Source organism: Ochlerotatus camptorhynchus, unplaced genomic scaffold (assembly GCF_037179485.1).
Source record: "Ochlerotatus camptorhynchus isolate MF236.1 unplaced genomic scaffold, CSIRO-AGI_Acam_v1.1 ptg000324l, whole genome shotgun sequence".
In the NCBI taxonomy this organism is placed as follows: Eukaryota; Metazoa; Arthropoda; class Insecta; order Diptera; family Culicidae; genus Ochlerotatus; species Ochlerotatus camptorhynchus.
The window spans coordinates 2,171,098-2,662,500 of NW_027040812.1; the positions used below are offsets into that span (position 1 = coordinate 2,171,098).

At 38.9% G+C, this 491,403-nt stretch overlaps 4 protein-coding genes and 1 pseudogene across 4 annotated transcripts; 3 read left to right on the forward strand and 2 right to left on the reverse strand.

Moving 5' to 3' along the window:
- Positions 1 to 348: 348 nt before the first annotated feature.
- On the forward strand, positions 349 to 5,320 carry LOC135707986 (inactive rhomboid protein 1-like). The gene is made up of 6 exons (XM_065229896.1): positions 349 to 3,248; positions 3,307 to 3,534; positions 3,598 to 3,936; positions 4,006 to 4,260; positions 4,327 to 4,584; positions 4,642 to 5,320. The coding sequence occupies exons 1-6, from the start codon at positions 879 to 881 to the stop codon at positions 5,164 to 5,166; spliced, it is 3,975 nt and encodes a 1,324-aa protein (XP_065085968.1). The 5' UTR covers positions 349 to 878; the 3' UTR covers positions 5,167 to 5,320.
- A 10,906-nt stretch (positions 5,321 to 16,226) lies between these two features.
- LOC135708005 (tRNA pseudouridine(38/39) synthase) lies at positions 16,227 to 20,879 on the forward strand. Its single transcript, XM_065229941.1, has 6 exons — positions 16,227 to 16,413; positions 16,471 to 16,607; positions 16,672 to 16,763; positions 16,829 to 17,687; positions 19,844 to 19,995; positions 20,524 to 20,879. Exons 1-6 carry the CDS (start codon positions 16,339 to 16,341, stop codon positions 20,643 to 20,645), a joined length of 1,437 nt encoding a protein of 478 aa, XP_065086013.1. The 5' UTR covers positions 16,227 to 16,338; the 3' UTR covers positions 20,646 to 20,879.
- On the reverse strand, positions 20,810 to 284,772 carry a (arc). Its single transcript, XM_065229913.1, has 8 exons — positions 283,767 to 284,772; positions 178,278 to 178,946; positions 160,255 to 160,371; positions 34,405 to 35,773; positions 22,251 to 23,359; positions 22,018 to 22,188; positions 21,367 to 21,484; positions 20,810 to 21,306 (listed from the first exon to the last, which is right to left on the reverse strand). Exons 2-8 carry the CDS (start codon positions 178,891 to 178,893, stop codon positions 21,267 to 21,269), a joined length of 3,540 nt encoding a protein of 1,179 aa, XP_065085985.1. The 5' UTR covers positions 178,894 to 178,946; positions 283,767 to 284,772; the 3' UTR covers positions 20,810 to 21,266.
- Positions 284,773 to 319,626: 34,854 nt separating this feature from the next.
- On the forward strand, positions 319,627 to 321,027 carry LOC135708034 (arylalkylamine N-acetyltransferase-like 2). Its single transcript, XM_065229974.1, has 5 exons — positions 319,627 to 319,776; positions 319,836 to 320,025; positions 320,235 to 320,440; positions 320,611 to 320,741; positions 320,860 to 321,027. Exons 1-5 carry the CDS (start codon positions 319,627 to 319,629, stop codon positions 321,005 to 321,007), a joined length of 825 nt encoding a protein of 274 aa, XP_065086046.1. The 3' UTR covers positions 321,008 to 321,027.
- A 104,614-nt stretch (positions 321,028 to 425,641) lies between these two features.
- On the reverse strand, positions 425,642 to 426,851 carry LOC135707971 (uncharacterized; annotated as a pseudogene).
- Between the last annotated feature and the right edge of the window lie 64,552 nt (positions 426,852 to 491,403).

The following is a 491,403-nucleotide window of genomic DNA, read 5'->3' on the forward strand; positions in this document are numbered from 1 at the left end:
ATAGCATAAAATTCAAACTCTCACAACCACTTGTTTGCCTACATCATGGCGTAAATTGTCACGAACGCAGCCATTTTGCTCCTTCTTGGGGCGAAAAATCATTCTTTACGTGGCGAACAGAATCATGTGTCTTTTGTTTTCATGCGTATCTCGCACACCACGTGCCATGCGCACAACGGTCCCCATCTGTTATGTTGGGGAACTCACACATTTCCTCCCTTTATTTACAACCAAAACAAGGACCAAGCAAGTATACACGGCAGGCTTGTTGTGGTTCTCAGCAGCAGCTGGCAATGTCAAATTTCAACGCTACCAACCCGATGATGATAATGGAGTTCTTCGGTTGAGAGCATCCCACGGATCCTTGATGGCACCCAAAGTGTGAGTTGGTAGGGCAGTAGGTATAGGTATTACTGGTGAACTGCTTCTGCCTGCTGTTGCTGGTAAGCTTTGGCTCCGGAGTGAGTGCGAAAAATCGCGAGAGGAAGGACGTCGTGAAGAAAAAAGGATTCGTCAAGATTTATGTTCTTTTCCACATATCTCCTGAATTTAGGCTAATTGTGATATAAGTAGTTCATTTTCCGTTACCAATCGACAAATCCCCGGCAACTCGGTACAGGGAAATGACCGTAAAGTTAGTTTCGACACGGGTACCATAATGAAAGTAGTGAAAATTTTCCACAGCTCCCAATCCGTACTGGGGTGTGTTTATTTTAGTGAGCTCAGCCATTTTGGAAAATGATTTTGCTTCGAATTAGTAAAAAGTTACGAGCTGAAGAAATTAGTGAATTTTTAGTAAATGGTGTGATTAGATGTGTAGGATAAACGAAATTTTCGCTGATGTATAAGTAGTATAATTATTCCAAGTGAGGATTGAAATGAGCAGAAGTCGTCGTTCTTCGTTTGGGCATAGCCACTATCAGCAGCAGTTCACAGTTACCTCGACCATCAACTACGGCGACGGGTTATGTGATAATGGAGCCAGCGTGCCCCAGAATGGTGCTCCATCTCCTTCGAGATTCAGCGAATCATCCTATTCAAACCTGGGAACTCGTTTGACGGCTTTTGTATCCCCTCCCAGTGGCGAGTGTTATCGAAATGATGAAAATCTGCGACCCTGTTGTATGCCACCACCATCCTCTTCGGCAGCACTACCGTCGAGCGATCGATATTCCACCAGTTCGGCTCCCACATCTATTATCGCGTATCCTGATAACAGAAATGCACCCCATCATCGTTCAATGTCTCCTAGCTCTAGGAGTCGCTACCCTGTCCCAGAACGGTTTCGTGATCCTCCGGCACCCAAAACTGATCAATTTGGAAATTACTTAATTAATAATCCTCCTTTGATGACCAGTTCGGAAAGCTACAATTATTTGACCTCCACTGTACATACACCTGTTAAGCGTTACATTCCAACGCCACCGCCGTCGGAAAACTATCAGCAAGACATGGGTTTAGGTCCAACATTGATGGCCGGACTGATAGCATCGAAGGGAGGAATCAACATCATAAACCAATCAGCACCGAGGGCGCCCGTCGTCAGTACCCTTCCCTATCGCCTAAAGATAGAACCCAAGGTGCAGGCTGTTCAACATCTAGCTGAGGATGGGACCGATCATTACGCTACACCACCTCGCGCTAGGCCCGTCAAATGCCAACAGCCGCTTTGTACGTTTACGCAATCTGCTACACTTGGCCGACAACAGCATCAGCTATGTCCAGGTGCACCGGATTATTCCATGCTACGCACCCCGACTCCTGTAAGTATAATGAGTGAACCCATAAATACGAACCCTACCGATGAAGAAAACTGCTACCACTGTAGTAGTCTTCGTAGAGCCACTGGAGTCCACCAAACCACTCAAACGTCCGGTCCAATTAGTCCCCAACCACTGTCTATTTCATCGGTATCGATGTCCGAAATGGAACGCCAATCCCCGTTGAACCCACCGTCGCTTGTATCGCATACATCCTATTCCCATCAGCATCCTCTGGTAGCTCCGGGAGATGATGGCCGCAATGCATCATCCCTTATAATTTCCCAATCACACACGCTCAACAGCTCCTGCAACAACCCATCTATTATTATCCAGTACCAACAGCAGCACATTCAGCATCAGCAGATCCAACAGCAACCTCTCTATCAACAGCTACAGCAACTACAACAACATCATGTACAGCAACAGCAACAATCACTTCCGCTGCAGCAGATTCCTACGCCTAGACTTCAGCCAGATTCAACTCCGTCTACACTGCAACGCAACACTCAACCGCAGATGCGAGCTCGACTATCGCACAAGCAACGCATAAAGGAGTATCTACGGCGAAGTACTTCGCAATTCTTCGGAGTAGATCAGTTGAACGAAGATTACGAACAACAGAAGTGGGAAGATCGTCAGAAGCGATTGGCGATCCGACGGTTTGGCCCGTTGAAAGAGGATGTCGTGGTGGGAAGAGTGAATGAAGTGCATGCTGATGTGTTGAACGAACAAAGTGATCGGCCAGATATTCTGCCTGCACAAAGTCAAGATGAGCCGGAAACGGAACAGAATCGACGTCAGCGATTCAATCCTTACTACAGACACGATGGCAGTGATGGCTTTCAAGTCGAAAGAAAGCCATCGGTTTCGCAAATGATCGCAAATGGGTTTGTCTTTGTAGTGCAGAGCTTGAGAAATCGTATTCCAAGGAGACAGAAGCAGTGGTCTAGAAGCTTTGCCCCTGCACACGTCGCTTTGAACAATGACGATAACGACTTGTGCGATGGACTGACTCCGATACAGGATGACGAGCTATTTTTTGACATTCCAACATTAAGTAACCAGCAACAGATTGAGCATGATCTGGGAGCTGATGGCTCGCGGCAGATTTACATGATCGATCCAAACCGGGCTGTGGTTAGCAATGGATGGATAACAAAATCTGCGGAAATTCAGATTCAACAGCAACGCCCGGTTCGTGGAAGGAATGCTTTATATCAGTACTACGGTTCAAGGATTACGGCCCACATTTTGGATAGTGTATTGGATAACTCCAGACGACCATCAAGCCACAGCATTAAGCTTCTGAGGCCAGAATCTCTGGATGACCGTTACGATTATCGACCGTTCTTCACGTACTGGGTGAACGCTACCCAAATATTGGTACTGCTCCTGACACTTTTGTGCTATGGAATAGGACCGATAGGAACGGGGTACGAACCGAAAAGCAGTCAGGTTCTTGTGACTAGCTTGAGCTTACAAATGGTGAGTACTGAGTGCAAACTTTATTATAGTAATTACTTATTGAAATGTTCTATTCTAGGTGACTCACTACGAGCAACAGAATATCTGGATTGGACCGAGAAGGGACGATTTGGTTCACGTGGGGGCAAAGTATGCACCGTGCATGAGAAGAGATACGAAGATAATGGAATTGATATCGAAAACACGTAAGCAAGAACGAGAAACGGCGTGCTGTATACGAAACGATGACTCCGGATGTGTTCAAAGCTCGCAAGCTGACTGCTCCGTCCGTGGACTGTGGCCAACGGTGAGTTAGAGTGGGGTTGTTTGCTTCCAAGGCAACTATACTTGAGAATTCGATCTATTCCAGACCATTTCAACGTGGAAGAAGTGGTCTCCGGGAGATTCAGGACCCGGCGGTCGGATATCCGGAAGCGTTTGCGGCCTAGATCCTAAGTACTGTGAAGCTCCGGCTTCGGTTGCACCACACGAGTGGCCGGATGACATTACTAAGTGGCCAATCTGTAGGAAGAATAATCAAGCTTCTCCAAAGTTCCGCATGAAAGACCACACCGCCGAACACATGGTGTGTGAAGTGATCGGACATCCGTGCTGTATGGGCATTACAGGCGAGTGTAGAATCACCACTCGGGAGTATTGTGATTTCGTGCGGGGATATTTTCACGAAGAAGCCTCGCTGTGTTCACAGGTAAGGCTGTCTTCCAGAAGAGTAGATTTTGTGCGGATCCTCAATCACCTTTTTATTTTTCATCGATAGGTTTCTTGTCTGAACGATGTGTGTGGAATGTTTCCGTTCATCGCTACTGACTTGCCAGATCAGTTCTATAGGCTGTTCACGTCACTGTACCTTCACGCAGGTATTTTGCATATATTGCTTACCCTTGCCTTCCAGCACATTCTCCTAGCGGATTTGGAGCGACTGTTGGGATCTCTGCGGACGGCGATCCTGTACATCGGTTCTGGCATAGCCGGCAACCTAACGAGTGCAATTTTCGTACCGTACCGTCCAGAGGTAACGTCTCCTGATGTGACCATGTCTAGTTGACTCATCGGTGGCATATACTGATCTTCGTTCTAGGTTGGACCACTGCCATCGCTAGCGGGGACGATCTCATCGCTCCTGACGCTACTAATCCTGTGCCATTGGCGTAATTTGAAGCGACCCCATTTAGCTTTGCTCAAAGTACTCATCGTAGGAGTTCTAGTATTCGGTATGGGGATGATACAATGGCAGCAAAACTTCACCGGACTGGTGTCGGGACTGATCTTCGGAACGACGTTCACGCTTGCCCTCACACCGTACCTCAATGTGAGGAAGTATAGTAGGAAAAGAAAGGTATGAATATTACCCATATACACATTGGAATTTTCTAATATCAATTCTTAATCGCAGATCAACCTAATCTGGACTTGTTTCGTGCTTCATTTCGTGCTATACGGCTTTATGTTCCTTACGTTCTACCTGTTTCCTTCACCATTATCGCTCAATTTTGTGGACGGTAATCAAATCACCAGCATCAACGACAATGGCGGTATACCCGATAGCTTCAATCCGTATGATACTTTCAACTACTTCAACAATAAGAATAGTGATAGAACTGGTTTGGGTGGTTCCGCCGATAGCGGTTCCGGAGGCATTGGTAGTGGTCAGCCGCCTAGTGGTCATCGAGAGTACGATCGTGGAGGTGGGAGTGGAGGAGGAGGAGGAGGAGGAGGTCGCGGTGACGGTGGAGTTCGATACGGAAATGGTGGCGGTGCTATCAGCATGTCAGGCGGAACGATCAAGAATATTAATCCGAAATACAATAATATGCATAGCAGCAGCAACGCTAATCTTAACGCTAAAACCAATAGCCATAGTTCTAAACATGTAGCTATATGTGAAAAGGGACAGTGCAATCCGCGTCCGAACGCATGACGTCGATGTGTTTTATGGTTTATTCCATTGCAGTTTGTTTACGTTTTTTTCATTCTGGTCATTATTATTGTCACGTTACACGATAACGAATATATACTGATATACTATATATATACTAATGAATAAAGAAAGCAGGAAAACGGTCATGTACACGTCAGATTTGGTGGAAATTTGGATCGTGTTGGTTGAGTTTGAGATATCACTGCCAAAAAAGGTTTACCTATTTGATAGCATAATTTTAAAATCATTTTGTTACGCATCTAATACTTATAATAGCTATTAAAATAGGATAGGGGATAATCGTTTATCAACCGATATTCCTTATTGGTTTCCGTGACAATTTGTAATTTACGGAGGCTGAAGGTGATTGATGTATCCTGCCCGCCGTAATGAGATTTCCATCATTGATGTTGCTTTCGAGGATAAGCAATACTTATCCAACCTGTGGATGCCAGCCAGACGCTGCTTGAGTCTGGTTTTAGCACCTTAGCAAAGCATTTCTTACATCGCCGTTTTATAGTGGTTACTGCATCAGTGTTTGCTTCGCATCAACTCTCAGAGTGTATTTTGGTGCCGTAGTGGTAATAAAATAAGAAACTTGAAAACCGAAGTGATTATCCAACGGCGGAACTATACTTACGATGTGCTATTTTGTAGAGGAACAGCTACCCCCAGCTACAGCTAATATAAAGTTTGTATACCCTATATTAACCGTAGTAAATTAAATGTATTGGCTGGTGATTTTAATGTTAATTGGCGTGATAACCATAATTCGAATCATTTGAAGTGTTTAGCTGAGTTTTTTAATTTAAAGCAAACAGTAAATGAATATACGCGTATTTCCAGGCACAGTAGAACTTTAATTGATCACGTTTATTCCAATTTTGATTCCATTTGTTCAGTTACGGATAACCGATCATGAGACCTTAGTGATTAATGCCTTAGACCATGTTAACGATAGAGCATTTCTAGCTCAAATCGTTAAAAAAAATGTCAATTTTGTCTCGACCCCTTCTGATTTGAATGAAACATTGCTCACGTGTTCGCTGCTACTAATGGTTGAATTTTTCATTTAAATATGATTTTTTCCTCCAGAGTAACTTTTGAAAAGGGCGTATAAAAAAATGGATTATTTTTTTTTCAAAAAATCATAACTTGAAAATTATTGATCTGATCAAAATGGCATATGAGAAAAAGTTTTAGGTAGTTAAATTATCTTTGCGAAAAAAAATACACTGAAAGAAAAACTTAGTAAATTAGTATTTAAAAAACGTAAAACGATGATTATCTCAAAACACCCCCCCTTCGATCTTCATAATTTTTTTTTTCAAGAAAATTGATGGAATACCCTTAAATTTCGTGAAAAGTGTATGCTGGTAACTTCCTTAAAAAGAAATCTATAGTTTTTTAAATTTTTGTTGATTTTTACAAGTTGATGAAAATGCATATTTTTTTGAAAAATAATAATTTATTTGGACTCTACGCATAATTTACAATAACTTTGCATATAAAAACTTTTTTCCTAAGTCCAGCCGTTATCAAGTTAATGCGAATTAAAAAAATATAATTATAACAATTTTCAACATTTTAGGCCATTTTCAAATGTTCGTCGAGATGTCTAGCAACGAGATTTTATTTCATGATTGTATATTAAAAAACAAACAATTCATTCTCAGATATGGTAGCTGTCAGACTTACCCGTTTCTATCTAGAGGCAGCGGAAGAGAAGCACGTTGATGTGGTCAAATGAAAGATTGGTTGAGATAAAAAACAGTATATATTTATTATTTTATTTTACAACTCATATTATTTGAATACATTGAATAATTTGGGTGTATCGTTTGAATTAGAGAATATTTTTACTGCAATTTGGTTGTTTGAAACTGTAATATAGCAATGATATTTTCGAGTTCCAGGAATTGGTTTCACTTTCTTAAAAATTGGATCAAATTCCGTGTCAGCCTTTTTGTATTCTTCCGTAGAAATATAACAAAATGACATTTTTGTTTGAAGATCTTCTTTACGACTATTTGCCCAGTCGTACAGTTGTTTAGGGTTCGTTATAGGGTGCTCGTGTTGCTTAGCTAAACTTGCTCTGGTTGCCATTCTCTTAAGGGTACCGCCAATCGCATCACAAGGACCTTTGCCGTGTGAAGTTGCAAAAAAATGCCATTCAATTTCTACATCTACATCTACATCTGACATAAAAATACACTTTTGGACTGTTATTTGCAACTTTAAAAATTCTAATAATTTTGAGATAAACAACTGAACTGCTACTGTGTCATGCTTTGAATTTGATTTAGGTAGAGGTTTACAACACTTGAAATTGTTATCCATCGTAAAAAACTACTTGCTTTTTAACTTGAAACGCTAAGAGAGATGAACTGAATGGAACAGGTGAAGATCGTCCCAATATATATATATATATATGTAGCAGAATAATTACAATGTTGACATTATACCTATCTTCATTAGGTACAATTGATTATAGCAAACTTTTTTAGGTGTGAGTGTAAGAAGCCTCCACGGGGTGCTTTTTTATGTAGTTGTGATATCGCGGGATGAGCTCTTAAGGCACAATATGGTATACGTCAGAGAAGTACCTAGATAATTTACCTCAATTACAGGTTTAATAACATATTTGTTTACCTGTTTATGTTTTGAGCCTCTGTTATGACATACACAATTCTATACAGGTAAACAACTAATAGAGGACAGAAAAAAGGCACATGAGTGGGTTTGTTGATTATTTGGGTATATTTGAGAGTATTTACTTATAAACTTGTTTCTTTTCCGCTGCGTCTAAATAGAAACGGGTAAGTCTGACAGCTACCATATTTGAGAATGAATTGTCTGTTTTTTAATATATATTCATGGAAAAACATCTCGTTGCTGGACATCACGACTAACATTTGAAAATGACCCAAAATGTAGAAAATTATCATAATTTTTTTTTTTTAAATTGCATTAACTTGAGAACGGCTGGACTTAGGAAAAAAATTTCTTTATACAAAGTTTTTGAAAATTATGCGTAAAATCCAAATAAATTACTATTTTACTAAAAAATATGCAATTTCACCAACTTGTAAAAACCAACAAAAATTTCAAAAATTATAAATTTTTTTTTAAGAAAGTTACCAGCATACACTCTTTACCAAATATTAGGGCATTTTTTCAGTTTTCTTGAAAAAAAAAAATTATGAAGATCGAAGGGGGGGTGTTTTGAGATAATCATCGTTTTACGTTTTTTAAATACTAATTTACTAAGTTTTTCTTTCAGTGTATTTTTTCCGCAAAGATAATTTAACTACCTAAAACTTTTTCTCATATGCCATTTTGATCAGATCAATAATTTTCAAGTTATGATTTTTTGAAAAAAAAATAATCCATTTTTTTATACGCCCTTTTCAAAAGTTACTCTGGAGAAAAAAATCTAATTTAAATGAAAAATTCAACCATTAGTAGCAGCGAACACGTGAGAAATGTTTCATTCAAATCGGAAACACTCATGACCAACCGGTTTGCGTTTTGGGCTGGAAATGCTCGATAACGATAGTTTTGTGAAATTGAAATGCTGGAGGAAATATTCGAAGCAAGCTTTTTCGAATCGTGTTGTGAGGAGCGTGGATTTAGATGAATATACAGCTGTTCTTAATAACTCTTTGAAAACGTGTACTAATCAACTAGTTGAGCAAAAGTTTGTTTCTTTGAAGAACTCGAACAGCTGGTACAATTTGGATCTTTTGCGTCTTAAACGGAAAAGGGACAAATGGTACAAAAAGTTTTGTAGATCAAATAATGACAATCATTGGAATAGGAAACAATCGCGCGTAATAAGTATTCACAATCTATAAAGAAAACTCGTTGTGAATATGTTCAAAGGAAGATTGATCAGCATCAAAACAACAGCAAAGAGTTATGGAAAATTTTAAAATCTTTATTAAAACCTAGTAATTGCAAACTGCGGTCCATAACTTTTAAAGCACATTAGAACAGTCAGAGCAAGTAATTTCTGCTAAGTTTAATGATTAATTTGTAGACAGTGTTTCATTGATTAATCAATCCATTGAATTGGTCGATGAACCTGACGAAATAAAACAGCCAGTATTAACTATTGGGTGAAAAACTTCAAATCTACAACTACTATTAAGTAGTTGTAGATTTGAAGTTTTTCACCCAATTACATTAGATGAACTTAGAGTTATTTGTTTTTTTATTAAGAAAATCGGCTGGAGTAGATAATGTTAATGCTAGAGTTATTCAAGATTGCTTTCATGTCATTGGCCACATCTTGCTGGACCTTATTAATGAATCATTACAAACTGGACATGTGCCACAAATTTGGAAGGAATCCTTAGTGGTCCCTATTCAAAAAGTTGCTGGAACGATTAAAGCCGAAGAGTTTCGTCCCATCAACATGTTGCACACATTAGAGAAAATTTTAGAACTTGTTGTTAAAGGCCAGCTGTTGGAGTATTTAAATAGTAATAGTTTGTTGATACCAGAACAATCGGGATATCGGGAAGGTCATTCTTGTGAAACCGCGTTGAATTTGGTATTAGCGAAGTGGAAAAATAACTTGGAGTGTAAAGATACGATTGTTGCTGTTTTTTTGGATCTTAAACGCGCTTTTGAAACAATTTCTAGGCCCTTATTGTTAAGATCAATCAAGCGCTTTGGAATTACGAGTACTGCATATAAATGGTTTGAAAGCTATTTGTCTGACAGAACTCAACGGACTGTTTTTAATGATTCTGTTTCCAGTCCCGTGGGGAATAACCTTGGAGTGCCCCAGGGAAGTGTATTAGGGCCCCTGTTATTTATTATGTATATTAATGACTTGCGACGTGTTTTACTTTTTTAATAATTATTTCAGCACTGCAAAAAACTATTTCTGTTCGCCGCGAGGGTGATGATGGATTTTTAATATTTGATTTAAAAATAGATTAATAAAAAAAAAGAGATCGCAGTAAAAATAAATGCCGAGCCTGCTCGGTGGTGTCAATCTCGGCAAAAAAAAATCTAAGTGTGTAACCCTCCAGTGCACTATGTGGCAGCCATTTTATGTTCCTTTGTTTTGTTTTCAACCCGTTATCCACTGTAAAAATTCTGCTGTTAGTTGCATGTCGAAATTTCGTTTGAAAATTATGAATTTTAATGGTGATGTAAATATCCATGCATGCTAAAATTGAAGCATGTAAACTTCCTTTTTACGTAAACTAGCAACTTGCAAGAAATTTTGCTTACAAAGATGGATGGTTGCATACAATATTTAGAATATTCCATGAAATGACTCATACATTTACACGATCTGTAATGTGAATTTGTATCGTATGTGACGGTCCATTTATGTGCATCATAGTGACAGAAATTTACACTACTTTTTCGAACTGTGTATGTAGAATATATTGAACTCAAGAAGCAATGAACTTCAAAGTGCAAGCATAGTAATTATCAAGGTAGAAGCAACCCAACAAACAATTCAGAGTCACAAATAAGCATATATTTTGCATTCAAAGTGTTTTTTATGTTACTTCATACGCGAAGTTAACGATTTTCAGAGTTGGTTGGAAATGCTAACATGAAGCTTTTAGTGTGATGATTTATTAGCTAGAGAATGATCTTTAGAAGAGGGTAGGTGGATAGTTCCGTTAGAGTACGGCAGTATGAAAATTGAATAGAAGTTGAAAATGAGCGAAGGGCCATTGAAGCGACAGACACTGGAAATGCTCTCGCAACGTGGGGCTTTAGGTAGTGATGAAAACGTCGCTAGAACTATTCCACAGCCGCAGTCAGTTTATGAGCAACAAGAGGGACGCACATTTTTGCCTGTGGACTTGGAGACATACTTCAAGTCCCCGCGTACATCGTACGGGCTAGGCAAAAATGTGCGTCTATCTTGAAAACTGTCGCTTCAATGGCCCTTCGCTATTCGCTATGTCGCTTCAATGGCCCTTCGCTATAAGACCTATGATCTTGACTTTTTTACCTAGGGGATGAGTACTTAAGGGGGTTAGATTTTGATAAGTTCTTTAGTGGGAATGACACTGATGAAGACTGCACATTGTAGTCGAAATACGTATCTGTCATGGATACCAAAATTAATTAAGTGGAATTAAATGGAAGATAAACCCTTTTGCTGTTTTAAAAAAAACCGTTGATTTCATGAATAATTATGGAGAATTGATATATAATTCGATTTAAAAAGTTTAGTATAAGCATTTAAGTGAAAATAAGAGGTACGTTAAAAATTAATTACACATTTCCGTAGAAATCTGGTCGATCGATTTGGTCATTGCTGAAATCGTATGTCTATCCAGCGGGACACGAGTTTCCCGGGAAGCTTTGAGGTACGTTCAAAATCCTTGAAGGTACGCTATGGTACCATAGAGGTAACTCTAAGACCACTGGGTCCCGAAGAAAATCATTATTATTTTTGGCTCACTCAGTACCAGAACAACGGTCCCAAGCAGTCCCAAGCTATTTCACTCACCCCTGCATGTTCTGCATGAATCCACACACCCCTGATGTTATCTGTCAAACTTTCATAGCGAATCAAAACAAACATAGTGTAGTAATAGAATTTCAACTAGAATAGGGTACGTTAATCGTTTGCTTGGGACCAACAGGCTACTAAAGTGGTGAGCCAATTTAAAATCGTTAGTTTCGTATTGATTGTTGATGGTACGCTATTGGTACATTCCAAAACACGTATCAACTTTGAAATTCGTTAAGTTTATCCTGCTGGATAGATTGACGTCAAATTTGTTTAAAAAAAATCATTTTTTTACTGTTAAGATGCTTAACAACCCCCAACCTTTAGAGTTGTCCCACAGCTGTCTACAGCAGCAGTCGATTTTTTATTTCGTTGTGAACCACACGATAGCCTGTTTTCGAGACTCGCTATTATATAGTTGCTCTTTGTTCGTTGCTAGCAGTTCGTTGCCTTTTGTTGCTACGGTGCAAGATGTGTGAAGTAAAAAACACCATCAAGTTTAGCTTCAGCCATTGTGATGCCAAACCAAACATCGGAGAGATAGTAAATTTCGCCAAAGCACTCGACGCGGATCCGGCTGAAATGGAAGCTGTTTATCGCATTGGTGAGGAAAGGGGAGTCTTCATGAAGTTCAAATCAGAGGAAGCGATGCTCCATGCTCTGACATTCAATTCGGAGGATTTAATCTTTCATTATGCGAATGGAACGACGGCAAAGGTACGCATGTCGCATGCTGGTGAATTCATTCAATATGTGCGTGTGTATGACTTGCCACCAGAGGTACCCGACAACGAGCTGGACAAAGTGCTGGGGAAATATGGGAAAATTAAACGCATCATCCGGGAGAAATTTCCAACTGATCTGTGTTTTGAGGTATATACAGAGATACGCGGTGTATATATGGATGTGAAGAAGGAAATCCCCACGTCATTACATTTCTTCAATCGCAAAAGAAATATTTTTTATGATGGCAACAAAGATAAATGTTTTCTGTGCAAGGCGGACGGACCCCGGAAGCTTTCCTGTCCCAAGCGGAAGGCTCGGAAGGAACCGGAGAAGCAACTGAAGGAAAAAGGAAAGCAAAGTGAAAGAAAACAAAACAGCAGCAGTACGTATGCTGGTGTAGTGATGGAAGGTGCGTCGTTTGTCATTAGCGATCAGGAAACGGATACGGGGTTGGAGATGTTGAATGCAGATAACGAAATGGACGTGACTACCCCGACGACCGACGAGAGTAGCGGAGAGCATGCAACGGGAAACGATGTCCAGAAACAGCAGCAGCGATCACGATTCGGGTTCAATGAAAATGAGGAACAAATTCGGGAAAGAAAGAAGTTGCGTGCATGGGAGAAGATCGCTTTGTCGCCGCTTCGATCGCCACCCAGAAAAATCATATGATAAAATATATTTGTACATATTTTTTTTTTGTATTTTGAGTACCATAATTGGTATTCTATGTAACTCGGCTCCGCTAAGTTATTTTTATAACATTTGAGCCTGCCAAATAAAGGAAATGAAAAAAAAAAAAAAAAAAACCCCAACCTTTCCACATTTCGTTTGGATGATAACCCACATCGTTAAGCACTTTCTTTTGATATTTCTCGCGCTACACGAGAAAAGGGCCTATCCTCGTTGATCGATTCTCTTCATCGATTTTCTCTTTCGTGAATAACCCGACTGCAAATGAATTTCTCATTGAGTGTGTTGTTTCAGGCGCAAGCTAACATCATATTGTGTCGAACTGTGCTTCGAGCTTAGCGAGAAATTCGTTAGTGTTGCCATGGTGAACCGAAGAGAAAGTCGATGAAGAGAATCGATCAACGAGGATAGGCCCTTTTCTCGTGTTGCGCGAGATTTTCTCTCGATTTTCTCCTAATGAAAAGCAAACCTACACTCATAAAATTCAACACATTTTTATTGGCGAATTTCCATGTAAAATTCCACATGATTTTCATGTGTCCACACATAAACAGAATCCACTCAGAAGTACACATGGAATTTATGAGTCAACTGAATAGTATGTGTGGTTGCACATGAATTTTAGGTGTACCTATGAACTATGTGTCCGACACATTGCAAAAATTCATGTGTGAGACTCACAAAAATTAGCATTGAATTTTCCTTAGTGTATGGTCGCGCTTATACACGGTAACCAGCGTAAACACATAAATGAGTAAGAAAATACATTTTTTTTTTATATTTATATGCAGCTGTCAAAAAATGTGTAAATTTGGAGATCTTAAAATGTGTAAAAAATTCACATTTTAAGAATGTAGTACCAGTCAAAAAATGTGAATTTTTTTAATGGGTAAAAAAAACTTCTGCTTCGTTGATGGACACCATTTGCCTTTAAGCGAAAAACTTTCAGCAATTTTAACAGGAAAATGGAGGAACTACGGTCCAAATTGTAACAGAGCAACGGTGGACAAGCTAGAGGGTAAGTGATTTATATTATTTTCGTTGCTAAGCCCTAGAAAAATAATCATTATTAAAGTTTTCATTGTCCGGTGTCTGGCTGTGATTTTTTTTAAATAAAATATTATTGGATCCGATCAATCTTTATTTTATCATTGACAAAAATCGGAAAACTCCAATATCAATGTCCAAGTGTGTCCAATGTGGTCTGGAACACTTAACACGACTGGCATTGATCTTTTTTTTTGAATTCTGTAGTAATTTGATGTGTCGCATGATGGTTTTGATACGTTTTCCGTTAAATCCAGCGTGAAGGCCCATATTCACCGGATCTTATTCCGGCCATATCTCCGGAACCGGTTCACCGATTCCAAAACCATTCAATAGCGTTCAATGGGACCCCAAGACCTACCATTTGGCGCCAAGTTTGTCCAAATCGGTTGAGCGGTTGCTGAATAATAGCAAAAAGCAGATACAATATAACATCAATGGATGTAATTTTGTTCTCAAAATCGATGTACATCGTACAACGTTATATTACACAACCGATGGATTGACCTGGTTGCAGCAGTTTGGATGTAATATTCAACAACTTTTTTTTCTGTGTATAATCTCTTTTTGAGAAATTTTCCTGCCACACACAATATACACACAGAGTTTAGATTACCGAAGCCGGTAAAATTTTACTGGGTTTTTAAACAGCTGAGTTTTCAGCAATTAATTCAGTAGTTTTTGGTTTAACTGAAAACTCGGTAAATGGAAAAATCCCTGAAATGTCAAAATTTACCGTTTTAGTCAGTTAAAGAATTGCTGACTTTTTCAGTAATTTATTTGTTTACATTATTTTTGCTGAGTTTTTCAGTATTTTGATGAATACATATCAATGAGTAGTAAATAAATTATTTCGGATCTTTTAAGATTTTTATTAGGGGACTCAGGTTTATTTTGTTTAGAGGCATAATAGCAATGATGCTGTTTAAACTTATCTTGAGCTATAGTCCAGCTTAAGCGCTCAATACTTCCTCGTGGTTCAGCCGGCTGGTTGCTTTCTTGGAGTGTCAGATTGCGTGCCTAAGTCTGGAGCACTGCTACACACAATTGAAATTTGTTGCCACAAATTCAATGGAACATCTGGAAGTCGATGTAGGAGTGCAGAAACTGCCGGATTTCGTGAATGATTCTGCACTCCTGCGTTGACTTCCAGTCGTTTAACTTATTTCACAAACATGTTGCTGTTTTTACACACAAATTTCTGAAGTCAAGTGCGCGAGGTGGAACGAAGGAGAATGACGTAAAGGAGTCCAATTTACTAGTGTGACCAGTAATTTTGGAACTTCGTTTGATGAATGTTTCAGTAAAACATCGACAGTGAGCATGCATAAGGGCCTATACGCTATGATCGATTCTCTTCGTCGATTTTCTCTTTTGCTAATAACTCGCTAGATTTAACGTTTCTCGGTGCGTTTGCTGTTGCTTTTGATAGCCAATACAACCTGTTACTACTCTGCATTGAACAAATTCTAGAAAATTGTTTCGCCTAGCTGTAGCAATGCAAAGAGAAAATCGATGAAGAGAATCGATCATCGCGTATTCGCCCTTATGAATGCTCACTGTCGACATAATTGGTACTGAAAACTCGGTGGTCTATTTTACTGAGTTTTGATCATTTCCCGTAAAACTGTTATTTTGCGGTCAATTCAGTAATTACTGTTACCGCATTCAGTAGTTTCTTGCAAAAACTAATGAACGTCAGTAATGTTATTGAGAACAGCTGAATGTTCGGTAGTTTTTGTGATTTACAGTTCGAAAACTGTAAAAAAAATTACCGAACAAGGAAACCGTGATTAAGTGTGTAGGATCTCTTTCTGCTCGGGTACTCTTAATCCAATGAGCTGGATTACCGAGGTGAAGCAATCGGTTAAGTTGTGTGAGGAAAACCCCTGTACGTACAAGCAATTAGTGACGTCACTACTTGCGTTTACGTTGATTTTTGGGTTTACTAATATGTACAACCATATTTCACGATCTGCTTGACCTCTCTGTATACTCATTGCTCTTGATCAGCCCTTCCTGCACGCAGCCATTTAAATGAAATGTCATATTCACGTGCAAATGTTTTTGTTGACGTTGTGCGATTGCCAGCTGATGGTGATAAAATCGGGTCGTTCCAACAGTTTCAACTTGCAATAAATTAATGTTGCAATTGTATACCTATTCCTTTCATATCTGATCGATCGAAGCGGCTACCTTCTTTGAACATGGATTTTGACGTGCAAGTGATCAAAAAGTCCAAAAGACACACGCGCGAGGAATTAAATGGCTTTTCACAAGAGGTAAGTTTGAGTTTTGGAAGACAGCTATCGGTTTTGGTTCATTTTATTTACTTACAGCAACTCGTAGATAGAATAGTCCAGCTTGAATCCCAAAACTTTCAACTGAAAAACATAGTGCAGAAGGTGACTGGAGTCAAGTCAGAAGATAGAACTAAGGAGCGCAACAACAAAAAGCGAAAATTCGATTTTTCCAAGTTTGTTCTCTAGGACAGTTTTACATGAGTAAATATCAATTACCTTTTCTTTAATGGTTTTTAGATGCCACAAGCGACACATTCTTCTGCGTTTCTACTATCTGGGATGGGACTACCAGGGCTATGCTTCGCAAGAGGACTCGGCTCGGACTATCGGTGTGTGCTTCATTTATTCCCAAAAGTACATTTTCTAAACTATATTTTGTTTTTTTTTTTTTAAGAACATCAACTTTTTAATGCTCTAACGCGCGTTTGCCTGATTGAGAACCGAGAGTCATCCAACTATCATCGGTGCGGCCGTACGGACAAAGGTGTTAGTGCGTTCCATCAGGTGGTCAGCTTAGACATTCGTTCGAAATTTTCTTCCGAAAGCCAGCTGGATCCTGGCTCGATTGCCAACGAAATCAACTACTGCCAGCTATTGAATCGTGTCCTACCGCAGAACATTCGGTGTGTCTCGTGGATGCCAATGGTGAATCCGAACTATAGTGCTAGATTCGATTGCCGATCGAGGACGTATCGATACTTCTTTCCCCGTGGTGATTTGGATGTAGAAGCCATGAAGGAAGCCAGTGGGTACTTGGTAGGAGCTCACGATTTCCGCAATCTGTGCAAGATGGACGTAGGAAATGGGGTGGTTGCGTTTATGAGGAGAATATCGTACGTGTCGATTGTGGATTCGCAAAAGGATGCGAATGAGTCTCCTTACGATATGTTATACCTTGAGCTTCGAGGTAAAGCATTTTTGTGGCACCAGGTTCGATGCATAATGGCAATTTTGATTTTGGTGGGCCAAGGCAGGGAAGCTCCAACGGTTGTTAGAGAGCTGTTGGATGTGGTCAAAAACCCTTGCAAGCCGCAGTACAGTTTAGCCAGTGACTTGCCGTTGAATTTGTACGAATGCGAGTACCGTAACAAGGGTGTGTTTGATCCAGCTATATTCGATAAAAATGGACCAGTCCTGGAGGATAATGAAGACATGGATGGTGATTCGGATTTGCGAGAGTGGGTTTATGAAGAGGAGAGCCTAACTCGAACAATTTCCGAGCTTCAAGCACTGTGGACATCCAACAGCATCAAGTAAGTACCTATTTTGTTTCCTCTGTTCGCGAACTAACACCACTAATTTGATATATATGACCATGCATCAGAACCCTAGTCTCAACTATTACAAACTAGGGAGCAACGAATAGAAGATTAGGAATCACAATGATGAAGACTTACTAACTAATTTTTTCCTTGTTGCAAGATCATCCTCGGTGCACAAAGCCGAGTCTTGTCACTATCAACAAGACATAAAAAGTAACATAGACTAAGATGTGTTCCTTTGATTACTGAAAAATCCTGTTCCCCTTATTTTAAGTAGTCAACACTAGGAATCGGTGGTAGATCTTACATCCCGTAACGTATCACGAAAAGGTGATCTACCCACGTTACGGGGCAAGTAAGTACCTATGGTTATGGGTCATCCATAAATTATGTAAGGTTTTTTTTTGGTGAAAAAGCATAAATGACGTAGCATTTTAGGGTGACCAGGCATGTTTACAAATTTGCTACAAGGGGGAAGAGGGCCCAAAGATGGTGCTTCATCAAACGTAATCACATGTTTAACGTTTGTTTACGTTTCATGATGCACCAACTTTATCTTCCTCCCCTTGTAGCGTATTTTTCTACATGGCTGATCACTAGACTGATGCAAAATTTGAAATTTTCGCTCCACAGTGCTTAAACGGTTCCAAATTAGGTCCTACTTAGCCTCCCAAAATCTGAACTACTTTAGTAAGAAACTGCCTTGGCACAACCCATTTCAAGTTTATATGGGAATTACTATGGGAAAACTTATGTTTTTGTTCATATTTATCTGCCAATTCACCACATCACTATGCTTTTAAAAATTATAACAGTGATTGTAGCAGCTACAACTTTGTTGAAAACTATTTTTCAATCAAATGTAAGGAACAAAAGTTATTAATGATTCAAGTCACTGATGTCTTATGATTATGCTCATTCAACTGTTCAGCAGGCAACATTGGTGTTTATGGCGCGTAGAATAGAGGACAAAAATCATGGCTACTATGTCACACTGCAGAATACAGTGTTGCCCACAATACAGTTGCTTAATCTTGCCATAAGATTATCAATCTCTAAAACAATTAATAACAATTTAATTTGACATTTGGCTGAAAAACGATTTTCCGCAAAGTTGTAGCTTAGGAAATTTCCCGTAAGAATAGTTATAGAAATTTTCTAAAAAGTAATATGGAAAATAGGTATAAGACAATGAACAAAAAGTTTGGTTTTCCCATAGTAATTTCCATATAAACTTTAAATAGTTTGTGCCAAGTCAGTTTCTTACCAAATGAGTTTAAATTTTGGGAGGCTAATCAGGACCTGATTTGAAACCGTTTGAGCACTGTGGAGCGAAATTTTCAAATTTTGCATCAGTCTACTGGTTATCCTGTAATGTTACGTCTTTTATGCATCGTCCCTTAATGTGGAGTTTTGGCATCTAAACGGTTGTGATCAAATTATTTACTTCTAATTGGGTTTTTTAATTTTGAAAAAAATTATCGGTTACCATACATCATCAGAAAGAACTTCGTTTTCTGAGCATAACGATATTTTTTCGATCCCATTTACTGTCGTTATACGCATAACTGTCCCATGTTCTATGCAATTCTTATGCACAGTGGGACTCTTAAGCATATAACGGCAGTTTACTTCTATCTCGATTTTTAAATCATGATATATAGAAAAATAAACAATGCAACTGTTGACACAAAAATAAGAAATTGACAGCTCACTCCCATACAAAGCATCGTCGAGTTCATAAACTACGTAGGCAGTTTTTTGTGATTCTTGACGGGGGGCATGCGTAGACAATAGACTACTAATGAATCAAATTACCTTCCAATATTTGTAGCAAGCTGCTGCGAAATTTTGAATTTTTGAGGTGTTCTTCCACCACGCATGGTGACGCCATATTGACTTTTTTTTGCGTACCTGAAAATCACGTAAATCTCGTTTCACGGAAAAATCGAATCCCAAACACACAAACACAAACACACTAAATATGTTAACGTGAATATACGGTCTATTTCACAAAAATTTTCAGTGGACGTGACGTGTAATGCATGAGATTTTCTAAATACAGATCAGTTACGTGATATTTCACGTAAATCGGACCTGAGGATTTTTTAGAGTGTATGATTGTTGATTTATCGTTCCGATTCTAGATCCACAATGTGCCGAGAAATGCTTAGAAGCTTGCAAGAAATATTTGACCAACGTTTCCCAGAAGCAGACAAACCAAAATGCCAACAGGCGATTCTTCTACAGGGTGTTCAATCGCGGGACTACAAACCGCTGATGGGTCGAAAGAAGTGCGGTAAGTATTTTTCCTATTATCATTAACCAAGTTTTACTTGGCATGAAATCCAAAATATGTACTTAGTACCGACATAATGTATTTTAAATCAATATCAAGAGAAATGTACGAGAAGTTCACTAAACAGCTTAGTCTACGTCAACCGTACGGTCGTGTCTTGTACACAACCCCACATATTTTTTTAAATCGAAAATAAAAACATGCAATTAAATCAATCAATTTCAGTTGCAGTTGAACAAAACCAACCTTGGGGAAATGGATGTAATGTCGGCCTAAATGTCCCTAATTTGGGCCCATACATAAATTCAGCAATCGACTGAATTTTCAATAGCGACCAAAAATATCCATTAGTACCGTCTCAATGACGCGTTCATCTAGATAAAATTGATAAATAGCTGATTTTTAGCGATGGGCCCAATCTTAGATCCATAGGCCAACATTAGAGCCATTTCCCCTATTTATTCCTTGATAGTGAAGTCACGATCGATCTCATTTTCCCACCATTTAAATGTGTCATTTTTTGCACAGAGAGTCTGGAAAGCCGCATCGTTCATTACTCCAAAAAGCGACGAATCCAGGTTAGCGTTAAAGACAAGGCAGACAGTAGCGAAGCGAAGATAGAGCCAGCGGATGGGGAGGACAACTGCTGAGGTTACTATGGTGCTGAAGTGAGGAGTACCCAACAGTGGCGGAGAGAAATTGAGAACTGAATGCATAATAAACCCCACGAGGCGGGTGATCAATATTCCGAACAGGTGTGCTAAGAGTACATCAATGAGAAGTGAAGTGCGTGTAAATGAAACCGCTGCGGTGAAAACTAGTGAGTGAAATCTGATCTTTATTACCGTCATTAATTTATCTTAATAAAGTTTTGTACAAACATGCTGGAAGAAAATCTTAGATTTTTCGTGAATTTCGCTTAATTATATTGCTAATCGTTACATCCGAAATAGTCCTACGTCTTACAGTTCCCAAGTAGCCTTGAATCCTACAAACTAGTTTCGCTTATGATTAGCACGGATATTACACGAAGTATATGATTCTCTCTGCTTTGATGCAACGTTAAGTTCAGGAATGTGACTAGAATAAGGTGCCGGGACACTTCTGACAAGCTGAAGTGTCCATTTTGGAGTAGCACGGAAGCGTCCAAAAATGTTGTTGTGTTGCTGGGAGTCGGATTTCCTTTTAGAGTAGTTCTGCTGGAAGACACAGTTGGTCACGTTTGGAGAGACTTGTGGAATGTGTTGGGTGTGGGACGTTGGCTTATTGTCTCAATTTGGCAAATTGTCCACAGATTTGGCGCGCTGGTATCTGTAAAGTGAATCAATAATGAAGGAATCTAATGGTCAGCAATGCATTGGAAATACTTACTTCCGTCTAGCAAGCTTCAGCATTACCGGACCTTCTTTGATATTTTTGAAAAGTCCTATCGTTTCAGCGTGACTCATTCCGTGTACGGTCATATCGTTTATTGAGACTATTTCGTCACCTGCAAGGAGTATTCCGTGAAATTAATTTTCAGAATGTTGTCTATTTGTTTAAACATTTTTAATTTATTCAAAAATAATGGAATGTATTTTTATGCATAGAATTAATTCAATTCAATTTATCGTGTACAGATTCAATGAAAATCACAACTCGAAATTATTACCACCGCGTTTCTACCAACACAGCATGCGCTTACACCATGTCCCGCTATGGTGCGTTCCTTACGTGCAACGTTCATTATAATGTTGTAACGTTGATTGGACATGCGGTTTGTTTTGTTTGTTGTACTAGTCAGCTTGACTTTAAACAAAACACGCAATATCACCCAACGACAAATCATGATCGTCTTCGTAGATCTGCAATAGGAGCGAGACACGCAGGCAACACAGCGGCGAGTAAAATCAAGTTATGCAACCGCACCATCATCGAGTAGGAGTGGTCCGTGTTTCCAGTAGGTCAACCTTCATTAAGGTTTTCAAATTTTACACGAGATTCACGCAAACAATAATTATAATTTGAAGAATAACGCTTTACCAGCCATAAGATTGCCATCCAGAGCTGCCTGTCCGCTTGGGAAGACCGTCTTCACGTAGATTCCCATGCTTCCTTTGGGTGAGTCGCGTCCTCCAACGATGCTAAATCCAAGCGATTTCATCCCGACGCCTTTGTAGAAAGTAACGATCACATAGGAGCATTTATGGATTCCTATATGAAAGAAAAAGTGATAAATTATTCCATTCCTCGGTTGCATAACTGAAAAACCACACCTTCTATGTATGACGAGCCTTCTTCGTTGATTAATATCCGAACGCCCGATTCATATTTTGCGTTATCCATCGAGTTATCCAGGTCCTTGCTGTTGATGTTCTGTTCCGCTTTCGAGCGCTGCAAAGGATTAGCATCCATGGAGTCATCTTCAGAAGCGGTGCTCCCTTCGCCGGAAGTAGAACTAGAACCACTATTTGTATCGTTACAAGATTTCAGTCTGATTCTTTGTACTGTCTTTGGAATGTCTTCCGGCTTTTTAATTTTAATTGAACGGTAATCAAGGTTAGCTTGACGATTGCTGTTACTGATGCTACCGAAGGGAACGTTTCTTCGAATGGTGTCCGAAATGATTTCAACCATGGTGACCGGTCGGGATATAGTCGTCGTTTCACCATCACCGTTGCTGGCTAAGTGTGCGATCGACGAGTGATGGCTCAGATTACCTTGTGATACCGGGCGATAGAGTGTGTGAAGTCCTGCTTCACTCGAGTGACCACCATTTATCGCAGTGGGTGGAACGATAATGATATCTTCGTCACTATCTTTGATCACTCGTTTCGAGCCAAGGATTTGCGAGTAACCATTCTTTCCGAGAGCCTCACTTCGCTGCTTGCTCAACATTTGCCACTTTTCGTCGTCACAGATGGTGTTAGAGATTGATATCCGATTGGCATAGACCGGAACGTAGTCCGCTGGTGAGTAGATCTGTGTCATTGGAAAAGTCGCTTTGGGTTGTTGCTGGTGTTGTATGATCCGTCCGTTCGAGATTGGCGTTGAACAGTTGATCGTCGTCGTGCATTCCGCCATTCCGATGGCTGGTTGCTGTCTTGGATTATTATTAAAATTGCCATTGGTCGTTAGTAGTCCACCGGCACCGCCGTTGACTTCCAGCTCACTGACCTGATTGGTGGTCACACTGGCGTCGATTTTGATCTTTCGGTGCAGGTCGGTGTTGAACGTAGTTAGCTCGTCATGTGCAATGACAAGGTCTACAATGTTGTTGACGAAAGTCGATAGTATGCGTTGTACCGTGCTGGGAGATTGCAGGCCACGTAAATGGTGCCCGTTTACGTTGACAATCTCGTCGCCAATCCGCAGGCGGCCGTCTCTGCAAGTGATATAAACAAAATATACAATATTAAGGAATGTATGTATGTTGTTAAAAATGGATGAAATAAGAACGCTTAACCTTCCCTGACGGGAGACAAGAAGAATGAATGATATGAGTCACTAACGAAATTCCCAGTTCAGTCAAGAATCTTCTTAGTTTCAAAATGTTCTCCTATGCTAGGACAATCCACATAACGCCGCGGGTAGATCACCTCTTAGTGGTGCGTTACGGTGTAAGATCTACCATCAAGCCCTAGGGAAACAGGTATTTTTCAGTAATCAAAGACCACATCTTAGTCCTATTTCATTTCATGTGATAACAAAAACGGTTATGTCCACCGAGGATGATCTTGAAACAAGTAAAAATGGGTCAGTTTTCTATGTGATTTCTAATGATTTCGATGTTCTCTAGTATGAAGCGATTTAGATTAGGGTATTTTTCTTATTATTGGCTGTCCCCACATCCTGCCTCCAAATTCTCTTTCAATCTGTATTCTACATAAACATTTATAAAGGTCCTTTATGTATGGATCGACTTTCTCTTTCGTTAAAGCGAACCCCACACGCGAAGGGGAATTATTGACAATAATATTGATGATGTGATTACATAAATATTGTTAATACCGATGTATTGACGTCAATATAGAATGTATTGACAATACTGTTATTGTCAATAAAAGAAATCGTGTAGGGTCCACTTAATAACTCAACAGCAAAAGCTTTCCTTGTTGTATTTGGTATTCTGAACCTTCTGGACGCTACACGGTTAGAAAAAAGTACCCAAAATTAAGTTCTTTTCACTCATCTAGGCACTATAGTGCAGGAACCCAAAAGTAGGTAAAGCGGGTCAAAGTAATTTTCATTTACTTGTATGCAGTTTGTATGGAATTTTCCACTGGCTTTTTAACCAAAAGTAAGTTAGTTGTACCCAACAGTAGGTAAATATGATTATACTCAACGTTGGGTTCCCACACTTCACTACCCCTGTTAGGTGGTTTTGCTACTCCGTTTTTGACAACATTAGAAGGAGAAAAGGAGACAAACTAGTCAATAGTAGGTAAAAGTGAACTTTCCGTTGGGTACTTTTTTCTTACCGTGTAGATAAGAGAGTTGGTCAAAGCAGATAGAACTTTTTGAAATGTTCATCGATTATTGAGGTCCCCAAGAACTGTGCCAAACAGACTCAACACATTGAACCAAGGTGACTACATATAGGTGTGTCAAATACATGATTCAGCCATGTTGGATTTTTGTATGGGACAGCGACCGAGTTTGTTTACAATTTGCTCTAAAATCGCACTTTTCCCCCCCGCGACCTCCTCGCCTATATAGTGACAAAGCTGTATCACCATTTGTATACCCACCATGCATTGAACCTTTCTCATTGTAAACCCTACCGCCATCTGTCGTACACTGATAAATTAAACTATTCCCATTTTGCTTGAAATTTAATCAATTTGACATTTAACTCAGTTTAATCATATCGAATGATTAAAAATTAATACTCTCTTTCTAAAAAATAAGCATCTGATATTTATCCTAGTTTGATCATGGTTGAAGATTATCTCTTTTTGAATAAATTTTAATCATTTTTGATTCTATTTTAATACTTTTTGATTGAATTTTAATCTTTTTTTGACTATATATCAGTATTGAAAACGAATAATATTTAATACTGAAAAGATTATTTCGAATTTAATCATGCATGACTACTGCCGAAGTAATCATGGCTCGGACTCAATAAGGTGAAGCGGGAATCTGCATACTTTTCAAGCTTTTTTGATTTAATTTATCTTTGAGTGTAAACACTGTGGTGGACAGTATGCTAAACAAATGGAGGTAGTGGTACTACCAACTACGATACTTTTAAATTGGCCGTTAAATGGTTGTTCGATGAACAACTTGCGAGTGATATGTCTGTTTGTCTGTGATCATACTCTATGCCCAGGGAAGTCGAAACATTTTACTACCCGAAAAACTCCTAGGCCAGACCGGGAATCGAACCCAGCAACTTCTAATATGGTTTTGCTTTAGCTGTGCTTTTACCGACTGAGCTGTACGACTTGAATTTAAAATAAAAAATAGTTTTCAGAATTTTTAACCGCTGGCTCATCAACCATTTATTAGTTAAGAATGAGTGTGGCGAATGAGAACGATCCAAATTTGAGTTTAGTTCACTAATAATCGCCAAAAGTGCAGGAACTCAGCGATGAGTAAATTTGTCTCATGGTTTCCTGTGGAAAACCTAAAAAATCTGCCGGAAAATGAGGAAATTGACGAAAATTTTATTCAGTTTCGGAGTAGTACCAATAGACTGAGTGAATCCAATCTTTACTTTTCTCAAATTCGGGAATTTTTCCCTTGAAAATCCTGGAAAAACCTGGGAAAACATGAGACAAATTTTACTCATCGCAGAGTTCCTGCACTTTTGGCGATTATGAGTGAACTAAGCTCAAATTTGGGTCGTTCTCATTCGCCGTTTCTGGAAGTCGATTCAATGTCAGTTTCTACACTCTTGCGTTGGCTTCCAGATGTTTAATTTATTTTCACAAAAATTCTCTATTATCACACAGATTTCCAAACAAGTTCGAGGTTAGCAACAATCAATTCGAAACTAACGATTTCAAATTGGCTCACTGCTTGACTAGCCTATTGGTCCCAAGCAAACGATTAACGTACCCCATTCTAGTTGAAATTCTAGTACTACACTATGTTTATTTTGATTCGCTATGAAAGTTTGACAGATAAAATGAGGGGTTCATGGATTTTCTTATGTTTCGAGGGGTGCATCGATTAGCTTGGGACCGAAGATAACACTAGAGCTGAGCCAAAAAGTTGAGCACGTATCTTCGGGACCTTCTGGTCTTACCTCTATGAGGTAAGTGCGCGATGTGAAACGGATGAGGATTGCGCAAGCAAGTTGACTTACGGGTGAGATCAGCAAGTATGGAATTTCGTTCGATGACTGTTCAGTAAAACACAATGGATACTGTAAACTCGGTACTCTATTTTGCTGAGTTTTAGACATTAACCGTAAAGCTATCATTTTACGGAAAATTCAGTACTTGCTATTACCAACAATCAATACGAAACTAACGATTTTAAATTGGCTCACTACTTGACTAGCCTATTGGTCCCAAGCAAACGATTAACGTATCCCATTCTAGTCGAAATTCTAGTACTACGCAATGTTTGTTTTGATTCGCTATGAAAGTTTGACAGATGAAATGAGGGGCTATTCGTTTTTCCTATGGTGCGAGGGGTGAATCGATTAGCTTGGGACCGAAGAGAGTACCAGAGCTGAGCCAAAAAGTTGAGCACGTTATTTCGGGACCTTCTAGTCTTAGAGTTACCTCTATGCTATTACCATAGAGGTAACTCTAAGACCAGAGGGTCCCGAAGAAACGTACTCAACTTATTCGGTCAGCTCTGTTACTCTCTTCGGTCCCAAACTAATCGATGCACCCCTCGAAACATAGGAAAATCCACTAACCCCTCATTTTATCGGTTAAACTTTCATAGCGAATCAAAACAAACATTGTGTAGTACTAGAATTTTGACTAGAATGGGGTACGCTAATTGATTTGCTTGGGACCAATAGGCTAGTCAAGTAGTGAGCCAATTTAAAATCGTTAGTTTCCACCGGTTGCTATTACCGTATTCAGTAGTTTGTCACAAAAGCTACTGAACATTAGTAGTTTTATTGAGAAAGTAGCTGAATATTCGGTATATTTTGTGATTTACAGTTCGAAAACTGTAAAAAAAATACCGAACAGGGAAGCCGTGATTAAGTGTGTATATTTCAAAATTTTCATGGAAGACCGCTTCATATCTTATACATTTTTATGGATCTGCTTTATAATGATGCTGACTAATTGAATTTAAATATTTAGATTATTATTACATGTGTACAAATAAACCTTTGCTTGTCGAGATTCGAACCGGCAGTCACTGATTTGCAGACGTCAACTATACCTACTGGACCATTTCAGTTTATGTGTGACAAAAGGTATGATCATTGACTTGAAGGCTTGAAGCACGCCAAATTTAAGTTGAATAATAGCAACTGGAAGAGTATTATACAGCAATGCAGAATTGTAAAAAATAAATGGTTACAGTAACCCATTCCTCTAAATTTCAAGTGCAGTAAACACAATGTGGACACAAGTCAGCTATTTATTTCGATTGTCGTTTGGTTGCTATTGTTGCTATTGTGCCACAATTGCATTATATGCTTGGAATGCGGTCTAAAAATTCAGTACAGTGGTGAACAGTCAAAACACAGGAATACAAGTTGTAATGCTTCCGACGTCGTTGCAGTCCACTTCTACCTGGAGCTATTCCTAAAAGCTCCTCTCCTTGTGTCTACTGATGGCGCTACTTGAGATTGAAAAGGTAAACAGTGGATTTAAAAAATCTAAAATGCCGGAAATGCAACGCGTGCATTGACGACATTTAAAAATATTGGGCAATAGATGCCTATTCTATAAACATATTCGTAGCGCATTGCTGATTTGTGGGGTAGTGTTAAGCTCAAATAAGTCTTCTTCAGTCTTAATTTCAGCTAGAATTATGGGTATACAATTCACTTGGTGCACTACTAATCAACTTTATATTTAGACTAGTGTTGTCTAAACATGTCTATGCCAATTTAAAAAATCAATAACGTACACACTTAGAAAAAATCATGTAAATTTAGGTGCTTTGAGACTGACATATACGAGCGTCAATTTTGACATAAAATTGAGTCATAACAGACGCGAAATTCAACTCAATCAAACGTATTTTCAGTCGAGTAACGAACTTTTCAGTCTCGGGGCACTTAATTTTACATGACTTATTTGTTTACGTCTGATCCTTTATGTCAAATATGGATTCCGTCACATGTAAAATTAGTTATTTCTAAGTGTGTAGCTCTGTTTACAGCAAATACGATTTTTATTTCGCATTCATGTTCTCTATAGTATTCTCTTACAGTTAAACGTAGAAAATCCGAGATCCGATCAGTTGTAAGCCAAGGATCGGATTTTTGATCTCACGCTTCAGCAAAGATGTCTTTCCTACAATTTTGGCTACTTTTTCCCAGTCTTTCGCAAACTTTGAAACGGAATCCGCTGCCTTTACATGTTTCCGCAAATATGCTTTGGTCAGGGCCCAAAAAGTTTCGATTGACCTGGCCTGGCTGGCGGATTCATCTCCTTCGGTACGAATTGGACCTTGTTGGCTTTATACCAGGCTACCGTGTCCTTGGAGTAATGAACCGACGCCAAATCCGGCCAAAACAGTACTAACAACCGGTGGAAACTAACGATTTTAAATTGACTCACTACTTGACTAGCCTATTGGTCCCAAGCAAATCGATTAATATACCCCATTCTTGTCAAAATTCTAGTACTACACTATGTTTTTTTTGATTCACTATGAAAGTTTGACAGATAAAATGAGGGGTTCGTGGATTTTCCTATGTTTCGAGGGGTGAATCGATTAGCTTGGGACCGAAGAGAGTAGCAGAGCCGAGCCAAAAAGTTGAGCACGTTTCTTCGGGACCTACTAGTCTTAGAGTTACCTCTATGGTACTAAGGCGTCGTGTTTGCGGATCATGGGTAACAGACGCTTGTTTAAACAATCACGCACGTAAACATCGGTTGTCATTGTATCCGTTGTCACAAACGGTTTGGAAAGCATACCACACTCACAAATGGCTTGCCAAACCATAGCCTTTTTACCGAATTTTTCGGTAAAAATCGACTTATCCTCGTCATAAACACTTCTGCCATCACGAACGGTGTAGTACCAACAATCAATACGAAACTAACGATTTTAAATTGGCTCACTACTTTAGTAGCCTATTGGTCCCAAGCAAACGATTAACGTACCCTATTCTAGTTGAAATTCTATTACTACACTATGTTTGTTTTGATTCGCTATGAAAGTTTGACAGATAACATCAGGGGTGTGTGGATTCATGCAGAACATGCAGGGGTGAGTGAAATAGCTTGGGACTGCTTGGGACCGTTGTTCTGGTACTGAGTGAGCCAAAAATAATAATGATTTTCTTCGGGACCCAGTGGTCTTAGAGTTACCTCTATGGTAGTACCATAGAGACAACTCTAAGACTAGAAGGTCCCGAAATAATGTGCTCAACTTTTTGGCTCAGCTCTGGTACTCTCTTCGGTCCCAAGCAATCGATTCACCCCTCGAAACATAGGAAAAACCAATAACCCCTAATTTTATCGGTCAAACTTTCATAGCGAATCAAAACAAATATTGCGTAGTACTAGAATTTCGACTAGAATGGGATACGCTAATCGTTTGCTTGGGACCAATAGGCTAGTCAAGTAGTGAGCCAATTTAAAATCGTTAGTTTCGTATTGATTGTTGGTAGTACCATAGAGGTAACTCTAAGACCACTGGGTCCCGAAGAAAATCATTATTATTTTTGGCTCACTCAGTACCAGAACAACGGTCCCAAGCAGTCCCAAGCTATTTCACTCACCCCTGCATGTTCTGCATGAATCCACACACCCCTGATGTTATCTGTCAAACTTTCATAGCTAATCAAAACAAACATAGTGTAGTAATAGAATTTCAACTAGAATAGGGTACGTTAATCGTTTGCTTGGGACCAATAGGCTACTAAAGTGGTGAGCCAATTTAAAATCGTTAGTTTCGTATTGATTGTTGGTACTAGACTTATGCAAAATTTGAAATTTTTGCTCCACAGTATTCAAACGGTTTTACATCGGGTCCTGATTAGCCTCCAAAACTTTAAACTCATGTTACAAGAAACTGACTTGGCACAAACCATTTGAAGTTTATATGGAAATTACTATAGGAAAACAAATCTTTTTGTTCATTGTCTTTTAGCTTTTTTACATATTGTACTGTTAACAAATCCTATTGCTATTCTTATGGGAATTTTTATCAGCTATAACTTTGCACAAAATCGTTTTCCAGCCAAACGTCAAATTAAATAGTTATTAATTGTTTAAGAGATTGATAATTTTATGGCAAGATTAAGTAACTGTATTGTGGGCAACACTGTATTCTGCAGTGTGACATAGCAGCCATGATTTGGTCCTATATTCTACGCGCCATAAACACCAATGTTGTCTGCTGAACAGATGATTGAGCATAATCATAAGACATCAGTGACTTGAATTATTAATAACTTTTCTTCCTTACATTTGATCGAAAACTGGTCTTCAACAAAGTTGTAGCTGAGAAAATTTTCAACAAGCTCAGCTACCATTTTCTAAAGTAGAGTGAGCTAGTGAATTTTGAGATAGATATGAATCGAAATTATGGTTTTTCCATAGTAGTTCCCATATAAACTTGAAATGGTTTTTGCCAAGTCAGTTTCTCACTAAATGAGTTCAAATTTTTGGAGGCTAATCAGGGCCCAATTTGGAACCTTTTGAGCACTGTGGAGCGAAAATTACAAATTTTGCATCAGTCTAGTACCCCACTCTAGTCAAAATTCTAGTACTACAGAAGGTTTGTTTTGATTCGCTATGAAAGTTTGACAGATAAAATGAGGGGTTAGTGGATTTTCCAATGTTTCGAGAGGTGAATCGATAAGCTTGGGATCGAAGATAGTACCAGAGCTGAGCCAAAAAGTTGAGCACGTTTCTTCGGGACCTGCTAGTGTTAGAGTTACCTCTATGGTATTAGCATAGAGGCGAAGACAACAAATCAAAAAGACTGGCAACTTTGCCAGAATCCAAACGACAGGTACAATGGCGCTGCGCTTGAGTGAAGGTGGAAGCAACGCATAGAAAAATAAGCAAATACACAAACCCTTCTTCTGAGGATGTAATCTTTGCTATCAAATTCGTTCGAAGCATTTACCTTTGAGCGGCAGATGACGCGATTGTACATGTCTCATAGCGTTCGTATGAGAAAATGGCAGAGTTGCCAGTCTTCTTGATTTGTTGTCTTCGATAGAGGTAACTCTAAGACCAGAAGGTCCCGAAGAAACGTGCTCAACTTTTTGGCTCAGCTCTGGTACTCTCTTCGGTCCCATGCTAATCGATGCACCCCTTGATACATAGGAAAATCCACAAACCCCTCATTTTATCTGTCAAACTTTCATAGCGAATCAAAACAAGCATAGTGTAGTACTAGAATTTCGACTAGAATGGGGTACGCTTATACATGAACTTGGGACCAATAGGCTAGTCAAGTAGTGAGCCAATTTTAAATCGTTAGTTTCCAACCGATGGTATTAGTGAGTGAAAGAATTATGTAAAAAAAAATGGAAAAAGGTTGCCAACTGGACTCGAAACCACGAACGTTGCGATTATCAGACCTGTGTTTTCTCCACTGCTCTCTCCATGCTTCTGAATATGGATAGCCTAAAAGCAAACAAGAAGCGCTCATTTCCTCTCATACTCGGTTTCGTATGCTTTTTCTGCTGGAGAGATTCGAGGCAAGTGTGTACATCGTTTTACAATGTTATACATAAAAAGCTTACTGGTATAGTCGAAAGCGTAGATAGAACACGAAATAAAAAAGACAAAAAACCCTTACATAGCCTGTAAGGTCAACTTCTAACATTCACTGCGATGTTCATGAACAGAGAATGATAGGAAGTGGATTTAACATTCATTGTAATAAATTTTTGGTTTGCGTGTAGTTAATTGACTCTAATTACGAAATTACGACTGTAATTAATGGACTTAAAAAGTAGCATGGTGTAATTAAGGTAGGTAAAACTGTAATTAATGGAATTAATTAAATTACAGCACTTGACTGCATTGGAATTAAAGGTTATTGCGTGCCCCCTCGGGGATGTTTCCAATTGGGCAAACTTCTGGTGAATTTGGTGGGTTCATATCTTTTGGCACAAAATTGACTCCGTTGTCTCGGTACCTCTTGAACACGTTTCGAGCGTAGTGGCAGGATGCTAGATCAGGCCAAAACAGAGTTGATCCTTTGTGCTTCCTTATGAATGGCAAGAGACGCTTCTTAAGACACTCTTCCGTGTAAATCGCACCGTTGATTGTTCCGGAAGTGATGAAGGGAGCGCTTATTTCACCACATCCGCAATCGCAATGCCAGATCAAGAATATCTATGCAAATTTCGATAATTTCTTCTTTCGATCATCCTCCGGAACATCGAACTTACACTTGGCTACGAAATATTCTTGCCCAGGAAGTTGACGGAAGTCAGCCTTGACGTAAGTTTCGTCATCCATCACAATCCAACACGATTTGGTGAGCAACTTCGTGTAAAGTTTCCGAGCGCGGGTTTTCGCAGTGATGTTTTGCTTTTCATTCCGGTTTGGGGCTTTTTGCATCTTGTAAACATGTACCCCACCACGCTTCATGGTTTTCTGCACAAAACCGGCTGACACCTTGGACATTTTAGCGACACCTCGAATTGACATGTTTGGACGGTTCTTGAACTGGTGCACCATTTTCCTGGCCATTTTACTGTCCATTGGACCACTTTTATGACCACTCCCTTTCTTCCTTCGAGTGCTCAGATGCTCCTTGAAGGTTCTTATCACAAAAAGGCACAGTTGTATTTGCAATTCCAAGCTTTTTAGCGATCCGTGGGTGGGACGTCTCTGGATTTTGATTGCAAGTGCCAAATTTTATTCATGGACAATTTCTTGTTTCGACGACATGACTGGAATTTCTGTATGAATAACTATGAAACTTGACAGATGCAAACACTATGAATAAGATTTACTCAAATTTTCAGGTTTTGTTACTCTTACGGTTCAAAAGTTAGAGAAGATTTTCGGTGTGCCATTTTTATCGAATACATCCTTTAAAATGGATAGTGCTCCTAGTAAACATGTTTAGTATGATAAAAAATTGATAAAAGTATTGAAATTTGAATTGAGTTTTTCCACTAATAGATAAGCAATAAGCATGTTATGGAAAGAAAAAATTGGAAATCAAAAATAATTTCAAGTAGCAAGGATAAGAGTAGTAGATGTTCAAGGAACAGTAGAGTGATTTTCATTTCATTTTTTTAAGACTTCAAGAGGCGGGCACATCGGCTGACATGCATGGGAAGATTAATTCTCCACAGAAACGAGGCTACGTGCAGTGCTAAGGCAAATGGAAAAAGGGAAATTTAGTCTCATATCATTCAACAAGAATAGGTTAGCACAAGAACCAGAGTTTAGTAGATTTTATCCTCTAACGGGACGGATCTCACATAATCATTCAGTAACTTATTCTGAATCGTGTTGATCCGCAATCCAAAATATCATAATATTTACACATTTTTATTTTCCCAACCTCACCCATCCAGGGAATGTAAGTTTAGTGCAAAACATGTATAGAATCTATAAGGAAACACGACATATTCAGCTTTTGTAATGTGGTCGTTAGCAGATTTTCAGATAATTTGACAATGAGCATGCATAAGGGCGTAAACGCGATGATCGATTATCTTCATCGATTTTCTCTTTGCATTGCTACAGCTAAGCAAAACAATTTTCTAGAATTTGTTCAATGCAGAGTTGTAACAGGTTGTATTGGCTATCAAAAGCAACAGCAAACGCACATGGGTAGCTGACACAGCAAAACATAAATTTTAATATCACATTCAAGAGGATGCTCTTCAATCATGTCGAAAATCTCATGTAGCAGTGCTATGTCAGTTCATGCACTGTATTAATGATAATTATTTTAAGAGACTGTGAGAAAGACATCCCGAGCAGGAGAAAATAAATAATGAATACCTAATTCTGATCTGATACTAAAATTTGGTATTGACCAGCATGACTTAAGAGATAAAATACCAAAGAATAATACCAAAAAATTACATGGAAAATCTTTGTAAATACCAAAAATTGATATTTGGATACCAAAAGAATACCTGGGTGGTATTGTTTTGCTATAGCATTATCATAATTTGGTATTGGAATGGTATTGTGGGAACATTTTTTTTGGTATTATTTTTTGGTATTCTACCTCTTATGTCAGGCTCATCCATACCAATTTAAGGTATCGAGATATTCGTTCCTGCTCGGGATGCTTCCATGCTTTACCTACGCCGCTTGTTTTGCGTGCACTAACCTGTAAGCAATTCCTTCCGGATCGATCTCCGTCACCAGATACCTAGTTTCGCAGTCTCCCTCGTCCATGTTCACCGTCTGTGGCGTCAGTTCAATACCGATCACCTCGTCAGCGCTGTACTTCTCCAGCTTGATCTGCCGAAAGCGTCTTCTAATCGTACTGCAGTCCAAATTCTGTATCGATGCAATCGAGCTAGACGACGACATCCGTCTCCGGCTGCCGAACATGTACGATTGATCCTTGCTCCGGATGGCGTCGGCGTATGGATCCACTACACCGGTGGCGCCATGCTGAACCGTCAAACTAGTTGCAGTCGAGTTGGATCCATTTTCGTCGATCTTATCCTCAGCGTGCCGTCCGTCGCTGTCGTAGCCGGACTCGTTGCTGCTAAGACAACTGCTCAATCTTTGGTAGTTGCTGACAAGGCTGTGGTCGTCCGTAAAAGTCTTGATGGAATTGTTACGAGACATTGAACTTAGGTCGATAGCCGTGATGGACTTGGAGTCGTTTCCAGATAAGAATACGTCTCCGGTGTCTGAGATGTTCAACTGTGAATCTGTAATCGAAATGTTATCGAAATCTGATCGGAGACTGATTACCGACCCTCGATTTCCCGATCGAAGCAGATTCTCCTTTATTCGATTGTAGTTTATAACTGAGCCTCCGTTTTCCTCGGGAAGTACGGATAGTTTGGATCGGAGGAATGAATACGGAAAATGATTTTTCTTCGATAGCTGTTCCTGAGTTGCAGCCACTCGTGCTATGTCATCACAGCTGGAAGACTTTGTTGCTGGGGATTGCTTCGTCTTCGGTTGCTCCATTGAGGAAATGTTCAAATTTGTACTGCTGACAGCGTTCTTGTGATTTCCGTTGGCCAAATTCACGCCTTCGGTTGGATCATCACACTTGATGTAGGATGAAGTGTTCAACTGACTAGTCGAACTACTGCGATACAGCGTGGAGTGTCCATCGGTTTTGCCCATACCCATGAAGCCCAGTTGAGGTGGTGTATTATGCTGGGGACTTGATTGCTGCGGTTGATGAAGCTGCTGCTGATTGGTTTGATGCTGTTGCTGCTTCTGAAATTGATTTGATCGTTGATTCAGCATCCCAGTCGAGCCCATACGATAGAAGAAGCTCTTGAACGTTCCCGATGATCGCTCACTGTTGAGCTTCACCAGGTTTGAGTCGTTTGTTGTTTGGTACGCCTTTAATGGGATAGTTTTACTCTTTTTGATCGTATCTGAGTTGAAGACAGGTACGCAGCCGTGAGTGTTGGGTGATGGGGGTGTCGTTGGCAGTTTCTGAGCATCACTACCACGGCGCAGCAGATCGAATTTTTTGCCCATCTTCCGACCCCATGTGAAAACTGGAAATAGAAGAGTGAAATAAAATGTGTGTGAGATCATCTGTATTTGTACTAAAAATAGTATCCGTATGTTACTGAAACTCATAATGAGACCCATTTCAGTCCTACTTCATCTTCTAGATAAGAAGCTAAATAGGAGCACTTCCTGATGCTGCACTTGACCTTTCGAACTATTCACCATTTATCTTTTTGTTCAGGTAAATCACCTGGTATAACCATTTGAGCATTGTTCAATTACAGACCATTAAAAGTAATTGTTATGACTATTCCCTGCACTGAATGCAAGCCATCCATCAACTTGCTATGTTTACCCCTTGCATTATATTCTGCATTGTCCTCATTTGAAGCTGCAAGTGCACAAGATAATATGCAACAGTAGCTGTATATCTCCTTTATCACGGCTTTCAACGTTTATAATCTAGAACCCATCTACCCATTGACTGGACTGAAGAGGATTTCTTTCCACACGTAATACAGCATACGTATATGGAGAGGCTGCATCTTCTTCATAGTCATAAACCATAATTATCATTAACACGAATCGATGAAAGTAGAGATAGGGAAAATAGCTCCAATGTTGGTCTATGGATCTACAATTTGGGTCCATCGATAAAAATCCCCTACTATTATATTTTTCATCAATGCATCATTTGGACTATACAAATGGATATTTTTGGTTGCTAGTGAAAAAAATGGCAAAACATTCCTTCGAAATTTGTATGGGCCCAATGTTAGGGACACTTAGGCCGACATTAGATACATTAACCCTATTCTCTCAATATAGGATGTGTATAGCACAATTTGCAATAAACGATTACAGTTTATTATTTGTATAAGGTGGAACGCATCCATAAGAAGCCACGGTGCATTGTTACTTCTTTGCTGTACTGCCTGTGGTAGAATATACGTAGTAGGTACGACAGAAGTGATTCGTTACTCTCCATAGGAAGGAGGTTCCAGAGTGGCCACAAAAGGTTCAGTTTATCTTGCACACACTCTATGGGAACACAATTAGAAGTGCATTTCATACACGTAAGTCACATCCACCAGCACGGTGGGAAAATTTCATCGACAAAACTGGTAAATAACGGGTGTTCAATAAAAAATGAGAATGATTTCAGTGCCGTTCAGCGCTCTTGTGAGAGCATCGCGACTAAGTTGCGTCGTACGGCTAACCAGGGCCCCTTCTCCAAAATTCATTGAAGTTTTTTTGAAGAATAAAGATTATGTTTTTAATGAAAAATACTGAATTCGTTGAAACATTTTTTTTTTACTAGCTATATGACTGAACATTTTTTTATTGAACACCCGTTAGTTACAAGTAAGGCTAAGTTAATCAAGCATTGTAATATGTCGGGTTGAAGCAAATTGCCTCTGTTTTTGTTTGTCTCTAAAGGGTGTCCACGATGAAATTGCCACACTATGAAATTGCTCTAACTTTTTAACCGTTGGGTAGAATTTAATGAAAATTTGGGTGGATTTAGTTCATAGTGCATTATTTACATCCTGCAAGTTTTAAAGTCCTGTGATCAAAACTCGCGGAAATGGAGTCGAAAGAACAGCTCGTGCGTGATAAAATCTTGCGCATTCATCACGAGAACAAGGATCTCTCGCATCGTTCCATCGCTAAAACGTTGGGAATCGCGAATTCCACGGTGTCGCGAGTGATTAAGCGGTTCGAGGAACGGTTGATCACCGATCGGAAGCCCAGAAGTGAAGGAAAAAGTATTCCGTACAACACCAAAAATCACAACCGCGTAGTTGGGGCCTTCAACCGAAATCCGAACGCCTCCGTTAGGGATGTGGCTAAGAAGCTGCACCTAAGCCGAAGTTTTGTCCAGAAGGCCAAAACTAAGGCTGGGCTTCAAACGTTCAAGGTACAAAAGGCCCCTAATCGCGACGAGAAGCAGAACAAGTCCGCCAAAACCCGTGCCAGGAAGTTGTACCTCAACATGCTGACGAAAGTTGAATGCTGCATCATGGACGACGAAACATATGTGAAGGCCGACTTCAAACAGATCCCCGGCAACCTGTTTTTCACGGCCAAGGATAAGTTCAGCGTTCCGGAGCATGTCCGCACTCAGAAGATGTCCAAATTTGCGAAGAAATTCCTGGTTTGGCAAGCCATCTGCACGTGCGGGAAGCGGAGTGCACCTTTCGTGACCCAGGACACGATGAACGGACAGGTGTACATAAAAGAGTGCCTCCAGAAGCGGCTGCTTCCTCTCCTGAAGGCCCACAACGTCCCAACAATCTTCTGGCCGGATTTGGCCTCATGCCACTACTCCAAGGACGTGCTGAAGTGGTATGCGGACAATAAGGTCAATTTCGTGCCGAAAATGTTCAACCCTCCCAACACTCCGGAGCTCCGCCCCATCGAGAAGTACTGGGCGATTATGAAGCAGCACCTTCTTAAACGACCTAAGGTAGTGAAGACAGTCGAGGAACTGAAGAAAGTATGGGTTTACATGCAAAAAACGGTTGATTCACAGGTTGTGCAGAATCTTATGGCCGGGGTTAAGGCCAAGGTGCGGGCATTTGCGTATGGACTGTAAATAAAATACGAGTAAAATGGTAAAATGAAGTTTAATAGTTATTTCTCAATCCCTGAAAATTTGATGGCAATCGGATGAAAACTCGAATTTTGCGAATCAATTTTGTGTGTGGCAATTTCATCGTGGACACCCTTTAATTGTGCAATTTTTTTTTTGCTGCAAAATAAATTGGATATGGAAGTTAAACCTTAAATTTACCAAGAAGTCTAAATTTGTGTGCACTATTTCTTACGTCAATTTTACCAATGATGCTTGTTGCTTTCATGTAACGCTTTTTGCTTCACTTAGCAAAGTAATAGAGGTTATAAAAAGCGGACTACCCGAGGAAAGGTGGTGGTCAAATTGAAATTAAAATTTTCTGTTATGATGTGACATATTTTGAATGCTTAGGATGATCTCATTTTGGTTGACTGAACGGTTAACACAGCAACAAGACATTAACAGCAGAACTTGAAGTTAAGTTGCAAACATTAAAAAAATTAAAGGGTTGTGTCCTAGACACGACCGCAGTATGACGTAGAACCTATCTATCTATCTCTATCTATGATGCATGATATATGTATTTCGGTTAACATCCGACGTCCCTCCTTTTTTACATATTTTGCAGAAAACATACATCCGAAGTCCCTCCTTTTTTACATATTTATCCTGCACATAGAAACTGACAGAATATCCCGCCATTTTATTATGAATAGGGGCGGGGCAGAACGTTTCTTTTGTACAGAATATGGAAAAAATGATGGACTTTGGATGTTAATATAATTGCATATATAGAGGTACCAGATATGTTTTACAGTCAGTTGTCGGTAATTCATCGAGTGTATGTCTCCTGTTAAGCAATTTTTTTTTTCAATATGTTGGCTCTGCATGTAAAAAATTAATTGTTTGTACATAATTGTGGTTTGCTTAAATTTATTTCCCGGAAAATAATGATCGTCAAAGTCCATGTCTTTTTCAGGTTTTGTTAAGGAGGGAGGGGGAGAGGTTGTTAAGGGGAAGGGGATTTTACATGCACGTTTTGTCAAGTCTCATTACTCATTGTGGTGGACACGCCGTGATCCACCTTTAGCCGCTGACTTAGTCCTGCTTGCTGAAGGACCAAGTGCCACGCCGTCCGAAGCGGTAATGAGCAGAGGAAGGAGAGCAGCGCTGATTTATATCTTTTCAGGTTCAAGCAGAATGATGTGCAACCAAGTGGTATTCGTTTATGATGACTGGGTTTGGGAAAAAGGCTTATTTCATGAAAACAGTGATACAATTATCATTTGTACATTTTCAAAAGTTTAATTACAGAAAAATCGGAAAAATATTTATTTCGGCAGGTTCGTAATGTAATATCCTATCGATTGGCGTATTTGGATTTTAATTTCATCTATAAATGACAAAGTTACAAGCGTTCAAAACCTAACACTCCTTCACCACACATATGTTTTGACTTGCACCCCAGTATAGTCGACAAAGACGTAGTTCTACGTCAGAAAAAATACCTCATGATTGATCAAGGCACAATATGATATCAGATTTATGTTGCGGCTATTGAAATCAAATTTAGTTTTCATTACGATAGGAACTGCACAATTTATTATTGATTGATTTATTTATTTATTTGATAAGGCTCAAATGAATTAACTTTACAGAGCCGAGGATTCTTGGTCACTATACAATACACCTTAAAACTATAGTCAAAAGGTACAATAAACACTTTATCTTCCGCTATCCAAAATGCCTCCTCCATCAGAACTGGAACCGCTTCCAGTGGTTTCATTATATGGCAGTTACGCCAACAAGGGTCAGAGCGCTTCCATTACACCAATGGACGCAAAACGTGGTCAGTACTCACACACTCATCACTAAACGGTTGCTTTCCAAAGTCGACGACGCATCGACCGAAAGAACTGCTAATGAAGAACAATGAGGAGGACTACACAATGGTTGCTGCCGAGATAACAGACGATCGCGTGGCACACATCGAGAGTGGCCTGCTTTTGTCGACAGCCGAGTGAACACTGAATTTAATATTGATTTGCTTTCATTTTGTTAACCGACTTTGCTCGGGTAGCTAGCCTCAGGAAATAGTGAAAGGGCAAGTTTGTAATATCATTCCGGTGGTCCAAATGCGATATAAATGATGATAGGATTGTTACCCAAACCATGATGTCAACATCGTTATCGGAGATTTCAATGCTCAGGATAGCCGAGTGTAGACCCACCGACAAATCGACATAACATTTAATTCTGACTTATGTCCGAAAATCGTAAACGGCCGATTTAAATGTGCAGTGATCCAAACTGTCAAAAGCATAGAATTATTCGATCTAGATAAAAATACTTTGCCCATAATAGATCAGACACGAACCAATTCATAACTTCTGCATGCGGGTTAGACTGATGCAAAATTTGACTTTTTCGCTCCACAGTGCTTAAATGGTTTCAAATCGGGTCCTGATAAGCCTTCCAAGGTTACAACTCATTTGGTTAGAAACAGACTCCGCACAAGCCATTTGAAGTTTACATGTAAATTACTATAGGAAATCTCAACTTTTTGTTCATTGCCTTCTAGTCTTTTTCCATATTGAGCTGCGAAACAGTTCGATAGCTATTCTTATAGAAAATTTTCTCAGCTATATCTTTGCTGAAGATCGTTTCTATGTAAAACGAGACAGGAAAAAGTTATTAATTATTTAAGAGATGAGTAAACTTATGACATGATCAAGCAGCTGCTCTGCAGGCAACACTGTATGTTGCAGTCTGACCTAGTAGCTATGATTTTTGTGTCCTATTCAACGCCCCAGAAACACCAATGTTGCCTGCTGAGCAGTTGATTGAGCATGATCATAAGACATCAGCGCATTGAACTATTGATAACTTTCGATCCTTGCATTTGATCAAAAAGTAGTCTTCAGCAAAGTTGTAGCTGGGAAAATTCCCTACAAGCACAGTTGAAAGTTTTTGAAGCAGACCGATATGGTGAATTATTAGATTGACATGAACAAAAATCTTGGTTTTCCCATAGTAATTCCCATACAAACTTCAAATGGTTTGTGCCATCTCAGTTTCTCACCAAATGGGTTCAAATTTTGAGAGGTTAGTCAGGATCCGATTTGGAATCGTTTAAGTATTGTGGAGCGAAATTTTCAAATTTTGCATCACTCTAATGCGGGTTCATGGCTTAGCTAAATATTTCCCGCGAACACGGAGTCAGATGTCAGTAGAGTGCTTTTGTCAGAAATTTTATTGTTTTTGCTATGGTCATTCAAGTCGGTTTGTCGGTGGTAGACCGGCTGGAGACGATTCATAAAAGAGAAAATGTTCTTATGCTCATTTTTAGATAATTAAGTAGAAATACTCAACAAAAAATGTGGATGCATGATAAATCAGTAAAATTGCACCAGTAAATTTAAAAATATTCTTCATAAAACAAGAGAAATTACCCCTAAACATTTTTTTAATTGTTCTCTATAATGTACTGGAATGTTCCATTAAAAATATGAAATGTGACAATACAATATGTTAAATATTCCATAAACTGTAGCGATTTTTATGGAACATTTAATTTTTTGTTGTTTTGCACACACTAAGATTATTTCACCGATTTCTTTGAAATTTACCGAAATCTCAACATTTGAACGTTCGGTACACAGCTCGGCAATTTTTCACAGTATTTTTGAAATTTTTCACTGAATATCGGTGTGCTGTTGGGATATCGGTAAAATTTCACGCATGGAGTAATAAGAGTCATTATTATCAAAGAAAAATATAAGCTTCTAAAAAATGAATTGTTCCATAAAAAAGATTCCTCAAATAATGTGAAATGAACCACTACAAAATTTGAAATATGCCAAATATTGGCACAACTGCCTGTTTATTATGGTTCAATTATTGATTTGTTAGGGTGCATTTTATAGTTTCTATTGGTGAGAAGTATGAACTGCCTCCATAATAAACGAGCGGTTAGAGCATTTGACGTGACAAATAATGTACAAGTTAAAGGAAAATATGCTTTGCAGGAGGGGAGGAGAAGAATAAATTATTTAAAAAATTGTCCAAACATATGCTACGTAATTTATGCGTGTTACCTTATCGGAAAATTCAGCCACAGGCAAACAGACTTAACACATTGAATATTTTTCACTCTGAAATATGGGCAGTACGCTAAACAGATGGCGGTGGTGATACAACTAACTAAGAAACATTTAAATTGATCGTTAAATGCGTGTTCGACGAACAACTTGCGAGTGTTATATCTGTTTGTCTGTGGTTCAGCTTACACCAGCTTACATGAACGACAACGCACAGAGGGACGAAATCTTAAAAAAGAGGACATGGCCATTAACGATGAAACAATTGAGTGTAGTATTTTAATGTTTGGAGGCGAACCAGCCTAAGGCTGAAAGCCTCCTAAATAAAGCTAAATTAATAAATTAATTATTTTAATGTCTTCTAGAATGTTTCTTCATTTTTTGAGTGCTTTATTTGAATAATGATTTTTTTTTTCTTATTTCTGCAGCTTTTTTTGTGTCTTGTTAAAATTGATGAATATCTATGGAAACTCCAAGAAGTAATTATAGCGTCCACACAATATTTCAAATTGTTTCATTGTTTAGCAGGGTTATTTCTAATAACAAACTATGGTGCTTTGAATAACAGTGTATCCGTCAAAAGACAACACAAACACAGCTCGGCAAAATCTAGCAAAACTTTGCTGGTTCCAGCAAAATAAAAATAGTGTGTAAAGTTTGTTTACACTGCCTCCATTTCGTAAAATGTGCCGGCGCCGGTGGTGTAGTGGTAAGCGTGACTGCTTTCTAACACCCCGATGGGTCTGGGTTCAATCCCAGCCGAGGTCGGTGGGATTTTTCTGAGGCATAAAAATCTCTGGTCACGTCTTCCTTCGGAAGGGGAAGTAAAGCCGTTGGTCCCGGCCCATGTGTGTTGAATGGGTGTGATATCCTACGCAGGTGTGGAACGTTCGGTAAACAGTTCGATGATTTTTCACAGTATTTCTGAAATTTTTCACTGAATATATGTGTGCTGTTAAGATGTCGGTAAAATTTCACTCATGGAGTAATAATAGTCATTATTATTAAAGAAAAATATAAGCTTCTTAAAAATGAAATGTTCCATTGAAAATATTCCCCAAATAATATAAAATGAACCACTACAAAATTTTAAATGTGCCAAATATTGGAACATCTGCCTGTTTATTATGGTTCAATTATTTATTTGTTAGGGTACATTTTTTTTCTATTGGTGCAAAGTATGAACTGCCTCCATAATTGATGAGCGGTTAGAGCATTTGACGTGACCAATAATGTACAAGTTATGTGAAAATATGCTGGAGAAGGGGAGAAGAGTTAATAACTATAAAATTGTCCAAACATATCTACGTAATTTATGGATTTTTTTCCTTTGGGTTGTTTACCGTCGATCTTGTTTTCCGTGCTGAGCACCAATGCTACCGACGCCAGGGAGGCAGCTCCCACACCTGGACCATACCTATCGACCCATCAACTCATGAACCGAGGACCAACGGCTTTACTTCCCTCCCCAAGAAAGGCGTGACCAGAGATGTTATGCCTCAGAACATCCCGGCGGCGCCGACTGGGACTGAAGCCAGGCCTGCTCGGATGAGAGGCAATCACGCTTACCACTACACCATCGGCGCCGCTGAATAATTTATGGATGTTCCCTTATCGGAAAATTCAACCACAGACAAACATACTTAACACATTGAATATTTTTCACTGTGAAATATGGTCGCTAAAACTCTATCTCCATCTGTTGATTTAACTGTGATGGGCAGTACGCTCAACATATGGCGGTGGTATATTGATCGTTAAATGCGTGTTTGATGAACAACTTGTCTGTTTGTCTGTGGTTCAGGTTACGCCAGCTTATATGATCGACAACGCACAGAGGGACGAAATCTTAAAGAGTGGGACATCGCCATTAACGATGAAACAATTGAGTGAAGTATTGTTATAAGTATAGAGCATTTCTAGCTCAAATCGTTAAAAAAAATGTCAATTTTGTCTCGACCCCTTCTGATTTGAATGAAACATTGCTCACGTGTTCGCTGCTACTAATGGTTGCATTTTTCATTTAAATATGATTTTTTCCTCCAGAGTAACTTTTGAAAAGGGCGTATAAAAAAATTGATTATTTTTTATTCAAAAAATCATAACTTGAAAACTATTGATCTGATCAAAACGGCATATGAGAAAAAGTTTTAGGTAATCAAATTATTTTTGCGGAAAAAATACACTGAAAGAAAAAACTTCGTAAATTAGTATTTAAAAAACGTAAAACGATGATTATCTCAAAACACCCCCCCTTCGATCTTTATAATTTTTTTTTTCAAGAAAATTGATGGAATACCCTTGAATTTCAAGAAAAATGTATGCTGGTAACTTCCTTAAAAAGAAATCTATAATTTTTTAAATTTTTGTTGATTTTTACAAGTTGATGAAAATGCATATTTTTTTGAAAAATAACAATTTATTTGGATTTTACGCATAATTTTCGATAACTTTGCATTTAAAACTTTTTTCCTAAGTCCAGCCGTTCTCAAGTTAATGCAAATTAAAAAAATATAATTATAACAATTTTCAACATTTTAGGCCATTTTCAAATGTTCGTCGAGATGTCCAACAACGAGATTTTATTTCATGATTGTATATTAAAAACCAAACAATTCATTCTCAGATATGGTAACTGTCAGACTTACCCGTTTCTATCTAGAGGCAGCGGAAGAGAAGCACGTTGATGTGGTCAAATGAAAGATTTGTTGAGATAAGAAACAGTATATACCTATTTATTATTTTATTTTACAACTCATATTATTTGAATACATTGAATAATTTGGGTGTATCGTTTGAATTAGAGAATATTTTTACTGCAATTTGGTTGTTTGAAACTGGAATATAGCAATGATATTTTCGAGTTCCAGGAATTGGTTTCACTTTCTTAAAAATTGGATCAAATTCCGTGTCAGCCTTTTTGTATTCTTCCGTAGAAACATAACAAAATGACATTTTTGTGTGAAGATCTTCTTTACGACTATTTATAAAGATCGAAGGGGGGGTGTTTTGAGATAATCATCGTTTTACGTTTTTTAGATACTAATTTACTAAGTTTTTCTTTCAGTGTATTTTTTTCCGCAAAGATAATTCAACTACCTAAAACTTCTTTTCATATGCCATTTTGATCAGATCAATAGTTTTCAAGTTATGATTTTTTGAAAAAAAAATAATCCATTTTTTTATACGCCCTTTTCAAAAGTTACTCTGGAGGAAAAAATTATATTTAAATGAAAAATGCAACCATTAGTAGCAGCGAACACGTGAGAAATGTTTCATTCAAATCGGAAACACTCATGACCAACCGGTTTGCGTTTTGGGCTGGAAATGCTCTATAAGTATATAGAACGTTTCTTCATTTTTTGAGTACTTTATTTGAGTAGTGATTATTTTTTGCTTATTTCTCCATTTTTTTTATGTCTTGTTAAAATTGATGAACATCTATGGAAACTCCAAGAAATAATTATAGCGTCCACACAATATTTAAAATATTTTCATTGTTTAGCAGGGTTTTTTTTTCTAATAACAATTTCATTACTTTATTATAAAGTCTGGCCCAGTTAGCATTTGGCCGCTTCTTTTTAATTACTGTAGCGTCTCTAGTTGTCGTAACAAGAAACTGTTGACAGCAGAGGCACGAGGAGTGAGTGGGACGTGTGGGGCAAGTCCTACGCACAAAAATACCTTTGTCCCACAAACAATTTTATAGAGAACATTGTTAAAAACCGGAATCAATCCTCCAATGATAAAATCTTACCATTCTTACTAATACAAATTCTCATGTGATTTAAGGTAACGCATGGTGAATGTTCACCCTTAGCTATAAACTGGAGCCGGGGGTTCCCGGAACATAGCCGGATGTGTCCAGTATAGTCCTGTGCTTTGATTATTACTACTATTGAACTGGTATTTGAATTCTCATGTCATTTGATGTGTAACATGATGGGTTTTATTCATTTCAGGCCGCATAATGAAACTTAAGTGTAAATGAGCTTCGTAAAAGTTCCGCGTCAAAATTGTACTTTGCCAAGCGTAAGGAGCATGCTCCGGATAAGTTTAAATTTGTCTTTGCATATAAATTCACTCGCAAGTTGGTGATTTGGCAAGACATCTGCAGTTGTGGAAAGAAAACAAAGGTTTTCATCACTAGAGTGACCATGAATGGACTTTTTTCCATTCCTTTAGTCACACGACGGTCCCGTAAAGTTCTGGCCAGACTTAGACAGCTGTCATTACAGCAGGGATGTCATTGAATAGTATTAGCAGAGCCGGTGGTGCCGACTGGGATTGAACCCAGACCTGCTGGGGTGAGAGGTAATCACGCTTACCACTACACCCCCGCGCCGCTAGCTTCGGATCCAGTTCACGATTCCAAGAATATTCAAAAAGTTCTATGAAAACATAGTACTTTGCCACCTACATCGTTTAAAGTGGACGTGGCTCTGGTTGTCAGCGTTTTGATTTGCAAGGATTGTTTATTCAGTGGTGAAAATTTAATCGTACAAAGTTCAAACATGCTGTAAACTGGTGTAATTATTTGAGTTACAGAGAAAAGCTATTTCTCTGGTTTCAGTAATGAAGTTGGTGACTGTCCGGAGTTGGCATTTGAGCCCGTAACGTGGTCTCATTTCAAATTTCCTCTAGTTTTCAATTTGTGAACACTTTTTCCGTTATACTGTAGTCATCGTCTAATAATAATAATCTGTCACGTACATCAGACAACCTTTCCCACTGTGGCTCATTCTCGCTTGTGACAACTTCATTCGACAAATTCTCAGAGCACGGTAAGAAGTGTAATACGCTACAGCCAACCAATCGATTGTTACTTATTATAGCTCATTTACCATTTTGCGGCAGACGGCAATTGGTCACCACATTTCGCAATCGTGGTCGATTCAATCGACCAACTATAACCACCCGGTGCCGGCAGCTTAGCACAGGTGATGGTCAGTTCTCGGAAAGGCTCATCGCGACAAAGAAAGCCCAAGTTTACTGCTGTTGAGGTTTTTCGGTTTGCAGAACCAAGACAAAAAGCCCTCGTACGCAACTATCGATGTGTTCTCATCCCATCCACAGTCAGTGCATTCAATACACAGCGTGGTTAGCAGAACGTGAGTCGCACTTTGTCGTTTCGCTTCTTTGACCATATGTTTGCCGATATGAGAAGAGGTACGTGGTTTCCGCAATGAAGTCGGCTGTTGTCTGACCGGGTGCGATATTATCAGTGTCTGGTTTGCTTCTTCTCGACTTTGAAAATCAGCGGTTGAACGGCTTAAGGTACATGTTGCAGGAAGCAAAACCTAAATGATACAACGTATATACATATATCAAGTTACATCATGTCGTGTTCTAAGTTCATGTTACAGCGTAACCATATAAAGCTAGTAGTGCAGCACTCGCACCCGCTTCTTGCGTAATGAAAAAAAAAAAAAAAAAAACTTCGCGCGACCAGTCGCACTATCACCAAATTTGACGTTCGCAGCACGATACCAACAGAGCTTGCTTGTACGCTGAACTAGTTTCCTTGTTTGTTTCTATCGAAGTCCGAATCGACGCTCTTTAGGAGGTCTCAAAATGGGTTGATCGGTGATCATAGAGAAATCCCATATACCATTTGTTTTTTTTTTATACAGAATCAGTACTTTCTACGGGAAAATAATAAAAATATTTTCCTTTTGTTTGGCATATCCCTTATATAGCATCAAGCACCAACTGCAGTCTTTTCACCCAGATGCCAGAAATGCCACTATCGTTCTCCTTGACCTGATTTGGCATAGTAGACTCATATTTCAATTAGCACCCAATTCTGCCAACGGAACCGCGCCATATAATGGTAGATATTGCTCTCCTACGCACTTGGTGATCGTAAATTTTATACCGTGCTCGATTGCGCGGCACTGGTACAGTTCCTTAAAAAGCACGGCCAAAGTATAATTTATGTGTCCGTTGCACTTCCCCGCGCACTGCACAGCACAAGTTCGCTTTCGTTTTAAATATGCATTCTGCGGTTATATTGAATATGGTGGATAAGACGCAAAAAACCTGATGCTTTGATTGTGAAGCAAGTTTGTACAGACCTGAGGCTGTTCTGATACCGGCATGTGTATTGCAAAGTACGTCTGCAGCATTTACTCTTCTGGGCAAACTTAATGCCGAATTGCAACATTATTGCTTGAGTATTTCATTGTGATGAACATTAAAATTACCTGTTTTTTAAACAAAACACTACGAAATTTGACTAGCTTCAGTTCTGCTAGCATAAAGACTGTTCAAATTATAAAAACGGACATCAAAAATTGTCTGTAACATTTTAATTTATCATTGTATCCGTATTGTGTATTCAGGATTGGGCTCTGTGAATGGGTCGTTTCGCCGAAGGGGTCATTTTAACGAATGGGTCATTTCGCCGGATTTTACAACTCGATAGAACTGCTCATGTTTAATAGAAAGAAGCATTCCTATAAATCAAAAATATTGATTATTGAAAAATTTCTGAAATCAGTGCAACTCGAAATAACTACTAATGTTCAAAAGAAGGAAGCATTCCTATAAATCAGAAATATTTATCATTTGATTTTTTTTAATCAGTACAACTCAAACGAACTGTACATCAAACAAGGTAGCATTACATCTGAATTGCTTGCCTTACGGTATTAGGAAGTATCCGAATTTTCGAGATATTATTCTAAATTTCTCAAACTTGTAAACGTGGCACGAAAAATGACGCAGAAAATTATGCATAATCGTACAAACACTTTGTTTTACGAAATTCATATTTGTTTTATTTTGAGTTTATCATCTTTGCTGAAATTCAAAAAATATGTTGCTTGACTTAGGGTTAATTAAGGCTTCGGCACCCATTGACTGTTTTAGGTAACCATCTCCATCTGGTGGCGGGGAGAGATACCCATGCTTGGGATACACAGTTTTGGTAACGAACTGCTCATTTGCTAATAACTTTGCACACCGTTGACGGAACATAGTTCTTACTGAAGCAATAGATAAAATTGTTATAGATATGTAAAAAGAAGTAGATTTTAATGCTAGTAGTAAACTGTATTTGTTTTTGAGTTGTAAAAATGAGGTGAGAAATGCTCACTATACATCTCGGAATTAAAGTGTTAAATTGATTAGTGTTGATTCAAATGTTAAGCTTTACCTAATCCTCGCATATCTATAGTAAACTATGAGCCTAATCTATCAATTACTTTAAATAAAAAATAAATTTTAACATCTGAGTGAAAAGTTATCACCAAATGAGCAGTTGGTGTGAACAACTGTGCATGCCAAGCATGGAGATACCCCTCACTATCCCTCCCCAACAGGGAAGTTTGGTAAATGAGATGATTAAACCGATTCGTGCATTCCTCAAAATTGACCTTTGCTCGCTCCATAGACAACATTCACACAGCCGTACTCAAACGGAACTATCAACTCCATACTTTCATCCAGTATCCAGTGTTGATGAATTGCGGTTGTTTTGAAAATCTTTGTTGTCAACGTACGAGTGAAATGAACAAATGAGTACATTATCCATAGATGTATACGCGTTTGTTGATATTCATCAACGCTTGAGTTTCCAAACCAAATTATCAAAATCGGAAACGATTGCCAAAAGCAAAAAATCAAATTAATTTTGCCATAAATGATAATTGTGAATATTATCGATTGCAGAGCCTAAAACCTCGATATTATCATGAATTCTGCAAAAGGCAATAATCTTCCATCGATCTGAGAGAAAAAAGCAACATAACACGTTCCACAACGGTATAGGGTAACCAACTTGAATTGGACCCCTACATATTTTGGACCCTTTTCATATATTTTCCTCGCTTACTGTCTAGTTTCTTCAAATTCATCTGGGTTGATGTTGTAATTACATTCTTTCAATTACTTGCTATGTCTCAAGATCATTAGTTCACCTCAAATTGCTTACAATTGCTCAATTTATGCAGTTTTAGAAAATGTTATTGAAACAGTTTCATGTTTCGACGTTTGTCAAGAGAAATCGGCGTTAGTGTACTTGTTTTAAATTTGGTGTAAAATATACAATTCAATGATTTTTTTTTTATCAAATCAGTTTATCTGACTTTGGAAGGTGTATTTCACGTGTTTGTAAAGATTTCACCTTAAGATTTTACTTAAAAAGTGTTAAATAAAAAGTGTCCAAAAAAGATCGTAAAAAAATGTTGCCAACTTATTTTGGACACTTATCAAATGAGAATCATCAAGAGAGCGACAAAAAAAATTCCGGTTGGTTGATCGTGCTATTATCTTAGATTTCTGATTAAATTGGTAAGTAAATCAATCAAAATTATATGAATTCATTGTTTTTAAATATATTTCTTGTTTATCAGGCGATTCAAAATGGGAAAAACGGCAAAACACGTAGAGTGGTCCACTCTGAGTTTTCCTAGTTTTCCTAGTTCCTAGTTTTCCACAAAAGTTTTCCTATCTCCAAAACGCATTTAACTAAGGGACTGTTCATAAACTACGTAGACGCTTTAGAGGGGTGGGAGTGCTTGGCAGATGTCTACGGTCCATACAATTTTTTAAATTTTGTGTTTGAGACTGTCTTCTACGGAAGGGGGGGGGGGGTTGAAATCTCTCAACAACCGTCTACGTAGTTTATGAACAGCCCATACAAAAAATAATATGGACTGCAAGCATAGAGTCAGGCCTCCGTATTAAGATTTACTTCTGAATGATTTTTTTTTATGGTATGATCAGTTGTTTCCTTATGTTATATTATATTTCCTCCGTTACTCGCGCCAACTTTTGTAACGCGAGTACTCACGCGTTGTACTTTGTACAACAGTGTTAGTTTTCCATTTCCATTTTGTAGCCGAGCTACCAATCGATCTGAAATCAACGAGTATTCCTCAAAAAACTTGCTTTTAACTAAACAAGCTAAATATTTATTACAGTTAACCCCCAAAATATGCGGATAATAGCGAAAATGTAAATGGAAACCGCGTAAATGGTGTCCATACTACGAGGGTTCTGACTTAATTGGTTACAACATGGAATATCTCGAGATCCTGACCAGATAGAAAGTTACTGTCTTTGCCAAAGTAGTTCTAGAGATCATAACCTTTTTGCTGGTGGACAGTAGTTCAAAATTTACTCACTACATAGCGCTAGTATACATGTGAAGTTCTCGCATGTGATATATCTCGAAATCCTGACCAGATAGAAAGTTACTATCTTCGAAAAAGTTGTTCAGGAGTTCAAAGCCTATAGTTCAGAATTTTTTCACTATATGGTGCTAGTATATACGTGAAATTCTCATATAAAATATCTCGAAATCCTGATCATATAAAAAGTTACTGTCTGCGGCAAAGTTGTTCAGGAAGTCAAGGCCTTTTTGCTGGTGGACTTAAGTTCAGAGTTTTCTCACTTTGCAACGCTAGTATACATGAGGAATTCTCGCATATAAAATATCTCTAGATCCTGACCAGACAGAAAGTTTCTGTCTTCGGCAAAGTTGTTCAGGATGTTAGGATCTTTTCGTTGGTGTACAGTAATTCAGAATTTTCCCTTTACGTGGCACTAGTATGCGGGTCATTCAGAGATATTTTATATGCAAGGATTTCACGTGTCTTTCAACGTCACCTAGTGAGAAAATTATGTACTTTCCACCAACGATAGGGTTTGATCTCCTGGACAACTTTGCCGATTACAGTACATTTTTAGCAGGTCTTGAGATATATCATATGCGAGAATTGCACGTATATACTAGTACCATGAAGTGAAATATTCTGAACTACCGTCCACTAGCCAAAAGGCCTTGATCCCCTGAACAACTTTGTCCAAGACAGTAACATTCTATCTTGTCATGCTCTCTAGATATTTTATATGAGAGATTTTAACGTGTATACTAGAACTACATAGTGAGAAAATTCTGAACTATTCTACACCAAGCACCTCCTGAACAACTTTTTCAAAGACAGTAACTTTCTATTTGGTCAGGATCTCGAGATATATCATATGCGAGAAGTGTATATGTATACAAACGCCACGTGGTGAGAAAATTCTGAACTACTGTCTACCAGTCGAAAAGTCTTGACCCCCTGAACAAGTTTGCCCAATACAGTAACTTTCTAGCTGGTCAAGAACTCGAGCTATTGTATATGCGAGAATTACACGTATATACTAGCGCCTCGTAGTGTGAAATTTCTGAACTACTCCACCAACGAAAAGAGCTTGACCTCCTGAACAACTTTGCCGAAGACAGTAACTTTCTATCTGGTCAGGATCTCGAGATATTCCATGTTGTAACCAATTAAGTCAATCCCACGTAGTATGGACACCGTTTACGCGGTTTTCATTTACATTTTCTCTATTATCCGCATTTTGGGGGTTAATTGTAATCAAAGTTTAGCTTTTTTAGTTCAAAACAAGTTTTTTGAGGAATACAAGTTGGTTTCAGATCGATTGGCAGCAACAAAATGGCAATGGAAAACTCATATGTGTTGTACAAAGTACAACAGCGCGAGTAACGGGGGGTTAACTTTTATGCATACCGTAAAACGGGGTGTAATTAATCAGCGGGGCAAAATTGATCGCTGAAATTTCTCGTGATATTTTTTCATGTGTAACATGTTTTTCGTTACTAAGCGTACGAATGTATCTTTGTATACATTGTAAAAATATTATGCATAAGTACAATATTGGGTATACTCAGCGATCAAATTCACCCCGCTGATCAATTTCACCCCGTTTTACGGCACCTTCTTGAAAATTTTCCCACCCAGACGGACCTAACAAATGCGAGATAGGAAGAAGTGACCGTCGTAATTAATTTTAGGCTCATAGGTTGAAAGAACTTCAGCATGTCCAAAATATATTCGTTCCCATTCAGTGTGTCCAAAATATATTATGGACACTGTCCAAAATCAAGTGGAAGGGTCCAAAATATGTGAATATCATGATGTGAAAAGAATTATTTTTCGAGTATATATCAATAAATAAAACATCTAGTAACATTTTACATGCAAGATGAGTAGCTTTCGAACACAACCGCATGTAAATTGCATAATAATAATAAACAAATAATATTATTTTGACATAAACGTGATCTCACTTCCTCTAGGGGTCCAAAATCAGTTGGTTACCCTATTTGTGTAAAACGAAAATAATCATTTCACATTTGATACTCAAAATCATCCCCACCAAGATGATTTTGAATATTGATATAACAATGAAACAGGTAATAATGAATACGCATCTTTGAATGAACATAAACAATTGTTGACTTTGAAACTCAGCGGTTGCCTTGATCAAGAACATGTTATCATGGCAAAATTCATATACATGCAGGTAGTTGGTTTATCTTTCAAGCTTCCCTTCATTTTCAGCTTATTTGAGTGTAGAATGAGCACCGCTTTCATATCCTCATCTATTGTATAAAATGAACACTTAAAGTCTGAAATTTTTCGTTAAGCAGCTTCAACTAAGTTATTGTTTATTATCCTGCCTTCTTGTGATACTAGTGCAGAGTTCGGCTGATATTTAGCGAGTGTCACACCGAAATCTGGAAATATTATGAGTAGAGTTTTGGAAGCGTTGCGAGAAATCTTCCACTTTTGTAGAGAAAGTATCTAAACTTTTCTGCAGTCTGCTGCAAATAACACGAAGACTTCTTCCTTTAGCGGAAATGCCTGTGTCATCAGCGAACAAAGATTTATGGCAACCCTGAGGCAAATCAGGGAGGTCCGAAGTGAAAATGTTATACAATATAGGCCCAAGAATGCTACCCTGAGGAACTCCTGCTATAACAGGTAGTTGTTCAGATTTGGAATTTTGATAATTTACCTGCAAAGTTCTGTCAGTTAAATAATTTTGAATTTATTTCGTAATATAAAGTGGAAAATTAAACTTTTTCAATTTAGCAATCAAACCTTGATGCCAAACAATGTCGAATGCTTTTTCTATGTCTAGAAGAGCAACTCCAGTTGAGTGGCCTTCAGATTTGTTTGAACGAATTAAATTGGTAACTCTTAAGAGTTGATTAGTAGTTGGCGAAATCCAAACTGTCCATCTGCAAAAATGGAGTTCGTAATGATGTGAAGCATCATTCTATTTAAAATTATCTTTTCAAAAAGTTTACTTATTGCAGAAAACCAACTTATTGGACGGTAGCTAGAAGCTTCAGCTGGATTTTTATCCGGCTTCAAATTGGAACCACTTTTGCATTTTTCCATTTATCAGGAAAGTATGCCCAATGGAAACATCTGTTAAATAATTTTATTAAGAAAGACAAAGTACTCTCTGGGAGTTTTTGATGAAAATATAGAAAATTCCATCATCACCTGGGACTTTCATATTATTTATGAAAATGTTAGTTATAGATCTTAATTCCTGCAGATCAGTCGCCCAGGAATCATAAAACATATTTTCCCGAGAGAAAATATTCAGATAATTTCTAGCAACCTGATTCTCAATAGGACTAGTAAGACCCAAACTGAAATTATGGGAACTCTCGAATCGCTGAGCAAGTTTCTAAGTTTTTTTTTTTAATTTGTGATTAAAATGTTTGTGAGTTTTCAAAAAGGTTTGGAACTCAAGTCTTATTTAGAAACATAATTTCCTAAAGATTTGATCCACAGGGCAGTTAATCGCTCTTTAATTTGTTTTTGCAAATCCCGCCTCATAACTTGCATGGCAGGATCGCGTGTTCTTTGATAATGCCTCCTACGAACATTTTTCAAACGAATCAAGAGGTGAAGATCGTCGTCTATTATAATTGAATCGAATTTAACCTCGCATTTTGGTACTGAGGCAGCTCTTGCTTCTACTATAGAAGTAGTCAGAGATTCAAGAGCATAATAAACATCATCTTTGGTTTGCAAAGGAGAATTTTGATCGAAGCTATGTTCCATAAATGTTCGATATTGTTCCCAATCAGCTCTATGGTAATTGAAAGTAGAGCTGTTGGGATTAGAAATTATTTCTTGAGATATTTCAAAAGTTACTGCAAGGTGATCAGAACCGAAGTCAGGATGGGTAACCAATTGGCTACAAAGTTGACATGAATCAGTTAAGACCAAATCAATAGTTGAGGGATTTCTTGCTGAAGAAAAGCATGCTGGGCTGTTTGTATATTGAATAGTGTAATAACCTGCAAAACAATCATCAAACAGAATATTACCATTGACAATTCAAAATATTTTTTGATATAAAATCCATTGCTGAATTTCAAAGTCAATATTGTTCGCAATTTAACTCCAGTTTGAATAGCATCAATCATTTAAATGGATTTTGTTTTTGTTTTGTTAAGCCGTAAAGTACCAGGACGAACGATTTTTTTTCAACAAACTCGTTCTCAGCAATGGCTCATCCGATTTTCATAAACTTTGGTTTTTATTCAAGCAGAATAGTTGAACTAACTTTTGTCGTAAGTACAGCCCCCTTAGAACCCTCCTAGTTCTTGGGAGATGCAAATATGTCTGTGTTTTTGTGTACTTTTTTAACCTGTTTGACCAAATGTTTTAAATTTTCACGCGAATCGGTTGTCTGGTGCAGCAAATGATATCAGATAGATGAAATATGATTACTAAGACTGAATTCAGATATTTCCATAACGTATGGCTACGATATTATCGGTACCCGGAGTCCCGGAAATCGATTCTGTAGGACATAGTAATATCTCAGGCAAATGTATATTGTGGTATGTCAAATCATGTCAAATAGGTAGAATCAAGTGAATGAAGATGATTTGGGATGATTTTGGCCAGTTTGGCATCGGTTCCGGAACGCGGATCTGTGAATTCCGGCGAACAGTTTGTTGGAATATAATTTCATTGAGGTTATGATCTCATATTATGCCAAAATGACAAGCTATGATAACTGAAATCAGGTTGTAGTGTATCTGATGACACATGGACACATTGCACACTGGGCCAGAAATGCAATCTAGCGGAGCAAAATTAATAACTCCGAAACGAAGAATTTCCGCGACTTGGTGTCTGCGGCAAAGTTTCTCATCATAATAAGAACCATCTATTGACACAAACAAATAGTTCAAAACTCTTCCGCAAAGATGGCGCCACAATCTAACTTCTCTCTCTGATGATTTGGAGACTTGATGTCTTGGGCAAAGTTGTTTGCCTTGACAAAATAAACAACTTTTTTTGAAGATGTAAAATTTTCACAGCCTACTGATTCCGAGTTATATGGAGTTTAAAAAAATATGTCGAAAATATGTTTTTTTCTTTCAGTTTCAGTTTTTTTGCTTACAACTATATAATTTTATATTTTTCTCTTACGCAATGCATTAAATAAATAACTTTTGTGAAGAAAAATACTGGTTTAAGCTTCATATTTTAAAGATATTGTTGAAAAACCGCAAAAAAAAAAAACTTTTTGAACTTTAATATCTTCTAAAGCGCAAAAAATCGCAACTTGACATTTTCAGCCAAACTCAAGCAATACTCGATAAACAAAATATCAATATTAGAGAGAGGTATATTTTGGTGTTTTTGAGATTTCATCATTTTAGTGGAGCATGTATTTTTTTCTATAACTTTTTTTAATGCATTACAATGGCGTTTTGAAGACTTTACGACATAGGCAAAGTTGTTTATCTTGATAAAATAAACAACTCTTCTGAAGACGTCAAAACTCCACAGCCTACTGTTTTCGAGTTATTTGCATTTAAACAATATACTTAAAATTAAAACACTTATTTTCACATTTTTTCTGTAATTCCATATAACTCAAAAACAGTAGGCTGTGGAGTTTTGACTTCTTGAGAAGAGTTGTTTATTTTATCGAGATAAACAACTTTGCCTATGTCGTCAAGTCTTCAAAACGCCATTTTATTTATTTTTTCCTTTGGTTTGTTTTTTCCGTCGATCTTGTTTTCCGTGCTGAGCACCAATGCTACCGACGTGCCAGGAAGGCAGCTCCCACACCCTACCTATCGACCCATCAACTCATGAACCGGGGACCAACGGCTTTACTTCCCATCCGAAGGAAGGCGTGATCAGAGATGTTATGCCTCAGAACATCCCGGCGGCGCCGACTGGGATTGAACCCAGGCCTGCTGGGGTGAGAGGTAATCACGCTTACCACTACACCACCGGCGCCGCTAAAACGCCATTTTAATGCATTACAAAAAGTTATAGAAAAAAATACATGGTCCACTAAAATGATAAAATCTCAAAAACACCAAAATATACCTCTCTCAAATTTTGATATTTTGTTTAACGAGTATTGCTTAATTTTTGCTGAAAATGTCAGGTTGCGATTTTTTGCGCTTTGGGAGCTATTAAAGTTCAAAAATTGTTGTTTTTTTCGGTTTTTCAACAATATCTTTAAAATTTTAAGCTTAAATCAGTATTTTTCTTCACAAAAGTTCATTAAATTATATAGTTGTAAGCAAAAAACCGACATTGAAAGAAAAAAGCATGTTTTCGACATTTTTTTCTTTAACTTCATTTAACTCGGAACCAGTAGACTGTGGAAATTTTACGTCTTCAAAGGAGTTGTTTATTTTGTCAGGGCAAACAACTTTGCCCAAGACATCAAGTCTCCAAATCGTCAGAGAAAGAAGTTAGATTGTGGCGCCATCTTTGCGGAAGAGTTTTGAACTATTTGTTTATGTCAATAGATGGTTCTTATTATGATGAGAAACTTTACCGAAGACACCAAGTGGCGGAAATTCTTCGTTTCGGAGTTATTGATTTTGCTCCGCTAGATTGAATTTCTGACCCAGTGTGCATTGGCATCGGTTCCGGGAAATCCGTGGAATCCGGTTTCATACCCCAAAAGAAGCAAACACCGCGATAGAGTGGGTGAGAACCAGAGGAGCCCAGAACGAAGCCTGTCAACGGTAGTCGACTCTAGAGAAGGATGTAAACCGCAATTGCAGACGGGACAAGCGAGTGCGGGTGGATTCCCTGACCGACGAAGGAGAGAATGCCGCAACAACCGACGATATCCACCTCCTCTGCGATATATCACGACGTCTGCGTATGAAAGACGCTTCTGGACAGTTGCTTACTGATCCCAGTAATCAGCTGAAACGTTGGAATAGTAATATTCACTTGGGCTTGTTATGTTGCACTCCTTGGAATATTTCAGCCAGAACCATTAGTTCAAAATTACTTCTGGAGAACCTGGATCAGATCCCGTATGAAGGAATGTGTTATGAAAATCGGATGAGGCGCAATGCCGAGAACGACTTTGTTGAAAAAAGTTCGTTCGTCCTGGTACTTTACGGGTTAAACTACAGTAAAATAGGAATTCTTGGACTGCCATTCAATCAAAAGGCGTCAAGGCTATGTATTATTTTAGTGTCATATTGGATTCATTTCTACTTCATTCAATAATACGACCTATTATGGTGAAGCTAACTGTTAATGTAATGGAGAATATTAAATTTTATTGAATTGATTTCCTTAGGAGCATACTGATTTTTAACATGCAATGATCGAATTCTGGATGATTCCTGGCTCCCTTGGCACCTCCATCAGCTAAGTCATAGCATATACGCTATACATTTTCAAGTGCTCAACGTAAAACATATTTACCATGCAGCGTTTGACGTGTATCGTTTTTTTCGTGGGCACCATGATAGGAGCAGGACGTTTTGGGAAAAGAATAAAAATATTAAATTTATCTTTTCTAACAGTAAATTCCTACGATGGGCTGTACACAACAAACCGCTCGCAAATTGAGCTGAGTGAAGGCAAGCTACTGTCTAGGAAACCTTCATGTGAGAATGAAAGGAAGCCAGCTTGAGAGGTGCGGCGCTGCCAGAAATCTGCTAAACTGATGACCCGTAGCCGTAAGTTACCGTTCCAGTGCTTATACGTAGGAATGCTAGACTTGCGCTTCCGGAGCACCGTGATGTTTTTGCTGAAAACCAAGAGGGTTGTTAAATAGATCTTATGCCATGGGCTATTCAGCCAGTCATAGAAAAATTTACCCGTGGAGAAATTGTCTAACAGGTTTTAAGAACAAATTAGAATAAGGGTTTCTTCCCGTGAATAAATCTAGAAAATAAACATGTGTTTTCAACTACAGTCATTCGAAATTGATATGGCAAGAAAATGTTATTTCTTACCTTAATTGCATGTTGATTGAATTTAACAGAAGCATGTAAATATGAGAAATTAATGAGTTATTTGTCATGCAGTCTTTTTGCTACATGCAATTCAACGTAAATTTACACGTTTTGTTCTAACTGAGTACGTTAGAAGCGTTAGGTTCGGATAGTTGGGTATGGGTCTCCAAACACAACTATTGGAATCTAATGCTGCTTACGTACCGCAACTATAGGAGCGTTTACCCTATAACTTACGCGCATTTTTTTTAGCTGAATTATGGCAAGTGTTTTTTTTTTAAATTTAATACTATCCTATCAAACGCCGATTATTTATAGTTCACAACAAAAAATAAATTTTAATATTACATCCAAGAGGATGCACTTCAATCATGTCGAAAATTGCATGTAATTTTTATGGCTGCAAAAATAAACAAATGCAGTTAAAGCAGCGTAATGTCAGTTCATGCACTGTATTAATGATAATTTGGTCCTTTTTGGCAAATAATATTACACCATATTTTGGACACGATTGAAGTGCAGCCACTTAAATGTGATATTAACATTTATTATTTGCTGTGTTGAAAACAATTTTTTATGGAGGATTCCATCTTCGCTTCCACTTATGTCAGCAGTTATCCAGCGATCTAAAATTATCATGATCCTTATCTGCCGCTGGATTCCCGCTGGCCCGAGGGCGAAAAGCTATAATTGAATCAATAATCTTCGCAATTAAAACAAGTCTCGTTATGTTGCACCTGGTTCGTGCGATTCTCAGGAACTGTTTGCAATCACGATGCGACGAGGAGACACGGGGATAAAATCAGATGACAAATGTCTGTTTGCAACCATTTGTACAGTTAGCTACCATGTTATAACCAATGCTATGATGCGGGGAAGCGGGATGGACCCAGGTTTCGAATAAGCCGAGCCTTTGCTAGTCAAAACAAACCACAGCTCACGACGAGGACGACCGCCGCTGCTGCTGCTGCTGGTGTTGCTATACTACATACTGCAGCTGCTTCTCAGATCGCGATCTAGGGCTTTGCATTATTTGCAATTCGTAGAATGGCAATTAATTGAAACAGGTTACACACGTAGGCCTTCCCGTTGTTGTTTTCATATCAACCCGCGGGCTTCTGGAATCCCACTGGGCCACACTAGAACAGTGCTGCGGCAGCAAAAGCAGGGAAGAGATGGTCAACCTAACCAAACTAGGATGGCCTGTGCGTGTGCGTAACCATTTAGGAAAAGAAGCTCAAACGATGGAATAATTGCTCATCATTGATATATCGATCGGTAGCACAGATGCGACTACTTTCCCCAGGGGCTACCATTAGTGATGTGACTATGGGTTCGGATAACGAGGCCTCCCGATAATCTAGTCAGTAAAGGTGAAACGTCAGGTTCGATTCCCTGGGCTTAGAGTATCATTGTGTTTGAAATTCAATTTAAATGCGATTGTAGGGTTAGAAAGCACTCAATCGACAAAAAAAAGGGCTTAAAGTTGAGGGCTGGCGTGAAGTTCCTATTGGGACGTAATCGCTAAGAAAATGAAGAAACCGATTTTTGTTCACCGTCTTGCTGGCCTTCCTTGTATGGATGAGTCACGTAAGGGGTCTCGTGCAGTGCGAGCCCGTCTGTATCAATTTACTTCATCTGGACGGTCCTCTCCGCGTGCTGATGAGCCAAAACAGACGAGCCAGAAAAGGTAGGTACTTGGCTGGGAACGGTCAGAAGCGAGTTGGTTAGAAATTGTTTCTCCTAAAGATGACATAATATCTCGCCGATAGTGGCCAATAAATTATACATCTACTTATTCCGAATAAAGCAGCGTTCAGCAAGCAAACCAAAGCATGTGGGGTTTCAACTCGCGGGAAACCTGATCAACGACGAAAGCGGTGAACACCGCACATTCTCTTCTGTCCGCTAGCCAGAAGTTATGGTCGTAGTCGCCGTTGGCAGGGGTTCGCTGAAATGGAACAGAAGCAGAGCACGGTACGGTCTGGTGAAGGCTTTTGCGGTGATACATTTGATTATGAGTGACAATATATCCACATTCCTGGAGGAGCTCATTCTACGGCCTGTACCGTTAGCCATCAATTGGATGAGAGGTAGAATATAATTAGCTATGTGCGTAATAGCTTTTGAGTCCGCGTTCCCATCTACTGAAGAGACTGTTTGAGCATTCGTGATTTACGACGCAAATAATGTATAAATAATGTGTGAATGATGATTACTCTAAAACTATTATTTCCGGTTATATGGAATTACTATCTGTGAAATGAAACCGTGGAAAGCTAACTGGGGGTTATATGGACAACCTAGTAAAATCGAAATCGTTGGATTGTTTCCAAACAGTAAAGCGAGATAACCATTGGCGCAGCTAATGATGGCCCCCTCCAGAAGTATGTAGGCCCCCTCCAGAATTTTTGGTGTTTTTTTGACTCACCGGTATTTTGTCAAGCTTGTTAAGTTCGAGGCTACTATTTAACAGTGATTAATAAAATTGGACCACCACAGAGATTTTTTTATAATCCTTAATGTTGATTACTTTTTTTATGTTCTGGACTAGAAGAAACAATTTTGAGAAATTATATTATATCAAATCGATGGCAATAAGGCGTCTTCAGGCTCTACAAATTGGCCATGAGCCCAGGGATTTTTATTTCACTTGTGGGAACTTCGTAAAACTTCTCGTAAAAATTAAGTAAACTTGGTAGAAATTCTGGGAACTTCATATTCGTAGAAAAAAGGAACTTGGAAAAGTTCTGAAAACTGCGTAGAAGTAGAGAATTCCTTTTTAATTTGAAGAGCTTCGTAGAAGTTAAAGGAACATTTTTATTTTAGGGAAGCTCATTATTAATCGGGAACCTATTTCAGGTTTTTTTTTGCCTCATGGATTTGGAGTAGTTGTGGAAATTACATACAAATTCAAGAAATTTCGTTCATGTTCGCGGGTTCAACGAGAAACGTAGAAATGCAGCAAACTTTGTAGAAGTTTTTCTAATTTCGTAGCATTTTGTGGAGCTGCGTAAAACTTCATATAAGTGTAAGGAATTTTGGAAAAGTTCATTGAATTTTGTAAAAGATCTAAAAGTAGTTCAATAAACTTCTAAGAACTTCAGGGATCTTCGCTTCAGCTTAGGGAACTTCGTTGCAGTTTTTCAGAGATCTTACTCCAAAAAAGCTTGGGTTTTGGGAACTTTGCTAAATATCAAGGAACTATCTAGGTGTTCAAAAATATTTGTAGATGTCTTAGGTGCCTTTCCAGATGTTCAGAGATCTTTGTAGAATTAAGAGAGATGAAAAAAATATGGAATATGGAATAAATTCAGGGAACTTCGTAGAAGTTGAGGAAATTTTGGTTTAGGTTGTAGGTTGATCAGTCAGTTTTACAAAAGTTTTACAGCTAATGGAATCAGATGGAATCTTGAATAATGAATCTTGATTTTACGGTCATATTTGTACATTCTCTAAAGGAAAGACCCGTGCCTTGGTGATTTAGATTCAAAAATTTGCACTCCAGCAGCTAAATTCCAGACAGAAACTTCAATTTCTGCATATAGGGGAAATGGATGTAATGTCGGCCTAAATGCTTCTAAATACATTCAGCAATCGACTATATTTTCAATAGCGCTAAAAATATCCATTAGTACCATCCCAATGACACGTTCATCTAGATAAAATTTATAAAAAGCAGATTTTTAGCCATAGGCCCAATCTTAGATCCATAAGCCAACATTAGAGCCATTTCCTCTACCAAATGGGTTTAACTACAACTAACTAAATTTAAAATATTAAAAATATCCCAACTTCTGAAAAATAAGTTAAATTACTATCCAGTTATAAACAAGGACACAATCATTCAAGTTTCGAGTTCATTCCTTTCGACTAGAAATATAGGGGAAATGTCTCTAATGTTGGCCTATGGATCTAAGATTGGGCTCATCGCTAAACATCTGCTATTTATCAATTTTATCTAGATAAACGCGTTATTGTGACGTTACTAATGGATATTTTTGGTTGCTATTGAAAATTTAGTCGATTGCTGAATTTATGTATGAGCCCAAATTAGGGACACTTAGGCCGACATTACCTGCATTTCCCCTAGTTAAATCTTGTTAAATTTTATATGTAACTCCGAATGTTAGTTAGTCCGATGCATCGAATAAAAAATTGTTCTGGATAAATGCGTTATAAATTTTTTTTTCTCTTCAAATATCAGAATCATGACATTCAAAATCTGGTTTCTTAAAAACCTTATGAAATTAAATTATAACCTGATTATTCACAATTTTTGCAACATGTCATGATTTTTCGAAATTTTTAAATCTTAATTTTTTCTTACTTTTTTCTCGAGAAATGCTGTGAGTCTCAGAATCTAGGTAAGTTTCCTGTGATCTTGAATTCCGAATTTTGAAGACCAGAAGATTCAACACTTGTCTAAGCCTATGTTATTGAAAACTTTTTTAAATCGATTAAATTAATTTTGAACAAAATTTCATCGTAATTTTTTTTTATCAGGCACATTTATTTTGTGGAGTTTTTTTTTAAAACTTTTGATTAGGTCAAACATATTATAATTATTAAAATTCTTATTTGTTTTTATTACGAATGTACGTGAATTTTTATGAACTGACTGTCTAGGAAAGATCTTGCAATTTTATCTTAGTCTTATCATCAGGACAATTGATCTAAATTCGTTGACTTTTATTTAAATTTGTATTCGAAGAATTTATGCTTACAATCTGTATCAGAGAAACAAATAAAAACATATGGGTTTGGGATCCCAAAATTACTTTTACTTTAACATTCATAATGTTAATAATTGTGCATCTGCAGCATATACATGTACGTAATTTGTTAATTTGTAAGTTATTTCGACACTTTTGGACAATGCTTGACATTCCTCATTTTTTCAATGTTTCTTGTTGTCAAAAGCAATGCTATTGATGCGTAGAAATATTTCTGATCGATTGCTGATAAAATTATTGAAACTGATCCAGGGGCAGCTGAGTTATTAATGTTCAAAATCTTTCATAATTTCGTTACATGTTCCATTTTTGGTTTTCACAAAGTGTACCCCCATATAGAAATCACAGACGTAGACCTACGTAAAAAAAATTGCGCATCTTGAACATTTACCTACGTCCAAAATGTATTAAATTTATTCTGTGTGCGCTTAACAGCCAGATTTTTATAAAATTTTAAAATTCAAACTCCTAGAATTTAATTTGGTTTCTTTGCCTGAGATTTGACTGATGGTGAAATATTCAAAATCGAAAAAACAAAACGAAGTAACAAAATTCATAAAATTACCTAACTCTGAGAATTTCTTAAGTTTGAGATGCTTACATTTACAAGATCCGGACTGTGATTTCATTACAAAAACCATGAACAAACGATCATTGTTTGTTCAAAATCAGTAAACGTTTAAGGATCTCCCAATCGAGGTCCCAATCATTGTTATGGAATTAATAAAATCAAACTTATTGTTTCACCATAAAAATAATAGCAAGCCTCAATGTCATATTATTGGTCACAGAAAAAAATACCCAAAAATAAGTTGCCTTGACGCAATTTGACTGAGTTTGTATTTAACGGTAGTTTTGCAAGATTAAAAAATGCAGCAGGCCCCCTCCAAATAAATTTTCTAGCTACGCCAATGGAGATAACGAGAAATGCCTGCACGCTTGTCTGAAAATTTGCCATTTGGCAGATGAAAGGATCCAATTAAGAAAAATACATCATTTCAGGAAATTTGGAAGGCCCCACGATTAACCGTAAACAACACCGACACAATTCCAAATAAAAAATTGCAAAATTATTGATCATATCAAATTAATTGAGCTAATCGGTTATTCATGAAAATAATCGATCAGTTTATGATCTAGGGTAAAGTTAAAAATTTCCGCCGCACTAAGCACTACGCGTACTTTACCTCTTTTTTTTCGAATAGGTTTGAACAAAAAAGGAATGTTTCTATCAAATATGGCATCTAAATTGATTTACCTTTCCATACATACCGTTGGATTTGATGAGGATTCACAAATTGTTGGTATATTGTTAAAAATCTAACACTGCTTCTTGATTCCAAATCCGTCACACAAGTATCAATTCCGTCCTAACGCATTGAAACATCATTGGATTCACTTTGGCATACGGAAGAAGGCAGATAAAATGATTCGCTAGGAGCGCTTCTTTTGTTTTTGAGAACAATGTCTGTAAACATTAATATTTAATAAGAAATTTTGTTTTGTAGCTTATGAACTTAACTATAGTATGATTGATCCGTTCACGTCGAAAAAATCCGGACACGAACATTTTGTTTGGGTTTTTTTCCTCTGTTTGGGACCTAACACCACTGTGACCAGTAATTTGATCTGTTGCAGTAAATCCCGTGGCCTTAGTTTAGTGCATGTCGTATTACCATAGAGGTAACTCTAAGACCAGAAAGTCCCGAAGAAACCTGCTCAACTTTTTGGCTCAGCTCTGGTACTCTTTTCGGTCTCAAGCTAATCGATGCACCCCTCGAAACATAGGAAAATCCACGAGCCCCTCATTTTATCTGTCAAACTTTCATAGCGAATAAAAACAAGCATAGTGTAGGGCTAGAATTTCGACTGGAATGGGGTACGTTAATCGATTTGCTTGGGACCAATAGGCTAGTCAAGCGTGAGCCTAATTAAAATCGTTATTTTCCACCGGTTTGTATTATAGATACTATAGATTCCATAGATAAGCGGAGACAAAGTATAATGTAGCCAAACGAACTGTCAGTTAGTGTAGCCAAACGAGTATGACGTCATCATGGTGTTGTTTGAGGGAGAAGTATTGTAATATTATGAGTACAAAACGCTTTCCACACTCCACATTCCGATTTATTTCGCGGACAACGGAAGAAGGAAAGACAAAGCAAACCATTCCTCGACACATTGTTGCAAAGATTTGCTTCGCACTTCATTTTGAACTTTTACGTACGAAACAAAACAAAACTGCACAACGAAGAGCTCTATGATGGCATGAACTTTTTTCACGGATTCCAGTAAGATCATTTATTTTTCATGGTTGCCAAAACAACTTTTTGTGCCTCCGCTTATCTATGGAATCTTTAGTATCTATAGTTGGTATTACCAACAATCAATACGAAACTAACGATTTTAAATTGGCTCACCACTTTAGTAGCCTATTGGTCCCAAGCAAACGATTAACGTACCCTATTCTAGTTGAAATTCTATTACTACACTATGTTTGTTTTGATTCGCTATGAAAGTTTGACAGATAACATCAGGGGTGTGTGGATTCATGCAGAACATGCAGGGGTGAGTGAAATAGCTTGGGACTGCTTGGGACCGTTGTTCTGGTACTGAGTGAGCCAAAAATAATAATGATTTTCTTCGGGACCAAGTGGTCTTAGAGTTACCTCTATGGTATTACTCCATCACAATTGAGAAATGATGAAGTATTCGATTTTTTTGGCGTTGACTACGTCTTACGGGAAGGTACTGGGGGGTGAATCTAAAATCTTAAATTGCGACCGTCACGAAAAGGTGTAATTTTTTTAACGCTATTAGCTTTGTCATTTATAGATAAAATTAAAATCCGAATACACCAATCGATAGGAAATACCTTTCGTAAGTTGTTGCAATAAACTTTTTTCAATTTTTCATAACAAAAATGTTTTAAAAATGGACGAATAAAAAGTGATAATACTATCACTGTTTTCATGAAATAAACGTTCTCCCCAAACCCAGTCCTCAAAACCAAGTACAATTTGGTTGCACATCGTGCTGCTTGAATCAAAAAAGTTATAAAACAGCGCTGCTAATGTGCCCCAACTCAGGGACGTCCGAAGATGTTGACCGGTGTCTACAAACCATCGAGGAGGCGATCTCCCGGGCCAGGGAACAACACGTGCCAGTATCCTGACAGGTGAGTAACACTCTGAACCTTGACAGCCCTACCAAAGATCTCATTAGACTCCGTAACACCATTCGTAGGCAGTACCAGCGTACTGGCCTGCCTAACTTGAAGACCAATTGTAATCGATTTACAAAGTTCATTCAAGCCAGGTTGGTGGATCTCAGAAATAACGATTTTGCTAGTAAGATCCGCTCTCTCCCAGATTGTGCTAAGCCCTTCTGGAAACTTACAAAAATTCTTAAAAACAAGCCTAGGAACATTCCACCACTGACCCCACTGGATCGTCCCGGCGACCCAGTGGTTCATCTGATAACTCCTGAAGAGAAGGCTGCCGCGATAGATCAACACTTCGTCAGCTCCCATAATCTCGGACAAAACATCGTCAGCCCTCATGAATCTGAGGTTGCTGAAAATGCAACCAATGTTCTTCAGATTCCTAACATTTTTCCAGAGGAATCCGAGATTACGGCTGACGAACTGTTGGCCTATATCAAATCATCTAAAAACATGAAGGCCCCAGGTTTCCACAACATCCTGAATCTAGAACTCAAACACTTGAGTTCCAGATTCTACAACCATCTGGCACTGATTTTTAATCAGTGCCTCAGACTTGGCTACTTCCTCTCGTGTTGGAAGTCAGCTAAAGTCATACCCATCCGGAAACCTGAGAAGGATCCGTCCTCTCCTTCAAGTTATCGACCAACCAGCCTTCTCTCAGGGTTATCAAAACTGTTCGAAAGAGCAGTGTACCACCGGCTCCTTACATCTGCCGATGAAAACAACTTGTTACTCGAGGAACAGTTTGGTTTTCGGAAAGGTCGTTCGACCGTCTACCAGCTGACTCGAGTAACAAACATTCTCAGACGGAACAAGGCTGTTTCGAAAACATCTGCCATGGCGTTGTTGGACGTTAAAAAGCATTCGACAATGTCTGGCATGATGGCCTGGTGTTCAAATTGCAGCAATACGGTCTTCCAATCTTCCTAGTCTATCAGACAGGACGTTCCGAGTCTCTCTGAATGGCATCACATCGGATGCTTTCAACATCGGTGCCGGGGTTCCACAACGAAGCATCCTTGGCCCCATCCTATTCAACCTGTTCACCTCCGATATGCCGGCTCTCCTTGATGGTGGATCGTTGTCATCCATCGTCTACAAGGGTAGGGTCATCGGAGCTCTGACTGTCAAACTTCAGAGAGGCCTGGACGTCCTGTCTGAATATTTCAACAGCTGGAAGGACCGTATCAACGCGGCAAAGACCCAGGTCATTATCTTTCCACACTCTAAATCTCCCAGACTTGTTCCGTCGGAGAATAACAAGATCTGCCTGAACGGCACAGTGGTGGAATGGTCCAAAGAGGTCGTGTACCTCGGGCTTACACTAGACAGCAAGCTTCTTTTCTGGGAGCACGTTGACAAAACAAAAACCAAATGCAACATCTTGATAAGATCGTCAACCCTGTCCCTGAAAAATAAGCTTGCTGTCTACAAACAAATCATCCTTCCTGTAATCGAGTACGGTATGCCAATCTGGGAGAGTTGCGCAAAATGCCATCACCTTAAACTCCAAAGGATCCAAAACAAGATCCTTAGGATGGTCCTAAACAGTCCCCCACGGACTAGAAATTCTGAGATCCACCTCCTGGCTGGAATTCAAACATTAGAAGAACGGAGAGTATTCATCCTGGAAAGGTTCAGAGACACCTGTCTGAGATCAAATCATCAGATCATACGTGATCTAGCACGTTAGGTTAAGATATACTCGTAGTTAGGTAGGTTATCACTTTTTCCAATTCAAATAAAACAAATCCCCAAAGGGGTATTCGCAGAGAAACGCAAATATTAAATTAGAATATCAAATTAAACAAAGATGAAGAGCCAGATAGGCTAATCAATTAATATGATAAATCAATGTACTACCATAATCAACAGAAATAAACATAATTTTACTACTTACTACTACTACTGCCCCTACTCATTTTCGCTTCGGACGGTGGGTAAGCAGGTAGCAACAGCAGAAGCTGTAGGAAGGCGGTTCCTGTCAAGCGCGCAGAGTTCGAGTTTTGCACCTCGAACTTTGTGCGTCGTTCCCGTTGAGATCATTGGCTGCTGGTAGCGGCGTCGCCCCGATGGCGCAAGCGCTCCTTGCCTGAATGATAACTACAAATCTCGATTACTTTTCGGATGGACATATCAGCTTTTGTAAACAATGCATTTTGTCGTCGGTTTGGCATAACTAATAGCTCGCTCCACATACTAAAACCGCTAACAGGTTGGGAAAATTGTCCCCTATCTGGTGGTAGTACTAGCATGCGTGGACGAGCTACCAGCTACGCCAAATCGACAATCAAATGCGTTGCTTACAAAAGCTGATACGTTCCTTCGAAAAAGTAATCGAGAAATACTTCTTGGGCTGTGTATCAATTGCAGAGTTAAATTTAACTCGTGGTTAAATGTGACATTTCGTAAGTTATTTTCAATGTTCAAAAATGCCGGAAATTGATCAGTTTTAAAACAGAACTCAGCCACGGTTACCAAAATTTAACTTCTAGTCGGTCCGAAATAACCACGCTCGTATAGCAGGGTTATTCGATAACTCATCTGTTACTTTTAACCACGAGTTAAATTAAACTCACCCATTGCGACACAGCCTTGGAAGTAAAATTAGCGTGTTTTGCAGTACACCTAATACATGGCCGGTCCCAACTTCTGAAACCCCTCTCCTCCCTCAACTACTACATTATTTATGAAAGTTCCCTAATCATTGGGCAACACTGAAAGACAACAGCACACACCACACAAAATGGGTAGGAGATTTCGAAATTTCGGTATTGATAGTCAATATTTCGCGATTTTCCTACACAGATTACAGTTTTCTGTACCAAGCACTGATATTATCAGACGGTACATCTATTTATGCTTTTAGATTAGCTATGAAAGTCTCCCCTACTTGGAAAATTATGCTATAGAATTGTTTATACAACACCAGTTTTTTTTTTTTGCATAATTCTTCAAGTAGGAGGGACTTGCAATGCGTATCTCTTAGCATAAATAGAGGTACAGTCGAGATTTTTTCAGTGCTAGGTTCTGAAATTCGACAGTGAGCATTCAAAAGGGCCTACTTGCAATGTTCAATTCTCTTCATCGATTTTCTGTTTACATTGCTACAGCTAAGCGAAACAATTCAAGCTGAACATTGCATTAGGTCCTAAGTAACACTGACAAGATTCTCTTCGTCGACTTTCTCCTTGAATCCACTCGGCCCAGGTATTTTCAGCACACATATCGATAAGAGAAGTTTTTATCTAGCATCTAATACGATAAACACAACAAGAAACGATTCTGTGCTCAAGTTAATAAGGCTGTGTTATATTTGGTGAATTTTTACTTAAATTCGACAGATGGAAAATTTTCAAATAATCCTGCTACTACAGCAGACTTATTTCTGACAGACAAGGAATCAATTTGACAGACACTTTCTCGAAAATCGGCCGATGTACAACAGAGGGATTTTCGAACATCTTAAATTATTTTCGAACTTTCAAATCTAAGTGAAAATTTTCCAAATGGAACACAGCCTTAGTATTTTTTTTATTTGTTCAATCGGTAGATAAAAGATGTACCGAGAACTTATTGGAGGGATTCATGGCTAATTGATATCAGCTCGATCAACTATGAAATGTTGCATAACATTGATGCAAAATTGTGCACTCCGTTTTTGTGTGTGTATTTATTTTTAGCGTTTTGAAGTTGAATCGCTCATTACCATAGAAAAATTTCAAGAGTACAGATATCAGCTCTCACAAAACTTATAACAAAGAAACTGGAACTTCACGTTTGTTGCGGTGCAGTACACAAAGAGTTTCAATTTCATGAGTGATGTCACAATCGTCCAAGATTTGTGTCCTAGAAATCTTGAAGTGATAGGGAATATCAGCCATCATGACGGTCATTGTTGGATGCCTTAATGAATCACCTGAAGAAAGCCTTACGCATATCTGATTGTAATTTAGGAACCAAATGAAATAGAATATGCATTCGCATTTTTATGAGGTCCTGAATTTAACCAAGTTTTACTTAGTAGGAAATCCAAAATATGCACATAGGACCGAAATCATAGGTTACTTCTACTGTATTTTAAATCAATATATAGAAAAAATGCACCAGAATTTCACTACACAGCTTAACGTAGTCTACGTCAACCCTGCGGTCGTGTCTTGTACACAACCCCACCAATTTTTTATTTAATTTTGACATTGCTCAATGGTGCAAACATTATCACGCATACGGTAGTTGCATTCACACAGTTAATAATTGAGAGCTTTCGATGCCTGTACCATTTTTGTATTAGTATAATTGTGTGGCAAGTACAATCATACTCTGGCCCAGGAAAGTCGAGAAATTTTCCAACCCGAAAAATTCCTAAACCTGACCGGGAATCGAACCCAGCCACCTCCAGCATAGCCTTGCTTTGTAGCTGCGCTTTTACCGACTAAGCTAAGGCAGGTCCCAATCTTATTCTTAATCTTATACAAAATTTGATTAAATATCAGCTAAATGTAATTTCCAGATTGTTGGTAGTTCGACTCCAATACTTTTATTGAACATTTTAGCTGTCTGTTTATATTGATTATAAATAAACATTACACCGAGTGTGAAAGCAATGCACATAAAAACCTCCTGTTAAAAATGAGTTTCACACGCCTTGGACCTTGCTGCGCTCTTGAACAGTTTCAAATCGACTTGCAAGATGATACTTTACGAGCGAAGACACCGTCTATGTCACCAGCATCACCGAGAAACAGCGAACATGTGCTGGGCATTTTCTCTAAACGATTCTGAAATTCGATATTTTGCTGATCCGGCTCATTACTTCACGACTTTATGGTTACTACTTACTGCCTGAATGATTTCTCCATTAATTGCCAACTCACCTGTAAAGAACAAAAACAGTCAATTATGAAATGGTTCATCAAGCACAAAAAAATCACAACAGATAATTGGAAATCGAATAGCTCTGTTTACAATAAGAATCTACCGCACAGTGCCGTGAAAATCAATGCCATGAGATTTCAACACAGCATGTATCAATTGAAAAACAAAAAAATGCTCAATATTCATCGATTTCTCATCCGTTTGGTAACCGGAAGCTAGCAGCTTACGAAATTAATAAAAAAAATAATCAAATTAAGGGAAAAAAAACATAAACAAACCCTGAGCGGCCGCCGTTCAACGGAACGAGCAAAGCTCGCACATGCCTCGATTACGGTGCGTTGTCACCGGCCGGCACACATACGTGAGCATTAGGGTGTTTCATAAAAAAAAAGAATTTGCAATCTTATAGTTTGATTAATAACCACAAAATATGAGCCTGTGTTTAGGTGGTAAAGATTGATAAAGGTTTAGAGGTCACGCAAATGGTTTGAAGTTAGTGTGGAGATTTTTAAGAATTACGTTGCGAAATTTTTAAACAGGCTTGCTTCCACTCACTTGCTATAAAAACAAGATTTTCTGAATTTTGAAATCATTAGATGTTATAATGATATTTTGTACTTGTTAGAAACAAGAAGAAGTTGAAAGGCAAGTGTTTGACACATAAAGTTTGTCAAATTCGCTTTCAGATAGTCACAACTCTGAGTGAACGCTCACGAATCATAAAATTGCTGATTGTAACACTCTGGTAGCAAAATTGACAGGTTTTATGAGTTGAACACTTGCCTTCCAACCTCTTCTTGTATCTAACAAGTACAAAATATCATTATAACATCTAATGATTTCAAAATTCAGAAAATCATGTTTTTATAGCAAGTGAGTGGAAGCAAGCCTGTTTTTAAATTGCACTTCTATAAATATATCTTGGGTTAAATGTCAGAATTCTCAGGGCCCGAGGAAAACAACGTATGCGGCCCGTTAGAGACATCTTGGCGAGCCAAGATCTCGACTATTGAAATTTAATTTATGTGTTTTTTTTAAAACTGATAGATCTGAGGATTTAGTAGTTAGTGTCATCTTGTGTTCCCCCAAGTTGTTAGCTGCCCATCGGTGTACCCCCATGTTTGTCTTTTTCATCAGTTGGTCGCTTAAAGGGTAATACGGTCAAAATTTGGTCAAGGGAAAACGCGTGTAAATCGGTGAAATCGTTTATTTAAAAAATCAAATTAAATTTCTTTTTCAAGTTCAATTAGTATAAAATTCAGGAAAAATATTCAGTTAGGCTTCCGCTTTTCCAAATCCGAATTGCCGGGCCTTACGCTTGACCCCTGCCATCAGATTTTGTACAGCCACCTTGTCCACCTTCATCACCGCAGAAAGCCAGTTTGCCTTGAACTGCTGCTCGCCCTTAGCAGTTTTTTTGGTCTTCTTTAGGTTCCGCTTGACAATAGCCCAGTATTTCTCAATTGGGCGGAGCTCTGGCGTATTGGGAGGGTTCTTGTCCTTGGGAACCACCTGCACGTTGTTGGCGGCGTACCACTCCATGGCCTTTTTACCGTAATGGCAAGATGCCAAATCCGGCCAAAACAGTACGGAACAACCGTGTTTCTTCAGGAAAGGCAGCAGACGTTTATTCAAACACTCTTTCACGTAAATTTCTTGGTTGACAGTCCCGGAAGCTTTGAAAATGCTGCTTTTCAAGCCACAGGTACAGATGGCTTGCCAAACCAGATATTTCTTTGCGAACTTTGACAGTTTCATGTGCTTGAAAACATCTGCTACCTTTCCCCTTCCTTTTGCCGTATAAAACTCCTGTCCCGGAAGCTGCTTGTAGTCGGCTTTGACGTAGGTTTCGTCGTCCATTACCACGCAGTCAAACTTCGTCAGCATCGTCGTGTACAGTCTCCGGGATCACGCTTTGGCCGTCGTATTTTGTTTATCATCGCGATTTGGAGTCACTACCTTCTTGTAAGTCGATAGTCCGGCTCGTTTTTTGGCTCGATGCACGGTTGTAGACGATACACCCAGCTTATTTGCGGCATCTCGGAGAGAGAGGTTAGGGTTTCGCTTGAAACTACCGGCAACTCTCTTTGTCGTCTCAGCGGCTTCCGGTTTTCGATTTCCCCCCGATCCAGACTTCCTGGCTGTCGACAAACGTTCCCCAAACACTTTAATTACATTTGTAACGGTTGATTTGGCAACTTTTAGCGATTTTGCCAACTTTGCGTGCGAGTAGCTCGGATTTTCGCGATGCGCGAGCAAAATTTTGATACGCTGCTCTTCTTGCTTGGACGGCATTTTGAAAACTGAAGAGTGAATTCCAAAATCAAAATAGGAGCAACATTCTACACACACACACCTTCAAAATGAGGGGTGTTCAGGTTTTTTAAATGCAAAATTGAAAGAAATACGTCAAGTTGATATTGACCAAATTTTGACCGTATCACCCTTTAGTTCGAGATCAAGAGCACATTGCTCTCCAAACCTTGTGTTCTCAAATCCTACCCTGCCATCCATTTGTTACAATTTGTTACCCCTAACCTCGAGATAGCCGCGAGTAATCGGCCCCCGCTTTACTAACGTTAGTTTTAAGTAATTTTGTTATCTAAACAATGAATATCGGCTCCGCAAAGCTACAGCAAATGAGACTGGAAAAATAAACGAATTATAAAAAAAATGTCAGAATTCTGGAAATATTGAATAAGTGGGTGCCATTACTATGATAAACAAGCCTGTCTTTGTTGTGATCAAATGTTGTCTCTTTTTTTCACATTTTTATCTTTCTAGAATTGCTGCCAAACTGACCGTAACAACAACAGGCCTGTTAGTAATTGTCACAACAGCTGCATATTCAATTTCAAACCGCGTTTGGATTACTTTAACCAAAATTAGTAATCCCCAAACAAACTTCGAACCATTTGCGCGACCTCTAAACCTTCATCAATCTTTACCATTTTTTGCACAGACTTATATTTCGAGTTATGAATCAATCTGAACCCTAATAAAAAATAACCATAAACGAACGATAACCCAAATCATCGAATTATTCAACAAATGGTTTGGATGATACTCAGAACACGTCGTTAAGCAAATTAACCATACAATTTTTATTAGGGAAGGGTGGCCTATAAGATTTTTTTTTTTTTTTTCCTTTGGTTTGTTTTTTCCGTCGATCTTGTTTTCCGTGCTGAGCACCAATGCTACCGACGTGCCAGGAAGGCAGCTCCCACACCTGGACCCTACCTATCGACCCATCAACTCATGAACCGGGGACCAACGGCTTTACTTCCCATCCGAAGGAAGGCGTGATCAGAGATGTTATGCCTCAGAACATCCCGGCGGCGCACAGTGGCACGAATATAAATAAAGACGGTCAAAAATATTTTCTACCCTTTTTCGACGTTTTAGAGACTGGGTGTCTTGGGAGAAGTTGCTCAAAATTATAACTCGCATCGTTTGAAATACACACCTGAATAATATTTAAGCTAGTATTACACATCCAAATTCTAACTTTTTCCAGTTACGAGATAATGGTTCCATGTCTTGCACAAAGTTGCAGAGCAGTTGATTTCATGAACATTTGCTAAAGACACGAAATTTCTACATCATAACTCTGTAGAGCTTTAATAGATTTTCTTTTAAGACTACCTTAATATTAAACGGCGCCGGTGGTGTAGTGGTAAGCGTGATTACCTCTCACCCCAGCAGGCCTGGCTTCAATCCCAGTCGGCGCCGCCGGGATGTTCTGAGGCATAACATCTCTGATCACGCCTTCCTTCGGATGGGAAGTAAAGCCGTTGGTCCCCGGTTCATGAGTTGATGGGTCGATAGGTAGGGTCCAGGTGTGGGAGCTGCCTTCCTGGCACGTCGGTAGCATTGGTGCTCAGCACGGAAAACAAGATCGACGGAAAAAAAACAAACCAAAGGAAAAAAAAAAAAAAATACCTTAATATTGGTTTTTTAAGTTAATTAGTGCTTTTTTCAAATTTGATCAATTTATCATATTCTAAGAAATTGTTGGCATCATTAAAATATACAACTTTGCTGAATACACCAATGCTCTTCATTGACATCAATGTGATATACAGCCCATCAAGCGTTTTTGTGACGTCATATTCAACGGCTCGAAAAGAGGGTGGGCGGGCCCTGGCGGGGTCTAAAACTGGTTGTATTTTGAAGATTACCTTATAAAATAGTACTTCTGAAAATTTCAGCGTTGGGTACTGAGGGGTACCTAGCCAAATCTCGATTCGAAAATGTCAATATTATATACAGCCCATCGGACGGTTTTGTGACGCCATATTGAACGGCCCGAAAAGATGGTAGGCGGCCCCTGGCAGGGTTTAAAACCGATTGAATTTCGAAGATTACATTATAAAATAGTACTCCTGAAATATTCCGCGTTGGGTATTGAGCTATGAATCAATGATTTTAACCTGAGTACTGCGGACTCACTCAAGGTGCTTGTCACTTGGGAGCCAGTGTGAACTGCCAAGCGGGAGCCAAACATTCAGAAGCAGCAAATGCAGTTACTGTTCTTATCGACCGTCAAGCATTGTAATCTCATTAAAATGCTCTATACTTTTTCATAACACATTCTTAATTTTAAGCTCAAAGATAAAAACCAACAAGCTTAGTGATGAAAGTATAAAAACCAGCATAGTTTTTATGAGGCAGCTGAGTTTTCAATTACAGTAAAACATACTTTGGCGAAACATGTATGTAAACAAACTTTGATAGAGTCATGGGGGCTCGAGCACTCCTGGCTCAGAGCTTTTGGCGGGAATCAACTGAGAAAGAGCAAATCAATTTTAAACTTGAGAAAATTTTCAAGCAGTTTTCCATTGGCTTGCAAAATAAAATTGGTCGACTCCGCAGTACCCAGATTTTAACCTACACATGTTTGAACTTGCAAATTATTTAAATTATTAAGCTTAATCTGGAGATGTATTTAATGGGTTTGTTCTTAATGTGTTTGTTCTTCAGTGTACCTACATTGATATGTACATTCATTGCAATATTGATACTCATATGTTGATAGTTGCAAATTTTATAATGCAAGCTAATAATATTGGTATATTCTTTGCCCTTTATTATATACAATATGGACTAAAATATCGGTATAACTTTCAAGAAAACTAGAATAAATTATTAAATTCTGACTACGGTTCTAAAGGGTTCCAACTTTGGACCTACCCACACCACCCTCTTTTCAGAACATGGAACGTGACTTCACAACAGATGTTTGAAACTTCCTCGTGCACATCGCTGAACGCTGCTGCAGATGACTATTTTGCGCTTGACGTTTTGGCGATAGCAAAGAGCGATAGAGTTTATTTAATTATCTAGGTGTGATTTTTTTCACGAACAACTTTTTTTTTTTTTTTTGCTTTTTTATAGAGACTTTCAGCCTGTAGCTGGTTCGTCTCTTTACGAACAACTTGTATTGAAGTTGTGGTTCAAAATGAATTCATTCAATCTTTGTCGGATGGAATTGTTCAAAGTGTGGGCGGAGCAGATTCATGGAAATCGTCATGTCAAATATTATCGAAGATAGTCAGGTAAGGAGTAATTAAAACATATTTTTTTCAATATTGGCATACTCAAAATATCAAAGTTCAGAATATGCAGTTGATGAACAAACCCATTGATAACATTTCAAGATAATGCAATTTTTATATAGTTGTAAATTTTATCATGAGTAAGTAGCACACTCGTAGCACACATTGGTTTATAACTTGTACTAAATATATATAAACGAGATTTGACTAGGTACCCCTCGGTACCCAACGCTCAAATTTTTAGGAGTACTATTTTATAAGGTGATCTTCCAAATACAATCAGTTTTCGACTAGATCAGGGCCCGCCTACCCTATTTTCGAGCCATTGAATATGACGTCACAAAAACGCATGATGGGGTACATATAACATTGACTATTTCGACTCGAAATTTGACTAGATACCCCTGGAAACCCAGCACTGAACTTTTCAGGAGTACTATTTTATAATGTAATCTTCGAAATTCAATCGGTTTTGAACCCTGCCAGGAGCCGCCTACCATCTTTTCGGGCCGTTCAATATGGCGTCACAAAACCGTCCGATGTGCTGTATATAATATTGACATTTTCGAATCGAGATTTGGCTAGGTACCCCTCAGTACCCAACGCTGAAATTTTCAGAAGTACTATTTTATAAGGTAATCTTCAAAATACAACCAGTTTTAGACCCCGCCAGGGCCCGCCCACCCTCTTTCCGAGCCGTTGAATATGACGTCACAAAAACGCTTGATGGGCTGTATATCACATTGATGTCAATGAAGAGCATTGGTGTATTCAGCAAAGTTGTATATTTTAATGATGCCAACAATTTCTTAGAATATGATAAATTGATCAAATTTGAAAAAAGCACTAATTAACTTAAAAAACCAATATTAAGGTAGTCTTAAAAGAAAATCTATTATAGCTCTACAGAGTTAAGATGTAGAAATTTGGTGTCTTTAGCAAATGTTCATGAAATCAACTGCTCTGCAACTTTGTCCAAGACATGGAACCATTATCTCGTAACTGGATAAAGTTAGAATTTATATGTGTAATACTAGCTTAAAGATTATTCAGGTGTGTATTTCAAAAGATGCGAGTTATAATTTTGAGCAACTTCTCCCAAGGCACCCAGTCTCTAAAACGTCGAAAAAGGGTAGAAAATATTTTTGACCGTCTTTATTCATATTCGTGCCACTGTGGCCGACTGGGATTGAACCCAGGCCTGCTGGGGTGAGAGGTAATCACGCTTACCACTACACCACCGGCGCCGTTGGCCTATAAGATTGTAAATACTTTTTTTTTTCAAAACTGAACCACCCTATTGACTATTCAGCTGGACTGTGCGGGAAATTTCACGCTTTGAGGAGGCAAACCGCGCAAGAATAGAACATTGGAGGACCCCGACGAAAAAAAAATTCCTCCGGAAGGTGCACGACGGTGGTGAGTCGTCGGCGGCGGGCAGTCAGTCGGTTTGTGCAAAACTTGTGGCGAAACTGACCGGCCCGCTGCTGCTAGCAGGAAACGCATTATAGAACATATATGTTTGGATGTTTAATTTAATTGAAATTTTTGTGGTTCATTTATTTGTTCGCTTTTATGGTCGTTTGAATGGTTTCAAACGGTTGGTTCTAAGCGATGGAAAAAATGAAATCGGTTGAAGGTCCATTAAACTCGCAATGACACTGCAATGGGGTGTACTAATGAAGGCAGGAGTGTGAAGAAGAAGAAGACGATGACGTTAATTAAATCGCGTGAAATCGAGCATCAGTGATCGATGTCACGCCTAATTGAAGGTATTTCGATATAACTGTCAATTAGTTTGTTCGTTATGTGTGTCATAAAAAACGGGTTGGGGATTAACGGATCGATTCACATGGATTCGACGAAACTCGTTACTCGTTTATTGGCAACCTAAAGATACTCCGTAGAGTCGAACTAACTAACTAAGAACTAACGCCGCCGGGATTTTCTGAGGCATACATACAGAGCAGTAAGGCCGTTGGTCCCCGGTCGATGAGTTGATGGGTCGATATGTAGGGTTCAGGTGTGTGAACTGCCTCTCTGGCGTTGGTAGCATTGGTACTCAGTACAGAAAACAAGATCGACGGAAAAGACGGTTTAAAATGGCTGAGTTCTTGCACAAATTTGAATGACTGTCCATAGCGAATAATTATGCAAAGTTGCATGGGCAACAGGGAAGCTTACGTCGGAATTTAATCCTTTTTTGAGAAATCCTTTAAATTTGTCGAACCTCTTAACGGAATCCCTTTATGAAGAGCTTTGAGTGGTGTTGAGTACTTGGCACTGATGAAGTCTGCAAGTAGTAGACGAAATACGCGTGTCTGTCAAAAGATAAGCAATTATAACGGAATTTAAAGGATATAAACCAACCCACTCAAAGCCTTTTTTTGTGTTTTAGCCTAGATTTGCTCTCAGTACCGCGGTCTGCACATATTCTCCATGATTTAGGGACATCGCATTTTTGTTTATTGCGTTTTCGATATTTTGCAATAAGTCTTAGTACGAAAACGTCTCGTTTAATCCGAATGGTTTCTGACGTAGACTACGTCTTACGGGAAGGTACTGAGGGTAAATCGAAAATCTAAAATTGCGACCGTCACGAAAAGGTTTTGAACGCGTATAATTTTGTCAATTGTAGATGAAATTATATCCAAATAGATTAATCGGTAGGAAATAGCTCTCATAATTTGCTACTATTAACGCTTTTTAATTTTTCAATAAAAAAACTGTTTAAAATGTACAAATAAAAAGTGATAATTTTATCACTGTTTTCATGAAATAAACGTTATCCCCAAACCCAGTCGTCATAATCGAGTACAATTTGGTTGCACATCGTGCACATCTGAAAAGTTATAAAACAGCGCTGCTTTTGCGCCTCAACTCATTTTCGCTTCGGACGGCGGGTAAGCAGGTTGCAGTAGCAACAGCAGCAGTAGCAGTAGGAAGGCAGTGGTTCGTGTCAAGTGCGCAGGGTTCGACTTTTGTATCGATGACGCAAGCGCTCCGAAATGAATCGATCCCGATCGATAACGATCCCGCGTTCTACAAATCTCGATTACTATTTCGAAAGGACATATCAACTTTTATAAACAACGCATTTTATCGTCGGTTTGGCGTAACTAATACCTTGTCCACGCAGGGTTGCTTCCACTCACTTGCTATAAAACATTGTTTTTCGGAATTATGAAATCATTAGATAATATAATGATATGTTGTACTTGTAAGTAACATTTCGCTTTCAAAGCGCCACAATCAGAGATCTTATGATTCGTGAGCGTTCACTCAGAGTGAGCGCTCACGAATCGTATAATCGCTGATTGTGATGCACTGAAAGCAATAATGATAGATTTTATGTGTCAAACACATACTTCACGACATCTTCTTGTAACTTACAAGTACTAATTAACATTATAACATCTAATGATTTCATAATTCTGAAAAACATTATTTTATAGCAAGTGAGTGGAAGTAACTCTGCGTCAACGTATACTAACTAATGTATTAATGTTGTATCCTCGGCAGTATAATTATTTGCTTATTGTTATTATTTTTTGAACTAAATTTAACTTAGAATATTCAACAATCAGCTTTATGTTTAATATACATTAATCACATATATATAACTTTGTAACATTTATTAGAATAGCAGATTCCGATTGTCGAGCGATTTATTGTACTTGAGGATCTTCGTACAGGTCGATTAGTTTTGCACCAACCGGAAGAACATAATGTTCTAGAATTCGGTATTGTAACGTTCACTGCGATGCTTGCTGCCATTCCGGGATATGTGTTACCGTTGATGTTTATATTGCTTCCGCTGCTAGAATCACATAAAAAACCTCCCCATAGCCGGAACTGGTATACCCAAGCGGTTGAACATTGGCTCCTCCTGGCCATTCTCCAGTTGTCAGATTCTTCGCATTCGAACATTCCGTAATGATCGATGTCGAGTGGACTGATTGTCGAGTGGATGATTGCCGAATGGCACCAAAGGTAGAAATTAACGGAAGTCTGATGCAGTTTACTGCTTGTGCTCTTTCATGAACTGTCCTGGACAGGCTTGCTTCCACTCACTTGCTATAAAAACATGATTTTCTGAATTTTGAAATCATTAGATGTTATAATCATATTTTGTACTTGTTACATACAAGAAGAGGTGGAAAGGCAAGTGTTTGACACATGAAACCTGCCAAATTCGCTTTCAGATAGTGACAATCAGCTCACTCTGAATGAACGCTCACGAATCATAAAATCGCTTATTGTAACACACTGGTAGTGAAATTGACAGGTTGGCCTGGGTTCAATCCCAGTCGGTGCCGCCAGGATATTCTGAGGCATAAGCATCTCTGATCACGCCTTCGTTAGTCTCGGGATATTAAAAAGTTGTCACTGCATCTTAAGAAAAAGTTCCAAGTGCGAGCACTAATTTTCTTTCAAGCGTAAGATTTTGTAAATAATTTTGATTTTTTATTTTTGCTTTATTAGAGAGATTTTCAGACTTGGGCTGGTTCATCTCTTAAAAACGAGGGGTGGGGACTTTAGCCGGGAGTCACCCTGATTACAGAGCTAATAGGAAGGGGAGGTGAGGTTCCAGAAGAGAACCCCGAGGATACGGAGTTAGGAGATGGGTGAGAGCTCCAGAAGGGAGTCCCCATAATAACAGAGTTTTAATGTTTCAGAGTTGGGAATTTTCCTTTAATGCTACCGATGTTACTGTCCTTTTGAATAATCGTGGTCAAGTGGTCAAGTTCCGTGTCCTGTTCCTTTGTAGTCGCTGTGTTTAATTTTAGTGCCGTAATTTGTCCATTTCCGTGTCCTTGTACGTGCTTTGCTTGGTTCAATATCTTCGTTCATCAGTGTCCGAGTCAGTATTTGTTGCCGAGATATAGTTTTGAGTCCGGATCATTGTCCATTGTCGTTGCTTAGGTGTTCATAGATCAAATTTGGTTAATCAGACCTGCCTCCTGAATGAAGCAGAAAAGTGCAGCGATGTTGGATGGGTCATCCCTCAGGGTATCCCTGATGCTACCTGAGATCCCGTAAAGAAAACGGGGTCCGTGGTCCTGGGGGCATTCGCATAAGAAATGCTCCACTGTAAGTGGAACATTGCACTGTCGTCTGAATCCGCCTCCACCTCCGCCTCCCATGTTGTGGGAGACTTTGGTATGGCCGGTTCTCAACCGGGATAGAATGACTTGAAGTCGGTGTTTAGGTGGATCCTCCCATTTCCTGGTATCCCCTTTAACCTTCCGGATAAATAAGTCTCGAGATCGCATCCATTCGTTAGTCCAGCAGTTCCATATAGTGAATGTGATCCACCACTTTATGTCCTGAGCCGGGACCTTTCTGGTGTAAAAATTGGACTGTCTTCCGGATGCCGCCAGGTGGTCGGCTTCCTCAATACCTCTGACCCCACAGGGTCCGGGGACCCAGACAAAGTTTGTTTCCTTAGGAGCGAACTGCTGGATACCCTGAATCCAGGGGTGTTTAGCTGTTTCAGACTGAAGAGCTGCTAAAACACTGGCAGAGTCGGAGAATATGATGATCGGTTTGTTGGAGGGTAGGGTGACAGCTACGAGAATGGCGGCTGCTTCAGCAGTGAAAACGCTGCATGGGTCTGGTAGTCGGTAAAAGGTGCACAGCTCCGGATCGGAAATTCCAATACCAACTCTACCGTCACTTCGGGATCCGTCGGTGTATCGTACTTGATAATTGTTGTATTTGGTTCGATGTAATTCGGCTACTGTTCTCACTAGCGCAGGGGAGTTGGTTCCCATCAAGAAACTGTTCTTTATCGCCGGATCGATGGACAGACCGGGTGAGTTCCAACCTCTGGCTCCACACCAGTGGACCCTGGCTACAGGGGGAACTCCAGGTTGGCGGTATTATTCAGGAGATCGTTCGCCTCCATGAGAAGGGACACTCCGTCACTTGTCCCCCTAAGCAAAGTCTCAGATCAAATTGAAATCTAAATTTGATGTTGTGATTTCGCTGATAATGATTTCTCAGGTTACTGTCGTTTTGGTTGTTTTAACGGTTAAAATATCAAAATTTAGAGCAAAAAAATCTTCCTGTGACATCACATTGAAAACTGCTTCTGCTATCAGTGAAAGCAAACTGAAAACTCAATTTGATATCAATGTTTTCTGTTGATAACAAAACAAGTATTCAATTTGATGTTATGCTAAGGCAATTAAAACAAACCTGCAACAACATATTTTTGAAGAGCAAATGTACAGCAAAATGAAAACAAAATTTGATATCGGGCCTTATTACGGGTGTCACTACACGGTGATAAGGAAGTGATACTCAGAATAAGAGCCGTGATTGCCGTACAAATCAAATGGGAATCATTTCACCGTGACGACAAGTGACAAGTTTTCACCGTTAAGTGACATCCGTAATAAGCCCCATCAAATTTGTCAATTGCGTAAACTGAAATCAAATTATGATTTCAGTTTGATGTTGATATCAAAACTTGATTTTAATTCGCTGTAATTTTGATGCTGGATTTTGCTCGAGCCTGTAGTCTTTTCCGCAAAGCCAATCGCTTTTTTGCAAACAGATGCAACTATGTACTTTTCAAAATGTAGCCTTCCACTCTCCACGCAGGCTGCCAACCTGGGGGTGGATGGGAGGAGACCTGATGTGACCCTAATGGCCTCATAATACACTGGAGCCAGCTTAGAAATCAACCTATCAGCAGCCAGGCAAGTCAGTTCTAAACCATAGGTCAGTCTGGAATCAACTACCGCTTGAGCACATAGCACGGTTGTTCATTAAGTGTCTTTTGGCCAGTGTTCGGAGTAAATCAATCCTCTTTTGGCATCTCATTAAAGTGGTCGACAAAGTTTAAATGCCTATCGAGTCGTAGGCCGAGGATGCGAATAGATCTCTTGAAGGGCATGATTCTTCCATCAATGCTGATTGGAGAGCGGAGTACATGGTGGTTCATCGGACAGATGTGAGTATAAGCACATTTTTCCACCGAAAGGTGGAATCCAACGGATTTATTCCACCGTAAGACAGCGTTCGTGGCTGCTTTTAATTTTCTGCGGATAACCTTCACGGTGCTGCCAACTACTGCCAAGACGATGTCGTCAGCATACACAAAAATGTATATTTCCTTGGGAAGATTGTTGAAAACTCCGTTCATCCGTATTAAAAACAGCGTGGGACGCCAGTCTCCTCCGGGAAACATCTGGATCATACTTGAAAAGTACGATGTCGGAGAAAATTCTTTAGAAAATGGATAATGTGGCCAGACAGACCTTATTCCGCAAGTTGGACAGTTGGAAGTGCTGGTCGGCATCCCTCGCGTCCCAAAGTACCTGATTAAGTGTGGCGAAATAGGTCCCAGTGCCATGTCCGGGACGGAAGGCGTGCTGGCGATGGTCAATGTAGCCGTCACTCTCCAAGTAGAGCACGAGTCTACGATTGACCATCCGCTCCAGCACCTTGCTGACACAGCATGTCAAAGAGATTGGTCTGAAGTCCTTTGGCTCACGACTCGCAGCTCCTTGCTTAGGAATTGGGACAACTAGACTGTGCCTCCATTCTTCTGGAATAGTATTTCCTAGCCACTCGCTATTGAGAAGGCTGAGAAGGGTACGTTTGCTTTCCAGTGGCAGATTTTTTAACAGAGGGCATCCCACTTCATCCGGGCCAGCTGATTTGCCGTGAGCCTTGGACAAGGCTAAGTCAAGCTCTCTTGGTCCGAAAGGTTGGTTAATTTCCAGTGGTAGATCGTCCTCCGGGATGTGGAAATTATCCAGCAAATGCGTTGTCGCATTTTTTGTGCGAGGGAAGTGGTCATCAGATCATCAGAGCCGAAAGAGTTGCAAAGTAATCCCCCATAGCATTTGCAATTTTGTCGGGGTCTCTGGTTATTAAGCCGTCTATTCGAATAGTCATGCCACGGTACTTTCGCTTACCGCTCAACGCATTGACTTTACCCCATAGGCCTTCTGTCCGGCGTTAATACCGTCGAGGAAATTCTCCGAGCTCAAGCTTTTGGCGGTACGGATGGTCTGTCTACACTCGTTCTGTTTAGCTCTGTATGCAGTTTGTGCCGCTTTCTTCAAGGGGTGGTCCGCGGGCATTCGTTTAGCTGCCCTTAAAGTCTTCCTTCTGGCCTTAACAGCAGCTTTTGTCTCAGGAGACCATCATGGTAACCGGGTTGGTACTTGTCCGCGGGATTGATGTGGTTGCCACTTGGTAGACAGAGCTGATGAAATCCTGGGTATTGTCCGGTGTCGAGTTGATAATTTTGATTTCCAATCTCTATATGCTTCCCAATTTCTTTGTGTCCCCTAAATACAGTGTTTCGCCAACAATTTGTTTATCTCAAAGTGATCTATAAATTAAAAATGGTTTCATTCAAACATCCTGCGCAATCAACTGAAACAGATCAAATAATATTGATTGAGTATCAAAAACTGAAAGCAACAGAGGTGAACAACTTGTGTACATCCACACTGTAATTTGCACTCAGTTAACTCTCAACGTAACGTTGTTCGAACGTATCAGATACTCTGTTGACATGCCATTTCCGATTAAATCAAGCTTACAACAATTTGTCTGCGCAAATATCTACCTTATACTATGAACCAACCATCGATCGACGGCCTGCAACATTGTGGCACACTCTCGGTACCTCGGTACGACGCGGTGCACAAGTTTGCGCTCTTTGGTAACAAGCCTTACAGCAAATGGTTGGGCAAAACAAAAAGCGAAAACTAAAATCTGCTAAAGAGAGAACACGGTCTACTTGTACGATTAACGATAAACTGTGAACTTGCAGGTACAACACAGATATTGCAACATCGATTGTGACACATTTGGGTTTCATTGCGCATACCTACTCACAGTCAGTGACGTCTAGCTTACCTATGGCCATGCCGGTGCTTTTGGCATGGACAAACTATGCGTTTAACCTCCTGAACCGTGTTGTTTGATAAGCGAGATTTGACCTATTGACGGATGGATCAGTCGATGGTTGCGATGGTTGGGCGCGTAATTATCGGTCTTATGACTATTGACCTAACGCAATGATGCAAAACTGACGCGAGAGCGGTCACCAAGGCCCGGATTTCATTTGCATTTGGCAAATATTATTCCTGATTGATAGACGTTTGAGTTTAATTGTTTGCATTAATTACCGCGCAAACCGCACGTTCGATGGTTCCGCGTGGGCATTTGCACTGATATAAGTAAGCATTGATGCTTGGCTGTATATTTGCTTTGCCATTAATACCTGCCGGAGGAAGCGATGGTGGTGTGATTCTACTCCTCTGGTTGCACCATCAGCAGCAGGTAGGATCGTGGCTTGCGTTGAACATCTTTATCACTCAAGTCGTTAGCAACTTTGTTGCTTCGCTTCTTTCTGTGCACTCGCACTCGGAGAAAGGCTAATTGCAAACATCGTCTGCGGAACACTTGGAGCTGATAAAACCAGAAGAACATAACATGCTTACCTGCTTATCGACATTAAAATCGAATTAGCGGCCAATCTCTTAATGAAACTGTCGATGCACCAGTTCAGGTGGCCCACATTCACTGACTCGACTCTCGCCCTTTTGCAAACAGTTTGTAAACAGAGTGAATACATTCTGTTCGATTGGACGGGCAATTAATAAATGATGAAGGTTTCAATTGGACATAGTTTCGTTACTCATTAACGGATTAAAGCCTATAAAAATAAGTTTTACCGTTTTGGAGCAATAACATACCTTTGCGAAACTTGACAATTCTGCTGAAAATAGATTTAAGCTTGTGTTCAATTTTTAAAATGCCTTATAAGGTTTTTTGTTCATTGATGAACATTTCACTGCTTTACCTACACAAATGTAACATGCGTCTGATGTCTCTTATTACACCGAAAAACAGTCATATTTTTATTACACCAATATAATGAGCGACAGTCCGAAACGATACTTGTGCGTCTCTCTTTCATATTTTCCACTAATTGAATTAAGCACGATAAGTGGTTCAAAAGAATGCTCTTCTTAATTAATAATTAAACATGAAAGCTCACCGGTTCGAGTTTCCCTCGGTTTCGCTGTTTGCCACGGGGGACTATATCAACATGGCATTCCAACTGAAAGTTTGATTGGATACCTACGACATTAATATTGAACGGGAGGGAGTGGAACGTGGGCCTCGTGCTGAGCATGCAGTGGTAAAAATAAACACAAATTCCACACACATGGCAAAACATAGGCCCCTTGTCTGTTGTGCGCGCTGTTACACAAGAGAACATCTTCGACATGGTCAATCGAATTCGTTCCGGTACATTAGGCTTTCAATTGTGGCCGATCCGATACGGGAGCGCGAACTTAGGGGCGATTGAACGGTGTGGTCTCGTTCAGTGAAATTTACATTGTGATAGCATGCATGCACATGGGATGTTGTTTTTTCACTGTCACGAGAAATGCGGTCTTGATTTGCTTGGGATTACATATTTTTGTACGAGGTCGTTCCAATAGGTAGGCAGTTAATTGATTTCACGTCTCTATCAACTTTTCCATCAATCCTGCACAGTGCTGAGATTTTTTGACATCGGTACTGGAAGAATATACTCTCACAGAAACCTTTGGCAAAACTTAATTATTTTTTTCATCAATTACAACGATTGATCTGGTAACAAAAAATGTAATTTCATGCATTTGAGGACGTAGATGCTTTTGCACTTTAATGGCGCCTGACAAACTGTTTTCTTCTGAAGGGTCACCTTTCTTATTCGGTGAAATTATCTTGTACGACTCGAATTAGAGTTACCTTAGATGTGGGTCGTGACCTATACAGAGATCACAATGTTTTTCTGAAAAAGTGCAAAAGTGGAATGATGATTTGTTATTGCGTGACTATTAAGCTGGGTTTAGACTAAACAAGTCAAATAATCAACTAAGTTGAATGCAATTGGCTTGAAAAGTTGAGCCTGGTTCAATTTTTTTTTCAATTTAAGTGAGCTGATCAAGTCAGTTGAATGGCATGGTTTGGATGTTCAATTCGCGTTCAAGTCAGTTGAATGCAACAGACTTGATCAATCGACTTGCCCTGTCTAAACCCAGCTTTATGGAAAGACACAAGACAAATACCAGGTGTCGAACGGACACTCATTAATTTTAGTGTAGGTAGGGTTAAATACCCCATTTCCGGCCTATTAAGCACAACCCGCACTTAATCTTTCTTAATCTAGCGCAGTTTAGCATCAAACGGAATATTATTATTACTGATGGCCTCCAAATTTATTTACCTTTTCGTATGTACCGTAAAATTTGATAAAGAGAAACTAATCGTTGAGATATTGTCACAAGGCTAACACTGTTTCTTGACGCCAAACTCGGCATACGGATTCTAAACTCGGCCTAACGCATTAAAACGCCATTGAAATTCCAATGAAATCAATTCGGCCTATCGGATGAAGATAAAAATTGATTCGGTCTGAGAGCTTCTTTTGTTTTTGGGACTTCGTTCCGTAGCTTATTAACTAAAGTATCGTACCAAACGCAAAATTGACTTGTTAACTCTGAAATCATGGATTTATTTGAAGTTTTCTGCTCGATAGGCCAAAAATGGGCGATTAGGCCGAAGTAGTTCTCTACCCTACTCCATGATGACATAGTAAACATGTTTTAACATTAATTTTTCTTCAGAATCATAGATAAAAACGCGATGTCTTTAGATGTTGAATGTATTGTTTTAATATTTTTTAGAAATAACAAAATGTATTGTTTTCACCCCAGCAGGCCTGGGTTCAATCCCAGTCGGCGCCGCCGGGATGTTCTGAGGCATAAAATCTCTGATCACACCTTCCTTCGGAAGGGAAGTAAAGCCGTTGGTCCCCGGTTCATGAGTTGATGGGTCGATAGGTAGGGTCCAGGGTGCTCAGCACGGAAAACAAATCAAAGAAAAAAAAAATGAATTGTTTCGCTAAGTAATAAATAAAAACAATGGAAAAAATAAATTTTCACCGGTAAAATATTTTAAACCACACAGATTTTGAAACAAGAGGTCTCAATCTATGATCCTACGGAATACAATCTTAGGTACATTCACTTTTTATAAAAGCCGTCTTTAAACATAGCGTGTAGGGGCATCACAAACTTACCACAGAGTGGCCAAGGTCAATATTGTCATTAATGATATTAACACCATCTGTGAAGCTAGACAATTGAAACACACATTTAGAGGGTGTAGAGTAAACCGATACGAATACTTTCCGATATTGAATTTCTTGTTGTTTGTGAACCGATTAATGATTTTCGAACTGCAGTAGGCTTTTTGCATAGCCTAATTTTTTGAGAAAAATGCAATAATTCAGATTTTCAACTTACAATCTAAAATTATGAGATACAGACAATTTGCACAGCTGACATAACCTCATCTGGATTATTTCCGGTGTCTTACAAGTTTCGGATAAATAAACAAAAAGCAAAATAATTAATCCGTCGAATGCTGCCAGTTTTAAAAATATCTAGTTATCATTCACAGAGCTGTAGCATTTAAAAGTTGCTCAATCCCTGCACTTTAATGTGTTCAGCCACTGTACACCGTGATAAATACATTTGGCCACAAAGAACATCCTTACCATTTTTCACATCTAAAACACAACTTGCGTTAACTTGGTCACTCAAATGGTTCAATAGGAGAGATTTCGCGTTCAGAAGGATCAAACAATCCACTTTACCCTGACCATAACAAAACCTCAAAGACCATGCCGGAGGCGAGCCTCCCTTATAAATAAAACCTAACACAAAGACCGTCGTATTCTTTCCCGTTTGAGAATTCCTCACCAATAGGGTAGAGCGCTACTTCGTCGTAATCGCCCATTTCCGTTCTATCGATCAGAAAAGATCAATAATATCAATGATTTCACCGTGCACAAATCAATAATAGGTTTGATCCGATGCGTTAGTTCATTAGCAACAACATAAATCCTATTAGAGAGCATTGTATGAATTATTATGCTTATTGTTCTCAAAACAAAAGAAGCGCTCCTAGCGAATCCCCTTTTTCTACGTTTATCCGTAGGACGAAGGAAATCTAATGGCGTTTCAATGCGTTACGACGGAATTGAACCTCATAGGACGAATTTAGAATCAAGAAGCAGTATTAGATTTTCAACAATATCTCAACAATTTGTGACTTTTTATCAAATCCAACGGTACTTATGGAAAGGTGAATAAATTTAGAGGCAATCTTTGATAGAAATATTCCATTTTTTGTTCAAACCCGTTCAAAAAAGAGAGGTAAAGCGTGGATTGTGCTTAGTAGGACGGAAATTAGATCAAAAACCCTACCTACCGAATAACCAAGAATGAAGCCCCAAACCGCACCACTTGTGGTGTTTCACAGTTCATTCGCCACATTTCAATAGATTGTCTATATTACAGTACTGAACAGTGCCAAACGTGGGAAAGCTGATAAAGTTCCTTAGGCCGTTCGCAATGCTGTTGTATTTTATAAGGACTGTTTCAATTTGAAACTAGAACAGAAACGCACCTCTCGCAATGCTGAGTTGCAGTTTCATTATTCGACCACTATTTTGCACCAGATTTGCAACTGCTCGACTATTCTGTTTTATTTCTGAGCGAGTTTGAAACACGAATGGAACTCTGTTTCAAATTTCTTTGGATGTATTTAAAGATGTTTCCAAGAGCTTCACAAAAAAAAAAACTCTGTGAACTTCATAGAGAACAGTAAAGTTTATGGAACTTGATGATTACAAACATCTTTTAGAACTGTGCATTGCGCTGATCGTGTTGCAGTTTTATTTTTGACAGTTTCAAATTATAGAATTGTCGAGTCGTGTAAAACAATTTTGAAACTCAGCATTGCGAACGGCTTTAAGGGGAAGCTCACCGGCCCAAAAATAAAAAAAATATTTTCGGTACGTTTTTCTTTTTCTAAAAATATTGGGAAAAATTATCAAAAATCCAAGAAAATCAGTTTCTTCCTTAGATTTTTGTCAAAAATTACATGCAAAATTTTTTTTTCTTTCCCATCATGAAAAAAAATTGGACTCTCAGAAAAACCGAAAAGTTGATGTTTTGTGGTTTTTTGAGGCCAACTTTATGCCATAATGACTTATAAAAAATGTTTTTGCACGTGAATTTTCTTTGAAAAATTAAAAAATATGTGATTTTCTTAGAATTTTGATATCTTTTTCCAATATTTTTAGAAAAATCAAAACGTAATTTTTTTTTCGGAGCGGTGAGCTTCCCCTACAGTAAAAGTATGGACGTCTGTCAAAAGTTGTTCCAATCGAACCGTCAAAATGCACCGCTTTGCTGGATTGGAACAGCTTTTTTCAGTTTTGTGGTAACAGTCGTCCATACTTTTACTGTAGGGCTTTAGCTAGTACAACCAGGTAGGTGACAACCCTATCTTGTGTGCCTTGTCTTGACAAGAGCTAACATCGCTGCGGGCCCGCGAATTGTGGGCCCCACGGACAGCTCATAATTTGTAAACAAATAGAAGATTCCAATCAGAATTTCAAAAAAGGCGTGACGAATATACTAGATATTCTTAATATTTTTGCTTACATTTTGTGAAAAATAAACTTAGAACTCATAAAACATTATTTTCTGATTTTCTATCACAAAGTCAACCATTTATATGGCATAAAACGAAAAATAATTTCATTTGATAAAAATAAGATAATTCAGTCACGCCATTTTTGCAGTTCACACTTCAATTGTGACGTCGCAGATGTTGGTTTCAATAACATGGCGGCATATCAGCCAGTTGAGTTCAACCAACTGTAAAACCTGCAACAAGGGACGAATGACCGATGGTTTACAGTCGCTCACAAGAACAACAACAACCTACACTCAAAAATGTAACTAAACAAAGAATGATTAAAATGTAATCGTTGTATAGTTAGGTGATACTTAAACATTGTCACTATGATGCACATAAATGGAGCGGCATACAAATTCACATTACAGATCGTGTAAATTTATGAAATATTCTAAATATTGTATGCAACCATCCATCTTTGTAAGCAATATTTCTTGCAAATTGCTAGTTTACGTGAAAAGGAAATTTACATGCTTCATTTTTAGCATGCATGGATATTTCTTCTTCTTCGCATTTCAAGCTTATTGCCTATCGCATATTAGCTTATAGCGTGCTCTCAACTTAGTGTTCTAGATGCACTTCCACAGTTATTAATTGAGAGCTTTCGACGCCTGTACCATTTTTGCATTGGTATAATTGTGTGGCGAGTCCAATCATACTTCTACGCCCAGGGAAGTCGAGAAATTTTCCAACCCGAAAAATTCCTAGACCAGACCGTTAATTGAACCCAACTACCTCCAGCATGGTCTTGCTTTGTAGCTGCTCCTTTACCGACTGAGCTAAGGGAGGCCCCATGCATGAATATTTACATCACCATTAAAATTCATAATTTTTTGGTGTGTAGTTTATCGGACACCTGTAGAACAAATCGGTGGAAGTCGAATTCGAAGCTAAGGATGACGAAAGCTGCTTGGTAAAATGTATCTCCAGCCGAAACATTTTAATGGGACCGATTGTTCCCGTTTACATCAATAATTCTACTACGGAAAGAATACCCTGAATACATTCATACGAGTCGAAGACTGATCAATGGAATAGTTTAGATCTCAACCTACCCGCTGGAACCTGGAACCAGCACTCGCAGTGGCATTATGCCATTGATGAAACTGAATTCCACCGCCCGCCAGCAGTATCAGATTCGTGTCATCATGGTCGGTTTTATTCGCATGTTGAACAGCACGTCAAGTTTTGTAAGCTTAAATGTGAGGCGGTTTTAGGATTTGGTTGCATTCTTATCAATTCCAGGAAGCAGAAAATCCGATGGTGTCACTGATGTTTGGTGGAACTTGGGAGGACCGTAAACGGCTGAAACGGTACCGGAGATCAACCTGAACGGTCAACCTTGTCGAAGACAGTTCAATTGTCGAACCAATTTTGATCAAGGCATATAAAAGGAGTCCGTAGGACGTGCTTCATTACAGCATCAGAAATAAGTAAACACGACTATTTAACCCCGTCAACCGAAGCTCGAAGCATTTTTAAACATACCGGATGCACAGCAGTTTAAATTCAAAAGTCATCAAGGATGCCATCATCCGAATTTTACCCAATTTTACACTAAGTTCGTATTCTCTCTTTATAAACCGAGCTATGCGTCGGCCAGAAGAGTTGCAATTTAGCGTAGCTTTTATACTGTTAAGGATTGAATGTTTTTTGAGTGTACAACGATAACTTGGTCGGGAAGATTATTCTCTCACACTGTACTATTTAAATACACAGTGGAAGTGGCTCTATTAATGTACAATGGATCTAAAGATTGGGCCCATTGCGATGCATCGATCAAAATATCCTGCTCTTAATTTTTTTCGCAGAACAATGCGTCATCTGGGTAACGGGAGTGCTGTTTCGAACCCCTTCGGAATACGGTTGTGTTTTAAGTTTGCTCTCTGTTTTGTGCGTGCGTTCGCTTTCATATAGCGAATTCGTTTATTATTCAGTTCCAACCTGGATCGGGTATCAAGATTGGGTATGCTTGTTTTCTGACAAACGTCAGTTTGCTCGTTTGTTGATAAAACCTAGCTCAGGTTGAGGTTCACACTGACAAAAAGTTCGGTTTCTCACTTGGTTGGAACTGGTGTTAACCCCGATAATAAACGAATTCGCTAATAGTTTTCGGCTGCATTTGCCGGATTAGCGGTTATACGTGTGTGATTGGCGGTTTTCTCGCTTTCCGGGAAGTTTAAGAATCGAGAAAGAAAACGTGGTTCATCATGTTTGCAAACATCAGAAGAGATGTCGCTATCTGCGTTGTTTGATTTTTTTTTCTCCCGAACCACAATTCTTTGGCATAGCATGTGATAATTTTTAATTTCAGCTTATTCACGCGCTGTAAGGCGCGTGAAAGAGCTCGGCACGATCGCTGTTGATGTTAGATCGCTCGCAACTAATTTGTAAAAATTAAGTGTTTTCGACCGAAATTGATACCGAAAGTGTACCAAAAGTGTTTCGCAGTTGGGTGTGGTCGAATTTGTGAATTCCCGGTTGATTTTCAGTAGAAATTCCGTATCACAAAATTGCTCACCGAGTTTCTAGTTTTTTGCCGTTCGAAGACGACGGGTTTGCTTTCGCGAGAGTGACGTTTATTGGAACCGTTTCTTTGCACGGGTGTGTTTTTTGTAACCAGCGGTGTGTAAGTTTGCTTACGGCTTGTAGTTCTATCGAGAGTCTCGTCACCGTGTGTGAGTTTTAACACGATCTGGTTAGTAAATTAGCCGGGGAAAGTGCTGATAATGTGTCCGTCGCGAGTTTTGGTGGTGATTTGGTGGTTGACGTTGCACAGTGGGACGAAATCAAAAAAAGTGGGACATGGCTATTAGCGATGAAACTATTTAATGTAGCTTTTTGATGTCTTCTAAAATGTTTCTTCATTTTTTGAGTACTTTATTTGAGTAGTAAAAATTTTTGGTTAAGGAGGGTATACACTCAGATAAAAACAAATAACTTTTTTATGTCTTAGTAAAATTGATAAGAATCTATAGAAACATTGTAGATGAAGTATTTTTAAGATACTTTATCCAAGATAAAAACTTTCTATCTCTCAAGCGGACGAAGTTATACTGTTAAAATGGAGTACAAACGGTAGTACCCCCTTAAAAAGAGTTTTTTCACCATAACTCTTTTCTTTGAATTTCGTTTCTTATATTCTACAAAGTTGTAAGTGCATAGAAAATGCACATTTTTGCAGAAATAAGTAAATCGCTATCTATTTGTTGAAAGGATTTATGCCAGTTTTTACAATTTTTTACACTATCTTTAAGGAAATGTACCTTGCAGGTTAGCAGGTATTAGCAACTAATCACAACGTCATTCCATGCAGTAACTTATACTCTACAGTTTCATATACAATTAATGGAGGAATCCAAGGGAATGCATACAAAATTTTCAAAAAATGTACCTCAATGTTTTGCTACGTTTAGCTGTTTTCATGAAGATTTTTCCATGTATGTACATACATGAAGACAAAAAACGTATTGCTTACTGTTAATTATGACAAAAAGAACCATTATGGTGAACATTTGCAAAATTATAGGACATTACAGCAGGTGATAGTTTCGTCGCAAATAGCCATGTCCCACTTTTTTTGAAATCGTCCCACTGTTGTCGTGAATCAGCGAGTTTACGGCTTGCAAAAGTGCTCATCTGCTGGTCTCTCGCCAGTATCGGAGATTGTGAGCAATCTGAAGGATGTCTCGCTGGATACGCCCAAGACTGGACGGGCGGTAGCTGGTGGCCGTGTTTCTGGGGAAAGCACTAGACGCAAATCTCCTCCCAGGTGACCATGGCAAACCAAGAACATTTGTTTTCGTTGAAGGAAGTATCACAACAAAGGTAATTGCTAGTAGATATTTTTGCAAACAGTGACAGATAGCAGAAATGTAGCTCAAGTGGAGGTACCGGGTAATGGTGTTATATCCTAGACAAATGGTAAGTTAAAAATTCGCTGTTATCGTCGCCGTAAGCGCCGTCGTAATCACCGTTGTAGTCGCCGTAGGCAGTACCGTCAGTATATTTAAAATCAATCATCAGCCGTTTCACTATATCACTATCACGCGTATTTCTGTTGTTCATTACATATCAAGTGAAATTCGAGAACGTAATTTCATTTAAATAGCTTGTTTAACCAGGGCCTAAACAATCGCCACGTCGGTCATAGCTTGTTATGATTGCCTGAACAATGCGTAAAGAGCAAATCGAAACATTGATCGTCGCGTGATAGTGGAACTTAACGAAGGCCTACGTTCTCTTTCGTAGCTTTTAGTTTTCGGATTTGAAAGATCGTCGGTTGCTTACTGAGCAGAAAAACGCCGTCCCAGGTTCTTTCATATTAAAAATGTATGGTAAGATCGTTTGTTTATCGTGTATTTTGTAAAACTTTTCGTTGTCGTCGGTGCCGGCTTTGAATAGTTATAACAACTTGAGTAACGGTATAATGTGATATTAATGTGATATATTGCCTTAGAGCAACCGTTTTTGCTTACTGAGCAGAACATCATGAGTCTAATCTGAAGCCCATCCACATTCAAGATTCGTCAATCGTTTTATTTGTTAACATGACTACATGGTAATAACAGCAACTCGATGATTAAAAAGGAATTCGTCTGCCTAGTGACAAAGGTTTTTGCTTGCTGAACAGAAGACCGTGGGTTAAATCCCAAGCTCCTTCCCGTTATATGATCTTTAGGACATCAATTATCGTTTACCAAGACGAACACCGCTGCAAACTCAACCTTACCCAACATCCCTGTGATTCTTCGTGGAAGTGCAGAGGACTCCTCAAAACATTCCTACCCATTCCTTTCTTGACCTGCGTTCGGGCGCGTCTGACGCTGGTATTTCCTAATTTGAGATCACCAATTTTTACACATTGAGGATGATTGCTAGTCCCAAGCATCGTCTATTGGTTCTATGTGTAATTACAGCTGGTCTGGCAATAACAAAGTAGCAACCGTGGGCTGTCGATCATGCTAAAGCTCATTCTCAGAACAATGCGTCATCTGGACAACGCAAATGGACATTTTTGATGGTTGGCAAGTGAAACATTATCAATAAAATGCGTTCCTTAGAAATGTATCGACTCAATATTAGAGACACTCAGGCCGACACTGGGGAAATTAACCCTATTAATAAGGGTATCTACCACCTGAAAAAAAAAAAACTGGAAAACCTGGAATTGTTAAGAAAATTTGATTTTATTTAAAAAAAAAAAGCTGGGATTATCAGGGAACTTTCAAATTCCTTTATCAAGCAAATTAAACAAATAATTTTGCCTGAGAGACCAATTATTGATAATGTTGCTGTTATAGAGCGTAATTTTCATTATTGGAAAATTCGCAGAATGAATTAAATGCATCGTTAGTTTAGTTTTCAATAAGACATACTTCAAATCTCCGCGTACATCGTACGGTTTAGGCAAAGAAGTGTGCGTTTGACTTGTACTGTCGCATTAATGGCCCTTCGCTCATTTTCAACTTCTATTCAATTTTCATACTGCCGTACTTTAGCGGAACTATCTACCTACCCTCTTCTAAGACCATTCTCTAGCTAATAAATTATCACACTAAAGCTTCATGTTAGATACAATTTTCATCCAAGTCTTAGATAGCATTTCCGACCAACTTTTTCAAAAAGTGTTTCCTAGCCTACCCAAAAAGCTATTCCAGGGAAATTTACCAAAAGTTACGTTGCCTGATTCCCGGAAAGTTTATTTGGTTGCGGCGAAACAGCTATCGTTTTTAAAATACATGTATGCTAAGTATTAGTTTTATTGAACTTTTTTTTTCCTTTGGTTTGTTTTCCGTCGATCTTGTTTTCCGTGCTGTGCACCAATGCTACCGACGCCAGGGAGGCAGCTCCCACACCTGGACCCTACCTATCGACCCATCAACTCATGAACCGGGGACCAATGGCTTTACTTCCCTTCCGAAGGAAGGCGTGATCAGAGATGTTATGCCTCAGAACATCCCGGCGGCGCCGACTGGGATTGAACCCAGGCCTGCTGGGGTGAGAGGTAATCATGCTTACCACTACACCACCGGCGCCGCTGGATTTTATTGAACATTAATTCACAACCAACGGGAATCCATTTACAGCAAATGTTCTTTATTTTTCCGGGGGAAGTCGGAAGAAACTTCCGGGTGACATTGGTAGTAGCTTTCGGGATAAGTTGAAAGAAACATCCTTGAGAATCAAAAAGATACATTTGAAGTACATTGGAAGAAACTTACAGATAAATTAGTTTGAATCTAGAAGAAACTTTGATGAGAAGTTGAAATAACATTCCGGGAAAAGTTAAAAAATAAACGTTGAAGGATGGTCTGAAAAATCATTCGAAGGAAGATAGAATATAACTCCCGCGGCTGACAAAACTTCTCAGAGGAAGTCGGAAGAAATCATCGGGGATAGTTAAAAGAAACGTGGGAAAGTTGGGACTCATCCAAAAAACTTGATAAGGTTATACCGACCAACGATTCTATCCGTATTAGAGTATGGTAGCTTTTGTTTTCAATCGGTGGCAAACACACATATGTGTGGAATTAAATGGAAATTATTAATCCTCCTCTCTCTCTTTTGACAGGTATTCCACTAAGACGCCCATCAGGATTTTTATCAGGATTCAGGACACATATGTTGAAGCTGCATCAGATTCAGTACCGTTGTATCCGTATTGCATTTCCGGCTTCTAATCCATTTCGAACTAATGAACGCATTGTTGGTGATAAAGAGCTTTAAGAAGTTTCTCGACCGAAATCCTCCAACTCGATTCACGAATTTGTACAACGAGCACAAAAATTTGGAAGTTGGGCCGTCTTCGTTCAACTTCAATCGTACTTGCATCCAAGACTTCTACACATTTTGATCTGACCATGAAGCAAGAAATCCATGGAATATCAGATCCTCATCGTTCGATGGTTGTTCCCCCATTGTTTGTAATCAAGTACCACCACGTCAATCATGAGAAGAGATTTTTCACACATGGGTCAACCATAAATGTGTCCACTGGATTTGAAGTATTCGATTAATTTAATAGCACCTCCCATACACTTCAGAAACCCTACTCCGCATACGATGCGGAGCTAGCAGCTAAATCATGTATACGTTAGAGCAAATTGCCTTACTCCCCCTGACCACTACTTCATGTTCCCAGACAGCCTACCCGAGTAAAGCTGGAGATCAAATAGGGATCAAAATTAGCAGTCATGATGTAACTTATTTTGAATGCTCCAGTTGATTTAATTTTGGTTGACTTAACGATTAACGCAGCAAAAATGAATGCCAAATGTTACACTAAATATTGTATCAAACGGAAAACTAATCCTGCTTTCAATGAAATCAGTTTGATTACTGATTTTGCATTCATAATGTTTAACTGAATATGGGTCTGGCATAAATGGTTAGCATCACGCTGAAAGACTAGCTCAAATCTCACCCCGAGCAAGTTACGAATGACCTCAAATGTGTTGAACTAAACAAATAAAACAAAATTAATTCAACGACAAATGCACTTAAATTAAATGTTAAACAAGACATTAACAGCAGAACTTCAAGTTAAGTTGCTTTCATTTAAAATAAATTGACTGCATAATGAAAGCACAATATGATATCAGACTTATGTCGCGAAAATTGAAATCAAAATGAGTTAATATCACTTTGCTTTCATTTTGTTAACCGAATTTGCTCGGGTAAGCTCACTGGAGGCTATCAATGAGGCTGATGAAGCACTCGTCGTATTTCCTGTTTGGAATACGATCTACCCTGAGTGCTTTATCTAATTGCTCCTACACTATCACCTTACTTTGGATCCCTTCTCATTGCTCTATTCCGAGTAACGCTGGCTAAGGTGGGCGCAATGGAAGGCGATATATACGAGCAATAAATCGCCTTTAACGAATTCTTTTCAATTGCTCGTCAGAGTGTCCTCACCAACTGGCAACAAAAGTGGAATCAAGGTGATTTGGGAAGATGGCTACATTCTATTCTCCCACAGGTGTCGAAAAAACCATGGTAAAGGGTCATGTCTATGCTTATGTCCAATAAAATGATGAATTTCTATAAATTTTCGCTCCACAGTGCTTAAATGGTTCTAAATTGGGTACTGATAAGCCTCCAAACATTTGAACTCGTTACTATGTGAAATCCAATCAATTTTATTCATTGCTCTGAAAGAAAGTTCGATAAACATTTTTGTAGGAAATTTTGTCAGCTACAACTGTGCTGAATATAATTTTCAAGACAAACGACAATTGATATAGGGGAAATGGCTCTAATGTTGGCCTATGGATCTATGATTCGGCCTATCGCTAAAAATCAGCTATTTATCAATTTTATCATTGAGACGGTGCTAATGGATATTTTTGGTCGCTATTGAAAATTTAGTCGATTGCTTCTTAATATTTGGATATTGATAAAGCACGATTGAAAATTGTTTAATCTCATAATTTTAACATGAAAACATTCCAAGTACGTGGATGAAATGTCGATCAACTGTACTCAAATTGGGTCTATAAATGGATGCAACTTGGTCCTATCGAAGATGCACCTCGATCTACAAAGGATCGGCATGTGGAATCGCGTTTCTTTTTCACTCCTTATCATTCATACCGAACCACATTGTTGACGTCACTTTCACTTCTCGCGTAAGAACTGATGAAGATGAAAGAGATAGTGTTTTCCATTGATCCAGATAACATAAATCACGAGCCAAATAGATCATCTCACGACCACACATATAACGAACTGTCAAGTAAAGTGATAGCAAGCCGAACAATGCATTAGCTCCTAGGTAACATTGACAGATTTTCTTAAAGTCTGTTCCAGTTAGTATTTGGCCGCTTCTTTTTAATTACTGTAGCGCCTGTAGTTGTCGTAGCAAGAAACTATTGACAGTGTTTTGATCCGGATTGTTTATTGTTTATTTAGTAGTGAAAATTTCATCAGGATTCATATACTTGTTCAAAAGTTATCGAAGATGGAACGTGACAGACGTCAACAAATTCTGCACACTCACGTGCAAAATCCAACGTGGTAAGGTGGAATGATAGCAAAGGCTCTCAAATTTCCAAAACCGACTGTAAATACCGTGTTTAAACGTTACCGGGAAACACTAACGTTGGATCGTGCAAAACAAAACAAACGTAGAAGTGGAACATATGCCGAAAACTACGAGCGAAGGACATAAGGGCAGTCCAAAAGAATCCTGGGATCTCCGGTCGTAATTTGGCGAAAAGTTTCAGTGCGGCACATAGTACAGTTCGGCGAATCTGTATGCGAGAAGGTTTCCGGTTGTACCATGCCAGCAAACATCCCAACAGGACGCTGAAACAAAACTTGGTTGCCAAGGTCTTGGTCGTGCAAGGAAGCTGTACGAGCAAATTCTAAGCAAGTATAACGGATGTATTTTGATGGACGATGAAACTTACGTAAAAATGGACTTAGGACAAATCATGGGCCAAAAATTTCACCTTGCAGTATAAGCCGATGTCGATTTTATTGATAAAAAAAATCAATCCACCAAATTGTCCAGATTTTTGTCCCATTGAATTTTTTTTGGGAAATTATCAAGCGCAAATCAAGATAGAGCTGTAATTAGGGCGTAACAGGTTTTGTAAACAATGGCTTCTCTTGATGATTTCTAGAAAGTCAAGGCTCACCCAGGAAAATCAACACCACCATTGGGTAGGGAAAGTTTCCCCTATCTGATGGTTATGTTGGTTTGCGTGGGAGTGCCTTGAATTCCTAGAAATCATCGAGAGAAGTCATTGTTTACAAAAGCTGTTATGCCCTAATTCAAGCTCTATCTAGAATTTGAAAAAAATGTGGTAAAACAGTCAAAACCCCATCTGATTTGGAGAAGTGGTGAATAAGGATAGTAAATGAGGTTGACAGTACTACTGTGCAAGACATGATGAGAGATAGATTAATAGAGAATGCTATAAAACCGCGATAAAAACTTCAATGTTACTTGGGTATACACTTCCAGCTATTTTCAACACATAGTTTGATAAAAGAAGCTATTATCTAGCATCTAATACGGCAAACACGGCAAGAAACGGATTTGTAGCCTAGTTATTAACGAAAGAGAAAGTGGACGAGGAGAATCGATCAATGTTACTTAGGTCCTAATGCATTGTTCGGCTTGATAGTTTTTCGAAGGGCCTATACGGTAAATGAATATGACTCATATTTGAATCCCAATCACTCAAATTCGCAAAAACGTAAGTCACTCTTAGAATGAGTAAATGTTTGCTCAAATATGATTAAATGTTAACTCAAATATGAATAAATGTCACTCAAATAAGAGCGACATTTAATCATACACAATTCGAAAAAATCATGTAAATTTTGGTGCTCTGAGAGTGACATATACGAGCGTCAATTTTGACATAAAGTTGAATCATAACAGACGCAAAATATAGCTTAATCAAACGTACTTTTCGTCGAGAAACAAACTTTTCAGTCTCGGAGCACTTAATATTATATAAAATGTTTGCTTACGTCTTATCTTGTATGTCAAAGACGGATTCTGTCACGTGTAAAATGAGTTATTTCTAAGTGTGTATCTGATAAAAATTTACTCATTCTACGAGTGATCTACGCTTTTGCGAGTTTGAGTGAAGGGCACTCAAATATGAGTCAGTCTCATTCGCCATGAAGATTATTCTGACGGGAGGTTTGTCCGCACGCTTTTTCTAAACAACCGAAATTTGAGTAGGATCTACTCATATCCTGCACTACACTAAATTGAACAAACAAAATTGCAACTGACAAGATGACAAATGAACAACATCGTTCGGATTCAGGTCGATGTTTTCCATTTGCCATCTTGTTAGTCTAAACTTTGTTTACTCAATTTGGTGCACCCTACTTTTGACGAAAATTTCTCTCAAATTTGGGTTGTTTAGAAATAGCGTTTGTACCGTGTTGACCTCTCCTTTCACTCAAAGATTAACATTTTGCCTACGGGATTTTTCAGTGGATTGAAAGGATAAGAAACGATCCGCTATGTTTCAAAAAATTAGACAATTCCTTATGGGGTTTTCCTATGGGAGTGACCAGTTGCAGAGTCATCGTCTACGCGAATGGTTTCACCAATACCAAAACAAAGTTATCAAATGAAGTTCGTAGGCTTTAATTAGGCACAAGCATCAAAATTACGTCCCTAATGTTCGGTCCATAGTTATAAAGCGCTAAAAGCGTTAAATCTTGTTGTTCATTCAAAGTGTTTTTTATGTTACTTCATACGCGAAGTTTGCGATTTTCAGAGTTGGTTGGAAATGCTATCGAACATGAAGCTTTTTAGTGTGATAATTTATTAGCTAGAGAATGATATTAGAAGAGGGTAGGTGGATAGTTCCGTTAGAGTACGGCAGTATGAATATTAAATAGAACTTGAAAATGAGCGAAGGGCCATTAATGCGACAGTACAAAGTCAAACGCACACCTTTTGCCACGATGTACGTGGAGATTTTAAGTATGTCTTCAAACCTACAAGCAAAAAGTGTGCGTCCGCCTTTGCTCATAACTGTCTGGGGCTGTGGAATAGTTCTAGTGACGTTTCATCACTACCTAGAGCCCCACGTTTAAATATTTTATATTAGCAGCAAGAGTGAAAAGTGTGATATTGATTTATTATTCTAGCATGTGACAAAAAGGTAAGTCCTTTCAATTTATGAAATTATCAGGTTTTTTGATGACCATAGCTCTGCACATTTTCGTTAGTGCAATAATACGGCAAGATAATGGCGCCTAGAAATCAAAAATTAAGTAAATTTCACTAAACTTTTTCTTTGAAAAAGAACACTTAATGCTCAAAATGTGTCCCAAAAATGGGCGATTAATTTACGGATTACAATTTACAGCAGATGTGGTATTAGTTTTTCATTAATATTCTGTATTATTGCTGAATTATTGAGTTATTTGCTTGATAGGCCGAAGAAAGGAGCTAGGTTGACATTACATCCCGTAACCCGATATGAAGTTGATTTAAGATTTTCTTGAACGGATCTATTTGAGAATCTAGGAGTTAGTTTTGTAATTTCCTCAATTGAAGTGTCAGTCTTTTCTTCGTTTTCCGAACATATACCACTTTTTATTTTCGTTTCAGTTGTCACGTCAATCTTCCGTTCAGCTTTCGAGATCCAGAGCGATACAACGACGACGGAGATCAAAACGACAATTCATCCGCATTTACCTTGTTCCTAGTCCATGTTCAATATGTTTAAAATTTGTAGTCTTTAACTTCAAGTAAGCCGCGAGTATTCGAGCCCCATCCTACTAACTTTTATCAAGAGAAATCTTGTCAATGAACATTGAATTACCGCTCCGCAAAGCTAAAGCAAGCATTAACAAATAAATGGACTTTAACTAATTTGTTTGTAATATTTTCTGCGTGACGTTAAAGATTCACACAGTTGAAGATGCTAATTTCAAATCACAGACTAAAGTGGTCATTTTTGTACTATAGATAAGTAGATGAAAGTACAGAGTTGATAGTTCCGTTAGAGTACGGTAGTGTGAAAATTGTATATAGAGAGTAGAAAGCGAGCAAGGGCAACTTTTGGGAAGGCACGAATCGAGTTGATCATCTCTCTTTACCAAACTCCCCAGTTGCAGACGGATGGTGAGGGGTATCCCTCCCACCACTACTGGCAAAAAGAGATGATCACCGATTTGCTCATGTACCTTACGATGTGTTGAAACAGTTCTATCGATTGTACCGCACTCAAGTCGTTATCTGAAGGGTGGCATCTAGTCGTAGGTTTGGAAATTGCAGCTATTGTTCCCTCTACCACTGTATGTGCTCCTGTCATCGTCGACTTGACCTTTCTTAAAGTTTTCCCGTTTCTACTCTCTAAGTACAATTTTCACACTACCGTACTCTAACGGAACTATCAACTCTATACTTTCATCTCCTTATCTATCCTATAAAAATTACCACTTTAGTCTGTTAGTTGAAATTAGCATCTTCAACTATATAAATAAATTGATTTAAAAATAAATAAAAATCATTCGAATTTTAAACTTTTATGGTAAACTTCTCTATAACAACTATAAAAATGCACAAGCAACACTAAGATGTAGACAGGTGCAAAGTTCTAGCGCTATTTGTGTCTAGGGTTCTGAAGTAATAAACTACTTGTGAATTCCACGCTGTTGATTACTTGTAGATGCGGTGATCAATCTTTTAAGGTAAAAATTACAAAAAACTTCAGTTTTCTCACTTAGCATGTTTGCACGTTCAAAAACACTTTAATTACCTCCTTTTTGCTCTAGATACTGCAAGTGGTCCTATCCGCAACACGAACACTACACTTCATCCTATATTAGTCACAAACATCCTTCACATTGGTCTATCGTGGACGTGCTTCGCAATCTCAATTTATCCGAAAATAATTACTCCAACATGCGATTGCGAGCAAGCAATGACGACGCCGACTACGGCGACGCGACCGTGCGGTTTAATTGCTTTGGCCGTGTCCTTCCTTCCTCCCGTCCAGGGCAGTGCAATGTCTATCACTTTTGGGCTGCAACTATGCTAACGGCAGTACACGGCGACACTTTGCGTTAATGTTAACTGCATATCACCATCTGTCGAAGTCAGACTGTGCAGCTCATGTTTGTTGTTTGGTTTCAATGAATTCGTGACAAGCGGCGTCACATCGGCGTCGGTTTCAATCAATCATTGCAGAATGAAACATTTCATTCACTGAATGTTGCTCATAAGTTGAGTGTTGTTTTCATTTCAAGCATCAACTATACGATTAATTATAAATAATTTCCCAAATAAAACAAGTCTAGCTACTGTTACTTCATGGTTTATCCAAAATCATGACAAATTTACACACTGTTGTTCAAACTTAACCACCATGAATATTTGAGCTCCGCTTCCGTACAGTTTTCGACCACAATTCCAACCTGTCAATCACAAGCAATTCCGGAATTCACCATGCTTCGCCAGTCAACCAAACAGTTCATCCATATTCTCGATTTCGAAATCTCACACAAGTTCCGTCATTTGAATAATTATGAACAAAAAGTCCGCGCATTCGCGATTATCCACACCACGTGCACACGAGTCAACCGTACCGACTAAACTGCTCCTATACCTACTATCGATGCAAATAAAATCGTAACGATTCCTCGGACGGCTGTTAGTTAGACAGTGCAGCACTCACTCGTTCACCCACCCAAAGGTATGCATTAGATAGCCAGGTGTCGATTATGCGCTGACCAATCAATTCTGACTTCTCCTTTGTTATTGCCAGAGCTGTTGGATGGTTCAGTGAGCGCGCACATTCAAATCAGTTGACTTAGGCGGCAGTAGCAGTCAGTGGCTCGATGTTATGATTTAGGTAAGTAGCCAACATGCATTTGCAAATCATTTCCAGTGAGTTGGAGCTGGAGTTACTGGTTGGAGCCGAGCATAAGTTGAAAAAAAAAAAATAACATCCATTCACGTAGCATGGCGATCGAACCTGGCTTACGAAATTTTCGAATACATTAACCTTCTTTGCATATTTGCTTCGATATTTTCCAATAAAGCATTGCACGAAAACGTTTAATTTAATCAACAACGGTGGGTGGTCAACTTACTGTTTTTTTTTTTTCATTCTCAATAATTTAGATTTGGATCAGATTTTAGGTTTAGATTTGTTTAAGTCCCTGCACGCTCTGTATTTCAAACAGAATCAGTTAACCTTTTCGATAGCTATAGTACCCAACCTAAAAACCCTCCTAATCTCGATTAGAGCCGTATTTACGAAGATAAATCGATTTAAAGATGTTCATACCCGGCAGCCTGATAATAATGGATTGAGACTTTTTTGTTGACCTAACATTTTTTGACACCTAAAAATCCTCCAAATCCCGATTGGAGTCGTATTAACGGAGATAAATCGATTTAAAGATTTTCATAGCCGCCAGCCTGAAAATAATGGGTTGGGACATTATTTTTTTAATTTTTTTTTATAATTACTTTATTTGTACAGGCTCAATCGAATAAACTTTACAGAGCCGAGTTATCCTTTGCGTTATACATTATTACTGTCTTAAATTTAAAGTTAAAGGAACTGGACCGAGTACTCGCGGTTGTCTCGAGGTTAGTGGAGATTTACAATTTTTTGGATGGGAAAAGGGAAGAAGGAGGTTTGAAATGTGGTTTACGATACAACTATTTAATTAATACTAAAGCATGAAATTATTTCTATTCATATTGAAAACAAAATTTAAAAAAAAAAACCCCACACGTACAAAATACAAACTAAACACAAGGTTAATCAAACTTACAATCTAAGGTTAATATCCTTAAAGTAAAGGGACATTTTTTTGACCAACAAAAATTTCTGACACCTAAACACCCTCCAAATCTCGATTGGAGCCATATTTACGGAGATAAATCGATTTAAAGATTTTCATACCCGCAAGCCTGAAAATAATGGATTGGTACATTTTTTGACAAAAAAAAATCTGAATGCGTATTACCCTCAATTGGAGTCGTATTTACGAAGATAAATCGATTTAAAGATTTCCATACCCACCAGCCTGAAAATAATGGGTTGGGACATTTGTTCGGATGAAAAAATTTCTGACACCTCAAAATCCTCCAAATCTCGATTGGAGCCGTATTTACGGAGATAAACCGATTTAAAGATTTTCATACCTGACTGCTTGAAAATAATGGAATGTGATTTTTTTTGGGAAAAAAATTTCTGTCATCTTAAACCCTCCAAATCAGGATTAGAGCTGTATTTACGGAGATAAATCGATTTAAAGATTTTCATACCCGGCAGCCTGAAAATAATGGGTTGGGACATTTTTTGACCAAAAAAAAAATCTGACTGCGTAATACCCTCCAAATCTCGATTGGAGCCGTATTAACGGAGATGAATCGATTTAAAGATTTTCATACCAGCCATCCTGAAAATAACGGGTTGGGAAATTTTTTTTGAACAAAAAAAAATCTGGCAATTTAAAACCCTCCAAATCTCGATTGGAGCTGTATTTACGGAGATAAATTGATTTTAAGATTCCATACCCACCAGCCTGAAAATAATGGGTTGGGACCTTTATTTTGGGAAAAAATTCTGACATCTAAAAATCCTACATACTCGATTCGAGCCGTATTTACGGAGATAAATTGATTTAAAGATTTTCATACCCGCCAGCCTAAAATTAATGGGTTGGGACATTTTTTAAAAAAAAATTCTGATACCTAAAAACCCTCCAAATCTCGATAGGAGCCGTATTTACGGAGATTAATCGATTTGGGAAAAAAATTTCTGTCACCTTAAACCCTCCAGCTATCCGAAGCATGAAATACAACAAGGCTCCAGGGGTCGATCGCATATCAGCAGAGATGCTCAAAGCTGACCCCATGCTATCCGCACAAATGTTGCATCAACTATTCTGTAATATCTGGGACACCGCGACTTTTCCGGCCGAATGGATGCAGGGCATCTTAGTGAAGGTCCCAAAGAAGGGGGATCTGACTGTGTGCGACAATTGGCGAGGCAAAATATTACTGTGTATTGTTCTCAAAGTTCTGTGCAAAGTTATCCTGAATCGGATACAGGAGAAGATCGACGCGACTCTCCGACGGCAGCAGACAGGATTCCGTGCCGGAAGATCTTGTGTGGACCATATTGTCACGCTCCGCAGGTCAATGAATTCCAAGAGTTCCTTTATTGGGTATTCATTGACTACGAAAAAGCTTTCGACCGTCTCAATCACGAGAATCTGTGGGGCGCCCTGAGACGCAAGGGAGTCCCGGATAAAATCGTCAACCTCATCGAAGCGCAGAATGAGGCTTTCACGTGCAGAGTTCTGCAAAACGGAGCCTTGTCCGACCCTAACCGGGTAGTCGCTGGTGTGAGACAAGGATGTATACTATCACCGCTACTGCTTCTCATCGTAATCCACGAGATCATGGTAGGTGCAATTGACCGTGTACCGAACCGTGGACTGCCTATCACCATGGAGCATCTCAACGACTTCGATTTGGCTGATAATGTTGCTCTACTAGCACAACGGCGCTCTGATATGCAGAGTAAGCTCAATGACCTAGCCGAACGCTCCTCTGCGTCGGGTCTCACCATCAACGTCAACAAGATCAAATCGTTGGATATCAACACGGGCAACCCTTCCAACTTTACGGTAGCGGGGCAAGCAGTGGATAAGGTCGAAAGTTTCCAATATCTTGACAGCCAAATAGCGTCGGACGGCGGGACCAAGAGCGACATAGATGCACGAATCAAGAAGGCTAGGGCTGCCTTTGCGAGTTTACGAAACGTATGGAGATCCAACCAGATACAGCGCACCAAAATCCGTATTTTCAACTCGAACGTGAAATCTGTGTTGTTATACGCCAGCGAGACGTGGTGTGTATCAGCGGAGAACACTCAAAAGCTGCATGTCTTCATCAACCGATGCCTGCGGTATATAATTCGTGCCTAGTGGCCTCACAACTGGATCTCGAATGCCGAGCGTCATCGTCGATGTCATCAGAAGCCGATAGAAACAGAAATTCGATAGCGAAAGTGGAGGTGGGTCGGCCACACACTTCGACGGGGCGGAAACGAAATCTGAAAGCAAGCGCTGGATTGAAATCCAGCAGGACATCGCAGCAGAGGCAGACCCAGGGGCTCATGGCGGCGGAGGTGGTGGTGCACAGGACCCTCAAGTAAGTAAACCCTACAAATCAGGATTAGAGCTGTATTTACGGAGATGGATCGATTAAAAGATTTTCATACCCATCAGCCTGAAAAAAATATAGTGGGAAATTTTTGCTGCATATTTGTGTGACAGATGTGTGCTACTTCGGTCTCTGGGATTTTTATTTATCGAATAATCAGAATCAAAAAGAAATGATGGGACCATAGATAGCCTAGTCAGAAATGGTACGGTATTATCAAGCCGGAGTTGGTGAATTCGATTCCCGGTACGATCGAGGAAATCTTTCGGGTTGGAAGTTTTATCGATTTCTCTGGCATAGAGTATCATTGTGATTGCCACATAATATACTAAATCATGCATTGGTGTTGGCATACAAAGCTCTCAATTAATAACTGTGAAAGTACACCTAGAACACTAAGTTGAGAGCCGGCAAAACGATCACTAGAGATGCGTTAAAAGCCTAGATTATATTTAGATTATATTTGAAAATGATGTCCTCAAATCAGCTTAAATTTAGAATTCAGACTCTTTAAACTTTGTTTATTTTCGGTCGGTATTTGTACCACCACGTAAACGCCAAGTGGAGGTCACTCCACCTAGACCCTACATATCGAACCCATGTGTTGATGGGCTGGGACCAAAGACTTTACTTCCCTTCCGATGAAATATATGTCCAGAGATTTTTTGTCTCAGAACATCTCAACGGCTGGGATTGAAACCATACCCAATGGGGTGAGAAATCAGTCACACTTTCCACTCAACCACCGGCGCCATTACAATTTTCAATTTGGAAAAGGGCATCATTTCAAAAGACTGCCAATGGCGCATCTATCCCTCACTACGCCTCTGTTGTGCAGGGGTTCTGAATAGCAAATCTTATGTTTTGTTTTTTCTTCAACATCGTGTTGCCAGTTTCCCCGTAAATGTTTCTATGCGAAAAGAGAGGTTCTGTAGTGCACCCTAAAGAGAGGAGCTGATTTAAAACAAACTGTCTTGGCAACCTATCTTCTTCTTCTTCTTATTCGCATTTCAAGCTTATTGCTTATCGCATATTAGCTTATTGCGTGCTCTCAACTTAGTGTTCTAAATGCACTTCCACAGTTATTAATTGAGAGCTTTCGATGCCAATACCAATGCATGAATTTGTATATTGTGTGGCAAGCACAATGATACTCTATGCCCAGGGAAGTCGAGAAAATTTCCAACCCGAAAGATTCCCTCGACCGGACCGGGAATCGAACCCGCCGCCTTCGGCTTGGTAATACCGTGCCTTTACTGACTAGGCTATGAGGCCCCAGGTCTTGGCAACCTATGCCTTGATGATTTCTAGCAAAACTGCCAATGCAACCCGTATAGGCGCTGCTCGATTTTCTTTGGCTTTGACAGTTCATTTGGCTCAAACCAGCCAGTCCTCTTTTATACTAGACCATCTCTAGTGCACCCCACACGGCAGAAGTATTGTCAATATGTCCATCAATATATTAACCTCAATTTGTTCTACAATATTTTTAGTGGGTCATCAATAAAGGGCTGCTCCTCACTATTCTTGTTATATTCGATCGATTATTCCGAGACAAATGACAACTTTCCTGACAAAAGATGCTCAGGATCTGGATCCATCTACTACTTTAGTTAAACAGAAGGGGAAATGAGGGGACACATTGAAACACGAAATTAAACTTTTTTGATTCTGTGTCAATATTTTCATCATAAATATTTGCATCAATATTATTGACAGTAATTTTGAGTATTGATAATATTGATGCTCGTGTGGTTGGCGATTATCAGTTTCCTTCACGATGTTTTAAACTTTTAATTACAAAGTACAATACTATTCCAATTTCGATACATTCATAAAGTAAAGAAAGAGAAAAAAATAATGTAAATACACTCCAAATGGACACAATGCATAAATGTACCTCGTGACGGTCGTGTCTTAGCAGCTGACTAGCAGCAGGTACCTAGTTTTGCATTGAAAACATCTCCACCGCCACCGCCGCGGAACGTATCAGCGGCCAATGAAAAATAAGCATACATTTAGTAAACGTATTAAGTCTGCAGTAGGTACCATCACCACCGTCATCACATCGATGGGACTCGAATGGAGTTCAATGAATTCAGTCTGCCGCTGCTAGCAGACCGTTGGTGAGTGCAGCGCAGTTGATTTGCTAATTGATGCATTCGACGCAAATACCGTGCCTGCAGCAAGTAGCTATAGCCCGGTCAGTAAATGGTTAGGGTTGGTCATAATTTGAGCAAAAAATGGGTACGATGACCCAATTATATGGCGTCTGTTTTGATGAGCTGTGATTTTCCGAACAGTTGCCTCACATGCGGTTGCAATTGGAAGATATGTGGCATGATTTGATGCGAACACAAACTACCAGGAAGATTTTTTAAATCGCTAGTCTTTTGCAACAGTTAATGTTCGATTAGATGCCATCTAAGATTTAGCCTGAAATTGTGCAACACCACTCGTCCGAAGGAATGCTGAAACTGCCAATTAACATCTTTGACATACATCAATCAAAAATGCACAGCTTTCAAAAATGAATAAACACTAATTTATTAGTACCACTCAGCTGACAACCGTGCGATCAATCGACCTAAAATCATTTGCGTGCGTACGTATAGGCAGAAATGCACTCCACAAGCCGGCAATGGAACTCAGCATATTGACAGACTGTTAAAGTGGTGGGTATTAATTATTCGCATCGATTCGATCGATTTCGTAATTGGCACGCCATCAATGGTGTTTCCATCGGCACTCGACATGCTGATTTGCCTGAATGAATCGTCACGATACTGGCGCAGCACTATTGAAAAAAACGTTCAAGAGGTCGAAAAACTTACATTTCCTACAAAATGCGAACTACTTTTAGAAAACAAGTGTATGTGGACAATTCCGTTTTGCTGCACGCTTATAACCTTTAACGCTAGTAAATTCCGCCCTTTGAAATGATCAACCTATAAAAGCATCAAATAGCAAGCAAAATCGTCCGAAATCAGATTCTCCGAAGCGTAACCGTAACGTTCTTGAGCACTTTTCCCATTGTTTCGGTTCGCCACGATTAATAACGATAATCGATCACGACAATTGTCACGCCCCCGTGAGTTTCCTTTATGAAAAATATTACTTATTCCTTCTCCACTATACTCCACGTGGTATCTATGTAGGTACAATCCAGCGTGTAAAAAAGAAATCCGTTCAAAACAACACCAATCTTGCCGATCATAAGCAAACATACTCGCAGCGACGGCGGCGCTGCGAGATCGGCCTTCTGAAGTATGCACCGTTAAATGGAGTACCGTTTGGTTAAGTTTTTCACTGATTGTGTAAAATCGTAACTTTTTCACTGATTGTGTAAAATCGTAGTAAATGATACATTTTTTTTTCGTATGAAATTGACATATCTATTAAAATTAATAATTGGCGTAGCATTTGAGAGGGAGGTTTTTTCAGCGTCAGACTCACATATGACGTGTTTGTTTGTTAGTTTGAATTTATCTGCCGCTATCCATAATTGTCCAAAACGGGTTGAAAATGTTTTTACAGCGCTTCAAACTTCTCAGTTAAGTGTAACTATTGTATGCAGCATCCTTTTATTCAGTAGCCTATCCATTTTAAATGCGGGCTAATCAGCTGTTCTATTATTAGCAGCTCGAAATCAGCCGCATTTTGTAGTGCGTATATTTCATTTGAGGGAAAACCTGCAATAACAGGTTTGCTCAGTCGTTAAAATGTAATCAGATTGAAGCTGATAGACTAGGAAGTAATGTGAATACATTAAGCTAAGTGTTTTGTTGAGGAAATACAGTGAAATTAACGTTTTACTTAAGGTTGCCGAAAACAGTCAATGGGTGTCGAAGCCATCATTCACCCTATCAGGTATAGAAAAATAATCTCGTAGTATTAAATTGGTTCAAAATATGCAAAGCCTTTTATGGATCCAAAGCTTTATTTTTCATGTTTGAAAGCCTTAATTAATCTTCTGGTTCTAGGCATTTCGTTTCTGTAGCAAGCGTTTTGCCGGCTCTTAACTTAGCAGTTTAGATTCAATTCCACAGTTACTAATTGAGAGATTTCTATGCCATGCAATGCATGCAATTTTTTATTATGTGGCAGCACAATGATACTTTATATCGAGAAAATTTTTAGCCCGAAAGATTTCCTTGACTGGACTGCGAATCAAACCTGCTGCCTACGGCTTGATATTACCGTGTCATTACTGACTAGGCTATCTGAGGCCCCTAAAGGCAGAATTAACTATACTAAATTAATATTTCTTCGTGTCTTATGCTGATTGCTTTCTTACTGATAACTTCTCTAAATTAAGACTTCTACTGCAGCTTGTTACCAAATAATTTCAAATTTGGCAAATGTTTCAGTGAAAACTTAATTGAATTAGATACACAACAAACTATTATTTCAGTAGTGCAACCGCAATATATTAGAACGTACAGAAGTACGAATGATATAACGCACAAGCGAAAATTATCCAAACATGAAAAGTAAGTTTAAATCGATGAGCTCAATCCCATATGCAGTCAAGATTACCATAGTACGGTTAAAAGCGACCTATAGGAACTGCCAGTGTTGGGAAAATATAAAAAAATCAAATCTCACCAACGCCCAAGATCACGCTTGATTTTCGTATAGAAAAATCAACAAGCAATCAACTGCGGTTGATTTTGCAAGCTGTGATATCGCAGCTCGGAATATCAAGCTAACAAAACTCACCAACAAACTGTGATGAGATTTAGTTGCATGATTTTTGCTTTACACCCGAATGCAACCGAAACTTCCATAATGGCTGGCAGCAGTCACTTCGTATCTGCCATCCGTGAAGAGTAAAAAGAGATAGCAAACTATACTTTCTCTTTCTAAGAAAACGATGTGCAACGGAATCATTTTTATGTCGAGTCAACTCTCAGCTTGATTTTTGTAGGTTGTGAATAGTCTCGCAATATCAAATAAGCTTATAAAATCAATATCAAGCTTGATATTTTGTTCCAATATTACGCGTGATATTGCGAGCGCATGAGAGCGGAACAATATCAATTGATTTCTGATTTTGCCAACACTGGGAACTGGCATTAAGGAATACACGAATACCTAGGTTGAAATTGTCTCACGGATCAGATGCAATACCGACCGTTTTCCTGAAGGAACACTTAAAGTTTTTACTAAAGCCTCTATGTCATATTTTTATTTATTTATTTATGTACATATTTTTTTATTTAATTGAGAGGGAAAAGCCCACTTCAGAAGGACCAACCTTCTCAAGTGGGCGGAAAACCTCTTCTTTTCGTATCAACAGATAACATAAAATTCTACAGATACATGTATACTTGAACTAAATCAGGAAACATTTATCTTTACTTAATCAGGATGATAAAACATTATAGAATAAATACTTAAGGCTAGCACGGGAAGCATTGAAAGTCAAAAAAAAGTTATAACATCTATTGAAAAATTTACACATGCTAGTAATTGGTTCGATTGCACCATAGTTTGTGCGAGAAGTCGGGATCGTAAAGAAAGAGTGGGTTCACGTCTTTTATTAATGTTAAGCTGTGGACTACAGTCAATGTCCGAACGCAGGAGATCGGCGATGAAGACAGCCTTAGCGACGTCACGGCGAACACTTTGACTATTGATAATTAGGGAGGTTCACAGGGTCTCTCCAGGGTAGCCAACGAAGAGCATAGCGAACAAATCTCCTCTGAACAGACTCAAGTCGATTCGTGACATTGTTGTTAAACGGCGCCCAAACTACTGAACAGTAATCCAGTGTCGAACGGACTAGTGAACAATAAAGCATTTTCAAGCACAAAGTGTCTCTGAAATCTTTAGCAAAGCGAAAAATAAAGCCAAGCTGAGCCATGCTTCTTGAAGGTTAGTTGACAATCTAACATGACTCTAGGTCATAGGTCCCGATTCAGTGTCTGACCATGAAGGCTGTACGTAAAGCAGGTGGGTGATTTTTTCTGCAGAAAGTGATGATGGAACATTTGGAAGCATTCAATACCATCCTATTCTTGTGACACCAAGTAGCAAAAACGTCCAGCTGTTGTTGAAGGAAAACTGAATCACTACGATCCTTTACGACAAAATACAGTTTAAAATCATCCGCATAAGATAGCTTCGGACACCTGATTGCATAGTGAATGTCATTCAAATACAGCAGAAATACGAACGGCCTAATATGACTACCTTGGGGTACACCAGAAGAAACTGGGAACGACTGAGAAATACGGTCACCTATTTTCACTGACATTTGACATTTGAGGTAAGAACGAAGCCAATTAAGAAGGGGACCATGGAAGCCTAATCGCTCTAATTTGACAACAGTGGTTCATTTTATCAAACGCAGCAGAGAGATTCGTGTAGATAGCATCAACTTGTTTGCCTTTTTTAAGCTCGCGAATTATAAAAGATGTGTATTGCACGAGATTTGATGCAGTGGATCTCTTCTGCATAAATCCATGTTGTTCGGAGGCAACGTAACTGGAGCAAGTGTATTTAAATTAATCCAAAACTTTCCGCTCAAAAAGTTTTGAAACTGCGCACAAGGCCGCAATGCCTCAGTTGATTACTGACTGTTTATCGCCTGCCTTGAAGACAGGAAAAATACGTGAAGGACCTGGACTCACAACTGACGTTCAAACAGCACATTTCATTCATAGTAGACAAAGCCTCCAGATCTTTAAGGTTTATCTTTCGGATAGCTAACGATTTCACTGACGTGAACTGTCTTAAATCGTTATGCTGTGCAGCGGTTTCGAACCCTATTTATCATTCGCTACGCACTTCGGCTATGCCACGGTAATGCATTTTTAGCCTGCCCCCTATAAGGAACATTTTTAATTAATACACTTATAATCACTCAACACTCGTCGCGACACACTAATGCCGCGGATACACTTGGATGACAAACTATGAGCATGAGCATTATTTGTATACACACTTAGAAATAACAAATTTTACACGTGACGGAATCCATGTTTGACATAAAGGATGAAACGTAAACAATCATTTGATGTAAAATTAAGTGCTCTGAGACTGAAAAATTCGATATTTGTAGAAAAGTACGGTTGATTGAGCTGAAGTTAGCGTCTGTTATGACTCAATTGAATTATGTCAAAAGTGACGCTCGTATATGTCAGTCTCAGAGCACCTAAATTTAGCAGAATGTTTCTAAGTGTGTATGTTTGTTGCTGACGTTCTGCAGAATTGAGTTGATTGCCCAACTGTATTGAAACAAAGGATCATAAATGTGCAGCCTAGGTCCTTGGAACTCACATGTTTCGCTTGCCACTTATTAGAACTGGCATGCATAGCACTATAACCGGTTTTCCAGCGGCGTTTCCTTAACCTCAATCTACCTGTGCACCAACTATCAAAACATAAATAATTATCAAAATATTGCTTGCAATGGATAGATATTGAGTAAACTAGAAGATTAAATAAATTTTTCAACCGATTCGAGTATGAATATGGCATTAAATCTGCACTCCAAAAAATTCTGAATTTTACTAGCGATGTAAACATCCATGCATGAAAACATTCATACATGTAAACGTCCTTTTCACGTAAACAAGCAGCTTGCAAGAAATGTTGCAAACAAAAATGGACAGTTGCATACAATATATGGAATATTGCATGGCATGTCTCATAAATTTACACGATCTATAATCTAAACTTGTATGATATATGACGCTCCATTTATGTGCATCATAGTAACGGAAATTTACACTACTTTTTTTTAGCTGTGTGGTATTGAAAGTTGGTGCACAGGTAAAAAGTGAGGTTACATGACGCCACTGCGGTTTTCAAAGATTATTCAACAGAGTTGCATATGTGTTTGACTGTCACATGTCATGTGAGCTACTGCGACGAAAATTCACCGCTCTATTTTATTGGAGAACAAATCGTACCCAGTAGTTTTTAGATTTTATGATATATTTTATTATGTATACCCTAATAAAAAATAACCATAAACGAACGATAACCCAAATAATAGAACTATTCCATAAATGGTTTGGATGATACCCGGAACACGTCGTTAAGCAAAATAACCATAACAATTTTATTAGGGTATGACAGTCAGTAGTGTTACTAACCACTCCATCGAATTCTCAACAACTTTCCTGTGGAATCCTAAATTACGGCTAACGAACTTTTAGCCTATAAAAAAATCATGGAGGGCCCAGGTTTCGACCAAATCCTACCATGATTTTAAATCAGTGCCTCAGACTTGGTTACTTCCCCTCATGCTGGAAGTCAGCTAAAGTCATCCTCATCCGGAAACCTGGGAAAGATCCATCCTCTCCTTCAAGCTACCGAATCATCAGCCTTCTCTCGGAGTTATCCAAACTGTTCGAAAGAACAGTCTACCATCTCCTGGCATCTACCGAGGAAAACAACTTAGGGTTTTGATCTAATTTCCGTCCTACTAAGCACAACCCGCAATTTACCTATCTGTTTTGAACTAGAGTCGGTGTATAATGAGTCACGCCAAGAGAAAAACAGTTGAACTCGCATCACGGTTTCCGAAGGATTCCCTTTCTTTTCACTTGGCAACAGAGGACTTCTACATCAACTTTAAATGACTTCTAGCAAAAACCAAAAATAACGGCTGTAGTGAATCATAATATCAGTAATTTTGTCAAATTATCTTATCAAAAAATAGTAGAAATTCTCATTACTGATCAAAACCAAACGTATCCCATGACCATTTAATGCTCGCTGCGTGTTTATGATGATTTTCTTCAATTTTATTTTATATTTCATTGCAATACCTTTCGTGGACCTTTCATAGCATCGTAATGTTTATTTACTTTGCACGATAGGTAGCCGATTTGACAGTTCAATAGGTAGACTTGGCTTCACTCTTGGCGTGACTCATTATACACCGACTCTATTTTGAACGAGTTTCATCAAAAAATGGAATATTTCTGTCAAAGATGACTTCTAAATTTATTCACCTTTGGGGCTGTCCATAAACTACGTAGACAGTTTTGTCCCCCTGCGTAGACAATTGTCCATACAAAATTTTTTAAATTTGTATGGGCCGTGGATAATTGTCACCCCCCCCCCCCTAAACTGTCTACGTAGTTTATGAGCAGCCCCTTTCCAGATTTGATAAAGAGTCACAAATTGTTGAGATATTGTTTAAAATCTAATACTGCTTCTCGATTCTAAATTCGTCCAATGAGTTTCAATTCCGCCCAAACGCATTGAAACGCCATTAGATTTTCTTCGTCCTACGGATAAACCACAGGACTGTCATCAAATGTTTCCACTATGGGATTTCACAAATTTGACAGTACCCTCTTAACTGGTCTATAAATGTATGGCCCATAACAAACTTGAACAACACATACAAACTTTGCGGCTGTATTGCATATTTTACAGCTGCCGCTTACATCGCATGTGTTTGTTTTGCGTTGGTTGTAAGTGTGTGAGTGAAAAATAGCAGACAACAGAAAAATGCTGGCTTAGCAGCCCCTTGGGATAAACGTAGCAAAAGGGGATGCGCTAGGAGCGCTTCTTTTGTTTTGAGAACGATGAGCGTAAATATTCATACAATGCGCTCAAATAGGATTTATGTTGTAGTTAATGAACTAACGCATCGGAACAAACCTATTATTGATTTTGTGCATGGTGACATCATTGATTTGATTGATCTTTTCCTATCGATAGAATGGAAATGACGAAGTAGCGCTCTACCCTATTGCTCGAGAAGCAGTTTGGCTGACTCGTGTAACAAACATTCTCAGATGGAATAAGTCTGTATCTAAAACATTTGCCATGGCATTGTTGAACATTGAAAAAGCGTTCGACAATGTTTGGTCTACAAATTGCAGCGATACGGTCTTCCAATCTTCCTAGTGAAGATAATTAAAAATTACTTCTCGGACAGGACATTCATAGTTTCTCAATGAAATCACACCGGATGCTTTCCACATCGATGCCGGTGTTCCACAGAGAAGCATCCTTGGCCCCATATTATTCAACCTGTTCACCTCCGATATGCCGACTCTCCCTGATGGTGGAACGCAGTCTCTGTTCGCAGATGACACATCCATCATCTTTAAGGGTAGGGTCATCGGAGCACTAACCGACAAACTTCAGAGAGGCCTAAATGTCCTATCAGAATATTTCAACAGCTGGAAGATCCGTATCAACCCGGCAAAGACCCAGGTCATCATCTCTCCTCATTCCAAATAACACAGTGATGGAATGGTCAAAAGAGGTAGTGTACAGCAAATAATCCTTCCTGTAATAGGATACGGGGTGTCAATCTGGGAGAGTAGCGCAAATTTCCATCACCTCAAATTGCAAAGGGTCCAAAACAAGTTAGGATGGTCCTCAACAGTCCTCCCCAAATGAGGAACTCTGAAGTCCATCGCCTGGTTGGTCTTCAGACGCTGGAGCTACGGAGAAACAGCTACCATTCAAAGGTTCAGAGATTACTGTAGGCAAGCCGATCAGCTGATCAGGTCTTAAAAGGGTATCCTGAAAATTAGCGCTAAACGCAATCATCACATTAGAAAATCCAATTAACTAGAACAAAGATGTAGATCCAAAGGCTAACGAATTGAAATGTTAAACCAATGTTGAAACATACAAAACCAGCAAATAAAGGTAAATTTTACTACTACTGTAACTAACCTTCATTGGACCACGACCATGATGAAGCAGACATTAAATAAATACACGTACCATATGGGATTAGAGCTAATTGGGGACAAACTCTTATTGTAGAGTAATTTGAAGAGATAATTTCACAACACGATTGAAGTGCATCCACTTTGATGTGCTATAAAAAGATTTTTTTTCGGATTTTTCGAAACCAATTACTCATAGACGTCTTATCAGAATGAATTCAGAGTAATGCAATTTCTGTAATTTCAATACCTGAATGCCAAGGTTTTTTGCTTTTGTGACTATTAAAACTAACATCATATATTGGACGTGATTGAAGTGCATCCTCTTTACCGTGATGGTAATGTTTATTTTTGCTGTATACTTATTCACTTTCGATCATAAGTTTGGGGTCACCCTTTAAAAAACATGTAAATGTTTTTTGCTCATATCTCTGCCATTTTACGACCGATTTTCTATCTCGATTGGTAATTTGAACGGTATTGACTGAAATTTAGTTCGCAGGTAACTTGATTAATGTATTTTATTATTTTTGTATTCTGAAACTTCTCTTAGGGGTCGTCCATTAATTATGTCACACATTTAGGGGGGGGGGGGGTGTTTCGAAAACTGTGACGAGCCATACAAAAAAAATTAAGGTGATTGACCACCCCAGGATGGATCTCTGTTACTGACAGATCAGCTGTAATTACATAGAGAACCAATAGACGTTGCGTGAGACTAGCAATCATTCTCAATGTGTAAAAACTGGTGCTCTAAAACTAGGTAATACCAGCGCCGGCCACGTCCAAATACTGGTCAAGAAAGGAAAGGGTAGGAATATGTTGACGTAATATTCGCTAGAATGAATGCCGAAAATACCTCTACACTTTCACGAGAAATTACTGGGATGTCGGAAACAGGGTTGGGATTGCAGCAGGATTCGTTTTGGTAAACAATTTGCTGGATTGATGCCCTAACAATTCAATATCGCGAAGGAGCTTACGTTTGAAACCACACGGTCTTCTACTCAGTAAGCTAAATCGGTCGCCACTAGAACACCGAGCTCCTTATATCACAACACAATTACAACCAAGTTAGCGTTCAACTTGTTGTTACTAGGTTTCGATCCCGGAAGCAACCTCACCGATCACGGCAACAACTGCTCTTGAGAAGGATTTGATACGGATTTCCGATCAACAAGTCTTTTCTTAAACTCAAATATTACTTGTTTTAACCGAATTTCATTTCATATAAAGCCGATTTAAACTATAAATCTTTAATGAGAAGGAGCTATGGATTGAACCCATAATTTTGAGATCAGTAAGCAAAATCAGTCGCAACAAGGCCACAAATTTCAGCCGGCGCCGGTGGTGTAGTGGTAAGCGTGACTGCTTTCTCACCCCAATGGGTCTGGGTTCAATCCCGAGGTCGGTGGGATTTTTCTGAGGCATAAAAATCTCTCATCACGTCCTTCGGAAGGGAAGTAAAGCCGTTGGTCCCGGCCCATGTGTGTTGAATGGGTGCGATATCCTACGCAGCTGTGGAAGCTGCTCTCCTGCACATTCGATTGCATTCAATGGATGACAATCGATGTCCGTCGGTGATTGGCACTAGATTGCGGAACAGAGGCCGACGTTAAATAAAGGAATGAATAAGGCCGCAAATTTCCTCATTTAACAAAACAGTTACCACAAATTTTCTGTTCAACTTGCTGTTACTAGATTTCAATCCCAGTGGCGACCTCACCAAACATTTTCAGAACCAGTAAAACTCGAAAGAACTGCTATTTTTAAGAAGGAAATATTCTTTAAAACATTGAATTTACTGTGATTGCTAAACTTGAATCATGCAAATTCAAGAAATTTATTTTATTCTGAAAAAAAAAAACAAAAATCGCAGTCCGAATAAATGGAACAACTAAAATCTTAAAACATAGCTATGTAAGCAAACTCGTCAAAATTTATTCAATTCCGGGCTAATGGCCATTCGGCCTAACGACCTTCAGCCTAATAGCCGGACACTCTCAGGGTGATAGTGCTACATTCAGAAATGACCAGAACCTTTGCTATCTTGACAAATTCAATTTAAAGAACTGGCAGCCCTATTTTGTTTTTGGGGTTTTTATCGTGTATAAATTTATCATTTGGATGTTTTCCAAGGAACGTTCTTGAGTGGTGTAGTGGTAAGCGTGATAACCTCTCATAACCCTTCATTCCGATGTCCGCGTCCACTTTCTAGGTCTTTCAAATTAGTTGTGACAACTGTCCCCCACAGCTAATGAAATTGCAACTGATCACGTTCACTGAATTACAGTCTGTTTTAAACTTGCAGAATAGCTAATTATACCCTACCTTTTTTGGAGTATTCTTTGTCAGAGCGTTCCTAGTTGGAAGTATATGGCAGCATGGTGTGAAGAGCAAGACGTGCTCCGACCAGCATTGAATTGGATTGTTGTGAAAGAACAACTAGCGCTACTTGACTCTTTCACACCAGTGCAAGTTGCATGCCGATCGAATTCTGGCGGCCCAGTCATACTGCCTATTGCGGGAAGCCTTTCCTCCGGTTAATGTGGGTGCATTCGTCGTCGTCTTCGTATTGATGCGATGCATGCTGTTCCACTCATAAGTTGTATCCGACGCTTATGCGTCCGTTTATCGAAAGTAAATGACGAAGAAAACAATTTGGCAAGCGTTTTTATTACCGCTGCTTTTCTCTTCCCTTCCATTCACTGGTGAAATGGTGAGCGGTGAGCTCGCTCATGTGAGCATGCGTAATGTGTCGTGTATTCGATTTGCGCTCTATCGTTACGTCCGTGCTTGGGATTTTTCGTTACATGCATGAATTTTGTTTTTTTAATGTGACCCGCAGTATAGAAATTAAAGACGTAGTCCTACGTAAAACATGCGGATCGAAAGCACAAACACGTAATTCTTCTTCAAGCATGGACTACCTTTCTGGTTGAAAAATTTAGAATATGTTTAAAATCAATAAAATAGTTATTCAAGTCATCGATCAAAAACTTCATACGTGAAATTCGAGATTTTCAGAGTTGGTTTTAAATGCTATCTAACATGAAGCTCTAGTGTGATAATTTATTAGCTAGAGAATGGTCTTAGAAGACGGTAGGTAAATAGTTCCGTTAGTACGACAGTATGAAAATTGAATAGAAGTTGAAAATGAGCGAAGGGCCATTAGTACGACAATGTAAGTCAAACGCACACTCTTTGCCTAGCTCGTACGATGTACGCGGAGATTTGAAGTATGTCTTCAAATCTACAGGCCTGTAGATTTGAAGACATACTTGCAACATGAATTACACTGTCGCATTAATGGCTCCTCGCTCATTTTCATCTTCTATTAAATTTTCATACTGCCGTACTCTAACGGAACTATCTACCTACCCTCTTCTAAGATCATTCTCTATTATCAGCTAGATTATCACACTAAAGCTTCATGTTAGATAGCATTTCCAACCAACTCTGATTAACATGTTTTTTTTAAAGGGTGACCCCAAACTTACGATCGCGAGTGTATCTAAATTCAAAACCACCCCATCCAACGGTATTTCTCTCTTTGTTTTGATGCAACAACCAATCAGATCCAGTGCATTAACCGTATCGTTATATCGCGAGCAAAACAAAACGAGAACCGAAAAAATTCCTCCGTGGTAGTTCCTTCGTGGTGGAAGATTTCTCGCTAAAAATATGCATAGACGTATGTTGCTTGTGTACTCATTGTACCGTGCTGCGTTTCGCAATTGTGACAGGCCAAATCTTTGTTATAAAACGCTTTCCTTGAAAGAGTACAAATGCTCAGAAAATTGCAAATGCTGACATTGAAACCGTTAGACCGATTATTGCTTATAATCGGGGTAAATCGACGAACATTGAAAGCTTACAAACCAAAATCCTCCCGTCAGAATCAATCGTTTCATACTCAAGTGATCTCTTTTCCTCCACAGTCGTATTATGCGCACAGGTTGTATGCAAAATGTACACTCGCAGTGGTGGTCGCATAGCTGGAAGCTATTACACTGATAGGATACGTCCACTCTATTCTAAACTGATCGATTGCCCTAGAGTCTTAACAGTGTTACGAAATGCAATTGCTATGCAGCGAAACAGATTGTGCCGGATTAAAACTGGATATCGATTCATTCATATGTGTGTTGTGTAGAAGAAACTAGAAAGGAGTTTCGCACGGTAAGCCGTTTAGTGATGATGGTTTCTAATGGGAGTGTGCAATTTAGTTTACAGTTCTACAGGCTTGGTGCTTAGCCCTTAATCCGCAAGTTACGCCAACGCGGTAGCGGGGATTGGTTTTGTAATGCTGAAAAGTGTATTTCAGTTTAGGTGCAGGTGCATTATACGGAATGGAACAAAGTATTATAAGAATGAGAACAGGAATAATCGCGCTTTTTAATCTATTACAATTGGGTTTATGGCCCAAGTGACCAGTAAACATATGTTTGAAGACTTTAACCCTCTACTGCCTAAACTAAGGTTTTGGTCCTTGAGATAATTCAGCATACTTTTATTGGAAAAATTAATATGAAAAAATGAAATATAATATTTTGATCTAAATAAATTTGGCTTATCTAGAGCAGTTAAAAAAAAAGCCTCTTTTTATTTAATACTAGCTGGGTGTGCCCGGCCTTGCTCGAGATTCAATATTAGCTAATGATTAGCTAATGCTCGGGATTCAATATTAGCTTGAGTTCATGCACCGATTCAAAAAAGCATGGTATATTTTTCTGTTTCATTTGTATGGGAGCCCCTTACAGAGGGGGGAGGGGTTTTGAACCATCATAAGAACCTTTTCCATCCCGAAAAACCCTGTATACAAATTTTCTTGCCGATTGGTTCAAAAGTTTCCGAGTCTATAAAGGGCAGACAGGCATATAGGAATTCTTTTATTTATATATAGATTATGACAATCGATTGCGCGATTGTCATTCAAACTTGGCCAATTGAAGCTAGAATTTAAGAGCCAACATTCAGTTCTGAATTTAGGAGCCGAGGTGTCTGGACTACTTTCATTAGAGAAGGTCCCATATTAATTGGTTTCGAAACATAAATTTCAAAATATTATCTATGTTTCCACCATTCATGTAAAAACTACATTCCAGGGAGGTATAACAAACTTTCACAAAAAATTTTCTTCTACACTTAGCTTCAGAAAATTCCTTTGTGAGTTGTTCATATTCAGTCGTTTTAAGATTATCGCTTTCGATGATCAGCAAGCCAGTGTTCAGAAAACTCAAAAACTGAAATCTCATGCGTGATGTTATTTGCTTATGAGATTTGCCTTACAAAATCGATGAGTTTCCTGGCTAAACAATTGCAATGAATTGCTTTATATTTTGGCGTTATTCATTATTACTGTTGTTTTTGGATGGAAAACAAACGCAACATGCATGAGCATACTATCAATTGACGTTTGAATGGGTTTGAGGATCGCAAGCGTGAGTTTTGTTTTCCAGAATCACAAACGAGTTTATTCTCTCCGGGAGGCTCGATGAATGTGATTTATGAATGATTTTCTGACACTTCAGCAAGAAAGCTCAGTTTTTCATCAGTCATCGATGTCTTCAATTTGATATTAATCGAAGCAAATGTGTTGAAAGATCGGTGACTATAAAGCTAGGAGCAGACTTACGTAAACGTTCGAGAGCATATCAGCTAGCTCTTCATTATTGAGAAAAATAGCCTGTTGAGATGCTGTCCTGATCTTAGTAAATGATACAAGCTGAACGATTTCATCTGTTTGCTAATTTCAGCTTTAACTCGTATAGTTTTTTTGTTGATCTACAACGCTAAACATGTGAGAGAGTGCTGGTAGGTTAGCCAAGCAGAGCAATCGCATGTTCTCGCGTGTAATCATTTGATTAAATTAGTTTTTCGAAAACATTTTGTTCTTGAGTGAGTTTTTTGGATGTGATATTGTTAACCGGTGATTGGATTTTACAAGTTCCGGGCCCAGTGTGCTGTACTTGAATTCAATCGAATTGTTTTAGTTTTTGCAAACGTGTTGTTTTGGAATTTCTGCTTCGAAATGAAAACAGAATCTGATATTTTGATATTAGCGTTCGTGATAAAATATGTTGCCTACCTTATTATTAATTTTGTTGGACATTTGTTCTAAAGTCTCAAAATTGAAATTATATGTACCTCAATATCATCTTCAGAATTTTGTTCTGAATCCTTTGAAGTGGTTTTTTCCTGGTAGTGCAACAACTAGACCAAATTGGCACATCATAGATCATGGCCGGTCTAAAAACTTGTTTAAATATTAGAAGTTTATTCGTCAGGCAAAGTTTGGATTTCCTGTTTATAAGAGGATACAAACATTTTATATATTTGTTACATTTGGCTTGAATGCCTTCAATGTGATCTTTAAAAGTTAATTTTTGGTCAAGTACTAATCCAAGATATTTCACTTGGTTTGACCAGGAAATCGGAACTCCGTTCATAGTGACTATGTGACTACTACAGGTTTCAAAAAAGAAGATCTAGGCTTATGTGGAATTATTATAAGTTGAGTTCCGGAGGTCCGAAGTGAAAATGTTATACAATATGGGCCCAAGAATGCTACCCTGAGAAACTCCTGCTCTAACAGGTAGACGAAAAGATTTGGAATTTTGATAATTAACCTACCTAAGTTAAATAATTTAGAAGTAAATTTCATAATATACAGTGGAAAATTAAACTTTTTCAATTTAGCAATCAAATCTTCATGCCAAACACTGTCGAATGCTTTTTCTATGTCTAGAAGAGCAACTCCAGTTGAGCAGCCTTCAGATTCGTTTGAACGAATTTAATTTGTAAATCTTAAGAGTTGATAAGTAGCTGAATACCCATGGCGAAATCCAAAATGCTCATCTGCGAAAATTGAGTTCGTTTCGATGTGAAGCATCATTCTATTTAAAATTATATTTTCAAAAAGTTTACTTATCGAAGAAAGCAAACTTATTGGACGGTAGCTAGAGGCTTCAGCTGGATTATTATCCGGTTTCAAAATTGGAACAACTTTTGCATTTTTCCATTTATCAGGAAGGTGTGCTAAATGGAAATATCTGTTAAATAATTTTACCAAGAAAGACAAGGTACTCTCTTGGAGTTTTTTGATGAGGATATAGAAAATTCCATCAACATTGTGAGCTCTCATATTATGAAACTTTTTAGCTATAGATCTAACTTCGTCCAAATCAGTCCCCCAGGAATCATCAAAAATATTTTCCCGAAAGAAAATATTCAGATAATCCCGAGGAACCTGATTCTCAATAGGAATAGTAAGACCCAAACTGAAATTATGGGAACTCTCGAATTGCTTAGCAAGTTTCTGGGCTTTTTACAAATTTGTGATCAAAATTTTACCACCTGCTTTAAGCGCTGAAATAGGCTTTTGAGGTTTTTTCAAAATTTTTGTTAGGGTTTGGAACTCGGGTCTAATTTATTTTTTTTTTCTTGATTTGTTTTCCGTCGATCTTGTTTTCCGTGCTGAGCACCAATGCTACCGACGCCAGGAAGGCAGCTCCCACACCTGGACCCTACCTATCGACCCATCAACTCATGAACCGGGGACCAACGGCTTTACTTCCGTTTACTTTACGTGATCAGAGATGTTATGCCTCAGAATATCCCGGCGGCGCCGACTGGGATTGAACCCAGGCCTGCTGGGGTGAGAGGTTATCACGCTTACCACTACACCACCGGCGCCGTTCGGGTCTAATTTAGAAACATTATTTTCAAAAGTTTTGTTCCTCAGGGCAGAGAATCGCTTTTTAATTTGTTTTTGTAAATCCCGCCAGATAACTTTCATGGCATGATCGCGTGTTCTTTGATATTGTCTCAAACGCACATTTTTAAGACGGATCAAGAGCTGAAGATCGTCGTCTATTATAATTGAATCGAATTCAACCTCGCATTTTGGTACTGAGGCAGCTCTTGCTTCAACTATAGAAGTAGTCAAAGATTCAAGAGCATAATTAACATCATTTTTAGTTTGCAAAGGAATGTTAGGATCAAAGCTATATTCCATAAATGATCGATATTGCTCCCAATCAGCTCTATGGTAATTGAAAGTAGAGCTGTTGGTATTAGAAATTATTTCTTGGGATATTTAAAAAATAACTGGAAGGTGATCAGAACCGAAGTCAGCATGGGTAACCAATTGGCTACAAAGTTGACATGAATCAGTTAAGACCAAATCAATAGTTGAGGGATTTCGTGCAGAAGAAAAGCATGTTGGTCTGTTTGGATATTGAATAGTGTAATAACCTGCGGAACAATAATCAAGCAGAATATTACCATTGGAATTGCATTCAGCATTATTCCATGAGCGGTGTTTTGCATTAAAATCACCAATAATGAAGAATTTAGACCTATGACGGGTTAGTTTCTCAAGGTCACCCTTGAGAAAATTTTTTTGCTGGCCTACGCATTGGAATGGCAAATAGGCAGCTATAAACGTAAGTTGTACAGAATGAAATAATTTGCGTCCTTCTTAACCTTATGGTCAGGTTTAAGGAACGTTTCAGTCAGAACGGCAATATACACGTTATGAACTCTTAAAAAGTTAAATAGCTCGTCTTCATTATCGTTAAGAGATCGACCATTCCAATTTAAAAAAAAAATAATGATTTAAAATCCATTACTGAATTTTACGACAATATTGTTTGCAAATTTTATTCCAGTTTGAATAGCATTAAACATGAAGTTAGTTTTAAGCATATCAGTAATCATTTCAATTAATGATTTCTATAAAATTCCATTTTAGGAGCAGTAATGCTGTCAGTTCCGTTAGAATTACGTTGGTTAGTATTTTGATTGCTACCCACAGCAATAGCAGCATATATAGGTAGCTCCATTAACTCGCTGAACATTGTTAGCAGCAAGGGGAGCAGGAATAGGTGAAGAATTTGAAGCACGGAAGCAAGAATTTGTACCTGGTCGGAAACGGGGGGCGTTTCTTTCCTGTCACTTAGAACGAGATTGTAGGATCGCTTTGCGAGTCTTACATTCCCAAAAATTGGATTTGTGGTTTTCACCACAATTTGAACAATTAAATTTCTAAGGATCTTCCTTCATAGTACAGCCGTCCTTTGCGTGAGAGGAATCACCACAGTTCATGCATTTAGCTGGCACGTAGAAATTTTTAGTTCCGTGACCCCTCCCTGGCACTTACGGCACTGAGTGAGGTTTTGGAAATTTCCTCCAGTCTTCCTGAAGTGTTCCCACTTCACTCGAACATGGACCATAAGGCAAGCTTTTTCTAAGGCCTTAAGGTTGTTTAGTTCACTAGACTTGAAGTGAACTAAATAAAAATCATTAGAAATCCCGTTGCGCGAATCACCAGGACGGGATTTCATTTTCATTTTGATTACTTGGACTGGCACAACTCCAAGTAATTTTGCGAGTTCATCTTTGATCTGATCCAGGAATTCACCACTGGGCAGTCCTTTCACGATAATCTTGATCACACGTTCAGTTTTGGTGTCGTAAGTAAACAATTTGTGCTGCTTCTCGGTAAGATACTTGAGAAGACATTTAAATCCGTCCAAGGTTTCAGCCAATACACGGCATTCACTCCGACGTCCAATTTGTAGTGAAAACTTAACTTTCACGAAGTTCAAAAGTTCTATGCGAAGAGCATGGAAATCGGAAGTGGTTATCACAATAGGGGGAATCTTTTCCTTCTTGGCATTAAGCCGGGAAAGTTTACTAGAATGTTTTGGATGATGGATAATTCTCATCATCCGTGAGCAAATCAAATTGATTGCTCAAATTAATTTCATCAGAAGGGGGATCTAGAGTTTGTCCCTTTCTTTTGCGCTTATGGCAGCAATATATTTTTATTATCCAAATCGACTTCCAAGCAGATTACTATAAGAATCTGAAGGATCGAAGAGGAATTTTCCAAATCGATATCCAAGAAGGATTACCTCTGGTATGGTCCAAACAAGGATCGAAGAGGAATAAGAGTCAAACAAGGCAGAAAGTTTACAGGGATATTGAGCACTGAAAAGTGCTGTTTAAAATTTGTTGAAGCTTTAGGTAGTAGTAGCACTTCCTTAAGCAAAAAGCAAATAGATCCGCACGGCAAAAGAGCACAATGCGGACTGGTGTGAATACCCCTAATATCATCTTTTCCTTTGCCTACATCTCTTCGAGAATCAAATTCGCCGCTTCTGACATGGTGTGACACACCTTTATTAACTAGGTTTAAACTACGTCACTGATAACATAAAATACTAAAAATGATATTGCAACAATTATTCAAACAAATTTGTAGTTCGGATTACTCAGCGTAATTTTTTATCAGTTTTTAAATTTATTTGCTTTCAAAACGGGCCGGATAACGACTTTGCAATCATTAAAGATAATACATTTTCGTACTAATAACGTTTAATTATGCATTCATATCTCCACTTTGCTGCTACAAATGAGCGACTCCAGTTACGTCAATTAAAAAGCAAAAATCGACCCTCATTAACAAAACATCACTCCCCAACAAAACAAGTGGTCTAATCCTGATGTGATGGGTGCGAATTGCGCCCATGTGCTCAGCTCAAAATAGCGATGGCGAGCATGTGCACTTGTCCACCGAACCGCTTCCATATTTGTTCATGGTCATTGATTTTGTCATTAATATCTTAATAGCATTAATTACTCAGCAGCAAGCGGTAAAAGCAACCAAAAGAGGAGAGCTTGTATACTCTGGGTGGTAGGTGTACACAGAAGGCATTTCCTGTTGTTGGGGCGCACTCATTCATGTGCACGTTTCATTCATATTTTTTGCGACGATTTGAAAAATTAGCCACTCTTTAATCCGCTAAAACAAACTTGCGTCCGTCTCTGGTCATTGCCTAAGATCCGCCTCCGGAGTAGCGGCACATCAGATGTGAATGACACTTGAGCCAGAAGTGATTCAGTAGTTGATTCAATACACGTCACAGGCGACAGCATCGGTACGGTCGGGTGGTTTTTAACTGAGTGGTCGTCAAGATGGACTTGCTTTCAACGCCAACCAAACTGCAGATGAATGGAAAAGAAATGTAAATCACAATAATTACCATTCATTTCCTTGCTAGATGAATGTCAACAGCGACGATCGTTCAAATCTGCCAGTGCAACATCCATATTGAATAAGCTAGCTCCAGTGCCTACCGACATCAGAGCGGCAAGTTGTTTCGCAAATATTTACATTCCAGTAGGTTTACAAGTATTTCCTCATGTGACATTTTGGCAATGAGACGCCCACTTTTTGATATTTTTTAAATTAATCGGCTTCCACTGCATGTCACCAACATAAAAGCTGTACTCGAAAAAAGTGAGACACATTGATTAGTTTGTAACGTTTTAGCGTGTGGGTAAACATTGGTGAACCTTTGACTGAAACTAGCAAAGAGTGTAATGTTTACGCTGGCAGAATTTCATCACAATCTGTCAAGTGGTTATCGAAATGCCATTGGAGCAAGAGCAGATCCGACTGCGTCCCACAGATGGATCGGGAAACACACCTGGGAATCCATCATTCGACGGTTTCCCGGGTGGTGAAGTCATTCAAGGAGACCCATACGACCCAGCGGTGGGCAGGCGTGACGGAAAACCGAAGACAGCTGACTCGGTGAAGGCCAGGAAGGTGTTGAGTCTGTTCAACTTCTTCTTCTTCTTCGCATTTCAAGCTTATAGCATATCGCATATTAGCTTATTGCGTGCTCTCAACTTAGTGTTCTAGATGCACTTCCACAGTTATTAATTGAGAGCTTTCGATGCCTGTACCATTTCTGCATTAGTATAATTGTGTGGAAAGTACAATCAAACTCTGGCCCAGGGAAGTCGAAAAATTTTCCAACCCGAAAAATTCCTAGACCGGACCGGGAATCGAACCCAGCCACTTCCAGCATGGTCTTGCTTTGTAGCTGCGCCTTTACCGACTGAGCTAAGGGAGGCCTCTTAAGTCTGTTCAAGCGTCGACCGAATCTTTCGATCCGCGATGCGGCAAAGAAGGCATATGTTTCAATCTGGTTTGTCCAAAAAACGATGAAACATGCCGGCATCTATGTCTACAAGGTCTGGAAGGCACCGAACCGAAACGACAAACAAAACACGGTGGCCAAAACCCGTGCCAGGAACCTGTACCGGAAGCGGCTGATGAAACCGAGGTGCGTCGTGATTAGCATTGGGCGATCTTGAGGCAAGAATCGATCTTAGTATATCGATTCATTTTTTTGAAAATAATCGATTCACCGATTTAATCAATCATTTTGAATCGATCTTTCGTTTTTCAAAATGGCAAAAAATGTTTCAAATATAACGGATCATACAGGGCTGGTAGCAGGTCACTTTTTAGTGACTTGGTCACTATTTTGAAGCCAGTTACTAAAAAGTCACTGTTTACACCAAAAAGTCACTAAAGTCACTATTTCCCTAAAAATAGTCACTAAAGTCACTTTTTCGCTACTAAAATAAAATGAAATTTAAAAATATCAACAAAATGTTTAAATTGAGTACTTGGCACTAAGAAAGTCTACAGTAGTCTTAACAAAATAAACATATCTGTTAAAAATTGAAAATTTTAACCAGGGTGACCAGTGAACCGCAAAACTTTAGAACACCATTTCGATTAAAAATCGAGGAAAATATACCACCTTTCCCAGAAAATAAATTGTAAACCTTGAAAACTTTCCAAAGGTATTTGTCTGTGATAGATTTTCAAAAGTCTTTCAAGGATGATCAAGAACTTTAAAAAATCCAAAGTAAATTTTAAGATAATTTTAAAGAATTCTAGGAATAACACCAAGATATATCAGAGAAGAATACCAAAGTACAGACTACGAAAGTCTTATGTAAAATTAAGTGCTCTGAGGACCGATTTCTTCTTCTCCGCTTAAATATTAAGCCAGGTTTACCTATATAGTTAAACTTGGCTTAACACATTCGAGCGTCGCTTTTGATTATTGTTTAAATTATAAGAGACGCAAAAGTCAGCTCCGAAACAACTTTGGAAACAATTCTAATATAATTGAGAGTGCATTTTAACGAGAGTTCTGAGAAGAATTCTATGATGATTGGATGAGGATTCTAAGTCCAATTCTAATAAAAATTCAAACTTAGCTCTGGAATTTTGCTTAAGGGGGCTCTGATGAAAATTCCATGAAAATCCCGTGAACTCCAAAGATGGTCTCTGCGGATAGTTCTAAAAGAATTCTGGGGTGATTTGTGACGATACTTCGAAGAGAATTCTAAAGAGTTCGAAATAAATTCCGAGAAGATTCGAATGGAATCGAATTTTGAGGATTCAATCCCAAAGGAATTCTGAGAATAGTTTCAAAGTTTGTGATGGATGTTTGTTTTGAGAATTCTGAGGAAATACTATGGGGATTCTTAGGAGGTTACGAATTGAATGCAAGGGAGAAGTCCAAGATTATTCTTAGCAGAAATTTATGAAATATCTGAGGTTAATTGCATGGAAATTCTAAGCATGTTTTTATGGAAGGAGCCTTCAGGGAGTTCCTAGAAGAATCAATTAAAATCGAAAATAATCTGCTTTAACTAATCATGTGTTATTACCATAAAGGTAACTCTAAGACTAGAAGGTCCCGAAGAAACGTGCTCAACTTTTTGGCTCAGCTCTGGTACTATCTTCGGTCCCAAGCTAATCGATTCACCCCTCGAAACATAGGAAAATCCACTAACCCCTAATTTTATCTGTCAAACTTTCATAGCGAATCAAAACAAACATAGTGTAGTTCTAGAATTTCGACTAGAATAAGGCACGTTAATCGTTTGCTTGGGACCAATAGGCTAGTCAAGTAGTGAGCCAATTTTAAATCGTTAGTTTCTTATTGATTGTTGTTATTACTTCATGCGTGAATTTAACGATTTACATAGTCGGAGGTGCTTAACGTCAAATACCAGACTTAAAGTGGAAACTTTATACTATCGATTAGGAGATTCAATTATAGAGTTGATAGTTCCGTAATAGTACGCAGTGTGAAAATCTATATATATAAAAATGAATTTCTGTCTTTCTGTCTGTCTGTCTGACCCTTATAGACTCGGAAACTACTGAACCGATTGGCGTGAAAATTTGTATACAGGGTTTTTTGGGGCCATGGAAGGTTCTTATGATGGTTCGAGACCCCTCCCCCTTCTGTAAGGGGGGCTCCCATACAAATGAAACAGAAATTTCTGCATAACTCGAGAACTAATCAAGCAAATGGAACCAAATTAGGCATGTGGGGGTATAAGGAGATAATCGTAGGGGGTAGCCCCTTAGATAATAGGGGGGGGGGGCTACGTACAATATAGCATGATTTTTTTTAAATCGGCGCATAAACTCAAGCTAATATTGAATCCCGAGCAAGACCGGGCACACTCAGCTAGTTGTAGATACAAAGAAGAATGCGAGCAAAGGACAATTTTGAGGAAGGTACGAATCGGGTAGTTGTTTACGTCAGATGGCGACTTGAGTGTGAAACATCAGAGGTACATGAGCAAATCGCCGATCATCCCTTTTGCCAGTGGTGGCAGGAGGAAACACCCCTCACCATCCCTCATTAACGGATGAGCTTGGTAAAGGAGATGCTCTACCCTATTCGTACCTTTCTCAAAATTGTCCCTTGTTCGCTTTCTACTTTCTATATACAAATTTCACACTGCCACACTATAAGGGAACTATAAGCTCTTTACTTTCATCTCCTCATCTATCGTATAAAATGTCCACTTTAATTCTGATATTTGATGTTAAGCATTCCCAACTCCGAAAATAATCTATTTCCAAGAATATTGTTGATTGTTCTGCAAAGAATTTCAAGAATGCAATATTATGTTTGTAAAAGCTTATGTGCCTCTAAGTTTAAGGGAAGGGGAATTATTCTAAAAAAGATCTTGAGATCATTCTGAATGAAAAGTTCTTAGCAAATTATCAAAGTTATCTACCTAGATATATCAAATATTTAAAGATTTCGAACGCAGAATCAAATTCAAGATCATAAAAAATGGGAATTACTATTTGCCAGTCATCATGTACAATGTAAGCAAAAGTAAATTATTCAAATCACTTAAAATGCTCTTCACAGGAGATTCCGTTGTGAGATTCGATTAAATTAAAGGGTGTCCACGATGAAATTGCCACACTATGAAATTGCTCTAACTTTTTAACCGTTGGGTAGAATTTAATGAAAATTTGGGTGGATTTAGTTCATAGTGCATTATTTACATCCTGCAAGTTTTAAAGTCCTGTGATCAAAACTCGCGGAAATGGAGTCGAAAGAACAGCTCGTGCGTGATAAAATCTTGCACATTCATCACGAGAACAAGGATCTCTCGCATCGTTCCATCGCTAAAACGTTGGGAATCGCGAATTCCACGGTGTCGCGAGTGATTAAGCGGTTCGAGCAACGGTTGACCACCGATCGGAAGCCCAGAAGTGAAGGAAAAAGTATTCCGTACAACACCAAAAATCACAACCGCGTAGTTGGGGCCTTCAACCGAAATCCGAACGCCTCCGTTAGAGATGTGGCTAAGAAGCTGCACCTAAGCCGAAGTTTTGTCCAGAAGGCCAAAACTAAGGCTGGGCTTCGAACGTTCAAGGTACAAAAGGCCCCTAATCGCGACGAGAAGCAGAACAAGTCCGCCAAAACCCGTGCCAGGAAGTTGTACCTCAACATGCTGACGAAAGTTGAATGCTGCATCATGGACGACGAAACATATGTGAAGGCCGACTTCAAACAGATCCCCGGCAACCTGTTTTTCACGGCCAAGGATTAGTTCAGCGTTCCGGAGCATGTCCGCACTCAGAAGATGTCCAAATTTGCGAAGAAATTCCTGGTTTGGCAAGCCATCTGCACGTGCGGGAAGCGGAGTGCACCTTTCGTGACCCAGGACACGATGAACGGACAGGTGTACATAAAAGAGTGCCTCCAGAAGCGGCTGCTTCCTCTCCTGAAGGCCCACAACGTCCCAACAATCTTCTGGCCGGATTTGGCCTCATGCCACTACTCCAAGGACGTGCTGAAGTGGTATGCGGACAAAAAGGTCAATTTCGTGCCGAAAATGTTCAACCCTCCCAACACTCCGGAGCTCCGCCCCATCGAGAAGTACTGGGCGATTATGAAGCAGCACCTTCTTAAACGACCTAAGGTAGTGAAGACAGTCGAGGAACTGAAGAAAGTATGGGTTTACATGCAAAAAACGGTTGATTCACAGGTTGTGCAGAATCTTTTGGCCGGGGTTAAGGCCAAGGTGCGGGCATTTGCGTATGGACTGTAAATAAAATACGAGTAAAATGGTAAAATGAAGTTTAATAGTTATTTCTCAATCCCTGTAAATTTGATGGCAATCGGATGAAAACTCGAATTTTGCGAATCAATTTTGTGTGTGGCAATTTCATCGTGGACACCCTTTAGAGGAATTTATGAAATTTGATTTTAAGTTCCATGACATATCAAACTGTATTTGAATTTCTAAGTAACCATATACATGGTTTCTTATTTAGTATTTACAAGTCACTATTTAGTCACTATTTCCGTAATTTTAGTCACTAAGTCACTACTATTATATCGCATCAGCACTACCCGCCCTGATCATAGGAAAGTTGGTGCAGATTAACGCCAAGTTCAGTCTTAAGTTGATATTACGTTACATAAGCTATCTTGTTAGGGGTTTTGATCTAATTTCCGTTGGACTAAGCACAACTCACACTTTATCGCTCTTTTCTGAACGAGTTTAAACAAAAAAAAAAGGAATATTTCTATTCTATTCTTTCTAATCTCATACTGCTTCTTGATTCTAAATTGGTCCTACGAGTTTCAATTCCGTCCAAATGCATTGAAACGTCATAAGATTTTCTTCGTCCTACGGATAAACATAGAAAAAGGGGATTCGCTAAGAGCGCTTCTTTTGTTTTGAGAACAATGAGCGTAAATATTCATACAATGCGCTCTAATAGGATTTATGTTGTAGCTAATGAACTATCGAATCGGCACATTCCTATTATTGATTTGTGCACGGTGAGATCATTGATATTATTGATCCTTTCTGATCGATAGAACGGAAATGGGCGATTGCGACGAAGTAGCGCTCTACCCTATGACATTTCACTTATAATAGTCATTTAGTGTGATGATTGATATCATTAAGAAATAAATTGTGTAGTACATACGCAGTAAAAGTTGTGAGTGTAACATACATACACAATAAGAATATAGTAAATGACTATTTTGATTTCATTTGACGTGGAAGTTATTGCTCTAGATACTTTATTAGGTGAGTGATTTAACAAAGTATAATATTCGTTTTATTGAAATTCAATGATGTGAAAGACAAAAGTGGAAGAGAATGCGAGCTTTTTGATGTTTAATCGGTGCACACTACTGCACCATTTGAATCGAATGAGCGCGAGCAAGAGGGAAACAGATTAGTGGGAAAACAAACCGTCCGTTCATCCATGTGTGCTAGATAGAGAAAGGTAATTGAACGTCAAAAAGTTTATAATCGTGTCTGGAGCCCAAAATTTTCTCTTTCTCGTTCTTGCCTACTGAACTGTCACACTTGTTGTTTGCAGAATCCATGTTTAAGGCAAGTGATGTGCAAAGGTGAAGACAAAAAAAAATATTAAATTGCAAATGCAAATGCACTGACATTTTTTTTATTGAAACAAAAATCGAATCGTGTTTGAGATCGATTCAAAAAAATCGATTGATCGAATCAAAAGAATCGATCTTTTGTGTTTCGATCCAAGATCGCCCATTACTACGCCGTTCGAAAAATTCATGTAAATTTCTGTGAGACATAGCGCACATAAAATTAACGCTAGATTTGGCATAAATTTACGCAATATTTCGTGTAAATTTAAGCGCAATATCGCATAAATTAGCAATATTGTATGCAAGCTTGTAAACGATTTCGCTGTTTATGCCAAGTAAATCTGAATTTCAACTATCGCGTAAAATCTCCCTTAGTTTAATTTTGAGCTATACTGCCGCTATTCGCATAGCAGTCCCATATCCTATGGATTTCCTATCTACATAGGACTGTTATGCGAATAGCGGCAGTATAGCTCAAAATTAAACTAAGGGAGATTTTACGCGATAGTTAAAATTCAGATTTTTTTTCTGTGTAGTCGCGATGGATGACTTACATCAAGGCGGACACAAAACAGTTGCCGGGGCAGGAGTTTCACGTTGCCACATCACGGTTGGCCGTTCCTGAGGAGGTTAGGAAAAAGAAGATGGACAAATTCGCAAAAAAGTTCTTGGTTTGGCAGACCATCTGTGGGTGCGGCAAGATGAGCCAGCCGTACATCACGACGGGTACCATCAACAGGTAAATCTACCGGGACGAGTGCATCCAGAAGCACCTACCCTTCTTGCCGTCTCACGAAGGCGAGATACTGTTTTGGCCGGATTTGGCATCCTGCCACTACGCGCGGCCGGTGTTAGACTGGTTCAGAGACAACAATGTTGTTTTTATACCAACAGACGTCAACCCACTGTAATCGCTGGAACTTCGCCCGATTAAGAAGTTTTTGGGCCATCATGAAGGCCAGACGTCGTTAAACATCTAAGGTGTTTGACGAGCTGGATATGAAGGAACGGTGTGTAAAAGTATCAAAAGAAGTCGGCCCTACCATTGCTCAAAACTTTATGAGTGGTGTTAATGGCAAGGAGCGGACATTCGGTTATGGAACGGAGATCCAATAAAGCAATGAAGTAGAAGCCTAACCAGTACAACATTAGTTTATGCTCTGAAAGTTTGAAGAAAATCCGACTCAAAACGAATTTTCGATGATCATTGTGTGTCTCACTTTTTTTGAGTACAGTCTTTACATGAATTATTTGCAAATGATTGGAAACTCTGCGTTACATTCAGGAGTGGGAGTTTAGTTTGGGCATGGTAGATTTTTCATTCAACTTTGACAAGTGGAGCCATGACTTCTACGAGATCGATAATGTAGGGTAAATGATGACTTTTGTACCCTTTGACTGTTTTTGGCAACTTAAATTTAAATGTATTTTTCCACCGAAACACTTTGCTGGATGTACTCAAACGATTCCTTAGTCTTTCAGCTTCCATTTGATTACATTTGTTCGATTGAGCAAACCTTTTTTGTCAGGTTTTTCTTCAAATGAAATATACGCACTGGAAAATTCGGCTGTTTTCGAGTTACCGATAATGAATAGAAAAGCTGGTTAATATCCATTTCAAGTCGATCGGTTGCCGAAGAATAAGAGGTTGCCGACAATAGTCACTCTCACCTGAGAAGTTTGGTGCATTGTAAAAACGTTTTCAAATCGTTTTGGACAAATCAGGAATGGATAGAGTAGCATGTAGAGAGGGTCTAGTATAAGAGAGGAGCGGACTGGCTGGTTTCGAGCCAAACTAACTGTCAAAACCAGATCCAATCGAGCAGCGCCTATCTCGATTCCATTGGCAGTGTTGCTAGAAACCTCTTAGGCATAGGTTGCCAAGGCAGTTTGTATTGAATCCGCTGCATTCTTATACTAGACCCTTTCTAGTAGCATGCAGCAGATCAATGTAAACAAATAAACATGTAATATGTGTGCCTTACGCTGAACAATTACAAATAGAAGTGCGGTCGTTGCTTAGAATGACGAGAATATGTAAATTCCCCTTGGAGATAGTATGGCTTCGGCATTTCTTTATACCTATTATCGTTAGGGGGTAAACGAAAACCCAGGATGCTGATTTAAAAAAACTCAGAAAATATTAAAACTGATAGACTTTATTCACCTCCCCTGACGATAATAGGTAAAGGTAAGTATAGAACGTGTTTATTTCTATTACCAATTCCGTAGAGACTACTGTTTCCAGCATGCTCGGTAAGAATCCGTCCCGTAACAGCTCTAAGCCATTACATAATTTCTATTGATTTAATGTAGGTGCACATCAAGCTCAAGAAGGAAGCTCGAAGGGGGCTCGACTCAAGTGAAAAGTGATTGCAGTTTTCGCTTTCGTTCACTTCCTGAGCTAAGGCGCGAAGCATTTCACTTTCTGGCTGCAAAGAGGTTCAGCTTGCCGCCACTACCGTACGACTGAACATTGAAGCATTGCAAGTAGATGGTAGCAGCAAGGTAGGTGAAATCACAACGTGATGCAACCCGATTAGGATGAGGCTTGTATTAGATCCAATAGGGTTTGCTCTCAGCTAAGCGAATGGCTTGGGTCGTGAGGTGAGCTTGTATCGTTGCAATTGAAAGTAACTAGTAAACTTAATATTAATCTTGCTACTTCCTTTTGACTTGTACTTGCTCTGCATAGAAACTTGTGCATCAAGTATCATTAATCCTTTCACTTTCTTCTCTATTTGATTTCGTCCAATGGAACCTGTTTCTTAGTTCCAAGGAAATCATCCTCCCATCGCAACAACTGTTTCAATACAAGAAAACAATGAACTATGAACAAGCATCAGTGCAAGTCAATCTAGCAGCAAGATCTGTACCGCCTTGAACTGTGCGGCTTGAATTCGCTACGTCGCGTCGGATCGGATTTTTTTCCCACAATTCTGCCAATGCAAACCCCAATGGTGCCAGGTCGGCTGAGACCAGTAAACGAATGGGGTGTTAAATCCTCCCTAGATTGGCATTCTTGATCTCTGCTCTGCTCTTGGACAAGTGCACTTGCGGCTATAAATAAGCCATAAATTAATCGGGCATTCCTGGCTCAGCGAAATCCACATGCTCTTTGCTTTGCAGTTCAATAAAGTAAAAGAATAATGTCATTCGTGGTGGTGGAAGGGGATTCTGAATAGTTAATGGGTTTATATTTCTGTGTCAGTTAGCGTCCTCAGGCCTGCAGATTGCTGATTTAAGATTTTTTTCGCTATTGACTTGTCGTACCTGTTGTTTGACTAGATTATAGCGTCTGATCTTGGTGTAGAAGCAGTATCGACCCGACCAGACCGTTCTGCGTCCACAAAGAAATATGAATCAGGTGGATGGTTTGGTTTTCACCATGCATATGTTTTATATTGACTAAATAAACAACATGTGAAATGAAATATGCTATCCTCCAGGCATATCTGATGTTAAAAGCTACAAGCTAGAACAAAAACATGCAAATAATTTGAAGGCATTTCGACAGAGTTGTTTAGAATAACTGCAGGGCATATCTTGCTATTCACTCAACTCAGATTTCATTGTATAGGGGCTCCCGTTCGTGTCTGTAGAGGATGCGAAGAGTATTAAACTCTGCAACTGAACTCAAACTCTATCTCTGAAATGTATCAATATCAAACTGCACCGATGAAGGATATTGATTATTTTATGGACTTACCTAAGAATTATTACACTTGTCTCACAATACATCTGGGCTTCGAAAGCATTTTGTGTGTGTTGAGTATGCTTAAAAGATGGGGTCTCTGATGTGAAATGAATAACTAAGGGCACCGACAATTTGTTCTCTATTCTGAAGTCTGTGGGAGGAAAATTACGCATTATGTGTCAAATACATGGCATGTTGAGAGATTGAGCTCGTGAGAGAGAATTTTCTCTCTAAAATTTGAATGTTTTAACTTCCTGGAAGGAAAACGGGTAAGAAATGCATGGGAGAAATCTTGTTTTATTAAATCGTAGCTTAATTAACAATAATTTACGGGAAAAAGCTGAACGATAAAGTCCATGACTTTTTTTTTAAACTCTTTATTTGTTCCAAATTCAAAATAAATTACATTTCATTTTTTAACCTAGGTGCTCCAGTAACTGCAGTAACGTACCAGCCTTAATTGTTATGATATATATCTAAGTGTTTTTACATTGTTCATGTCTTGGCAATTAAGTATTTTAAACAGGTTTTTTAACCTGCATGTCAGTTGATATCTTAAAACTAAAAACTAAAACTAAATCTTATCTAAGTATAAAGGGAATTAATCGTTGCAATTGAGGATTGCTACGATTTTTGCCTGAAATTATTCATAATTTTGTTGGACATTTGTTCTAAAGTCTCAACATTCGAAATTCTATGTACCTCGGTAGTACTGTACCAGGGAGGCAACTTCAAAATCATTTTCAGAACTTTGTTCTGAATCCTTTGAAGTGCTTTTTTCCTGGTAGTGCAACAACTAGACCATATTGGCACAGCGTAAAGCATGGCCGGTCTAAAAACTTGTTTAAATATTAGAAGTTTATTCGTCAGGCAAAGTTTGGATTTTCTGTTTATAAGAGGATACAAACATTTAATATATTTGTTACATTTAGCTTAAATGCCCTCAATGTGATCTTTAAAAGTTAATTTTTGGTCAAGTATTAATCCAAGATATTTCACTTGGTTTGACCAGGAAATTGGAACTCCGTTCATAGTGACTATGTGGCTACTACTAGGTTTCAAAAGCGAAGCTCTAGGCTTGTGTGGAAACATTATAAGTTGAGTTTTGGAAGCGTTGGGAGCAATCTTCCAGTTTTGTAAATAAGAAGAGAAAATATCTAAACTTTTCTGCAGTCTGCTGCAAATAACACGAAGACTTCTTCCTTTAGCGGAAATGCCTGTGTCATCAGCGAACAAAGATTTGTGGCAACCCTGAGGCAAATCAGGGAGGTCCGAAGTGAAAATGTTATACAATATAGGCCCAAGAATGCTACCCTGGGGAACTCCTGCTCTAACAGGTAGTCGATAAGATTTGGAATTTTGATAATTTACCTGCAGAGTTCTGTCAGTTAAATAATTTTGAACTAATTTCATAATATAAAGTGGAAAATTAAACTTTTTCAATTTAGCAATCAAACCTTCATGCCAAACACTGTCGAATGCTTTTTCTATGTCTAGAAGAGCAACTCCAGTTGAGTGGCCTTCAGATTTGTTTGAACGAATTAAATTGGTAACTCTTAAGAGTTGATGAGTAGTTGAATGCCCATGGCGAAATCCAAACTGCTCATCTGCAAAAATTGAGTTCGTATTGATGTGAAGCATCATTCTATTCAAAATTATTTTTTCAAAAAGTTTACTTATTGAAGAAAGCAAACTTATTGGGCGGTAGCTAGAAGCTTCAGCTGGATTTTTATCCGGCTTCAAAATTGGAACAACTTGTGCATTTTTCCATTTATCAGGAAAGTATGCCAAATGGAAACATCTGTGAAATAATTTTACCAAGAAAGACAAGGTACTCTCTGGGAGTTTTTTGATGAGGATATAGAAAATTCCATCATCACCTGGAGCTTTCATATTTTGAAACTTTTTAGTTATAGACCTTACTTCGTCCAAATCAGTCCCCCAGGAATCATCAAAAATATTTTCCCGAGAGAAAATATTCAGATAATCCCGAGCAACCTGATTCTCAATAGGACTAGTAAGACCCAAACTGAAATTATGGGAACTCTCGAATTGCTTAGCAAGTTTCTGAGCTTTTTCCAAATTTGTGATCAAAATTTTACCACCTTCTTTAAGCGCTGGAATAGGCTTTCGAGGTTTTTTCAAAATTTTGTAGGTTTCCAAAAGGGTTTGGAACTCGGGTCTAATTTAGAAATATTATTTTCAAAAGTTTTGTTCCTCAGGTCAGAGAATCGCTTTTTAATTTGTTTTTGCAAATCCCGCCAGATAACCTTCATGGCAGGATCGCGTGTTCTTTGATATTGTCTCCTACGGACATTTTTAAGACGGATCAAGAGCTGAAGATCGTCGTCTATTATAATTGAATCGAATTTAACCTCACATTTTGGTACTGAGGCAGCTCTTGCTATAGAAGTAGTCAGAAATTCAAGAGCATAATTAATTTCATCTTTGGTTTGCAAAGGAATGTTTGGATCGAAGTTATATTCCATAAATGTTCGATACTGCTCCCAATCAGCTCTATGGTAATTGAAAGTAGAGCTGTTGGGATTACAAATTATTTCTTGGGATATTTCAAAAGTTACTGGAAGGTGATCAGAACCGAAATCAGCATGGGTAACCAGTTGGCTACAAAGTTGACATGAATCAGTTAAGACCAAATCAATAGTTGAGGGATTTCTCGCTGAAGAAAAGCATGTTGGGCTGTTTGGATATTGAATAGTGTAATAACCTGCAGAACAATCATCAAACAGAATATTACCATTGGAATTGCTTTGAGCATTATTCCATGAGCGGTGTTTTGCATTAAAATCACCAATAATGAAGAATTTAGACCTATGACGGGTAAGTTTCTGGAGGTCACCCTTGAGAAAATTCTTTTTCTGGCCTACGCATTGGAATGGCAAATAGGCAGCTATAAACGTAAGTTGTCCGAATTTTGTTTCAACAGAAACTCCCAAAGTTTCAAAAACTTTGGTTTCAAATGAAGAAAGAATTTTATGTTTTATTCGTCTATGAATAATGATGGCAACGCCACCACAGGGTCCATCAAGACGATCATTTCTATAAATCAAGTAATTTGCGTCCTTCTTAACCTTATGGTCAGGTTTAAGGAACGTTTCAGTTATAACGGCAATATACACGTTATGAACTCTTAAAAAGTTAAATAGCTCGTCTTCATTATCTTTAAGAGATCGAGCATTCCAGTTTACAATATTTAATGCTTTAAAATCCATTACTGAATTTTAAAGTCATGACAATATTATTTGCAAATTTTACTCCAGTTTGAATAGCATCAAACATAGAGTTAGAATTAAGCATATCAGAAATCATGTCAATTAATGAATTCTGTAAAAATTCCATTTTAGGGGCAGTAATGCTTCCTAAGTCAAAATTGTCAAAATTTCCGTTAGAACGTTGGTTAGTATTTTGATTTCTACCCGCTGCAATAGCAGCATAGGTAGCTCCATTAACTCGCTGAACATTGTTAGCAGCGAGGGGAGTAGGTACAGATGAAAAATTTGAAGCAGTGGTGATATTTGTACCTACGGGTACGAATGTAGAATTTGTTACTCGCTGACCGTTGTTAACAGCAGAGGAATTTGTACCTGGTCGGAAACGTGGAGCGTTTCTTACCTGTCGGTTAGAACGAGATTGTAGGATCGCTTTGCGAGTCTTACATTCCCAAAAATTGGATTTGTGGTTTTCACCACAATTTGAACATTTAAATTTCTTAGGATCTTCCTTCACAGGACAGTCGTCCTTTGCGTGAGAGGAATCACCACAATTCATGCATTTAGCTGGCATGTAGCAATTTTTAGTTCCGTGACCCCATCCCTGGCACTTACGGCACTGAGTGAGGTTTTGGAAATTTCCTCCAGTCTTCCTGAAGTGTTCCCACTTCACTCGGACATGGAGCATAAGGCTAGCTTTTTCTAAGGCCTTAAGGTTGTTTAGTTCACTAGACTTGAAGTGAACTAAATAAAAATCATTAGAAATCCCGTTGTGCGAATCGCCAGGACGGGATTTCATTTTCATTTTGATTACTTGGAGTGGCACAACTCCAAGTAATTTTGCCAGTTCATCTTTGATCTGATCCAGGGATTCACCACTGGGCAGTCCTTCCATGACAACCTTGAACACACGTTCAGTTTTGGTGTCGTAAGTAAAAAAAATGGGCTTCTTCTCAGTAAGATACTTGAGAAGACATTTAAATCCGTCCAAGGTTTCAGCCAATACACGGCATTCACCCCGACGTCCAATTTGTAGTGAAAACTTAACTTTCACGAAATTCAAAATTTCCATGCGAAGAGCATGGAAATCGGAAGTGGTTATCACAATAGGGGGAATCTTTTCCTTCTTGGCATTAAGCCGGGAAAGTTTACTAGAATTTTTCTTGGATGATGGATCATTCTCATCATCCGTGAGCAAATCAAATTGATTACTCAAATTAATTTCATCAGAAGGGGGGTAAAGAGTTTGCCCCTTTCTTTTGCGTTTAGGCGCCATGGCGGCAGTAAATTTTTATCCAAATCGACTTCCAAGTAGATTACTATAATAATCTGAAGGATCGAAGAGGAATTTTCCAAATCGATATCCAAGAAGGATTACCTCGGGTAGGGTCCAAACAAGGATCGAAGAGGAATAAGAGTTGAACAAGGTAGAAAATTTTTACAGGTTGAGCACTGAAAAGTGGTGTTTAAATTTGTGGTAGCTTTAGGTAGTAGAAACACTTCCTTCAGCAAAAAGCAAATAGATCCGCACGGCAAGAGAGCACGATGCGGACTAAAGTCCATGCCTGATTTCTTTAGATTGTCGTTATCTTGTTTTGGCCTAAATATGCATCAAAAACGTATTATTTCCGCTTTTCAAAATGTCTAAATGGTGATTTTTATTACTTCCTGCTAATGAAACAGCGCCATCTGTGTAAAAAATAATCTTGTTTAAATGGTTAATTAAGTGGTTCCCATAAGTCCTTGCAGAAATACAGTATGGGAGAAGAGAGAAAATCGATATTTTCAACAATTAAAAGCAGTTATGAAGAATTTTCGTAATCAAGGCCATAGAGATTGTAACTTTTACATTAAACTCGATGTTAATTTACTGTGAAATCAATTACAAAGTTCAATCCCATACATTTTCCTCACTACCGTACTACCAACAGCTCTCACACAGTTCTCTAGCTCACGAACTCAATCTCTCAACCAGTGTTCGAAAAATATAAAAAAAAATCTCACCAATTCTCAAGATCACGCCTGATTTTCGTTTACAAAAGTCAACACCCAAACAATTGCGGTTGATATTGCAAGCTGTGATACTGCAGCTCGGAATATCAAGCTAACAAAATTCACCAGCTGCAAATCTCACCAAACTGTGGTGAGATTTATAGCGATTTGTTTTTGATTCAGTTCCAACCTGGATCAGGTATCAAGATTGGGTCTGTGTGTTGTCTTTCAAACGTCAGTGTTAACGTTTGTTTTTGGAACCTGGCTCGGGTTGAGGTTCGCACTGACAATAAGCTCGGGTTCGCACGGGTTGGAACTGGTTCCAACCTGAATAATAAACAAATGCGCTATAAGTTTCATGATTTTTGCTTTACACCCGAATGCAACTTCAACTTCCATAACGGCTGGTAGCAGTCGCTTCGTGTCTGCCAACGGTGAAGAGAAAAGGGATATTATACCTTCTCATTCTAAAGTGAACCCTACACGATTGCTTTTATTGACAATAATCGTATTGTCAATACATGCTATATTGACGTCAATATATCGAGATTGACAATATTTCATAATTCACATCATCAATATTATTGTCAATAATTCCCCTTCTCGTCAATATATTGATGCGTGTGGGGTTTGCTTAAGAAAACGAGGCACAACGGAATCATTTTTGCGTCGATTCAACTCTCAACTTCAGCTTTACACGCTGTGAATATTCTCGCAATATCAAAGGAGCTTGTAAAATCAATATCAAACATGATATTTTGCTCCAATATCATGCGTAATATTGAGAGCGTATGAGAGCGGAAAAATATCATTTGATTATGAAGAGTCCACTCAAAGCTTGGTTTATTTCCTTTAAATTCCGTTATAATTGCTTATCTTTTGACAGATACCCGTATTTCGTCTACTACTTGCAGACTTCATCAAGTACTCAACACCACTGAAGAATCCATCTTTCATCTACGAGTTAAATACTAATCAATAGGTACTAAAAATCAGCAGGGATCCACTGCCATGTCACAATTTACCTAACCAGGTACCTAAATTTAGTCTCCAACAGGTAGATGCATGCTACCAACAATCAATACGAAACTAACGATTTTTAATTGGCTCACTTCTTGACTAGCCTAATGGTCCCAAGCAAATCAATTAACGTACCCCATTCTAGTCGAAATTCTAGTACTACACTATGTTTGTTTTGATTCGCTATGAAAGTTTGACAGATAAAATGAGGGGTTATTGGATTTTCCTATGTTTCGAGGGGTGAATCGATTAGACTTGAGATAGTACCAGAGCTGAGCCAAAAAGTTGAGTGCGTTTCTTCGGGACCTGCTAGTCTTAGTGCTACCTCTATGCAACCTAGGATTTAAATTCATAATGAAGTCCTTTATCCATCTCTTTGTTAGCTTTTTTTTTACCTCTACGATGTGTTCCTTAAACCTTGTTTCCAAAGTCTTTTTCGACTGACCAATGTAGATTTTATTGCAATCTGGACAAGAGATTTTGTAAACTCTGGCTTTCCCTAAGACATTTATTGAATTTTTTGTTGATCCTAACAGTAACTTCAGCGGATTTGTCCTGCTGCTGAATACTAAATCGAGGCCAAATCTTCTAAACTTCGAAATCAATGGTTTGGTAATGTTTTTGTCGAAATTCACCGCTACCCGTTTTAAACCCTCAGTTACTGGTGTAAGAGTTATAGAAATACGCCTAAAATGATCCCTTGTTCTTTTATCGATTACTGCTTGGATTGTTTTTTCTTGATACCCATCAAGTCTACACAGAAAAAAATTCTGAATTTTAACTATCTCCCTTCGGTTAATTTTGAGCTATACTTGGCATAAGCAGCGAAATCATTTACAAGGTTGCATACAATATTGCTAATTTATGCGATATTGCGCTTAAATTTACATGAAATATCGCGTAAATTTATGCCAAATAAAGCGTTAATTTTATGTGCGCTGTATCTCGCAGAACTTTACATGAATTTTTCGAACGTTGTAGCGATTTAAAAAATGTGAGCTATTTCCTTTGATTTGCCTGTATCGCTAAGAGGAAGAGTTTGCATCCTGTAAGCAATGTGGTGAAAAGCGGCCATTTTGTGTTGATGGGAATGGTTTGAAGTGCTTGGTATTACTCCTTTTGTGGAGTTGGTTGGAAATGCTAATATGAAGCTTTAGTGTGATGATTTATTAGCTAGAGAATGATCTACAGAAGAGGGTAGGTGGATAGTTCCGTTAGAGTACGGCAGTATGAAAATTGAATAGAAGTTGAAAATGAGCGAAGGGCCATTAAAGCGACAGTTTTTCAAGATAGACGCACATTTTTGCCTAGCCCGTACGATGTACGCGGGGACTTGAAGTATGTCTCCAAGTCCACAGGCAAAAATGTGCGTCCCTCTTGTTGCTCATAAACTGACTGCGGCTGTGGAATAGTTCTAGCGACGTTTTCATCACTACCTAAAGCCCCACGTTGCGAGAGCATTTCCAGTCGATGGTGTGTTATAATGCAGTTCTTCTTTACCCAACTATTGTGTTGCTCCTCTCGCGAGTGGTAACCCGAGCAAAGTGAGTGGTAACCTAAGCGAGTGGTAACCCTAAGCGAGTGGTAACCCGAGCAAAGTTAGATATCAAATTGAAATCAGAATTTGCTGTTATGATGTAACTTACTTTGAATACTCCATTTGATCTCATTTTGGTTGACTTAACGGTTAACACATCAAAAATGAGAGCAAAATTTTACACTGTTGAAGCAAACGGAAAACTAATCCTGCTTTGAATGAAATCAATTTGATTACTGATTTTGCATTCATAATGTTTGACTGAATACGGGCCTGGTGTAAATGGTTAGCATCCAAGCTTCTCACGCTGAAAGACTTGAGCTCAAATGTCACCTCGGGTTGGTTGCGAATGACCTAAATTGTGTTAAACAAAACAATTAAACAATAATCGTTAGTTCAACGACAGATAAGCTTAACTTAAATCTTAAACAAGACGTAGCAGAACTTCAAGTTAAGTTGCTTTCATTTAAAATGTCTTGACTGCATAATGAAAGCACAATATGATATCAGACTAATGTCGTGACAATTGAAATCAAAATGAGTATTCATTATGATAGGAACTGCAATCTTTAATATCGATTTGCTTTCATTTTGTTAACCGACTTTGCTCGGGAAAGGGTTTAGGCATATTTTGAAATTCCTTTACTAACCATTTGGCAAGCTTATGAGTGGGGGATCCTTCAGCCGAGATAATCTCCCTCATTTCGTTTCCTGGTTTGTGAATCTTTGGTAAACCTTTGATCCTAGGTAGAATAGGATTTGAAACTTTCAATTGATTCGCAGTGTTGCCAATAAACGCCTTGCACTCTTTCAACGTTTTATCCACATGTTTAACCATAGATGGGAGGGGTCAATTCTCAACTGTCTGTATGGGCCATTAGTATTTTTTCCGTCATCCGATTGTCATAGTGCTCTTTGTCCAAAATCACTACTGCATTACCTTTGTCCGCTTTTGTATAGAATACCGGTTTTGTTTTTAGTTCTTTGAGAATTCGAATTTCCTCTTTTCGGTTTTACTAAGTGAATGTCCCTTTCCGTTTTGTATTGTCTCTGAAATAATATTCCTGGCAGTCTCGTGTAATTGAATAGGAAGTGTGTGAGTGATTGCAGTCTACATGTCAACGATGGCCTCTTCCACGTCAGGTTTTGAGGGGATCGCATATCCTAATCCCTTGTTGAGAAGTGTCAATTGTTCTTCTGAGAACTGCTGCGTCGAGCGATTCACCACAAACCTTCGACGGATTGAATCACAGCTGTGATAACTGAACTGTGTGATTTCTGGTCTCTTTGCTGTGTTGTGTAATTCAAATAGTATTGTAGTGACCTCAGTTTGTTGTTATGTAACTTTCTTTTCCTTTTTTCCTCGCAGTCCTTCAATACTTTTACTTTAGTCAAAAGTGGACCCTACACGATTGCTTTTATTGACAATAATCGTATTGTCAATACATTCTATATTGACGTCAATACATCGAGATTGACAATATTTCTGAATTCACATCATCAATATTATTGTCAATAATTCCCCTTCGCGTCAATATATTGATGCGTGTGGGGTTTGCTAAAAACAGTGGAAATTCAATTGTGAATTCTTTGGCCAATTTCAAATGCAGGGAATAACATTCCAACGACTTTGTTTCCAACATTGAGTTGAAACTCTGAATGGTCGCTTTTATAAATTCTGACTCCATCTTACGAACTACTTTTAAGGGAGTTGATGTCTTAACCCTTATCTTATGACTGATAGGCGTTAGATTTAATTTTCGGCATTTCTTAAAAAATCCTATGTCTTTCCTTAAACCTACGTAAGCATACTTGGCACAAACAATACTTCCTTAGCTCCGCCCTAACAAGATTTCACGTTTATTTCTGATTGGTGACACAACCCTAGGAAAGTTTGCAATCAAATTGAAAACGAGTTGCTGTCGTTTTGATCGTTTTACGATTGGAATACTAAATTGAGAGAAAAAAAGCTTTCTGTTACATCACATTGAAAAATAATTCTGCTATTAGTGAGAGCAAATTGAAAACTCAATTTCATGAACATTTTTCCTGTTGATAACAAAACGAGTATTTGATTTGATTTTCTACTAAGGCAATGAAAACAAAACGCAACAACATATTAATGAAGATCAAAACGTTCAGACGGTAGACTTCCAGGGAATACGAATTGAAATACCGGGATTCTCTAACCACCAAGGCAGTTTGCCACTCTGAGAATTCCAAATAACTCAATCTCAACTTTGAATAGCATCTCTGTTAACATTGGCTAAACTTTAGAGCCTGTTGCATTGTATCTGAAATGATAGCGTCAAACTTTCCTCTAACTACGATGACTATATCATCCGCAAATCCCACAACTTCGAAACCTTTCGCCTTTAGGCTTCTTAGAAGATCATCTACAACTAAAGACCACATTAGTGGTGAGAGGACTCCTCCTTGAGGACAACCTTTTGTTGCCTTTACTGTTATAGATGAGCTTCCCAGCGCATAAGTGATTTTTTTTTGCAAGCATAGTATGAATCCAGTTGACGATGTGCGTGTTGCAGTTCCTTTTTTTTCATGGCGTCAACCATAGAAGAATAGGATGCGTTGTCAAAAGCTTATTCAATATCAAAGAAAGAACAAAGTGCGATTTTTTAGCTGAAAGTGATTTTTAGATTTTAGTTTAAAAAAAGAATGCAGAGCAGTAACGCAAACTGGAAATTAGATAATGGATGCATTAGCAAATAAGTTTAATTGATGAAGTAATTCAGCATCTTTTCCATAGTATTCAGTAAAATTGATAAGAAAATAATGGGCCTAAATGCTTTTGGCTGCGTTATATCACGATATTTTCGGTATGAATATAATTCTTACCAATCTCCATTTTGATGGAACGTAGTTTAATCTTAAACTTGCCTTAAAAATCTTAGTTAGAGACGGAATCAGCATTCCTTCACCGGGAATATGCCATCTACACCTGCAGATTTTTTTTTGTATTAATTTATTTGTACAGGCTCAGATTAAAAAAGCAGAAAAGATCTCACAGCATTCTCCACTCTGGCTGTCGTGAAAATTTCAGCATTATCTAAGACATTGGAAAGGTCCCCGTAGAACACTTTTCATCAACAGAATCAGAATTAGCCGACTCCACACACAATACCAAACCTAGAAAAAACAAAAAAAAAAAAAAAAAAAAAACCGACCCTAGAAAATGTGTTTCCATCATTAAAGTTCAATCGTATGGTCGTTCGCAGGTGTTGTCTGTAATCTCGCGTCTATAGGAGAACTGATTATATTTTCACATATTTGAATCCAAGACCGTCTCTAAGCTTCTGTATTTCACTATTATATTCAGATAGGGTTTCCAATTTCGAATTCCACCAGTTCCAGGTATCGAGTTACAGAACACCAGAAAAAAAAAACTAAAACTACAAGGGACAGCCCAATAGGGTTGTACGCAATGATGACGTAGGACTACGTGGTATGATATAATAAATATTTTTGTTAACTGCAGCAGGAGCTTGTGTTTTGTGTAGGAATAGGCATTTTTGCGGGGCTCTCTCTGTTTATACTCTTTAGTATGACTATGATTGCCCTGAGAAGAACCTTTTGATTTGAATTTTAGTTGTTCAGATTTTTTTTTTCTCGGCACACCTTCAGCACACCTCGGGTTTACTCGTACATCAGACCGGAGATGAGCTTGACACCACAACGTTGAGCCAGACGACAAATGGCAGGCCCTGGATCAGATCCTTTCGATGACACTTGGCGACTCCTTTACAAAACCCTTGCTACGACCACGAAGGTGTGCCGAGAAAATGTGATCCGTTATGCCGTCACTGAACACGCCAAGCGCAGACAGTCACGGCCATGGATGTCTTCTACGCATCATTATCACCAACAACCAAGTTACAAAACGGCCATTTCAGGGCCACCAAGTTCATTTAGGAAAAGAGTTAGAGTAGATTTTTTAAAGAACTACAAAAAATAGTTTTCACCATTAAGTCAAGGCTATTTTTTCTTATTGATGGCGCTGTTCAATTGATAGTAAGTTAGAAACAGTGTTGGCAAAATCAGAAATCAATTGATATTTTCCCGTTCTCATGCGCTCGTAATATCTCGCGTGATATTGGAACAAGCTCCTTTGATATTGCGAGACTATCCACAACGTGCAAAAATCATGCTGAGAGTTGAATCGACACAAAAATGATTCCATTGCACATAATTTTCTTAGAAAGAGAAAGCATAGTTTGCTATCTCTTTTTAATCTTCACCGATGGCAGACGCGAAGGCACTGCTGCAAGCCATTATGGAAGTTGAAGTTGCGTTCGGGTGTAAAGCAAAAATCATGAAACTCAATCTCACACCAGTGTGGTGAGATTTGCAGTTGGTGAGTTTTGTTAGCTTGATATTCCAAGCTGCAAAATCAACCGCATTTGTTTGCTTGTTTATTTTTGTTTACGAAAATCAAGCGTGATCTTGGGCGTTGGTGAGATTTGATTTTTTAATATTTTCCCAGCACTGGTTAGAAATTTGAAAAAGTGGAACGCTTTGGATGCATATTATGGTCAAAATAAGTCAAAAGAAATCATTCATTATCGTTCAGTTTTTTTTTCTGACGACTGTGCTGGGGAAGCAGCATATGAATGTACGTAATTGGTGGATTTGTTAATTGTTTCGACGCTTTTGGACAATGCTTGACATATACTACCTTTTCAATAGTTTCTTGTTAAACATAAACAGTCAAACGTATTGATATCGATGCGTAAGCGTAGCTCTGATCGATTGGTGATAAAATTATTGAAATTGGTTCAGGGGCAGCTGAGTTATTAACGTTCAAAATCTTTCATAATTTCTTAACATGTTCCATTTTCAGTTTTCACAAAGTGTATCCCCATATAGAAATCACAGGCGTAGTCCTACGTAAAAAAAAAGTTTAGTTCCCTGATTTTGATCTGAAAAATTGTTCTTCAAGTGAGATATTTAAATAATATTTCGGCTCTGTAAAGTTTAATCAAATAAAGTAATTAATAAAAAAGTGAGATTTTTATTTCAGATTTTTTCACTTAATCATACAATTATTTTTTTAAATTATAAAACTTTGTTCTAGATCACAATTAAACTCTATTTTGAGACTCGATGATAAACTTCAATTCAATGGGTTTATCTAAAATTAATGCAAAACAAATAACATCGAAGCTAGGGGAAATCAAACACATCGTGTAAATGAGGTATCTTATTAGGGAAAATTGTGTTAAGGAGAGTTGGTTGCAAAATTTAAGGGATTTTGACTCTGTCATTAATTTCACTATTGACCCATAGAGTTTGGAGAAATATCGAAATATAGAATATCGAGTGAGAGACAGTTAACTGTGCTTAGAAAAAAAAAATATATAATAGGTCTGTTCCCGTGCTTCCTTTTCTGTTAGATTCTATACAGCAAAAAGCAAAAGTATGTTCCCGTTTTTTCTGCACCATATTACTTTTTACTACTACTACTTGCCATATTATTTTCCATCTGACTGCTTACAGAAAGCTTCAGTAACCTACAGTAAAATAAACAGTACGGAAACAGACCTATTACATATTTAAGCTCGACATCTCTTATGTTTCCATGGCCCAAAATATACTAAAGGTCACTTGGCTATCGAGCTGAATAAGTCATTAGACTGAATTGTGAAGAGTGAAAAAGAAATTATTTTAGAAATCTTGGGCTGATATCTTGAACAAATTGTTGAAAATCTTGGAGCAAAAAATCGTTTTAACACTCCGTAGTCTGCACTGATTTTTTTTTATTTGGGGTTTAACAAAATTTGTATTATTCTCAAGTTTTGTTAATAGTTTAGAGTCGAACACAATGATTACATTTATATTAATTTTAGTGATCTTACATTTGCCAGATGAGTTGTAATTACACAGAAAATCAATAGCCGTTACTTGGGACTAGCAATAATCCTCAATGTGTAAAAACTGGTGATCTAAAACTAGGCAATACCACCGCCGACCACATCCAAATACTGGTCAAGAAAGGAATGGGTAGGAATATGTTGACGTTATACTCGCTTTATTGAAAGCTGAGAACACCTCTGCACTTCGACTATAAATCACTGGGATATTGGATAAAATGGGTTGGGTTTTCAACAGGATTCGTTTTGGTAAACGAACGATATTCTGTTTTTAAGTCCTAACTAGCGCGAAGGAGCTTGGGTTTGAACCCACGATCTTCTACTCAGTAAGCAAAATCGATCTCCACTAGGCCGCCGAGCTCCTTATATCACAAAACAATTACAATTAAGTTTCCGTTCAACTTGTTTCGATCCCGGCGGCGACCTCACTGACGACGACAACAACTGCTCTTGAGAAGGATTTGATATAGATTTCCGATTAATATGTTTTTCTTAAAACTCAAATATTACTTATTTTACCTACTTGTCCTTCCAACCGAATTTCATTACGCTTGATATAATACACACTTAGATTATTTTGCGAACATGGGGACCACCGAGCTGCTCAATATTTTATTTTGCTGGATCTCAGCTTGCCGAGATTCAGCTAACAAACGGGAATTTTTCTGAGATCTCAGCTAACAAACAAAAGTTTTACTGAGTCTCGGCAAGTTTTTCACTGAGATCTAGGAAAATAAAACGCCAAGCTGCTCGGTGGTACCCATCTCGGCAAAAAAAAACTTTAAGTGTGTGATACGAAGAAAGCTGATTTAAAGTATAACTCTATAATGTGAAGGAGGTTGGGATCAATCCTATGATTTTCTGCTCAGTAAGTAAACAAAGATCGCCACAAGGCCACCAACTTTCTTAGTTCACAAAACAATTGGGGCCAAGTTCCTGTTCAACATGCTGTTACTACGATAAAAATAAGTCTTGAGAAGGGTTTGCTGTACATTTCCAATGAAAACGTCTTTCATACTCGTTTCTCAAACCGAATTTCTATACGCTTTATCTTACATAAAGAATAAATTCGATTTACACTACAACTCTATAATGAGAAGGTGCTTGAGGTTGAATCCATGATGTTGTGCACACTTAAAAAAGTTCATATAAAATTAGGTGCTCTGAGAGTGACATATATGAGCGTCAATTTCGACATAAATTTGAGTCATAACAGACTCGAAACATAGCTCAATCAAACGTACTTTTCGTCGAGCAACGAATGTTTCAGTCTCGGAGCACTCAATATTACATGACATGTTTGTTTACGTCTCATCTTTTATGTCAAAGACGGATTCCGTCACGTGTAAAATTAGTTATTTCTAAGTGTGTGCTCAATAAGCAAAATCGGTTGCCACTAAGCCACCGAGCCCCTTTTATCGCAAAACAATTACGCTCAAGTTCCCGTTTAACTTGCTGATACTAGATGTTGGTACCGGTCGCAACCTCACAGACATTGACAACAACTGCTTTTGAGAAGGATTTGATATGGATTTCTGATCAACACCATTTTCTATTTAGCAAGCAAAAGTGCTAGCCGAGCTTCTCAATTAATTTTCTGAGACGATATAGGGTAAAGATTGAATTATGTTTAAACAAATAACTGGAAAAGATCTCATTTGAATGATATGTAATAAGACGGCCTCCTAATGTGTCATCAGCTTAAAATCAATTGCTCTTCCCATGAAAAAATCTATGTTTAGGTCTAAATTAAAGAGATAAATGCGAATAAAGATTTCAAAACCACTCAAATTGCGATTTGGGCCTTAATTAAGGAGATAAACGTGATTGAAGATTTTGAACCCCCAAACGCTCCTCAAGTCACAATTTCGGCCTTGATCAAGGAGATAAACGCTATTTTAGATTTCGAATCCCTGATCATCTCTCAAATCGCAATTTAGGCCTTAATCTAGGAGATTAACGCGATTAAAGATGTTGAACCCTTAAACACCTCTCAAATCGCAATTTAAGCGATAAAGTTTAGCTAAGCCTAGACTATTTGTTCAACAATTTGGGTCTAAGAAAAATACTCAAAATGATAGATTTAAAAAAAAACTGTCATGGTCTTAGAGTTGACAAATCAAAAAATATTATAATGGTCCCAAACCTTTTTAAATGCTCTGGGGCTTGGAAGAATTTTAAGGTTTCAAACAATTTAAAGACACCAATTTTAGGGAAATTAAAATGAACATATGTTTTGTTTTTTCCCCCTTGATTTGTTTTCCGTCGATCTAGTTGTCCGTGCTGAGCAGCAACGCTACCGACGCCAGAGAGGCAGCTCCCACACCTTGACCCTACCTATTGACAAATCAACTCATGAATCGGGGACCAACTTTACTAGGCTTTACTTCCCTTCCGAAGGATTTCAGACTAGGATTTTACCCAGGCCTGCTGGGGTGAGAGGCAATCACGCTTACCATTATACCACCCGCGCCGCTAAAATGAACTTACGGAAAATTCGAAGGAAAATCTGTTGAGAATTGTATGGGACAGTTGAGAAGAACAGAAGGTTAATTTGAGAATCCTAATATAATTGTTATGAGCATTCAATGAAAATTATACACATAATTCAAGGGAAGATATTCATGGGAATACCGAGAAAAATACCAATCGATTTAAAAAAAAAAAAAACGAGGAAAAGTATAAATAATTTTTCAAGAATATTCTAAGAGACTTCTGAGCAGAATTCCAAGAATTTTCAGAAGAGGCGTGTTTTTAATAGAGTTCAAGAAACATTTCGAGATGAATTTCAAAGGTTGGAACTTTAAGGATAGTTTAAACAGAATTCTAAGAATGTTTTCGTGAAATTTTTTTAAAAGAGTTTCAAAGCAATTCCAAGGTATTACATTACAGAGTTTAATATCAGTTTTAACAAGATTTCCATTATAAATTTGAGCGGTAATCCTGGATTATTACATATCAACACTCCGAACATGATGCCACGGGTGGCAGTGTTTGAAAAATGTTTGCTCACCAGTTTATCAATAGATTTTAAATTTATTGATTTTGAAAAAAAAAATGGTGGCAATAGATTTGAAATTCGTCAGTAAATGGCTGAGCAATGATTTTTCAAACATTGCAATTTTTACTTTTAACATTTTACCGGACGCATCTTGTTCGGAGTGTTAAGAATTGCATGATTATTTCGATTCCGTATTTCAAAATCCGTAAAAAATCGAATCCCGGAAAAAAACACATTGATTTCTGGTTTTTACACGTATTTTTTTTTTTTCAAAGTCTGGCATGTTGAATATTATACTTTAAGGCTCATTGGATTGGAGTTGGAACGAAAAATCAATTTTCAATATTGTTTAGTAACATGTCTTCTTCTTCTTCGCATTTCAAGCTTAATGTTTATTGCATTTTACATTAATGCGTGCTCTCAACTTAGTGTTCTAGATGTACTTCCACAATTATTAATTGAGAGCCTTAAGATGACTGTACCATTTTTGCATTAATATAATTGTATGGCAAGTATAATCATACTCAATGCCTAGGGAAGTCGAGAAATTTTAGAACCCGAAAAATTCGTAGACTGGACCGGGAATCGAACCCAGCCACCTCCAGCATGGTCTTGATTTGTAGCTGCGCTTTTACCGACTGAGCTAAGGAAGGCCCCAGTTACATGAACTGATGGCGATTATGTAGCAAAAGAGCAAGTCTTTCTTTTAGTAAAGACTTGCTTTGTTTCACTAATTTGCACATTTTTCCCGATTCTCCCGTCCCGGTTTTTCAAACTACTTTTCAATCCCTGTTATTTCCCGGTTCGCTGACCACCTTGTCCTTTATTCTTCTGCAGCAGCTTCAGATGTCATTTTAACATAAACTCGAAGGAAGATCCTAGCGGCGCCGGTGGTGTAGTGGTAAGCGTGATTGCCTCTCACCCCAGCAGGCCTGGCTTCAAACCCAGTCGGCACCGCCTGAATGTTCTGAGGCATAACATCTCTGATCAAGTAAATCCGTTGGTCCCGGTTCATGAGTTGATTGGTCGATAGGTAGGGTCCAGGTGTGGGAACTGCCTTCCTGGCGTCGGTAGCATTGGTGCTCAGCACGGAAAACAAAATCGGCGGAAGACAAATCAAAAAAAAAAAATATACTGGAAGATTCAGCGGCATTGTTTTGCTGAAAAGTTTGCGGATTTATCGTCATTTCCGTTGCTGATTTTCAGCGATTTAAATGTGGTGTGCAGTATTGAATTAATTATCACTTCATTAAAAAGCTCTTTCCGGTGAAACCTGTCAACGTAGGCTCGATTCATAATCCCAATCCAAACATGAAACGATGCTAATTCGAAAGTTATCCCCAAAAGAAGAGTGACACACGACACGCAATCCGCATTATGCTGTAATCAAAAATGATCTCATCTACTGTTGGTTTTCTTATAACAGTGTTTTTTTTTTTTTAAGGAAACATGAAGACTGAAAATCACCCGCGCAAAAACACGATTGGAAAGGCACCCTTTCACTTACCATTTTTACTCTCCTTGGCGGTTGACACCGCTGCCGCAGCCACAGCGATTGTGGGTGCATCATCGTCTAGCACCATGACCGGAACAGCCGTCACCACCTTGTACCCGGGTAGTGGACCTGGATTAGTGTGGAAGAGAGAGAAACAGAGAATAACATAAGTTTTGTAATCTCCAATCAACGTGATTGCAAAGCGTAGGGGTTGTGTGTGTGTGTGTAGTTATGCAACGATTAACATCTCATTCAATTTGGTACGGGAAAAAAAAAGTATCCGCGCATAGCTCAGTTCCTAACAAAAAGCTTTTGATGAACTAGCCAACGGTTAAATATCACGATAATAAAGGGAAAAGATAATTTTTCCGCAATATTATTTCAACACTCACATTCATTGTTATTGATTATTTCATCAACAAAGATTAAGTTTTTTTTCTACGTAATCTGCCCATAAAAGCATAACTTTGCTTGATTTATTTTTTAAATGGAACTGTCATGCGTTACTACCCAAGTAAAGCTCCTTGGCATGGCTTCATGTTTCCCACCAGTCTCTTTGAAATTTAAATGCTCAATTAGAAAGTAATTAAAAATCATCATCGTCTGCATGCTCACATTCGGTTCATTTCGGACAAATGATTCCGGAGCAATTAAACGAAGAAACAGTCAAATGACATGCTCACAATTCCTCGTCTCGTGACAATAATCTACCTCACCATATACGATGGAATTTCTTCATTGCCTTATCTGTTCCTCAGCCGGCCATTCATGTTGAAATTGAAAGTGTTGCCAGTGAATGGCAATGCAATTAGGAGGAAAAATGCATGCGACCAATAAATAAACACACAAACCGACCGGATGATGATGATGAAAACGTAACTCAAAGCCCATCAATAATAACGCGTGCTGACTCTATTCAAGTCCAAGTTCATTTCCCTGCTTATACCGTGATGTGGGTAGGTATTATAGTGTTGATTGTAGATGCATGCGTGCAGCGAGGCTTAAAAACTCGCATGAGGCGGATCCAGTTTGTTTTTCTCGTTTATGTGTGTGGACTTTGAGTGTACGACTAATTAAAGCTCAACACAAAAAGATTGACGACAGGTTTACATTGATATGAATATGAAAAGGTATGGCGTGGTGATATCTGACTTTCACCGTTGGCGTAGCTATTAGGGGTACCCTTCGGGCTAGGTCTATCCCTCCAGAATTGCGTGGCTCTCTTTGGATGTGGTCCAGCCACATGATTCACTTTAGGCTTCAATTTGATTAAGATCTAATCCGACAACCGATACGGACGTAAAAAGTAACTCACAGGCTGGCCAGTTCCACGCCAAACAGCAAAAAAATAAATTTATTTTCGATTTGCATGAAATTTTACAAAGGGGAAATCGCTAAAATTCTGCTATTTATCAATTTTATCTAGATGAACGCGTTATTGGGACGGTACTTACGGATATTTTTGGTCGCTTTTGAAAATTTAGTCGATTGCTGAATTTATATATGGGCTTAAATTAGGGAGACTTAGGCTAACATTACATCCATTTCCCCTATTTGTTTCAAAATGGCATATGTTTGTGCAAAACGTCAGGAATACGTGTAGCTACCCTACCCAAATCCTTATATCAACACACAACCGCCGCTAGCGTAGTGTTATCATGTCTACTGTTCTATTGTAAATAAACAGAAATAAATTCAAAAGTTCATCTTCCTCCACCATGGCAGGATGGTCAAAACCACTGTCTTTTATTCAAACATCCGTAAACACAACGTTGGAAAAGTTCAGCCTGTGCGTCTTTGAAATTTAAAAAAATGTAGCACGGAAACGTCACGTGTGGTCGAAATGACGTCTGAGGCAAAGTTTTTTTTTGAGAAATGTAAACTTATTCTGGGTATAATATGGGTATTTTTTTTTATGTTATTTTGTGTAAAAATTGAAATCAAAATTTTATCATAAAGTGTATTTTGAATTTTCATATTTCTTTAAAAAAAAACTAATTAAAATGAAAACTTCTGGAATATTTAAAAACTTTAAGATTTTTTGACGTAGGACTACGTCTGTGATTTCTTTATAGGGGTACACTTTGTGGAAATCAAAAATGGAACATGTAGCAAAATTATGAAAGATTTTGAACGTTAATAACTCAGCTGCCCTGAACCAATTTCAAAAATTTTATCACTAATTGATTACAAATATTTTTATAGATCTGTTAAAATTAAGACTTTATCATTTATCAAAATGTAACTTTTAAAAATTGAACGAATAAGCAACTGTTGCTATGGTGATTAAAATTATCACCGATTGAGTGCGAAAAGAGATTTCTCTAACACAGATTTCAAAGTTGAATTCCATCCGGTCTCACCAAACGGTGTTTATTCAATCACCGCATGGTGAGTGCTGGTGTTCTCCAGTACACAACGAAAGGCTGCCCACAACCGCTGATCGGATTCAGTTCCAATCATTGTGTGTGGTGGTGTCCGGTCGTTGGCATCAGCGTTGAACATTGTTCTCAAGTACACAACGAAAGGTTGCCTGCAAGCAGCGAGCTGCAGCCCACATGAGCATCCATAGAAGCAGGAAGAAGCCGCACCGCTATTGATCATAATCAGTAGCTCTTCGTGAGTCGCTGTGGGCCCTCTATGCCAAGCGCGTCACCCTCCTTCCAAAAAAACATACAGCTCACCATCCTAGTCTGTGTTTAACACCCTAATAGCTCAGCATTACTCAACCATCACGACAAAACGGTTCTTTTCAGGACAACCATAAATTTGTAAAAGAGTATATCTTGGACATTTGTCAATGTCATCAATTGGATGTCAGTTCATATATAAAGATATAGCTGGAATTAGGGCGTAACAGCTTTTGTAAACAATAACTTCTTTCGATGATGTATTGAAAGTCAAGGTTCGCCCACGCAAATCAACATCACCATCAGGTAGGGTAAGACTTCCCCTACTCGACGGTAATTTTGGTTTGCATGGATCGAAAGACGTCATTGTTTACAAAATCTGTTACGCCTAATTCCAGCTCTATATAGATATGTTTAAATCTAACATACCAAGTACTTTAAGGCAACATTGGGGGTTCAATTTCAAAAACCAAAGTCGGTCGTGGCATAAAAGTGGTTTGATTTTGATCCAGAGATGATGGATTTGAACTCTTAATACGCCAATTGATGGGATTGTTCTCTACGAATCTCAGTGATGCAAAATATCATGACACTCACGTGACACTTGTCTTCGCATCAACCGACTATCGCTGACAGATCGTTTTGTCACGCAGTGAGAGTTAGAGCCATGGCAAACAACTATCACCAGTAATGGTCGCTGCTCACAAGCAAAATGTTACACTCGCTGCTGATGATGAAAAGCACAACGAAAACAGTGACTTCTGCAGTACGATCATGAGAAAAAGCAAAACAACAGAAGAAAATGAAAGCAATTCCTACGCATTCCAAGTTCGTCTCGGCAGGCGCGACTGTGTGAGTTACAAACAAAGCAGGTAACATGAAACGGAAGCTGTTGGGCTCACTCACCAACACACTCACATAAGCAAGCAAAGCAGCAACTGCTTCAAAACGAGCACAGATGAGTGTCGTGATTGTCGGGAATGACCAGATCGGTGATGGATCAGAACAGAAGACGACATTCACCAGTTGCTTTTTACTTCTTTCGTCTTGTCAAATTGATGGATGGTCATGGAGAGAGCTTCGACGAGCACATTGATAGGCGTTACTACCATCAGCTGTTTGGCGATCGTGATTGTGATAGGTCGCAACTCTGACGAATCTGTTAAAATTAAGACTTTATCATTTTTCAAAATGTCCCTATTAAAAATTGCACGAATGTGAAACTGTTGCTACGATAATTAGGCTTTATCTTAAGTAATTTAAACCAACTTCTAACACAAAATGATTGGTAGTTCCAAATATTCAGGAGTTTCCTGTCATAAATACTTTGTGTCATTCTTTAAATTACTTTTAATGCGTTGAACCACCAAACTATGCGTTATCTTCAGCGCATCTTGTGCTACAGATACTGGACGAAGCAGAACCGGTAGTGTCGAGATACGCCCTAATTTCTGATATAATAAAGATGAACCCTCCGATCTGGATGTTCCAGTGCAAAACAGTAATCTACATCTGAGTACTGCGGACTCACTCAAGGTGATTGTCACTTGGGAGCCAGTGTGAACTGTCAAGCGGGAGCCAAACATTCACAAGCAGCAAATGCAGTTACTGTTCTTATCTACCGTCAAGCATTATAATGTCATAAAAATGATCAATACTTTTTAATAACACATTCTTAATTTTAAGCTCAAAGATAAAAACCAGCAGGCTCAGTGATGAAAGTATAAAAACCAGCATAGTTTTTATGAGGCAGCTGAGTTTTCATTTTTTTCAGAGGCCGACGTTGCCGTGAATCAGCGAGTTCACGGCTTGCAAAAGTGCTCGTCTGCTTTATTGAAGTATTACAACATAGGTAATTGCCATTAGATATGTTTGCAAACAGTGATAGATAGCAGACATGAAGCTCAATTGGAGGTGCCGGGCAAAGGTGTTATATCCTAGACAAATGGTAGGTAACAACTTCGTTGTTGTCGTCGTCGTAGGCGCCATCGTAGTCGCCGTAGGTAGTGCCGTTAGCATATTTAAAATTAACCATCAGCCGCAGAAACTATATGAATTATCGGATATTTCTGTTGTTCATTGCTTACCAAGTGAAAACTTAATCATAATACACTTTTTTTTAGTTTTTTTTTCATTCATGCTGGATGTATGGATATGAATTATTTAAGCTTGCTCTCAGCTCTTCGATCATGAAACATCCTTAGAATTATATTTTTACAATTCATTTTAATTATTGTATATTGTATTTATATTATAAATATATACTTTTTCACCTTAGAGATCAACTAGCATACGCCTAAAAATCTCTTTAATCAAGTTGTAAAAGACTTTTCAACCTTCTGTTGACCCGGATGTTGGTTTTTTGAAAAAAAAAATTCAGTTATTCGATTATGAAACACTTTTAGATTAGCATTATAATGATTTTCTTTTCTTTTCAGCTCTGTAATGATGGAACATATTTAGATTTATATTGTAATGATTTCATCTCTTCAGTTTTCGCCTTGGTTAAACTATCGATTTGATTTGTTTAAATAGTTTTCAGCTCTTTGATGATGGATATTTGGATTTATAATATAATTATGATTTTTTTCAGCTTTCGTTGAGGCAAATCCAGAAATTTAGCTTAACATGAACAAATTCTATTACATCCCAGTAATTTATCGTGGAAGAGTAGAGAATTTCTCGGCTCCGTACCACACGAGTTTCACGTCAACATATTCCTACCCATTCCTTAATTGACCTGCATTCGGACGCGGCTGGCGCTGGTATTGCATTTTAAAAGTATGGAGTCACAAGTTTTTACACATTGAGGATGAATGCTAGTCCTAAGCATGATCTGTTGGTTCTCTGTGTAATTACAACTGATCTGACTAATCGAAGTAGCGGACGCGGTGGTCAATCATTCTCATACTCATATTTCATTCAGCTTCGACCAAAGCCTGACAGGTTCGGGTTGATGTCAAGTAGACCGTCTACAATTATAATTATCACGTAACGAGGAAGGAGATACCTGCGATGGGTCGAAGAAAGTCTACGAGGAGGCCTGTTGCTGTTGATGCAGCTCTACTTGATTATTTGGGTGAGATCATTCCTTTTTATTTATTTATACAGTAACCTCTCCATATCGTTAGAACATCAATCGTTTACCAAAACGAAACCTGCTGCAAACCCTACCCTCTTACCCAACATCCCAGTGATTCCTCATGAAGTGCAGAGGACTTCTCGGCTTCCATCAAAGCGAGTGTCACACCAAAACATTCCTTCCCATTCCTTTCTTGACCTGCGTTCGGGCGCGGCCGACTCTGGTATTGCCTAGTTTGAGATCACCAGTTTTTACACATTGAGGATGATTGCTAGTCCCAAGCATCGTCTATTGGTTCTCTGTGTAATTACAGCTGATCTGGCAATAGTATAGTAGCAACCGTGGGCGGTCATTCATGCTCTTGCTCATGCTCAATAAACAAAATTTCACGGTTTTCTGCTTACCAAATAAAATGCTGTAATTTTTTTTACCTAGTGATATTTGACAAATTGGTTCGTCGATTCGTCAGCGGTTCCCGTCTGTTCCTATATCTTCTTGTTAGAGTGACAAGCTGATTTTTAAATAATCTTTCGAAACATAAGTTTGTTATCACATGAAGCTGAGATTTGGTGTCATTTTTTAAAAGCTAATACTTTACTCTCCACATTGGTCGTAAAAAAGTGACTTTAGTGACTAAATTTTATGAAATAGAAATCTCCAATTGAATGCAGTTGAGAAACATAGGGAGGGTTGAAACCTTGGATATTAGTTTCAGTTGAACAAGTGCTCGATTTAATTTACCATCCATATAAACCGGAACACTTTTGGCAAAATGTAAGCACTTAGCTCCAAATTTGAACGATCTTTTTTTGCTCCTACGAAACTAAAGTTTGATGCAATGTTTTGTTTCAAAAAACCAGAAAAAGTTCATGTAAATAAATGGTAGGGGAAATGGCTCTAATGTTGGCCTATGGATCTAAGATTGGGCCCATCGCTAAAAATCTGCTATTTATAAATTTTATCTAGATGTACTAGTCATTGGGACGGTACTTATGGATATTTTTGGTCGCTATTGAAAATTTAGTCGATTGCTGAATTTATGTATGGGCCAAAATTAGGGGCATTTAGGCCAACATTACATCCATTTCCCCTATCTCAATTATCCTAAAAATTACAGCCGTACTTTTCCAACCAAAGCTACAGAAAAACTATCCGTATCGCTTTCAAAATTGGGGCTTAAACAGTAAACATATGACAGCTTGAAATAAAATTTCAGGATTTATGAAGTCATTACATAAAATATCGGCAACAGATGTTTACCTTTTTATGCAAACGTTACTAATTATTGCTTCATTTTGTTGATTAGGACAAACAAATCCACCTATTGCAAACGCAACCCACCTAATGAAATCATAAATCTGAATACACCTAAAAATTAACTTATAAATCAACATAAATAAAAAAAAAAAAATCTTCCCGCTGGGCAAACACCGTGGACGGTAAAAAATATCCACCCCGAGAAGTCATTGATTTATGAGTCCACTAAGTAGTACCCTGTCCGCGCAAATCCGACAACGAGAGAGGGCTAAAAGTGGCTCATAAATTGCTCCGATTTTTGCAAGTGCCAAAGTCCCCGCATGGTCAACGGGATGAACCGGACCACCGCATGCAAACACACATACCTACCTACAGTCAGTTGAACCGAGTACGATTCAGAATCAGTGTGCCAGTGGCGGTCAGTTTTCACCCAAAGTCACGGGTCCCAAGCAAATCCCAACCTCTCGAAGCAAAGTGCCAATAAATTTTCATTTCTGTGCCTTTTAGCAATGACGGTACACTGCTGCTGCAGTCCGCTTACTGAATAGAGGGGTATCATCTTCCCTTTGTTCCCGGTAGGTAGTAGCATTCCGGCTCGTGCTCGCCCCTTTACTTTGGACACATGGCCATGCTCTTGACTGCTGACTGGTAGGGCAGAGGAGATTCCAGATTCGGATGACTTTGTAACTACATTGTAAAGCTTAAATCCCCGCTGGCTGGCTTCTACTCCGGTAGCTGGGCTCACCGAGACGACGTCTTGAGAAATAGTATTTTCACTCTCACTTCTCCCCTGCTGGCCCCCACGAACAGACGACGGTGCAAATTAGCCCGGAGCGATGATCAGAAGGTTAGCTAGCAATGCTTTAAGGACGCACGTTGATTAGCTCGCAGCATGTCTGCGAAATAAATGTGTTGTGTGCTGTGTGCAGTGTGTCCCTCGTTTGATACTACAAAGACAATTATGTAATGCGACCATCAATGATGGGCTTGATAAACGATTGCAGAGAAGAAGACTTATGAATTCAATCCATTAATTACAGAAATGCAAGAGCTTGGATGCCGTCATTTGCTCCACATAAGCCATTAGAATCTAGAAAAGTCTAGAAATATCTGCACTATTAAGGTTAACCACATTAAAACCGCTACAATTAAGGCATTTTTTGAGTTATATTTTTCAAAACTTCACTGAATCAACTTAAGAGTGTATAGAGTCACAGTCGGCATTGGTTGTCAGGATAAGTTCATTTGTTTACATCATGGCTTCACCGGAGCAAGCACTTCGCTATTCGATCCTGGAAATTTTCGATCAACTTCCTGGGCAGAAATTTTATACTTCGGTGGACCGGAAGAATGTCAAATGAAAAAAAACAAGTCGAATGTCCCAAAAAAGTTCCTTGTCTGGCAAGCAAATTGCATCTATGGACTGAAAAGCGAAACTTTCGTAACTTCGGGGTCCATGAAGCAGCAAATTTACCCGAAGGAGTGCCTACAGAAGAGGCTACTGCCGTTTCTGGAGCAACATTTGGTGGATTATCCATTCTGGCTGGAGATTGCAAGCTGCCACTACTCAAATTCCACCAAACAGCGAAAATGGCGTCACAGTGGTTCCCAAGGAGATGAATCCAACCAATACTCCGGAACTAAGGCCAATTGAGGAATACTGGTCAATTGTGAAGCACATACTGAAGAAAAAGGGTGGAACTGTAATTGACCTAAAGGCTTTCAAGCGGTAATGGAATTTGGCAGCCAAACAAGTGAGAACAGGGCTCGTGAAAAAGATGATGGACCGTGTACAAAGAAAAGTCCTAGCAATGGCCTATGGTAAGAAGGAAGACTGAAATAATGATCTTACAATAAGCAAAATACACACTTATTTATAGCTGTTACATTGATAGCTGTTACATTTTATATTTCATAGATAAAACGCATTTTTAAACCCCAAGAAGATTTTCGTGTTCAGCCTTTAAATGGGTGAGTGGAATTTCTTCGCAACAACTTGGCATTTACTTGTTGCGACTTTATAAAAAAAGGTAAACTGTTGTTTGCATTCATTAAATTGTTTACGTTTGTGTCTAAATCAGTTATCTGTTAAAACTGCAAATCTTGATGAAATAAAATTACAATGTAAGCTGCATCAACTTAAAATTGTAATGTGTTGTTTGTTTGGTTATTGGGAACTAGTTGAATACCCCCGGCGTTGCTCGGAAAATTACAACACAAAATGAAACACTTCCACTGCAATCTGCGGTTCGGACGAAAGTGAAGCGAAACCGTGACCCTCAGATTAGGGAAGGTGACCTCGGCCGAACTTAACGGAAGTTCGATTTTCCCGCGAAACTTCTTCGAACTAGATCGGCAATGCGAGAGATTATTCCGATCGCTGGTCCTTCGTTCAAAGTCGGGTGTAGCCACACTCTTTCTTTTCCCAACTTTCCCGAAGATTTCACTGGACTCGGCCTTGGGAGAAATTGTACAAGGTCGAGTGGCTTTACTCACGAGGCATTCTATTGTTATAGTAAATCGACCAGTGTCGTTTCGCTACTGGCATAGATTTTGGCGTATGGATTCGATATATTTCATTCTTATTTTAATTATGACTAATTTACTATTTACAACATGGAGTGACTGTTACAAAGAAACCAAGAAGTTTGTCCCAAAGAAACCACCTAGCAGAAAGAATAGTGCGAGAAGTGATGCCGGATCCGAATCTGCAAAAGAAAGTACCAATGAGGTCAGCCTGGAGGAATCCCTAGACCAGTTGCAGCAGGAGAAATGCGCAAAGGAGAAAGCGCTGGAGGAAAAGAAATTCCTCCATGAAAAGCGATAGGAGGCTGAGCTAAAGACCTACAGTAAAAGTATGGACGTCTGTCAAAAGTTGTTCCAATCGAACCGTCAAAATGCACCGCTTTGCTCGATTGGAACAGATTTTTTTTTCAGTTTTTTGGTGACAGTTGTCCATACTTTAACTAGAGGGCTTTAGGCTGAGCGGGAGATTTTTCAAACCGAGAGTTATGTTCCGTCAACAAAGATTTTGCTAGAGCTAATTTTAGATTTAGGGATTCAATTATTATTTTAGTTAGGCACGCAAACGATGTAGAATGAGCTACTTACAAGTTACTTAGGATAAATCAAGTATAAACATAGTGTTTAGGAACAAATTGTAGCATCTAGATCAAGCAAGTATAGCCTTATTAAATTCAATATTTTCATGAATTCCCCCTCCAACTAACTTACTTCAGTAGCTAGTTCATTACAAATCACTACAATTTATTTAAACGATAGGTATAGTAACAAATTTAGGAAATTAACTTAATTTAGCTGTAAAACGTGTACTAGATGGTTTGGAATTTTAAATTATTTTCCTTTTTTTTTGTTTTTACTTTGACCTATCTAAACTCACAGTTCCGTTAAACCAAACCTGACGTCTGTAATTTCTGACAGCGACCGTTACCGTAGTTCTCCGAATCACCCACAGGGTTGTCGCTGGGCGTGGCGGTACATGGTTATGCACATATTCCGAAAAGTCATGATCCACAAATTAGACGTATATTATTCACGTTTTGGACACTATATTATTAATTTTGATCCATAAGCCATGAAAAATTGCTCCATTACTGCGTAACTACTTAGATTTACTGTCCTGCCGTGTTTTTTAGGTAGATGTGCGGAGTGATCAGGCATGGAAAATCATCTACATTCAATTCGTGCATTCATTTATATTCATTTGTCTCTAACTTTTTTCATCAATAGAATTCCGTAAAAAGATGTATGAAGCTTTTGTAGGTTTTATAATTAGCTACAACTTTTGTACACGATTTAAATCTGTATCTCTTATGCATGATGAACCAGAGCAAACTGAACCCACCATTGTTTTTGAGTGAATGTAAATTACATTCACCGAAAAACAATAACATGTTCTGCCCGCTCTAAATCATCATGCATAAGAGATACAGATTTGAATTGCTAACAAAAGTTGTAGCTAATTATAAAACCTACAACAACTTCATACATAACTTTACGGAATTCTGTTGATGAAAAAAGTTAGAGGCAAATGAATGCCAATGAATGTACGAAATGAATGCAAATGATTTTCCATGCCTGGGAACGATGGTCAAGCGTCTAGAATTAGCTTCCAAAAGAAGCTTCTATAATAATCTTCTTAAGAAAATATGAAAAATAAATGTTAATTTTATGGATCATACCTAGGGTAGGTGTTCCAGTTATTGGTAGACGTTCCTATTATGGTGTGTTCCAATTATAGATATATGGAATATGTTTTTCATGTTTGGTCCCTTTTTTAAATTTGATCCATAAACCTTGGAATTGCTACATAACTACATAGCTACTCAGATTTACTGTTCTGCCCGTGTTTTTTTGTCAGAAGAGCGGAACGATGGGCGAGCGTCTAGAATAAGCTTCTTAAAGAAGCTTCGAAATGAAGCTTCCATCGCTTCTTAAGAATATGATTATAGAATATTCTTTTGGAAGCTAATTCTAGACGCTTGCCCGTCGCTTCGCACCTCTACCTAAAATACATGGGCAGGACAGTAAATCTAAGTAGATTCAAGGTTCATTGTTGAATGTTTTATGATCAATTGCAATATGTTTATGGGTAATTCGTACAATTTCAATGCTCATTCTTTAGACATTTAGTGGTACTTTAGTAGTTTAGTTTTACATAAAATATTGATAATATTAATATTTTTTATGGATCATCCACACTTTTAAAGGGGTTTTCTCCAATGTTTTATGGATCATTTGGATGTTTTTAATGGAACGTTTTCCAATATTTTATGGATTGTTTTATCAATTCGAAAGGTGCATACTTAGGGCTGCCGCGTTTCATCAACTTTTTCACAACCATTACTCAATAATAACTGAATAACAACATCCACTAAACGCTAATGTCACTTCTATGCAAACATTAATTAACTTTCAACTTGTAGCTGTACATCAAAGCTAAAAAAGTGAATATATTACTCAACCATCACCACCATCATCATTACACAGAAGCCATCAATTCTACACAACCAACCACTCTTGCTGAATAACATAAACATCAAAAGTGCTTTTTCAACAACTAAACAACCTGTAATCAGCTAATTAACTGTGTTAGTGCTATTTTGGAAGCATTTTTAAAGTCATCTAGGTTTATTTTTAGACTAGTGCAGTTTTACAGCTTCTACTCCGCTGCTTTTCAAAGCTAAACTAACTAGTCGAGAAAGGTGATTCATGTGTACTATTATAAAACCTCTACTCAGCGATCTTGTTGTAGAAGGTCATGTAGATTTGTTTACGTCAGTTCAAAGTGTTGGCGTAGCGAATTTGGCAGTGTCAAGGTTTTCCAATGTCTTGAGTTCGAGTTCAAGTAAAATCACTACAATTCCCCCATAAAAAAATAAACGTTATTTAACTGGGCATCAAGCTGTATAGTGATTATTGGATAATCGGGAAAAGGTTGAATAAGCGCCTTTCAAGTTTATGCACAACTAAATAGCAGATTAACAGCTGTATAGAAGCATAAGTAGATATGAAATAAGAGCTTCCCACAATCGTCCCAACAGCCATAAGTAGCTGACAAGGTTCGCCAGATTTGCTTGTATAGTGGTTGAGTAAAGGTTAACTCATGTTGTATAGCATTTGAATACAGCTTGAGGCTGTATGAATGAAATGAGCAAAGCGTTTACGTTGTGAAAATTGTTAGTTGGGTATACCTTGCTGTGCAATCAGTGCGATTATTCCCGATGACCTGGCGATGTTTGCGTTTATTCCCGATGACCTTGCTTACGTCAATGTCAATTTTAGTGAATTTCAACCGCATCGACGGAGCCAAGCGTAGCTTATTTCTGTATTTGGTTTTAATGGCAACTATTTCGGAGAACCCAGCCTCACATAGGTATAAAGTTGTAAGCTGCAGAAGAAATGTTACTGCTTCTTTGCATACGTGTGGGCATATACAGTGTATCTCAAAATTGAGCGTACACCTGAATGGGTAATTTATTGAAAGACTGTGAGTAGATAGATTCTTGAAATCTTGGCTAGTAGTTGAACATCTATTTATTGATTTATCAGTAAAGACTTGGACTTTATTGGCAGAGCATGTATGAAGTTTGAGTAATTTCAGTAAAACGGTTGATTTTCAACTTTTTTCATAGTAGGCGGATGTAAGTCAAATTAGCGGTATTTTCAAGATCTTTATCATGACTACAGATAAGCAGAATTTCAATAAGTTTGGCTCATTGTATTTCAAGAAAATGTGTTTTTTTTTCTAACATGGCTCTAATTTCTTACACACTCATCCAAATAAGCCCAATACCATACCGATAACCAATAAATGGTTGATGACCCAGAAGCCAAAAATTTAGAAATCTATCTTTTTACGTTGTGCTCGTACAGCTGTTTTTCTGAAATGTACGGACAGTTGTACGATCAATTTTAAGATACACTGTATGTCAAACGCTTATGCAAAACTTCAGCGCATTTCTGCCGGTAAAATTGAGCTTTAGGATACTGTCCTCTGATAAATCGATGTATTCTTCATTAGCCTTCGTGGATATATGGGTAATTGTTTCCTTCTGGTTGAAAAAATCAACGAACCAGAGGTAGTTTTCCTATTTTTTTTTTCATTTCTACATCAAAATATTCGCCAAATTTTTTCTTCAAATTTTTCAGGTGCTTCAAAATGCCATTGATGATAACAGATGATGGTTTGACATGCTTTTCAACGATAAGAGTTTCAAGCGACTCAAATCAATCATAATTACGAAACTACAAATGCTTTGATTTTGTCCTGAACGTAAACTATATCCATCGTCGTTGATCCTTGAAGATAGGTATTGAGATGGTTTAAACAGTTTCATAGTCATAATGCTTTCTCACCGTGTTTTGTAAAAAGTGTCGTCGTTTTAAGTTAGTTTTGTACCATTCTTTTTTCTAAATGTTTTCAGAACAAAAATGATGAGTTTATCCAGTATTATGAAACTATGGCTGATTATCTACCACTTTCTAATCTAATCTAATCTAATCTAATCTAATCTAATCTAATACAAACGCAGCCAGTACGAGAAAGCATCCTGGAAAATGATTAGGTTAGATGAGGTCTAATCATTTTTCTTGTCTAATTGATGTTTACAGCATATCTGAGGTATGATATAAACATCAATACGGCCAGGGCTACTGCGTTGTATTTGTCGCAAAGATGATAGTTGGGAATGAATGGGAACATTTCTTGAATCAACAGCGGTGGAAGGATGCGTGGACATACCGTACAAAACGCTCCGAGTTACTATGTGGAGTTGTGAGTAATGTGTAAATATTTGTACAATATTGAAGAATCATAAAATAATGCAATGGAAGGATCTTACCGAAATTTCTCCGATGTTGGTAATGATTCTTTTGCGCTTAAAAGTTTCGTTGGATGCATCCGCTCCTTGTTTATCATGGGGTTTGGGATGAAGTTTCTCGTCATTGCTCGTGGTTATGTTTAGTCCGTCGCGTTTGGACCAGATCCTTAGCCAAAGTCTTGACCGCATCCATCTGATTTTCTTTGGCCAGCTTTTTGATGTCGGCGATGATCTTCTTTTTCTGCTGTTACATTTTCATCTTCTCCAGATTCAAATCCCGCATCGCTTTATTCAGAGCCCGGTGGTTCTTGCGCATCATCTCGTCCGAAAACATTTTCTTACCGAACAGCCACTCCATTTTGCTGGTTGTTTTCCGGATCAAATAGTGGTAAAACTGGTTGAATAAAGCGGAACTTCGGTGGTCTCACAAGCTAATCTTGCACAAAATTGGATTCTTATATGTTTTTCGAATCTGACTCTACTTGTAATCAAAATATCGGTCATAAATGCGCTTGGAAAAAACCTTCTTTCGGCCATAAAAAGAAAAACTATTCTTCAAAAAACTTATCGATTTTCAAAACTGGCAAATCATCTTCAGATAAAATTTGGAAAACCGCGACGAAAACATAATATACGAGCAATTTGACAGCAGATTTTTTTCGCGTCCATTCTGAAGCAGAGCACACTTCGATCTCTGATTATCTACCACTTCCATTGAAAAACTCGGTTTTGACAAAAACGCAAATGAGATCGACTTTCGCTGAGCGGCAGTACAGCAACTCGATCCTAAGTGGCATGATGTGATATGAGGGGCTCGGTGGCCGAGAGCAACTATTTTTGCTCACTGAACAGTACATCATGAGTTTAATCTCATGACCCTCCACATTCAGATTCTTTAGTCACTTCTTTATCCTCACTCCATAATTCAGCGTACCGTTCGCCAAAACGAGCCATGCTGCATACCCAACCCTTTTTTCCAACATTACAACATTGGAAGTGCAGAGAATTTCTCGGCTTCCAACAAAGCGAGTATCACGTCAAAACATTCCTACCCAAGCCTTTCAGTATTGTCGCGCTTAGTACTACTCATGAAGCTATTCCTGCTGAATATAAATGATGTATATGTATGTATGTATGTTAAGGAAACCACTCATTGTTGCAGGCACAATTATTAGACAGTACGACACCTCGTACGACTTTATCAAGTACAACACCTGATTGTATTTACCATTGTATGAAGAGCCAAAAACGGAGGGCGAACCTGTTAGCAGAGACACTTACGCTTAGTCCGCGAGATCAAAGAGAATCTCCTTCCAACAATAACATCCTACAACCCGGTAATGTACAAACCATCGCACGAGGGGATGTCCCAATGAGTGGAGAAGAAGAGCCCGCCTTCAATTCAGGATCTGTTAACGACAGGAAGTTGGCAATTCCACTCTCCCCATCCAAATCGTTTCAATCGGGTGCCCTGGTTAGACCGTACCATACCCAGCATATGTGTCATATAATAATGGAATGAATGTTGCGCGAACAATAAAGGAAAGATCTCACCCGATATGTTGCAAAGGAGTCCATGACTTCACTGAGATTTCGAAGAGCTCCCATAGATTAGAGGACGATTTATATCCTTCTGCAGTTAAACAAAAACTATCGTCTTTGAAAGACTCTCGATAGAACTACACGACGAAAGCATGACATCCCAATACGGTGAACTGGCCTACCAGGAGGCAAAGCAATTCGCAGGCACACTTACAACCGCTGGTTATTAAAAAAAAACACAGCCGTGCAAAGGAACGGATCCAATAAACGTCGGTTTCGCAAAAGCACACCCGTTGTCGTCGTCGAACGGCAAAAAAAGGAATCTTTGGGAAATTTTACTATAGGGAATTTCCACTGAAAATCAACCGGGAATTCACGAATTTCACCAAACCCAACTGCGAAACACGTTCAAAAGCAATTTTGGTTCATTTACGATCGAAAAAACTTTTTTTTTTTCAAAAACAGTTGCGAATGAACCAACATTATAAACTGAAATTAAAAATTATCAGTCGCGATGCCACAAATTTCTGGTCCGGGAGAAAAAATCAAACAACGCAGATAGCGCCAAATCTCCTGGTGCTTGCAAACATGATGAATCATGTTTTCTTTCTCGTGAATATAAATGATGTATAGGCCATACATGATGGATAGTTCAAGATTACATCCTATTTAGAGTAAATATATAGGTAATTGAAATTTATTTTAGTTTTTAGGTATTGTCGGTAAAAGTTTTGTTTTAAAATCAAGTCCAAAAAGCCTTAAGCATGTAGTTTAAAGTGATCAAAAGTGATATATAATTTTAACTATGTCAATTGGATCTGTTTTGCCTTGACTCCAGGAGCTCACGTTGATGTCTGGATTGCAATATTTTCGGTATTCGAGTTGATACGCGCGTGAATCAGGTGAAAGACCTGGGTGTGGTGTTGGATTCACAGCTAACATTCAGGCAACACATTTCTTATGTCATCAATAAGTCGTCTAGGACTTTAGGATTCATCTTCAGGATAGCTTAGAATTTCACCGATGTCTACTGCTTAAAATCTCTTTACTGCTCTTTCGTACGATCGACGCTTGAGTATTGTTCTGTGGTTTGGAATCCGGATTACAACAATGGTGCCGAGAGAATCGAATCTGTTCAACGTCGCTTTCTTCGTTTTGCGCTTCGTAGACTACCCTGAAGAGATCCGCTTCGGCTGCCCAGCTACGAGAGTCGCTGCCAACTGATAAACCTTGAACCTCTCCGGATTAGAAGGGACACCAGCAGAGCTTTGATTATCGCCGACACTCTACAGGGACGAATAGATTGTGAGGCTATCCTAAGGCAAATTGACCTAAACGTTCAACCCCGACCACTCCGTAACAACCTCATGCTGAGACTGCCACTGCGTCGCACGAACTACGGGGCATATGGTGCGATTTGCGGACTACAGCGTGTGTTCAACAGAGTCGCATCTGTATTCGACTTTCACCTCACATGTGATGCGCTTCGTCGGAGATTCTCATCTGTTTTCGCCGGCCGCAGTGACTGACAGAGAAAATAAGTGTGTTTCCATTTATGTTTTTTTTACATTCTGACCATGTTGCTTTGTTTTTCTTTCTGTGATTATTTGACATGTAATTTTACTATTATTATTATTATGATTAGTATTATTAACATCATTTGGGCTACAGCCAGCCTGTTGATGTATGGCAACAATAAACTGATACTGGAGTCCGTGGGTTCCGTATCAAATGAGATTCAATTTACGTATTTTTAAAGAGCTTCTAGCGTTTGAAAGATTTACATTTTAAATTTGATTTTGAAACAAAAGTACTGCCAGCACAAACAACAAAAAACAAAAACCACCCTACTCTGAACAAAACATACGTAATGCATCGGCACAGCAATGAATTCATAAAATCATTATAATTGATTTGGTAAACATCCCCTAATCATCAAGCTAACATTCTCAAATTTGTTGACTAGCATCGGCATGAAAAACTCATCGAACATGCATCGACACTGGTAAAGTTTTTGCTCGCCCTCTGTGGCATTCGCTCGACACGAAACCGAAAACTGATTTATGACTCTGCCACGATTCTGTGGCAGCCTCCCACGCCGAACCCCACAATGTGAATCACATAACATATAGATACGTTGGGCCTGCAGCAGGCGCAGATACTCATCTCATTCAAACTTACCAATTCCGTTCCTGCCAATCAGCGGTCCGATTGCGTTTATTTTATTGGATTGCAAATGCTGCTGCTGTTGGAAATCTGATGACTGCTGAGGCTGCTGCTGCTGCTGCTGCTGTTGATGCATCTGTTGTGGCTGTCCTGGTGACAGCAGACCTCCGCCAATGCCACCGGCACCAGCGACTTGATTGCGAGCCTTCTCCAATAATCTAATATTCTCGGTTTTGTTATTAATTGTGCAAATTTTATCATTCGCAAGTGGTGTTGTGGCATTGCCCGCTCCAGTGTCCATTGGTTTCGACAGAATGATGGCAGTAGCACCATTAGCTACGATGTTCCCGGTTGAGAGCGTTGTCACTGTCGTCGGGGTTGACGTTGACGAGTGCTGCAGCAGACCATCGCTCGATAATGTGGTGACCACTGTGGCAGCTGCTGTCGATAAGAGTGACCCAGCGCTGACCGGTACCGAACTTGATTGGGTGATGCTTGAAATGATAATGTCATTACGGTTCGCTCCGGTAGCCACTAGAGGAGTACTGTCGTTGTTAGATGGCCCTTCCGCTGTTGGTTCGGACGATGCAATCTGTATTTCCGGAAATTTCTTCGGTTTGAACAAACGCATTATGACCGCTCCGGTCAGGCATGCGGGATTGGTTTGCTCGATGATTTCGTCATCTGAAAAAGAAAAGATAATTTGGAGAAGAGGATGATTAGCTTTGAACCCTCTACTAACATTCATTTTAAAATAGCATAAAAGATTTGCGGAGAACCGTTTGGTCAAGGCTCCAACCATTAGCGAATAACAATTTGGCACGGTTTTTACCACCTTCAACACAATTTATTAATTGTAATTGCAAGCACCACAGTCATAAAGAAGAAACGCATGGAACGAACCTAACGGATCCCGATTTCTTCGAAAATCAAGCCCCCCTAATCTATGAGGGAAAAAAACTGAAGATTAATTCTTCTATTGCGAATAGGCTGAAACATTGTATTCAAAATCCCGAGGTGCTAAATCTAAATCTTTTGCGCAGTCCATCCCTTTGGACACCTACTTGTGCTGGTGGCAGTGATTAGTCCTACCACCGCGCCCGCTCAGGTTCGGGTTGTGCGGGGGAAGCATTCATGCTGTGTCAATAGCGAGCACACACCACACTTCATCGGAATGTATTTTACAGTTATCCTCGGCAGCTGTCGGCAGGCATGGCAAGAAGACATCAGTCAGCAGCATCGGGCAACATACGATCCAAGACGTTCACCAGACAGCAGTGGCAGAAGCCAGCGATCAGCCTTCTTGGGGCTTCTTCTCTTTGTGACCACACGGTGTTAGATTCCTAAGTCGGGGTGTTTCAGTTTCGATCTTTTCTCTAATGATCGTGGCACAGATTAGCGAAGCTGCCGGCCTGTCGGTGTAACTCATGCATTGCTGACTCATCTGCACGGGCCTGTTAAAGGTGGGGCACTGGAGGAATGAGATTAACAGTGGACAGGGAAGGAAAGCACTGGCTCGTGTCTAATAAAGTGGTGAATTGATAAATTACGGGGAGAAGCACATAAGACTTTGTCAGGCTGCAGATTTTATGTTGTAATTTTCGGATGGGCAGCGCTTGGACAAGAACATAAATAACGGAATTTTAAGGTATGAGACAATTATTTTATTTGATACTATAATTGAAGAGGGACATTTTTTAATATATTATATGTATATAGGAATTACATCATAGGGAGGTCACTATTTGAAAGACTTCAAATGTCTTTAGGTGGCTGTAATAATAAAAAAAAAAATGCAGACGAAAGGCTTAAGGTGATCATTTTAAGCCCAACATGGTGGTATGCAAAAAATGCAAGGTATGCATGGTATGCAATAATAGGCATTCGAATATTTCATCAACGAACGATTTCAAAATAAATCAAGCAAAAGAAAATAAATCAAAGGAAATAGATTTTAACTGAGCAGGAGCATGAGCATATTGACCACCTGAAGTTGTTACTCCGTAGATCAGCTGTAATTACACAGAGAACACACAGATGATGCTAGGAACTAGCAATTATCCTCAATGTGTAAAAAAAAATGGTGATCAGAAATTAATACCAGTGCCAGCCACGTCCGAAAGCCAAGACATCCTCTGCGCTTCCATGAAAAATCACTGGAATGCTGGAAACCTTACCATACCTTAATTTTGTTGCTAAGGAATCCAATTTTGACTGACAAAGTGGCGCGCCTTTGGAGGGTGTTTCAACACTCCGAAGGGTATAAATAGCGGAACCTTTCAATTTGAGTCGGATCCTTGCGATAAATGCAAGAGTGGCAACTGTAAAAAATCGAATACTTCATCATTTCTCAATAGTGATGGAGTAATATGACGTGCACTAAACTAAAGACACGGGATATACTACAATAGATCAATTTACTGGTCGCAGTAGTGTTTGGTTCCGAACAGAGGAAAAAAAAAATCTCGATTAAACCACTAGTAATCGGTCCACCCCTACTAGGCGTAGTATTAAGTTATTCTGGTTAAACTACCCAGGTAACAATTTGATGCTTAACAAGTGTTGTTTAATCGATTTTAATTCAGCCTTAGATTGAATAATTGCTGTACATAGACCACGTTAACCTTTGTTCAGCTTTTAAACATCTAAATCTGGTGATTTTAATCAGCCACAAGCTGAACAGTAATGTACATTATAAGCTTTTTAAGGCATTACATAACAGTCTTTTCCAACCCTTGTTCAGCCTTCTAGTTTTATTTCAAAAATAATAATGGAAGACCACTTCATATCTTATGCATTTATATGGAACTGCTTTAAATTTTTGCTGACTAATTGAATTTACATATTTATGTTGTTGATATAAGTTTAAAAATTACCTTTGGATTTTGGGATTCGAACCGGCAGTCGCTGAATCACAGGCGTCAACCATACCTACTGGACCATTTAAGCATATGTGTGGCAAAAGGTATGACCATTAACTTGAAGCACGTCAAATTTAAGTTGAATAACAGCATCCGGAAGAGTATTATACAGCAATGCAGAATTGTAAACAACAACTAATATTTTTGAAACTCAGACAAAACACAGGAATAAAAATGTTTACTTGTCGCAGCCCACATCTACCAGCTATTCCTAAAAATCTCCTTTCCTTGTCTCTACTGCTGCCACTGCTTGTAATTAGAAAGGTAGGCAGTGAATTTAGAAGAACTAAAATGTCGGACATGCAACGAGGGACACAGACACTGACGACATTTAACAAATCAAGCTATCAAAATATGTGTAACGCATTGCTGATTTGTGGAGTTGTGTTAAGCTCAAACAAGGCTTGTTCAATCTTTAGATCAGCTAACTTATTGAGGTTGGACTATGGGGGTACAATTCGCTTCATGCACTACTAATCAACTATATATTCAACGGCGCCGGTGGTGTAGTGGTAAGCGTGATTACCTCTCACCCCAGCAGGCCTGGGTTTAATCCCAGTCGGCGCCGCCGGGATGTTCTGAGGCATAACATCACTGATCACGCCTTCCTTCGGATGGGAAGTAAAGCCGTTGGTCCCCGGTTCATGAGTTGATGGGTCGATAGGTAGGGTCCAGGTGTGGGAGCTGCCTTCCTGGCACGTCGGTAGCATTGGTGCTCAGCACGGAAAACAAGATCGATGGAAAAAACAAACCAAAGGAAAAAAAAAAAAAAAAAACTTTATATTCAGCCTGATGTTAATCAGCTTTGTACACCTTAAATCAACCAATAATCAGCTTCTGTTCTTAATGTTCAGCTTGAATTGTTACTTGGGTACATACAATCACATAACATATGTGGAACTTCATGCAAAATAACTGACTAAAAGTTTACCCCTTTTTTGTGTTGCCTCAGTGGTATAACTGGTATAGTTGGCCATCGATCTGTCAAAACAAAACTTTCATGATATCGACACTGAGCGTTCACATAGACCAATGTCGAAAACATAAACAATGGCTTCTTCCGTAAAATTCTCGTAGCTCAAAGTCAATCCATGTAAGCCACCAATACTATCGAATATGGGGTTTACTTGAGTGGTTTTCCATTCTCGAGAAATTCGCGGAAAAAGTCATTGTTTTCGTTTGCGACATTGACTCTTATGAAATGCTATGGTTGCATACTCAGTAAGCATTGAAGTGGACGCCGACTCGGCAACTCTTTACTCCTATGGTAAAATCCCAAAAGGATTTGACAATCTGTGCATGCTATCTAACGAACTTTGTCTTGTCTCTTCACTCCACCATGATATCAGTGAGGCACCGTCTCTTCACGCAAAGCTTGACAGGATCTTATGAAATTTTCATAGGAGTGAAAGGGAAATTTCCACCATGTTTCATGCACACACAGACGTTTGCTGAGGGAGATTAACTATAGGAGTAAAGAGTTACAGAGTGCCGAAAAGGCTATTTGCAGGTTTCAAGGTAACGCGGTTCTTCTTTTTTCGACTAGTGACAACCCAACTAACAATTTTAGCTGCAGATTAGCTTATACAGCCAAAAATTGGCTTATATAATTAATTTTTGCCTGTATAAGCTAGTCTGCAACTAAAATTGTTTGTTGGGAAGGGGCTTATCAAAGGATTTTTAACTAGTATCTTCAAATCTATCAGAAGCCAATCAAGAGCGTTACTAACCAGTTTTTTTTTATCGATACAATGTTCGATCATATCTTTTGTCATTAATCTACGCAAATAAAACCATGGAATTTTATTTCACATTTGATTTAAGCCCTAGGGTCAAAAACTGTGCCACCAGTGTCAAAACTGGTACACTTTTCTTTCATTCCAATCAGGTTAAGGCCTTGTTGTCCTCTGCTGTCCGAAGAAGTCGTCTCCACTCTACTCGATCCATGGCCACAGTTCGCCAGCCTCGTAGTCTGCGAAGGGTCCGCAGGTCACCTTCTACTTGGTCGATCCACCTTGCCCGCTGCGCGCCTCTTCTTCTTGTTCCTGTTGGGTCGCTTTCTAGAACCATTTTCACTGGGTAGTCGTGCGGCATTCTTACGACGTGCCCAGCCCACCGTAGTCGCCCAATTTTTGCAATGGGGACGATGGATGGTTCTCCCAGCAGCTGGTGCAATGCGTGGTTCATTCGCCTCCTCCACGTTCCGTCATCCATCTGCACTCCACCGTAGATGGTACGCAACACCTTCCGTTCGAAAACACCAAGGGCGCGTTGGTCCTCTACGAGCATAGTCCAGGTCTCGTGGTCGTAAAGGACCACCAGTGTAATCAGCGTCTTGTAGACAGTCAACTTCGTGCGGCGGTGAATTTTATTCGACCGGAGCGTCTTCCGGAGTCCAAAGTAGGCACGATTCCCTGCCATAATGCATCTTTGAATTTCTCTGCTGGTATCATTTTCGGCGGTCACCAGTGAGCCCAAATACACGAACTCATCGACCACCTCGATTTCGTCACCGTCAATCTGAACTCGGGGTGGGAGGCTAACATTGTCTTCCCTACAACCTCTTGCTTTCATGTATTTTGTCTTTGATGCGTTGATGGCAAGTCCAATCCGTCTAGCTTCAGCCTTCAGTCTGATGTACGTTTCCGCCATCATCTCAAAGTTCCGTGCCATAATGTCAATGTCATCGGCGAAACCAAGGAGCTGGATGGACTTCCTGAATATCGTGCCACTCGTGTCTATCCCAGCTCTTCTGATCACACCTTCTAACGCGATGTTGAACAGCAGACACGAAAGTCCATCACCCTGCCGTAGCCCCCTTCGAGATTCAAAGGGACTCGAGAGTGTCCCCGATACTCGAACAACGCACATCACTCGATCCATCGTCGTCTTGACCAATCGCGTCAGTTTATCCGGAAATCCGTACTCGTGCATAATCTGCCATAGCTGATCTCGATCGATTGTGTCGTATGCGGATTTGAAATCGATGAACAAATGGTATGTGGGCACGTTGTATTCGCGGCATTTCTGCAGAACCTGCCGAATCGCGAAAATTTGGTCCGTGGTAGCGCGGGCACCCATGAATCCCGCCTGGTATTGCCCCACGAACTCTCTTGCATATGGTGACAGACGGCGGCATAGAATTTGGGAGAGTACCTTGTAGGCAGCGCTCAGCAGTGTGATAGCGCGGTAGTTGCAGCAATCCAACTTGTCGCCCTTTTTGTAGATTGGGCATACGACACCTTCCATCCACTCCTCCGGTAATATCTCCTCCTCCCAAATCTTGGCAATTACCCAGTGCAGCTCTCTAGCCAGTGCTTCACTAACCGTATTTTAATAGCTCACTTGGTAGTTGATCTACACCAGTTGCTTTGTTGTTCTTCAGCCAACCGATCTCCTCCTCAACTTCTTGAAGATCAGGGCCCGGTAGCCTGTCGTCTTCTGCGCGTGCTCCAAGGTCTGTTGCCGTGCCACCTTCGTTTTCTGCTGCATCACCGTTGAGGTGCTCGTCATAGTACTGCTTCCACCTCTCAATCACCTCACACTCGTTCGTGAGAAGGTTACCGTCCAAGTCCTTGCACATATCGGCTTGCGGCACGTAGCCTTTGCGCGTACTATTTAGCTTCTCGTAGAACTTCCGTGTGTCGTTTACGCGGTACAGATTTTCCATCGCCTCGCGATCTCGGTCTTCCTGCTGACGCTTCTTCCTTCGGAAAACCGAGTTTTGTCTGTTTCGCGCTTGTCTGTATCGCTCCACATTCAAACTCGTGCGGTGTTGCAGCATTCTCACCCGTGCTGCATTCTTCTCCTCTACTAACAGTTTGCATTCGCCGTCAAACCAGTCATTTCTTCGGTCCGGGATTGCAGTACCTAGTGCCGCTGCAGCAGTACTATCTATGGCGGAACGGATTTCCCTCCAGCCATCTTCAAGAGAAGTTGCGCCAAGCTGCTCTTCCGTGGGTAGTGCAACTTCCAGCTGCTGCGCGTAGTCCTGGGCAACTCCGGCGTCCCGTAGTTGCTCAATGTTGGGTCGCGGCGTTCGACTTCGACCTGTGTTATGCACCGTCGAGAGTTTTGAGCGCATGCATACTGCAACTAGGTAGTGGTCCGAATCTATGTTCGCACTGCGGTACGTGCGGACGTTGATAATGTCGGTGAAGAATTTCCCGTCGATTAGAACGTGATCGATTTGGTTTTCTGTGTGTTGGTCAGGTGATCTCCAGGTGGCTTTGTGGATATCCTTGCGGGGGAAAAAGGTACTTCGAACTACCATACCCCGGGAGGCTGCAAAGTTCACGCATCGTTGGCCGTTGTCGTTCGATACGGCATGCAGGCTGTTTGGCCCGATTGCCGGTCTATACATTGTCTCCCGTCCTACCTGAGCGTTCATGTCGCCGATGACGATTTTGACGTCCCGTTGCGAACAGCCGTCGTACACCTGCTCCAGCTGCACATAGAACGCTTCTTTCTCGTCGTCGGGTCTCCCTTTGTGTGGGCAGTGCACGTTGATGATACTGTAGTTGAAGAAAAGGCCCTTAATCCTCAACTTGCACATCCTCGCGTTGATCAGCTCCCAACCAATCACGCGTTGGCGCATCTTACTCAGCACTACAAAGCCGGTTCCCAGCTCGTTGGTGGTGCCACAGCTCTGGTAGAAAGTAGCCGCTCGATGCCTGCTTTTCCATACCTTTTGTCTCGTCCAGAAAAGTTCCTGCAGTGCTACGACTTCGAAGTTGCGTGGTTGAAGTTCGTCATAGATTAACCTATCGCAACCCGGGAAGCCGAGCGATTTGCAGTTCCATGTTCCGAGTTTCCAATCGTAGTCCTTATTTCGTCGCGTAGGTCTGTGCCAATTGTTCCGATCCGTATTTCTTTCTTCGGTATTTGCAACTTTGTTTTTTTTTCAGGGTGGCTTGTTGGGCCTGCCCCAACCCCCTGTCTCGCCGGGGGACCATCGTGCACAGCTCTGTTTAGAGTCCCACGCTGGCACTAGGACGGTGATCAGCCGCTCCTTACATGGAGAACAGACGCCGTTTTGAGCCGCACCTCCATGGTGAACAGACGCTCAGGTTTGGTACACTTACCCTACGTAAAATAGATTCAAACGATTAATTTCGTTTGTAAATAGTGCTTACGTTGAAAAAATAGCTGTCCCAGCCATAGTGGTTGAAAAAAGTTTGTTACGATCCTGTTTAGCCCCTCCTTTGCCTTTTAGATCAACCTTTCCACGTTTTTAAGTACAAAGTAATTGGAGTAGATCTTTATGTTGGGATTTGAGCACAACATTTCAATTGGCCGCAGTTGAGAAACATAAGGAGGGTGAAATCATTGGGTATTACAGGACAGGTATCGAAGCGTTCGATTTGTTTTATCGTCTTGCTTCCGAAATTCTTGCGAATGGAACGATGGTAACCTTAAAACACTGCATATTTTCTGCCTAAACTGGACCACTTGTTGCAAAATTTTGCTGCATCGCTCTGGACTTTTTTCGCTGCTGTAAACTTTTAATTTTCACGGTCGTATTTTTACTCCTACGAATCCAAATAAAATCAAAGGTTGATGCAATTGGTTCCAAACAATTTGAAGAAATTTAACTAAAAGAATGGTACATACATTCTTCTTCTAAGTTCACAATTGATTAACATACCTGCTCAAATTTAGAATTTGAAAGATTAAACAAGAATTACCTGCTCAAATTTAGAATTTGAAAAATTAAACAAGAATTACAGAAAAACAATACGTATCACTTTCAAAATTGGGCTGTAAACAGTCATTGCCTTTCTATACCACTTGAAATTACTGAAATGGGGTCGATTTGGGATGATCGAGCTCCACATATGTTATGTGATACAATGTAATACTGGCTCCGCAAAGCTGGCGCATTTGGTTTTTACAATCTATTTATTTATTTAGGTACATCCTTGAAAAGTAACTGGACTATGTATGAAAAGTGAACAAGAGATTCAAATGCTGAATGGACCTATTTTCAGCTGCATAATGTAATGTTTGCCATTGGCGTAGCTAATGGGTGTGCCCCCCCTGGCACACCCATTAGCTACGCCAGGTCCCTTCAAGAATTATCTAGGCCCCTTCCAGAATTATCTAGGCCCCCTCCAGAATTATCTGCCACCCTCCGGAATTATCTGGCCCCTCCAGAATTATCTAGGCCCCCTCCAGATAAATTATCTAGCTACGCCAATGCTGTTTGCTTGTATAAGGTGATCTGGAACTAGCATTATTTGTTGGGAAAAATTAAAAAATCAACAAATAAAAGACAAGAATAGATAATTTATCAACAATAATGAAGAATCATCAATCAAGAATCAAGAACCAAGAGTCAAAATCCAATTTGGCAGATGAATGCATAATAGGGTGATTCAAAACACCGATTTTACTCGACCCAGATCATATGATTTTACATCAGCTGATCATTTTCTCAAAACTTTAGCTTATTTGTTTGCGATCTCATGCTACACTGGACTTTTGTAGTTTATATGTAAATCACTATGGAGCTGTTCATAAACTATGTAGACAGGTTTGGCGAGTGTACTATTTTCCAGAACAGAAAATGGTAGGTTTTATACGCAGGAGGAGGGGTCTAAAACTTCTTGGAAGTTATCTAGCCCCTATAGAAAAGTGAACGTTCTCTTTTCCTCGTCCTAGCCTTTCGCCACAATGATATAAGAATAAGATGGCTATTTTTGTGAAATTACTAGAGCTAAGTCGGTGGCAGAATCCAGCCCATACCAATTATCATAAACACAACCATAAGTTTAATCCTATTTTCAATTCGCATTATTCAACGCCTATATTTTCCATTACAATCATGGTGGCTTCCCCCTCGTAACAATAATGAACCATCCAGCCAGAAAAAAAATTGCAACCCATTAGAGACCAGAAAGGAAACCAAGGCAAATTCTGGAAGTGCTGAAGCACCAACGAGTTGGGACCGACGAAAACGCTCAAGTTCCTTCCAGCTAGCAATCGAAGCGAGAACATTTTTGCATTGCTATTGGATTTCGTTCGCTTCTTCCAGCCACCCACTTGCCGGAATTGCTTACAGTCATCCAGCTACTCTGGCAGACTTTGGCTAGTAAATAGATGATGGTCTTCGGTGGGTGGAATTAACCGGAATGGAATTCGAGCAGAGAAGACTTATGCTAACGATACCATCCAGGGGAACACGGGAATGAATTGATGGAATGGTTGTATCCGAGCGGACGGGCAAAAAACACAGATAATTTGCAAGAAACTATCATCAAAGCTTATTTCTATCCTATCTCGTTCCAGTGCAGCATCCCACTCGGCTGTCGGTTGGGGAAATGGGAAACAGAAGCATAACCAATTGAAAATGACAAGGAATATTCGTTCGTAAATTACGTACGCCTGCAGCCGTTCGCTTCTATCGCACCGCTGGGATCCTATTATTCGCTCAAGGATCAGTACGAAAGCTTATTATCACATTTTACCGAGTTCTTCGAATCTACCATGCTTGGTTGGGACCTTCGGACAAGATGCGTTCTGATTTGAGCCATGGTTCGGTCACAATGATAAATAGAAAAGATAGAGTGAGAAACAGACTCACAGTTCGAGCATCATCACTGCGAAACAAGATGCTTGTGGTCGTTATCATTAAAATAATAATAATGATAATTAGCGAGGGAAATAATTATTGCGATTATTTTCCAACTCATTCGCTTGAACGGTTCGAATGGGCTATTGCGCTATTTTTTGTAATGGGATTGCGGGTACGGGTGGAGAACCGCGACAATTCAAGCACGCTAAACGGTCGCATTTTGAAGTCTTACCGAAGAGCAATTTCGCTGTCATTGTCTTTTATGGGCTTAATTATGTGGAACACTTGTTCTGGATGTGGAGGAAGAAGGAGCTTCTTCTTAACGACTGTATGGCGCCTGGGAAGGAAGGAGTTGTGGCCAACCATTTAGAATGATTGTCTTATGGGTGCCATGAGGCACAAAATTCTTTCAGGCTGTTGTGTCATCTGCAAGCAACACGTACTCAAAATGGCCGATAAATTAATGTTTACATGGTTGTAAGCGTATTTTGGATTTGCATTAATTGCAATCAGAAAGGATTTATAGTTCCATTCGTTCCTGATTCAATACCTCCTACGCTCTAAAGTCATTTTCATCAAATTACATAGTTCTACTTGTATTTAACCGATCCAATTATTGGAAATACTCAACGTTGCATTTTAATCATCATCGAAAGCTGTTCAAAATACTCCCTAACACATGTTCGGCCATTAACTCGCGGCTACATGTATAATGCAACGCCCGAAAACCGCCTTCCCGCCATCCTTCAATCGAATGTTTTGTCCATTTGCCCCATTGACACAGTAGCAGCAGTGAGGAGCAGCCGATCGCACGTCACGCCTCAAAGCGCCGTCGCTTTAAATTGTGCCATAATTTCAAGGAAATTAATCAAAATCCGCATCACGCGTGTTAATTAATTATGTTGTTTTAATTTACTCTACTTCCTGGTAGCGGAATGATACACACAAACACATCGTTTTTCGTATTTTTCTCATTTCGATATTGGTTTCATGCGTCGCTTCGCTTCGACAACATGTGGATATATGCTATCGGTAACGCTCTGCTCTCACTAATGCGGGGCTGTATGGCCGCTTCGCTAGGAGCTGTTGCTGGTCGAAGAAGTTTATAACGTGTTTTTTTTTACCGCAAAATTGCTGCAACACGACGGAACTGTGAGGTGACGTGTTTTACTACGTCACATCAATGCGATGGGTTACTCGTTAAATAACGTTATTAACTACACTTTAAATCATCCTCGTCGCGAACTATTAACGGTTGTAAAATGAGTGCATTGAGGTGTAAACGGCTTTTTTTTTTCACTGAGGCAACGTGGTCGCTGATTGGTTTGATACAAAATAGTTAAACGAATTATGAGCCATTGAAGCATTACAATCGGAGCCAAATTGTGGAAGATAATGGATAAAGAGGGATGGTCATAATGTAGCGATTCAGATTTCTTAATATGATAATTTGTTTAATTTAAAGTGACATCTTACACATTTGGATTTGGTTTAAATTGTTACTACGGTTACAATCCGAAATTTTAAGCATGGTACTTCAAAATGTCTCTAATTAACACTCGTGTCTTATAAAATTGTTTATCCAAGAAACAAATTGAACGAGATATTCCATCTTGCATTTGATTCTCATTTTCGTAGACTACTACAAGAGCAAATTTTCATTACGTCGAATGTAACAAAGGCAAACAAAGTCGAGCTATCAGTGTCAATCGATGCTCCTGCTATTACACTTAGACTGTCCGAATATAGGATCACATCCCATTTTTAAATTTATTTACCAGTCGAATTGCTTTTTGACGTAATCACCTTCCGATCAAAATAGTTTTCGATGTTACTTAAGTCACCCGATTTCTATGGAGATGCCGTTTGCCTTAAGTAACATTACTGAGAAACCCGTGAAAAGTGTAATTTCGTCGTTTCGCTTTCTCATTATAAAAGTGAATAAATCGAACTGTTTGTTGCTAAGATGATTTCGGTGGTCCTAAAATGATGAATGGGCTGCACGTAAGGAGACGTAATTGATAATTCTCCCGAGTATCCTGGTGAATACACTTTGACTTAAGTAACAATAGGGGCCACCAACCGACGTATAATAACTTTTGACTCAAAAACCAGTATTTCTTAGCATGAAAGCTAGCGATTTGCCTTTGTATGATTAAAACCCGGCTAAATATGTTAAACATTGCTATCACTATGAGATTATATGTGTTTAATTGGAAATAGGAATAACTTTTCGGTCATCAAAACAAAACTTTATTTTTCTCGGATCGGTGCGAATGTTACTTACGACATAATGAAAATTTGCTCTTGACTACACATGTGTGTGGGAACTGCAGGTGCGAAATGTAGCTATTGATGGCTTGTTATGCGTTTTGTATTTAGTCTGCGGGCAATGCTAGTGACGCTGTCTTTGCTAGAATAAAATTAAAAACAAAACTACAAGGGACAGCCCTATGGGTTTGTACACAATGGCGACGTAGGACTACGTGGTCTTATATAATAAATTTTATTTGCAAACTGCAGCAGGAGCTTGTGTTTTGTGTAGGAATAGGAACTTGAGCGGGGTTCTCTTTGTTTATACTCTTCAGTATGACGCGCTTGACATAGATGATCCACAGCGACTCACGAAGAGCTACTGATTCCGATCAATAGCGGTGCAGCTTCTTCCTCCTTCTATGGATGCTCATGTTGGCTGCAGCTCGCTGTTTGCAAGCAGCCTTTCGTTGTGTACTGGAGTACAGCACCATTCAGCACGCGGTGATTGAATAAACATCTTTTGGTGAGACCGGAGGGAATTCAACTTTGAAAACTGTGTTAGAGAAACCGCTTTTCGCAAGCAATCGGTGATAATTTTAATTATGATAGCAACAGGTGCACATTCGTGCAATTTTCAATAGTGAAATTTTGAAAAATGATAAAGTCTTAAATTTGGTAGATGCGTAGGAATATTTCAAATCAATCGGTGATACAATCATTGGAATTGGTTCAGTGGCAGCTGAGTTATTAACGTTGAAAATCTTTCATAATTTTGTTACATGTTCCATATTTGGTTTTCACAAAGTTTACCCCCTTATAGGAATCACAGATGTAGTCCTGTGTCAAAAGTACAGCATTCCCGACTTCTTCTCCATTTGAAAGAGGGGACTTTTCCCGTCACTTTGAGATTTAAAAGGTTAGCCAATTTGAGTGTTTATTTCTATGGGTTGCTTTTGACCTAAAACTACGTCTTCATTACTAAACTATACTGGGGGGGGGGGGGGGTCGCATTACGAAATTGAAAATGAGGCATGTAACAAAAATGGGGAAGTTTTCAATTGCATATTTCTCAAAACCATTAATGTATATGTCATGCAATGTGCCATTCTACGGATAATTTACCCAGCAAATTTGTTGGTGTTTATTTATTTATTTATTTATTGGAATTCATCTGACAGTAGTTGTCTTAATGAATAAAACTTAGATAATACACAAAAAAGCAACAGATAAACAGATTACAAAAATAATCAAAATCTTCTCAATCGGTTTCGAAATTGGTTCGATGTTTCTCCGAATTCAAACGCTTCTACCACAGCGGAGAATACCCGAATCAACGCAGACATTGGCTCAGGGTATTCATATGCAGTCCGATGGAATCTTGGTTGTAGTAATGATGATTGCCGCAACATCCTTTGAGGAACACGGAAGTTTAATTGTGAAAGCAGTTGAGGGCAGTCCACATCGCCATTTAAAAGTTTCGCTACAAATAAGGCTAGTTGCATTTTTCTTCTGTGTTCCAATGTGTCCAGGTCCAATAGCATGAATCGGTCTGCATAAGGTGATAAATCCATTGAATCGCGCCATGCCAGGCTGCGCAAAGCCAACCTCAAAAATCTTTTTCTGAACACGTTCTATTCGGAGATTCCACACTAGCTCATATGGAGACCAGACAACAGATGCATTCTCAAGTATGGGCCGAACTAAAGAGCAATAAAGTGCCTTCAAGCAGTGAGAGTCTTTGAAATCCCGTGCAATCTTCGGTCAGATCTGCCTTTGAGGTGATCGAGGAATAGTGAAGATTGAAGGTCAACTTTGGGTCCAAAAGAACACCAAGATCAGTCATACGTTATACTCTGAGAAGCGTTACATTGTCAATGCAGTAGTCGTAAAGGATTGAACTCTTAGAGCGGTGAAACGTCATCACTGCACACTTTGGAACGCTGATGATAAGCTTATTGCGACGGCACAAATCCACAAAGAAATCTTTTTTTTTTTTTTCCTTTGGTTTGTTTTTTCCGTCGATCTTGTTTTCCGTGCTGAGCACCAATGCTACCGACGTGCCAGGAAGGCAGCTCCCACACCTGGACCCTACCTATCGACCCATCAACTCATGAACCGGGGACCAACGGCTTTACTTCCCATCCGAAGGAAGGCGTGATCAGAGATGTTATGCCTCAGAACATCCCGGCGGCGCCGACTGGGATTGAACCCAGGCCTGCTGGGGTGAGAGATAATCACGCTTACCACTACACCACCGGCGCCGTTACACAAAGAAATCTAGCAGAGCTTGAAGACGATGAAAATCCTCAATCGAGTGAACTATGGCGTATAGCTTAAGATCATCTGCATAAACGAGCTTGCATTTAACTCCCAACAAAGCTGCTACACTGTTGAAGAATAACGTAAATAATAGTGGACCCAGGTTACTTCCATGAGGTACTCCAGAGGTGCTGATAAACGTAGAAGAGACACAAGATCGTAGCCGTACTCGAAGAGTTCGTCCAGTCAAGTAGGAATATAACCACGACCTAAGTTACTCAGACGCTCTCAGTCGGGAAAGCTTGCACAACAAAACCTTCAGATCAGTATATATGACGTCGACTTGTGCCTTCATCGCGGTGATGCATGCACTGGTTAGTAGCTACCGATCTACCGGGAATAAATCCATGCTGGTCAGTTTAAATGTATTTCTTCGAGCGATTCAGGACAAATTCTCTCAAGATAATCTCAAACAGTTTGGACGCTGCCAAAAACTGGTGATACTTCGATAGTTCTTAGTATGCCGTTTATTGCCAACTTTGAAAACAGGAAACATATACAACTGCCCGAGTAGGTGAGAATAGCAAACCAATAGCAAGTTTTGCTATTAAAAATAGGATATCAGAACATCTCAATTTGTTATTAGTTTGATTGAAATAAGAGTTAAAATATCAAAAATAATAACGGAAACCGTTCGGGAGAAAAACTAAATAATAGCAAATCTTGTTATTGCAATATCAAACTAAGAACAAAAAAATCAAAAAGTCCAAAACATATTTAGCTATTATTAAGATATTAAGAACTAATCAATTGCAAAATGTGATATTAACTAATAAGAACTAATTCAGAATAAATTCAGTTGTTCGGATTGAATAACAAAATAATAGCAGCTTTAGTTATTCTTCTTAGAGAGCTTGATAATAGTATTTTTTCGGTGGAGAATCAGTTTTACTGATAATAATGATTGAATTCAACAATTCGGCAAAGCTTTTTTATTTGTGATAATAATAACGATAAAATCAACATGAAATAAACACGTAACTTTCTAAAAAAAACGAACAATGGCTGAACAAAACAGATTTGAAGTGTTGTTAATATATTGAAATGTTTTTAATAATATTGTTTACATTGCTGGCCAACAACTGCACTCCAAAAAGTTATACCATAATATTTATTTATATGAACTAACAGATATTATTAAAGTAATGCGAGTCAACGACACAATTCGTCAATGTATAAATATATGCATGAAAATGAACGATCGATCATTGCAGTTTATTCTAAATGTAAAATCCATACACAAATTGATTGATTTATGGGTCCACATTTCAAGTTTTTATGGTATTTATATTACGTAAGTCTTTAAAATCTGTCGATCATATACAAAGTACAAAATAAAAATAAATACCTATCATTAAAATAAAAAAAAATAAAAATTTCTGAAACATTGAAATGAAAAAAAATATTCACCTTACGATTAAAAGTAGAGTCTAAAAATGGAAAAGAATATTAATATGATGCCAATAGCAAAATAAGATACAATATCGCAAATTGTTGTTGAGTTTTTCTTCGACTGTTTTATGACTCAAAATTTTAATATCATGAAAATGACAAATTTTGATGTGATATCATAGTTTGTTATTAGATTGTTATTATGTGTTATGGGTAAATAACATAATAATATCAAGATAAGCTATGATAGTAAAATTTGCAATTGGTTAGTTCTTGGTTTGCTATTCTCATCTACTCGGGTGGTTCCACAATATTGAGAATTTTTCTTGCTCAAAGGATGCATTAAATATGGCTGCTAAAGGTTCTGCTACGGCAGCTGAGCAACGGCAGAACACCACTGCCGGAATTCCATCTGGACCAGGAGAGAGTGAGGTTTTCACTCTCCTTGCTGCTGAAAGTACCATATCCCGAGTTACTTCGAAATTGCTCAGTTCCACTAAGTCACTAGGCATCAGAGGCAGCAGATTCAGCTTCAACGTCACTTGTCATATTTTTATCGAAAACATCTGACGCGCTTCGCTAAGAGAAGTGGGCTCTTTTCCATCTAGTAGCATGTTGAACGGTATACCCGAATCTTTCCTTTTGTTGTTAACAAAGCTCCAACATTTTCGGGGATTACGCCGCAAATTCAACTGGGCTCTGAGGACGTGTGATTTGTACAAGGCACTGTTAAGTTTAATGTAAGCGATACTGGCAAGCTTGAAGTCACGCTTCGTGTCAGCTGTTCTAAGACGACGTAGTTTTCTCTGGACTGCGTTACGCTCACGCTTCAGCACTCTAAGCTGAGGAGCACTCAAAGCTGGGGAAATTGGTCGTCTTTTGAAAGGAAAATTTGATTACAATCAATGTTGAATAATGCTACAGAAACGCACAGTCATCTCATCAACATCAATGCATTCAAACACAATCGGCCCAGTCTTGATCAAAAAGATACTGCAGTAATGAGACATAATCAATTTTCTTGAAGTCTAGAAGCCCTGCTCTATCATCCACGTTGCAAGCTGGGTGAGATGGCCAATCAAGTGAAGCAGGTAGTGACAGAATTAAGGAAAGATGGTGAGCATCAATAGGCAAAAGTGGCACAGCGAATTCGTCGATATCGGAATCATTTTCACTGTTGCAAAATACCAAATCCAGCGTGCGGCCAAGTGCATTTCGGACTGTATTGTGTTGACTGAGATTAACCAAATCCATTCCATCAACGAGAGCAATACTTGCACCGGTCAGTGAAGATGTTTCAAGGAGATTGACCCTGTTGTCATCGATTCCCCACTGAAGACGAGGCTGATTATAATCGCCACAAACAAGAATCTCATCAGCACAAGATGCCTTATCGCACAACTCTTTGACTGAGGCAATATGCGCTTCCATAACTTCGACGTCGCGACTTCGGTCGGGTGAGATGTAGACTGTGAGTAGATGGATTTTCAAAATCTTGGCTAGTGGTTGAATAACTATTTATTGATTTATCAGTATAGCTTTGGACTTTATTGGCAGAGTATGTATAAAGTTTGAGTAATTTCAGTAAAACGTTCGATTTTCAACTTTTTTCATAGTAAGTGGATTTTATTAAATTAGGGGCATTTTAAAGATCTTTATTGTCACAACAGATTAGCAAAATTTTAATATGTTTGTCTCATTGAATTTCAAGAAAATGTGTTTTTAGGAAATCTAGGTTTTCTAAAATAGTTCTAACTTCTTACACACTCATCCAAGTAAGCCCACTACTATACCGAAAACCAATAAACGGTTGATGAGCCAGCAGGAAACTTATTTCTCCGTCATACGAAACAAATTGAGTTCTGCCTTTTAAGTAGCTTCGAACTATATAATTTGCAACTCTTCTGATCCCATAGCTACCTAACTTACGAACTAAAATGTCGTGATTCAGAGTGTCGAATGCGCTTTTTAAATCTAAGAGTAAAGCTCCTACATATCTCATGGAATTTGTTTCCTCCAGTATATGATCAACAAGTTCAGTTATAGCGACAGTAGTGCAGCTTCCATTGCGATATCCATATTGCATACTATAAAGTGCTCTATGATTGTCTAAGAAACAAACCATGCGATTAATCAATAATTTTTCGAATATTTTATTGAAAACTGAAAGGGTTGATATAGGCCAATAATTATCAGCTTTTGTTGAATCTCCTGACTTGAATATTGGGATAACTTTCGCAGTTTTATTGCAGTCTGGGTAGATACCTTTTTGAATCATTTGATTGAAAGAATCAGACAAAATACGGGAAAGCGATACAACATCATTTAGCGGCGCCGGTGGTGTAGTGGTAAGCGTGATTACCTCGCACCCCAGCAGGCCTGGGTTCACTCCCAGTCGGCGCCGCCGGGATGTTCTGAGGCATAACATCTCTGATCACGCCTTCCTTCGGAAGGGAAGTAAAGCCGTTGGTCCCCGGTTCATGAGTTTAAGGGTCGATAGGTAGGATCCAGGTGTGGGAGCTGCCTTCCTGGCGTCGGTAGCATTGGTGCTCAGCACGGAAAACAAGATCGACGGAAAATAAATCAAAGAAGAAAAAAAAAGATACAACATTATTTTTAATTATCTTTGCTGGGAAATGATCAGGACCAGGACTTTTATTTCTTAAAGGGACCAAACTATCAAAATGGCCACTTTATGGTATAGGTCAACGTGATCAACCTGAGCTTTCCACCAGCCTTGTCCCTGAACAATAATTTCGGGCTGATGCAGGGCGTAAGAGGAAAGGAAAGCTTTTTTTCACAATGGTTGACAAATTATTGAGAAACAATTGATTTCATTTTTTTTTTGGGATGAGGGCTGCACGAGAGAACTTCATACAGGTACATTAGAGTGGCTCACCGTTATATGAAAAAAACAGTCAAAGTCTGAAGTTTCAAACTCTTTATCATGGAATGGTTATTTTGGGGGTCATAAACACCTATGTTTATCTCCCCAAAATTTAAAGCCGTTCGGTTCACGTGAAGGGGTCCCGCAAAGGGCTTGAAGTTTGCAATGGGAAAAAATCGGAGGTACGGGAAAAATGACGGAATGAGGCACTTTTACATTTTTGACTCTAGATGGCGCTGTACATCTTCGATTTTATTTCTTTGAAAAATTAAGAACCTTTGGGGAATGAGGAACAACTTTGCTCAAAGCCAGAAGCAAATCAGTATTAACCCTGAAAAGTAATTAGCATTCGAACTCAACAACACCCGCCTTACTTATGGCGAGGGCCTAACGCGATATCAACAGATGAGTTTGGTAAAGGAGATGCTCGACCCAATTCGTACCTTCCTCAAAATTGTTCTTTGCTTGCTTTTTTCTTTCTATATACAATTTTTAAACTGCCGTGCACAACATAAAATTATTTTTAATATCACATCAAAGTGGATGCACTTCAATCGTGTCGAAAATATGGTGTAAAATTACTTGCCGAAAAGGACAAAATTATCATTAACAAAGTGCATAAACTGACATTACACTGCTTTTACTGCATTTGTTTATTGTTGTGGCCATAAAAATTTCATAAGATTTTTGTAACTTGGATGTAACCTTAAAATTTATTTTTTGCTGTGTACTATAACGGAACTATCAACTCTATACTTTCATCTCCTCATCTACATATAGTATAAAATATAGTATGATATTTCACGTAGAGCATCTCCAGCTATGTAAATCGTTAACTTCAATCATGAAGTAATACAAACATGATTAGTTAAAGTACGTGACTCTAGATGGGAGCTTACCATCAATCATACTGCCATTGGTTGAACTGCTACTGTACAGCACCTCCCCTACCCGTGGCCCCTTGAGATCGTTAAGTTGACGATGACAGGGGCACTTACAGCGCAAGAGGCAACAATAGCTGCAATTTCCAAACCAATCGACTAGAGGCTTACGTCAGATGGCGACTTGGTGTAGAATTGTTTCCGCACATCGAAGGTACGTGAGCAAATCGGCGATCATCTCTTTTGCCAGTGGTGGTGGTTGGAGATACCCCTCACCATCTCTCCCCAACAAGGGAGTTTGGTAGAGGAGATGACCAAACCGATTCTTGCCTTCCTCAAAATGGACATTTGCTCGCTTTCTGCTCTCTTCATACAATTTTCACACTGCCGTACTCTAATGGTACTATCAACTCTATACTTTCATTTCCTCATCTATCGTATAATCTGGCCACTTTAAATCTGATATTTGACTTTAAGCATCTCTAACTATATAATGACCAACTTTTCATACTAAAATAACAGTTTCGAAAAGTACTACTTTTCAGAACCCAGTGTTTGAGTCCAAACAAAGTTGAAAGAAACTCGTTGCAATATTCGATTTTTTTTCAGCACTCGTCATAATTATTCAACTCGGAAAGCTTCGTTGGCTAAATTTCGACAAATACCCCTAATTTGGGCCCATACATAATTACAGCAATCGACTAAATATATAATAGCGACCAAAAATATCGATTAGTACCGTCAGTTGTACCGTATTCGCCTTCACTCTATATCTCTTTACTCTTATGGTAAAATCCCATCCGCAATCGTCAGTCTGTGTGTGAAACCTGGTGGACATTTCCTTACCTTTTCACTCCTATGATAATCGCTTAAGATACTATCAAGCTTTGTGTGTAGAAATGGTGGAGTGAAGAGATAAGACAAAGTCCGCTAGATTTCATGCACATATTTTCAGATGCATGTGGGATTTTACCAAGGGAGTTAAAAGTTGCAGGGTCGTCGTCAACGTCAATGCTTACTGAGCATGCAACCATATATCTGCTTTTCTTTCATAAGAGCTAATGTCGCAAACGTAAACTTTTTCTGCGAATTTCCCGGAAAAAAATAACCATACAATTACCATTAAATAATATAAAATCACAACGAAATCTATTGCCAACAATCGATTTTATTGTAAACATACACTGTTTACAAATAAATTCAAAATATTGTTATTACAATAGATCTACAATACGTCCCATACAGTATGAATTTTCAACAAAAGAAAAACAACAAAATTAATGGAAAATGGCTCAAGTTTGTTCGGGAAAAAGTGATTTTTTGTATGGTTAAGATACATAACAACCCCCTTGTTCTATTGTAGATATCCCCATTTACCATAGATTTTATTGTGGAAACAATAAATTGTATGGTTACTTTATCGTTGTGGACAGTACAATTTATTTTAAGTACAATGAATTCTATTGTATGGTTACAAATCATTTCATTGTACCTTTATAGTTCATTTTTTACGGGTTCCCGAGAATGAAAAACCACTCAAGTCAACTAAACACGGCGAATGAGAACAACTCAAAATTGAGTTTAGTCAACTCATAAATCACATAAAGTGCAGGAACTCAGCGATGAGCAAATTTGCCTCATGTTTTCCCAGGTTTTTCCAGGATTTTCCAGGGAAAAATTCCCGAATATGAGTAAACTCTTTAATTTACCGCGACACAATTCAATCTTCCACCATAAACGATATAATTTTACATGCGCTTAACGTAAAACATCAAATTTTAACGTTTATCGTTTTGTTTTGAAGTGCGAGTGGTCATGGTTGGAGCAGCATGCGTTGAAGAAAAAACATATCTTCAGGTACTTAACCGACAGAATGTAGGATTGTAGGTTCAAGAAGCTCATAAACACTATTTTTTTTTTCAGAAAGGAAAATTCATCGATGACCCGTACGAAGCAGACCGGTGGATAGCATGCTCAAGAAATGCCCTTTACAAAGCAGCTGTCAAAACGCATCTCGTGAAAAATCTCTCCGCTACTGTCCGGGAGCAGTAGCTCTTCTTTAGGTCCATGAATACCAGAAAGCTACTGATCCGTATGTGACCGTTCCAGCGTGGTACGTAAGATCACTATTCAATCCTTCAAAGCGGATATGCGCTTTTGGATCTCGAGCGTGATGGAAAGAGCCATCCATGCCAACTGTACCATTATGTTGTTTAGGAATATTCAGCGAACCCAGAAGTAGCGTGCCCGAGAAAAACAAGGCAAATGTAAAAAAAAAAATGAAAATTGTTAGTTCCTGTGAATAAATCTAAAAACAAATAATCATGAATTGATTAAATCATCCGAAAAAATGTATAATGAAATAAATTGTTTTTCATAACCTCAAAATATAATCGCAACACCAAGGATAACATAATGATTGAATTTGACATGGCATGTAAATTCATGCTATGAAATAGTACGACGTGTAATTTTGAAGAATGATCTAAAAATACGTTATTTATGATGTGGTCTTTTTGTTACATGCAGTAAAACGTAAAATCACACGTTTTGTTCTAACTGTGACTCCGAGGCTGAATAAAATTTTCGTCAATTTCCTCATTTTCTGGCAGATTTTTTAGGTTTTCTACAGGAAACCATGAGACAAATTTACTCATCGCTGAGTTCCTGCACTTTTGGTGATTATGAGTGAACTTAACTCAAATTTGGGCCGTTCTCATTCGCCGTGAACGTGAACTGTGTAGAGGGAGACTCCCACTATCCGATGGAATTAATGGTTTACATGGAATGACTCTGAACTACAAGAAATATACGAAAGAAGCCATTATTTACGTTTTCGACATTGGTCCTTATGAACGCACAGTGTCGATATCCCGATAATTTTGTTTTGACAGATCGATGGTCAACTATACCAGTTATACCACTGAAGCAACATAAAAAAGGGGTCAACTTTTAGAAAGTTATTTTGCATGCAATTCCACATATGTTATGTGCTTTAGGTGAGAAAACCATTATCCGAAAATTTCAGCTCGTTTGGTTCTTAGATGAGCTGGCGCTTTTAGTTTGAATTTTGTGTGGAGAATTTGGATATAATACATGGACAAGTTACACTCCTATACTCTATGATCATAAAAATGTTTCCTTATTCTCTATTTGATTGAGATTTTCAAAACTTGTATCTCAGTTAATGAGTAACAACTTTGCTGAGCATTTTGTATATTAAAATTTCTATAAAATCTCTTATATGAACATTAAACCAAAAATGCCAGCCCGTCTAACATCAAAAAGATCTGAAACATTCAGAGAGTGGTTATCGCACCTAAAGACACGAGCCTGGATGTTGGCCTGTGGAAAATATGAACTTTTATTTGTAGTGGTAATCTGGTTGATACGTTGCATTAGCTGCCTGTATTTTGATGAAGTATACGAGCAGAATGCACATAATTAATTAATATCTCCATAGTACTAATTTTAATCGTGATGCTGTTTTCAGCAAAGTTGTTCCTTATAGTTTAAGCTACGTGTGCTGAAAATACTGAGCTTAATCGAGTTTGCTGAACCTGTTCTATGCATGAAAGAGTGAAGGAATATTATTTCTCCATACATTCCAATCAATATCCCCATATAAAGATAAAATCCAAAGCGCCATCTCGTGTTACATCCGAATAAGCTGAAATTTTCTGAGAGTGGTTTTCTCACCAAATGGCCTAAATCTAGAGGTTGGCCCGTTGAAAACAATTATGAAAAACTTCCCCCATATAAATGTGAGCCAGTCTTATAGAGATGCATCTCAAACAGTATAAGGCTGAACTGGCATTCAACGGCAGAATAAGAAATAAGTATCCCTGGAAGTTATATATTAAAATTACGAAGCCTTTTATATATTGTGTTCATTTTAAAAATAGATCAGAATCTTACCGTCCAATTTAATAAAAAAAACTGCTTTCTTTTAAGTCGCATTGTAGATAGGATAGGATGGTAAAACCTGAAATGAAGGAATAAAATAAAATTTATATTCATTTGATTCTTTTGAGTACCACACAGCAAACAGTAATTACAATTATCTATAGCGTAATTTAAAAACTAGCAGCAAAAACTCGCGTAATACACTATCTACTGCAATTTTATGCAAAAATTCACCCCACACACTTGAAAAAGTTCATGTTAATTTAGGTGCTGCGAGAGTGAAATATACGAGCGTCTATTTTAAAATAAATTTGAATCATAACAGACGCAAAATATAGCTCAATCAAACGTACTTTTCGTCGAGCAACGAACTTTTCAGATTTCGGAGCACTTAATATCACATGACATATTTATTCATGTCTCATCTTTTATTTCAAAGACGGATTCCGTCACGTGTAAAATTAGTTATTTCTAAGTGTGAAGTCGCAACTGGACGTGGGGATGTGCCGGGAAGATCCAAGTTCGCGTTTGCCGACAAGTTCGCTAAGAAGGCCATGATTTGGCAAGCGATTTGCAGTTGTGGCCTGAAAACGGAACCATTCGTCACATCCTCGACGATGACATCCCAAGTTTACATCGAAAAATGCCTAAAAAAGCATGCATTGCCATGGTGCTTCTGGAGTGGTATGCTACCAACGAGATAGATTTTGTTCCCAAGCTAATGAATCCTCCGAATTGCCTGGAATTTCGACCAATCGAAAAATACTGGGCAATTTCAAAGCAACGACTTCGACGAAGAAATGCGCTGATTCCGTGTCCGTTTCCACTGTGCGGGCGCTGATGGGCTCCATCAAGAGGAAGGTTCGAGACTGGAGAAATGTAACCATCTAATGCTGTAACTTTGAAGTTTAAATAAACATACTGTAAAGCAACTATTAATGGACTTTTTAGACTTATTGAATCTCGAATTACGGGTCTTTTTGTTTTTTTTTCTAAAGACTACTTTTTCGAAACATTTGAAAGAAAAATAATGATTTTTTTAAGGGAAGTACTTAAATGCTACAAATAATGACGAGGTCGAAGAAAAATAAGTAAAACATGAAGCATTTATTTTCTTTAATTACAATTTCACACATTTTTCTTCCGTTGAAAATGAATACCGTTTGACTATAATATATTTTTCGTTTTGAGGCTTAAAACTATGGAATGACTGTGTCCCCGAAATTTGGTTCACATGTATATAACGGTTTTTCAATTTTCATTCCATTTTATTGTAATCGGATTCCGAAAAAAACTGATAGTGTATTTTTCAATCTGGCTTAGAAATAGCCCATGAGTAAAGTTCTTGGGCCGTTGTTATATGGTGGCCTTGCAAACTCGCTTTCGAAGCGTTTCGTTTTAATACTCCTCCCAAAGCATCACAAGTGCCCTTTCCATGACAAGTTGCGAAAAAATTCCACTCGGCAGCAATGCCAAAATCTTTTTGCATGTTGCATAAATTAAAAGCGGTCATCTTATTTTTATATTGGCTTCCTGATCCATCTGAGAAAAAGTAAATCTGTTGTAAGCTTGGCAATTTACATTTTATGAACGCTAGACAATGCGTAAGAAATAAACGAACTGCGACATGATTATGTTTAGTGAAATCAGCAATTCCAATAAAACTAGTAAATTTCAAATCGTTAGATTCTTCGTCTTTAAAATAAATAGCACAAGGGTGAATAGTACATTGGACGTTCGCCCAATGAAAGCCTTGAACTGCATCCTGCACAACGAAAGAATAATTCTCCGAAAAATCACAGATTATGATGCATTCTGTAGCTTTCAAATTGCTTTTGACGTGTTTCATGTAATTTGCCTGTTGCTCAGCTATAAAGTTATGCGGCAATAAATTGAATAATTTTTCTAAAAAAGTATCAATAAATTCCTGTGTGTCCATTTCAACTAAGTCCATAATGCATCTCTCTACTTGACGCCATTGTTTGAATTGTATCGATTCAACATGTCCGTTACTAAGAATAGTCATTAGTTCTGTGGCCAAAATTTGCGTTCCTGAACAATTTTTGCAACACTGCAGCCAGCATTGTTCACTTGGATTTTGACAAATTATTTTTTTAAACAAATCGTGATAGGAATCAACACCATCTGGGAGTGATTGTCTGCTTTGTAGTGTTTTAAAAATAAGTTTAACGTTCTGATGATATATACAAACGCATACGGTATGCGTGCCACTTGTCCCTGCCAAAATGCAGTGTTTCGGACGGTTACTGGCGAACATGGAAAATCCTATTTTAATATCAGGATATGTATTTTTAAAGATGGAGTACGCCTCCTGCAAGTTACACAAAACTAATCTTCTTTGTACGTAGATTTCGCCTTCATCATTTTTAGATATTAAATAATCTCTTTTCCCCGGACAAACACGACTTAAATCGTCACTATTGTAAAAATCACGAACAAGCATTATCGTTGGTTATCCTAATGAAGCTCTGCTTAACCTCTTTACAGGCACCGACATTATTCCTTTCTCTTGCTGCAGTGCTTTTGCTTGGTTGGCCATATGTTGGGAAACATTGAACTCCTTCATAATTCTATATGTAGACCAACTTTTGGGAAGTGTGGTTAAAATCCTGTATCGCTCATTGCTGTCTCTTGTTTCTTTATATTTATCCTTAAGTTGTAAAAGGAATTCATTTTCGTCCGACAAAGGTGCGTTGTAGGTGGTAACGATCGATTCAGAACTGGTTGTTTCCACTGATTCTGAAAAAAAATATAAAAAATGATTGATTATTAGAAAAAAAACACACAAATGATTTATTTTTTATTATTTACCTTGGCAGGGAAAAGGAACCATTCTGGACGGTCACGCAACGGAAATTGATTCAATGCTGGTTGCTTCGATGGACTCTGAAAAATGATTGCAAAAAAGAAGAGTTTAAGTTAGTAGTTCGAAGAAAAGAATTACAATTTAAAGAAGAATCACATGAATTTTCAAATAACGTACCTGCAGCAGCGATTCTGAATGGTCCTACAACGGCTTCTTCGGTCACGGCATCATTGGGTTCATATAGTTTGTGGTAGCATCGTTGACAAATGAAGGAGCTACTCTCATCTATTTTAATCTTTTTTTCCACTGCATAATCGTACAATTTATTGGTGATTTTTCTGGCACATGAACTCAACATCCAAACATCACACATTGAACACTTACGTTTCATTTTCAGATATACTTCAATTCAACTGTTCTAGTAGGAAACTTTGATTTCTAACTGATCATTTCTTTCATAACATTCGTTGTTTTATGTGAAGCATTATATCGTACCTACGAGTGAGTGATATACCTACGAGTCTAAGCTGTAACTCATATCACCTGTTCGTAAGCAATGACGTCACTTCAAACAGCTGTTTCAGGTAAATAGATGAATATTGCGAATAAATACAAACACCACCAAACATTTCCAAATGTCACTAACACCGCGAAGCCTATTGGGCTGGAGCTTATGTAAAAGTCATTGCCTACGAACGAGTGATATACCTATGAGGTACAGCTTGGACTCTTAGGTACTGATGCAACATGCAAACAAAATTTGGCATTGCTGCCGTGTGGCATTTTTTCGCAACTTGTCATGGAAAAGGCCCTATGGGAGGAGTATTGAAACGAAACGCTTTAAAATTTGAGTAAACGAAGGGAAAGGTAGGATCTGCAATGTTTAAAACTTGGTCTACGTGGTTTATGGACGGCCCGCAGGTTGAACTGAATGTTGCACCCAGCTTGTAAGTTACTCATAGATTTCATTAGTCACAGCTGCTGTGACTCGATGGAGACGCATTGTGATCTACCTTGCGTCTTCATCGTTTCCATGCACGTGTGGTGCATATATTGCGGAACAATATTTTTTATTTAAAAAAAATTGTATCTCCAAAACTGCTTCTCCGACATCGCAAATTTTTTGATATGTTATGTAAAATTAGATGATCTTTCAATTAAAAATACTAAAATAAGAAGTTGTTGAAGACCCTCGCAGTGAAAATCAAGAAAAAGCATTTGTAACATATTTTTTCCTACAAAATCAAATATCTTTGAGTGTTCCATAATTTTTCTTAAAATTACATTAAAACATCTTTCATTTGAAGGGTCAATTGTAAAAATCGGTCAAGAGGTTCAGAAGTTATGAATTTTTGAAAAAAGGCATTTTTGAAAAAAAAATGATTTTTTGGACCACCCTAACACGGAAATGGTCACCCTAATGGCGCAATAAAAAAATACGAGTCTAATATTTTTTAATAAGGAAGAACTATACCAACTTTCATGAAATTCTGAGACCCACTATAACTTTTTTCTATGGAATTGCTGTATATTGAATTAAAAAAAAGGCCCATTTAATTATAATCAACTTTTTCGTAGACACTGACCCCCTTAACTCATAAATAATTTATTTCCGCTAAATTACCATTTCGGACCATCGTTAATTGGTCCCATCCAATTCTTAATCATAGTAAACTTAGAGACAATCCATACCCAACAAACATTGGGCTTTGAATAAGAGCTTATTCAGGCAAAAACAAGCTTCTTGAGCTAAAAAATAGCTTATTCAGCTGTTGATCAACTCAAATTGTTTGTTGGGTATTTTGTCCATTGCTACTTTAAGAATTTTGCAAATTATAAGCCAAACGTCGAGTTTATTTATTTGGGAAATCAATGACCTGCTAAAATTAGTAATGTTACTACAAATCTTCTTCTTCTTCTTCTTCTTATTCGCATTTCAAGCTTATTGCTTATCGCATATTAACTTATTGCGTGCTCTCAACTAAGTGTTCTAGATGCACTTTCACTATTATTAGTTGAGAGCCTTCGATGCCTTACCAGTTTTAAATTTGTTTGTGTGGCTGTGGCTAGTACATTCCAACTTTTACTTAGAAACTTTCCAACCCGAAAAATTCCTAGACCGGACCGGGAATCAAACCCAGCCAACTCCAGCATGGTCTTGCCTTGTAGCTCGACTATACAGGCCAGACTCGATTATCGGTAATTGACTTGTGTCAATGACTATTAAATAATCCAAATTTACTCCACTATCGGACAGAGAAGACAATCTCCATTTGTTGGTAATATTGAATTGTACACACATTCATGAAAATTTTAGTGGTCTGACATATAGGAGCTTACATTTGGACATAAAATTGAGTCATGATGGACGCGAAATTCAGCTCAATCAAACGAACTTTTCGTCGAGTAACGAACTTCTCAGTCTCGGAGCACTTAATTGTACCTGTTTGTTTACGTCTCATCTTCTATGTCAAAAATGGGTTTCATCACGTGTAAAATTAGTTATTTCTAAAGGCCCACGCACATTTGATCCGGATTGGACGCGTTGCGGCAAAGTGACAGCTAAATCTATTGTCTAACTGTCAAATTTACGTCAACGCAACGCAAACGGATCTAATGTGGGTGGCCCTTAAGTGTGTATAGTTGAGTAGTGGTTTTGGAGAAATCGACAAAAGAAATGACCACAGTCAGTTACCGATAATCGATTCCGACCAGTTTTTTGATAAATTGCTGAATTGAATCAAATAAATGTGAGCAAATTACACACTGCAGGTCATCATAGATTAATTGATGCCTGCAAATCATGTTTTACATCTAATCAAACGTTCACTGTTTTAACTGATACACATAGCGAGATAAATGTGTCAAGATTTATTAAAATAACTGCCCTATTGACTCAAATGGCATAAACCTTGTGAAATGCTGCGGAAAATTGAATTGCAAGATGAACCCATTTGGAAATTAGCTTTACCAATTACGGTCATTTCGAGCAGTTTTGCAAGAGTCAATATGTTTTATTAGGCAGGTGCTTGGAAATTCTCACGTCATACATTTTCGCAAACCATGCAATCAATTATAATTACCGGCAAACAACCCTAGTTAATTTGCGAACGTGCTTACTAAGCATAAATTCGGGTTTCAATGCTGTATTTTTTTTATTTGCGTCACCATAGAAAATTGAACTAATAATAGATCGATCTAAAGCGAACTGGAGCTTCTTCTTCAGCGAATAACGTACCGTTTCGATCAAGTGCTACAGTTCATCCATTATCCTCCTGAAGTGTCCGGTGTTCATCATTACCATTATTAACTCTTATATCATTGACAAAACACTCGGAACGAGGTCAGAGCCATACTACCTATGGATTAATTTTGCCGTAAGATTGAGCTAGGAATAAAACCGGAGTTCAACCTCAACTAAACAATAATGAGCCGATTCACGATCATCATCATCATCATCATCAAGTGAATCGACCAAATCGGACTGATGAAGTGCCTTTGCTTTCGGTTCATCGGATCGAATCAAAGAGAGACCGTTGAACAAAAGCAATGGAAGCAGGGGCAAAAATAAGCGACTTGTGTCCACTTGATATTATAAAAGAAGAGACGAACTTGAAAAAAGAGTAATCGGAATATTAACAAAAACAGTAACATTTTTGGTTGCCATTTGTTAATACTTACGCGTAGATAGCGCATTCCAGTGTTGTGAGTTTTTCCATCAAATTATAGAAACTGGCAAAATTTTCTGTAGGTGAGCTGCAGTGAAGATCACTCTTCACGCTCTCATCCTTTGTGGACAAAATGATCATCAGCTTTGAGGGCTGGACCATCTCCAAACTCCAGTCATTAGCAGCCTATTCAACTATACCATTAACCAACTTCGAACGGAAGAAGGCGCTTCCACTTTGCAGGGAAGCAAACGAAAAAAAAAATCCCAAAGAAAACGAAGAAAAGCTGTTTAATAATATTGATATTACGAAATGTTAATCAAAACGAGCAAAACAACTGACTGCAATGCTGCGGGTTACTTCATCGGACGAGCCGGTTTGAAAGTGCAGGAAGAAAGGTGCTGGAAAAAAGTATCACGGCGAGAGACTCAGGAGGGCCCTCGTTTGATGATTGTCAGCGGACAAGTGTCTCTTGAATGTTGAAATAGGCGGATCGGCTAGTCGGACGTAAATTATGAAAAATCATAAGCCTACCACATAAAGCGAGCGAAAGTGAGTGTGCATCATGTGCGGCGGCTGCAGCTCTGAGGTAATCTGGTCGTCGTCGTCGTCGTCGTCGTGGTGAGCATGCTTCTCTATTTGGTCATTGGGCGTTTTTCTACTTATTCCAAGAGCAAGGCTTCCCAGTACCGGGTGGCGATGTGCGATTGGGTGATAAAATACACGGAAGTGTAAGGGCACACTGCTAATGCGAACACTTTCCGTGTTTGTTTTATTTTGTATGCAGAAGGAGTCTGCTTAGACATGTCATTAAAGTGATTACCGGGTAACGGTTTGGAGAGGACTTTTCCGGAAGTATTCGGAAAGCAACTTACAGGTAGGATGTTTGCTGAAATTCGTATGTAAATGATTGGCTTTTTGTTAAAGTTCAATTGGGGTTAGCTAAGAGCTAGATTCAATGCCGACTCTGATTTGAAGGTCTACTGACTGTTTGTCTAAAATTGAATGTATTTGATCCAAAGATGCTAATCTAAACATTACATCATAACAAGACTAATGTTATTGATCGCAGATTAATCTGAGGATATTACCAGTTGGTGCTTACGGAATCTAAAGGGCATATAAACATACACAACTCTGGTCGTTATTGCATTTGAATTATTGTTGGTTGGCAATAACGTCAGTATTATTTATTAAAAAAGTATTCACAATGATTAATGATGCAATCCAGTTTGATTTATAACCCTGTTAAAAAATTGTAAAGATTGATGAAGCAGTGGAGTATCTGCTTCTACAGGAGATTAAAATTAAGTTCTAGCTTTTAAATGAAAATGTACGTGTGTTAATATGTATTCGGTAAGTTGTTTGTACAAGACACTGAAGACATAATTATTGGCGTAGCTAATGGGGGTGCCAAGGGGGCCAACCCCCCCCCCCCACCTCCAGAAATGTTGGGTGTTTTTTTTATCCACCGGTTTTTTTATAAAGCACCTACGAGGTTACTTTTTATGTTTATTGATTTTTTTAAATGTCTGCTTTTCTTAATGATCTAGACTAGAAGAAACAATGTCGAGAAGAATTATGAAGGCGATAGCATAATAAGACGTCTTCAGGTTCTACAAATTGGTCAACAGTTCAGGGATTTTTTATTAGCCTCAGGGAACAGGTAAAACTTCAAGGACTTCAACGAAGTTCAGGGTATATCGTAGACATAAATGAAACTTAGTTGAAATTTTGGGAACTTCATAGAGTTTCATTAAAAATCTTAAAATTCAGGGAACTTTGGAGAAGTTCGGAAAACTGCCTAGAAGTGGGAATTATATTTAGGTTTGGGGGATTTGCGTAGGAGTTAAACATTATTTAATTTCAGGGATCCCCGTTATTGTTCGGGGATCTCTATATAATTTCTGGACACTTGATTGAAGCCTCATGAGCCTGGAGTAGTTTAGAGAATTACGTGCCAGTTTGGCGAACCGAAAGCGTGTTGTTCGAGAACATGATGTTCCTGCCATTGAAAAAAAAACATGATAGCTACTGAGATTAGGTTGATTATTCATCGGAGTTGGTCTATCCATATAGCTGCAAACCTACCACGCCAAGGGCCAGTGTTCCATTTCGGCTGTTTTCGGTTGCTCGAAGTAGGGGAAATGGATGTAATGTTGGCCTTAAATGCCCCTAATTCGGGCCCATACATAAATTCCGCCATCGACTAAATTTTCAATAGCGACCAAAATATCCAATAGTACCGTCCCAATGACGCGTTAATCTAGATAAAATTGCAGATTTTTAGCGATGGGCCAAATCTTAGATCCATAGGCCAACATTAGAGCCATTCCCCCACCACTCAAATTGGTTGGTTATTATGATGTTTTCTGAAACATGTTATAAGATCAATATTTAGTTTAGTAAGCTGCATATACATTAGAATATGGTGCAGCTGTTTGGAACCCTATTTATCATAATGGAGTTGAGTAAATCGAGTCAGTTCAACGCAGATTCATTCGCTACGCACTTCAGTGATTACCATGGCCTAATCCCTTTATCTGCCCCTTATGAGGAACCTTGTTCATTAATACACCTAGAACCTATCAAAACTCGTCTCGACACTTTAAGTGCTATGTTTGTCACTGATGTTCTGCAGAATCAAGTTGATTGCCCAGCTTTATTGGAACAAATAAACATCAATGTGTAGTCTAGGTCCTTGAGAAACAACCAGATGCTTCAATTGCCACTTATTAGAACTAACTACGGCTTGCATAGCGCTATCATCGGTCTTCAAAGGTTATTCAACTGAGTTACATCTGTGTTTGACTTTCAATTGTCACGTGAGTTACTGCGACGAAAATTTACCGCTCTATTTTCTTGGAGAACAAATCGTAACGAGTAGTTTTTAGATTTTACTAAGGGAAATGGATGTAATGTCGGCCTAAATGATCCTTATTTGGGCCAATACATAAATTGAGGAATTGACTAAATTTTCAATAGCGACGAAAAATATCCATTAGTACCGTCCCAATGACGCGTTCATCCAGATAAAGTTGATAAATAGCAATTTTTTAGCGATGTCAATAGCCCAATCTTAGATCCATTGGCCAACATTAGAGCCATTTCCCCTACATGCCTGTTGATGGAGAAATAACATAAAATTACAATTTTTGCCAGTGGTGGCGGGGGGGGGGGGACACCCCTCACCATCCCTCTCCAAAGGGGGAGTTTGGTAAAGAGAGATGAAAAAACCGATTTGTACCTTCCTTAAAAGTTGTCCTAGCTCGCTATTCTAATATCTATATGCAATCTTCACACTGCCGTACTCTAACGGAACTATCAACTCTATGCTTTCATCTACTCCATCTATCGTATAAAAATTACCACTACAGTCTGTTATTTGAAATTAGCATCTTCAACTATAAAATTACAATTAAATTATTATTGATAATTTACAGAAGTCATTAAACAGCATTGTCAACTTATTTATATCTAGCTGTGTTGCTAAGAGAGGAGAGGAGTGGACTGGCTGGTTTTGAGCCAATCGAACTGTCGAAGTCTGAGCCATTTGCATAGCAACTGGTACACAGCAAAAAAATAATTTAAATATCACATCAAAGTGGATGCACTTCAATCGTGTCAAAAATATGGTGAGCCATTTTGCATAGCAACTGGTACACAGCAAAAACATAATTTAAATATCACATCAAAGTGGATGCACTTCAATCGTGTCAAAAATATGGTTTAATATTACTTGCCAAAAAGGTCAAAATAATCATTAATATAGTGCATGAACTGATATTACACTGCTACTGTATTTATTTATTTTTGTGGCCATAAAAATTACATGAGACCTTGAGATTGAAGTGCTTCCTCTTGGATTTAATACTAAAATTTATTTTTTTGCTGTGTACAATTGAGCTGTAGTATAAAGCATTCCGAATAATGAAACGATGTGAAATATGTTATATTGATTTTAAACTTCTACTTACAGTGCCTGTTTTGACATCAGTCGTTTCTATATTGGCAGTAGGTAGTGATGAGAAAAAAAAATGAAAAAATCGTAAATCAGGAACGGCCGAAAATAACTGCTGATATTGAGATCAGCAAAATCACAAACAGAAATTGACGGTTGATTTTATCTTAGCTGATCTTGCGAGCATCAAAATCACAAAGCAGAAAATCAAGCCCGATTTTGAGGTAACAAAATCATCAAACGGAAAATCAATACCTTGGTATTGCAGTCAAATTAAGAAACCGTCATCCACCGTCAATTTAGAATCCAGGAAACGACAAAATCCAATATTGCGGCCTCTGCATCTAAACCCATGTAATATGGGTATCTACAGAATGGCTTCAATGAGTAGAAGTGAAACATTGACATCTGCCGCCATTTTGGAATTCAAGATGGTGGACCAAAATCCAAGACGTTCCATTTATGTGCATCATGGTGACAGAAATTTACAATACTTTTTCGAACTGTGTGTTGACGGATCATGGGCCGCAGACGCCGATATGGGGGACAAAAATCCAATATGGTGGCCTCCGTACAGCGAATATGTATCTAAGCCCATGGGCAATATATTTCAGAACTCTGCGAAGTCATAGAACATAAGTCCTATTAACATTGTTGAATATGTTGTTGTTTCAAAAACCAGAAAAAGTTCATGTAAAGAATTTTGTTGTCTAATGTTGGCCTATGGATATAAGATTGGGTCCATCGCTAAAAATCTGCTATTTATTAATTTTATCTAGATGAACGCGTTATTGGGACGTTACTTATGGATATTTTTGGTTGCTATTGAAAATTAAGTCAATTGCTGAATTTATGTTTGGGCCCAAATTAGGAACACATAGGCCGACATTATCTGCATTTCCCTATATGAATAGTTGAAGATGCTAATTTTTTCAAATAACAAACTAAAGTGGTATTTTTTTATACGATAGATGAGGATATGAAAGTATAGAGTTGATAGTTCCGTTAGAGTACGGCAGTGTGAAAATTGTATATAGAGAGTAGAATTGCTCGCTTTTACAACTTTTTAGGAAGGTACAAACCGGTTTGATCATCTCTCTTTAACAAACTCCCCCGTTGGAGAGGGATGGTGAGGGATATCCCCCCCCCACCACCACTGGCAAAAAGAGATGATCGCTAACTCGATCATGTACCGACGATGTGTTGGAAACAGTTCTATCGATTTTACCGCACTCAACTATGTAAATCGTTGACTTCACGCAGAAGTAATACAAAACATATAGTCAAAGTTAATATGTAGATGGCGGATCATAATCAAATATGGACATTCCATAGATACCCATATTGCTTGGTTTGGGTTGCCAAGAAGATTGAACAAGGTTCTACTTAACAGAGCACAGCGGTTACTAAGCGTCATTAGTCTAATAAAACTAATACGATTATTTTCAAGCTTTCTTTACTATAGTTTTATGCAATACACCTATTTCACTGACCAGGCATATTTTATGTATGATTCTAATGAGTGAGTCATTTAATTTTTATTGCACTATCAAATGCTAAATGCTTAATGCTTATTCGAATAAAATGAAGCTGAATGAACATAACCTAAAATTTCGCATTTATTTCGCCTACACCTATTTTAATGAAAAGCAGTGATGTTTGTTACACTCACAACATTCACTTCGTACGTACTACACAATTTATTTCTTAATATTATCAATCATCTCACTAAATGACTATTATAGGTGAAATGTCATAACAAGATAGCTTTTGTAACGTAATATCATCTCTAGACTGAACTTGGCTTAATTTGCACCAACTTTCCTATGATCCGTTATATTTAAAACATTTTTGTACCATTTTGAAGAATGAATCGATTCAAAAGATCGATTCAAAGAGATCGATTCAAAATGATTGATTAAATCGGTGAATCGATTATTTTCAAAAAAATGAATCGATTCACTAAGATCGATTCTTACTTCAAGATCGCCCAATGCTAGTTTGTATGCTTATACGCTGTCCGGAGGCCACCATATTGAATTTTGGTCCACCATCTATTATTCCAAAATGGCGGCGGATGTTGATTTTCCACTTCTACTCAGCGAGCCCATTCCGTAGATACCCATATTGCATGGGTTTAGATGCATATACGCTGTCCGGAGGCCGCCATATTGGATTTTGGTTCGCCATCTTGGATTTGTGGAAGCCATATTGGGTTGAAATCTACCAGTTTAATTTTATCCGGAACTTGAATTTCGGAATGACAGACTCTAGAAATAGAATATTTTCTAATCCTATGAATTTTGATGATTTTGATCTTGGTTGATATTGATGCTGGTCGATTTGAGGAATCGAAAATCACAGTTGATATTGGTCGAAAATTACGGCTGATTTTCGTGGTGATGATGGCTTGTGATATGGGTGCCTGCGGATTCAGGTGATATTGATCTTGAAAGATAGCTGATTCTGATTTTCTGATCTTGATTTTAACCAACACTGGCCATAGGTGTGCTCCAGTTTTTAACCGTACCGATTGATTCTTCTATTAGTAGTATTTGTATTCTTCTATTGCTAACAGTAGCAATGACATCACGTTATTTAAAAAAAATCTCATAGGATTCATCTTAATTAATAGGACTTTTCAGTAAAGATTTTTCCACATTGCAGCACGTTCGTTCCATTTTGTAAATTTAAATCTTTTTGTGGCACGTTACTGGTATAAGATCTACCATAGAACCCTAGTCGTGACCAGGGTTGCTTCCACTCACTTGCTATAATAAAATGTTTTTCGGAATTATGCAATCATTAGATGTTATAATGATATGTTGTACTAGTATGTAACAAGAAGAGGGTGTAAAGTATGTGTTTGACTCATAAAACCTGTCAATTTCGCTTTCAGAACGTCAAAATCAGCAATCTTATGATTCGTGAGCGTTCACTCAGAGTGAGCGCTCTCGAGTCGTAAAATCGCTGATTGTGACGCACTGAAAGCAATATTGACAGATTTTATGTGTCAAACATATACTTCATGACCTCTTCTTGTAACTTACAAGTACTACTTAACATTATACTAATTCATGATCTAAGAGTTGAACTAGCCTTAGGCTAAAAATCTCTCTAATAAAGAATTAAAAAAAAATAATTCATGATTTCATAATTCCGAATAACATTTTTTTTATAGCAAGTGAGTGGAAGTAACCCTGGTCGTGACAACTGGAAGTAACCCTGGAATCAGGATTTTCCAGTAATCAAAGGATCACATTTTAGTCCTTGTTACTTTTTATGACTTAATAATAGTGACAAGACTCGGGTAGTGACCACCACGCCATTTAAGCATTTCTATATTGTCAAAAATATTGTTTATGGTCATAGATTTCACATAATCCTTTTCCTTTTGTCCTTCTCCTTTTCCGTTTCCTTTTCCTTTCCTTCTTCTCTTTTCAGAAAGCGAGTAATGGCGCTATAGCCATAAGTCATAAAAGGCTAGGACAAGAGTTAGTGCTCATGACCCGACCGTCAGAAGAAAATGGAACATCACTTAACCTTTCTAGCTTTGATAATTCGAACGACCAACCAATCATATGATTACCAAAATAGGAACGTACTTTACGAGATGTCCAGGTTTCATCCATTTATTGGATTCTGAAGCATAGTGTTTAACTCCAACAAACTTTTCAAGGCCTGAAGGTTCGACTGTTCTTCATCATTATAGTTATATTGACGACATGCGAAAATGCTATTGTTCAGCTGGCTTGTCGGATAAGATATTGTTGAACTGGCTTGACTGATTTTATTTTTCTTGGTCAAAGATTTATCCGATGCCATATGAGAGTTACAATATTTATATTTTTTTAAGTTGAGCAGTAATTTTTGACGTAGGTTTGTGATTTCTACATGGGAGTATACTTTATGAAAACCTTAAATGGAACATGTAACAAAATTATGAAAGATTTTGAACGTTAATAACTCAGCTGCCCCTTGACCAATTTCAATAATTTTATCACCAGCCGATCAGATATATTTCTACGCATCTGTTAAATTTAAGACTTTATCATTTTTCAAAATGTCACTGTTGAAAATTCCACGAATGTGCAACTGTTGCAATGATAGTTAAAATTATCACCGATTGCTTGCAAAAAGCGAATTCCCGAACACAGATTTCAAAATTAAATTCCATCCGGTCTCTCCACATGGTGTTTATTCAATCACCGCGTGGTGAGTGGGGGTGTTCTCCAGTACATAACGAAAAACTGCCTGCAAGCAGCGAGCTGCAGCCAACATGAGCATCCATAGAATGAGGAAGAAGCCGCACCGCTATTGATCGGAATCAGTAGCTCTTCGTGAGTTGCTGTGAGTCATCTATGTCAAGCGCGTCATACTGAAGAGTAGAAACAGAGAGAACCCCGCTCAAATTCCTATTCCTACACAAAACACAAGCTCCTGCTGCAGGTAACAAATAAGATTTATTATATAAGACCACGTAGTTCTACGTCACCATTGCGTACAACCCCATAGGGCTGTCCCTTGTATTTTTTTTCTTTTTATAAAAGCTATAAGCAGCACAAACCCAGCAAATGCAGGACCTGACTCTTGAGTGGACTTTTTTGGTTGGTGGACATGGCAGAAAAAAATAACATGTTGATTTACCTTGAATTAGTTTTATTTAATTTTCCTAATGCACTGGGAAAAAGTTGCAAATTGTGCATTAACGGGTTACAAAACTACAACTAGCTTCAAAAAAATCGTTTTTGAACCGATTCTTGGCCTATTGGCTTTAAATGTAAGATGAAAGTTCTACACCCTGCCCAGAATTTCTACAATTTGGCTTTTTAGGCTACCTTGCACCGGTTCCGATAGGGCACAAAACAACACTTCAAAAAACTTCATGTACTGGTACCGTCCGACGATTCAAAATTTATGATTTTTCATCCAGAAGTAAATAGGCACACAGCAAAAAAAATAATTTTGATATCACGTCAAAGTGGATGCACTACAATCATGTCGAAAATATGGTGTAATATTACTTGCTAAAAAGGACAAAATTATCATTAATACAATGCATGAACTGACATTACGCTGCTATTACTGCATTTGTTTATTTATGTGGTCATAAAAATTACATGAAATTTTCGACATGATTGTAGTGCATCCACTTTGATGTGATATCAAAATTATTTTTTTGCTGTGCATAATGCCATGGACCAACAGGTAAATCTGGCTATATTCGGATACCCAGAACTAATTTCGAAATATTTTCAAAAATATCTATTGAGATACATGCGTTGAATTCAATCCTATTTATTGTTGACTTTTTGATGATCGTAACCACATCTTTTGTGGCGACGATTATCTAAAGCCACGAGTCATTTTGGGCAACTTAATATTATGGGCTCTATAAAGCAATAATAAAGTAAACATACATTTTCAGAACTGAATTCGTACATTAGAAAATCATTTATTGGTTAAGGTTTGAGGTATTTAGTATTTTATCCCGAACATATGATTGGAGATCAGTGTTGGCAAAATCAGAAACCAATTGATATTTTTCCGCTCTCATGCGCTCGCTTTACCACGCGTGATATTGGAACAACATATCATCTCAAGTAACATTGCAAGTTTTATCACGGTTTTATGGCATTCTACAAGTCTAAATCGTGGTCTACAGAACCCTCATAAAACCAAAATTGTTACTTGGGATGCTTGATATTGATTTTACATACTGCTTTGATATTGCGAGACTATTCAAAACGTGCAAAAATCCAGCTGAGAGTTGACTCGACACAAAAATGATTCCGTTGCCCATCGTTTTCTTAGAAAGAGAAAGTATAGTTTGCTATCTCTTTTTACTCTTCGCCGATGGCAGACACAAAATGACTGATGCCAGCCGTTATGGAAGTTTCGGTTGCATTCGGGTGTAAAGCAAAAATCATGAAACTCAATCTCACTACAGTTTGTTGAGATTTGCAGCTGGTGAGTTTTGTTAGCTTGATATTCCGAGCTGCGATATCACAGCTTGCAAAATCAACCGCGTTGTTTGCTTGTTGATTTTTGTCTACGAAAATCAAGCGTGATCTTGGGCGTTCGTGAGATTTGATTTTTTTGATATTTTCCCAACACTGTTGGAAATATGCAGGTTTATCGGTAGAATGTAATCATTTTCCCCCTCAAGGGCATTTCAATTTTCATGTAAACTTCTGCATAACACTTTTTCTCCGGTGGGTGATAAATTATATATCACACCTGTAGTCTACACAATAATGTGTACTGCAAAACAAAAAACATCCCAAGCCTCAAATAAAAAATCACAATGGGATTACGATGAGCTCGTTACATCCAAATTGACAACCATTGCCTACCATACCAGAGCCCGTCAAATTATCCATAATTAAAATCGAAAAAAAAAAAACAAACTGCAACTGGCACTGAATGCACCTTCATCACGGAAACGCTTCAATCGGTCGCGAGGTAGTCTGTCGACACTGACTGAGACCGGTTGATCAATTTGCCATTAATCGACTGATTGTGGGGATGCAATATCCTACCAGAAGCGGTAGGGAGGCATGATGCGTTATAAATTACACAACCCGATATTGTTTCAATTAGCGCCTTTCCAAACTGCCGGTGGATTTTATTTTCGGTTATTTTCAATTTCGATGAACGCTACAATCACCAGCAAACCAACAGAATGGAAATGTAAAAATGAAAATGAAAAATGGTAATGACGATGACGGTCCTCATGACAACGATGATGGCTGCCGCAGTTAATCAAGCTGAATCGTTTTTTTTACCACAGTGGCGCGCCTTGTGTCAGACTGGTTCAAATAAGCTATCTGTTGTAGATGATACGAAAGTGGCTACAAAATTGAAAAGTTAGTAAATTGCTTTTATCGCAAAATTTGCCTGCTGCTGCGCTAATGATCTGCATGCAACAAGCCAGCGTGATTTAAATGAAACGAGTTTGAAAAAGATCATTTTGTCATGGTCATTGCCGATGCTGCATGTTGTATACTGAAGCTTTCCATCAAATAGATGCCCAAAGTCACGTTTGAACTGCTCCCTCGGGGAGTAATATTCCATTGCTAATCGCATTAGCTGCTTGCCTTTACTAATTGAAGAAAACATTCGACGAGCTGAGGGAGCCTATGTGTGAATACTTTACTCAAGCTCACACCTTTCCAGATGCTAACGGCAAGATTTACTGAGAGGAAGTTTCATAAATCTGGTCAGGAAAATTACTGCCTGATGGAGTTCATTTTTCTCAGTCGCTTTCAAGTCGTTTCTGGAAGTGGATGAAAACTTTCTAATTATGCGAGTAGGGACAAATGTGCAGGCCACCGATAGCGAGCTAACTGGTTGGGTGATGTTTCCGTTTTCCTCTACACTATTATAAATGCACTTTATTGGGAGATAAATATATGTTTTTTTTTTCAGATGAGTCTGAGAGGTAGGTGTCTTATAGCTTACTTGATTTGCTAGTGATAAACACCCTTTAAAAATACCGTTTTTATCACTTTTACTGAGCCAATTGAGACACTTCAAGCTGAACATTTTATTGGGTCCTAAGTAAAATTGACAGATTCTCTTTGTCGACTTTTTCTTTGCATCTCCACGGTCATGTAAAGACATTCCCAGGTATTTTCAGCGCACAGATCGATAAAAGAAGTTTTTATCTAGAATCTAGTCGACGAAGAGAATCGATAAATGTTACTTAGGACCTAATGCAATGTTCAGCTTGACTTCGTAGAGTTGTATTATAATCCAAGGTGATGCTTCCAAAAACCATCTTCATTGTAGGGTAAGCGTACTTATTTTCGACAATTTTATATAATCATTTTGTTTTGACCTATTTTACTAGAAGTCTACATTAATAAGCTCTAACTAATAGTTCTGTCTGTGTGAATAACGTTTTTTTTTCAAGGGCTCGGGCTAACAAATTTACCCATATTTGACTATATTGTGGTCCCTTGAGCCAAAGTCTAGAATATACTTATGCCCTAACACCTTTCGTGATTTGGGTACCAGCATTATTGTTGAGGGAGAACATTTGTCATTTATTAGAACATTGAAAACATTATCTCGTTAAGGTGGAGTCTTCAGTAAGCGGAGCTACATCGTGCAGTAAGCTCGTTTGTCTCATCCATACCCGCTTGACTGTGATCCCTTCAGTCTCAAAAAGAGAGTGGTACCTAACAACTGTAACGTGTTAGGACAAAAATAAAATCTAGACTATAACTTAAGATACCATATGAGAGACAAATATGGTTTCATTTGTCTGTTCTAGGAAATCGTGTTGCACTATATAGTACAGTACACACAATATTGTCAAATTAAAAACTTTTGAACGACTCTTAAATGTTCCAGCTGAATGGGAAAATCAAACATATAATACCTATATTTAGTTAATTTAGTCGATAATTTCACCTGAACCGGCTCATTTTACCATAGTCCGATCACCTGAAACGTAATTTCAATAATTCTTTTGATCTCTAACCACGCCGGCACGTTCAAGTTGACCTGTCCAAATATTTGGGATGAATCAATGTCTCCTATATAGTAGTAGTTTAAAGCCCGATCAAAGTAAATTTGGACGCATTCAAGTGATCATAACTCAAGAATTAAACAACATACACGGTTGATCAAAACGTCAAACAAAAGGGTATTTATTCAGCTTTCAAACGATATGATGACATGTGATCGATGCCATCATGATTTGCACAGTCGCTGGTGACTCTGTACCGGCGAACTTATTCCACTTTAAACGCATTTTTTGTGCATTTGTCACTTCTTTACCGCACCTCGAAGTTTTCGTTTGACAATTACCTAATATTTTTCGATCGGTCTGAACTCAGGGCAATTCGGAGGATGAATCTCTTTGGCGACGAAATTAACATTGTTTGCAGCATACCATTCTAGTACCTCCTTAGAGTAGTGGCAGCTGGCTAGATCCGGCCAAAACATAACGTTGTGTTGCCGAATGAAGGGTAAAATCCGCTTTTTCAGACACTCTTTAATGTAAACCTTCGACGTCATTGTGTGAGATGTGATGAAAACCTTGGTTTTAAGGCCACAACTGCAGATTCCTTGCCAAATCATTAGTTTCCGAGCAAATTTATCAGCAAAAACAAATTCATACCTGGAAGGAACATCCCCACGACCAGTTGCAACGTTGCCAGGTAAAATTTTCGACCGGGGATTTGTTTATAATCCATTTAAATTCAACCATCAAATTTCGTCAAAACTCGTTCGTATAGTAATTGTGCTCGCTTTTTGGCCACTAATCTTTGTTTCAGGGAGCGATTCTGATGTTTACTGACACAAAAAGACTTATATCTTTCTCTTGAAAGGATGTTACGCACGGTGGAAAAGTTGGAATCGTATTTCTTTGCCAAATCACGTATGGAGACAACTGGGTTGCTTTTCACGTACCTCAACACCTTTCTCCTCAGCTCTTTGTCCCTAGTGCCACTTTTATGATAGATGCGCTGTGGTCTATCCACAATCAGAGCATCCTTGTAACGTTTGATCACAAGACTCACCGTTGACTTAGGGTATTTTAACACTTTTGCTATTTTTGAGGCAGACCACGAAGGGTTCGCTAGATGTTCGTGCACAATTAATTTTCTTTTCTCAAGTTCCATGATCCGTAATTTCGGTATGAGTTGATCAATCGAGAAAAACCAATTTATTCGTCAATGAAACATCAACAAATGCCTGTCAAACGTTTTTGTTCCAACCACCAGGGGCGCGGTGGTGTATTAAACTGTGCGTCCAGATTTACTTTGAATCGGGCGTTAGCAACGATCTACCTCAACTACGTCATTGCCGAAGCGATTCTATTACATGCAAACGACTGTGATCTTTATATGGCGGCAGGAAAGCAGGGTTATTCCACGGAAGAAATCTCATCGCAAATTTTATAAGCCGACTTTGGATAGCTTCAATCCTGTTGATCCTCGTAAATACATACAGGCTCATGAATGGATACATTACACATTGTATAAACAAATTTGGCCTTTGAATAACGCTTTACTCATAGTGTTGCAGTTATTTCAAAGTTAATTGGGTATGTTTCAAATGAGTCAGTTTACCGTGATAAAATAATACCTTAACCGTGCTTCATATTCGTCAACTGGTGCAAAGTGTTATGACCGGATTTCTGCTACATGAAAAAACCTAAAAAACCGGGAACAAGGAACTTTAAAGGATTTCTAGATAATTTTTAATTTCTCTTCAAAGAATGCAATGCAATTTCCTCTTTTTTTCATTAAGTAATCTCACTTAAAAGATCCACAGTTAAAAATTCTTAAGTAACAAATAACATTTTAGAAGCACATAGGCTTGCATTTTTTTTTACGTAGATCTACGTCTGTGATTTATATATGGGGGTACACTTTGTGAAAACCGAAAATGAAACATGTAACAAAATTATGAAAGATTTTGAACATCAATAGCTCAGTTGCCCCTAGACCAATTTCAATAATTTTATCACCAATCGATCAGATATAGATAAGACTTTATCATTTTTCAAAATATCACTACCAAGGCAGGCCTCAACCGCTGATCGGATTCAGTTTCAATCACCGTGTGTGGTGGTGTACGGTCGTCGGTATCAGCTGCATCAGAAGCAGTGCTTTCGGCGCGTGGCGTTGAACATTGTTCTCCAGTAAACAACGAAAGGCTGCCTGCAAGCAGAGAGCTGCAGCCCACATGAGCATCCATAGAAGGAAGAAGAAGCCGCACCGCTATTGATCGGAATCAGTAGCTCTTCGTGAGTCTCTGTGGGCCATCTATGCCAAGCGCGTCACCGTCATTCCAAACAACGTACAGCTCACCAGTCTCATCTGTGTTTAACACCTTAATAGCTCAGTATTACTCAACCATCACGACAAAACGGTCCTTCTCAGGACCACCATAAATTTGTTAAAGAGCGTTCCCTAATAAAAATAACCATAAAAGAGAGCTTAACGACGAGTTCGGGGTATTATCCAAACCATTTGTGGGATAGTTCACCCATCCGAGATACAGTTCGTTTATGGTATTTGTTTATTAGGGTTTTCTTTGGACATTTGTCAAGGTAATCAATTGGATGTCAGTTCCCATATCAAGATATAGCTGGAATTAGGGCGTAACAGGTTTTGTAAACAATAACTTCTTTCGATGATGTCTTGAAAGTCAAGGCTCGCCCACGCAAATCAACATCACCATCAGGTAGGGTAAGACTTCCCCTACCTGACGGTAATGTTGGTTTGCGTGGGCGTGTCTTGAATTCATAAAAAATCATCGAGAGAAGTAATTGCTCACAAAGGCTGTTACGCCTAATTCCAGCTCTATCTAGATATATTTAAATCTAACATATTATGTACGTTAAGGCAACATTGGGGAGGCGATTTCAAAAACCCAAATCGGTTGCGGCATGAAATTGGTCCGATTTTGATCCTGAAATGATGGATTTTAATTCTTCCCTCCCCTTGGCTAGCTTTTGCACCTTGCTGTTGGTGGGCGGGCTTAATTTCATGCTTTATAGTGGAGTGTTGGAGACGGCGTTGCTGGCTCTTGCCTAGATAAAATGGCGTCATGGGCAGGCAATGTGGATTACTAAGCTTCCCCTCTCTGATAAACCACTGCATGAGAGAACCAAACATCTAGTATAGCAGTGATAGTATTACACTTGTTACTCCTTTGATTGAGAGCCGCGTCGTAGTACGCTTACGTATAGGCACTGACTTTGGGTGTGATACTGGTAGGTTTTGCCACAAATCACTCTTATTTTATTTATTTTTACGCAGATAGATTTATTTGGGTTTGCAAGGCAATTATACTATTGAAATATTTCAGAAAGTGCCCATCGGTGCTCCTTCTATTTACGTGCAAGCTTTCATTGTTGTTTTCATTGAGGTATTACTCAGGGAACAATGTTAAACGCCATTTTGGTCCATGGTATTGTAATTAATCTTATATGTGCTTCATTTTGATTTGGGATAAGTGTTTGAACTATGGCTCGGGATTCCCACTGTGGCGTGCTTCTATTGTGACATAACCATACTTATTTTTGTGGTGCGACATAGTGGAAGCGTGTGAGTATAGTTGGAGCATATACCCTATACAATTTAAAAATCAGCTAGGAAACTAACTTCAAAATGAAGCATTTTAATCACATGAAGGTGTTACCTGGGTCGAACTAAGATATAATAAATAGGTATAGGCCAAAATCAAAAGTACATGAAACACGTTAGAGCTTTTAACAATTTATTAAATTAGACTAATGAGATATCATAATCATCAAATGAACTTAAATAAGAAAGTCAGAAAGTCTAATGAAATTAAGTAGATTAACAAAAGAATAAGGATGCGGAGGGTCCGCTTAGGGAGGCAACTAACCTTTAAAGTTGTAGAATAAATTTTCTTATTTAGCCTTGAACTTTAATAAGAAAACGCAAGCAGACCAATAGCATTAAGCAGATTAACAAGGAAAGGAATAGTTAAGGAAATAAGTAAAATTAATGTGACAATTAATTACTTTTAATCTTTTGTAGATATTGTTTTTCCTTGAGTTTATTTTACTCGATGACTATATTATTCTCTCAATACGCGAAATCTCTGATAAATGCGGTTAAAGCATTTGAGTTAACTTATTTCTTAGTGTTCAAGTACTTACATTTTTAAACAGCAGTCAATGTTAATCTATGAACTAAACCAAACGTAAAATCGATCTTTCCTTATGTGGTATTGATGCATGTTTAACTTTTCGCGGCTGTCGGATTCAACGTGCCTACGTCTACGGAGCTTACGATTCGCAATGCGGTAGAACTCACCAAAAGTTTTTTTGAGCTTCTGTAGTAAAGAATTTGTTCGGTACGGTCGCGAAATCTTGAAATGATTGATACGTGCGGTAAAATAACTTAAATTGAAACAAAGCTCAACAGTAAAATAAGTAGAATACTTAGGGAGGAAACCAAAATTAATCAACTTGTCAACATAGGCTTTTTTGGTGGCACTCTTTAAGTGATAATAAACTGTTTTTTTCTCTACGGTTGTCTAGCGTGGCGTTCACAATTTGCGCGATTTTCGTATCTTAAGTAATTCAGATGTTTAGCTCTAAACGGTTTAACTGACTCGAGGTCGTTTCTTAAGCGGTGTTGGTACAGGTTAAACCTTTGCCGACTGTCGGATTCAACGCGCCTACGTCTACGGAGCTTACGCAGAAGTGATACGCAATTCGATAGAGCTTGTCAAACGCTTTTAAGCTTATGTAGTATGATTGAAATGATTGATACGTTGTTTAAATTAACTAATTTGATACAAAGCTCAGTAGTAAATAAGTAGAATATCTAGGGAGGAAACCAAAACTAATCAACTTGTCAACATAGGCTATCACATTTATTTTGGTGGCACTCTTTAAATGATAAAGGGTGATACGGTCAAAATTTGGTCAAGGGAAAACGCGTGTAAATCGGTGAAATCGTTTATTTAAAAAATCAAATTAAATTTCTTTTTCAAGTTCAATTAGTATAAAATTCAGGAAAAATATTCAGTTAGGCTTCCGCTTTTCCAAATCCGAATTGCCGGGCCTTACGCTTGACCCCTGCCATCAGATTTTGTACAGCCACCTTGTCCACCTTCTTCGCCGCAGAAAGCCAGTTTGCCTTGAACTGCTGCTCGCCCTTAGCAGTTTTTTGGTCTTCTTTAGGTTCCGCTTGACAATAGCCCAGTATTTCTCAATTGGGCGGAGCTCTGGCGTGTTGGGAGGGTTCTTGTCCTTGGGAACCACCTGCACGTTGTTGGCGGCGTACCACTCCATGGCCTTTTTACCGTAATGGCAAGATGCCAAATCCGGCCAAAACAGTACGGAACAACCGTGTTTCTTCAGGAAAGGCAGCAGACGTTTATTCAAACACTCTTTCACGTAAATTTCTTGGTTGACAGTTCCGGAAGCTATGAAAATGCTGCTTTTCAAGCCACAGGTACAGATGGCTTGCCAAACCAGATATTTCTTTGCGAACTTTGACAGTTTCATGTGCTTGAAAACATCTGCTACCTTTCCCCTTCCTTTTGCCGTATAAAACTCCTGTCCCGGAAGCTGCTTGTAGTCGGCTTTGACGTAGGTTTCGTCGTCCATTACCACGCAGTCAAACTTCGTCAGCATCGTCGTGTACAGCCTCCGGGATCGCGCTTTGGCCGTCGTATTTTGTTTATCATCGTGATTTGGAGTCACTACCTTCTTGTAAGTCGATAGTCCGGCTCGTTTTTTGGCTCGATGCACGGTTGTAGACGATACACCCGGCTTATTTGCGGCATCTCGGAGAGAGAGTGGTTAGGGTTTCGCTTGAAACTACCGGCAACTCTCTTTGTCGTCTCAGCGGCTTCCGGTTTTCGATTGCCCCCCGATCCAGACTTCCTGGCTGTCGACAAACGTTCCCCAAACACTTTAATTACATTTGTAACGGTTGATTTGGCAACTTTTAGCGATTTTGCCAACTTTGCGTGCGAGTAGCTCGGATTTTCGCGATGCGCGTGCAAAATTTTGATACGCTGCTCTTCTTGCTTGGACGGCATTTTGACAACTGAAGAGTGAATTCCAAAATCAAAATAGGAGCAACATTCTACACACACACACCTTCAAAATGAGGGGTGTTCAGGTTTTTTAAATGCAAAATTGAAAGAAATACGTCAAGTTGATATTGACCAAATTTTGACCGTATCACCCTTTAGTAAGCCCTTTTTCTCTCTTCGGTTGTCTCGCACGGCTTTCGGAATTCGCGCGGTTTTTGTAACTTACATAATTTAGATATTTCGATCGAAACGGATTAACTTATTCAATCGGTTTACTACGCGGATGTATCTACGCGCACACGTCACAGCATTTTTTCCATAACTATCTTGAAACAATACATACGGAATCCAGTGTTCAAGCGGCCAACATAGGCTAGTCCTTCTGCTGTATTGTCAAAGATAGAAGCAAAATTTATTCAAATGGGTCAAGTCTTGAAAATTAAGCTGTCACGCAGCTCCAGCTTGATACCCAATAAAAAAAAAGAAAAAGAAATGATGGATTTTAATTCTTAATACGGAAATCGATAGGAATTTTTTCTACGAATTCGTTAAAACTAAGACTTTATTATTTTTCAAAATGTCACTATTGAAAATTGCACGAATGTTGTGTTTATTTAATCACCGCGTGGTGGTGTTCTCCAGTACAAAACGAAAAGCTGCCTGCAAGCAGCGAGCTGCAACCCACATGTGCAGCCATAGAAGGAGGAAGAAGCCGCACCGCTATCGATCGGGATCAGTAGCTCTTCGTGAGTTGCTGTGGGCCATCTATGTCAAGCCCGTCGTACTAAAGAGTATAAACAGAGAGAACACCACTCAAATTCCTATTCCTACACAAAACACAAGCTCCTGCTGCAGGTAACAAATAAGATTTATAATATAAGACCACGGAGTCCTACGTCACCATTGCGTACAACCCCATAGGGCTGTCCCTTGTTGTTTTTTTTTGGTTCTGGAATATACATATTTTTAACCAATTTTTAACTTGAAGAAGTTTTTGAAATTCTGGGCTTAAAGTAATTATACTTCTAGAAATGTTCAAGGTAAAATCCCCTGCACAGTTTTAAAAGCTCTAGCAAGTGTCTTATTTTTTCTTATGATCATTGGCGGAACTACGGGGGACTAGGGAGAGCAACACTCACCCCAGGATTAATTTTAATATTGTTACTACAATTACCTATTTTCCTTACACATCAAAACTGTTCGCTTATTGCATAAGTGAGAATAAATTACGCTAAAGATCATTGCAGGGATCTGAAAAAAAAAACTTTGTGAAAAAACCAGGTGCAATCTTATTTTAAGATAGATCTGAGGAATTCCAGATTTCATGCTAATCCTGAAATTATTTTAAGCAGAAATTCAATAAAGTTGTGGTAATTCCTGTCAGTAATGTATATGATCATAGCAATGAGCAGCTGGTGTGAATTTTTATTTTTAGTGTATTTCCTGTTTGGTGTAGCTATAAATTTGCTTTGACTTAGTCCAGTTCAAATCTTTCTCCCTTTGCCTTTATTACCCACCCTATGCGTCTTTGAAAGGGTTACAGGTGGCAGATACCTTGAGGCATTTCGTCTCATATTTTCACTAAACGTTGCTTAAAAGTCTTCACGGTTAGTCCCTTTGTATTCCCTAGTTTGCCTACCATGTAACCCCATGGCATAGAAGGCGAGAGGATTCAAATCGGGTGAAGAGGCAGGCCATTTTTTTCACGAAATTAAAGCCGGAAAACTGACGTCACACCAATTATGTGTAGCTTTTGCCTGGTGGGACGGTGCAGAGCCTTGTTGGAAGCAGTATGGTGCATTCTTTTAGTGTCTCTTGATAAAGGGAAGCAAAAGGTTCTTCAAAATATTAACGATGTAATATTTATTGTTGATTTTAAAACCAGGTTCAATGAACAGCAATGGAACCTTCAAAGTTTTGGAGAAGCATCCCCAAACCAGGGTGAAACGTTCTTGAACTTTTGAACAGCCAGTTTGGGCTAAAAAATGGTGAGTGACAATCTGGAAGGAGCGATATACCTAGCTCCGGTCCTCACAAGTTCCTACCTCACGCCTCCACGAGTCATATGATCACAAATGACTGCCAGAGCTGAAACATGGACACAGCTGGTTGGCTATGTTGGGCAATGTTGTCAATCCGACAATAGCAGAGTGAGGAGGTGCAACGCGAACACTGGCACGGTCACGATAGAGGAAATGCTTTGCCAACCCGAGCGTCTGTTCACCATGGAGGTGCGGCTCAAACAGCGTCTAACTGGCATCCAGCGGCTGAATAAGAAATGCTCTTCCCCGGAAGCTACACCTAAGATGGCAGCCCCATCACGGCGGATAGGAGACCTTAGGCCAACCACCTACTGTCTCTGAAACCTTTACAATTGTTACAGAAACCAACAGAGAAAGACATCGAACTGATATAACGGCAACGACTTTTAGCGCAAAACAACGGACACGAATTGGATCATGGAATGTATTGACGTTAGCCCAGCAGGGTAAACTGGCACAACTCGCCAACGAGGCGCGACGCATGAAGCTAGAAATCCTGTGACTGAGTGAAGTTCGTTGGCCAAACTTTAGCGTTAGCGTTAGCGTTGTTATGATATACTTCGTAGATTGGATACTAGCGACACTCACGTCTCTTCTGAAATTCTCAGTTAGACTACTTTCAGGAATAATGCTGAGGAGTAAACATTGGTTCCAATCTAAACAAGAGTAACATAAGCATGACTGTCGCTATTCCCGGCCACGCCCATCTTTACCATAACTAGGGATAAGGAAGGAAATGTTGATGTAGTACTTACTTAACGAGAGGCCACCGACTTAGCGACACCCTCATAAGTGCTACGGAGTTGGAGGGTTGGGTAGGGTATTCGGTTAGGATTCACCTCAAGTTGGCGATGCAACCAAAAGTATGTATTGTTTATTTGTTGTTTATTTAATCTCTCGATAGCCGGCTATCGAAAGAACATATTAATTTTGTTTAGTGATAATGAATTTTAAGAGTCATGACGGAGAGCTTGGGATTAAACCCATAATTTTCTGCTCAGTAAGCAAAAACGATCCCTCCAGGGTCATCGAGCATCTCAGAACCATAACGCTTCGCGACAATACAGGACTACGTTTTCGCTTGATATGCAAATAGTTTCCAAGGTTAATGTTTAATATCAAATATACACATGATGGTGGCGATTTATTGTGCTGTTGAAGAGCTTGGGGTTAAATCTATGATTTTCTGCTCAGTAAGCAAAATCGATCCCTCCAGGGTCATCGAGCATCTCATAATCCACAGCGCTTCGCGTCAAAGTACGAATATATGGATGAACTATCTATTATTGAATAACTATTATTTACGATAATTACATGAATAAATAAAATATAAACTACAAACAAAACGTGACTGTTAAAATCTCAAAAAGATATTCTCACAAATATATTTCACGCCACCAGGAATCTCAAAACCAGTAGACGTTATAATGATACTCTGCACATGTTAGACACAAGAAAAGGCCAAAAACAAGCGTCCGAAACACAAAACCCGTCAAATCCACTTGCAGTCACAATCAACGATTCTACGAATCGCGAGCGCTCACGAATCATAAAACCGCTGACTGCGACACTCTGAAAGCGAAATTGACAGGCTCTATGCATCAAACACCCGCCCTCCAATCTCCACCCGCATCCAACAGCACAAATCTCCATTACAACATCTAACGAATTCAAAACTCCGAAAATCACTCATCTATAGCAAGTGAGTGGAAGCAACCCTGCATGCAACCATTCTTAATGATACACTTGTTCTGCCTATCTTTCTATTAGGCCTGTGGACATGCGTTAGCTTCGAAACTTCTAACCAAACTGGGTAAATTTTCAGATCACAAAAAAAAAACTTAAAAAAAAAACTTTCAAAGGTAATTACAAGTAAGATAAATATTGATTATTTTACGCGAAAACGAGCAAGTAATATTAAATCTCTTGTATCATATGCTAATGCAAATTGACTGTAACAAAAATAATATGCTTAAATAAAATAAAATATTAATAAAATTATATGCAAAATTTACAAGAAGATCATTACTTTATTGGTGATAAGTTTCTAATAAGCCCTCCCAGTTCCTCTGTATACAGAACAAATCTGACACTATAATCAGAATTGCTCAGTCTGCATGAAGCAGCCGATTTCATCAAGGAAGTTCTATTAACAACTAAGAATTAATCGTTTGAGGCATACCGAAGCATTAAGAAGGTGATATGTGTCACTATAGGAAATCATCAACGTTGCAATGATCAGTGAACGGGCACCATATGGTACATTTTCTCACCATGAACCTATCATTTCCAGCCTATCTGAACTATTTAATAAATGGAAGCCATAACATGGGTTACGCTCCCCCTAAGCGGGCCCTCCGCATCCTGTCTCTGTCTTTATCTCAAATACCAAATGCCAATGGTATGAATGTATCTTATATCTGAAAAATCCAAACCTGTTCTAATCCACCTGAAATGACTAACGAATGGAAGACTTTGACTACCCAGCCATGCAATAGTCTCATTCCGTGCCTTATGGCAACTTGATGATTCTATTGCGCTCATCTTTTGGCACCACCCAGGGGAGACTTGGTCCTGTACCCAATGCTTAACTTATCTCCATTCCACTCAGCTACTTGCAATTTCTTGTGATATAGTGGGCGGAATATTATTATATGAGACAATTCAATGCAGACGTCTTTCCAAATTTGGCAGATCGACAGGTAATAGGTGAGTTATCACGATAGTTGCTATTCAACAACTCGACAACGTCCCATCGTCAACGCCTGCTTTGAGAATTTGCCATTGCAGACGCCAACGAAATGATGTCATCGAGCTATCGATCAACTACCCTGATTATCGCCTGGTACCTTATAGCACGATGCTAGGAGGCGAACCGGAAGAATCGATGAGCTACCTCCCCCCCCAGGGGGGCCAAACTTTGGAGAACACAAACTGCCGTCGGGACAGGTACTACTATACTCTGGTATTCGGGGTGAAAGCGCTTCCCGCCATGGTGGAGTTGTTCTCCTACTTAGCGTCCAGGCAAGTGCTGCGCTCATCAAGTGGGAGCCTGTTAATGAGAGGATAATCGTTGCCAGATTTAGAACACGGGTTCGTAACCTTACCATAATCCAATGTTATGCGCCAACCGATGCTGCCGAGCTACAGGACAAGGAGAATTTTTACAGTCAACTGAATGCCGTCGTGGATAAGGTTCCAAAGGTTGACTTCAAGATCTACACTGGCGACTTCAATGCGAAGATCGGCTCCGACAACACGGACTATAAGCGTGTCATGGGACGCCATGATCTCGGCGAAATGAGCGAGAACGGTGAGCTGTTTGCAAAATTTTGTGGCAATAACGACATGGTGATCGGGGGCTCGCTCTTCCCCCATCGGCCAGTGCACAAAGTCACGTGGGTTTCCCGTGATGGACATATCAAAAATCAGATCGACCACATCAACATCAGCCGAAAATGGAGACGGAGCCTTCTTGATGTCCGGAATAAACGCAGCACCGAAATCGCGTCTGACCATCACCTTCTAATCGGCGAAATCCGCCTACGCATGGCGTGGATCCAGCGACGGGAGGACCGACTCGGACGGCGGTTCAACACACGCCGACTTGAAGATCCAGCGGTAAAAAGGTCTTTTGTTGAAGAACTTGAGACTCGAGCTGCGGACGTTCCAGAAGGTGGCAGCGTAGAAGAACAATGGACGGCCATCAAGAATGCCTTTATAGAAACAAGCGAGAACAACTTGGGTGAGCTGCGCACCCAGAGGAAAGAGTGGATCACAGATGAAACCTGGCGGAAGATTGAGGAGCGTAGAGAAGCAAAAGCCGCGATAGAGCGGGCGAGAACCAGAGGAGCCAAGAACGAAGCCCGTCAACAGTACTCAGCTCTAGAGAAGGAAGTCAAGCGCTCTTGCAGACGAGACAAGCGAGCGTGGGTGAACTCCCTGGCCGACGAAGGGGAGAAAGCCGCAAACACTGGCGATATACGCCTCCTCTACGATATCTCACGACGCCTGTGTGGAGCAAGGATGAACCCGAGGATGCCAGTGAAGGACACGACTGGACAATTGCATACCGACCCCACTAACCAGCTGAAACGCTGGTTTGAGCACTTCGAACAACTTCTTCAAGTTTCGACTGCCAACCAGCCATCAACATCTCGGCATGATCCGCCTAGGGTGCGGCGCATCACTCGTGTCAATTCCGAGGCCCCATCACTGCAGGATATTGAAGCAGCTATACGAAGCATGGAATCCAACAAGGCTCCAGGGGTCGATCGCATATCAGCAGAGATGCTCAAAGCTGACCCCATGCTATCCGCACAAATGTTGCATCAACTATTCTGTAATATCTGGGATACCGCGACTTTTCCGGCCGACTGGACGCAGGGCATCTTAGTGAAGGTCCTAAAGAAGGGGGATCTGACTGTGTGCGACAATTGGCGAGGCATCATGTTACTGTGTATTGTTCTCAAAGTTCTGTGCAAAGTTATCCTGAATCGGATACAGGAGAAGATCGACGTGACTCTCCGACGGCAACAGGCAGGATTCCGTGCCGGAAGATCTTGTGTGGACCATATTGTCACGCTCCGCATCATCCTGGAGCAGTTCAATGAATTCCAAGAGTCCCTTTATTTGGTATTCATTGACTACGAAAAAGCTTTCGGCCGTCTCAATCACGAGAATCTGTGGGGCGCCCTGAGACGCAAAGGAGTCCCGGATAAAATCGTCAACCTCATCTAAGCGCAGTATGAAGCTTTCACGTGCAGAGTTCTGCATAACGGAGACTTGCCGACCCTATCCGGGTAGTCGCTGGTGTGAGACAAGGATGTATACTATCACCGCTACTGTTTCTCATCGTAATCTACGAGATCATGGTAGGTGCAATTGACCGTGTACCGAACCGTGGAGCATCTCAACGACTTCGATTTGGCTGATGATGTTGCTCTACTAGCACAACGGCGCTCTGATATGCAGAGTAAGATCAATGACCTAGCCGAACGCTCCTCTGCGGCGGGTCTCACCATCAACGTCAACAAGATCAAATCGTTGGATATCAACACGGGCAACCCTTCCAACTTTACGGTAGCGGGGCAAGCAGTGGAGAAGGTCGAAAGTTTCCAATATCTTGGCAGCCAAATAGCGTCGGACGGCGGGACCAAGAGCGACATAGGTGCACGAATCAAGAAGGCTAGGGCTGCCTTTGCGAGTTTACGAAACGTATGGAGATCCAACCAGATAAGTCAACGCACCAAAATCCGAATTTTCAACTCGAACGTGAAATCTGTGTTGTTATACGCCAGCGAGACGTGGTGTGTATCAGCGGAGAACACTCAGAAGCTGCAGGTCTTCATCAACCGATGCCTGCGGTATATAATTCGTGCCTGGTGGCCTCACAACTGGATCTCGAATGCCGAGCTCCATCGTCGATGTCATCAGAAGCCGATAGCAACAGAAATTCGAGAGCGAAAGTGGAGGTGGGTCGGCCACACACTTCGACGGGGCGGAAACGAAATCTGCAAGCAAGCGCTGGATTGGAATCCGGCAGGACATCGCAGCAGAGGCAAACCCAGGGGCTCATGGCGGCGAAGCTTCAATAAGGAAATTAAGCAAGTCGAAAGGAATCTGACCTGGGCCCAGGTCAAGGCAAAAGCGAGCAGCCGCCCAGGATGGAAGTCTTTCACGTTGGCCCTTTGCACCGCTGGTGGTGCACAGGACCCTTAAGTAAGTAAGTAAGTTTGTTACTAGGATTATCAGAAAGATATGCTGCATATACCCGATCAACTAGCAGTGGTGATGCTGTAGCAGAAACAGTTTCTCGTTCGAAAAAAGAATTTCACAATCACCTTGCCGCTTATCAGGCTATTCACGAGTTAAATTTTCGCGTCCATGATTACCACGAGTCTCAAACGCATGAAAATTCAAAATTAACTTGAAAGCCGTGTTGACATTTTAATACACTTTAAATGAAACATATGGAGACATGTATTTGATTAACCCATCCAAAACTGCAAACGTTTAAAAAACACTGACAGGAATTACCACTCACCCCGTACGGAGCTTGGTTGTTTGTTGCAATTGTTTGGTCAAAAAAGAGTGGAGTCATGTTTTGGATGGGGGGGGGGGGGGGGAGGGTAATGTTATAATGATGTTTTTTTTTAACTTGTAAGTCGTTAAGTATTCTTCGGATTTAGTTACCGTCAAAGGATGGAATGTTGGGAACTAATAATACTTTAAATAAAAAATATATAAATACACTTACATCTGCGGTCAATAAACAAGCACGAAAGGCCGAACTTTGTTTACAAACTTGCCGAATTTGACATGTTGTAGCTTTGTTCTGTAATGATCAATTGAGCTGAAATTTTGATACAGCGTTTTTGGTATTCGAAATATTTCAAGATCCTTATATTAAATTATTTTTCGTGCACGCAAAATTCACCATAGTTTGGTTCTGCATAACAATATTAGCTTAATTGATTAAAACAAAACAAAATTACATAAAAGTTGGCTAATGTACATGAAAATCCGCCTATGGTGCTATTTTTTTGGCTGCAGGTGTAAACATTTATAAGAAAATAAAATATTGAAGATTTGTTTGACGTTTTACAATCAGTCATTGTGAAATAAGTTCAGCTAAAAAAGAACAAGATATTTATATTTAGATTTGAGATTTAAGGTAAAAGTTGATGGAATCCACAAATGGCCGCTATTTTGTTTATTTTGCTATGCTACTTCAAATTTTTGACGGTACAGATCTCAGAAACTAAAAGAATTTCGTGTGCCAAATTATAATCACTCTTTTGCTGCACTGCAGCATACATGTCATTACAATTTCATGCACGGAAACTTTGTAGTTTCTGAGATTCGAGGCGCCGAAAATTCGAAGTGGTAAGGCAACATAAACAAAACAGCGGCCATTAGTGGATTCCATCAACTTTCACCTTAAGAAAATAATTATATTACACAGCAACAACATACTTAACAATTCAAAAACAAAAATAAAACAACAAGTAAATTAAAAAAAAAATGAAATTAAACGAAAAAGGAAAGCTCATTCCGAATTTGAGAAGACATTTTCATGTTCATTAGAAACATCTGTTTCATATCTTTCTTCCATCTTTAATTTGTTCCAGCCGATCTTCGCTTTCTTGCATGAAGTCCTCTGAGAGTAACATTTGCAATGTTTCTGTCATCAAAACTCTTGACTTTTTTCGCGGGATTTTTATTAATCCTAAAAGAATATTTATTTACTTTCACGTACGATAATCTTTTCGTTGTTAACCTGTGATTTCAGGATCGGAACTAAGCAGCAGTCTATTCAGTACATCCATGTTGTATAGCTTCTTCTGACAACTGCCCTTTTCGTAGCAGTGCATGTTCTTTAACTGAGTCATCGGATACCATGGATACAGTCGAACGTAAGTCTCCGCTGATTCTTGAGTATGTTTCAATCTTTTCCGTATCAATTTTAAAACCACTAGCTAGTGTCTCCAATAATAACTTTAAGCCGGTAGATCAAATTAAAATCAAACATGTTATTTGAGCAGCGGTTTCCGGATCAGCGAAGAATCTTTGACTAGTGTTGCCATCCGAATTTCCAAAGCCTGGTTTTGGAAAATCCACAAGGAGTCCCAATTTCTTTCGAATGTGTTCTTTTCTTTCTTTGACGATTTGCTTTTCATATCCAGTTAACCGCCATTTTCTGATCGGCAACTTGTAAGAAAGATGTAAAATTGTCTCGAAAATACGAATCCTGGCATGAAAAATGGATAATCGGAATTTAGGAGAATCTGTGTTAATTTCCTTTTTAACACCAAGATTATTGAATTCCATTTCATCGTTGATGTTGTTTCAGCTACTGCATTACACACTTTCCCGTCAACCATAGTGAGCATAAAAGTATGTCTAATAGTGAACTGCTTGCCATTTAATGTAACTTTTGTTGACCGTAGCGAATTAATTGCATATTTAATATATCTGATCTCTTCATTAATTACCTCAGATGATTCCTTGATAAACCTAATGCGGATTGAACGTTAGTAGCGAGGTGAAGATGTAGTTGGGTTCTGCCAAACTATGCATTGGATCCACAAACTATTCTCAACTGTGGAACACGCTCGTATCAGCATCCTTATCCACACGCACCTGATGGAATTATGAAACAAGATAAATATACCTGAAAGGGAACCCCCTCCCCTTCTCCCTCCCAAAACAAGGCTTTGGCCGCCTAGGTTGCCGCCTTGACCGGCATATAATGAATGAAACTGTCAATAACTGCATTTGTGTACTTTTTTTTTGATAAATTCACCTATATGGACACGACATCTTCATTTTCCAATTTCTCAAAAGATCGTAAATAATCGCAGCTGATTTTTTGCTATAATCTTCTATACATATGTACATATAAAGGGCGTCCACGATGAAATTGCCACACTATGAAATTGCTCTAACTTTTTAACCGTTGGGTAGAATTTAATGAAAATTTGGGTGGATGTGGTGTGGATGTGGCTAAGAAGCTGCACCTAAGCCGAAGTTTTGTCCAGAAGGCCAGAACTAAGGCTGGGCTTCGAACGTTCAAGGTACAAAAGGCCCCTAATCGCGACGAGAAGCAGAACAAGTCCGCCAAAACCCGTGCCAGGAAGTTGTACCTCAACATGCTGACGAAAGTTGAATGCTGCATCATGGACGACGAAACATATGTGAAGGCCGACTTCAAACAGATCGCCGGCAACCTGTTTTTCACGGCCAAGGATAAGTTCAGCGTTCCGGAGCATGTCCGCACTCAGAAGATGTCCAAATTTGCGAAGAAATTCCTGGTTTGGCAAGCCATCTGCACGTGCGGGAAGCGGAGTGCGCCTTTCGTGACCCAGGACACGATGAACGGACAGGTGTACATAAAAGAGTGCCTCCAGAAGCGGCTGCTTCCTCTCCTGAAGGCCCACAACGTCCCAACAATCTTCTGGCGGATTTGGCCTCATGCCACTACTCCAAGGACGTGCTGAAGTGGTATGCGGACAATAAGGTCAATTTCGTGCCGAAAATGTTCAACCCTCCCAACACTCCGGAGCTCCGCCCCATCGAGAAGTACTGGGCGATTATGAAGCAGCACCTTCTTAAACGACCTAAGGTAGTGAAGACAGTCGAGGAACTGAAGAAAGTATGGTTGATTCACAGGTTGTGCAGAATCTTATGGCCGGGGTTAAGGCCAAGGTGCGGGCATTTGCGTATGGACTGTAAATAAAATACGAGTAAAATGGTAAAATGAAGTTTAATAGTTATTTCTCAATCCCTGAAAATTTGATGGCAATCGGATGAAAACTCGAATTTTGCGAATCAATTTTGTGTGTGGCAATTTCATCGTGGACACCCTTTTGCAAATTAATGTGATTATCCCAACAACAAGTAGAGACACGAAAACAATGGCACTGCGGAACGATTTTTTCTAACAAACCAACACGATTCAACAACAGGCAAATTTGAACTGATGCCTTAACGCGGTCAGTTTAGAAAAAGAAATAATGAGTACAGGGCAGTATCTCTGAAGTGTACAATGCATGCATTCAGAATCTTTTTTGGCTTATTTTCAGAAATCGAATTTTGGCCAGCTAGGTAAAAGTGGGTACTTTTTTCTTACCGTGTACGCTTGATTGAATTCTCGCGCAGCACGTGAAAATGGCCTATCATGGTTGATCGATTCTCTTCATCTATTTCTCTTTCACGAGTAGCCCGACTACAGTGTGTTGTTTCAGGCGCAAGCTAACGTCATCTTCTGTCGAACTATGCTTAGGGAGCTTAGCGAGAAATTCGTGTATGTTGCCGTGGTAAACCAAAGAGAAAGTCGATGAAGAGAATCGAGCAACGAGGATAGGCCCTTTTCAAATGTTAAGCGAGAATTGATTTTCTCGTTTCTTTCAACTGATTCTTATGTCATTTGGGCCGCTTGCATGTGTCGGTCTCAGGGCACGGAAATTTACATGACTTTTTCGTAGTGTGTATATGGGTTGGTGCTAACATTTAAGATTTTTTCATTTGCATAATTTGTTCATGCAGTTTGGGGTTCAATATTAAACAATTTATTATTATTAAACAAATCGATTTACATTTTTTGGAAGCATTACTCCGTGATTTACTCTTAATATCAAACCCCAGTTGTTCATGCAATAGAAAGGATTCCACTTCAGAAGGTAAGTTTTGCGAGTTAATGCAATGTGCAACGCGATTCATTCGCTCGTATATAACGAATTATTCTGAAACGAAAATTTCTCACCGAAAATTCCATCATCCGATTTATTTATTACCGTCAATCATTCTTCCAACAAACATCATCGATAAACATTCCCGATTCCATTCCCATTTACCCAAACATAGTACGAATGCAAAAGCCATCACGCGATGCTGATAATGAATTGTATGGATCATCGGTTATGCACAAACTACCAACACACCCAACCCTACCCCCACCCCCCATCAATGGATGCTTTACTGCATCAGGCACTGACGATCACGATCATGTTTGCACTGATTCATAGATTGATTTTAATGAGCCAATGTGTTGGGAATTTTTCGACGAACATTTTTTCTCCCATTGCATTTCTTTCGTGAGCTATTAATTAACGCAAACAGTTCGGAAAGGAGCACGCGATGAGAAAATCACAAACATCCATCAGAAGCCCCGCCGAAAAACGAGGAAAAAGCGTCAAAAATGAATAACGAACCATGAATGTGTGTTACACGGCGTGGCATCGGGGTGAGGATGTGTGATGATGTTTATATGGAAAATGCTGTACTTTTCGGCTGAAGGCATCTACCAATTGGGCTGCATGGCATATTAAACCATCAATCTTCATATTGACTGCTGTGGAGAGCACGTGCAGGGAGGGTAAAGAGACGAAGAACCCAACCGGCCCGACTAACTGACTGACTCAGTTGCCTAAGCCATGGGCTTTGGTGCGGCTAAAATGGTATTGAAAAGTGAAAACTGCTCGCATACAGATGATGAAACATCAAATATCTCATAAGCGTAACGATTTTTTATGAGTTGTTTTTTTTTTAGTGAAAGTGATACCTACAAGGTCCAGCGGGCACCGAAGGTACAAGTTGTTTTCGATAATTTCAATTACTTCAACGCTCAACTTGTATGGTATGCAATGAAATATCGTGGAATTTGAACCGCATCTACCGGCGGCGGTCAATGTCCCCGAACTGGTTATATAGCTGTCAAAGACTGCACCCCTGGCGATTGGTTATCTTCAAGGTTGTCAACGGTGCCAAAAGTCCTGTTCGCATGACATCATTCAGACGGGGGAATCGAAAATAAATCTTTAAATAACCTGATGCAATTTACGAAACATCCAAAACCTGTTACCTCACACGCTCGGTACGCGGTCAATGTGACTCGCCACAGCCCGGGCCAATGCGTGCGGCGGCCGGTCTGCATGAGATAAAACCGCATCTTCAGGCCAGTAGTGCTTACCATAACCATCAACAGTAGCATAGCAGAAAGAGACGGACAGTGTTTCTCGTAAGAGCCTTCATCGGTGGATAAGAGGCCATCAATTCGCTAGCTTTGTTTTTTGTTTGTTTGTTTGTTTGTTTTGTTTTGGTCGAAATTTGGCCAGGTCAGGTTTACAAATAGCAGCGTTTGGTTTGATGCTATCACCGCTTCCTATCCACAATATCTGCCCGTTTGTACCGGTAATTACTGAACCAGTATAATGATAATGATTTCCGTGAAATTTATGATGATTCGTCACGGAGAATATCAAAAATGTTTTTTAGTATAAATGTTCAAATCAGACCATAAATTGCATCACACCAATACGTCATATTGCTTCAAAATCTGACATAACTTACAGCCAAAAACTCACCATTAGGCCGGCGCGCATTTGCACGTGTAGGTACACCTAGGTTTACAACCTGTTTTTTTTTTTAAGTCCGAAGCATGTTCGTATTTTGCTTGTCATGGAACCAAACCATCTGACCGACCAGACAAGCTAAACACCACCTATTATGTCTATTTTGCATGCATGCATAACCTTCAACTTTTTGCACTTTTTTGTTACTGTTGTTATCGATTTTTTGTGCATAACCCAACCCTCCAAAGCCAGAGCCATCCATAACAAGGATTACTCAAACCAGTATTTTTTTTTTATGTGGCTCCGATGTGTTTCGTGTTCGGATAAATATTTTGCGGTTTGATGATCTTTTCTTCGTTTGTCTCCACGTCAATCGTCAACCTTCGAATTTTTAAAGAGTGATGCAGCAGCAGGGCTTTTTTAATAGTATGCAAATGTATTCATGCATTGACCTTGACCGTGTCAATTGAAACTTTAAGGTAGAATTTTTATACATTTTTTTCTTTTTCATGGTTAATGCGTTCCAAATGGAACATTACGCCTCCTGCCCAGTGAGGGCCACCGCTAAACCATAATTTAGAAGCGATAATCGCTAGCTCACTAACTGCATAAGTTAGCTGGCTAAACGCTTATTGATAATTCGCTAAATGGTTATACCCCAAGTAGCACCTGTAACATCTTTTTATAAGAGAGAAAGAGAAACATGTTACACAATGATTACATAAAAGTAACCATGAAATATATGCAGTTACATTTTAAGTCAACATGAAGTTACGGCATGACTTTCTAAGTAACAGGACAAATTAATGTGACCCAATGGTCACACTAGTTTACAAAACAACATAAAAAGTGTGAACTTTAGTGGTTGACCAACGTTTCTAAAACAAAATCCTACGCTGAGTTCAATGGCGTGGTCAGAAAAAATTAAAGTAGAGCTATTTTTGAGATATACAAAAATTTTGATTTTTTAAATTTTGGACAAAAGTATGATTACTAAAATGTCAATATCTTTGGAACGAGTGCACTAATTTTAATTTTTTTTTAAAGAAAGTGAAGCTAAATAAATTTGCTATCGTTCACTAGAATATTATGTCTTGATTAAAAATTTAATTTTGAAGTCATTTAAAAATTTACAGCATTTTTTTAAATTTTTCCTGCGTATTTTCCATAAAAATCTTGTTTTAATCAACATTTTTAATGGGATAAAATGATTCAAAAAATCATTCTATAATTTATTCTAAAAGTCCATTAAAAACTGGAGAAAATGAGCCTTTAATGGATGAAATCGGTTGGAAATTGTCGAAGTTATGATTTTTTTTGTAAAATCATGGAAATTGAATGTTCCAAGATTGGCCGTTGTCCCGCTCCTAGGTTCATGCACCACTTCCAGTAAGCCTTTCTGCGGACGCATACGGTGCATTTCACTAACACTACCAGCTGTCACGCAAAATTAAATGGGATATTTTCAACAATATAATTTACGCTAGTGTTTGTGAGACCGCTCGGCGAGAACCTAACGCAACCAACTCAATTTGACAGCTTTCTTTCTTTAACATTGCTTAACGATGTATACGACAAAACGTGAATTCAAGTATAAAAATGATCCTCAGAAGTTTTGTTACGCGTGTGGCAACTATATATTTACAAAATCGGTCAATTTCACTGCTTCGTTGCAAACTGCATACAGGCTTTATTTTAAAATTGATCCTGGAGACTTTGACGAACCGTGGATTCCAAAAGTATTATGTAGTTCGTGCAAAACCTGCTTGGCTAGGTGGATGTCAGGCGCAAGGTAAATTGATTTTTTGAATAACTTTCATATAAACAATTTATGTACAGCATGGTAGTGCTTTGTTCTTTCCTGATCGACATTATCTTACTTCATCTATTTTTGATAAGTGTTAATGTCTTACTTACTAACTCTCTTATTTGTTATCTGTCAGTCGCTATTTGTCCTTTGACATGCCCACCATATGGCGTCGACCGTTTTGTCATGTAACGGATTGTTATTACTGCTTGACAAAAGTTAAGCAACAAGGACGTCACAAAACAGTTGAGTATCCACAAGTGGCTTCTATGACAAAACCTGTTCCACATTCAAGTTCGGTCCCGTATCCTGTTTATCCAAAGCGGAAACGAGCGCCCTCTGTTGAATCGACCGTTACAAAAAGTGAGAAGGAATTCAAGGAGGAATGCGAGGAAGACTTCGAGGTGGAATTGGAAAGAAACCCAAAACTGTTTACACAATCCGAATATAATGATTTGGTGCGAGATCTCGACTTATCGAAGGAGAAATCCGAATTGCTGGCATCACGCTTGAAAGAGCACAACATGCTGAGCAAGGAGGTCAAAATTTCTTGTCACAGGAATCGTCACAAGAAATTTGACAAATATTATTCTACAAAGGACAAGGCATGTTTTTGCCATGACGTAAACGGCTTGTTTGAAGAGTTTGGTGAGCCATATGATCCAGCTGAATGGCGTTTATTCATCGATAGCAGCAAGTTTAGCTTGAAAGCCGTTTTACTGCATCAAGGGAATGAGAAACCTTCTATTCCATTAGCTCATGCCGTTAATATGAAGGAAACGTATGAATCAATGGCTCTATTGTTCAATTTGATAAATTACAATCAACACAATTGGAAAATTTGTTCCGATCTTAAAGTGGTTGCCATGTTGACTGGATTGCAACAGGGATACACAAAATATATGTGTTTTTTTGTGTAAATGGGACAGTCGAGCTCGTAAGGAACACTACGTCCGAAAAGATTGACCAAAACGGGATAATTTCACAATTGGTAAAGACAACGTTAAAAATGATCCTCTTGTGGTAAAAGAACGCATAATACTTCCACCACTACATATAAAACTTGGGCTATTCAAAAATTTCGTCAAAGCGTTGCAAAAAGAAGGGCCGGCATTCCAGTACTTGAAATCAGTATTTCCAAATTTATCTGACGCAAAGATAAAGGAAGGTGTATTTGTTGGCCCACAGATCAAAAAACTGCTCAAGGATTCCGCATTCAATACAGTTTTGACACCAGATGAGGAAGAAGCGTGGAAATCGATCCAGCGTGTTGCCATAACCTTTTTAGGAAATTTCAGAAGCCCAGATTATGAGGAAGCCGTCGATGAATTGCTCAAAAATTATGAGAAAATAGGTATAAATCAAAAATATTGTGTTTGTTACATATAATTAATTTCAAATCCTTTTATTTCACTGAACACAGGTGTGAATATGTCTTTGAAGATACATTTCCTACATTCTCACATGGATTTTTTTCCCGGAAAATCTTGGTGACGAGAGTGATGAGCACGGCGAACGTTTTCACCAACAAATGAAGATGATGGAACGTCGTTAGCAAGGGTTTTGGGATGAAGCAATGATGGGTGACTATTGTTGGTTTCTGATTCGAGAAACAAGTTCAAAACATCGAAGACAAAGTCATTCGATTCTCAATCATTTTTAATAAAACCTAAATAAATTTCTTTTATATCAACTCGGTTTTAAATCCTGATATGCCTTAATCAAATTGATATGTAGAGAAAAGAATCTCCCATGAAAACTTTACATGCGATTTGGATGCTTACAACGACACCTAGAAAAGGAACTCTAAAGCTGTTGTATTTCAGCAACATTTTTAAGTGTTTTACAAAAATGCTCATAACTTCGACAATTTCCAACCGATTTCATCCATTAAAGGCTCATTTCTCCGGTTTTGAATGGACTTTAAGAATAAATTATGGAATATTTTGAATATGTTTATCCCATTAAAAATGTTGATTAAAACAAGATTTTTATGGAAAATTCGCAGGAAAAATAAAAAAATGCTGTAAATTTTTAAATGACTTCAAAATTAAATTTTTAATTAAGACATAATATTCAAGTGAACGATAGCAAATTTATTTAGCTTCATTTTCATAAAAAAAAAGATTTAAAATTGGTGCACTAGTTCCAAAGATATTGACATTTTAGTAATCGTACTTTTGTCCAAAATTCAAAAAACCAAAATTTTTGTATATCTCAAAAATGGCTCTACTTTAATTTTTTCTGACCACGGCATTGAATTGAGCGTAGGATTTTGCATTGGAAATGATCATCACCTTACCGAGTTCAAAAATGCTGTAAACTAGAGTCATTAGTAACTTCATAATCAGATTGTCACTATGTTGAGATAAAATGCAACTTATCTGGTCTCAATGATGACTCAGTGTAAACTTTTTTTTACCTCTCTATTTGCTCCAAATTAAAAAAAAAATTACAATTCATTTTTACCTAAGTGCTCCAGTTACTACAGTAATTTACCAGCCTTAATAGTTATGATATATATCTAAGCGATTTTACATTGTTCCTGCCTTGGCAATTCAGTATTTTAAACAGGTTTTTTTTAACCCTGCATGTCAGTATAACAATTGAAATCTTAAAACTAAAAACTAAAACTAAATCTAATCTATGTATGAAGGGAATTAATCGTTGCAATTGAGGATTGCAACGATTTTTGCCTGAAATTATTAATTATTTTGTTGGACATTTGTGCTAAAGTCTCAACATTCGAAATTCTATGTACTTCGGTAGTACTGCACCAGGGAGGCAACTTCAAAATCATCTTCAGAACTTTGTTCTGAATCCTTTGAAGTGCTTTTTTCCTGGTAATGCAACAACAAGACCATGTTGGCACAGCGTAAAGGAAGGCCGGTCTAAAACTTTTTTTTAAATATTAGAACTTTATTCGTCAGGCAAATTTTGGATTTCCTGTTTATAAGAGGATATACACATTTTATATATTTGTTACATTTGGCTTGAATGCCCTCAATGTGATCTTTAAAAGTTAATTTTTGGTCAAGTATTAATCCAAGATATTTCACTTGGTTTGACCAGGAAATTGGAACTCCGTTCAAAGTGACTATGTGACTACTACTAGGTTTCAAAAAGGAAGCTCTGGGTTTATGTGGAAATATTATAAGTTGAGTTTTGGAAGCGTTGGGAGAAATCTTCCATTTTTGTAAATAAGAAGAGAAAATATCTTAACTGTTCTGCAGTCTGCTGCAAATAACACGAAGACTTCTTCCTTTTGCGGAAATTATTGTGTCATCAGCGAACAAAGATTTGTGGCAACCCAGAGGCAAATCAGGGAGGTCCGAAGTGAAAATGTTATACAATATAGGCCCAAGAATGCTACCCTGAGGAACTCCTGCTCTAACAGGTAGTCGATTAGATTTTAAATTTTGATAATTTACCTGCATAGTTCTGTCAGTTATATAATTTTGAACTAATTTCATAATATAAAGTGAAAATTAAACTTTTTCAATTTAGCAATCAATCCTTCATGACTACACTGTCGAATACTTTTTCTATGTCTAGAAGAGCAACTCCAGTTGAGTGGCCTTCGGATTTGTTTAAACGAATTAAATTGGTAACTCTTAAGAGTTGATGAGTAGTTGAATGCCCATGGCGAAATCCAAACTGCTCATCTGCAAAAATTTAGTTCGTGTTGATGTTCAAAATTATCTTTTCAAAAACTTTACTTATTGAAGAAAGCAAACTTATTGGACGGTAGCTAAAAGCTTCAGCTGGATTTTTATCCGGCTTCAAAATTGGAACAACTTTTGCGTTTTTCCATTTATCAGGAAAGTATGCCAAATGGAAACATCTATTAAAATTTTAGCAAGAAAGACAAGGTACTCTATGGGAGTTTTTTGATTAGGATATAGAAAATTCCATCATCACCTGGAGCTTCCATATTATGAAACTTTTTAGTTATGGACCATACTTCGTTCAAATCAGTCCCCCAGGAATCATCAAAAATATTTTCCCGAGAGAAAATATTCTGATAATCCCGAGCAACCTAATTCTCAATAGGATTAGTAAGACCCAAACTGAAATTATGGGAACTCTCGAATTGCTTGGGAAGTTTCTGAGCTTTTTCCAAATTTGTGATCAAAATTTTACCATCTTCTTTAAGCGCTGAAATAGGTTTTTGAGGTTTTTTCAAAATTTTTGTGAGTTTCCAAAAGGGTTTGGAACTCGGGTCTAATTAAGAAACATTATTTTCAAAAGTTTTGTTCCTCAGGGCAAAGAATCGCTTTTTAATTTGTTGTTGCAAATCCCGCCATATAACTTTCATGGCAGGATCGCGTGTTCTTTGATATTGTCTCTTACGGACATTTTTGAGACTGATCAAGAGCTGAAGATCGTCGCCTATAATAATTGAATCGAATTCAGCTTCGCATTTTGGTACTGAGGCAGCTCTTGCTTCAACTTTAGAAGTAGTCAAAGATTCAAGAGCATAATTAACATCATTTTTGGTTTGCAAAGGAATGTTTGGATCAAAGCTTTATTCCATAAATGATCGATATTGCTCCCAATCAGCTCTATGGTAATTGAAAGTAGAGCTGTTGGGATTAGAAATTATTTCTTGGGATATTTCAAAAGTTACTGGAAGGTGATCAGAACCGAAGTCAGCATGAGTAACCAATTTATCTACAAAGTTGACATGAATCAGTTAAGACCAAATCAATAGTTGAGGGATTTCTTGCTGAAGAAAAGCATGTTGGGCTTTTTGGATATTGAATAGTGTAATAACCTGCAGAACAATCATCAAACAGAATATTACCATTGGAATTGCTTTGAGCATTATTTCATGAGCGGTGTTTTGCATTAAAATCACCAATAATGAAGAATTTAGACCTATGACGGGTAAGTTTCTGAAGGTCACCCTTGAGCAAATTCTTTAACCTACGCATAGGAATGGCAAATAGGCAGCTATAAACGTAAGTTGTCCAAATTTTGTTGAACAGAAACTCCCAAAGTTTCAAAAACTTTGGTTTCAAATGAAGAAAGAATTTTATGATTGATTCGTCTATGAACAATGATGGCAGCGTCACCACAGCGTCAAGACGATCATTTCTATAAATGAAAAAAAATGCGTCCTTCTTAACCTTATGGTCAGGTTTAAGGAACGTTTCAGTTATAACGGCAATATGCACGTTATGAACTCTCAAAAAGTTAAATAGCTCGTCTTCATTAGCTTTAAGAGATCGAGCATTCCAATTTAAAATATTTAATGCTTTAAAATTCAGTACTGAATTTTAAAGTCATGACAATATTGTTTGCAAATTTTACTAGCATCAAACATGGAGTTAGATTTAACCATATCAGAAATCATGTCAATTAATGATTTCTGTAAAAATTCAATTTTTGAGACGGTAATATTTACTAAGTCAAAATTGTCGTAGAATTACGTAGAATTACGTTGGTTAGTATTTTGATTTCTACCCCCTGCAATAGCAGCAAAGGTAGCTCCATTAACTCGCTGAACATTGTTAGCAGCGAGGGGAGTAGGTACAGGTGAAACATTTGAAGCAGGGGTGATATTTGTACCTACGGGTACGAATGTAGAATTTGTTCCTCACTGACAGTTGTTAACAGCAGAGCAATTTGTACCTGGTCGGAAACGTGGAGCGTTTCCTACCTGTCGCTTAGAACTAGATTGTAGGATCGCTTTGCGAGTCTTACATTCCCAAAAATTGGATTTGTGGTTTTCACCACAATTTGAACATTTAAATTTCTTAGGATCTTCCTTCACAGGACAGTCGTCCTTTGCGTGAGAGGAATCACCACAGTTCATGCATTTAGCTGGCATGTAGCAATTTTTAGTTCAGTGACCCCATCCCTGGCACTTACGGCACTGAGTGAGGTTTTGGAAATTTCCTCCAGACTTCCAGAAGTGTTCCCACTTCACTCGGACATGGAGCATAAGGCTAGTTTTTTCTAAGGCCTTAAGGTTGTTTAGTTGAAGTGAACTAAATAAAAATCATTGGAAATCCCGTTGAACGAATCGCCAGGACGGGATTTCATTTTCATTTTGGTTATAAAAAAAAAAATCGATGAAAAGAATCGCTCAAAATCACTTGCACCCCTTTGCTTCCAACCCCCTCAATTAAGATTTTTGATTGAACTCCAAAATTCTGACAACTTCAAGATACATCTTATTGTATACTTCTCACTAAACTAGACTATTTAACTGATTTTGAAAAGTAAAAGTGCTATTTTATGTCGAATCGTCTCGTATACCTTCATAGCACTTATTGCTTGCTCCGTGAGGAATAACTGCCCTGAATCAAGACGATTGGTTGCAGAAGCGCAGTTTTATTACCGTTTCAGCACTTTGCAAAGTCAGAAAAACAGACGAGTTTGGTGCGATGTAAGCAATAATTGTTTACAAATGGCTTTTGTACCGTTTTCAAATGTTAGCACTGAATTTTAACTTGTAAATTTAGCGCGTTATTTTATTCGTTTTTTGTTGTTATTATTTTAGTTGGATAGTAAAAAATTATCGTTTTAGATTGTATCGCGTCCGAGGGGCACGCAATAGCCTTTTTGACTGCGTTGGATTTAAAGTACAAGGTGTACAACTATGTAATTAAATAATTAAAAATGAAAATTAAGTATTTCATGTAATTAAATTTAATTTCGCGTAATCAAAGCAGTGCCAGTGTAATTAACACGTACTTCAATTTGATTACGTAATTAATGTAATTATAAATTTATTTTCTGTAATTAATGTAATTAAAATTACACAAATGTAATTAAAAACGTACCCCATTCTTTATTCTTAAACTATTAAAAAAAAAGAAAACCCTTAACACATACTCGAATGAATCAATTTATTCAAAAACACTTCTTACACCCCGAAATACGCCCATTAATGTTTTACTAGACTACAAACATGACCAATTCTGCGAATACTTATACTAAATTTCTTGGAAACTGAAATAATCCACTCGCGACAATCGATTTCACTCTCGTTTTGTACGTTCAACATAATGTCGTATCTAGTGCACTGTATTCGTTAAATAATGCGCTTTAATGCAGAACTAGAATAAAATCGATTGTCACGAGTAGGTTATATCAGTCTACAACTCTAGCGACAATATACAGTGAAAAGGAAGTGATACGCATAATGAGGGCCATGATTGCCGTACAAATGAAATGGGAATCACTTAGTTGTGACGACAAGTCTTCAAATTTTACATTTCCTTAATTCAAGCAATTCCTCGAGCAAATTTCCTCCCGATCAAAAAATGTTCGAATTTTAAGCCATGCTCGCAGCACAGTTCGACAGATGATGATATTAGCTTGTGCCTGAATTAACAGATTCAATGGAATGATGTTACGCGTGAATTCTTCGATTATTTCAATATTTCTTTCAAACTTAATATTATTATACTAATAATAATTAACAGATTTAAGGCACAGTTCATTGACAAAAAAAATATAATCAGGTTTTGGTTGCAGACACTAAGATGATTCAAACCAATTGTGTGCTTTTATTTGTATTATCGCCAACATATGATCACATCCGTATTCAGAATTGACGCGATAGCACTTATGAAATTCGCCTCCCCATTGTTCATCTTTCCATGGGTCAACTAAACAATACTATGGGTAGAACTCCAAATCGATAGGAAACGATGAGTCCCATGTGCACAGGACACGAAATGATCGTTACCGATCAACTTGACACGCTCAAGTTATCGGTGCCGGGAAGACAATTGCATACTAGCTGCGATTTTTTCCCGGAAGTAGCGCAGCGTGTGAATGTCCAAAGTATTCACCAGCTCCAGTGTCCGTTCAGCTCTTTCTCTTAGGGGTTGTTCATAAACTACGTAGACAGTTTAGGGGGGGTTGACAATTATGCACGGCCCATACAAATTTAAACATTTTTGTATGGACAATTGTCTACGCAGGGGGAGGGGGGTCAATAATCCAGTCAAACACAGACACATCGGTGACTGATGCTTTCAAATACGATTGATTTCTATATTGCTAAAAAAAACATGCTTTTGAATTTAATTCAAAATACATATTTTAGTTTTAAACATGTTTTCAATTTACTTTGAATCATTCATATGTTTAGAGTATAAACAGATTTATTTTTGATTTGAATGAACGAAATTCGTATCCGTGGAGAAATAAATAATATTTTTACATGTAAATTTTGTTAATAATCTGAGAAAAAACTAATTTTCTTGAATTTTTGATAATTTTTCCCATTATTAAAAAAAAACCGTGTCGAAAAAACTATATTTTCGGGGCAGTAAACTTCCCCTTAACCATACATTTTGGGGTTAAATACAAAGTGGCAAAACGTGCTTAACATAATTTTCTATTGTTATTCTGTTTTCGTTCACATCCACCAAATTAAATCCGTTATTTCTTAGGTTGAACCAGTTAGCACAAACAAACATTCCTTTCATTGTCGCATTCTTCGGCGCTATAACAGGGGCGTGCTCCAGGGTATAGGTTTTTGCCCTGCCTACACCTCGGCAGTATTGAAATCTGACTACATTTCCCATCACGAACCGATCGTTGCATGTGATTTGGCGCCAATCACCAACGTAGATTTCCTCGTAAGTCCCAGAAGATGTATGTTTATAGGATCTATTCTGAAGTCATAACAGCGGTAGCGATACAATCTATCAGAGCTGACATTATCCTTAACGTAGCAAAAGGGCCTGTGAAATTTTTGTTTCACGGGCCAATAACGAAAGGGTCTAACGGTACGCTGGGGGTAATTTAAATACATTTGTCGCTGTACATTAATGGAGTTAATGTACTTAATTTATGCGACTTGTAATTAAAGCTGAAATTTGTACTTAAAAGTAATTAAATCAAAAAAAAATCCGACGCTCGTAATTAAAGTAATTAATCATGTAGTTAACTGTAATTATTGTACTTAAAAAAGGCTTGCGTAGGAGTTAAAGGTTATTGCGTGCCCCTCGCCTTTGATCTAATCCAGAGTGAAGTTTGGTAAACCATAAGGCGTTCGAACAAGTTTGACGTGCATTTTCTTTGCTGTGATTTTTTTCGGAGAAACGATTTCGGCATATTTTTAAAACAGTAAAAAAACCAATCTGATAGTGATTTCCAAAGTTATTCAAGTTTGGAGCTGTCTTTCCGTGACTCTCAACAAAACCCGTGCCATGAAGTTTTTTCAGAGCTTCAGAAGGCAGCAGGAGCGAAAACAAACTCCTTCAGTGAACCCCCGACGTTCTTTCGTTTGCAACGACGTCACGGAGAAGCGAACCACAAGGGCTGATTATGCATTGCTCAAATTGCTGCAAATCAAAAATATTGTTTATGTTCATAGATTTCACATAATCCTTTTCCCTTTGTCCTTCTCCTTTTCCTTTCCCTCTTCTCTTTTCAGAAAGCGAGTAATGGCGCTAAAGCCTTAAGTCATAAAAGGCTAGGACAAGAGCTAGTGCTCATGTCCCAACCGTCAGAAGAAAATGGAGCATCACTTAACCTTTCTAGCCAATCATATAATTACCAAAATCGGAACGTACGGTACGAGATGTCCACGTTTCATCCTTTTATTGGATTCTGAAGCATCGTGTTTTAATCTTCGATTTAAGGTTCAATTTACTTTGATGCTTTTTGGAAAATTTAAAAAGCAGTTTTTTCCGACGCATTATTACAGATTGCAAAAAGCTCGCACTATTCGATTCCTTTTAATATTTTACACAAAATGACGCGAGCTTTTTAAAATCTAAAATAATGCGTCAAAAAAAAACTGCTTTTGAATTTTTAAAAAATGCATCAAAGTAAATTGAACCTTAAACAGGCCCGATGTTTTCTGAATCATCTTGCCCCTTAAATGCTGCACAGTAGGCCTGGCCGCTTTGATATGTGTGACGCATCTTCGATGTGAAACATCTATCAAATAGACAAGAAAAATGATGTAGGCAAATATCATTTTCCAGGATGCTTTCAAGAACTGGCTGTGTTGGTGTTAGATTAGATAAGATTAGATTAGTTCGGTAAACCTTAAGGCGTTCTGCAAACTTCAAAATATGTTTGCGAATTTCGAGGAAATGTAAGCTCTACAAACTCCAGGAATGTTCTACGACCACTCAGAAAATTTTATGAATTTCAATAAAGTTTTGCGAATGCCAGGAAATCATTTTAAAATCAAGAGAAACAGTGAAGTTAAACAACCTTCAGATAAATTCTAAAAACTTCAGAGAAGTGGTAAGCATTTCAGACAATTTCTGGAAATTTTTGCGGATTCTCTTTATAGAAGGGGCTTAAAATTTGCATCAAAAATAATAAACGTATCCGGTTTGTTCAGTTTCTGTGATCGATGTGTTTTCCATAATACATATTTCATTTCCGCATCGCTATCATCTCCAAAAACATCGAGGAAAAATTTCACAGCATTGTTCTAAACTGGTTTCCAAGCTTAGAACCCATCGGTCCTTTCAGGACCACAAATGACTGATAAAAGAGTTAACTAAAACGTTCAAGTAAGAACTTGTATCCAAGACATATCGTCCAGGACACCGTCAGATCACCTCAAAAACAGAACTATCAAATTGAATGAAGAAATCAATTTAATATTTACTATACTTTTGCTGTGACATCAAATCGTTCGTAATCCTACGTCAAATCTACGGTCGAGTCTTGGACACACCTCTTACTTTTTTTCTGTATAGAAAAGGATGTCCTTGGGAGGTGTTAGATCGTTCTTCTTTCCTTTATTTAACGTCGGTCTCTGTTCCGCAATCTAGTGCCAATCACCGACGGACATCGATTGCCATCCATTGACGGCAATCGAATGTGCAGGAAGGCAGCTTCCACACCTGCGTAGGATATCGCACCCATTCAAACACACATATGGGCCGGGACCAACGGCTTTACTTCCCTTCCGAAGGAAGACGTGACCAGAGATTTTTATGCCTCAGAAAAATCCCACCGACCTCGGCTGGGATTGAACCCAGACGCATTGGGGTGAGAAAGCAGTCACGCTTACCACTACACCACCGGCGCCGGCCAGGTGTTAGATCGTTAATATTGGTAAATTGAATAGAAATGTAGTAATGGTTTCAATATTGGATGATAAATAGATAATATTTAAAAGTTGACGAAGGTTGAAATTTACAGTAAGATACATATCACTTATTCTTTATACACTGGAGTCGCTTTTTACGCGGGTGATACGTCCCGCGTAAAAAAAAACCGCGTAAAAAAAAACCGCGTAAATTCCCGAATCCGCGTAAAAAAAAACCGCGTAAATTCCGAAATCCGCGTAAAAAAAAAACCGAGTAAAAAAAGACCGTGTAAGAAAAAAATGCGTAAAAAGCGATATACCGCGTAAATTCTGAAATCCGCGTAAAAAAAAACCAAAATCCGCGTAAAAAAAACCGCGCAAATTCCGGAATCCGCGTAAAAAAAACCGCGTAAATTCCGAAATCCGCGTAAAAAAAAACCGCGTAAAAAAAAACCGTGTAAAAAAAAACCGCGTAAAAAGCGACTCCAGTGTATTAATTGTTACACATTCGATCTATTAATAACTAACATAACTTGCTATGTTTATGGTAGTTGCGACAGTGCACTCACACCCGTACAGCATCAATGATAATCATTTCACTGACACATAGAATGGAGGGAAAAGAAGCACAAAAAAAAAGTGTAACGTATCGTATCACCTTAAGTCTATCGTCGATTATGCCTAACGTACGTATGCCTTACGTCCGCATGCATAACGTATTTATGCCTAATGGGGTACACTCGTCAGAAATAGCTATTTTGATTTTTTTTTTAATTATCGGGCAATTGAATTTTCATGATCGGGCAATTAAATTTTCATGATAACAAATAACCCGTTTTGCATAAAAGTGTCTTCAGTGGCGACTCTTTCAGAAAATTATAAATTTTAACTGAGCATTCGATAGATTCTACAACATTTCCTTTTCAAAGTTCAATCTCCTTGTACAAAAGTCGCCTGCCACCAGTTTTAGCAAACTGATCGATACTGGAACAAATGTCTCCAATTTGTCATTCGACTGTGTTTTCCACACAGCTAAGCATCGCAATGGCATGACCAATCTTGTGCATGCATAATTGGATTAGTGCAGCACCGTACCTACCCTCACCATAGCATGCGCACTGTGCTCCAACAACATCGTACCTTTTTTTCCGTCATGCTTTCTTTTGACCGTGAAAAGCAAAAGGTACTCTCACTTTGACCATGGTGGGCTTTTCATATCTTCTACACAATCCACACTCTGCCTATGTATCGATGTGTGTTCCACGTGAGAAATCCGTCGTGACTCAGTTGAGGCGACCAGTGAAGCGATTAGCCCTACAGGTCGTCGTCAATTTTCACCGGACGTCAGCCGTAACTGACCTGCTACTGTCTTCCAAAATAAAATATCTCCGCAAACAGTTGATGTGTGTGTTATTGTTATTGTAACAAGCTCAGAGTGAAATTGTTTACGAAGAAACTATCATGGACATGCAAAAACTTGTGTCTAAATATACACTTATTCAGCAGTTGTTTGCTGAGAGAAAAGCTGCTGCTATCTACAAAGAAATTCACACATCAATGCGCCCCTGGTTGGTTGATCTTGCCTATCGTTCGCTCGTCTTATGCTCTAAAGTTAATTTTTCTAACGAGTAGTACAATCTCCGCGTGGATAGAAGCACGAGAAAGAAAGAAACCGTTTTCAGTAATTATCGATCACATTTGGCAGTGCTTTTGTTTATTTGTCGGCCGACTATACAGACTATACACTGCATATGGAGCGCTCCCTGGTGGTGGCCCGATGGAATTGGGTAAGCAGCAGTTCCTTGATTGCTTCACATTTACACCTAGCGGTGGTACCAAAGAAATGGCCAATCTCTTCGAGTTAGCAAAGCGTTCAATCTGGTTCAAGTTACTAGGCTTTCTTGATTGCAATTCCAATCCAATTGCTATCATCTGGCCCAGGTTGCGTTGCGGGCACGACTGTAAACCGATTGTTTTTGTCTGTTTTATGGACCCCGTAGAGTCCGTTAGTCTGGCAAGAGAGACGTGGGCATGTGTTGCTATATGTTGTGGCCACATTGCGCTGTAAACTGGTACCTATACATTTTGGACCCCGTACGGTGAAGTTCTTTGGTTGAACCGTCGGTCATCGTCGTAGTCTGTGTCGGTTTCAATATGGCACAATAAACGTAGATAGATGGTGCGCTATTTTAGAAGTAGGCCTCTGATCAATGCACTGAAATTGTCCAGTTTAACCGCATTCCGTGTGGTTTGGCAAATACCACCGTCGTTAGGATTGCGATAGATTGCAGGGAGTCTAAATATTGTATGAATTGTATTTTTCAACAACATTGAAAATTCGATTCGCAAGGATTTAGCCCTTTTAAATCTGCATAATTACTGACCTAACTAGACTAAACTAAACTACAAAATTCAAATGAAAAAAGTATAATATTAGAAAGTTCTTAATTACCAACTGTGGAATACTAACAGGACACTGAGAGCAAACGAAAATACTATGGGTGACTTTCTAGAAGCAAATTTGATTGTTTAATTGGTTAATGAAAAATACTTGCTCTTTTAGCTTTTAAGATAATATATGTTAACCCACTTCCATGTACTTTCCGAGATGGGAAAGCAGCACAAAAGACACGAACAACCAATTTACAATATTACCCGGCGAATTGATAATTCCAAAACCAGTAGGTCAAAGTCGTATCAATTATCGAATTTAATCAACCTTCCGTTTGATTCAATCAATTTCTGATCACATTAATAACTGATTACTACCAGACGTGGACTGTAAAGTTTGATCAAACCAGCTATAAAAATCTGATAGAAATTGAATCAATTATGAACCCTTCCCCAACAGCAGCCGTGCTAAGCTCCTTGTAGCAGAGCACCGAAAATTTTCGAAATCTGTTCAATAATCGTATACGCTTTTGTTAAAACCTGTTTTCCATTAAACATTAGACTGCTGGCTGCTGCTGATCATTCAGTTTTTCTTCTTCTCTGCATCGTGTAAATTTTCCCTAGCACAATCACAACAACTACAACGTAGCAGTTGTATGTAAGTGAAAGCATTTCCACCATACGTAGCTACCTACCATCGTCGTCCATATGTTGCGGTTGATATGGAAGTACCGGCTCTAACTTTTAGCAGTTCAAGCATAACAATTCGGCCATCACCGACCAAGTGACCATGACGACGACGTTGACTATGATGGGGGGACGCACACGGTGGCAGCTTGATGTGTGGAAATGTATATGGCTTAGTAGTACGTGCATTATCTACTGTATAAACGGATCAATTTCTTTAAGAGTTGTAATAAGTTTCTGGTTCTGAAGCCACTAATTCCGTTAGACAATGCTGACAAATTTAACAGAAGCTTACTGTGACTTACTAGGTTACTCTAAGGTGCATTACCCAGCTAATTAGCTTGCTTATTATCTTTTTTATATTCGGCTAATATAAAGCATTGGTAGCCTGTTATAGTCGTCATATATTGAAAAAAGGCAAATTATTTAGCAGGTTTCTTGGTTACTTGGGTACAACATTTAACAAATGAACCTGAATGAGCATCTCAGTAACATACCTGCAAAGAGAAGAAAAAACATTATGAAGATTATATCAAGTCAACGGTTTTCGAATTTTAATTGTGATGTAAACATTCATACACGTAAACTTTTGTTTCATTTAACGCAAACGAGCAACTTTTATGCAATTTTGTTTACAAAGATTGGCTTTTGTATACAACATTTGCAACATTTCATGAAATGTCTCAGACCTTGACACTTTTTTTTTGTTTTTTTTATTAAAGAGACTTTCAGCCTCAGGCTGGTTCGTCTCTAAAAGAGAACTTGAAACGATTTATAATGTAAATTTATATGATATTTGACGCTCCATTTATGTGCATCATATTGAACATGTATTGACACTACTTTTTTGGGCACTCTGAGGCCACCAAACCCCTCATATTACAATACACCACTTATGATCGAGCTGATGTTTTAACTATTCGAAGCCGGCTACGGCGGTAACGACGGAATTTGTCCGCAAAACACTACGACCAAGCGTTGTGATCTTGAAGCTCTTTAACGTGAAGGAGCCTGTGCTTGCACTCAAGCAAAATTTACTACTTTAAGGCCACCGAGCCCCTCATACAAAAAAAAGCTACAACAGACAAGGGGGCGGGACCAGTGTAGTGGTTAAGATCCATGCCTCTCAGGCACCGATTTTCGGACAAGTCACGAATGATCTAATTTTGAATAGATTAACGGTTAACACAGCAAACTGAGAGCATTACCCAAGTAACCATAGGCACGTTATATCGCCTTTTTGGCTAAATACGGGCCACATCAGAACTTACAAACACTGGTATAGCCGTTGTTCAGCTGTATATAGCCAAAAAAGCGAAATAACGTGCCTATGGTTACTTGGGTATGTTGCACTGTTTAATCTAGCGGATAACTGATCCTGTTCAGTACTGATATGAAACCATTTTAAAATGTATCACCTATCAACAATAAAAGTACACTGAAACGTAATTTGGACAAACTGTCGCGACATTTCTAAACTTTTTTCTGCCGAAGACACTACATGTTTGGATTCGACTGAAGACAAAATCAGCAGTACAGACGAAATTGATTTATGTCGTTCAGATTTTGGTTAATTACCGCATATATTTGGCGTTTATTGTATGGAATCACAAGATAAGAGCGAACCCAAGCAACACAAATTCATGTAATTATGTTGAGTAAACTTCTTTACAATCGAAACCAGTCCAAGGTTATATAAACTGTTATATAAATTGTGTGTTGCTTGGGAATACTAATCTCTAATTCCACATCATTCCATTCCATTTCTATCAGGCTTATTGCGTGACAATCAAAATTTGTGTTCATACTGATTTCTTTTATATGGCTTTCTCAGTCTAGGGTTAGTTCTGCATTTCCCGACGTTTCGGCCGTTCATTATGGCCTTTTTCAATGGTAAAGTAAAAAATATTACAATTTATTAAGACTACTACTAACATTAAACATTGATATAACATGAACATACACAGTCTACCGTTTGTCGTCAAAGTTTGATTGTTGCCACGATAAGCTTGGAGGAGTTTCCTGTATGGTTCCTGTATTTTAAATGCTGTATTATGGTACTATTTGGTGGTAATTTGACAGGACTAACATTGAGTTTGATTTTAATAAACATTTGACACTATACGACACTACACTTTACTACGATCATTTTGAGAAAGATGGTGGGATAAAGCATACACAAAAGTAGATAAAGCTTATCTATGTCGACTCGTTCGTGCTTTGTTCAATCTGATTGTGTGTATTGTTTCGTGATCGTTCTCTGCGTGACAGATTTGCTCTCACGTTGTGGAAAATACTAAAGAGCCTGGTGTTCACTCGGCTGTCGACAAAAGCAGGCCACTCTCGATGTGTGCTACGCGATCGTCTGTTTTCTCGGCAGCAACCATTATGTGGTCCTCCTCATTGTTCTTCATCAGCAGTTCTTTCGGTCGATGCGTCGTCGACTTTGGAAAGCAACCGTTTCGTGATGAGTGTGTGAGTGCTGACCACGTTTTGCGTCCATTGCTGCAATGGACGCGCTCTGACCCTCGTTGGCGTACAACAATTTGCCATACAATGAAACCACTGGAAGCGGCTCCAGTTCTGATGAAGGAGGCTTTTTGGATAGCGGAAGATAAAGTGTTTATTGTGTTGTACCTTTTGACTATAGTTTTAAGATGTATTGTATAGTGCCAAGAATCCTCGGCTCTGTAAAGATAATTCGGTTGAGCCTTATCAAATAAATTAATAAACAAAAAAAAAACTAAAGAGCCTGAATTTATAAAGAGGCGACATCTTATCCATTTGACAGGTCTTCTGCTAGATTGGAATGACTTTTCCTATGACTTTGACAGACAATAGATTGTTCCAATTTTGACATGTCGTCTCTTTATAAATGCAGGCTCTTTAGAGAATACCAGCGTACGTTGTGTTGAGCCTAGCATTGGGCGATCTTGAAGCAAGAATCGATCTTAGTGAACTATTCATTTTTTTTTAAATAATCGATTCACCGATTTAATCAATCATTAATTTTGAATCGATCTTTTTGAATCGATCTTTTGAATTGATTCATTTTTCAAAATGGCACAAACATGTTTCAAATACAACGGATCATAGGAAAGTTGGTACAGGTTAACGGCAATTGCTAATTGTTAACGCCAATTAAGTTCAGTCTAAATTTGATATTACGTAACATAAGCTATCTTGTTATGACATTTTACTTATAATAGTCATTTAGTGTGATGATTGATACCATTTAGAAATAAATTGTGTAGTACGTACGCAGTAAAAGTTGTGAGCGTCACATACATACATGAGAATGTAAATTACTATTTTGGTTTCATTTGACATGTGGAAGTTTTTGCTCAGGATACTTGATTAGGTGAGTGATTTAACAGGCTATAATATTCGTTTTATTGCTATTAAATGAACGATTTTAAAAACGAAAGATTAACATATGACACAAAACGATTAGATGGTCGGAGTGTAAAAGAAGGTAAGTACGGAAAGTGCTTAGTTCAGATATCTCAAAACTCATCCGAGAGGGATCCCAAGAAAACTAATTGAGCTATGCGTTTTGCATTGAGCAGATATCGATTCTGTGTGGTTTCTCCAGTTTTAGAGAATAGCCTCTCTGACGGAACACTTGTTACCATTCTTGATAAACAGTCTCGACCAATGGGATATACATAGGGATATTCACTACGGATTTTCTCACATGATTGAAAAGGATCGACAGAACGTGGGAAAACAGGCTGATGCAAGCAATTTTGTAATTCTGCCGATATCTACCTTACACTGGAAGCGGCTCCCGTTCTGGTTGATGAGACTTATTGGATAGCGGAAGATAAAAAGTTTATTGTGTTGAACCTTTTGACTATATTAAGATGTATTGTATAGTGAACAAGAATCCTCGGCTGTGTAAAGTTAATTCGGTTGAGCCTTGTCAAATAAATCAATAAACAAAAAAAAAGCTGTGTTGTTCATATGACACATTTCTAGCATCGATAAAGCAGAACTTCGGTAGATGCGATCGATTATTTTTGTTCCTTCAAGATTGAACGTGTGCTGTGGAAACGGTGGAGCCTTTTCTTTCCCTTATGACCAATACGGATATTTTTACGTGAGAAAGCAGGTTAGTTATTAAATTGATAAAACACTCGGGGTTAGTAATTGATAAAATGTAAACGCCGTACCAACTATGAACCATATATATCAGATTGCTACAATTTCTTACTTCTCGTTAGATTATATTTGACTAGTTGAGCTTGTTATATAAATTTTACAATTTTAGATATTCACAATGGACGAAACAAGTGTCAAAAAATCAAAATTAGGTAAAGGTCACTTGAGCGTGAACCATTCTAAAGGCCACAAGTGATTTTTCGAAAAGTAGTTGAAAATGAGTAACACAAATTTGAATTATTGTAAGATGAATTGAAATTGATAAGAGAGTTTTTCACAAATCAAGCTGAACATGGCATTAGGTCCTAATACCCCGTACAGACTATGGCTTACATAATTTAATATAGGCTGTCTTGCAATGAGCACTCATACATAGAATTTCCAGTGAAAAATAGTTGCTAGAGCCACTCTTTGCTCGGATAGCCGCGAAGAATGATTCCAAGTGATCCTGGCTAAACTTGTATGTCCTAATATCTTTTAACTCAACAACAAACTTTTTATACATGTTAAAAAAAACTTAGCATGTCAATTTAGAAGCCCAATCATTTCCGTTCAGTGCAAAAAGTTTTACGATCTACTAGAAATAGCTTAAATTATATTAAGCAGAAAACATCAAATAAATCCATGATTTCTGCGTTAACAGGTTAATTTTGCATTTGGTACGATATTTCAGTTCTAATGCTACCGAACGAAGTCAATAAGAACGCGTGATATGAATGTTTGCACCCAATATTCTCAAAAACAAATGAAGCGTTCCGACCGAATAAATATTTATCTTCATCCGATAGGCCGAAGTGAATTCATTGGCGTTTCAATGGCGTTTCAATGCGTTAGGTCCAGTTTAGAATCCGTAGGTGGAGTTTGGCGCAAGAAACAGTGTTAGACTTTTAACAATATCTCAACAATTTGTTTCTCTTTATCAAATGTTACGGTACGTACGGAAAGGTAAATAAATTTGGAAGCCATCAGAACAAATAACATTCCGTTTGGTGGTAAACTACACTAGATTAAGAAAGACTAAGTGCGGGTTGTGCTTAATAGGGCAGAAATGGGGTAGTTAACCCTATCTATACTTTATTGGAAATTCTTTAAAGTTGCAGCAATTAATTAAAGCAACTGCTCTGAAGATCACTTATCATCCTTCAAGTACTCTGAACATTTAAAAAAATAATGAATTTGCCTAAAAATCTAAAAACTTCTCTAATGTTCTCAACTTTCGACACCTAAAGTTCTGCTTAAGTTCCTAGTTAAGTTAATTGAACTGCACCTAAAGCTACCCGAAAGTTCGTGCAGTGCTCAAAAATTTCTACGCATGAAGATGTTTCCTGAACATTTTTGGACTTCTGTTTTATTTTAAAAATATGTATCAACATTTTTTCATTTCTCAAGAGTTCTCTGGACTTGCGTTTCTCGAAATTTTCCTTAAATTCATATTCTAAATTTACAGAAATTATCTTTTACAGATCTTTAAACATCCTCAACAGTCTGTACTTTCCTGAAGTTATTGGAACTGCCCATAAGATCTCTGAGCTTGTTTGAAAATCTCTAGAATTAGCTCGTCTGAGGTTCTTTAACATAGGATAGTCAACGAATCCCTCATTTTATCTGTCAAACTTTCATAGCGAATCAAAAGACGAGGCTCGGTAGCTCAGTGGTTACCGTTTCTGCTTACTGAGCAGAAGGTCGGGAGTTCAATCCCAGGCCCGTCCCCTTCCTTGCAATTTTTCACTTTGCCTTATTCTATACCCACTAGATTTTAATGAAAACAAATTCTTCTTTAACACCGATCGCATCACTTACCACAGTGTGGGTCCTGATCTAAAAATAGAAATTTGATGAGTGCGTGTGTGTGTGTGTTTGTGTATTATAATCGCTCTACCAAAAACGATCCCTGCGTGTGCGTGTGCAACCTTTCCCCACATCCAACATCCCAGTGATTTCTCGTGGAAGCGCAGAGGATTTCTCGGTTTCCTTCACAGCGAGTACCACGTCAACACATTCCTTCCCATTCCCTAGTTGACCTGCATTCGGACACGGCCGGCGCTGGTATTGCTAAATATTAGATCTCCAGTTCTTACACATTGAGGATGAATGTTAGTCCCAAACATCATCTGTTGGTTTTCTGTGTAATTGCAGCTGATCTGGTAATAACAGAGCAGCAACCGTGGGCGGTCAATCATGCTTATGCATGCAAACTTTCATAGCGAATCAAAACAAACATACTGTAGTACTAGAACTTCGACTTGAATGGGGTGCGTAAATCGATTTTCTTGGGACCAATAGGCTAGTCAAGTAGTGCGCCAATTTAAAATCGTTAGTTTCCACCGGTTGCTATTATCCCGTAGGCGGTTCATGAAATTCTATAAAGTTCTTTAAAAATATGTGGACCATTTTGGAGCTCTCTAATCTATCCTACAGTTTTTGTTATTCATCTGAAGATGTTTGTGGAATTGCCTTCATATCAAATTCTGGGAACATCTTAACATCACCTCAATCTAAAGTCTTATTACTTCTGATAATTTCCTGCAATTTTCTTGAATTTAATAGAACGGTTCCTGTTTTTTTTTCCTGAAATTTATAGAAGACCGCAGAGACCATTGGAACCTAATATTAAGGATCTTAATACTTTCCCATAGTTCTGAACGTTTTTGAAGCTCTCAACGCTATCCTGAAGTTATCAGAAATACCTTGAAATTCACGGAATTATCATGAAATTTCCAAAACTATGATACTGGTAATTTTTCTGATGTTAAAGTGTGTTTTTATTTTTCCTCAAATATTGGGAAAGATATAGAAAACCATTTTATTTTTCATTTTATTTTTCAAAGAAAATTTGCGAATAAAAATATGTTTTCTATGTCATCATGGCACAAAGTTGGACATAAAATACCGCAAAAATCAACTGTCGATTTTGTTCTGAGTCAAAATAAAGATCATGATGAGGTAGAAAAGTATGTTTGCATGTATTTTTTTTAGGAATTCAATGCATAAAATCGAAGAAACTCAGTTTTTTTCCGTAAATTCATGAGAAAAAAATGTAAAATATTTGTTCTATCTCACCATGAAAAATTTGGAATCCAATCTATTTATTTATTTATTTATTTATTTATTTCATCAACCGATGTAGACTAGTACAAATACATATACAAATTTGTTTTTCTTAAGAATATTAAAAAATACATTGTCAGCTATTATATTTTTACTTCCTACGAGTTATGATTCCGTATGGAGTTAAAATATTGTTTTAGTTTATGCCGAGACATTGAAAAGTCAATGGTTTCGCAGTATTGATTGTAAGACGCCATCATGCGATTTAATGGCCCAAATTTTGCATAATTTGTGCGATGATGGGTTACGGCAAATAAATTTCGATTTCTGAGTTGTCGAGTAGGTACATAAAAATTTAATTTTGATAAAAGTTCTGCTGAGTTAATGCGCTGCGAAACGATATCGTTTACAAACGAAACCATTGCATATTCACGACGCTCTTTTAATGTTTGTATGTTTATAAGCATGCAGCGTGCTTCATATGATGGAAGAGGAAATGATGTCCAACCTAATTTACGAAGGGCATATAATAGAAATTGCTTTTGTACTGATTCTAATCTTTCTTCGTGCGTGATTGAAAATGGAGACCATACAATGCTGCAATATTCCAGTATTGACCTCACATAGGCAATATATAGTGTTTTAATTGTGTAAGGGTCCTGAAAGTTATAGCAAAAGCGCTTGATAAAGCCTAGCATGTTATTTGCCCTGTGAATAATTGTATTGTAATGGTCTATGAAAGTTAGTTTGGAGTCTAAGATAATCCCTAAATCCCTGACTCTTTCACATTTTTCTACATTCTGATTTCCTAATGCAATTGAAATGTTTGATGGTGTTCTTTTTCTGCTAAATGATATTAAGTTGCATTTTTTTACATTCAGTTCTAATAGGCTTTTTTTACACCATGTGTAGAATATGTGTATTTCACTCTGGAATATATTGATGTCTTCATCATTTTTTATTTCCAAAAAGAGCTTCATGTCGTCGGCATAGATTAGCAATTTTATTTTTTTGAGAATGAAGGAAATGTCGTTTACGTACAGAATAAAAAGAAGAGGTCCCAGATGAGAGCCTTGCGGGACTCCTGAGGTGACTTGAATTGGGGTCGATTTCTTTCCGTTGAATTTAATTATTTGTTGGCGGTTAGTTAAATATGATTCAAGCCATTTCAGGAGTCCTGGCTCAATTCCAATTTTTTTCAATTTGAAAAGAAGCATTGGTATGTCAATTCGGTCAAATGCCTTGCTAAAGTCTGTATAGAGAGCTTCTACGTGGTTTCCATTATCCATTGCATTTAATGAATAGTCAATAAATTCAAGTAAATTTGTCGAGATCGAACGTCCTTTAAAGAAGCCGTGTTGCATGTCAGTAATTCTATTTTTGGTTTGAAGAAATAATTTTTCATTTACAATTGCCTCGAAAAGCTTTGGAATGCAAGAGATAATGGCTATTCCACGATAATTACGTACGTCAGATTTTCGGCCAGATTTAAAAATAGGTACTAAAAATGAGCTTTTCCATATTTTTGGGAAGGTTCCGGATTCCAGTGACATATTAAAAAGCCAAAACAATGGAGCAGTGAGTTCCATTGCTAGACTTTTTAAAAATACTGGAGGAATTCCGTTAGGTCCAGGACCTTTTGAGGCGTCTAAATTCTTTAAAGCCTGCAAAATATCCTGCACTTGAAGTTGATTGACGCCAATGTCCCTTGAAAATTCTGGATGAAATGCAAAATAATCGCGGTCGCGATCTTCATCGGAAAATGTCGTATAGATTTCTTGAAAAAAAATTGCAAAAAGCTTACAATTTTTTTCCGAGCTATCCCCGACACGTTCGTCAAGATGCATTATTGATGGAAAATTGTCAGATTTTAATTTGGTTTTTACGTAATTAAAGAAGTTCTTTGGGCAGGACTTTATTTCAAGTTCAGTTTTTGAATTAAATTCTTCAAATGCATTACTGATGGCTAAATCTAGTTGATCGCATAAGTCCAAATAGATAGCCAAATTTTCACTATTATTGTGTTTTTTGTAATGTTTATGTGCTTTCTGTTTTCGATTTTTTAAGTTTTTTATTTGTCTGTTATACCAGACTGGATTTTTTGTGCTTCTGTAGCGTCTTTTTTTCTTCAAAGGTATTTCTTCCAAAATTATTCCTGATAAAATTTGGTAGAAGATGTCTACAGCAGTTTCGACATTTCCTTCATTCCTTAGAATTATTTGCCAATTGACGCTGTTTAATTTATGTTTGATTTTTTCGTAGTCTGCTAATTTGTATTCAAAGACTTCCTCGTATTCGCAGTCGTTGGGTCTTTGGTATTCGTGTACAAATAAAGAATATTCAATTGCTGTGTGAAACGCTTCGTTTTTCCACAATGGGTTTAATGATTCGGTCACACAGAAATCTTCATAAATATTCGTTAGTAAAAAGTCCAAATAGCAATTTTGTTGATTTTTGATGTGGTTAATTTGGTTCAGTCCTAAATTAGCAGTTTTGTCAAAAATGAACTGCAATGTTTCATTATCCCCAACGACTGGGAGTAAGATACATTCATTTTCAGAGTCCAGAATGAAGTCAGCATGGCGTTGATTAAAGTCTCCATAGATGTGAAATCAAATGGTCGATATATGTGTTTTTTTTTAGGTAAAGTTTTTGCCATGCTGACTTAGAAAAAAATGTATTGACACGTATAAATAAAAAGGAGCAAAAGCTGATGGTTAAAGATTAATATTTGTCTAATATTTTTAAAAATATCAAAATGTATTTTATTTCTCTGAAAAAAAATAGTGTTTTGATTTTTCTAAAAATATTGGAAAAAATATTTAAAACCTAAAATAATTAAATTTTTCCTAATTTTCTAAAAATTCACGTGAAACAACCCAACTGTGGACTTCGATCTTTCAGTTTTGCTGAGGGTCCAATTTGTTTTCAAGGTGAGATGGTAAATATACTTTTTCATGTAAATGTTCTCAGGAATCTAAGGAAAAAACGGATTTCTTTGATTTCTAATAATGTTTCCCAAAATTAACTTCCCCTTAATGGAACTAACATAGAGTTTTCTTAATTTACCTGAAATTCTTGGAACTTTATAAAAGATCCCGTAGTTTTTCTGATGTTCATGGCACTTCCGAATTCTCTGAAGTTTTTTGGATATTATTCTTGCAGCATCTGTAAAGTTCATACAGTAATCGAACGGTCCTGAATGTTTAAAAAAATTGGGGATTTCCCAAATGTTCTCAAATATTTTCGGATGTTCATTGAACTGCTTTGAAATTCCCAAAACTTTCCCGAAGCTCTCTAACCTTTTTTAAAGAACTTCTCACAATTTAGCCTTAAAGATCTTTAAACTTCGTAATGTGTAGGACTTTCGTGTAGTTCTCGGTACTAACCTGAAGTTTTTGAAACTTATCTGAATATTTCAAATATTCCCTAAAGTTCTTGGTACATCATCGATAGATATGTTTGCACCCAGCTAGTTTTGATTGAAAAATTAATATTAAATCGAGGTACAGCGATGCCGGTGGTGTTCTGAGGCATAACATCTCCCGCCGCCGGGATTTTCTGAGGCATAACATCTCTGATCACGCCTTCCTTCGTAAAGCTGTTGGTCCCCGGTTCAAGAGTTGATAGGTCAATATGAAGGGTCCAGGTGTGGGAGCTGCCTCCCTGGCGTCGGTAGCATTGGTGCTCAGCACGGAAAACAAGATCGATGGAAACCGGAAAACGGAATTGGTTGCTCATGGAGTAAACAAAAGTAATCACCATGATTATAGACCTCATCACAAATATACAACACACCAAAAAAAATCTGAATTTTACTGGCGATGTATACATCCATTCATACATGTAAACTTCCTTTTCATGTTAACGAGCAGCTTGCAAGAAATGTTGCAAACAAAAGTGGACAGTTGCATACAATATATGGGATATTACATGACATGTCTCATCAATTTACACGATCTATAATCTAAACTTGTATGTGCATCATAGTAACGGAAATTTACACTACTTTTTTTTTAGCTGTGGAGATTAACGCTTTTACCTGCAGTCAAAAAAATCCAATGGTGCAGCCTTTTAAGATGTTAGAGTACAATTATTATCAATTTTAATTCAGCCTTGTGATCAAGAAAACAGCAAAAAAAATTCCGATTTCTCAGCTCTTTAAATTCCTTCCAGCTATAACTTCAACTCCTTGACTCCACAGCCTTGATTGGCAAGCTAAATTTATTAAATCGAGCTCTAGGAAACTTTAAGCAGTTCAGTTTAAATCTATGACTAGTGAGAAAATATTTTAGTATGTATTTAATTTTAGTGCACCAAACATTCAACAACTGCATTCAAAAGCTATTCAGTAAAATTAAGACATTTATATTCATAAGTTTTGTAGCTTCCAAAATAAGTAAAACTCCATCTCAAAGACAAGACACTTATACTCTTCTTCTTCTTCTTCTTCTTCTTCTTCTTCGCATTTCAAGCTTATTGCATATCGCATATTAGCTTATTGCGTGCTCTCAACTTAGTGTTCTAGATGCACTTCCACAGTTATTAATTGACAGCTTTCGATGCCTGTACCATTTTTGCATTGGTATAATTGTGTGGCAAATCCAATCATACTTCTATGCCCAGGGAAGTCGAGAAATTTTCCAACCCGGAAAATTCCTAAACCGGACCGGGAATCGAATCCAGCCACCTCCAGCATGGTCTTGCTTTGTAGCTGCGCCTCTACCGACTGAGCTAAGGGAGACACTTATACTCTGAAACCTCCGTTTACGAAGGCATTTTTTACGCAGTATTCAATTTACGTCCCTCTTTTTAGGTAGTAAATCCCAAATAACGAGGTTTTTTTTTACGAAGTAAATCCCAAATAACGAGTAGGGTTTTTGATCTAATTTCCGTCCTATTAAGCACAACCCTCGCTTCACCTCTCTTTTCTGAACGAGTTTAAACAAAAAGTGGAATGTTTCTATCAAAGATGACTTCTAAATTTATTCAGCTTTCCATTGGATTTGATAAAGAGTCACAAATTGTTGAGCTATTGTTTAAAATCTAATACTGCTTCTTGATTCTAATTTCATTCTACGAGTTTTAATTCCGTCCTAATGCATTGAAACGCCATAATATTTTCTTCATCCTATGGATTAACGTAGAAAAAGGGGATTCGCTAAGAGCGCTTCTTTTGTTTTGAGAACAATGAGTGTAAATATTCATAGAATGCGCTCGAATAGGATTTATGTTGTAGTTAATGAACTAACACATATGAACAAACCTGTTATTGATTTGTGCACGGTGAACTCTTTGATATTATTGATCTTTTTTGATCGATAGAACGGACGACGAAGTAGCGCTCTCCCCTATTCTTTTTACGAAGTAAATACCAAATAACGAGTTTTTTTTTGTGATTTTGGGAATCTGGGAGATACTGTGAAATACCCCACAATATGGGTCTTGTTGGAATCGGAGTTACGTGTTGGAATCGATGTGTGGCGTCATTTTGAAATCCAAGATGGTGACTTCCGGTTACAGGAAAAAAAGGAAATTCTGTCAAAGCCGCCATCTTGGATTTCAAAATGGCGTCAGACATCGATTTCCGGTACCTACACGTCACTCCGATTTCAAAAATACCCATATTGTGGGGTATATGACAGAATTTCGAAGTTTTTACGTTACCGGAAGCCGCCATCTTGGATTTCAAAATGGTGTCAGATATCGATTTGCGGTCCCTACACGTCACTCTGATTCCAAAAATACCCATATTGTGGGGTATTTAACAATATTTTCAAAAACCTCTTTTTACAAAGTAAATCCCAAATAACGAGTTTTTTTCACGAAGTAAATCCCAAATAACGAGTTTTCTTTTTACGAAGTAAATCCCAAATAACGAGGTTTTTTTTTACGCACTAATTCGATTTACGAACCCCCGTTTTGGTTCGTAAATGGAGGTTCCAGTGTACATGAATAACATAGAAAGTGTATCCCAGTCGTTGCGTCGGGATTTTCTGAGGCATACAATTTCTGATCACGCCTTCCTTCGCAAAGGTAAAGCCGTTGATCCCCAGTCCATGAGTTGATGGTTCTATAGGTAGGGTCCAGGTGTGGGAGCTGCGTCAGTAGCATTGGCACTCAGTACGGAAATCAAGAATGACGGAAAACAAATCAAGGAAAATAAAGATTGAAAGTATTTAGAAATTATATTTTGACAATAAATAAGCTTTAAAATGAAGGACAAAGTTTTACCGATGGTTTAGGTGTTGAAAATTCTAAAACTACAGAAATTGGTAATAATTTGTAAGTGTGACGGTAAGTTTAAAAACTAACCATAACATTAAATTAATAACGATTTAAAGATAACTCATCGTTTTTCTAATGCATTCGTAGTCCTTCAAGAGCATGAACTACAACTACACATCACTGTTGATTGAATTTAGAATTTAGATCGTAAAAGGAATATTGATAAAAACGCTCTGATATCTAAGGATTTTTAATGCATAATTCAAAAGATTTATCAAAATTTAATGTGTGTTATTTGCTAAAAACCGGATTATTGGAAGGTATCCAAATTATCAAAGAGGCCCTTGTTAATACCACAGGATTTGTTGTTTTTCAAGATATTGATCAGAAAATTACCTACACAACTTGAAAAGATTTGGCATTTTGTTAAAGTTTGGTTGAAATCGGTGACATTGACCACAACTTTGTATTCACTTGAGCTGGAATTACCCATTTTCATAACTCTAATGCTAGCTGCGAGAAGTCATCAGACTTCCTCTGTGTGAGATCTGAACGAGTCATAAAATAAGAATAATCTTCGCTAAGCCGTCATTATCGCTAATTAGTATCATCTTCACATCACCATGCGTCAGTTTTTATTTCATTTCATTATTCTTTTCCCAATATCCGTTGTGCCAAATTACCCTACTCAAATTTCATCGATTATTTCAGCATCAACCAGATGCTGCTGCTGCTGCTGCTGCTGCTGCTGCTAATAGAAAGAGACATAAAAAAATAGATGGATCCACTGATGCCCTTCTGAATTGTGCATGACCATCATAAAAAAAGAAATCGACGAACATCGTTTCTCTTCATGCTCCAATCAAGCGTAAAGCACGGCGAAGAACACGACCCAACTCTATCGTAAAAATCGAATCAAAGGCATCTCACCGATGGATTCACACTTGTCTGGAAGAGTATGAGTGCCTTATGGAAGATTCAAAAATTAATTAGCTTTAAACTGCTTGACAGAACAGTGGACCAATCGGACAGTTTTTTTTTTGTTCTTCTCAAGTCATCATCTTTCCAAACGGGGTGCAAGTGCTGTCTGCTAATCGCGCTGACGCATAAGTTCCCGGGTTACAACCCCACGGACGGTTCACCAAAAGCCACCGCAACGCTAAATCCATACACTGGAATCAGTTAATTGGATTAAATTTCGTTAATGGGAAGTTTTCAAACGAACCTTATGTTTTATGAATGTAGCATTCGGTATATTCAGTCCTTCTTCCCTGTTCGTAGCCGCTTCTTGTTTCCAACACTACTGTAGTTTGTATGTAATTTATTTCATACAGTTTGTAGGACCATCAATCTAAAGCGAAGCTAGCGGAAAGAACTCTTCGCTACTGGGTGAGATTCAACCAATGTGTGTCAGGTAAGGTGCAAAAACCTTTCGAAAACGGTTACACTCGGTAATGGTAAATGTATTAAAACGGTACGGTTTGGAATCCAACTGGGGACATGCGATTTTCAGCACGGGTCCAGTTGGTTCAGCATGACGGAATTATTCTTGCTTTTCCTTGCTGCCAAAAACAACTGTTAACGCGCATTTTCATTCGTTTTATAATACCGGAACTATTTGGATGAAAATAACCTCTAGGTAAACCATTAACACAATCGCCAAACAAAACAGAATGGATCAACCACCAAAGAATGCTAACGTGTGAAAATAGACTCACCGGAGCCAATTAAAAATGTTATTGATTTTTGATACCCACATTTTGCAGTCTGGTGCATAGTGTTTACAAACAGGCTCTGGCTGATTATATTTACGAGCGGCCTCTCTAGAGCCTCACGCTTTTCCATTATAAAACAATGGTTCGCCATTAATCGTATTTGAACATTTGCGTGCCAACAATCCATTTGAACTCATTCGATAAAACACAAACGCATTCACTCTTAATTGAAAATGGGTTTGGCGGTTTATTGCAACCCAGTTGCATTGAAATTTTGTTTTCTTTGGTTTTTTTTAGTAGATAAAATTACACTGCAAGAGGCGTGCTTACAGTGCAGTACTTTGGAAGTTTAATGGCAATGAAGCTGAAAAACATTACTTTGAGATTTTTTCGGAGCGAACAAGATTACGGTGTATACTACATTATTGTCAGTACTGTAGCATTCATTCTTAAGGGCCATACAATTTAACTTTATCAAGCATTTGTTTAATTAAATCAATTTCGACAGTTATCTGAATTTTATGCGATTCTGTGAAAAATACTGCATCAATCTCACTCTAGCTTAACGTGACACTTCGAGTAACCGACATGCAATAATATTTTGATCTCACTGTCGGAAAACAGCTTGTCAGAATTTTAGAACCTTGTCTCTTATCTGGCTAGCGTTCCAAAATATCCTCAACACTTCAAGCATTTCAATTTGCTCCACATTTTTATACCCTATGGTGCAAATCGAAATGAGTATAAGGGGCTAGTTGGAATAGTGGATATTGCATTATCAGTACAAGAAATCACTTCAATTTGTTGCGCATTACGCCTTTTCTGAAATGCATACAGTAATATTTAGTTGTGTGAGCTGTTATGCAGCAAAATAATATTGTATAGTGACGATGTTCGATGTATTTTAATAGTTTCAAAACGTTGGTATTAACACACTTATAAAAATTAATCTAAATTTAGGTGCTCAGAGACTGACATATACGAGCAACAATTTTGACATAAAATTGAATCATAATGGACGTGAAATTCAGCTCAATCAAACGTTCTTTTCGTCGAGTACCGTTCTTTTCAGTCTCGGAGCACTTAATTTTACGTGACATGTTTGCTTACGTATCATCATTTATGTCAAATATGGATTCCGTCACGTGTAAAATTATGTATTTCGTAGTGTGTACGATAAAACATAAATCTATTGTAAATCCACAGATAGTATGTGGTAAACCAATTGAAGCAATCCTATAATCATTTGACCAATTCAATTTAGGTATAATTGGGTTAACTGTTAACAGTAGAATGCATGCTAATTTCATTATCATTTCATGCACGCTTAGAAAAACCTAATCTTACACGTGACGGAATCCATCTTTGACAAAAAGGATGAGACGGAAACAAACATTTCATTTAAAATGAAGTGCTCCGAGACTGAAAAGTTTTAAAGTGAATTTCACTTCTATTACTTATATACGTATATGTCAGTCTCAGAGCACCTTAATCTCAGAGCACCTAAATTTCCATTAATATTGCTAAGTATGTGGTTATATTTCTGTGTGGTCGCGTTCAGCGAGGGAAATGTATATTCCCATAATGTTATTTTATACATACTTTACGAGAAAATACATGGGACTGCTAAGAGTTTCGACAAATTGACGTTTGTATCATTGTTTATAAAAGAAAATATATCTATATAATCTAATAACTAGTTTTACACGTGACGGAATCCATCGTTGCAATAAAAGATGAGACGTAAACAAACATGTCACGCACACTTAGAAATAACTAATTTTACACGTGACGCAATCCATCTTTGACATAAAGAATGAGACGTAAACAAACATGTCATGTAAAATTAAGTGCTCCGAGCAGGCTTGGGAATTGTCAACCTCATGACGATAAACTATGTAACAACGACAACAACAAAAGGTCAACGCTCATCTGACAAGCACGATGCAACAAAATTCTGCTTGAAAGGCTGATCTACTGGGCTGTCTTTCGACGAAACATTTTCTATTCTTGTCTTTCTCTCATTTGGTCACGAAACATCTGTTGCGTGACGTTTTCCAGAATGACTTAGTTGTTACACGTACGTCGAACGACAAGATTGACGGAAACTGTCGACATGGTTATTGACGTAAAAAGTCTGTCATGTCATTCTTCCATTCTGTCGCGACAAAACTGCCGCTGGTCGTTTTCTAATAAATGGATGTCGCTTTGGATGCGAGACATAACAAGATAGAAATAACTGGAATTGTGTTGTTTTGACGTGATTTCACCTCTGACTCGAAGTTCCATGAATCTTGGCGCTGAGCTTCGTGTTTGCAGTGATGGGTATTTTTGGAACGGACAGAACTGAAAGCTGCCGAAAATCGATGTTTGGAATCCAAGATGGCGGCTTCCGATTTCAGAAAAAAGTGGGAAATACTGCCAAATACCCATCAATATGTATATTTTTGGAATCGGGATGACCTCTAGAGACCGAAAATCGATATCAAGCGCCATCTTGAAATCGAAGATGGTGGCTTCCAATTTCAGAAAAAGTGAGAAATACTGCCAAATACACTTCAATATGTATATTTTTGGAATCGGGATGACATCTAGAGATCAAATATCGATATCCAGCGCCATCTTGAAATCCAAGATAGTGGCTTCTAATTTCAGAAAAAGTGGGAAATATTTCGGAATCGCGATGACGTCTAGAGACCGAAAATCGATATCCAGCGCCATCTTTAATTTCAAGATGGCGCTGGACATCGATTATCAGCCATCTTGAAATAAAAGATGGCGGCTTCCAATATCTGATATCGGAAACCGCCATCTTTTATTTCAAGATGGCCGAAAAAAGTGGAAAAAAAACTTCCAAATACCCTTCGGCATTCAATATGGGTATTTTTGGAATAGGGATGACGTCTAAAACCTGTTAATCGATTTTCGACGCCATTTTGAAATCCAAGATGGCGGCTTCCAATTTCAGAAAAAAAAGTGGGAAATACTGCCAAATACCATTCAATATATATATTTTCGGAATCGTGATGACGTCCTGGGACCGAAAATCGATTTCCAGCGCCATCTTGAAATCAAAGATGGTGGCTGCCGATTTCAGAAAAAGTGGGAAAACTGTTAAATACTTTACAATATGGATATTTTCGGCTCAAAGACGATGTGCAGATGCCGAAAATTGGAATGCCAAAATGGCGTCAGCCATCAATTTTCCGTCTAGTGAAGGGTATTTGACAGTCGGACATCGATTTTGAGCCTCTACATATCGTCCCCATTCAAAATATACCCATGTTGTGGGGGGGGGGGGTATTTAACATTACTATCCAGTTTATCTGCAACCAGAAGCTGCCATCTTGGAATTCAATATGACATTGGACAGTAATTTCTAATCCGTAGTTACCACCGCGAATCCCAAAATACCCACATTCATGTGTATTTGACAGTATTTCCAACTTTTCCTGTATCCTGTAGCTGCCATTTTGGATTTCAGGTCACTCATTTTCTATTTCTAGATGTAATTATCTAGACGTCATTCCTTTTCCAAAAATACTCATATTATACGTTATTTGATTGTATTTATATCTTTTTCTGAAACCGGAAGCCTCCATCCTGGATTTCAAAATGGTATCGGACATTGATATTCGGCATCTACATGTCATCTCAAAAATCTATATTATTGGATATTTGACAGTTTTTCTAAAGTTAATGGCCGCTATCTTACATTACAAAATGGTGTTGAACATAAATTGTAGTTTTGTTCCGAAAATACCCATGATGTAGGGTATTTGGCAGTTTTTCCAAATCTGAGAGCCACCATCTTGGATTTCAAAAATGGTATTGGGCATCGATTTTCGGCATCATACACGCGTCCTGTACCGAAAATATCCATATCGTAGAATTTGACATCTTTTCAGAGAACAACGGCCGCCATCTTGGATTCCAAAATGGCGTCAGACATCAATTTTAGGGATGTACACGTCGACCCAGTTCCGAAAATATCCATATTATAGGGTATTTGACAGTTTTTTTTCTGAAGTCACTTGCCACCATCTTGGATTTAAAACTGGCGTCATACCTCGATTTTCGGGATGTACGCGTAGTACTTGTTCCGAAAATACCCAAATTTGATAGTTTTTCTGAATCTGAGAGCCGCCATATTAGATTACAAAAAAGTGTCAGACATTTATTTTCGTAGAACCCGTTCCGTAAATACCCATCCATATTGTAGAGTATATGACAGTTTTTCAGAATCTGAGAGCCACCATGTTGGATTAAACAATGGCGTCTGACATCGATTTTCGGTCTCAAGACGTCATCCCGATTCCGGAAATACCCATATTAAAGGGTATTTAGCAGTATTTCCCACTTTTTCTGAAATTGGAAGCCGCCATCTTGGATTTCAAGATGGCGCTGGCTATCGATTTCCGGTCTCGAGACGTCATCCCGATTCCGAAAATATACATATTGAAGGGTATTTGGCAGTATTTCCCACTTTTTTTTCCTGAAATAGGAAATACCAATATTGAAGGAAATTAACATTATTTCCGGCCTTGTTTTAAATCTAACCTCAGTGTTCACTCGGCTGTCGACAAAAGCAGGCCACTCTCGATGTGTGCTACGCGATCGTCTGTTTTCTCGGCAGCAACCATTGTGTGGTCCTCCTCATTGTTCTTCATTAGCAGTTCTTTCGGTCGATGCGTCGTCGACTTTGGAAAGCAACCGTTTCGTGATGAGTGTGTGAGTGCTGACCACGTTTTGCGTCCATTGCTGCAATGGACGCGCTCTGACCCTCGTTGGCGTACAACAATTTGCCATACAATGAAACCACTGGAAGCGGCTCCAGTTCTGATGGAGGAGGCTTTTTGGATAGCGGAAGATATAGTGTTTATTGTGTTGTACCTTTTGACTATAGTTTTAAGATGTATTGTATAGTGACCAAGAATCCTCGGCTCTGTAAAGTTAATTCGGTTGAGCCTTATCAAATAAATTAATGAACAAAAAAAAAAAAAAAAAAAAAATCTAACCTCCGTTTTAGAATGGATGGTTTCCTGTCGTGATCCTCCTTTTTAAACAACCTATATAGACTTTGTCTCAGAGAACAGAATGAGTGACATATGACTAGAATAGATAGTCGCGACTGGATGGATTCTTGATTTTGTCGTGGTGATCTTGTCGTGCGACAAGAAATTGTTGTTTGACGAGAATTTTCCAGGATGACCATTTTTTAATGTATCTTGTCGTGCGTCAATGACAAACGCGACAATTCCCATATCTGGCTCCGAGACCGAAAAGTTCGATGCTCGACGAAAAGTACTTTTCATTGAGCTGAATTTTGCGTCTATTATGACTCAATTTTATATCAAAATTGACGCTCGTATATGTCAGTCTCAGAGCACCTAAATTTGTGTGTGTAATTTAAGGTGCTCCAAGACTGATAAGTTCGTTACTCGAAGTGGAAGTGCATATGTAGCCTAAGGAGCGGTCATTTGTGGACTCAACAAGGAATCACCTTAAGCGAACACCCCTCACCATCCCTCTCCAAAGGGGGAGTTTGGTGAAGAGAGATGAAAAAACCGATTTGTACCTTCCTTAAAAGTTGTCCTAGCTCGCTATCTACTATCTATATGCAATTTTCACACCGCCGTACTCTAACGGAACTATCAACTCTATGCTTTCATCTCCTCCCATCTATCGTATAAAAATTACCACTTTTCGTCTGTTATTTGAAATTAGCATCTTCAACTAAAGAATTCGGGGTTTTTTGACATAAACATGAACCTGGTTGTCCATGGGACCATCCTCCAGAAGATCCGGAACATCCGTGAAAGTGGTCAATCCATGAAACTGATCCTAGAGCTCCGCTGTTTTTGAAAAACACTAAGAACTGAGATGATAGAATGAATTTGGAGTCGTGACATAAACATGGATCTTGATGGCCATGAGACAGTCCTCCGGAATATCCGGAACATCCGTGAAAGTGGAAAATTCATGAAACTGATCCTAGGGCTCCACGGTTTATTCGAAAACACTAGGAACTGTCATATACATATAAATTAATTTGCGGTCATGGGACCGTCCTCCGCAAGATCTACAACATCTTTAAAAATGGTCAATCCTCGAAGCTGATCCTAGAGTTCTACGGTTTTTTCGAAAGCATGTGGAACTGCGATGTAAGAAAGAATTTGGGGTCATGACATAAACATGGACCCAACTGGCCATGGGGCCATCCTCTTGTAAGTCCAGTACATCCGTAAAAGAGGTCAATCAATGATCCTATAGCACCGCAGTTTTTTTTTCCAAAAAAAATAGGAGCTGTGATATAAGACAGAATTTGTGGTCGTGACAAAAACATGGACCAGGATGGCCATAAGACCGTCCTGTGGAAGATACGGAAAATCCGTAAAAGTGATTCAGTGGTTTCTTATATCACAATGTTTAAAAATAACTGCATAGCTCTAGAATCAGTTTCACAGTATGACAAATTTACGGATGTTCCGGATCTTTTGGAGGACAGTCCCATGACCATACGGATACATGGTTATGTCACGACCCTAAATTCTATCTTAAATCGCAGTTCCAAGAGTTTTCGAAAAACAAAAACCATGGTTTATCACAGTTTCATGGATGATCCACTTTTACGGATGATCCGGATCTTCTGGAGGACGGTCCAATGGCCATCCAGGTTCATGTTGATGACTCAACCCTAAGTTATTTCATGTATCACAGTTCGAAGTGTTTTCGACAAAACTACGGAGCTCTAGAAACAGTATCATGGATGGACCACTTTTACGGATCTTCCGGAGGACTGTCCCATGGTCATTCGGACTGTCAAATTCATTCTTATATCACAGTTTCACGATTTTTTTTGTTCTTGGATCAATTTTATGGCTTGCTTGCTTGCAATCGGGCTAAGGCCTTGTTGACCTCTGCTGTCTGAAGAAGTCGTCTCCACTCTACTCAATCCATGGCCAGACTTCGCCAGTCTCGTAGTCTGCGAAGGGTCCGCAGGTCTCCTTCTACTTGGTTGATCCACTTTGCCCGCTGTGCGCCTCTTCTTCTTGTTCCTTTTGGGTCGCTTTCGAGAACCATTTTCACTGGGTCGTCGTGCAACATTCCTACAACATGCCCAGCCCACCGTAGTCGCCCAATTTGGAATGTGGACAATGGATGGTTCTCCCAACAACTGGTGAATTACGTGGTTCATTGGCCACCTCCACGTTCCGTCATCTATCTGCACTCCACCGTAGATTGTATGCAACCGAGGGGCGCGCCCTTCCAGTTATAAGTGCGTGATATTTAAATTACATCGTAGTAATTTAAATACTTTGAAGACAGTAATAATTTGAATTTAAATACTTCCAGCGATATTCAAAGTAATTAACAAATAATAAACGATAATTTATGTAATGACAAATAATTTAACTATATTGTAAATAATTAATATATAAAATTTTGAGATTAATTACAGTATTTGTTGAAATTAAGAGTGTATTTAAAGTATTTAATGCAGTAATGGCAAGACTTTAAATATTTGGTCAGCAGGCTGTGTAGTATTGAAAGACTAGTGCGTGCCCCTCGTACGCAACACCATCCGTTCAAAAACACCAAGGGCGCGTTTGTCCTCCACGAGCATAGTCCAGGTATCGAAGCCGTTGAGCACCACCGGTCTAATCAGCGTCTTTTAGATAGTCAACTTCGTGGCGAATTTTATTCGACCGGAGCGTCCTCCGGAGTCCAAAGTAGGCATGATTCCCTTCCATTATGCTTCTTTGAATTTCTCTGCTGGTATCATTTTAGGCGGTCACCAGTTTGCCCAAATACACGAACTCATCGACCAGCTTGAACCTCTTCCTTTCATGTATTTTGTCTTCGATGCGTTGATGGCAAGTCCAATCCGTCTAGCTTCAGCCTTCAGTCTGATGTACGTTTCCGCCATCGTCTCAAAGTTCCGTGCCATGATGTCGATGTCATCGGCGAAGCCAAGAAGCTGGATGGACTTCCTGAAGATCGTGCCACTCGTGTCTATCCCTGCTTTTCTGATCACACCTTCTAACGCCATGTTGAATAGCAGACACGAAAGTCCATCACCTTGCCGTAGCCCCCTTCGAGATTTAAAGGGAGTCGTGAGTGTTCCCGATACTCGAACAACGCACATCACTCGATCCATCGTCGCCTTGACCAATCGCGTCAGTTTATACGGAAATCCGTATTCGTGCATAATCTGTCATAGATGATCTCGATCGATTGTGGCGTATGCGGATTTGAAAACGATGAACAAATGATGTGTGGGCACATTGTATTCGTGGCAAATTTGGCCGTGATAGCGCGGGCTCCCTTGAATCCCGGCTGGTATTGCCCCATGAACTCTTTTGCAAATGGTGACAGGCGGCGGCATAGGGGAAAGTACATTGTAGGCGGCGCTCAGCATTGTGATCGCGTGGTAGTTGCAGCAATCCAACTTGTCGCCCTTTTTGTAGATTGGGCATGTGACACCTTCCATCCACTCTTCCGGTAATATCTCCTCCTCCCAAATCTTGGCAATTACCTAGAGCAGCGCTCTAGCCCGTGCTTCACCACCGTATTTAAATAACTCATTTGGTAGTTGATCTACACCAGTTGCTTTGTTGTTCTTCAGCCGACCGATCTCCTCCTAAACTTCTTGAAGATCAGAGGCCGGAAGCCTGCCGTCTTCTGCGCGTGCTCCAAGGTCTGTTGCCGTGCCACATTTGTTTTCTACTGCATCACCGTTGAGGTGCTCGTCATAGTAATGCTTTCACCTCTCAATTTTATGGAGTGACCATTTTAAGAATGTTGTTGATCTTCCGGACGACGGTCCCATGGCTATCTAGTTACATGTTTTTGTCACGACCACAAATTCTGTCTTATATCACAGTTCCTAATGTTTTTAGAAAAATAAACTGCGGAGCTCTAGGATCAGTTTCATTGACTGACCTCTTGTACGGATGTTCTGGACTTACCAGAGGATGGTCCCAAGGCCGTTTGGGTCCATGTTTATGTCATGACCCCAAATTCTTTCGTATATCGCAGTTCCACATGCTTTCGAAAAAACCGTAGGACTCTAGGATCAGTTTCGAGGATTGACTATTTTTAAAGATGTTCTAGATCTTGCAGAGGACAGTATGATGGCCTTCTAGGTACATGTTTATGTCACGACCGCAAATTAATTTATATATGACAGTTTCAAGTGTTTTCGAATAAACCATGGAGCTCTAGTTTCATGAATTTTCCCCCTTTAACGGATTTTCCGGATCTTCCGGAGGACGGTCCGATGGCCATCTGGGTCCATGTTTATGTCACGACCCTAAATTTAATGCAAATATCACAGTTCTTAACGTTTTCAAGAAAACCACGGAGCTCTAGGATCAGTTTTGTGAATTTTCCTCTTTCACGGATGTTCCGGATCTTCCGGAGGACGGTCGCATGGCCATCAAGGTCCATGTTTATAGCACGACCCCAAATTCATTCTATCATTTCAGTTCTTAGTGTTTTTCAAAAACTGCGGAGCTCTAGGATCAGTTTCATGGATTGACCACTTTTACGGATGTTCCGAATCTTCCGGAGGACGGTCCTATGGACATTCAGGTTCATGTTTATGTCACAACCTCAAATTCTTTCTATCATCACAGTTCCTTATGTTTATAAAAAGAACGCGGAGCTCTAGGATCAGGATAGAGGATTTACTACTTTTACGAATGTTCCAGATTTTCCACGGGCCATCTGGGTCCATAACCCAAATTCATTCTTATATCACAGATCCTAATGTTAAAAAAAAAACACGGAGCTCTAGGATCAGTTTCATGGATGGACCACTTTTACGGATGTTCCGGATCTTCCGGAGGACGGTCCCATTGTCATCAAGGTACATGTTTATGTCACGACCCCAAATATTTTTTTATATCACAGTTCCTAATGTTTTCAAAAAAACCGCAGAGCTCTAGGATCAGGTTCATGAATTGACCACTTTTACGTATGTTCTGGATTTTTCGAGGACCGTTCCGTTGTCTCCAGGATCCATATATAGGAACCATGACTGTATTCTGGCTAATTGTGAACATTTGCAAAACCCTACAAACACACCTTTAAAAAAAACGTGTTACAACTCTTTTCGCTTTTTAAAAAAGTAGACGACTCTATTTTCATTTTTTTTTACAACCAAAATCATCTACAAACCCTAGAAATTCTGAAGGTACCGCAATCCATTAAGAAATGGCTAAGTTGCAAACTTTCCGTTACACGTTTTTCGGAGCCATCGTATTCGGAGTGTTAATATAACACTTGTTTAAACAATCGAGTATTGCCATTGTGGTGCAGTTTTCTTTGATTTGAATCTTTGAAACTAATGAATTTTTAGCTGTTCAAAATTCCGTAACAATTACTGAAGACGGTAAGCACACTGACAGTTTCCAATCTCGTCGAGCTTCATCGATTGGTATGACAGTTAGCCCTTCGGGCCTTAGATTTAATGTGTGTATCATGTGATATTATAGCTTCTTGGTACACCTCAGTGACAAGGAGGAGTTTTACAAAACCTCACGGATCGGTTTTCAACTAATGTTTTTGATATTTTGTATGTTTTTGATAAGTTCGTTTGTTAAATGAAATGTAGACCCAGCAGAATTGAAAATCATATAAAAGATTTTGTTTGGTTTCGAGTGTCCCGTTTTTCCGGATTCATACCTTGGTAGTTTGCCACACAAATCATAAGAATGCAAAAAAGTGTTAAGCTTAAGATGCCTTCAACGAACAACTATGGGAGTGCTCGAAGAACACTGAGTTAATAACATGTGAAAATGCCAGCTGGTACGTAATAGCTAGAAAGAAGAAGTGACGATCAGGCTACGGAAACACGAACGAGTTTATTGTACAACCCGGATAGGTTTGTATTTCAGACAATTTATAACGATTTCATGAAAACTGATGACAATGTGTCGAACGGCATAAATTCACGTTGTAGTGAAGGGAAACCAACTTTGATATCAAACAAGGAAATATGTTTTGTGCCGAAAGCATTAAATTCGTCAAAAAAGAATGAAGTAGTGCTATCATTATTATTCCATGACACAACATTTCCAAAACTAACTATAAAAGGCACGTTCTACTCAAAAACATAAATACGGAATAAGTCACGGTGTCATTCAGACGCCGCATTCCATAATTTAACGTTCTTTTGTTTGTGGTAGCATCAATAAGATCGTAAAAGTTACATAAAATCTTATTTGGATTGTTAACAAACTTTTTTCCAAGACCCTACAATTGGCAGTCAACTCTAAATCTGCTTCTCCGATCGCAAAACGTGCTTCACTTACTTTATTAGCCAGTGCCGTTAGAGCTCTCGAGTAGAAAAATAAACTGTTACATATTCTTATCGCAAAACAATACCTGGGTCAGAGCAGTACGGCAATACGTGACACAATTCCAACGTCTTCTCGGCGCTAACACGCTTTCAATATGTTCTGCAGGCCACTTCAACCAGCACTCTGGTCTCGTATTCAAACGCGACAGAACTCCACACCTGACATACAGGCGGCAGCATGCATAGTAATTAATCAGATTTCTTCACACCAGCTCAAAACGTAACTGGCGTCGTTGACCGGTCGGATGACAACGCAGCAAGACAGCAGCGCCAGTAAATCCTCCTGACATTCAAATTTGGCTTCCCGCGATAAATCCGTAAAAATTGTCCCACTCACGCACTGTACAACTCGACACTTCTTATAAGCTTTGATTCTCTCTGCATTGATCGTCCCTCACAGCTTTATATACCATTTAAGAACGCATATTTTTCACGCTTATCCACCAACCTAAATTCCTAGGTAATCCACTAAGTCATTTTAAGCATCTATTAGGCTAGTAACTGAGAATCTTCACAAATGCTGTTAAGCAGTTGACGACCAAAGCTTTCTTACGATCACACTTCTCTAGATCTTCACAATCTTTTCACACAATCTTCGGAAGCTTCACTAATCCAGCAATCGAACATCAGGAAATTGATTACCGATTTGTTTTTGTTTTGTGCTCTCTTCCTCATTCACTCTTCACGGCAATCTTCCAAGCAAATTAACTATAATTGAATGATTAAACGGAAAATGAGAAGCAAAACAAAATCCCGAAAAGCGAAGCACTGTTCACCGACGAGCGCGAGATGAGAAAAATCCCCCCAAAGGCGACGTCACCGTTTGCTGATTAGACCCGCGTCGCGCGAGCACTCACGCTGTGGCCTCGTGAGGGGGAGAGAGGCAAGGATCCCGTACCGTGGATAGCGCTGGCCGGTTAGCAAAGCAGCGAATTATATCACGCGGAGGAAAAATCCAACGAAAACAAACTCAAACACCCGAGCCGGAGCAACAGGTGGTGTTCACCTTCGAGCAAACGCCGAAAGACTGAAAGGCCGTTTGGTTGAGCTCGGTTGAAGAGCGATATTACCTACCAGCAACCACCTGGGCACTGGATGTTGGCCACATGCACGCGGGGACCCCCATAGACGGAGGCGACGGTGGTGAAGAAAACGACGACGGCGACGTCGATTCGATATAACAAGCCACGAGAAGGTCTTCGCAAATGTGAACACGTTTGGCTGGCGTACTTTAAGCTTACAGCAACTAGCGATGCACCCGTTTGTTTTGATTGACGAGGACTGTGCTAAGTATAACATGCTACTGGAAATGGGATCTCATTGGGAGAAATATAGCCGGAATTGAAATTCGTAGGACGAATTTGGAATGAAGAATCAATGTTGTAGCTTTAACAAAACATAAAAACCCGAATTTATCCACCTATGGTGTGATCAGACCCTTCTTACTTATTCAAGTTTATTTATTTTATTCTCATTATCAGTGACCAAGCCCCCCACCCCCGTGTCATCCAGTGACGCTACGCCACTGCCTGGGGGTACCCGGAATATATCCGGGTGTAGTCTATTTGGTGAGGCTACCAATCACCTTATCATCGTATTTTAATGTGATTTAATGGGTTTTAATTCAATTCATATTCAAGCAACTTCCCCGGGGTACCCGGAACATGTCCAAGTGTGTCCAATGTGGTCTGGAACACTTAACACGACTTGCATTGATCTTATTTTTGAATTCTGTAGTAATTTGATGTGTCGCATGATGGTTTTGATACGTTTTCCGTTAAATCCAGCGTGAAGGTCCATATTCACCTGATCTTATTCCGGCCATATCTCCGGAACCGGTTCACCGATTCCAAAACCGTTCAATAGCGTTCAATTGGACCCCAAGACCTATCATTTGGCGCCGAGTTTGTCCAAATCGGTTTAGCGGTTGCTGAGAAACGTGAGCGCATTCATTTCGTTACACACATACACACATACACACATACACACACAGACATGTTCCGATCTCGTCGAGCTGAGTCGAATGGTATATGACACTCGGCCCTCCGGGCCTCGGATCGATAGTCGGTTTTTCAAGTGATATCTATACCCTTCTTTGTAAGAAGGGTAAAAAGCTGTGATTCTTCACCTAATCCAACGGTACATAGAGTAAGGTGGGGCAAAAGTTCGATGATAGTTGCAAAATTGAAATATCTTTAAACTTTGGCATTTGGAATGTAACTGATTTCGTACACAAGATCCCTAATTCAAGTTTAACATTTTTATCTCACCGATCTTTGATGTATCTACAGTAAGGTGCTCCAATTTGTTTTAAATTCCTTATAGGTCACCATCCAGTTCGATTCAAAACTCCAAAATATGAGCCTGTGCAAAAAATATGAAAGTGGCGAAAATGGTTTGAAAAATGTACCGGAATAACTATGAATTTTAAAATTCACATATCGCCTTAACTTTGATTCTACTTGTCCTTAAATTTAATATGTTGTTTCTATGACAACAACCAAAACATCAGTTGTTGATACACTGAATTTTTTTTCGTTAATTCTCTAACGCTTACTTCATGAACATGTGATTCGTTGATAAAACAATAATTGTTTCGTTAATTGTACGAAACATTGTAACAGTAGACAATTTCCGTTAAATTATAAATATGCTACTTTTTCTTTCAAAGTGTTTTTATGTTACTTCATACGCGAAGTTAACGATTTTCAGAGTTGGTTGGAAATGCTTACATGAAGCTTTAGTGTGATGATTTATTAGCTAGAGAATAATCTTTAGAAGAGGGTAGGTGGATAGTTCCGTTAGAGTACGGCAGTATGAAAATTGAATAGAAGTTGAAAATGAGTGAACTGCATTATAACACACCATCGACTGGAAATGCTCTCGCAACGTGGGGCTTTAGGTAGTGATGAAAACGTCGCTAGAACTATTCCACAGCCGCAATCAGTTTATGAGCAAAAAGAGGGACGCACATTTTTGCCTGTGGACTTGGAGACATATTTCAAGTCCCCGCGTACATCGTACGGGTTAGGCAAAAATGTGCGTCGATCTTAAAAAAAAACTATCGCATTAATGGCCCTTCGCTCATTTTCAGCTTCTATTCAATTTTCATACTGCCGTACTCTAACGGAACTATCCACCTACCCTCTTCTAAAGTTCATTCTCTAGCTAATAAATCATCACACTAAAGCTTCATGTTAGCATTCCCAACCAACCCTACTTTTTCTTATTTATTTTCAAATATTCATTCTTAAATTAATCGTCGTTCAATTTATCAAATTAATTAATACTATTAACTGAAATTTTAGCATTAGCATTAGCATCGAACAAGTTGCACAATATCGTAGGTGGTACGAATTCAAAACTATTAAGAGCAAGACGGATATCTATTACTGGACAGATAGTAAGTAGGAAGTAATTACTATCTCCCAGATAAATACATATCCCGCTCCAACAGTTAAGGATTGTCCGGGCCACGTCCTTACAACTGGTAGGGATAGGAAAGGTATGTTAGTCCAACATTTACTTAAGAGAGATGCAGAGAACTCTACGACCCCTCATAAATGTCTCGGGAATTTAGGAATTATGTTAGTAGGGAAGGTAAGCCATAGGATACACCCAGTCAGTGTTGCTGGCATATGTAGTTTTTTTTTTATAAATGTTGAAATTGCTGTCCGGATCATCTGCTGGAAGATAAGGTTGCTGAAATAAAATGAAAATATAACATAGTGAACTCGCCATCGTTGTCACACCCGTAGCTAATTAAAAGGAAGGAAATATGTTGTGTTTTATCTTTTTTTCTATTGATTGAGAGGAAAACTCGCGGGAGTGAAAATAATTTTACTACCTCTTCTCTCGTAGGGCCAAAACCTCTATGTTTTTTTTTTTCAATTTGAATCATAATCAATTAAAGTAAACTTAAGTTCATGTGATGCACTTAAATTATACGAAATTTATTTCGTTTTCGTTTTTGCGGTGCTACACTGCCGTACACCGACATAATTTAGGGTGTTGATATAGGATGCACCTTTGTTTAAAAACCAATAATGTTAAGCTGTCAAAGACTTGTGAAATTCCACATGATTTTTTTATGTGACCACACATAAACAGAATCCACCCAGAAGCACACACAAAATTTATTAGTCAAAAGAATAGTATGTTTGGTTACACATGGCTTTTATGTGTACACATATTAAGTATGCGTCCGACAAATAGATATAATTCGTTGATCACATTTCAAAAATTCATGTATGGGACATATAAAAATAATCTTTGAAATTTTATCAGTGTGCTCATATCAGTTCACTCAAAAAGCGCAAAAAGTGTATTCACATACAAATGAGCAAAATTCCACCCAAATTCGAGAAAACGTCACTCACATTGCTGCAGCTTTTCCGGAAAATCTGCATCCCATTCCCGAGTAAACCCGCACCCTCTACATTTAACGCAACACAAAACTATTGTACTTAGCTTTTTTTGAAGGCCAAACCATCCATTCCTTCTTTTTCGTCTTTCGGCCATCTTACGCAGAGGACGCAACCGTTTGTTTTTTTTGACGTAGGATTACGTCTTTCGGCAACATATTGGGCGTGCAATTTAAAAAAAAACCAAAATGGACCGCGGGACGAAAATAGGTCAGGTTTTGACCACATATACCTCTGTCAATAGCAGATGAATTTTAATTCTAAACAAGCCAAAGAATTGGGAATTTATATACCAATCTGCTAAATTGAACACTTTATTAATTTTCAATAGGTCACTATTGAAAAATACACAAATGTCCAACTGTTGCAATGGTGATCGAAATTATCACCGATTATCTGCAAACAGCGCATTCCCTAACACAGATTTAAAAATCGAATTCGATCCTGTCTCACTGAACGGTGCTCATTTAATCACCGTGTGTGGTGGTGTCCGGTCGACGGTGTCCGCAGCAGCAGCATCAATAGCAGCAGTGCTTTGGGCGTGTGGCGTTGAACATCGTTATCCTGTACACCACGAAAGGCATCCTGAAAGCAGCGAGCATCCATAGAAGGAAGAAGAAGCCGCACCGCGATCGAAATCAGTTTCCTCGTGAGTAGCTGTGGGTCATCAATGCCTAGTGCGTCAACCTTGCTCCAAACAATTAACAGATCGCCACGGATGAGGTTGAACACCCTAATAGCTCAGCATTACTCAACCATCACGACTAAACAGTCCTTTTCAGGACCACCACAAATTTGTTAAAGAGTATTATTTGGACATTTGTCAAGGTCATCAGTTCCCGCAAACAGCTAGCTATCAAGGCTTAACCTGTCTATAGAAGGTGTGGAAAGGTTGTATTGTACAGGGTGCGTGACGAATTTTTGCAGTAAATGGCATAGGGGAAATGACGGCTTCGGCATGACAGACTATTTTCGGCAACCCAAATTGAAACACTATTTTCACTGGATTTTCTTACGAAAACACTTCGCTGAATGCATGCAAACGATTCTTTATGCTTTCAGCTTCAATTTGACTATATTTTTACCACTGAGAAAAAGCAATCTAGCAGGGTTTTCTTGAAATGAAACACACGCACTACAAATTGTAGCTGATTTTGAGTTGCCGATAATAGAACAGCAGATTTGCATGCAGTTCAAATGGAACGGTTGCCGAAGAAAAACTGGTTGCCGACAATACTCGCTCTCACTAGAGAAGATTGGAGCTTTGTAAAAGCGTTTCAAAACAGTTTTTGGCAGTTCTTTCGACTGAAATTGTTGGAGCAGCTGGCAGCAAAAGATTGTAAACAAACCAATACTGCATATGTGTGCGTTCCATATAGAAAAAGGCTATAGAAAAAAGGTCGCTGCTTAGGTTGCCGAGAATACGTAAATTCCCTTATTTGAGAAAAAATACACCAGTTAGTTATTCTAGCAATGAATTTTGTGCGATTTATTTTCTTTCGCAACATATGGAAGTTGTAAGTAAATTTATTCAAAAAAATTGCCTTCCCTTTCGACGACTGTAGTTAGACGCTTCCGGAAACTACAGTATGCACGTTTTAAAATGTTTCGATCCATGGATGTCATCACTGCTTTGATTTTAGCTTTTAGCGACTTAAGTGTGGTGTGAGGAGTTCTATTGGTATCCCGTTGGACGACGCCCTATACAAAATAATCCAACGGATTGATATCGGGACTGCTTGGGGGCCAAATTTATTCCTCCCAAATTTACGAAATAATTTCCGTAAGCTATTTCTGTGCTTTATTAGCAGTATGAGCAGGTGCTCCGTCTTATCACTTTCCCAAGCCTTTTTTAATATTATACACTGTTTTTTCAGACACATTTACCGACCGAATTATTTCTTTCATGCATACTCCGGCGCGCAACAAAGCGACAACGGCTGACAGATTGCTCTCTTGTTTCGACATCTTTACGTTTACTCAACATTGTTTAAATCTTACACCTAACAGTATAAGCTATCCAGTGCTGCCAAATATATCTAAATCATGATGCACAAGCATGAGAAATTACTATTTGAAATTTACTGCAAAAATTCGTCACGCACCCTGTATTGGTGAGATTAATCATATCGTCCGGCCATTTCCCAAAGACGCTGTTTCGCTGGTAGGAAGTGATAAAAATCCACATATAGAATTTGAAAGAAGTGGGAATAATTCGCTTTAGGTGCATATTCAGGTAAAAAAGTGAACGACAAGTTAAAATAATTAGTCAGGGACAATCATTTGTTTTCCCGGAAAATATTTAATGTTTAATATAAATGATTTTTCTTCATACAGTTTTACCTGCTTTATAACCAATCCCCAGAAAGCAAAAAAAATTCAAATTTGTGAGAAAATAAGCTCTCACGAGCTCAATCTCTCAACGGCCATGTTTTTATGACACCCAATTTGTGATTTCCTTTCATAGATTACAAAATAGAGTAGGTTAGAAAACTACTTCGGTCTAATCGCCGATTTTGGGCCTATCGAGCAGAAAACTTCAAATAAATCCATGATTTCAGAGTTAACAAGTCAATTAGGCGTTTGATACGATAATTTAGTTAATAAGCTACCGAATAAAGTCAATGAGATCACGTGATATGAAGGTTTGCACCCATAATCCCCACAAACAAAAGAAGTTCTCCGACCGAATCAATTTTTTTTCTTTATCCGATAGGCCGAAGTGAATTCAGTGGCGGTTTCAATGCGTAAGGCTGAGTTTAGAATCCGTAGGCCGAGTTTGGCGTCAAGAAGCAGTGTTAGACTTTAACAATATCTAAACAATTTGTTTCTCTATATCAAATCTTACGGTACGTACAGAGAGGTAATTAAATTTGGAAGCCATTAGTAATAATAACATTCCGTTTGGTGCTAAACTGCGCTAGATTAAGAAAGACTAAGTGCGGGTTGTGCTTAATAAGCCGGGAATGGGGTAGCTAACCCTATCTGACTGTACAAAACATGTCTGGGACTTCAGTTGTTAATCTAAATGCATATATAGAGGTACCAGACATGTTTTGCACTGCACTGTCCTCTGCGAACAGTTATTGGAAAACAAATTATGTGTAGTTTCCGATCGATGCCATCGCCAACAACAGCAGTGACATCTGATGGAACATGAAAGCAGAAGCTTGACAAAATGGTTAATCCGTTTTTCCCTCAGCTTTCATTCCGCTTTGCACGATTCGTTTTTGTAGTGACGTCAAAATGTTTGTTTCGATCGGCGCTTACATAGGAAATTTAATATGGATTATAATTTTTTTTGTAGGGGAATTGGCTCTAATGTTGGCCTATGGATCTAAGATTGGGCCCATCGCTAAAAATCTGCTATTTATCAATTTTATCTAGATGAACGCGTCATTGGGACGGTACTAATGGATATTTTTGGTTGCTTTTGAAAATTTAGTCAGTTGCTGAATTTATGTATGAGCCAAAATCAGGGGCATAATGTTGAGGTAATTAATTGATTATTGAATTAGCACTCTATATACTATGAAAAAGCAGCCTGTTTGTGAGTTTTTGCGTGTTTTCAAGTAAGGAGTTATCATAAAAAAAAATTCGCCAGCTGGTATTTTCCGGCGACTTTACAAATAAATACAATCAAACAAAATCATCATGCAGAACTAGGATTTGTTTCACTTCATATTTCACAAAATTGCTTTCGAGTGTTATGACATCGTCTCCCGCAAAGTTTACATTTTGACATAGGATTACGTCTCTCGGCAGCATATTGGGAATGCAATTAAAAAAACAAAATCGACCATGTTACCAAAAGTAGTCAGGTTTTGACCAATTATAACTCTGTCAATAGTGGGATTTTAATACTTAACAAGCCAATCGATTGGTAATTTTTCTTCAAAGATGTAAAATTGAATATTTCATCAATTTTCAAAAGGTCACTATTGAAAATTACACAAATGTCCAACTGTTGAAATGGTTATCAAAATTAGCCTGCAAAAAGTAGTTTTCCTAACATAGTCGCCAAATATTGATACCGAGCACGTAATCCTACGTCAAATCTACAGTCGAGTCTTGGATACAACCTCTTACTTTTTTCTCGTATTGCACCGTCGTTCAGCCATCCGGTTCCTTCTGCGTCTCGCCATTTTCCTTTTTATTTTTATTTTTATTTTCACAATCTGCGCCAACTCTTTTTTCACACTTTTAGACCTCTCTGAGACTTCTAACACTAATCTTTAGCATCAAATCACTTTCCTCCGTACTTATGTGGCCTTACTCATATCTTTTTATAATAAATTCCACCAAAAAACATTGGAATTATGATTTAACTGGGTCGGCTATTTTTTCCACTACCACTTGATGCGCCAGTGCCGCCCAATTAATACTATTAACTGAAATGGACTGAAATTGAGCTCAGTGAAACGGATCGTAGTTTGCACCTTGTATGCAAGTCAGTTGCCTACGCGTAAATAGGTTAGCGAAAACGTATTGCTTACGTAGCTTCTCCGAAGAGTTTCACTATTCGTGTGTTTCGTTACTCGGATAGAGAAAACCGAATTGGATAGATCCGAAATTTGTTAGCAGTAGAAGGGAACAAGATAGGCAGACCGATATCGTCTGAAGAGGGAAGGACATACTGCAGTTGATCTCTCACGATCGTGACTAACGAAATCCGTTGAACTTCCATTTCCAGTAATCATCTTCCACTTTGATCCTGACTGTAGTAGAAGAAGGGCGCGATTTATTAGTTTGTTCCGCGGTGTGATTGGTTGGAGCTGAAAAACGTGAAGTGTCATCATATTAATTTAATCAATTTAATGTTCCCATTAAAGGCTATCAAAGTTAGACAGATTTGTATTGCGGTAATTGTTGTGCTAGTTTTATGAAAGCGTTAAACCAGGTAAAACCAGTTTACGAAATTTGTGTGTTTCAATCATGTGTTCATTGTTGTCGTTTGCACGGTCAACGACTTTCCTCGTGTTCGCAATTCCTTTAGGGGCTATTCATAAACTACATAGACAGTTTAGGGGGGGGGGGGTGTTTGACAATTATCCACGGCCCATACAAATTTTAAAATTTTTGTATGGTCAATTGTCTACGCAGGAGAAGGGGGCTCAAGAATCCCAAAAAAAAACTGTCTACGTAGTTTATGAACAGCCCCTTTGTGTTCAACTGTCAACCAAGCGATCGCAACAATAGCGCTGCCTCAATTGGCCTCGCACCACGGGTAGTCTCTCGTTGCCAACCCTACCACGCTCTGGAATCACGCTTCCCGGTTGCCTATCGGAAGGGAGTTGCCTAGTTGCCATGTTGTGTACGCAACAAAACACTTCCGGAAATTTAACTCGTTTATTGGGCAACCGAGCGGGAACCGAACGGTTAAGATTCTCCTAGAGATAATATCAACACGGTTAGTTTTTATATTCACACAATAGAATAGAGGTTAACTTACGTTTCTGCGTTTTTTAAGGTCGTCACCCGGATCTGCCTACAGCGATGTGCTGGAATGACCACGTTTTCAAACCTACATGTAAATGTTTGTGTCAAACAGTATTGTGAATCAAATTTACATGTTTTTACCGTATTTTTCTCGTTAAACGTAAGCTTCTATGTAGTGTGGTGCTGTACAATGATTTGTAAGTGGACCTAAATGTGTTTATATTCAACGTTCAATGTTTAGTCAACAAATTCACAGTATAATTGTAAATTCCTCACCTTATAGTGTAATGATGATTTTAAATGCAAATTTATAACTAATTTAAAGAAGGTTTAATTGCAATTCAAATGTATGTACCAAAGTTGAATTTTAGGAGTGATTTGCAATTTTTTTTCTCACGGCCGAATTGACAGTTCCGCATAGCCATTATGCCGCTGTCAGCTTCAATGCGGCGCCGCTGCATCCATGAGATAGATGAGTAGGTGTGGCGTTGCACGAGAGGCGCACGCAACAGTTCCCCCCCTGTGGTTGGACCCTGGTCCGACCCACTCCCGTTTACACCTACGTCCAATACAGCTAGCTTGGTCGCAGGCCTCTCCCCAAGCAACACAGAAAACATCGCAATTCTTTTATTTTTCTTTTTAAGTTGCCCAGAAATCTCTTAAATGGTACAGGGAATACATCTTGATACGACAAAGTTTCAACTTTGTTGCTTCATTTACTTTAGGTCACAATAATGAAACTCAACTGTTTCAATGTACTGCTTGGATGACCTGTCAAATCATGCCTCAAATGGGAGGAGCAAACATGTTACACTCAAATTGGTATGAAGTTATATGCTACGTGATATTGTATGAAACACTTGAGCAACAAATCTAACTTGTGTTGTGTTTGTTGAATGGGAGTTCCATACAACATTATGTTTCTTAAAACTTTGGTGCAACAGAGTGTGAACTATATGGTTTTTGTACCTATTGAGCAACTGTTTCGAAATGTTACTAAAAAGTTGACGAACCAAGATGTGTTGAAGAACCTATTTGCAATCTTGTTCCAATTAAGCGTATGAATCTATAAGTTTTCAAACTTCGTTTAACAACCAACTGAATCAAGTTGTCACTGTAAAGGATTGTTGTAACCATCTAGTATCTACCCTGGCTCAAATATGTCTTGTCACTTTGATGTTGTAAAATATTTTTGGACAACATTGGCAAAAGCGGAGAAATCGTAATGCATGTGCTAACATCTGCATAAGAAATGGAAGACCACGACGAGGACGATAGGATTACGGATGGCGGGGGACGATGGTGATTAAAGACGATACCAACAGCGGCTGGCGTGGCCGTAGTCTCTCAACCAAGCGGGTGTTCCAAAGGGCTAAATAGAACGGTGAGAAGCCTTAGAGACGATAGATTGGTTGTTGCATGAGCTGGGGGCACCAAATATATTGATACCGCCGAACGGAGATGTGGCCGTTAAGGATCCGTTAGAGACGGAGCTCGTATTTGCCGGAACTGCTGGCGAACTGGAAACAGCACCAAATAACGGGTGGATCGCCAGAACTAGTGGCTTATAATGCCAAAACCTGATGACTGCTGGCGGAGGACGTCACATTGCTACTGACAAGTGACGTTTAAAGCACGCACATACTCAACAAATTCTATGATTGTTCAAACTACGGATTTGCTACTTAATTTCAACATAACTGGAACATGGATACCATCGATAATACGTAATGGTGCAGTTATGTTGACAAATCGTTGCGGTGTTGTTGCAGTTCAATATGAATCATTAATTTTAAAACCCACTCATCTGCAACGTAAAAAATACTTGTTGTAAACTTTCCTTGATGTCTTGAAAATAGCTACATTATTGTAACGTACTATTTAACATGTTTGCAACAGTTCAGTGCGCTTGATTATATCTGAACGAACCGTACACTACCGGCCGAAATTATGTAGCTATAATGGAAAATGTTCACAAATATTCCAAACATTAAAAAATTAAATCAATTCAAAATTTTACACTTGTTAATGGTTATGAGAGGGCGTTTTGATTTGTGATCGGTGCAGGACATTAAAGAACTATATTAAGTTCTCCGTTTTGGTTGACTCTATTTTCTTATGGTGTAATGTTGTTCAGGTGAAGGCTTTGATTTGTATTTTGTCAAAATTTCGATAGAAATCTTTGCTTTATAATTATAAGCTATTGTTTAAAAGATCAGTGAATGATGACTAGATGATTATTAAAAGAAGTCTAACGGTTTGCGTAATCGACGTAGTGAAATCGCTTTAATTCTCGCCCTATAAACTGGGAGTTTAAATCCTTAGGGTTTGAAGTATGAACTCTAAGCGTTGAAATATCGATCCCATTTACTAATTATTTGATAGTAATATTATGATCGACCAAGAGGTAAAAAAGCAAGGATTTATGTATTGACCAGAAATTGATGATACGCAGCAGCTAGCTGGTATATTAATTTGGAGTTGAGTTTTTGTTTCTTGTTTCCGGGAGTCATACGAGTCCCACAACTGATCTCCAACGACCGTCTTTGGAATCTGTAACCGCTCAAGTTTTTTTCATTTTTTTCTAGAGAATATTGGCGGGTAACTACATTTTTTTAGACATCATCGCACAAAGATAGACTCAAAGCCGCTGAAAATCAACCTTTCGGTTTTGTTGGGAGTCCAACTTTCTTCGACGAGATTGAAAGCGTATTCTTACATGCTAATTTTCTATGAAATCTTTGGAAAAAAATTATTTTCTTGGATTATTTATACCTGATCGCGCACGGGAGGACCCTACTGCGTTGTGATCAGTAAATAAAATAAAACTACACCGATTGCTTTGCCGTCCTGACATGGCGGAGGCATACGAGACACTAATTTATTGTTGCTTGTATATTGTAGTGGTATAGTGGGTAGGGTAGTTGCACATATATATGACATTGCACAAACAATACCTTTTCCAACATTTGGGATCATCCACAAATTTAGTAATGGAATGAAGAGAGAGGAGGCTTGACATTTTCATTCATAAAATTTAGTAGGTGTAAAACCTAATTTTATCTTAAGCGATTTAATGCCAAAACACCTCCAACTACATTAAATGCGCAAATGCATGTAAAAAATTACCCAAATCGATATCTAACGATATTCTGAACAAGACTTTCGAGGGAAGGGTTGCGAACTGCAAATTTTACAGAGTCTTACAAGGACGGGAGGGGGATTTAATGATCATTCAAAAACCCTTACATAATTTGTGGATGGTTACCTGTGTGTGTGTATTCAATCTAACCCCCACTGGCCGGCAGTGGTATTATGGAAGAAATTTGCTTACAACAATCCTTGATGTTATAATTTGAAGCAAGTTTAATCCGGGAGTTAGAAAGCGATAGCTCTACTGCAGATTCAGCAACCCATTTCAGAATGCCTGGTAATTCACGTCCATTCCGAGGTTACTTTCACATACAATAAGCCCCGCATGTAAACACTACCGTTATCATATGAATAATGGTACTGCAAACACACTTCCAGATTTTTAAATGTGATGTTTCGAAACCTGGCGCGTATTTAGTAATATATGGAAATATGCATTTATGATTGATTATAAATCAGATAGATCTCACCAAATTCTACCTCCAAAAAAGGACCGGTTTGTTCACTCGCGGTAATCGAAAAAATCTTCCGCGTTGTTTTTACAACCCAACACGACATTTTGAATCACATTCGAAGTTTTTCATTTGCACCGAATTTTTGATTGACACCTCATTCGCATGCATCCTCCGGAAGGCAGAACGCCAGCACCAAGAAAAGAAAAAAAAAATACCCGGTAAAACTCTTCTTGGGAGGGAGGCAAAGCACCAAAAAAAAAAAAACGAAATGAAAAACCAACCGACGCGACACCACAGCAATACAGCTTCTCGAAACAAATTCTTGTCCCAGATTTTTCACGTTAATTACAATATCACTAAAAAAAACTTCTTAAGACTTGGTAGATCTTAATTTACACTTATCCACACGCGAAAACTAATATTTGTTTGATTTGGTACAATATAATTTGTGGATGGTTACCTATTAGAAAAATCAAAACGCATCGAAAAAAAAATCGAACTGGTAAACTTTCGTTTGATTTTCAAACCCCCAAATTAAAAATTTACACTATTTCAGTTCATAATATTTTCAGAATCAAAAGATTTTTTTAAATACTGCAATGCTCATCAAAACTTGAGACGTTTGCAGTTCTATTGCAATGGATAGATAGAAATATTCTGTTCAAAAATGACGAAATTATGAAAGTTTTATCATTGTTCAGTATCAGACAGTTGGGGCTTACGGCTTTTTTAATTTGTTTTTATTTTATTTATTTATTTACTTATTGATTGTTTGATTTTTGAAATTGATAAAAATTAATACCACTTATTTTATTTAAAAAATATGTTAAAGTTTAAATATATGCATAATATACTTTCTCAAATTAGTTTTTAAGCATTTTTGCGTTCAATAAACTTTCTGTCAGCTAAAAAATTAAAATTAATAGGATCTATCGGTACTGCAAAAAACAAACGCTTATTTGGTTTAAAAAGCTGATCTCTTAAAAGGCCTTGATTGATTGTTACTTGTAAAGTATTTATTTTAAATTAACTATGCTGATTAGAATTTAGGTTTGCGGACACTTCATGAAATAGGGGTCTGGTAAGTGTGTTTTAGTTGCCCACTGATGTGACGGGGTGTGGCATCTACCAGCTTGTCAAAATATCTTGTCGGTGATCGGCTCATAACAGAGCGCTGCCTTGCCTTAGAGAGCCAAAAAAGTGCCTGGGTACATTATGTAGAGTGACCGCTGACCATCCCATTGATTATTACTTTTTTTAACATAATTTTGAGTTTTAAGAACTCATCATCATGCTAATTTAATTCGGTTAGAATGAAACCAAAAATTAGTCACATTCGCAAACACAACCGCACATACAAATAAATATGGTTGTACTGAACATTTTGACCCGCAATGTACACAATAAGAATGCTGTTGGTAAGATTGGCAGCCATATGTAATCCACCAGAAATAAACATAATAAACTTATTTTTCAATATATTAATGTTTCACTCCTTATTAACATAAAAACATTAAATACTTATTACAGCTGGAATGTTTTCCAATAGTTTGAATATAAATATTTTATTTTACAGATCAATTTTTATTTCGACATTTTTTCAAGCTGCAAATTTGTGGCATCAATTTATAAGTTTTTGAAGGCGTATATATTTAATCGAAGCAAAATGTGTAATTTCACCATAAAACTAGATGCGTTTGAAAAAAAAAGACTAGATATCAATATTTTAAAGTAATTAATATCATACTTTTATTCAATGACTTTTTCTACGATTGTCATCTCTGATTTTGCAGTCTGAATAAAAACATCAGTTTGCTTTTTCCGCATCACCTCACAAAAATATCCTATACATTTATGTGGTTAACTTGAATGTCATTTACATGTATTCGAAAACATCACAGTACAGTTTTAAATATTTCAGTGAAACATTGCAGTTAAGTCAGTTGAAACCTCATTTAAAACTTGTGTCATTCAAATATCATGTTACATGCACCTTATTTGCAACACCTTATGCCACAAACATAAGTTGCAAAGAGACTCCACCTTCTGCGCTTTTTAAGGTACAATGAGGTTTTATATGCGGTGCGTTGTCCCTAATTTAGACCGTCTATTAGTCACACTAAGGTTGTTGTTACTCGCTGAGAAACAAATGGTGTTGCTTGGGTCGTACAGTCCAGTGGTGGTCTGAGCTGCCGCTGACCGAACCTGTCCATCAGCTGATGTCTTCACCGAAACCACTCGGCCCTTGGGCCAGCAATTTCTCGGCAAGCTGGGATCGGCCACGACGACAACCTCTCCAACCGCAATCGGCCTCACCGGGTAGTGCCACTTCGTACGACGCGTGATTGTTGGCAAGTACTCGGCCACCCAACGTTTCCAAAAAAGGTTTGCCAATGCCTGTGATGCCTTCCACGATCGTTGCAGCATAAACGGACATTCGTCATACGGGACCAATGGCTTCGATCCGTCCGACGAACCTAGTAAGAAGTGGTTCGGTGTAAGCGCTGGTGATGAATAATCATCCACCGGTACCTGGGTCAACGGTCGGCTATTGATGATGTTCTCTACCTCGATCAGATAGCTTCTCAATATTTCCTCCGTAGGTACTCGCTGTGGCTTGACCTGGGACAGGACCTTCTTCACGGATTGGATGAGCCGCTCCCAACAGCCACCCATGTGTGGCGCCGCAGGGGGGTTGAAACACCACGTTGTTCTCGGTGTGGTGAATTCCGCCATGAACCTGTTCTGATCTAATGCCGCTAGCGCCTCTTTAAGTTCCTTGTCCGCACCTACGAAATTTGGTCCCACGATCGCTCCTAATTTCTACTGGAGTTCCCCGTCGAGCGAAGCAGTTCCGCAGAGCTAAGATACACGAGCTGGTGTTCAACGTGGCAGCCAACTCGAGGTGTATCGCTCGAATCGTCAGACAAGTTACGATGACACCCCAGCGCTTCTCGTGATGGCGCCCTACAACGACGAAGAAAGGCCCGAAAAAGTCCACACCCACGTACGAGAACGGGCGAACGAAGGCTGCCATCCTTGCCTTCGGTAGCGGGGCCATCATCGGTGGCGCTGGTGCAGCACGTTGCAACTTGCATAGCTGACATTCTCGACGCACTCGGGTGTAGACCCTGCGAACTCGTGGGATGTGGAATCCTTTGCGTACTTCGTTCACACAGGTCTCGTGGCATTGATGATGATACCGTAGGTGAACGTCGCGTATAACAAGCGTCGTAACTGGATGTTCTCGTGGGGGGAGTACGATGGGGTACCTGCTGCTCTCATCTATAAAGTCGCATTCGCCCAATCGACTGTGGATGCGCATCACGCCCTGCTTGTCAATGAACGGACTGACCTTGAACAGGCTGTTCTTTTTCTGGAGTCGGCGGTCGCCCGCTGCTAGTACCACTAGTTCGTCTGCATAGACCTCCTCCTGCGCTCGTTTGATTTGGAACGCCTCCACTTCGAGAAGTTCCTGCTGCGTAAGTGGCCCGACACTCCGTTGTTGACCTCCCTTCTTCAGCCAGATGTTGTTTACGAACCGTTGGACTAAAGCCGTTACACGCCGTAATCGGTACCACGACGAGAAATTCTCGGGCAAAAAAATGGTACGAACTCTCCCAACCGAATGGTGCAACACGCTTGAACGGATTTCTTCAACGGTTTCCTGGCCATTCAGCGACGACTCCGGCCATACTATTTTGGGTCTCCACAGGAACGATGGGCCGTTGAACCAACGGCATACTGGCTTGAGATCCGGTTTGTACCTCCACTTTGTTCCATCGTCGGCCACGTTCTCCTTTGTGCCTATCCACTTCCATTCTGTAACATTCGTCTCTTCCAATATTTCACCCACGCGGAAAGCCACTCGATACTCTTGGCCAAGCGCATACCGATGGCTGCCGCTTGCAGTTCCAGGCAAGGAATGGAGACGAACTTGAGAGGTGCTACTCTAGTTTTGCTGCCAACAAGCGCGCAATGAACGTGTCCTTCCCTTTCAAAGCGGAAATATTAAACGGCTGCGTACTCAAGCTCGCTAGCATCTACGAACGTGTGAAGCTCGATCCTGGCCTCGTCAATGCTGGAGTCAGCCCGGTAGTAGCAGCGCGGAATTTCTACCAACTCGAGCTTCGACAAAATGCGTAGCCATGTATACCACTTCTTCAACTCCTTTTTTCCAATTTCTTCATCCCATCCGGTTTTTGCTCTTCAGACCTCCTGTAGCAGTATTGAATGAAGAAGAAGAAGTAGGCTTAAAGCCTGCAACGGTTTTTTGGTAAAACATGTTCAATAAGTTGATTTTTAAGCGGGTGGCCACATTGCCCCATTGGCCATATTGCCCACTTCCCCCTATGTTTTATTTTCAAAACACAAGTGATTCAGTGGGTAAATTTTTTTTTTGCGGTGCTTTGAAATTAACTTTCATTTTCCAGCACCGTTCATGGAAATAAATGAATTATCAATACGATACTCGAAATCAAAAATAAAACACATGCACTGTACATATACTCATACTAAATCACATTAGGCTGAGGAAACTTTTTGGTCTTGTGACGGTCGATCCAAATCCCATTGCAACACAACACAAAGCTCCGAAAGCCATATGCGCTTTCCGACGATCGGAGAGGCTCGCTAGTTTCGCTCTTCTCTCTCCACTCAAATCACGATCAGTCAACAAGCTTTGCTTACCTATTCCCGCGTACGACGGCACAATTCGAGATGAAATCAAAGGTAATGGAAAGATCTCAGCATGCTATGAATGTGGATGAAGAACCAAAACAAAATAAAAACCGATCAAGTAGCGAAAAAGAGAAGAGAGACCACATACCGCCGGAGCTTTTAAGGTACGATGTGTGAACACGTCAAAAGCATGTACCTTAAGTCGAAAGACTAAGGATATTCCTCAATAAGTTGTTATTTTTATTTAATGAATAGCACTTTAATAAATTTAATTAGATTTTGAAATCAGAACGAATTTTTATCAACATAAGATAGGGTAAATGACGGCAACGGATATATCGTAATCTATTATCGCCCGGGGGGGGTAAAAGAAGTATTTCAGTACCCAGTTTTTTTATGATTATTGCATGTGGATACATCATATTTTAGAGCATCAAAGGGAATCAAAATTGACGTTAATAGATTAAGTTGGTGTTTCTGAATTCGTTTTCTAATTTATAGCACAGAAGTAAGATAGCTTTTCAGCTTGCATATAATTAAATTATGTACTATCGAAGCAAGAAGCATTGCTCAAATCAATAATCTCCATCGTTTCTTAAAATCAATAATTTGTTACACTGCCTAACTATTTTCTAACATTCAAACACACCTTATCACTGTGCGTCGTAATCTGCTTCACTTGCATATTCATAGTGCCTCCGATTATCTCTTCCGTAGTCATTGTCATCTTCGTAGTCCCCGCCTTGATAGCGATCTTCATTGGCTGCCTCATCAACTTCTTCGCGTTCGACTTCTTCATCGTAGTCGTAGTTATTCCTACCCGATCCGCTTCTTCCACCCTTGTCACTTTCGCTTTCCTCACTTCGATCTTGCTCATCCTCATCGTTAAAGTTCTTCGAGAAATCATGGAAGTCGTTGTCGTACTTGAATCCATCGTAGTTATCTCCAAAATTCGATTGACTAGAATCCTTATCATAATCCTCTTCCTGGTTGGCCTTCTCGTCCTCTTCATGCTCTTCATCCTCCGCATCATCATCCTTTTGATTCACGGTCACCGGTTTTGGTGGATCGTTCTGCTGGTTTCTCCAATCGTAGCCTTTCTCCGAACTCTCATTTTCAAGGCCGTGATAAACCACTGTCTCGTAACCGTTGTGATTTTTCTTGAGCGTTGTCTTCTTTGGCAGGGTCAATCTAGTGCCAAACTCCGGAACTATGGGTTTTTTGCTTGGTTTTGTTGGCATCGCCCCATATTTCGTGTGTTGATTTGGATTTTTATGATCATTGCTAAAATTTCAAAACAATTTTCACTTGTTAAAATATCTAACTCAAAATACATAACTCAATACAGACCCATGCTCTTCCATCACTTCGTAGTTTCCAACATCGCGAGCCCCATCGGATCCTCGTTTTTGTAAGCTAGGCTCTTTCCGATCTTCATAATCTTCATTATCCTTGGATTCACCATGTCCACTTTGATATTCGTGTTCATAGTCATTTCCATCCTTCTTCTGGAAAGTTTCCACGTGATGGTACCCCCCAGTTCCCTTCTCACTATCTGACTTTACATAACCAGCTTCACCGTCCTTAGTACCACCAGCGGATCCATATACGTAGATTGGATCGTACAGTGCGCTTGATGTAATTTTCAACACGTCCGGATGCATCCTTGGAATGAATGGATTGGGATCGAATATCCCTGGATAAAAACTGTATCCAGTCGCACTTTTCATAACGACACCCACGATTACTATCACTTTCAGGCATCGTAGCATCTTGAATAATAAAAGTCAACTTTTCGCAGCAATGAATGACCGATTTCGAACTCTACTCGGCTAAGTACCAACAATGAATGTCACTCAATGGCCACCGACAAGTGAGTTTTATAACTCCTAGAAAATAGCGACAACGACCCAATTATGTAATTGCATCAGATGAAAACAACCGTTTTCTGTTTTAACACTTCTTTGGTAGTCATTTTTACCACATTAGCGCCACCCACCCACTACAACAACAACCACTACCAGTGAAAAGTCATTGCTTCCAGAACCCATTCAACCGGAACATGCATCAGCCGAAGACCGGCATACAGCAGCTCTGTCTCAGAGAAAGACCAAATTTTCCAACACTTGCTCGGAGTCATTTTGTGGAATCGATTAGCCACCCAAAGTAGGACTTGAGAAATTTCAATCACAGTGCAATATTCGGTTGACAGAAGTCAGTGCATAGCTATGAAGCAGTTGATGGATTCGAATTGAATAAATCAGTGTTATGGAGCTTGCGGTTGGAAATGTGTGCGGTTTACGCTAAAGGTACATTGTTGTAATGTAATTTAATTAGATTTGGGTGGTGGCGTTACTAAAGAGCAAATGAAATTAATTGATGCATAGCTGATGGTTGGCCATCGATGAATAAGGTGTGAAGAATATGGATTGCAGGGAAATCAGAAACATTGAGCTGGGAAGAGGATAGTTTTATTATTAAGTTCTATTTTCTTGGTATGGAAAGATATTGTTTTTGACAGGAGTATTTGATCCAAAAAATTGGCCTTAACTCTAGATTGACACTTTTTTTATCAAATTTTTACAATGTTCGCTAGTAATATGTTTCTTGTGATTTTTTTTTTAATATAATAAATATTTCATCTAAAAGTGCAATTTGTATGTTTCTCTATTTTCAATCTTTTATCGAATTAAATGGATGCAGTATGTTGCAACATGATTTCATTATATACCATAAACGTACTCTAAATATAGACCAATATAAAGTTATAGACTCTGAAAAACTTAAGGCAATGAACAAGATTTGCAATAATTGCACACAATGACACTGAAAATTGTCAAGAAAATAGAAAACGCCGAATCATTTTTCTTGTCAACATTGGTGTTTGCAATCGGTGCCGGTGATGCAGTGGTACCCGTGATTAGCTCTCCCTCCAACAGGCCTTGGTTCAATCGGTGCCGCCGGGACTGAGGCATAACATCTCTGATCACGCCTTCCTTCGGGGGGAGGGAAGTAAAGCCGTTGGTCCCAGGATCATGAGTTGATGGGTCGATAGGTAGGGTCCAGGGGTCACATTGCGAATCTCGAAACGAAAGATTTTTTGTACGAACGCTTGTATGAAAAAGTTGTTCGTTTCGAGATGCGCAATGTAGCCCCAGGAGTGGGAGCTGCCTTCCTGGCGTCGGTAGCATTGGTGCTCAGCACGGAAAGCAAGATCGACGGAAAACAAATCAAGGAAAAAAATGTTTTCAGCATATCTGAGATATCAAGACCAACAATTGAAATGGCCTTAACTCCATTTTGTAAACAAACCTTGTAAGGCTATTTTTTCACGAACCGAAACCTTCATTTGCAAACTTAAACCACAATCGGGTAGAGGAGAATTTTCCCTACCTGTTCATTATATTGGCTTGCCTTTGAGGACGTTGGTTCGAGTGAAAATGGCCTTACAAGGTTTGTTTACAAAATGGAGTTAAGGCCATTTTAATTGTTGGTCTTGATATGACACAAACATCAAAACGGGCCTGCTGCGTTGTATTTGCCGCAAAGATTATTCTGGGAAATTATTCGAGTTCAAATAAATATATTTAAACAGTGATGCATTTCGTGAATCCACACAATTCGTGGACATACCGTACTAAACGCTCCGAGTTATTTGAGTGAACTTAACAATCATATGTGATGTAATGAATGGATTATATTGTATAGTATAATTGAAGAATCTCACAAAATGCCTCCAATGTTCATCAAATTCATAATTTATAGATAAAATGGAATGATCTCACCAAAACAGGTCTGCTTGACTGTGATCATCAACTTTTCCGAGCTTCAAATTGAGTAGGGTTAGCTACCCCATTTCCGGCATATTAAGCACAACCCGCACTTAGTCTTTCGTAATCTAGCGTAGTTGAGCACCAAACGGAATGTTATTATTACTGATGGCTTCCAAATTTATTTACCTTTCCGTACGTACCGTAATATTTGATAAAGAGAAACCAATCGTTGAGCTATTGTCAAAAGTCTAACACTGCTTCTTGACGCCAAACTCGGCCTACGGATTCTAAACTCGGCCTAACGCATTGAAACGCCATAGAAACGCCACTGAATTCACTTTGGCCTATCGGATGATGATAAAAATTGATTCGGTTGGAGCGCTTCTTTTGTTTTTTTGGGAATAATGGGTGCAAACCATCATACCACGCGTTCTCATTGACCTCGTTCGGTAGCTTATTAACTAAAGTATCGTACCAAACGCATGATTGACTTGTTAACTCTGAAATCGTGGAGAAAGTTTTCTGCTCGATAGGCCCAAAATGGGCGATTAGGCCGAATTCGTCACGGAATCCATCTTTGACCTAAAGGATGAGACGTAACAAACATGTCTTGTAAAATTAAGTGCTCCGAGACTGAAAAGCTCGAAAGGACGTTTGATTGAGCTGAATTTCGCGTCTATTATGACTCAATTTTATGTCAAAATTGACGCTCGTATATGTCAGTCTCAGAGCATCTAAATGTACATGCTGTTGTGGATGTGAAACTGTGATATAATAAGTGCTCGGACCGAATCAATTTTTATCTTCATCCGATAGGCCGAGTGAATTCAGTGGCGTTTCAATTGCGTTTCAATGCATTAGGCCGAGTTTGGCGTCAAGAAGCAGTGTTAGACTTTTGACAATATCTCAACGTTTGGTTTCTCCTTTTCGAATCTTACGGTACGTACGGAAAGGTAAATAAATTTGGAAACCATCAGTAATAATAACATTCCGTTTGGTGCTAAACTGCGCTAGATTAAGAACGACTAAGTGCGGGTTGTGCTTAATAGGCCAGAAATGGGGTAGTTAACCCTATAAGAAATAATTTGGGGTCGTTTATATTTGTTAAAAATACGATGGAGACGGTCGTTCCGTAGCGGACAATACATTCGATGTGAAGTATAGTTGATATGTTCCGCAGTGGACATTCTTCTTCTTATTCGCATTTCAAGCTTATTGCTTAGCGCATATTAGCTTATTGCGTGCTCTCAACTTAGTGTTCTAAATGCACTTCCACAGTTATTAATTGAGAGCTTTCGATGCCAATTACCAATGCATGAATTTGTATATTGTGTGGCAAACACAATGATACTCTATGCCCAGGGAAGTCGAGAAAATTTCCAACCCGAAAGATTCCCTCGACCGGACCGGGAATCGAACCCGCCGCCTCCGGCTTGGTAATACCGTGCCTTTACTGACTAGGCTATGAGGCCCCAGTGGACATTGGAATCGGTTAAAAAAAAAGCGTTCCGTAGTGCACAGCAGATCTGATAGGATCTGACAAACGTAAATATAACCTTTGAGTAGGTTGATGCATTCCGAAAAGTACGCTAGATCCGATTGGATTGAACAAGGGAAGCTTACGCGTTCCGAGGTGGACGCTAGATTCGATGAGAAGTGTAGTAGATATTTATGTTCCGCAGTGGACATTTGATTCGGTTAGATTAAAATAATCAAAATCAAAATTTCCGAGTTTTCAGACTATTGTAGTAACGAGTGGATCGAGGGGGAGGTAGCTCATCGATTCTTTCGGTTCGCCTCCTAGCATCGTGCTATAAGGTACCAGGTGATAACCAGGGTAGTTGATCGATAGCTTGATGACGTCATTTCGTTGGTGTCTGCAATGGCAAATTCTCAAAGCAGGCGTTGACGATGGGACGTTGTCGAGTTGTTGAATAGCAACTATCGTGATAACTCACCTATTACCTGTCGATCTGCCAAATTTGGAAAGACGTCTGCATTGAATTGTCTCATATAATAATATTCCGCCCACTATTTATATCACAAGAAATTGCAAGTAGCTGAGTGGAATGGAGATAAGTTAAGCATTGGGTACAGGACCAAGTCTCCCCTGGGTGGTGCTAGAAGATGAGCGCAATAGAATCATCAAGTTGCCATAAGGCACGGAATGAGACTATTGCATGGCTGGGTAGTCAAAGTCTTCCATTCGTTAGTCATTTCAGGTGGATTAGAACAGGTTTAGGTTTAGGGTGGACGTTGGCCAGATTTGGATTTTTCAGATATAATCCTAAATAGGACCTAGATTATTTAATACACTAGCAGCCTCAACTTCTGTCACAATGTTTCATTGTGACTAATCAACACTCAATGGGTAAAATATCAAAATTGCGGTAAATTTGAAAAAAAGGGAACTTGAAGTGTAGAGCGCACTGCCCACTGGACGATTCTGAAGCCTGACCAAGTGAGTGGGTTACGGGTTTATTTGATTGTACGTCATTTCCAAGTTATATATAGATACATTCATACCATTGGCATTTTGTATTTGAGATAAGACAGAGACAGGATGCGGAGGGCCCGCTTAGGGGGAGCGTAACCCATGTTATGGCTTCCATTTATTAAATAGTTCAGATAGGCTGGAAATGATAGGTTCATGGTGAGAAAATGTACCATATGGTGCCCGTTCACTGATCAAAATTAGATTCAAATCAACAGGCCCTGCCCTGGAATAAGGGGATTGACGATGATTTGTCAAGTTTCATTTTGCATTTGCATATAATTGTAAGTTTAGGTTTGCTTTTGTAATTGTAAGATAGATAGTTTGCCTCAATTGAAACATTGAGTTGTATAAACTTAACGAATCATACCTCTAAAATAGTAGTAGTTACAGTGCCGCATTATCTAACAACCACTGCCTGCAACTAATGTTGGAGGGGCCGGCAGGGCTGATTACGGATCAAAACTAACATAACTCTAACACTGAAATGATCCCGAAACTAACGCGCATTCATTGCACTTTGAGTCATAAAGTAGTTTTATTTATTTTCCTACTAATCTATCTACACACTTAGTTTTTTCTACCGAGCTCGGCTGTGCGGGTCTTGGCGGGAAGGGTTTCGCTGAGCTCTCGGCGGGAGTGACATTTGATTGAGGTCTCGGATAATGCCTTTTCTAATAATCTGCCTACATTTCTTTTCTTTGTTATCTACTTTATCCCCTTTTAATTTTTCTGCTCTTCTTTCCTCTCCTCTTCTTTTGTTTTGTTTGTTTAAATATAACTAATACTAATACCTCCTTGTTTTCTCTCTAATTTGTCTACTATGTCCCACCATGACGATGAGAGATGAGCTACCGTACATGGTACACGCTCATATACACTCCCAAAATAGTATGCCGCAAGTAAGTATATCACAGAGGCAACTAAAGATCCAGAAACAAAAACAGATAACGCTGAATATAATGAGCTGTCGTGATTTATATGACTATATAGTATTATTTATTTATACTTACCAAAACACAACGTGGGGTGACCCAAATCTAAACGATCACTAACCAAAATAATAGACTTATCTTTTTTTCAGCAGGTGTAATTTCGTATAGTTCTGTTTCTCTCTTTTCAGCAAAACAACAACAAAAAAACCTGTATAACTCTTCTCTATTATTTTAATCTTCTACTATCCCCTATAAATGTATCGGAAACTAGTGGGACTGTCTGTGCAAACAGAAACAGGCCTGCTAGTGGAAGAAGGTCGTTATGCTATACGGTCTAGCATAGGCCTACGGCCAGGTTTCATTAGGTGCTTATGCCTTTGTTGTCGTTTGGAACCAGTTTTGCGAGGTAGGCGACGATTGTGCGTATTTCTCGCGTAACTTTTGAAAAGGACCTAGCCTGAACAATACGTAAAGAGCAAATTGAAACATTGAACGTCACGTGAAAGTGGAACTTATTGAAGGCCTAAGTACTTTTTCGTAGTTAAAATCGCTTGTGTATCATGTATTTTGCGGAACTCGTTGTTGTCGTTGGTTCCAGGTTTGAATGGATACAAAAATTTGAGCAACGGTATTATGTGATATGAGGGGCTCGGTGGCCTTAGAGCAACCGTTTTTGCTTACTGAGCAGAACATCATGAGTCTAATCTCAGGCCCATCCACATTCAAGATTCGTCAATCGTTTTATTTGTTAATATGACTACATGATAATAACAGAAACTCGGTGATTAAAATGGTGCTCTTCTGCCTAGTGGCAAACGTTTTTGCTGACTGAGCAGAAGACCGTGGGTTTAGTCCCAAGCTCCTTCGCGTTATATGCTCGTTAGGACATCAATTCAGCTTATCGTTTACCAAAACGAACCCTGCTGCAAACCCAACCCTCTTATCCAACATCCCAGTGATTCCTCGTGGAAGTGCAGAGGTGTTCTCGGCTTCCATCAAAGCGAGTGTCATGTCAACACAATCCTTCCCATTCCTTTCTTGACCTGTGTTCGGGCGCGGCCTAATTTAAGATCACCAGTTTCTACACATTGAGGATGATTGCTAGTCCCAAGCATCGTCTATTGGTTCTCTGTGTAATAACAGCTGATCTGGCAATAACAGTGTAGCAACCGTGGGAGGTCAATCAAGCTCAAGCTCAAGCTATTGTAGTAACGAGTGGATCGAAAACAGCGAAAAAAAATGAAGAGAGGCGAGAAATCCGACAATGGCACGGTCGGGGACACCGAAAACGCTCCCATTGGAAGGAAACCGAGATCATCTATAAAAGATGTATTAACATTGTCGAAGGAACTTGAAGAAGAGAGAGAACAGAACACATCTTTGAGAATGAAGCTAAGGAAGGCTCGAAATGACAAGAAACAACTCGAACAATCTCTGGAAGAAGGCAGTTTCGTGCGAATGCATTCATCTATGCACGAGGATAATATAACAAACGATCAGATATTCTCATGTCATTCACGTTCCTTCAAGTACCAGAATGCAAACCAGTTGGTGATGAAGATGAAATTGATCGCAAAACCTATGCGCAGTGGAAAGGTCTGTTGGAGGCATCAATGCAGCTGGCAGGAGTAATTGACGAGGCAACAAAAATAAACATATTCAAGATTAAAGCCGGTACCAAGCTGCTGGAGATTCTTGACGAAACAGTGTCGAGCCCTGAGTGCCCGGATGCCAAATCCACTCCCTATTCTAACGCGACACACCGACTGGCATCATTATTCGGTTCACGTGACTACATTTTCATGCAGCGACAGAAAAAGAGATCACTGAACCAGAAATCTGGAGAAACGGATAATAAATACATCAAACGGGTCATAACAGTAGCAAAACTATGCGATTTTATTGAGGACAATTTGGCAGAACTTGTGGCAGACTCAATTCAATCTCACGCTCTCAATCGCAAGGTTCGTGAAACAGCAAGAAAAATTCTACCGAAGGGAGGTGAGCTTGGAGATCTGCTTGACAGAGTACGAGCTTTGGAAATGGATCAGTTGAACGAGGAAATGTTTGTGAAAAATCACAATCAAACAGCACAGGTGGCAGCTGTGACTGCTAGCGGACAAAGAAGGGATCAGAGGGATAATCGTTTTAGAAATCCGAAATACTCTAAGAACAACCAACAGAGAATGTTCGGAAACTGGAGAAGCACCAGAGGAAGAGGATATGGTCAACGTAATGTTATCAGAAACAGCACTCAGCAAACTGCATGTTGGAGATGCTTGAGCAAGAACCACCAGCCAACAGAATGCTGGGCTATTGACAAAACTTGTCACAACTGTCAACGTAAGGGACACTTGGAACAAGGTTGTCGCCATATGCCTACACCTGGTTCTATGAAAGGCCGCATCAGCACCGATGATATTGAAGCAGCATCAAGCTCGAAGAAAATCGCAGCTATTTCGAACGTTGAGGAAGCTCCTGTTGATGAATGTGAAACTGCTATCGATTCAAAACTATCAGAAAGTAACACAGAATCTCAAGTTTGTTCATCACATAACGTGAAGGACCAAATAACTTATAGTGAAAGAGAAGATGAAACTCAATCAACGGAGACGAACACAGTAATTCTAGCAGTAAAGGAATCGAAGTTAAAGGAATTATTTTCGGAATTGTATCAGGATTAAAAGTTCCTTTCCTTATTGATTCTGGAGCAGAGGTAAACACAGTAGGAGATGACACATTTGAAACTTTAATAAGCGATGAACGATGCAAAGCTGGATTGATCTATCTCAAGGAAGGATTCAAAAAAATGTTGAAGGCTTATGCAACTTCAGAACCAATTGAGGTTGTGGCTACCTTTGTTGTAGAGCTTTTTATCACGAACGATTGACCATCCCTAATCGAGAAATTTTATGTGATCATAAATGCTCGACCTTTACTGGGTAGAAACACCGGTGTTCGTTACAGTGTGTTACAACTAGAACTAAATGTTCCGATTCGTCGTAGTATGCAAGCACTTGTTCGAGGAGAAGTTTACACCCTGGCGATTTCCGAACATTTTCCAAAGTTTTGCATGCCTCCGGTTGTACTTAGGTATGACGAGAGAATCCCTCCCTCCAGGAAGATATTCACCAATATTCCTCCTGCATTTAGAGCAGAAACCGATCGTCGACTCAACGACCTTTTGAAATCAGGAATCATTGAAAACGTCACAGATTTAATGGATAAATCGTACTGTTCTTCTCTTTTGGTCGTTCCTAAAGGAAAGCAAGATATAAGACTCGTATTGGGTTTGAGAAGACCAAACAAACCAAAAATAATACGTACACCATTTAAGATGCCTACATTGGAGTGCATATTGTCTGACCTATCGGAATGAAAGTGGTTATCAACAATATATTTGATAAGCGCTTTTTTCCACGTGGTGCTTGATGAAGAATCACGTCACTTAACAAACTTCTTTGCGGGAAATGCAATGTATCGATTCCAAAGGCTGCCATTTGGACTAAGCAACGCGCCCGATATATTTCAAGAAGCTTTGCAAACTGTCGTATTGGCTGGATGCAAGGGTGTCCGAAATTATTTGGATGACATTCTGGTTTCGGGAAAAACGGAATCCGAACACGACGAGAACTTGAGGATTCTTTTGGAACGACTCCACGAACATAACGTGTGCATTAACGAAGAGAAGAGTGTGTATGGGCAGCAATCCGTTGAATTTCTCGGGTTCCAGGTGACTCATGAAGGGCTAAGAGTCGAAGAGGAGAAGATTAAAGCCATTCGTGGGTTTCGAAGACCAGACTCCCAGCAAGAAGTTAAGAGTTTCTTGGGTTTGATGAATTTCACGGAGCGCTTCATTCAAGGCAGAGCTGAAAAAACAAAAAAATTGAGAAATCTTTCAAAAGCGTAGTAACGAGTGGATCGAAAACAGCGAAAAAAAATGAAGAGAGGCGAGAAATCCGACAGTTACATAAACATGAACCCGAATGACCATAAAACCTTCTTCCGGAAGATCCATAAAAGTGGTGCATCGATGATACTGATCCTGTGAAGTTTTCGAAAAAAAAAATCACCTCTTTTTTCACAGTTTCATGTATGAAACACTTTTAAGGATGTTCTGGATTTTCCAAATGATGGTCCATTAGCCATCCAGGTTCTTGTTTATGCCATGACCCCAAATTTATTCTTATAACACAGTTCCTAATATTTTTTTAAATAAACTGTGGAGCTCTAGAATCAGTTCCATGGATTTATCAATTTCACCGATGGTTCGAATCTTTCGAAGGACGCTTGCATAGCCATCCGGGTTCATGTTTATGTCAAGACCCCAAATTATTTCTTATATTACAGCTCCGCATGTTTTCGAAAAAAAAAACCGCGGAGCTCTAGGATCAGTTTCATGGATGGACCACTTTTATGAATGTTTCGTATTTTCCGAAGGATAGTCCTATGGCCATCCAAGTACAGGTTTATGTCATTAGCATTAGCATTAAGCAAGTTGCACAAATTCGTAGGTTGTACAGGTCCTAGACCATTTTATGTGAGTATTGCCACCTCCGTCCGTTACCGTATTGACCGAGATATGGGATTGATCTCGGCTTCTTAGACGAAAGTAGCAGTAGCATAGCATAGCATAGCATAAACCAGGCTGCACAATGTCGTAGGTGGTACGAGCTCCAAACTGTTGTTAAGAAGGAGACCCACCTTGATCCGTTGCTGTTAGATAGTAATTTGTATTTAATTACTACTTCTTAGATAAAAGGTGTGTCTCACTCCAACATACCAGAGCTGTCCTGGCCATGTCCTTGCATCTGGTGGGGAAAGAGGAGTAATGATAGTCCGACACTTACTTAAGAGAGATGCAGAGAACTCTACGACCCCTCATAAGTGTCACTGGAAGGGTGGATTTTTGTTAGTAAGGAGGGTAAGCCATAGGATACGTTCAGCCGGCGTTGCTGGCAATCGTTATATCATGCATTTAATAAATAGAAGCTGTAAGTAATTTAACTGTCCGTAGTTGCTGTCCATTACCTCCCAACAAACAATTGCCTAATGAAGAAACGACTTCTTGACGATTTTATTCAACTGCATGCTTAATAATACTTGTACTATTTTTAATAATAACTTCTGTTCAGGCTTTGTTCACACAAATCTGGAGAATTTATTTAACCACAACATCGAAATATTGGGTGTTGAATAACGTATGTCGAGAAGCTTTTATTCGACTTAAAAGAGTTGTAACAGAGCTTATTCGATCATTTTTTGATTATTCAGCGTTTATTAGACATCATTATTTCCTTAAACAGTGATGGTACACTTGATTCTCATGTGAAATAATGTTTAATTAAACACTATTATACATTTATTAAACGATTATTCAACTACGGGATAAACAATCCGAAAATAAGAACGGGACAGAGCAGGGTTATTCTCGTTGGTGATTGTTGTGTCATTATTTCTGTCGAAGCACGCACCAACCACACAGTTTACTAGAAAATTTATTACATACATGCATCTATATTCACACATGTCGTTAGATGGGATTCGAGAAACCATGACCTTCCGATCACCACCCGCTTGCCTTGCCATCTGAGCAATCCTAGAATACATCATATGGGTAGCTAAATAAGCAATAAAAGCTTGAATCTGAATACCTATCAGCACTCTCTGCCTAGCTCTCTAACTCAATTCAAGGAGATGTGAGAATGATTAATTCATTCATAGTTGTTTTACATGACACCAATGTAACCTCTCCATCTCTCTAATTTCGATGGATTCCGGGCTATTCTTTTCGATAGATCGATGAATTGGTTGTCGTGAGTGATCAAGGAATCAAAATGAACGATTCAGATAAAGATAATGGCATTCTCATTTTGGTTACACTCATGATTAGTACAAATCCATAAATCACAATGGACAGTTCTGGAAACGATAATGCGATTATCATTTGTGTAAAAGATCATGATCATATGAAATAGCGATAATCTCAGATCATCATCATCAGCTCTCGTCACTGAAAATTCCCCATTTAAGACAAGGCTAATCAAATACCCTATAATATGTGAATTTTTGGAATGAGGATGACGTATAGAGATCGAAAGTCGATGTTTGCCGCCATTATGAAATCCAAGATGGTGGCCATCAATTTAAGAAAAACTGTCGCCACCATTTGGAAATGCAAGATTACACTGCAATGGGGGTATTTTCGGAACAGGGATAGCATGCAGATGTAGAAAATTAATATCTGCCGCTATTTGGGAATCCAAGATGGCGGCTATTGATTTTAGAAACAACTTTTCCCTACAATGTGTGCATTTTTGAAACCGGGATGACGTGTAGATGTCTAACATTGATGTCGGCCTGAATGTGGTTGACTAGTGTATTTGTCAGTTCTTTTTAAAACCAAAGATCGCCAAATTGGATTCCAAAATGGCGGTTGACATCGATTTTCAACATCTACACATTATTCCAGTTCCAGAAATACCCATATTGTAGGGTATTTGACAGTTTTTTTTTCCGAAACCAACTGCTGAGATGACGGATTTCAAAATGGCGACCTACATTGATTTTCAAAATATATGTGTCATCCTGATTCCAAAAATATCCGTATTGTAGGGTATTTGACTAGAACAACTTTTCCGAAGACAGCAAGTTCCTAGATTTTGAGAAACATTACAAAGTGATTGTTATCATATCAGTAGATTATCGTTTTTGTTGCTGATCATGATGTGTAACACTAATGATAATCCATGACCTTACTGTACACTGATCATGATTCCGTTAACTAGTATTTTTATCGTCGGAAGATAGCATTTTCTTGATTCCCTGTGAGTGATACGATCTATAATTACGATTTAAATTAATTAGGCGTAGACAATAAAAAAAAGGGTTAAGGTTGGGATTGAACTCGCGATCTTCTACTTGGAAAGCGGAAACGGTAACCACTATGCTACCAATTTTGTTTTGTTGTTAGCCTGAAACAGTGTTGTGAAATAAATAATGAATACGCCGTTTGTACAGCATTTACAAAGCATGCAACTAAAACATGGATGCATATGCATAGTGGTATAAGAGCTATTATGCTGACTGTATTCACCTTTATTCAGCAATATTGTTAAGAAATGAATCTAATAATGGAGCTAGAAAACAATTATTAGACGTATGATAAAGCATGTTATTGAATCAATTGAAAACAGTCGAAGCGTCAATGTTTGTGAAAATAACGTTTATTCAATATGTTATTAGATCAAACTTCTGGTGTTGAATCAGGAAGACAGTCAACGTTTATACAGCTTTTAATAAGTATATTAATCAAATCAGAGCAAACCGCGGAATAGATGTGCATCTATCGATCTCAATGAGGTTTTTTTCGCACATAATTTGACAACCCGTTTTATTCAGCATTGTACACTATTATAAAGTATTTATTCAATATATATGCTTATTTGTGACTCTGAATTGTTTGTTGGGCTAAACATATTATTCAAAACAGTCTTCAGATTTTGAAATTAAGAAACGTTGTCAGCTCGATCCTGCTGCTCCTTTGCGCCTGAAAATGTTTGTTGATCCTAAACATATGCACAATTCATTCTGATGTGTAAAAGGTTATCAATAGTATGTGGAATCGTAGATTAGAATGAAGATTCGCCCTTGGCCTAACTCCCACTGTCTGGCAGTGGTATTATGGATAAAATCTGCCTGCAATCACTTCTTATGAATTCAAAGAACCCAGGAGTTAGAAGGTGACAGCTCTACCGCAGCTACAATAGTCCTCTCCAGCCGGGTTCGTATTGGTGCGATTTGCGTGTGTTAGTGATGAGATGAAATTTTTTGTTAGCTGTGAGAAATTTTTTGTTTGCTGTAAGAACTGTCATTCTAAAGTAAAAATAAACAACAAAACGAAAACAAACCCTACGCTTGCACGGTAACAGTCAAGTACCCTTTTGTGAGTAAAGGTTAACCCATTTTTGATAGAGGTGGTTTTACTCATTAATTAGTAAATTATTTTAACAACAATGAATTTCTGATAACAGTAGCTAACAGTTACAACTTAATTGGCATAATGAATTACTCATTAATTAGTGGTGCCTCTTTTATTGACAATGGGTTCACTTTTACTCATAAATGGATGTTTGATTCCTACCGTGCACATGACAGTATACGCTAGTGTGTGTAAAATTATGTTATTAGTGTAGTGTTCGTGAGATCCTGCTTGGAGAACTCAATAGCCCATTACAAGAACGCAAGCACTCCGAAGCCACCTTTACACATGACAAGCCCCGCTGCAATACATTATCGATGTAAATTTAATGTACTGAAACTTTCAATCAAACAGTAGTACAATACTTGATTAACACGTATTTAGTAAGTTTTGAAATAATCGTCTTGAATTAGATGGATATTTCCTATCGAGGACAGAGGAACGAAAAGCTGAGCGTAGCTACTTACTTAAGAGAGATGCAGAGAACTCTACGATCGCTCATAAGTGTCACAGGAGTTTGGAGGTTTCTTAGTGGGGAGGGTAAGGTCATACGTTTGGTAAACGTTGCTGGCAGATTTACGATAGCATTAGTTATGTTATATTTATGTGTCAACATAAAGTAAATGTGTATGTGTGTATGTGTGAATGTTTAAATAAATATAAATGGATAGATTTCACCAATTTTGCTTCTTGCTCTATTTGAATTCCTTCATGGTAAATTCATGGGATTCCATTGGGATAGGTTTCTAGCCAGTTTCAAAATTTTCCAGATTTAGCAAAACTTTCTTCATCATTGGCGATTCTTAAAAACTTTCTGTGTAAAATCGTACTAAACTCCAACCAAAACTACCAGAAACACGAAAAAAAAAACGGAACAAAATCAATATATTTGACGAGAGAAAAAAAAAATCACGTCCGTCTTCGAAAACCGCACACTTCGATGTCTCTCCAGGTCCGGTTTATGTCATGATTCGGAATTCTTTCTTATATAACAGTTCCCAATGTTTTTTTTTAATCGCGGAGCTCTATGATCAGTTTCATGGATGGACCACTTTTAAGGGGGTATTCCCGATCTTTTTTTTCAAAAAATCAAATTTTTTTTTCACGTTTTTTTTTGTACTTTAGACTATATACTTTCATCCCCCCAAGCCGTTTTCCGATCAGCGAATTCGGTGTCCAGGCATAGCTGACTAATGGTAAGAACCCCCAAATGGTTTTAACTAAAGTCAAAACTTTAAACGCGTTTTTCTCGAAACCACATTTTTTTTATCGGGCGAAGATTTTTCTCAGAAACTATAAGAGATATTGACTTGAATCTTTGCGCATTTTGTTCCTTATTAAATTCTTTGGAGCTTCTCCCACTTTCAGCCAAAAATATTAACATTTAACATTGTTTGAAGCACCTTAAAGCTGCAAAAAAGCGGGCTAAAAATCGCCTGTTTTTTCATATGGCCGCCATTTTGTTAATTTGCAAGATTTTTTGCTGCCAACGGGAGAAGCTCCAGAGAATCTTATGCAGATTATTAATTTCATCACGAAATCTGTTTCAGATGAAGCCGTTCCAGAGAAAAGTCTTCGCCCGTCCAGGCGTTTGCGGCGAACAGGGGTCTGTTTGCCGCCATTTTGTGACGTCAATAATGTCTTTTTTTATGTCGAAAAAAATTTATTTGTAAACTTTAATGTTAAATAAACAAGAATCCCAAAGAGTTAGGCGCATTACTATTCATTTTCCTTGAAAAAAAAAATTAATTGAAAAACAGGCCGAAAAAAGGCAAAAGATTGGGAATACCCCCTTAAGGATCTTTCGGATCTTCCGGAGGACAGTTCCGTTGTATTCAGGATCCATATATATAAACATTTGTGCCCATTAATCTAATTTATGAATCTCAGGCCACTTGCAAAACCCATAAACACTCCTATAAAAAAAACTGTATCGACTCTTTTCGCTTTTTAATAAAATAGACGACCCTATTTTTAATCTTTCTACAATCAAAATAGTGTACAGACCCTAGGAATTTTAGAAGTACCACATTTTTTTAAATTCATCAAGAAATGGCTAAATTATGCTATTGCAAACTTGCCGTTACATGTTTTTCGGAGGCATCGTATTCGGAGTGTTAAAAATCAACGAGAGGCGATTTTACGAGACAGCTAAAATTCGTTTTTTGTTCTGATGAATATGACTGTAGGAAGGCGAGCCACAAATCTCCCATCTTTATTTGAACGTGCCACCTAAAACATTTCCGCAAACATTTGCATTTTTCCGCACTCACACTGACAACGCCAAACATTCATTCCAAGGTAAAGCTCATAAAAACATTCAAAATAAAATTTATTGCATTTGATAGTTTTGATAGTTTTACATAGAAAATGCAAAAATAAACACTCTGTACGGATGTAAATTGACAAAACATAAAGTAATGAGTTTTTGAACCAGAAATCTCTTCGGATCGCCTTTGATAGAACAAGACCCTCTCAATGTTTTCAATCCAAGTGATCTGCAAGTTTATGACAACTAATTCAAGATACAAACTTCAACAGTCTGCTGGACCATGTTTAGGCAGCTAAAAATTACGCGTGATAAACTATCCTATGCAAGTGAATTTTTAAAGAAAAACTTTCTGTACTCCCTACAATCAGAATCCATAGCGGAAGCCACCAAATGGAACCAAAAACGTGGCCAAGGTATGTTTACCATTTCAGTAAGTTGATGCCAAACTGTAACAAATGAAACCATTATAAGATTGTGATCATCCTACAGTTTTTGACAAAACAGTCGATCCCTCGACCGTTCAGCATCCGGCTGGCCAAGTTACAAGATGAGCCACATATCATGCATTTCATCCGGGAGAACTTTTATGACGAAGAACCCCTGCTGAAGAGCTTGAACATCACCAAGTCTGTTGCGAATCCGTGTTTGGAGTCGTACCTGTGCAATCATTTGAAATCAGGTTGTTAGAATAAGAGTCTTTCTGTATAGAGTTTTTTGATGTTTAATCGGTGCACACTACTGCATCATCTAAATCGAAGAAGTGCGAGCAATAGGGAAACAGATTAGTGGGAAAACAATGAATCTATTCAGTTCCGTGTGCTAGATAGAGAAAAACGATTCATCGTCAAAAACTCTATGGTCAGATTATTCATAACCCTTCTGTTTCAGGTTTCACTTTAATTGCTGTTGAACAGGATAACCGAATAGTTGGCATTTCCATCAACCAACGCAACTGCGCTTGGGACGGCGATAAGCTGCGAGAACAGGCAGATCGAGTTCAGTGTGATCCTCTGCGAAAGCTTTTCTACATCTGGTCCATAGTATCGACAGAACCTCGTCTTCATCAAAAATTCCGAACGTCATGCATCTTTGAGGTACGTAGATACGCCGGCATCGTCCGGTATCAACATTTTCATTCCTCGCTGTTCAAGCTCATGCGCAAAAGCATTCTTCCGCGACCGTTGGCATGTAGTTCCACTACTCTCCACTAGAGACTGAATTTTGTTTTCTTCTGTGCTTTTCTCCAACCGCCTTTTTTCACCAGATTGCCATCCTCGCAACGGCACGCGAAGCCCAGCGACAAGGTATCGGATATCAATTAACGGTTCACTCGCTGCGTTTGGCACGTGATTTAGGCTTTGAGGTGGCTCGAATGGATTGCACCAACGAGTACAGGTAAGCTCCCGTCGTCTAATGTGTGCTTTCGACACCGTTGTTTGCTGATGGTATCAACTTCTGTTTTGTTTCGTTTGTTCTTCCATGCTTTGGCCGGTGGGACTTGCCGCTAACACAGCTCCAGATTGGCGCAACGGGCTGGCATGGAGTGCATGTGGTCCGTTCCGTACAAGCATCTGGTGGACAGTGCTAAAAAGCCAGTGGTTAAACCGGATGAACCTCACACCCATATTCGAGTACATGCCACAAAGCTGAAAGGTGCTTAGAGCTTAGAAGGTTGGTAAATGTGTAGCCTACTGAATAAATTATACAAATTGAATTAAAAAGCTTTCTTTTACATAAGAGCAATTCCACGCCAGCTGACAAATCGATTTTATGTCACCCTCTCCGAATTCTATGAAACTGACGTGTAATGAAGTATTCGATATTTTCCAATAAATCATAGTACGAAAACGGCTCATTCAATCGTTATGAAGACTCAAACAATGTTGAACGAAACTGGAATACCTTTTCAGAAAAAAATACACACTGAATACATTTTCGTCAACAAATTTCAATTTCGTTTTCATTGTCATTTTCAAGCACAGAAGGTTTTTTTTATATGTTTATTAAGGAGACTTTCAGCCCTGGGCTGGCAGCACAGAAGATGGTCATAGGTGTGAATACTCGATAATCACCGAGGAATCACCGAGGGCTAATCACACGGAAGCACGTCTTACCGTCTCAGAAGCTGCAAGTGGAATGTGCAGTGAGAATGGCGGTACCACCGATGCCTGGTCGAGTGCTAGGTAGCTCTGGACGGAAATCACTCACACATTCCTATTCATCTAGCTACGATGCGCTGGGTGATTTCGCCCGATTTTAGCACATGTTACACTACAGTATTTATTCACCACACAATAGGGACAGGTCTCCAGTGAAACATCACTGTCCACAAGGGTAGAGGTAAATATTTGGCCACATAGAATAATAATCACAGGGATCAAGTGAATCTTGCTTAAGATGCCGGATAGGAAGGAATAGTGTTTCAAGTAGGGGATAGTCGGAGTAACAGTAGTAACGTGAAGCAGGGTCGCCCTAGTTTCTTTTTTTTTCCAGACATACGGTAATTGAAAGCTTTCCCTAGTATTCCTTGGGATGTGTTCCTTTCCTGATGTCCAAAGTAGTTTAGCTATGCCACTCCAATTTTATTGTTGATCGTGTGGTTCCCCAGTTCTTTGACTGCAATATGCTGGAACAGCCATTGTGCAATACTGAACCACCCTGAGCACTACAACCCTGGAATATCAGCATCGCTGCTACAGCTGATCGCCAACAAACAAACGTGAATAGGCTACGAGTCGAGATATGTCTATTGTCCGGTACGTAACACATAAGGGATAGCAACGTTTACCGTCATCTAGATATCTACGGTCGGCTGACATCGAGAGCAGCAGATGAGATGACCAACGAAGATCGCATAACTGTTCAAAACGAAGTTGGATCGATCGGACAGAGATATTTACAGCGTGAGAGGGAGATTTGATCTACAAGCGATGGCCAGATCAAGAGAAGAGATTCAGATGTTTTCGGTCGCCGCATAGAACAGTTGTATCGCATCGGGGATGAAGAGTTTTATAATATTCATGTACTATTAATTATCGTAAGTGTAATCAAATTAGTAAATGTGCTTTTAATATAATAAATCAAGCTAAACATTGCATTATGTCCTAAGTAACATTGACAGATTCTCTTCGTCAACTTTCTCTTTGTATTCCCATGGCCATGTAAAGACATTATCCGGTAGTTTCAGCACACAGATCGATAAAAGAAGCTTTTATCGAGCATATAATACGAAAATACAGCATGAAACGGTTATGTGCTCAAGTTATTAACGAAAGAGAAAGTCGACCAAGAGAATCGATCAATGTTACTTAGGACCTAATGCAATGTTCAGCTTTAAATGTAATTTTTTTTTTATTCAAACTGTGTGATTCAAAAACCAACCCGCGTGTGTTTGTTTAGTGATTAAAACCAGAAATATTCGGACCCAATGTTGAAAGGACTGTGTGACCCCATTAGGATTTATCCAGCAATCTATTGGTTTCCCCGCAACCTCGCTGTTCGCACAGCATGCGTGAGGAGTTAATTCACCGTACTTGTCTAATACATCATGGCTACATCGAAGAATTTCACCACCTAGGCAGATTAGATCATGGACTGAACCGAAACCGATGATGTGTCATTACGTCGTGTTATCAATGACTGCCGATGATTCAGCCAATATAAAAACCTAAGGAAAACGTCTAGGGTTAACCTTTTTTGATTATACACGGAAACAAATCCGATTCCATTTTCATGAATAAAAAATCATGAAATGAAAAAACTTGCCATTCCATGAAATCGTAACAATGATTCATGATTTCGTCATGGAAATTCATGATTTCATAATGCAGTGGAATCAAGACCGCTACAAGCGTTACACGTACATACTTGACAAACCGTGTTCATAAACCACACTACATAAATATGTATCTCTTATACGCCATTTGTCATCTATTTTAAACAAGTACTGATAGTCTAATGGTCAAAGTATGGGTTTGGTGATATCAAGATTCTTGGTTCGAATCCAGTCTGAGGCTTAATTTTTTTTTTTTTGATTCAAAGTTAAACCCATGAATTTTCCTCATGATTTCAACTCGGATAATTCATGATTTTGGGAATGTTTGCTGCGTTACGCAAAAGTTGCTCATGATATCATGAATATTATTCATGGTGTATTTTCATAACATGAAAATACGCTGTGTTCCTGAAATCATGAGTCATTTTTCTCATTTCGGAGATCGAATTTTTTCCCGTGTACCAACCAGCAGATGAGCATTAGTAGCTTAAAGTCAAGTTAGTGAAATAAAACATTTGAAACTATTGGTGATTAATAAATCGTATGTGGACTAGAAGAACTTACCTGTGATGAAGATCATACCTGGCAAGGAAGAATAAACTTACCTGTGAATTGTAACACGAACCTAAAATAAAGTGATTATACCCGGGAAAACCTCCCGTCTTACTGAGTATCAGAACATGGTCCTTCGAGCCGGAGGAACGTCGAACTCCGTTCATCAACGAACCACCTACCAGAACCGTTCCATCTTGCTTCTGGAACATTCTGGAGAGGTTGCCACGGGGTATTCGTCAATCACCGTTTGGATTACGCCATCTTGGGCATTGCTGTCCCGCCAGTGTAGTTGCAGACCATGACTTCAAACGAACTCCGCATTTGATATGTCAATCTGCAACTACGCAGTATTTCGTCGTCGTTTACACACATCAAGCAATTCGTGGAAAAGTACGATGAGAAGAAAGACGAGACGGAGGTTCCAGTGCGCCTTGAAAACCTTGGTACGCTGTGGGCCAAATTCAACAAAGTACTCATCGAGTAGGAGTCACTGGATGATGAAACCTTTGAGAAGCATCTGAAGCAGAGAACGGAAATGGAATGCCAATACCACAGACAAACAGACATAACACTTGCAGGTTGTTCATCGATCAAGCATTTAACGGACAATTTAAAAGTATCGTAGTTGGTAGTACCGTGACCTGTGGCGCGCATAGTCAATTTCCTTGCGTTTGACGTTTACACACTACCGCCATCTGTTCAGTGTAGTGGCCACCACAGTTTACTCAACAGATGGCGGTAATAGTTTAGCGACGATGTTTTACAGTGAGAAATATTCAATGTGTTATGTCTGTTTGTCTGTGCCAATACTATCGCGTAAATGGGTTCCTGTTCGCCGTGAATAAATCCCCTACATCGTGTCTAAGGGCCCATGCATTAATTATGTCACGCTAAATCGAGGAAAAAATTACCCCCTCCCCCCTATCGTGACGTTTTTCCTATACATAATGCATTGCTTGTCACAAAATCTTAGACTCCCCCTCCCCTCTTAGAGCGTGACCCTAAGGTCCCCGGGTACTTCAAACGCTCTTGTCCCTCGACATCGCACTTGCGGGTGCCTTATGTGAAGCTTCCCGTATTGAGAGAACTGGCTCAACTTCCCGGATCTTTATCTTTCGCTAGTTCATTCCTCGCAAGACATTTCAAATATTCAAAAATTCTACTACCTCCGTTCATCGCTTTCGGAGAGGCCCTCAAGTTGGTACAGACAATACCTATCAGTGCCGTCAACTGCAGGCGGAACACTATCAGAACACTAATCGTCTGAAGGGTTCGTATGTAGATGCGCTGTTTGAATTTCCCGCCACCAAACGAGAATCGGCATCCGAGTTGCACTCTCTCGTCGAGAAGTTCGAGGCCAACGTTCGTGTTCTACAACAGTTAGGCGAACACTCGCTTTCCCCAAAAACGCCATCAGCAGCAACACTCGGGCTGTAATAAACCAACCGGTATTTCTCAAGCAATTTCTCAAGTAACATTGCAAGTTTTATGGAGGTTTTAAAGCATGCTACAAGTCTAAATCATGGTCTACAGAACTCTTATAAAACCGAAATTGTTACTTGGGCAATATCGAAGGAGGTAAGGACCGACTAACCAACAGCCTTCTTGCACTTTGTTAGTCATCGATAACAGTTTCTGGCCGTTGATCTGGGCTTTCATTGGTGGATACCTCTATGTTGTCAGGAGGCTTTCTTGCTTCAAAACTAAGAGCATTTAGAGTGCAGCGGCGCCAGTGGTGTAGTGGTAAGCGTGATTACTTCTCACCCCAGCAGGCCTGGGTTCAATCCCAGTCAGCGCCACCGGGATGTTCTAAGGCATAACATCTCTGATCACGCCTTTCTTCGGAAGGGAAGTAAAGCCGTTGGTGCCCGGTTCATGAGTTGATGGGTCGATAGGTAGGGTCTAGGTGTGGGAGCTGCTCAGCACGGAAAACAAATCAAGGAAAAAAAAAGAGCCTTTAGAATTTATGTTGCTTTTGAGAACAGTCGCAACTTCCATTGAGTACGTTAACGGTCGGAGTTATTAGCGTATGACAACGATTTTTGATCGTTGCCCATCGGATGTTGTGGTCTCTTATAAAAGAGCATGGACTATAGAAAGTACAATATGCTTTTCTTATTATTTCTCTGGTAGGCTCTTTTCTCGTCAAGTTGCTGGTAATATATGCCCCTAGGTATCTTAGTTTCGTCACTACCGCTTGTTGGTATTTAGTGTTACCTCAGGTGCCACATTTTTCGTGTTGAAGGGATCTCTGAACAGCTCTTTAGATCTCTTGGTGTTGATCTCCAATCCTAAAGATGCAAGTAGCGGCTCCAGTGTAGCGATTGTGCATTCCACATCCTCAATTCTAGTGCATAAGAAAAGAAGGTCACCTGCATATGTAAGGACTAGTGACAAGGATTATCAATCTGTTGCAATCTGTTCGAAATTTTACTTAAATTCGCATAACGTTGACAGTACGCTGTGCAGCATTATTATTAGGGCCTGATGGGCACCTTTGTTTCATACCCTATGTTTTTTTTCGGAATGATTGATTCCTTTGTCCGAATCGTTGCAATGTAAGACAAGCTTTTATGATTTTGTTTATTAATGCCTTCGAGAAACCCATAGACATCAAAATAGGTGCGGTCTTCGTAGTGTCGATTATGTCAAAGGCTACACCCGAAATAAAATAACAAATGAATACCTAGTTCTGATCTGATACCAATATTTGGTTTTGGTCAGCATGACATAAGAGGTAAAATACCAAAGCCAAATACCTGTGTGGTATTGTTTTGGTATTGCATTTGCAAAATATGGTACTGAAACGGTATTGCGGGAACATTTGTTTTGGTAATATTTTTTGGTATTATACCTCTTATGTCAGGTTTCTTCTTCTTATTCGATTAAGGTATTTCATTCGTGTTGAATGTCTCCGCTATTAGGTCGATTATAGCATATATTGCATCTTCGGTTCCATACGTAAGTAGCTCTGCGACTAGTTGATGCAGGGCCTGGACTCAATCCATCAGCTTCCGGAAGTAAAATCTAAAATTTGTTAATTATATCGCTATTTGGCCTGGAACTGCCCAACAAACCATTGCCTATTGAAGACACGACTTGTTGATGATTTTATCTAACACATGCAGAATAATACCTGTATTATCTTCCATAATTACTTCTGCTCAGGCATTGTTAACACAAATTTGAAGAATTTATTCAACCACATCATTGAACTGCTTGGTGTTGGGTTAAGATGCATCCAAATAATTTAATTCGGCTATTATAGGACTATCATAGGACTCATTTTAGTCGCTATCAACTTGTTGCAACTTTGAGTGACCGAACTTGTGCTACTTGGGAAGATCTTTAAGGAACTTCTGGATAATTCTGAGAACTTCAGTATGGTTCCATAGATATTATTAAAAATACGGGAATTTCAGAGGGATGCCGAGAACGTCAGGACAGGCAGTAACTTTGGGACAGTTTTATTAATTTCAGGAAAAAAACAAGATGTTCCGACAGTCTCAGGGATATTCAAGGAGAAAGTTATATTAACTCTCAAACCTCCAACGTTTAAAAAAACTACCCTATTTCAATTGTAAATATTATTGACATAAAAATATTTTTTTAATTCTTTAAAGCTCATCAAAACTTGAGGTGTTAGCGTTTTTTTAGATGGATAGATAAAATATCTGTTCAAAAATGGTGGAATTTTGATGGTTTTAGCATTTTTCAGTAGCAAACGAAATGGATTTTGAGAGTTAAATTCAGGGTAATTCCAGAAACATTATCTGGAAAAATGTGAGACATTCTGGGCAGTTGTTTACTTCACGTAACTTTAAGCAACTTTAAAAAATGAATGGAAATTCCGAATTGTTTGGAAAGTTTCTTGAACAGACTGCTGGAAAAGATGTAAGCAAGTACTTCAAGATGGTTTCATTAGCATCAGGAAAACTGCAGCAATTTGTATAAAGTTCGGTGAAATTCCTGGATGTCAATTAAACGTCAGAGATTTCAATAAAACTTGAAGATAATTGTAAAAACTTTAAAGAAGCTCAGATAAGCTAAATTAAGAGATCTTCAGGGAAGCTCAGAGGTCTTAAGAGCAGTTACAATAACTTCTAGGATATTCCGAGAATTTAAGAAAGTCCAGACTTTTGGAGAAATTCAATGATCTGTAAGGACTAGTTCTAAAAAAATCAGGACAGTTCCAAGAATTTCAGGAATATTTAGATATCCTGTAAGAAATTCCGGGAATTTCAGGGAAGTCCAGAAAAATACCGAAAAGTTTAGAAACTTTTAATGTTGTTCAGAAAATTCAGGGAAGTCCAGAGACCTTCTGGAGAATTTTTATTTATTTCCGACCAGAGAATTGCATGGGAAGGTTCCAAGAACATCACAGAAGATCAGGGAATCTCACGGCAGTTAAAATAACTTAAGTAAGTTAACAGGATTTTCAAATATTTTCTGAGAAACTCAGAACTCTTTCGAAAACTTCAGTAAAGTTCCGAGAGTTTCAGGAAAATTGCGGAATCTTCAGGAATGTTTTATGAACTTCGGGAAAATGCAGATAAATCATTAGAGAAGTTCAACTTTTGGAAAGTTCAATCATCTTAAGGGAAACCCTAAGAACTTCAGAAAAGTTTTGAGATTTAAAGGCAGTTTCTTCATATCTACATGTATGAAGAAAAGTTCAGAGTAATTTGAGAAATATCAAAGAACTTTTGAGGACTTCCATTAACATCAGATTTTTTTTAAAAGCTACCATAAAGTGTTAAGGAATCATGGGAAATTCCAAAAAATTTAGGAATGTTCTGAAAATGGTAAGGTCAGGAAAGTTTCCGGATCATTGAGGAGAACTCCCAAGAACTTCTTGGGAAACAAAAGATCTTCAGGGAAGCACCAAAAACCTCATGCCTTAGGTCTTGTTGTCTTAGAACCCAACAATTTTAGCTACTATACAGTAACGAAAACATCAATAATATTTTGGGATCTTCAGAGAAGATCACTGAACTTCAAGGTAGCTCAATTAACTTCAGGAAATAGGTAGAAACATGAACAAAGTTCTGAGAAATTCATGGAAGTATAGAACATTTTAGGAACATTCAGAGAACCTTAGCAAAGTTTAGAGACCTCCAAGAATGTTCAAATACCTTCAGAGAAGCATCGAACACCTCAGGAAAGTCATGACTCTCAAAGACAGGGTGCTGAATTATGTGTACATGCAGTTATAATTCTTTTATTACTATCTGGTGATCTGCTTCTGATAAGGGGCACATGGATTTTAGGTTAGCTCACATATGAAAAATCACGTAGTACCCTTCACTAAATTTATCATGTCAACACTAGTCATAATTGCAAACAAATACGGACAAGAATTCTAGATGCATTCTGCTTGGAATTCAAAAGAAAACTGAATCTGAGGATATTTGCATAAGAATTTTTAAAATAATTCAAATTTTGGAACAGTCTGGAACTGAGGTTAGTGTGAGCTCACACCTGGAATGTTATTTAGATTCACTCGATATGGAATATGTGTACATTCTGAAGTTAGCAATGAGAAGTAGTCATTATTATGACTTTGGGACATAAGAAGTATTTAATAGTCTGAGGCATAGAAAAATATTTGAGATTGAGGTGGATTTAACAACGAATATTGCGGAGATTGCAGACCTCACAGCAAGCAATTAAAATTTCTTATGAAGATATAAATCCAAAATATCTGAGACAATCAAAAAATTTCCTCCATGTTTTTGAAAACTGGCGCTTGATTAAATCAATTAAGAAAGGGGCGTCGTTTTGTAGGGGTTGCAAAGGTTTAGTAAACCCTCACTACGTTGTTGGTTGTTTTACATGAGTTGAACTGTATTTAAATAAGGATATCTGATATACAGAAAATAGTAATTGACTCTGATCCATAATTTCACAGATAATAGAGGATCGAACATTATTCCATTGACCTAACATCCAGTTAAAAAAGCAACCTCTCATAGAACAATCGTCCGTTAAGCCTTACAACTCGTGCAAACATGTACAAGTGCATGTTTACAATCCACCTCAAGGGTATTAATAAATTTTATACCACCTACCCTGTGTAAGCTCAAAATTCCGCCCTGTCTTACCGTTGCTGTTGGTCCCGCAGCATGTGTCACTTGTTTCCTCCTTACGATTAGCAACAAATGCTCTCTCTGGACGGAACCGGTCGACATCCTTGCCGCTGCCGTTTGGGATGAATGGCGCTGCACAAAGTGAATGAAAAGAAGTGTCATTGTGGGTGGCTGATGCTCGCTCCAGACACTTGCAAAACCGAGAAACATTCCTCGGTAGAGCGTCCGGGAACGGAACAATAACAATAGCAAAAAATGCAACAGGGAGAATACGTAATTCTTTGGTAGTTTGCTGAAAGGTCCCAATAGCTACAGGCAGAAGGATGAAGCTGAAGCGTGTGACTTTTGCTACCTTCTACAAGCTCTTTTGGTTGTACTGCTTCCTATGTAGGAAGCCTCAAGGCTGCTGAAGGAAGAGAAAAGTGCCACCCGTCAGTCAGGAAGATATCCTGAGAGTAACTCCCACCCCACTTGCTATTGTGCCATGGTTGGCAAGTTTTAAGCAACACAATGGTAAGAAGATTCCCATTTGTTAGTAGTTGTTGGTAACACTGCTCTTTCTTATTTTGATGGTATGTTTGAGAAAAGTTAGACAAATGAATTTTCCTTTAAAATAAACATATTGGAAAAGAGATCCGAAAGAAAGTACAATATATAAATGCGATGATTATAGCTTTCTCTGTATTAAATTTGCATTCCTATTCATCATCAATCAAGTATTAAGATTCTAAAAACTTCCATCCATTTCATGTAGGTACCTACCATCTTTATGTGAATACTTACCGCAGCGGGAAAACCAAGAAGCACCAGTAACGTAACCCTACCAGCAGAACGATGGCCGCCGCGAAGACTGGCTGCTGGAAAAAGGTTGACAGAGTAGGTGACATCCTCGTAAATGAAGTGTTTTCAGTCTTCTTAACAGCCAACAGTCGGACTACGGGGGCCATGGTCTAGTGTCTGGTTTTGTGTGTCGCCGGTTGGATCGTCGCTAGGTGGCTGCTTACTGCTTACGTTGTGTCCTTTCCCATCCCCGCGCTTCCCTTCGAATGAAAGAGGAAGACAAGAAAGACTATAAATAAATCAACACCGTCTTCTAAAAATAATTTCGAGATTAAATATTTTGAAAGGTTTGTATAATTTATGGTCTCCGGTTAGAGTTGGTGCTGCACTACTGGCACAGAAGAACCAGCGCTTCTGATGCTGTTGGAAAGGAGGAAACTTGACTCACGGGAATTCAATTGCAAATATTTTCAAGACGTTAGACATCGTGTTTGGTAACAGCAATAGCAAAAGTGTGATAAAACTGAATTTGAAGCTTCTTTCATTTTAAAGTGTTTCTTTAAATTCCTGTTTGTCACTTATCTTTCCTATTATGTTTTTGGGTACAATTAAAAAAAAACATTCCATAATTGACGAATAATTTTTTGCTTTCATAATATTTTTGGGATCTTATGGTACACTTTACTATATAAATATAAGGATAAAAACTTATTACACAAAAAGTTTCAAAATTACTCTACCTTGAAATCACGAGGCAAATATTGTTACAAAGCAATTTTGAATAATAGGTAAAACGGTCGAATGTTTTTTTTAGTCGGTGGTTTTTTAGTTGGTGGTGGTGGTAGTGGTAAGCGTGACTGCTTTCTCATCCCAATGGGTCTGGGTTCTATCCCAGCCGAAATCAGTGGGATTTTTTTGAGGTATAAACATCTCTGGACACGTCTTCCTCTGCAAGGGAAGTAAAGCCGTTGGTCCCGGCTCATGTGTGTTGAATAGGTGCGATATCCTACGCAGGTGTGGAAGCTGCCTTCCTGCACATTCGATTGCCGTTAATAGATGACAATCGATGTCCGTCGGTGATTGGTACTAGATTGCGGAACAGAGACCGACCTTAAATAAAGGAATGAATGGTCGTTCCTTTCAATTCTGAGATTTGGAAACCAGATACAGACAAACAGATTTGATTAACAGTGACTGAGTGATTGAGTGCAAAGATCTGGACGAGATCACGACGGTATACGAGGTAAGAGCTGCGCTAAAGGTACAATGCGAGCTGGGAGTTGTACAGATGACAATCCGGCTGAGAAAGATGGTGGTTATACGGCTTTCGACGGCCGCTGCTGAATAGTTGGTGGAGGCTTGCGTAGAGGCGTTGGTAGAGTCAAGGTTGGGTGATCAGTTTGCGCGTTGAAGCAACTAGACAGATGCTTCAAGTGCATGGACTTTTTACACCAGGCGAGAATCTACACAGGCCAAGGCAGATCTAGGATGTGTAGAAGATACGATTAGAAGGGTCAAATTGCAAGGGACTGTAAGAAGAAGCCGAACTGCATGCCCTGCAAATCGGAGGATGGGTTCGACAACATAACGGGAAGCTTCAAATGCCTTGCCTTCAAAAAGGTGACGGTGGGCCAACCGTGCGCAATCATTGCAGAGCCTTATCGACATTGCTGTTGAGCTAAGAACACACAATTTTTTTTTTTATTTAGCGCCACATATACAAGCTCAAAATGGCGTTAACGTGATCAAAATCGTGCCGTGATAATTATTCACAAGGTTACTGATATTCGCTTCATTTCTCTTATATTCGTTCATCGTGTGCGACGGTACTCGAAGCATCGGTATCTCAGCAAAACTCTTGAATGATGTGGATGCCCACATAAAAGCAAATCGTAAATAATACTCGGTGAGTGAGGAGTGTGAGTGTCGATGCACCACTTAAACCTTTGGGATGCGTGCTCTTCTTATCTTCGTCGTTCGCATCGCGAGCGGTGAAGAGTGTTCTGCATATGTTTTAGTCTTCATGACGATGCGAATGGTTTTTCGCATCAACGCGATGCTCATTAGACTGATGCAAAATTTGACTTTTTCGCTCCACAGTGATTAAATGGTTTCAAATCGGGTCCTGATTAGCCTCCTAAAGTTACAACTCATTTGGTTAGAAACAGACTTCGCACAAGCCATTTGAAGTTTACATGTAAATTACTATGGAAAATCTAATTTTTTTGTTCATTTCCTTCTAGTCTTTTTCCACATTGAGCTGCGAAATAATTCAATAGCCATTCTTATAGAAAATTTTCTCAGCTACAAATTTGCTGAAGATCATTTCTATGTAAAACGAGACAGGAAAAAGTTATTAATTATTTAAGAGATGAGTAAACTTATGACATGATCAAGCAGCTGCTCTGTAGGCAACACTGTATGTTGCAGTCTGACATAGTAGCCATGATTTTGTGTTCTATTCAACGCCCTAGAAACACCAATGTTGCCTGCTGAGCAGTTGATTGAGCATGATCATAAGACATCAGCGCATTGAATCATTGATAACTTTCGATCCTTTCATTTAATCAAAAAGTGGTCTTCAGCAAAGTTGTAGCTGGGAGTACAAAAGTACAAGTACAGTTGAAAGCGTTTGAAGCAGACCGATATGGTGAATTATTAGATAGGCATGAACAAAAATCTTGGTTTTACCATAGTTGAAATTCAATTTGTGATTTGGTTGATACCATACAAACTTCAAATGGTTTGTGCCATCTCAGTTTTTCACCAAATGGTTTCAAATTTTGAGAGGTTAGTCAGGATCAGATTTGGAATCGTTTAAGTATTGTGGAGCGAAAATTTCAAATTTTGCATCACTCTAATGCTCATGCTTTGATCCTCACGAAGAATATTTGAATATGCTCTAATGATGTCGCACGAAGCGTATTGGGGCCCATGCATTAATTATGTCACGCTAAATCGAGCAAAAAATTACCCCCTCCCTTCCTATCGTGACGTTTTTCCTATACCTAATGCATTGCTTGTCACAAAATCTTAGACCCCCCTCCCCCCTTAGAGCGTGACATAATATATGCATCAACCCTTGGCGCTGACAACGTCTCTCCTTCTGGAAGCTATTTTTTCTCTAACGATGTTTCTCATTAATGTTTGTGTAAATGAAACAAAAAATATTCCCTTTTGCACTAGCTCACGTTAACCCACTATCAAAATCAAGACACTCGTCATCACAAAAAACCACACAAAGCCGCGCTCATGAACGATAATAGCAATGATGCTCTACATGAAGAGGATCAATCCGGGTGTATTCTTCTACGAGTGGCATTGCTCGCGAAGAACGATTGTTGGGATCGTGTTCCTGGAAATTTGAGAGTGAGTGATCCAAGCTCAATGGGTGCATGTTCTCACTTCCGAATTGTTTAAAAATCGCTAGAGGCAAATATGCATGGTGGAGGCGAACCAGCCCAGGGCTGAAAGCAGCGTTGCCAGTATTCCAGGTTTATCTGGATTTTCCAGATTTTTAGTCGTCTTGCCAGATACACAGATACGCAGATACACATACACATACACATACGTGGTCTATGTTTCCAGATTTTTAAATATGTTCCAGATTTTCCCAGATTTTTTAAACATGTTGTTTAAAAATATCACTGCATTGATTTACTCTCTAGTAAAAAAATTAAAATCCAAACTTGCTACATTTATCATTAAAGGCCATCAACGTTGGACATTATTGGAATTTTAAGGTAATTCTGAAAATAGTTCACAGTGAAGTGTGAGGTGAATCCTTGGGAAATCAAAGGAGAACTTCAAGCCAATTATGAGTAGAGTTCCATCCATCTTTGTGGGCGTCACCCGAACGTGCGGCGTCACCCGTCGTTCAGGCGTACTGTGAGTGCCACGAAGTGAGGGTTTGATTCCCGCTCCAGCCGGTGCAAATATTGGCAACCTAAAAATAGAAATTCCGGAATTTATAATCATTTCAAGATCCTGAGATTTCAAAAATGTCGCTATCAGACTTTCATTTTAGTAATTTTTTGGCATAAAATTATTCGTTATGGTCATGCGAATAGTGGAGTAACCCGTAGTTTAGGTTAACTTGGTGTGAGTACCACGATGTTAGGTTTTGATTCCCAATTCAGCCAGGTGAATTTTGCTTCAAACTAAAATTGCCTACTGGTCTATTGAGTGGTGTGTGTTGCATGATATCAAGAATTAAATTGTAAATCTGATCAACCTCAGGGTAATATTAGAATTATTTAGAATTAATAAAATCTTTATATTCTGGTACTGCATCAAATAGTAAGGATTACATCGACTATTAGTTAAAAGAAATCCATCCCATCAAATTTGCTTAGTTCTTTGCTATTTTCTGCAGTATTTTACCCAAATTGCTTCGAAATGGATATTTAAACTTTTTGGGCACACTGTGTCAATACTTTTCCACTATTGGATGATTTAGCAAGTTATTTGTTTTATAAAATTTATTCAAACATGTAATTCATAACCATTCTAGTACTTTAAATAAATTTCAGATGATCATGCTGACCGAGTTTTACGGGAGATTGGCACATCACTTTGATTTCAATAGCATTATGTTAAAAACAGGATTTTTTGGAGCATTCCAGATTTTTCCAGATTTTATATTTTAACTGGTTCAGATTTTTCTGAAAATGGCAACGCTGGCTGAAAGTCTCCTTAACTGACATAACCCCAAGGCTGCAAAATGCGTGTCGATGCATGTTGACATAGCTGGTTCTCAGCAATGCAATGACCAATCGTTATGATTCAGCCACCAATCGAAATATATGGCTATCTAATTTTATTTTGAATAGATAGAAACCCAATTGGACCTGTGATTGGCCAGCCGGAACGGAAAAACCCGGAAAAGTCCTGAGCAAAATGACTGGTTCTCGGCTATTTGGTTACCACATCTTAAGATTGAGCCACTACTTTAAAGGTATGACTATCTACTTTCAAATGGAACAAACAAGGAACCGATTTAAGTTGTGGGTGGCCAATCGGAACGATAAAACCCGTGAAAGGTGGCTCTGTGGAATTTCGGATTCACCGGGAAAATGGTCAATTCCTGAAAGTAGACCTAGAGATCCGCGATTTTTTCTAATTTGCAAACAATCATGAGCATAGAGGAAATAAACCATCACCATATCGATTCTGTAAGCAAGTGGCCAGAAAACGGTCCTCTGGATATCCGGAATCACCGGGAAATTAATCAATTCCAGAAAGTAGACCTAGAGATCCGTGATTTTTTTCTAAATTGCATACAATCATAAGCATAGAGGAAATATGACATCAACATATCGATTCTGCTACCGGGTGGCCAGAATACGGTCCTCTGGATATCCGGAATCACCTTGAAAATAGTCAATTCTTAAAAGTTGACCTGGAGATCCGTGAGTTTTTAGAAAATGTGAAGAACCCTTAGTTGAGAAGATATATGTCAGTGCCATATTGATTTGGTCCCGCAGGGGTTATTGAATGCCCTTATGAATATCCGGATTCACCGGGAAAATGGTCAATTCCGGAAAGTAGACCTAGAGATCCGCGATTTTTTTATAAATTTCATTTAATAATGAGCCTAGAGGAAATAAACCTTCACCATATCCATTCTGCAACCAAGTGGCCAAAAAACGGTCCTGTGGATATCCGGAGTCAACGGGAAAATAGTGAATTCTTCAAAGTAGACATAGAGATCCGTGTTTTTTCTAGATTTGCTTACACTTATGAGCATAGAAGAAATTTGTCATCATCATATAGACTCTGCTACTTGGTGGTTGGAATACGGTCCTCTGGATACCCTTAATCACCAGGAAAAAAGTCAATTCTTAAAAGTTGACCTAGAGACCAGCGATTTTTTTTTCTAAATTGCATATAAGCATGAGCATAGAGGAAATATGCCATCCCAAGTAACAATTTTGGTTTAATGAGGGTTCTGTAGACCATGATTTAGACTTGTAGAATGCTATAAAACCGGGATCACTACATCGATTCTGCTGCCGGATGGCCATAAAGTGCCATTTTGGATATCCGGGTTCACCAATTCCTAAAAATGGTCCTAGAGTTCCACGATTTTTTTCTTAAATTGCATACAATCATGAATTCAGAGGAAATATGCCAATATGTGAATCCGAATTTCCACAGAGCCACCTTTCACGGATTTTATCGTTCCGATTGGCCACCCTCAACTTCAATCGGTTCCTTGTCTGTTCCGTTTAAAAGTAGATAGTCATACTCCATACCTTTCAAGTAGTGGCTCAATCTTAAGATGTGGTAACCAAATAGCCGAGTCAACATGAATCGACACGCATTTTTCTTGGGACTTTTGCGGGTTTTCCATTCCGGCTGGCCAACCACAGGTCCAATTGGGTTTCTATCTATTCAAAATAAAATTAAATAGCCATATCTTTCGATTGGTGGCTGAATCATAACCATGGGTCATCGCATTGCTAAGAACCGGCCATGTCAACTATGAATCGACACGCATTTTGGAGCCTTGGTATTTTGAGGAAGTTTCGATGGCTTGGTATTATGTCAGTTAATAAAGACATATTAAAAAAATATGCATGGAAGCATCGGGAATGCACTGCCGGATATATTGACTTGGTGAGTATACGTTCCAGTTGAAGGTTGTTCTTATACATTTCTCGATTGAATTTTCGAGGGGACGGGTCTGCTTTTGTGGGCAGAGCGTTTGATCGTCAGTTTGGTGCGTGTCGAGGTGGCTGTCATGTGCATCTCCAAGGCAATAACCCAATCGTAAACAAAGTCATTCCCTTCAGCCTGAACACTTTCCTCCCCCCCGCGTGAGACCAAGACCGATGTGCAAACGAAAGGTTTCATGTTGCGCAACCGGATAGGACCACCAACTCACCAAAAGTGCAGACTTTACGAAGATGCATATTTTGGATATCGACGCTCCAGTCGTCTTATTCTTACACATAGGTTAACTAGGATAAGCAAGAACATGTAAATGCTATATAAACCAAATAATTCTAAATACACACGCCAATTATCGATCAGCAGTCAAACTCTCTTTACTGCGGTCCTTACTGGTAGATACTTTTTATAAGTCTACCATAGTTTGGATACCGCATGAATAAAGAAAGCCCCTCTCCCATTTGAAGTCTACTCGATCGAACAATGTGATATGCAGACCAGCTACATCCCAACAAACATTGAAAGCTGAATAAGAGCTTGTTCATACAAAATTTAGTTTCTTCAGCAATTTTTTAGCTTATTAAGCTTTTAATCAGTTCAAATTGTTTGTTGGGATGGCCATCAGGTAGGGGAAAATTTCCCTTATCTGATGGTGGTGTTGGCATGCGTGGGCGAGATGTTGGTTGCGCCGGATTGGGGATCGGATGCATTGTTTGCGGGAGCGTTTCGCATTTGTCAGAGGGATGACCTCGATTACGTGAGGCATGTTCCTCGGTTTTTACGTTTAGGTGTCTACGAATAATGCTTATGATTTTTTTCATAAGGGCTGTTCATAAAATACGTAGACAGTTTAAGGGGGGAGGGGGGTTGACAATTATCCACGGCCCATACAAATTTTAAAATTTTTGTATGGAAAATTGTATACGCAGGGGAAGGGGGGGGGGGGTGTTCAAGAATCCCAAAAAAACCGTCTACGTAGTTAATTCGCCTTGACAGCGCCACGGTGGAGACATCTACATTAGTTTTGAGTTTGTGTGAACTGTTATGTGAACAAACGGTGCATGAAATTGGTGATTTTTATGTGCTTGTTTTTAACATTTAAAGTGAATAAACTGCAAATTTTTTGTAAGCAAACAAAATGTAAGGATTCTCTTACTTTTATTATAATGAGAATATATTAGTTTAGAATCGATTTTAATCTGTTTTGTGGTGTTGAAAATTGTTATGCCTAATGGATACACAAAAGGTAGGTGAATTTCAATAAATGAAATTGAATGAAAATTGCAAATCAACCACGAATGCTTGCTAGCCAGATATAAATAGTGGTTTATCTTACTGAACAACAGAGGTAACGTTTGTTTTTCTCAATTTTACAACAGGAATCAGCCATCCAAATTTCCACCATTTGTGAGAAAACGGGTGCTAATGCTGGCCCGGATGTAAGTGCACCTAAAGCAAATAGGACTGTATGTGCTGTGGCAGGTTGCAAATCCCGGTATGGTCGAGGTGTATCTTTCCACAGTTTTTCTAAAAAAGAAGAAAAACAGCGGTGGAAAACATGGGTTCATGAGCTCAAGTTGAAGTACAAACCATCATCTACGACAAGGGTTTGCAGCTCACATTACAGCATTTCGAACTTTGTATGCCCAAATAACTGTTTCTTAGAAATGTTAATTGATGCAATATTGAACCATTTGATTAATTTTTAGCAACAAATCGATTGACCGATTGGCATTGAAATAAACCTCCCTAAGTGATGAAAGTATCGTTCTTACGTAGTTCTCATCAAATTTAATCGTTTCAACATGACACTTATCGTCTACTTCAGAATAAATGACGAAGTCCGCAGTAGTACATTTTAAAATAAACATATTTAACTGTACTTGTGTATAGTACTGGTGATTACGTTTCAATAGCTTCAGATTTTTTGTGAGATATGGCAAGCTCTCCAATACTTCACCAAGAGGATGGTCTGTACCTAACACAGGACACTTAACCTCGATAATTTTTCTCTCGTGAATGATGATACCATCTGGTGAGCATCCCATCCACGGAATGTGAGGTGGAATCACAAAGCCACAGACGCTTACAACTTTATTGAAGTCACGTTCTTAAGCACTTATGGCAAATGGTTCACACCTCATGCCATGGGCAATTGCAGCAGATTGAATGCCTCTTGGGATAACAAGACCAGTTAGTTTTCTCCGCCAGTCCTTAACCTTATCGGTTCGAGAGCTATAATACGTGTAAAAACAATGGGCATTAGACGCAGTAATTCGTCGGCTTCGTTCAACTTTCCAAACTGACGATATTCGCTGCTCAATTGTATCCGAACATATTTGCAATGATTCGTGTTCTGATACACATACTTGGACTTCATAATACACATTCAAATGGGCTCCTATGATTTGCATGTTTTCTCCATCACTTTCGGTATGCAATTGACTGGCAAAAGAATGGATCAAAATTTTTTTTAGCGTTGTTCAGAATCTTCAAAAGATATTAATGAATCGATCGAAGAACAGCGATTAAGAAGCCGAATATCAAGTAGGTTGTTCAAGGCGTCAACATTAGAAGTCTCTTTCTCAACATTGTCTTTTAATGTTGGCCTACCGTTTACTTCATAAAATAGATTACTTTCCGGGAGGTCTAGAATATAATAAATCAATGAAGTATTATATGTCTTCTGAGTCATCAAGTTTTATTATTATCACGAAATTCTTACTATGTAAAAACATGGCCAACACGTGAGATAACTCTTCAGTGCTAGGGGAAACAGTTTTATCGACACTTTTTCCAGGAGACTCCGATGATTTGTTGCAAAAATCCCTCAGTTTTGTAGCCTTATACATATCACCGGCTACTTTTTGGGCAGCTTTACCCCATTTTTGCTGCAAATCTGTCACAGTAAGCCGTTGGATGGAAGGGTTACTAAAATAACAAAAGCAGATTAGTAGAGGTGTTTAAACTGAATGCGAACATAAAATTACTTACAACAATAGATGATTAAATGTTTCCATCACATGTTTACATTTTTCGAGACCTGCTTTACATGAGCATCGGAATGTCCAATCATTGAATGCAGCTTTCGTTCGGATGTTGGATATGCAAGTGTATCCGCTGCATTATTAATATTTTAGGTGGATGCCTAAGCTTTTTCACATTTATATTGCTGTTAAGCTACTGTAAGCTCAAGAGGGAATTTACGTCTGTTACTCTGACCAGTTCGATTTTGTTTGCAAATCCGATTAAAATGCTATATTTAATTATCTTAAATCCTTCTAGCTCAATCCTTTGTAGGGGTAAAAGAGGTTGGTCCATCATCATCATCAACTAGATTTATAGCTGTGCCTTTACAATGAGCTAATGGAGGCCATAGAACCTTTCATTTGGTGGTTGTTGCGTGCTTATCGCTTCAGTGATTCATCCCATCATCATTTGATAAAAAAAATCAGTGGCATAAGTTGATACAAATATGCAGGCAGTTTGGAAAACACCATACATTCGTAAAACGGGGAACAAATCCTATAGAAGCTGCAACGAAGCTCAACATTGAATTACGCTTGGTAGTATCGATGCAAATGCATCATGAAATACACGCACTTCCGGTACGAATAGCAACCATTTCTCGCCATCATGAACAATACTTTACAGTAGCATGTACATACATTCCATCCGTAGGCCCTGCTTAGTGCAACGGTATCCATCAGTATTGATCTCCTATGTAGGCATGATTTATTGCGCCTTTTCCAATATGGAATTAGTTCTGAATAACGTCCAGATACGTCCCGGTCCTAGATTGAACCAATCTCGACGCTATACTCGAACTGGAATTCTTTTCCATAACAAGAATAAAACAACATCACACCAGTGCCACTGCATGCTGATACGACTCGGATCGCGTTGGAATAATTGCATATGCAAAATCAGCACTTCGGTGCGCATTACCGAGTGCTTTCCAAATTTGCACCCGCTTATCGTCATGGACAGTCATTTTACGAGAGAGCTCAAGCTCAACCCGCACGTCAGTTTTCCAAACAGGCAACCGGAAAGCAGCGTGTGTGCTCCGTTCGAATATTGAAACGACAAGCTGAAAGCAAATTCTATTTTCCAATCGAACAGTTCAATGCATACATTAAATTATGCCGAACAATAAGCTGATGCACCTGGACGATTGGATGCGTATGGGAATGTATGTTCGGTGGATTTGGGGAAAAAAAACGTGAAAAAATGACGCACACAAGCCGCGAATAACGTGTGCACGTTGGATGCCGAATGGTACTGGAGTGTGCAACAAATTCCCACGGTCGGACGCTTCATGATCATCAGTTACGAAGCGTGTGGAATCTAGCGCAAGTTTGCAATGACAGTTGTAATCCGATGATTTCAGTTGGGGGTGATTTCGATTGTGAATCACTTGTGAAGGCTGCCAAACGTGAAGGTTTACACTGTGTTGAATGTGATGGGCATTTATCCTTTAGGTACCGTCATCAATAGTGATTTAAACGTCCTAAAAACCCGTTTTAGTACATATGATCTTTTCCGATAGAACTACTTACTTCAGCAGCTATCAGAAAGGGTCAGTGCTGTGTTCCTAAAATTTGAGCTAAGTAGTTGCACCCTAAACTAGCGCCCTGAAAATATAAATCTGCCTAAAATAACGATGCGTCCACCCCCGATGTTGATGACGTTGTTTCAAAAAGTGTATTATCTAGTTTATATGGTACTTTGCAAAGCATTTGCACTTTATCGAGCAGCACCGTACTCTACAGGTGGCGAAGGTGGCATTTGCTACAAAACAAAAATCCAAGGGGCGAAATTATGATCAGTTTCCGAAAGTTCCGTCAACATTTTCCAAGCACCATAATGTTTGTTTTCTTATTTATCTCATATCATACATGACTTTCTCCTAATTTCAAGAAAAACCTTATACAATTTCTAGAATAAACATTCGTCGGCAAAACAAAGTTCCCAAAACTACCAGTATGTTATCAAATCAAAACCACCGCAGTATAAAATTCTTACTACGCTAGCCAAAGCAATGGCCCAACGAAATTTAGTTTCTCCGAGGCCCCATTCTTAAGTCACAAGTACTAGGCTAAATAAGAGAAGATTATGGATACGATGATAGTTAAAATCAAAAAACAATAAATCCAGATACATATGGATTTGCTTTATGCGTTTTACTCAGAATACCTTTGGCGTTTTACAAATCATTAACAATTTGGTTTCTACGATGGTGTTCAATTTATACTGAAGATGGTGGATTTGTGAGATCTTGAGAAATAATAAATTATCACTACTGTTAAGATAGCATAAATCAATCGCCAACATAAAAGAATAGCAACCATAAAAATATATGTGGAATAATGCAAAATGGCACATTTCATGTGGCTCTCGTACAAGAAACCTTACTTTTCTAAAGGAAATTTTTATTTAGGAAACCTCGTGAAACCAACCTTTGCTCCTTTTAGCAAAAGTGGAATGCCAAACTCCTAGACCATGTGTGCGTGTCAATAACGCTATCGTCGCTAAGCAAATCATTGAAAAAAGAACAAGAGATGTTTGTGCTATTACAATTGATGTTAGCTTTCGAAACCTTTTCTCAAGTTATTCAGTACTTTCTGAAGGGATTCCAAACATTCCCAATGTAATGTAATGTCAGTATAGATAGATCTTGTTTTTGGAAACGTAACTACAGTGCACTCTCTACAACTGAATTATCGAGTTATAGAATAACAATCCCATTCAAATTCGGTATCGCAGTAGCTATGTCACTTATTTTTATTATGGTTATATAAGTCGATATAGAGTTAGTGAACATCGAGCTGTGGAGAGTTGACTGTACTGCATCTATGTTGCCAAAATCGAGATCTTTTTCGATGTGTCACAATTATTGATTGTTATGCAATAAGCAATAAGAATCAATACTTTCTCATGTGAATCCTGTTGAACAACTATTTGAAAATTTGTGGAAGTGGGAGGATCTCTTGGTTTTTGACGATCTTATTGACCTACATTTGGAAGCGGCCAGCGCTGTTATTGGCTATCGTAAAATTTGAGATCACCAGTTTTTACACTTTGCAGATGCATGCTAGTCCAACGCATCGTTTGCTGCTTCTCTGTCAGGTGATCTGGTAATAACGGAGTAGCAACCGCGAGCGACTAATCATTCTCATGCTCAATAATGTATGTACTATCTGAAGTGTTTCAGTACTTTCTGAAGTTTTTCTGCAGTAATTCAGTACTTTTCAAACTGATGCCGAGATTTTCTAAAGTGTTTCAGTACTTTCAGAAGAGATTTTGAACTTTTTTTTAATGATTCTATGCTCACCAAAGTGATTCCGATTTTTCTGACGTGATTATTTTTTTTTTCTAAAGGATTCCAAACTTTTCTGAAGTGATTAAGTTATTACAAAGTGATTCAACTCTTGAAGAAGTGATTGTAAACTTGAGAGAATTGATACAGTACTTTCCGAAGTTTTGTGAAGTTGTTCAGTTCTGTCCGGAATTATTTAGTTTTTACGGAAGCGATTACAATCTTTCAGGAAAGATTAAGTATTTTACGAAAGGGATTCAAAAATTTTCTTAAGTCTTTCAATAGTATCCGAAGAATTTCAGAGCTTTTCTGAAGTGATTAATTACTTTCAAGATTGATTTCAAACTGTTCAAAAGTGATTCAATTCTTTCTGAAGTTATTCAGTACTTTTCGGAGTGATTTCAAACATTTCTGAAGTGATCTGTACTTTAAGACGTGATTCCATTTTTTTCTGAAGTGAGTCAGCACATTCTGGAATGATTCACAGCTTTCCGAAGATAACATTCTGAAGCGATTCAGTATTTCCAAATTGATTCCGAAAGTTCCTGAAGTGGTTCAGTGCATTCCTAACTGATTCAATTGTTTTCGAAGTGATTCCGTTCATGCGGAAATGATTACAAACTCTTTGGGATGATTTAGTACTTTCCAATATGGATCCGAAATTGTCTGAAGTGATTCAATATTATCCGAAGAGATTCCGAGCTTAAAGCGATTCAATACTTTCCGAAGTGATTCAGTGCTTTCTGAAATAATTCAATAGCGGCGCCGGTGGTGTAGTGGTAAGCGTGATTACCTCTCACCCCAGAAGGCCTGGGTTCAATCCCAGTCGGCGCCGCCGGGATGTTCTGAGGCATAACATCTCTGATCACGCCTTCCTTCGGATGGGAAGTAAAGCCGTTGGTCCCCGGTTCATGAGTTGATGGGTCGATAGGTAGGGTCCAGGTGTGGGAGCTGCCTTCCTGGCACGTCGGTAGCATTGGTGCTCAGCACGGAAAACAAGATCGACGGAAAAAACAAACCAAAGGAAAAAAAAAAAAAAAATTCAATACTTTCCGAAGTGATCATAAACTTTTCCAAAGTGATTCCAAACATTCCTGAAGGTGTCCGGAGATGAACCAGCCTGCGGCTAAAAATCTCCTAAATAGAGATAATAATCATAATTCCTGAAGATATTCAGTGCATTCCTAAGTGATTCAATTATTTTCAAAGTGAACTTTCCGCAATGATTAAGTACTTTCCAAAGTGATTTCAAATATTTATTAAATGTTTCCGGTCATATTATGAAGTTATTCAGTACTTTGTGAAGTAACTCTTAATATTTCTGAAGTAATTCAGTACTTTCTGAAGTGATTCCAAAATATTCTGAATCGATTCAGTACGTTCAGAAGTGATTCCGAACATTTCTAAAGTGTTACAATACATTCCTCAGTAGTTTTTGAAGTGATTGAAAACATTTCTGAAGTGATTCAGCACTTTCGAAGTGAGTCCAAACTTTTCTGAATTGATTTCGAACTTTTCATAAGTTATTAAGTGCTTTCTGAAATGATTTAGTACTTTCCGAAGTGATTCCTAATTTTCATGAAGTGATTCAGTACTTTTCGAAGTGATGTCGATCTTTTTATATGATTCCAAACGTCTCTCCCATACCTCACAGTGAAATTTTTTGAAAGCATCATCATGTCAAAATTTCAATCTTACGCCACTAAGTAGCACCAACTTTTGTCCGCCAATCAGGATTTGCACCGTTAGTGATAAACCTTAATCAGATGAACTTTTTAACAGTTCAGTGGTATTATTTAACTTTTTTTATTATTCCCCGATCAGGGGCACAGGCAAGTTCAATAGTTCAATTTGAAAAGAATAGAAAAACATACCCAATGCAATGCAGGACGATGATGCTATCCAGGAAACTTAAAACTCTGAAGTGATTGGTGACGTTCCGGCAGACGTGATTAACTCTGACCATGCCGATGTGTTTTAGATTGCTGGGTGAAGTATGCGACAAGAAATCTCTCAGGCACCTGGGTATTGTAACGTCGTGTAAGAAGATTATTTCAAACATGCTGTACTGCGAATTGATCATGGCTCACCCTTCAGAGATTTTAATTTCAGACCTTTTCTGCGTGGTGTGAGATGTGAGTTAGCCCACTGCCACTGTTCTAATTAACTAACATTTCACCTTAGACATCAACCTTAGACATGATCTTCAAAGATAACTCGATTAAACTTAAGGTTCGCAGAAGTAATCAGAAATAGATGACGATCGAAGAATTTCTCTGAAGATCATAAAACAACTCTGAAGTGTGCTGAACTTCTTTAAAGTTTGCAATACTTTAAAGAAGATCGCAGATCTACTCCGAGTTCCTATGAAGTTTATGAATGATCTGCTTACTTCAAGGGAAGTTCTCTGAAGTTCAAGCGAAGTTCCCTGAAGTTCAGGCGAAATTATCTGTACTTCATGCGAAATTCTCTAAAGTTTACAGAACATCAAACGAAAACTTCATAGAAAGCATAATTTGTGAACAAATGTACACATCAACTTCCGACGAAAAGTTTGCCGAACTTCTCTGAAGTTCAGAGTACTTCATCAAAGTTCCCTAAAGTTCGACGAAATGTTCAGACAACTTCCGACAACAAGTTAAGAGAATTTACGATGAGTGGTTCCAAGAAATTCTTATGAGAAGATCAGAGAACTTCCGACAACAAGCTTAGGGAAGTTCCAACGAGAAGCTCAGAGAACTTCAGATAAGAAGTTCAGAGATTATCTGAAGAGATGTTCCGAGAAGCTCACAGAACTTCATTTGAGTTCTATGAAGTTCCCAAGAAAAGTTCAAAGGCCTTCCGACGAGAAGTTTAGAGAACTTCTGACGAGATGTTCTGTTGATCAGAATATGTTCATAGTACGTCCGATGAGAAGTTTAGAGAACTTCCGAGGAGAAGTTCGGAAAACATCCGACGAACAATTCAGAGTACTTCCGACGAGAACTTCAACAAATTTCCGACGAGAAGTTCAGAGAACTTTCGATTCTCCGACGAACAATTCAGAGAACTTCCGACGAGAACTTCAACACATTTCCGACGAGAAGTTCAGAGAACTTCCCATTCTCCGACGAAAAATCCAGAGAGCTTCCGAGGAGAAGTACAGAGAACTTCCGACGAGAAATTGTGAGAATTACTGACAATTATTTCCGAGATTTTCCTGATAGAAATTTACAGTACGTCTGACGGGAAGTTCCTCCGGAAGCACGTCATAAGGAAAATCATAATGGAACAATAAATAGAGAAAAATGATGTTGCGGAAAAGTCCGTTGTGGCATTTTGTATTATTGAAGACACTTTCAATCACTTGCTGCTTCCTCCCGAATAAGATGCGTGTAACGAAAGTTTGAGAGCTTGCGACAGGTGTGTTATAGGGATTGATTGAAGGGTTAGGTACTGTGTTGGTTGTGTGGCTTACAGAGGCTACGTTTTTTTTTGTTAAGTGTATGCGTGGTTTTACATAAATCCGTCTTTGATTAATTATGGCGTCCATCTACGGCTATAATACAAATTCGGTTAGATTTGATTCTTGTTATGCTCTACTCTACACCCAACTTACTAAGCGCGTTTCCACAACTTTGTGTTTCCCTGTTACGTTAGGCTTTTTTTCGCTTAGTTTAAAAAACACTACCTAAGCAACTGTGCTTTTTAAGATAAAGTTTTGCGGTCGGATGGGAAACGCGTGTGGCAATTGTGATGATGATGATGATGGTCCCACCTCTTACCCCTACAAAGGTTTGAGCTGGACGATTTATCTTTGAGATAATTAAATATAAACATTTTAACCAGGTTAGTAAACGAGCTGGTTACAGTTACAGATATAAATTCCCTCTAGACTTTACAGTTGCTTCACAGCAATATACATAAATGTGAAAAAGCTTAGGCGTCCACCTCTTAGTTCGCCTTTTTGTCCACCTAGAATATTCATAAGTATTACAAGCATTACATTGTGCTGCTTCTCACTTTATGTTTGTGTGTATTTCTGAGATATTTTGTCTGTATAGTCTGTTATTGAGTTGTGGTTTGTCTGCTATTGATTGTGTTAATATTTGTGTTGTTTTTGAGAGCATATAGAATCCCCGCATATACTACGTTCAAACTTTCTGTGTCTGTACGTTTGTTTATACTGTTTTGACTATTGTGAATGTGACACATTTCTAATAGTGGTAATGCGTATTCTTTTTCGTGTCTATCTATAATTTTCACTTTCCCTAGATCAAAACGGTGGTTGTTATCGATGATGTGCTGTTTTCTCAGCTAGCTGCGTGAAACTTTTTTGCTGCAGTAAAAAGACTGAAAGAGCCGTTAAACCCTTCAATCGATGCGTATAACTTTTGCAAATTTATTTGCTGCAGCCAATCGGATTGTCCAGGAAGATGATGAAGATGATTAAAAATAATACACCCGTGGAAGGACGTTCCGATTGGGACCAAGCCGTAAGAAACTTTCTGATAGCTGCAGCGAATCGGATTAAGCAAACAGAAACATTTCATGAGATGTTCATATGTGTGTGTGAGATCGGTGGAAACATATTTTGATTTGGCTGCGTTCTTTTTGAAAATCCGGGATTATCTCCAATATGCCGAAATCGGCGTATTAAAGTTATATAAAAAAGACTAAAATTGAGGATAATAGTGCTTAGCAAAATGGAGCATAATTCGAGATTGTCGTATAATCCTCGATGGTGCTTACCTCTATGAGTGTTCTTATCTTGATACACGGAATATTTTGGTTGTTATGCTTCTCCAGAGGATGCACAAGTAAGTGGGTTCAAATCCCGCAGGATGCCATCAATTTTTTCGGAAATTTTCTCACACACGCGTGTCTTGCTCATCATACGTACTTTGCTTCTCAGTATCTTCTTCCAAGAATAACTTAACAACGAAAGCACGTAGGTACTTGAAACAATTGACTGGTTTTTTTTCCTTGATTCGTTTTCCGTCGATCTTGTTTTCCGTGCTGAGCACCAATGCTACCAACGCCAGGGAGGCAGCTGGCTCCCACACCTGGACCCTCTACCTATCGACCCATCACATCAACTCATGAACCGAACCGGGGACCAACGGCTTTATACTTCCCTGATCAGAGATGTTATGCTTATGTCACGCTTACCACTACACCACCGGCGCCGTTGACAATTGACTGGTAAATAGCTATCGATATATGAGTCACAATTCATATTCATGACACAAATTACATCAGTTAATTTGAACGAATCATCCATTGCAATTGAACAAATATAATTAGAATTGCAGATAAATTAAGCACCAAACATTTCGAGTCTCACCCTCCCCGTCGCAATCCTGTATGGCCTCCATGTTGGACACAATATTTAATTTGATCAAATATGTAAATTTGACTAGTCGGTTCGTTTCGATTCCACCAATCTAATCAACCTGGGTGATATTGAAGCAAACAGTGGAGAGAGTAAAAAAGTAACATCAACCAATTCTCCATTTGTTTACTATCGTGCCAGAAGGTAATTTATTTTCCAACGCCACCGTGTTGCATGCATGTGTGGCAAATGAACGATCTGATATGCAACTTATTTAGATAACACATTCGTTTGGGTGGTAGAACAGACCAGCATCGGTCGTTCGGTGGTGGACATTTTTGTTCTTTTAATTATTTATTGCACCACCGCATTGTTATCGAGTGCATAATGTTTATTTAGTGTACCACGCGCCATTATCAGCAAATATCAACCCATAGTGGGTGGGTGCTGAATGCACATTTGAATAATCTGTACTCTCGAGGAATGATCTGTGTGCGGTGCAAGGGGGAGTACATTTCAGTTCTTTTTTGGATGACATGTACCGCACAATTATCGTAGCAATACGGGGACTACATGTTTCAGTGTATATCATCAACACCATAACCAACAACGATGATTGCATTGAATAATACATCATATGAGAGAATTTGTAGGGTAGGAAAAATGAGAAAGCTTAAAACAACCATTGTTGGGTGCCTTATAGTCATAAACGAAAAGATTTGCCATCATAGAACACACCATGATGGGTTAAGGGTGCGATTCCCCGTTTGATATCTGTTTATCTATACAGACAAAACAAGACATAATTCACTCACTTGGTGCCATTGATACATCTTAATCAGTCCACATCGTGCTCTCTTGCCGTGCGGACCTATTTGCTTTTTGTTGGTACTGCAACCTAAAGCTACAATAAATTTAAACAGCACTCTTCAGTGATAAATATTACCTGCACATTTTCTACCTTGTTCGATCCTTTGGATTCTTATATTAATCTGCTTGGAATGCAATTTGGAGAAGCATAGCGCCTTAACGCTAAAGAAAAAAGCAATCTCTTGACCCCCCTTCTGATGGAATTTATTTGAGCAACCAATTTGATATGCTCACGGATGATTTAAATTATCCATCATCCAGGAAAAACTCCAATAAAAATTGTATGTATGTATGTAAGGTAGCCACCATCCCTTCGAAGATCTTGTCTTGTATGCAGCTCCACTTAATAGCAAGATCAATTTGAGCTACCGATCTGAATTCACAATATCGCTGTATGAAGGGCCAAAAACGGTGGGGTGGACCCGTAAGCAGAGACACTTACGCGAAATCCACGGGAATTTAAGAATCTCCTTCCAACGATACGATCCAACAAATCGAATAACGCAATTCGCAATACTTATTAAGCTTCCTACAGGATGGTTTGTTAAGAAGGGCGCGTCAATCTCACTGAAACTGTTGGAGTAGAATTCACACCATCACAATCGAATCGGTAGGATAAAGAAAATGATAGTGTTTATTCCCTCCTAGACTCCGGTTGTCATCAAGGTTGCAAAGACTCATTTCAGCTAAAATAATGTTTTTCGGAATAATAAAACCAAAAGATGGTATGATGGCATGTTTTACTTGTAACTTACAAGAAGAGGTTACAAAGTATGCATTGGAAACATAAAACCTGTAAATTTTGCTTTCTATGAGTCACAATCAGCGATTTGCTGATCGCTGAGTGAGTGAGCGAGTGAGTGAGTGAGTTTGTGAAAAATCGCTGATTGTGACTCTCATGAAGTGAAATAAACAGGTTTAATATGTCAAACACATTCTTTGCAACCTCTTCTTGTATCCTACCAATTCAAAATTTGATCATGGCATCTAATTATTTCATAATTTAGAAAAACATTGTTTTAGCTGAAATGAGCCTTTGCAACCTTGGTTGTCATACCACTCCAATCGTCCAGTTCCATGTCAAATGATACCCTGATGCTCCCTCCCAACCCAGTATTTATTTATATATATATAGTAAACATATGTAATGGAGAAATGAAAAAATACGTAATAATGAAAATACATTTATATGGATAAAAAAAACTGGTATTCTGCAATGAAAATAATAATTATTTTACATACAATATGATGCAGCTCTATGTCTCCTCAGCTCCCAATAAGGAAGATGTAACCCTGAAATTTCCAGGTTATATTATGCAAATAAATATTTTTAGCTAGAATGATACTTGATATGTTTGTGTTGTGTTATGTTGTGGGAGAGCTTGGGATTAAACCCATGATGTTCTGCTCATTAAGCAAAATCGATCCCTCTAAGGTTATCGAGCATCTCAAAACCAAAACACTAGATGGCAAAACATGATTAAGCCCTCACCTGGTATGTAATGAACAACAGAAATACGCGATAATTCATATATTTTCAGCATATGATGCAATATCACAACTGTTGATAAAAGGAACGGATCCCATCTTATTTAAGACCTGGATGACCTGAAATGTGTGTAACCAGGTTAATACTTATTTAAATGTAATGTAATATTGAAAATGCGTTATAATGCCATGTAACAAGATACAATAAACACAAGATTTTTACAAAACAGATAATGAACGATTCAGATTTCTTTTCAAGCTGACACTATGCTTCCCTGGAGCCGCTCATAATAGCTAACATTAAGAATTAAGTATAATAAAATGTAATTTACAATAATATTAAATGATGTAAAGTCAATAATGAAAGATATGTAGTACTATAAACACTATACAAATAGGATAACCAATAGCTAGCTTAGCTTAGATTGACTGCACTCCGTGATTGATCAGAATCAGTGAAATTGTACAATGAATCAACTGAATGGGGCTGGGAGTGACCGTCCATTCTCATTGTACAAGTTTCAGTGACTCTATATGTTGTAGATCAATAACGGCGCCGGCCACGTCCTTGCAATCAGGTGGGAGTAGGGAAGGAATATTAGAGTGACCTTTGTTGTTTGTGGGCCGTGTTTACCTCTGCACCCCAACAAAAGACACAGAAAAGGAGATTTTGTTAGTAAGTTGGGTTCGTTGGATCAGGATTCACCTTGATAAGTGATGCGACCATGGTTTTAAATGAATCAGTGTTATCATGCATTATACTTGGATTTGCCCGAAGCCAAAACCAAATGGTGTATCATTGGGCCTTATTACGGGTGTCACTACACGGTGATAAGAAAGTGATACTCATAATAAGAGCCGTGATTGCCGTGCAAATCAAATGGGAATCACTTCACCGTGACGACAAGTGACAACTTTTCACCGTGATGTGACATCCGTAATAAGCCCCATTATAATATAAATCTGAAGACGTTCCATCATCGAAATGCTGAAAATGAACTTAGAGCATGAGCATGAGCAAAATTGATCGCCCGTGACTGCCAACACCAAAGAGCTGAAAACCAATTCAAACAAATCAAATCAAAAGACAAAACCAGGGTGAAAGCTGTAAGAGTGAATCATTACAGTATAAATCTAGTGATGTTCCGTCATCAAAGAGCTGGAAGAAAACTCAAATAATTTAAATCAATAGATCCAGTCTGAATGAAGGCTGCAAAAAGAGAATAATTATACAGCAATGACCCCATTTTGTCAGCTAGCAAAGTATGTGTATCTTAAACATTTATCTTGAAGGAGGAAGGTATGAAATTACAATTATGTGGAATTATTGAAAAATAACAGTCTGATGCGCGGAGAGATTGACAGGATCGGGTCATAACTGTAATGTGAATATTAGGAAGATTTATCATCATCAAACTATTCTTGAATTGACCTGGAAGAATGCTTTCGAATAATTGTTATATAGATAAATTAAATTGATAACAGAGACGAACAAGCCCAAGGCTGAAAGTCTCTTTAATAAAGAAAAAAAAATTAAATTGATAAACTAAATGGTTCAAACAACAACTCCAGCCTGTAAAAAAGCTGAAAATAGGGAATCTTTACAATGTGGATCCCCGACGGTCTTCTACTCAGTAAGCAAAAGCGGCAGCCACCAGGCTAGTCGATCTGCTCAATTTAAATATTGAAACCTTATTTTATGAAGTTCTTAAGAATACCAATTGAAACACAATGTAAGCAAATAAAAGTTAAGAGTCTCATCCGAATCAAATGATTCCAAACGATACGCATTCATAGAAATTAAGTTTAAATAGACAAAAGTAGAAAAATGGAACAATCTCACCAAATCAGTCCAACTGAATCCCTTGCAAGCAGCTATGTCACGCTTGGTGTAGTAGCTCCGATCATAGACCCGCCCTACGGGGATCAATCCTCTGGTCGAATGTAGTCGATTGCTCCATGACGCGAACACGAAGCGACCGCTCACAAAATCATACAACGCGTAAACAAACTGAAATCAAAAACTATCACACGCGACGCCACAAATTTCTGTACCGGGAGCACAAGCGAAGAAAAAAAAAACAAACAACGCAGATAGCGACACTTCTTCTGATGCCTGCAAACATGATGCATCACGTTTTCTTTTTCGATTCCAAAACTTCTCGGAAAGCGAGAAAACCACCAATCACACACGTATAACCGTCCGGGAGGCAGAGTGCCAGCGCTAATCTGGCAAAATCAGCGAACGCACGCACAAAACAGAAATAAACTTATACACAACCGTATCCGAACAGGTTCGAAGCTGAACTGAGAAAAACTCCAATAAAAATTCCCTACTTAATGCCAAGAATGAATATTGTGAAAAACATTTCCAATTTCCATGCTCTTCGCGGAAATTTTTGAACTTCGTTATATTGAATTTTTCTCTTCAAATTGACCGTCGGGGTGAATGCTGTGCATTGACAGAAACCTTAGACGAATTCAAAGGTCTTCTCAAGTATTTTACTGAGAAACAACACAAATGTTTCACTTCCGGCACTAAAACTGAACGTTTGTTCAAGGTTGTCTTAAAAGATCTGCCCAGTGGTGAATCCCTGGATCAGATCAAAGATGAATTGACAAAATTATTTGGAGTTGAGTCAGTCCAAGCAATCACAATTAAATTAAAATCTAGTCTAGTCTAGTGAACTAAACAACCTTAAAGCCTTAGAAAAAGCTGGCCTTATGCTCCATGTCCGAGTGAAGTGGGAACACTTCAGGAAGACTGGAGGAAATTTTCAAAACCTCACTCAGTGCCGAAAGTGCTAAGAATGGGGTCACGGAACCAAAAATTGCTACATACAAGCTAAATGCATTGATTCCTCTCACGCTAAGGACGACTATACTGTGAAGGAAGATCCTAAGAAATTTAATTGTACCAATTGTGGTTGTCGATGCAGGATTCGATGAGCTACCGACGTTTCCAAAGGGAGCGCGGCGGCTGTTAAAGTGCCGCTGCAATGAGATTGACAGACTTCAACGCTGGTGACTCGAGCTGTCAACGGCAGCGACAGGGAAACAGGGAAGAAAAATTCTTTTTGACAAAAGTTCGCGGCGTCCAGTATGACCAATGCGACAGGTGGCACCATTACACGTGCGCCGGAGTAAATGATAGTGTCGCGGACCGGGCGTGGGTATGTGGCAACTGTACTACCCAGCAGAAGGATGACATCGCCTCCCTTCCAAGCAGATCCAGTCATTCCAGCACAACGTCGGCGTTTTCGGTTTGCCTCAGCCAGCTGGTGGAAACGAAATAAGCCGAAAGAGCTCGTGCAGAGCTAGCGCTACAACGTCGTCATAATATCAAATCACTCCGGATAATCTTAAGAAGCTGTGAAAATTCTACCACCAGTATAAAAAAGTGCTGAATATTGAAAAAAAAAATATAGTGTGCGTTGAGAAATTGAAGTATATTTGCTGGCGAATCTTTTTTTTTTTTTTTTTTTTTTTTTTTTTAATGATTTTTATTTCTTGTGATTGTGTGGTTTACATGTATGAATTTTCAAGTGACACAGATGCGTCTTTTCAACTTTAGTACATTTGAGATTTTAATTATTATTTACAGTTCCTAGTCCTATCAGGCCTATTTTAAAGTATGACCACCTTGGTGGGATTGGTTTGATTTGAATTGGAAAAATGAGACTACTTATAACTACTATTTACAACTACAACTAACCTACAACTACTATGTACACCTAACCTACTATATACAAATTGCTTATCAAAGCATGTTCTGATAAATAACATTTTTGTGCAAATTTAGTCTTAATTTCGTTAATTTTGGAATCTATTTTGGCAATGCCTGCCTCTTCATGTAAATTTGTTATTCTAGTGTCGAAAGGACGATCAAGTACCATCCTCAGCACTCTATTCTGAGCGACCTGGATTTTGTTCCTGTGAGTCTGTGCACATGATTCCCACACCGGAGCTGCGTAGAGGATCGCAGGTGCTATTATTTGTTTGTAGACAGCCAGTTTGTTCACCCTTGAGAGGCGGGATCTGCGGCAAATCAGCGGATACAGACACCTAACCAAGGCGGAACACTTGACTACGGTTTTCTCCACATGCGAGCGGAATAGGAGCTTTTCGTCAAACAACATCCCGAGATAGGTTACTTCGGCGGACCACTCAACCCTTGTGCCATCCATGATTACAGTACAAGAGGGAGCCGGTTTTAGTTTGGGTGATTGCCGATGGAGGAACATGATTGTTTGTGTTTTGGAAGCATTGATTTTGATTTTCCACGTGGTGGCATAATCAGCAAAAGCGTTAAGGCATCGTTAAAGTTTGTTCGTTATTTCGCGAGGCATCCTTCCTTTGACGGCTATTGCGGTATCATCTGCGAACAGGAAAAACACGCAACCGTCTCCAAGGGGAGGAATGTCGGAAGTGTAAATGCTGTAAAGCAAGGGGCCCAGCAGACTGCCTTGCGGGACTCCTGCTGGGATGGAAAACGTGTCTGAAAGACAACCATTCAACGATACCTTAAACGACCTTTGCTGGAGGTAGCTACGGGTGATTTTAACCAGATGTAATGGAAAGTTGAAGTTACAAAGCTTGTATACAAGCCCATTGTGCCAGACATTATCAAACGCTTTCTCAACGTCTAACAAGGCCATGGCTGTGGACTTGGATACAGCTTTGTTACTTCGGATGTTATTCATCACCCGCACTAGCTGGTGATTGGTGGAGTGCCCCTTTCTGAACCCAAACTGTTCCGGAAGGAGAATGTTATTTTCCTCGACAAACTTGAGCAAACGATTGAGAATGAGTTTCTCGAACAATTTGCTCAGCGCTGAAAGGAGGCTGATTGGTCTGTAGCTTGAAGCTAGCGTTGGGTCCTTCCCGGGTTTGCGGATAGGTATGATTTTCGCTGTCTTCCAGATACTTGGAAAGTAGTGCAGTTCCAAGCATCTGTTGAAGACAGCAGCCAGCAGAGAGTGAACCTTCATGCTGAGATTTTTCAACACTAGGTTGAATATTCCGTCAAACCCGGGGGCCTTCATGTTTTTGGTGCATTTCAGCGCTGAGCAAATCTGTTCCACTGTGATTCTATCCTCCGGAGGGATGGCACAAGGGGAGGAATCAAGGTTGAGTACGCATTGCTCAACCTGAACTTCGAGCGGACTTTGGATGTTGGAGCCAAGCATGTGCGATTTGGCAATATGCTCACCAATCGCATTTGCTTTCTCCTGAGGGGTGATTATGAGCCGATCGTCATCATTTTCATCTTTTATTGGCGGAATGGGTTTAGGGTGCGTCTTTAAGACCTTGGCAACTTTCCAGAATGGTCTGGAGCGGTCGTCCAGATTCTGGACAAGCCGCCCGAAACTTTCGTTCCGGAGTGAGACCATTCTGGAAGCACTCTCTTCTTGTTCAGATCGGCCATTTCACGTTTCCTCGCTTGATCTCCAGTCCTCTGAAACTGGCGTCTACGAACATTTCTCAGGCGAATTAAGAGTTGGGTGTGGGAATCAATAGCAATAAACTTACCCCTCACAGAAACTCGTCGGACGCACGTCTCGTCAGCCACGGTTATGGCTTGGTGGAGTCCCTCCAACGCTCGGTCGATGTCCTCCACGGTGTCAAGCGGCGGGTTGTCGATGATGTGCCTGTCTACCACGCGTCCAAACTGGGCCCAGTTTACGTGATGATAGTCCTTGCGCAGGCTTGAAGCAGGAGCCACGTTGCAGCCCAGCTTAGACACCACCGGTTGGTGGTCGGAGCTGAGTTCGTTCAAGGCTACCGGCTTGGACAAGCCGATATTAGTCAGGAACAGGTCTAGCGTCAATGGGTTGCCCGCCGGTGGTGAGATGAATGTTGGTTCATCCGAAAACCAAACGGAGTACAGCCCATGCTGTGAGTGGTCGAACAGGAGACGACCGTTCTGGTTCTGCTGGTAGTTCCGCCAGGCCTCATGGCGAGCATTCAGATCTCCTCCAACTACGAAGCGGGAACCGGTACGGGTGATGGTGGACAGGTCCTTCTTAAATTTAGCCGCTAGTCCACTGCTGGCGGCACACTGTCGAGGGCAGTAGACGGCGATGAACTGGACGTATCCAGTCGACGACTCCACCTCCACACCAAGGGCCTCGATGATAGAGGTGCGGATATGGGACAGAGTGTGGTATTTTATTCCTTTCTTGACGACGACCGCAACACCACCCCCCCTAGAGCTGGTGCGATCAAGCCGGATAATATTGTGGTCAGGCAACCAGAAGCTGTCGCCGGACTTTAGATGGGTCTCGGTTAGAAGGCCCACGTCGATGCTGTGCTTGCGGAGGAAGTCGGCAAGCTCAATCCTTTTTGCTCTTACGGAGCAAGCATTCCAGGTGACGATAGTTAGCGGTTTAGACGCCATACTGGATGATGAACTTACCGAGCACTTGGATCTGTTCGGGCTTATTGCGGCACTTACGAAGAGCACCGGACATGTTGACGAAAATTTCCATCAGTTCATCCGCTGAGAACAGATCGGGGTTGTTGTTTTGCGTTGTTGGTTGTCTCCAGAATCCAGGGGGGATGGAGAGCTTTGACCAGCAGAATCACCGGAAGCTTCTTGAGGAGGGGCGGGTTGCACCCACGAATTCGCTTGCCTTTGCTGGGGAGCACGAAGAGGCGGAAAATCCTCCGTCCTGAATGCTGGGGTTTTGTCCTTCTTGCGTCCTGGTTGATTGTTGCTTGACACCTGCTTTCGGATGCGTTTGAAGTCCTCGCGTTTGGAGCACTGTCTGTCGGAACCTTGATGTGCACCACCACAGTTGGCGCATTTTAACGCCACGGCTCCATCCGCAGGGCAGTTGGAAGTGGCGTGTTCTTGAGCGCAGTTGCTGCAGCGTGGCTTGATGTTGCAGTTGCGGGTACCGTGTCCAAAATTGAGGCACCGCTGGCACTGCGTTACGTCACGATGGCCGCCACGGTATGGCTCCCATCGTACGATGATGGAGTAGATCGATCGGATGGCTTGCAGCGCATTGAGAGTCACCGTCCCTTTCTGGAAGTGCACCAGGAAGAGGCAATCCGGGTACGTCTTCACGTTTTCGTCTCTCCTTGTCATTTGGAATACAGCGATTGGGGCTAGCTTGTACCGTTTGATTTCTGCTTCGACCATCTTGGGGTCGAAATTTGGTAGACCCCTGATGACTACCTTGAAGGGCTTCTCACCGGGGATGTCGTGCGTGAAGAATTCCGCCTTGGAATCCTTCAGATATTTCACGGCCACTTCGTACTCCGCTTTTGTTCGCAGCATCACCTTGGTGCCGATCCTGCCGAGCTTAAACTCAGCGGCAACGCCCAGCGATGAGAGATCGCCAATCAGCGTGTTGAGTGGTACTTGCTTCACCACCAGTGGAGGAAGCTTGATTTTCACCGCACTCGGGCCGGCAGAATTCTCGGTTTCAATGGCGTCGCCGAAATCACCGATGTCGCTGGCGTTCGTCGCGGCAACATCGTCGCGTCCGCTCGTACCATCGGACTGTCCTTGATTCTTCTTCCTCTTTTTCGTCCGCTTCACCGGGACTGGGTTGGTATTTCCAACATCGGTGGGAAGAGTAGCGTACCTATTTGAGGTAGGTACCGAGCTACCCTCACCACTGTTCTTGTTCTCCGCTTGGTCACGAAGTCTGCTCCGAGAGCGCTGTCTTCCCATCACGCTATGCGACCGACACTACTGACGACGCGACGTGCAGTATATCTGCGAATGTTTGTAACAAACTATAGGTTAATCGAACAACTCGACAGAGCGAGCAAAGACCGAACTGTACTGCTTGACGTTCAAGCAGCTAATGCTGGCGATTCTTTGAAGCCTTGTTCATTTTATGGCTGTAGTTGAACTTCTTCTTCTTGGAATTAATACGTAAAACAGACATAAATCTCTTGGTATTGTGGAAAATATGCAGTGTTTTGAGCTTACCTTGCATCTTATCATTCACAATAATCTTGCAAGAAGGATGACAAATGAAATCGAGCGCTTATCGATACCTGAAATACCCAAGGTTTCAACCCTCTCTATGTTTCTCAATAGCATAAAATTGAATGAATTCTGATGAATGTGGGCGCCTTAGTGGAATACCTGTATAATGAGAGAGAGAGAGAAGGATTAGTAATTTCCATTTAATTCCAGTCCGACCAGTCGAGTATTAGTACAAGACACTGAAGAAGTCTGCACATTGTAGACGAAATACGCTGGTTGGCTGACTGGTTATCTACAGTATGATTGGTTAACAATGCGCCTGATTGACTTCTGACCGACTTGAAAACACGCGTTAATAAATCCTTTGATAGGCCCCTGTGCCCCAGAGCCAGTCTAAAAAAGAATGGCCGCATTACCTTGACAATTAGCCTTTTCGGTCACTCTGTAACTCTTTACTCCTATGGTAAAATCCCATAAGCAAACATCAGTCTGTGCAAGAGACATGTTAGACATTACCTTACCCTTTCACTCCAGTGAAAAATCTCATGAGATCCTGTTAATCTTTGCATAAAGAGACGGTGGCTCGCTGGTACCATGGTGGAGTGAAGAGATAAGACAAAATCCGCTGGGCTTCGGTATTTTACAGGCCAGTGACAAGGCCTATACGGCCTATACCAACAGCAGCGTTTGACAGTAGGCAGCATGTCCCGGGTTCAAATCGTTTATTTTGCTGTGCTGGGCCCGCTGTCACCGTATAACATGTTGCCTACGCGCCTGCCACTGGGCTGGTATTTTACCATAGGAGTAAAGAGCTAGAAAGCCACCGTCAACGTCAATACTTACACGTTATTTCAAAACTACTCCAATTTGGGTAGAATCCTCCCAGATCGGTCACAACTGAACCTTCTCAAAAATGGGTAAACTATGTTAGGAGTGACAAGCTGACACATGAGCAACATTGACATGGATCCGACCGACGTTGTTCAATTGTTAACCTCCCAACATAGTTTACCCATTTTTTTATAGATTGAGTTGACCCATCAGGGTGGATTTTATTCAAATTTGAATAGTTTTCAAATAGCGTGTCCTGAGCATGCAACCAAATATCTGATTTTCTTTCATAAGGGCCAATGTCACAAACGTAAACACTGACTTTTCTACGAATTTCTTGAGAATGAAAACTCGCTCAAGAAAGCCACCACGATGTTTGTGTATAGAAATAGTCCCCATAGCTGATAGAATTACTGGGTTACATGGATTGACTTTGAATTACAAGATATCTACGAAAGAAGCCATTGCTTACGTTTCCGATATTGGCCCATATGAAGACTCAGTGTCGAATCACGAAAATTTAATTTTGACAGATCGATGTCCAACTATACCAGTTATACCACTGAGGAAACACAAAAAAGGGGTCAACTTTTAGTTAGCAGTTTTGCATGAAGTTCCACATATGTTATGTGATTGGGTTCAGGGCCAAGTCTCCCCTGGGTGGTGCCAGAAGATGAGCGCAATAGAATCATCAAGTTTCCAAGGCACGAAATGAGACTGTTGCATGGCTGGGTAGTCAAAGCCCTCCATTCGTGGGTCATTTCAGGTGGAATAGAACAGGTTTAGGTTTAGGGATTGGTTCTACGCTTACAGAGAGCACAATATGGTTAGTGGTTTCTTATTGTAGTCTGGTTCAGATGGATTAGTAGTGGAAACTTAGCGTTGTAGGAATGTCGTTTATAACTGTTTAATTCATTATAGTGTTCAATATTCCCATATGGCCAATTTAGAGCATTTGATTTGTGTATACTGTATCAACCAACTTAAGTGTCTTCACTGAGTGTGCACCGTGGAGCACGGAGGGTGGCTCTGAGGTGCGACATTCTTAAGGTTTGGTCGTGGGATTTTCGGTATTGGTCCATCCAACATTGAGAAAGCTTCAGTTTGAGAAATACTTCACCTCGCAATCGATGAACCATTCTGATGGCCCATATTACCGTGTAGGCACCTTGGGTTAGCAGGGTCCAATATGGAACAGCTTGATATTTATAAAGTACTATCAGTTAAAACTGTGTTTTTGAGCTTTATCTCTACATATTCTTTGCTGTTTCCTAGCAGATGATCAAGTTGGTGTTCGCTGATTCAGAGAATGGATGGGATAAACATTGAGCTGTCCATAGTTGTGCGTTGTTGAACTTGTGGTACTTGAACAACATTTATTATGAGTACCCAAGGTTCAGAGTGAGACAATGTCACTGAGACACGATATGGTAACTTGGGTATTCAGATGAAACTATTACTATAAAAAAAAAACTAATCCTGGTTGTATCTCTTTTTCGTTTGCATGCATTCTGGGTGGTGAGCGAACCTGAAGAAGAAGAAGATGGTCTTACATTATGAGTGGTACCACAGAGCCCCGTCTCGGAACGAGTGTATTTTTAATGGACCTGGTCTACGATTTAAAGTTGTGATAATAAGTATCACATAAAAGGTAAAATAGGTAGCACCATTTTCATCAAAATGTAAGTATTATTGACAATAATCATAACAATCATCTCGTATAAACATTTAAATATATGTATATAAAAGAGAAGGGATGGATTGAAGCGATTTGGAGGGGGAGAGTGAGAATGCCAACTCCCTGTTGATAACATTTAGTGGATAAATGGCGGGCTCTTCTTCCCACTCACTTGGGGTATCTTCCTGTTTGGGGGCTCATCTTTTTGACCAATTGGCTGATCAAGTTGCTGGAAGGAGATTCTTTACTGTCTCGCAGATGCGTATAGGCGACTTTGCCTATTGATCTACAAAATCTGTTTTTGGCCCTTCATACAACGTCATGTTGAGGACAATCATAGCTTATTAAGTTTGAGCAAGACAAACAGAGAAGAGAGCCCACTGCTATCGGACTTAGTTTCCGTGCTAAAATGGGTGGTAAACCACTATCTTCCCTGAAACAGTACTCCCGAGGTGCATAGAATTTCGAATGTCCAACAAAATAATTATAAATAAATTTTGCGAAAATCGTTGCAATCCTGAATTGCAACAATTGATTTATTTTATATTCAGATAAGATTTAGTTTAAGTTTTAAGATGTCTATTGTTATACTGATATGCAGGTATAGAAAACCTATTTAAAATACTGAGTTGCCATGACAGGAATAATGAAATCACACTTAGATAGATATCATAACAATTAAAACACTTCTTATTCTTAAGTCGCCAGCACTTAATTAAAGTTCAGACGTCTGACTTCCAAATTTCGAACCTACTTCTGACATTACTTCCAAGCTTTTTTTTATTTTCGAATATCATTACTTTGAGATTGGACGAATTTTACGATAACTATAGATTCCAAAGATATGCAGCATCTTTGAATGGGACCATGATACCTTTCGTTTGAAGGTCGATGAGTCCAATTCGGTTTGATGGTTGCGAGAAACACGACTCCCAACATTTTGTTATTTGTCATACTTTGGGATGAAATCCATGTACATGCAAACATCAAAAATATATATTTTATTTTATCCAGTTAAAGTGCCCATCTTGGGTTGTATGAACGACTAATTTATCTTTTTATTTAAAAAAAATGATAATTTTCAAAAATATGGTATTTTTAAAAATATATTCTTAATTTTCAAATATTTTTTTAGAGTTTGAATTATACTAAAATGTTTTGATATTTTCTTTTTAAAGCTCACATAGTTCTCTTAATCACTCATTGGTTTATTGGTTTTATTGGTTTTATCATTTTTGAGCTATTATTTTTTGTAGAAATTGTTAAAAAAAAAGTCCCATCTGTTTCTGTCTAGATTTTTTATTGTTTTTTTTTTTTAGGGTAAATAAGAAGATTAAATCAGTGCATAAGTAGACGAAATCCTTACATTTACAAAGTTTCATTGGAATCTGAGAGGTTGCTGCCAACCACTGGTCGAGTTGGCGTGAAATCCGTCATTGTTGTTGTATTGTTATTATTCGTACTTTCGACAGCTCTTTTGAAATGGTACCAGCTGCATCGTTAGTCAATTAATCAGTGATATACAGATAATATATTGCACTATCAATATTCCAGATCTTGCTTTAAATTAAAACTTTGCTGCACCTCATGAGCAAAGTTCCAATCCCTTTTTTTCATTTCAGAGAAAACAAATGCAAAGTCTCCGGTGTGCAATATCCAAATTCAAATGCTGGGAAATCTTCACGGCAACTGCAAGATGCTACTCTTTCGACCATCTTCTTTTGTGTGTGAACAATAAGAAAACAGAAACCCTGATCCTTATACGTATATGTCAGTCCAGGCTGAATAGATGCAAGTTTTTTTTCTATTTTCTGGATGAGGAAAGGAGTGATGTTCCGAAGTACACTACCTACTTATGCGGCAAAGTTACCCTTACACACATCGAGAGCAAGCGCAGACTCGAGTCAGTCTGGTAGGTACGATGCGTCCCACAGAGGAGACATGCAAGATGGAAGCGGAAATGAAAGTTTAATTCAAACAAAAGCTAAGTGAGTCTGTTTTCTTACAGGAAGACCCTCCGGGATCCCAGCAGGAGATGCAAACGAGAATGCTAGGGGAATGAGGCGGGTCTTGAAAGTCACGAATGTAACAAAACTCACAAAAATCGTATTGTCGGAAATTTTCTCCGTTCCATGGCTCCCAATTGGAACACAAGCTCCATTCAATTTCAATGAAGAAACGAGCAGATAGTGAACTTTCTAAGGGCTTAAATGTTTAACATTCAGGACAATGCGCATGGAGGATGGGGAGAAGGGAAGTGAAAATAGACATCTCTTCTACCAAACCCCACTGTCAAATATACCCACTTGAAGACAGACATCTCGGGTTGTTGTCATTAAGTGCATGCAAAGTTGCCATCGAAATTCAACAGTCGAGTGCTCTGTTTTCATTTTGGAAAAGTTAAACTGTGCTCAAACTTCCAGACAACGCCAGACTGCCCTCTGTCGATGCCGTTCTGCCAACTGATAGCGAATTCTAGCTCATTCTGTTTTCTAAGAAGCTTATTCGTTTTGCAACAAGCACTTTCCCATTGCCTAGCAGCAGAGTGTTGCACACAGTTTGCCAAGATACTTATTGGCTTCGGATGGCTTCCAGCTTTTGGCTTTTGGAATTGCAGCCGGATGTACCAAGTTGCAGTCTACTTCGCAATGGATTTCCTGAAAAATTAATGCCTTGCAGAGTAATGGCAGATGATTCGATATTTACCTACCTTGTGAACAATTTGTAAGCAATGTTGGGATGTGTATTGGTTTTCAGGATTGTGAAAAAGAGACTTCAACATGATGCATAAACCCGCACTGACGAAACAACAAAAGAGAGGTATTTGCGTGATTAAAAATGCAGGAACAAACAGTGGAAGCACATTTCTGGGAATCTGTAGCAACCGACGGAGCAGATTTTCAAAGACGTCCTAAGTTTTGTCAACTGAAAGTCTATGCAACTCGTTAGAACTGTTCTAGTTTAATTTAGTTAGTTTAGTTTTTTTTTTTATTCAAGAGGCTTTCAGCTTTTGGCTGGTTTGCAACCAAGGAAGATTACTTTTTTTTTTAAATATAATAATTTTAATAATTAACTGCAATTGACTTGGATGCTTACAATTTCTTTGAAAGTTAAGTTGTGCTTAAAAAATGGTTGCTGTCTTGGCTGATGTCACAAGGAAAATCAACCATGATAACGGCCATTTGTGGATTATACCAACCAAGTTCGAAATCCAGGCAGTCATACGATGATGATGATATGGAACTACCACTCACTGTAGCAAGACAACTGTCGGTAGACTGTGGACTATGCTCGTTGTTCGACTTGATCAATTTTAATAGCCTCTAATTGCCCAACAAACAATTGAGAGCTCTTATACAACACCTGAGTTGATCAAACGTTGAATAATAGCTTCCAGAGTTGAACAAGAATGTAGTTGTATTGCCATTTGATTAAAAGTTTTAAAAGCTGTTGGAGCACTCTTAAATGATTGTTTATGTTCGGTTTAACTATATGCTTTATAAGACCTACGATAACTTTTATAGCACCTTAGTTAAACTGATTCACAAGAGCTATACAGAACGTGGAATAAACGCATCAAAACAAACGATTGGGAGCTCTTATACAACACCTGAGTTGATCAAACATTGAATAATAGCTTCCAGAGTTGTACAAGAATGTAGTTGTATTGCCATTTGGTTAAAAGCTTCAAAAGCTGCTTGGAGCACTCTTAAATGATTGTTTACGTTCGACCAACCACCAACCACAATTTTGTTGCTAAAAATAGCACAAGTGATAGGCACGTTTATATGACCATAAGGCAATGATTATTTGACTGCAAGACAAGTCACTCAAGATGAGCTTCATATACTTCTCTCATATGATCAAAATATGTATTCAAGAATAGAGCAGATGGAAACAGAAGCGGCTGGCAATCCGGGATCATGAGTTCGAATCTTGCTTCGAGAAACCCTCGGTGGAGTAGAGGTAAATTATATATAGGTGTTATTAATAAATGCAAACATTAATTTAAGACATATATCATATAATCAACGATAACATTTCGAGATAAATTATCTCAATTAATGATTAGAGCGATTAATTGAAAGAATATCAATCAAAGATTAAACAGATGCTTGTTACTACTTCCTCCATGATCACAGAATGTGAATTATGGCATAATTACATATTTTTTCAATGTGCACAAATAAATTAAATTAATAAAAACTGTACAGGCAATTATTTTGGCGTAACACGACAATTGTTAAACTAATTTTAATCTGTGAATATTGTGAGTACTTACACAACGGTTATTAAAGAGTCATTAAAAAGTGCTATAACCGCTTTTCACCGCTTGCTGTATAGTGATTATTTAGGAGTCATAAAAGAGTGTAACAAACGCCTCTCAGGTTCAATCTCTACTAAATTTCAAAGCAGCTGTCAGGAAGTGTCTACAAACGTTGTATAAGAGCTTTCACCAAAACAATAAAGCTTGAGTTTAAATATGTATCTATAAACGTTGTATAAAAGTTGCTTCTATCCGGTTGTTAAGGAGTCATTGAAAAGTGCTATAAACACTTTTCACCGCTTGCTGTACAATGATTATTTAGGAGTCATAAAAGAGTGCAACAAACGCCTCTCAGGTTTACTCTCTACTAAATTTCAAAGCAGCTGTCAAGAAGTGTCTACAAACGTTGTATAAGAGCTTTCACCAAAACAATAAAGCTTGACAAATATGTATCTATAAACGTTGTATAAAAGTTGCTTCTACTCCTATACCGCGTATACATATAATGCTGTAGTTGAACAGGTTCTCCAAACCAGTGTAAACAAGAGTTTTACAGAAGTTGTAATAAACAAATTGTACAGTTATTACCCAGACAACCAGAAGTCGTATAATAATGTACAGACAGTATCGTAAATTGCTACAGTTTTAGTCAAAATCGCATATAAGAATGGCATACCTCGCATTATGTTTAAATTAAATCGTATAGAATGCAAATTTCCGACCAATATGCGATGACTCATTTTTCCATCGTACTGTATCACAAATTAAATCGGATTACATCGTAAGACTTTTCAAGATGAATTTGTTATTACAGATTAAATCGTATATGATGTTAAATCAACTCGTTTAAAATTAAATTAAAATATGCACGTATATGGCCTCCACTTTTGTACGTATAAGCCATTTCTTTGCATTATATACGAATTGTTTGTTTGTATATATGTTTGTATACCACGAAAACAACTTTGAATATACGTGCATTCTGGTTGTCTGGGTATTCAGCATGCAGTTGAATAAAATCACAATGGAAGCGTTTCTTCAACAAGAAATTGATTTTGGGTAAACGTTTTACTGAATACGTTAGACAACACCTTTGTGTTGCAGTTGTATAGGTTCTCCAAACCAGTGTAAACAAGGGTTTTATAAAAGTTGTGGTGAACACACTGTGCAATTATTATTCAACATGCAGCTGAACAAAATCAAAACGAAAGCGTTTCTTTAACTGGAAATTGTTACTTGGGTGTACAAAACCTGCTATTGTAAGAAAGGTTAAAAACGGTTTGGGTGAATCCGTGAGCGACATCGCCTACGTTCATCCACGTGATAAATTAGAATCTCCTTCCAACAACAGGTTATGACCCAACCGGTAAAAAAACAGGCCATCCAACAGGAGGAAGTTCCAATGGGTGAGGAGAAGAGCCCACCCTCTATTCAAGAAATGTTCAAGACAGAAAATTAACATTTCCACTCTTCCCATCCATTTCGCTTCAATCGGGTGACCTGGTGGACTCTCCCGTACCCAGAGTTTAATGTTTCATATAATAATGGAATGAATGTTAAGATAAAAATAAAGAAAAGATCTCACCCGATACGTTGCAAAGAAATCCATGACATCACGATGATTTCGAAGAGCTCCGATAGATAGCATGCTGCACTCATATGCTATGCACAAACTGATGCAGCATGGTTACAAACAAACAAAGATCATTTTTGACGTAGGATTACGTCTTTCGGCAACATAATGGGGGTGCAACTTCAAAAAACCAAAATCGACCGCATTACGCAAAGAGGTCAGGTTTTGACCACATATAACTCTGTAAATAGTAGATGGATTTTAATTCTAAACAAGCCAAACGATTGGAAATGTATCTACCAATCTGCTAAAATGGACACATTTTTAATTTTCAATAGGTCATTATTGAAAAATACACAAATGTCCAACTGTTGCAATGGTGATCAAAATTATCACTGTCTCACTGAACGGTGCTCATTCAATCACCGTGTGTGGTGGTGTGTGGTCAACGGTGTCCGCAGCAGCAGCATCAGTAGCAGTAGTGCTTTCGGTGTGTGGCGTTGAAGCCTGAAAGCAGCGAGCATCCATAGAAGGAAGAAGAAGCCGCGCTTCTATCGGCGCTTATATAGGAAATTTAATAAGGATTATAGAACTTCTTGCATGTTAGTATGTTACCAAATTCATGAATGGTCGCCACTAAATGTTTATATAATTAATTGATTATTGAATTATCGCACTGTATACCATGAAAAGCAGCCTGTTTTCAAGCAAGAGTTATCATTAAAAAACAAATCGCCTGCTGGTATTTTCCGGCGACTTTACAAAATAGCACAATCAAACAAAATCATCATGCAGAACTAGCTAGGATTTGTTTTACTTCATATTTCACAAAATTACTTTCGAGTGTTATAACATCGTCTCGTTAAAAAACAAAATCGACCGCATTTCGAAAATTCTACCAATATCAGATGGATTTTAATTCTAAACAAGCCAAACGATTGGAAATTTGTCTGCCAATCTACTAAAATGAACTCTTCATTAATTTTCAATAGGTCACTATTGAAAATTACACAAAATGTCCAACTGTTGCAATGGTCAAAATTATCACAGATTGCCTGCAAAAAGCGCTTTCCCTAACACAGATTTAAAAATCGAATTCTATGCGGTCTTAGTGAACGGTACTCATTCAATCATCTTGTGTGGTGGTGTCCGGTCGTCGATATTAACAGCAGTAGTAGCAGCAGCAGCAATGCTTTCGGCGTGTCGTTGAACATTGTTCTCCAGTACGCAACGAGAGAGTCCACAAAAGCAACCATAGGAGGAAGAAGCCCCACCGATAGGAAACGGAATCAGTAGCTCTTCGTGAGTCGTTGCGGGTCATCTTTGCCAAGCGTGTCACCATCGCTCCAAACAACATACAGCTCGACAGCCTCATCCGTGTCGAACACCCAGCTCAGCATAACTCAACTATCACGACAAAACGGTCCTTCTCAGGACCATGATAAATTTGTTGAAAAGTAATATTTGAACATTAAATTTTTGCATCCATCCTAGATTCCTACAATCAATTTTCGCATATTTTTTATTTGTGGAAAAGTTAAAAATTCCGTGCGTTTTGTGAACGAAAATGCGTAATTACATCATCATAAAACGAGGTTTTTCCATGATACCGTGATAGCATGCTAGACGGTACCTATGTTCATGCCTTTTGATGCACATTTTTAGCCCCTCATATTAAGAGAATTATGCCAAAAACAAATCTTGCCGAATTCTCTTCATAGAAGGGGCTTAAAATTTGCATCAAAAGTATAAAGGTAAGTACCGACCAGCATGCAGATTTAATTTCCGAATACCAAAATTGATGGGCAGTTCAATCTATTCAAATTTCTACAATTGTACGAAGTAATTGATAATTGGGAAATTGTTTGCGAGTTTATCGATAAAGCCATGCGGCAGCACTTGGCTACACAATACAAGCGCCCATCACGTAAGCGCGCAAAGGAAGAGCAAGCGGACAAACTTCCGAAGAAGCAGCCGAAAACTGACGCTGAAAGAAATCGGTATTACCGAGAAAGAATCAGAACGGCTAGAGAAAACATTGCTTTATCTACTGGTTGAGATGATGGAGAAGGGTCTTCTAGACAAGGTAGGACATTTGACTGCATTCCTTTGAAATAAAGATGAACATTGTTTGTAACGCGTCAATTGAATATGATCTGACCATGAAACAAGCAACTCATGGGATTCCCGATCAACTTCGACCTATTATTATCCCACGTATTTTTACTGAAAAGTACCAACAAGTCAATTGCATGAAAAGATATTTTACAGACGGGTCCCGTCTCAATGGCTTCGGTGTCTTCAATGAAAACTCTAGCGCCTTCCGCAAATTTCAGGAACCTTGTTCCGTTTTTGTTGCTGAGCTGGCAGCAATCAACTTCGCATTGGGGATGATTTCCAACATGCCCGCAGACCATTACTTCATCTTCACGGATAGTCTCAGTTCGATTGAGGCTATTCGGTCGATGAAACAAGGTAGGCACTCATCTTATTTTCTTTCAAAGGTAAGGGAGCAGATGTGTGTGCTGGTCGAAAGATCATATATGATTACCTTTGTATGGGTCCCCTCACATTGCTCAATCCCAGGCAATGAGAAGGCGGACTCTCTCGCAAAGGTGGGCGCGCAGGAAGGCGAATTATATGACAGGCAAATTTCACACGATGAATTTTACCATTTAGTGCGTCAGAGTACCCTTTCGAGTTGGCAAACCGATTGGGACACTGGAAATCTTGGACGGTGGTTACATTCAATTATTCCTCATGTTTCTTCGAGAGCGTGGTTTAAAGGCTTGGACTTAAGTCGTGACTTCATTCGCGTGATGAGTAGACTTATGTCCAACCACTACTCGCTAGATGCGCATCTCAATAGAATAAACCTCGTGGACAGCAACATCTGTCGGTGTGGAAACGGTTACGATGACATCGAACACGCAGTTTGGCAATGTACGGATAATGACGCCGCCAGAGAGCGACTTTTGAATACCCTCGAGGCCCAAGGAAGACAACCCTATGTTCCTATCAGAGACGTGTTGGCAACCCGTCTATATGCAGTCCGTTTATGTGTTTCTTCAAATGTCTAGTATAAGAATTTAATTCCTTTGTCGTTTGTCTCTCTTTATTAGTTTTTGTTTGTCTTGTCCGTCTCAATGATTCTCATCGTCGCCCACTGGTCACCACCATTGGTCCTTCAACAATGTACCCCTCTAACCTCGAGTAAGCCGCGAGTAATCGGCCCAACTCCTAACTAGACATAGAATTAAGTGAATTTTGTTACAAACAGTGAACAATGAATTATCGGCTCCGTAAAGCTAACGCGATTGAGCCTTCCAAATAAACGAAATGGATAAAAAAATTGTTTGTAACGCATCTGAGATAAGTGATAATTCACTATTATTTCTAGAAAAATACGTTTCAAAAGAATAAATTGGTTGTTTGCTTTGCGGAATTGCATTGCGATAATGTTGTGCAGGCCGTTTTGCATATTTGCATCAGTAAAAAAGTGTTATCGCTGATTTTAAATATTATAAATAAGGATACAGTGATGACTCGATTTAATCGCCCACTCTGCACATCATACTTTTTGTTCTCAATGCTAACACATAACCGTAATTTTAAAATATTTTTCATTCGTCTTAAAGATGGATGTTTGAGGTGCACTTTGGTGCAATTACACCACTGGACAAGCGGATGGTTTTTGACCAACATAAGAAATGATTTTCAAAAACGGGGGTGATAAAATCGAGTTATTACTGTACACATCAACTGATTCAAACATAAGCTTTTGTTTAGTTATTCTTTATTGTTGGTTGGTCAATGTTATTCCACTGTGTCCAATTATTTTAAACCACCTTTAAGTTAAAATTAAAACCATTAGGATGCATAGCCACCAGTCATATAAAAGAGTAACTGTTATAGGATTGTATTTTTAATTGTATGGTATCCCAAGTAACAATTTTGGTTTTATGAGGGTACTGCAGACCACGATTCAGACTTGTAGAATGCTATAAAACCACTTTAAAACTAGCAATACTACTTGGGATGTTTATGAACAATCCATAACCTTTTGATAGAAGGTTTCGTTTATATATTGGATACATTATCATGTGTTCAAGATACATGACAGGCTGTGCCTATAAAGTATGATATTTAATTTAATATTGCCAAACCAAGCAACTCAATATCTATTCCACTAGCAGCTCAATACAAAATCAATTTTTTATATGCTATTCATTACGTAGCGTCTTACACAGTAAAACCATTCCACAGTACAAACAAAATCAATAATTTGGTAAATATACAAAATAATAGTTCACAAAATTGTTGAAAACTCTAGCATATAGATATTATTTCAATCATTTGACAGAATCTCAATCATTCGTATCCAGGTGCAACGCATGAGCACCGCTTTCATCTTCAAGAACATCGAGGAAAGAATTCCACAGCATTGTTTTGAACTGGCGTCCAAGCTTCGAACCCATCGACATCAAAACTACCTTTCGTTATCCTACGTCAAATCTACGGTCGTGTCTTGGATACAACCTCTTACTTTTTAGACAACTGGGGCCGCATTGCGCATCTCGAAATGAAAAACTTTGTCATGTGCCCCCTGATTGCATTCATGTAAGTTATTATAATGAAACGTGACATCGGTCACCACCCTAAAAGGCCTGGGTTCAATCCCAGTCGGTGCCGCCGGGATTTTCTAAAACATAAAATCTCTGATCACGCCTACCTTTGGAAGGGAAGTAAAGCCGTTGGTCCCCGGTTCATGAGTTTATGGATCTATGGGTAGGGTTCAGGTATGGGAGCTGCCTCTCTTGCGTCGGTAGCATTGTTACTCAGTACGGAAAACAAGATCAACGGAAAACAAATCAAGGAAAAAACAAACCTGTCACCGGTAGATGCGCCATTAGAGTTTTACATGCGAATTTTGAGAGAGTCTTAACAACCAATATGGCGAATACAACTCACCAGGCAACTACCGTTAAAGCCAGCTCGAATACCGTCATCAAACACTCGAAATTTCCCTTCCCATATCTCCATCTAATTGTTCACAAGTACCGAAAAACTCCCGTAATTACCGGCGCGCATCAGGACCTTCCAAACGAAATTCAACACCCATTAAAAGTCTTATCGCGTTGCACTATCTGTTGGCTGTCTGGATGGTTGGCTTTTTACTACTAGCCATGCACTTCTGTGTTTCGCAAACACATATTCTCCCGCTTGATTTTCGGTTCGTCTCGTCCAAACCCAGAGGTGCCTACCCCAAAGGACAACCAACGGACAACTAGGACGACGACGACGTGATGATAATAATTAGCGCATCAAAAGTCATCTAGCTGCCATGTTCAGCAGCCAGCAGTGGAACTGTGGAAGGATATGCAGTGGTGACGACGACGGGCTACTCTGCAAGCGGCTAGAGCAGACACCCTGGGACGATTTTCCCTGAAAAGTTTTAGTGCAAATTACACTTAAACTTTCTCCTTATAGTGATGGCGGACGGCGGCGGGCATGGATGGTCATAAGAATTTAGTGTCGCTATCTCGTTGAGCATTGCTTTGCTCCTTTTTCACGGAAACTTCCTCATTACCCTCAGAAGGCGACACATAGTGCCAGAGTCGGACATTTTTGGATGAATTTTGGCTATGACTTTCCGTTGCAGGCCCTGTAATTAAGCAGGAGCGGAAAGATGACCAAGTTCTTTTTCCCTCACTGGAAATTTTTATGCCTTTTCCCTTTGGCTTTGGGATAAGCCAACCAACAGGATGTTTGAGTGGACAGCCGAGCGTGGTTCTGATGGAAATATTTTAATCAGTACCATTAGAACGACAGGCGAATGTCGTAAAAGAGAAACGAAATTCGTTGGACTTTTTTTTACGGCCGCTGGAGGATGTGCTTGGAAAACCAAGTTCAGAGGTGATTTCCTGGGGTAAATTGCCGTTCACAGCGACAAGTGTAAAACGTTTCGGTTTTTAATTTTATCTTCCGTTTGGTGTAGTTACAAATGTGTAAACTTACAAAGTACGCAAAGATGCCTTGTTTAAACTTACTTCGATACAAGAATCCATCTCCCTTTACTTAGGTGCACTTCAAATGCACGCATTTTCCTTCCAGCGAAGCGTAACATCAAAAGCAGTCCCTTCACTGTCGTTTGAAAAGTGATCTCATCCAAGAAAACCTCGTAATTCCACTAGGCTGAAGCGAGAATTGCGGTACGAGCATCCAACCAACGACGATTGAAACGAGCTCATATGAAGTGTCAGGTATGACGACGAAGACAGAACCCAGCAGTGTTGTGGAATTGTGACAAAAAAAAGAACGTGTGGGTTTCTGTTATTTCTCAAATAGGGTGGAGTGCAGGCCTTAGTGCCTCTAATATTGGGCCCATGTCTGTATTATAACGAAACAACGCATTTTAGATCAGTTTTTCTTTAGAAATTAATAATAGCCGTTTGTTTTGTCCAGTTGCCGCATTGCTCTAAGAATAATTTAAAAGTATGATAATTGTATCCAATATTTCGATCTATAGGCCAACTTTAGAGCCATTTCCCCTACGTAATTACATTTGCATTGCTTGAAAAAAGCTTCAAAGCGTACGTGTACCTACGCAAGATGAAAGTTTTTTGTGGGCCCTTTTCCATTTGAAGCATGTACTGAGGTACTGTGGCTGGCATGTATGAGTTTAGTATTATGAAAACTATTCTTTGCTGGATTTGAGCTTATTGCAGATATACCTGAGAGAAAGAAATGTTGATGAGGGATTACAATACTGTTGGTTTCCTAAACTCCCGTACAAGGTTTGCATTTCAAGAGAAAAATGATCTAGCAGTTTGTCTTTATCCGCGATTTGCAGAAAGCTTACCAGAATCCTCTTTATCTTCAGTCACAATTAAAATTTAGAAATGCTGTCACCTGACGAGGTTGCTTCCACTCACTTGCTATGAACAATTATTTTTCGGAGTTCTGAAAGCATTTCATGTTAAAATGATAATTAGTACTTGTAAGTTACACTAAGCGGTTGTAAAGTATGTGTTTGAAACATAAAACCTGTCACAATCAGCAATTTAAAGATTCTCAGAGTGAACGCTTACGAATTGTAAAATCGCTGGTTGTGATGCTCTGAAAGCAAAATTGGCAGGTTTTATAAGTCAAACACATACTATACAACCTCTTCATGTAACTTACCAGTACAACATATCATTTTAACATCTTATGATTTCATAAGTTCGAAAAACATTTTTTTATTCCAAGTGAGTGGAAGCTACCTTGTCCCCTGAGATTCCCAAAAATGTCAGGATTACTTAGTTAACCTTGACAGCGTCCATCGTACCATAATTCACTTCCCTGGTTAAAAGTAAGATCAACAAAACTGATGGCGAACTTTTGAGCTCGCTAACCTTTTTCCCTAAATAGCTAGTTCAACACGTCAAATTTGAAATAAGTGGAATTCAGGGGCATTGCGTGGAAGAGGCGAGGGGAGCGGTTCACACCACGGGACACCTTTCGAGGGGTGACAGCCACGAGAAAAAAAAGCTTTAAGCACTATTATCGACCGTCGATAAGTTCGGACGTACTTTTATTTGGCTCCGCGTTTTTAATTGGTGCGATTTTTTTTTTACCTTCTGTGATTCAGTTATTTTTACTTGCATACATCATGGTTTGCGAAATTTGTGCTTGCGACACTTCTGTCGACTCGGTCATGTGGACGTGTGCAGGTTGCCCAAGAATGTTCCACGCTACCTGCATTGGGGTAACTGTACAACGGAACTCACTTCGCAGGAAGGACAGGAAGGTATCGGACTTTACATCTTACATACTACCATGCTGCGAGTCCTGTCAAGAGCTTTTACAGGCAAAACTCGATTTTAAAAGCATTGTTGAACAGCAAAAATCCATCGAAAAGCAACTGAATGGCAATGCGGAGGTGATGCACCGGCTCACGTTTCAACAAGAAAAACCGAACCTCGTTCATGAAGCGATCGATGGCATAGAAATTTTGCTGACTAGTATGAAAAATGAGTTGGCCGCAATTAATAAAAGTAACAGTTTAGCTGGCAGTGTCGTTGCCATAAAAAACCACATTACCTCGCTACTTGATACTGCAACGATGTCAACAAAGGAGAATGTTAATGTGGCGGTCAAATCAGTGACGTCAGAGCTATCAACTGACCTACGTAACTTAAATGATGAGGTTAGCCATCTCACCCAGCTCTCTTTAGATACCGCGGCAAGTTGCACAATGCAAACAAATTCAATGTTGGAGCTTGAAATACTCCATGAGGTGAAGGCGCTGTCTGCCAACATAGCACACCATACTGCATGGCTACCATCTTCTCCCGACTTACACCCCAGTTTGGAGGTAGAATTGAACAAGGAAAAGGACGGTGATAGCTCCGGGTGGCGTCTTATAGGTACGAGGAGAGTATGGAAGGCCGATTGGTCTGAATACGATGCGCGGAAATTAAGACGTTCGAATCAGAAAAAACAGGCTGATAATGCAAAAAGGCGACGCAAGCGACAAAGCAGAAGGTATCAAAACATCAACAACTTTAGCTTGCGAAATCACCGCAACAATCACAACAACAATAACAACAACAATAACAACAACAATAACAACAACAATCGGAGGATAATTTTCGGCTTCAACAATAACCACGGCGACAATAATTACAATAGATCCAATTTGCTCCCCACTGATCGAGAGCTTCTAACTGTGGCAAAGAATCGCTTCTCCAAACCTCCGGTTAACTATACACCGTCGATGCGATTTGAAAAAGGTGAAATATTAAACCCTTACCCGGTCAGCGGTAGGGTAAACGCTCCTATATTTGCGGTACGTTAGAAGCGTTAGGTTCCTATAGTTGTGTATGGAGACTCCATACACAACTATAGGAACCTAACGCTTCTAACGTACCGCAACTATAGGAGCGTTTCCCCTACTGCGAATTCACATTGGCTGGCTAACCCCTCTACATCGACCGAAGCGTGTCTATGTAGACATTCGTGTTTTCGTCGAAATTGACGCTCTCTCCAGAGGAAGTAGATGACAACAGTGTTGCAGAACCGACCGATTTTCAAGATTTGACGACCTCTCAGGACCAAGAAGAAGAGGTAATTAATTTTAATAGTTTTAAGTGTTCAGGGAATACAACATCGCAATGTACAAATGAAAGCAAGGAGCTACTCGTCTATTGCCAAAATTTTAACAGAATGAAAAGTGCTTTCAAAGTGAACGAAATTTATAAACAAGTATCAGCATGCAATTTTCATGCAATTTTAGCAACGGAAACCAGCTGGGATGCTGGAGTAAAGAACGAAGAAGTTTTCGGTGATCGATTCAATGTTTTTAGGGATGATCGTGATAAAACGTTATCCAACAAAAAAAAAGTGGTGGTGGTGTCATAGTAGCAGTTAGTGTTGACTATGAATCTGAACAAATATCATCTTGTAAGTGTAAGGAGTTTGATCACGTTTGGGTCAAATGTTTCATTGGAGATCAAGTTCATATTTTTGCGACAGTATATTTTCCTCCAGAATATGCAAAGCAAGATTCATACGAAAAAAATTTTAAACTAGCTGAAAATATTATTTCGAAATGTGAGACGGAAGCAAATGTTCACATATACGGAGATTTTAACCAACGCTCAGTGAATTTTATTGTTGATGACGACAACGAATCTTTGTTGATACCGATTATAGGAGAAAATGAAACACTTCGTACTCTGTTCGACAAAAGTGCAGAAATTGGACACAACCAAATAAATCACATAAAAAATCAAAATAACTGCTACTTAGATTTGTTATTCACTAATATGACTGATGATTTCTGGGTATCAGAGTCACCCACCCCTCTTTGGAAAAACGAAGTGTTCCACACTGCTATTGAATACTCCATATTCATACATGAAAAAACGGTAACGTTGGATAACAATTTATCTGAAACATACTTCGACTTTCATGAAGCAAACTATGTACTTCTGAAAGAAAAATTAGCATTATTGACTGGCAAACTACAATACGTAATCTTGACATAGAACAGGCAGTGGACACATTTTATCATATTATTTATAAAATTCTGCAACAGACGGTACCCTTGAAGCAGAGGAAACCCACAAAGTCCAAGACACCAGTTTGGTACAATAAAAAGGTTATCAATCTTAAGAATAGGAAACAGAAAGCACATAAGATTTATAAAAGAAATCATAGTGAAGAAAATCTTACATTTTATCTAGAAGTCTGCGATCACCTGAATGAAGAAATGAAAAATGCATATGAAGAACATAATACCAAGGTAGAAAATAATATTAAAACAGATCCAAAATCATTTTTTAACTATGTTAAAGAGAGACAAAAATCGAAGAACTTTCCTTCTAAAATGCAGTTAGATAACAGAACCGGGAACACATCTGGTGAGATCAGTAATTTATTTGCGGACTTTTTTCAGAACATTTACACAACTCATGACGAGAATGATCGCGATTATGAATATTTTTCATACCTTCCGGAGCCAATGACGGATATTACAGTTAACAATTTATCCCTCAAAGAAATCTTGCATGCTCTTGAGTCCTTGGATACGTCAAAAGGCGCTGGTCCAGATGGTTTACCACCTATTCTTCTAAAAACACTTTCAAATGAATTAGTAGAGCCTTTATTTTGGTTGTTTAATTCATCGTTAAACGCCAGTATGCTGCCTCCAATTTGGAAGGAATCTTTTTTAATCCCTATTTTTAAAAACGGGAAAAAATCGGATATCACAAACTATCGCGGGATTGCTATATTATCTACTATTCCTAAACTTTTCGAGTCCATCATTAATGCCAACATATTTTCCCAAGTTAAATCTCTCATTACTAGTAAACAACATGGATTTGTTAAAGGTCGATCTACAGCCACTAATTTGATACATTTTGTAACATATGCTTTAAATGTAATGGATAAGGGAAATTACGTAGAAACATTATATACTGATTTTAGTAAAGCATTCGATAGAGTGGATATACCACTCTTGATTTTCAAGTTGTCCAAGTTAGGTTTTAATACCAGGCTACTGCAATGGATCGAGTCATACTTGTCAAGGAGAACGCAAAGAGTAAGATTTGAAGGAAAATTGTCGTCTGTCGTTTATGTAACATCTGGTGTACCACAAGGTTCGCAACTTGGTCCACTACTATTCATCTTATTTGTCAATGATATAGAATACATTTTGAAGCTGCTTCATGTTTCAATATATGCAGACGACATGAAACTTTTCATGGAAATATCTAAAGCATCTGATATGCAGCTATTTCAGCAAGAAGTTGACATTTTATACACTTGGTGTAAGAAGAATTTGTTAGAGATTAACGTTAGTAAATGTAATTCTATATCGTTTACAAGAAAGCATGCCATAGTAAATGACACAATTTCCCTTGGTGAGAAAACAGTTGAAAGGTGTAATCAAGTAAGGGACTTAGGCATTATTCTCGACTCTAAGTTGTCATTTGTTGATCACTACAATAACATTATATATAAAGCAAGTAACATGCTAGGGTTTATCAAAAGATTTAGTCTGCACTTCAATGATCCTTACACTATTAATACATTGTATGTGGCCTATGTGAGACCTCTTCTTGAATACTGTAGCGTAGTGTGGGCTCCGTATCAGGATACATGTATAAACCGTATTGAGTCTGTTCAAAAACAGTTTTTGTTGTTTTCCCTTCGAAAATTAGGTTGGACGAGATTACCACTTCCATCTTATGAATCGCGATGTTTGTTAATAAGTTTAGATGGACTGAAAAAACGGAAAGACTTTGCCATGGTAACATTTATAAACGATGTTATTGCTCAAAGAGTTAATGTTCCGGAAATTTTAGAAAATATAATTTTTTATGCTCCCACTCGCTCTCTGAGGATTAGGAATTTGTTTTACATTAACAATCAAAGAACAAACTATGCTAAAAATGGGCCTTTGAATAGAATTATGACCTGCTATAACGCATATTCCCAATCAATTGATGTAACAATGAATAAAATAACACTAAAAAATTATTTTCAAGGTTAGCCAGGCAATAATATTTAAGACATAGTTAATAAGCATTCATTGTAATTGGTCTACGACATAACGACATAAATAAATTCTAATACAATCAGGCGTGAAAATCTAAAAAAAAGCTGTATATACGGTATTAAACAAATATATGTTCAAGATATTATTTTATTATATCCAGAATTTCGAATAAGTTTGAGTCAGATTTATAGTTAACCGGGATCTAAAAATATTCCAAGCTTAAGCAAATTTAGTTTTTTTTTTTCAGTTGAATCTTCAAACTTTTTTTCTTTACACATAATCTTGAAAAAATTGAGTGTCAAAATACATTGATAATTTATTAAAATTTAAACACATCACCTCTTATTCTGCGCGATAACCTCTCACCCCAGCAGGCCTGGGTTCAATCCCAGTCGGCGGCGCCGGGATGTTCTGAGGCATAACATCTCTGATCACGCCTTCCTTCGGATGGGAAGTAAAGCCGTTGGTCCCCGGTTCATGAGTTGATGGGTCGATAGGTAGGGTCCAGGTGTGGGAGCTGCCTTCCTGGCACGTCGGTAGCATTGGTGCTCAGCACGGAAAACAAGATCGACGGAAAAAACAAACCAAAGGAAAAAAAAACCTCTTATTATAAATCATTCTCCAAAGAAATCGCTTAAGATAACCCTTCAAAATAATCCGAGAATTATCCTGAGAATTGCTTGGAATTCGGTTCAGCATAATCTTGGATACAACCTGAAAATTCCCTTAGAATTCTCATTCAATTATCTAGAGAATTACATTAGAACTGTACGCATAATCCGATTATTTGGAACTCGGGATGAATTATATAATTCTAGCAGTTCAAAAGTTTCCTACCCCTCGTATTTTACTGTTTCTTTATCTAAAAAATCTCGAGAAACTTTCTCAACGCCACGTAAACTAAAAAAAAAAAAAAATTATATATAATGTAAAACAATCAGTTTTTTTTAATGTTTTTTAAGAAAATTTCCAACAGGGATATTTCACGAAACAACATTTATTGCCAATGTTGGTAGAATTCCAGTAACCTTTTGGGAAACCAAACAATCCAAACCCAAATTGAAATTGCTGTGCTATGCAAATATTTAAACCTTGACCGATTGTCGAATGCTGGATCAGAGACTTATAAAACCCATCCAGCTTACTGAACAGCTCTTCAGCTTACATTGAAATTATAGAGATTATGACACAAAATCAAAATCTGTGAATTAATCAGTGGTTTTAGTACTTACAATTGCAAAAAATCGTAAAAGTAGTCTAAACCAATAAATCCGTACCTTTCAAAATGGCTTTACTTGTCAATCGAAAACGCTACTAATGCCTTGTTCAGACTGGAGAGTTATAACATGTTATAACGGTTGTCAAATAATTGCAACACAGAGACCACCATCAAGATAGCGCTATAACATGTTATAACTCTGTAGTCTGAACGTACTATAACGCAACAACTGATCAACCATCGCGTAAACCAAAATGCGCGCAAAATGTGCCAACAACATAGCAGTAAAGCAAAAAATGTATGCGAGAGAGCTACATCTTTGTCACACGCGATGATATGATTGTCTTCGTGGTACAATTTGTTACGCCTTTTCTCAAGCTATGCAATCCAGTCTACATTCAAATTATATTTCTGATGTTAATTCTCCAGTAGAATTTCTCTCACTATTCTCGGCATCAGCTCAGATCCGGAATCGTGAAGAATCGAGAGAGAAAAAAAATATCCGAAGAGCTGGACGGGTCCAAGAGTTGTCATCCTAAAGCTGGGTTTGGATAGGGCAAGTCAAATGATCAAGTCTGTTGAATTCAACTGACTTGAACGCGAATTGAACGTGTAAACCACGCCATTCAACTGACTTGATCAACTCACTTGAATTGGAAAAAGGTTAAACAGGCTCAACTTTTCAAGCCAATTGAATTCAAATGAGTTGATAATTTGACTTGCATAGTCCAAGCCCAGCTTAAACAGCTCCCAGTGAATCATTCGAGTCGATGATTCGGATCCGGAGCTGGGCTGATTAGCTGGAGAGCTGCATTTCGCTTTTCGGTTATTTGCTATTGTGCGGATCTTCTGCTCCCCCCAGAGAATGATGGGAGGAGAGGTGAGAGCACATATGCTGGAGGAATAACATTAATAAATATAAAAGCCCAGCGTCCCTCCGTAATGCACCTAGACAATTGAAACAGACGCAGAAGTTAGGCCAAAGATCACAGATAATTAGTTTTATTTTTATTTTCAATATTTTATAATTTTAATATTTTTTATTTTCTTTATTTTTATATTTAATTTTTTTTTTAAATATTTTTTTTTATTTTAATTTTTTTTTATTTTTAATTTTTTTTTATATTTAATATTTGTTATATTTAAAATTTTTTATTTTTAATATTTTTTTTTATTTTTAAATAATTTTTTATTTCTTATATTATTTTTAGTTTTTCATTTTTTATTTTTTTTTTATTTTTTTTTTAGGAAAATTTAAAGCATTTTTGGAGTCAAAATATTTAAAACGCTTTTTTCTGGCCGTAGCTCAATGGTAGCCCTATTAAGTGTCTAGGATCACATTGGCTATACCCGGACATGATCCGGGTTCGACGGGGAAGTGGTCAGAATATGAATTGAATTAAAACCCATCATGCGACAGATCAAATCAGTGTAGGAACGTTTAATAACTACTTTGGAGTAAAAATCTTAAAAATTCCTTTACCTGGCCGTAGAAACGTTTTTTGTTTTTGATGCGAAGTACCATAGGTTTCATTAGCAAATTACGTAACGCTTAAATTGGTTATTTTTTATCCTCCCCCCCCCCCCTTCGACACAAATTACTTTTTTTCCTTGATTTGTTTTCCGTCGATCTTGTTTTCCGTGCTGAGCACCAATGCTACCGACGCCAGGGATGCAGCCCCCACACCTGGACCAACGGCTTTACTTCTCTTCCGAAGGAAGGCATATTAACTATCTTGCAAAGTAGACGTAATATTTAATTATAATTTAAATGTCCGGGCTACCCGACCTCTTGGTATTTGGTGCATTTCGGTAATACAACATTAAGGCAACATATAGAGATCGATGCGAAGTGAAAATATCATACCAAATACTACATTTTTCACCAGCGTGAAAAACGCAACTCGCAAATATTTCACTTCGCTTGGAACTGTAAACAGATACGATCCACCAAAATCGAATGTTGTTGATCGTATCTTTTTCGCTTACGTTTACTTTTTTCACCCATGCAGCTGCTCGTGAAAAGCATAGCAGCTAAGCGAAACGGTAACGTTTCAAGAAAGAGCGTATCTGTCAAATTTTCACTTTTCCGGAAGTGTAAACTGATCAATTTCACTTTACATGAACTGTGAACTGCGGAAAGAGCAAATTTTATGATTTTATACTTGCTTCAAATTTTACTTCGCTTTGAAAGGAGTTGAAAAACTACCCAAAATTAAGTATTTTTCCCTCAATTCCCGGTTTCAGCCCAATAACCCAATTTGAGTTAATTGAATATAGTAGAGTCCATTTAAAACCAGCAAAAAATACTTACTCTTAAGTATATTCAACCCAAAATTAAGTTTAATTCACGTAAAGATGAGAATATCCAATTTACTCAGAAGTAACTTATTGGGCTGAACTATATCGTTGAGTAGAATCTCTCGTTGCTTTTTTGACACCAATAACGAGTGCAAGTGAGAGGCTGAACTTAAAATTAAGTAACAAGAATTCAAATTTTGGGTGCTATTTTATCTCCGTGTAGGCTTTATGAAGAAAAGATCGATTCTGCAAATATCTAGTTAATTCTAGTGCCGTAAATGAAATCGATCCTCTAAGATCGATCTTTTACTAAAGATCACACAATTCTAAACCAATAAATGCAGATGTTCTAATCTCTTTCATAGCCCAGAAAAAGGGGTGCATACAAACTCTTCAGATTGGTGGACCGAGGGACTTTCGACTGGAGACAAAGAAGCGCACACACACACACACACACATACACACACACATACACACACACACACACACACACACCTTAATTTTCACTCCATCTTACATTGTCTTCTTCTCGGAACAATCGTTTTCTCTTCATCCGTTCTCGGCTCACCTTCTTCTTTCCTATTCTGTTTTATTGTGCTGCTGCCAGTGATGCAAAATATCATGACACTCATTCGACGCGTCAACGCTGACAGAACGTTTTGTCACGCAGTGAGAGGTAGAGCCATGGCAAACAACAAACACCAGTAATGATCGCTGCTCATAGGGCAAAACGTAACACTCGCTGCTGATGATGTAAAGCACAAGTAGATCACTTTTTCGTGGTACGTTACGGGATGTAAGATCTACCACCGATTCCAAGTCCTGACTACTTCAAACTAGGGGAACAGGATTCTTCAGTAATCAAAGGAACACATCTTAGTCCTTGTTACTTGTTATGCCTTGTTGATAGTGATAAGTCCTCGGGTTGCCTGGACCGAGGATGATCTTGAAAAAAAATGAGTTAGTTAGTCTTCATCTATGTGATTCCTAATCTTCTATTCGTTGTTCCCTAGTTTGAAGTGGTTAAGACTATGGTTCTGATGCATGGTCCCTATCGCTGTCATTCCTTAATTTTGTTGCTAAGGAATCCAATTTTGACTGACAAAGGGGCGCGCCTTTGGAGGGTGTTCCATCACTCCGAAAGGTAAAAATAGCGGGTCCTTTCAATTAGAATCGATTCCTTGCGATGAAGGCAAGAATGACAACTGTATCAAAACCGAATACTTCATCATTTCTCAATAGTGATGGAGTAATACGACATGCACTAAACTAAGGACACGGAATATATTACAATAGATCAAATTACTGGTCGCAGTAGTTTTATGTCCCGAAAAAAAAAAACAAAAAACAAAAAAAATCGTCTCGGGAGGCGCGACTGTGTGAACTACAAACAAGTTGGCAAAATAGAAGCTTTTGAGCTCACTCACCAACAACACACTAACATAAGCAAGCAAAGCAACAACTGCTTAAAAACGAGCACAGACATGTTTTCATATGTCATTATTTGAAACTTAAGAGTTGTCATACCTAATTATAACTTCAATATACAATACAAGTAATGTTCTTGTTGTTCGTGTTATAAACATGTTTTGATAAAAATTATGAAATTTCTCAATGCATTCTACAAACTGCACTACAATATGGCTGACCAATGAAGCAATGTATAGAATGAAAAAAAAAACATTTAATTTTGGCTTTCAACATCACATCATGATTCACTTGTACGTTTTGTAAAAGAGAAAAGTAAGATAACTAAAAATGAAAGTTGATATTCTATTTGTTTTTGTTTTTTTGCAAAGTTGGTGAATGTTAACCAGGATTTTTTATGCAATTCAATTTATTATATTAAGCTTTATGTTATACACAGATCCCACCTCTTGCACTTTTTTCGGCATAAATAATGATATTGTCATAAATAAGTTATGTAAACCCGTTTATGACAAATTGTGTTGCTTGGGTGCTGAGCAGTTGATTGAGGATGACTATAAGACATCAGTGTCTTGAATCATTTATAGCTTTTGTTAATTACATTTGATCGAAAAGTGGTTTTGAACAAAGTTGTAGATGAGAAAATGTCCCACAAACACAGCTCTTCTTTAATGCAGAGTGAAATGGGGTCAAAAGTCCCCATTTCACTCTGCATTAAAGAAGAGCTGTTCTTGTGGGATATTTTCTCATCTACAACTTTGTTCAAAACCACTATTCGATAAAATATAATTGAAATGGATATGAAAAAAAAAAAAATGATTTTCCCATAGTAATTTACATGTAAACTTCAAACGGTTTGTGTCAAGTCAGTTTCCAAATTGGAACCGTTTGAGCACTGTAGTACCCTATTGATGAGATAATAGTTCTGGATGGCAGGAAGATCATCGTATAGTCGAAGACCTGTGCGAGTTTAGTAAATATATCATAACCTATTTGGTATATTTTTATGCAGCTGAAATATTGACAGTAAGTCATGAACAAGCATCGCAATATAGCGGTATTGAAAACCCTTCTCTAATATCAGCAAGCAGCTCCAAAAAAAATTCTGTGAAGACATTCCACCCCAAACTAATTAACACCGAATGCCTACGTATGTAACTGTAATGCCACTCATGGGAAATGCCGGCATAGAGAATCAACGGAAAAGTCCATGCTGCTGCCTCTTGGAGTAAAGCGTTCCTTTTGGCACCGTAAAACGGGGTATCTTTGATAATGCGGGTAACTTTGATAGTAGAATATAATGATTGAATTTATACGTTGCACTATTTCAGAATTGGAAACATTCACACTAATCGAGTCAGTACGGTTTTACCGAGTTTTTGAATTGCGGAACTGTTCGGTAAAAGTTTAAAAATTTGTGGAAAATTTATTAATGAGAAAATTTGTTCTGAACCTATACATACTTAGTTCTGCTAATCCCATTTAATGATAGAAAATAAAATTGGTCGATTACATTGATTCCGTACGGATAACGGTCATTTGAATTTTTACCGACTTTTTCAGCAATTCAAAAACCCAGTAAAAAAATACTGACTCCTGTAAAAAAATCTTAGTGTGTTGGTTTCATTTTGTAGCTTAGGGTATTACCTTTCATATAGCATAGAGTTTTTGTAGTATGTTTTACATATTTGCTAAATATCTGCAAGACAATGTTTTTCTTGTTTTTCGCCTAATTGGAAGATTGCCGCAAAAGCTCAACGCAGATGTCGCCACTGCATGATGATGATAATGTTGACAGACTGCATATAAAATTCGTGAAAATTAGTATTAAATCATAATTTTCATCAAGCCTGCGTGAAATCCTTCTAATATAACATTCGAGTTGAAGAAGAAAACGTTTTTACGATCAGACTGATGTGCATCTTTGACTTTTCCAGGTGAACTTTCATAAGATATATTCATTTCATTTCACGGCTCCATCAATGCTGCATCGCAAATATGATGGTAAACAGAAGAAAATTGCTCAATTACTCAAAATAAAGATGATTTGTCATCTGGTTATCACTTTGAAGACCATCTAGCACCATTTTATAGTACGATGCGTGTTGAGTAAATCAAGTTCCGGAGCGTTGTCCGTCGAAAATTGTGAGTATCAATATGTTTGCTTAAAAAAGGCCAATATGAACATTTATTGAATATTGGCATCCTATACAACCCATTCTCTATTACCACCAGCATGATACAACCTTTCCTAAGTAAATTCACTTAATGTCCACTTTCATCTTAGTGAAAATCACACATATTTACCATTTTCTGAAAAATGCAGCTGCGCAGGAGGTAACCTCTCCCTGTGGGTGCAAACTTGTTATGCATAATTTGCCATGAAAACATCTCCGATCCATACCGCAATAATAAAAAATAGTTTTCAAACACGTTTTCTTCCACGATTCAAGCCAAAGTTTCCACAGGAAATTATTAGTTTTTCTTTATGGACCGATTTGACCCAAAAGCGTCTGTTTTACTTGTAAAATTTGGAAACTATCCTCCTTCTAGTAGTTCTCCCTTCGAAATGTAGGTAGCGAAAGCTTGGAAAAGTTTCACTGCAAGACGCCAATTGAAAAGGCACTCAAACAATCACTTAATAAATGTATTTTATATAAATTCATCACAAATTCTATATTGATTTTTTTATTACTAATGATGTTTCTGATTATATACTCATTCAAAGTTACTTATTTCTTGATCAAAATTGTTCGAGATCCACGCATGGTTTTCTACATTCATCAAGTATTATCAAAGTAACCCCAAAACAAAAAACTGATATTCGGTCACAAGACAATAAAAAAAAGTGCAAATGCAACAATTCCTGGTAAACATATTACTAACAAATTGACTCGAGGATCCCTAGAACTGGTAAAAAAAAATTGAAAAACATTCATTGTTGTAAAAATATTTAGAATATACTTTATATAACTATCAAAGTCACCCCGTTGTACGGCACCATTACTCCAGTACAAAGACCACCATATAAAAAGTGGGCACATTCACAGAAACTGGTTCCAGTGGGTTTCTCTTCAGTGCAAAAACTGAGAAGAAAACCTCAAAGGCCTTAGGCTCCAAGCATAGTGCGGAATGAAGTAGCAGTGGCATAAAAAAGTACAGCACAGAAATTCGCCATTTGCTCAACCGACGATGAATGAGCTTTTCCGTTGATTGTTTGAACTACAACTGTATGCCCCTTCCGTGGTTGGCCGTTTGATCTTTCCACGAGTGTAATTGGTTTGTAGGAAAGTTAATTGCAGCGGAAAATGATGAATTTGAGTCTCGCTTCGGCGAAGAATGTACCACCTTACGTTTAGGAAAGTATTTTGATTTTCGAGCATGTTCAACAATTACTGAGTTTAATCCGAGCTGCAGCAAATCCGGAAGCATTCGGTAGACTAAGTTCAAATTTTGTTCGTGAATGGCAAAAGGTTCACATGAAGGTTCCTTTTTTTGCACTCAAGAGTACCCAACTTGTTTTTCGAAAGGAAATTTTCAATTTACCTTCCAATTGCGTTTCGTTTGTGGTCGAAATTCCCCCAGGCTTCGAAAGTTTACTCACGACCGATACAAGAGCTGGTAAGAAGCAGCAGAACATTGGAGCAGCTTTCCGGATTTTCAGAAGCCATGGTTGCACACCACAAAATTGGTAAGCAAACTAATGAATGGCCAGTGTGGCAAAAGAATCAGGCGGCTATTCAAATTAATCGAGCTTCGCATAGTTGGAATTGAAAGCGAGAATCACGTTCCTTTCATTTACTTGGGTAAACAGAATGAATAGAGCTACGGGGCGAGAGGTTTTGCAGTAGAAGGACAAGTGCTTTCATGGTTTAGGGCGGAGTGGATGCTGGATTGGATTGGATTTCCGCTTTGGTTTGGTTTGTTATTCATTGCCATTAGGAAAGAGAGAGTTGCCCAAATCTGTTCAGCTTTTCTTCCCATGAAAATCTAGATGATTAGATGGCGAAGTCTTTTAGCAGCAACCTTAACCATAGAGATAATTTAATAGACTGGCGAATAAAAGGATACACTTCCACATGGGTGAAAAGTAGTCTTAATTTTGTGCGGAACTATCATCAAAGGAAAATACTCAGATTGAAATAATACGAAGAGATGAACCAAAAAGAAGTATCGTCAATACTTACTACATGGATAAGCATCATAATCATTTTGCAAAGTTTATCAACTCAAACGAGGAAGCGACATGGCTTCACTGTGCACACGTTTATCTCCTGGCTTCGGATTATATATTAATGCTTGTTGTGTTTCTATCCTCAACCACAACAAACCAGTTGTTGGTTTTCAACAAGGTAGGTATGGATAGGGAAAAAATATCAATAGAAGAAGCCAGTAGGTTTGAATAATCCGATTGATGATTCCCAACGCAACATTAATTGTTCAATTCGTTTTATGGCTGCCCAATTCATTCTTCTACATACATTCAAAATCTAGAGGATGGATTTCAAAATGCCTATTCAATGGATATAGGGGAAATGGATGTAATGTCCGCCTGAATGCCCCTAATTTGGGCCCATAGATAAATTCAACAATCGACTAAATTTTCAATAGCGACCAAAAATATCCATTAGTACCGTCCCAACGACGCGTTCATCTAGATAAAATTGATAAATAGCTGATTTTTAGCGATGAGCCCAATCTTAGATCCATAGAGGCATTTCCCCTACTTCTGGCTATTTGTACTAAGAACGGAAAACAAAAAAAAAATTCAAGGCTGTGTGTGATCGTGATACGTCGATACAGTCGCTATAAATCAATGGAGATGCATCGTACCTAGTCTAGTCGCATAGGAGTATTAAGCGAAAACAATAAAAAATTGATAACTTCTAAAAAGTATAATTCAAAAACGAAAAAAAATCATATCGCTGATTTTTTTTTATATGTTGTGTTTTTTTACCTAAATTTTAAAGGAAAAATATAAAAACATATTGCGCCCTCTGTCTACAAACCAAAAACACCATAAACAACAAATACAATCAATGTAGTTCAATACAAAATCAATATTTTTATTGTTATAATATTTTTCCTAAGCAATATTATTAATTATCTTTGATATTTTGATCGTTGAAATTGATTGTTCACTTGGCTATCGACAGAAGCAGACCACTCTCAATGTGTGTCACGCGATCGTCTGTTTACTCGGCAGCAACCATTGTGTGGTCCTCCTCATTGTTCTTCATCAGCAGTTCTTTCAGTCGATGCGTCGTCGTCGACTTTGGAAAGCAATCGTTTCGTGATGAATGTGTGAGTGCTGACCACGTTTTGCGTCCATTGCTGCAATGGAAGCGCTTTGACCCCCGTTGACTAATCTACCATACAATGAAACCACTGCACACTGGGCCAGAAATGCAATCTAGCGGAGCAAAATTAATAACTCCGAAACGAAGCATTTCCGTGACTTTGTGTCTTGCGTTAAGTTTCTCATCACAATAAGGACCATCTATTGACATAAACAAATAGTTAAAAAAAAAGTCTTCGATAAAGATGGCGCCAAAATCCAACTTCTTTCTCTGACGTTTTGGAGACTTGATGTCTTCGGCAAAGTTGTTTGCCTTGACAAAATAAGCAAGTTTTTCGAAGACAGCCTACTTATTCCAAGTTGTATGGAGTTAAAGAATAAATGTCGAAGATATGGTTTTTTCTTTCTGTTTCAGTTTTTTTTTGCTGACAACCAAATAATGTTATATTTTTTTTTCTTATGCAAATGCATTAAATAAATAACTTTTGTGAAGAACTAATAATAAAAGTAATAATAATTTTAAACATTTTATACCATTTTCAAATGTTAGTCGTGATGTCAAGCAATGAGATGTTTTAGGGGAAACAGCCCTATTGTTGCGGTACGTTAGCAGCGTTAGGAGCCTATGTTTGTGTATGGAGACCTACCACAACAATAGGGCTGTTTCCCCTACTATGATTTTAAATAAAAAAAAATGGTGGGGTTGTGTACAAGACACGACCGCAGGGTTGACGTAGACTACTTTAAGCTGTGTAGTGAAATTCTCGTGCATTTTTCTAGATATTGATTTAAAATACAGTAGAAGTAACCTGTGATTTCGGTCCTTTGTACATATTTTGGATTTCCTACTTTGTAAAACTTGGTTGAATTCAGGACCTCATAAAAATGCGAATACATATTCTATTTCATTTGGTTCCTAAATTAAAATCAGATATGAGTAAGGCTTTCTTCAGGTGGTTCATTGAAGCGTCCAACAATGACCGTCATGATGGCTGATATTCCCTAGAACTTCAAGATTTTTAGGACACAAATCATGGACGGTTGTGACATCACTCATGAAATTGAAACTCCTTGTGTACTGGACTGCAACAAATGTGAAGTTCAATTTTCTTTGTTATAAGTTTTGTGAGAGCTGATATCTTTACCCTTGAAATTTTTCTATGGTTATGAGATTGATCCTCAGCGATTCAACTTCAAAACGCTAAAAATAAATGCACACACAAAAACGGAGTGCACAATTTTGCATCAATGTTATGCAACATTTCATAGTTGATCGAGATGATATCAATTAGCCATGAATCCCTCCAATAAGTTCTTTTTTATCTACCGATTGAACAAACAAAAAAATAATACTAAGGCTGTGTTCCATTTGGAAAATTTTCGAAAATAAATTAAGATGTTCGAAAATCCATCTGTTGTAGATCGATCGATTTTCGAGAAAGCGTCTGTCAAATTGAGTCCTTGTCTGTCAGAAAAAAGTCTGCTGGAATAGCAGGTTTATTTGAAAATTTTCCAACTGTCAAATTTAAGTAAAAATTCACCAAATGGAACAGAGTCTTAATAACTTGAGCACAGAATCGTTTCTTGTTGTGTTTGTCGTATTAGATGCTAGATAACAACTTCTTTTATCGATATGTGTGCTGAAAATACCTGGGCCGCGTGGATTCAAGGAGAAAGTGGACGAAGAGAATCTTGTCAGTGTTACTTAGGACCTAATGCAATGTTCAGCTTGAATTGTTTTGCTTAGCTGTAAACAGAAAATCGATGAAGAGAATCAAACATTACAAGTAGGCCCTTTTGAACGCTCACTGTCGAATTTCAGAACCTAGCACTGAAAATAAACTCGACGGTACCTTTATTTATGCTAAGAGATAAGCATTGCAAGTCCCTCCTACTTAAAGAATTATGCAATCGAACGGCTGACTATGCCTCGCCCCCATCTGCATTTTTTTTTTTTTTGACTTTAAATGATCTTTATTTCTTGTATTGTGTGGTTTACATGTATTGATTATCAAGTGACACAGATGCGTCTATTCAACTTTAGTTCTTTTGATATTTCAATTATTATTAATTACAGCCTGTTTTAAGAATGACCACCTTGGTGGGATTGGTTTGCTTTAAATTTGAAAAAGGAGACTACTTATAACTACTATTTAAACTACAAATAACCTACAACTACTATATACTCCTAATCTGCTATATACAAATTGCTTATCAAAGCATGTTCTGATAAAATACATTTTTGTGTAAATTTAGTGCTAATTTCGTTAATTTTGGAATCTATTTTGGCAATGCCTGCCTCTTCGTGTAAATTTGTTATTCTAGTGAATTTTGTTCCTGTGAGTCTGTGCACATGATTCTCACACCGGAGCTGCGTAGAGGATCGCAGGTGCTATGATTTGTTTGTAGACAGCCAGTTTGTTCACCCTTGAGAGGTGGGATCTGCGGCAAATCAGCGGATACAGACACCAAACCAAGGCAGAACACTTGACTACTGTTTTCTCTACATGCGAACGGAAGAGGAGCTTTTCATCAAACAACATCCCGAGATAGGTTACTTCGGCAGACCACTCAACCATGGTGCCATCCATGATTAAAGAATAAGATGGAGCCGGTTTCAGTTTCGGCGATTGCCGATGGAGGAACATGATCGCTTGTGTTTTGGAGGCATTGATTTTGATTTTCCACGTGGTGGCATAATCAGCAAAGGCGTTAAGGCATCTTGAAGTTTGTTCGTTATTTCGCGAGGCATCCTTCCTTTGACGGCTATTGCGGTATCATCTGCGAACAGGAAAAACACGCAACCGTCTCCAAGGGGAGGAATGCCGGAAGTGTAAATGCTGTAAAGCAAGGGGCCCAGCAGACTGCCTTGCGGAACACCTGCTGGGATGGAAAACGTGTCGGAAAGACAACCATTCAACGATACCTTAAATGACCTTTGCTGGAGGTAGTTACGGGTGATTTTAACCAGATGTAAAGGAAAGTTGAAGTTACAAAGCTTGTATACAAGCCCATTGTGCCAGACATTATCAAACGCTTTCTCAACGTCTAACAAGGCCATGGCTGTGGGCTTGGATACAGCTTTGTTACTTCGGATGTTATTCATCACCCGCACTAGCTGGTGATTGGTGGAGTGCCCCTTTCTGAACCCAAACTGTTCCGGAAGGAGAATGTTATTTTCCTCGACAAACTTGAGCAAACGATTGAGAATGAGTTTCTCGAACAATTTGCTCAGCGCTGAAAGGAGGCTGATTGGTCTGTAGCTTGAAGACAATGTTGGATCCTTACCGGGTTTGCGGATTCGTATGATTTTTGCTACTTTCCAGATGCTTGGAAAGTAGTGCAGTTCCAAACATCTGTTGAAGATAGCGGTTAGAAGAGACTGCACTTTCATGCTGAGTCTCTTCAAGATCAAATTGAATATACCGTAAAACCCGGGAGCCTTCATGTTCTTGGTGCATTTCAGCGCTGAGCAAATCTGTTGTACTGTAATCATATCCGCCGGATGCACGACACAAGGGGAGACATCTAGGTTTTGAACGCATTGCGCAACCTGATCTTCGAGCGGACTTTGGATAGTCGAGCCAAGCAAATGCGATGAAGCGACATGCTTGCCGATCGCATTTGCTTTCTCCTGTGGGGTGATTAAAAGCCGATCGTCATCATTTTCGACTCTGAGATGTGGAACGGTTTTGGGATGAGTTTTCAGGACTTTGGCTACCTTCCAGAATTTATAGAGGCGAACCAGCCTAAGGCTGAAAGCCTCCTAAATAAAGCTAAATTAATTAATTACCTTCCAGAATGGTCTGGAGCGGTCGTCCAGATTCTGGACAACACGCCCGAAACTTTCATTTCGGAGTGAGTCCATTCTGGAAGCAATCAGCCTGTTCAGATCGGCCATTTCACGTTTTTTGCCCAGGTCTCCAGTCCTCTGAAACTGGCACATTTCTACGCACATTTCTCAATCGAATCAATAATTGGGTGTGGGAATCAATATCAACAAACTTACCCCTCACAGGAACTTGTCGAACGCATGTCTCGTCAGCCTCGGATATGGCCTGTTGGAGTCCTTCCAGCGCTCGGTCGATGTCATCTACGGTGTCGAGCAGTGGATTTTCATCGATGTTGCTGTCCACCATTCGACCGTACAGCACAAATGCTACCGACGCCAGGAAAGCAGCTCCCACACCTGGACCCTACCGATCGACCCATCAACTCAGGAACCCGGGACCAACGGCTTTACATCCCGTGATCAGAGATGTTATGCGCTGCTGATTACAATTTTCAATAAAAGTTTATTTATTAATAAAATCTAACGGCGCCGGTGGTGTAGTGGTAAGCGTGATTACCTCTCACCCCAGCAGGCCTGGGTTCAATTCCAGTCGGCGCCGCCGAGATGTTCTGAGGCATAACATCTCTGATCACGCCTTCCTTCGGATGGGAAGTAAAGCCGTTGGTCCCCGGTTCATGAGTTGATGGGTCGATAGGTAGGGTCCAGGTGTGGGAGCTGCCTACCTGGCTCGTCGGTAGCATTGGTGCTCAGCACGGAAAACAAGATCGACGGAAAAAAAAACAAACCAAAAAAAAAAAAATATTAATAAAATCTATGTCATAGAGATGACTCACGGTGGTCCAAAATCAACGAAATCTTAAATTAAATCTCAAAATAAAACCGTTCGATTGTGGCACGGTTCGATTTAGGAACACTAAATTTTCAGGCTTGTTGTCAAAATCGAACGGGTACTGTTTCTTTCATTCTGACTAGTTCATCAATAAATTGAACATATTTTATTTAAACACGAGTACAGAATGCAGAGGTAGTAAAAAATGCAGCATAATTGATCAAAACAGAACAATGAGCCAACTTGTCCAAATTGGTTACGGTAAAACGGGTACTCCCATCCCTAGCCAGGGTTAGGAATCAGCGACAGAATGATGAACTACAAGAAATAGGCTTTCGTCCGTATGCAGCTGATCCCTGTTTGTACCATGAATGCATTCGTAGAACGGTGCAACAGAAATCTCTCCAATACAGACTCAAGAATGCAATCGTGCATTCATACAAAACAAAACATTCTATTCACGTGCGAACGTCATGAAACAATCCTGTGAAAACCATCCCGGTTAAAGAATGACAATCATGCGAATCTTCTAAAAATTATTCCCTACGATGCACAGTGGGGTATTTATTAATTCTAGCTGGCCAAAAATATTTAACCACCCTAACTTTTCATATACATCTTATTATTCAAGGATAATAAAATTGTTTGGTCAAAAAAGGGTGGAGTCATGTTTTGGAGGGGGTGAGGGTCATGTTATAGTTATATATTTTTTTTAAATTTGTAAGTCGTTAAGTATTCTTCGGATTTAGTTACCATCAGCAGATAAAATGTTGGGAACTAATAATACTTTAAATAAAAAAATATAAAATATACTTACTCCTGCGGTCAATAAAAAAGCACGAAAGGCCGAACTTTGTTTACAAACTTGCAAAATTTGACATGTTGTAACTTTGTTCTGTTATGATCAATTGAGCTGAAATTTTGATACAGAACCACAAATATGCTAAATTTTCCGTGAACAAAAGGCCAAACTTGTTTAAACTCCTGCAGAAATTGGGGATATGGTTATAAATGTTTAAAATAATAGCGTTTTTGATATTCGAAATATTTCAAGATCCTTATATTAAATTATTTTACGAACACGCAACATTCACCATAGTTTGGTTCTGCATAACAATATTAGCTGAATTGAATATAACGAAACAAAATTAAATAAAAGTTGGCTAACTTACATGACAATCCACCTATTATGCTATTTTTTTGGCTGCAGGTGTAAAAATTTATAAGATGATAAAATATTGGAAAATTTTTTGACGTTTTACAATCAGTAATTGTATAATAAGTTCAGCTAAAAAAGAACACAGTTCGAAAAGTAGTGTGTTCAATATGATGCACATAAATGGAGCGTCATATATCATATAAGTTTACATTATATATCATGTAAAGTTCTGGCACATTTTATGCAATGTATACAAAAGCCCATCTTTGTAAACAACATTGTTTACAAGTTGCTCGGTTGCGTGAAATTAAATTTAAGTGTACGTGAATGAATGCTTACATAACAATTAAAATTCAGAATTTTTATCTGTGAATAAGATATTTATATTTAGATTTGAGATTTAAGGTGAAAGTTTATAGAATCCACAAATGGCCACTATTTTGTTTATTTTGCCTTGCCACTTCGAATTTTTGGCAGCACAGATCTCAGAAACTAAAAGGATTTCGTGTGCCACATTATAATCACTCTTTTGCTGCACTGCAGCATTAGAGTGATGCAAAATTTGAAATTTTCGCTCCACAATACTTAAACGATTCCAAATCGGATCCTGACTAACCTCTCAAAATTTGAACTCATTTGGTGAGAAACTGAGATGGCACAAACCATTTGAAATTTGTATGGGAATTACTATGATAAAATCAAGATTTTTGTTCATGTATATCTAATAATTCACCACATCGGTCTGCTTCAAAAGCTTTCAACTGTACTTGTAGGAAATTTTCCCAGCTACAACTTTCCTGAAGACCACTTTTTGATTAAATGCAAGGATCGAAAGTTATCAATGGTTCAATGCGTTGATGTCTTATGATCATGCTCAATCAACTGCTCAGCAGGCAACATTGGTGTTTCTGGGGCGTTGAATAGGACATAAAAATCATGGCTACTATGTCACACTGCAAAATACAGTGTTGCCTACAGAGCAGCTGCTTGATCATGTCATAAGTTTACCAATCTCTTAAATAATTAATAACTTTTTCCTGTCTCGTTTTACATAGAAACAATCTTCAGCAATGTTGTAGCTGAGAAAATTTTCTATAAGAATGGCTATCGAACTGTTTCGCAGCTCAATATGGAAAAAGACTAGAAGGCAATGAACAAAAAGTTGAGATTTCCCATAGTAATTTACATGTAAACTTCAAATGACTTGTGCGAAGTCTGTTTCTAACTAAATTAGTTGTAACTTTGGGAGGCTAATCAGGACCCGATTTGAAACCATTTAAGCACTGTGGAGCGAAAAAGTCAAATTTTGCATCAGTCTACTGCAGCATACATGTCATTACAATTTCATGCACGGAAACTTTGTAGTTTCTGAGATTCGAGGCGCCAAAAACTCAAAGTGGTAAGGCAAAATAAACAAAATAGCAGCTATTTTTGGATTCCATCAACTTTCACCTTTAGAAAATAATTATATTACACCGAGTAGTACACACTCTGAGAGTAACATATACAATGTTTCTGTCGTCAAAACGCTTGACTTTTTTCGCGGGATTTCTAATAATCCTAAAAGAATATTTATTTACTTTCACGTATGATAATCATTACGTTGTTTACCTGTGATTTCAGAATCAGAACTAAGCAGCAGTCTATTCAGTACATCCACGTTGAATACACACTTAATCTAGCTCGGTAAAATCTCCAAAAGCCGATTACCTCGGCATTTAATTTTGCTGATATCTCTGCAAAATATCTGTTTGTTAGCTGACATCTCAGCAAAATGTTATTTGTTAGGTGATTCTCGGCAATTGTTTTACTGAATCTCAGTAAATAAATTGCAGAATTACTTGGCTGTTGGAATCTCGGCCAAAATATTTAAGTGTGTAGCTACTTCTGACAACTGGCCTATTGGTAGCAGTGCATGTTATATAACTGTGGATTAAAGTTTTATGCAGAATTGGAGTCATCGGATACCGTGGATACAGTCGAACGTATGTCTCCGCTGTTTCCGCTGTTGAGTGAATGTTTCAAACTTTCCGTATCAATTTTTAAACCACTAGCTACACACTAAGATTTTGTTTTCGTGTTCGGTAAATTTTACCGAAATCAGAACAGCTGAACGTTCGGTAAAACTTCGATTTTCATTTTAAAGGCTATTGAATTTGACAATAATTTCAAAACATGTTCAACCTTGTCATTTTAGTGGAGATTTAGTTTAAAAGTAGCTGAAAAGCATTTGAAATGAATTGCATAAATTTTACCGAACAGTTTTACCGAGCTGTTCAGATTTCGGTAAAAATTACCGAAATCGGCAATAATTTCTTAGTGTGTGGTGTCTCCAACATAACTTTTAGCCGGTAGATCAAATTAAAATCAAATCTGTTGTTTGAGCAGTGGTTTCCGGATCAGCAAAGAATCTTAGACTAGTGTTGCCATCCGAATTTCCAAAGCCTGGTTTTGGAAAATCCACAAGGAGTCCCAATTTCTAACTGAAGTTTTCTTGAATGTGTTCTTTTCTGTCTTTGACGATTTGCTTTTCATTGCCAGTTAACCGCCATTTTTTGATCGGCAACTTGTAAGAAAGATGTAAAATTGTCTCGAAAATACGAATCCTGGCATGAAAAATGGATAATCCGAGTTTAAGAGAATCTGTGTTAATTTCCTAATCTTGGTGTTTGATTATTGAATTCCTTTGAACTTGCGCCACATACATAACATTTCATCGTTGATGTCGTTTCAGCTGCTGCATTACACTCTTTCCCATCAACCATAGTGAGCATAAAAGTATGTCTAATAGTGAACTGCTTGCCATTTAATGTAACTTTTGTTGACCGTAGCGAATTAATTGCATTTTTAATGTATCTGATCTCTTCATTAATTACCTCAGATGATTCCTTGATATACCTAATGCGGATTGGGCGACAGAAGCGAGGTGAAGATGGAGTTGAGGTTTGCCAAACTATGTTTGCATTGGACCCACAAACTATTCTCAACTGTGGAATACACTCGTATCAGAATCCATATCCACACGCATCTGATGGAATTATGAAACAAGAAAAATATACCTGAAAGGCAACCCCCCCCCCCTTCCCCCTCCCAAAACAAGGCCTTGACTGCCTAGGTTGCCACCTTGACCGCCATATAATGAATGAAAATGTCAATAACTGCATTTGTGTACTATTTTTGATAAATTCATCTATATGGACACGCCCTCTTCATTTTCCAATTTCTCGAAAGATCGCAAATAATCGCAGCTGATTTTTTGCTATAATCTTCTATACATATGGACATATAATGCCTCATATACGGCTTTACAAGATATTACAGGATAAGTCAACTTTTTTATCACGACACATTTATTTTATAGTTTAAACAACACTTGACAAGATTTTCATAAACTGCTTCTACGAAGTCAAAACTAAGTGAAATCAGTTGATGTCATGTGGATTTTTTTTTCAATACCTGCTTGATCACTAAACATTTTTGCAAATTAATGTGATTATCACAACAACAACTAGAGACACGAAAACAATGGCACTGCGCAACGATTTTTTCTAACAAACCAACACGATTCAACAACATGCAAGTTTGAACTGATGCGACAACGCGGTCAGCTTAGAAAAAGAAATAATGAGTACAGGGCATTGTTGCCCTATCTCTAAAGTATACAATGCATGCATTCAGAATCTGTTTTGGCTTATTTTGAGAAATCAACTTTTGGCCAGCTAACGTAGAACAAATACCCCTCCGTGCGATGCTTCTAAACACTCCTAACATGATGCAACCGTTAAATGTGTAACGAAAAATTGGCAATGTTTGAATACTCATTTCTCAGTAATTTATCAATAGATTTTAAACCTATTCATACCGAATAAATCTTTAAAAAATTTAGTTTCATAGGGCTTTAGGGCGACATAGATTTGAAATAAATAGCTGAGCTATGATTTTTCAAACATTACAAGTTTGCCGTTACACATTTGACCAGGGACATCGTGTTCAGAGTGCTAAGAAGATTATTATAGAAGCTTTTCTTGGAAGCTAATTCTAGACGCTTACCCATCGCTTCGCACTTCTAACTCAAAAAACACGGGTATGTCATTAAATATAAGTAGCTACGTAGTAATGAAACATCTTTTCAAGGTTTATGGAACAAAATCAAAAAGTCACAAACATGAACATTATTTGTCTAATTTATAGATCATGCCTATATTTTTAAGAGCACGAACTTCATTTTCTATGGATCACTTTCATTATTTTAATGTTCATTGCTGAATGTTTTACGGATCATTTGCAATATATGTATGGATAATTCTTACAATTTCAATGCTCGTTCATTAGATATTTAGCGGTACATTTTTGCAATTGTGTTGCTAAAGTTTACTGAAAATATGGATCATATTGATATTTTTCATGGATCCTTCACACATTTTAAGGGATTTTCACTTGGGTTTTATGAATCATTTGGGTGTAATTAAGGAGCCTTTTTAAATTTGTTATGGATCATTTATTGGTTTTTATATTGAAAAGTATGTTTGCCAATGGAAAGTAGCTGCCAAAACAATGAACTGAATTACCAAGAGTAATGTGAGTGAATGACCATTTCCATCCTTGCTTATGTCAGCTCTCTAGCATCTGATGTGCCTGGTGCTTCTCTTGGAAGCTCATTCTAGACGCTTGCCCATCGCTCCACTCCTATGACTAGGAAAAAACGGGATCGACAGTACCTACGCACAGGGTTGCTTCCACTCACTTGCTATAAAAAAATGTTTTTTGGCATTATAAAATCATAGGATGCTATTATGATGTTCTGCACTTGTAAGTTAAAAGAAGAGGTTGTTAAGTATGTGTTTGACACGTGAAACCTGTCAATTTTGCTGATTGTGGCTATCTGAAAGCGAATTTGACTGGTTGTATATGTCAAACCTCTTCTTGCATCTAACAAGTTCAAAATATCATTATAACATATAATGATTTCAAAATTCCGAAAATCATTTTTTTTTTATAGCAAGTGAGTGGAAGCAAGCCTGCCTACGCAGTAAAGGCACGTTTTTTCCGGGTTTAAGTTGCATTTTATCGTTTCCATAGCTGCCAGAAAAAAATACAAGAATTTAAAAAAAATTCTACCATACCTCACCGTGTTCACTTCAAAGGAATCTGGAAACCATCAGACGGATTTCACGCCAACTCGTCTTCGGAGTTGGCAGCACCCTCTCAGAACCTTATGAAACTTTGTGGGTGTGGAGACTTAGCAATTTTAAGCAACTTTGAGTACTTATTTTTTTCAAAATTTATCTCGCCTAACATTTGATAAGGGTCAAAGTTTTTTGTCGATTTTTTTTTCAAATCGATATAGCTTAAAAATGACAAGCCCTACAAAATAGTGATGTATGGCAAACTTTTAGCAAATAATCTGAAATTTTATAAAAAAATTTAAATAAATTAAAAAATTGGTTTCTACACTCTAAAAAAATACATTTAAAAATTAAAAGTCATTTTCCCAAAAATGGTACCCCTCAGATTTGCTTGATATTTTTTCTCATGAAAGGCAATATAATTACCTAACTTTTCTTCATACATCGCAAAGTGGGCGCTTTTAAGGAAAAAAAGTTGTTCGAACAACAACTTTTTCATGTTAATTTTTTTTTAGCGTGTTTCACTCAAAGTCGAATAGTAATACGCGCACAACCTTATTAAAATCCGTTGAAACTTAATGAGCATAAAGATTTTGACCTTTTGATAATCTGGGCGTGCTTAAAACAAAAATCTAGCCTAACATTTGAAAGGGCCTAATACAGAGGATTTTCCTGCATTTCGAATGGTGTTTTAATAAATGAAAACTCTAGTGTTTTTGTTTAGTGCATAATTTATTTTCCTATAATTCTCCATACATAATTTGAGTTTTTCATTGATTATTAGTCTATCGGAAACAGAGTGAAATTTTTCGGAGTTTCCTTTGAATGTGAAAATCGCTTAGTAGAAATTATGTTTTGAGAAATAGGTACAAAACAATGAAATTTTTGTGTACCAGGTATAGTTTTTACATGACTGAACAGCTCCTTGAGTTCATCGGACATCTTTGTGTATTGATCATTTGATATGAAGCAGAAGTTCAATTTTGTTATGCTTGTATCTGTTTGTTTAACTGCCCAGTCATACAGTTCTTGTGGAGTTGTGATTGTGTTTCCATAATCTCGAGCAAGACTTGCTCTCTTTGCCATTCGTTTGAGAGTTCCTCCAATTGCGTCACATGGGCCTTTCCCATGAGACGTTGCGAAGAAGTGCCATTCTGCTTCCAATCCATACTTGGACTTGAAGTTGCACAAACTGGCAAAATTCTTTTTATTTTTGTAATGAGCCGCTGCTCCATCTGACATGAAAGTAATTTTTGTGAAACTAATAGATTGTTTAATGAAATCTAACAATTTTGATATAAATAATTGAACTGCTATTGTATCATGGGTCAATACTTCTGAAATAATAATAAAGCTTAAATTTTCCAACTTGTTTTCTTTTATGTAGTAAATTTCGAAAGGATGTATCGTAGCTTGATTATTGTTCCAATGATACCCCTGTGCTGAGTTTTGAATAATAAATGAATAATTTTCAGAAAAGTCGCAAATCACTAAAATTTCACCGTTTTGAAGAGAATTTTTTTTATTACTTAGGTAAGATGATTGCTCTTTATGAATAAAATCATGGGTTATGAGCTTTTCAACTTTTTCCGTCAAATATTGAACAAACTCATCTGCAGGTTTAATAATAGTTTCCAAATTACAACGGTCGGTAGTCAACCACTGTTGAAATAAAACTTCTTCCATATCATCTGCTTCTAATACTGATGTAAGTTCCCTCACGATACTATCTGTGGAAATGCATTCTTCACATGTACGATAAAAACAATCTATGGTTCTAATAGGACTACTGCAAAGTATTTTGTCTGCAATTTCTTTATATGAATCAAATTTTACACTATTAATAATCAATTTAACATTTTCATGTATAGTACAGACACATACATTATGTGTACCTGTACTATCCAACAGTATGCAATGCTTTGGTCGGAGCTGAGTGAACGAAGTAAATCCGATTTTAACACTTTTGTATTTCTCTTCAAAAATCATAAAAGCCTCTTTAAGAGACATCATCAATAAACGTTTCTGAACATGCTCTTTATATCCATTTCGATATTCAGAAACATAATCATTACTTCCTGGCATAGGCCTGCTAATATCATCACTGTCAAAGAAATTTAAAACAATTTGTTTTTCAGCATCATTAAATCCATGACCACTTCTTGCTTTCTTACTACAAAGAATACCTTGTTCTCTGACTAGCCTTTTCATCTGTTTCACTGTATGATGGGGTGCATTAAACTCATTAACTATTTGATTCACTGACCATGATTTAGGGAGCACTGATAACACTTTTAATTTGTCATTTGTACTCGTAGAAGGCAAATTAAATTTCTCCTTTAACTGCATGATCATTTCGTCAAAATCATTTGATTTGTTGACATCGTCTGAATCCATCCCAAATATATTTTTACGCACTGCCTTTGTGATCTCTGCAGATTTTTGAACACGATAATTCATACTTCTCATACTTCTCGATGAAATTGGTGATAACTGTAAGGTTGAAGCTATACAATTGAATTGTTCCACATTATTTGGACCTTGGATCTGATCCGCTGATGGGATTGATTCTAGCGATGGATCTGTATCTGTAAAATTAAAGAAAAGAAAAAAAAAATATTACCACACATTAATATATAACGCTGTTAAGGTGATAGTACCATGAACGGGGGTGGTTTTGATAATAGGGGTAACATTGGTAATGCAGCTAAGCCAAAAATTTATGACTTAAGGCACATCGTACGCAATATTTTGGATAGGAAACCGATGTTCCCTTCCAAAATAATGAATACGAAGAGCATTAAGTCATAACTTTTTGGATTAGCTGCATTATCAAAGTTACCTCCATTATCAAAGACATCCCCGTTTACGGTACATCGAAGCCGCATCTGAATTTTCCCCATGTTTGTGGAGCACGAGCTGCATAAACCGCATATCGTACAGTCGTGAAAATTTGATAGATTGTTCACCGAGGTTGGCCTACCAATCGATCAAATTTGTACGATAAGCGGTTCATCCAGCTCGTGCTCTAAAAAAATGTTGAAAATGAAGTTGTATCTTCGATGTACAATCCTTAAACCACACAGTTGAAACAGTTAAAGTTATTATTATTTACCTAGTGTATCATCAAATTCCTGATGTTCTGATTGCTGATGACTTGTTGATGGTTGCGGCTCTTCAAACTTCCGAGCATGGCTTGATTCTTTTCCATCCGATCGCCTCTTTTTCGGGAGAGGTGTCCTATTGTGCACTAAAATTCAACGACACGATTCACAAATACGCATTGTTACATCCAATTGATGATCAAAGCCCCATGAATGTATTTTCTCTATGAGACTTGATGATAAATTACGTAAATTATTGCGGCTGCAATTGGGATTGTTTATGTTGGCACTACATTGCACCCTTTTAATAATCAATTCAGCAGATTTTTCCATTGTTGTATATATAAACACTTTTTCGTTTCAACAACTATGCAGCACTACACTTTCAACAACTATGCACTACAGCAACTATGAGCATTGTTGTGATATCACCAAACTTAAATATTAGATTATGTCGGTAGAAACAGACTGCGGTGCTTTAAGTTTATACCTTATATCTCTCATGTGACTACCTGCGTTGTTATATAACTGCTATATAGCAGGTAACTTAACGATTATTTTAGGCATGCCTTAAATAATCGTTAAGTTACCTGCGCTATTATATGTATTCACTTGAGAGATGAGGTATAAACATATATATGCATATTGCTTACTAATGGACACACCTAATACATAAAAATAAATGAATGATTATTTTTCTAATTAAATTAATCACAAATACATGAATTGAAATCTTTTCATGAATAAAACATACTAAGTGATTTTTACTTAGTTTACCTGTTGATTTGGAACAATTTGAGGGTGGTTTTATAGAAGTTGGATAGAGTGTATGCATATATTATAATACAATCCATCACAGGAAAGTGCAAACCATGCTGAGATGGCTGTTCCTCATTAGAACGTTTTGTTCTGAACTCTTATTGGACGATTTGCAGGTAACTTCTCTGTACCCTTTTCAAATGTTAGGCTAGATTTCGCCCAGATTATCGAAAAGTATACCCATAAAGTTTAATCGAATTTTAATAAGGTTGTGCGCGTATTACTATTCGACTTTGAGTGAAACACGCTAAAAAAAAATTAACATGAAAAAGTTGTTGTTCGAACAACTTTTTTTTCCTTAAAAGCGCCCACTTTGCGATGTATGAAGAAAAGTTAGGTAATTATATTGCCTTTCATGAGAAAAAATATCAAGCAAATCTGAGGGGTACCATTTTTGGGAAAATGCCTTTTAATTTTTAAATATATTTTTTTAGAGTGTAGAAACCGATTTTTTATTTTATTTAAATTTTTTTATAAAATTTCAGATTATTTGCTAAAAGTTCGCCATACATCACTTTTTTGTAGGGCTTGTCATTTTTAAGCTATATCGATTTGAAAAAAAAAATCGACAAAAAACTTTGACCCTTATCAAATGTTAGGCGAGATAAATTTTGAAAAAAATAAGTACGCAAAGTTGCTTAAAATTGCTAAGTCTCCACACCCACAAAGTTCCATAAGGTTCTGAGAGGGTGCTGCCAACCACTGGATGAGTTGGCGTGAAATCCGTCATCAGCATTTTGATAGTTTTCGGTTCGCCATTAGGGGTAACTTTTGATCGCGATTCCAGGACTTTTTTGTTCAAGTTACGTTGCGTTAATTTTCGACCCCATGTGTCCATCTTCGTTGCTTTTAACTCCGATCAACAACAACAACTACATCAACTGATAGTGATGCACACATAGTTCATGATTATTTATTTCCATAAAGGAAATTTTAAACAGAAGAGTGTAATGAAAGTAATAATGATTTTAAATAAACGTTCAGTTGGTTATTACGTTTGATATTACTTTACTAGGATGATTTTAGTCGCTTCTGTGCTAGTTCATCACCAATTCAGTTGGCTGCGTTATATTGAAAAGGTTGTATGTTCCCCTTGACAGCAACAACAATGGATTAATCTTTTTCGGAAAAGGAATTCCATGCAAAGAATCGATCAAAGCAGAAAGGACCTACTGAAATGTTCATCTAGCATTATTCAACTACAAAAAAATCACGACGATTAGTCAGTTGTAGGTATAATTTCACAACAAATCAAACATGTTTATAAAAAGATTACAAACATCGCCTGAGTTTAGGACCTCGTGTAGGACATGCATGAGTTTCAGTTGAAGCGCAATAATTAAAGACGAACCCAAAAGTTATTCCCCAAAATAAACTAAAGTCATATAATACATAAGTTCTTGACTTCATTCAATCCTGTTCACAAACTTGTTGGACCTTCAGTTTTACCACCCGAGGCCACTGAACTTGCTTACATTCTTTTTGATCATCAAACTACAAGTTTTTGATGCATTCAAACAACCCCTGCCGCATGACCATCCGTCAGAAAGCCATATGCACTTTTCAGTGTGCATCGCCTCCGGGAGCAGAGTGTACCCAGTGCTGAATGCATAAGTGTGGCTCCCAAAAAGTGCAGCACACAGTACATGACAAAACTATGTCCGTACAAAAGCAAATCTCCCTGAGGGTGGTTCGCGTAACGACCGTATAGGCTGCTCCAGTTCAAATACCTACATGAACCCACCAGCCAACTGCCAACGTTGGAGTTTCCCCAAGCCGACAAGAAATGGGTGACAGAAGGAACATGAAAAGCCATAAAACACAAGCACTGCCCTTAACTGGAAAAGCAACTCCCGGGCATAGCTTATGTTTATCTTGTTCTTTACATTTTCATACACACGTACACACACCACACAAAACCCCCACTCCACTGGAGGGCAAGTTTAATGTGTTAATTGTATCAGTTGGTTGCATCATCGTCGTCATTCACGACTGCACTCTGCCACTACTGGGAAAATGCTCGACTAGAGTGACTCTGAAAATGTCTGACCATGTTAGTAAACTAAAGTTTCCTCGTTCCGTTTTCCACTCGCAGAACTTGATGAGCCCAGTAAACGAGTGAGCCACTTTTGTGGGAGGCTACAAAAAGTAATTTTCTCTAGAAGAATTAGTGGAGCTCATTTTGTAAAAGGACAAAAGGATGGTGCAATTACTTAAGTTCTCAGCTACGCTCCATTCACTCTGGTGGATACGCACTTGTGGTTTGCTCACGAAGACAATAAAGCGGTAGCATTTTTCCGCTTATTTCCAGATTATTCGCTAACATCCCTACCGTTAACCGGCACAAGTTGTTAATTACTAACGCAAGCGGAGGGCGCACTGAATGCAGTGAATAAGAAAGCTGTATAATTTTTTGTGATTTATATCTGCTATCTGAGAGAACTATATTTTCATTGCAACTTTGATGCACTTTCAGGGCGGTCAGGCAATTACGTTTTGTGCTTTTTATGGACAGTTTTTAACAATGAAACGATCCCGTCACATGTTCTGGATGTCGTACTTTAAAGCTTCTATTTGCAAAGTTTCAATTTTTGTTTAGTTTTGAAAAAGATAATCACTCATTCGAAGCCCAGTGTCTTGCATTTCCTATGAGTCAAGATGCATGGGAAATGATAACCATGGGAAAGAACAGGGCTCATTTGCATCTTCTAAAGCTCTACATGAGCTTGGCGGAAGATTGCTGATAGGGTAGAGCGCTACTTCGTCGTAATCGCCCATTTCCGTTCTATCGATCAGAAAAGATCAATAATATCAATTATTTTACCGTGCACAAATCAATAATAGGTTTGTTCAGATGCGTTAGTTCATTAGCTACAACATAGATCCTGTGTGGTATAACAAGTTTATAATGGCAACCCTGCCGATAACGCCTGTCATGCGTTACTGAAATATCCCACCTTGTATGCACATACTTGACGCGTCACCATCTTCGGCATCACACGCCCGGTTGCGCAGCACCAAGCATCGTTCGCGGCATTAGCATACTGGCAGCAGGACAGGTAAGAGGCATTCGTTACAGAGCGTGTTGGGTGATTCCTCGGTTCCAGAAGCCACACATTTTGGCGATCCTTGCCAGACTGCTGAATTTTCAGCAGGAAATCTATATATTTTGAATTAGACTGAGGAATCACCCATCACGCAGTACAGTTCGTGTATATTTTTTTTTACTGAGTGTAAAGTTTTGTGACCAAATCGGATTCTTAAACAACACCCTCATAGTGAAAAAAATGGCCGCCGATCAGGCACCATTTTGCAATTTTACGATCAAAAGGCTATTCATACAAGTGTATAGAATGAAATGAATTTCAAATTTCCAAGAAATGTGTTCTTACATATTGGAAGCAATCTGGGAAATCCACGGTTGATAAAATATTGAGTGGTTCGGAAAAACCGAAAAAAAAAAGATAGCTTCAGCGGATCACCGCGGTAAACCGCGTTGTTTTGGATTGTCAGTGAACCGAATTGGCAACAAAGGTTTTTGTCAGTAGCGGCTCGGGATGACCGCGTCCCTTTGTTTTCGTAGCGCACCAGAATGGCCGCAGAGGATCTTGTCGGTAGCGGATCGGGATGACCGCGTCCATTTGTTTAGGTAATAGACAAAAAATGCCATAAAGGATTTTGTCGGTAACGGATCGGGATGACCGTGTACTATTGAGTTGGTAGCGGTCCAGGTTGGCCGCGGTCCAGGTTGGCCGTGGAGGAATTTGTCGGAGCGGATCGGGATGACCGCGTCCAAATGCTTTGAAGCAAATTATTTTGATTACGATTTCCAGTAGCATTCTGGAATGATAAAGTTAAACCGAGAAGTGAACCAGATTAATTCTATACGTAAGAGTAGTAGAATAAGTAGCAGGAACTGATTATTCCTTTGCAATCATTATAGGTTTGTGAATATTTCGAGTTTCTAAAACAATCTACAGAATTCAGCAGCAATTCGGAGGATCTAGAAGAATACTGTAGTGAGTGGTCGAACGATGAAGTAAACAGTGTAAAACTTGAGCAACCGGACGAAAGCGATGCTTGTTCCACGAACGAGGCCTTCGAAAGTGATGTTGAAGACGATGAGGAGCAATCAGATGCCATTCGTCGTAATACTGAAACAAGATCAACAAGTGATCTATCACCGATTCGAAATGAGAACCAAGATTATGTTCGAAGCATGGAGAGATTAGAGAACACGTTGAATCAATTGGTCCAAGGGTTAAGTACATACCAGCCCCGTACCACGGTCAGTTCAGCGCTTCGTGATAATGATCGTAGTTGGAATACTGGAATTGAAACCCCTGGACCATCGACAAGTACTGGTAGCGTACGTTGGGAGAACATACAACCTTTCCCGAACGAGGTTCCAGCCAATAGAATGTGGGAACAGTGGAACCGATTCATTGACCGTTTTGAAATTGCTACCTCGCTCTCTAATGTGAACGATCCGGCAAAGCGATCACAAATCCTATTTCTCTCCATGGGCGAAAAGCTGCAAGGTATAGTTAGAGCGGCTAGACTTCGTCCAAGTCTTCGAGAAGCAAATTGCTACGATATATTCGTCAAAAATATCGAAAATTACCTACAATCAATAGTCGACATCACCGCAGAGCATGAAATGTTTTCCATCTTGCGCCAGGGACCAGATGAACCTACTATATCCTTTCACGCAAGACTGATGGAGAAGGTTCGTCTCTGCCGATATAGCAGCACCGACGAGGACAGGTTCGTCCGAATGCAGCTACTAAAAGGGATGCGTAACAAGGAGTTGGCCAAAACAGCACGGACATTTGGGCACGAAACGACTTTCATTGTCCAATCAGCGACACGTGAAGAGGCGTTTGAAGCAGAAACCGCACCATCTAGGTCTCCTCGAGCGTTTGCGGTAACAAGAGAGCGGCGAACATCGTTCAGTGATATGCAACAAAGGAAACGACGGTACGTGGCATCCAATGACGGCCGGTCACAAGCTAAAAAGCAAAGAAGAGAAGATGAAAGCAAATATCATGGAACAGGTCGACGGTCCCGTTGCTCTAAGTGTTACCGTATGTACCACAAGTTCGGAACTTGCCCTGCAGAGAATCGTAAATGCAACGCTTGTGGAGATATCGGTCATTTTGCCGTAGCGTGTCGGAGAAGTCGCAATAAGAGCGCCAACTACATCCAAACCCAGAAAGACGACGAAGCAAGATAGACAGACGAGGAGACTGAGAAAAAGGTATATAATGACTAGTTTGGTTCATTAACCTGTATGTTGTTTAATTTTGAATTCTACAAACAAATATAATAATCGTTTGCATTTCTTAGATTTTGTAAACTGAGTTTCTATTAATTTCCTGTTTCCAGGAAATAAACGCACTCTCAATCACAGACGTTCTTATTGATTGTCGAATAGGATCTTCGAACCCAATCAAGTTCCTAATAGACTCGGGGTCAGATGTGAATATCATTGGCGGTGACGATTGGAACCATTTGAAACTTCAATTCCGTTCAGGCCATGCTTTGCTGGAACCGATCAAATTATCGGCCAGTAGCAACCTGCAATCCTACGCGTCAATCAAACCTTTATCAGTGAAGTGTGGGTTTAGAGCGGAAATCGAAGTGGTTGAGTACGTCAAGCCATTGATCACCGCTGAGTTTTTAGTTGTTGCCGATGGACGCCGTTCTCTTCTTGGTCGATCCACGGCAAGCGACTTGAGACTGTTGCAAGTTGGCGCAACCGTCAACGCATGTGTAGCTGCGGAAGAAACCAAGGCGTTCCCAAAGGTACCGGGTGTACTAGTAAAATTTAGTGTCGACGAGTCTGTATCACCAGTAAAGAACGCTTACTACAACGTGCCGGCAGCTTACAGAGATAGTGCGCGAGCAAGACTGCAGGACATGGATAATCGAGGAATTATTGAACGTGTGACGACAGCTCCAAATTGGATAAGTGGCATGTCGGCGGTTGCCAAAGGAAAAGATGACTTTCGCCTCGTCGTTAATATGCGGGCACCTAATCAAGCAATCAAGCGAGAGTACTTTCGTTTGCCATTGGTGGACGAGATAAAAACCAAACTATATGGGGCGAAGTTTTTCTCTAAACTAGACTTGACAAACGCGTTCTACCACTTGGAGTTACACAAAGATTCGAGAGATTTAACCACCTTTTTATCGGAGAACGGTATGTACAGGTTCACTCGACTGATGTTTGGGGTGAATTGCGCCCCGGAAATCTTTCAGAGGGAGATGTGTCGAATCCTCGAAGGTGTGGAGAATATAATAGTTTACATTGACGACGTCCTCATATTCGCGGACAACTTGGATAAACTTCGTGAGAGGGTTGCCAAAGTGTTGACAATTTTGAGAGCTCATAACTTGACCATCAATGCAGCAAAATGCGAGTTCGATAAAACTAGAATTCGTTTCCTTGGACATGAGCTGGATGAAAACGGATTTAATATCGATGAAACAAAAATCAAGGACATCCGCCAATTTAGACAGCCCAACACAGTTTCTGAACTCCGAAGTTTTTTGGGATTGGCTTCATTCGTTAGTCCATACATTAAAGGGTTTGCAGATACTGCGAATCCATTATGGGCGGCTACAAGTGCTGATGGATGGATCTGGGGTCAGGAACAAGAAAAGGCTTTCCAACGTTTAAAGGAGCAAATCATGAACTGCACAATATCTCTCGGTTATTTTTCGGAAAAACATCAAACGATTCTATACACGGACGCATCACCGAATGCTCTCGGTGCAGTTCTTGTTCAACAAGAGAACAATCAACCACCTCGAGTGATAAGTTTCGCGTCTAAAGCTTTAACTGCGACCGAAAAAAGATACCCACAACATCAGCGCGAGGCTCTAGCAACAGTGTGGGCGGTAGAGCACTTCGCCTATTTTCTGCTCGGTAGGCCGTTCTTGCTTCGCACAGACGCTCAGGGCTTCACGTTCATCCTGAACAGAACACGTGAAGACTCGAAGCGTGCGCTAACTCGTGCTGATGGCTGGGCTCTTAGGCTCAGCCCATATAAATTTGAGGTAGAATATGTGCGTGGCCGGGAAAATATTGCAGACCCATCGTCAAGACTGTATGAAGGTGAAGACAACCCTTTCGAAGAAGACATTAGCCCTTGGGAAATCGCTTCTCTGGAGGCAAATCAAATACGATTCTTGACTGAAGAAGACATCAAGGAGGCAACTAAAAAAGACCGTCAGCTGCAAGAGGTAGTGTCTATGAATTCTAATTGGTATCTTGCCGTTGGTTAAAAAAAAAGCTTATCCATCTCTTTTCTACTCTCATAATAGGTAACGGACGCTCTTGAAACAGGAATTTGGCCCAAGCATCTAAGAAAATTCGAAGTATTAAATAGTGATTTAGTTATGCGTGAAGGAATTTTGGCCAAAACTGGCTGCGCTGTTATCCCGGAGAATCTCCGTCAGAAAACACTTTCGATTGCCCATGAAGGTCACCCATCAAAAGCGAAGTTCAAAAGCATATTGCGAGAGCGCGTATGGTGGCCTGACATGTCGAGAGAGGCGGAGGCATGGGTAGATTCTTGTGCAGTATGTGCAACAAATGGAAAACCCGAAAAACCTACCCCCATGGAGCGAGTTTTTGCACCGAAAACAGTGTGGGAAACAATTGCCGTAGATTTTAATGGACCATATTCTAAATACAGCGGAATTTCTATCCTGGTTATTGTCGACTATCGGTCTAGGTACATTATTGCCAAACCAGTCAAATCTACCAGCTTCGAGAATACTAGGCGAGTTTTGGAAGCAGTGTTCGAAAAAGAAGGTTTTCCGCAAAGTATTAAATCCGACAATGGTCCTCCCTTCAACGGCGATGATTATAAGAAATATTGTACTGAGCGTGGCATAAACGTTATTTTTTCCACTCCATTGCGCCCCCAACAGAATGGATTAGCCGAAAGCTGTATGAAGCTAATCAATAAAGCGATGACCGCTGCAGCTACAAGCGGAACGGATTATGTGGAAGAACTAAACGCTGCGGTCCAAGCGTACAACGCAGCTGCCCATTCTATTATGAAAGTACCACCAGAAGAAGTTTTGATGGGACGAAGGGTAAGACGAGGACTTCCTCTATTACGTCGTGGTAAGGTAACATTTGATGACGAACTTCTGGACATCAGAGACCGTGAATCCAAGCTAAAATCTAAGAAACGAGAAGATAATAAACGTGAAGCTCGTAAGTGCCGAATAAAACCTGGCGATACGGTTGTGGTTGCGAGACACACTCGTGCAAAAGCGGAATCTCGGTTTGATCCTCGGAGATACACTGTAAGGGAAGAACGGAACGGAATGCTGATTCTGATCGACGAGACTGGACAAGTTCTTAAAAGGCATGTGTCACAAACTAGGAGGGTACATGATTGGAGACAGCCGAATAAGTCAGATAGTGCAGGATCTGGAAGAAATAATAGCGATCTGGTTACTACTCAACATCCTCTTATAGGAGCTGAAGATAAGAATGATGACCCTGAGGTAAGTCGACGCTCGGCAAGAGAAAAACGAGCTCCGACCTATCTGAAAAACTACGTCCGCGTTACGGAGCAACAAAGTCCGCGTCCATAAATTGGGAGACTGAAGAACTGAAATAAAAAAAACTATTAAAATTTGGTAAACAGTGCAAAATTCATTTCTCCCTGACTCAGATCACAGCTTCTCATGATCCAAAACCTTGGGTCAGTTCTGAACACTTTATTGCGTACTTCAGTGAGTTGAGATGGGCAAATCCTGTTGTATTTTTCTTACAAGGCAGTTTGAAGATTTCTTCCTTACAGGTCATAATCCTTTGCAAGGTGTTCTTCCACCGTTCTGCCGGATTTTCATGGCGTAAAATTTCTGTTCACTTGAAAAACAAACTTCTCCACTCTTGAACAGCGATCAAAAAGGATAAGCAAATTTTGTTAACCCAGATTGCTGCGATCGTTAATTTCGAGAAAATTCTATAATTCTTTGTTGTTTGTTTTTGTTTGTTTGTTCTTGATGACAGGTGATGTCTCAGTGTGAAGAGACCACTGTGCAGAATCCATCTACACGATACGTCAAATGATTGAACCCTTCAGAATTATTATTATTGCTCTTTTTACAAAAGGCGCAAGGTAAAGCAGGAAAATAAAAAAGACACTATACGAGAGGAATGCAAGTGTGTGGGTAGTTTTAATATTTCCGTATCAGTGAATTTTGAATGTGGAGATATAAGCACTGTGGATTAATTCCACTCGTGGTTAAACATTTTTGGCGGCGTCTGATATGAATCCTTTAAAGCGGTAATATCGTTTGGCAGTTGCTGTGATTACAAATTGATTAAGTCAAATTTATGTGCTTATGAAATTACTTAGCAAAACTGTTAGGAGTTAGGGTTTAAGAGTCTAAAGTAGTAATAATATTCGAGGGAAATTGCAAAACTAAATATGCCTTATGCGAAACCAATGTCAATGTTATCATTTCCTTATTATTATTATTATTTTAAAGTTCAATCCCCCTCAGCCAGCTTTTTTTTTATGGAAAGGAGGGGGATGTGTGGTATAACAAGTTTATAATGGCAACCCTGCCGATAACGCCTGTCATGCGTTACTGAAATATCCCACCTTGTATGCACATACTTGACGCGTCACCATCTTCGGCATCACACGCCCGGTTGCGCAGCACCAAGCATCGTTCGCGGCATTAGCATACTGGCAGCAGGACAGGTAAGAGGCATTCGTTACAGAGCGTGTTGGGTGATTCCTCGGTTCCAGAAGCCACACAGATCCTGTTAGAGCGCATTGTATGAATATTTACGCTCATTGTTCTCAAAACAAAAGAAGCGCTCCTAGCGAATCCCCTTTTTCTACGTTTATCCGTAGGACGAAGAAAATCTAATGGCGTTTCAATGCGTTAGGACGGAATTGAAACTCGTAGAACGAATTTAGAATCAAGAAGCAGTGTTAGATTTTAATCAATATCTCAACAATTGGTGACTCTTTATCAAATCCAACGGTACGTATGGAAAGGTGAATAAATTTAGAAGTCATCTTTGACAGAAATATTCCATTTTTTGTTTAAACTCGTTCAGAAGAGTAAGGTGAAGCGCGGGGTGTGCTTAGTAGGACGGAAATAAGATCAAAACCCCTATTGGAGTACGGTGCGACAATCCTCCGTCAGTGACGACTAGCAGGTGAACAGCGGTGAATCGGGGGATGGCAGTGGCCGAGGATTTCGGAATGAACTTCTGAACATTCTTTCGGATCAGATGCAAACCATGCTGGACCATTAAGGGAGAACAGCCCATAATGCATCCCTGGGGTAAAATGCCCACTTGTTGAAAAACATCGATAACTTTTCCTCAGATGCGTTTTCCGGGTAACGGTTTGTGATTGTTTTCAACTGGAGGTTTCACAAATAATTCTTGATCATAAAATCAATTGATTCCTTTAAAAAAATAGCATTTTGTGCAAAACAGGACACAGTTGTTAAAATCATCGACTGAAAATCATATATCACAAAAAAATTTAACGAATTTACTTTTCGTATATTTTTTAGATATTTTACTTGATGAATCACAGTTTAACATTCTAATTGACATTTATTGAGATTTTGAGACCTTATTTCTGATGTAACATAATGAAATAATCATTTGAAATACCGCATCCCTTTGCATTATCTACTTGCAGGGGTTATGGTTTGTCTACCATGGGGTGCATTTTACCCCAATGTTGTGTTGCGTTTTGACCATTGTTGTCGTGCGTCTTGCCCCAATGTTGTGGTGCATATTGCATCATGAATCAGGCGTTTTGCCCCGCTATCATTTTGGAAGCAATTAAGAAAATACCTTGAAAGTCATGGAAAATCATCCTTTTGTAGTTCTAAATCACTCGATCTTCGTAGAAAACATGGTAATGAACCAAAAGCCATTACTTTCTTCTTGATGTTAGCTTCGATTCGCCAGTAATTGACGATTTTGCTTAAACGGTGCGTTTTGCACCATCTTACCCTACACCACAGAGCTATGCTGGTGAGCTCAAGGCGATCGAAGCCCCTCAAAATGATATTGGACGGGTTCTGCAGACCGGTTACGATTAGCTACACATTCACGCCCCAGTTTTCCACAAAAGTCTTGTAGTTGATGAAAAGCAGTATCATTTCTGTTGAGGTTCAGTAAAATTGGCTAAGAAGAACAGCAGAGCAGAGCTTCAGGTGAAGATTTTTTTTTTTTTTTTTAATTATATTCACTTTAACGCTCTTGGGTCTTTTGTGACTTGTCTGGGGGTGAGATTTGAACTCGTGACTTTGGCATGAGAGGTATGGATTTAAACCACTACGCCGGGGAAGAATTGAAATAGCTTGGATAGGAGCTACTTGGGATTTGGCAGATCGGAGACGGATTGTGATGGCAACACTTCTTCGGAGGCTTCTACAGTACTAGTGGGGTGAAAAGTATCCTCATTGGGAATGTTTTTTTTTTATTTTATTCAATATAGATTTTAGATCGATATACTTATTCCAGCGATTTTCCAACCTCATGATCCCGTCCGAAAAGTAATTTTCCGGAAGGTCTTCAAAATACTCCTCCGCGGCGTCGATGATTTCCTCACGTGAGCCGAATTTTTTATTGGTGAGCCATCTTTTGAGGTTTGGGAAGAGATAATAGTCTGAGGGAGCCAAATCGAGCGAATACGGTGGATGCGGAAGCAATTGGAGCCGCTTCATGTGAGGCCGTTTTGCAGCGATTTCGGCCTTCAATCGCTCCAATAATGCACAGTAATACTCGCTATTGATAATTTTTCCTTTTTCGAGGTAGTCCACGAAGAATATGCCATGACAATCCCAGAAAACCGACCCCATAACCTTTCCGACACATCGAGCCTCCTTCGGTCGCTTTGGAGCACTCGTGCCGGCGTCAGTCCATTGCCGGGCACTCATTCTGTTCTCCAGGGTGTAATAGTGGATCCAGGTCTCATCAATAGTTACCAATCGACGCCAAAAGTCCACCCGATTCTGCATCCGCAAGTTTAAACAATCTGTCAAAGTGCTCTCGCGTTCGTGGTTTTGGTCAGGAGTGAGCTTTCACGGCACCCAGCGGCAGGATAACTTTTTCATATGCAGAATCTCGCCCAAAATATGGCGTGTGCGCTCAGTACTAATCTTTGCGGTATCTGCTAGCCCTAGCTCGCGCACCTTCACTTTCCGGTCAGCACCATTCCATGTATTGTATTCTGCAACCGCATCGGAGGGCCTGCCGCTGCGGTCTTGATCGGTATTGGAGTTGCGGCCACAACGAATCTCTCGAAACCAATATTTGACGGTGTAATCCAACGGTGTAATCTGACGGAGCATTAGTCCCATAATATTCATCCAACTTTTCTATTGTTTCCTTCGCCGTTCTGCCTCTCAAAACATAATGTTTTACGAGAGAACGAAAATCGTTTTTATCCATACTCAACATGATGCTAAACACATCAACAACAATCAGTTGTCAAAACAAAGCTGAAGGTAGTATCGCACTGAAATTTGACATGCCTGTCTAAATACACTGTGAAGTTTGGTATGTTGTCCCGATGTCGGTCGTTTACTGTCTAACTAAAGCATGTTACGACATTGCCTTCGAAGAGTTTTTTTTTTTTGTAGAAAATTACTCGAGGAACATTTTTCTAGAATATTTGAAAACGATATCTTGTTGTCTTACCCCTCGTTTGGGGGATTTTTAAAATTGGGTGCCCACCTAAAAATCTAGAATTTATGTAAAATCACTGTAGAACCCATAGTATGTACTGGTATGTTGAGAATTCCATGAAGTAATTATTTTAACAACCCATAAGAATGAAAACACTCTAAATCCGATGATTTTAATCATACGTTATTGTTATTTTATTCAATTTAAAAATACTATTGGCCTTTCCTGATTATAAGAATAACACAACTTTCTAAGACTGAGAAAATTTACCATATTTGACTTTCTTGTTGTCCCCTGAGTAAAAGTCTAGAACATACTTATATCCTAACACGTCCTAATTTTTTGTTACCGCCATCTTTATGAACTTTGGTATGTTGTGGACAATATATAACAAAATTCATAAAAAGGGGGGTACCAAAAAATTAGGACGTGTTAGGGTATAAGTTTGTTCGAGACTTTTACTCAGGATACCAAGATACGAGAAAGACAAATAAAGTGAATTTTCCCAGTCCCAGAAAGCTTTGTTGCACAGTGATATGAACGGACTACAAGGCACCATAACATTTTTTTGCAGTAGCAGCGCATTCTGGCGGTTAACGAGATTACTTTTCACCCCATCTAGTAGACAAGGTTGCAAATACTCATTTCAGCTAAAATAATGTTTTTCGGAATAATAAAACCAAAAGATGGTATGATGGCATGTTTTCCTTATAACTTACAAGAAGAGGTTACAAAGTATGCGTTTGAAACATAAAACCTGTAAATTTTGCTTTCTATGAGTCACAATCAGCGATTTGCTGCTGAGTGGATGAGTGAGTGAGTGAGTGAGTGAGTAAGTGTGTGAAAAATCACTGATTGTGACTCTCATGAAGTGAAATAAACAGGTTTAATATGTCAAACACATTCTTTGCAACTTCATCTTGTATCCTACCAATTCAAAATATGATCATGGCATCCAATTATTTCATAATTAAAAAAAAAACTGAAATGAGTATTTGCAACCTTGCTAGTAGATGCATGTTCAGTAATATTCTCACACGCTGTAAAGTGAACTGGGTAGTTCATCGCCCCAGCTTGGTTTCGCTTCGGAAACATTGAACCGGAACCGGCACATCATTCTTCAGGTTGTCTGAAATATGTGACAACAATTCAGAAGAATATGACGATCACTTCCGTAGTTTTAACCCTGCGGACGAGGAGATGCTCGGACTGTGGAACATCGTTACATGGCTTCTTCAACAGTGTCATATGGCACCGCTAAGGAAAGCATCAATATAAGAATGCCTGTAGACCATTGCTGCAACATCGCCAAGCGGTCCTAGCATAGCTGCTGGGTACACCAAGTGGAGCCATATGTGGAAACTGACGTGTGGATCAGTCCTGCTCTACCAGTAAATTAAATTTACAATTCTTTGCTTCACCGACCACCATTGTAAGGCGTCTAGCATCAAAGTTGAGGAAGTGAATCTATTACATCTCAAAATCAAACGCATTATTTTATTCTGCAAGCGCTGTAATCTCGATATTTGTGTTTGACCAGAAATAAAATGGAAGGGCCAAAGTCTAGATGAGGAGAGATGATTGATTTATACAGCTGTATTTTACTGGCAATAGTTTAATCGTTTTTCAGTTGACATAGAGTTCCATACTTCTTGGAAATTTTCTTGATGACATTGTCAGTGTGGGAGTTGAACTTAAGTTTGTCATCAAAAATCACGCCATGTTATTTAATCTCCCGAACGCGATCAAAAGTATCATCATCAATTACAACAGAGACGTTCTAATTTACTCTATTCCGCGAAATTACCATGAACTTAGTTTAACTTGTATTCAATTTACACTGCTTATACTTTAACCTTAGAGAACGCAAATCTTCATTCAAGTGTAAAACGGCAACATCTAAATCCTTAGCTGCTATGAATAACACAGTATCATCTGCAAAAAGATTAATGTTACAAAACCGTAAAACACGTCACAAGTCATTAATATACATAATAAATAACAAGGGCCCTAATACACTTCCCTGGGGCACTCCAAGGTTATTCCCCACGGGACTGGAAACAGAATCATTAAAAACAGTCCGTTGAGTTCTATCAGATAAATAGCTTTCAAACCATTTATATGCAGTATTCGTAATTCCAAAGTGCTTGATTGTATTTAACAGTAGGGGCCTAGAAATTGTTACAAAAGCGCGTTTCAGATAAAAAAAAACAGCAACAATCGTATCTTTACGCTCCAAGTTGTCTTTCCACTTTGCTCATACCAAATTCAACGCAGTTTCACAAGAATGACTTTCCTGATATCCTGATTGTTCTGGTATCAACAAAGAGTTGCTATTCAAATACTCCAACAGGTGGCCTTTAACAACAATTTCTAAGATTTTCTCTAATGTGTGCAACATTCGGCTTTAATCATTCCAGCAACTTTTTGAATAGAAACCACTAAGGATTCCTTCCAAATTTGTGGCACATGTCCAGTTTGCAATGATGCATTAATAAGGTCCAGCAAGATGTGACTAATGACATGAAAGCAATCTTGAATAACTCTAGCATTAACATTATCTACTCCAGCCGATTTTCCTAATGAAAAACAAATAACTCTAAGTTCAGTTTATGTAATTGGGTGAAAACCTTCAAATCTACAACTACTATTAACTGGCTGTTTTATTTCGTCGGGTTCATCGACCAATTCAATGGATGAAACACTGTCTACAAAATAATCATTAAATTTAGATGCAATTACTTGTTCTGACTGTTCTAATGTGCCATTAAAAGTTATGGACCGAGGTTTACTATAACTAGGTTTTTATAAATATTTCAAAATTGTCCATAACTCTTTGTTATTGTTTTGATGCTGATCAATCTTCTTTGAACAAATTAACAACGAGGTTTCTTTATCGGTTGTGAATACTTAATACGCACGATTGTGGACCTACTCCAATGATTTTCATTATTTGATCTACAAAACTTTGTGTACCATTTGTCCCTTTTCCGTTTAAGACGCAAAAGATCCAAATTGTACCAGCTGTTTGAGTTTTTCAAAGAAACAAACTTTTGCTCAACTAGTTTATTGATACACGTTTTCAAAGCGTTAAGCGTAAGCGTTAAGAACAGCTGTAGATTCATCTAAATCCATGCTTCTCTCAACAAGATTCGAAATTGCTTGCTTCGAATATTTCCTCCAGCACTTCAATTTTACAAAATTATCGTTATCATAAACATGGTCTAAGACATTAATCACTAAGGTCGCATGATCGGTTATTTTCAAATCAGTATCCGTAACTGAACAAATGGAATCAAAATTGGAATAAACGTGGTCAATTAAAGTTCTACTGTGCCTGGAAATACGCGTATATTCATTTACCGTTTGCCTTAAATTAAAAAACTCAGATAAACGCTTCAAATGATTCGAATTAAGGTTATCACGCCAATTAATATTGAAATCATCAGCCAATATATTTGATTGACTAGAATCAAGGAATGTCTAGAGCCAGTTATCTAAAACTTCAACAAGACGCTGGTCACTAGAACTCCTGGTCCTGGTGGTCCTGGAAAGAACTGTTTTGTCGTGAGTAATGCTGAGCTATAAGGGTGTTCAACACCGATGAGACTGGCGAGCTGTATGTTGTTTGGAACCAGGATGATACGCTTGGCAGCCTTGATAACTTTTTTTTTTTTTTTTTCCTTTATTATAGAGATTTTTAGCCATAGGCTAGTTCATCTCTTGCCTTGATAACTAGCTGCTTGAGGGAAGCCTTTCGTTATGTACTGAAGAACACCACCACTCACCTGAGACCGGACGGAATTCAATTTTGAAATCTGAGCTAGGGAAAGCGTTTTTCACTGACAATCAGTGATAATTTAAATTATCATTACAACAGTTGCACAGTGAAATTTTCAATAGTGACATTTTGAAAAATGATAAAGTCCAAATTTTAACAAATTCGCAGAAAAATTTCTTATCGATTGGCGTATTAAGAATTAAAATCCATCGTATCTGGATCAAAAACAGACCACTTTCATGTCTTTGGTTTTTAAAATTGCACCCCCAATGTTGCCCTAAAAATACATGGCATGTTAGATTTAAACTTATGGGAACTGACATCCGATTGATGGCCTTGACAAATCTCGCGTCACTTTTCAAAAGGTAAAGCACCATTTCAAATTGAGTTAAGCGATACAAACTATTGCTCTTCTATCATTGTATGTGATGCAAAAACACCCATCCAAATTTACTTTCATTTAAAGGTAAAAAAAATGTCGAATGTACAGTTTGAAATGATGGGAACATGGCGGGACCAATCTAAAGTTAAGTACTCTACGTCCAATGTAACACTCAATACGTCCTATGTGTTTTTTTTTCTATATTGTAGCATGAAATTCAAAGCAAAATTGTGATTTTAACCGTTTCTACTGGATTTTAAACGTTATTATTCACTGATTACATTAAAAATAGTATTGCAAAATGTATTGTTTCTCAACAGTTAAAATAATAATCTGTCGAACTTCAACTTCGATTTTCTCAAAATGGTGGATATATTACATTGGTCTATTTGAAAAGTGAAATATCCAGAAATCAAATGTATGATGGTCCTGAAAAATACAGTTTTGTCGTGATGGTTGAGTAATGCTGAGCTATTAGGGTTTTCATCACAGATGAGGCTGTCGAGCTGTATGTTATTTGGAACGAGAGTGATTCATGAATGGACGCTCATGTGGGTTGCAGCTCGCTGCTTGCGGGCAGCCTTTCATTGTGTACTGAAGAGCAATGTTCAACGGCACGATCGATTTTGAAACGTGTGTTAGGGAAAACGCTTTTTGCAGGAAATTGGTGATAATTTTGATCACCATTGCATCAGTTGGTTATTTGTGTAATTTTTAATAGTGACATATTGTGTGTTCATTTTAGCAGATTCATAGAAAATGTTTCAGTCGATTGGTTTGTTTAGAATTAAAATCCATCCGCTATTGACAGAGTTATACCTGACCACTCAACCCACGATATGTTGCTGAAAGACTTTATCCTACGTCAAGAAGTTTAAAAGTTATTTTGATATATTTAAAAAAAAAATGTGACTTACATTATCACTGCATCGCACTATTAATATAATTATTTGAGATAAGTCTAAACATTTTTAATCAGGATTACTGATATTCGCCTCATACTATTCGAAAGCGTTTGTCATCTTCGAATGCTTTCAATGTAACGGGCTTAAGGCTTGCGTGCACGAACGAACCGAATACTGTCAGTGATGAGAACTTCTGTGAGTGATGACTTTTCGTGCTGTTCGTGCTGTCTTTCATTCCGTCTTGTTCTACTATTGTCTTTCTTTAATCCGTTGTATTCGGACGCGATAATTTACGACAGTGAATATTGTTCACCGTGAATAGTTTTAATATTCGCCGTGAATATTATTGAATAGTGTAAGCCATGAGTGAAAGTGTTAATCGTCGACCTGAAATTTTGAAAAGAAAAATTTCTGACGCTGTTGAAGTGATTCGCGATTCGTCTGGCACCAAATATCGGTGTTTGGCGAACATCGATGCAGAACGAAGGTGTTGCTACGAGCAAACAAAATTCAATGCCACTAACTTCAAGCGACATTTCATCGGCTGCCACCCGGATGTGCCCACCGGATGGAGCTTGTGAATAAGAGCAGTAGCCGGGAAGAAACCATCGCAAGGTGACCAAATCTGGGTCAAAAGTGCTTGTGGAAACGACCAGACAAAATGTGCTCCTTGGAACACGGTATGTTCATAAAGGTTACTCTAAGACTAGTAGGTCCCGAAGAAACGTGCTCAACTTTTTGGCTCAGCTCTGGTACTATCTTCGGTCCCAAGCTAACCGATTCACCCCTCGAAACATACGAAACTAACGATTTTAAATTGGCTCACTATACTTGACTAGCCTATTGGTCCCAAGCAAACGATTAACGTACCCCATTCTAGTCGAAATTCTAGTACTCCACAATGTTTGTTTTGATTCGCTATGAAAGTTTGACAGATAAAATGAGGGGTTAGTGGATTTTCCTATGTTTCGAGGGGTGAATCGATTAGCTTGGGACCGAAGATAGTACCAGAACTGAGCCAAAAAGTTGAGCACGTTTCTTCGGGACCTTCTTGTCTTAGAGTTACCTCTATGGTTTAACCATTTGGTCATTCGGGTCGTTTTTGATAAATTACAGTTTAAAACTTAAAAACTAGTATTTGAATTTATCACTTCTTAACCTATTTCCGGTTGCCTTCTTGGATCTGGTCATGGTCGGGTCTTCCTTAATTAAACGTTGTGTAGTGCTACAGATTTGGCAGCTTTGAGTGCTGCTTTCTTCCATTGTTTCCTTAGTATGTTGATATATGCTGAACGGTAACGGCGCCGGTGGTGTAGTGGTAAGCGTGATTACCTCTCACCCCAGCAGGCCTGGGTTCAATCCCAGTCGGCGCCGCCGGTATGTTCTTAGGCATAACATCTCTGATCACGCCTTCCTTCAGATGGGAAGTAAAGCCGTTGGTCCCCGGTTCATGAATTGATGGGTCGATAGGTAGGGTCCAGGTGTGGGAGCTGCCTTCCTGGTACGTCGGTAGCATTGGTGCTCAGCACGGAAAACAAGATCGATGGAAAAAACAAACCAAAGGAAAAAAAAATTTGCTGAACGGTAATTGGTATTAAACAAGAAAGACATATTTCCGGGTCTTCTTTTCTTGCAAGGTGGCCATGAGTTAATTCGGTATGTCCAATTCTTAGCCTTGTTATGATTCGGCTTGCACATCGATCTTTATTGTAATTCGGTCATGGAGAAGTCTTTGTCCATCTTTAAATTTCGTTGTTTTTTTAAATATGATTGGGATTTTTTCTTCCTTCTGTTTTTTTCTGAAAGAATTGGTGTGGATACGCTTCGTTCGAGGATTCTTTGTAGAAATGATTAGTCTTTCCTAAATTTAACGTCGGTCTCTGTTCCGCAATCTAGTGCCAATCACCGACGGACATCGATTGCCATCCATTGACGGCAATCGAATGTGCAGGAAGGCAGCTTCCACACCTGCGTAGGATATCGCACCCATTCAATTCAACACACATGGGTTGTAGAAATGATCTGCTAGATGATTTGCGATGTCGGTGGGGTTGGTGATGGGACCGTTATCTGTTTCGATCGCCCAGGTCCTGGCCGATGATGAACTTTTTTTTTATATGGCGCGAATTTTATTCCAGATGTCTTTTATTGGTGTGTCTTTATTTATTGAGTATGCATATTGTTCCCATGTTTTCCGTTTTTCTTCTTCAATGATTTTTCTTGCATTGTTTCTGGCCTTTTGAAATTCGTTTAGTATATCTGGGTAAGAAGGATCGTCGGGGTGACATTTTTGTTTTTTCCTAAGTGTTTTTCGTCTAAGTTTGATTGCTTCTGCTATGTTTTGGTTCCACCATGGAACGGTTTTTTGAGGGACTTCAGTAGATGTTTTTGGTATTGCGGATGAAGCTGCAGAATTTAACTGCGTCTGTTAGTTCTTCTATTGTGTATGATTGATGTGATTTGATTGATTCTTCAAGCTTAGCTTCAAATATGTTCCAGTTTGCTTCGTGCATTTTCCATCTGGCTGGTCTTGATCTTTTGGAAGATATGGTGGTACCAATTAGAATTGGAAAGTGGTCACTACCGTGTTGGTCCTCGTTAATTCTGTTAGTAATTTCAGCTGAGCATAGAGAAAGGTCAATACATGTCGATGCGTTTGTCGAATGTATGAAAGTTGGGCTGCCGTCATTCAGTAGCATATGCTCTTGTTCCTGTATTATTTCGGCGACCATTTTTCCTCTGCAATCATCTATATTTGATCCCCATAGACTATGGTGAGCGTTGAAGTCTCCCGATATAATAAATGGCTTGAGGATAAGGTTAATTATGTTGTCAAGTTCTTTTTTGTTAACTATCTGATTTGGTGACAGATATATGCTGCAGAGAGTCATTTTTGGAGGTAGGTTGATTTTTATAGCTATTGCTTCAAGACTTGTGTTAAGTTGAATTTTTGAGTATTTTATTCCATGTTTGATTGTAATAGCAACTCCACCTTGTCCTGAAGGACGGTGGCAGAATAAGGTATCGTAACCAGGAATTGAGTGTTCGTTTGACCTGTTTGTTCTTGTTTCTTGTAGACTGATTAGAGATGGCTTGTACTAATTAATCAATATCCGTAATTCTGCGTCTTGTTTTCTGACGCCATTACAATTCCATTGAAAAATTTCGGTTGATTTTCGGTTTGCTGTTGGATCCATTCTAGTTTTTTTTTATGACGATTATTGGGTTTAGGGTTGCATCTCATCATCACCACCCTCTTGAGAGCTGACATCTGATTCTGAGTTAACGTACTCAACCGTTTCACATGTTTTCATCTTATCGTTACCTTTCTTTTTCCTTGAAGGATATTCGATGGGATTGTCTTGGCTCCTGGTGTGTTTTCCTGATAGATTGTATCCGTAGAGTTTCAGTGTGTTCTCCAGTTTGGAATAATTCTCTTTGAGAATTTCGAGCTCCTTTTTTGCCGTTTTTCTTTTTTGTTTTTCTTCTCTGTAGGCATTAACTGCCTGTTCAAACTGGTTTTGCATTTCCATGAGCTTATTTTTCATCTCCTTCATTTTTTGTTTGCTTCCGCATAGGATTTCTTTTCTTCATTTAATTGTTTGATCTTCTGATCAAATTGTTGGGTTAATGCACTTTTAATGGAATCTGAATACGTGATTTTATTTTCGCTTCCCACTATTTTTCTAGCTTCCCAAAAGTTAATATTTCTGTCCTCTTTCACTTTGGTGATAGCTACTTCTTTCTTAAATGCTGGGCACCCTTTGAAGAAAGCTCCATGAGAATCACCACAGTTAACACATTTTTCTGCATTTTCACAGATTTCATGGAATGCCTCACCGCATTTGTTACACTTTTTTCACTGTTACAGGTTTTTTTTCCGACATGCCCGAACTTATAGCACACGAAGCACCTCAAAGGGTTCGGATACCACGGTCTTGTTTCCAACAGAATGTACCCAATTTTTACTTCTTTAGGTGGAACCGTACCCTTGACAGTGAGGACAAAAATTCCAGTGGGAGTTCTGTTCTCATCGCGTCCTTTCATAATCTGCCGAACTTCAGTTATTCCTGTTTTCGATAGGTCTTCGAGTAAGTCTTGGTCACTGTCAAACTTTATGTCCTGGCAAAAAAGCGCTACTTTGCACGAGCTAAGAGTTTTGTGCTCGTACACTTTGGTGGAAATTCCTTGAGCCAGCTTTTCGATTTTAACCCGGTTTCTGGCCTGGCTTTCACTTTTAACGTGGACGAGAATTTTCCCGTCTTTCGTTTTTTTTGCGCTTGCTACTTCCCCGCAGTAAGCTTTAATTGTTTTATCGACGAGAATCGGAGAGACTCCGTGGAAGGATTTACCCTCCTCTCCCCTTTCCATAACTAAAATCTTTCCACCACCTCCACCAGAGGTTTCTCCCAGCCGGGGAGAACTAGAATTATTCATCTGGTAAATTTAAACCACTGCGTTAGGTGAACAGATTGCGCACCGGTTTTATTGACACTCGCGATTTGATGACTTATCACTTTGGCCGTTCGACCGCGCGTGTAATGTGACACCACTCGAGGGTATTTAATTGAACACAAGCGAATTAAAAACAGTGACTGTACTGAACCGTGGTCAAGTTAATACTCGACTAGAATGGGGTACGTTAAGCGATTTGCTTGGGAACAATAGGCAAGTCAATTAGTGAGCCAATTTTAAATCGTTACCTATATGGTGTAATTGTGTACTCCGCATTGTTAAGATTTTTGAGTGATTCAAACATTATTAAGCGTCGTTGAAAGATATTACCGATTTTAGAGCTACATCTTTCAGATGAAATACCGATAAGTTTTAATATGTATTTCTAGTTAAAGATCAAAACCATGTTCTTTATACATTCGGGGCAAAATGCACTCCTAAGTTCAGAGAAAATGGTCCTTTAGTAAACAAGCTTGTTTACGTTCAATTCTTTCTCCAGAATGTGTGCGCAACGTTCTGTAAGCGGTCATGGACCATAGAACAATAACGATTGGAACTGGAGGCAGTCAAAAACGAAGACGTTCTTCTGCATCCATTGGACATGCTCTATTACTGTAATGCATTTTGCCGCATTGTTGGGGTGCATTTTGCCTCATTCTTATGGTGCGTTTCGCCTCTTTGTTGTAGTGCATTTTACCCCAGCATACCACTAATCGGTGAATTTTGCCCCGATTAGTGGTATTTTCAGATTATTTTATCCTTTCCTGAATAACGGCACCGGTGGTGTAGTGGTAAGCGTGATTACCTCTCACCCCAACAGGCCTGGGTTCAATCCCAGTTCCAGCTGCGGAGCATTCGCTGCGAATATTTTTCGGCTGCGAATCAAGTTGCTGTCAAATTCGCTGAATCAATTTTCGTGCAGTAATGAACAGTTGGTGAGTGACGCTTGTTTGATTGCAAAAGGGGTTAACTCACCGAATAACAGAAAGGACACGGGCCATTCGTTGCTCACAAGTATTAGTGCACGAAGAGAAAAGCCTTTACTGCAGCAGAATAATACCGTTGGTGAGCAGTAGAAAAGGCGAAACACGATTCGTTGCATAGATCAGTAACCCTGTTTTTATAATTGATGGACTGTAATACTTATATTCGATTTGTCCCACCGGGAGAGTGAAAAATTGGTTCGATTTGACAGCTCGAAATTTGTTCGATTTTGGGGTCCGTCTTTGCATCACCCCACCCCGGTCGTACAACTGGCGGTACATTTTGGTCATAAGGAAACAGGTCCTACCTGACAAGACATGAACTATTGGTAGTTAATGTCTTCACATGTCACACCTCTACTTTTTAAAATTTCAGGTTGGGGAAGGTGTACACTATATCAGATTTTTAAAACTGAGTCTTAACAGAGACCTTCAAAGAAATAAACAGCAATTCGAAGAAAATAATACTTAAGATAACGAGAATTAATTTCAGGAAACTCCGTAGAAGATTGGGAACTACTTATCAATGCAAATAATTCTGTAGAACTACATACAACTTTGAACAATTTTATAGAAATTAGAGGAAGTTCATTGAAGTTCAGGCAGAAATCTAATATAAATTTGGAGTGCTTCAAAATAAATCTGGAAAACTTGGGATGTGGGAAACTTTCACGAGTTTGAGAAATTTCGATTAAATGAATGACCTGAGACCTTCTTTTAACGTTAGCACTTCTTTAAAGTTAGAACATTGAATACCCAAGTAACAATTCCATATTTAAATAACATGATTGTGGCAATGGAATTCAAGCTGCTGTTTTATTTAAAAATAAAAAAGTTAGAACAAAAAATCTTTTTTATCTGAGCCACCCTAACAAAAGTTCTAAAAATGGCTTCTGATTGATATGATTTCTTCAGCAAATTTTAATTTTGAAAAAGAGGACCACCCTAGTCACCACCTACGCCAAAAGTACGCTAATTACTTATAGACAAACTCTATCCAAGATGTCAAACCCCTACAGTTCATGGTTTTCGAGAGAAAGATTTTTGTCGTTAATTTATGCGTTTTCGACCGCAGTGAAATGGAGGGATTATTGAGTAATATTTCCCGCTCCTTTCAATTACGGTTCTTTAAAAACTGACTTTTGTCTCTGATTTTTCCACCATCAATAAATTCCATCAGCATCTGCATCACGTTCATATAAAGTATCAGCCTGGAGTCGATCTTGGATTTTAGACCGCTCTATGTAAAAAAGAAGACTTCCGATCATCATTTTACAACCCAAGTAAATCCGAATAAAATCTTTACCAATCCACTCCACAACTTCCTCTTAAAAAAACAAACTTAAAACCCTGTAAATCATGGACAAATTAACTCTTAACAATCGACTCATCGGATTTTCAACTACTCCTCTAAGCAAATTTATTTAACCCATATCGTTCTAATCCTTTGTTGAGGAACCCGCTTGGCAAACAATTACAAAAATGCTGACCAATCTTCATTACAACCACCAACAGCGAAACCCATTCTGGCCGATGAAGAAAGGACACAATGCAAAATTCAACAATATTAAAAATTTATTAGGTGTTGCTGAAAAAAAAAAACGCTTTTAAGCATAAAACTAAGGAACGATACGAACGCTTTGAGGAAATGCTACTGCTCGGGAAAGAAGGCAAAGCAACGACATGCTTCATGTTCTTTCCGAGGTTTTAACACCACCCACCCGTAGCAGGACCGGTACCGGTTGTTGTGCTCTATCGCTTTGATCTGTGACACACAAAATTCCACTCGGATGGTGCTGATGTTCCTTGTTTCGTTTGCTTTGAGTGCCATATGTCCGGGTGGGTACTACTGTTGCTTGGTGTTGGCTTGTTCGGTCCTTCTTGTTGCCGGATGGTATCTCGTTGGTATTGATCTATTATTGAGATCCGAGTTTGAAGTAACGGCTTCGGACAGTAACAGCATGGGGAATGTCCTTTTGCTAGTTGGTGCTGCTTACTCGGTATAACCAACCATTCGCAAAGTGTGCTGACGCGAAAGAACAACAAAGCAGCGATGTCACCACAAGCGTGAAAAGGGTGCTAGTGGCGGGGGAAAATCATCAGGTAACGTCACGTTATTTTTCAAAAGGGCCAATTGTAACAACTCCGCCATTTTTTGGGGAAAATCAAATTGAACTTCAACAGATTTAAAGTGATGAAAGTCTCGCTAATAAAGATACCCTAGCCTTCCCTACAAGAGATTTTTTATTCAATGGTTTAAAATAATACAAACGTCATCATTTTGGATTAAAATGATCTTTATTTCTTGTGTTTGTGTGGTTTACATGTATGAATTTTCAAGTGACACAGATGAGTCTTTTCAACTTTATTACATTTGAAATTTTAATTATTAATTACAGTTTCTAGTCCTATCAGGCCTGTTTAAGAGAATGACCACCTTGGTGGGATTGGTTTGTTTTAAATTGAAAAAGGAAACTACTTATAACTACACACTTAGAAAAAACTACTTTTACACGAGACGTAATCCATATTGGACGTAAATCATAGAACGTAAACAAACATTTCGTGTAAAATTAAGTGTTCTCAAACCGAAACATCAGCTAGTCGACGAAGAGAATGTTTGATTGAATTGATTTTCACGTTTCTTTCAACTGATTCTTATGTCAAAAGGCCCGCTTACATGTGTCGGTCTCAGGGAAACGAAATTTACATGACTTTTTAGTAGTGTGTACTATTTACAACTACAACTAACCTACAACTGCTATATACACCTAGCTTACTATATACAAATTGCTTATCAAAGCATGTTCTGATAAAATACATTTTTGTGCAAATTTAGTGTTAATTTCGTTAATTCTGGAATCTATTTTGGAAATTCCTGCCTCTTCGTGTAAATACCATCCTCAGCACTCTATTCTGAGCGACCTGAATTTTGTTCCTGTGAGTCTGTGCACATGATTTCCACACCGGAGCTGCGTAGAAGATCGCAGGTGCTATGATTTGTTTGTAGACAGCCAGTTTGTTTACCCTTGAGAGGCGGGATCTGCGGCAAATCAGCGGATACAGACACCTAACCAAGGCGGAACACTTGATTACGGTTTTCTCCACATGTGAGCGGAATAGGAGTTTTTCGTCAAACAACATCCCGAGATAGGTTACTTCAGTGGACCACTCAACCCTTGTGCCATCCATGATTACAGTACAAGATGGAGCCGGTTTCAGTTTCGGCGATTGCCAATGGAGGAACATGATCGCTTGTGTTTTGGAGGCATTGATTTTGATTTTCCACGTGGTGGCATAATCAGCAAAGGCGTTGAGGCATCGTTGAAGTTTGTTCGTTATTTTGCGAGGCATCCTTCCTTTGACGGCTATTGCGGTATCATCTGCGAACAGGAAGAACACGCAACCGTCACCGAGGGGAGGAATGTCTGAAGTGTAAATGCTGTAAAGCAACGGGCCCAACAAATTGCCCTGCTGGGATGGAAAACGTGTCTGAAAGACAACCATTCAACGATACCTTAAACGACCTTTGCTGGAGGTAGTTAAGGGTGATTTTAACAAGATGTAAAGGAAAGTTGAAGTTACAAAGCTTGTACACAAGTCCATCATGCCAAACATTGTCAAACGCCTTTTCAACGTCTAACAAGGCCATGGCTGTGGACTTGGATACAGCTTTGTTATTTCGGATGTTATTCATCACCCGCACTAGCTGGTTATTGGTGGAGTGCCCCTTTCTGAACCAAAACTGTTCCGGAAGGAGAATTTTGGTTTCCTCGACAAACTTGAGCAAACGATTGAGAATGAGTTTCTCGAACAATTTGCTCAGCGCTGAAAGGAGGCTGATTGGTCTGTAGCTTGAAGGCAATGTTGGATCCTATCCTGGTTTGCGGATTGGTATGATTTTTGCTACTTTCCAGATGCTTGGAAAGTTGTGCAGTTCCAATTATCTGTTGAAGATACCGGTTAGAAGAGACTGCACTTTCGTGCTGAGTCACTTCAAGATCAAGTTGAATATACCGTCAAACCCGGGAGCCTTCATGTTCTTGGTGCATTTCAGCGCTGAGCAAATCTGTTGTACTGTAATCATATCCGCCGGAGGCACGACATAAGAGGAGACATCTAGGTTTTGAACGCATTGTGCAACCTGATCATCGAGCGGACTTTGGATAGTCAAGCCAAGCAAATGCGATGAAGCGGCATGCTTGCCGATCGCATTTGCTTTCTCCTGTGGGGTGATTAAAAGTCGATCGTCATCATTTTTGACTCTGAGAGGTGGAACTGGTTTGGGATGAGTTTTCAGGACCTTGGCTACCTTCCAGAATGGTCTGGAGCGGTCATCCAGATTCTGGACAACACGCCCGAAACTTCCATTTCGGACTGAGTCCATTCTGGAAACAATCTGCCTGTTCAGATCGGCCATTTCACGTTTTTTGCCCAGATCTCCAGTCCTCTGAAACTGGCGTCTACGAACATTTCTTAGGCGAATCAAAAGTTGGGTGTGGGAATCAATGGCAATAAACTTACCCCTCACAGGAACTCGTTGGACGCACGCCTCGTCAGCTACGGTTATGGCTTGGTGGAGTCCCTCCAACGCTCAATCGATGTCCTCCACGGTGTTAAGCGGCGGGTTGTCGATGATGTGTTTGTCTACCACGCGTCCAAACTGGGCCCAGTTTACGCGGTGGTAGTCCTTGTACAGACTTGGAGCAGGGGCCACGTTGCAGCCCAGTTTAGCCACCACCGGTTGGTGGTCGGAGCTGAGTTCGTTCAAGGCTACCGGCTTGGACAAACTGGTATTTGACAGGAACAGGTCTAGCGTCGATGGGTTGCCCGCCGGTGAGATGAATGTTGGCTCATTCGAAAACCAAACGGAGTACAGCCCATGCTGCGAGTGGTCGAACAGCAGACGACCGTTCTGGTTCTGCTGGTAGTTTCGCCAGGCCTCATGGCGAGCATTTAGATCTCCTCCAACTACGAAGCGGGAACCGGTACGGGTGATGGTGGACAGGTCCTTCTTGAATTTAGCCGCTAGTCTACTGCTGGTGGCACACTGTCGAGGGCAGTAGACGGCGATGAACTGGACGTATCCAGTCGACGACTCAACCTACATACCAAGGGCCTCGATGATAGAGGTGCGGATATGGGACAGAGTGTGGTATTTTATTCCTTTCTTGACGGCGACCGCAACACCCCCCCCCCCCCCCTGGAGCTGGTGCGATCAAGCCGAATAATGTTGTGGTCAGGCAACCAGAAGCTGTCGCCGGACTTTAGATGGGTTGCGGAGGAAGTCGGCAAGCTAAATCTCTTTTGCTCTTAACATTCCAGGTGACGATAGTTAGTGGTTTAGACGCCATACTGGATAATGAACTTACCGAGCACTTGGATCTGTTCGGGCTTATTGCGGCACTTACGAAGAGCACCGGACATGTTGACGAAAATTTCCATCAGCTCATCCGCTGAGAGCAGATCGGGGTTGTTGTTTTGCGCTGTTGGTTGTCTCCAGAATCCAGGGGGGGATGGAGAGCTTTGGCCACCAGAATCACCGGAAGTTGCTTGAGCGGGATGCATCCGCGAATTTTCTTGCCTTTGCTGAGGAGCACGAAGAGGCGGGAAATCCTCTGTCCGAAAAGCCGGGACTTTGTCCTTCTTGCGTCCTTGTTGGTTGTTAGTTACCGCCTGTTTTCGAATGCGTTTGAAGTCCTCGCGTTTGGAGCACTTTCTATCGGAACCTTGATGTGCACCACCACAGTTGGCGCATTATAGCGCCACGGCTCCATCCGCAGGGCAGTCAGAAGTGGCGTGTTCGTGAGCGCAGTTGCTGCAGCGTGGCTTGATGTTGCAGTTGCGAATGCCGTGTCCAAAGTTCAGACATCGTTGGCACTGGGTCACATCGCGATGGCCTCCACGGTATGGCTCCCATCGTTCGATGATGTAGTACATTGAGCGAATAGCCTGCAGCGAATTCAGCGTAAAACGTCATCATGATAAGTAAATTATATATAAGAGATACTCATATTAAAAAACGGACATCAAAAATACCTGTAACTTTTTAATTTTTTTTATTTTAACCGTATTGTTTATTCAGGACTAGATGACCGTAATTTCCAGTAAAGTGCAGCATCAAAAGTGAAGATTTACGAATTAAACTTGAATCAGTAAGGTTAATTTATATTTGATTTCGTTAAATTTAATCACTACAGCCCAGTCTAGAATTTTTCAGGAAAATTACTGGGAAATCAGGGAATTTTTGTTTCATCATTGAGTCGACACCCTGAAACATCATAGACCTTATGAAATTACTTTTTTTACGGATGTTCCGAATCTTCCGAGGGACTATCCCGTGGCCTCCAGAGTTCATATTCCAGTTCTTTAATGATGATGGTGATGATGGTCCCACCTCTTACCCCTACAAAGGTTTGAGCTGGACGATTTATCTTTAAGATAATTAAATATGACATTTTAACCAGATTGGCAAACAAAATCGAACTGATTTCAGTTACAGATATAAATTCCCTCTAGAGTTTACAGTTGCTTCACAGCGATATAAATGTTGAAAAGCTCAGGCGTCCACCTCTTAGTTCGCCTTTTTGTCCACCTAAAATATTCATAAGTATTACAAGCAATCAAGAGTTAATGAACAATCAACTAAGCATCCTAATACACTAGTAACCCCGCAATCTGATGCTATCATAATTTTCAGCAATGTCAGGAATGCTCACGAACCCCCAACATTTGCCAGAAAACTTACTACTAACTCAAGGTATCTTCCAAATAAGCTTCAAAATTGCATTTTTTTTTTTTATCAAATGTTAAATTCAGTCCTCTATATCCGTAATACGCGCACGAGGCTCAAACCTTTGTAGACAACTATTTTTTTTTTACTACTACTATTAAATCATATATCAAAAATCCATCATCACCATCGTGGCGAACAAAATAGTTTTTGCAGTGCTACAATAATTATTAAAAAGTCGTTATAACAGCTATCCATACAAAGTAATCCGTTAGAGATAACTTCGTCAAGATACATAATTTGTCAATTCATAAAAAAAAAAATCACTGGATAACCGTTCAGTTATCAGTAGACAGTTTTAACGTGTGAAATGCAATGTCTCTTAAATTCTGCTAATGTTGTTGAACGTTTAATGTGTCTAGGCATCGAATTGAAAACATTTATTCCTTTAAAAAATAATGAATTCTGTGAAGCACAAGTCAAGAAATGTGGTGTTCTTATTTCATCCGCGTTTCTAGTATTATATCTATGATAGTCACTTCCTCTTTTAATTCGATCACACAAATATCGAGGCAGCAAACCGTTAACTACTTTAAAAATGGACACCATAGTCAAATATACAATTCTTTGCTTCACCGACAACCATTGTAAGGCGTCTAGCATCAAAGTTGAGGAAGTGAATCTATTACATCTCAAAATCAAACGCATTATTTTATTCTGCAAGCGCTGTAATCTCGATATTTGTGTTGCATTGGACAGAAATAAAATGGATGGGCAAAAGTCTAGATGAGGAGAGATGATTGATTTGTATAGCTGTATTTTACTGGAAATAGTTAAATCGTTTTTCAATCGACATAGAATTCCATACTTCTTGGCAATTTTCTTGATGACATTGTCAATGTGAGAGTTGAACTTAAGTTTGTCATCAATAATCACGCCAAGATATTTAATCTCCTGAACGCGATCAATAGTCTCATCATCAATTACAACAGAGACGTTCTCATTTAATCGATTCCGCGAAATTACCATAAATTTAGTTTTACTTGTATTCAATTTTAACTGCTTATACTTCAACCATCTACTTAGAGAACGCAAATCTTCATTCAAGTGTAAAACGGCATCATCTTAATCCTTAGCCGCAATGAATAACACAGTATCATCTGCAAAAAGATTAATGTCGCAAAATCGTAAAACACGTCGCAAGTCATTAATATACATAATAAATAACAGGGGCCCTAGTACACTTCCCTGGGGCACTCCAAGGGTATTCCCCACGGGACTGGAAACAAAATCATTAAAAACAGTCCGTTGAGTTCTGTCAGACAAATAGCTTTCAAACCATTTATATGCAGTACTCGTAATTCCAAAGCGCTTGATTGATCTTAACAATAAGGGCCTAGAAATTGTTTCAAAAGCGCGTTTAAGATCCAAAAAAACAGCAACAATCGTATCTTTACACTCCAAGTTATTTTTCCACTTCGCTAATACCAAATTCAACGCGGTTTCACAAGAATGACCTTCCCGATATCCCGATTGTTCTGGTATCAACAAACTATTACTATTTAAATACTCCAACAGCTGGCCTTTAACAACAAGTTCTAAAATTTTCTCTAATGTGTGCAACATGTTGATGGGACGAAACTCTTCGGCTTTAATCGTTCCAGCAACTTTTTGAATAGGGACCACTAAGGATTCCTTCCAAATTTGTGGCACATGTCCAGTTTGTAATGATTCATTAATAAGGTCCAGCAAGATGTGGCCAATGACATGAAAGCAATCTTGAATAACTCTAGCATTAACATTATCTACTCCAGCCGATTTTCCTAATGAAAAACAAATAACTCTAAGTTCATCTAATGTGATTGGGTGAAAAACTTCAAATCTACAACTACTATTAACTGGCTGTTTTATTTCGTCAGGTTCATCGACCAATTCAATAGATTGATTAATCAATGAAACACTGTCTACGAAATAATCATTAAACTTAGATGCAATTACTTGTTCTGACTGTTCTAATGTGCCATTTAAAGTTATGGACCGCGGTTTGCAATGACTAGGTTTTAATAAAGATTTCAAAATTTTCCATAACTCTTTGTTATTGTTTTGATGCTGATCAATCTTCCTTTGAACATATTCACAACGAGTTTTCTTTATCGATTGTGAATACTTATTACGCGCGATTGTGTACCTAGTCCAATGATTGTCATTATTAGATCTACAAAACTTTTTGTACCATTTGTCCCTTTTCCGTTTAAGACGCAAAAGATCCAAATTGTACCAGCTGTTCGAGTTTTTCAAAGAAACAAACTTTTGCTCAACTAGTTGATTGGTACACGTTTTCAAAGCGTTATTAAGAACAGCTGTAGATTCATCTAAGTTACCGGCTGCGAATTGAAAATCCAGGCTTCTCTCAACAAGATTTGAAACAGCTTGCTTCGAATATTTCCTTCAGCACTTCAATTTTACAAAATTATCGTTATCGTTAACATGGTCTAAGACATTAATCACTAAAGTCTCATGATCGGTTATTTTCAAATCAGTATCCGTAACTGAACAAATGGAATCAACATTGGAATAAACGTGGTCAATTAAAGTTCTACTGTGCCTGGAAATACGCGTATATTCATTTACCGTTTGCTTCAAATTAAAAAACTCAGCTAAACGCTTCAAATGATTCGAATTATGGTTATCACGCCAATTAATATTAAAATCACCAGCCAATATATTTAATTTACTAGAATCAAGGAATGTCTCGAGCCAGTTCTCTAAAACTTCAACAAAACGCTGGTCACTAGAACTGGGAGAATGATACAAAACACCATAATTACCCATCTTCATGCCACGTACAACTGTAATGCGCAAGAACCAGTTGCCATCAATAACTTAGTTGGTACGAAGGTTGAATTGAACTGATTCTTTGACATAAATAGCAACACCGCCAGTGTGTCTAGAATGTGATAAACAAGCAGCAACAATATATCCCGGAATACTATACTGATCAAAAGCTTCAGTTTCTACAATATGAGTTTCAGATAATAAAACTAAAAGAGGACGTTTTTCCTCAACAATCTGACGTAATGCTACGTAGTTTGTTGACAACCCCGCAATATTCAAATGTAAAAAATCGAATTGATTCACAATCCTGGAACTTGGCTGCTATTTATTGAAACGCAAGCTGCTTTTCTTCTGATCAAAAAGTCTTTTATAGAGCAAACACTCCGAGCTAAATGCGGCATGGTTGACGTCCAAGTTCATTTTTCGTTCTTTATTCATTTTCAAACAATTAATACATTTCAATACAGTTGACGTACACTCCGACGTTTTGTGTTGTTGGCTGCACCTAGAGCATCTATCACAATTTTTGCAATCCATGCTCTTGTGCCCAAATTCTCCACATTTGAAGCATCTCAACACGTTAATCGCGGGAACTATCGAGCACCGATCAAACCCTACATTTACTTTTTTCGCACATAGCAAACATTTATAAGTATCGACATCGACTTCAATAACAACACTAAACTTCTTATAAGTGAAGCGTGGATTTTCAAACATGTTCACTACTCTAACATAATTTATAGCAATGTCTTCATTTTGACTTTTTAAGCAGTCAATGTAGACATCGGAGGAATACTGATCGCTCATGCCCACTATTTTCAATCTTGGCACCGAAGTGGGAACAACAGCACTATATTTTTCACCCAGATTGCTTTCGATACCATTTTTCACATCACTTACGTTTGCTCCTGTTGCACACTCAACAATAATGGAGCCATCTTTACCACTCCTAAAATTACTGATTTTGTGTGTTTTTGGATCCAACTGACTTTTCAAAAACTTACGAGTATCTTCGCAAGGTTGTTTGGACTCTTTCGGTTTAATCACAATGACTGGACGAGTCTTACGATTTTTTGGTTTGTTACTTTTACTATTACTGTTACTATTAGTTTTACTTTGACTAATACGACTATGTCTTTTAACAAATCCGCAAAACTCGCATTTTCTTGAAAAACAACATCATCATCATGATCACTATTACTAATTACTAATTTACGTTTTTTGCGTCTGGTATTTTTGTCCGATTCCGACTGAATCGTCTAGATGAACTGCACGGATCATTCTTTACAGCTAATTGGTTTTCCGCATCAATTTTAAAAAATGAACTTTTCATATTATCCAATTTCTCACAAATCAAATTTTCAAGACCATTTACATTTATTCTAATATCTGCCATCCCGCTTTTAACCGCGATGTCCACCTGAGCAGCAATGTGATCTCGCATGCCAGTGATCGAGTCCGAGAGTTGAAAAACCTTCTTCATCTCTTCCTCTATCCTTTTGACGCGCGAGATCAGATCATTCTGCTCGTCACAACTCTGATCTGATAGACAACTATCACACTTGAACAGAATATTTGCATTATCTGCTATAAGCCTGGCCGCAGTCTTAGTGAGTGCCGCACAAGCGAAATGGAACGTTCCATTGCACGGACCTACACACGTTACTGGGAGCCCACTCATAGCAATAGACTGCTCGCATACATTACACACATCCATTCTACCAAATTAAACGCTAACACTGTTAGCAGCAGACATATACAGGGGAGGAGAACACAAAATAAAATTTTACCGCCACAGCTCACTATACAAATCAATAGCGCGCCGGGGGGAAAATACAAAATTAAACCAAATCTAGCTGCTAGGCAACCTTTCCTCTACTTATTCTGTTAGAAAAACACCATGGGCACGCGTTGGAATAATCCTTTCGCGGCACACGCCACTATTTCACACGAAATTATTAATTTATTTTCACAGCACAACTCAACAAAAACACTACTTTGTACGCCATACTACAACTACTAATCAAATTTAGTTATATGTCAACCCATCATTTGATTTGACAATATTTACGGATGCTACGAATCTTTCGACGGATCACCACCTGAGTCCATATTCTGGTCATAGCTATATACAAGGTGCGTGACGAATTTTTGCAGTAAATTTCAAATAGTAATTTCTCATGCTTGTGCATCATGATTTAGATATATTTGGCAGCACTGGATAGCTTATACTGTTAGGTGTAAGATTTAAACAAACAATGTTGAGTAAACGTAAAGATGTCGAAACAAGAGAGCAATCTGTCAGCCGTTGTCGCTTTGTTGCGCGCCGGAGTATGCATGAAAGAAATAATTCGGTCGGTAAATGTGTCTGAAAGAACAGTGTATAATATTAAAAAAGGCTTGGGAAAGTGATAAGACGGAGCACCTGCTCATACTGCTAATGAAGCACAGAAATGGCTTACGGAAAATATTTCGTAAATTTGGGAGGAAGAAATTTAGCCCCCAAGCAGTCCCGATATCAATCCGTTGGATTATTTTGTATAGGGCTTCGTCCAACGGGATACCAATAGAACCCCTCACACCACACTTAAGTCGCTAAAAGCTAAAAGCAAGGCAGTGATGACATCTATGGATCGAAACATTTTAAAACGTGCATACTGCAGTTTCCGGAAGCGTCTAACTACAGTCGTCGAAAGGGAAGGCAATTTTTTTGAATAAATTTACTTACAACTTCCATATGTTGCGAAAGAAAATAAATCGCACAAAATTCATTGCTAGAATAACTACTGGTGTATTTTTTCTCAAATATGCCATTTACTGCAAAAATTCGTCACGCACCCTGTATATCTCAACACTACATGTGATCTCAAAATAATTAAATTCGAAGAGCTCTTGCTGATGTCCTGGATTCGTCAATTGACATTAGTAAAATGATGTATGATGCTTTTGTAGGTTTTCCATGATGCCATGTCTGCCCGTGACCTTCACGATGCATATTTCTGTCCTAGTTTCAAATTTAGTCACTGAGCTTTAGAATTTAATAAATTGACCACTTCATCTGACGATAATAGGTAATATTGCCGATGCCGGTATTGGCAGATTTCAGCAAAGCGTTTGATCGAATTGACATACCCATGCTTCTTTTTAAACTTCAAAAAATGGGAATTCATTACGCACTCCTCAAGTGGCTTGAATCATATTTAACTGACCGTCATCAAATAGTAAAATACAAAGGAAAGATATCAAATCCCGTTGATGTCACTTCAGGAGTTCCTCAAGGCTCCCATTTAGGACCACTTTTATTTATTCTCTTCGTCAATGACATATCTTTCATTATTAAGAAATTGAAAGTTTTAATATATGCTGACGACATCAAACTTTTTTTAGAAATAAAAGATGCCAAAGACATCATCGCATTCAAAGAAGAAATTCAAATATTCCATACTTGGTGTCAAAAAAGCCTGCTACAATTAAATATAAAAAAATGTAACTCCATTACCATTAGTAGAAAACAAAAGCTACCCGATATAACAGTCACTTTAGGAAACCAGATCGTAGAAAAGTGTGATAGAGTCAGGGATCTAGGTGTTATTTTAGACTCAAAACTTACTTTCACCGATCATTATAACACAATTATTAACAGAGCTAACAACATGCTTGGTTTCATAAAACGTTTCTGCTATAACTTTCACGATCCGTATACGATTAAAACATTGTACATTGCTTATGTAAGGTCGATATTAGAATATTGCAGCATAGTTTGGTCACCTTTTTCAATCACACACGAAGAAAGAATAGAGTCCGTTCAAAAACAGTTTCTATTGTATGCACTCCGCAAGTTAGGTTGGACTGTATTTCCTCTGCCATCTTACACAGCTCGGTGTATGCTCATAAATATCCAAACATTAAAAGAACGTCGTGAATTTGCTATGATTTCTTTCGTAAACGATATCGTATCACATCGAATTGATTCAATAGAACTATTGTCATCCTTAAATTTATATACACCATCTAGGCATTGTAATAGGCCATGTGATATCTTTCTTAGACATCGACTAGTCGCCGTGAGGGTTCACATAATGAATGTTTATTCTTGTATCAGTTTGGTTACATCTTACTTAAACTCTACACATCTTCATAATTCTACACAAATAACAATTAGGTGGGGAGGCGCTTGGAGTTGCCGTTTTAACCAATAAGAGTTCAATTAGAAATTTGTCAACAAGAGAGAAGTCGACGCTAAAACAAATGGGAAAGAGAGTTCGGCGCTGTGACTTGTAACATGATGCGCTTGGCGTCTGTCAGGCTTATTGGTGCATAAGCAAGAATTATCGATTGGCTATAAGTGTCGTGTATGGGAACAAATGTGGTTCGGAGAAGGAAGAGTCAATTTACGGTTCGCTATCTGGGAATGTTTTGAGGTGACGAAAACATGGGTCATCGTTTAGTGCTGCATGGGAAAATGCGTTCGCAATAATTTAATTTGAAGTGGTGTTTTACACTTGTGCAACTAAGCAATCAATTGTAAACCTCCACCGAGCTGATGGTTTGAAGTATGAGAACTTTTGGTTTGGATTGTGGGAATGTCTGGGTTTTGTCAATTGTGTCAATGTAAGGATTTTATGAACTGTGGGAATGTTTGGAACCTTGAAGCATGAGCTAATGAAGGCTTGAGGATAATGTGTGGCATGCATGTTTCATGTCACTGGCGTTCATGATAATTTATGATAATTTGGGAATATTAGAAATGCTACAATTTGGGATGCTACAGCATTTACGAAACAGAAATATATTTGCTACAAATCGTCATCGTACGAATTATGCCAAATTTGGACCCTTGAACCAAATGATGGATACATATAATAAGCACTGCGATAACATTGACTTTACAATGACAAAAACTAAATTAAAGCAATATTTTAATTCGTCGCATAACGTCAACTAGAAGTAATGTTTTAACTTTTTCTTAAGACATATTATAAAAAATATAAACAAAGACAAAATTGTAAAAATAGCACTTAAGACAACAATTGTAAAACGGTCTACACTGATTGACGACAAATAAATAAATAAATTTCGCCAAATGACATACAAATAATCAGATTATTCATCAGCAGTTCAGATGAGCAGTGAAAATTTGCATCTACTGTGCACGCCAATGATCGTCACACAGCAACCGAAACAATGGCAGCAGTTTTCCGAATCCGATGTGTTTGCCTGGCATTAAAAACTCGAGAAAGATAGTTTTCGGGCACATGCTGTATATTGCAGAAGATGACTCGCTGCACTCATACATAGACTATACGATCACGATGGAGTTTGTACCCGTTGGTGGAGCAGCACAAAGTTTGGCATGTTGTATTTTGTATTTTATATTGTTTCATAACTGTTCTTCCTCATTTGCTCGGGTTCCTCCTTCGTCATGTTTGTTCTGTTTGTGTAGTGTACAACATAGGAAAATGTCCTTCCGGAGAGCTCATCCTGATTGCATGAGGTGCACCATTCCGTGCGACTTTAGCTGGTGCTTAAGTCCTTCATCTCCCTACTCCTCCTTCCCCCACCATCGTCGAACCCATTTTCAATATTGTCCCGGCTGTCCGTGTTTGGTGAGTTGTAGTGTGATGTAGTTTTATGCCCCAGCATCATCATACTTTTTCCACTATCTTTCTTTTCACTCTCTGCCTCTGTGTGTGTGTGTATTGGTGTGTTTGTGTGCTACTGATGCTTCCCGCCGGCGGCAGTTATAGTTTATATCAACTTCTCGACATACTTTTCTCCCTTAATTTGTCACCATTTGAGTTAAAGTCACGTACCGAAAGCTCATTAAATTTCTTCATATCTGTTTCGTCTTCGGCTGCTGGTTGGTTCATTTTTTCATGGTTTGTTTGTTTTTGCATCGTATTACGACCGAAACCATTTTGGTGCAGTTGGCTTATCACTTTTTTTATGCCGAAAGATGTTGAGTAAGAATTTTAATGACCATATTTTGGGGGAAAATAAATGTCAGTATGCGAAAAACGTGTCAGTAGGATGTCTAAATCTTCTCTGCAATATTTGTCAAAGCTGTGTGGGTACATTGATTTGTCAAGGAACATCCGATTAGAAGAAAACAAACAATCGTGAAAGGCCAATTACGGTGATTACAATTGGTGTAGACACGCCAAGTATTATATTTCATTTCATGATGTTATATAAATGGGAATTCTTATGACGAGTGTTATGCTGAAAGTTGATCAAATCCGGTTCCTATTGCCGGCTCTATTTTCCACCATGGAAAAAAAAATAAAATCTTCAAACTCAAGCTTCCAGATGTAATTTTGAATGGATCGGTCGAATTCCAATCATGTATATTCGACCATTATTTGACTCTCAGAAAATCAACCTACCTATAACAAATGTATGCTTCTCGACGCACATAGTTACCATTATCCAAACATGATAGTCGATGATCCAGAATAGGAATGCAGAAGTTTCATTTCCGCCAAGTAGGTGCATAGTTCAATGCCAGAATTTCTGCAAAGGACACTTCTCTTTACCAGCTGCGCTGCTGCTAGGCATTCTGCTCACATAAAATAATAACGGGGAAAAAACTGAAAATTCTATAAAAGCACACAGGACGACACTGCTAACTAATAGCGATAGAATGTCAAATTTTAGCGCCGCATACCTAGACAATGCAAGTCTCATGCAGAACTTGTTCCGGCTCCGAAAAATGAGGTCCAGTCAGGTTAGTCAGAGCACTACTGCTTTGCGAGCACATACATAGTTATGCCATTCCACAATAACAATGTAATTTTATGTTAAATGAAGCTATAAACGTTTTCATTTCATTCAATTTTCATGCCAACCAAGTGGAGGCTGCGTGAGTTCATGACCAGAGTGTGTTCTTCGTTATATTGAGTTGCTCTTTCGGTACACACTACAAAAATGTCATGTAAATTTCGGTTCCCTGACACCGACACATGTAAGCGGCCCTTTTGACATAAGAATCATTTGAAAGAAACGAGAAAATAAATTCAATGAAACGTTCTCTTCGTCGATTCGCCTATGTTTCGGTTTGAGAACACTTAATTTTACATGAAATGTTTGTTTACGTTCCATGATTTACGTCCAATATAAATTACGTCTCGTGTAAAATTAGTTATTTCTAAGTGTGTAGGTTTCATTTTACTCTTCTTACACAGAAGGATACTGTGTTTGATACAGAATAGTAATCATAATAAAAATAATAATTAATATGTTAATACATGGACAAAATATGATAGTTTGGTTATCACAGTTCATATTCAACGGCAACGCAAGAAAGTGAAATGAAACCGAAGCTGTTCTCTGCCGAATTAAACGGCAGTTTGATTTTTCATGTGAACTGTGGTAGATAGAGTTAGTGGTAGCGTTAGCGTTGTTATGATATACTTCGTAGATTGGATACTAGCGACACTCACGTCTCTTCTGAAATTCTCAGTAAGACTACTTTCAGGAATAATGCTGGGGAGTAAACATTGGTTCCAATCAAAACAAGAGTAACAGAAGCATGACTGTCGCTATTCCCGGCCACGCCCATCTTTACCATAACTAGGGATAGGGAAGGAAATGTTGATGTAGTACTTACTTAACGAGAGGCCACCGACTTAGCGACACCCTCATAAGTGCTACGGAGTTGGAGGGTTGGGTAGGGTATTCGGTTAGGATTCACCTCAAGTTGGCGATGCAACCAAAAGTATGTATTGTTTATTTGTTGTTTATTTATTCTATCGATAGCCGGCTATCGAAAGAACATATTCATTTTGTTTAGTGATCATGAATTTTAAGAGTCATGACGGAGAGCTTGGGATTAAACCCATGATTTTCTGCTCAGTAAGCAAAAACGATCCCTCCAGGGTCATCGAGCATCTCAGAACCATTACGCTTCGCGACAATACAGGACTACGTTTTCGCTTGACATGCAAATAGTTTCCAAGATTAATGTTCAATATCAAATATACAAATGATGGTGGCGATTTATTGTGCTGTGGAAGAGCTTGAAATTAAATCCATGATTTTTTGCTCAGTAAGCAAAATCGATCCCTCCAGGGTCATCGAGCATCTCATAATCCACAGCGCTTCGCGTCAAAGTCCGAATATATGGATGAACTATCTATTATTGAATAACTATTATTTACGATAATTACATGAAAGAAATAAAATATAAACTACAAACAAAACGTGACTACTAAAATCTCAAAAAGATATTCTCACAAATATATTTCATGCAACCAGGAATCTCAAAACCATTAGACCCTATAATGATACTCTGCACATGTTAGACACAAGAATAGGCCAAAAAGCAAACGTCCGACTCACAAAACCTGCCAAATCCACTTGCAGTCACAATCAACGGTTCTACGAATCGCGAGCGCTCACGAATCATAAAACCGCTGACTGCGACATTCTGAAAGCGAAATTGGCAGGCTCTATGCGTCAAACTCCCGCCCTCCAATCTCCTCCTGCATCCAACAACACAAATCTCCACTACAACACCTAACGAATAAAACTCCGAAAATCACTTTTTCTGCCTATCTTTCTATTAGGCCTGCGGACATGCGTTAGCTTCGAAACTTCTAACCATACTAGGAAAATTTTCAGATCACAAAAAAAAACTTTTAAACGTAATTACAAAATTAATATTGATTATTTTACGCAAAAACGAGCACTTTTGTATCGTATGCTAAAAATAAAGTATTAATATAATTAAATGCAAAATTTACTAGAAAATCATTACTTTATTGGTGAGAAGTTTCTAATAAGCCCTCCCAGTTCCTCCGTATACAGAACAAATCTGATACTATAATCAGAATTGCTCAGTCTGCATGAAGCAGCCCATTTCATCAAGGAAGTTCTATTAACAACCAAGAATTAATCGTTTGAGGCATACTGAAGCATTAAGAAGGTGATATGTGTCACTATAGGAAATCATCATCGTTGCAAATATAAAGAAATTAAACATAACCCTTTGCTTCAGTACCGTCAACCTCCATGTCCATGGGGAGGGACTGTAACCGACGATCTTTCAAATCCGAAAACTAAAAACTACGAAAAAGTACTTAGGCCTTCATTAAGTTCCACTTTCACGCGACGTTCAATGACAGGGTCCTATCCAGGATTACATCTGAAAAATCCAAATCTGGCCAACGCACACCTAAACCTGTTCTAGTCCACCTGAAATGACTAACGAATGGAAGACTTTGACTACCCAGCCATGCAATAGTCTCATCCGTGCCTTATGGCAACTTGATGATTCTATTGCGCTCATCTTTTGGCACCACCCAGGGGAGACTTGGTCCTGTACCCAATGCTTAACTTATCTCCATTCCACTCAGCTACTCGCAATTTCTTGTGATATAGTGGGCGGAATATTATTATATGAGACAATTCAATGCAGACGTCTTTCCAAATTTGGCAGATCGACAGGTAATCGGTGAGTTAACACGATAGTTGCTATTCAACAACTCGACAACGTCCCATCGTCAAAGCCTGCTATGAGAATTTCCCATTGCAGACGCCAACGAAATGACGTCATCGAGCTATCGATCAACTACCCTGGTTATCGCCTGGTACCTTATAGCACGATGCTAGGAGGCGAACCGGAAGAATCGATGAGCTACCTCTCCCCCGTGAACTGTGGTAGATAGAGTTGTCACACAAACAGCTCTATAACCATTTCTATGTATAGACACCAATGTCGTGACCGGACCGAGGTTTCCAGGCTCGATCTCGGGTTCGGTCTCGGCTACACGAATATGCTGCTGATGCTACTTCTACAACTGCTACTGCTACTGATCCGTTGCCTTCAAAGTTCGTCACAAGAATGACTTCTGCGAGTAAAAAGTAGTAAAATTATGTTTATTTCTGTTGATTTTGATAGAACATTGATTTAACATTTTAATTGATTAGCCTACCTGGCTCTTCATCTTTGTTTAATTTGATATTCTAATTTAATATTTGCGTTTTTCAACTAGTTTACAGAATACCCCTTTGGGATGCGTTTTGTTTGAATTGAAAAAAGTGGAAACCTGCCTAGCTACGAGTATAACTTAACTTAACGTGCAAGATCATGTATGATCTGATGATTTGATCTTAAACAGGTGTCTCTGAACCTTTCCAGGATGAATACTCTCCGTTCTTCTAATGTCTGAATTCCAACCAGGAGGTGGATCTCAGAATATCTAGTCCACGGGGGACTGTTTAAGATCATCCTAAGGATCTTGTTCTGGATCCTTTGGAGTTTAAGGTGATGGCATTTGGCGCAACTCTCCCAGATTGGCATCCCGTATTCTATAACGGGAAGGATGATTTGTTTGTAGACAGCCAGCTTATTTTTCAGGGATAGAGTAGACCTCCTGTTGATGAGTAGATTAGTTTTGGTTTTGTCAACGTGCTCCCTGAAAATCAGCTTGCTGTCTAGTGTTAAGCCGAAGTAGTCTACCTCTTTGGACCATTCCACCACTGTGCCGTTCAGGCAGATCTTGTTATTCACCGACGGAACAAGTCTGGGAGATTTAGAGTGTGGAAACATGATGTCCTGGGTCTTTGCCACGTTGATACGGCTCTTCGAGCTGTTGAAATATTCAGACAGGACGTCCAGGCCTCTCTGAAGTTTGGCAGTCAGAGCTCCGATGACCCTACCCTACGCGAACAGCGACAACGATCCACCATCAGGGAGAGCCGGCCTATCGGAGGTGAACAGGTTGAATAGAATGGGGTCAAGGATGCTTCCTTGTGGAACCCCAACACCGATTTTAAAAGCATCCGATGTGATGCCATTCAGAGAGACTCGGAACGTCCAGTTCGATAGGTAGTTGTTAATTATCTTCACTAGGAAGATTGGAAGAGCGTAGTGCTGCAATTTGAACACCAAGCCATCATGCCAGACATTGTCTAATGCTTTTTCAACGTCCAACAACGCCATGGCAGATGTTTTCGAAACAGACTTGTTCCGTCTGAGAATGTTTGTTACTAGAGTAAGCTGGTGGACGGTCCGTTCGAAAACCAAACTGTTCCTCCAGTTCCAAGTTGGTTCCTTCGGCAGATGTTAGGAGTTGGTGATAGACTGCTCTTTCGAACAGTTTTGATAACCCTGAGAGAAGGGTGATTGGTCGATAACTTGAAGGAGGGGACGGATCCTTCCCAGGTTTCCGGATGGGTATGATTTTAGCTGACTTCCAACACGATGGGAAGTAGCCAACTCGGAGGCACAGATCAAAAATCAGTGCCAGATGGTTGAAGAATTTGGAACTCAATTGTTTGAGTTCCAGATTCAGGATGCTATCGAAACCTGGGGCCTTCATGTTTTTAGATGATAAAATATAGGCCAACAGTTCGGCAGCCGTAATCTCGGATTTCTCGGAAAAATATTGGGAATCTTATGAAGGTTGGTTGCGGTTTCAGCAACCTCAGCTTCGTGAGGGCTGACGATGTTTTGTCCGAGATTATGAGAGCTGACAAAGTGTTGACCTATCGCGGCAGTCTTGGGTCTTGGCTTATTTTTAAGAATTTTTGTCAGTTTCCAAAAGGGCTTTGCACAATCTGGGAGAGAGCGGATCCTGTTAGGAAATTCCTGATTTCTGAGGTCCTCTATCTTGGCTTGGATGGTTTTTGTTAGACGATTACAGTGGGTTTTAAGAACAGGCATACCAGAGCGTTGGTACTGCCTTCGGGTGATGTTACGGAGTCTTATAAGGTTTTTGGTAGATCTGTCAAGGTTTAGAGTATTGCTCACCTGTCTGGATACTGGCACATGTTGTTCCCTGGCCCGGGATATCACCTCCTCGATGGAATGCAGACACCGGTCAACGTCTTCGGGCGTCTCCGGAAGGACTCCGTAATCGACAGTGGAGTCGACACAGTGTTAGAACTGATCCCAGCTGACGCGATGGTAATTGCGTCGGGAAGCTTGATTGACGGATGGATGAGCCCACATCGGCCACCACCAGATAGTTTTCAGAACACAGCTCCTGGTGGATCACAGGTTGCGAGATGTTGTCTCCCATGTTACTGGCGAAGATGTCGATGGTGGATTGAACGCCAGACCGACTCAAGCGGACACATTGGTGGTAGCAGTTGTAGTATTTGTATTCAGTGAGCGCTCAACTTCCGAGCTGAACAGACGTGCTTTTGTTAACGTTCTGTGGAAGTCGAACACAAGCTAGTTACCAGTGCCAACTGTGTTTTTTTTCTATATCTCTCTCTGCTCATCGCTCCGCGTCCAAACGACTTCGCGATGGGCCGTCGAGAAAACACCTTTCGCATAGATTTTGCGAACGTGCCGAAGAAACCGGATAATGCCAAAGTGCACAAGTTCTGTGCGACCATATTAGGTCTGAAGCAAGGTGAAGTGCTACGAATCCAAAATAGTAGAACCCTCGGTGTTTCCTTCCTGAAAGTTGTCGACCTGGCATTGGGGCAACGAATTTGCGAGGAACACGACAACAAGCACGAGATTACAGTCGACGGGAAAAAGTATCCGTTGAGAATCACAATGGAGGAGGGAGCAGTGGAGGTGAGGCTGTACGATTTGTCCGAGGACGTGTCGGACCTAAAAATCTCGGATTTCCTAGGAAGATACGGTGACGTCATCGCAGTACGAGAGCAGCGAAATGGAACCGAAGTCGATTTTCGGTGTTCGTATGGCGAAAATGGTCGTTGAAAGGAACATTGAGTCGTGGGTCACGATAGACGGGGAGATGACACAAGTGTCGTATTTCGGGCAACGTCAAACTTGCCGACACTACCGGGAATACATCCACGTAGGAGCTACCTGTGTGCAGAATAAAAAAAAACTGCTCGTGCAGAAGACGTATGCCGATGCCGCAAAGCAGATGAGTCCATCACCTAAGACTTCACAAACAACGAAGCAAACCGCATCCACTGCGAACCCAACGAACACAATATTAAACTTCGTCACTCCTGGTGCCAACCAAACCAACACAAACTTGGCAAGTATGCAGCCGCCGAAACAAATTCCCCAACGAAAACAACAGAGGTTGTTACCACCACCGGTCGTCACTGATGAAAATTTTCCTACGTTAGCCTCTACCTCGGCTTCGCTTCACCCATCGGATAGCGGGCCGTTGATCCCCTCTACAGGTCAACAGTCCCCTGCGAGTGGCGAAGTGGATCGCAAAACTGCTAGTGGTAAGTCCGATGGAAACGAGACAGATTCATCTGTCGGCTCATCCAGACCCAAAAGGCATCTCCGCACTCGTCCACCAGGCAAGAAGCCTCGAGTGGAGAACGACGACGATACGCGAGATGGGAGTAACCGACCGTCCTAATGGCTGAGTTCTCCAGTTATAACCTCGCAACTATCAACATCAACAACACAACGAAGGCAACGAAGATCGACGCACTTCGGTCTTTCGTACGAACGCTGCAGCTGGACATCGTTTTCCTTCAGGAGGTGGAGAATGAGCAGCTCTCTCTCCCTGGTTTCAACGTCGTCTGTAATGTGGATCACGCGAGGCGGGGAACGGCAATCGCGCTAAAAGACCACATACAATTCTCGCATGTCGAGAAAAGCCTGGATGGCCACCTCATTGCTTTGAGGGTGCAAAATACGACTCTCTGCAACGTCTACGCACCATCGGGGACAGCTTTTCGTGCGGAAAGAGAGAGGTTTTTCAACGGCACGATCGCTTACTACCTTCGCTTCAACACGCAACACGTCATCCTTGCCGGTGATTTCAACTGCGTGCTACGTCCGAGAGACTCTACGAGTCCAGCTCTCCAGGCGACCGTACGGCAGCTGCAGCTACACGACATATGGTTAAAACTGTACCCCACATCCCCCGCACCCACGTACGTCACTCACAATGCGGCATCCAGGCTCGACCGTATGTATGTCAGCGCTGTTCATTTTCAGACCACAAGGCTCTAACAACACGAATTTGCCGGTAGAGTTCTACCTACGAATATTCGACGTCATCTATCGGGAGCTGTACTTCGTAATAAATGAGGCTATGACGAATGAGCTCCCCTCGGAATTCACCGCTGGCACAATCGTGCTGGTCAAAAAGAGAGGTGGCGATGGAACAGCGAGAGCATGCCGTCCGATTAGCCTGCTCAACGTCGATTATAAAATTCTTAGCCGTGTGATGAAGGCCCGTTTGGAACGCGTGCTGCAGATACATCGAGTTCTGAGTGACGCTCAAAAATGCGCCAACACCGACCGCTCTATTTTTCAAGCTACACTCTCGCTCAAGGATCGTGTGATCGTGTGCTTATCGCAAGAAAACAGAAAGGGAAGCTGATCTCGTTCGACCTAGATCACACGTTTGATCGGGTCTCTCATGAGTTTCTTCATCGAACCCTTCTCTCTCTTTTTTTTTTTTTTTTTTCCCTTGATTTGTTTTCCGTCGGTCTTGTTTTCCGTGCTGAGCACCAATGCTACCGACGCCAGAGAGGCAGCTTCCACACCTGGACCCTACCTATCGACCCATCAACTCATGAACCGGGGACCAACGGCTTTACTTCCCTTCCGAAGGAAGGCGTGATCAGAGATGTTATGCCTCAGAACATCCCGGCGGCGCCGACTGGGATTAAACCCAGGCCTGCTGGGGTGAGAGGTAATCACGCTTACCACTACATCACCGGCGTCACTGATTCTCTCTCTTGGGATCAATCATGATTTCGTCGGCTGGCTCTCTCGAGTGGCCGATATCTCTTCATCACGACTGTTAGTGAATGAGCACCTTTCACAGTCGTTCCGCATAGAACGATCCGTACGTCAGGGAGATCCGATGTCGATGCTGCTCTTTGTGCTCTACCTTCATCCCCTCCTCACACGGGTGGAGCGTGTGTGTGGCGGTGATCTTTGCGTTGCGTACGCTGACGATATCACGGTGATAGCAACATCAACGCAAACTATTGAACGGATCTTTCAGCTGTTCGACTGCTTTGAAGTCGTTGCCGGGGCAAAACTAAATCGCCATAAAATAGTGGCAATCGATGTCGGATTCATCAATGGGGATCCACTGTTGATACCAGGACTACAGAATACAGAGAAGGTGAAGGTTCTGGGTGTTATTTTTGCAAACTCAGTGCGGCTGATGGTGAAGCTAAACTGGGATACGCTAATCAACTAAATTCGACAGCTTATATGGATGCATAACATGCGCTCCCTTACCCTGCAGCAAAAGGTAATATTACTTAACAACTTCATCACAGCGAAGGTGTGGTACCTCTCTTCCATAATACCACTGCAATGTATCCACACGGCAAAGCTGACAGCGACAATGGGGACTTTCCTGTTTCGAGGATTGGCAGCACGTGTCCCAATGCAGCAGCTGGTGCGCAGTAAAGAGCATGGAGGACTAAAACTGCAATTGCCAGCGATCAAGTGCAAAGCGCTTCTCGTCAATCGCCATCTTCAAGAGATCGATTCCCTTCCCCACTATCAGTCCCTTCTCGCCTAAAATATTCCTTTCCCTGCCTAAAACTCCTCTCTCAGCAATTTTCCTTATATCCCCACCACATCCAACAAAACCCCACCAGCGATCAAATTCACCGCTTCTATCTGGAGCAAACCGAGATACCAAAAATGGAACGGAACCAGCCAGGCCTGAACAGGAAGAAGATATGAGCAAACATTTCATCAAGAAGACTGTCATCGAGTCAGCGCAGCGATCTCTACTTGTTAGTGAACGAAAAAACGGAGCACCGCAGACTGATGAACATCATCGGCCGTGCAAACGACCCACATTGTCAGCACTGCATGGTGGTCACCGAATCTTTGCAACACAAGTTCAGTGAGTGCCCCCGAGTAACCGCGGCATGGGCGTACGTGTAACGAAGGATGACGATGACTCTCGGTGGGTGGCAAAGGCCTACTTTCGAAGACCTTCTACTGTACCCAGGATACAATTGCAATAGAGACAAGAATCAATTTACTTAAAATTTTCATAAAAATACATCAACTTTATTAATGTCAATATTAATAGTAGAATCGATGTAGGTGAGCTAGAGCTTGTTCTAAATCTAGAAGAATAATTTATTTTTTATCTGTTTGAATGTGTTATTTATTATTAAAAACAAAATAAACAATATTTTTACAAACAAAAAAAATCTTAGAAACAGGGAAGTGTACTAGTTATGGCACATTTTTACCAATGGCCATACAGCATAAAACCTCAAAATGAACATAATAATCTAAATTTAAAAATTTCATGATTTAGAATTCATCTGATTCTTAAAATTAGGAGTATCCATGCTTTTTGAAGTATTTTTATTTTAATTTCCTCCAGTGAACTATGAATACATACAAAAAATCACTGAGCTAAAATAAATTGATAAGATCATAGACTTGAGCAATCGTCATAAACATCATCCTAACTAACCATCGATGGTCAAACTAACTAACACCACTTTTCAACAACCCGGCGAAGATTTTTTATTAATTCTGGGAATAAACCCAAGTAACCAAAAGTTCTGATAAAAGGCTTTTTGTGGCTTGAGCAGCTTGGTTGAAGGTGGTCTATAGAATTCTAAGCTAACCCGAACACACGGGTTTGAATATAGGAAATTACTCTTTAATTTTTTTTTTTTTTTTTGTTGATAAAATGTTGATGCACTGCATAAATATAAGAATTATGATTTATTCGGGCCACTGATTATTTCATATTTACTTACATTAAATTTTGTTTCTTGTGCAGATTGCTTCATGTGGCTTGAAAGTTCTGTCGGAACTTTATTTGAACTTTATGGAACTTTAAAATACTGTCGGGACTTTGTTCGAACTTTATGGAACTTGAAAGTTTTGTCGGAACTTTATTTGAACTTTATGAAACTAGAAAGTTCGGTCGGAACTTTATTTGAACTTTATGGAACTTGAAAGTGATTTTAATCGTTGCATGCGGAAGTTTTGGTTACTTGGGAATGGCCGAATATGGCATAAGATCAAATTCAGGAAAGTAAAAGGTTATTAACGGAGATATTATCATTTGAAAAGGGACTCTTGTAACGTTAAAAAAATATTATCGACGAGTCCACTACCAGGGGGCTCTCAGTGCGAGCTCTTTGGTAGGCCTCAAAAAAAAAAGAAGGTGGGACAAGCTCTGCGCAACAAAAATTTGCGCCTTCTAAAGATCTAAAACTTATTTGAAGACACCCCTTTGAACCACCCTAGAATCCACAGTCATAGAAATAAGGGCCTTGCTATAAGGAACAGCTTTGTAGAAGATACTTTTAGTCTAAACTTCCAATTTCAGACTCAAAACTTATCCTACCAACTAAATCTGCATTCTGGACCACTTTGCATTAAGGGCTGAACACAATGATAGCGGCATAGCCGCAAACGCAAATTTTCCAATTCACTGAAATCCGTTTGAGCGGGTTGCGGCAAAAGCGGCATTGTACTAAAAAGCTTTTTATTTTCAACATTTTGGAAAAACGCGATGCGGTTGAGCGGCAGCCTGAGAAGTGCTCAACATTTCCAGTTGTATTCTCTTAATTCTTGAGTTTACCAGAACCTTCAAGACGTGAACCAAATAGTCATCCAAGGTCCTAGTATGTATCTTAAAACGGTGTATCTTTGATAATGCTGGTAGCTTTAATAGTAAAATAAAATGATTAAATTTACTCTCTGCGCTTTTCCGGATTAGAAACTTTGGTTCCATATTGTAGCTTTGGGCATTTCCGTTGATATCGTAGGGGAAATGACGGCTTCGGCATGCCAGACTATTTTCGGCAACCCAAATTGAAACACTATTTTCACTGGATTTTCTTACGAAAACACTTCACTGAATGCATGCAAACGATTCTTTATACTTTCAGCTTCAATTTGACTATATTTTTACCACTGAGAAAAAGCAATCTAGCAAGGTTTTCTTGAAATGCAACACACGCACTACAAATTATAGCTGATTTCGAGTTGCCGATAATAGAACAGCAGATTTACATGCAGTTCAAATGGAACGGTTGCCGAAGAAAAACTGGTTGCCGACAATACTCGCTCTCACTAGAGAAGATTGGAGCTTTGTAAAAGCGTTTCAAAACAGTTTTTGACAATTCTTTCGACTGAAATTGTTAGAGCAGCTGGCAGCAAAAGATTGTAAACAAACCAATACTGCATATGTGTGTGTTCCTTAGAGAAAAAGGCTATAGAAAGAAGGTCGCTGCTTCGGTTGCCGAGAATACGTAAATTCCTCTATGTAGTTTTTATATATTACAAATAAATTAAAACACAATTTTCGTGCTTTTCGCCTGTTTGGAAATACGACGCACTCAATAATGTTCGACTATTTTCAATCATTATTTTTTTAAATTTTACTTCTGCAAATATTAGTTCCTGTGCTCTAGGGATGATGGTGTAACAAAGTTTAAAAAATATCTTGTCAAAATCGAGATGCGATGGAAATTAGACGAGTGCGTTATCATTAGGGACGCGTCAAATATGGTGCTGGCACGGTAGTCATCACAAATTCAATGTTGCATTCTTATTACTTATGATGTTTTCTGACTATATACTCATGCAAAGTTTCATATTTCAGGAACTAAATTGCTTAAGTTTCCCCCCCTTTCCTTTCTACATTCATTGAGCATTATCAAAGTTACCCCAAATCAAAAACCTGATTCAAAGTGTTTTTATGTTACTTCATACGCGAAGTTAACGATTTTCAGAGTTGGTTGGAAATGCTAACATGAAGCTTAAGTGTGATACTTTATTAGCTAGAGAATGATCTTCAGAAGAGGGTAGGGTGGATAGTTCCGTCAGAGTACGGCAGTATGAAAATTGAATAGAAGTTGTAAATGAGCGAAGGGCCATTAATGCGACAGTTTTTAAAGTGAAACGCACATCTTTTGCCTAACCCGTGCGATGTACGCGGAGACTTGAAGTATGTCTCCAAGTCTACAGGCAAAAATGTGCGTCCCTCTTTCGCTCATAAACTGACTGCGGCTGTGGAATAGTTCTAGCGACGTTTCATCACTCACTAATACCCCACGTTGCGAGAGCATTTCCAGTCGATGGTGTGTTATAATGCAATTCTTCTTTACCAAACTATTGTATTGCTTGTTATGCTCACCATAACAACTCTGAAATGCTCCTCAGAATTTCTCTGAAGTTCTCCTCAGAACTAGTTTGAAGTTCTCATCAGAACTACTTTGAACTTCTCCTCAGCACTACTCTGAAGTCCTCATCAGAATTACTTTGAACTTCTCCTCAGAATTACTCTGATGCTCTCTTCAGAATTATTTTGAAATCCTCCTCAGAACTACTCTGAAGTTCTCCTCAGAACTAAGTTCTCGTCAGAACTACTCTGAAGTTCTCCTAAAAACTACTTCAGAGTTTTTCTGTGGAGAATTTCAGAGTAGTTCTGAGGAGACCTTCACAGTAGTTCTGAGGAGAACTTCAGAGTAGTTCTGAAGAGAATTTCAGGGAAGTTCCGAGAACTCCAGAGAAGTTCCATTGGCCTCAGGGAAATTTATGAAAATCCTCGAGAGCACCCGGAACATGTATGGCCAGTGTGGTTCTGAGTACTTAATATGGTCAACAATGTTCTTATTTTTGAATTCTCATATACTCATCTCATCCTAACAACTCTGAAATGCTCCTCCAAATTTCTCTGAAGTTCTCCTCAGAGCTAGTTTGAAGTTCTCGTCAGAACTATTTTGAAGTTCTCGTCAGAACTACTCTGATGCTCTCGTCAGAATTATTTTGAAATCCTCCTCAGAACTACTCTGAAGTTCTCCTCAGAACTAAGTTTTCGTCAGAACTACTCTGAAGTTCTCCTAAAAACTAATCTAGATCTTCCATGAAGTTTACAGCATTTTTCAGACATGTACGAAGTTGTCCAAAAATTCTCTTCAAGATTTTTAAAATTTCCTACTAGTCGGGACTTCCCTAAAGATATATTTCCCCCCCCCCCCCCCCCCCCCCAGAAGTTCTTTTAACTTCTCACTAAATTAGAGTTATCTGGACATTCTTGAACTTTCCTTAAGCTCCCGCAGTTTTCCTGATATTCATAACTCTTCTCCGAAGCTCTCAATATTTCCCCACGAATCAAGGTTCACAGCATAAAATTCTAAATTATAATTGTGATGTAAGCATTCATTCACGTAAACTTATATTTCATTTCACGCAAACGATCAACCTGTAGGCAATGTTGTTTACCAATATGGGCTTTCGTATGCAATATTTGCAACATGTCATGAAATGTTTCAGAACTTTACACGATTTATAATGTAAAGTTAGACGAGATGTGACACTCCTTTAATGTGCATTATATTGAACAGAAATTTACACTACTTTTTAAACTGTGGCTTCTTCAAAGTGCTCCCTCATTTTTTAAGTTAATGCAAATTCAGATACTAATTTCGGAGAATTTCAAAGCCCCTTGGATATTTTTACAAGATTTCAGATTGTGTAATTATTCAGAAGACATTCTACTGATTATTCTTCACTATGTCAGCTGAACCAGAGATTATTCAAATAACAAATAACTCAAAACTGCAATCAAATTGATCCCGTTTACGTGGTTTGTTTACGTACACCATGCAGCGGAAGAGGAAAAATAAATAGATTGTGCGAGCATGCATTGTGGGTAGGAATGCGGTAACGTGGCAGCGGTACAGCGGTTAGCGCGATTTAAGTTCATTGCGCGTTTGCCGCTCTGCCGCTATATCGCTAAGCCGCTGTCATTGTGTTCAGCCCTTTAGTCTCTTCTACCTAGCTGTACGTAAACATTCCGTGCTTTTCCATTTTAGGTTCAAGCAGTTGAGCAGTTTCAAAGGAGGTCAGCAACCGTGGAGCAAGAAGACAACTGCGTGTAATCCTGGTGCTCTATAATCGTTTGTTTCAAGTATGTTATTATATTTCGTTGAACATCAGAAAAAAAAATGAAATATATGCAGTAAAATAAATTTCTTCTTGAGAAAAACTACTATCAAGATTTCTCTTGATATTTATTACCGAAAACGTTTAACGAAACAGTTGAAAACGCAAGGCATTTTGATTAATTTCACCCCGTTTCCAGTATACCATTATGCTTTCAACTTAAAATATAGCCCTACACAGTGCAAAAATTGATGTAAACATTCATTCATGTAAACTTGTATTTATTTTCACGAAACCGAGCAACTTGTAAACAATGTTGTACAAAGATGAACTTTTGTATACAATATTTGCTACATTGCATGAAATGTTTCAGAACTTTACATGATATATAATGTAAACTTATATGGTATGTGACGCTCCATTTATGTGCATCATACTGAACAGAAATTTACACTACTTTTTCGAACTGTGTAGCTACGCAAATCAAACCAATCAGGTTCTTGTTTCAGACGTTCCCAAGAGCTCATGGAATTACATCCGAAAGTATTAGCTAAATCATCCAGAAAATATTACACTTTCTGAAGCCAGTATATAATTGAGCCAATCAAGATTTCCCCACTGAACTGAAGCTTTTCTGAAGCTATTACATATTTTATGAGCGGAATTCACGGATCCAGTGTTTCCAATTTTTTCCGAAGTGATTTAGGACTTTTGTAAAGTTCAGTACTGTTCGATGTGATTTTGTACGTGGTCCAGTACTTTCCAAAGTGGTCCTAAGCTTTTCTCAAGTTATTCAGTACTTTCTGGAGTGATTCTGAACTTTTCCAAAGTGATTCCAAACTATCCTAATGCAATGCTTTATCAGTACAGATAGATCTCGTTTTTGGAAACATAGCTACAGTGAACTTTCTATAACTCGATATTGGAGGGCCCATCGAGTTAAAGAATAAGAATCCCATACAAATTCCCTATCGCAGTAGCCATGGCATTCGTGTTTACTATGGTTCTATAACTCGATATCGAGCTAGTGGACATCGAGTTGTGGAAAGTTTACTGCCAAAATCAAGAACTTTTTCGATGTGTCACAATTGAGTACTAATATGGCCTAGCGATCAGAATCAATACTCCCTTAAGTGAATCCTGTTAAAAAACTATTGAAAAATTCATGGAAGTGAGGAGGATTTCTCGGTTTCTATAAAAGTGAGAATCACGTATCCATTCATTAATTAGTCTACATTTGGACGCGGCCGGCGCTGTTAGTATGAGATCACCAGTGTTTACACAATGCAGATGCATGCTAGTCCTACTTGATAGTTGCTTCTCTGTGTAATACAGGTAATCTGATAATAACGGAGTAGCAACCGCGAGCGGTTAATCATTCTCATGCTAAATTATGTCTGTACTATTCGAAGTGATTCAGTACTTTCTGAAGCTTTTCTGCAGTAATTCAGTACTTTTCAAATTGAATCCGAAATTTTCTAAAGTGATTCAATACATTCAGAAGAGATTTAGAACTTTTTTGAAATTATTGTGTGCACCCCAAAGTGATTCCGATTGTCCTGAAGTGATTCCTAACTTTTCTGAAGTGATTAAATTATTACAGAGTGATTCAGTTCTTGAGGAAATGATTGCAAACTTAAAAGATTTTATACAATACTTTCCGCAGTTTTGTGAAGTACTTTCCGAAGTGATTATGAACTTTCTGAAGAGATTAAGTACTTCCGAAGTGAATATTTCTGAAGTGAATCAATTGTTTTCGAAGTGATTCCGTTCTTGCGGAAATGATTACAAACTTTCTTGAATGATTCAGTACTTTCCAAAGTGATTTGGAAATTTTTCCGATGTTTCCGATCTTTAACTTTAATATTTAAGTAACTTTGTGATGTGACTCTTAAACATTTCCAAAATGATTCAGTACTTTCTGAAGTGATTGAGAACTTGTCATAAGTTATTTAGCTTTTTCAAACTGTATTGAAGCAATTCAGTACTTTTAGAAGTGTTTTTTGAACTATTCTCAAGTACTTTCCGAAGTGATTTCGAGCTTTTTTAAATGATTCCAAAATTCTCTATCAATGTTCCCCCCAACTTTTCTACCAGGAAGCCATTTAAACTAAAAATATTTGAATTGCCACTTCAAATTTAAAGATTGTTATCAATTTTAACCTGAAATGGTTTATCAGGCGCGCAACTCATTTCAAGTTAAAAATTTTTCCCTGATCAAATCAACCACGGGCACTAGCATTTTTTCCTTTTTCCCTGATTTACCAGGGGTGCTGCCTTTTAAAATTTAACATTATTTTTCAACTTCTTTAAATTTGTCTTTCTAGTGTAGTTTTTGTAAATGTTTCCTTGATCATTTTAACCAGGGGCGCTAGCCACTTCAAATTTAGCTATTTTGATCAAGTTTTACCTGAACATGTTAACCTGGGGCGCAAGCCATTTCAAATTCAATATTTTTATCAAATTCCCTGCATTTGTATATCAGGGGTGCAGCCATTCAAAAAATAAAGTTTTTATAATTTTTTTTCCAGAACATGTTTATTAGGCGCAAGCTATTTCAAACTAAACGATGTTTTATCCCTGATAATGTATGTCAATTAATTATAATTTTTTTTATTGATTGAAAATTTTTGTCAATTTTAACCTGAACATGTTTGCCAGCTTACGATTTTTTTTTTCTTTTATTTTCTGAACTTGTCTACCAGGCAAGTTATTTCAATTTTCTATTTCTATCAATTTTTCCCTGATTATGTTTGCCCGTGGTGCAAAACATTTTAAATATAACATTTTCAATATTTTCCGCAACTTGTCTACCAGGGGCGCTAACCATTTAAAAATTTGTATTTTTTTTTTAGATTTTCCCATATTTAACATTTTTTTATTTTTCTCTGAACATGTATATTAGGGGCGCAAGCCATTCTAAATATAACATTTTTTTTAAGACCGTGTTTATCAGGCGCGTAGCAATTTCAAATTGAACATTGATTTCAATTTTCCCTGAATGTGAATTTCAAATTTTACGGTTTTGATCAATTTATCCTGAACTTGTCTACCATGGGTGCTTGCCATTTCAAATTTACCGATTTTTCAATTTCCACCTAAACATGTATATTAGAGACGCTAGTTATTGGATTAGATTGCTGTATTTTACCTTTTTTGTAAACTTTTTTTCGGTTTGGAGCTAAGTAGTCATCGACTACCTGCTTCTACCCACTACCACAGCACTGCTTATTTCAAAACTCTGAATATTGAATTGCATCTTTGTTGATTTTGAAATTAAATTTATAATTCATTATTTTTTTAAATGTTATTGCATTGAGCAACAAAAACAATCTCATAGTTCTACGTTAATAATGCGTTTGTGCTACGGGCACAACCCTTCACTTTTTTTTGGTCAGGGGACTATTGTTATGCAAATTGCATGTATACAGACCTGTTGTTTCAATAAACGCTTCCAGCATTTAAATTTGTTATAATACCGATCGGGTGAATTGAAAAACTCTTCCAATAAAATGATTTTCCATTTTTCATCTCATTATGCACAACAATAACACAAATATCGAGCATAAAGTGCAAAAAATGCACTTGTAATTCGACTCCCATCACTACCCTTCATGGAACGAGGGAGACACCATGCCTTATCTCGTCCTGCCAGGCAGCCACCATGTGGGCTGCCACAGAATACCTCTGCATATAAAAACTGATGTTGTTTGCTACTGTCATACCCTCCCGAAGCTTCGAAAAATGTCATCGGGAGAGGGATACAACACACCACTTACGTTTTTATGTGTGTAAATATAATTAAAAATGGTCGTTACATGTTGATACGGTTAATTAATCCGAACCGAAAGGATAATATTAGCAGCCATTTATTTTGCATTCCTGACATGAACCGGAACCGTTTATGATCTCCGGTATGGCACCATATCGGGGGGATGCAGATATACCGTCTCTTCCAACAACAAAAACCCAGGCAATGATATTTGTGTTAGCTTATAGTGCAAAAACGCGTATCCGTAATTATTTATGTAACACCACATCGTGCAGCAGGGATCGCATCGCTTGAAAAATTTAACCCCATCCGAATATTGCAAGCATCATTAATAAGTTACTCGGTGTGAGTTCACACAATAATGGTTGATGTTGTTTTCCGAAAGTATTTCCATTAATATGTTAAATAAGGCTTTGCAATTCCGGTGTGAAAATCGTTTTAACGGACGATATATGCCAAAATGGGCGATTCTGTCGGGATTATCGCCTATGATTTCAGTTTTTTGCTTTAAATGATCCCAGTTTGAAATGTAAAATTATCCCGTTAATCGAAGCCGCAGATTATTCCATACAAGGATTATCGAGACTGGCCATGATTTATAATATGTAAACTGAGCCCTTCGGTAACATTTAAGTCACGTATCACAATACTGCAATAGCTCACAACACTCCATCACCCCACTCTAGTAGCATTCCCGGAAAAAATCCTCTTTTAAGATAACACTCTCCATTACAATCACATTAAGCACATCGGAAGGGAAAGTAACACATGAACCGGTACGAGCTAGAAATAAACTTAAGTAAAAGTCGTTCTGCACATCCTTCTTGATCTTCTTCCTCGCGCAATGTCATTCTTGCCATTTGTCCAAGGTGCACAATCTGTTCACCCACCCAGATCGAGTTTCGTTCGGTCCCAGTAGCTACTAGGTACATGCCCCAGCGATAGCTGAGTAGAAATTCCCCACATGTGTCCACACAACTTCCCGTTCCTTTCTTGGAGATAATGCACTTCTAGGTTGGGCTTTCCACCAAGGAAACAGCACTGTCCGGTCAGTGGTGGCGCCTGGCTTTGTTGGCTTTCGGAGAGTGGGTGATCCTTTTGTCTTTTTCCTTCCTTCCGTTCACGTGGCCCGGCGTTTGGATTCACATGGCTTGGCTTGGTGGACATAAATCTTGGAAGAACAATCTGACTTTGACTTTGGCTGAGCCCGACTGGGCGACCGACCGACCGACTGACGACGGGTCAAGCGGAGCGCGGAGACAGGAAACGACCCGTAAGGCCCTGCTAAATCAGTTCCTTGCCCAAAGTCCCAGCACGAGAAAGATCTTCTCAATGGCGAGCGGCACGTTTCATGTGCGGTAGACATCGTTATTGCATTGTGAGGAATACTTCTCTAAGGGAAGGAATGGAGACACTGGAGGATGCAGTGGTGGTCAGCACCCCGGTGTGCTGATGTTAAAAAGAACCGGAAAATAGGTGGTTGGCTTGTCTCCGGTTGTTTGGAAGCACTGAGTGTGGAGAAATGTTAGATTCCGGTGTGCACCAGATTGCACACGGAGAAGCACAAAGACGTACAAGTTAAGGTACAAATGTGCTTACCGTTATAAATTAGAGCATTTTTCTTTTTGAATGCCCACGTTTGGTAGGGTGCTTGCAATGGCTGGACGCAGAACGACAACATCTGGTGGGAAATGATGTCAGTAAACCAAAACCTGAAGCGGTTCTAAAAGTTTTGAACAAAAGTACCAACTGAAGATGTTACTTTAATATGCACATATGCATACGACCTGAATTTGTTGATAAATGTTGAATATTTACGCCATATTGTCAAACAACAATGGTCGAGTGAATGATTGCCCAAAGTGATCAATTATGTAAAGTTTCATGGGTTGAGTTTGAAATTTGATAAGCAAAAAAGTTCTGCTGTTTCCTATTGCGATTGAAAATTTAATTTATGGTGGCTACACTAAAAAATATTAAAACCCTAAAAGTTAAAAAGCTACGCTGCCCAAGAAATATTGCAAGTTTTTTCGAAGTTTTAGAACATGCTATTTATTCATGAGGTTTATTTGAAGGTGTGCATTTTTTATTCTTTCGGATATTTTTTTTTTCAGATTAATGTTATTTTTGTGTACGGCTTAGTGAAATACATGTTTAAAGAGATAAGGAATAGTAATTTCCATTTAATTCCACTACCTTATTTGCTTATCCTTGGCAGATAAGGGTATTTCGTCTACAATGTGCAGACTTCTTCAGTATCTTGTACGTATACTCGACTGAAGAAATCATCGCAAGTTATCGAATATATATTAGCCTAGCAACATTTTCACTGTGGACTATTCACTTTATAAAACGAACATCGAAAAAATCCCGCAATCATTTATTTCCGGTCTCTACACGTCATCTACGCATGCAAAGACTCATTTCAGCTAAAATAATGTTTTTCGGAATAATAAAACCAAAAGATGGTATGATGGCATGTTTTACTTGTAACTTACAAGAAGAGGTTACAAAGTATGCGTTGGAAACATAAAACCTGTAAATTTTGCTTTCTATGAGTCACAATCAGCGATTTGCTGATCGCTGAGTGAGTGAGTGAGTGAGTGAGTGAGTTTGTGAAAAATCGCTGATTGTGACTCTCATGAAGTGAAATAAACAGGTTTAATATGTCAAACACATTCTTTGCAACCTCTTCTTGTATCCTACCAATTCAAAATTTGATCATGGCATCTAATTATTTCATAATTTAGAAAAACATTGTTTTAGCTGAAATGAGTATTTGCAACCTTGCATCTACGTTTTGAAAATACCCACATTGTGGAGTTTTTGACACTTTTTCACAAACCGGAAGTCGTCATCTTGGATTCCAAAATTACGCCAATTATTTATTCTCAGCTTCTACATGTCGTTCCCGTTCCGAAAACACCCATATTGTTTGATGTTTGACAGTTGTCGACTAACTGGAAGTCGACATAATTAATTCCAAAATGTCACCAATTATCTATTTCCAACCTCTACACGTCGTCCTCGTTCGAAAAATGTCCATTTTGTAGAATATTTGACACTTTTTCACTTGCTAGAAGTCACCATCTTGGATTCAAAAATGGCACCAACCATCTATTTCCGGCCACACGTTTCCGTTGCGAAAATATCCATATTGTGGGATGTTTGGCAATTTTACAGCCCTTAAGGATGCATTTTTAAAAAATTCAAAAGCAGTTTTTTCGACGCATTATTTAAGATTGCAAAAAGCTCGCGTCATTTTGTGTAAAATATTAAAAGGAATCGAATAGTGCGAGCTTTTTTTGCAATCTGAAATAATGCGTCGGGAAAAACTGCTTTTGAAATTTTCCAAAAAGCATCAAAGTAAATTGAACATTAAAGCTTACACAGGAAGTTTATGTGCACACTAATGCCGCGTAGTGAGAAATCTCTGAACTAATATGGTTACCATCCGAAAGGATATGGTCTCCTGAACAACTTTGCTTGAGATAGTAACCTTATATATGGCAAGAATCTCGAATACGATACGGCTTATACAAAAAGTTCATATGTACACACTTAGAAATTATTATTTTTACACGAGACATAATTCAGCTTTGACGTAAATCATGGAACGTAAACAAACATGGCATGTAAAATTAAGTGTCCTGAAACTGAAACATATGCTTTTGATTGAATTGATTTTCTCGTCATTTTCAACTGATTCTTATGTCAAAAGAGCCACTTACATGTGTCGGTCTCAGGGCACAGAAATTGACATGTCTTTTTCGTAGTGTGTACACTAAAGGGTGTCCCACATCAAATTGCATCACGGAAAAAACGCTGTAGAAAAATACCCATTGAGTATTTTCTCGTGAAAATTTGGGTAGAAGCAGTTTAGAGTGTATTGCTAACAATGTATTTTTCTCGCTGTCAGTTTTTCGAAAGTTGGAAAAAATTGCGTCACCCGAAAAGTAACGTCGCGAATTGATTTTGCGCAAGCACCTGGAAAATCCTCAACTTTCTCCTCGGGACATCGGAAAACAACTCGGAATCGTGCAACCAACGGTGAGTCGTGTGATTAAACGTTACTAAATACAAAACTCTGAGCATCGAACAGAATGAGAAATGCGGTCAGAATAGATGTTCTATTAGTGATCAGGATCATAAGCGTGTCGTGAAGGCGTTTAAGCGGAATCCCAATGCTTCGGTCAGGAATGTGGCCAAAACATTGAATCTGTCCAAATCTTTCCTTCAGAGAGGCAAGGACCGGGAGGGACTGCATACGTACAAAGTTCAGAAGGCTCCAAATTGTGACGAACGGCAAAATACGGTGGGAAAGTCACGGGCCCGGAAACTGTACACCCAGATGCTAACGAAGCCTCATTGTCTCATCATGGATGATGAGACTTACGTCAAGACGGACTTCCGGCAGCTTCCAGGGCTACTGTTTTTCTCCGCCCAGCAAAAATTTGATATTCCGGAGGAAGTAAGGAAGCAGAAACTTTCAAAGTATGCCAAGAAATACATAATTTGGCAAGCGATCTGCTCATGTGACAAACGGGGTGCGCCGTTCGTGACTACCGGGACTATAAACGGGGAGATCTACCTCAAGGAGTGTCTTCAGAAGCGTCTGCTTTCTCTGTTGAAGCAACACGAGGGCCCTACGATCTTCTGGCCGGATCTAGCTTCGTGCCACTATTCAAATGTTGTCCTGGAGTGGTACGAAGCCAATGGGGTCACTTAAGTACAGGAAAGACATGAACGTGATTTTCCGTACAGAACAATCTGCAGCCAGATGTTGTACAGAACCTAGGGGAAGTACAACTTGATATGCAGTAATATTTGATGTAAAAATTGCTCATATTGGTAGCTATTATAGTTTTTAGTATAAATATTAATGATATTAACTGTCAAGTGGAAAGCTACAAAGTAAAAAAAATAACAGTGTAGCTTTAAAGCATACACTCAATGACGTTTCACCGTTGTTGTTTATGTTCCTGCAGCTTTCTGTTTCATCATTTTTGCCTAGATTTTTGTTTTCTATAGCTCTGATCGTTTTCGGCTTCGGCTTTTTTGATGATAAAAACGGCACTGGACTAGGCAAGTTCCCCCAGCAGCAAATCTCTCCAAATTGCAGGCTCATGGCGAATGTATTACGACCACGGAACCATCACTATGAGACTTCTTTTACAGGGGCACCGTAGTCAGTCGATTCCCGTTCCATCGGAGGACAGAACATTGGATTGCAGAAGATGAAGAATTCGTGGAAATTAATGAATATTTCCTGGGAACGAAAGTGCGCCAGATTATGTGCACTGAGATAGCTACCAAAGAATGCCAAATTTATGAGAACAAGGAGCGAATTTTGGTGGCCCTGGCCAGCAAGATCATCAAGGAATGACTTGCCTCTCGTGTGAAATCCATTTTTGATTAAACGAATGTCAAATGTACACTTTAAACCAAAAATAGTCAAACACAAAAAAACAACTGTCAGACTAAGCGTAAGATTCGCAAATATCACACATATTAAAATATTTAATATTTCCACCATCGGTATTGATACTCATACTTGGAGCAGTCCTTCCCCTAGTACAGAACCCAATAAGTGGAGTTAAACGTAAGGTGCGAGCGTACCCCAACAAACAATTTTAGCTGCAGATTAGCTTATACAGCCAAAATTTGCCTTATGCAGCTAATTTTTGCCTGTATAAGCTAAGCTGCAGCTAAAATTGTTTGTTGGGACGGTATTGAAGTTAAATGAAATAAATATGCCAAAGCTTACTAATGGGTTATATTTTATTGTCTGAAAAATTGAAAAGGATCGGTCATTTAGGTAATTTTCTACAGCGTTGTGAGAGAAGAGGTCTGAACTAATATGGTCACCATCCAAAAGAACTTGGTCACCTGAAAAACTTTGCTGAAGACAATAATCTTCTATATGGCAAGAATCCCATACAGATACAGGAAGTTAATGTTATCACTAGCGCCACGTAGTGAGAAAGTTCTGAACTAAAATGAACACCATCCGCAGAGACTTGGTTACCTGAACAACTTTGCTTAAGACAGCAACCTTCTACATGGCAACGATCTCGATATACAGTTTTTACAGGAAGTTCAAGTGCACACTAGTGCTGCGTTGTGAGCAAATTGTGAACTACTGTCCACCACAGATTTGTTTATTTGTTTATTTGTTTATTTGTATTCCTCCATCTGACAAGGTTGTCTTAATGAAGTTGGACAGGGAAAAGCCAAATTGAGTCATGGTGAACTCAAATTGGCATAAAAAACCCTGTTTCTTTTCTTAAATTAAGTACATAGAAACAGAAACTAAACATTAACAATTACACAGTTCACAGCAAAAACAATGCAAAATACAATAATTACTACAGTGTAAATTAAAAACGTTAAAATGCGGTCAGTGTCATAAAAGTGTGTCAGCAACAGTGCAGCATCGTCATTGATTGTCAAGTCCTCGTGGAAGGGTCGAAAGCAACTGCTCATAATCAATCCATGCACATAACAGCTTTACAATCGATTACTTAGGCGGCGTTGAAAAGTAGCTGCGGAAGCTTCAAAGTCGAAAAGCTCAGATACATCATTGAAGCGAGAGGCCATGAACCGTATTGGGTCGTGTTGCCCGTATCGACTGTTGCGGGATGCCAAATGCAGGAAGTTACGCCGACGAAGGGGGCGTTCAGGTACATAAACGTTGATATCGGCAAGAATGGCAGGTGCATCCACCTCACTAGTTAATACTTTGGCGACAAAAACCGCTTGCATGTCAGACCTTCGTTTCTCCAGTGTTTCAATTCCTAACAGCATGCATCGATGTTCGTAGGGAGGTAGATTTAGATGTTCACGCCAAGGTAGATAACGAAGAGCTAGGCGCACAAATTTTCTTTGAACCGATTCTATACGGTCAACCCATATACTGCTGTACGGACACCAAACTATTACAGCAGATTCAAGGATCGAGCGAACCAAGGCGCAGTACAGTGATTTCAGACACAGAGGGTCACGGAATCCATCGGCAAGTTTAAAGATAAATCCAAGCTGCCTATTCGCTTTTGAAATCACATCAGCATAATGTGTCCGGAGGTTAAGTTCAGAGTCCAATATCACACCAAGGTCTCTAACCTGATTCAGCCGTTCTAGATCATGACCAGCAAGACGATAGTGGAAGATGATCGGATGACGTTTTCTGGAAAACGAAATAGTGTTGCATTTCGTTACACACAGTTCCAGTAAGTTCCGTTTGCTCCAATCCTCAAATGACTCCAACAAACTCTGCAGGTAGGCACAGTCCTCGATGCATGTGATTACCATGTAAATCTTAACATCATCGGCGTAGAAAACACGATTTCCAGATGGTAAAACAAACGATGCATCATTAATGAAAAGCGAAAACAATAGGGGGCCTAGGTTGCTCCCTTGTGGAACTCCGGATACAATCGGGAAGGCGGTTGAATGTGAGGAGCCTAATTTAACTTTCATAGACCGTCCTGACAGGTATGATTCGAACCAACGAACAAAGGCGACGGAAACTCCAAATTTCTCGAGTTTTCGAAGCAGAATAGCATGGTTCACTCGGTCGAATGCAGCTTTGAAATCAGTGTATATAGCATCTACTTGCATGCCAGCGTCCATCGATCGAATGCACAATGAAGTGAATTGAGTGAGGTTCGTTGTCACAGATCTTTTTGGAAAAAATCCATGCTGGGCACTAGAGATGTAATTCTTGCTAGTTTCGAACAAGGCATCGTTCACGATTATCTCAAAGAGTTTGGAGCAAGCATTCAACGACGTTATCCCGCGGTAATTGGAAATATCACACTTGTCCCCCTTTTTGTGAATAGGAATCATGACCGAAGTCTTCCACGCGGATGGGAATGTCATTCGCTGTAATGAAATATTAAACAATTTCACTAGCGGCATCAATAAGACACTTGAGCAATTCTTAAGAATGCATGCAGGAATACCATCCGAACCGTATGACGCAGAATGTTTAAGTTTACGTATCGCTTTTTGTACGTGCTCATCAGTGATTTGGAAAATTCCAAAGTCGAGCCTATCTGATGGTGTGTCATGGATGGCTGCATTTAGATGCGAGGACGAAATCGACATGTCCGAGAAGGCACTCTTGAAGTGATCAGCAAACAGCTCACACTTGTGGGCATCTGTGCTAGCAGAGCGGGCACCGAGATACATAGACGAAGGTAACCCATTTTCCTTACGCTTCGACCGAACAAATGACCAGAAACGTTTGGGATGCAGGCGTAGATTTCTCTGCGTACGGTCTATATAACGAGCATACATTTCGCGGTTAAAGCTAGTGTATTTATTGCTGGCCAGAACAAAACGACGTTTCAGGTGTTGTGATCGATTACGTTTGAATTTCCGAAGAGCAGTACGTCGACGGCGCTTCAATCTACGAAGCCGATTGTTTGTCCATGGAGGTTTCAGAGTAGGACGCTGAAGTGGCACGTGAGCTTCGATAACACGACGTATCTCAGAGTTGAACGACTCAACGATGTCATCCAGATCTCGTTCGTCATCCAAAAATTGCCAATCAATCACAGAAAATGCTTCACTCATCAAGTCATAGTTGACACGGCGGAAATCAAATTGCGGGTTCTCGTGTGGCTGATCAAATCTCACTGGTGACGGCAAAGAAACGGCAACCTCAATAGCGGGATGTGCAGTGTCGAGTTCTACAAGAGATTCAACCGCTTCAGAAATGCTGCAGTTAGGTAGTGCTGTATCGTTCACCAGTACTAAGTCAAGAGTACGAGAACTGGCATTTTTCACAGAGTTGATTTGCGTCAGACCATTGAAACAAAAGGCATCATATAGAGCACCATCCGAAGTTGAAAAACGGGATATACTGGAATCTATATGAAGTCCGCCATCCTCTGAAGCAGTCCAATGCATGTTGGGGTGATTGTAGTCACCGAACTGAAGCGCAAAATCATGAGGTTTCAAGCATGATATTACTGAACTAACAGAATCGCTATGAAGCTGAATGAGGGACAGATCATCTCTACGATCAGGTGGTAGATATAATACTCCAATACTGACTGAACACGTTTGCAATTTGATTTTTACCCACAGCTGTTCCAAAGCATCACTAACTGGAGCTGGGTCGACACAGCAGCACAATCTGGTAGACACTGCAATCAAAACTCCACCGCCGCGCAGCTTTCTACTGTTCAGTGGATTCAGTCCGAAAAACAGTGAATGATCCACCAAATAGCTGAGTTGATAGGATGCAAGTGTCGAGCCACGTCTCGGTTAGAACTATCATGTCGATCTAGAACTAGATGTCGATCTTCTTAAAAACTAAGCCCAACACAGAAAAAAAACTAAGCTAGAATCAAGAGATATTCCATGTTGGAACCAAATAAGCTAAATCCCATAGTTTTTTAGTAAATCCATACATGCGGTTTCCTTATATGCGGTCCGTATTAAAAAGTGTCCACAGTTAAATTGCATCACTTTCAAAAAGCTGTCTTCTTTTAGATTAGTCCATAATTCATTCACTACTTGACGCTAGTGTACATATTGTCTCTCCGAGTCTGCTGTGTTATATCACAAGGTTCTGAATAGCTATGGACCTTTTTTTTTCTTTGGTTTGTTTTCCGTCGATCTTGTTTTCCGTGCTGAGCACCAATGCTACCGACGCCAGGGAGACAGCTCCCACACCTGGACTCTAGCTATCGACCCATCAACTCATGAACCGGGGACCAACGGCTTTACTTCCCTTCCGAAGGAAGGCGTGACCAGAGATGTTATGCCTCAGAACATCCCGGCGGCGCCGACGGGGATTGAACCCAGGCCTGCTGGGGTGAGAGGCAATCACGCTTACCACTGCACCACCGGCACCGCTCGGTATGGACCTTTCGTCATCGGCAAAGTTGTTCATGTTGCCAAGGGCGTTTGGTGAGTGCAAAGATTAGTTCAGAATTCACTCACCACGTGACGCTAATAACGGGTGGCAACTCAAATTTTGGAATTTCTTTCTCAAGCTGTCAAAAAAAAGACAAACATACTTGAAGAAGATCTGATTTATTGAAATTAAAGATACATTGTCCATTGTTGAAAAAAAATTAGTGAACATTTGAAAACGGTCCGTAATCGGATGTTCGGCGAAGCTTCCGTTTGATGTCGGAACAGGAGCGTTGTACGGCCTTCATGTCAACTTTGCGAATGCATCTCTTGATTTTACCAATCAACTGTTTGCAATTCGTGGCTCTCCAGTTATTTTTGTACACCAAGGAGCTCAAAACCCCGAAGAAATCTTCGATTGGGCGACACTAAGGCAGATTTGTCGGGTTGTGGTTTTTTTGGGTACAAATGGGATCGAATGGGTATTCAGGAACGATTGTGTTTTTTTGGCGTAATGCGATGACGCTTTATCCGGCCAAAACACGTATTGTCCATCAGCATGATGTTTTTGTAGAAACGGGATCAAAATTTTCTTCAAACATTCGTTCTGGTACACATATTGATTGATTGCCAAACCAGAGGGCTTGAACCATGGCTTAGAAATGCCTTTCTCGGTCCTTTTGCGTCCATAATTTTGGCTGGTCTTCCACTACCTTGCTTCCGAGCAGTTGTTGGGGATCTTAGGATATGGTAAACAGTCGAAGCCGCAACATTTGCGCTTTTAAAATGTTGTACCGTATACTTTTTGCCGAGATTTCTGTGCAGTTCGTAGAACTGTACAACGCGCTCGCGAAATACTTCTTGTTTCGACGGCATTTTGAGCAAAACTGAGCAAGCATAAACAAAACAGAAAATACTATCAGAAAGAGGAGAGAGAGCTAACACATACACACTCTTATTTCTCTCTGAGCTCGTTTGTTGTTGAGCATAGAGGCCTCGAAAAAATTCCAAAATTTTAGTTGCCACCCGTTATACATATTGACTTTCTGAATCCAGCTTAGGAAATTTAAGCAACGGCAACTAAGCGTTTCGCCTTGGTGGTTCAACACGCTGTGGCTGTTTGCCGAAGATCAATTTTCTCACTTTCACAAAGTGTAACTGTTTAGTAAAGGAAAAAAAATCATACATATGATGAAATAAAATTGATAACCTGTTCCAGGTTGCACATGCGGAAGATACGCCTCTGATTATACGGAATGCTTTTACCAATATGAATTGCTGAAGCTCTGGAAATGCTTTAGGAATCACATTCAGAGGTTCTTGAAGAATTCCAACTTATAAAAAAAAACGTTTTCAATCTCGTAAAAACACAAAATAACAAAAAGCACGTGCTTAGATTTGCTACACTGGGGAAATTATTCTAATCGTAGAGTTTATATTCAGTGCTAGTTGCACAACATCATGTGTTTCCGTTTATTCGATAATTATTAATGATCTATATAAGAACGCGTGTTTTTTATCGATTTGCTTTGTGTTTTATGGGCGGACTACCCTAATAAAATAACCATAAAAGAGAGCTTAATGACGTGTTCGGGGTATCATCCAAACCATTTGTGGGATAGTTTACCCATCTGGGATACAGTTCGTTAATGGTGTTTGTTTGTTAGGGTACCCTTTATGTAGTGAATGAAGTATGGGATATTGGTTAATAATGCGACATCTACGACATTCTCAAGACGTATCTTCAATAGGTTTTGTTTGTCGTTGACAGGCTTATTGTGAAATCATTAGATGTTATAATCATATTTTGTACTTGTTACATCGTGATACATAATCATCTTGAGTGGTTTTTCATTCTCGAGAAATGCACAGAAAAAGTCATTGTTTACTTTTGCGACATTGACTCTTATGAAAGAGAAGCAGATATATGGTTACATGCTCAGTAAGCATTGAAGTTGACGACGATTCTGCAACTCTTTACTCTTATGGTAAAATCCCATAAGCATCTGACAATCTGCGCATGAAATCTAGCAAACTTTGTCTTATCTCTTCACTCCACCATGGTACCAGCAACAATCAATACGAAACTAACGATTTCAAATTGGCTCACTTTCCAAGCAAATCGACTAACGTATCCCATTCTAGTATAAATTCCAGTACTACACCATGTTTGTTTTGATTCGCTATGAAAGTTTGACAGATAAAATGAGGGGTTAGTGGATTTTCCTAAGTTTCGAGGGGTGAATCGATTAGCTTGGGACCGAAGATAGTACCAGAGCTGAGCCAAAAAGTTGAGCTCGTTTCTTCGGGACCTTCTGGTCTTAGAGTTACCTCTATGGTACCAGTAAGGCGCCGTCTCTTCACGCAAAGCTTGAGAGTATCGTATGTGATTTCAATAGGAGTGACAGGGTAAGGAAATGTCCACCATGTTTCACGCATAGACTGACGTTTGCTGATGGGAATTTACCATACGATTAAATAGTTGCAGAGTGGCCGAAAATGCGATTTGTAAATTTTCAAGGTAATGCGACCTTTTTTTTCGGCTAGCTCTACAGAGGGCTTATCAAATGATGTTTTGACAAGTACTTTCAAGTCGGTCATTTGCCAATCAAGAGCGTTATTAACCAGTAATATTATACACTGTGCTTTTAGTAATAAGTCAACTATTTATGTTATGATTGCAGCACGAAATATTCTGTTGATGGATGTTGACGTTTACATTAACAAAAATCGATTTTTTTTTGTAAAGAAGCTAGAGATAGAATTAGGGCAACTGTGCCAGATTTAGGCACTAGTGGTCCTCGAATTGGCCCTATCGTAAATTTCACATTTAACATTATTTTCTATTTTTATTTTCGATACAGATACATATGGTTTGCCATAAATCTACGCAAATTAAACCATGACAATTTATTTCAAATTTGATTTAGGGCCAAGGGCCAAAAACAGGACCACTAGTGTCATATCTGGTGCAGTTACCCTTCGTAAAATAGATCCAAACGATTACTTTCGTTTGTAAATAGTGCTTAATGTTGCTATCGACGCGCTCGATTTGATTTATCGTCCTGTTTGCGGATGGAACTATGGTCACCTCAAAACACTGTATATTTTCCGTAATACTTGTTTCAAAATTTTACTGCTTCTCGCTGGACTTCAAAATGTATGCAGTAAACTCTTAATTTGCGCGATCGTATTTTTCATCATACGAATCCAAATGAAATCAAAGTTTGATGCAATTGATTCTAATTAATTAGAAAATATTAAACGAAAAAAATGGTACATACATTTATCTTCTAAGTTTACAGATAATTTTTTTTTTAAATATACGCGCGTGAATTTAGAATTCAAAGAATCAAACAAGTATTCACGTGGAATTTTTTTTGCGATAACTACAGAAAACAATACGTATCGCTTTCAAAATTGGGCAGTAAACAGTTAGCATATAGGATTCATCGTTAGGTGGCAGGTCATTGCATCAAATATCGGTGAATAATGTATATTTTTTTTAAATGTGACGTTATTATATGTTTTGCTGTGTAAAGCAACGTGATGAATTTGTTAAATCCAGCTATATATTTATAAATAGTTAGCGGCGCCGGTGGTATAGTGGTAAGCGTGATTACCTCTCACCCCAGCAGGCCTGGGTTCAATCCCAGTCGGCGCCGCCGGGATGTTCTGAGGCATAACATCTCTGATCACGCCTTCCTTCGGATGGAAGTAAAGCCGTTGGTCCCCGGTTCATGACTTGATGGGTCGATAGGTAGTATCCAGGTGTGGGAGCTGCCTTCCTGGCGTCGGTAGCATTGGTGTTCAGCACGGAAAACAAGATCGACGGAAAACAAATCAAGGAGGATTTATAAATAGTTAACGATAAAGAAAGGCATTAGTTCAGAAGTGCTAAGAAGTCATAGAATTATAAACCAGGTTATTATCATCTTAATAAAATTGACTACCCCCTTGATTCCCTTTCTCATTTTACAGCTGGTATAATCAATTTGACAGATCGATGTCTGTCTATACTGTAGTAGATGTAGGTTATATTATACGACATATACCACTTGAAATCACTTAAATGGGGTAGATTTTTTATGATCGAGTTCCACATATACACGGTGAGAAAAAAGTACCCAACGGCCAGTTCACTTTTACCTACTTTTGACTAGTTTGTCTCCTTTTCTCCTACTAATGTTGTCAAAAACGGACGAGCAAAACCACCCAACAGGGGTAGTAAAGTGAGGGACCCCGACGTTGAGTATAATCATATTTACCTACTGTTGGGTACAACTAACTTACTTTTGGTTAAAAAGCCAGTGTAAAATTCCATAAGAACTGCACACAAGTAAATGAAAACTACTTTGACCCCCTACTTTTGGGTTCCTGCACTATAGTGCCGAGATGAGTGAAAAGAACTTAATTTTGGGTACTTTTTTTAACCGTGTGTTATGTGTTGAAAGGCAAGTAAGACATGAAACCTGTCAAATTCACTTTCAGATAGACACAATCAGCTCACTCTGAGTGAACGCTCACAAATCATAAAATCGCTGATTGTAACACTCTGGTAGTGAAATTGACAGGTTTTATGAGTCAAATATATGCCATTCAACCTCTTCTTGTATCTAACAAGTAGAACATATAATTATAACATCTTATGTTTTCAAAATTCAGAAAATCTTTTTGTTTATAGCAAGTGAGTGAAAGCAACCCTGGTCGCTGATGAGCTGAAAAATAGATTTGATTTTTATGGAACGAATGAACCAAAATATGCAGCCGAGATCTTTTTGTGGCTTCGTTTGCCATTGAACCGTTCTGACTACGGCATGAGTTCTTTCATGAGACTGTTCAATAGGGGTCATACACCTTTTGCATGGACATTTTACTTTGTTTCGTGATTCATTTCGTGGAATATTCATTTGCTATAATGTTATAATGTTACTGGAGATTGAACAATTCGTTGTATTTTGTTACTAACCCTCATTTTCCACTAGCCTATTGATGTAGGCAACTCAATTAATGAAATAAACAGTAGATTGCTGGGTTTGCCTACATGAATCGGACCAGAAAATTAAATTTTAAATAATGTTTCACATTTTCATTCATATTATCATTTCAAACAGAGGTGCATTTTCAAAAGTCTGTTTTTTATAGCTATAGGCTTATCAACTAAATATCAGACACAATGGATTTCCTCGAAGCAGATCTATAATATCACATTTCTCACAATGGTCTACAGAGAATGCGCTTGCAGTATGAAAAGCATACTGGTTTTAAAACTGACCAGCAAATAAAATGAAACGGATCGAATGAGAGCTGTCAGTTTTCCAATAAAAATCGGTTTGGCTGGCTGATAGCCCTCTGCTCATCAAGCGTAGGGAAATAATTAAATTAATTAAAAATACATACTTTATGCAATTTGATAAATTAACCATTTCCATTAATTATAATATTTTTGACGCACTCCAAAGCTGCAAGTTTGATTACGGTAAAATTAATACTTTATTCAACTTTGAACCAGGGGAAAAATGTTCCCGTTGGGATATCAGAATGCACAATAATAATAATAACAATATCCCAGACCAATTTCCCTCGCACTCATATCATCTATCCGGTGAACTCAAGTGACAGGGAGGAACGGTGAAAGCCCGGCATGAATAAATTAACGTCGCACACGCATTCCACATGAAAAAAGAAAAACTTTTACCCGCTGAAAGCGATAAAATAACAACGCCCGTACCAACCGTGGCGTGATGACAAGATGGTAGGGGGTGCGAGCGCGAGCAACAGGAGGATCCGGAGCGGAATTGGGCAATATGAACCATTGAGTCCTCGTTCACCTCAATCCGCAAAATATCGCGAATTACCACCCCGCTCGCTTGCACCTCCAGCGGATCCCATATTGGACAGGGTAACCTCAGCTTTCAGGATAGGGGAGATAATTTTCACAATTGATGTTTATCCCTGGGATGATAATGGGCATCAGTAATTCATTAAATTCGTTCGAAAAAAAAATTCAGGGCGCTTCAGGATGGAAGTAACCGATAGCAGTAGTGTGGGAAACACAATTGATGTGACATTTATGTGAGCGTGAAGCTTCGCTTGAACTTATCATCAAGGTACTCGAAATGTAGATATATGAAATTAATGAGATCTGTTTCACTCGATAATGTTTATTTAGTTTAGGATAAATGGCCTTCTTAATCTTGGAGTGCAACCAAACAATCTACTACCTTTCCATTCTTCGGTTTAGACTTGCTATGGATCTTTTTCCGGGAATTAAAGTTTACTGTGAACGTTTATATGCATACAGACATAGGGCCAGAGATAGTCTAGTCAGTATGGGCACGGTATTACCAAGCTGGATGTAAAATCTGGTCTAATAAATCTTTCTGGTTGGATATTTTGTTAACTTCCCTTGGCTTATGTACCATTGTACTTGCTACACAAAGTGTATACAATATTCATGCATTGGTTGGCATTGAAAGCACTTAATTATTAACTGTGAAAGTACTCCAAAGAACAATAAGTTGAGAGCAGGTGAAAGCTCGTGTAGGAGTGTTAAATCCAGGTAGAATTAGATGGACACTAACACATAATTGTTACATTTGTTTCAGTGTAAAGGGCGAACACGAAATTATTGCGACACCGAAAATGTCATGCCAATTTTCTTATAATGTTTAGAATCAAACCAAAATTTTAGGGTAGTTTTATACATATATTTACTTCAAAAATCAAAAGAAAAGTTAATCGATGGAGCCTTGAGTGTAAAATTGAACGCATTTTCGCTTGATGCCCTCCATCAAAGTCTTTACAGTGTCATCCGGTACCAGTTTCTCATTTTTTTCCATTTTCTTAACATGTCCTTCTCGTCTTTGACTGTCTTCTTGCTCTTCCGAAGTTCCCGCTTCATTATTGCCCAGTACTGCTCCACCGGGCGCAGCTCCGGACAGTTTGGCGGATTCATGTGCTTTGGAACAAAATGGACAGAATTGGCCTCATACCACTCCAGGACACTTTTAGAATAGTGGCATGATGCCAAATCTGGCCAAAATAGCGGAGCTTCGTCGTGCTGCTGCAAGAACGGCAAAAGGCGCTTCTCGAGGCACTCAGATTTGTAGATCTCGCCATTTACTGTGCCCTTTGTCACGAAAGGCTCACTCCTCAGTCCGCAAGAGCAGATGGCCTGCCAAATGAGATATTTGGAGGCGAACTTCGACATTTTCTTCTTCTTAAATTTGTCGTCCACATAGAACTTGCTCTTGCCGGTGAAAAACTCCAACCCCGGAATTTGCTTATAATCGGCTTTTATATACGTTTCGTCGTCCATCACACAGCAGCCATATTTTGTCAGCATCTTCTCGTAGAGCTTCCGTGCCCGAGTTTTAGCCGTCGATTGTTGCCGCTCATCGCGGTTTGGGAAGTTCTGTACCTTGTATGTATGTAGTCCAGCTCTCTTCTTTGCATTCTGGACGTAGCTCTGCGACATGCCGATCTTTTTAGCCAAATCACGGCTTGAGACGTTGGGATTTGCTTTAATCATCCGCTTCACCTTTCCCTCCGTCTTTTTGTTCTCCGGTCCCGGTTTTCTTCCAGCTCCTTTGCCGTAGTCCAACGTCAACCGCTCCTAGAACCGCTTCAACACTCTGGAGACGGTTGATAATGAATGTTCAACATTTTTTTCCCAACTGCCGGTTTCGACAGGTCAGGAAATTCCAGGTGTTTGGAAAGAATTTGTTCTCTCAACTCGCGTTGGTTCACCTCCATTTTTGTTGAATCGAAAAACACGACTTCGAGTTTGACAGCATGTACACAATACACAGTGATGGAGGAGGCAAAGGTTAATAACGCCCACGATTACTTCAAAAGGCTTCGAGTAGATTATGACTCCGATTCCGAGGAAGAAGATCGCCGTGGGGTCAATCCTCGTCTCGGCCCACAAGGGGCAGGTGAAGATCCCGAGCCAGACTGAACGAAGGCGTAATTTGACGCTCCAGTTACGAAAGGATGATTGCGAACATGGCCATTCAAGCTCGTTGCCAGGTTCAGTGGAGAAGGGCGGACTCCACGGACGCGGAACGAAGAGACGTTTCGAGGATTTGGAAGACAGCGAAGAAGAATTTCTGGGGTTTACAGTTAGTCCAGAACCACCCTTGCCAGCAAGCAGCGAGCTGCATCCAAGAGTATTGCAATCCATCCAGCGACCAGTTCAGAATTCAGCTTCATCGTGTTCGCCAAAGTTAAGAAGATCGGCTAGCAAAAAAAACGAAGAAAGTCGATGACAAATATGTTTACTTCCAATGAATTTTCATGTGTGAATTTGAAACTTTCGAAATAATTAATGATTATGAATTTCAGTTTATTGTCTGGTCAAAATTTAGATTTTATAAAGAGTTTGAGTTAAATATGATTTTCAACTTAAATGTGAAGGTATTGTTACATTTGTTTCAGTGTAGTCAGCAAGTGAACAACGCCGACGGCGGTTCTGATAGGGAAACGTCAACAGTAAATGTAGTGGTAGAGATATGAGGATATGTACATAAGTAAACAAAGAACAGAATCTGATGATTGTACATTATCGTTATTGTTTACAACCCTATAAATAGCCTCGGCAATAAACATCGCTGATTGCAGTTTATAATCAGTGAGTAACTAAATAACAAGTGTCTTATTAGTGAACACAACAATAATAACTTGTTGACCATGTTCATAATAATAATATGTGTTTTGTGTAGGAATAGGAATTAGCGGGGTTATCTCTGTTTATACTCTTTAGTATGACTATGATAGCCCTGAAAAGAAGCTTTTGATATAAATTTTAGTTGGGACATGTTCAGAAATTTAACTCTTTTGGAACATCTTGGTGGCGCTGAAAAGGGCCGCTGGTAGTACAGACATGAATACCATGATACTGTTGCACCTGTAGTTTTTGGCAAACTTTCACTGATTGCTTCCCGGGATCCTTGTTAAGCCATAGTAAGATGTGCGCGTGAGGACTTCCACGGTGCTGAAATTCAATCGTGTCAACCAGCTTGATGAAGTACACACAGCACGTGACTGGATCATCATTGACCAGAGTTGCTTTTTGTAGTGGATTCAATTTCTGGATTGGATCTGTTAAGTCATTGCCATTGTGTCTTCTGACAATCGATGTTGGAGATTCAACAAATGGGGCCACTTCACCTCATTTGCACTGAGTGTGAGAAACATCGTAGTTCGTGCTCGTCATATATTAATGACAGAGGAACCCTGTTTTGCGTGGGAGCGATCGCCAGGCATTTGTCCTCATTCCAAAGGAGCAATTTTGTCTCATTATCCACGGCAATAGTTTTCAGCTCAATTTGAGGATCCACTGCAGGGGTTTCAAGACCATCTTTGGCGATCTGATCAATTGTGATCCCGTAGCGGTGGTACAGTGGTTTTCGTTATCTAATAAGAAAGCCACGCTTTAACCGGAGTTTCCTTTATAAAGCCGGACAAGTACGACGACTTATAGATTACGTGCTTTTTGATGAACACGTTGAAGGCCTGATCATCATCGAGCTGACGGAGAAGTGAGCGTCGCCTCTCTTAAATAACGCAAACGGTTGAACAACATTCGAGCAAAAAGAAAATTATCAAATAACTATCATATGACACATGTGATTTCATTCTAATTCCTCAATTTGGTGTAAAATAAACCATTTCTGATCTGACCATAATAACTAGGACATCGTTGCTTGCTATTTTCAGAATGCACACAAGCACAACATTAGCAGCTCTTATTATGAGAAAAAATAAAATTCCGTATGCGTCTAAATTAAAAAAAATTCTCAAAAATTTCGTTTTCGAGTTTTTTTTATTTATTTAAAGGGGGGATGTTTCTCATAGTCTTAAACTATGTTAATCATCGATCGAGTTTCCACTTGTTTCAATTACGGCCTCCACACGCTTCCGGAATGCACGGCAGGTTCTAATAATGTAGTCTGGATCAATTTCTCTCCAGGAACGGGTCAATGTTTGTCTGAGGCTTGCTGTACTCGGGTGGCGTTTAGAACTGGCCTTGGGCTTCATGACGCGCCATATTGACTAATCCAGCGGATTAAGATCGGGGCTGGATGGCGGCCACATATCCTTCGCCCAGAACGGAAGATGTTCCTGCAACAACTTTTGAGTGCGGTTCGAGGTGTGGCACGGAGCCCCATCTTGTTGAAATACAACATTTGGCTTCGGACCGAAGAACATACTTACTTAAAATCCCGATGTAGACCTTCGTGTTGAACTTGTCGCCTTCGGGAATGAAAACCGGGTCCATTTTTTTTGCCATCGGAAGCCACCAATCCAAACACCATAACGCTAGCAGGATGCTTGGTCAGATACACGTTCTTGTGCTCGTTGGCCACGTCTTTTACCGGATGAGAACTAATATACCGGTCGGTTCTGGAGTTTGATACGGGATCGACGGTAAACATGCTCTCGTCGGTGAACAGGATTGCCGGATTTTTTCGTTTATGGAAGTACAAGATTTTCTTGCATTGTTCGACTCGTAGCTCCCGGATGCGGTTGGTAATCATGTGAGTTTTTTTTTCCGTGCCCTCGACTTCGCCCCGCAATCTTCCTTTACGATCTTCCGTGCCGTAAAGTCACTGATCCCGTGTACCTTTGCCATTTTTCTTATTGAACGCACTGGATTCACCCGAATCTTCCTTATGATAGCAGCGATAATCCTCGGAACCCGAGCTGACCTCGGACGACCTGTGGCCACCTTCGCGGATAGTTGTCCTTTCTTTTCTCGGTCTAAAACCCACCGGGACACTCCCACGGCGATTGAAATGTCTTTTTGCGACATTTGCGCGTGGGACAAATCACGAATACGCTGCCACTTCGTCATGGTGCAACTGTCGTATGACATTTTAGTTTTGTACTGTAATTTGAAAGCTTGTTTTGCAAGTGTCGGAAGCAAAGGCAGTCGATTATCACAGAAAATGTGTCGACTACGGTGACCGCTTACAAGACTGGTCTCGACACGACTTTTATTCGCCTTTACACGGCACCGTCGAAAACATTTCTCTTCAAGCAAAGATTGACAGTATATTATGGGAACTTTCGGTGGAGTGAAGATATGCCATGTTTCACGCACAGTCTGACGTTTGCTAACGGGATATTTCATAGGAAGGAAGAGCTACAGAGTCGCCGTCAACGACAAATTATTCTATCAAAAAGCGGATAAGTGAGCAAGAAAACGGTTGACAAGTTGCAGTTGTATATTTTACTTTGTGCTTCTTTTCCTTCAGAATCAAATTATACTCTAGATTGTAAAATTCGATTCTGAAGGGAGACGTACACTGAAGAAAAAAATCCGTAGAAACTGTACCGAATTCCGTATATTTTACCTACGGATCCTTATTTCCGCAAAAATTTGTAAAATCCGTAGATCTACGGAGATTTCCGTAGATCTGGCATCTCCGGGGTTCAGGTGTGGGAGCTGTCTCCCTGGCGTCGGTAGCATTGGTGCTCAGCACGGAAAACAAGATCGACGGAAAACGAATCAAGGAAAAGAAAATAATCAATACAGCTTAACACATCTCAAGATCTTAAGAGATGAACTAGCCTCAGGCTAAAAATCTCTAAAATAAAGACAAAAAAGAAAAAAAAAAGAGAAAAAATCTCAAGATCTTAAGTAGGCAAAAAACGTAAAATATCATCAAAGCATGGCCAAAATAGGTGCGTTTTCCTTTTCCCTATACCTATTGCAATAATCGTTCAAGCACGAAACATTTGGAACTTGAACCATTGTGTCGCAGCATCTTAAGAAACCTATCTCATTTCTGACCAGAAAGTAATCCTCCAATCGAGATAGAGTGGGCTGGAATTATTTATTTTCATTCCCTCTGCGTGCAATGGCTGAACGTCTCCTGTTCGATGTTTATTCCTGACTACAGTGTACAGAGAGGTACCGTTGTTTGCGGATAGAGTTTTAGCCGGTATTCCTTATTCCCAATTCATATTTACCGGGTCATTGGTAGTTAGAGTACTGACCGCAAATGATATCTTTATTACCAAAAAAACCAGGCATCAAGGATTCCAGAAAAATATATAAAAAAATAAATACCGGCTAAAACTATATCCGCAAACAACGGTAAATCTCTGTATCGTTTTCTCCGTGTCGATGTGAACGTGTTCATGAGCGGTTTTCCTTCGTTTTCTGAGTTTTTTTTTTTGGGAAGTGGGGGTGGTTTAGAAATGAAACTTTCAGGTTTTCGTTACTCAGCACTATTTTCGGTGCAGCTATTTTTGTAGCGTGTTTCTTTCTTCTTTTATTTTTGTTTTTTTGTTGTTGTTTGGAAAGTAGCAAAGCAATTTACGGTACAATTGATTATTTATTGTATTGCGGCAGAACTAGGAGGCTGAGATGAGAATGTTTCCAACTGCTCTACCTAGGCATGGAAAATCATTTACATTCATTTGCCTCTAACTTTTTTCATCAACAGTATTCTGTAAAATGATGCATGAAACTTTTGTAGGTTTTATGATTAGCTACAACTTTTGGGAATGATTTATATGTGTATCTCTTATGCAGGATGAACCAGAGCGAACATAACCCACCATTGTTTTTCAGTTAATGTAATTTACATTAACTGAAAAACACTAACAAGTTCGCTCTAGTTCGTCATGCATAAGAGATACAGATTTGATAATTTCTCAAAAGTTGTAGTTAATCATAAAACGTACAAATGTTTCGTACATCATTTTACGGAATTCTATTGATGCTAATAGTTAGAGGTAAATGCAGCGCTGTGTTCCTAAAATTTGAGCTTAGTAGTCGCACCCAATATTGACATGCGCCCTATAAAATATAAATATGCCTAAAATAACGATTCATCCACTCCTGACGTTGTTTCAAATAGTGTATTAGTTAGGTTATATGGTACGTTGCAAAACATTTGCACTTGATCGCCGCTGCATGACGAGCAGCACCGTACTCTACAGGTGGCGAATGTGGCATTTGCCACACAACAAAACGCCAAGGGGCGAAAATGGCTCTAATGTTTCTTGAACATCTACACTCCCGATCATAAGTTTAATGACACCCCCAAAAAAACATGAGAAATTTGTTATGTTCATATCTCTGTCATGTTACGTCCAATTTTCGTTCTCTTTAGATCATTTGAAAGGTATTGAATGGAACTTTCCTCGTAGGCAAATTGTTAAAAATAATTTTCAAATTGTGTGTGCTAAAAGTTCACCCAAAGCTACAATATTTTTCAAAATTCACTCTGAACAATCGTGACTGATTTTCTCAGAATTTAGCTAACCAAATTTTGAAATAAAAATAGTAGTAGAACACTTATGCTATGCCATTCATACCATTTAAATAACCTTTGGAGATCGAAAATTGAACTTAAAATGAAAGATCATTGAACAAAACATATTTGCATGGTTTTTTGGGGGTGTCCATAAAATTATGATCGGTAGTGTACCTTCTTGAAATTATGATTAATTTCCAAAAGTTCCGCCAACTTATTCCATGCACAATAATTTTCGTTTTTTATTTATTTCATATCAAACTAAATTTTCTCAAAATTTCAGGAAAAACCTTGAACAATTTCTAAAAAATTTCATAAACATTCGTGGGCTACACACTTGGAAAAATTCATGTAAATGTAGGTGCTTTGAGGCTGACATATACGAGTGTCGATTTTGACATAAAGTTTAGTCCAAACAGATGCTAAATTCAGCTCAATCAAACGTTCTTTTTGACGATTAACAAGCTTTTCAGTCTCGGAGCACTTAATTTTACATGACATGTTTGTTTACGTCTCATCCTTTATGTCAAAGATGGATTTCGTCACGTGTGAGATTAGGTATTTCTAAGTGTGTAGATTAATGCAAAATGAAACATCCCATGTCGTGAAATCTCGTGAACCCAACGTTCGCTACTTTTAGCAAAAGTGGAATGCTAAATTTCCCGAGCATGTGAGCGTGTCAATAACGCAATCGTAGCTACGCAAATCTTTGAAATAACAACCAGAGATGTTTGTGCTGTTACAATTAATGTTACCAGATACCGATGATATTTTTATATCACGTTTTTGTTTCAGACGTTCCCAAGAGCTCGTGGCATTACTTCCGAAAGTGTTAAATCAGTACAGAAAATTTTACACTATCGGAAGTGAGCCTATCCTTCAGTGATTCATCATTTTCCCTACTGAACTGAAGCTTTTCTGAAGCTATGGCATATTTTATAACCTAAATACACGGATCCAGTGTTCCCAATTTTTTTCCGAAGTGATTTAAAATTTTTTTTAAGTTCAGTCCTGTTCGAAATGATTCTGTAATGGTCCAGTACTTTCCAAAATGGTCCTAAACTTTTCTAAAGTTATTCAGTATTTTCTGAGATAATTCTGAACTTTTCCAATGGATTCCAAACTTTCCTCATATAATGCAATGTCAGTACAGATAGATCTCGTTTTTGGAAACATAACTACAGTTATGTTACATTAAAGGGACCATCGAGTTATGGAATAACAATCTCATGTAAATTTGCTATCGTAGTAGCCATGACATTCATTTTTACTATGGCTCTATAACTCGATATCAAGCTAGTGGACATCGAGTTATGGAGAGATGACTGTACTATATCTTTGTTGCCAAAATCGATGTTTCACAATTGAGTACTAATATGGCTTAGCGATAAGAATTAATACTCCCTTAAGTGAATCATGTTGAATATTGAAAAATTCGTGGAAGTGACGAGGATTTCTCGGTTTCCAACGAAGCGATAATCACGTCAACACATTCCTATCCACTCCCAAATTGACCTACATTTGAAAGCGGCCGGCGCTGTTATTGCCTATCGTAAAGTATGAGATCACCAGCCCCATGCATCGTTTGTTGCTTCTCTGTGTAATACAGGTGATCTGGTAAAAATGGAGTAGCAACCACGAGCGGTTAGCCGGGTAAAGCAGGTGCATAAGAACGCCTTTCAATGGTTGTTGGGTTCTGCCCTGACCGGCGATTTGCGACCTCTGTGCACCTGAACTCCGATTCTTACCTCCACGCGGTGCCCTGTGGGGTTGCTGGCGGTGATATTTGCCGTCAGTAATGCGAACAAGAACGGGGGATCATCGTTGTCACCAAAGCACTATTGTCAATACATCGGTAGTGCCCGTGATGACGATGACAGAGCAAAAAGGTTATAACCAACTCTAAGTAGCCTGTGATTATCGCTACATGGGGATGCTAACCGGCTGGGTCTGGTTACGACTTGGCCGTCCTGAATGAACTATCTCCACATCCTCAAGGTGGTTTGTTTAAAAGGACGTTAATAAATGGAAGCACGAGCGGTTAAACATTATCATGCTAAATTATGTCGGTACTATCTGAAGTGATTCAGTATATTCTGAAGCTTTTCTACAGTAATTCAGTAGTTTTAAAACTGATTCCGAGATTTTCTAAATGGTAACAGTACTTTCAGAAGAGATTTCTAATTTTTTTTAATGATTCTGCGCTCCCCAGGTAATTGCAATTTTTCAGAAGTGATTAAATATTTTCTGAAGTGATTCAAGTATTAAACAGTGATACAATTCTTGAGGAAATGATTGCAAACTTTAGATAATTGATACAGTACTTTTCGAAGTTTTGTGAAGTGATTCAGTCCTTTCCAAAATTGTTCAGATATTACGGAAGCGATTATAAACCTTTTGGAAGTATAAACCTTAAGACTAAGTACTTTTCAAAGAGATTCAGGATTTTTCTTAAGTCATTCAATACTATCCGAAAAATTTCCAAGCTTTTCTGAATTAAGTCAGCATTTTCTAAAATGATTCAGTTCTTTCCGAAGTGATCATAAACTTTCTGAAGCGCTTCAGTACTTCTGAAGTGATTCCAAACATTTCTGAAGTGGCTCAGTGTATTCCTAACTGATTCAATTATTTTCAAAGTTATTCCGTTCTTGCGGAAATTATTTCAACTTTCTGGGATGATTCAGTATTATCCAATGTGAATCCGGCATTTTTTAAGTGATTCAATATAATCCGAAGAGATTCCAAGCTTTCCTGAAGTGGTTCAGTACTTTTTGAAGAGATTTCAAACTTTCCTAGAGTGATTCAGCTCTTTGCAAAGTGATTTAGTACTTGCGGAAGTGATTTCAAACATTCTGGAATGATTCAGCACTTTCCGGAGTGATCCTAAGCTTCTTTGAAGCGATTTAGTACTTTGTGATGTGATTTCGAATGTTTTGAAGCGTTTCAGTACTTTCTGAAATGATTCAGTACTTTCCGAAGTGATTCCGACAGTTCCTGAAGATATTCAGTATTTTCCGCAGTATTCCTAAGTTATTCAATTATTTCCGAAGTGAACTTTCCGCAATGATTCAGTACTTTCCAAAGTGATTTTGATTTTTTGTTTAGTGTTGCCAATATTTTCTGAAGTTATTCAGTACTTTGTGAAGTGACTCTTAACATTTCTAAAGTGATTCAGTACTTTATGAACTGATTCCAAAGTGTTCTGAATCGATTCAGTTCGTTCAGAAGTGATTGGGAACATGTCTAATTTGAAACAATACATTCCAAAGTGATTCAGGATTTTCCGAAGTGATTGAAAACATTTCTGAAGAGAGTAAAAGCTTTTCTAAAGTGACTCAGTACTTTCTGAAGTGATTAACTACTTTCCGAAGTGATTTAATTGTTTTCTCAGGTGATTCAGTTCATTTCGAAGTGATTCCAAACTGTATTGAACCGATTCAGTACTTTTCAAAATGATTCCGAACTATTCTCAAGTGAATCAGTGCTTTCCGAAGTGATTTCGAGCTTTTTATATGATTCCAAACTTCTCGCGCACCGTGAATGAACTTTGAAAGCATTATCATATCCAAATTTCTATCTTACGGACCGGATAAATTTCTCAACAGTTCAGTGGAACCATTTAACATTTTCAGGGTATATCAAGGGCGATAGCTACTTTAAATTAAATGATTTCAATATTTTTTTATCTGAACATGCATACCAGAGGCGTAAGCCATTTCAGATTTAATACTTTTTTGTATTTAAATTTGATACTTTAGCCATTTCAAATTTAATACTCAAATGTCTTCCTAAACGTGTAAATAATTTAAAGTTTTTTTTTATCAATTTTAACCTGAAAAAAATTACCAGGGGCGCCAGTATTTTACATTTTTTCTCATTTTTCTCTGATCATATTTAAAATTTAACAATACATTTTCAATTTTTCCTAGATGATGCTTACGCAAGACATTTTAAATTTAAATTTTTCTCGAAACTTTTCTACCTGGGACACCTCAAATTGAACGATTTTAATAATTTTAAACATGCTGACCAAACCATTTCAAATATAATCTTTTAATTTTTTTCAGAGCGTGTTTATCAGGAATGCAGCCATTTCAAATTAAACATTGTTTTAAATTGTCCCCTGAATGTGTATTTCAGGGGCGCAAGCCATTTAAAATTTTAAGATTTGATCATTTTTCCCTGAACTTGTCATTTCAAATTCACCGATTTTTCAATTTCCACCTGAACATGTACACCAGAGATGGTAGTTATTGGATTGGATTGCTGTATTTACCGAAACTTTTTTTTCGGTTTGGAGCTAAGTAGTCGTCGACTATCCGTGACTAACCACAACCACAGCACTGGGTAAATGAATGTAAATGAATGCCCGAAATGAATGTAAATGTTGTTCCATGCTCTACCTAGTCCAGAAGCTGTGAAATGGGATGTACACATCATCCCTCACCGGTAAGTGCTCGTTTGTTTAATCTGGCGAAAACCATACAAACACACACACGCACACATTATTGAAGCACAATGCAAATGCTTTCCATCAAATTAATTTACTTGTATGCACTCGATACAAAAGTGCTCGTTATTATCGTTTAAAGTAGCAAAACTCCAAACAATAATAGTAATAAAACTACAAGTTAAACTAAACAACTCATGAGGCAAATATTGGAACAGCTTACTAACAATGTGCCAAGCTTCTGCATTGTTCAGCAAAATCAACAAATAAATCTCACTAACTTATGAACCATTAGGGGCCCACATACCAAAAACAATGATATGTTAATGAGACCAAGTGGAGCCAGCGGTCAACCTTTCGGCCAGCAACGGTATACAAGAGTAAATTTCCATATTTTATCTGTGTATTGTCATGTTTTGCTCAAAGAGCCCCCACCCAAACAACCCTCTCACTCGCAACATCAGCAAAGTTCTTCCGGTATGCAAAATATTGTTTGCCCTTTTTTTGCTGCGCCAAATTTTCAGCTCGTCATCCCCTTTTGCTTTCGGCATCTGTTTTTCTCGCTCTCCGCCCTCTCAGATATATTACGGTCCCCTGATTTTCATGCTCGCGTACGTTCTTGTCAGGCCACAAAACTGGGATTTAATTTTTGGCAACAACGGCCAGCCAGATCCTGCAGTCCCCACTCCATCACACCGCTGTCAAATGTGTCCGAAAGCCTACAGTCTCCAACAACTCACAATACAATAACACGAAATGAGTACACAGGCAGAAAAAAATGTTGCTTTAATTATTAATTTTAATTATAAATTCCGGAAAGTTGTGCACATTTTACTAATCCAAGCCTGAGCGGAAAGGACAGTTTTAATTTATTTGGAGTCCGCCTCTGCCGCAGACACGCATTTTGTTTGCTGCAGCCATCTCGGCTCGGTGTCGGCCTCTCTATCCAGAGGGAACGCACGATGTGGGCATCTGTGCTCTGAGACTGAGGTTTTTCCTTCAAACTGACTCAGAAGCAAAATTGCGCTAAAGGAGAAAGCGACCATGCTGCAAAATACAATCAACCGGCTTAATTTGAATTTCATCCGGTTGTGTACACCGTACACCGGATCCGAGCAACTGTATCTTGTGTTCAGTGGTTGCGATCTAGGTATCTCTTTTGTGGGAAAAAAGATTCATCGAAAAAAAAAAACATTCGGCGAATCGTTGTCGGTTGTGTGCCGAACAAGGAATCATAAATTTCACAAACGAGAACATTGTTTTGCGGAGAAATGTTTGGGATAAATACTACGACGAATCAGCAAGAGTAATTATAATGTACAAGGATTCCAATCACTGCATTCAATTGTGCTTACTGAAAAGGAACAAGCTTTTGGCGTCTTCAAATTGTCGCCGATCTAGCTACTGGTAATTAGCCATTTAAATGGCACAAGTAATACTATGTATGCTTAATTATTGATGGTGAAGACTGGGACTTGAGGATAATTCAAGACCAACAATTGAAAAGGCCTCAACTCCATTTTGTAAACAAACCTTCTAAGGCAATTTTCTCGCGAACCGAAACATACATACGCAAACCTACTACACAATCGGATAGAGGAGAATTGTCACTACCTGTTCATTTTTATTGCTTTGCATTGGCGGCTTTTGGTTTGTGAGAAAATGGCCTTATAATGTTTGTTTACAAAATGGAGTAAAGGCCATTTCAATTGTTGGTCTTGAATTGCTTGGTTTAACGACTGAAACACTGTCTTAAACACTACAATGTAATCTGCCCGACGTTTCGGTCGTGGGTTGTTGTCTTTTTC

What these genes read in the sequence shown, in the direction of transcription:
- LOC135707986 (XM_065229896.1), top strand. Translation starts at nt 879, where the DNA reads ATGAGCAGAAGTCGTCGTTCTTCGTTTGGGCATAGCCACTATCAGCAG. An exon ending in CTAGCTTGAGCTTACAAATG is followed by an intron (nt 3,249 to 3,306) that starts GTGAGTACTGAG and finishes GTTCTATTCTAG; the next exon opens with GTGACTCACTACGAGCAACA. An exon ending in TCCGTGGACTGTGGCCAACG is followed by an intron (nt 3,535 to 3,597) that starts GTGAGTTAGAGT and finishes GATCTATTCCAG; the next exon opens with ACCATTTCAACGTGGAAGAA.
- LOC135708005 (XM_065229941.1), top strand. Translation starts at nt 16,339, where the DNA reads ATGGATTTTGACGTGCAAGTGATCAAAAAGTCCAAAAGACACACGCGC. An exon ending in TAAATGGCTTTTCACAAGAG is followed by an intron (nt 16,414 to 16,470) that starts GTAAGTTTGAGT and finishes ATTTACTTACAG; the next exon opens with CAACTCGTAGATAGAATAGT. An exon ending in GATGGGTCGAAAGAAGTGCG is followed by an intron (nt 19,996 to 20,523) that starts GTAAGTATTTTT and finishes TTTTTTGCACAG; the next exon opens with AGAGTCTGGAAAGCCGCATC.
- a (XM_065229913.1), bottom strand. Translation starts at nt 178,893, where the DNA reads ATGCGTTTGTTCAAACCGAAGAAATTTCCGGAAATACAGATTGCATCG. An exon ending in AGGCTCGTCATACATAGAAG is followed by an intron (nt 22,189 to 22,250) that starts GTGTGGTTTTTC and finishes TCTTTCATATAG; the next exon opens with GAATCCATAAATGCTCCTAT. An exon ending in CTGAAGCTTGCTAGACGGAA is followed by an intron (nt 21,307 to 21,366) that starts GTAAGTATTTCC and finishes TTCACTTTACAG; the next exon opens with ATACCAGCGCGCCAAATCTG.
- LOC135708034 (XM_065229974.1), top strand. Translation starts at nt 319,627, where the DNA reads ATGTTTAGGCAGCTAAAAATTACGCGTGATAAACTATCCTATGCAAGT. An exon ending in AAGGTATGTTTACCATTTCA is followed by an intron (nt 319,777 to 319,835) that starts GTAAGTTGATGC and finishes ATCATCCTACAG; the next exon opens with TTTTTGACAAAACAGTCGAT. An exon ending in GATTGCACCAACGAGTACAG is followed by an intron (nt 320,742 to 320,859) that starts GTAAGCTCCCGT and finishes CCGCTAACACAG; the next exon opens with CTCCAGATTGGCGCAACGGG.